Genomic DNA, 457,007 nt, shown 5'->3' with positions numbered 1-457,007 from the left:
GGCGATGTCCAACTGCCGCGGAGGCGGGAGAGGCTCCTGTCATCGCCCCTGCACTCACCAGCCGTGAGCCCGGCTTCCGGCTGAGTGGCGCTCTCCCTGTGGTAGTGCACTGACCACCAGGAAGCAGCTCCTGAGTTGAGCATCTGCCCTCTGGTGGTCAGTGCACATCATAGCGACCGGTTGTTCCTCCATTTGGTCGATTTGCATATTCACCTTTTAATACATAGGATAGTAATTTTAGAATCAGTTTGTTAAACTAGTCCCATAATTCTATCTTTTTTAAATAAATCTTTATTGTTCAGATTATTACAGTTGTTCCTCTTTTTTCCCTCAATAGCTCCCCTCCACCCAGTTCCCACCCCACCCTCTGCCCTTACCCCCGCCACTGTCCTCATCCATAGATGTACGATTTTTGTCCAGTCTCTTCCCGCACCCCCCACCCCTTTCCCCTGAGAATTGTCAGTCCACTCCCTTTCTATGTCCCTGATTCTATTATATTCACCAGTTTGTTCTGTTCATCAGATTTTTTATTCACTTGATTTTTAGATTCACATGTTGATATATATGTATTTGTTGTTCATAATTTTTATCTTTACCTTTTTCTTCTTCCTCCTCTTCTTAAAGAATACCTTTCAGCATTTCATATAATACTGGTTTGGCGGTAATAAACTCCTTTAGCTTTTTCTTATCTGTGAAGCTCTTTATCTGCCCTTCAATTCTGAATGATAGCTTTGCTGGGTAGAGTAATCTTGGTTGTAGGTTCTTGCTATTCATCACTTTGAATATTTCTTGCCACTCCCTTCTGGCCCGCATAGTTTCTGTTGAGAAATCAGCTGACAATCGTATGGGTACTCCCTTGTAGGTTACTAACTGTTTTTCTCTTGCTGCTTTTAATAATCTCTCTTTGTCTTTTGCTCTTGGCATTTTAATTATGATGTGTCTTGGTGTGATCCTCTTTGGATTCCTTTTGTTTGGGGTTCTCTGCACTTCCTGGACTTGTAAGTCTATTTCTTTCAACAGGTAGGGGAAGTTTTCTGTCATTATTTCTTCAAATAGGTTTTCAATATCCTGCTCTCTCTCTTCTTCTGACACCCCCATAATTCTGATGTTGGTACACTTGAAGTTGTCCCAGAGGCTCCTTACACTATATTCATATTTTTGGTTTCTTTTTGCTTTTCCAATTGGGTGTTTTTTGCTTCTTCGTATTTCAAATCTTTGACTTGATTCTTGCTATCCTCTAGTCTGCTGTTGGATCTCTGTATATTATTCTTTATTTCAGTCAGTGTATGCTTAATTTCTAGTTGGTCCTTTTTCATATCCTCAAGGGTCTCACTAAATTTATTGGCGGTTTCTAGAAGATTCTTGCAAAACCTTATAACTGTGGTTTTGAACTCTATATCCAGTAGTTTGCTTTCCTCCATTTCTGTCATTTGTACCTGTTTCTTTGTCTCTGCATTTTGGCTATTTCCCTGTGATGATAGAGTGGCTTTGTTGCTAGGTGTCCTATAGGGCCCAGTGGCTCAGCCTTCCCAATTACCTGAGGTGGACACTCTTGGTGCACCCCTTTGTGGGCTGTTTGCACAGTCTTGTTGTAGTTAAGTTTTGATTGTTGTTGGTATCACTGAGAGGAATTGACCTCCAGGCCAATTGGCTGTGAGGATCCGCTGTGTCTACGATGGGAGAACTTCTGTGCTGGAGACACCTTTATGGGGCAAGACTTGCTTCAGTGGGCCTTTGGTGCTCACTGAATCTGCCCCCTGAGTGTGTCCCTTATGGATCTGAGGAGTTGTAATCTGGATGGTCCTACTCTGACCACTGGGTACACTGGCTCTTGGATCTCCAAGGAGGTGCAAATTTAGCCTCTGCCTGAGGCCACCCAGCTATGAAGAGATCTGCAGATTCCTCTTCTTTGTATGAGGTTTAGATGTGCCCAGATGAGGCCCAGCTGTGAAGCAATGCAAGCTGCTGTGGGACCTTGGACCTTCTTTAAAAGTTCTGAAGGTTTCTCACCCAGCTGCAGTTTGTTAAGTAATTTTAGATTGCAAAAGCCTCTGTACACAGCTTGGGTGGGGCAGGGTCTCAGGGAATCAACAGGGTGCAGCAAACAGCTATGGCTGATCCTCAGCCCTGCCCTAAGAGGCCCCTGGGTCTCAGTGTCCCTCGGTAATCGCTGCAAGCACCTCTGAGAGAAAGCCACCCTCGAGTTCCGCCTGATGCCAGACAGTCCAGTTTCTCCCCGTATGAGTCTGGGTTCCCAGAGTCTCGCCTGAAACTAGAGTTCAGAGCAGTTGGGAGCTTGTATCTCCCTCCCAATTGAAAAAGACAACCACGTACTCAGTTGCCAGCCCTTTCTGCAAGCGCACACCACCATACCTCTGCACTTTACTTCTGCACCTCCTCTAAGTCTCAGTGTGCTTTTCTCTTTCCTTCTAGTTGTAGAATTTCCACTCAGCCAGCCTTCCTGTGGTTCTGGATGATGTTCATTTTGTCTTTAGTTGTAGTTTTGAAGTGGTTGCGCAAGGCAGCAATTTCAGGTGTTTACCTATGCCGCCATCTTGGTTTCTCCCCATAATTCTATCTTAATTCTTGTTGGAATTTTACTGAATTTCTGGATGAATTTGTGGAGTATTTACATTTTTGGTTTAAAATTGTGAACACACTATACCTCTCCATTTGCCTAAGTCTTATGATGATCTTTAATAGAATTTAAAACTTTTGTCCTTAAAAGCCTTACATATTCTTTGTTAGACACTTTCTTAGGTACTTCATAATTTTTGTTGCTCTGAAAATATCTTTTTTTCTATTATTATTTTCATATTATTACATTGGCCAAGATGTCAACAGTAAATTAAGTAGTGACAATGCTTTATAGGCACCTAATCTTGTTCCAGATTTTCCAGTAATTAATAGTGTTTCTGTTGAGTTACATATTTGCAGTAAGTTCTTGGTATATAGGCTTTATCAAATTAAAGTCCTATTTCTAGTTTTATGGTCATTTAATTTTATGGATTTTATGATCCTTACATTTCTAGAGTAAATCCACTTGTTCATTGCACATTTTTATTTTTTAAAATATATTTTTATTGATTTCAGATAGGAAGGGAGAGGGAGAGAGAGATAGGAACATCAATGATGAGAGAGAATCATTGATCAACTACCTCCTGCACACTCCACACTGAGGACTGAGCCCACAACCCAGACATGTGCCCTGACTGGGAATCGAACCATGACCTCCTGATTCATAGGTTGATGCTCAATCACTGAGCAACTCTGGCTGGGCTCGTTGTGCATTTTTAAATACCCTTTTGGATTTACTGAGTTAATATCTATATATAAAAGGCTAATATGCAAAGTGTCCCCTTGGGAGTTCTACTGGGACACCAGGAATTCGATCGCTCGCTATGACATGCACTGACCACCAGGGGGTGGCCCTGGCTGGTAGCTGGAAGGCTCCAATCAGCCCTGATTGGCCCTGATCACTGGCCATGCCTAGGGACCCTACCCGTGCACAAATTTCATGCACTGGACCTCTAGTTTAATTAGGAAATTAAAATGAAATAAAACTATAACTTTCTTTTATTTTATTGTCCTTATTTGATCTTGGAGTCAAGAATATATACTTGCATCATAAAAACAAGTCAGGCAAAGTTCTCCCTTTTAAAATTTTTCTGAAACAATGTGTATAAGATAGAGATTCTTGGTTCTTTGAAAGTTTGGTAAAACTAACTTATAAAACTTAGATCTAGGCTTTTCTTATGGGTAATAGGGCATGGTTTTGATTACTTTTTCATTCATTTAATGGTTACAGTTCTATTCAAATTTTCTATTTCTTGTGTAACATATGCATATTATATATATATATATATATATATATATATATATATATATATATATACACACACACACACACACACACACACACCCAATTCATTTAGGTTTTCAAAATTTTGACTTTCTATTTCATATTATCTGTTTGATAATTCAATTACTTAGGCAGTTATTTCCCCTTTCTAAGCCTTTTGTTTGTTTGTTTGTTTGTTTGTTTATTCACATGTCATCTATTCTTAGTCACTTTTGTCAGAGATATACTTTTCAGAGATGAGCTTTAGTTTTGTTAATCCTCTCTTTATTATTTTATTTTATGTTATTTGTATCTGGTAACTCTGTTGCTTTTTCCCAAAACACCTCAGTTGATTGTTTGACTCATTTGTTTTCAATCTTTTTGGTTGGCTGATAAACACATTCTTTGAGGCCCCACATTTCTGCTAAGTCCTGCTTTAGCTATGTCCCTCAGGTGTCCACTCACAGTGCTTTCATTATTGCTCATTGCTACTTTGTGCTTTTAAATAGGGAGTATTTCCAGATGGAATTTTTTAAAGCTACATCTTTATTGGTAATTACCAATGTCATGGCATTATGGTCAGAGAACAGAGTCTCTGATCCCATCCAACCATGTCAGCATCTTGTACAGCTGTAGTAGTAATTATATGGCTAGACCTCTACATCCTAAGTTCTTTTTAACACTTTGAAAATATTATTCACTTTTCTTCTTTAAAATAATAATTTTTTTCTTTATCCTATTTAGAAGATGGTGTTAATTTGATTCTTGTTTTGTTTTTTGTGTGAATTATTTACTTTTTTCTTTCTGAAAGTTTTGATGTTCTTAAATTCCACCATAGATAATCTAGTGGTGGTTTATTAATTTTTATAATTTTACCTATATTGTCCAGCATTCTAAATAAGTTTTCCAGTTTTTTATAACTGCTTGTTTCTGCTTCATGTTTACAACATACTGTTATATTTTCTTGAAGACAAAATGTTTATTTTAAATTCTTGTTCACTTGATACATTAATTCTGCCCCATCCAGCTAGGTGTGTTCAACTTGTTAAACCTTTTCCTCTAATGATTATTCTCTTTGGACATCCTGATACTTTTCCCTGGAAGTTATTTTTTTTAAGACTTGACTATTTAGGCAAGTAATATAAACCTCCAGGGGAAGAGTAGGATGCTGGGCTCTAGCTTGTGTCCCTGCTGGTGACTGGAGGAAGGAGAGCCTGGCCTTGGGGCACCAAGCCTTCAGCTTCACAGACTGCCCCTCCTGACCCAGTTAGGAGAGCCTGCCCACGACCCAGCCAATGTCCTGCTTGGGCATATCTCTTTTTTTAAGAGCTGCTTCTCCCCTTGACTGTGATTGTCGAGCCTGCCCACCCCTAGAGCTGGAGAGGGGAGGAGGCCTCCCTCAGAGAAGATTTAACAATCACCAGTACCTTTTACCTTCACTGGAGCCCAGCCTGGCTTCATCTCTGTCCTAATGGTAACCTGTAGAGGGCCGCCTGGGAAGGCACATGGGCATTTCTTTAAATTGTTGTCAGCTGAGCCCGAGGCGACTGGCAGAGCCGCGTCTCGGTTACGCCCTCCCCAAGAAGGTGGGGGGTGTTATCAGTACTGACTTTTTACCTTTGTCCAGGTGCTGGGGAGCGGGCTTTGATATGTAAATCCAGGCAAGCACCAGGAATACTAGGGCCTACTCAAGAATGCAAATAAGCTCCTTTGATCCTAAGTTTTGGTGATACTTCCTGGTATTTGGGGGTATAAAATAAATGTGCTGCGTGGGCTCCGGGGTCCCTGCCTCTCCATCAGAGAGGACAGCGTCCCACCTGGCTCCCAGCTTTGTTTCTCTCTTTCTATCTGGTCTCTTTCTTTCTTATTTCTTAATCCCCAGCTCCTCCACTCAGAATCGGACCCGTTCCTTTTCTGTGCTGACGCGGAAAAGAGAGAACACCTCTACAGTAATCCCCACCCCCTTGCATTGGGTTGGATGTACCATTCTCCTGCCTTGTGGCTACAACAGGGAGAGATTATGACTCATCTGCAAAGTCTCTCCTTCCTTCAGCCTATTCCCTATGAGTTGCATCTGGCCACCACCTTTCTAACCACCCACCGTTTCCCACTTCTCCCCTAACTGAGATCTAATTTCTTTCTGCCTCCCCCTAAAGTTTTTGGACCCACCAACTTTCCCCTGATTTCTCCAGCATCTCTGGGTTGGTTTTGGAATAAGGGGCCAGCATCTTTGCTGGCTGATCATTTCTTCTGGGAGTAGAATGGTCCCTTCCACCTGTGTTCCTACTCTATTTTTTATCTGTCTCCATGAGTTCACCACCTTACTTCATGGCTGCACTGCTAAACAAACAAACAAACAAAAAACACCAAGGAAGAATCCTTCCCTGGACTTAGAGACCAATTAGGATCTTATGAGCAGCAAGCAATAAGGATGAGAACCTAGAATGGAAAGCCAAGAAGGCCCAGCGTCCTGCAGACTCTGTCAGAAAAGCCTCCTCATCCTTTTGTTGTGTTGTTATCCTCAGTCAATATTTTTTCATTGGAAGGGAGAGGGAGAGAAACATTGATGTGAGAGAGACACACCGACTGGTTGCTTCCCACACACACCCCAGTGCCCCAACCAGGGCCAGGGATCAAGCCTGTAATCAACCAAGGTACGAAAACCTAGGTACAAATCAAACCCAGGACCCTTCAGTCCATGGGCCCAGGTTCTATCCACTGAGCCAAACTGGTTAGTGCTAATGAAAGGTCTTTTTTTTTCTTTTTCTTTTTTTGCTAATTCTCACCCAAAGATTTTTTTTTTTCATTGATTTTTAAAGAGAGTGAAAGGGAGGGGGAGAGACAGAGAGAGAGAGAGAAACATTGATGTGAGAGAGACACATTGATTGGTTGCCTCAGCCAGGGATTGAGCCTGTAACTGAAGTATATGCCCTTGACCAGAATCAAACCCATGACTCTTTAGACTATGGGGCCACACTTAATCCACTAGGCCTAACAGGCTATGGCCTCCCTCACCCTTTCTATTGCTACTGTCTAGTCCTTTCATCTCCTGAACAGTCTCCCTCCCTCCAGCCCTTCCTGCCTAGTGCTGCCTTGGGACTAGGTACGGATGCCATCTCTTCTGTATTCTGACCCTGTTTCTATCTTTCCCCTGGACTGAACCATACGTTACTTTGAAGGGCTATTTCAAAGTCCTTACATTCTGCACCATGATGTTAAGGTCCTTGAGAGCAGGTCTTACTCTTTGTAAGACCTGGCCAATATATAGGATGATAGAATCACAGTCCAAAAAAAAACAACAAAAAACGCAGCAGGCTACAGTGGTGATGGACCAACTTTTGCTTTCTTCAAAACAAAATGGAACTAAAGGAAAGTTAGGAACTCCATCTGGTAATGAATGAATGACCCTGTCACCCCTGCCTCCACCATCATCTCAGCCACCTTAGGCCTCGGTTCAAAGCCCCTCCAACCTGTGCTTTCCACTTCAACCAGTGCCTTCTCTGACATCATGAGGATATGTCACATCCCCCCATGATGCCTGCTAGGGACATTCAGCCCACAAGCTGCGAAGGAAGCTTCCACATTTTTAAACTCTGCAACTGGTTCCAAACTCCTCTATTCTTGTGGGAAATTGCTGCTCCTTTAATGCCCACACTACCTGCCAAGAGCATTCTCTCCCCCTCCTTGTCACTGCCAGCAGCAACCTGCTGCTCACTCTCATTTCTCCTGGTTGCTTCCCAAGCATATCCATATGCTCAAGCCCCCTCCTCTGCCCCCACCCCAGCTAGCTCCCCCAAGCACCACCCCATGTCTTACTTGCTCTAGGGAGATAAGCTTCTTGAAAGAACAGACTGCAAATTTCTCTTCTTGCTCACCTCCATTCACTCCACTACCCTTGGCTCAGACTCTCCATGGAAATGGTTCTTGCCAATGTCACTGGTGACCTTGACTTTAATTATTTAATTAACGTTTTTCAGCCCTGATTTTGCTTGACTGCAGCCTTCAATACTATGTCCCTTCTCTTCTTGAAGCTTGATCTTTCCTTGATTTCTGGGACATCATTTCCCCTAGTGGTTTTTAATTCTCTCCAGCCTGCTTTCTTCTGCCAAACTTGGCACTGCACCTTCTGGTACCTTGATCCTGACCTCCCAAGCTCCTCCCCACAGTGAATGGACATCACCTGCTGCCCAGACTTGGCAGTCTCTGCCTTCTGGAGGTCTTTCAGAGTCTTTGCTCTGCCTTATGCTCCACATTCAAATGGTCACTATCCTCACTGAGGTTGGTCCCTCTCTCCATGCCCTGTCACTGCTTTGATCAGGCTCCATTCTTTTCAAGCTGAGCCAATGCTGAGATTTCCCAAATGGTCCTGCTGCCTCAAGTCTTGCTTTCTCCCACCACATTCTCTGAAATGCAAGCAAAGGGATAGTTCTAGAATAAAATTCTTAGTCCTTTGTTTAGGGCTACCCATTGACTTCAAATTCAAATCTAAATCTTTAGAACACAAGACCCTACGGGATCTGGACATTCCTTATCGCTAAGGCCTCAAGTCTTCCTAATTCATCTCATCTCATTCCTCAAGAGTCAGACAGCCCACCTCTAGGGCACCGTTCCTGAAGCCCTCCTGCTTCTGGCCAGGAGCTCTTTCCTTAGCTCCAAGAGGCTGCCTGGGATCACCGCTTTCTAGCTTTCTGATGCTGTGTTGGATTGTCTTCCCCACTAAGCTATAAACTCATTTTCTTTTGCTTCTATATCTTTCAGTGCCTGTCACAGTGCCTGGGCCCCAGCAGTTGCTCTGGAAATGTTAGATGTTTGGATGGATAGATGTTTTACTCTCTGAGGGTGAAATCCTGCCTCAGATAATTGTATTATGTTTAGTTCTTGGTGCTGAACTGGAAAGGTTTAAATAATGTCAACCAGTGCAATGAAGTAACTTGAAACTGTCACTTGACAAATTTAAAAAATGATTAGGAGCAGGGTAAGGGAAAGGAAACTAATGGTTGTTGGATAGCGACTTATGGCTTCTTAGTGGACGTTTTTTAAAATCCTCATCCGAGGATATTTTTTCCATTGATCTTTAAAGAGACAGTGGAAGGGAGGGAGGGGTTGAGGAGAGAGAGAGAGAGAGAGAGAGAGAAACATTTTGTGAAAGAGACACATTGACTGGTTGCTTCCCGCACAGGCCCCAACCAGGGCCGGGGATCAAACCTGCAACCAAGGTACATGCCAGAGACCCTACAGTTTGTGGGCTGACACTCTAACTATTAAGCCAAGGCTTAGTGGACATTTTAAAAACTATTACTTAACCTCCATAAGACTAGTCTGAAATCAATATTATCTTCATTTTGTAGATACAGAATTAAGGCATGGAAAAATTAACTTGGCTGAGGCTAAGTGGCAAAGCCCAAGTTTAACACAGGTCTCTGTCTGATTCCAAAACTCATGTTCTCTCCACTGTTTTTCGCCCAAGAACTACCCCAGTAACAGTGGAGGTTGGAATGCAGGGAGAGGAGGCAGAGAGCCCAGCGACAAAACTACTGTGATGGTGCTGGTGAGAGATGCCAAAAACCTGGACCAGGACAGTGACAGCGGGAATGCTGAGATGGACATGGATTTTTATAGGCTCCTGCGAGGGAACATTACACAACTTGAGATTCAGTTGAGATATGGAAGGTGAGCATGACTTCTGGGACAACTGAATGGATAGAAGTGTCATCACAAAGAGCTTTGTTTTCTGTGACCTTTGAGGAATGGGACAGGGAACCCTATTTCTGCTCTCTGTGAGGAGGACTTTATGGCCAGAATGAAAGTAGATCCCTGCCGAACTGGAATGTAGCAGACACCAGCTCACTCATTACCCCTTATCAGGGATGGTGAACAGTGGGGTACAGCATCAATAAGGGGGTGACTGAACTGAAAGACCTCAACAGGCATACCCTTCCCTGCAAGTCTATGGTTATGATTCACTCAAACAGGTGATGAATGGATAATAAAAACAACTCTTAGTCTTTACTTTTTTCTCAACCTGCTCAAAGGTAACAAGGGTTAATGCAGGTTGAGAGCGTGGATTTAAACATGGAAGTATCAGATCTTAGGCAAATATGGCCATGATTTCCTTCCCCTTTACCACCACTATTTGTCTGGCACTAACAAAATGCTTTCGATTGTCTGGCTTTTGCATGGAAGGAAACATGAACTTCTTTATTACCTTCCTTTAAATTCAACAGTATTCTGTGTGTAATCAAATACACCCATTTGGTTAAAATGGAATATTTTTGGAATAGATTCTAAGGTTTTGTCCTCCTTTGCTGCGATGGTCTGACATCTAGGATCACAGACAGTATAACCTGGCCCAGGTCCTCTCATCAGTTTGGGCTTGGGTAACAGCGGGTAGGACAGCAGGGACCTGCTCCTCCTGCTTTCCGGGTTTACTGCCAAGATAAACCCATGCAATTGCAGGGAGCCATCTCCCCTGGGGCAGTGGGACATTTGTCCAGTGATCTGTGGGGGGCGGCAGCTTTTGCCCATCATAATGGTTGCTAAAAGAGGGAATGATTATCATGGCCCAAACCCCAGAACCACAGCCCAGCAGCCTGACACCCGCAAAGCATGTGGGAAATATAGACTTATCAAAGAAAAGTTGGGGTTGGAAATGAGCGTGGCAACCACTGAGTCTCACTCCCTCATATCACAGGTGAGGACACCCGGGCCCGAAGAGCTAGGGAGTGCTGGCGTTGCACCCTGGCTCCAGGTGGGCACCTACCACTCCCAGTGCCCAGCACAAACCCTGTCTCCCCACAGAACACGACCCCATTCCCCAAGAACCAGAAGGCGGTGCCGACCACGAGAAAGCACGGAGGGGAGAAGCCACGTAGCCCTGAGCGGCACCCACCCCAGCGAGCGGCTACCAGTTGGCTCTGTTCCCCTGCAGAGGCAGAGACAGCTGCCCACTCCCCACAGCTGCAGCCTGACCTGGGTCCCCTTGGTTATGATACTTTGTTCTCTGGAAGTTAATAGCTCTGCTTTCCCATTAGTTACCTGACAACTTTCTCTTTCAAAATGTAAAAATTAATTTCAAAAACACTATAATTAAGTACTGTGCCTTCAAAGTGCCTCTTTCCCAGAGACAGCAGGTAAGGGGATGGGGCCTTGGGCATGTCCTTTCTATCCCCAGAGGCACGGGTCAGGCTCCTGTGCCTGAATGTCTTCCCAAGAGGGAGGAAACAATAGCCCTGGGCAACGGGGGCATGAGCCACTACATCTGTTATGTCCAGCCCAGACCGGTCAGTGTGGAAAATCGCCTAGAGCCTGGCCTCACGCTGGCCCTGCACCTACTTTCTGAGGACTGAGGGGCTAAACAAACAGATGTGAGCTCAGGGGTTCTCCCCAGGCAGGTGGGGAGGGCTGAGGTCAGGGGAATAGGAGCTGCCTACTCAGTGAAGCCCAAACCGGGGCAGGCAGTTTCTAAGGTTCTACCCTGAGAGGAAGCCTGGCCCCACAGCGTGCAGGGGTGGCTTTCTGGCCTTCTGCAACCACACATAAAAATGACACAAGAAGCTGCCAAAACTGGACCTCGAGCCTGTGGGACCTGGTGCAGAAAATAAATGCCTGCCCTAGAGGCTGACAGTCTCCTGAAATGGACCCGTGCCTTTCTCCATTTTTTGGAACAATTATGTTTTTAAGCTAAATTTAAGACATAGAGGAGGAGGAGGAGTGGGAGGGCTCTCTGTTGGTAAGATAATGAGAATGTCTCACATTTTTCTTGTCCTTTGCAAAGCACATCCCCACAATAGAAGGCCTGATATTTAATATGGTTTTTGACCAATATAATTTCAGCTTTTTTTAAAGCATGTGTATGGTAGACACTCTTATCCCCACCTCCCCCGACCCTGAGATGCATGCCAGTGTCCCTGAGGCAGCCCCATCTAAATGTCCTGCTCTGTCCCAACCGTCCTGTGAAGGAGGCGAGTCTTCGAGCAGACACTCTTGCTTCCATCTACAGAAACTGACTGGCCCACTGGAGAGCAGGAATGGCATTTGCTGGGAGGAGATGGGGCGGCTCCCAGGATGAACTCGAAGGCACAAAAGAAAGGAACCAACTTCATGTTTCAAGGAGAATCTGGACTGGACACCCTGCTGACCACCTGCATGGTCAGTGTCACTGGGGCTCCACCCCTCTGAGATGACTCCCAGCTGTGGCTGCATCTCTGCTTTCTGCTCCCGATGCAGGGACCAGGCAGGAGCATCTCACCCTTTGGCTGACAGGGTCAGTCACAGTACATGGCTTTTTCAGCTTCCCAAGGGAGCGGCAGGACCCTCCCTCCCTTAGAGGCTCGCACAGTAAAGGATTCCCAAAAATAGCAGGCAGGTTTTTTTGTGAAAAAATATTTGTAGCAAAAATTTTTCCTATCTAATAAAAGAGTAGTATGCAAATTGACCATACCTCTGCAACACCCACAAGCCACACCCACCAGCCAATCAGGAGCAAGTATGCAAATTAACCCAACCAAGATGACTGCGGCCATATAGCTGCAGCAAGCAGCAGGCTTGGGTTTCCCTGGTAATGGAGGAAGCCAAGCTTCCCTGCCACCCTGGCCAGCCCAGGCCTACACTCAAGGCTACAAAGTTTCAATTATAGAAAAGAAATAAATCCCAACAAAAATGGCTGTGGCCACAGAGCTGGAGAGAGCAGGAGGTTTGAGTTGCCCCTGGCAATGGAGGAAGCCAAGTTTCCGCAGCTCTGGCCTGCCTTGGCCTCCACTTAAGGCTACAAAGTTTCAATTATAGAAGATAAATAAATCCCAACAAAAATGGCTGTGGCCACAGAGTGAGCAGGAGGCTTGGCTCCACTCAAGGCTACAAAGTTTCAATTATAGAAGATAAATAAACTGCAGATACCAGGGCCTCCGCTTGGGTCACCGGGAGGTGTGGCTGGCCTGAAAACCACCACAGGCCCCTCACCCAGGCCGCCCCACACCCCAAGGGAAGCCCCACTCTGATCTGGGACACCCTTCAGGGCAAACCAGCCTGCCCCCACCCATGCACCAGGCCTCTATCCTATCTAATAAAAGAATAATATGCAAATTGAACATCACTCCAACACACAAGATGGCTGCCCCCATGTGGACACAAGATGGCCACTACAAGATAGCCAGCAGGGGAGGGCAGTTGGGAGGGACCAGGTCTGCAAAGGAGGGCAGTTATGGGCAATCAGGCCAGCAGGGGAGGGCATTTAGGGGTGATCAGACCAGCAGAGGAGGGAAGTTGGGGGGGACCAGGCCTGCAGTTAGGGGTGACCAGGCCTGCAGGGGAGGGCAGTTAGGGGTGACCAGGCCTGCAGGGGAGGGCAGTTAGGGGCAATCAGGCTGTCAGGGGAGCAGTTAGGCATCAATCAGGCTGTCAGGGGAGTGGTTAGGGGGTGATCAGGCTGGCAGGCAGAAGTGGTCAGAGGCAATCAGGAAGGCAAGCAGGCAAGCAGTTGGGAGCCAGCAGTCCTGGATTGTGAGACGGATGTCCCATGCCCGTTTAGCCCAATCCTACCTGGATCGGGCCTAAACGGGCAGTCGGACATCCCTTGAGGGATCCCAGATTGGAGCGGGTGCAGGCTGGGCTGAGGGACACACAACCCCGTGCATGAATTTCATGCACTGGGCCTCTAGTATAAAATAAATAAATAAAATATCCACACAGTAGGGCAATTATCATTCCCATTTTATAGATGAGGAAACTGAGGCTCATAGCCTCCTTACATTAAGTGCCTCGCTCAGTATCACACAGCTAGTAAGAAATGTTAAGCCTCTGAAGAGTCACCAAACCAGAACATGCTGTTTGGAGAGAGAGCTTTGAGTTTGCAGTCTTGCTCTGAAGATCCTACCCACCTCTGAGTGTGATGACAGTGCCCTGTGGGTTGAAAATATTCCAGATGAAGGGGGTACTTCCATGCTGGCCAATGGTTCAGTACTGCCCAGGCCCAGGCTCTAAGCCTTATTCTCTCCTTACCCATTCCTGTGATCTTTCTCTGTCTTCTCTGGCCCCCTTGATGAAGTACCCACAGCATGATGAGCTCAAAGAACACAAGTTCATTCTGGCTTGAGAGTAGAATGTGAGACAGATCAGTGGGCGAGTCTGGAGAGGTGGCAGGGCTTTGTGATGTGTTCAGGCTTTATCCTGAGGTTGATGGGAGTCTTGGAAGGGTTTTTAGCCAGAGAGCAACCTGATGAAATTTTATGAAGTAGGAGAATAGAAAGAAGAAAATTAAGAGGTTAATTAGTAAAGAGGTTAATTAGTAGGCCAGTAGACAGGTGGTTGAAGTAGAGATGGAAAGAAGAGGAATTCAAGAAGTATTAAGCAGATGGAATTTAAAAGTTGTGGTGATTGATTAAACACAGGGTGTGTGGACAGTGGGCAATGGGAAAAGTCTAACTGCTTGAGCAACTGGTGACGGGTGGTGTCATCCTCCAAGAGAGAGCATTGGTGGGTGAGCAGGTAAACCAGCCATGAGGCACTAGGTGTTAAGGACTCAGGCAGTAGGTTTGGAAGCTGAAAGGTCAATTACAGCCCCTTGGTTAGTCAATGTGGATCAGGCCCCTTCAACCTCTCTGGTCCTGGGTCTGAAGACCTGGGCACTGTAAGGCAAGTTGAGCAGCAAAGTGATGCACAATGCAGGGAGCAGCAAGACATCAGCAGACTTGTGACCTCCTGCCAGCTCTGCAGCATGCTCGTTCTGTACTGCAAGCCATCCCTTGTTCTCCATGGGTCTCTGTGTCCTGGCCATCAATAACACCACAAGGTTTTGTGGGTGAATATTTTAGAAAGTGAAGTGCTATGTAAATGTTTACTGCTAATAGCAAACCATCCACAAAATGTCTACGTATCGCCGGGGCAACCCAACAGCTTTAAAAATCTTAAGTGGTTCTTGTTCTTCTGATTCATCACACTCTATGCATTTAACTTCCAGAACAAATTCAGCCCTCAAAATATCTTGGTACATTTTCTACCCACCCCTTAACATTTAAATCCTCCATCTTCCATGCCACTTCAACATTACCACATCACCTGTTTCCCCAGCACACCCTCATCCTTTTTCTCTTTAAGCAAAGAGCCTCACCCACCTGCCCTCCACAGGAGACAAAAGCCACTAGAAACACTGCCTTGCTGGGCCTGCTGCAGACACCTCCCAAAAGAGAAACCAGCAGGGCATCTAAACAAAAATGACGATGAGCAGGGGAGGGGAGAGCATGTTAGGATCCAATGAAGGGAGGGGCAAGGTACTTAGATCCACACTTAGAGTTCACACACACATACACTCACCACCACCACCACCATCACCATCGTGGGCTTGAAGGCTCAGAATAGGGGGAGGACCCGTGTAGGATGTCAGTTTCAGTATTCATTTGAGCCATTCTTGTCTCATCCAATGGCTCATTTGAACCAGAAGCTCATCACGGGAGGACCAGAACCAAGGCTTGCACTGTTCTGTCAGAAGCATTTGCCTTAAGCATACTCAGTTAATGCCACTGTTTTCTTAAAGCAAATATTTCCTAAAACACCCAGCAATGCCAAGGTCTTAAACACAGGGTTGTAGAAGGAGCCATGAAGGGAGCTAGGAGAGCAGACTGGTACAACAGCCCTCTCATTTTCTGGTGACCAAACCTGATGTGCAAGATTGTGTTCCAAGGGGAAACTTCTCTTAAAAACTCATAGCCCGGTTTCCCTTGTCTGTGACTTATTGGTTGATTTGATTTTCCTTTCCTCTCTGACTACTTACCCCATTTCTCCACATTCTTCTATCACACAGGCTGAGGAGCATTTCAAAGAGTTTGCAGCTGAGAAACAGAGAACTCAACAATGTTTGCCTCCTCTTGCAGCCTTAGTGGCGGGCTCCTTCACACTTAGCTGGGTCCTAGACAGGAAATTCCCTTGGACAGTAGGTGCCACCGTGCTGAAAGCTAATAAGAATAATGATAACAAAGACTACTGAGCACTTACTCTGTGCCAGAATGCATGTCAAATACTGTTCTAAGTAACTGGCCCCAAGGTTCCGAGCAAGAAAGCAGCATAACTGGTGCCTCTCTAAAAATAAAACACATTTTAAGCTACTCTCGCGGCAAAAGAAGTCAAGCAAGTGGAATTTTTATCTCCTGTTCCCACCTTCCCTCTTTCCAGGTGCTGTACGAAGCCCCTTCAACGATGGGAAGAGGAATTCTATAAGCTTCACCCAGTGAAGTAAGGGTGAAGAAAGGGAATTAATGCCTGATGGTGAAATTTCAAGCACAGTTGAATTTGAGGCTTCTGAGCACAGTTTGTATTTTAAGTTGGTCCAAATGATCAGGCCCTTTAAATTATGCTACCCTGTGACATACAACGTTCATCCTACACTAGTACCTTTTTGCTCACTCTCCCCAAACTCACTTTGGGTGCCCTGCAAAGGCTTCCCAACCCGCAGGAACCTTACTTGTAAGTGACAGGAGGGCTAAATGCTCTTGTGCACCCCCCATAACTCCTTAAATGAGATTCTGTGCATGACTAGTTTTCTGAGAGTTACTCCTGTGAACCTGGCCTCTGAGAATCTGTCCAAGTCCCCTAGCCAAGGTAAACACAAGATTCCCCCTCGCCCCTGTCTCTAGGCTGAGGTCTGATATTTGATTTTTATACCAGCTAATTCTAATATGACTTCAAGTCCTTTCCCCAAAATAAATCTCAGTGCTACAAAGAAAAGACACCAAAATTTAAGCACTCCAAATCTCTCATTCAAATGTCCTTGATTTAAAATCTCCTAGACTCCCCATTCAATTACACGACTCTGCTCAGGTACCTAATGGAAGCCATCAAAAACTTGAAAAACTCTGGCTTCAGATCAATACAATAGTTCCCTTGATAAGACTCCCTCTGCAAAAGAACTGAAAGTACCTCCTCTCCCCAAACCCAAACACATTGGCCTGTCATTATTATTTGCAACCAAACTCTTACACGCTGTTTGTTTTCTGCCCAAACTCATATTCCCGTTCTTTGTTCATGAGGCCAGCCCACTGCATGCCTGAGAAACGTGTTCAAACTTCAGGGCCCAATCTCTCTCCAAGCATTTGCCCATCTTTCCAGACCTGAAATCCCTTACGTTGCTTCCTCTCTAAATTATCTTTACCTCAAACAGCACAACTCAGTTGTCTCCTTTCCATATTTGCTCCCTCCTGACTCGGGTCCTCTTCTGTCTTTCTGAAACCAACACCAGAATCAGTGCAGAGAGGAACAGGCAGCAGCAAGCCTTCAACAGGCTCCAATAGAGGGCTCTGTGCTGCCTGCTCCTCTCCTGGCTGCCCGTCGAAATTCTTCGTCAGCTCCTGTAGCACTGCCCCTAGCTCCAGGCTCTCATCCTGGTTCCGTGGGGAGAACCGCCTGTGACTCTGTGGGCCACTTTAGCTCGACAAACTGCCCTGGGAAGAGGGCTAGCTTTTCCATGAGACCCAGCTTCTGACCAGTGCTGTCGCTAGGTGGCAAGCCATGCCCCTTCCTGGGCCCCATCAGTACAATGAGGGGTTTGACTAAGATGAGCTATGTCCCTCTCAGCTCTGAGGGCTACATAGCAGCCCCACCTTCCTTCTCCACTATTCTGTGAATGGTTTTAGCATTTCTGGGGTAGCATCTTCTTTTTCTCTGGTTTCTTCCTTTTTCTACTTAATATTTTGTGGCAGTTGTCTTTCTCTAAAATAGCATTTTTTACTATGAAAAATTCATTTATTATAGAAAATTTGGAAAATGCAGAAAAGCACATCAGCAATATGAAAAGCATCTATAATCCAATAACCAAAGAGCACCACCTATACAAATACATACATATTCACATGATTTTATTTTTAGCCAAGTTAGCGCCATACAGCACATGCTGTTTTTGAAACCTGCTTTTCATTTTCACTTTTAAAATGTCATTGAGAATTCCACTTCATTATTGATTGACTAGGTTGGGTTTGGACCAGAAAAGCTTGACAGCATATAACAAAATCTGTTTGAAGGCATCTGGAGATTATGAAGGCAGTGTTGTACTCTGAAAGAGGAAGGAAATCAAGAATGAACCCAGAATTTGGGGCCTCTTAGCCCTCAAAGCAAGAGCTGGCCAGACCAAATGATTTCGAGGTCTTTTACACAGCCTGTGGGCCAGACGTTCCCCACTCCTGCTTTAGAGAAACAGAGGGGAAGTTGGTGAAAATAAATGAAATGATAAGGAATTTCAACTGAGAACTAGAATCTACATTTTAAAGAATCAAAGACAAGTTATAGAACTAAAAAATACCATACCTGAAATTATGAACTCAATAGATACAGAAGATGAAGGATATGAACTTAAAGACATGTCAATAGAAAATATCCTAACAAGATGGTTTTAAAAAGGAATATATGCAAAGAGCATAAGAGACTGGGAGTTATAGTCAAAAACTTAACATACATGAAAATGGACTGTCATGGAGAAAAAGAAACACTTCTTTTCATTGATCTTAGAGAGAGGAAGGAGGGAGAGAGGGAGAGAAGGAGAAAGAGAAAGGGAGAGAGACACCTATGTGAGAGAGAAACATTGATTAGTTGCCTTCCCCATGTACTCTGGACCCAAAACCTTTTGGTGCAAGAGACGGTCCTCCAACCAATATGTCCAAGGTGGAAGAAACAATTTTTCAAAAGATAACGGTCAAGAATTTTCCAAAACTGATAAAGAATATCAACTCAGAGTCAATAAGACCTATAAACCCCAAGCAGTATAAGTATAAATAAAATGATATCTAGGTGCACCACAGGGAAACTACTGAAAACAAGAGAAAAAAAAAAATCTTCAAGGTGGTCAGAGAAAAACAGGCACATTACTTGAAAAGGAGCAACAGTAAGACTTTAATCTCACTTACCCCAGAGAAGATGGAAGCCACAAGACATTGGAATGCTAGCTTTAAAGGGCCCAAAGGAAATAATGACCAATCTAGAAATCTGTACACACCAAAGCTTGTCCTCAAAAATTAAGGCAATATAAAGACATTTCAGACAAACAAAAACAGAGAACTTGTTACCATCCAACCTGCCTTAAAAGGACTGTGAAAGAAACTTATTCAGTAAAAAAAAAAAAAAAAAAAAAAAAAAAAAAAAAAAATGATCCCAGATGAAAATACAAAAATATAAGAAAAGCCCTAGCTGGTTTGACTCAGTGGATAGAGCATCAGCCTACAGACTGAAGGGTCCCAGGTTCGACTGGTCAAAAGTACATGCCTGCATTGCAGGCTTAATCTCTAGTAGGAAGTGTGCAGGAGGTAGCCAATCAATGATTCTCTCTCATCATTGATGTTTCTATCTCTCTCTCCCTATTACTTCCTCTCTGAAGTTAATAAAAAAAATTTAATATCCTATATAATAAAAGCCTAATATGCAAATAGACCAAATGGTGGAATGACCAGCGGAATGACCAGTTGCTATGAAGCACACTGGCCACCAGGGGGCAGACACTCAATGTAGAAGCTGCACCCAGCCCGCAGGCCCCAGGCCAGCCAAGGCAAGTGCCAGCGGGCCCGCCACCCCATCACTCTGCTGGTCACCCAAGAGACTGACCCTGATCACTGGCCAGGCCTAGGGACCCTACCCATGCATGAATTTCATGCACCAGGCCTCCAGTATATATGAAAAGAAGAATAAGAAAAAGGTAAAAATATGGGAAATATAAATTTATATTGACTTTCCAATACCAAATAATATTAATGTATAATGGGGTTTTAAGTATATGCAGAATTAAAATGCATGGAATGGAAAAGGTCAGAAGAAGTAAACGAAAATAAAATATTCTAAGTATAGCATTATTAGAGAAGTAGTGAAAATAATAGTTTGTACTAGACTAACTAAGTCAAGGATGCACACTTTTTAAAAAAATATATGTTTTTATTGATTTCAGAGAGGAAAGAAGAGGGAGAGAGAGATAGAAACATCAATGATGAGAGAGAGTCATCAATCAGCTACCTCCTACATGCTCCCTACTGGGGATCAAGTCTGGAAACCTGGGATTGTTCCCTGACCAGAAATCGGACCATAACTGCCTGGTTCATAGGTAGATGCTCAGCCACTGAGCTACACTGGCTGGGCCAAATATGCACATTTTTTGGAGTAAACACTAAAAAACAGTAAAAGAATGTATAACCATCAAGTAAATACAAGAAAAAATGAAGTAATCAAAAAATTTGCTTACTCAAAAAGATGGCATAATGTCATGTGTATTTTTGAAAAAGATGGGATAAAAAGAGAAAAAAAGAAATATAAAACAGAAGAAGAATAAAAAAACCTGAACAGGCCAATAACTATCGAAGAAATTGAAACAGTGATGAAAAAATCTTCCAGCAAACAAAAGCCCTGGTCTGGATAGGTTTACAGGGGAGTTCTATCAAGTATTCAAAGAAGAACCAAAACCTATCCTCCTCAGACTATTTCAAAAAATTCAAGAGGAAGGCACATTTCCAAGCTCTTCCTATGAAGCCAGCATCACCCTAATTTCAAAACTAGATAAAGACACCATGAAGAAAGGGAACTACAGGCCAATCCTTGATGAACATAGATGCTAAAATCCTCAACAAAATTCTAGCAAATTGGATCCAGCATTACATTGGAAAGATCATACACCATGACAAAGTGGGATTTATTCCGAAAATACAAGGATGGTACAGTATCTGCAAATCAATAAATGTGATACATCACATAAATAAATTGAGAGACAAAAATCACATAATCATATTAATTGATGCAGAAAAATCATTTGAAAAAATCCAACACCTTTTCTTGATAAAACTCACAGCAAAGTGGGAATAGAGGGATCATACCTCAACATAATAAAAGCCTTATATGACAAACCTACAGCCAACATCATACTCAATGGGCAAAAACTAAATTCATTTCCCCTAAGAACGGGAACAAGACAGGGATGCCCATTCTCACCACTCCTGTTAGATATAGTACTGGAAGTGTTAGCCATAGCTATCAGACAAGAAGAAGAAATAACAGGCATACAAATTGGAAAAGAAGAAGTAAAACTGTCATTATTCACAGATGACATGATATTGTATATAGAAAACCCCAAAGACTACATCAAAAAACTGCTAGACATAATAAATGAATTTGGCAATGTAGCAGGATACAAAATTAACACCCAGAAATCTATGGCTTTTTTATACACCAACAATGAACTCACAGAAAGAGAAACTAAAAAAACAATCCCGTTTACCATTGCACCAAAAAAAATTAAGATACCTAGGAATAAACTTAACTAAGGAGGTAAAAGACCTGTACTCAGAAAACTACAGGACATTGAGAAAAAAGTGATAGAGGAAGACATAAACAAATAGAAGAACATACCATATTCATGGATTGGTAGAATCAACATCATTAAAATGTCCACACTACCCAAAGCAATTTATAGATTCAATGCACTCCCCATTAAAATACCAATGGCATATTTCACAGACCTAGAACAAACTCTCCAAAAATTCAACTAGAGTAAAAAAGGACCCCGACTAGCCATAGCAATCCTGAGAAAGAAGAACAAAGTTGGGGGGATCACAACACCAGATATCAAGCTGTATTACAAAGCCACGGTTCTCAAAACTGCCTGGTACTGGCACAAGAACAGACATATAGACCAATGGAACAGAACAGAGAACCCAGAAATTGACCCAACTCATTATGCTCAATTAATATTTGACAAAGGAGGCATGAACATACAATGGAGTCAAGACAGTCTCTTCAATAAATGGTGCTGGGAAATTTGGTCAGATACATGCAAAAAAAATGAAAGTAGATTCAACTTACACTATATACAAAAACAAACTCAAAATGGCTAAAAGACTTAAATGTAAGATGGGAAACCATAAAAATATTAGAAGACTCCAAAATCTCAGACATATGTAGTAGCAATGTCTTTACCAATACAGTTCCTAGGGCAATGGAAACTAAGAATAAAATAAACAAATGGGACTACATCAAAATAAAAAGCTTCTGCACAGCAAAAGAAACCATCAACAAAACAACAAGAAAGCCCCCTGCATGGGAGAACATATTTGCCAATGTTATCTCCAATAAGGGTTAATCTCCAAAATTTACAGGGAACTCATACAACTTAACAAAAGGAAGATAATCCAATCAAAAAATGGCAAAGGACCTAAATAGACACTTTTTGAAAGAGGACATACAGAAGGCCGAGAGACATAAGAAAATATGCTCAAAGTCACTAATCATCTGAGAGATGCAAATCAAAACAACAATGAGGTACCATATTACACCTGTCAGAATGGCTACCATCAACAAATCAACAAACAACAAGTGCTGGCGAGGATGTGGGCAAAAGGAACCCTTATGCACTGCTGGTGGGAATGCAGACTGGTGCAGCCACTCTGGAGAACAGTATGGAGTTTCCTCAAAAAACTAAAAATGGAACTCCCATTTGACCCAGTAATCCCACTTCTAGGACTATATCCTGAAAAGCCAGAAACACCAATCAGAAAGGATATATGCACCCCTATGTTCATAGCAATACAATTTACAATAGCTAAGATTTGGAAACAGTCTAAGTGCCCCTCACAGATGAGTGGATAAAAAAAAACCTGTGTTATATCTACACAATGGAATACTATGCTGCTATAATAAAAGAAGGAACTTTTACCATTTGCAACAGCATAGATGGAACTGGAGAGCATTATGCTAAGCGAAATAAGCCAGTTGGAGAAAGATAAATATCACATGATCTCACTCATATGTGGGATATAATGATCAACATAAACTGATGAACAAAAACAGATCCATAGACAAGGGGAAGGGGAGTAGGGGGGTTAGAGTTCAACCAAAGGACTTTTATGCATGCATATTAGCATAACCAATGGACACAGACACTGGGGCGGTGGGGGCTTGCCCTCGGGAGTGGGATTGGACGGAGGGAGGGGCAGTCTATGGGGAGAAAAAGGAGACATATATAATACTTTAAACAATAAAAATAAATAAAAAATAAAGAAATATAAAACAGGTAGGTCAAATAGAAACCAAATATATAAATGGTGCATATGAACCCAAATATTTGATAATCGCATTACATGTTATGAGCCAAATACTAAATATAAATAGATTAAATATGTAAAAATAAATGTAGTAGGTTATAAAAATGAATTTTAAAATCCAACCATATGCTGCCCACAAGAAGCAGTCTAAATATAAGTACACAGAAGGGATGAAAATAAGAGTGGAAAAGATGTAAACATTAGCGAAATGAAAGTGTAGATATTCTAATAGCAGAGAAAGTAGACTTAAAGGCAAACATGATTGCTAGCTAAAGAGAGGCATTTTCTAATCATAAAGGGGTTAGTTAGCCAGAAAGCTATCACAATTCTAAATATATATATGCTTGCAATAACATAGCTTTAAAATATTTAAAGCAAAAATTGACAAAATTAAAAGGAGAAACAACAAATCCACATTCCTAATGAGTTTAATACCTCTCTCTATAGCTGATAATGGAGCAAAATAAGAAGAAGAAGAAGAAGTAAGAAAAGAGATGAACACAACTAACAAATGGAGCTATTGGGGGTAGAACACCATTTTATATAATTTTCAAAAATAGACAAAATGATGTTATTAAAAATAATGACAGTTACCTGGCTGGTGTGGCTCAGTGGTTGAGCATTAACCTATGAACCAGGATGTCATGCTTCAATTCCCAGTCAGGGCATATGCCCAGGTTTCAGGCTCTATCCCCAGTAGGGAGCATGCAGGAGGCAGCCAATTGATGATTCCCATCTTTGATGTTTCTCTCTCTCTTCCCCTCTCCCTTTCTCTCTGAAATCGATAAAAATATATTTTTTAAAAATAATGACAGTGGCTACTTTGGGGGAAGAAAAAAAAATAGTTGTTGGGTATAGGCATAAGGGAGTATTTCTGGGGTACAGGTAAGACTAAATCTTGACCTGGGTGGTAATTAGATGGAAGTGTGCACTTAGAAATAACTCTTCAAAAAACTATCATTTTTTAAAATATTTTTAAAACTGATTTTTAGAGAGAGAGATAGAAACATCCATGTGAGAGAGAAACATCGATTGGCTGCCTCCTGCATGCCTCCCACCAGTGATGGAGCCTGCAATCCTGGCATGTGCCCTGACCCGGAATTGAACCAGCAACCTTTCAGTGCATGGGACAATGCTCAACCACCTGAGTCACACCAGCAAGAGCTATAATTTTATTTTAAAAGTTTATTAAATACATCTGTGTAGTTGGAATACCACATAAAGCAATAAAAAACATCCATGTACATCTTGAAAATTGACTTGAGTGAAAACAGCAAATTTCAGGAGGTTAAAATTTTGTAAATTATTTTTAAATGTTCTATAATTTTTATGGAGAGCTATACATGTATGTGTATAAAGTACTAGAGGCCTGGTGCACGAATTCATGCACAGGTGGGGTCCCTCAGCCTGGCTAGCAATCGAAGCCTATCAGAGGCCAGCTGTCTGGGGGGAGGGACCCCGGGAGGTTGGCAGGCCGGCCCCCCAATTGGGGCCTACCGGGGGGGGGGGGGGACCTGCCAGCAGGGGGGTCCTATCAGAGGCCTATCAGAAGCCAGGAGGGGGGGCCAGCCAGGAGGGAGGGGCTGAGGGAGGTTGGCTGTGGGAGCACACTGACCACCAGGGGGCGGCTCCTACGTTGAGCATCTGCCCCCTGGTGGTCAGTGGGCATCATAGAACTGGTTGACCAGTCATTCTGGTCGTTTGGTCATAATGGTCACTTAGGCTTTTATATAGAGAGATAATTATTGGTGGGAAAGTTATATACTAATTTCAACAAAATAGTTATCTCTGGAAAGGCAGGGAAGGGAAGAATACAAAACAGTCCTCAACTATATATGTAATTTTTTTTTAATCCTCATCTGAGGATATTTTTTCCATTAATTTTTAGAGAGAGTAAAAGGAAGGTAGGGAAGGTGTGGGAGAAAAAGACAGAGAGAGGGGGGGCGGGAAACATCAATGTGCCTCCCAGACTGCCCCAACTGGAGTGAGAACCAACCTGCAACCAGGTACATGCCCTTGACCAGGAATCAAACACTTTGGTGTATGGGCCAGTGCTCTAACCACTGAGAACACTGGCCAGGGCTGTATCTGTAACCTTTTATTTTTTAAAAAATTCTTAAGTAAATATGGCAAAATGTCAACATTTGATCATTTGGCTGGAGGACATATGGATATTTGTGATATTTGTCATGATTTTCCATATAAATTTTTTTCATAATTTTTTAAAGTTTTCATAATTGTAAATATGCTTTCATTTCATCAAACATTCTGAAATAGCTATTTTTAATGGCTGTAGTTTTTTACTATTATAAATAATACTGTGTTAACATCTTCATCTTAAATACTTGTGGTATCTCTAATTTCTTAGGAAACATTCCTAGATGTTAACATCTTTATCTTAAATACTTGTGGTACCTCTAATTTCTTAGGAAACATACCTATGTTCTTAGGTCAAAGACTATGAGCATTTCTAAAGTCTTTAATAGATACTGACAGCTGTCAAAACAATGTCATCCATTAACCCTTACTACAGAAGAGTGGAAACCAAAAACTCCTTTTCATGTGAGTCTGGAGTATAGTCAGAGATCCAGCCTCAATCCAGCACACATGCCTGTGCCCATCACCAAGCCCTCTTGGTCAATGTTCAATGTCTGAATCCACAATGAGAGTTTTACAGGTGGGGCTAGAAGAGGCCAAAAGTAAGGAAAGGTCACCCTGGCTGGTAGCTCAGTTGTTTAGAGTGTCATCTGGATACGCCAAGGTTGTGCATCGATCCCAGGTCAGGGCATATACAAGAGTCAACCAGTGAGTGCATGGATAGACTGGACAATAAACAGATGTCTCTCTCTCTCTCTCCCCACCTTCTCTCTATATATAAAATCACCTCCCCAACTTCTCTCTCTATATAAAACCAATTAATAAAAATTTTAAAAATAATAATAAGGCCAGCTAAGCTCATCTCCAAACTATACAAATTGTGTGTAGACAATGAGCCCTGATCATCAGAGGACCTCCCAAGAGAATGAGGGCAGACACTATCGTGCTGACCCCTGATTGCAGTGTGAGAGTAAAAGTTCTGCTCCTCACATGGTTTTCTGTACCTGGGAGTTCATGGAGTCCCTGAATAGCATTTTAGTCATTGCAGGTGAACCTGTTGTTTCTCAGCAGAGGACAACTGGGTTTCTTTCCCTGAAAACAGTTGAAAAGAAACTGGAAATTACTGGTAAAAGTTCCCTCCCCTTTCCCAAATGACTGGTTTCTTATTTAAACTCCCTGAAAGCTGGGAACTGGGGTTTCTCTGAGCCACTCCATTCCTGCCCCTGCCCGCCCCCTCCCAACTTCGAAAGCTGTGTCTCTTCTGCACGTGTGTTCTGTGTGTCTGTGAAACTGTGTGCTGCCCGGGAACAGTCACAGACTGTAGCCCAGGCTGAAAACACACTGGGAGCTGTGCTGGGGCCTGCCTCACCATGAAGCCGTGCACATTGACCTGGAGACAGCTGGAGTGCAGAAGTGGCAGAGTGGGACAGCCAGAGGCACCTTGAGTCAGGGCCAGAAGGTGGAAGCCTTGGGCTCTAGCATGGGAACAAGCCCATCCCCTCCAAGGACTGAATGGCTGAAAATGCTCCCCCAAGGCATGGACTTCTATCTCCATTGCAGAAGGGCCTCCCAGGGCCATTTCCCCACCCCCAATCCCCAAGACCCCAGCTACACAAAAGGCAGAATGGCTCGAGGCCTGGCCTCACAGAAGGCCGCCTCATCATTCCCCTCCCTGCTGAGAAATAGAAGCCAAAGCTCCCCTTTCCAGGAGTGCCTCTGCCATTGTGACAAAACCCTGCTTCAGGGACTGGGAAGTAGCTGAGCCACAGGCTGCACAGGGGCAGAGCAGGCTGTGGGGGCTTTCAGCCAGCTTTGTCCCAGCTTCCTCCCAGCCTCCTCCCACGCAGGAGAAATTCAATAGCCCTGGAGCCTATGGCTGACTGATTCTACAGTGGACGGATGGGCTGCATGAGCAGCGTAATGAAATCATAGCTGCTCTTGAGCTGAACACAGGCGCCTATTGGAACACACCTGAGTGAACTGCTAAGTCCTTTATTGTGCAGTGTCAGAGGGCTCCACAGATGGGCTCTTTCCTTCTGTACCGACAGTATTTCTACACAGTCTACACAGTCTAGAGGGAGAGGCTGTGGCCACGATATGAGGCACTGCCTGCCCTTACATCCTTCTTGCATGGCCAGCTGCCCCCTTTGGCGACAGACAAGCCATGACTGAATTAACAGCCAAAACTTAATGGCTAAATCTCATCCTCCAAAATGGATGCACATACCTGTAAAATCCTGCAGTGGATCCCCATTGCCTGCACTATGAAGCCCAAGCTCACTAGCCTGGTGTGCACCTCATGACATGATTGGGCCTCTTCTGAGATTCTGCCTCCCATCCACTGCGCCACCTCTCTTTCTGCACGCCAGAAACATTTGTCTCTTCCAAGTTGTCTCAGTTTGGCCCATGCCTTTGATCCTGTTCCTTCCTCAACTTCTCTACTGACGGAGAGCCTTCTCATCTGTCTAGGCCTAGATTCAAGGCATTTGCTCCATAAAACATCCCTCCTTCCTTGGGTCAGAATGTATTTGTCCTCCCTCTGGGCCTCCACTTGCACTCCAATTTAGCTTGTTTCACAAGCTTATTGTGTACAGTCGTTTGTTACACATGTATTGAAACATCTGCCAGGTGCCAGGCCCTGTGTTCAGCCATGGGAACATACAGATGGTCGCTGTTTGAGAAGCTCACAGTCAAAGGACAGAGGAGGAATCGCCAGAAAGGCAGCTAAGTGAAACAGAGGCATGCAATATGTCAGAAAAAGAATTCAGCATGAGGATCATACAATTCATAAACTAGATGGATTAAAAAATCAACAACTTATGTAAGAATCAAGAAGAAATGAAGAGTGATATAGCTGCAATAAAAAACACCATGGAAAGTTTCAAAGTATACAAGGACAAGCAGAGGACCAAATTGGCGAATTAGAAGAAAGGGAAGCAAAACCCACCCCAAACTGAACTGCAATTGGAGAAAAAAATTAAAAGACAGAGGAAAGCCTAAGGGAGCTATGGGACAACATGAAACGAAGCAACATATGAATAATGGGCATGCCAGAACAACAGGAAGAAGAACAAGGGTTAGAAAACCTATTTGAAGAAATAATGTCAGAAAACTTCCCTGATGTGGGGAAGAAAAAAGTCACACCAGCAAAGAGAGTCCCAAACAAGATGAACCTGAAAAGACCCACACCAAGACACATCATAATTACGATGGGAAATGTTCAGGACAAAGAGAGAGTCTTAAAGGCTGCAAGAGAGAAACAGAAAGTTACATGCAAGGGATCTCCCATTAGATTATCAAATGATTTCTCAACAGAAACACATCAGGCCAGAAAAGAATGGAAGGAAATTTACAAAGTGATGCTAAGCAGGGGACTGAATCCAAAAATATTCTATCCAGTGATGCTATCATTCAAAATTGAAGGGGAAATAAAGAGCTTCACAGACAAAAAAAAAAAGGCTAAGTGAGTTTATCACTACCAAGCCAGCAATGCAAGACTAATGCTAAAGAGACTAATGTAAAAAGAAGAAATAAAAAGGTAAAAAGGAACACAGGCACAAAAAAATAAAAATGGCTACAAAAAAGTGCCTATCAATAATAACTTTAAATGTAAACGGACTAAACGCTCCAATCAAAAGACTTTGAGTGGCTGAATGGATAAAAAAAAAACATGACCCATATATATGCTGTCTACAAGGGACCCACCTCAGAACAAGGGACTCACACAGACTGAAAGTGAAGGGATGGAAAAATATCTTTCAGGCAAATGGAAATGAAGAAAAAAAAAAGCTGGGGTAGCAATACTTATATCTGATAAAATAAACCTCAAAGTGAAGGCCATAACAAGAGATAAGGAAGGCCACTTTATAATAATAAAGGGACCAATACAACAAGAGGATATAACCCTGATAAACATATATGCACTCATTGCATGAGCATCCAAATACATAAAAAAGCTCCTAGAAGATACCAAGGGAAAGATCGACAACAATACAATCATAGTAGGGGACTTTAATACACCACTGACATCACTGGATAAAACCTCTAGACAAAAAATCAGCAAAGAAACAGCAATCCTAAATGACTCACTAGATCAGATAGACTTAATTGACATCTTCAGAACATTTCACCCAAAGCCACGGAATATACGTTCTTCTCAAGTGCACAAGGGACATTTTAAAAAATAGACCACATATTGGGTCACAAGCAAAGTCTCCACAAATTCAAGAAGACTGAAATCATATCAAGCATCTTCTCAGACCACAATGGCATAATATTAGAAATAAACTACAATAAAAACAATCCAAAAAATTCAAACACTTGGAAGCTGAATAGCATGCTATTAAACAATGGTTAGGTTACCAAAGAGATCAAAGAAGAAATTAAAAACATCCTAGAAACTAATGACAATAAAAACACAACAATCCAAAATTTATGGAACACAATGAAAGCAGTCCTGAGAGGGAAGTTTATCGCTCTACAGGCCTCAAAAAACAAAACAAAAAAATGGTAGTAAATCATCTAACTCTACAACTTAAAGAATTAAAAAGAGAGTAACAAGAAAAGCCCAGAGTGAACAAAAGGAAGGAGATAATAAAGATCAGAGCAGAAATAAATGACATAGAAACCAAAAAAAGACCCAAATAAACAAAATCAGAAATGAAAGGGGCAAAAACACCACGGAAATACAGAGGATTGTTAAAAAAATACTATGAATAACTCTATTCCAACAAACTACGCAACATGGAGGAAATGGACATATTCCTAGAAAAATACAACCTTCCAAAACTCAATCAGGAAGAATCTAAAAATCTCAATGGGCCGATAACTATGCAGGAAATTGAAGCAGTCATCAAAAAGCTTCCAGCAAACAAAAGCCGGGGGCCAAATGGCTTCACAGGGGAGTTTTACCAAACATTCAAGGAAGAACTAAAACCTATCCTCCTCAGACTATTCCAAAAAATTCAAGAGGAAGGAACATTTCCAAGCTCATTCTATGAAGCCAGCATCACCCTAATACCAAAACCAGATAAAGACAACACAATGAAAGAGAATTACAGGCCAATATCCCTCATGAACATAGATGCCAAAATCCTCAGCAAAATTCTAGCAAACTGGATCCAGCAGTACATCAGAAAGATCATACACCATGACCAAGTAGGATTTATCCCAGGGATGCAAGGATGGTACAATATCCACAAACCCATAAAGGTGATACATCACATAAACAAATTGAAAGATAAAAATCACATAGTCATATCAATTGATGAATAAAAAGCATTTGACACAATCCAACACCCTTTCTTGATAAAAACTCTCAGCAATGTAAGAATAGAAGGATCATACCTCAACATAATAAAAGCCATATATGACAAACCCACAGCCAACATTATACTCAATGGGCAAAAACTAAAACCATTTCCCCTAAGAACAGGAACAAGACAGGGATGCCCACTTTCACCACTCCTATTCAACATAGTACTGGAAGTATTGGCTATTGTGATTAGACAAGAAAAAGAAATAAAAGGCATCCAAATTGGAAAAGAAGAACTAAAACTGTCCTTATTCACAGATGACATGATACTGTACATAGAAAACCTTATAGACTACATCAAAAAATTATCAGACTTAATAAATGAATTTGGCAATGTAGCAGGATACAAAATTAACACCCAGAAATCTATAGCATTTCTATACACCAATAGTGAACTTACAGAAAGAGAGACTAAAAAAGCAATCCCATTTACGATCACACCAAAAAAAATAAGATACCTAGAAATAAGCTTAACTAAGGAGGTAAAAGACCTATACATGGAAAACTACAGGACACTGAAAAAAGAGATAGAGGAAGACATAAACAGATGGAAGAACATGCCGTGTTCATGGATTGGTAGAATCAACATCATTAAAATGTCCATACTATCCAAAGCAATCTATAGATTCAATACACTCCCCATTAAAATACCAACGGCATATTTCACAGACCTAGAATGAACTTTCCAAAAATTCATTTAGAATGAAAATACCCCAAATAGCTGCAGCAATTCTGAGAAAGAAAAACAAAGTAGGTGGGATCTCAATACCAGATTTCCAGCTGTATTACAAAGCCACTGTTCTCAAAACAGCCTGGTACTGGGACAAGAAGAGACATATAGATCAATGGAATAGAAGAGAGAACCCAGAAATCAACCCAAACTACTATGCTCAATTAATATTTGACAAAGGAGGCATGAAGATACAATGGAGTCAAAACAGTCTCTTCAATAAATGGTGTTGGGAAAATTGGACAGATACATGCAAAAAAATGAAACTAGACCACCAACTTACACTATATACAAAAATAAACTAAAAATGGATAAAGGACTTAAATGTAAGATGGGAAACCATAAAAATATTAGGGGAATCCACAGGTAGCAAAATCTCAGACATATGTCATAGCAATGTCTTTACTGGTACAGCTCCTAGGGCAATGGAAACTAAGAATAAAATAAACAGATTGGACCACATCAAAATAAAAAGCTTCTGCACAGAAAAAGAAACCATCAACAAAACAATAAGAAAGCCCACTGCATGGGAGAACATATTTGCCAATGTTATCTCCAATAAGGGTTTAATCTCCAACATTTATAGGGAACTCATACAACTCAAAAAAAGGAAGATAAAAAAATGGGCAACGGACCTAAATAGAATCTTTTCGAAAGAAGACAGAAGGAAGGCCAAGAGACATATGAAAACATGCTCAAAGTCACTAATAATCCAATGTGGTACCATCACACACCTCTCAGAATGGCTATCATCAACAAATCAACAAACGACAAGTGCTGGCAAGGATGCACAGAAAAAGAAACCCTCGTGCACTGCTGGTGGGAATGCAGACTGGTGCAGCCACTGTGAACAGTATAGAGTTTCCTCAAAAAATTAAAAATGGAACTCCCATTTGACCCAGTGATCCCACTTCTAGGAATATATCCCAAGAAACTAGAAACACCAATCAGAAAGCATATATGCACCCCTACGTTCATAGTGGCACAATTCACCATAGCTAAGATTTGGAAACAGCCTAAGTGCTCATCAGCAGATGAGTGGATTAAAAAACTGTGATACATCTACACAATGGAATACTACACTGCGGTAAAAAAAGAAGCAATTCCTACCATTTGCAATAGCATGGATGGAACTGGAGAGTATTATGCTAAGTGAAATAAGCCAGTCAGAGAAAGATAAATATCACATGAACTCACTCATTTATGGAATATAATGAACAACATAAAATGATGAACAAAAACATTTCCAGAAACAGAGAAGCATCGATCAGACCTTCAAACCTCAGAGGGAAGGTAGGGGAGGGTGGGGGTAATGGGGAAAGATCAATCAAATGACTTGTATGCATGCATATAAGCCTAACCAATGGACACAGACACCAGGAGGGTGAGGGCCTGAGTGGGGGGAGGGTAGGGGGGTAATGGGGGGATAAGGACACGTATGTAATACCTTAATCAATAAAGAAATTCTAAAAATAATAAAAAAAGAGAAGCTCACAGTCTAGAGGGGAGATAAGTATGCACACAGCCACATTACAAATAACACGGAAAGTCTGATTATGACCCTCCTCTGCCCAGATGCTCCAGTGGTTCCCACCTCGTCCTGATCTGGAAGCCCTTACACAGCCTGGCTCCGGTTACTTCTCTGAACTCTCTCCCATCATTTTCCCCTCTCACTCCAGTGACTTCTGACTTCCCCATTGTTCATCTAATACCCACATAGTTTTGCCCCAAAACATTTGTGCTTGCTATTCCCTCTGCCTGGATAGCTCCTTCCTGTGGTATTTGCATGGCCTGCCTCCTAACTTCCCTCCAATCTTTTGTCAAATGTCACATTCTCCATGAGGCTTTCATGGCCACCTACCTAAAATTTTCACTCTCTTCCTGAGACTTCATATCCCCCTTCCTAAACATTTATTCCATTGTATATATTGTGTATTTTACTTATTTCTTGTTATTGTTTGCCTCCCCTAGGGGAGTGCAAGCCCATGTGAAAAGGAATTTTTATCTGTTTTATTCGCTGCTATACCTGGGACAGTATCTGGCACAGGTATTCCTTCAATATCTGCTAAACAAATTCATTGAAGAATGAGTGCCTGAGACTGGAGGGGAGGGTAAGGGCAAAGAAAGGAGCAGCTCTGGTGACTCTCTCCAAAGACCCAGAACCCAGACAGCTCACTTAACTGAGAAATACAGATGCACAGAAAGACTATGTTCATTGGTTTCTCCTGCTAGGATAATTAGCAAAATATAAAATAGGCTATGTAACCTGAGCCATAGCTATTCCTTCAACCCCAAAGATGTATTAAACATGTACTATGTGCAAGGAAGGTGCTAGGTTCTGGGGCCCAGTGGTGAACAAAATGGCCTATTCCCTGCCCTCACGTAGTTTATCATTTAATGAACTACAAGTGAATGAACAACATAATTAAACATTTTAACAATCTCTAGAATACCTGCCTATGTCACATTCTCCTGGGACTAAGAGGCAATATGGCCTAGTGAGCAGGAGCACAGGTTCAAAAACCACACGCCTCATTCAGTCCTAGATGCACTGTTTATTAGCTGAGTGATCTTGGGCGAGTTACTTAACATCTCTGAGCTTCAGTTTCTTCCTGTGCAAAATTGGATTCTTAGTACTGCCTAATTATTTAGGTTGCTATGAGGATTAAGCAGCTAATTCATATAAATAGCACACAGTCTGGCATAGTAAATGTTTTCCAGTTGTCACTGTTGTGCTGACTGTTGTTAAGGGAAGAAGGGCTCACTTGAGAAGTCCAACAGAGCCCAAGGCCATGCTGTATGAAATCATTATATCAAGTCACTGATATATATAAGCAGCTGTTTCCTAATAGGCCTGGATTGTGCAATCTGTCAGCAGCAAGAGCGGAAAAAGCAGCCAAAACTTTTCACAGCCTACGTATGCCTTGGTGTAATCAGCACTTAACGCCTTCCTTCCTGCTTGTGATGTGATTATTCCCTTGTGCAGAATAAGATTGGGCCTCCGTTTAGACCTCATAACCAAGTGTCCATTAGGCAGTGTACTGGGCAGCAGGCAGCAAGATCACAGGGCCTCCCGCAGCTGACGCTGCAATTAGTGCCCTCAGGGCAGCTGTGTTCCTGCTTCTCAGCATCCCCGCCATTTCTTCCCCTGGCCTCTTCCTCTGGCCTCCTCCCCAGGCCTCTCCCTCTGACCTCCTCTCTTGGCCTCCTCCCAGGACACCCAGCAGCCATGCAGGACGATGGAGCTCTTACCTAAATCTTTGAACTGAGCCAATAACCAGCTCTAGGCTTCTAATTGCCAGCAGCATTTACAGCCACACCATTACTCCCGGGTTTGTGAGAGGGTGTGTTCTGGGTCCCTTCCCAAATCCTCTCATCACACATCTAGCAAGCTCTGCCCTGCCCTTCTTTTCTCCTTTAGTACTTTCTTCCCTTTCCACCGGAGGTCCCACGTTGCCCAGCAACTGCTTCCCAAGGACACTGCGTGAGCAGTGTTACTCTAGTGTAGACATAGCACATAACGTTATGGTTGTTGCATTGTATTCCCCCGTGTCCCCCTAAACTGTGACCTCCTTCCAGGCTGACACTACTTCTTTTTGCTTTGTAACCCTGTGCCCAGCACAGGATCTGGCATACAGCAGGACGATAATAAATGTTGGTTAGAAATGAATGAAACAATGGAGGAACGAAGGAAAGAATGACCAAATGCCTTCAAAGGGCAAATCTGAAAGGGGAAAGGCTGGGAAAGGGCAGCAGGAAGGCCAAGGACCAGGCAAGCTGGCTGAATTGGCCCCAGGCAAGGGTGAATATAGAGCATATCTTAGTGATTTTGGAGCATAACCGCATGGAATCCCTGGATCTAGCCCCAAATCTGTGGGTCACCTGCTATGAACTTGGGCAGTCCACTTCCCACTCTAGGATTCATTTTCTTTATCCACAAAGAAGGGGTTTGGGCCAGGTGATCTCTTCTAGTTTTAATATATTATGATTTCTTAATCCAATTCTTGGCTGGAAATTTTGATCCCAATCGAAAAACATATTCCCTGCCCTCACCCCAAGACCCCACAAGTTCCCCCTTTATGAAAGAACCCAGAGAGACGTTCACTGTGATCATCCCTATGGGTTGATGTCATGGTCTTTCTTACACTCCCATAGACCATTACCAAAGGTAACTGCATCAGTCACAGTGTGGTGCTGGCAAGTGTCAGCGTCCCCAGCACCGTGGGATCAAATCAAAGTAGAAATTCATAGTCTAGGGACCATTGGGCAAAAGTGTAATTTATTCACCACATTTAGGTAATAATCAGAGCAAGGTGAATTGAGGGGCATCAGGCTTCAACAAAAAAATAGTGTTCAGGGAATGAAAGGAAAGACTCAAAAGCTAATATATATATAATGAAATCATTATATCAAGTCACTGATATATATATATATATATATATATATATATATATATATATATATATGGTGTCGTCTATGATCTTAAATATCACTTTTCTTCTCTCGTCTAGAGTAAAAAAGAAGAGAGATGTACCTTCAGGAAGTATCGTGCACTAAGTCATTAGAGCAGAGGCATTTAGAGACAGCTGTGGGGGTTGAAAGCCCAGCTCTGTCCTTTACTAGCTGTGGGGCCTTGAGCAAGTTTCTCTTTCTTTCTTTTTTTAATCTTTATTATTGAGATTATTACAGATGTCCTTCATTCCGCCCCCCCCTAGCTCCCCTCCACCCAGTTCCCACCCCGCCCTAGGCCCTCGCCACTTATTGTCTGTGTCCATAGGTAATGCATATACACATATAAGATCTTTATCTAATCTCTTCCCGCCCCCTTCCCCCACACACACACACCCTGCCCTCTGAGAATCATCAGTCTGTTCCATTTCATTGCCCCTGATTCTATTCCATTCACCAGTTTATTCTGTTCATCAGATTTTTTTCTTCGTTTGATTTTTAGATTCAATTGTTGATAGATACGTATTTGTTGTCAGCTCCCCCACTGAAAAAAATACTGGCAATAGTATCTCCCTCACAGGGTTATCATGCAAGTTTTAAAAAATAATGTACAATTGTCATCAAAATGTTAAAATCACTGGATGAAAAGCTGATGGGAGGATATTCACACAACCTCATCATGTCACCCTACAGCAGTGGTTCTCAACCTTTCTAATGCCACGACCCTTTAATACAGTTCCTCATGTTGTGGTGACCCCCAAACATAAAATTATTTTCGTTGCTACTTCATAACTGTAATTTTGTTACTGTTATGAATCGTAATGTAAATATCTGTGTTTTCCAATGGCCTTAGGCAACCCTGCTAGCAGTTCTCAACCTGTGGGTCTTAGGCTCTACAGAGAACCACTGCTGTAGAGCCTAAAACCATCGGAAAACACAGATATTTACATTACGATTCATTAACAACAGCAAAATTACAGTTATGAAGTAGCAACGAAAATAATTTTATGATTGGGGGTCACCACAACATGAGGAACTGTATTAAAGGGTCGCGGCATTAGAAAGGTTGAGAACCACTGCTACAGGTTACTTAATAATTACCAAGGAAAATGGTTTCTCTGCCATGTAGAACTTGGGCAAATGCCGCTTAACCCAGCATTCGTAATGTCACGAATGACAGGACAGACTATTTCATGCCCTGTGATGTGATAAAGTGAAAAACACAGAGCATCACTTATGTAATCATTCTGGCCAATATTTACCCCAAATATTTCCATGAGGAAACATCAAACGAACTCAAAATAGCGAGCCACTTTGCACAATAACTAGCTTGGAGTCCTCACAACAGTCAATGACATTAAGGAGAAAAAAGGCTGAGAAACTGTCCTAAATTAAAGGAGATTAATGAAGTACAAAAAGTAACTATAATGCATAATCCTTGATGAGATCCTGAATTGAAAGAAAGAAGAAAGGAAGGCAGGATTATTGGGAAAATTTGAATAATGACGATATGTTAGATAACATGTTAAATGTCCTCAGTGTGATAGTTGTGTTTTAGTTATGTAGAATGCTCGTGTTCTGAGGAGATATATGCTGAAATATTTAAGAACAAAGAGTCACATGTTCTGTGTGTAACTCAAATGGTTTAGGGGTGGGGGGAGATAAGCAAAAATTTAAAACTAGTCCTAAGAAACCAGGTGTAAAAAGTAAAGCAATTAGTGAAACAATGTTTTATTGTATAGTCTCACAACTTTTTGTAGGCTTGAAATTTTTTCTAAATAAAAATTTTGGGAAAGGATAATGCATATAAAGTTCTTGGCGCTTAAGAACTCAATAAATAGTAAATATGATATGCAGGTGATAATAACATCTTGATTTTATTGAAACTATTGACATCCAAAAATGTCTATTTTATCCCTACATTGCAGTTCCTGACTTGCCATGGCTAGATGGCTTAAGCCAGTAGGCCATTTTAGCATTCAGTTTTCCATCTATAAAGCAGGAGGGACATTTGATCCTGTTAGAAATAAGGTGAGCCCCCCAAGTCAGGGGTCCTGGTAGAACACAAAACATACTTGAAAGCCAAGCAGCAAGGCAAACATCTTTACTTCTATGTAGAAGGGTGCGCACACATAGTCTGGAAGCGCACACACACCAAGTAGGCGGTCTGTTCGGGTTTATAATCCCTGACGCACATGACCTGTTCCTCACTCTTGATTGGAGCTCAGGCGCACAGTCTTTCACGATTGGCTAATTCAAAGGGAGGGGTTGGCCTTTGCTGTTTCAAGATGGCAGTCCCCAGGGGAGCTGCAAGCCATGTGGCCAACATGGTGGCTGCCAAATCATGCATTCCAAAATGGCAGCTGTCTAAACTGTTCTTTGACAGAAAAGATGACTGTGTATTCTCACAATTCCCCCCTTTTCTTTATTTAAACTCTCTTCTTCAAACTTAGCTGACACCCATTGACTTTCCTGCTCTGCAGTGTTTAGGAGAAGACTAATTTGCTGTTTGATCAATGTGGTTTCAATTAACCCTTGGATAAGACATGGGATGATGTGACATCCCATCACTGTAGCTCCTAATCAAAGGGGTGAAGTGAACACCATTTCTCTAGTACAGTGGTCGGCAAACGGCGGCTCGCAAGCCACATGAGGCTCTTTGGCCCCTTGAGTGTGGCTCTTCCACAAAATACCACGGCCTGGGCGAGTCTATTTTGAAGAAGTGGCGTTAGAAGAAGTTTAAGTTTAAAAAATTTGGCTCTCAAAAGAAATTTCTGTCGTTGTACTGTTGATATTTGGCTCTGTTGACTAATGAGTTTGCCGACCACTGCTCTAGTGCATCTGAGAAAGGACCCTCGATCCCAGGCTCCAACTCACTCATCACTAAACCTGCTGATGCCTTAGGCTCAGTGACCGTCCATCCCTGTGTTGTCAGGGATGAATGTGCAGCAATGGCCCCAACATTACATATTCCTCGTTTTTCTGCCAGAATCATATCCAAGGCCAACCTGTTCTCCCAGGTCATCCTGCTGCTGGCATCTAGCTGCTCACTATCCCTTTAACTGTATCTTGAGTATAATTAACAAGCCTTTGCTGGTTCTAGAAAATATAATTAATCCACCACATTCTTGTTCACAGTGGGCCACCAGCAAAGGACAGACTCAAACCCTGCGGCAATCTGATTTCTAGCCTTAAACTCCTTGGCACTCCTCCTGGAACCCCAATGGGATTGGTGTGTATATGGGGATCAAAGGAGCCCCCTAGACTCTCTCCTCTTCCTAGCCTGTCTGTCCATTGAAAAAGGTTTATGATATGCCAACGTGAAAGGGATAGCCAACTGTCTCAGAGCACAAGGTCCACTCCAAGTGCTGGGCAAGGTCACAAATCATGGTCCCCCATGACACCACCAGACATCAGCACGGGGTACTGACAGTGCAGCACGATGGGCTTCTGAGGATACTCGGCCATTTACACATCCGGATACATTTCTCATAAACTCGGAGCACTGTTCCCCGCCTTGAGAAGCAGGAGGTATAGTTTACATCGGAGGTCAGGGGCCAGATCATTTTGGGGTGCCCTAGCTCTTTACCTCTGTTGAACAGGAACAGCAGGGCAAGAGTCTTTCCACAGGCGGTTTCCTCCTGGTACAAGGCAAGCACACATTCCATCCTGTTACTTACTGTCTGAGGTCTATCCAAATGGGAATGGGGCCACTTGGGCCTCTAGCCTTCCTGCCATGTAAGCATAACAGTCGCTTTTATTCAGGGCGTGTACAGAATATTTAATCCATTCCACCCAGGCATTCATTCCCTTATATCCTACTTCTATTTGCATGGTGGTGGCAGTGGCCTAGGGGATATTGTCCTATGACATCTACTCCTAAATATAGTCCTAGACAATCTTTTGACCTAAAGGCTGAAATATCCAAGTCATTCAAGTTATCTATAACCAATAACTTAACTGGGTAAGCATGATCCAGATTGTACACATTTCTCCAGCCCACATTGTAAGCCCCTACAATTTGCCAGATTCCTTAAGCAAATAGAGCACAGTACATGATGGTTATTAAGACAGCTCACAGTATTTAGCGTCAATTTTAAGGGGACTTGTCCTGGTATGGCTGTCCAACTTGAGGTGTGTCCACCCTTAACCCATGTGTGATGGGTCCAACCTTGCTCTGCAGTCCAAACAGCTGTCTCTGTGGTAAGCAAGACAGGTAAGGTCCTTCCCAAGAAGGCTCCAACTTGCTTCCCTTCCAAATCTTGATTAGAACAAACGTAGTCTTCTGGTCAATGGCGATAAACCGGAAATGCAAGAGAGCCTGGTGTCAGGAGGCCTTCTAAACCTGAGAGTGATTAAAGTAAAAGAGATACCCAGTACATAGTTCTTAAGAAATTGGTCCCTAGTTTCCATTGTAGGAAGATCTTGAGGCATTCTAAGGCCTATTGGAATCACCTACAGCCAACTCTAGGTAAAAAAAAAAAACACACAAAAAAAACACTTTTCTTAAAATTCAAACCCTAGGAAGGTTGTCAAACTTAATTTTATCAAAAGATTATATATTAAAGTGTATTAGACAGGAACATAGGCCAGCAAACTTCAGTTCCCATGATTAAAAGATGGTCTTTTTATTAAATACCTGATTAATATAACATAATTATTTTACTAAAAAAGAATTGACAGTCGGAAAAAAATGGCGGTGGAATAGACGGACGTGTCCTGAGCCTGGTCCCGGAGCAAATAGAGGGAGCAGCTGAAACGAGCGGAATCCAGCCGGAATTGGCGAAGGAGGTGCAGCTGGTGAGACAGTTTGCAGCCGGGAAGGGCAGAGATCCCCCCGATAAAGCAAGACACCCATGAAAAACACACATGGTGTCTAAATAAGACAAAGCAAAATCATTTGGGCAAAAATAAAAAGGATCCCAAATCAATTATATAGAAAAGATTCCTTTATTAACTTTTGGTCGAGAATATGTTTGTATATTTTCAGAAAACAACTCCAAGACCATGTGGATTCCTGCAAGAGAGGAATTGACAGGTCTGCTCCAACCACGAAGACAAGAGGAGAAACAGTCCAGAGATGGAAGACGCTGACGACGCTTTGCCACCCTAGCAGTCAGCAGCTGTGCGACACAGCAGGTTGCCTAGGACCAAACCAGAGAGGGTTGGACCTGCATTGCCACCATGTGCCCACCATCCAGATATCATTGCTGACATGTACACATAAGGAACTGTTTGACATTGAAACGGGGACTCAGAACTGTTGGACATTGAAATTGGGACTCAAACATTTTTTGTTATTATATGTTTATTTCTAGTCTGCAGAGGCAAAATTTTTTAAAGGAAAGAAATGGGGGGAAAATAGATACAGAGGCAAAGAAGCATTGAAAAGACTGTCAAACTACAGCAGGTAGGCAGGGGAGTTTGGGGGGTGGGCTGTAAGAGATCAACCAAAGGACTTGTATGCATGCATATAAGCATAACCAATAGATACAAGACACTGTGGGGGAGGGGGGAGCAGGTAAAGGCATGTACTAGGGGGTAGGGGAGGCCGGGGGGAGATCAATGGGGAAAAAAGGGGGGGGGAGACATATGTACTACTATTTGTAATACTCAAACAATTAAAAAAATAAAATTAAAAATAAATAAATAAATAAATAAATAAATAAATAAATAAATAAATAAAAAAGAATTGACAAAAATAAGGCTTATTTTCTAACTTCATTTGTCCTTGGGTGTGGACAGAAAATGACACTAATTGGATTTCTCCCATCAGTCTTCCTGAGAACTTTGGCATAAGCTATTTACCCTCTGTTTAGGGAGGCAAAATACAAATCATTGACTTTTAAGTGTCCTTGGTTTAGGGAAGACAGAGTTTTCTAGATGGTTGCAAATTGCTGTTTAAATATCTCAGTTTCCCTGTTCTGCTTGTCCTGGCTTACTGGCCTGTATCATTAAATTAATTTCCTTTTAACATCTCTCACATCACAGACATTTTTACAACTTTCAAAAACATTTTTACAATTTCCAGAAATAATCACCTTCTTTTTCCTTCAAAATGGATAACCATGCCTTAGTCCTTCCATTAAGTATTTCTACTCTAATATTCTTTCTTTCTGTCATACCATCAGCAACGTGTACAGACCTTTTCTTTCTTTTTTTAAAAATGTATTAGCATTCTTAGAAACCTTAATTTTTCAATGATTACTAAAAAGTAAACAGTCAGCATTTCTTAGATTAACATTTATGAACACACTTTAAATGCACTTTTACTTTCAAGAAAATATACCTTCAACAAAGTACAAGAGACCTTCTGTAATAAAAACTAAGAGCAGGCAAATTAAAATGTGTAACATTATGTTAGCTTTCTGTTTTTGCCTTTCTTATTTTTATGTACATAGACATTCTGAGCCTCTTTTAATAGCTTTTCTGAACTTCTGTTCTTCCAGTTCTCAACCTTTACAGTTTTCTTGAGATGTCAGGCCAACTATTGGTGGAAAAAAATGTAATTTTTAATATTTCTTGGCCCAACACGTCCTCAGGGTCTGTCCCAGGGTACTTTCTCATTTGATCTTTTAGTCTTTGGTAAAATTCCAAAGGCCCTTCTTCTTTGCCCTGATGAATATTGAAGATGTTATTTAGGATCTGAGACTGGGGAACTGCTCCCCTAATCCCTTTAATTATTAATTCCCTGAGAGATCTCTCATGTATCCCTTATGAGCCTTGTTGTTAAGGTCCCACTGGGGCTCCTGGGTTTGGAAATTTTACATCTGCTGGAAGTACACCAGGGCCAGCCAGGTGCTCCCTTACCCAGATAGCCATAGCCAACTTTCAAATCACTCTGCCTTCTCTTAGTCTAGCTAGTCAGCTGAGCCACGTGGGTCTTTCAGCAGCGTTTTTAACTGTTTGTTTGTTTGTTTGTTTTTACTGCTCCTTTTACAGCCTAGAAAAGCTGGTTTCTGGTGGCATGGTGGCCAAAGGGCTGGTGGGAGCCTGAGGAGGAGGCTGGTATTGTAAATTGCCATCTTGGCCGTTCCCTCAGATCATCCCTGGGTTGCATAGGGAGGGGAAGGCAGGACAAGGGTCTCATTCCTGTCTGCCCTTGTTTTCTTTTAGATTTTTACTGAAAAGCTTTATATCTTAACAACTTTGAGATTTTTAAAGCCAATTAATACCTAAAACATTTTCTTAACTAATTTTGTAACAGGGATTTGAATTATGCTGTTAATGATGATTGCCTTTTCTGTTCAAAGAAAGGACATGATAATCTGGCTGGGAGTCCTGTGCCTCCAAGACCACCCTTGGAATGTGGTCCATCCTCAATCAAGAACCACCCATTCTCTTGCTGCTATGCCCCCATAGTCAGCCTTAGTTCTGCTTTGGCTGGCCTGCGAGGGTTTGTGACATAACAAGCAGGTGCGGGCCACCCATTTCCATCCTGGTCCTGTTCCGGTCCCATCCTGGTTAATACCAACTCTGACAACTGGATGTTTAATGGACTGGTTTTGCAAAATTCTCCACCCTGCCAAGTTCTGCAAGCACCCAAGTACCGCCTCCATTCTGCTGCTTTGGAAACCTCTGGCTTCTTCTTTTTTTTTTTTTCTTTCTTCCCCCCCCCCACCCCCCGCTTTGCCTCAGGTGAGTAAGATAATGGTTTGTTAACCACAAGCAGTCTTGGAACTGGCTGGCCTTTGTTTTAACCTCCCCTGGATTGCAACCTTTACAAATTTTACACTCTTAAATTAAACTTAGAATCTTAAACTTTTAACCCAGCACAGCAAAATCATAAATCAGGGAAGAGCAAATTAAAGTCCCTAAAAGTTAGCCAAAATTGCATCAAAGACATACAGACAGAAATTTCACTAACTAAGTAAACAAATTAAACAAAAAAACAGACATAAAACATCAACACACACTCTCATACACGTGTGCGCAACACTAAGTAAACAAATTAAACAAAAAAACAGATGTAAAACATCAACACACACTCTCATACACGTGTGCGCAACACTAAAAGTTTACACCAAAACCAATGTCTCCGGTCCCTGGTTCAGGAACTTGCCTCCCCAGAACCTCAGCATTCTTCCAATTGACTATTTCAGGAGAATGTATTCCCTAGGCCTAGAATTTCTGTTTCCCATCCTCCGTAGGTCCCTTGTGACTATGTACGCAACCCCCCACGTTGGAGGTTTCTCATACTCCCCAACATCTGCTTCATCCCTCTCTGGCTGCTTCCCTCACAGGAGAATGGAACCACAGATCAGAACTCCGCACTTGCTTTATGTCCAAGACACATCCCAGTCACATACATCCGATCTCTGAGGACACCCAATCACCAAAGTAGTACTCAGTCCATTTCTTACCTTGGCTCATGCATGAGGTTACCTGATTGCTGTGGGGTCTTACTTGGGCCCTTCCTGCATTGCTGGATGACTCTTGATCACGAGCTCGTAGTTGGCCCAGGGGTAATGGCTGTCCCTCCTCACCAAGGCTGCCACAACTTGGCAGCGGGGTGCACTTCCTCAGGAGAGAAGTCCATTTTTCCTGTGGTGACAGATGGTATCCTGGATGAGCCCCCAAATTGTTAGAAATAAGGCGACCCCCCCAAGTCAGGGGTCCTGGTAGAACACAAAACATACTCAGGAGCCAGGCAGCAAGGCAAACATCTTTACTTCTACGTAGAAGGGTGTGCACACACGGTATGGAAGCGCATGCACACATGCACGCACACCAAGCAGGTGGTCTGTTTAGGTTTATAATCCCTGACGCACATGACCTGTTCCTCACTCTTGATTGGAGCTCAGGCACACAGTCTTTCATGATTGGCTAATTCAAAGGGAGGGGTTGGCCTTTGCTGTTTCAAAATGGCAGCCCCCAGGGAAGCTGAAAGCCATGTGGCCAACATGGCGGCTGCCAAGTCACGCAGTCCAAAATGGCAGCTGTCTAAACTGTTCTTTGACAGAAAAGATGATTTGTTTATTCTCACAGATCGACATATGGAATCCCAAAGAGAAGAGATGCTGAAAGGATGATAAAGATTATACATATAATGAAGCAATCAAATTCTTCTCAGATTGAGATAAATCCATCCATGTCACTGCAGTCATGATGATGACACTCTGATAATTCATATGAACTCTGTCCTGGTTTATTTTTCTCTTTCTGCAGATTTCAGACTCTGATGAAATTATTGTCTCTCTGCTTTTTAAATGTCCTATGAAACTTGAAAAAGGGAAAGAAATGCCTATTTAAATAAGCTTGAAGAGAAGGTGCTGTTGGATGGATAATACAGTTCTACAAACATTGGCTGAATACCTTACTCTGTGTCAGGCACTTGGTACAAACAGAGTCAAAAGCCCCTTTCTTGTCCTACTTGCATAACTGGACAATCAATGGGTCCAGGCTGCCTGTTACTACTTGAGCCAATTAAGCAAAGACAGGGTTGAATCATATATGTGCATTTATTTCAATAATGCCGGCAGAGCAACAGGTCATCCACAAAAATCTGCTCTGCCTCTTCCCATAATCCAGCTGCTTATATTGGATAGAAGGACAAAGATTACATGGGGAAGTAGGTGAAAGGGTATGCCAAATGGGCAGTTAACAGGTAATATGGGCTGAAGATTTGCAAAGGCCTGCAGGCATGCAAAGGCTGGGGGTCTTCAAAGGGCTAGTGACAGACAAAACGCTGGGTATTTTCAAAGGGCTTAGTGATATGCAAAGGGCTTGAGGGTCTTCAAAGGGCTGGCAAGTCTGGTTTCTGCAATAAGGTTGTTAATCTTTCCATGATAATCTGCATTTCTAGGTGAGCTCCCAGGTCCCATGTGCAACTCCAAGCCAGGTTAGAATGTGTCTTCTTTAATCAGAGCAAAACAATCACAGTCAATAGAACATAATTAATATTTCTTACAATTATAGCTGGTTCCCAATATTCTATTTTGAAGAGCTCATAATCTGCAGAAGGAAAAAACACATATTCAAGAACTAGACAAGCCACATGAACACTGTAAGGCATGTAAAACATAGTACAGTTATAGTAAGTAGGCATTCATTTCATTGTTGGTGAGTGAAAAAATAGCTGAGTGGATGGATAGATAAATGGGCAGACAAAAGAATGGAGAGGATGATATGAAAACAAAGAGAAAGAAAGACTAATTCTACATGAAGATTTTAGCAGTTTGGGGAAAAGCCACTAGTTTGTTGCTATTTGAAGGGGATATTAAATAACCAGGAAAATCTCATATGGGATAAAAATAAAAAAAATCTTAGTATTCCCTGGCCGGTGTGCCTAAGTGGTTAGTGTCAGCCCTTAGTGTCAGCCCATGCACCAAAGGGTCACAGGTTTGAATCCTGGTCAAGAGCACATACCTGGGTTGCAGGTTTGATCCCCAGCCCCAGTCGGGGATCAGCTAACCAGCCCTGACTTGTTCATTCTCTGACTGGCCTTGAAAAAATCACTTCACCATTGTGGGGTTCAGTGTCTTCATCTATACAATAATTTTCATGATCTCCAAGGTCCTTGCCAGGTTGAGACTGTTTACTATTAGAACAAGATCGCAGGGAGAAAAAGAAATAAATTTGGTAAGAACAAGCCCCCTCTCCCATTGTAGTCTTTCACCATATGGCCAGAGTTGGTGAGAAGTATAGGCCCATGCTGCTACTATGGAGGTACTTATGGCAGAAATAGTAACTCTCACTGGATTTGGAGGCTCTGGGAGAGATGTCGGAGTCTCTCTGGATCCAATTATGTTTCTGGTTCCACTTGAAGATGCTTCTACCCCCGCAATGGCTGACACTGCTGACAATATACTCAAGAGTCATTTCTTCCTTCTATGCTATATTATAAGGTAAAAATGGACCCAGCCCCTGGGAGTGAATCACATTGATCTACTAGTAAACAATGGCTCTCAATGGGAGGTGGTATTGCTCACCAGAGGAAGTTTGAAAGTTCTCAGTTACTCAAGGGCTCCATTGGCACTTAATAAGTGAGGGCCCGATGTGCTAAATGTCCTGCAGTGAGCAGAACACTTCAGCACAACAACAAATTCTCAACCAAAATGCCAAAAGTATCCCCACTGAAAAATATAGAATTAAACTATTCATGGGAATTTCATTCCCTTTCCATTCCTTTTGCCAAGTTGGTTTAGGGTTAAACATTTTGGCCAAAAGACATAAAAGCCTATTATTTTCGAAGAAAGACTTTCCTCATGATAAAAAGAGGAGTGCATCCCCTACTTCCTGCCTACCTTGCGACACTCAAAGCCTCAGTAGCCAACTTGCAACTATGAGGGGACAGTCAGGGTCTGGGTGGAGGGGGGTTAAGGCAGAATGGGGGATATATTGTCAGCAATAAAAAAATAAATTTAAAGAGAGATGGGAGTAACGGAAAACACACAGTGTCCCGGCATTTCTGACTTGCCATTTAGCCAACCTTTGAACTACCAACTTTCAGACATCCTGTTCAGAGAAAGAATACATTTATTTTTATTTTTAGAACATTTTAATCTGGTTTAATATGCTATTTGCAGCCGAAAGCATCCTGAATTATTCTTTGTTTGGCCTAAAAAAGTTTTAAAAAGTCATATAATCATATCAATTGATGCAGAAAAGCATTTGACAAAATTCAACCCTATTCATTTTTTAAAGAAACACTCAGGAATAGAAATGCAGGGAAACTGCCTCAACCTGATGAAAATCACCTGCAAAAATACCTACAGCTCCCATGAAACTTAGTGGTGACAGATGAAATGCTTTCTCCCTAATCAGGGCAATAAGACAAGAATAGGAAATAAAAGAATGAAGTTGGACCCTTACCCTATACAAAAATTAACTCAAAATGGAATAAGGACCTAAATGTAAGTGTAAGGTTCGAGGCACAGGAAACAGGAGTAGAGAAACCAAGGCATATTAAAGGGGAGGTTTATTCTGCAGTAACGAGCGAGATTCCTTACAGAGGAGGTAGAGAAACCAGGAAAACGGGAGCGGGAGGAGAAGAAGGAGGGACCCAACCCGACTGCCTCCTGCAGAACAGAAGGGAGAGACAGTAACACGTGCATGGGTGGAGAAGTCCTTTTAAGGGAAAGAACAGGAAGGGGTTGGGCCCAGGACGGAATGGGAAGGGGTGGGCCCCAGGGCACTCCGCACGTGCTGATTGGTGGTTCAATGTCCCGGGGATGTCTCGGTGGCAGACGCGGTAACGTCATAACTCTGCCCACCAGTTGGGGGGAGGGAGGATCTATCAGTAAGACATAAAACTCTCAGGAGAAAACACAAGACAAAAGCTTCACAACATTGGATTTGGTAATGATGTCTTGGATGACACTGAAGGCATAGGTAACAAAGTAAAAAATAGAAAAATTGGACTTCATGACCATATTAAAAATTTTGAACATCAAAGATGCTATCCACAGAGTAAAAAGGCAACCCACAGAATAGGTGAAAATATTTATAAATCATGTTTCTGATAAGGGACTAATATCCAGACTAGATAAATAATTCATAACTTAACAAAAACATACAACTCCATACAAATATGAACAAAAGATTTGAATAGACATTTATCCAAAGAAGATATACAAATGACCAATAAGTACATGAAAAGATGCTCAACATCACTAATCATTAGGGAAATGCAAATTGAAACCACAATGAGATACCACCTCACATCCATTAGAATGGCTACTATAAATTAAAAAATTAAAAACAAAACAAAACAGAAAACAACAAGTGTTGGTGAGGCTATGAAGAAAGTAGAACCCTTGTACATTGCTGGGGGGAATGTAAAATGGTACAGCCACTGTGTAAAACAGTATGGCGTTTCCTCAAAAAATTAAAAATAAAATTACCATATGACTCAGCAATTCTGCCTCTGGGCATATACTCAAAAGAATTAAAAGCAGAGAGACAAAAATCACATAATCATATCAATCGATGCCGAAAAAGCATTTGACAAAATCCAACATCCTTTCTTGATAAAAACTCTCAGCAAAGTGGGACTAGACTAGAGGGATCATACCTCAACATAATAAAAGTCTTATATGACAAACCTACAGCCAACATCATACTCAATGGGCAAAAACTAAATTAATTTCCCCTAAGAACAGGAACAAGACAGGGATGCCCACTTTCACCACTAGTGCTAGCCATAGTGATCAGACAAGAAGAAGAAATAAAAGGCACCCAAATTGGAAAAGAAAAAGTAAAACTCATTATTCACAGATGACATGATACTGTACATAGAAAATGCCAAAGACTCTATCAAAAAACTGCTAGACATAATAAATGAATTTGACAATGTAGCAGGATACAAAATTAACACCCAGAAATCTATGGCTTTTTTATACACCAACAATGAACTCACAGAAAGAGAAACTAAAAAAACAATCCCGTTTACCATTGCACCAAAAAAAATTAAGATACCTAGGAATAAACTTAACTAAGGAGGTAAAAGACCTGTACTCAGAAAACTACAGGACATTGAAAAAATAAATAGAGGAAGACATAAATAAATGGAAGAACATACCGTGTTCATGGATTGGTAGAATCAACATCATTAAAATGTCATACTACCCAAAGCAATTTATAGATTCAATGCAAATTCCATTAAAATACCAATGGCATATTTCACAGACCTAGAACAAACTCTCCAAAAATTCATCTGGAATAAAAAAAGGACCCCAAATAGCCACAGCAATCCTGAAAGAAGAACAAGGTTGGAGGAATCCCAATACCAGATGTCAAGCTGTATTACAAAGCCACGGTTCTCAAAACTGCCTGGTACTGGCACAAGAACAGACATATAGATCAATGGAACAGAACAGAGAACCCAGAAGTAGACCAAACCCATTATGCTCAATTAATATTTGACAAAGGAGCCATGAACATACAATGGAGTCAAGACAGTCTCTTCAATAAATGGTGCTGGGAAAATTGGTCGGATACATGCAAAAAAATGAAACTAGACCACCAACTTACACCATATACAAAAACAAACTCAAAATGGCTAAAGAACTTAAATGTAAGATAGGAAACCATAAAAATCTTAGAAGACTCCATTAGCAGCAAAATATCTGACATATGTTTTAGCAATATCTTTACTGATACAGCTCCTAGGCCAATGGAAACTAAGGAGAAAATTAACAAATGGGACTACATCAAAATAAAAAGCTTCTGCACAGCAAAAGAAACCATCAACAAAACAACAGGAAAGCCCACTGCATAGGAGAACATATTTGCCAATGTTATCTCCAATAAGGGTTTAATCTCCAAAATTTACAGGGAACTCATACAACTTAACAAAAGGAAGATAAACAATCCAATCAAAAAATGGGCAAAGGACTTAAGTAGACACTTTTCGAAAGAGGACATACAGAAGGCCCAGAGACATATGAAAACATGCTCAAAGTCACTAATCATCTGAGAGATGCAAATTAAAACAACAATGAGGTACCATCTCACACCTGTCAGAATGGCTATCATCAACAAATCAACAAATGACAAGTGCTGGCAAGGATGCAGAGAAAAAGGAACCCTTGTGCACTGCTGGTGGGAATGCAGACTGGTGCAGCCACTGTGGAAAACAGTATGGAGTTTCCTCAAAAAGTTAAAAATGGAACTCCCATTTGTCCTAGTAATCTCACTTCTAGGACTATATCCCAAGAAACCAGAAACACCAATCAGAAAGGATATATGCACCCCTAAGTACACAGCAGCACAATAGCTAAGATTTGGAAACAGCCTAAGTGCCCATCAGCAGATGAGTAGATTAAAAAATGGTGGTACATCTACACGATGGAATACTACACCACTAGAAAAAAAAAAAAAAAAAAAAAAAAGGAGGAATTTATACCATTTGAAACAGCATGGATGGAACTGGAGAGCATTTTGCTAAGCGAAATAGGCCAGTAGGAGAAAGATAAATATCACATGATCTCACTCATGTGTGGGATATGATGATCAACATAAACTGATCAAAAATGGATCCAGAGACAAGGTGGCACTGAGCAGACTGTCCAACCTCAGGGAGAAGGCAGGGGAGCGGGGGTGGTTATAGATCAACCAAAGCACTTGTATGCATGCATATTAGCATGACCAATGGACACAGACACTGGGGTGGTGGGGGTTTGCCCTTGGGGATGGGAGTGGCCAGGGAGGTTAATGGGGGGGGGGGGAGGAGGAGACATGTAATACTTTAAACAATAAAAATAAATAAATAATAACAAAATAATTGAAAGCAGCTTTCTAAGAAATTTTTGTATATCCATTCATTCTCCAGAGTAGCTAAAATGTGGAGGCAACCCAAGTTTCCATCAACCAGAAGAATAGATAAGCAACATGTAGTATATACATATAATGGAATGCTATTTGCCTTTAAAAAGGAAGAAAATTCTGTAATATGCTACAACATGGATAAACCTTGAGGATATTATTCTAAGTGAAATAAGCCAGGCATGAAAGAACAAATACTGTATGATTCTGCTTATATAAGGTACTTAGAGTAGTCAAAATCATAAGGACAGAAAGTATAATGGTGGCTACCAGGGTCTAGGGGGAGGAAAGAATGGGGTGTTAATAGGTATAGAGTTTCAGTTTTACAGGATTAAAATAGTTATGGGATGGATGGTGATGATGGCTGCACAAGTGTGAATGTACTCAACACCACGGAAATGTACACTGGTATTGAGAAGGCTAAAAAGGGCTAATTCCAATGTAACCCTGATATTTGGGGGGTTAGCAATTGGAATCCATGCCAGCAAGCTCAGTGAAATTCTTGATAACCTATAATTAAGTCACTACCTCCTTCCCAGATACTGGTCTTGCAGAACCTGTTACAGAGGCCATAAAACTGTGAACAGTGCACTGCCCCGGAGGGAGGGTTATTAACACTGGTGCCAGGCCAACCTATCAGATATGGCCTGGGGACCCCCAACACCTGTGGGCCTTCTTGCAAGGCCCACTAAAAGGACTGGAAGCATAATTCATACTTGTGGGACAAAGACCACAGGGAGATATAAAGAGAAGCCCCCTGCATGTTTCTTCACTCAGATTTGGAAAGTTACTCCCTGAGTCTGCCAGGGTATTAAAACAGTGTCCCTCCTTTTCTTTAAAGCATCGCTTGGTTTTTCTTTGGTCTTCTGCAACAGTATGAATAGTAAATTTTATGTTGTGTGTGTTTTTAACAATTTTTAAGGGGGGTCGGGGGAATGGCATACATATTGGAAAGAAGAAAACTCGCCATATTGCATGTGACATGATTTTCTAGGTAGAGAATTTCAAAAAAAATCTACTTTAAAAACCCCTCAAACTGTGTTGGGCAACACTGCAAGATACACAATAAACACACACAAATCAATTCTATTTCTATATACTGGCAATGAACACATATACACCAAAATTTAAAATGTATTACCATTTACAGGAGCTTTAAAAGGATGATATATTTTGGTTTAAATATAGTAAAAACATGTACAGGACTTTTATGCTGAAAGCTACAAAACACTATTGAAAAAAATCAAAGATCTAAATACTGTGTTCATAGTTTGGAAGACTCAACATAAATAAATGTGTCAATTGTCCTTCAAATTTTTATACAGGTTTAACACAATTCCTATCAAAATTCCAGCAAGATCTTTTAGAGCTATGGACAAAATTACTTTAAAATTTATTTGGAAAGGCAAAAGATCTAAAATAGCTAAAACAGTATTTGAAATAGAAATATAAATTGGGAACAACCAGTCTACTCAATTTCAAGATGTTGTATCATAATATACACTGAGTGGCCAGATTATTATGATCTCTGAATGCATAATAATCTGGCCACTCAGTGTGTGTGTGTGTGTGTGTGTGTGTGTGTGTGTGTGTGTGTGTGTGTGTGTATTAGAGGCCCGGTGCACGAAATTCATACATGAGGGGGTGTCCCTCAGCCCAGCCTGCACCGTCTCCAATCTGGGACCCCTCGAAGGATGTCCTACTGCCAGTTTACAGGGATCGGGCCTAAACTGACAGTTGGACATCCCTCTCACAATCCAGGACTGCGGGCATTTAACTGCTCACCTGCCTGCCTGCCTGATTGCCCCTAACCACTCTGCCTGGCAGCCTGCTTTCCCCCAACTGGCCCCCCTGCTGGTCTGCTTACCCTCAACAGCCCCGCCCCCCACCAGCCTGATCACCCACAACTGCCCTCCCCTCTTGGCTGCTAACCACCTCTACCTCAGCCCTGCCACTATGGCTGTGTGCAGAAGAACGTCCGGAAGGTCTCCTGGAAGGTCTCCCAGTCTAATTAGCAAATTACCCTTTTATTAATATAGATAGAGGCCTGGTGCACGAGTGGGGGCCAGCTGGTTTGCCCTGAAGGATGTCCCGGATCAGGGTGGGGATTCCCTTGGGGTGTGAGGTGGCCTGGGCGAGGGGCCTGTGGTGGTTTGCAGGCTGGCCATGCCCCCATGGGGTGAGGGTCCCCGCTGGGGGTGTGTGGCCAGCCTGGGTGAGGGGCTGAGGGCTGTTTTCAGGCTGGCCACACCCCCTTCAGAGTGGGGGTCCCCACTGAGGTGCCTGGCCAGCCTGGGTGAGGGGCTGATGGCTGTTTTCAGGCTGGCCACGCCCCCCAGCGACCCAAGCTTCTAGCCCCTCCTTTTTTTTCTTTTTTTTTTCAGTGCCTCCTTGAGCTGAGGCCAGGGCTGGCTGGAAGCAGGTATCTGGGATTTATTTATCTTCAATAATTAAAACTTTGTGGCCTTGAGCAGAGACCAGGGCTGGCCAGAGCAGGCGGGAAGCTTGGCTTCCTCCATCGCCAGGGGCAACCCAAGCCTCCTGCTCGCTCCAGCTCCATGGCTGCCGCCATCTTTGTTGGGTTAATTTGCATACTCGCTCTGATTGGCTGCTGGGCGTAGCAGAGGGATGGTCAATTTGCATGTTTCTCTTTTATTAGTGTAGATATATATATATATATATATATATATATATATATATATATATATACACATATTAGAGGCCCGGTGCATGAATTCGTGCATGGGTGGGGTCCGGCCATCCTGGCCAGGGGGAGGGGACATGGGCAGTTGGCCAGCCTGCCTGCTGGTCAAACTCCTGGTCAAGGGGACAATTTGCATATTAGCCTTTTATTATATAGGATATACACTGAGTGGCCAGATTATTATGCGTTCAGAGATCATAATAATCTGGCCACTCAGTGTATAACTACAGTGATCAAGACTGGATGGTGTTGGTAGAGGGATAGATACATAGAGCACTGGAGCAGAATAGAGAACCCAGAAATAGACCTGCACAAATATGCCCAAGGTATTTTTGACAAATGCGCAAAAGTAATTCAGTGGAGGAAAGACAGCCTTTTTAACAAATGGTGCTGGAGCAATTGGACATTTACAGGCAAAAAAAAAGTATTTTGCCCTAAGTCCTACACAGCATACAAAAATTAATTCAAAATGTATTATTAATTTAAAATCATTTTGTTTGAAATATTAATGTTTATTGCATGTAAATGGATAATTATTTTGTATCTACAATGTGGTAATAGATTTATTTTGTGTATTATAAAAATAAATAAATCAATATAAAAACACACACAAAAATAAAAATATAAGCACCAAAAATTAAAAAGAAAAAATGTATTACAGCCTTAAATGAATATAAAACTATAAATCTTTTAGAAAAAAAGCATAGAAGAAAATCTTTGGGGTAAAGTTAAGTAAAGAGTTCTTCAAATTGACACCAAAAGCATAACTCATAAAGGAAAAGTTAATAAATTAGACTTCATCAAAATTTAAACTTCTGCCCTACCAGCAAGGCTCAGTGGTTGAGCGTTAACCTATGAACCAGAAGGTCACAGTTTGATTCTCAGTCAGGGCACATGCCCGGATTGTAGGCTCCATTCCCAGTAGGGGGTTTTCAGAAGACAGCTGATCAATGAGTCTCTCTCATCATTAATTCTATCTCTCTTCCTCTTCTTTCCTCTCTGAAGCCAATAAAAATAGTTTTTTAAAAAAATTTAAACTTCTGCTTCACAAAAATCCCAGTTAAGATGATGAGAAAATAACTCACAAACATGGAGAAAATTGCAAACCACATATCTGACAAAGAACTAGTATCTAAGTATATAAGAACTCTTAAAACTAAATAACAAAACACAAATTATCCTATTGGAAAATAGGCCAAAGATACAAGCAAACATTTCAACAGAGGTTATACAGATGGAAAATAAGCACATGAAAAGACACTTAACATCACCAGCAATTAGGAAAGTGCAAATATAAATCATGTTAAGATATCTTACACACTCATCAGAATGACTATAATAGAAAGTAGTGGCAACATCAATGCAGGTGAGTATGTAGAGAAATCATCTCTCATACGTTGCCATCAGTCATGCAAACTGGTACAGTCACTCTGCCATATGACCCAGAGAAACGGCATTTATTCTAAAAAAAATGAAAACTTACATTCACACAAAAACCTGTACATCACTGTTCATAACAGCTTTATTCACAATAGCCCAAAACTAGAAGCAAACCAGGTGTTCTTCAATGAGTGAATGGGTAAACAATCTGTGATACATCCATACCATAGAATACTACTCAGCAATAAAAAGAACAATTGATATACACAACAACTTGGATGAATCTCCAGAGAATTATGCTGAGTAAAATTTAAAAATCTAACAGCAATAGGTTACATACTATATGATTCCATTTATATAGCTTTCTTTAAATGACAAAATTATAGAAACAAATAAGAAATTAGTGTTTGCCACAGGTAAAGGAGGGGAATGTTAGGACGGGGTTGTGTGGGTGTGGCTATAAAAGGACAACATTGATCGATAGGTCTTAATGTCTCAATGTCAATATTCTGGTTGTGATATGGCACTATACTTTTGTTAGATGTTACCACTGGAGGAAACTGGGAAAAGGATACATGAAAATGAAAATCTCTCTGCATTATTTCTTATAACTGCATGTGTGTGAATTCACAATTAGTTCAAAATAAAACGTTTAATCATTAAAAATTGCACCAGCATGCAGTCAACAGATCTGTTGATTCAGGAAGCCCATAGCAAGTGTGGTGGAGATTGGAAACCGAGAGAGAAAATTGGAAACTATTTTCTCCCTGTTTGTGGGTTGTTTTCTCATCCTCTTAACAGAATCTTTTGTGAAGCAGAAGTTTAATTTTAAAAAATATATATACTTTTATTGATTTCAGAGTGGAAGGGAGAGGGAAAGAGCGATAGAAACATCAATGATGAGAGAGATCATCGGCACAGCGGATGAATGAGAGGAAAAAGCCAATGAGCCCCACAAGGGGTCAGGATAAATGTGTGCTGATGCTTCACTTGCAGAAAGAAGAGAGGAGAAGAATTGCCATATGGCTGATTTACAAAAGAAATCTCTCTCATCCTGACTCCATCTGAAGCCAGAAGCCCCACTCAGCCTGGCGCACATTCAAATGGCAAGTCCTCACCACTCCCCGTGCAAACATCGGCCCCTCCAACTCAGACTCCCTGATTTGATCCACTTACACAAAGTCAGCAGTTTGGACATATGCTTGCAATCTAAGGCTTCCTGTGAGGTACGCAGGCCTTTAATAACATCTCTTACGGGAAGAGTGTGGTGTGGGATGCCAGGCCACGCTGGAGTTGGACTGAAGGTGTGGTTGTGCATACACCAGGGTTGGAAAGGTCAGTTTTCCAGCCCACAGCCTGGTCTGTGTGGATCTTGGGGTGGGGGTGAGGGTGGGACAGCAACTCTCAATGGGTTTTCTCAGAAAAGGATCGTTTGAGTGTTTTTCCCTCATGTCAGAAGAAAAACCCCACAGGATTTTCCCACTTCTCCACTCCTGCCTCTGCTGGAAGCCAGAGGAGATGGCACCAAGCCCCCACCTGCCCCGCCCCTAGCTCTCCCCCTGCCCCGAGGGAAATGCTAGCATGGCCACACAAGGAGCAAAGCCTCCTCTCCTCCTGCTCCTGCCCCCGGGCTGCTGCACCCCTCACCCTGGCTTTTGCGTGGGGCCCTTTTCACAGGAATTGCTCCCAAAGGAGCAGTCTGTTTCTTAATGTGCTCCTTAAGCATCTCCAGTAATTCCATAAACAACACACTAAAAAAAAAAATGTTCTAATGTATTAGTTCAACTGATATCCCATTTAATTTGCCCCTATGTTCTCAACTTCTTCTACCAGTCAGATAGCAGCAATCTGGAAAAGCACACTCTCTCTTACTTAAACTAACAGTCCTTCAACAACTGCTTCTCCTCCCACGTTAGGAAACATCAGAGTTTGGAGGGAACACTTCCTTAAGCTGCAAGCCACTGCCTGGGCTGTGACCTTCGGCCGAGTGCTCAGCCTTCCCGTCCCTTCCCCTTCCGTCGGTGTCCAGGAGGCTGTCCTCAAGGCCAGGTTCATGAGGCCAAGGAAAGCTGACCGACTGATTTGCAAGAGGCCCTTGGCCATGGATTCCTCTTCTGCAAACTTTTTTCACATGTGGCCTCCTGGGCCCCGCAGACTAGAAGCCTGTAGGCTAAGAGGAAATCAGCAGCAAGCCAGGGAGAGTATGAATATGGAATTCTTCCAGAAATACACTGAGCTTTCTCACATCCTAGGCTTTTATTCAATAGGGGATGAGGAAGGAGAGCAAGCAACAGGACAGAAAACAAACTGCCTAAGTGACTAAGAAACCTTGTGCCAGAGTGATTGCTAAATTCTGTGGTCCTGGCACCCAGCTCCCAGGATCAAATTTCGTGTGCTGGAGAGCTGGGCAGTGTCCTCAGGAGCAGGGGTGAGAGCTGCTGACCGGCCCTCTTAGCTGAGCCATGAAGGCATGTGCAAGGCAGGAAGAGCAACGGAGCAGGTTGGGTACAGGGTCAAGTATAGCAGACTTGGAGACGCCTAAGTGGGCTCAGCTCTCATTTCCAATGTGTGTGATTCTATGCATTATAGTCCATCTCCCTTCTCTGCCTCATTTCCTTATTAATAAACTCGAGATATTAATACCCATCTCAGGAGGTGATTGTGAGGAACCAACGTGTTAGAAACACATTCCCCATCAGTAACAAAAGCCCAACAACTATGCCTAAAAGGAGTTTGTTGTTTTTATTTTAGTCTAGAGATAGATAGTCCAAGTTTCAGATATGTGTTCAATTCTCATTGATTCTAAGATCCACGTTGTTTTTTGTGTTTTATTTCCTCTACATTTTAATGTCTTCGGAATCTGGCTTTGCTTTTCAAACAGGCTGTAGTTTAATGAGCAGCATTAATTGTATCTTTCCTAATGGTACCGATAATGGTGTGTTTTACAATATTGATTGTGTTTCTAATGAAAGACATTATGTTATCAGGGACTACCAGGGGTGGGCAAACTTTTTGACTCGAGGGCCACAATGGGTTCTTAAACTGGACCGGAGGGCCGGAACAAAAGTATGGATGGAGTGTTTGTGTGAACTAATATAAATTCAAAGTAAAGGAGCGGAGGGGAGAGCAAGAGAACCCTCTGCTCTTTCGGCTCCGCGGGCCGGATGGAACAGCCGAACGGGCCGTAGTTTGCCCAAGGCTGGTAGACTCAGCCTGGTAGCGTTCATCCTCATGGTTGCAAGAAGGCTGCTGCACCCTCGGGCATCACATCCATTTTACAGGCAAGAACAAAGGAGGAGTGGGAAGAAGATAAAGTATTTTCTCTCCAAGAAATTTCCACTTACCTATTATTGGCCAGAACTATATGTTACATGGCCATCTGCAGAGTTTCAGGTTCCCAGGCTCTATAAAAGGGAAAGGCAGGGGAGACAGAAGGTGGCTGGGTACTGAGTGAGGCAACCTGTCATGTCTGCCACAATTTGTAAAAGACTTAGCCCAGTCTCAGGCACGTATCAAGCTCACCAAATAGTAGCTCTTTACCGCCACACAAGCAAAAGCCCAAGTGATTTGTGTTGAGGTAAGCCAGCCTACCAAACAACTTCATGTCTTCTTCCTTTTTTAGTTGATCCTCCCCAAGGATATTTTTTCCATTGATTTTTAGAGGAAGTGGAAGGGAAGGAGGGGGGGGGGGAGGGAGGGAGAGAGAGAAAGAGAGAGAGAGAGAGATGTGAGAGAGACACATTGATTGGTTGCCTTGCAACCTGGGCCAGGGATGGAACATGCAACCCTTTGGTCTGTGGGCTGACACCTTAACCACTGAGCACACCACCTAGGGCACAACTTCATTTCTTAGAACACTGCAATCAACACTCTCTAGGAATGCAAATGAGGTTTGCCCAGGAACACGTGATAAACACACTTCTCTTCTTTCCAGTTCTGCACAGTCATCTCTTTATTTGCTCTGGTGCAAAGCAAATAAACAAGCTATTTTGCAGTTCTCACAAATGAGTTATTTTGGTTTTCCTTCTCGGAGCTAAGCCCATCTCCTATTTTCACTCTGGCTGCCACAGCCCTGCAGCCCCTGCTGACGGCGGTGAGAACAGCCTGCAGGCTGGCTTCTGTAACCCAGGCACGGCATTCCCGTGGTCACGCTAAACTTCCTAAGTTGATGGGAAGGGAGTTGACTTCTATTCAGTTTCTCTGTAAACTTCACTGCAAGCAGGGATAAGCATTCTTATTAGGAAAATGTTCAAGGTCATTCAGCTGGTAAACAAGGAGCTGAGGCACAAACCCAGGTCCTTATGGTACCAATAACCTTCCCAGTACACCTCACTGCCTCCAGAAGTGCTGTTTGCTGCTTAACTCTCAGTTTTAGGCCAAAAACGTCAGGCATCTCCTTCAATATCAGGAGCCTCTGAGAAGTGGAGGTGTTGCAGCTGTGGCTACCCCAAGGTTCTGCTCCCCCAGGCAGCTGGCCTCTGTGCTTGAAGGGTAGAGCGCTGGGGTACAAAGTCCACCAGGTGTGACCTTAGAGATTGCCCCATCCAATTCCCTCACAGGGCAGATGAGGAAACGGAGTCCCTGGGAAAGAAGCTAGTGCTGAGAATAAGAAAAGGGTCTGGGAGTCAGACCGCGTAACTTCTAGGCCACTTGCTTTCTCCAGCATAACAGGCTCCTACTGTTTTCCAAGTTCTCAGATGGACTCTCCAGATCAACCTTGGGCCAGGCTGGGAAACCACGCCAGCAACTCTGCCCTGTGGGCTTTCATTCGTTCATCTACAAATATTTCTAGAGCATTTACTATGGGCCCAGCACTGTTCTGAGCTGGAAATGCAGCAAAGAACAATAAAGATAATGACCCAGTTCTCATGGAGCTTATATTCTAGTGGGGCGAGCAGAGGATAAGTAAATAAATGGAGAGGAACAAGAAACTATCAGATATCAGATAGCGATGAGTTCTATGGAAAGACAAACAGAAAGATGTTACTGAGAGGTATACCTTAGAACTGGGGTCACAGAAGAGATCTCCTGAGGATGACATGTAAGCCAGGAACTGAATAATGAGAGAGCGCAGCTGGGCAAGGATGGGGAGGAAGAAACGTCTGGGCAGAGAATGCAATGGTACCAGCCTCTGAGAGGAAATGGGCTTGGCTGCACGAGGAAGAGAAAGGAGGTCCTGGGGCCTGAGTCCACTGAGCAAGGGAGGAAGAGAAGTGACCAGGTAGGAGACAGGCCCAGGGCACATCCTCTCGGGCCCTGTAGGCCATTGGGAGGGATTTGTTTCTGTTCTCAGTGCAATGAGAGGGCACTGGAGGGTGTGAAGCACATGAATGCGGTGCTCTCATTTAAGTTTTGAAAAGATCCCTCTGGATGCCCTGGAAAGAACACACCCGCCCCCAGGGCTGCCTTCACTTCGCTCCGGTGCGAACATCCTCTGAAGTTGGGCAGAGCAGGCCTAGTTTTATTAACACTCATGTCAAAGGAGCAAATTAAAAACTCCTTTAACAACAATTCTCTACACAAAGGTAAGACAGACAAACTATAAATCACTGTGTCTAAGACGGGATCGTGAATTATGCAGTGAAGTAAATATGAGGTATAATAGAATCTATAGTAATGTTATACCTTTAGGAAACCCATGTCCATTGGAAAATATATTAATCCCCTGGTTGTCTGCTCCATCGCTTATAAAAAGAGTCACAGATGATGCAAAAAACCATTTATATAATTTATATCTGGTTTAAACGCACACCTAATGCCGAGTGCTCAAGTTGCAGCCATTAAACCATCAGTGGTATTTCAGTTCATGACATTGTCCAAACTGAATCACCAATGTTTAAAAAACAAAACCGAAAACAAATCTTTATTCATTGTCTCATCAAATATTTGTTGTGTGCCTGCTACACGCCAGGCTCTGCTGGGGCTGGGAGCAAACAAACAACACGCTCCCTGCCTTCATGGACCTGCCTTCTGATGACCTGGACACTGAACAAGGAAGACACACAAAGAAACACACAGTTACAACTTGTAGTATGGGTTATGGTGGAAAAGAACAGAGATTGCCTCACTTAGATCACGAGGGTCAGGGAGTGCATCTCAGGTGGACCTTTAAGATGGCCAAGGACCCCCATGCAGTTGAGAGACTTCCATTGCTCTCCAGCCTAATTCTCCTCTCTATCTCTCTTCAAACAGATACTTGCCTGGAGACTCACTCTCTTACCCTCTTAGCCCTCTCTCCCAAACCCATGTCCTCCAAGCCCTGGGACCCCCATGTGCAAGCAGATGACCCTCAGAGCCAGCATCTCTAAGCAAAGGAAGTCCTGGGCACCTGACAGAGGACAGCATGTAAGCCCTTGGTCTGGTTCTCACAAAAGGTCTCCTTTTATGATCTTTGAGAGTTGCCTCCTCTCTCCTGAAGTGTCAGTGTCCCCCATCTGTCAAATGGAATGAAGCACATAGTTCTTGGAGTGCCCAGGTGAGCCCCCAGAGATTGACTCTGCTGCCCAGACATCTTCGGAGGGTCCCAAGCAGGCTTCAGACGCCATGCCAAACAGGGACTAGAGGGGCAGAAAGCAGGATGGAGAAACCCTACCCCCTGCCTGATCCCCTATTGGACCTCAGCCTTGAGCAGGGCCAAACCCCATGCACAGTCCTAGAAAGACTTTGCAAAGCCTACCAGCTATGCTATTCCCTTCAAGGCTTCAGAAACAAACACCGAGATAAAATGAGGAATGTGACTGAAGGTGTGTGGACTTTATTTCCAGATGCTGTACTTGACATAAAGCCAGATGTTAGTAAGTTACTCACCACAATAAGCTTCTCCCTTCACTCAGCCAACCTTTTCCTCACTACTCCTGCCCACCCCTGTCCTGTGAGACCCTGGCCCAAATTATTCTCTCTCTCTCTCTCTCTCTCTCTCTCTATATATATATATATATATATATATATATATACACACACACACACACACACACACACACACACACACACACTGAGTGGTCAGATTATTATGATCTCTGAACACATAATAATCTGGCCACTCAGTGTATATCTTATCTAATAAAAGGCTAATATGCAAATTGTCCCCTCGACCAGGAGTTCAACCAACAGGCAGCCTAGCCAACCACTCATGTCCGCTTCCCCTGGCCAGGCTGGCCGGACCCCACCCATACACGAATTCATGCACCAGGCCTCTAATATATATATATATATATATATATATATATATATATATATATATATATATATATATATATACACACACACACACACACATACACACACACACACACACACACACATAGTGAGTGGCAAGATTATTATGCGTTCAGATCATAATAATCTGGCCATCCAGTGTGTGTGTGTGTGTGTGTATATATATATATATATATATACACACATATATATATTATTGATTTCAGAGAGGAAGTGAGAGAGAGGAGAGAGATAGAAACATCAATGATGAGAGAGAATCATTGATCAGCTGCCTCCTTCATGCTCCCCCACCCCCCCCCCCCCCCCCCCCCCGCCCTGGGGACTGAACCCACAACCCAGGCATATTGCCCTGACTTGGAATCAAACAGTGACTTCCTGGTTCATGGGTCGATGCTCAACCACTGAGCCACAACAGCTGGGCTGCACTCTTTATTAGCACAAAACCTGACAGTGTCAATGTTATATCTCCAGACAGAGGCCATTTTCTATTCCCACCCTTCCTTGGGCTTGGCTCTATCATCTCTTAGAGTAGGATTAGGGGATGACCAAGGCAATTGGCTCATGGAATGATGGAGGAGAGAACTGCTATAGACCTGAATAAAAGGAAGGATGGGAAGGCATACACATGGCTTGCAGGAGGAAGGTAGTCTTAACCTGGGTTCTAGTTGCTGTTCTACTAACAATTGTGTGATAGCACATTCCTCTCTAGGTCTCAGTCTCCTGATTGTGAATAAGAATGAACTGGGTGACCTCTAAGCCTTCTTCCAGCTCTAGGACTAAAATTCTCAGTGAGTGCTCATTTCTGCTTGCTCATCACACACGTGCTATGCAGGAACTGGGGCAGGGAGAGAGACTGGCGGGCTTCCTGTTTGTAAGAAGAAAGTGTGTTGGCACAGCAGCTCTCAGCCTTTCTTTCTTTCTCTTTTTTAATTTATTTTTTTCAATTACAGTCTACTACATTCAATATTATTTTGTATTAGATTTAGATGTGCAGCATAGTTATTAGATAATCATACACTTTACAAAGTGGTCCCTCTGATATTTCCAGTGCCCACCTGGCACCATACATAGTTATTACAATATTACTAACTATATTCCCTATACTGTACTTTACATTCTGTGGCTATTTTGTAACTACCAAGTTGTAATGCTTAATCCCTTCACCTTTTTCACCCAGTTCCCCAAACCCATTTCCCTCTGGAAACATCAGCCTGTTCTCTGTATCTATGAATCTGTTTCTGTTTTATTTGTTCTTTAGATTCCACATATAAGTGAAATCATATGGTATTTGTCTTTTTCTGACTTATTTCACTTAGCATAATACTCTCTAGGTCTATCCATACTGTTGCAAAAGGTAAGACTTCATTCTTTCTTATTGCCATGTAATATTCCATTGAATATATGTACTCCTGCTTTTTTTATCTACTCATCTACTGATCAGCACTTGAGTTGCTTCTATATCTTGGTTATTGTAAATAACACTGCAATGAACATAGGGGTGCATATGTACTTTTGAATTTGTGTTTTAGGTTTCTTCTTCAAATGCATATCCAGAAGTGGAATCACTAGTCAAAAGGCAGTTCCGTTTGTAAATTTTGAGGACCCTCCATACTGTTTCCCATAGTGGCTGCACCAATCTCCATTCTCACCAACAGTGCATGAGGGTTCCCTTTTCTCTGTATCCTTGCCAACTGTTTATGTTTGTTGATTTATTGATGGTAGCCATTCTGACAGATGTGAAGTGATATTTCATTGTGGTTTTAATTTGTAATTCTCTGATGATTAATGATGTTGAGCACTTTTTTCATATGTCTATTTGCCATCTGTATGTCCTATTTGGAGAAATATCTATTCAGGTCCTTTGCCGATTTTTAATGAGATTGTCTGATTTTGGGTTTTGAGTTGTAAGAGTTCTTTTTAAATTTTGTGTTAACCCCTTATCAGATGCATCATTGGTTGTCTTTGCATTTTGTTGATGGTTTCCTTTGCTGTGCAAAAACTTCTCATTTGATGTAGTCCCATTGGTTTATGTATTCCTTTGTTTCCCTTGCCAGAAGAGATACATCAGAAAAAAAAATATTACTAAGAGAAATGTTCAAGATTTTACTGCCTATGTTTTCTTCCAGGAGTTTTATGGTTTGAGTGTTACATTTAAGCCCTTAATACATTTTGAGTTTATTCTTGCGTATGGTGTAAGAACGTGGTATAGTTTCATTTTCTTTTGTATCTGTCCAAATTTTCCAACACCATTTACTGAATAGACTGTTTTTACCCCTCTGTATGTTCTCACCTCCTTTCTCTAAACATTAGTACACTTGATGAATAAAGACTAAGGGCTTGAAACACTCCCAGCACAAATGGGAAGGATCCAGGGCTCTGTATGATGCCTGAGGGATAGGGGGTGGGGAAGTGCAGTGTAACTTCACCACATCACACCAGTGTATCCAACACATTTAAAAGTCAGAGCCCCAGCAGACCAGATTTGGGAAATTTATGTTAATAATGTTTTAGACTAGGCCCAAATTGTGTTACATGCTATCAGCAGAGCCTCTTGACTGTTTTATAATTTATTCCACATTTATTAATGTCTGTTATTATCCAGCACAGTGGTAAATGCTGGAGATGTAAAGATGAATAGAATCCTTGCTCTCCAGCAGTTCCCTGCTGATCTCTGTAGCACCCTGGTGTGTCCTGAGCCAGAGCACCCATTCATCCAAATGGCACCTTTTGCACAAATCAGGGAAAGGCACCCCTTCTGGGCAGGTGCAGTCTAGTGGGCACATAATCTGTTGACAGATTAAGGCTGGCCATTGGTCTCCCTTGACCCCATCAGCTGAGTGCCCTGGTACAGTGAGCAATCTGTGTAACTGATCCTGATTATCATGGCTGTCAGATTTCAATCAGTGTCTAACACATATTTTTGCTCTAATGAAATATGTATGTTAGCAAATCTGTCAAATAGGACACAGACCCAAGGTGAGAGATGTAAAATCTATCCAACTTGGTGTTTATTGAAGCATAAGAATATGTAACATGTAAGATATACAAGAGCATATATTCAAAACAGCAAACTAGCATTAAAGGGAGACCAATTGCTAGTGCAGTAACAGCGATACTGTTATAGCGGCTGCGAGACCCAGTTACACTGCAGAAGTAATTGCCTTGTAATTATTCTTGACTTGTTTAATGTGTTTCAGTGTTTTAATACTTTCAAGTGTGCCACACACACAAAAATTAGTGAATACACACAAAAATGTTGGAAACCACTAATCTAGTGGAAAAGAGGTACATAAGAATTCCAGCTCCATGATTAAGTCCTCACTGGAGACATGAGGTCAATAGAGCAAGGCACTTCACTCAGTCTGGAGAGCCCGAGGAGAGGGTCTTAAAGAGAGTTATAACTAAGCAAAGGCTGAAGATGGAGTAGGAGCTCATCACGTGCATAGGTTGGGCAGGGTATTTGAAGCAATGGGGACCATTGTGTGGGAGAAAGAATAAGTTTTGTGTATTAAGCTTCAAGCTGGAATATGGCTGAAGAGAAAAGTGAGAATAAAAGAGTGTCAACAAGTGAAAGTGAGGCCATCTCACAAAAGAATACTAATGGACCAGATTCTGTTCATACTCTTTTCCCCAAATTCAACCCCTCACCCCACCCCTGCAGAAAGGTGAGATTATTCTGAAGATACACATGATGGAGTTCTCTTTGGAGTCAGCAAAATGTCACAACCCTTAATCCTTTAATTTGGGTGAAAAATGCATAACACTGTCTAAGTATTTTTGCAGAAATATCAATGACCAGGCTCTGCTAAGTAAAGCCTATGCCTATATTCAGGATCAGTCACCCAGTTGTGTGAATTAAGAATTTTAGGATAGCAATAGCAGACCCTTAAGTGAAGTGCAGACCCCTTTTAAGCATTTGGGCCTTGTGTGCAAACCCATAAAGCCGGCCCTGCAGTTGTGGGAGACCAGAAAGGCTTAATAGTACATTTTTATCTTTATTGGAATATGGATTTATTTCATTGCATAAGAGAGGTGAAGGTGGAGAGAGAGAGAAAGAGAGAGAGAGAGAGAGAGAGAGAGAGAGAGAGAGAGAGAAATTTCAAGGTAGTCAAAATTCTTTTTTTAGTTGAACTTCAAATGTTGTCCTCAAAGTATCCCTAGCAATCCTCCACAATCATATCATTTGTTTGATGCTTTCTGTGTCATTGAAAAATGCATGCATATTTTGCATTATTCTTAACTAGAGGCCCGGTGCACAAAATTTGTGCATGGGGCGGGTCCCTCAGCCAGGCCTGCACCCTCTCCAATAGGGGACCCCTTGGGGGATGTCCAACTGCCTCTCTCAATCCAGGACTGCTGGCTCCTAACCGCTTGGCAGCCTGCCTGCCTGATCGCCCCTAACCCCTCTGCCTGTCTTCCTGATTGCCCCTAACCACCTCTGCCTGCCTGATTGCCCCTAACTGCTCTCCTGCTGACATGATTGCCCCTAACTGCCTCTGCCGTACCCTGCACCTGGGACCCAGGATTCCCTCCTCTGGCTGGTCACAGGCACCCGGGACCTGGGCTTCCCTCCCTCTGGCTGGCCGCAGGCACTCAGGACCTGGGCCAGCTTCGCCCAAGCCAGCTGCAGCCACAGGGGACTGAGGGTGGGCGGCTTCACCTGGGCCACAGCTGCAGGTGCCTGGGACCACTGCACGGACAGCTTGTCCCTCTCCCAGGCCGCAAGCACAGGCGCAACCGCTGGCACCCAGGACCAGGGGACAGGTGGCTTGTCCCTCTCCCAGGCCGCAGCCTGGCTTGTGCCCATGCTTCTCTCATGAGCTCATTTGTGCCTGGCCGGTCCCCATTTCTCTCTCGTGAGCTCATTTGTGCCTGGCTGGTCCCCATTTCTCTCTCCCCAGTGTTGAGTGTCTGAACAGTTATGGCACAAGGGCGCCAAGGGTGACGACCATTTGCATATTAACTCTTTATTATATAGGACTAGAGGCCCAGTGCACAAAATTTGTGCATTGGGGGGTGTCCCTCAGCCCAGCCTGCACCCTCTACAATCTGGGACCCCTCGGGGGATGTCCTCTAACAATCTGGGACTGCTGGCTCCTAACCACTCACCTGCCTGCCTGCCTGATTTCCCCTAACCACTTCTGCCTGCCAGCATGATCACCCCATAACCACTCCCCTGCCAGCCTGATTGATGCCTAACTGCTCCCCTGCTGGCCCAATCACCCCCAACTGCCCTCCCCTGCTGGTCTGATCACCCACAACTGCCCTCCCCTGCCAGCCATCTTGTGGCAGCCATCTTGTGACAACATAGGGGTGGCCATCTTGTGAGGGCAAGACGTCACCTAGGCTTTTATTAGTATAGATGATATATCAGTGTTTATTTTAATATGAAAAATGCATTTAGTAAGGTGACTGGTTATGAGACAAATATACAGACTGGATACCAGCCTATGCATCCCCACCTACTCAAAGTCCTATGAAATAACAGAAATAGCCCTGACCAGTTTGGTTCAGTGGATAGAGCATCAGCCTGCAGACTGAAGAGTCCCAGGTTTGATTCCGGTCAAAGGTATGTACCTTGGTTGCGGCACATCCCCAGTGGGGGGTGTGCAGGAGGCAGCTGATCGATGTTTCTCTCTCTCATAGATGTTTCTAACTCTCTATCCCTCTCCCTTCCTCTCTATAAAAAATCAATAATATATATATATATATATATATATATATATATATATATGAAATAACAGAAATAAATTGATCTATAATGTTGCTGAAAATCAAGGAAGGGTGCTACCTGTACACTAAAAATATTGAGGGTGATTTTTTTTTTCTAAGAATTGGATTGATGAAGAATCAAGAATTTTTAAAACTTCAAGCCAAACATGAGTGCGATAAACTACTCAAGATAAGAGTCATTCTCCAAGTGCCGAGTGATAATATCCATGTGGAGGAGGGAGCCTGGGACCCTCCTCAGAGTTACTGGCTAAATGATTCAGAATAGCTGGCCAGTCAGGCCTGCCCTTCCCAGGCTTCCACAAAAGGAACTCGTTTGCAGATAGGCATGGCCCCTGGGGTAAAGCTGTCATCACTGTGGGAGGCAACCAATTGATGTGTCTCTCTCACATGGATATTTCTCTCTCTCTCTCTCTTTTTCTCTCTCTCTCTCATCCTCCCTCCTTCTCTTCCACTCTCTCTAAAAAAAAAAAAAAAATCAGTGGAAAAAATATCCTTCAGTGAGAACTAACAACAAAAAAAAGGTTGAATAAGTAAGCAAGGATATATGTGAAAAAATGTTTCATGACCACATTGTAAAATATTTTTTAAATTGAAAACATTCTAAATATCCATGAATAGGGGGTTAGTTAAATAAGCTGTAGTACACCCATATATTACATAAAAATAATTAATATGTTCTTAAATTTATTGAAATAAAAAGATGATTAGAATATATTCTAAAGTGAAATAAATCAGGTTATACACACATACACATGTACACACACATACACACACACAGAAGAAAATACAATGATTTTCTCTGATAGCTAAGGTTTCAGGTAATTTTACTTTCTTCTTTAATATGTTAGTGATGGAATCTTCTACAATGAGATATACAGATGTAACACTTTTTTAAATATTAAAAACCTTATTCCTAAAATATAAATCTTAACATAGATGCTTCAGAAAACCCAAAGGCTCTCTTCCTCCCTGGCGTGTGCCCGGGACCCTGGGAGAGCCTGTGCTTAGTTACAGAGCAGGCTCTGAGAACTCAGAGGAGGAGAGCGAGATGGGCAGGTCTGCTACACATACCAAAGCAGTCCAGCTGTAAGTACTGTGTCATTGTGCATGCCGTTTATTTATTTGCTCAGCTGTCTGTACTAAGGTTTTCTGTACCCAAATGTGTTTTCTATGTCTTGCTTTGAATAATGTTCTCCTGGGAAAGAACCAAGCTGTAAGTCCTTTATGTAGCATGCCAGGGGAGCATGACAAGCAATTGCAATGCTTTTAACACTGTTAATGAAGATCAATAATTATTTCAAGCACAAATTTAGTGCAACTAATGTTGTTGGAGTCGTTGGATGTATGCCTCACGACTGAAAAATTCCCACTTCTGATGTCACGTCTCTTCCATAGGAATTATACCTGAGACCATGAGGTTCAATTTAACAACCATTTCTTTGCCACCTCCTACTAAATACCAGGCATTGCTGCAGAAATTAGTAAATTCAGTCATTAAGTTCATAGTTAAATGCAGTTTGAATTCCAGTTAATGTTAACGGGTCAATATTTAACTGGAAGAGGGAAAGATGCTGACCAGGGCCTGTGTAGCTCTGATTTTTACAGGGATGAAGAAGGTATGGCCAGTTTCCACTAAGATGGGAGAAAAAAAATCTCATGAGTTTCTCCCCAATTTAAAGATGGGGAAACAGGCTGAGTTGGACAGCTGTGTGTATGTGGGGGGAGTGCTTTCTACCTGTGTGTTTCTACCTCCCAGAACACACTGTCTTTCCTGGGGAGGCTCAGAGACCTTATCAGGGCCACATCAAGGCTGCAGCTTAACCAAGCGAGAATGTCAAGGAAGCAGGAGCAGAGGATGTCAAGGGAACCTTCATTTCCGTGCAGCCCTCTTGGGTAGTGATTAGACATTGTTTTGAAAGACAGACTTGTACACAGGGGATGGAGAAATCCAAGTTTTACATTTCCTGACCTGTGAGGGTTTAAGGTACAACCTGAATATTAAGCTAATGTGCCATATATCCTGGGGATGCCAGCAATACAGCAGTACCAGATCTTACTCATCGGTGTCGTGTGTGTGTGTGTGTGTGTGTGTGTGTGTGTGTGTGTGTGTGAGTGATCATCCATTTGTGTGACTCCATTTCTAGAAAGGGCTATAGATACTGTTGCTAGGAAGCAAGGTGATCAGGCCTTGTGCTGGCGTGGGGGTCCCACCAGATCTAACCTGTACCTCCAGGTAATAGATGTAGGACCTTTCAGAGCAAAGGAGGGAATTCTTTCTACATCTCTAAAGGCATCTCTAGAACCTCCATCACCCCAGCACCCTATGATGGATCTGTCAGATGTAAGGCAGGCAATCGGTGCCTGAGAGTGGCCTGAGAGCAGAAGCTGCCAGCACCCAGCTGGGAGCAGAAGATGTGCCACAGGCAGATGAGGGAATGGTCTTAAAGTCTGTAGCTTCACAGTTGGGATTTCACCAATTCCCTCCCATTGTTCCTTCAAATAAGGGATTACTTTCCCCATTTTGCAATGCAGGAAATGAGGACCAGACCTAGCAGCCACACCCAAGTGTTTTGGACTCAGTCAGTGCTCAGAGCTCAAGGGGAACTACTAAAATGGGTGATGGCGCCATCGAGAGCTGTGCTGTGCGCCATCCGTGCAGTCTCCGGAGCACCCGGCTGGGAAGGAAACCACCGACTCCTCGTGTGAACACGGAGTAACAATCAGGATGGAATACTTCCAATTCATATCTCATTTTCCTCACTCCGTCTAGTCCAAGCCAAACCCCCATTTCCCTTCCACAAATGGATTTTCAACCTTCTCCCTCATCTTCAGAACATCTGTGAAATAAGATGGAACAGATTAGGATCTTGTTAGTGGAGCAGCACTTTGTGGGTGGTTGGGGAGTCCATTTTTTTCATAAACAGTGAGGACAAAACAAAGACACAAATCCAGAAGTCTAGGAATCCATATTCCAAACCTGTGGTCTGATGCGGCAGCTGCTAGTCACATGTGGCTATTGAGGATTTGAGATCTATTAAGTGCAACTGAAGGACTAAATTTTTTTATTTCAATTAGGTTTAATTAATATAAACCTCCTTATCATTTGAGTCAGTTATTGGAAAGCATAAGTATGTATGCAGCAACTTAGGTTTGTAAATCTACTTTTCTTTTTTATTTCCCCCATTGACCCCTCAAGCCAACCCTGTCTCCCCCCCCCCACCCCCCCCCACCCGACTTCCAGGTCTTCAGCACCCTATTGTCTGTGTCCATGGGTTATGCATATGTGCATACAATGTCTTTGGTTGTAAATCTATTTTTTCAACTATGAATGTTATAAAATCTAAATACAGATCAGGTGTTTCAATGAAAATTTAGTGTCTGAACTCAGATGTGCTGGGAGCATAAAATGCACACCAGAGTTGGAAAATTTGATAGGAAGAAATATAAAATATCTCATTAATAATTTTTAAATTGATGCATGTTGAAATAATATTTTAGATATATTGAGTTAAATAAAATGTATCATTAAAATTAATTTCACCTGTTACTTTTTTACAATTTTAAACATGGTTACTGGGAAATTTTTAATTACAAACCATATTTCTATTGGTTCACTATTCTAGATGTTTAATGTTAGTAGGGATAGTGCTGGAGACAGGACATCCTGGTCCACAGGTTCATTTCTTACTTGCCCTCTCATACTGCATAAGGTCCTTCCAGAACATTTCCAACCCTCTTTCCTAATTCCTACTTTAATATTACTCACTTTAGTGAACACTCACTCCCCCTCAGCCTTCCCCACCTACAGCATTCTTCTCCCTCGGAAGGCCTGTCCCACCCTTCTCTCTTCTACTGTCTTCTGCAAACCTACGGGTCTTCCTTTCACAGGACTATTGCAATCATATTCTACTATGAATAACTCTCCTCTAGCGCCCCATTTCTGTCTTTCCCTTTAACACCACCTCGCTTTTTCTGACAATCTCTGTCTCTTAAAAGTGCTTAATGAGAGGTCCAGGTCTGCATTGGGGGTCTGCTTCATTAAAGGTCTTGTAGGAAGGTCAGAGGGCAAGGCTATGTTCTGTGCTTGCGCAGGCCTCTCTCCCACCATGTTGCTTCGTCTGGTCTCCTTAATGCTCTGTGGCTGTTCATGCCGTCTTATCACCATCTACCTATTCTTTTCTTTTTTCTTTATGTTCTTTTTAAAAATTGTTTTTAATTATAGCCCACGTACGATATTACATTAGTTTTAGGTGTACAACATAGGGATTCTATATTTATATACCTTACAAAGCGATCACCACAATAAGTCTAGTAACCATCCCACCTTTTCTTTCTTTCACTCCCCCTTTCTCAGTGACCGTATATCTCAGTTTGGATTTCTGGGAAACAGACTCTGCATGGAAATGGAGGTGGAGATCAGCATGCAGGAGGTCTATTGGGAGCTGCTTGGGGACACACCTGTAAGACAGTGAGGAAATGGGCCTGGGCAGAGAGTGAACTTGAACTGAGATGCAGTTTCCACAGAAGCCTCAGCTAATTCCTTGGGAAGCTCTGGAACTGGGAAAATAGCCCTTCAGGAGCCTCTGGAGGCAAAGGCAAAGGGATGTGCCTTTGGATCCCTGCATGTCCAGATGTCCCCAAGGAGGGGCAATCGGCTCATACTCCCCGCCACCAAAATAATTCTCTCAAAAGTCCCCAAGGGCCCTCCTCTTTGGTATCGCTGCAGTGTGGATCCCTACTGAATACACCCTCTTCTCGGGAGCGCTGGTGTAGCACTGACCCTCCTGGATGGTCTCAGTTCCTTTCATTGGCTGCTTTGCCTGCTTAGATTACAGTTCTGTCCTCAACCCAGCCCTCTCTCCCTTGTCTACACTCTCCCCCATCTCATCTTCTCTCAGCTTCACATCTCTCCAGGTCCTCCTCCAACTCCCACCCCCACACCACCACCACGGTCCTCCTTCTTGAGACTCCCTCTCCACCTTCCCTTCTACAGCCTTCTGCTGCACCTTCCATATTCACCCCCTCCCCATTGCAGGTCTTCCTCTCACAGGGACACTGCAATCATCTCCTTTCAAGACCCACAATTTACAACCCCTCTGCTAATCCTTTCTCATCAGCCTGGGTATTTAGAAGGCTGGTGCTCCCATGCCCTGCCTGTTGATAGATTCTCCCTTCCCCCAACTGGTGGGCGGAGTATGACGTAACCTGCGTCTTGCAGCTGGGACATTCCCGAGACATTGAACCACCAATCAGCGCATGCCGAGTGCCCTGGGCCCCACCCCTTTCCGTCCTTCCCCTCAAAAGGCGTGTTCACCTCTGCACGTGTTGCTGTTCTCCCCTTTTCCAGATAGCCCAACTGGGTCCTCCTTCTTCTCTAATCCTGGTTTTTCTACCCTCTTTCGTAATGAATCTCGCTCCTTAGTGCGGAATAAACTTCCTCTTTTAACTTGTCTTGGTCCCTGACTCGGTTTCCTGCGCCTCTAACCTTACACCTGTCAGCTCTCCCTGCCTCCCCTGGCTTCCCTGACCCAGCAACTGGGTAAATGGGTAACCTTGCTCACTGCCGTCAAGTTTCAAAAGAACATGGTTGGAAAAGCACAGGCCTTTGCTGCTCTGGGAAATAACACATGCCTGCGGGCTGTTAGGTCAGAGCCCGTCACAGGCAGCTTTGCCCCTGCCCTCCTGCCCCTGCCCTCGGCCAGGGCACAGGCAGATGGGCTCTCTGCCTGGTCTTCCTTGTCCCCGGGTCTAGGGAGAGATCTGGGTTCTCCCTGCCCAGGGAATGTGAAGCTGATGGTCAGCGGGACTCTCCGAGGGACAGGGCAGTGATGGCAGTCTTCCCTGCGCTGGCTGTGGGGGAAGAAAGGGGGCGATGGAAGGCTCTCTGTGATCACACATACTAGTCCCTAGAGTCGGGAGCCCACGCGGGCCAGCTTCTCCCAGGACCCTGCTCATTTCCTGCTCCACCAGAGCCCACCTAGGGGGCCGCAAGGCCTGAGAGAAGCCTGGGGCGGGGAGGGGGCTGAGGGCAGATGGGCGATGTGGAAGCCGCTGGACCCCAGTCCATCCCAACACCTCCTAACAAGAATCCCCCAGGCAACCGCACAGCTGCCCCTCACTCCAACTGAATTCGCTCTGTGTGCTGTTAATTGAAGAAAGGCCAAGTACCAAACAAAGACGCTGCCGCACAGGGCTTCTGGGGAGCCCAGCCCACGGCGGCTGGGAGAGAGCGAGCCTGGGAATAGAGGGGGCGCGGAGGGGAGGGTGGGCGCCGGGAAGAGGGGCGGGGCGGGCAGAGGCGCGGGCCGGCCGGAAGGGCCAAGGGCTCCAGCGAGCGCACCGCCTTCACCCAGACCCTCTCCGGGTGGGAGGTCAGGAGCGCAGCGGGCGGGCGGGCGGGCGGGCGGGCAGGGGGCGGCCCTCTGAGCCTCCGTTCCACCTCCAGGCTCCACTCCCCTGGCTGCGAACCGAGCCCTGTGCCCCATGGCGGGTAAGTGCAGTGCACCGGGCTCCGGAGGGCCCGCGGGGCTGGGGCGCACGGGGAGGAGGGTGTCCCCTTGAGGCCCGCGGGTCGCGGGGAGGAAGCGCTCCACTTTCGCTGTCTTGTCCCCCGCTCTCCCCCCAACCCCCAGAGCTGGACGGCAGAGGGCCTTGGCGGGCAGAGGCAAGCTGACTTATGGTTAGAAGTGGGGCAGGAATCCTGGGGACATTCAGGATGGATGTGTGTAAGCACTGGTGTCTGTACGGGGTCCCCAGCATTTGTGCCCAGAAATGTGCTCCTGATTTCTTCACGCGGGTCTTGGGAGAGCTCTGGGCCTGTCAGTGCCCTGTGCTGCCCAGCTTGCTCAGTGCATGGCTGCTCCTCTTCAAATTGCCATTCTCTTTGTCCACCCTGAATTCCAGTCGCTGGCTCTTAACAGTGAGGTGACAGGTCCAGCGTGATCCTAACTAAAATTTTGCAGTCCTTGGCTCTGTTCCCCATGCAGAGCAGGGTTTGCTAAATGCCAGCAGCTGGTGCGCCTCCTGTGTGTCCAGGGCTGTCCTCAGCACCTGCCTGCGGGTGCGGGGCTGTGCACAGTCCCATGGGCGCAGCGGTGTACTGGGGAACATGGTGCAGCAGACCCTTTCACTGTGCTTGCCTGCCTGTGTAGTTGATTAGTTCGGTATGGAAACAAGGAAGGTGTGGAAGGTTCTAGAGTGTATTGTTTTCACCAGTGATATGTGCAGTGTTCACATGCATAAACAGGCTGGGAAATATGAAAGGGAGGAGGGCTCAGTTGGGTTGGACAGGAGAACATCTCAACTGGGTCAGAGTCGCCGAGTGTGCAGGAGTAGGTGCCCCAGAGGCCTCCAGCAGGTTGGCACGCGTGGTGAGGCAGGTATGGCTGGAGAGGAGAGGCAGCTTTGGAAAAACTCCTTTGTATACTCTAGGGCAGAGGGTAAAGAGAACGAAGGTGGTGTTAGGCCAGAGCGGATGGTCCGTGTTTAAATTGTGGGTAGCTGGATTCCAGTGGAAAGAATCTGAAGGTGGAGTCCGGAGACCTGAGTCTGAATCAAAAGTTAAAGGTTGTTACTTGGTCAGTGCGGTGTTCCCTGCACAGGTCACTCTGGGGTTCAGTTGTTTCCAGTGCAAAACTAGTAACCACTGCCCTTCCTGCCTCATGAGGTGCCAGTTAGCTGATGCCTGGAAAGTGCTTTGACAGCAGGAAGGCTCTCAGGGCAAAGGGGGAGTTCTGGGCCCACAGGTGCCACCGGGGAGGTCTGGGCAACACTTGGGGGCCGGGAGCTGTTTAGTTTGTGGGTCAAAGAGGGAGCCATTTGCATGCTGCTCCCTGTGATATTCAGCGTCATGGGGATGTCTGCCTCGAACCACTCTGACTGTGACACCCTTGCAGCCAGTGGTGCGGTGGTTTGTGTGAATGCCCCTGCAGCACAGGCCCAACCTGGCGTGGGTGGCCTTTGAGTCAGAGCCCTGGAGCAGCATGACTTCCAGGGAGCCTTCCTCCAGTTGAGCCGGGAGGCTTTTAGAGGGCAAACTTTTTGACTCGAGGGCCACAATGGGTTCTTAAACTGGACTGGAGGGCCGGAACAAAAGCATGGATGGAGTGTTTGTGTGAACTAATATAAATTCAAAATAAAGGAGCAGAGGGGAGAGCAAGAGAACCGGATAGAACAGCCGGATCAGGCCCGCGGGCCGTAGTTTGCCCACGGCTGCTTTAGACCCTCCGTCTCACTTGTGCCATCTGCCAACAATGGAAGCAGCAAGGAGCATTTTCCAGTTTGCAGCCAGGGAGACAGGAGAGGAGGACGCTTTCCCAACCAGGCCAGGGGTCAGGGAGGACTGCTGCAGGGCGCTGTCTTCTGGGTTTCAGAGCCCCAGCTGTAACAGGCTGAGGAGGGCAGGGAGGGGGTCAAGATTCATGACAGACAGCCCAAAACACCAGGATGTGGTTGGTGGTTTGTCAGCCCTTGGATGTCACCAGTCACCTCGACTTCTTTGAGTGCAGCAGCTATTTGGTAAACATTGTGAAAGGAAAGAGCTCTGGCAGGAGGCCTGGAGACCCGGGGTCAAGTCCCAGCTCAGCCTCCTCCCCATGTGTGATCTAGGACAGTCACTCGCCTCTTCGAGGCCACTTCCCTACTGGTCAGAATCAGGCCTTCTTCCAGGTCGTCCTTCTGCTCTCAGCTCATGTCTCACATCCCCAGAGAACCATTCCTAATCCCCTGTCTGAAGCAGCCACCGCCTGGCCCAATCATAGCGCCTGATCTACTTGCTTCGCAGCACTTACCACCATCTGAACTCCTGTCTGCCCGTTGCACCACACTGTGAGCTTCTGCAGAGAGGCCCTCCCTCTCCTGTTACCTGCTAGCTCACCAGTACCCAGCACACAGTAGGTACTTGAGAAAGGTTGGGTTAGCAAGTGAGGGAATAACTTAGTATGGGGGAATGACTATATGGTTTTCAAATTGTGCTCCTAGGAGCTTCTGAGGAAGAAGCAAGCCCTATAGGCCCAGCCCTGGGGGCACCAACTGCTCAGGGTTCATTTGAATTGTGGGTTGGCTTCCAAGTAGGATTTCCTTTGACGAAAGCATCTTCCCACTATAAACTAGAACACCATTGTATCAGAAGACTCATGGGGCCTTTTCAATGCCAAGTTGAAATAATAGGGCACACTGGGCCCTCAAGGAGGACCAAAGGCAGCCATTCAGACTCGACGTGGTTATCCCACAGACCATTTCTGCTCAGCTACGGAATTCATCGTATGGGTGTGTTTTTTTAAACTGGTGGAATTCCCTGGATTTTTGGTCAAGGTTAATGTGAAAATTATTTTGCACACAGTATAGCAATGTGGGAAACTTTGGAGCCCGTGTGAGACAAGCACTAGACCAAGAGGACACACTGAATAGCCACAAAGTAGTTTAGCCACATGCTGATAGACTGGAGCTGCCTATGCAGGGTGATGTCTGTCATCGCCCTCCCTTGGGTGTGTTCCCAGGCAAACTGCCCGGATGTGCCTCCTGCCCAGGAGGTGTCCACTCGGCATCGTTTTTCTTGAGTAGTTGGCAGTGGAGAGGAGCCCTCCACTCTGAGTGATTTCTAAGGGCAGCAGCGCAATGGCTCGCCCTGACCCACATTTACAGAAGCCACGTCAGCTCCATGTGAAACATCTGTCATGTGTCTCTTCCTATAAATACATTTACAGACAGCGGTGCGGCTCCTGTGTCCAGCACTGTACCCAGGTTTGGGGCGCAATATGCATTTACCACCACCTTTACTAAACCCATGGGAGTTAGTATATCCCATGTGTACTATAATATAGAGTTATACGGCACAGCACATTATTTACTAGTTACATAATGTCTATATTAGCAGTATGCCCACGGGCGGAGAAGGAGGTCTGGCTGTCTCGCTGGGTTGTTAGGTGGTTGGTGAGGAGGGGCCTTCGGAGAGAAGTGCAGAGAAGAGATGGGTACAGATCAGAATCTCGTTCACTCCTTTGGACACTGACTCTACTGCTTGTACATGTCCCTGCTGTGGCTGACGCTTATACTTACAAGACAGCACACCACAGAGCAGACCTGGGCAGAGGTGTTCATCTACACGGAGTCACCACTTGCCTGCTAAAAGCCTGACCCTTCAGGCCTCAGAAATACATAAGGACCCGGTCCCTGACCTCGAGCACCTATTGTTGAGGGATTAAACTCACTCCCAGGAAGAGATGGGAACACAGCTGGCGCTCAGAGACGGCGGGGAAAACAAGTGCCAGCCCAGGGCAGACAGCCCACCCCAGAGCCCGGCTCTGCCCCTTCCTCCTGCGTGACCTCACTAAGCCCCAGTTCCTCATCCTGTAAACAGAGGAAATGATCCGTGACTCCTAGCCTGCTGTACAGAAGCCTGAGTCAGGCCTAGAAAGCGCAACGTAGTAGAGGGCATGGAGCACCGAAGTGTCTGATGACGACAGTGGACAGTTGGGAAAAGGGCTCATGGTGGGAAGGGTCCTTGCCCGTGGTAACCACTGTGCAATTGTATCGGAACACAGGTCTCCCCTGTCGGTCGGTGTCAGGGGTGCATGGTCTCCTGCTGGTTATGCCCCCAAGCCAGCCAGGCACCCCTTTTCTTTTTCGGGTTCCTTTCCAGTGCTCAGCTTAGGGGAGGAATGCAGCTGTATCTGAACAGCTTCTCCCTCCTGTTTTCACTGCCCCTGGATATGCATATAGCCCTTCTTCAAGGCTCAGGGAGCTTTACTGTAAAGGCCGTGAACTCAAGAATTGAGGCAGTTTCAGGGGTTCAGGAAATGGTGAGGGAAATCGCTCTGCTGGCGCCCAGTCTGTTTTGAAGTAGTTCCCTGCTCCTCTTTGATGGTAGAGGGAGTAATCAGCAGTGGCTCTCAGCTTGTCCTGACTTAGGGATTCTTCTTTATTTTTTTATCACTGACCTCATGTTTTGAAACATTTTTGTCAGCCAAACTTTAATGTAAATGAAAAGTTGTTTCTCCAGCTGAAAAAAATTAATCAAAGACCATGTCACTGATAGTGAAGTCACTGCTTGCTGTCCACTTTCTGCTTTCTATCACTTACTGTTTTAAATGGGATTCTGTGCTCCTGTGGCATCCTGAACGCAAATAAATGAGGCAGCACAGAACAGGGCACGCATACTGTGGCTCTCCCTCTCTCGTACCCGTGCCCACTGAGATGCCCTCAGCCAGGCATTAACCCACCAAGGCCCTTCAGAAGGCAGCTACCACTTTCTGATCACACTGAGCAGATACTAAGGGCTTTTAACTTTTCCAGTTTCAAGCAAATATTAGGAAACAAGTACAGCAAGTTCTCGGTAGGTTCCGAGACTGTAAGCGAAACGACTCATAGTGAAATCAGTTTTACCACCGCTAATTGTTATAAACAGGAGTGAAGTTCCTATGGGACTCGTCAACTTCATAACGAACATTGAGGGAAACGTTTATTTGAGGATCTGCTGTTCCAGTACCGTGGGCTCAGAAAGGGGGTGGGAGGAAGCCCCTCGTCGTTTTATAATGTATGAAGGAAAACTGTTAGAAGAAGCCACAATTACTTTAATTTCTCTAAAATAATCTACATCCTACCTTAGTTTCAATTATTGTTTAAATAATGCTAATTGTGGATAGCTCTTTTCATCATTAAATTTGATAATTCATGACTGGCTATTTTCCAGGAGTTCAACAACTGTTTTTCTGTGACTTGCGAGCTAATATTACACTTTTAAAAGGTTGAAACAAATAAAGAAAGAAGAATATGCAGCAGAGACCACATGGGCTGCAAGCCTGAAATATTTGCCAACTAGTCTTTTATAGAAAGTGGGCTGAGCCCTAATCCACCCAGGGTCAGCCTGCGGTTGTCGATGATGACAGCTCAGCAACCCCACGGCACTCAACAGGGCACAGTGGTCAGAGGGAAACTCAGCCTCGAGCCACGGTCTCTGGTGCCGCCCGCTACAGCCCAATTGAATTCACCTGGGGTGCAGCCTGAGCCCCACCCCCCAGTGGACCCAGGGCAGCTAAGGTTGAGAAGCACTGCCCTAAAGCAGCAGTTCTCTGAGTGAGGTCCTGCAGGTTCAACCACCCCCAGCTGGTTAGAAATACAGATCTCAGGCCCATCCCCACCTGCTAACTCAGAAACTCCAATGGGGCTGGGCACAGGGGGCAGCACCTGTGTTTATTTGGTTTTGTTTTGTTTTATTTATTTCAGAGAGGCAGGGAGAGGGAGAGAGAGATAGAAACATCAATGATGAGAGAGAATCATTGACCCACTGCCTCCTGCACACCTCCTACTGGGGATCGAGCCCAAAACCTGGCATGTGCCCTGACCAGGAATCAAACCAGGACCTTCTGGTTTACCTGGTTCATAGGTAGATGCTCAACCACTGAGTCACGCCAGCTGGGCAGCATCTGTATTCTAACAAACATTCCAGGATTCTGCTGTATTTCAAGTGTAATAACAGTACTCCTAGGCTTGGCCTTTCAAACCTAAACCTGCTCACAGATGGGCTGGTGGGGAGAGCAGGCGCAAAGGGGAAAGTTGGCAAGGGGACCAGAAGGCCTGACACCTTCATTGTTATTTTACACCCAGCCGAGGCCCTGGGAGGTGAAATGAGCTGCAGGACTCAGGACTAGAATAGCATCACCACCAACAGTCATGAACTCTTCTCTCATAAGAGTTACCATTAATAAAAATGTTAGCTTTGCACTCTTCATTACTACATATATGTTTATCTTTAGTGTGTCAACTTATAGAAGGTAACTATTGCTAAACACAGGGGTTTAAGTACAACTTCTGAACTAGCCTGACATAATGTAAGTAAACATCATACGTGCCTGGGAAGTAGGAAAGCTATGCTGCTGACCTTCACCTCATAATTGATGGGTGAATTCTGTTCTCCAACCATCGCCCCCCAACACCCCAGGAAGAACAGATTCCCACAGGGTATTTTGCCCCCATTGCCTGCCCTCTAATAACATAGCATGTGCAGCATTTATAAGAATGTAAGAGGATTTAAGACCTACTGATGGCCTACTATGTGCTGGACATTTTGTGAGGTTTTAACATACATTATCTCCTATAATAGTCACAACCCTATGAAATCAGTGCTATTATCCCCATTTTACAGTTGTGGATGATGAGGCACAGAGAGATTAAAGACCTTCCCCAGACCCCACAGCTAACAAACAGCAGAGCTGAGATTCAAACTCAAGGAGGTTTGGCCTCAAAACTGGTGGGGGTGGAGGTGGGGAAGCTTCCTCATGATCAGTTCAATAAATCTAAACTGGTTGACCTTGTGAACATGTTAAGCAATGATCCCCAGCTCTCCCAAGGCTTGCCCAGTGTCCTGTGTGTCCTTGGCAGGGTGTGAGCCACACCATCCAAAGGCTGGGTTGCTGTGCACCATCTTAGAACGAATTCAAGGACCAGAGGCACCAGAGGCATGGGGCAGTCAGAGGTAAAGATCCCCTCTGAGTTGCCAAGAACAGTTGCTACACACAGAGCTGCCTGAGCCTTTAAATACATCCCTTCTCATTTTGGAAATTAGCAGCCAAAGTGGTATATAAATATTACACATTATCATCACCATCAATAACAAGGCATCCTTTTAGAGCTCTTTACATCTCCAACGCTCCATAAACTCATTAGCTCCCGATGTCCTCATATTGTTGGCCTTGATTACAACCAGAGGCAGTGGGAGCCCTGAGATCATGACTGCCAGCAGCACTGTGAGTCTGAAGTCCCCCCAAACCCAGGAGGTGGGAGCTGGGGCCAGAGATAAGGGTTTGAGTCACAGCTCTTCTCAGCCTTGCTCCGTGAGAGCAGAGAAATGACATTCGCCCTCTGGGTCTCTCCAGCCAACATATGGGAATGGACTGATTCCAAATGTTCTGTCTGCTTCTTTAAATCTGGAACATATAGACGGCTTTCCAAAGAAACAATGGGTAGTGATGTTCATGCTGATGATGTAATTAGTACATGGTTAGGGAGCCACTGTGGGCAGCATCTGCAATGTCCTGATGCCAAGACTGTTTCTATAATGTCCTCCCTCTATAACTCATGGAACTGAAGTTGTTCCTTGTTTAGAAATAATTAAGGTAATAGTGCGGGGTTATTGGTTAGTTGCCATGTGAGTACGTTATTTCCTTGCCCAGAAGGTCAAGTATCTTTAAAAATACAATTATCTGTGTGTTTGGCTCTGTAGCAGGGAGAAGATGCTAATACTTTCCAAGGGGGTTTCTAAGTCCCCAGAGCCGTGGTCGGCAAACTGCGGCTCGCGAGCCACATGCGGCTCTTTGGCCCCTTGAGTGTGGCTCTTCCACAAAATACCATGGCCTGGGCGAGTCTATTTTGAAGAAGTGGCGTTAGAAGAGGTTTAAGTTTAAAAAATTTGGCTCTCAAAAGAAATTTCAGTTGTACTGTTGATATTTGGCTCTGTTAACTAATGAGTTTGCCGACCACTGCCCCAGAGAATGTGTTTTCACAAACCTGAGAAGAAGAAACACGGTTTATTTATCTTAGCAGCTTCCAAACTCTGTTCAATAAATTGCATCCCCTCCTGGACTTAAGACCTAACAGATTTACATCCAAGTCCCAAAGTGAAAATTGGAATTTAAATTTGGATGCATGAGTGTCCTCTCCCTCACGCTCACACACACATGCACAGGACTGTAGTCCGTGTGCTGAGGTAGGAAGCAAGCGGAACCAGGGGTCTGCACACCCGGACACCTGGCTTCCAGTCCTGCTCTGCCTCCGAGCCTGAGCCCACAACATGGCCCTTCTCTTGGGAATTGATGGTCTGGGCCTGGTCGGTACCAGCCAAAAGGAAGCCTGAACCTTTTCATGGAGAGTTTAACGCCCTGTGGACATCTGCAAAAACCTATGGAGCCCCAGCACATAAATGGTAACATTTTTCATACATTTTCAGGGGCCCTAAGCTTTAAACCTTTCAGAGGAAATGGTCTTTTAGGCTCACTGCTAAGGTGTCCTGCTCCAGAGACAAGACAGGCACTATTTTGAAAGCAAATGAGAAATTGTACACATTTTTTCATTTCCTGCTTCCTGGAAGGAGTGGCCGTGCCTTTCTGATTCCCAGCAAGCAGGTTGTGAATATGCTTAAGCACAAATTAATGTGCACTCTAATGAAGGCTCCTGTGGGGGCGGGGGGGGGGGCGGGTGGTGGTGCTCCCACACGAAGCACTGCTCCTCCTGCCTGGCTGGCGCCTGCCCTCATCCCCCATGGAGCCTGCTGCTGCTGGTGTGCTGGGCACGCAGGTTGTGTGGTCAACCAGCACTTACTGGCCTTCACGGTCACTTTCTGGGAGTCCTTGCCCTCTTATGTTAGATGACTCACCCAAAGTCACACAGCTGGTAAGGGTGACAGCTTTTCCCTCATATAGGTTCACTCCCAGCTCACTCTGACTCCTCCTCCCCACTCCCCCGTCCTTGCAGGGATGGTGGCAGGAGAAAAGCCCCCTCCAGCCTGCATTTAGGATTGTGCATCAGCCACCCTATAAGGACCTCTTCCCCGAAGCTCATGGGTGTCCTTTATGCTCCAGCAGCACCATTTCCCAGGCAGCTCCCAGAAATTGCTGCATCAAGCAGACAGTTGCTGTACTGTGGACCTGGGGAGGGGCTGCTCTGAGGAGTTTGTACTCAGCTGGGATCCTGCCCTGGGAGTGGGGGCAGTGTTGCTGGGCTCCTGTATCTGAGGACCTGGGTCCCCTGGGTCAAGCTCATGGTGAGTCCTTGTTGAGCCTGAAAGCTGGGATCATTGTTGATCTAGGGCCTGGAGTGCCTCCCACATCCTCTGGACTGCTTTGAGGAGCCTTCCTTTCTCACATGTACACACCAGTGACCACACACCCTGGCCCTTCAGAACAGATGACCCTTGGGCCCCAGCCCCAGCCTGAGTCCTGAATCCAAGCTTCGGGGGAGGGGTGGGCCTGGGCCCAGAGTGTCTCCTGCATCTGCCTGGCTCACTGGGGGACTGTGGTGTTTGAAGCTTTTCCCTCCACTCTCAGAGTCATGGGTACGCAGCCTCTCGGCCTTCTATAATTTCTGCAAGGCACTAGCATGCCACTGTTGGCTGATTACCCGGGAAGCCAGGCGGCGGGCGGGGTGGGAGGGGTGGGGGCGGGCAGTGGCAGAGTGGCAGGGAAGACCTGCTTCCACCCTGACTGCACCGGAAAGGGCTGGAGCAGAACCGCCTAGACAGGGTGCCCCTGACTGGCCTCCTCCTCAGGGCCTCTGTGCAGTTAGCAGCCTTTTGCCTTGGTGTGGTCACGTGGACTCAGACCCTGAGGTCCTGTGCAGCTTCCAAAGACACAGCCCAGTTTCCCTGGCTGAGCACGGGGTCTGGAAAGCTGTTGTCCACAGTGTGAGTCGAACATGCTAGGAGCTGCCTTGGGAGGAAGGTGGGAGCTGGGACCAGACCACATGCCCCCGTGTTCCCTGGCCCTGGCCGAGGGCACAGAGCAGGCTCAGCTGTGCCAGAACTCCCTGGACAGAGGTGGTTCTCATCATAAACTGGGAGCTGGGCACTGACCAGAGAAGCCTGATGCAATGACAGAACCTGGAGGGCAGCCCAGCCTCCTGCACTGGCCTGGCAGCAGCCAAACTGGACATGTTCCTAGGAGGCAGACGGGCACCAGGAACCCGGGCAGGATGGTCTGCCAGACAATGTGAAGTCAGGGGCAGCTCCTCTGGAGCAGCACAGGGAGTGGCTGTGGGTGGACTTGCATTCCAGACAGGCGGCGTGTCCTTGAGTAAGTTTCCTTATCTGTGACGGGATCCTAAGAGTACCCACCTCTTACTTATTGTCAGAACTACTATAATAATTCTATCATTATTACTTTAATTATTCTCATTATTATTCTCATCATTGGTGCAAATAACCAGTGAGCTAAAGCCTGGAGAGGACAGAAATAGCAAACCACGTGTCAGCATGCAGGGGTTGCTGCCATTCCCGGGCAGTGGGAGGGGCACGGCTCTGCCCACTTGCCCAGGGCAGATGCCATGTTCAAAAAATGAGTCGGTCCTTGGCTGGGTAGCTCAGTTGGTTAGAGCATCGTCCCGATATGCCAAGGTTGCAGGTTCAATGCCGAGTCAGGGCACATACAAGAAATAACCAATGAATGCATAAATAAGTGGAACAAAAAATCTCTCCTCTCCCCTCTCGTCCCTCTCCCCCATCCCTCTCTCAAGTCAATAAACATATCCTCATGTGAGCATCAAAAAATATATGTGAAAGAATATACTGGTAGAATATCGCTTTCTCATTGTGTCGATAAATAAATTGAGGCTCAGAGAGGGTCAGTGACTTGCCCAAGGTGCTGGCAAGTAGAGAGGGAAGTCCTGAATCAGACCCCCTGACCCCTAGGCCTCTGCCTGTCGCACCGTCTGCCTGCCGATGCACCCCGTCTGTTGGTGGCTTCCTCAGCATCACTTTGGCAATTCCTCTCCTTGGGAACCATGGAAGGGAAGACGGCCCTCAGTGCTTTTCCCTCATCTGGGTCCCAGGAGCACACACGTGCCCCCCTTGCCTTGGGGTGAGGACCAAGCAGCTCCCACCTGGACAGGGCCTTATGCTTGTGTCTCCACATGGGTGATGAAAAGAGCAGGTCTTCCTCGGTGGAAATTATAGATCCATTCATTCAAGAAGATGGGGGAAATTATCCTATAGATCCATCTCTGAGTGTGGGAAAAATTATAGACTGTATTCTCTATAATTATGCTGGTTTAGCAGGAGAAGTTAAGTATATTAGGCAATGCATTCTTTTTTAAAGATGTTTTTGAGACCCAGTTTGTCAAAATGAAAACCCCATGCTCTTAGCTACTTGTTAGGCGGCCATGTGCCCAACTACAACTTCATTATAATGGAGAAAGGGAAGAACAACTTTTGGTAAATCACTAGCAGTCTCAGCTATACCTTATGAGCCAAACTTAAGTTTTAATGCACCTCCCATCCGCTAGAAAAATGGGGAGGATATCTACCTTCTGATCTCAGTTAATGCTTATATATTTAAAATAATCCATCAGCTTTTTTATCAAGTGTACCAGCCCCCAAATGTCTGCCCACCCTCACTGGGTTTGGGCAGCCCAACCTGTGAACACCCTCCTTACCTTCTCATCACTGAATATTGTGCTGCCCAGTCCCTGCTTGGCAACTTCCAAAAAAAGCCAGAGTTTCACCCAGCTAACCCCATCAGAAGAAAGGCACCCAGGCCCAGTAGGGAGGATAGGTGGTAAGGCTTCTGGTTTACCGGAAATGAGAGAGAGAGAAGGAAAACAGCTTGTTAAGTTAGCAGCTGTGCACACCTCTATAGACTATGCCCTGCACAATTCGGGGCACAGCTGTGCACAATTCCAAGGGCAGCCAATCACATCAGAGTGTACAGCGCCCCTGGAGTTGAGTGATGTGACAACACCATCTTTGTCTCATCCCCATGTGCCACCTCTCTGCTGAACCTGAACACCTGGGCTCTGGGACCTTCCTGCTGCTGCTGCTCCTTGCCTTGCAGATCCTGAGCTCAGCCTGAATGGGCCACCACTGAAGCCTCCATCCTTGCTGTGAGAGGTTTCTCAGGAGCATTCAGTGCTCTAAGAACCTCTCCTGGGCAGCGAAACCAACTCTAGATGGAAATGACTTCTCTCCTCAAATCCTGCTAAAAGACAGACCGGCAAGGCGTTGATTAGGACATTGCGACACCAGGGCTTCATCCCTGGGTCTGCCAGAGGAGCTCAGACTCCTCAAGTATAAAATAGAGGTGAAACCACCTGCCTCACTGAGTCACTGAGACACTAAATGAGACACCTGGCCTAATGAGGCCTCACCTTTATTCACTGGCTGACACTGCATGGTGATGGGGTGTCCAACTGCCAGCCAGAGTCTGAGAGAGGCTCTGGGGCCAGAGATTGATTGTCAGGACCCTAACACAGCTTGTCTCCGTGACTAGGAAATCAAATGTTTCTGGAACAGAGGCAGAATGACCTGCCTCCCTTGGATCCGGCGTTTGTTTATTCAATTAGCTATTTCCAGATCCAGCACGCACACACACTCCGTCTCTCACAGCTCTGCAGCCCGTCATGCTGAGCATCTGCAGGAGGAGGGGGAGGAGGCCACTGTGTGTCTCAGCACTGAGATCCACTGGGGTGGCTCCTGGCTTTCCCGGCCTCTGTTGGGAGCCATCTTTAAGGGCTAGAGCAAAGGTGGGAAAAGAGGATGTGGGGCTTGGAGAAGGGGCAGATGCATGTTCATTGTCAATGCCTGTCGAAGCTGCCCCCCCGGGTGGTTTCTTCAAAAGTCTGACTCTAGGAAGCACCTGACTGTCCTGTTCCCATTTGTGCCTCATTGTTTATTTCCACAAGGATTTTCTAGTTTGGCGTACCAGGGACAGAGGTCCGTGTTTCTCACCTGAGGCCGGAATTGAAAGACAAAGAAAATGGGTGGACAAGGCAGAGAAAGCTCTGGGAGAAAACGTTAAGAGGATCTTCCTGGGCTGCCTGTGCAAGGCTTCCTGGAGGCCCTGCTGGTGGCATTGCTGGTGCCCCTGCCAAATCGTCCACACAGAACCATGCTCCACCTTCCCTAAATTCAGGCTGCAGAAGTGATACGTTTGCCTTGTCTCCTTTTGATCACCTTTAATTAACTTAGGTGTCCCAGGGACAACTCTTAAAGAGGCAGGTGCTTTCACATGGCTCGTTAGTGCACGTGTTCATCAGTTCATTCATTCACTCAACATCTGATACCTATGCACCCAAAGCTGTGGTGGATGTCCACTTTTCAGAACTAAGCTCATGTTTTAGCAAGTAATATAGTTATGGCAAATGCTTTAGGCCCGTGGTCGGCAAACTGCGGCTCTCGAGCCACATGCAGCTTTTTGGCCCCTTGAGTGTGGCTCTTCCACAAAATACCATGGCCTGGACTAGTCTATTTTGAAGAAGTGGCATTAGAAGAAGTTTAAGTTTAAAAAATTTGGCTCTCAAAAGAAATTTCAATTGTTGTACTGTTGATATTTGGTTCTGTTGACTAATGAGTTTGCCGACCACTGCTTTAGGCTTAATTAATGGGGGTGTTGGTGACCCTCTGTGTAAGAGCAGGAAGTGGGTTGCAGAAACCTACAGCATATAGAGGGGAGGTGGGGCAGAAAGATGCAGAGGCTGAGGAATACTGAATATCGTGACAAGCAGTATAACATAGTGGTGAAGAGCCAGGATGGGACATCCAAACCAGGATACTTTTTAAGTGAAAAGGGTCACCACAATAATCATGCCAAGACAGTAGGTTTAACTGGAGAAACTAGCATTGTGGCCAAACTGGAACACATGGTCCCCTGCGGGGAGTCCACTTTGAAACCAGACTGCCTGACTCCAAATCCTGCCTTGCTTACTAATAGCGTGGCAAACTCTATAAACTGTCTCCCTTTCCTCGTCTGTAACGTGGGGGTGGTGGCCATGCCTGTTCATGGGTTATGGTAAGGATTAAAGGAGTAATAATACTTACAAAGTGCTTAGAACCATATATACCTGACACAAGGCACATGATCAATAAGTATTAGCCATTGTTATTCCTAGGCACATGATAATGTACACAGAGCCTTAGATGATGCAGAAGTTGTCAGAAATTACTATGCCAGCTCTAAGTCCTAAAAGGGAGCCATGTCTTTACCCAACCCAGCAAGAGAGGTAGAGTTACTCCAGTTTTGTAGATGAGAGAAACTGAGGCCCAGAGTCACAGAGCAAGTTAGAAACAGAAGTGGGACCAGGACCCAGGACTCTGGGTGCAAGCCCAGTCCTCCTTAAGTCAAAGTGGGGAAAAGGAGTAGGTAAGGCTGACATTTAACATCGTCTGGCTTAATGACCACCTTAGCCCAACTCTGATGGCAGAGGCCCTCAGATGCAGCCGCAGGGAGTCCCACCTACCCAACCAAGGGTTCCCAGGATGCAGCCCTGCCGTTGAGCACCTCCCCGCAGCCCCACTGCTCCTTTTGCAGTGCCTTGCTGTGTTGAGATGCAGTGCTTAATGTTCACTATAACTCTTGCCTTTAACCTCTTTTTAAATCTATTTTTCTTCAGTACGAATATCTGTTTTAATAACATGATTAATAAAACTGGAGAATAAACATTCTTTTCAATTCACATGACATATTCACTAGAAGAAACTATTTTCTGAGGCATAAAGCAAGTCTCAACAAATTTCAAATGACTGAAATCATATAGAGCATATTCTTCAGCAATAGTAGAATCAAACCAGAAATCAGCAAGAAAAAGCAAACTGAAACATTTCCAAAATGTTTGAAAATTAAGCAATTCACATATAATCTTAGATAAAAAAATAAATTGCAGTAAGAATTAGAAAATACTTTGAAACGAATAGTGAAAATACAACAAAACAAAATGTTTAGAAAGCAGCCAAAGCAGTACTCACAGGGAAATATATAGCCTTAAAATACATACATTAACTTTGAAAAAGATCATCAAGCCGTACACTTAAGATTTCTATACTTTACTGTGTGTTTATTAAATTTTGAAAGGTTAGAAAATCATGAAATTATCTGATTTAAATCACACTAAAATACAAATGAGTGATAACATTCAGTTATGTCTACCTTTCAAGAAAGATTTATCTAACTAAAGTGATTTTTGTCACACTTTCAAGCAAAATGCCATTAAAAACTGGAAAATTCCAGGTAGTCAATGCATGAGAGTTTAGAAGCCTTTCAAATAGACCTTGAGCCAACCTATCAAAAAATTACATTTTGGGGGATACTTTAGGTGAAATAGAGCCTAGAAAGTAAGATGATGATAAATGAAAAAGAAAAAGTAGCCGGAACTGGTTTGGCTCAGTGGATAGAGCGTCGGCCTGCGGACTGAGGGGTCCCGGGTTCGATTCCGGTCAAGGGCATATACCTTGGTTGCGGGCACATCCTCAGTGGGAGGTGTGCGGGAGGCAGCTGATGGATGTTTCTCTCTCATCGATGTTTCTAGCTCTCTATCCCCCTCCCTTCCTCTCCGTGAAATATCAATAAAATATATTTTTTTAAAAAAAAAGAAAAAGAAAAAGTAGACTAGGAAAAATAATGGTTCAAATATAGGTTCAGACTTAAACATGGTGAGTAGGAACCCAGGGAGCTCTTTTCTGGTGTCTCCTGCACTGTTTCCAGAATGACCTTGGAAAAGATCCCCTTCAACTCTCAGTTGCTTTTCAATATGTAATCTCAAATTTATTTCTCTATAATTTTATAGAAAATACTAGAGGCCCGGTGCATGAAATTTGTAAACTGGCCAGGGAGTGGGGGGGGGGGGGGAATTAAATAAGAGGGAAATCAGGACAAAGAAGGACGAGGCTGTCTGCATGGGGAAGGAACCACACCTTACAGGACTACAACCAGGTTCCATTAAAAGTGAACATTAAGTTACACATTAAACCACATAGGCTTGTTTCCTTTCCAGCTGTTTTTGACCATCATTCAGCAGGGCCTCTTACTGAATGATGGTTTCCAGAGGTGGAAACTGGCACTTCTTTAACTGAAGCGATGGGGCTGGGGTGGGGCATGGTTTTGCTTTTGTTTTAGAACAGGGGTGGGCAAACTTTTTGACTCGAGGGCCACAATGGGTTCTTAAACTGGACTGGAGGGCTGGAACAAAAGCATGGATGGAGTGTTTGTGTGAACTAATATAAATTCAAAGTAAAGGAGCGGAGGGGAGAGCAAGAGAACCGGATAGAACAGCCGGATCTGCCCCGCGGGCCGTAGTTTGCCCACGGCTGTTTTAGAATCACTAAGCTCCCCAGGAGCCTACCCTGCCCCACCCCTAGTAAGGGGTGGTCTCTGCTTAGGGAATGGAGAGTCAGGGCACCCTCAACCTGAACTACACATGGCCAACAAGATTGCCCTGGACCCCCAACCTGATTTTTCAGTCTTTCTGCAACCCAGGCCACTGGGCCCAGCCATACTTCCAGACCTTTTCTCACACTGTTCCCTCTGCCTGAGCATCCCTCCCTCCTTTTCTGCCTGTCCTCAAGGATCAGATTAAATGTTCCTCTCTGCCCCTCCACCTCATCCCAACCTGGCAGAATTAATGCCACTTCCTCTGTGTTACCACATTGCTATGACCTCCTTAAGGATGAACTCCAGTCTTCTAAGCACAGCTCCTGGCACAAGCTGGGGCCTCAAAGCATGCTTGTTGAATGAGTAAAGGATGAGACTGGCCCACATGCCAACAGTGCTTTGTATTCATGTGTAATGTATACAGTCAGTTCCCAAGCACTCCCTGCCTGCCCCACCCACCCCCCAACTTGGGCCACCCATCACCATGAAAGGACTCAGCCTGCTCTGCTCATCAACACATCTGGCCAGCCAGCTGGGCTCTTTCTGCATGTCCTTCCTCCTCTCTGCACTGTGAGACTCATTCAGTTCACTTGGGGTTGGGGTAGTAAAAGAGACGCTAATGCCCAAGTCCCATAGCCCATGACTCTACATGTCCGGCCCTGATGAAAGTCCCCCAAATCCATCACTTCACCATGAAGGCATCTGCAGTTGCTTTTCTGAGATGGCCTATGGTGTGGCTCCCGACTGCCGTTCCCAGCCCCCAGCCTGCTGGCTGTCCTGAATCCCAGCTTTGTTCAGCAGTCAGAGCCTTGGCCTGAGGGGCTGGCGCCCTGATGCTGCCTTACCAGGCTGTGTGGGAAATCTTTGGCATTTCATCGGGAACTGTCCTAAATGTGATGCTCCACCCCTACCCCAGTCAGTTATGTCTGCTAAGATGCAGAGGATAATTACATGCGGGGTCCTGGACTAGCAGAAGCAGAAGGGGCTTTGAAGAACACTGGTTCAGAGTGTGGTCTCCAGACCCCCGCATCAGCAGCCTTTAGGAGTAGACTGACCAACCACCCAGTGTGCCCAAGATTACGCAGGCTTAACATTGAAGGTCTCTTCCTCAGAGAAATCCCTCCGTCCAAATCAGATGGGCAAATCAGACCCTGTCTAGGCTCCCACCCCAAGCCTAGAATCTGAAACCCTGAGGCTGGGGCTGAGTGAACTGTGTTTTAACAAGCCCTCCAGATAATTTTTTTTCACACCTTAAAAATGTTATTTATATAAAAAATACTCATTTGTTTTTAAAAGCATTAACGAGAGAAAGAGAAACAAAAGAGGTGTGGAGTAGCAGGCATGCCCCTTAGTAGTGTTCGGGGGAAGGTGTGATTTTTGGTTTTCTGGAATTCAGTGGTGTGTTTATAAATGAAAAGAGACCCCAAGAGCCCATGGTTGTTCTGTTACCCACACCCCACCAAGAAAAAGGGCACCAGCAGAAGAGCAGAGAGGACAAGAAAAGCCAAGAGTGCAGCCGCTGGGACATTAAGTACCTTGGCCAAGGTCACACCTCGGGGAAATGATAAGGCCAGCTTTCAGACCCAAGCATCGGGCTCCAAGCTGGCACTGACACTTCTGTGGGGCCTCTGCCACCCAGCACAGGGCCCCGCATACCGTGGGGCGCAGTGGGGAAAGAGCGCTGAACAATGGGGATAGGAAACTGCTACCAACCATTAGCCTGTGACTTCAGGGAGGTCATTTAAAAATGTATGTCTTAACTCAGACGTGTTTACTTCTCATTCCTTCTGCAGAAGGCTGAAGTAAAGTGAGCCTGGCAGTTTCCCCTCACCCTGACACTCTGTGGTTCTATCTTCTCTACCACTAATGGCTGGGATTTTACCATTAGAAATGTGTTTCTTTGTGTTACATCTTGTCTGAACTCCTTTTTAAAAAATACAATTTTCCTTTAGCGGGTCCTGACCCCTTGGCTTGCAGGTCTAGAAAATGTTCTGTGGCGTGAGTCCAGTGGGCCCTGGTTGGGAGGGCAGGGGCAGGCGAATGGAGGGGAGAATGCAAAGGGGAGAGGCTGGGACCCAAACAGTCACTTTACTAATGGCCCCAGCAGCCCAGAGGAGCTCTGCCAGGCCTCCGCAGAAGGACCTTATAATAGCTCCCGTTCCAGTCGCCTGGCTGACCCCATCTATCACCATTTTTTAAAACTTTTTTTAGGCTTCTCTTTTCTCCTTTTGTGTTTTTTTCCACCAGCCTGCATCTCAGACTAAATTAGAGAAAAATGGGTTTTGTCTTTTTTTAACAAGAAGACTAAAAGTCTTAAATTACCTCTTCAAGGTCTGCAAATAGAAAGGCCAAATAAGACAGCCACCTTTTCGTTTCTCCCTTCCTCTCTCGCTGTCCCAGGAGCCCTGGAGCTTGAAATAAAAGGCAGAGCACTGGCTCAGGAGGAAGGGATCTGGGCTTAGCCAGCACCAGCCAAGGAGAAGGAGCAGGATGGTGGCAAGGAGGGCCCGATGGAGGTGGGGAATGAGGGAAAAGAGATGGGAATGGGCCAAACCCATGCCTGTTGGTTCTAGAATGAGAGGTTCCCTAAAGGGAGATGGTTTCTTAAGGGGCACTTCCCTGTGAGTGTGAGCGTGGGTGTGCAGGTGCTGGGGACAGGGGTCCGAGGAGAAGAGGAAACCACTCAGGCGGTGGTTCAGACTTACTGAGAAGCAAATGGGATTCCTGGGCACAATGAATCTTCTCCACCTTTGTCACCAGTTGACGTCACAGCTTCCAGAGAGTCCATCAGTGGGCATCAGGGCAAGGAGAGGAAGCATGGTTCTGGGGCAAAGACTAGGAATTTTAGTGCTGGAGTCCTGGGTTCTGATCCCTGCTATGTGTAATAACAATAGCTAACAGATATGCTAAACTCCTCTCAGAGATTAACCCACTTAATCTGCAAAACAACCCTGCAATGTAGGTATCATTACTATCCCCATTTACAGATGAGGACACCAAGAGACAGGACTTATCCAAAGTCTCACACACTTTATGGCAGACCCAGGTGTGATCTCAGGGAGTCAGACTCCAGAGCCCTTATACTCTTCCTGCCAAACCACTAAGCCTGCCCACCTGCTTCCTCATTTAGAAAGTCGAGGTGCAGGGAATGATGGAATGGATTGGGCAATTGTCAAAGTCCTTTCCAGCACAGATGCTGTGATTTGGGGCTCATGCTTCACCCATGCATGCAGAGATCCTACTCAAATGATGCAGAGTGCAGGATTCTGATGCAAAGCAGGTATAGGGTGTGTGTGTGTGTGTGTGTGTGTGTGTGTGTGTGTGTGTGTGTGTGTGTGTAAGACAAGAACACAACAAGGCCAGTACAAAGTCTTTAGGATGACTCGTAGATTAGACATATGTCAAAAGGACAAAACCAAAATCTTGACAATTCTGCCCAACTCACCTCCATGTGTCAGTAGCCTTTGCATTTCCCTGCTCTTTGCTCCGGGTTTAACACCCATAGCCTCAGTCTCCCCTGACCAGACAGGCTAGTCAGCCCTCTGAGGGGCACCTTGCCAAGGAGCTCTGGCTCTGGGAAAGACAAGATGGTTCCCTATGAACCCCTAGCCCAGCACGTGTGTCTTCTTTGCAGGCCCAGCTACCATGGCCCATTACAAGGCTGAGCCGGATGACTGGCTGGTCGTCTACCTGAAGTATTTACTCTTTGTCTTCAACTTCTTCTTCTGGGTAAGTGAATTCTGCACACACATACCCCTGCTGGCACCAAATGACTTAAGCTACCTTTTTTTGTGTGTGAGTCACCACTCTGGGGTTGATTTCCTCCAAATCAAAGACCACCCATGGGCAAATTCTGCCTACTTGAAAGCAAACATGTACATTTGCTACTGAGGAGGAAGAAAGAATCCGGTCTGCAGGTTGGCATGGAGTCTGTACCACATGCCATCTGAATAAAGGAAGCATAAACATAACAATGAGCTTTGTGTTCCTGCTGGCTGTACAAAGGGTCCAGCTCTTTCTTCCCTGCTAACTTGCACCAGTGCCTTGTGGGAAATGTGACTGCCTGAAATAATTGCCTGTTGTCCATCGAAGCCCATTTGCCTTCCATGGCTCACAGTCTCAGGCGTGAGCAGAGAAACAGAAGTCCTGGGGGCCAGCGGCTGCCTCTGTGTGAAATGGGAATGGTCTCTATAGCGACTCCCCTCAGGAAACCCACCAGTGAGGTCTTCTAGGAGGGGAGTCTATCCACTTGAAGCAATTACCAGATAATCAGAAGCAGAGTACTGTTAGTTCCCCAAAATAGTCAGCCATGGGATAGAAACATGTTACAATCTCACTAAATTTGTAGAGGCAGAGTACTCAGAGTGCAGGCTTTGCTATCAGATGGACCTAGGCTCCACTGTTACTAATGGTGTGGTCTTAGGCACGCCACTTACGTTGGCTGAGTCTCCCCAGCTACAAAACAGGGATCATTTCTAACCTTTTAGGGTTTGTCAAAACCAAGACAACAATTCCAAAATGGAGTCGCTTACACTAAGCTCCACATCACCAAACTGAGACTTAATTACAGTTTTGGTTCTCCCAGAAATGGAATCTTAAACCAGTCTACCAGAAATCATCTGATCAGCACTAGTTAAATAATCTTCCTGATGGACCACTGCCATCCCCTCAAAGAAAGTGACCTTGAAATGACTAACCTGCTTTTTTGTCTGGTATAACTTCCTTGTTCTGGCTCCCTTCTGCCTATAAAAGTCTTTCATTTTATGGACTTGAAGCTCCTTTCTATCTGCTGCCTGATTTGAATTGATTTTTGCTCAAATAAACTCAAAAAGTTTAATATGCCTCAGTTTATATTTTAATAGTTCATTTAGCAGATACCCTGAAATGGTATATATTAAGTGCATAGCTCAGTCTCTGCACATAGAAGGCATTTGATAAATTCAATGTTTCAGATATATTAGGTGTAGAAGGCCTGAAAACTCTACCAAATCAACCTGCCGATGAGAGAGAGCTGAGATGCCTGCTCACATGGGAAGGGGTACACCCCCTTGACAAAGTCCTAGAAAATCTCAGAAATGCAAAGGCAGAGATGGGATATGTCTGCATTTTTAGGTTCTTTCATTAAGATTATTAAAATAGTTAAGATTGGGAAGAATCACTGGTTTAGGATTGGTGGATACAGCAAGGCAAGGGTTCTGAAGAGTCTTGGAGAGTAGACAGTCATTTGATGCTCTTAAAAAGTCAAACAACTTGATCTTTGTTTAAATGGTTTATTTTGAAAAGTTCCTGAAATAAACAGTAAACTTATTTTATTTGCAACTTTTATCTTCCTAAGCAAGTGTTTCCTGGAATAGTGAAGTTGTGTTGATGAAGACAGTGGAATAATAGAGCCATGTTGATGTGATCAGTAAGCTGTGTGGGTGCAGATAGGTTCAATTCTCAGAGAAAAATCCAATAGGGTGTTTAGGATTCTCGATGAATGAGAATTATTTTTAAAGAATAAGTATGTTTTTCCTGATCATAAAAGTCTTATGTATCCTGTACAAATAATCTCTAAAATACTGAAAAGTATAAATAAGAAAATTAAAATTGTCCATATCTCACTATATTAGGTTTCTAGGGCTTTCATAATGAAGCACTATAGGCCAGGTGGCTCTAAACAACAGAAATTTACACTCTCACATCTCTGGAGTCCAGAAGTCCAAAATCAAGATGTCAGTAGGGCTGTGCTCCCTCACTGGGTAGAATGTCTCTTTGCCTCTTCCTAGCTTCTGGTGGTGGCTGGCCGTCCTTGGTGTTCTTTGGTATTCCTTGACTACATCACTCTTCTAATCTCTGCTCTGTTCTTACATGTTGTTCCTGTGTCTTTGTCTTCACATGGCATTTTCTTCTTCATTAGGACCACCTAATGACTTCATCATAATTCTGCCAACTTTCTATTTCCAAATAAGGTCACATTTATAGATAGTAGGGTTAGGACTTCAATAAATTTTGGGAGGACACAATTCAATCCATAATACTCACCATCACAGGAATGACCATTGTTGACATTCCCTCTAGACTTTCTCCTGATGAAGACAAGAGGTGGTGGTAACCTGCACGATGGGAGTCACAGTGGAGATAGAAAGACCTGAAGAGAGTCAAGGGACAATGACAAGATTAGGTTATTAATTGGGTGGGGTTAAGAGGAGAGAGGTGTTTAGAAAATGGGTTATATTATCGATGTTTATAATTCTTGGGTTGATAGTGGAGCTCTTCCTTGCAATGGAGACCAAATGGCAGGTCAGATGTAGGCTTGGTGAGTTTGAGTTTCCAGGAGACATCTGAGCAGAGATGCTCATTGGGCAGTTAGCTCATGACTCTGGATCTCAGATGGGGATCATCCCCACCCAGACAGTGGTTGCAGCCATGGAAATAAGTGAGCCGCCCCTGGGGGAGCATGGATTCTGAGAAGACAGCAGAGGTAAGAGTGAGACATGGAGCATCCCAACTAGGCGGGGTGAGTGTAAGGTTGGCAATGATCCCCATTTGCCCTGAACTGAGGGGCTCCCAGATGTAGGACTTATGGCGCTAAAACCAGGAGAGCTCATGCAAGCCAGAACTAGAGGAGCTGGAGGAAGAGCAGTCTGAGCGGTGAGAAGAAAACCAGGAGAAAGAGCGTCACAGAAGCTGGAGGTCAGGGAGGGGTCAAGTGTGTTAAAGGCAAGGGACACATCAAGCGTTTTAAGACCTAGAAAGTAGCTAATGGGTTTGGCCACACAGAGTTCATTAGTGGCTGTGGTGAGAGCATTCTCAGGAGAGTGGTGGAAACACTCTCAGGCAGAGGTCGAAGAGGTGGACACTCAGTGTAGACAACACCACTGGACACGAGGAGAAGGGAGGACTGTAGCTTAAGGGGCCCAACGCCTGTTGTGAGGTGCTCAGCCAAAATATCTATAGAAGGGCCCTTACCTTGCCCGTCCTGCCTGTGCTGGGTCCCTATAGGCGGGATCAGGCAGTAAACGCAGTGACCATCCTCAGCGTCCCTTCCAGCCAGAGGGACTCAGAGTCTGCCTGTTAGTGTTTGCACTCCTTTGGGACTGGTGAGAAGAAGGACGCGTGGGTGGAGCGCAGGCAGATGGGTAGCAGGCATGTTTCCAGGGCAGCTACCAGTGAGGGCAGCTTCCTCCATACAGCTCTCCCTGCTTCGAGTCAAAAATACCCCTGCCTGGGGCCTGGGTGGACGTGGATCAGCTTCCCAGGGACTCATTCAGCCAAGTTTCATCTTCCTTCTGGGGGATGGCCGGTTTCTGAACGTCCAGGCCTCAGTCTCCCGTCCTGGGTTCCTGGCATCTGTGCCCTGGACCTGCTGTGATCTTCTCAGAAGTAGATATGGGCAGACTGCTGGCCCATCTCTCCCATAAGGACACCACATTCTGCAGCGCACAAAGCCCCTGGGGCTTTACAAGAATTCCCCAGGATGGGCCTTGTCCATGAGGACGCTGCATCCCTCCCGAGAAGGCTCCCTCCCAGAGTCCAGCTTCTGGTCCTCCCCACTGAGCCCCTCTAAGACACATAGCAATGTTAGCTTCTACATCGATGGGTGCTGCCCTAGCCCCGCGTGGTTCCCACCCTTCCGCCTTCTTCATATCATCATAATGCACCTCAACAGGGAGGTCACAGATAGTGCCCCTCCACTGTTCACTAGCGCCCTGCCCACACCGCCTCTGCACAGATGCATAAGGGAGCCTGACAGCGGAGGCCGTTCTCCTGGCTCCTGTGATAGGGGTGAACCTCCAACTTCCTTTCTCCCCCAGAACAGTGTTCATTTGCTGAGTATCACCTTGCCCGCTGTATGAAAATCCAGCACTGAGAGGCTAGGAAGCCCTGGGCTTTCTTCCATGGTTGATGCCCAGCATTTGTGAGGCTCTGCTGGATAAAGACCTCCCGCGGCTGTCTCATGTGATACTCACATCAATCCTGACATTCGGGTCACTATTTTCCTCATTTCACAGGCAGGGAGCAGGCTCACCCAGTTCAGAACTTGCTCAGGGTACCATAGTGGTGATAAGCAGAGCTAGCACTGACAGCCAGGTGTTCTGGCACTAATAAAGACAATTTAAAAGTCCATTCTGCAATGTTTACTAAGCGCGTACTAAGTGCCAGCACTGTTCTAGGCACTGGGAATACATCAGTGGAGAGAGCCCAGCTTTCACAGAGCTCGCTGTTGTAGGCTTCCTCTGTGCTTGTCTTTCCACCTGCATCATCCTATTTAATCCTCCCAGCACCTCAACGCTGTGAACAGCTCTAGTAGAGGCCCATTCTACAGAGTGGAAAGCACTTTGCCCAAAGTCCCAGAGCTGGACCCCAGCTCTATCTGAACATTGAGTATTAGAAATAAATTCCTTGCTTAAGCCACCCAGTTATGGTGTTTTATTATGACACCCTGGTAGACTATAAAACATTTGGCAAATCACTTAATCTCATTGAGCCTCACTTTTTTCATACATTTAATAGGGAATGTCAATACCTGTAAGAATCAAAGATTAATATTTAGAAAAGCAATTAGCCCAGTTTCTGGTACATACTTGGTGCTTAACTATTATGTGTAATTGTTATGGTTAGATTAAGGAGTGTGCCTTATCCTACAGCTTTAAGACTTTGGGGAGCTTGACCTATGTAAAAGATAATAGAAGCAAAAGAAATGCTTATATGTTCATGACACTAACTTTACCCTTACTGTATGCGATGCACTCTGATATTTTCTCTTCTATTTTTGTGGTGCTTGTTTTGTTTTAGGGGGGTTGTTTTTTAAGGCAGATTACAACCCACCACAGTTATTTCACAGCCCTGACCCCCTAGGCCTGTGTGCTTGGCTGCCAGGCTCTGTTGCCTCCAGCTCTAAGTCCTACACTTCCCTGCAGTGTCTTTTGGGGGCAAACAGAGATTAGCATTCCAAAGTTTGAGGAACGCAGAGCAGTGGGATGGTGGGAGCAGTCATCACCTCTACCTGGATGAGGCACGACTCAGGTGCTAAGTCTCCACCAGCTGCCATTGTAGCATAATTTGAATGTTACAAATAATTTTACACAACCGAATTGTTCTCACACACTCTATAACTATCTTCATTTCCATTTTGTAGATTATAAAACAGGCTCGGATGATTGGCAAAGTTCTATGGCAATTCTGGGTTTTTGACTCCAAGTCCAATGCTCTTTCCATCTCCATAGACCACCGACCCATAATCACAGCCTTAGGCCCACTGCTCTGATGCTTGCATGGAATCCAAAAATGTCCCCAAAGTTCAAGGTTGATGGAGCAATCAAGGACGGTAGGGACATTCAGACATGCAGAGTATAAATAATATAAGCAAGACTTAAGCAGTGTCACAGTGGACACCCATTTCCTGTACCTAAGCTCCACCCCACCTCTGGACCCCTACCTCCAACATTCAACCCATGCTTGAGCCCCCACCCTTCACCATCCCCTATCCCTGACTCCCACCCCACTGCCTGGCATTTCGATTAACCCAGTGTTGATCATGACCATTTCACTGAGCAGGGGTGGCTTCTTGGCTACAGCTCTGCATCAGAAACCAAAAATGCCAACTCTCATGCCTCATTCATGGCCCTAGACAGAAATGTGACCCAGCCTTTCCTATGTGACTTTTCTTCCCCCTTCCATTTCCTACTCAGCTCTGCACAGCTCTCTGCAATGTTGTTCTCTAATTTATTGTTTTAATTAGCTGCTTGGCTGTGTTAACAATCAAAACTTTTCCAACCTCCCAGGAGCTGTGCCAGGCTGTGAGAGAGCTGGGGAAGCGGCGGCTCCCTGACCTGGAGCGGCTCCTCTGCTCTGAAGTCCTGCCCGGGGCATTGGCAGAGGTCATGGTGCTTCCTGTGGGGGCTCTGCCTCCAGGAAACCTGTGGGGTCCCTTAAGGGGAACATAGGTCAAGACAGGAAGCAGAAGTGCTGGAGGACTCATTCCTGGCCAGGGGAGTGAGGGGGCTAGAGAGCATCCACACATCCCTCAGGACCCCTAGGGGCCACTGCTAGGAAAGAGCCTCTGCCCGCTTCCTACGTAGACCTTGTTCCAGCCTCCTCCCATGGAGCAGGGTCCTGCCTGCCTCCCAGGCATGTCATTAGAGAAAGACCAGGTGAGGGCCCAGGCTTGGTGTTTCTGCTGTGCTCCTTCCTAAGGTGCTGAAGTCACAAGACCCCCAAGGTGTTTAGGGCATCTCTGCCCCTGGGCTGTCAGGCTGCTGGGGGACAGGCCCATACTGGAGGAGGACGCACATTTGGTCCGCACGGGCCATTGCAGATGAGACCAGCCAAGGATGAAGCCTGTGGGGACAGCTCTGAGCTGCCCCTGCTGTTCTTAGGGACTCCAGGCCGGGCTTGGCCCAGACACCAGCTGGTTAGCTTCATGCAAAGGAGCTCTGTGTGGGTCAGCAGCCCAGTTGGTAAAGCAGGCACTAAATCGGACGTTAGGGTTCTGAGTTCCAGTCCCCTCTCTTCCTCTGGCTAGTAATGGCAGCCTGGAGCAGCCGCCCTCTCTCTGAGCCTCGGTTTCTTCATCCCGAATATAAAAGGGGTTAGACAGGATTCTTTTCCTCTGTTCTTCACTCCTTCCTTCCTCCTCCCATAGGGAGTGACTGGGCATCTATCTACCACATGTAGCACTCTGCTGGGAGTGCTCAATGAATGAGATTTAACCAAGAGGCTAAAAGGAGAGACAAATACAGAAAATATGCTGTGATGAGTGTAACCATAGAAACCTGCCCCAGGCATGGAGCTGGTAGGGAGGACAGAATGATTCCCTCACTAGGAGTGGGGCCAGCAACGGCACAAGGCAGGTTCAGAACGGAGTTTGAAAGAGGAGCAGGCAATCTTGAGCTATTTCCCAGTTCAGCAAGTCCCAAGAGATCTGCTCTTATTATAAAGGTAGACTGTTATGGGGGATTGGGGAATGTAGTACTGATTTGTTTTATCAGGGGCTCTTTAAAGTCAAAGAGCCAAGAAAAGAATGCCTTGCATGGAAAGCTTATCCTTGAAGATTCAGCGCAAACGGAGCTGGTGCCAAGGCCACGGGAACACGGGGCAGCTGGGAGAAATGCTCGCCAGGTGCCAGCAGGTATTGCTCATTAATAAGGTGGAGAGCCGTCCCTAACACGAGCTCACCCATGGTCCCAGGGAAGGGAGTTGGAGGTGGTTGGAGTGTGGTCCCCCACCCTCACCCCCGCCCTGCCAGTGGAGGGCTCAGCATACACCTCAGGCTGCAGCCCTAGCCTCAGCTGACTGGACTTGGAATGAGGAGCCGTTCTTTAGAAGTGACTCAGCCAGACCCAGGGGACTGAGCCTTGCTGAGCCCTGGCCCCAGGCCCTTTCCCAGCCCCCACCTCTCCCTAACAATGGGAATCACCTTGTGCTTAGTCAGGGTCTTCCCACCCAGTCACCTGCAAGCAGCATGGGGCAGGACAGTGTCAGCGTGGGCACCACACTGGCATGGGGCCTGGTCAGAGTAGGTGCGCAGTGGGTGCCTGATGAAAGAGAAAGTGGGGAGCATTCAGCTGGCATTAAGAACTCATGGGTGCTGCCAGCCATTCCAAGGGCTTCCTAGTGACTGGCAGAAAAGTCCACTCCTCTCTGAGACTCAGACTCCCCATGAAATTAAAAATTGCCAGAAAGCAAGGAAGAGAATTAATAACATTGCCCCAGAACTCAGCCTATAGAGGCAGTGGGGGCACCACATGGCATTGTATCTGGCACTCTGCACAAGTCCCATCCGCAAGTCCACCCCACTGTGGTGGCTCCTGTGTGCCAGGCCCTGGGCGGGGCTGGGGATCCTGGGGGAGCATGGTGTGGTTCCCTCTCACACTGAGAGCTACACTGGAGGCTGAGGAACTCCCCTGCGCAAGGCCAGAGGCAGGAAAGGAAGGGCAAATGAGAGAGAGAGAGAGAGAGAGAGAGAGAGAGAGAGAGAGAGAGAGAGAGAGAGAGAGAAGAGAGCCGAGGCCCAGAGAAGCCGTGTAACTTGTCCAGATTCACACAGCCCATAGCGGAGCTGGGACTCAGGCACTGGTGGTCGGCCTCTTCACCACTCTACTCTACTATCATGGTTAGTGGGCACCTGCAGTGCTTCCAGGAAAGAAATAGTCAGTCCATAGTTACTAAAGCCCAGGTGAGGAGGAAGGGAAGTAGCAGAAGACGGAGCCAAAAATCAGGCTAAGGCTGGATCTAAGGGCCTTGAGGCCATCCCGGGCTTTGGGCTTAGTGCTCCTGGTCTGGGACCTCAGGCGCTTTGTCACCGGGAATGCCCACTGGTTCAGCACAACAAGCTGGCCCCTGGGTTGAGCAGAGGCCAGGAGGCAGATGTGGGGTGGGGGTAGGGGTGGGCGCATGCAAAACCGGGCAGTGCAGGACATGGTGGGGCTCAGTGGAGGGGGTGTGGTTAGTACCTGACCATCCCTGCAGAGGAGGAAGTCAGTAGGGACCCAGGGGCTCTGGTCTGGGTGGGCGGTGGTGCTGTTAATGAGACTGCCCAGGGGAGGAGGAGCGTAGATGACAAGTGTGGTTGTCAATGGTGAACACACATCCTGCCCAGAACCCTTGCCAGTCCAGTGTGGTGCTTGCACCAAGAAGGTGCCCAGCAGACACTTCCATGAGTGAGCTGCACGGCCCCCCTGTGCCTCCCCTCACATGAAGGCAGAGAACTCTCCTCCCAGGGGCTCCTGGCCCCTGCCCCGCCCCACTGGTCCTTTCCCCGGTTCCAGCACAGAAACCTTTCGGGATCCTGACAAAGAAAAGTCCTGCAGTACACTCTCCGCCTGCTTTTTTTTCCTGTCTGCTGCCTGGTGTCTATCAGGACTCTGGCTAATCCTTCTCCCACATAACATGAGCAACTTTTTGGCAATGTTCCTTTTCTATAAATGGGAGGTTCCTAAAATTACATGGCATGGGTGACCTGCCCTGCCTCCCTGGCCTGCCTGTGTCCTCTTTGGTAAGAAGGCCAGCCTCACCCTCTGCAGGATATCCTAGCTAATTGGCTATGGACTCTGGTTTTGAAAATATAGTTAAGATTCCACAGAAAATCAACCCAGTTTCTGTAGAGTCTGATACTATTGAATCAACTCTACGCAAATAGCTGTTGAAATAGCTCTTTGGGGTCAGGTCTCTCCCCACCCCCCACACACACTGCTCGTTCTGCTGACGGGGCCCTCTCCGCACAGTGGGTGAAAGCCGTGAGCCCCTGGTCCAGGAGCATCTTGCTGGGGGTGTATTGGCAGAAGGTTGTTCCCCTGGTAAGTAATAGGGACATTTACCCCCATGGCAGGGACCTCGCAAGTCATCTCATCCAGCGCCACCATTTTACAGATTAAGAGACTGAGGTTTAGAGAGGAGAAGCATCTGGCACACAGTCACATGGTTAGTGAGGGGCACAGCCAGGGCGGCACCCAGGCCTGCTGACTTCTACCCTCCCAAGACCTTCTGGTGACCCATTCCAACAGTTACCAACTTTTACTTTTCCTGTCCAGAGAAAAGACTTTTTTCTAAAGAGTTGACTGAGTCCCAGGCAGGAAGCCCCTGGACTTGAACTCCTCTTGCTCCTGATGGCAAATACCACTTGGTATCCCCTGCAGACACTAACTTCTTCACCAGATGTGACACCCCAGCGGATGGGAGGGATCCCCAATGATTCACTCACTTCCTAATTTCTTCTGACCCTGCTGCCACCCTGGCTGACCTGCAGGCTCTGCCCATTTGCAGACTCTCTGCGACTGGCAAGCTATGGGAGAGAGCAGCCCTCCCGTGGTGCGATCAGTACTGCTCTTCTCCTGGGGTTGCATTTCTCAGAGTCCCCCACTCCTTCCTGGGGATCCACGGATTTTTTTTCCTTTCTTGCATAATTTGATTTTCATCCCTTTGGACTGAAAATTCTGCTCCTCGTTACCTCACCTTCTACACCAAAGCTCCTACCAAAGCAAATGCCCTAACACAGCCAGAACAGGATGGAGTTCAAGTCCTGGACAAATGTCAGAAGCTCTCCCAACACCTGCCCCCAGGCTAAGGGGCCCAAAGCTTCCTGGAAGCCTGTGGTCTGTGAGATTCAGCACAGCACCACCTACTGGGGGAGAGGGGCAGGACACTGTGACCCTCCATTTAATCTGACACCTACACAGGGAGTGGTTCTCAACTGGAACCACCTGGAAACTGAATAAAATGTTCATGTCCCACTCCCAGAGATCTCACCTGGCTGGGGTGTGGCTGGGCTTTTGCAGAGCTCCCAGGTGACTGTGCGGCCAGGCTGAGAATCACTGCCTTAGAGGTGCAGGAGGCCTCACTTCATGGTACAGACTGGCTCCAGCCCCCAAATCTGAATGCATTATTTTAAATGGATGACCATTTCTCTGGGCAAAGCATCCTAAGTTTTTTATCATATTCTCAGTGGGCTCCATGTCCCCCAACCGATTAAGTGTCCCCAGTCCAGTCCAAATGTGCCCCCGAAGGAGGTGCCAGGCCCAATGTTCAGCTGCGGGGCTGACAAGCCTAATGGATAATAGAGAGTGTGCAGACTTCTATAAAGAGCTTACAGCAATTACAAAGTAGATCAATTTGATGCGGACACGTGGACTGTTCCACGCTCCTCAGAACACTATCATGTGCCTTTGATTAATAAAAAATGAGAAATGAATTATTAATTTATGCACTGGGTTTGGTAGGCAAAAACCTTCAAAATGTAAGATCCATGGAATAAAGTAATCAAAGGGACCCTTGGTGATTATAGGTTGGGAACTACTGGTCTAATATAATATCCTTATTTGAGAGATGAAGAAACTTAGGCCCAGAGAGATTATAGGACGATCTTTAGGACACGCAGCTCGTTATACAAAGTTAGGGCCCTTACCCTTGGGATGCTGTGGGAGCAGAAAGAAAATGTGAAGGACATTTTGCTGGAAACTGTCACCTAACACAATTCCATAGACTGGACACGGGAAATTCCTCACTGGTCATGGGGTTGTGTGGGCCAGAGATAGCCTACACTCACCAAGAATTTACAAACCTACGGTAGTCCAGGATTTCATCAAAGCTGAGATACCATCAACTGTGAGATACATCATTGTTTTCTGTCTCACTAAGAAAAAGTACTGCCAAGTATAATTGTAAGATGCCATTAATCCCAAGATGCATGTCAATTTTAGATATGTAAAAGCGTGAGAAAAAACGGAACTGACGTGTCTCACATGAGCCTCTCCCGCTCCGTTCAGAGCCGCACGGCTGTTTTCTTACCTGCAGGAGGTGCTAAGGGGGATGAAATGGCACTTTGAAGAACACCGATTATTTAAAAAGCAGAAATTAGTAGCGGAGCAGGCGCAGCCCAATCTATGGGATTCACCTGTACCTTCTCCTCCTCCCCATCCTCCTGGATCCGCCCTCAGAAGACCCGGCTTTGAATCTCAATTCTGCAACTTCCAAATGTTGTCATCTTGAGCATGTTCTTATTCTCTCCAAGCCTCAATCTCTTCCTCTGCAAAACAAAAATGTGTCCTCCCCCCACCCCCATCCTCACAGAACCATTGCAGAGCTCAGTTGATAATGTGGTAAGCTGAGTAATGTAGGTGCCTCTGCATACTAATTGCTAGGAACGCCCTTCCATTTGCTCAGCTGATGCCTGTGACTCCTGAGAACAGAGAGCTGTTACTGTAGATGACAGGCAGGGTGGGTCATGCAGAATCCTGGGGCTGATGGGAACACTGTGCAGTCTTCAACCATCCGAGGAAGAGAACTGATCCCTAAAGGAGGCACCCAGCTCTGTTCCAGGGAATTTTCCTAAGGAGGCATCCCTGACCTGCCAGGCAGTAGTGTCCTGTCCCTGCCCCCTTCTCAGGGCTGAAAGGGAATCAGACAATTAGCAAGAAGAAACATCTCCTGCTCAGTCCTCCAAGTCCCAGAGAGACTCCAGCTGTGGGGTACCTGTCCCTTCAATCCTGGAGGCTGCATCCTGAGTCTTGTCCCAGCCTCTCTCCAATTGCCCCTCCTCACCAGAGGCAGGCCCTCTGGCAATTCACTTTCCTCTGGGACCCTCCTTTCTCCCCTGTAGTGCAGAGGTGGAAAGCCCCCCTCCCCCCCCACTCTCCCGTGCTCCCTCCAGGGGCAAATTATAGGGATGAATGTGGACTAGAGCGCAGGAGCACTGGGGGTAGGAGGGGCACAGGGTGGCTGGGCCTGGGGAGGCAAGGGGCTCAGACACAGAGGTCGTCTCCCTCCCTCAGCGGACAGAGACTCACAGGCAATGCGGTGAGAAGCATGGAGTGGGGAGTCACACCTGGATTCAAAATCCGCCCTGCTGCTCAGGTGTGTGACCGTGGCCAGGTCCCCAGCCTCTCCACGCCTCCATTTCCTCACCTATAAACTGGGACCCAACTGTCCTCCCAGACTCTTTGAAGGACTAAATGAGGTGAAGCATCATGGCTCGCTGAAGGGCAGCGGTGGCGCCCAGTGGCCACCCGCTCTAACTGGGGCCTCCTGCAGGTGGGTGGGGCCTCCGTCCTGGCCGTGGGTGTCTGGACGCTGGTAGAGAAGAGCGGCTACCTCAGCGTCCTGGCCTCCAGCACCTTCGCCGCCTCCGCCTACATCCTCATCTTCGCGGGCGCCCTTGTCATGGTGACTGGCTTCCTGGGCTTCGGTGCCATCGTCCGGGAGGACAGGAGCTGCCTCTCCACGGTGAGTGCGGCTGCCCCCCCCCATCCCCCCACCCCCGACCAGCACTGCGGCTGGGAGGAGGGAAACCTAGGGGGGCCTCAGGGAGCCCAGCTGTACCCCAACCAGGCTCCTGCACTGAGAACCCCACCAAGGAGAGTGGCCCAGGCTGGAACCTGAGGCCTCGGGAAGCTGGAGGCTGTGCTGCCCTTGGGGTGGCTGTTTGCCTTGTCTCCAGGGCCTTAGGGAGAAGGGCAGTCTCTGTCCTGGCACAGCTGCTGTTCCTCCTCCTCCTCCATCTCATCTCCCCCTTCCCCTTCTCCTCTTCCCCCTCCCCATCCTTCTCCTCCCCATCCTTCTCCTCCTCCTCCTCCCCATCCTTCTCCTCCTCCCCATCCTCCTCCTCCTCCTCCCCATCCCCATCCTTCTCCCCCTCCTTCCCATCCTTCTCCCCCTCCTCCCCATCCTTCTCCTCCTCCTCCCCCTCCTCCTTCCCATCCTTCTCCTCCTCCCCATCCTCCTCTTCCTCCTCCCCATCCCCATCCTTCCCATCCTTCTCCCCCTCCTCCCCATCCTTCTCCTCCTCCTCCCCCTCCTCCTCCCCATCCTCTTCCTCCTCCTCTCCATCCCCATCCTTCTCCTCCTCCTCCTCCCCATCCTTCTCCTCTTCCTCCTTCCCATCCTTCTCCTCCTCCTCCCCATCCTTCTCCTCCTCCTCCTTCCCATCTTTCTCCTCCTCCTCCCCATCCTCTTCCTCCTCCTCTCCATCCCCATCCTTCTCCTCCTCCTCCTCCCCATCCTTCTCCTCTTCCTCCTTCCCATCCTTCTCCTCCTCCTCCCCATCCTTCTCCTCCTTCTCCTTCCCATCTTTCTCCTCCTCCTCCCCATCCTTCTCCTCCTCCTCCCATCCTTCTCCTCTTCCCCATCCTTCTCCTCCTCCTCCTCCCCATCCTTTTCCTCCTCCTGCCCCCCATCCTCCTCCGCCTCCTCTTCGTCTCTTCCTCCTCTCCTTCCAGATTTGATCATGGTGGTTTTCAAAGCTATGCAAAACTGAAAAGAATGTCATAGTGAAACTCCTTGTCCCATCACTCAGACTCAGCAACACTCACCTCAGAGCCAGTCCTGTTTCACCTGTACCTGGTGCCTCCCCGACCCTGACACCCCAGGCATCTGGTCATCTGTAAATATTTCAGGGTGTACTTAGAAAACTTATGGCCCTATTTTTAGAAAACATAATGACAATACTATGATCACACCTAAAAACAATTAATAGCACCCTGCCGGTGTGGCTTAGCTGGTTGGGCATTGTCCATGCAACAATCAGTTGCCGGTTTGATTCCAGGTCAAGGGTGCATGCCTGATCCAGTGCCGCTTCATCCCCGGTAGGTGCATGCAGGAGGCTGCCAATCAGTGTTGTGCTCTCACAGCAATGTTTCTCTCTCTCTCTCCCTCTTCCTTCCTCTCTCTCTAAAAATCAACAAACTATTCTTTAAAAGAAAAAAAAAATTAACAGCTGTTCCTTAATATCAGAAATAACCAGTTTCAAATTTCCCCAATTGACCCATGAACTGTTCTTAAAAAAAAAAAAAAAAAAGTTTGTTTGAATTAGAATCTAAATTAGTCCATATATTAAAATTGGTCCACCTGTCTCCTAGGTCTCTGTTAGTCTCTCAGCTCCCCATCAATCAATCTCTTTCTCCCTTGTGATTTATTTGTTGAAGGAACCAGGTCATGTGTGCTGTAGTTTCTCCCAGTCTGGCTTTTCCTGACATGTTATTTAATGCATTCTCCTGGTACTTGAGTCTAGAAGCCTGATCGGACTCAAGTTGGATTGTGTGGGCAAGAGCATTTCCTGGGTGGTGGTGTGGGCAGCACAGGCTCCTTGACAGGCTTTCTCCGGGGAAGCTGGCTCTCCTCGCCTGTCTCAGGATGTCCAGAGAGAGGCCAGGGCGGACTGCAGGGAGCAGAAGCCAGAGGCCAGTTCAGGACCCGCCAACCCTCTAACTCCTGTGCACCTACTGCCAGGACAGCCCCTCCCCTTTCCCCCTTAATCTCCTCCTAAGGCCAAGACCAGTGTGGGCAGGGAAGGCTACTGAACATCAGCCAGGAAGGGCAGGGCCAGCACCAATCCAAGCCTCCACAAGGAGTCAGGCTGAGCCTGGAAGGAGTCAGACAGCGGGAAGAACCCCAGAAGGTTGTGCCCTCTCTACCCTTCCTCCCCCTGCCCACAGTCTTGTGCAAGAGCCCCTCCCCTTGGCAAGCCTGAGGCTCCGTCACTGACAGTGCTCTGCTCTCTGTGCTGTGACCACGGCCTCCCCTTCTTCACTCCCTTCTTACTGACCTGTTTGCAGGACCTGTCCACCATCTAGGCTGAGCCAGTATGAAAACAGGAGTCTCCAGTCGCGGCCTGACAGGCATGCGGTCTGAGGCCTGTGTTGGGGGCCCAAGCCTGTGCCCAGGGCTGCGCAGGGAAGCATGAGACTTAAGGAGGGCCAGGGCCTCAGGGTTGCCTACAGACTGGTGTGCACCTCTCAGCCTCAGAGAGTCAGCAACTGAGGCCTTGGCAGGGCTGAGGGCACAGGGGCTGCTGGGCGGGGGGTACCCCCCTTCTTCTCAGAGCCACTTCACCACTGCCTGTATCCACTTCTATCTCACATGGAGCTGAAGATTCCCTGGTCCAACATCACTTAAGGAGGGCCAGGGCCTCGGGCTTGCCTACAGACTGGTGCACACCTCTCAGCCTCAGAGAGGCACCAGCTCACAAGTGAGGTCAGGAAAAGCGGGTGTAGGCACACATGAGTGCACACACATGCACACTGCCCCAGGCCAGCAGGGTGGGGACATTGCTAACACACAGGAAACTCCAAGCCCAGAGTCCTCTTCCCTTGCCCCTCTCTGAGAGACCCAAAGACAGAACTGGCCCAAGGACAGGACACGGGTAAAGCAGGGGATCCTGAGGAATCCATGGCCTGGCCCACCAGCCCCTGAATTATCGATCACTTTATTGTTTAAAGCAAGAAGGTGGTCAGAAAACCTTCCTTGGGCTAACACAAGCAGGACTTCTAAAACCCAGGCTCCCATGTAGAGGCAAGTGATGTGGTTAGGGCAGCTTAAAAGTATTCTGTGCTTCCTGGAGGTTCCTTCCTGGTCTTGTTGCATTTTTCTTCAATGTGTGTCTTAACTTTCTTTTTAAATCTCTAATCAGCTAAAGGCTGGCGGGAACTCCAGAGGAGAAGTGCCATGAGTCTAGCTCTGTGAGCTTTATCCAAAGTGATCATCATCCCATGCGCCAAAAGGTTGCAAGTTCGATTCCTGGTCAGGGTACATGCCTAGGTTTCAGGTTTGATCCCTAGTCGGGGCACATACGGAAGGCAACCAATCAATGTTCTCTCTTCTCTCTCTCTCTCTCTCTCTCTCTCTCTCTCTCTCTCTCTCTCTCTCTCTCTCAAATCAATAAGTATACCCTTGGGTGAAGATTTTTTAAAAAGTGGTCCCCCAAGAGAAGAGGGAAAGATGAAAGATGAGGCATATGTTGAGGTGTGTCCAACTTGGACCAGGGGGAGTGAGAAGCCTAGCATCAAAAGTTCCCAAGGTAGTGCTGGTGACGCTCAGCGCTTGGAGGACAATGGCTGGGGATCCCCTTTGTTTTCCAGGCGCGGGGACTGCCCAGGAGCCCACCACACGGGGGACCGTTAGTGCCACTGTGTCCTGGATTGGGGGAGGGTCACGGGAGGGGTGGACAGGACGCCTTTGGGTTAGCTCTTTTACTCTGGAAGTGAAATTGTGTAAGGGAATGACGCACAACTTTTGCATCCTCAAGTATTTCAGCTCTTTCAGTAGTTGATGCTGGATTTAGTTTGTAACTTTTACTTCATGCTTTAAGTTGGAACTGTCCTCTCCTGCAGAACCGGCACTGGGAGCAGAATAGTAGACCCGTTAATGATAAAGTTTATGCCTTAAAATATTTTAAGTCTGGCTTTTTAATATGTTCCCTCAGTAAATTTAAGAGTTTTTAAAATGTAAACCTGAAGCAATCGAACATTTCTATTTAAGCTTTGTTTGCAACTCCTCGAACGAGAAGATTGAATTTATAGTTAAATGCACTATTGGGGTTTTTTTTAATGAGGCAAATAAATTCTTTCTACATTGAAAAAAAAAAAAAGTTCCCTAAGACCCCCCCAGAGAAGGCGTCCAGTTCACACAGGCACACCTCTGTCCTGCCAGGCCCGTCCTCCGGGCACATCTGCAGCCCCTCCAAGTCACTTTTCCGAAAAGGACATGCAAACCCTGGCTGGTGCTTAAATGATGATCAGAAACCTGCAAAGGGGAGCAGGAATGGTGTTTAAATTATTCACACCAGATCTTCTTTTTTAGGGAAGGCTGCATGAGAATGCAGATAGGTTGGGCTGGCTACGCCTAAGGCCGATGATGAGGACAGATGCCACCCTGATAAAAAAAAGGGGGGGGAGGGGATATTTTTAGGGTTCTGAATATGGGTTCTGAAAACTGTTGTATCTGAAGCCAGATGAAGATTATGACAGACGGCCCAGGCTAACCTGGGTCTTTGTCAAGAGCTCTTTTATATTTATGGGACAGATTAGAAAGTAAGAAGTTCTAGAACCAATTCTGAAAATGAGGGCACTGAAAATTGCAATACTTCCATCTAATAAATGCAGACTTAGTTCAGGGCAGTAAGATCCTGACTAAAGGACTAGGGCTCTGGGACCGCAGGGCAGTCACGCGGCCGCCCCCCGCCCCCTTTCGTCCCCATCTTTATATGGGTGAGGTGTGAGCATAATGAGGAAGTACTTTAGGTCTTAGGAGACGAATCACCACATTATGTAAAGGTCATAAAATGTGGCTATAATTACATTTGCATCTCCAGCACAGGGACCCAGCTTCTTTGAGAAGGAACCTAAACCAATAGTTATTTGTGGGCCCTTACTCCCTGGGTCCTCACAGCTCCTTAGCCAGAGACAGAAAGAGACTTGCCTAAGCTCGTGGCCAGGAGCTGGCAGAGCCAGTGGACACCCAAGGCTTGCTCCAAGGCCTTTTCTGCTGCCCCAGGCTGCCCCCCTCCCCTGGTGCCTCCCACACGGGGAATGGGATTCACCTTTCTCATGACCCAGGACCCATGGTTTGCCTGCCAGCTGAACACTGAAGCACTGAGTTGAGAGTGGGAGGTCGGTGACCTGACTGCCTGCCACCAGATCCACTCAGAAGTGGAGGTCAAGCCTCCGGGTGCTGGCAGTGAGGCAGAAATCAGCTCTGCTATGCGCCGCGGAGTGTTTGCACCTAGTGGGGCAAAGTTCAACTCAGTGTATGTGGGGGTATCACCAACAGGGGCTTGCTGTCTCCCCACTCCCAACCGGGGCCCTGAGCAAGTCTCAGAGCAGGGCTGAACCAGGAGGGACAGAGAGTGTGTGTCTGTGTGTGTCTGTGTCTGTGTTGCAGGAAGGCAGGGGATGGTGGGCTTACATCTCCAATCCTAGAGTTTGCTTTTCCATCCTTTAGCCTCTCCATCCTTCAGCTTCGTTTCCTCGGCAGATTCTGGGTTCAGCCGTGTAACTGGAAAGAGACAAGCTCCAGTCCCTGTCGCCTAACGAGGCACAGTGATCAGTACTGTCATCATGGAGACTCTTGAGAGAGGGGAGCCTCAGAATAGCCGATCTGAACAGCAGGTGGTCCTTCAGCCAGTTATTGGGAAGCCCACGGGTCTCTGAAAATGTCTTTCCTTCCCAGGGACATTTCACGCCTGTTGATGTTAAAACGAACCTCACTGAACCTTATTGTACACACATTACCCTCCCGCCTCCCCAAAGGATGGCCTGGCAGTGGGCTGGCAGGAGGAAATGGGTGTGAGGCCCACGTAGGTGCTCGGAGGTTGCTGAGGACAGGCAGTATTACTGCTCTCTCTCACGGGCTGATGGGAGAAAAGGGCATGTGGAGGCAAGTCATTCATTTAAAGACTCACTGCCTGCCCCGCTGTGGTGCTCCCCAGGGAGCCGGCGCTGGCTGTGCTCCCTGCGAGAGCCACGGGCAGTGGAGAGGGCAGGACCCACTCAGAGCTGCACATCCCCTCACGTTGGTGGGACCAGGACAGGAGTGGTGGCTGGACAGCTGTCTGGACGGCTCCTCTCGTGCCAGGTCCTGGCACTGGCTCTGGGAAGCTGTGCCTCCATCTGATGCTCAGTGCCCTGCCCCAGCAGACCATACGTCACGCTCTCTTAGGGGAGCTTAGGACCCGTTGGAAAATGAGAGCCAGGAGACACAGAGACGGTGGCCAGAGCTCTTCGTTGTTCCTAAAGCAGCTCTAGCTCTGCAGCAGAAGCCTCAGCAGCCCTTCAGCTCCGGGTGCTAAAAGGACGGCCTCTGCACCTCACTGAGCGCTGCCTCCCTCAGCTCATGGCATGGTGGCGAGCGAGAATATGGCATCCTGAGGACAGGCTGTCCCTGAGGAGGGCAGGAGGCCTCCTGCCAAACAGAAAAGAGGAGCAGCGAGCAAGTAAGGGGGAGAAGTAGGAGTGTCCCTCCAGGTGTCCCTGTTGGGAAGCAGGAGGCCCGGTGAGGGCCTGACACTGCACAGACAGATGGAGCAGCAGCACCAAGACATCCTTCCCATCTAAGCCCCACATTTTATGCAGAAGGCCCACAGAGGGTATGATTCACCCAGGGTCACACGGCATCTTCAGAGAGGAAAGCGGGGCCCAGACTCCCAGGCCAGGGTGCCTTGTGTGACATCACTCTTTTCTCTGACCAGCACCATTCTGGGTTCAAGATCCACCTCTCTCAGGCTGCAGGAAATGTACTTTATCATTGCCCACCTGTAGCAGCAAGTTTTCTATACACAGCAGTGTTAACAGCTGGTTAATTTCCACCACCTTCTCCTCTTCAATTTTCAGCAACTCATGCACCATGTTACATTGATGAGGCTGCCTAGTTTATCAACCTCCACAAGCATTTCCAGAATTTCCCGCTCTGCTGGGCACAAGACAGGACCAGAAGGGACTAAAACCAGTTCTTGGCTTGGAGTGTAGAGAGGAAGACAAAATGCCTGAATTAAAAGACAAAGGACCATGTGGGGGTTACATTCCTGTTTGAACTTGGTCAGAGCGCTTAAGTCTGAGCCCTAGGACTTTTCCTAACCTCAGGCGAGGTAGGAATTTCCCCTGCCAGCCTTCCCTTTCCTCCTATCACCAACCTGTCACCATCACCACGCCCATCCTGGGGTTCCTGCTATGTCCTTTGTCCTACCCTGGCCCATGCTCATCCCTTCTGTTCCAGGCATGTGCACAGGTGCCTGCAGGCCGCACCACGTCTCTCCACAGGCCAGCAGGCACCTCTAGGCCCTTCCAGGGGCTTCATAGGAGACAGCAATAGCTCACTCCCCCATGCCCATGCCCACTGGGCAGCAGCATCCTCCGAGCACCCTGGGCTGTGCACCCCATGGGGAGTCTGGTGACCATCCCTCAGCCAGCTGGCCAGGCCCTGCTGTCCACTCTGGAACCTGCTCTCTCAGCCCAGTCAGTCTGGACTCTTAGCAGTGCCGGCATGATATCCAGGGGACACTGGTCTCTGGCTTATAGTTCTGAAACCGTGTTATCCTCCCGACCCCTCACAGTGTGACCTTTACACCCCAACCCTTTGGCTGGGACTTTGGACAGCCTCGGATGCATTCTCTTGATGTCTCTTGAATAGCTCCTGCCTCTCTGTGGCCTGGTTTGCTCCCCCCTGCCCTCTTCCAATGTCCCCACTCAGTCAACCAGCCTTCCTTGCCCAGCCTGGTCCTCTTCTCTGCTCCCAACCTTTTGGGCCAGAACTGGATATTAGCATCAGCCATTAGCCAGAGCACTCCCTAAAGTCTTCCCATAGAACAGCTCCAGGAAGGGTGGCTGAACCCCAGCATTCAGCATGGCTGGGGCTGGAGGGCCCGGGCTATAAGCCCTGGGCTGGGGCCAGGGGGGGTGGAGGTCACCTTCATCCTGCCAACAGTGACATCTTGTTGCAGGAATGGCTTGAGGCTCCCAAATCCACATCCTCTCTTCTCTGCACAAACAGGCCAGGCAGCTGCACCCCTGAGCCCTGGCTGCCTCCAGCCCGTGGTTAATTGCCAGAAAATAATGAGCCCTGAGGTCATTGCCGCTTAAACAGCTGGCTCCATCTCTTCCTGTTTGGCCTGGGTGGTTCTGAGCTCCCTGCCCTCCCTCGCCTGCCGCTGTAATCCTCTCACACACAGTCAAGCGGGGAGCCTCCAGCTGTGCTCTCCCCGCCACTGACTTTGGCAGCATCTCGATTCTCCTCTCTTCCTGCTGCCTCGCTGCCCTGAGACCACGCTGTGTTGCTACCCCCACCTGCCTGGACACCCTGCCTCGATTTTCTGATGGTGGCTTGGTGCCCTTCTGTAACGGAGACAGAGGAGGAACGCTTAGCGAAGCTCCCTTCTTTGTGGCAGAATCAGTCCAATGGGGAAATTCCAAAGTCCAGTTGTATAAAGTTCTTTTTTTTTTTTTTTTATTAAATAAATCTTTATTCAGATTATTACAATTATTTCTCCTTTTTTCCCCCATAGCTCCCCTCCACCCATTTCCCACCCCACCTTCTGCCCTTACCTACCCCCCACTGTCCTCATCCATAGGTGTATGATTTTTGTCCAGTCTCTTTATGAACCCCCCCATACCCCTTTCCCCCTGAGAATTATCAGTCCACTCCCTTTCTATGCCCCTGATTCTATTATATTCACCAGATTATTCTGTTCCTCAGGTTTTTAATTTACTTGATTTTTAGGTTCACTTGTTGATAGATATGTATTTGTTGTTCATAATTTTTATCTTTCCTTTTTTCTTCTTCCTCTTCTTTAAGAATACCTTTCAGCATTTCATATAATACTGGTTTGGTGGTGATGAACTCCTTTAGCTTTTTCTTGTCTGTGAAACTCTTTATCTGCCCTTCAATTCTGAATGATAGCTTTGCTGGGTAGAGTAATCTTGGTTGTAGGTTCTTGCTACTCATCACATTGAAAATTTCTTGCCACTCCCGTCTGGCCTGCATAGTTTCTGTTGAAAAGTCAGCTGACAGTCGTATGGGTGCTCCCTTGTAGGTAATTAACTGTTTTTCTCTTGCTGCTTTTAATATTCTCTCTTTGTCTTTTGCTCTTGGCATTTTAATTATGATGTGTCTTGGTGTAGTCCTCTTTGGATTCCTTTTGTTTGGGGTTCTGTGGGCTTCCTGGACTTGTAAGTCTATTTCTTTCACCAGGTGGGGGAAGTTTTCGGTCATTATTTCTTCAAATAGGTTTTCAGTATCTTGCTCTCTCTCTTGTTCTGGCACCCCCATAATTCTGATGTTGGTACGCTTGAAGTTGTCCCAGAGTCTTCTTAGATTATCTTCAACTTTTTGGATTTTTTTTTTTTGCTTTTTGCTTTTTCGGTTGAGTGTTTTTTGCTTCTTTGTATTTCAATTCTTTGACTTGATTTTTGTGTTCCTCTTGTCTGTTTTTGGGTCTCTGTATAATATTTTTTATTTCAGTCAGTGTATGTTTAATTTCTAGTTGGTCCTTTTTCATCTCTTCGAGGGTCTCGTTATATTTATCGGCCTTTTCTAGGATATTCTTAAAAAGCCTTATAACTGTGGTTTTGAATTCTATGTCCAGTCGTTTGTTTTCCTCCATTTCTTTTGTTTGTGATCTGATTCTTAGACGCCGCATTTTCACTGCTTCCCTGGGTTGGTAGATTTGTGTGCTAGGTTTCCAATTTGGCCTAGTGGGTCTGCCTCCCCAGTTAACCTGAGGTGGACACTCTTGGTGCACCCCTTTGTGGACTGTGTGTACAGCCTTGTTGTAATTAAGTCTTGATTGTTGTTGGTGTAACTGGGAAGAATTGACCTCCAGGCCAGTTGGCTGTAAGGATCAGCTGTGTCTATGCTGGGAGAAGTCCGGTGCTGGAGACAGCCTTATAGGATTAGACTTGCCAAATTGCAATAGCCTCTGTGCTCAGCTTGGATGGGGTGGAGTCTCAGTCTTGGCTTCCCGTCAGCCTTGCCCTTGCGCGCGCACGTGTGTGCCTTCAGTCCTCTGCCTTCCCGGCTCCCGATTCTCCGCCCGAGAGTCCAGACTCCCCCCACAAGAGCGTGGGTCCCCAGGGGCTCGCCTGGAACTGGGGTTCACTGCAGTCAGAACTGGGGCTCACTTCAGTCAGAACTGGTGTTCGGTGCCGTCAGGAGCCTCTCACTCCCTTCCGCTAGGGAAAGCCTGTGGCAGCCTCCGCAGCCTTTGTGCACACTGGCGCAAGCGGACTTTCAGTCCTCCGCCTTCCCCGGCTCCTGAGTCTCCGCCCGAGAGTCCAGACTCCCCCCACAAGAGCGTGGGTCCCCAGGGGCTCGCCTGGAACTGGGGTTCACTGCAGTCAGAACTGGGGCTCACTTCAGTCAGAACTGAGGTTCAGTGCCGTCAGGAGCCTCTCACTCCCTTCCGCTAGTGAATGCCTGTGGCAGCCTCCGCAGCCTTTGTGCACACTGGCGCAAGCGGACTTTCAGTCCTCCGCCTTCCCCGGCTCCTGAGTCTCCGCCCGAGAGTCCAGACTCCCCCCACAAGAGCGTGGGTCCCCAGGGGCTCGCCCGGAACAGGGTTTCAGTGCAGTCAGAACCGGGGTTCAGTTCGGTCGGGGGCTCCCTTCCCCCTTCCGCCAGAGAAAGTCAGCCAGGCTCTCAGCCGCCCTTCCTCTCTGCGCGCACAAAGCCCCTTTGCCGTACCTCCAATTCTCTGTGAGCTTTTCTCTATCCTTCTAGTTGTAGAATTTTCACTCAGTCAGCTTTCCTGCGGTTCTGGATGGTGTCCGTTCTGTCTTTTAGTTGTAGTTTTGAAATTGTTGTGCGAGGCAGCAGTTTAGGTGTTTACCTATGCCGCCATCTTGGTTTTCCTCTGTATAAAGTTCTTGAAACTTACCTTGAGTGTGGTGCCAGCCGGTGCCAAGCTGCCCTGCGTCATGGCCCCGGTGACAGAACCGCACCTGGCCTTAGCCTGTCCCGTGCAGCGACGGAGGTCCATAGTCCCTCTGAAGACTCGGTTCTAATTCGTCCCGTAATGTCACCTCAAGAAACATCACCGCAGGCTTCCTGCAGAGCTCCTCCATCAGGAACGCCGGTTTGGTTGAGAAAGTGCCAGCTTTGTTCTGGATCTGGATTTTGTTTTAGGAAATATCCAACTTCCAGTTCAAACTGTTCCATTACAGAATTAAAGGAAAACCCCTTTTGGTAAATGGCACAGGGGAGATGACTGCGTCCCACTCTGTGCTCACCAAACTGGCTCCTCCTATGTTTGGGGTCCAGTTTGGCATCGTCTGAAGTAGCACCATTCTTATCGAGGGCTCTGGGGGCAGAGGCTACAAGAGCTTCCCTTGGAATTCTTGCTCTGCTTTCTGTCCGGCCAAGACTCAGGCGGCCCCTTCTGGAAAACCGGGGGCAGCCCTGAGAGCAGGGGCAGGCCCAGCACAGGGGGAGCTGGGGTGGAGGGGGTAGGCTCACACCCATGCACGGGGCCTGCGGAGACAGAACAAGATACAGGTCAGGGTGTCTATAGTCCCGGGAGCAGACCAGCGTGAGGCCCGCCAGTCAGATCGGGTTCAAGGGTGTCAGCAGTGAGGCCACAGCCAGGAACTCCTAGCTCAGGGAGGGCTTTGGGGGCCTTGCAGAGCTGAGGTTGGTGGCTAACAGCTGCGGAGCACAGATGCGGCCGGGGCAGCGAACGCAGGCAGGGGGAGTGGGGATGAGTTTGGAGCCAGCAGGGAGGTGCAGCCGTGTCCGAGAGGAGCTACAGGTCAGGCACAGCCCCAAGGCCCTGGAGTGCATGCATTAGTGCGGACACCCTCCCGGGTGGGAGTCAGTGCAGCCACACACTGTCCCGTGGGCAGGGCAGCTCCCAGGAGGGCAACAACCTGGCCTGGGCGGCCGTGCCTGCCGCCGGCTGGCGAGTGCGGCTCACCTCGTGCTGTCGCCATGAGCTCTGGAGCAGGAAGCAGGTCAGATCGCCGTAAAGCATAACTCCCCTCCCATCGGGTCCTCCTAGGGGTCAGCAGGGCAGGAGGGGCTACCCACGGGCTCAGCCCCACCGGCAGGGCCCTGCGTATGGCCCTGGAGGTTGCACCTTGTACAAGGAACCAGAGGACGCTGACGTCAGCTCGCCCAGCTCACTGAGCCACATTTTTCTCATTGGAGCACATTTTTCTAATTCACACCAAGGTGTCAGAGGTCACCCGTCCAGAGCCAGCAAGTGGCAGAGCCTAGACTCAAAGCCAAGTCAGCTGACATCCCACCACCATCCTCCAGTTTTCAGGCCTGTGTCAGGCGCCCAGGCTGCTCAAGCAGAGAGGACCCAGCCACAGACCTCTTGTCAGCCTCCTGCTCACACGGACAGCATTCAGTACCCCCCGAGGACCCAGGCACACACAGCCCCCTTCGTCCAAAGCCCTCCCCATGGCGGGAAGAGTCTATGGGGCCCAGGGAACATGCCCACTTGGAACCTGCCTCTGCCCTCCCCACTCGAGACCTCATCTTGGGGGCCAGGAGCTTGGGATCCCTGTGCAGTCAGCCTGAGCCTCCATCCAGAGCCTGCACAGGGTGCCTAGGCTGGTGCCCCACCCTCCTCCACACCCCACCTCCTCCACACCCTCACCCAGCGGGGACAGGCCTGGGCCTGGGGAGGGACAGGCAGAGCTGAGACATGCAGGCCTGGGCCGTTCCTGGTACAGCATAGAGCCAGGGCAGGAAGGGAGGACCCAGGACAGTGATGGGCAGGCCTGGCACCAGGACTGAGACCGTAGGTTTCCCTGCTCCCTCGGTGCTGGAAGACGATGAGCTCAATCCAATGGCTGAGGGAGAAACGGCTGATTCACTTAACTTGAAAGGAAGCCTGCTCTTGGGTCAAAGTTCTTTGTCTGTGAAATGTGCTCTCCCCTGTGTCACTTCAGTCCTGCCCTTGCCAGGCCCTGCTGGGCTCTGGGAGCGAGGGGGCAAGGCCTACAGGCCCATGAGCTGAAATAGCCCCTGCCCTCCTGCTACCCCCACCCTGTCAACTCTTGGGAGCCCATGCCAGCTGTCTCCTTGCCCTCAGACCCTCCTGCCCACTTTCCTGCCATACCTGATGAACCCTGGCATTTCAGAGCTCACCCACAGATGGGCAGTGCCTGGAGGGAGGAAGAGGCATTACCAACCAGTGCCCGGGAGTAGGGGCTGTGCTCGCCCACAAGGGGCCAATTTCACGCAACAGTATCCCCTCTTCTTCCTCCTCTCCCCCCACGTCTTTCCTTCTTCCCTACCTGTACCTGCACCATCTTCCTCACCCTGTCCCCTCGCAGTCACGTGGGCCTGACATGCATTTCTGACCTGTTGGCTCCTTTAGGAACATATCGGGATCCAGCAGTGTCCCGAGCCTTCCTGGTGGTAAAAGCAGGTGGGGGTGGGGGTGGGGGTGGGGTGGGATGAGGCCCGTCACAGCTCAGAGCACGGCCAGGAAACCAGCCAGCAGCATCGGCAGGGGTGTGAAGCATGCAGAGCCGAGCGGGAGCAGTTGGCAGTGGGAAGGGAATTTAGAACCTGCAGTGCCCTTCCCGGGTCCCTGTGCTTTTCCTTGGTTACTGCAGCCCCTGCACTCCAGCCATGTCCCTGAACTCAAGCACCCCATGCTTCTGCTCCCCTCTGCCTGGCATGCACTTCCCTCCTTCTTCACCTGGCAAATGCTTACTCATCCTTAGAGATGCCACTCAGGTGTCACCTCCTCCAGGAAGCCTTCTCTGACTGCTCTCCCATAATTTCCAGGGCTTGCCCCATAATAGCATTTAAAACACATCATTGTGATCACTTACTATCTATGCCCCCTACCACCAATAAGTTTGAAGGCAATAACTGTCTTACTGATGATGCCTGGCATATAGTAGGCATTTAGTAAGTATTGGATGTGTGGGCAGATTAACAAGCTGCCAGCAGACCAGTGAGTGAAGAGGTGAGTGGAGAGCACCGTGCCAGCAGCCAGCAGCCAGCAGCCAGCAGAGGTGGGTATGTCCAGAGCTGCTGGGAAGAGAGGAAGATGGTCTGGGGGTGGGGGTCCCGGGCAGGTGCCCCACCTCCCTCACTACTTTAGGAAAGTATTTTCATAGAGGCCCTGAAGCACCATCCGCTCCCCAGGCCCGATCCCAGGGTGACCGTCTTCTCCCCTTGCCCCTAGTATTTCTGCCTGTTGCTGGTGATCTTCATCGTGGAGCTGGTGGCAGGGGTCCTGGCCCACGTGTACTACCAGAGGGTGAGTGGAAGGTCTTCCTTCTATGTTGCCCAAAGCGCCCCAGGAGGCCACGCGTGGGGGAGGGTGCAGGGTGCTGGGGAAGCTGAACACTCCTCGGCACATCTGGGTCCTGCTTCTTGTCCACGTCCCAGTAACCCTCTCCTCCATCTGTTGATGTGGATGTCTTCCACATGGGAGCCAGGAGGGGACGCTTCCCTGGGGGTGGCTGGTTCCTCTCCCCTCCTAAGGAGAAGTCAGACATCCTAGGGCAGTGGTCGACAAACTGCGGCTCGCGAGCCACATGCAGCTCTTTGGCCCCTTGAGTGTGGCTCTTCCACAAAATACCACGGCCTGGGCGAGTCTATTTTGAAGAAGTGGCGTTAGAAGAAGTTTAAGTTTAAAAAATTTGGCTCTCAAAAGAAATTTCAATCGTTGTACTGTTGATATTTGGCTCTGTTAACTAATGAGTTTGCCGACCACTGTTAGGGGAAAGAAAGGCCTGGCCCAGGGCCACATGCCAGACTATGAAGACAGCACCAGCCTCGCCTGCCTGCGAGGACAAGGAGGAAGGGGCCAAGAAGGAAAGGTCCTCTCTCACCGTGTGCCCTCTGAATCAGACTTCAAGGTCACGACCAGAGTGATATTCAGCTGGTAGGGACAGTGACCATTCTGGTTGTTTCAAGCCAGCACCTATAGGAGCACTGGGTGCCCACGGGATCTCATGATCAAAATGAAATTCAACAGGTATTTAAAAGCAGCCCTGTGCCTAGGAGCTGTCTCCTCCCGCACCTGCTTCTCAGCTCCTCCCACCACACCTCTGCCCTTATGTTAGGGCCCCAGCTTTTGCAGCATCGTCTCCTAACTCCGTCTGCTGTGCGCCAAGGGTCCCCTTCCACTGGGCGGGAAACCACCACACTGTACCGCTGGAAGAACAGAGTAGCTAGTGGTTAGACGCAGGCCTAGGGACCGGGGTGGGGTGCTCTGCTGACCTACCTCCCCTCCACCCTCCAGCTGAGCAATGAACTGAAGCAGCACGTGACCCGGACGCTGTCGGAGAACTATGGGCAGCCTGGAGCCACGAAGATCACCACCTCGGTCGACCGTCTGCAGCAGGACGTAAGCCCCCAACAGGGTTGGGTCCTCTCTGTCCCTCCCGTCTGTGTGCCTGGGGCCAGTTCCTTACCTCTGTCAACTCCTACTGGACAAGAAGCAATGCTAAGCTTTGATAAACTCAGGTTGGAGCCCAGTGCCGAGCGAGCGTCACTCCCGGCACATAGCAGGTGCCTAACAAACAATTGTTAAGTAGACTAAATGCACCTCCCACCCCACCTGCACCTCTCACACCAGGGACCACCTCAAATGGCCATGTTCTGTGGCCCATGTAGGGACTCTAAGGCTCAGTCCCCAAACCGGAAGAGGGAGAAATAACCAATCTCCTGTGTTTTAATCACCTTGATCCAGGCGGGCACATCCCTGCCCTGGGGAGGTGCAGAAGATGCAGGGCCCAGGTCGGCACTCACACCAGCCCCTCTGGTCACTGCTGAGCTGCCTGGTCCATGGCCTATGGATACCTTTTGTGTCCCTGCAAGACTCAGGGCTCTGAGGCCTCAAGCCTGAATGGGGGCCTGGAACCTGTGGCAAGGCTGGGTCCCTGGCCCTGGGTTCTGCCTCCCTGCGTGACCAGAAAACTACCTCTGGTGTGTGTGGCCCCACACTCTCAGGACCCACCTGCCTCTACCTCCCTGCACATCTTCTCACACACCCTCCCTGCCCTCTGGGGCACCAGCGTAATCTCCTTGAAGGTCTTGGGTGATATTTAAGGCAGCACACAGATGGACTGCAGGCAAATTTTGCCTGAAATGAGACCAGCCCCCACTCCAAACAGGGGAAGGGGAGAATCCCAGGGAGAGAAAGGGGCTGGTTACTACTCGAATAATGGTCCTGCTCCCTGGAGCCGAGCTGCTGGAGGGGCCTGTGCATCTCCTCACCTCCAGGCTCTGCCTCTCTCTGCAGTTCAAGTGCTGCGGAAGCAACAGCTCTGCCGACTGGCAGCATAGCGCCTACATCCTGTCCCAGGAGGCTGAGGGCCGCCGGGTGCCCGACAGCTGCTGCAAGACGGTGGTGGCGCGCTGCGGCCAGAGGGCCCACCCCTCCAACATCTACAAGGTGGAGGTGAGCACCTATCTCCAGCTGGGGCCTGCAGAGGGCCCAGCTGACCATCCAGGGGCCCCCAAAAGACAGGCTCAGGGCAAACAGGTGGGGGGAGCAGGGCCCACTTAATTATTGGCCAGAAATCAGCAGTGCTGGGCCTTCAAAGGGCCGCACAAAGCAGGGGACGCGCACCTGCTACTGAGAGATTCCAGGACATCATGGCCTACCCTGGGTCACCCAAAAGCCTGTGGGCAATTGGAAGGCTGGACCAGGCCCTTTAAGTCTCCGGCCTTTCCTCAGCCAGGTGGATACAGCACCCGACCTGCCCTTCCCTCCCCATCCTCACCCACTTCTGGGTCAAGGTGAGTGCATTCTGTTGTTACTTTATAGGGAGGCTGCATCACCAAATTGGAACAGTTCCTGGCCAACCACCTGCTGCTCATGGGAGCGGTGGGCATCGGGGTGGCCTGCCTGCAGGTGAGTGAGGAGAGGGGCCGTAGAAGAGCTCTGAACGCCCTCCCGTGGGCTGTGATCCCAGACCACTGACCCTTTGCACATGCACACTCTGCCCTGCCCACCTCTCCCCTTCCCTTTGCAGCCAAAGTTGAGTCACATGGTCACTCTCTTCCCCATAGACAGGAAGGAAAATGCCTGGGGCCGGGGGGCCAACTTGAACTTGTAAGGAACAGAGACCTGAGAGGAGTGTGATTGTGGGCTCAGGTATGTGCATGCACCCCTGTGTGTGTGCACGTGCAGGTGTGTGTGCAGCCTGCTGTGTCTATGTAGGCCCTAGGTGTGTCCGCATGCATCATGGTGGGGGTTGGAAGCATGTACATGTGTTTAGGTGTGCTAGTGCACGTGTGTGAGTGTGTGTGTGTGTGCATGACATGCTCTCATTCCTCTGTGTATGTGCGTGTGCACACCTGTGGATATGTGCTCCCTGTGTACACCCAGCTCTCTGGTGTGAGCATGAGCCATGCTCTTTGCTCTGGGTCACCACTCCACCCTCCCCCAGCTGCCATCCCGGGAGTTAGTGTTACTCTCATGGGTCATTCTAGTCACAAGTCAAGATCAGAGGAGTCAGGAGTGGCACCCCCCAGGGGCAAGGGCTGGCTCAGCGAGCAAGGGCCCTGCGTGCCCACCTCTCCTGACACTCCTGCTTCAGCCCAGCCGGTTCTGGAGGGAGCTCAGTCCTGTCCCACTTTCCTGTGCCCAGTCTATAAGCACCGTCTAGGGGAGAAGGGAGTGGGGAGAGCAGTGGCTGCCTGTCAGAGGACCTGGGTCCAATCCTGCCTCTGCTTCTGTGCGACCTTGAGCAGTAACTTCCTGGCACCCCAATGTCATCCTCAAACTATGGATCGTTCCCCCAACTGCGTGAAGGCCAGATAAGAACAAGGTGATAGGTGTGACAGAGCAGCACCTGGCACAGGTGAGGGCCTCCATAAGTGGAAACTCTGTGGACTTCAGAGTGGCTCAGATCCTTTCTCTTATCTGATCCCCACAACCTGAGACCCAGGCCAGGCGAGTAGCAGTGTCCTCCCCATTTTACAGACCAGAAAGTTGAGATCCAGGAAGAGGACTTACTGAGGGTCTCGTCCTGAACTGCCACCCAGGTCTCCGTGGGCCTTCGCTTTCCCAAACTCCCTCCCAACACAGTTCCATGGAAAGAGAAGCAGGATGGGCACGAGGCTAAGGAGCCTCAGTGTGGGTTCCTCCCAGGATACGGCTGCTGGCCCGTGTCAGCCTGAGAGCCGGAGGGTCTAGCTGCAGCCTCACCTGCTGGGCCTGGCCCTCTGGAGGGAGACCAGACAAGCTAGGGCTGGTTATTCGTCTTTGAACCCTGGTTCCTCATCTGTGATGTGGGCTAATTATAGCTGGTTCGTAACCAGTGAGGATCAGCAGTATATATGTAACCACATGGCTCACTGCCGAGCAGGTAGCAGGTGCTCAGGACACGGTCCCTGTCCTTGTTTTTATCACTTCCATGCAGCACATTTTTATTTCTCCCAGAAGCCCTGATTGTTTCCTGGCCAGACCAGCTTGCCCCTTCACCTCCACTCAGGAGCAGGCCCGGCGAGCCCCAGGGGACAGTCACATGGCCCCTCGTGTACTTCCCAGGGCGGCCTTCTACCCCACATCCTGAACTCCAGGGAGTTGCCATGGGGTCTGGGGAAGAGGCTGCTCTGCACTCAGCTCCTGAATCAGCTGTGGTTTCTGGAAACCTGCTATTTGCCTCAGGTATCAAGGGGACCTGCTCTGCATGGATGCTGACCAGGCCGGGGCCACACTCTCTGTCCATTTCTTTCTGACCTGTCTGGCCTGAGAGCCTGGAGAAACTGAAGATAAGGCAGTGAAGCCATGGGCAGTGAGGAACTGCCAGTGCCCAGAGCCTAAGGTGGCCAAGTGTGCCTGTAGGAGTGATGCCCAGGAGGCCAGGTTGGCAGGGTCCCCTCCTACACCCCCACCATGAAAAGTCTCGGTCCAGCTCACTGTGGAACTGCTCCTAGAGTTCCCCAGGGAGAGCTTCTCCCGGCCACCACCAGGAACCCAAGCCCTTGCGCAGTCTTCTCCCCTCCATTCCTCTGAGGCTGGCCCTGCAGCAGCCAAGCCTCAGGTTACAGTTCCCTCTGCTGGCCAGTGCTGGAACTAAGCTCCCCAAGTCCAGGTCAGCTGCCAGCCTTGAAGGAGGGCTCGCGCCAGGCCTGTTCCCAGGTTCACAATCATCCTCCCACCGGAGCAGGCACCAGGCACCTTCCCACACAAGCCCAGCATGGCACTTGGAAGACCCTCAAGACTCAGGATAGACAAGGCCAAGATGGTGTCATAATGCTTCTCTGGTCAAGACTGGAGGAAATCTAGCTTGAAGTCAGAGGTTTTCCTATTGATAGAGGAGGATTTGAGGCTCAGAGAGGGATGTAACTGTACCCAAGGCCATACAGTTCCAAATGGAAGTTAGCCCACTCCTATTCCCACCCCAACATTCCCACACGGCAAGATAGGAACATGTTGCAGAGCCCAGAAAAGTCACAAGACAGTGAGATTGGAATCTGCTGGTCATTAAGGGGAACCGAGGCTTCCTGGGACCTCCTGGCCCTTCCTTGATGCTCTTGATGACCGCCAGGTGCCGGCTCAGAAACCTCGAAACGAGCTGAAAGCATTCGGACTTCTCTTTTAAAAGCCCCATGTGTGCCACGTGCTACATCCAGGCCGGCTGTCAGAAGGGGGCGCCATATCCCACACAGGCTGGGCCCAGGCAGCCTGTCATCTGCCATCTCCCACTCACGCGGTCGACTTGTGTGTTTTCTCTGCTCACCCTGGTCTGCCGCTGAGTGTCTGTGCTGAGGTCTGCATGTCCTCTGCCAGGAAGGAGACACTGAGCTCACTCAGGGATCTGAAAGCTCAGCCCATTACTCTTCTGCATGAATCAGGGTGGGGTGTGTGTGTGTGTGTGTGCACGCGCGCGCGCATGCATTGGTGAGATTCTGGCCCGCACACCTCCATCCTCACTGTGCCTTCCCTGGGAGGCACCCTGGGAACACACATCTCATCAAGAGTGAGCATGCTGGGAGCTCAGTCCTCCCGTCTCCCCCGGCATGAGGTGTAGGAGAGGCAGCCGCGAGTCTCTGCTGGTCTACCTACTCCCTCCGGCTTCCCCCTTAGCAGGGATGAGAAAGATTCCGATAACCACAGGGCAGTCATGCTGCCTGACACCTGGGTGGAATGGCTGTGACAACCATCTGCTAAAAGCCAGTGGGAGACAAAGTAACCTCTTACGCTGCCTTTCAGCTTGTGGCTCCGAGTACTTGGTGGATTAGCTCTGCTCTTGCACCGAGTCTGGAGGCTGAGGGCTGTGTTCACAGGGCCCACCAGCCTCCCACATCGGGATGGAGAGGAGGGAGGAAGGGGAAGAAGAGGGGGCATCCTTCACTGCCTCCTTACGCCAGCCTTGCAAAGAGAGACCGAGTGCCTACCAGCCCGTAGGAGTCCGCACCTGCCTGTCCTCCTCCCGTTGGCCAGCAGCTATTGGAAAGTTTAGGGAAGATGGGGCCCTGTTCCTATATTTGGGGAAGTGCACCTTGGCCGGTGTCCACAGGGTGGTCATGGGGCTGCCCTAGCAGTGCCCCTCCCCCACCGGTGGAGTCAGGATCCAACGGCATCATTGTGAGGAGCATGATCACAGTCGTGGCCTCCCTGGTCCAAATATCCTCATCTTGTCCCTGAGTATCCTTGGGTGGGAGGAGGAGAGGAAGGGTAGAGAGGAAGAAGGAGGCAAAGGAAAGCAGGGGAATAAGGGTCCTCAATAGCGTGGAGACAGGAAAGTGAGACCAGGAAAAGGTGACTTCCCAGCACTGCCCTGCTCTGGGCCGATGCTAGCCCCTTCTTGCTCAGCTAGTGGGTGTGATGGGGGCCTGCCAGGCAGGCTCATAAGGCCTCTTTGGTGCCACATTCCACGCTGATTTACAGATGAGCTGGTGACAGCTCTGGGTGCCCCTCCCAGAGCCTCGGTTTCCCCAGTGGCTTCTGTCCATCAGCCAAAATCCACTGTGGTGGCTGGTTTAGCTCTGGTCAGAGCAGCAATGCAGACAAAGGCTGCTCGGGTAGCAGTCAGCTGCTCCTGGAGAAGCTGGGCCGCAGACCAGGCAAGGACTGAGCTCATTCGCTAGTAGTGCAGAACCTTGTCCCCTTGCCCCCCACATGGAGGTCCCTGGGTGATTCATTCCCATTAAAGCGTGAGAAGTACTGCTCTTGCAGAGTAGTTCTCAGAGCGTGTTCCCTGGGAGCTTGTCAGAATCGCAGAATCTCAGTACCGCCCCCCCCACCTCCCGCGTGGGAACCTGCCCTTCATGGAGGTCCCAGCTGCGCACTCCGTGCGGGAAGCCGCGCTCTGGGCACTGCTGGCCGTACCGTGGTGGGTTCCTGATCTCTGCTCTCTCCACCTGCCAGACCTGCGGAATGGTTCTCACCTGCTGCTTGCACCGGAGGCTCCAGCTGCATGTTCACTAACGGCCCATCGTGTCCCCCTCCAACCGCCCCCCACAAGGACAGGGTCCAAATCCCATCTGCCAGACCTGCGGAGCCAGCATAGCTCATCTAGAAACTCCCAGAAAGTCCCCATCCCTGGTGTCCACCCCTTCAGACCCACCAAGTGCCCAAGACCACAGTTCCTGCGGTTCCCACCTGACCGGGACCCTCCACTTCTGAGTGCTCACTGCCAGCCCAGGCGGGGACTGGCCCTGCCAGGGACAGACAGAAGGCTCCCAAGGACCACAGGAAGGTGAGAGAGTTGGACTCTCTGCTCCCTCCCAGCTCCTGAAACTACATTGAAGGACTATAAACCTTGACCCCTCTGGACCAGGCATTCAGTGTGACCCCCACCGGTGCTGAGCAGCCCTCCTCTCACCTCTACCTAGGTTTGGGGGCTTTGCTCTGGCCTCCCGGAAATGCATCATGGTGGGCAGTTAGGGTTATCTCTGCCCCCAGAAGGCCCAGGCCTCTGATCTGCCCACCCCAAGGCCTTCTCGTGTGGGAGGAGTGTGTCCCCATGGCCTAGCTCCTTCCTGCAGGGCCTGGGAGTGGAGAGAATGAGGTGAGGCATCCGGGAGCTGGGTGTGGGCAGTGGTAGATGGTGGGGCTTCGGGCAGGGAGTAAGGGGACTGGGGGTGTGGAGGAGGCGGGGAGTTGGCCATACCAGCATATGGCGCAGCAGGAGCCTGCGCCACCTGGAGGCCTTCCCCAGGAGAGGAGCCCTGGGAGAAAGGCCCCGAGCCCCAGCCTCCAGGAATCTGCCCCCCAGGAATCTCCTGTGTAGGGCCTGATTCTCAGAACTGCCAGTGTTTTAAACCTTGGGCAGTTAATGTGGGCAAGTGTAAAACTCCTCTTGATTGGACCCAATCGCAGAGCCTGAAACGTTGGAGCCACTGAAAAGGTAAAGCTCCAAGTCGAGTGGCGCTCTGCCCTGAACCTCACTTGTTCCCTGTCACGCTCCCTGACCACGAGGCCTCACTCTGCTCCCTGAGCAGTCCCTTCCTCAGGTTCTGCCTCACTGAGCAGTCCCTTCCTCAGGTTCTGCCTCGCTGTATGAATTGGGCAGGGGGATCTTCAGAAAGACGCTCTAACAGGAAGACCCCACACCCGCTTCCACACCTCCCGGGCCCTGCTCTACCCTCTTCCCGTCCCACCCATGAGAGGTGGGCCCTTGTTATGCTAAAACCAAGGACAAGAATGGTCACTTCCTGCCTCCCCACTGGGTCCAGTCCCCAGTGTGACTAGCTCAGCTCTGGCTGAGCCGGGTCAGTCCTGGGTGAATGGTGTTGTCTCTCCCATACACCGGTCACTGCTGTCCCCAACACAGCCCTCAACTGTGCAGAAACTGCACACCCTCAGAGTACATTGCCTCCCTGCCTCCCTGCCTCCCGGCATCCGGGGCTGGTGGGGACCCTGGCTGGCTTAGCTCCTCCACCCAGAGGGCCTTGAGGTGGCTGAGGAAAATTCATTAGGAGGGAGACCAGCTTTGCTAGCAACCCCAGACTACATCAAGGACAAAAGAAATGGTGGTGTGCTCATCTTTGCTGCCCTCCAGCTTCCCGGGACTCATACAGATAAATAAAAGGTGATGGTGAGTCCAAGCTCTTTGCAGGGACAGAAGTCAGACCGACAGGTCTCACCAAGTGAGGCCGAGAGAGCACGTGCTCTTCCTGCCCAGGGCCGAGGGAGGCGCAGTGGGAGGGGTGCTGCAGCCTGTTACATGCCTGCCCTCCTGGGTCCCTTCACTTTCCTGAAGTGCCCCAGCCTGTGGAGATGGGGACGGGGTGCCAGGCCTTGTCACTGGGGAGACCCCGGAGAGCTGACTTCCTGGCCCACCTCCTGTGCTGACGAGGCAGAGGCAGAGGGAGCTGCAGCTCCTGCGCTGGGCGTCATCTTGTGAGCGCTACTGAGGACCTGGCTGGTCCAAGCCGCAGAGGGACAGAGCAGCCCAGAACTTTTGGGAACTGGGACCTCCTTGTTCATGCCAACGGCCTGGGAGATGAGGCACGATGCAGGAAACTGAGGCCCAGGGTATGGCAGGTTCCCCAAGGGCCACGCTGAAGGCTGGAGTCAGAGCTGGGGTGCCGGTCCTGCCTGTGAGCATGCAGATCTGTACCAGGATGGCTCCCCCAGGTCCCTGCTCTGAGACCAGCAGGGCCCTGAGTTCCCGGAGAGAGAAGGGGTGCCTGTTGAGAGCCATGGCAGTCCTGTGGGGGCAACAGGTGCCAGCACACAGGTTCAGAAAAGAAGCCAGCACACCCACACCCTGACCTCCCCAAGCTGCCCTTTCCTCCCTCAGCTCCTGGGCAGAGTAGTGCACCCCAACTCCCTGGATGACCTCTGTTTGGGGAGACAGGAGTGTAAAGTCCTTTAGTGAGGGGATGAAGTCTTGTTTAAAATATTTGTGACCATCCTTCTCTCTCTCCCTCCTCCTCCCAGCTCCAAGAGCTCCTCAGGCATAGCCATGCGGAGGGGGGAGGGGGGGGTTGGGGGGCGGGAATGGGTGTCCAGGGCCTTGTGTTTATTGAAGGCCTACTGTGTGCTTAGAATGTGTTAGTCACATAGACACACCATCTCGTAGGGACCAAGGTAAGAGAGTATATTCTCCCCATTCTGCAGAGTCAGCAGCAGTGGCTGTCGTCACACCACCCCTCTCCCCAGAGCCCCCAGTTCTCCATCCTAATATATAAAAACCCAGGGTCCGTAACATCCAAAATGACCAAAGGCTCGACCGAACGCCAGGCTAGGGAGCTAAGGGAGCGGGAGCTGATCAATCAGTGGCAGCGGTGAAAGGCAGACCTCTTGGTCCCTCCTCCCAGCCCTCAGACTCCAATCAATCAGTGGCGGAAAAGGGGTGGAATTGGGGACTGGCTCCCTTAGTAGTCCTCCAGGTTCAATCTCAAGAGCACAGGGCAGGAACCAACAGACCAGCACTGCTGGCATGATCCCGACAGCACTGCTGGCCTCCTGGAACTTGGCCTCGGGCACTGCAGCCGTTTCCCCTCCCTAGACACTCCACAAGGTCACTCAAGCCTGCCCAGCTCCAGACTAAGTGTGATCACTGCACACGGAAGAAATATAGTAAAAAAATAAAAACCGATGACCAAGGGCTCGCCTCCACGAGCTCACGGGAGCCTCCGAGCACTGGGCACCCCGACTATTTTAGGGGCTTCAGGTGAGCGGGGGACACAGAGGGGTCAGGAAACCTCCCTGGAGGTCAGGCCATAGGTCTGATCGTGGATCCATCCGTCCTGCCGTCTGCCAACAGCCACCTCTGCGGAGAACAGGAGAACAAAGGGAGGTGGTGGTTCTGCAAGCCCCAGAGGGAATCCAGGGTCTCAGGTACTCTGCCCTCCTGCTGACACTGCGGCTATGAGGGCACTGCGGCAGCCAACCAGCCTGATCCACCCCCGCCCCCCCAACTGCTGGTCTCAAACACAGGGAGCACCCCTTCTGAGGGGAGACACCCACCAGGTACACAGAAGGTATACAGAAGGCGCTCAGCGAGGAGTCCCCACGGGTTGTGTTTGCACCTTCATGCTGCCCCCCACCACAATGCTGAAGGAAGCCTGATTCAGGAACACCCCATGCTGACCACACACACGGAAAACAGCGTGTGATAAACATCATGTCCCCCAGACGCCTGAATCCGCCTCCAAAGGAAGACGCTACAGACCCAGAGCGGGAAGATCGGGATTGAGACAGAAGGTTTGGGAAATGCAGGGCTGTCTGACCCTGCTCCCCATTCCCCTCCGTGTGTGAAGCGCCTGCATCGCAGCCCTTGGACGGAGGCCTGTGAAGGAGTGAAGAACTGTGGCTGTGCTCGGCCTCCTGCCCTTGTGGATAAGCAGGAAACATATTTATGTGCCAGAATCTAAAGCCCTCTTTATCGGTAATAGAGCAAATCATGCAAGACCCACACGAGTTTCTAAACAGGACTCTGTGTGGCTGCGTGTGAACCCAGATCGAAGGCCTGCTCTCCATCAATGAGGCTGTAAAGGCTGCTCCTCTCTCCAACGAACACAACCTGGAGAGGTTTAAAGGGAAAAGGAGATAAAAATAAAACAAAATAGCAACAAGCTCTGAAGCCGCTGCCGCTGCCATCAATTCCTCCTTGCAGTGGAGATGTCAGAGCCTGTTTCCCTGCACCTGGGGTTCGGACGGCCCAGCCGCTGACACCTGCCAGGTCGCCTGTCACCAGCCTCATCTACCCATGGCCACTTTCAACCTCCCGCCAGCTCCTGGAGGCAGATGGGCTTGTAGATGGAGGCTTCTGTGTTAAAGCAACCCTGTTGGTGTAGCATAGACACGCGTGGGCTTTTTGATGAGAGAGCACCCATAACATCCCTTCACGAATGTGTTTTCAACTATTCTGAGATCACACTCCCAGCCTTGGCTACTCTCAAATAGGCCTCAGCGATTCCACTTGCCCGATGCGAAGACTGACCCGGGTTCCACAGAGACCGAACCCTCAGCCCGGAACAGACATGTCCTTTCAAAAGGAAGGTCACCCTGGCTGCAGGTCCTTGCTTTTCATCACTTTGAATATTTCTTGCCACGCCCTTCTCTACTCAGCAAAGCTCATTTGGAATTGAAAGCCAGATAAAGACCTTCATGGACAAGAAAAAGCTAAAGGAGTTCATCACCCTGATCGGGGGCCAGCCGGTGGCCAACCGCCTGCAGCCCCTCCCCCGCCCGATGGGGCCTCTGGCCAGACCCCACCCGTGCACGAATTCGTGCACCAGGCCTCCCTCTAGTCTCTAATAAACATCCCGGCATGTCCCACGGGGTGTTGTGGAGCCTCAGCAGCCTCACACCCCCTCCCAAGGTTGGGCAGGACCACTGCCGGCCCCAGCACTAGAGCCCTGCTCTGTGCGGTTGGAAGAGAAGTGTGGCTCCTTCGGGCTGACAGGCCCCCCTCCCCCAGCAGAGTGTCTCACAGGAGCCTGGGGCCATGGCTCAGGGGGCACCTGGCCTACCACCTCCGGAGCCAATGCTGACACCAGAGTGAGGGTGACTGCCCTCGGCACTCAGAATTCCCACATAGGATGTGAACACTCATGCGGCGTAGAGACAGTGGTCTGGGGCATGGAGGCCTGGCCAGGTGGCAGAAAACACCTCTCCTGCCCATGCGGCCTCATGCATCACAGAGCTGCCTGGGCAGGGAGGAGGTGTCCGGCTGGTGGAGCTGACCGCCTCCTGCCTGCCTTCCCTCCCCTCTGTGGCCGATACCTGGCTCTGGGTGGGCACTGTGTGAGCTGTCTCCAGCCTAGAATCTCATCAGGCTGCCGCCCTGTGCATGGCCCCAGGCCTGGCCCTGAGGAGAGGTGGGGGTGACACACAGGAAGATGTGCCTCCAAGATCCTCATGCCCCACGGCCACTTTTGGTCTTGGAATCTGCCACTCCCGGTCCATCCTCAGGGTTTCGAGTTGGGGGTGTGAATTAAAAGTTACTTTCGCCACCACCCATCCTGCTATCAGCCTTGAAAACATTCTCTCCTTACTGGCCACTTTGGGCCTGGGGACAGAACTGGAGAAGGGGAGGTGGTTTGATGGCTAAGGAGAACCCCACATTTTTTGTCACCACTGGGTGGCGCTCACATCTGCCAAGGATGCTAGTGATCAAATTTGAGCTTGCATGAGGGTTGCCTGAGGGTCACCTGGAGGGCTTTTAGCACAGATTACTGCCCCTTCCCACCCCCACCTTCCCTCTCCTCCCCCTCCCCCGCCCCCAGCTTCAGATCAGAGGGTGGAGCCAAGGATTTGTGTCTCTAGCTAGTGCCCAGGTGATGTGGGTGCTGCTGGCCTGGAACCGCACCTGGAGAGCCACTGCTTTAGACCACAGCCCATAACCACCTTAGTCTGTCACAGCTCCAGGCCTCAGATCCCTCCGGGTGTGAAGCTTGGGTCCCCTTCTGTGAAATGGGGCGGCTGTGGGCAGCTCACCGCCAGCCAGGACTGTGCCTCCTTGCTGTCCTTTCTGCAGCACCTGCCCCACCTCCACTGGGATTGAGTGGGGCCATCTGAGCCCGTCTGTGACCCCGGCTGGCAGAGCAGGTGCCGGATCCTCTTCCCAGAAGAGCCCCATTTTCCCACCCCCTCCAGCCCCACGGCACTCTCGTCGCCCCCTTCTCTCTTTCAGCACAAGGCCAGGCCTGTGCTCCTCCCAAAGCCTCCCGCGTGCCCTCTTCCCTCCTGTGTGAGCACCACAGGCACCAGCGCCAGCGCCACGAGTATTTCCAGGCAGCCCAATGTTCCTAAGGCCAGACGGGCTCCTGGGGATCTGGAACCGGCGGTCCTGGATATGGGCTGACACAATACTCTAGAGACAGGGAAGTCGCCATACTCTATCGCATATAGAGAAACTGCTCTTCTTGTAATCAGCCCCCTCCTTCGCTGCTCTCAGTATAAGCCAGCCTCGGTGCCAGGGGCACGATAATAAAGGAACTGCATCTGAAACTACCTGCTGTCGCTGTTTTCCTCCCCTGCAGGGAATTCCCATCAGGTGTGTCGCAGAGAAGGGGAGGGAGCCTGGTAGGAGCCCCTTGACCACACTGATAGGGTCCTGCCAGCTGCCAGGTTGACTGCACCGACCTCACCGCCCGTGAGTGTCGCTACTCCTGGTGGCAAGCAAGAGCCAGACTCTCACAAGTGTGCTTGAGTTGTGTTCCCCTTAAATCGCCTTTGGGCAGCCAGAACTGCCACACCTCTAACTGTGATGCCCAGCAGCCCGTTGTGAGCCTGCGATCTGCTCGTCCTGCTGTGGGCATCACCCTGGCAGGCTGCAGCCGATGCAGGGCGTGCGGAGAGGGCAGGGCAGGGGCACTTCAAGCTGAGGCACACCTTCTACTGCTCCCTGGCTCCCCACCCCATCTCTCCCCAGAGGGCTAGTGTCTCCACCCTCCTCTCCAGACCACTAATTTGTCCTCATCCCCAAACTAGAGTAAGGCACTTTTCACCCCAATGCAAAAAAGACTTCCTTCTATGATTCAGAGGGACTGAGCACCAGGGTGCCCACCCAGTAATGTGCGACAGGAAGTAAATGCTTTGTCTTTTATGACATAAAACATTCATTCTGTTTCATTCACTATTCTGTCCAGAAAACTTGCTTGAGGTGGGGTGGGGTCCATGAGGGAGCCTGAAGAGCACCTGGGTAAGCTGGACGCTGGGGACCCATGACAGAGGGACTAGGGGGGCAGAAGGGGGTGGGACCGCCTGGCAGGGATTCACATCCCTGGCCCTCCTCCTGTGTCTCCCGCCCCGTTGGTCAAGATCATTCACTGAACCATCACAGTGGCAGCCCTCCCTGGCTTTGATATCAGGCCGGGGGATGGACCCAGCCTGGGGCGCCCATGGTCACCCATCTCATGGGATCCGGATGTCTGCTCCCTGCACCATCACTGAGTGAGTGTGTGTGTGCCTGTACACCGAGGCACACAAGTCAGCCTGAAGGGGGTGAGCACCCCTCCAGGCCCCTTCCTGCCACACACAGCACTGTGGGTGCTGCCCAGGCCGTCTCATGGTCCTGGCTGCCTGTGGGGCCTGGTCAGGATGGGAGCAGTGGGAGCCTTTGCGGAAGCTGTCCCCTGGTGGCTGCCCCTGGCCTGTCAGCTGCCACTACTTCCTGGCAGGAGACAACACCTCTGTCAGCAGGGTGGGCTGCTTCAAGCTGGGTGGGACTCTGATTCCCACTTCCTGTCCCCAACTGAGAACAGAGAGGCTGCCCATGGGGTGGGGGAAATACAGGGACAAAAGCTGATATTCATCTCCTCCCCCTCCTCCTCCTCCTCCTCCTTCCCTTCCCCTTCTTTCTTTTTCTTTTAGTTTTCCATCAAGCTTTTAATGAAAAGATCATAAAATAACATTTTCTCCTGTCATAGAAAAGTAATTCACTTACTTTCTTCCTAAAAACAAATCCATGAGAAGCCCCTGCTTCCGTCACTGGCTGAAACCCTGTCCAGCAGTGACTGAGCAGGAAGGATGGGGCGCTGCAGGGGAACCCAGTGGGACCCTTTGGCTCAGGCCAGGGATGAAGGGGGCAGTGAATAAAGCTTGAATCTGGCCCTTTCCACCAGCCAGTCACACACCAAGGCTGGAACAGGCCGGCCAGAGCCCCATTAGCCTAGGCACTCCCTGAAGAGGTGAGGAAGTTTAACGAGGGGCTCATGGATCCCTGATTGGAATTTAGAGAACCTCACGTTGGTAACCAGAGGTCAGATTCAACATTCTCTTCCTGAGTTGCCAACCAGTAAAATAAGAAGGCTGAGTCCTCTCTAGAACTAGGGTCCCTTGACAGAGAAAAAGAAATATATTACAAATCTATTGAGGTTGCAGCAATTGTGTGTGTGTTGGGGGGGGGGGGGGGCGGGGGAGTTAGGGTGGAGGAGAAAGACAAAGTGTATGGGGCTTCCTGCTGCTGTCAAATGGCAGAGCATGGTCCTCTTGCCCGCCTGACGGGCCGGCCCTGCTTTGGACAATGGTGAGGCTAGGTCCCGGAACTCTGCAGCCGGAAGAAAAATCTCTGGGTAACACTCTCTACCCGCCAGACCCACCACAGACCATCAGGTGGCCTTGCTCTTCCAGTCCCTGTTCTCTGCATAGCCGAACACCAGAGGAACCTGGGCACTGCCAGGTGTGCCCCAGGGCAATCAGCTACCTAGCAGTCTCCAGGCCCACAGGGGGAAATTCCAGCTTCATCTGGAGGGCCTGGCTCAACTGTGTCCTGTGGATGTTGCTTTTCTTTTTGTCAGGTTAAGGAGGCACAGTAGTCCATCTCACGGCTGTCATTAAACTCAGCATAATGAGATGGCTAAATCAATAGCCTCCCAATCTTTACTGACTGCTTTAAGAAGGGGCCATTGCAATGCCGATATTTTTGTGCCCCAATCGACATTCATTTAATCTGACTTCCCTCTTGCTTCTGTGAATTACTGTGCTCTGCAGCCATCTCAGAGCAAAACTGGAAGACACGTCATGCACCTCTCCTTTCCATAGCTCACTCCCCTCCCAGATCACTGCCCTGGGACCCAGCTTTCAGCAGGGGCCCTAAGCCCCAAATTTGACCACTTTCTTGCCAAGCACCTCCCTTGGCCCAGGAACAGGCTGGGTTTCTTCACAGCAAATCTGTAAAATAGGTGTTATCCTCATTCTGCAGATGACAAAACCAAGACAAATTCAATGACTACACGGCTCCTGAGGACCCCAGCTGCGGAGCAGGACTTTGCCAAGCCCTCCAGCCCCCACCAGCGCCCTTCCCACCCAGACCTGGACAGTGACCGCTGATAGCACAGTCGTGGTCAGGACAAACCTAGATAACACCTGTGAAAGCACTGTGAAGCCGAGACGCCCAAAACAGGAGAGATAACTGCACCGCGCCGGCCTCTGCCATCTCCTGCCTGTGAGCAATGAGCCCAGAAAACACTCACCCTGCATTTGGTGCAAATCATCAGTCAGCTCCGGTGCAGGGCGAGGGCCAGCATGCCAATGAGCAGCAAGAATGCACTTTCCCTCACAGTAAGTCTAGTTAGTCACCGAGGCTCATCGCTTCTCCTGGGGGTCCCTCAAACCTGTTCTTTCCTCCATCCCACCGGTGTCCTGAGGGCTGCGTCATCGCTCACCTAAATCCCTGCGCAACCTCTCCCTGAGGTCCCTGCACCCACGCTATCCCCTCAACCACCCTCCACTCTGCAGCCACAGGGATGGTTCTCAAGGGCGGGTCTGAGCCGGCACATGGGCTTCCGGCCTCTCAGCAGTTCCCTGTGCTCTTGGCTTAAAGCTCACCTCCTTCACCTGTGTGCCAACCCCAGCGACAGCGACAGGACACACCTCCCTCCGCTCCCTGCCACGTCAGCTCCTCCCACTTCTGCTCTCAGCTCCACATCCCTAGTTGGGGTAAGGTACTCTCCAACCTAGAGAACATGAGCATCAGAGCCTGAGGTGCAACCCCATTTACTCTGCGGCACGCTCTGTGAGCCACACGGATCAGGTCTGGGCTGTTCACCACTGTATTCAAGCTGCTTGGCACACGTTAGTGTTCTAGTCTTTGTGTGATAATGTCTGGTCTCTGCAAGCCCTGGATGGGCCGTTTTCAGGAAGTTCTCATACATACCAAGCCGGCTCCTCAAACCATCCTTTCTCACTTGCCCTTCGCTGGACACCAATGGGAGGCAGCTATCCCACCTCCTAACACAAGAATAGGGGAGCAAGAGGTCCCCCAGAGTCATCTCAGCCACCCATCCCATGGGCTGAAGAGCCCAGAACCCATCCCAGAAGGCCCTTGCCTAGTGTTAGAAGTATCCAGGGGGGGAAGATGCCCAGCCCTGTCCCCCAACAGACATCCCCTCTCCTGCCTGGCCAGGTGGCCCGCCTTTCACTGCTTAATCTGACTGGAGCTCTGTGCTCACAGAACAGTCGGTGCATCCAGTGCCCTGGGTGCCAATGGATTTCACTCTGTCCCTCAGAGAAGACAGCACAGGGACACGGGGGCATCCCAGTAGGTGTGTCCACAGGCTGAGGGGCAGGAGTGCGAGCAAGAATGGGCAGAGGAAATGGCTCCCACCCACATTCTATGCCTCGGTTGATCCTCAGAGGATAATGGTCACCCTTCCCTGAGCCATGACCATCTCCTGACCCCACAGCCACAAGGTCTCCTGGCACCTTTGACAGAGGGTCACCTCAGATGCCTCAATCAATCCTCAGCAAATCCCTCAGGTGTTGAGACACAGCAGCTGCAGGAAGGCTCCCAAGGTTGATGTGCTGGGACAATCCCATGCCAACCTGGCCTCTCCCAGAGGAGGCAGGAGCCAGACCTCCACGCACCAGGGCTGAGAGATGCGGCTCCCTCTCTCATCACACCCACGCTGCACATTCGCCTTCATTCCCGCCCTTGCCCAGCCCGGTACCTGAGCTGCAGCAATGGCCCAAAGCAGGATGAGTCTGAGCTTCTCACCCCAACTTGTCACCGTGACCACAGCAGCCAAGGAGGCTGGGAGGCTTCCCTGCAGTGAGGTGGCACAGCCAGTCGATTTCAGTGCCTCCCTCCTCCCGCTGCCCATCTCGTACTGACTGGTGCTTCTGTGCCAGGGGAGCCATCTCAGAGCCACCTCAGGGAGTGCAGCCCAGGCAAAGCCACCACAAGGCCCCCTCACTCCTGGCTCCGATGAGCCCCAGGATCATCAGGGGGGTTGGGGAGAAACTGCACCTAAAGCTGCGTCCCTGCCCCACAGGAGGCCAAGAGTGGCTCATCGCTGCCCCTCTAACAGCGCAAGCACACTAAGGGCCTGGCCCACAGGCTAGTGGACTGGACGACCCTCTGCATGTGTCAGCCCCCACCAAACCCGCCTCAGGTCACCAGGCAAAGGAGGTGCTAGGGTTCCTCGGGCACCCACAGAGGGACCCTCCCCCACAAGCCAGCAGATCTGTAACCTGGGCTTGAGGGGAGATGAGGCCCTGGCTGCGGGGCGTGTCTTGGACAGAGAGTAGGGCTGGTGCCACAGTCATGGTTGACCGAACAAACACACCACGAAGACACAGCCTACTTGTGCTTTTGACACATTATCAGGTTTTATTTAAAAACATGCTAAAAACATGGTGTTCAATAAAGCCAGGACCAGGATGAAGGAAACGCAGATACGGCATCACAAGCAGAAAAGTGCATTTGAAACCAACAGGCGTGCTCCCCTGCTCTCCCGTGGGCAGGGTGTGGGCAGGGGCCCAAGGCCTGGCCCCCGGAGTGCCCGGTCAGGGCAGGAAGGCCAGGCCCCAACACTGGACTACTGCTTCACTGCGGGGAGAGGAGGGAAATGGGAGAAGGGGAAAATGAGCCCCGGACTCTGAAAGGCTGAAGGACCAAGAGCAGACCCCACGCACCTGGCCCAGCTCCCATCCTACGCCAGGTCCCTGCTAGTTAGCACCTCCACCAGTGGTGGGCAGGGGGCCCGAGAGCCGGACAGGCGTTTCTATCCATTTGGCTGCTCTTTGGCCACTAAAACAAGGAGGGATGGCCACCTGGTTCCAAGTCACACCAGAACATTTGCATGAGCATCTGGGGTGGGCTCAGCAGCCTTCCTGAGTGAGCTCAGGATGCAGGCCCAGGCCCGCAGGGGGAGTGAGTGCAGGGGGAGACTGTGCCCACACCTGCTGCAGCCTCCGGAGCAGGGCTCAGGCCCTGCTCACTCACCTCCCCAGGTGGCTGCAAAGAAGGGCCAGGGAAGGCATTCCCCTGATGCTGTCTGCAGGACCCTGACCTTCTGAGCCGTATGTAAACTGCCTGCATCAGACCTGACTAAACTAACTCTGACTCTGGTGAGGGAAGCCACGGCTGCAGCCTCCAACACAGTGTGGGCCAGACACGGGCTTGGAAGAGCGCTCCAGCCCATGCACAGCACCTTTTACCCAGTGTAGGCTCAGCCAATGACGGAGCCACCAAGCAGAGGCTGAGGCCAGAAGGGAGTTTGGGAACTGTGACAAGGCTCTGAGGACAGATGATAGGGTGGGGCTCAAAGGAGGAAGGGGGTCTGCAGCAAGGGCCTAAAGCTCCAGAAACATAAGATTGCCAGGGAAGCCACACACCCCAAGGTGCTAGGCTTATGCTGTTGATTTTAACAAAAATTAAAAATTGCATTGATAGGCATAAACAACACCCCCACCCCCAGCATAAACTCATTATGCATCATGTCCCACTGCGCGACTTGAATGCTTGTTTGCTGTCTCCACAATGGCACGGTGGCAGGCCGCTAGGAGCTCTGCAGACTGGGTTCCCGGAGGCGGCCAGAGGACCCAGAGGCAGTTTTGCTCAACTGTGTGCTTACCCGTCCTCCACCCCAGGCCCCACCTCCCCAGCTCTCCGTCTGCACCAGCTCTCAGAGGGTGGCTCTACTGCCCAACTCACTCCCCACCCTCCAAAGACGTGAGTCCTGAGCTCACCCAAAGTTCTGTCCTCCTGGTCCTGACTGCACTGCACTGAAGGTCAGGGGAGGAGTTGCTGGCTGGGCAGCTGAGTCCCAGCTCTTGGAACAGACAGGTGGAGGCTGGAGAGATGTGGCCTGGTGGGAAACTAGGCCTGGAGCCAAGTGGTGTAGGAAAAGGCAGCCTCCCTGAGGCCCCACCTGGGGAAGCACCCCAGGTCCCACCTAGCTAGTGGGGAGCCTTTTCAAGCTCCATCCCACAGATTCTTGACTTTCTTCTTTAACTGCAAAATGCTCGCTTAGACCAGCACAAGTTCTAGTGGGCGCCAAATGCCCCACCCACCTCTCATCTCCCAGGCCCTGACTCAGGCGGCTTCCTCCTGGGGCTACTTAACAGGATCCAATCTGACATCTCTCAGTTTTCTGTACTTTTCCTTGGGGTCACTGGGGACGTGACTGCCACCCACCCCACCATCCATGAGCCCCGAGGAAGGAGATGAGTCCTGGGACCTGGACGGACACCTCCCCCTTCCTCCCAGCAGGAACCAGCAGCCCGGTGCACCGGCTGGAATGGTCATGGGCACCACTTCCACCTGCCCTCCTGACTCCAGGGTCCTCTGCCACTGTCTGAGCAGCAAAACCTCAGGACTGCTTCCCCTTCCAGAAGCAGTGTGAGAAAGTGAGCAGCAGCTGAACGAGAGGTATGTGTCCGGGAGTTTCTAGCAGGAATGTCTGTGAAATCACTGGGGTTGGCAGATGTCATGGGAAGGCCCGCGGGGTTGAAGGGAGGAGGGCCTCCCATGCCAGCAGAGGGCAGAAGGAGGAGGAAGGGAAGGAAAAACAACTGCTCATCCATGAAGTGGAAGGACCCACAACGGCTCCAGCTGTGTTCCTGGGAAAGCACCCGGCAGCCCCCCAGGGACCCCGCTGCTCTGGCCTCCTGCACCAGCACGCGCAGACACGTGGCTCCTGAGCAGGACGCTCCTCACGCTGCCGCACATGCCTCTGTTTCACCTCCTCTTCCAGGCTCCTGTGCCACCGGCCGCCTCCTCTCAGAGCATCTGAACGCAGGCTGGCCCACCTCACCCAGTGCCTCCTGACTGTTGCACAGTGGTTTGTCCTGACTGAAACCCGGCGGACGTCCTCTCTCCCACCCATCTCCCACCCTCAGAAAAAAATCAAACTGTTACAGAAATCAACACAGTAAAAAGTTATAAATCAGAAAGCTAACCCTAAACTTATCTGAGATAATATTCCTGAATAATCATAATCAGAGTAAAATAAAATAAAATAAAAAAGTTACACTGTAAGGTATAAAAAGCCTGGGCAAGGTGCTCCCTGGGTCCCTGGCCAGAGGCTGCGGCCCCCGCTCTCCGAAGGGAGGCCTCTGCTGGGCAGTCTCTCCGCTAGGCGGGAGCACTCACGGCCCCCCACGTGCACAGTGTGGTGTGAGGAAGGGCGGGGTAGCCACCGTCGGTGTGGCCTCCTCGAACTCGCCCCCCGGCCCACCCTGTCTTCTTTGGCAAATGCACAGATGCAGGAATCCAGCACCCACAGCACCCCAAGGTCTCCGCGCCTCCTCCCCCTGGCTCTCCACCCCAAGAAGGCTGAGGCGGGGGTTGTGGAGGGCGCTGGGGAACATGGGTGCAGGGGGCAGCAGTCTGGAGTGCGGGCAGGCAACACAAAGCTCAAATCTCCTTCCCTGGCACAGTGTCCGCGTGGGGGCTGGGCTCCCGCTGGCACTCAGGCGTCGTACTTCTTACCAGTCCGGTGGATGTGCTGGAACAGGGTCATGGAGAAGGCCATGCCCAGAATCTGAAAGACACGGGGAACGGGCTCAGACAAAAGCCCCGAGGCTGGGGCCACCGACAGCAAATGGTACCACTGCTTGTGGGCATAAAAAACCTGGTGGGATGAGGATCGTGGTGAATAGAGGAGGGCACCCAGCGACCAGCCCAGGGCCCACCATGAGCTCAGCCCTCAGAGCTCTCTGTACAGAATGTCGCTGAACCTCTCTCTCCATCTCAGAGTGCTGTGAGGCCGAGTGCACACAGGGCTGACCCTGCACGGAAGCTAATAGGCAGTGCAAAGGGGGAGGGGATGCGACCTGTGCTCATTCATTCTGTTCTGGAATACACAGCGTGATGTCGTGGGCTGCAGGAGACACGTCTTAATAGTGATGCTTAGGACAACATTAATACTCGTTTGTTATTCCCTCAACTCCTGAATCCTAAAAGGGGGTGGTGACAGCAGGGAGCCAGCCTGTGGTCTCACAGTCACCACAGATAGTCTGCATTGGGCACAGGCGACAGAGCAGGTGACACTGTGCCTCTCCTGGCTCCCACACTGGAGATGCACACATACGTGGAGGAGATCAGGGTGGATGAGCCCCACCCCGAGGTTCTGACCCCAGGAGGACCTGAGATGACCCCCACTCTCGGTACTGAATGGTGAGTGCAGCTCACATTAGAGCTCATCTGCTCAGTCTGCGAGCACTTAGATAAATCAGACACGATCTGGCCCCTGGGCCCCAGAGTTTAGGATAAGGAGGATCCCTGGTGCGGGATGGTGACCATCTTCCCACGGACCGACGAGTGAAGTTCAAGTACTCCAAGAGGAATGGACACTGCTGCTCACCAGGGATACGAGCCATGTGTAGTGGGCACAGGAGGGAACCTAGGAAATGCTCGTCCCCAGAAAGGTCGGGGCCTCGTGCTCCCAGCCAGCTGTGTCAGCCTCGTCGTCAAGAGGAGAGGCAGGGCCCTCCTCTTCCCTCTCCGTCATCTAGGCTAGGCCTTAAGGGAACAGTGTCACTAAGTGCTTGCTAAGAACAGCTCACATGCCTGGCACTTCCTCTGCTTGGTGCAGCTCCCTGCCCCATGTTAGGCATATTACACTCCCTCCCTGTTGAGAAGAGGCACGATCATCATGCTCATTATACTGATGCGGAAATTCAGGCACACAAGCTAATCAGTGTGCCCAGGTCACACATGTCTAACAGACGGTGAGGCCAGGACTGACACCTGTGGGCTCTGACCCACAAGCCCATGCTCAGAGGTGTTATTAAGGACTCAGGTTTCATTCAGTTCAGCCACAAGGTAAATGTCCCTGTGAAGTGAGGACAGGTGTGTTCACCAGCAAACCCACACGCGGGCTGCACGCAATGCCAGCATCGGGCCCAAGGCCTGCCCTAGGAAATGGGAGGAAGCAGTGCCTCTGGGGCCTGTAGGGTCGGGCAGGCACCAAGAGGCCGCAAAGCAGGACAGCGCATGGAGGTGGGGCCGCCTGAGTCAGTGACTTAACTTGGGGGGGCTGCTTTCCTCCAGCTGGGGTGCAGCGAGGCTGATGGCCCTCTCACCTGCATGATAAGGATGCACATCCCCACCGTGCCGAGAACGTGCTTGTTGTCATCAAACCACATCTTCACCTTTTCATAGCAGCCCTAGGGAGAGAGGACCACAAGGTGAAGGGCCCGGCATGACGATGAGCACCCTTCCTGCTCAGCCCCCCACTCTCTTTCTCCTTCAGCCCCTGTCCTTGCTCTTTCCTCCTGTCCCTCCCTGACCCTCAGCCTGGTCCTGCCTTTGAGCAGGCCCTGCCCTGCCCAGGGTTCCACCCACAAGGCCCCACTGCACAGCCTCATACCCCCACCCCACTACACTCCCAACTACGGGTCCAGGCCCCCCATTTTCCACCTGCCTTTTGGCTTCAGTCCTGTGTGCCCCCCACATTAAGCCAAGTCCTTGGTGCCCCAGGCCCCCCTCCCTCCCCTGTAGGTTCCTCTTGCCACGGCACAGGCTCCTGGGAGGAGGACCTGGGGCAGGGACTCACCGTTCTCCACAGCGGGGTGGTGCTGTTTCGCCCACAGCCCTGGGAGTTCTCCATGCAGCAGCGGTCAGGGACCGTGTTCTCACCCAACACCGGGTACCAGTCTGTGTAGTCGGTGACGCCGCAACAACGCATCTGTGGGTGGGATGCACAGGGTCAGACACGCCACAGCCTGCCATCTCCTCTGGGCCCTCCCCATCCAGGCCAACCCCGCCCCAGTGAACTGCCCCTTGGAGTTCAGCAGAGGACACAAAGGCCTTCTCTTGTCCATTTTTGGCCTCAGCTGGACCCACAGGGGAGGTAAGTGAGAGCTCCGTCCTGGAGGCTGGAGCAGGAGACAGGAAAGCTGCCGGCCCCTTGGAGCTGGGCACTGACTCTGGCAGGAGTGCTCAGCCCTTCGTCCCACCAGCACCTGCGGCTCTGTGCCCGAGGGACCATCGCAGGCTGGCGCCTGCCCCTCCCCAGCGCCTCCCACAGGGCATCAGGCTGTACTGACTTGTTCTTCTCTTAGAATCAGAGCCTCCTAGCCTGAGCCATGACCAGGGGGCATAGCTGTTGCTAAAATAAATTCTGTCACTCATTCCAAAGCTTCAGAGAAGGATCAGATGGCCTGTCCTCGATTATCCATCCTTCCCAGCTCCCTGTGCCCACTTAGCCACTCGCATAGCTCCCTCAGGCCTGTCTACTCCTGTGTCCAGGTCCTGCTCACCCTCCTTCACTCACCTCCTCGCCCCTCCCCAGCTGCATCCCACTGGCTGGTGTCCGACCGGCAGCTCTCACTTACTATCCGGAAAGCACAGCTGCCCAACTCGGTCACCTGGGTGGGGTCTGGGGCCCAGGCCACCACGCCTCCTCCCCGCCTGCTGGCCCTGCCCGTCCAGTCAGCGGGGCTGCCCGCCCTCACCTCGGCCTGGATGATGTTCCAAGCGTTCTTCAGACCCACGTTGTTCTCTGTGTTGTACAGCAGCAGGCCTTCCTTCAGGTCCTTCTTGGCGTTCTCATTTACCTGTCCGGTTGAGGCAGACAGACAGGACAGTTGGGACCAGGATGCAGCCTGCCCAGGTCAACTAGAACTGCTGGCCTCCTCTCTCCCTGGGGGTGGGGTGCCAGGGCAGGGCAGGTCCACACTCCCAGCTTCAGTCTACACCCACTGACGCCCAGGAGAGCTGTAACACTCAGAGGAAAGAGACCAGCCACACACTGGCCACTCTGCCACCCGACCACATCTTCCCCCATGCTGCCCCTGTCAGAGACACCCTGGGAACCAGAGAGTGGCAGACCAGTCATTTTGATCTTAGGGCCACCCCTCGCTGGCAAGTAGCTTGCCTCTGCCTTATCTGTCATATCCTGGAATAATAATATCTACCTCTGGGCTTGCTGTGATAATTAAAGGAAACAATGCTTATAAAGAGCCAAGCACAAGCTGGCACAGGGAGATCTCTCAATATTATTATTCCTCCCTTTCACAGATGCAGAAGAACTCTTGTTTCTAATCCTAAGAATGACTCCACCTTCCAGTGTGGCCGGGTAAGTACTTCAAGACCCCACGGAACTGAGAGCGACATAGTTCCTGGGCACAGTGCACCAACGAGCCTGCTCAGCCCTCAGAGACTGAGCGCTTGGCTACTCATTTCTGGGAGTACCAATAAGAAGTTCTCCAAATTGACTGGGAACTACCTAGTCTGGCAAGGTTGCCAGGGGCCACCCCACCATCCTGAACCCTGCAGTGCAGCCTGGGAGCAGTCGCTCCGCCTCAGAGGCCTCTGGAAAAGAAAGGGTAGCTCCCCTTCGCTGTTAGCCCTACTCATGGTGTCACCGGCAAAGTTCCTGCATGTTTCCAATGGGTTATTTTCAAATCCCATCCCAGCCACTCAGTGAGTCTAAATCCCTTCTCCAAATGGTCAACACAAGTATGCTGGAATGCTCCCAGTGATGGGGAGTTCACTATGCAAGGGGCAGTGCATTGCATCCTTGGACAATTACAGGACTCAACTTTCTAAGACTACACAGGTAATGAACCATCCCAAACTCACCTTCCCATGCTGCCCCACCAAAACCTTTCATCTGGGCCTGGCCTGTTCTCCTGGCTCCATTTCCCTCTGGCTTGCTCCAGTTTGACCCAACCCCAAGGACAATGAAATTCCATAAGATCCCCCCTTCCTGAAGGCTTACCTTGTCCATGTAGACAAAGAAGAGGATAAGTAAGATCAGCTCTGCTAGGAGGATGATCAACAGGACGATGAAAAACTGGAAAGAGAAGGTGCAGGCATGGGCACATGGTGGTGGTCGTGGCCAGGAGCAGGACCAACAAGAACAATGGCAGGGAGGCAGGGACAGGCAACAGAGAGCCAGGGCTTCCCAGGTATGGGGTGGGGGGGTACCTCCTTCTGAGGAAACCCAGACAGGTAGGGGAGGGACATTAAGTAGACACCAATCAAGGAGTGAGAGGAACAACTAGGGCAGGGATAGCCAATCATGAGGAAGAGGGGAGTGATTGGGCAAAGAACATTCTGGAAGCAATCTCCCTGGGCTCAGTTAGCTGATGTTCCCAGGCCTTGCCTGTCATTGTGGCCCAAATGCAAGGTGATCCAGAGTTCAGAGGGTTGGGGGTGTGGGGTCCAACTTACACTGAGGAGGAGGCACTTGTTTTCCTTGATGGCCCCCAGGCAGCCCAGGAAGCCTGTCACCATGACAATGGTGCCTATGGCGATGACTAGGTTGGCTGCAGACAGCGAAGGGAAGCTGGGGGAGAAGGTGGCAAAGTTGCCTTGGGACACGGAGAGCCAAATGCCCACTCCAAGCAGCCCACAGCCACAGAGCTGGAGAGAAAGAAAAGCCTGTTAGACTGGCATTGCTCTTGCATTCACCAGCAGGGGTCTCGAAAGACTCCATGTCCCCACCCTCATCTCTGAGCCATGGGAAGGGTGAGAACAGGGCTACTGGCAAACATGATCACAGCCTCCAATCATGTCGGCTGTGTGACCCAGACAAATCCCTTCAGCCTTTCCATGTCTCAGTCTCCCTGTCTGGCAAATGGGGTTACACTGGCTTCACTGGCCTCTAGGGTCACTCTGAGGATCCGATTAAATGAGACATAAGCAAAAGCATGTGACAAATATTGAGGGTCCTAGGTGCAGACGGGTGGCTGCAGTTATTCCACCCGGCAGGGGAGAGGTCCTGGCATTCAGGAAGGAGTCTGGGCAGGGTGTGTGGAGGTCAGGGGAAGCATTACGGACTTGCTCGGGGCAGGGAAAGAAGCTCGGAGCCCAGTTCCTCAGAGCCAGACCCCCCAGTGACTGCCCTGTGGTCCTGAGCAGAGGGCCGTTTGCCCACTGTTCTCAGAGCCTGGAGAACAAATTTCCCACAGATGGAAAAACAAAAGGACTCGCTGGGCTGGTTGAGAGCTGACTGAGGGGCTGGCTGAGGTTTAGGATGGAGCAGCCCATCACTGCCTTCACCGTCCATCTGGTAAGCCAGCAAAAACTGGGCCCGAAAACTGACTCTTCAACAGCACCCCTGGGGCCGCCGCCGCCACTCGCTTCACCTGGGGAAGCTTCAGTTTCATTGGCTGCAAATCTCCACATCTGCCTTATTTTATGCTCGATATAGCTGACAGCCCCCTCCCTCCCGCAGCCCAGAGGAAGTGTACTGAATCTGAGAAGCCAATCAATCAGTCAACCGATATTTATTGAGTGCCTCTAGCATGCAGCGTCCGTGCCAGAAGAGCTACAACTGCTTTAGAGGCCTGCCTTCCCTGGGCCTCCACTCGGGCTGGATGGGAGCTATGAAAAAGCAGCATCTGCCCCTGGCAGTATACACTGGTGCCAAATAAATGACACAGGAGTTCAGAGGAGGCAGTCACTGTCCTGGTCCAAGACGCCAGTTGGTGGAGACAGTGCCTCAAGGATGGGGGGGCTTGGGGCAGGCGGAGGGCAAAGACGTTCCACATAGGGGCTGGGGAGCCAGACATGGATCTGACACCCAGCTCCAGCTGGTCCTGGTTGTGCCACTTGCAAACTCCTTTTATTCTGAATGAGAATAATAGCACCTACTTCCTGGGTTGCTCTGAGAATTTACGTGGAAGCAAGCATGGGAAGTGGGTGGAAGTAGCAGTTCCTGGTGCCGAAGCTGTGCTATGACCCAAGGAACCAAGCTCAGAGAGGAGACGCGTATATATCGGTAAGACAGGCCGCCCGCAGACCCAAACTGAGCCCCTGCTTAGTAAGTGCCAGTCCCCTTTTGAGAGCTAGGGGAGCCGGTAAACTGCACTGGCCTCATGAAGGGGGAGTTCCCACACAGAATGGGAACAAGCAAAGATCTCGCAGAGTTTCAGGCACTGGTGAGTGCTGTGAAGAAAATTAAGGTGGGCAAGGGATTAGAAAGTAACTGGGGACAGGGTGGTCAGAGAAAAGTGGCCATTGCATAGGGACCCAAATGAAGAGGGGAAGTGAGCCACACAAATACCTGGGGGAAAGTGTTCTCACAGAGGGAACGGCCCTGAGATGTCCAAGTGGCCACAGGAAGAGTGAAGGAGGTGACGAGTGGTGGGGGCCCAGTAGGCGGCGGCAGAGGACCGATGAGACAGGACCCTGCAGGCACCAGGAAAGAAAATGTGGGTGCTGTTCTTAGTGGGGTGGGAGGCCTCCGGAGCTGGACAGTGACATGATTTATGTTTTCAATAGATCGCTTTGGCTGCTGTTGGGAGGAGGCAAAGGGGGAGCCGGGACGGCAATCAGGAGGCACTGAGGCGGCCCAGCTGGCGGTGACCTGCACTGGGTGGTTACGGAGGGCTGGTCAGCAATATCCGACTTAAGATATATTTGGAAGGTAGAGTTGACAGGGCTTGCTGGGCTTTAAAGAATCAGTGGGATTTTTATAAATGGGGAAACAAAGGTGATCCAGACTGGGCATGACAAAGAAGTTGGGAAATTCCCATGTATTATTAAACCAACACTGTTCAAGGAGCATAGGGGATGGGAGTTAGGTAAGTAAAGCGGCTGCCTGGGTCTCCCATGCTGTGGAGAGGGGTCCTGAGCCTCCTATGCCCTTCAGCAGCCCTAGGGCAAGGTTCCTAAGGTGGGCACACTCAGGCCGGAGCATCCACCCACCCAATGGGGGCATCCCTATGCTTTGCCAGGGGAATAACCCTTGTAACCACTAGGTGGCGCTCCAGGCTGGGTCAGAACCTCTGGGATTGCCAGTGAGGCTCAGAAACTTTCATCCAACTTGTCATTGACTTTCTCCAATCTGCTCAGTTTCTATGCTGCCGTCTCAATTTTTCCTTTCATTAATCATACCATGGAAATTCATGACCTTCATGTTGCAGATTTATGGTTCCTAAAGCCAGACCCTGCCATGAATAAGAGGAAACCCGCTGCTGCGGGCCTCTGGCTACAGGTAGAGGAGCCTAGTAAAGAGAGCTGACTTGGGCTCCTGGACCTGCAGGATGCCCCTATTCCCCGGCAGCTGGGGACACCAGGGCCCCCAGGACCCTCCCCAGAGAGTGCAGCTTTCCCCAGAAGCCAGTTCTCACTGGGAGTCAGCCTGGTGGTCCCCGCTGTGCCTCCATTCTGCATTTCCCTCCTGGGGGAATGGATGTGAATTCAAGGAGCCTCCACCAGGAAAAACTCAATGATTCAGAAGCTCCCAGGAGCCAGTCACTCCTCAGCACTGCTTCTCTGGATCCACACTGAGTGTCCTTGATTTGGTCTGCAAGCTTCCCAAAGACCCACCAGCAGCCTCCCTCCAGCACCCGGAGCAAAACGAGCTGTGGGCCCGCCCCCCACCTGCTTCCCTCCTCACTGCCATGCCCAGACCCCACCAGGCCCCAGGCTAGGTCCCAGGTGAGATCTGCTGCCTAACGAGGGGCAAACCCACCAGCAGCCTGTACCTAAGTCCGGGGCTGGGCAAAGGCATGGTACATGCCTGCTGAGTGAATGAGACCCCTGTCACTCTTCCATCTCTCCCCAGAGGGCTGCTGATATAGACCCTGTGTCCCCACCTCAGATGACCCAGAACCAGCAGAGCCTCCAGGCAGGAAGCAGACAAACATCACGCCCTAAGTTTACAGAAAATGACACTGAGAGGGAGCAGGCGCCTGTCACAATGCCAGATGGGCCCGGAACCTGGTTTCCTGGCGTTTGGAGCAGGCCCCTTCCACACTGCCACTCCTAGGGGACTGAGTGCATGCCCATGCGAGCCACGGCCAATGGGGAGCAGCAGCACAACCCCCACCGTACCCCCATCTCATGCCCAGACCCCAGCGTGCTCACCTCCCTGACTCTGGCCTGTTTGTTAGCCCAGCCTGCATTGAGCTGCCTGAATCTTTGTCTAAAATGCCTCTTTCACCCGTGCTCTCCCTCTGGGGAGCACTCCTGTGCCTTTCTTCCCCTCTCCCCCCCTCTCACCCCCGCCCCAGCATTACCTTTGCCCTTCCCTCTCCTGGGCTCCAAGGGCCCTTCTTTTGTTTCTGTAACTTGTTTCCTGAGCCTGCACAGCCCAGTTGACTCACTTCTGCTACCTCAGAAACTTTCTAAATCAGCTTTCTCTTATAACTCAAAAAGTAAATAAATACATAAATAAAATGCCTCTTCTATCACCTTCCCCTGTGTGACCTTCAGATTATTGAGCTCTTTGAGGCCCAATTTCCCTTAAAGGTGGGCTTTGGACTATGGAACTCCTCAGGTCCCTTCCGGCCCGGGTTTGGCCAAGACTGAGACCCAGTGTTCTCAATGCCTAGCCCGGTAGTTCTCAGCCAGGAGCAGCTTTGCTTCCTGGGACATCTGACAATGTCTGGAACATTTGGGGTTGACACAACTTGGGGAGAGGCCTGCTACTGGCATCCTAGTGAGAAGTCAGGGGTGCTGCTAAACATCCAACAATGCACAGGACTCCCCCCACCACACACACACACACCAATAAAGAACATCCAGTCCCAATGTTAGCAGAGAACATTGCCCCAGCCCTCCCATGCCAGGTGTCCATCCTCTAGCTCTCAGTGCCCTGAGAAGACAACATCAAAGAAACAACCTCATATGTCCCCTCCAAGGGTGGGGCAGCGTCCTGGCTCTGAGAGGGTCGACACAACATGAGAGGAGAAAAATGCTGGGAAGACTCCACCCAGGAGCTAGTGAGGGATGGGGCAGGAGCACGTAACAGGCCAACATCTGGTGTGTGGCAACGGGCAGAAGGGAGGAGTTGACAGCAGGAAAGGTTTGCTGGGCAGGAGGGCAAGAAGACAGGAAGCCAACATCCGAAGGCAGAGCAGGAGCAGGGAGAGGGTGAGGCAGGAATGGGAGAGGGGAGGAGCAGGGAGGGGAGCCGCCTCATATGGAAGGTGCCAAGCACAGGAAGGAGGCAAGGTCTGCAATGGCACGGCCAAAGATCAGTGCCAGAGAGCTTAGCTGGTGGCATTCGGGGAAATTCCCTTCCAAAACCAGAGGGTTGTCTCAGCTGAGATGACCGAGCTATAGTCAGCCCAGGGCAGGAAGACACTGGGGCGAGGCAGAGTGACTCAGGAAGCCGGGATCCAGCCCCTGTTAGCACTGAATGACCCAAGGTCACTAGCCGGGCCTGGTCAGCACCCCTCTCTAAGCAGGAGCTGGCCCAGGGACCATCCTGACAAGCCTCCCTTGCCCCTTGGTCCTTCCCCCCAACAACCAAGGGCATTTCTAAATACTTTCAACTCAGGGCTCCAAATAAATCCACATCAAAACTTGAAAAAATTAGTTCTACCCTTGCATTTGCCCATGGGAATAGGGTCTGTTTGGTTCCTCGCTAAATACCCAGAGCGGGAACAGTGCCTCACCCTTGACAATGTCTTTGGGTTTCCCTCCGACAGGACTCTCCTGCCTGCGCCCTCAGAGGCTGTCTCAGGATCTTCCCATCGCCCTTGGGCCCATCCACCAGATGCACAGTGAGTAACCTGAGGCCCAGTGGGGCCATGGCCACGCAGGGAACAAGCACTCCAGACTCACCTCATTTATTAAGCCTGTTGTAACTAGCCAATATCCCCATGGCATTTTTCCTCATCTTCAGTTCAAAGCATATTGATTTGTAGTTTTAATACATGCTTCTGCCATGTAGCCTTATATATTTTTCATGCAGACATCCATTTCTCTGGGGATGAGGCCCATAATTTCCCCTTCAAACCAAACTCCTTCCTGAGCTTCTATCCCCACTTACACATTGCTCAGAGCTCAGAGACAGCCACTCCAGTGTCCCCTCATAACTGCCACAGCCTCTCCCCCTTGTGGAGGTGGCCCTTGCCAGGGGTGACCTCCTATGCCAGTGCTGGACCCAGAGATAAGCACACAGGGATCAACCTTCTGTGTAGACTGATGCCCACCCTCATTAAAGCACCAGCACTTCCAGGGCCAGGTTCTTATCTCTTCCCCCTCAGGTCCCAGAACATGCTACATAAATATGGATGGATGGATGAATGGAGGGACGGATGGACGGATGGGTGGGTGGGTGGATGGGTGGATGGATGGATGGATGGATGGATGGATGGATGGATGGGAGGGTGGGGACAGCCTGAGCAGGAGACAGCCTGGGAACAGAACCAGTCCCAGACACACAAACCCACCTGGAAAAGAGGCCCCCCATTCACCCCCACTTTGTTACATCTAGAATGAATCTCAGTGCCCCAGGCTATTCCCAATTTACCCCCCTCGGCCCCTCATTGGCCTGTAAGTCCCCCGTTCCACTTGCCCAGCCCCCCTGGGGCCCATCACACCCTCTAGCTATTTTTACTGGCTGCCTCATGTGTCTGCAGAGCCCCAGCCCAGCCCAGCCCCTGGCCCCCCATCCAGCCTCATCCACTCTTTACTGTGCAGGAGCTTTTCAAACACCAGGCCTCAGCACTCCCCAATGCTCTTTATAAGCCAGAGCCAAGCACAATGTTTAATGGCATTTAATAAATTAGTGGATGTGGAAAATAAAAAAGAAAACCAAAGTGACTTTAATTTCACAGCCTGACATGTGGCTAGCAATGATCTTGCCTGGCCCGGGAGAAGCCAGCCTGCCAAGAACTTCATCACTGGGAGAAAGGACCATACGTCAGAGCCAGGAGTGGAGCTGCTACATTGCATTTCAAATGCCCGTTGCCTCCAAGGGGCCGCCGCAGCTCATTCACTGTCACAGCTGTAAAGGGAGTGGGGGTGGACAATGTTTCTAATTCTGCATGGAGTAAAAGGACAGGACAGAATCACAAAGATGTCTTTGCCAAAGCCACCAGCAGGCAGGAGGATGAGAGCACAGAGTGGGAGGTGCCTCTCAGTGAGAGGTCTCCTCAGTGTGAGCTGTCCCTGGCCCCGCTCCTTGAGCACCCCCAGACTCCCAGTGCTCACCATTCCATTTATGCACAACTCTAACTGGTCAAGAATTCTTTCCTTTTAACTCGAGAATCTACTCTCCTATGGCTAACATGCCTCGGTTCTAGTTTTGCCCAAGAGGCCCAACCAGAACAGGTGTGGCAGGCCTTGAAATATCAGGCTGGTATCTAACATTCCTGCTCAAGTCTTCTCCTGGCCTACTAAAGGGCTCTGAGATCTTCCACCTCCTCTGAGTCACCTTCCACTGCTCATCGCTGTCCCAACCTGAAAGTTAGAGTCCAGCTATGGAGGGACCAACACAAAGTATACAGATACCACTCTCCCCTCCTACACTCTGAGCGCTATACTTCTAGTAATCCAGCCTAAGCCTCCACTGCCTTGGCTGGCAGCCATAGCACAAGTTTTGCTCACATTAAGTTGTACATAATTTAAAGCCAAATTACATGATTCCTCGGTCATTCTTTTTTTGACCCCACACTTTCTCTCAAAGCCCCCAATGTCTTCACAACTTCAGTTCACAGCCCCCAGTATCACCAGCTTGTCCAGGTGATAGGGAGATCACACCCATATTTCTGAACTGAGTTTTCCTCCAAATAACCGTTATATAAAGCATTTGCATATCCAAAACCCAGTTACATTCTGATGACTGCAAAATCAGGCTATATTCCATCCAAGATAGGCCTAGGGGAGAGCATTTCAATGTGGTCAAACGTAAGGGATGTTGAAGTGGGAGCTGCAAGCCTCGGAGGTTAATAAAGCTCTTAAATTCCATGTTTCCAGAGTCCACTTCTCTCCAGTGAACTTTGTAGGGGCTAACCCCTCCCCAGTTCACCAGAACACCTACCTGTTGAGAGAAGATCCTGTTACGATACCTCTTACAGTCTACAACTCCAGAAAGTTCATGAGGATGAGAGTCTGTGATGAGGGAGGTCCCATTTGAGACTTTGAGGGCAGCCCCTTGCCACCCTCCAGTGGGTTAAGTGGCCCTGGGCAGGGGGAAATGCCCAGTTTCCAGCAGCCCTGATCCCCAGAGGGCTGCACAAAGGGCCTAGTGCCCTCTGACCCCAGGGGGTGGGATGGGGGATGGGGAGTGGAGGTTGGCTCGCTGAAACACTCACTGCCCATCTGTTTGGGCTTCCTGGCCTGGCCTCAGCATGGAGGGCATCTGCCCTGACAGGGGCTCACTCTAACCAAGGGTAGGACCCAGGGTGGCACGGTTCTAGGGACAGGGATAATCCGGGCCTGTCCCTGGGCTTCAGAAGCCAAGGCAGTGTGCCAAGATCAGGCCCAGTCCCCAAGAAGGCTGATGTGTAGACAGTGAGTAAGGGGCAAGAATTAGATATGGGAGGAGAGGTGGGTATCCACCTGTGCTCTCCCAACACAGCCCCCGAAAGCCCCCATCTTCCACAGCCATTCCTCTATCTGGGAGAAAGGCCGGCAGAGCAACGGAGCTCACCTCCCCCACCTCCACCTGCACCCAGTTCCCAGGCCATCTGGACTCCTCAACTCTGACAGCAGGACCCAGAACATCTTTCTCAGGTGCCAGCACCTTGCCATCTTCTCAAACTGACCCGCAGGCCTACTCCCGCAGTGGGGAAATGGAAGAGGAGGCAGAGACAGCTCAGAACGGCCCCCCTGACCCCCACCCAGTGGGCTCAGAGTGCGACCGAGGCTGCGGCAGGAACAAAGCCTGAGCAGCAGCCCCAGAAGGACCACAGAGTGATGTGCAGCTGGATGCCAAAGAGCAGCAGATGATACAAAACACCTGCCAGCCTTGTAAAGCAGGAGCAATCATTCACCAGTCCATAAACATCGATTCACACCGCCGCCCAGCTCCGCCGGGCAGGCCTCGACGTGGCAGACCTGCACCTCTTCCCAGTCAAGCCCACTGCAGACCCAGGCGGGGCGGGCTGGGTGGAGGAAAGAAGGGGCACAGGGAGTACTGTACCCCAGCATTCGCTAGCTCGGTCCAGCCCTTCCCGCTCCTGCACACTGATGGCAACAGGAGGATGGAGGCCCTGACAGCGTGATTCTGCTCAAGGACCTTGGCAGGTCATGCACGGTGGGCATATACCTGTGTCCCATCCCATTTCGAGAACACACAAGAGGAGATGGGGCCAAAATGCGGAAGGGGCAGGAGAAGGACTTCCCAAGAGGGAGGCAGAGAGTCTACCCCCGCTGGTGGCTGTTCCCTGAGCTGTCGGAGGACTGCCCTCTGCTGGGAAGGCTAGGGGTGGGGGTTTGACCCTTGGAGGTGTCTTTTCCCCTTACTACAGGATTTGTCAATACACAACAGGAAACAGCTTGGAGCCTCAGACCCTGTTACTGTCAGGCAGGGTGCTAGTGTGGGAAGGGGTGCTCTTGATGGTGGTGCAGCATAAGCTCTCCTTACCTGCAACCCCATGGGCCATGGCTGCCTGAGCTCCTAGGCCCACGGGAGCCATGGGGAGGCAGCCTGGGACCACAGTGTGAGGCACTGTCTGAACTCCCAAGGTCACTATAAATTGGGAGTGAAGGCACCAAGGACTCAGAACAACAGCTTGTCAGAGGAGTCTGCAGAGGGATTTTCCAATCACTAGCATATTTTTCCTTCCTGCGTTTGTTTTATTTTGTGTATCTGAGGAGAAAGACATTTCTGACAGCATCAAGGCACGAGTACATGAAGCCAGGGCTGCCATGGGAGAAAGGGATGGGCTTAAGAAACCAACCTTCAGGGATCACATTGAAACTGGGGCCACGTGGGCTTCCCTGAGAACGCAGAACTGCCAAGAGACTGGGGACTGCGGCGTGCTGTGCGTCTGGGGAGCCACTCAGCCTTCTGAGCCGTTCCCCCACTGGAAGACTGAGGCAGGGAAAGCACCTGCCAGCATCAGAAGACCTTGAGGACGAATGGATTATGCCTGCCGAGCACTTTGTGGTCCTCAGAATATGAATATCGTACACGGTATTGTGCTCTCTTTCAGACTCCATGGAAAATGCAAGGGGAACAGGACAAGGAAACCTTGAATTTGCATGACATCTTCCTGGTAAAGCGTTCAAATAATCTGTGAGACTACAATGAATCCTACAGAATGGGGAGGAAGGCCCATCCTCCCTGTTTGAGAAAAGGAGCCCCGCCTCCAGAGGTGAAAAAAAAAAAAGTCAGAGTGAAAATCGTCCACTGCTGGGTGCTTCTCAGTGGGGCTGCCTCTGTCCCGGCCATCACATAATGGAGGCCCCTTTAATAAATAAGTGAGAACAATCTTCTGCAGCTTAAGTTCAGCAAATCACACTCTGTAATTACACATATGGATATCAGGAAAGATCGCGGCTGACAACCAGGTCCATCTCTGGCTGCAGGACAGCTACCCCCACACACCTTTGCTACAGCCCTTGGACTTGGCCAATGCATGATGGGCCTTCTCTCTAGGGAACCCATGCCCATTATTATTTACTAGAGGCCTGGTGCATGAAATTCGTGCACAGGTGTGCGGGGGGGTTGTCCCTCAGCCCAGCCTGCACCCTCTCCAATCTGGGACCCTTCAAGGGATGTTCAACTGCCCATTTACAGGGATCAGGCCATGGGGGTGTGGCCAGCCTGGGTGAGGGGCTAAGGGCTGTTTTCAGGCTGGCCACACCCCCTTCAGGGTGGGGGTCCCTGCTGGGGTGTCTGGCCAGCCTGGGTGTGGGGCTGATGGCTGTTTGCAGACTGGCCAAGCCCCCCAGCAGGGACCCTCACCCCAAGGGGGTGTGGCCAGCCTGGGTGAGGGGCTGAAGGCTGTTTTCAGGCTGGCCACACCCCCTTCAGGGTGGGGGTCCCCGCTGGGGTGCCTGGCCAGCCTAGGTGAGGGGCTGGTGGCTGTTTGCAGGCTGACCACAGCCCCTTCAGGTGGCTGTTCCTAAGCTGTCGGAGGACTGCCCTCTGCTGGGAAGGCTAGGGGTGGGGGTTTGACCCTTGGAGGTGTCTTTTCCCCTTACTACAGAACTTGTCAATACACAACAGGAAACAGCTTGGAGCCTACACACTTCAGGGTGGGGGGTCCCACTGGGGTGCCTGGCCAGCCTGGGTGAGGGGCTGGTGGCTGTTTGCAGGCTGGCCACACCCCCCAGCAACCCAAGCTCCCTGCCCCTCCTTTTTTTCTTTTTCTTTTTTTCAGCGCCTCCTTGAGCTGAGGCCAGGGCCGGCTGGAAGCAGGTATCTGGGATTTATTTATCTTCTATAATTGAAACTTTGTAGCCTTGAGCAGAGGCCAGGGCCGGCCAGGGCAGGCAGGAAACTTGGCTTCCTCCATCACCAGGGGCAACCCAAGCCTCCTGCTCACTCCAGCTCCGTGGCCGCCGCCAGCTTTGTTGGGTTAATTTGCATACTTGCTCCTGATTGGCTGGTGGGTGTAGCAGAGTGATGGTCAATTTGCATGTTTCTCTTTTATTAGTGTAGATACTGCCAGCCAGGAGCTGCATCCACCCACGCCAGGAGTGGAGGACACAGGCCAGGTAAGTTCTACAACTTAAGAGATAATCTGAAGGAGGATCCAAGATGGCGGCGTAGGTAAACACCTAAACTGCTGCCTCGCACAACAATTTCAAAACTACAACTAAAAGACAAAACGTCTATCACCCAGAACCACAGGAAAGCTGGTGGAGTGGAAGTTCTACAACTAGAAGGAAAGAGCAAACAGCATTGAGGGGTGCACAAGCGTGGAAAAGCTGAGGTACGGAGACACACGAATCGGGAGCACTGCTGTTTTCAACGCGAAGGGAGATAAGCTCCCGATTACTCTGAACTCCAGTTTCTGGGGAGACACAGGGGACCCAAACTCCTACGGGGAGAAGCTGGACTGTCTGCCGTGGGGGTCAGAAAGTGAGGGAGGATTGCTTGCAGGGCTGCGAGCAGGAATAATTGTTTACTGTGCTGGGGCGCGGGACGCGGGGACATGGTCGGAGACGCAGAGCCGACTTATGGCAGCCATCGCTGTTTGCCACACCCTAGCCTAGTGACGCCCTGAGACCCCGCCCCGCACAACCTACAAACCCACCCAAGCTCCAAGCAGCGGCTTTAGCATATGAATGGCCTGCCCTATCGCAGCTTAACCTAGCAAACTTGCAGCCCGGGTCAGACAGCTCCAAAACCTCCAAACCCCAAGCAAAGAGGAGAAAACTGTAGTTCTCGCTGTAGCGCCTGCTGGGTGGCCTCAGACAGTAGCTGACCTGCACCCCATGGGAGATCCAGAAGCCAGTGTACCTAGTGGTCAGAGTGAGACACCAGATTTCAACTCCTCACATCCATAAGTGACACATTCAAGAGGCAGACTCAGTGAGCAACAAAGCCCCACTGAAACAAGTCCTGCACCATAAGCATGTCTCCAGCGCAGCAGTTCTTCCATTATAGACACAACGAGTCCTCACAGCCAATTGGCCTGGAGGTCAATTCCTCCCAGTGTACCAACAGCAATCAAGGCTTGACTACACCAAGACTTTGCACTCAGCCCACAAAGGGGTGTACCAAAGGCATCCACCTCAAGTGATTGGGGAGGCTGAGCTACTGGCCCCTATAGGTCACCTACCACACAAAGCCACTCCATCAACACAAGGAAGCAGCAAAATGCGGAGACCAAGAAACATGTCTCGAATGAGAGAAATGGAAGAAAGCAAACTACTGGACGACATAGAGTTCAGAACCACATTTATAAGGTTACTCAAGAATCTTCTAAAAACTGCTGAGGAACTTAGTGAGACCTTTAAGGATCTTAATGAGAATGCCAAAAAAATGGAAAAGGACCAGTCAGAAATTAAGCATACACTGTTTGAAATAAAGAATATACAGAAACTCAACTGTAGATCAACGTACCCCAAGAATCAAACCAAAGATCTGAAATATGAGGAAACAAAAAACACCCAACCAGAAAAACAAAAAGAAAAAATCCAAAAATATGAAGATAGTGTAAAAAGCCTCTGGGACAACTTTAAGCGTACCAACATCCGAATTTTTGGGGTGCCAGAAGAAGAGAGAGCAAAATATTGAAAACCTATTAGATGAAATAATGACAGAAAACTTTCCCTACCTGGTGAAAGAGATAGACTTACAAGTTCAGGAAGCACACAGAACCCCATACAAGAGGAATCCAAAGAGGACCACACCAAGACACATCATAATTAAAATGCCAAGGGCAAAAGACAAAGAGAGAATCTTGAAAGCAGCAAGAGAAAAACGGTTAGTTACCTACAAGGGAGTACCCATACGACTGTCAGCTGATTTCTCAACAGAAAGTATGCAGGCCAGAAGGGAGTGGCAAGAAATATTCAAAGTGATGAACAGCAAGAACCTACAACCAAGATTACTCTACCCAGCAAAGCTATCATTCAGAGTTGATGAAGGTCAGATAAAGAGCTTCACAGATAAGAAAAAGCTAAAGGAGTTCATCACCACCAAACCAGGATTACATGAAATGCTGAAGGGTGTTATTTAAGAAGAGGAAGAAGAAGAAAAAGGTAAAGATAAAACTTATGAACAACAAAGTGACATCAAATACATATCTATCAACAAGTGAATCTAAAAATCAAGTGAATAAAAAATCTGAAGAACAGAATGGACTGGTGAATATAATAGAATCAGGGACATAGAAAGGGAGTAGACTGACAATTCTCAGGGGGGAGGGGGTGTGAGGGGTGCGGGAAGAGACTGGACAAAAAGCTTACACCTATGGATGAAGACAGTGGCGGGGGGTAAGGGCATGGGGTGGGGTGGGGAATCAGGTGGAGGGGAGTTATGGGGGAAATAAAAGAGGAACACCTGTAATAATCTGAACAATAAAGATTTATTATCAAAATGAAAAAAAAAAAGAGATAATCTGAGATCCCTCCCCATCCTGTGCCAGGCTCTGCCCATCTCTCCATCCCATTCTCCTGGTAGAACAGGAGACCATGGCCCACCCTCTACTATTTGACACATGTCCTGCAATTCAGGTTACGCTGCTGAAAGCTGCCTGCCCACAGTCTCATCAGATGAACTTGTGCAAGGTCACAGAGCTCGTCCATGGAGGAGCCATGCCTTGCTCCTACCCCACAGCCTGACTTGCCCCCTTAACCTCTTGATGCTGCACTGCTGGGGACAGTACAGCACCAGCGCTCATGAGCACTAGCCACACACCAGCACAGTTCTGAGAGCTTTGCCTCTTCTGCCTCATTTAATCCTCCCAACCCAATGACGGGGTTGGGGGCAGATTATTTTTGTCCTCCCCATTTTATAGATGAGAGAAAAAGGCACAGAGAGGTGCAGCAGTGAAGGAACACAGGAAACGTGACTGCAGAAACCACCATGCCCCACTGCTTAGACCTGGGTCATCCCCAATAGGCCAGAAAGGTGTGACCTAGATCTGACCCTCTTGGAGAAAGAAAGGCTAGCAGGGTGTGATGGGTGTGAGCGAGCCTCTGTGGCCGGGAAGCCTACCTGTAGACCAGGAGGGCAGGAAATAAAAGTTGTGACAGAGATAGTAACAGAGGTGGTGATGCAGCGCTGGTGAGGGTGACGGTGGTGACAATGATGAGAATAATACTGACGATAAATCTAGCACTTACTGAGCCCATATTACATGCCACCGACTGTGTCAACTCCTTTCCACAAAACCACACAAGTTACTATTATTTCCCCCACTTTGCAAATGGGAAAACGAAAGGATCAGAGATTAAACATGTTACCTAAACTCATACGTGGAGTCCGTAGACTTTGGATTTTAATCCAATTTACACACAGACCCAGGAAAACCCCACCTTGTTTTATTAATCATTTTCAACACCTTTCTAGCCTAACCTGAGTCAAGGGAGGTGGGAATGGGTGCCCAAGAGTACAGGACCCAGAAACACAGATTCCACTGGCTGGTCACTGAGGGAACCGAGAGCTTGAACCTGGTCTACCTGGTTCCAGGGCCAGGAAGCAAGCACAGGCCCCGCTGGGAGTGGGAGCCAAGGTCCAGGTCTCAGGTGCCTGGCTGGAGAGTGATGGCGGGAATGGTGGTGTTGGGGAGCAGAGAAGGTGGGCAAGGACAGCGAGTGAGTGGAGGGCACCTATTTAGGGGAGAGGTGTGTGTCCAGGTGTACATGTGTTTGGGGCGGGGGGGGGGGGGTCAGTTTTCAACCAAGGCAATCTGCCTACTTCACTGATTTTACCAGAATTGTGAAAACTATTGGCTATTTCTCTGCAAGAAGAAGCAAGAAGGAACAAAATAAACTAATTTGGAGATTAACTGACCTTATTTTTGCACCTACATTTCCACAAAACAGGGGAGCTTGTTGAAATAATCACAACCCCGGGCCATTCATATTCTGGAGAGCACTTTCACAGACACGGGCTCCGGCACACAGTCCCACAGACTCCTGGGGAGGTGTCACCCCATTTTACAGATGAGGAGGTTGCAGCTCACAGGAGCAAAGCCCTCATCTCCACACACCTGTGGGAAGCAGGGGCACAAGGACTATCCGCATCTGACCCACCGGGAACCAGAGCAACTCAAAGACTTCCCGCTTTCCAGAAAGGAACGACAAGGAGGGCCTGGCTGATAACTGCTCATTAGACCTGCAGCAGGGGCCTCAGGGGTGCTGCTGAGCGGGCACCAGGGTGCCATGGTGGCACACAGGAGCAAAAGACAGGAGGGCCCTTCCTCCAGGACATCCAAGCCAGCTGGACCAGCAATTCTAGGCAAATAAGCCGCCACAAAGTAGAAGAGCATACGGGCCAGTGCTGGACATCTGGGTCAGGGAAGGTTGGCGACCATGCTGGCCGTGGATCCAGGTACACCAGGTGCAAGTTCTCGGTTCCCTCATTACCAGCCAGGGGAATCTGGAAAGCAATGTCTTAAGTGCTGGATTTTAAATGGGGAATTAATGGTACCTACCACATAGAGTTGTCATCAAGATTAAATGAGATTCATGAAAATAAACTTCCTAGCACGGCACCCTGTACAAAGCCATAAATGGGAGTCGTTATTAGTATTTATGGCCTGCAGTCCTCATTCAACCAGATTGCTGAGAGCAGGCGGAGCACCTGTAACCAGGGGCTGGCGAGAGAGGTCCTGCCCGGCTGGAGCCCAGCGGTTCCCAGCCCGCAGCCACACTCCTGCAGTGGCCGCGCAGCACGCATCCGCCCAGACATGCTATACTCACTCCTCGTCCTCCCAGTCCCCAGCCACCCATCTCCGGGACGCAGCTTGCTTTCCCGACTTGCGAGCCTGCTTTCTTTTGGCAGGAAGCTGCTGCCGTCTGTGCTATGGACCGTAAAACAAGTTTTCATCAATAAATTAAGATAAGCGGAAAGCTAGCTCAGGAGGAGGCGGACTGAGGCAGGCAGGGGTGGGGAGGGGGGGGTGCGAGAAGTCACTCTGTGACCCAGAAGGGACCACAGTGAATCCAAAGCAAGACTGGGGCTGACAGGCTCCTCTCCTGGGGCCCCAGGGGCCCCACTGGACCTAGGCTTCTCAGTGAGGGGGGACTCAGGTCACCATGCCTCTCTGGGGTCCCATTCTATCCTCAAGGCGGATTAGTGTTAGTCACAGGTAAAGCCAGGTCTCAGCAATACCCTGAGCTGAAATAATGATCCCAATCACTGCGTTACACTAGCTAAATCTAACCAGATACTTGCCTGCCCAATCACTAACACAGGTAAGCAGCCTCTAAAAATAAAATAGTTCTCACAGAGCTTCTGCACGCCTCAGTGTGAACCCCTGGGCCCCCTAAATGCACCTTCCACACCTCTCCATGTCTTGCTCACAGCATCTCCCCCACCCAAAAATTCTTCCTCTTTTCACTGTTCTCAATCCAACCCAGAGCATCCAAGGCCCTGTTGACAACCCACCTCCTCCTCCAGCTGGCCAACCCCACCCTGCCCCCACCTAACGCCCTGCAGCGGCTCTATCTGACCATCATCAGCCACAGAACCTCTGCCACCTGGCCAGTCCTGACCTCTGCTGGCATGTGTCCAGCCTACAAACAGCTGCAGGGGCAGGCAGCTCCCACCCACCCCCACCCCTCTCTGTGCATTTCCCTGGCATCAAGCTCAGTGAAGGGCACAGAGAGGCCCTTGTTTACCAACAGCTAGGTATCAATTGAGTGAGCCAAAGTGAAGAGGGATGTGGGACACAGGCTAGGTAAGTTTCGGCTTAGCCACAGGCAAGCCTCCCCACCCGTGCAATGGTACACAACCCCGCCAGTCCCCGACACTCGTAAATAGGCCGGAGCATATGGCAGGAGAAGGGCCATCTGTCCATCCACCACCACACACGGAGAGGTGCGCAGCTCTGCATATGTTATGAGTTAATGGACAGAGCGGCATGATGAACCCCAAACGGTCCAGCACACTGACCACATGCTGGGAACAGCTGGGAATCTTGGGCGAATCGATTCACTCCTCCAAACCTCAGTTCCCCCACCTATAAAACAGAAGGTTGAACCTCATAACACGCCAGACCCCTTCCAGCCCCAAGATCCCAGGATCCACTTCTGCTCATCCTCACCCTGGCTGTGTGAGAGGTAAGATGACAGCGCCTGGCCCACTTTACATGATGGCTTGGGGCTGCAGGGCCGCCCATGAGCTGGGAGACTGGAGCACGCCCTGCATTGCTAGGAGTGGCCCCCTTCCCTCAGGGAAGGGAAAGTGTCAGGCCCTGGGCTGGGCCTGAGAAATGTTGTGTGATATACCCTCATCCCCTTGTGTGGTGACATCATGATCCAAACTCCCCAGGTAAGGAAATGGGACTGCTCAGGGTCCCACGGTCAAGGCCAATTCAGCACCAGGCCTCAGGAGCCAAACATTTAAATACCCCTAAGCAGAGGGAGCAGCGGGCAAGTTTTCAGACGACAATGATATTAATCAAGGCTGCTAATTAAACCCCACCCTGGATATAAATCAGAATCGATTTACTTCTGAGTTTGGGCGCTTCCCATATCTGGAAGGAGCAGAGTAATGGGGGAGGCCTTTGAGCAAGTCCAGGCTGGGGGGCGGCCTCACTCTAAATCAGATCCCAGTGGCCTTCCCCCTTCCCCTCCACACCCACTCCTACATCACATGCATTTGAGCGCGCGCGCACGCGCTCACACACACGGATAAGCACTCCCTCTGCCCAGACCCAGAGGGGAAAGTGATGCCATTTTATAAAGGGCAAACAGGAGAAAATAACCTATATGTTAAATTGTGAGCTGGCAGGTGGAGCTGAGAACAAAGTTCAATGAACGGAACAGAAACATATTGACAATAGCAAAAGAAACAATTACTACGCATTTTCATGCGAGATCCTGAGGAATAAATTTGCTCTTGCTTTTGCTTATTCAACAGAAAAAGAAAAAAAAGAGCAGTAGCCAGGGAGGGTGAAGAGACAGCAGAATGCAGACGCTTGCACTTTGTGGCTCATCATTTCCCTTAAGCTCTCAAAGGAGTGGGAGATACAGGCCGACACAGAGGTCAGAAGAAATAACATCGTGAGTGGGGAGATTTAGGGGTGCTGTCTCCACAAACTAGACACCCTCAAATTAGCACGGAAAGGTGCTGCTCCCATCCACTTGGCAGCTTTGCATCTTTGGAAGTAGATATCACTAAGAGAGAGGAAGAAAACGTATTTTACTTGGAGATGGAACCTTTAAGGTTCGTGGCTCCAGCTGCTCAGGGGGCTAGTCTGGCTTCATTTCAGGAAGGCTCTCTTTTGCAAAAGCAAACCTCCAAGAGAGTCCTGGGGAAGGGGTATGATCCCACGTAAGAGGTTCAACAGTCTTGCATAATAACATGCGATCAGTCTATGGGCATGATCTTGTGAACACTGGAAGCACAGGGCTCGGGTGGGGATCTTGCCACCTGAACCAGGCACACCAGGATGGTGGTCACGGTTCGACCTTCTTTTCCTTGGTGTCACAGGCTCTCTGAAGAGTGTCGTCTAGATCAGTGTGTCCGTCCAGTCTCCTGAAATGTGCTTCTCCACGTGTCCCCTATGTTGGGGACATGCTCCTCCACCTATTCTTCCACCCAGGACTTAAAACTTGGCTCTGCGGCCAGTGGTTAAGAGCGAGGCTCTGGAGTAAAGGCCTGGGTTCTGAACCCCAGCTTTGCCCCTTGCCAGATGGAACCTTGGGCCAGGTGACCTCAGTGACGCCGACTCCGCATCTGTAAAATGGGGGTATTAATGCTTCCTCCCTAAAATACATGTAGTACTTGCCTTACAAGGTTGTTGTGAGAATAGGATAAAACGTCTAAAGCTTTTTGAACAAGATCATGGCCTAAATCAGAAATGTTCACTACCACATCATCATTGTGACCCTCATCCATCTCAAACCCTCAGCCACCTCCCTGCAAATCTCCTGCATCCACCCCCTGCACTCCCACCGGGCAGTTGTTGGCCTCCTCTCTTTGGCCTGAGCGCTGGGAAGCATCCCACTTGGCACCCGCCCCCACTCTGTCACCACCACAATGGAAACGCTCTCCTGGAGCACAGAATGCCTCCTCTCTCAGGCCCTGGAGGGCTCCTGCAGCCCAGGGATACCACTGGAACCCCTCAGCATGGTGTTAATCTGAGACCCACCAGCTCCTCTCTTCATTATCATCATGCTGCTACCCCTACAGTCCAGGGTACTCATCCCACACCTTTGGCTGCATGCGTCTCCTCTGGCTCTTTCCCCCAGCAGCCATGCCCTCCCTTCACCTCTTACCACTGGGAATTGCCCATCTTTCCCACAAAGGGTCTGTGACCTCCGCCCACCCTGCCTTCCACCTCTGTGCACCAGAAGCACCTGCTACCTTTCTCACAGCCCTTAAGACATTTTGCCCTACAGATGTTCATTCCTTGTTGGTTTTGCCAAAGTCACTCTCACTTCCATCTCCTACTGTGCCACACACAGAGCAAACTTTCAGGAGGTATTTTTTAAGTTGAACTGTGTGTGAGACAGGAAGCTCCCACAGCATGGGACTAAGACGGTACCACTTGTTCTGTGCAGCACCCAGCTGGTACCCCACGGAAAGGATACCTCCACTTATGCTGTCAAGGACCGTAAGGGTGAAGCAAGCCCCAATTCCAGGAGTACCAACTTCACCCAATTCTTCAGTGGCACAGAAATGTTGTCATATCAAATGCAGCTACGTCCTCATCTCGACCCCAAGGCATGTGATCGCAGGGACTATGTGCCTCTTCTGTGTGGCTCATTCATGCCATCATCTTATTGCTTTCCACAGTCATGATTAAGTACAAAATACACCAAGAACCATGTTCAGCAGTGCTGAGACCTCCCAGGACCTCAGGGTGCTCTGGGGGCTGCCTGCCTGACTGCCTCAGGCACAAGCAGAGCAGCCCCCTCTCCGGGCTCCAGATCACGCATCCACTTGCCTTCCATCTTATTACCTCCACTTGGATGCCTCATGGCGTCTCACACTTGAAAGGTGCACAACGGAAATGCTCGTGCTCAAGCCACAGAACTCAGGAGTCACCAGTGACTCTCTGCCCTCCTTCGTGTCCCACATCATCCACCAGCAAGTCCTGCCAGTTCTCCCTCCAATTTCTATCTCAGCCCCTCCATTTCTCTCCATCACCCCTGCTACCACCATCACTTCCTGTTTCCCAGCTGCCACTCCTGCCTTTCTATAACCCATTCTCCACAGAGCAGCCAGAATGGTCACAGCCCTGCCCATCATTCTCCACATTTCCAGTGGTCCCCCTTCACATGCAGAACAAATCCCAAATCCCTTCCCATGGCCTATGAGACCTGCACGGTCTGGCCTCTGCCTCCCTGTGTGTCCTTTGTCCAGAATGTTCTTCCTTAGGTAGTCACATGATTGTTCATTCCTACCTTTCAAGTTTCCCTTGCTTCCTTCCCATCTTGTATGACAATCTCTTATTACTCTGTTTGTTCATTGTTGTCTGTCTTCCCTACTAGAATGTGAACTCTGTGAGTTTAGAGATTCCTGACTTGTTCCCTGTGCATTCCCCGCAGTGCTGCACTGAGCCAGGTACATGACAAAGGCTCCACCCGATGTGTGGAAGGGAGGGGTGGAGGGAGGGAGGAGCCCAGGACTTGGAACTCTTCTGTCCCGGAGAACTTTCCTCTAGAATGGCATTTAGTGTCCATGGATTCCACTGCTCAGGCACCACCAAGATCCCGGGAGTGATAGCAGGGCACTGAGTTGCAGCACAGAGAAAATGCTGCAGGATGTGAAAGCTCTGACAAGTAAGAACAAGAAGGAACATGGGCTATGATGTCAACAGACTCACGTGAGTTAAAATCCCTGCCCTGGCTGTGCAACCTTAGGGAAGCGCCTTAGCCTCTCTAGGCCTTAATTCCTCGTTTCCAAAACGGAGGCAGCAATACCAAACTCATAAGCTGCATGAGCACAGTGCCTAGTAGAGAGTGGACACTCACATACAATTCTCTTTCTCCAAGGACGTGGGGGTTCAGACCCACATACTCTTTCTAATTACACGAGTCCATGCTCCTGCTCCCCAGAAAGTGGGATGCCAAGGTGTCACCACCACTTATGTGTCAGCCACCTCATCTAGGATCTCACCTAAAGGACAAGAGGCAGTGGTGCGGGTGGGCATCTAGAACACTCTGGCACATGCGCTCAGAACCCACTGATATCTATTGGGAGTCACCAAGGGAAGTCGCCAAGGGAAGTCTGCTCCCAGCCCCGCCCATCATTCTCCACAAGGTTTGGGAGAAGATCCTGGGAGCAGGCACTTGGCTGCCGGGGGGGGGGGGGGGGGGGGGGGGGGGGGGGAGGGGGGGGGCGCGACACACACAACCTGGTGTTTTTCAACACTGCTTGGGCCCAAGGGTTGCCCCAAGCTCCTTGCAGCCTTAGTGGGAGGGGGGAAAAGCAGGATAAGAACCAACTTGCCTAACAACTTGTTTTCAGATGCCAAACAGCAGCTCAAACCCAGGGAAGGGGTCAAGGCTCCCTCTATCCTTAGTCAGTCCCTGAAGGAGATGACAATCTACAATGCCCAAGCCAGGAATGCTCACTGAGGTCTCACCCCTTCTAGGAGGAGAGGGCACCAGGGAAATTTTGAGCCCCAGAATATCTCCTTAGCTGGGGAGGACATACCGTGGGCCACAGAACTCAGCACTCAGACACAAAAGGAATCTTGCCAAAGCACTCCCTTCCTGAACCCCCAAAGCCTGTGGGCTGGGACACCAGGGTGCAAGTTCAGCCTGAGGCAAAGTCAAGCTGCACCTACAGATGGCTCAGCTCTCAACTAGCCCTTGGGACCCTATACTTGCCAAGACTATCCCAGCATCCCTCCCCTCCCTGCCCCCTCAATTATTCCTTCTAACTGGCTTTTACCCTGCCATTCCCATGCTCAGGCGCTGCACCAGCTCCCACTGCCCACAGGAGGAGTCCAAACCCTCCAGCCTGACAGTCAAGGTCCCACATGAGCTGGCCACAGACTCATCTCCCGCGTACCCTATCGTGAGCCATTTCCCTCCAGCACAATGGAGCGGCATGTTCCATCATCGCCAAGCATCCTCTTGCTCGTGCCAAGCCTGTTTGGAAGACCATCCTTCTCCTGACTCACCCCACACGACCAGCTAAGATCTTCCTCCTTCAGAGGTATCTTGCTCTGAAGAGCATAAAAAACCCCTTAGAAATAAAATCCAATACTCTCCATTTCTGGGCACCTGCAGCATAAGTCCCCTGTCCAAAGTCACCTGACTTGTCACCCTGGGTGGTTAGAAAGAAGCTGTTGCAGCAGGTAAAAAGGCACTCGGATTGGGGACAGTCAGCAGGCTAGTTCCGGAAACCCTGCTCAGATGCCAGCAAGAGGGGAGATGGGAGGCAGCAGCAGAGGGGCCTGGCTTTTAACAAGAGAGCTTGTTGGGGATAATGTATTCCCGCAGTGTCTCAGCGGGTTTCAGCTAGTTGAGTCTATAATGGAACAAGCAGTCACTGTTGTTCTTGGATGCCACGGCTCCGTGACGGGGCAGTGAGCGCCGCAGAGACAGCAGCCATAAAGCAGAGAACAGCCCATGGGAGGTGACACTCCGCAGGGACCAGGTTTTACAGTCCTAGAAAGAGGAGGTTCCAAGAAATCCAAGAGTGTGGACTATGAATCACAGGGGAAAGTAGAGCTGGAGCCCCAGCTCAGGGAAGGAAAGGTTCAGACTTGGAGGAGAAAGCCAGGCCAGAACCCCAGGCACTTGAAAGGGGAGGGTGGGTGGGACTGGCAGCAGGGAACTACCTACCATTGGCCCAGAGACCTACCCTTACTCTGCACAAAGGGTGAGGTACTGGGTGACCTCAGGGGAAGTGCTTTGCTTTTACTTACAAAAGTCCCTGGGATCATGGTGGGCCAGGGTCTCCTGACTCAGGCTGCAGAGGAAGTAGACAGATGGGGACTGGTACATGTTGCCTGCTTGGCACCTTTCACCCAACTCCCCCCTGATATTCAGCAAAGCCAGGTTCCCTGGACCCAAGATACTTTTCGAGGCGAGGTCTTTCTCTCCTCATTAACTAAAGGGCAGTCCCAGAACAGTTCTCCCTGTGGGACAGCCTCGTCCGAGAGAGGGCCACACAGCAGGTCCAGTCTGCACTTCAGGAACTGGCCCTCCTTGCATGGACCCTCTGCAAGTCCAGCCCCACGTCAGCTGCGGCTCTGCTTCGGGCAATGTGGAGTGGTCATGACTTTGGGGTTCTTCTACGATCCCCCTAGAAGAGTTAACTGGCCTCAAAGTCAAGATCAGGGGCGCCGCTAGGGAGCTTATCTGACCTCCTGAAGGGATTAGCACCCGGTTCAAGAAATGCCAATCAGCCAACAGGGCCGAATTTAACCTCGGCTATCCCTCCCAACCCTCGCCAGGGCACTCTCAAAATCGACAATTACGCTAGAGGCAGCTCTCACTACAGCTCCGTCATCGGCTATTTATAACCCATTCGCCTTCTGGGGGGAACTAGACACCTCCCATCACAGTGAGGAGCGGAGCACCAGGCCTGTGGCCTTGGCCTCAGGGACCCCTCTGTGCTGCTCTGCTCCTGCCAGGACCCTGCGGAAGCGCCTTCTCCCAGTTCCCAGTGGCCCTACCCCATCACCTCTGAGGGACTGAGTGCCTCACTCAGCAGGGTCTTACGCCTCCTGTAAAGACCCCAGGCCTACCATCGGATGCAGCTCAACTCCTCCAATCTCTCCTACCAGCTCACCCATAGGACTCAAGACCTGACTGTCTTACCCCGCCAGCTGCTTGCTCCCCCAACAGCTCTCTTCTCTCTTTTTTATTGTTTAATTAACTTCTTGGCTCCTGACAACCCACCAATCTGAAGAACCAGCAAAACCACAAAAGGGGTGGGAGTAAGACACTTATGCAAATAAACCTTGAATGGAGAGCAGGTCTAGTCCTGGATGCAGGTCTCCCCACCTTCAGTAAAAGATGTGGGTGAATGAACAATAAATTGTGGTCCATCCAGACAGTGGGATATTATTCAGCACAGAACAGAAATGAGCTATCAAGCCATGAAAAGACATGGAGGAACCTTAAATGCATTATTACTAAGTGAGAGAGGCTAGTCTGAGGAGGCTGCATACTGTATGATTCCAACCATAGACGTTCTGAAAAAGGCAAGACTATGGAGCAGTAAAAAGATCAGTGGTCGCCAGGGGTTGGGAGGGATGAATAGGTGGAACACAGAGGACTTTTAGGGCAGTGAAAGTACTCTGTATGGTACTGTAATGGTGGATACATGTTATTACACATTTGTCCAAACCCATAGAATGCACACCAACAGTGAATCCTAAGGACAACTGTGAACTTTTGGCTATGATGTGTCAATGTAGGATCATCCTTCATAAAAAAAAATGTAGCATTCTGGTGAGACATGTTGATAATGAGGGAGGCTATGCATGTAGCGGGAAGGGAATATATGGGAAATCTCTGTACCCTCCTCTCAATTTTGTTGGAAACCTAAATCTGCTATTAAAAAAAAAAAAAAGGTGGGTGACCAGCTAACAGCTCTGCCTTCAAGGATGTAACTGGCAAGAGCAAGGTTGTTCAACTCGAGCTACTATAAGAAGCAGATACACTAAGAGGGGTCCAGCTTTGTTCCTACATGGTCTGCACCTCTACTGAGCCTGACCCTCATCTCCGGCCCAGTGAGAATGCTGACTGCCCAACACTGCCATATCCTCAAGGCTTCACTGATTTGCTTCATCTAAAGCATGTTTGTCTAAAAGATACCTTATTCTAAGAGTAACTTAAAGGGAAAGGTTCCCTGACTTCTGGGTTATGGGCTAGATACCCTAAGAAGTACCTTCTGAAAGCTAGTCACTCTTCTGCAGCCAAAAAAGGGAAATCCCATTGGTGATTCTATGAAACTAAAACAGCCCTTGCTGGCCTTACCCCTTTGGGGTGGCACAGGGACAATCTCACGAATATGGTGGCAAAGGGCTGAGTGGGGAGAAAGTGCTAGAGAAAAGTTTAATAATAGAGTTGGGTTGGGCGCAGCCCGTTTCCTTTTTCAGTTGCCCTGACTGGCTGCTCCCATTACGCGATGTGGCTGTGGCTGAGGGCACGGCGTCAGCTGCTGTGGAGACTCAAACCCAGGTCAGCCCGGGGGCCATGTCTCCTCAGGCCACCTCTGTGAAGGGTCCACATGCCGCAGTCAGATGAGGCCCACGCACAAACTCACTGGGCTCACCTAACGCAGCCTCTCTATAAAAAGCCCGGAGCTGGCCGGTAGACAGCCAGGCCGGAAGCCCCAAGGTTGACTGTCCTGCACCCATCGGCCTTCCAGCCCAGCCATGTGCCTTGTCCTCATTGTCTCTCTTGACTGTAGACTGCTATTTTGGGCTCTGGGGGACAAAGGGGAGCTGATCACTGCAGCAAGAAGCCCACATGGTGGGCAGGTTGGCAACAGGGCAGCTGCTGCCCTCTCTGCAGCCTCTCCCCGTCCCTTGGAAACCAACAAATACCATTCACTCAACAGTCAACATATGGGTGTGTATGGCCTGTGCACTGGGCTCCAGGCTGGGTGTTTTAGGTGTATTATTCCATCTACTCTCACACCAGTCTGAGGAGGCAGACTCTATTATCCAAGACCCATCAGTAGGGCCAGGGTCAGTTCCCAGCTTTCTGATTCCTACACCTCCACTCCCCTCAAGGACATCAGAATCATCCAAGTAAGTTCACAACATTGCAGATGCCCACACCACACCCTGGGCCTGCTGTGCATCAGCAATCAGCATCTCTGGAGTTGTAACCACTCATTGGCCCAGCCAGGACACAGTAGAGAGAAATATCCCCAGGGACACGCTGCCCCTAGAGACCTGGAATGTTGTGGCTCCTCCCCACTTCTCTTCAGGAATGAGCACCAGCATCCCACCCGCTATGACAGAGTCCTGACAGCAGTGCCAGATTCCAATCCCCACCTGGCACTCTGTGGACCTTTACTAAAGAGTGACTATTTTCCACCTCAGCTGATCTGGGCTGATTGGTGGCCTGTCCTCTCTGGGCTTCAGCATCATTACAGGTACACTTTGTCCATGGTGGATTCTGTGAATTCTCCATGGGCCATGCAAGTCACAGCAGTCAAGCACTGACTGTGGCAGGTCCCCGTCCTTCGGACCATTACCTCACTGCTCCCCACAAAACCTAGGAGGTGGGGTATCACTGTCATCCCCCTTCATGGATGAGAAACCGAGGCTCTGAGATTAAGGAACTTTCCCAGAGAGAGGTGTGGCAAGTCAAATCCTAATCCAAGATCTTAAGCACCAGGCTAGATTGGATCCTTCACTGGAGCTTGTGTCTGCTCCTAGTGGGCTGCGCCTGGTGGGGAGAGTGACTTTAGCCAACAGAGCAGGACGACAGGGGCTCGGTAGATGGCCCAGATGTTGAGAACCATCCTCCGAGTCCTAGGAGCACTTGAACAGGCAGGACAGAACCATGTGAGCCCCATTTTCCAGATGGGGAGAATAAACAGGGTAGTCAAGCAGCTGGCTCATACAACTATCACAGCAACACAGAGGAATGTAGGACAAACCAGTCTTTCTACGCCAGTCCAGGGCCCACCATGTAGTGGTGAAAGCCTTCTTCCGGACTGCTCTAAAACAGACCTATCTCCCACCCCTGTGCCCTCCCCAAAGACAGGTGTCCACTGGCCCATCGAGGGGGAAAGTGACAAGCCCAGCAGCCCCACATGGCCCCACAAAGGAAGGGTCCTCAACTCAGCCCGAGAGGCACCTCTCTCCATTCCCTTCAGTTTAAAATAGGCCACCAGGATGCCTGCCAAGATCCAATGCTCTTGGCGAACAGGAGGGTTACACAGGGAGGGGCAAAAATAGGTTTACAGTTGTGAGAACACAAAACACAGAGTTCAGTCTTGTATTATTATTTATTAATCATTATGTTTGAATTTTCCATAGGAACAGCTGTAAACCTACTTTTGCCCGACCCTATATTTCTGGCTGCGCACCATGAAACACTGAACTGGGGAAGGTTTCCCAAACCAACAGCTGACCCTGGCTGTGATGACAAGACGATCTTGAGAGAGTGGGCCCGGGGCCCAGCTAGTGCCCAGCTAGCGGCAGGCTCTCTGCATGAGTACAGTAGGTGGGGCTCTGGGAGCACGCCAACTGCTATACAAGGACATGGCTGGGGGGAGCCCAGGGGGCTGGGATTTCTCCCTGGCCCCAGCAAGAGCTCACACTCGTGCAGGCATGTGCGCACACCTGCCGCGGATGAACATTCCTGCATGCCATTCCCTAGCCTGGAATGGGCTTCCCCCTCTGGCTGCCATCACCATACTCTCCAAACGCCGTGTTCGTCTCACCTGCTCCAGGAAGCCTTGCCAGAGGCTCCACCTCTCTCCAGTCACACCGGCACCAAAGGGCACGAAAGCCATGTTGCCCATATGAATCGGTGAGGGAACTGCATGTGTTTGGCCTGAGAGGGCTTTGGGATATGGCGAGGAACACGGTGCAAGTCTTAAATACAGGAAGGACTGACATGGTTCAGTGTCCGGACTTAGTCTATGAGACTCTGGAGGGCAGAATAGAGTCCCCAAGGGTTAGAAGCCATGAGGTGAAAAACTATCCCTTGGTCACACTCGCCCAGAACCCAGAACTGACTGATGTGGCTGCCACTAGAAGGCTGGGTGGAGACCCCATGCCTCCTGCAAGAACCTCTGCTTTGGGGCAGGGGCTGTCCCAGTTACTTCCTGCTCTGTGTTTCCATATTACACTAGAAGCCCGATGCACAAAATTCGTGCAAGAGTAGGCCTTCCTTCCCCTGGCTGCCGGCACCGGCTTCCCTCTGGCGGCTGGCAGGCACCCGGGACCCAGGCTTCCCTCGCAGCCCTGGCTTTGTCCGGAAGGTTGTCTGGAAGGACAACCAGAAGGATGTCTGGTCTAATTAGCATATTACGCTTTTATTATTATAGATGGGAACTCCCCGAGAGCAGGGTCCTCTTTCTGGTCAGCTCTCCCAACTCAGAGCCCAGTGGGAACTCAGCAGAGTGCCGAGTGGCTGCCCAGTTACCAGGGGCAGCCAACTGGTGCTAATGGTCAAAGTGGGGGCGGCGGGGGTGGGGCAGGCATCCTGGGGTGGGAGGCATTGAGAACCCCCTGTCCTCTGTGTCCTCCTATTTTTTATATACATTTTGTTATTGATTTCAGAGAGGAAGAGAGAAGGAGAGAGAGACAGAAACATTAATGATGAGAGAGAATCATTGATCGGCTGGCTCCTGCACTCCCCCTACTAGGAATCGAGCCTGCAACCTGGGCATGTGCCCTTGATCAGAATCAAACTTGGGACCCTTCAGTCCCCAGGCCAATGCTCTATCCACTGAGCCAAACTGGCTAGGGCTGTGTCCTCCTATTCTTTATAATTAAAGGTATCCTTTGCAATAAAAGACTCTCCTCCCACATATACACCTAGAAACTCATCAAAAGGTGAACAGTACTAGTAGTTATCTCTGGATGACAGCATTATGAGTGATTTTCATTTATGTACTTTTGTACTTCTCTATTATTTCCAATATTCTGCAATGACCACATACTAATTCTAAATCAGAAATAAACTTTTTAAAAAGAACCAACTTCTGCCCTGGATGGGATTTCTCAGTGGTTAGAGCATCAGCCCATGCACCCAAGGGTCACGGGTTTGATTCCCCATCATGGGCACATACCTGGGTTGAGGGTTCGATCCCTGGCCCCAGTCAAGGTGTATGCAGGAGGCAACCAATCGATATGGCTTGCTTACATTGATGTTTCTCTCTCACCCTCTGGGTCTCTCTTTCCCCTCTCTGTCTCCCCCTCCCTCCCTCCCATCTACTCTCTCTAAAATAAATAAATAAAATCAATGGGAAAAAATAACCTTGGGTGAGGATTAACAAAAAAAAAATTGAATTAAAAAATAAAAAGAACCAACTTTGTTCTCCCCTCTCAGATACCCCCATCATTAGTCAAGATCAGCTCCTCAAAAATCTCTACCATTCCCTTCCCCCGCCCACCCCCACCCCCCCATTCCCCTGGCACAGTCGCACACACCAGGGGAGAGAGGCACGATGCAAGTGTATTGCATTTCTAGGTCAGCTCCCTTCTGGGAAAGTAACAGCACTTGACTTCCCTGTCTTTCAGGTGGATGCCTGTGTGACAACATGTGGCACCCAGCAGCTGCACACTGAATGTTATTCTCCTTCTCAAGGTCCTGGAAGTGGTCTCTGCCATTTCTGGTCATGTGACCAAGGTTCCCTAACCACTCCAAGGACAGCTTTCGATCTTTAACATGCCTGCAGCCTCTTTAAGGAACCCTTGATGGTTCCGCAGTAGAATGAGACAGAGGTGTGCAAGGGGAGACAGCTCCAGCAGATGTCGGGGAAGAGATGGGGCGGAGGTGCCAGTCTGGTCAGAGAGCAAACGGAGGGGAGGAGCAGCTGGCCTGTGGGCAGCACTCTCCCTTCATTTCTCCTGGCTGAGCCCACCCCCCACTTTGCCAATTCTGAGCAATGCTCATTGAAATGTAGTCTACAGAGGGTACCTATTTCTTTTTGGTTATATTTTAAAGTCACAAACTAGAAACTTCTTCTGGAGACCCCTCATTGCTTTCTATGTTGTGAGGGATGAGGCCAGTACCCTCAGGCCCTGCCTGTGTAACACTCATTTGTTTATTATAACTGATCTGCTGTAGCTGTAGCCTTCCTCAGGACGGTGTGAACCACTGTGCACGAGTGACAACCACTGCTCTAACTTGCTATTACATGGAACTGGTGTGCTGTGGTAGGTGTGCAGGAGTGAGGGAGAAGGGTGGGGACTTTGCTGTGGGGACTAGGTAAGTGAGTAACAGGAGTTTGGGATCATCAGTTAAAAAAAAAAAAAAAGAAACTTAAAACAAAAAGGAACCCATGATGGTATGAAGCCAACAATCAACAATCAGAAGATCCTTCAGAACTCTGATACTCTGATCTTGGGATGGATGGTACTGATCACACACATCATTGTGACAACTCCCAAAACATGGGGGCAGGAGAGGGGTGGGGAACAATGAGAAAGAAAGAGAAGGAGAAGAAAAGGGAGGCCAGATGAGATGAGAGAGTATGTGAACCAGAGCACAGTGACATCCCCACGTGCCACCCTATCTGTTTCACTCCACCTTCAGTCCCTCCTGGCTGCAAGCCCCTTCTTCAGGGTCGACGCACATCACAGTCATTACCCTGGCTGTCCTGGGCCTGGTAACCTATGATCTGCACAGAGGCCTGAGAGCCGAGCTCTGCATACCTCCAGCACTCCGTCACAGCATCAAGAAAGGCTTCTCATGTCACAGGCACGATGCCTGAGCCAGCTAACCTGGGATGGGCCATATCTGTGGCTGCTGATAAGCTGACCTCAGCATGGACAGCGGAGCCTGGGATGGGAGCAGAGACAGGGCTTCTCGTGGTGCATCTGTGCAGTGCAAGTGTTCCTGTGTGTGTCAGCTGAAACAGAACCACAGGAGGGGGGAAATGGCCCTGCCCTCGGGGTGCCCCACCTCTAATGGGAAGACTCCCTCTCACACAGCAAACACACCAGACACACAAAGGCAAGTGAGAAAGTGAGACATGCAGTCGATGTCTAAAAAGCTGTGAACTCCTCATTCTGGGAAAACAAAGCTGAAGGGGGATTAGATCAAAATTTGTAACATCATGAAGGAGATGACAGGGCCAACACAGACCTACCCGACACATACCGAAATAGAATCTCAGGCATCCCTGAAGCTTGAAAGAAAACATCTGAAGACAAATAAAAGGCAGCTCAGCTTTACACAATGGGCAGAGGCAACGGACTCCCTGTCAGGCAGGTGGCACAGGATAAAAACACGGCCTAAGATCAAGACAGCTCAGGTAAATGCATGGATGACAGAACCACATGGACCATTAAAAGAAGCAGGGATGCCGGGGCATCCGAGACCTGCACTAAGCACTGAGAGACAGGCTGCTCACCTAGCATGGGTAGCCCTGCCCAGGCACCACGTGGGAGGAGAAGGAGCAGGCGTACTGCTCAACACGGTGTGGAGGAGAGGAAGCACACAGGACTCCGAGTCAGACTTGGGAGTTCAACTCCTCACTCTATCACTCACTCAAGGGCTTTGAGCAGATTACATAACCTCTCTGGGGCTGTTTCCTCATCTGCAAAATGAAGGTAAGAATGTCTTCGTGTAGGGATAATATGAGGAGGAAACCAAACAACACATGAGAACCCCGGGGATAGTGCCTGTCATGTGGGAGGCACGCAGCAAGTAGCCACTAACCATGATCCATATTCACTGGATGGATAAATCAGATGTGAATATGCCCACAGGAACATCTACTTAAATAACCAAGGTCCGAGTGAAAACTATTAAGGATAGTAGGAGACAGAGAGAGTGGAAGAAGAGTTAAGAGGTTCTACCTTGAGGAGTCAGGGAAGAAGTGGCACTTGAGATGAAAACTTCAAGGAAAAAGGGATGGGCATGTAATATAGAGATAATTGGTATGGAAAGACTCATGGACAGGGAGGAGAGTGGGAGCCATATAGCAACATGGACAGGAAGTGGAACAGAAAAGGACATCTGAGCACTTCCTGTGGGCCAGAGTGCTGTGACAGGCAGGAACAGGGAACAGTGAGGGGTGTGTGTGGTGCCTGAAGTCATCAAGAGAGTGACTCCAGGTTGAGGTGCAGGTGATGGAGATGGAGGAGCATGAACTCTGCTACTTTCTGAGGGGTGTTGGTGGTGGTGGTGGTGGAACCTTGTGTGGGAATGAAAAAGAAGAATCCAGCAGCTGTGAATAGAATGAACTAAGAGAAACTGGGGACAGGGAGATCAGCAGAGAACCTAATGAGTGGGCAAGAAGTGAGCAAGTGAGTCCTGAGCTAGGGAAATAGCTGTGCAAATGGACAGGTGGGGCCAAGGGGAGGGGCAGACAGAGGTGTGGAGCCTGAGAGCTGGACAGGCAATGGGACCTGTTACTAAACCAAACAATTTAGGACCAAAGAGAGCTTTTGAAGCGAGAAGATGAAACTAGTGTAAAGAATCAGTGGAAGATGCACATGGAGAGACCGGGAAGCAAGTGGAAGTGTGGAGAGGGAAGACTGCAGATCTGGTGTCAGAAGATCCAGCTCAGCGACATTGTATCTTCAAAGTTAAATCCTTTTGGGGTATAACCAATTAAACTGTTGCTTAACCATCACCAGCTTCAAGGACATCCATCTGTGCCTCAGTTTTATCATCCCCAAAAATGAATGAATTATTCCACTTCACGGCTGATTGTAAAGAGCAGACGTAATGTATGTAATGATGTAAACTGCCCAAGCACTTTATAAATGTCGGATGTTATTATCAGAGTTCAAAGCTGAAACCAAGAGGCTTGACAGCGTTGACAAGGGACAAAGAGAAGAGCAAGAAGGGAAAGGACGAAGGGGGAATTCTCATGGATGTTAGGTCAGGGCAAAAAGCAACCCCGGAGAAAGCAGAAAAGCAGAAGAAAGAGAGCGGTATCTCCCAGAAAGGGCACCTACGCTGCCAGCCCTGGCCAGCACCACCCACAAGGAACGACTCCCTCCATCTGTCCTGAAAAGGAGGACAATTTCAAAGGTAAGCAGAGTACCTGCCAAGGGGAATCACAGCCGCTTGAAGAAAGTAACGATACAGGGTGTGCGTGTTCCTGTGAGGGAGATCTCATTAAAATCCCAGGGAACAGACATCATCAGCAGAGGCATTCAGGAGCCATCGGCTCCCTGATTACAATGAAGGGGCTGTTGTTCTGATGTGCAGAAGTTGAGCAAATCTAGGGGGTGGGGACAGCGGCAGGAAGACAGGTTGTCTGTCATTTGACTAAGAGGCAGACTTTTAATCCATCATCCTCCACACCCTGCCATGCTCCCCACTGGGGAGCATGCCCCCAAAGGTACATACTGCTCTGTTCTGGCAAAAGAAGTTGACAGGTTGGGGGACAGTCAGAGAGAGCAGGGAGGCATTTCTGCAGGATAGTGAAGGAGCTCTCCCCTGTGAGTCTGGGAGCCCAGCAGTAGGAAACAAACAGCCCAGAGGGAGGTCCATAAGGAAGCAGGGTGCAGGGCTGACACTGAAATCAACTGGGCAGGCACCAGGATGGCAGCTCACCTGGATCTGAACCTTCCAGGCCAGCCTGTCCTCAAAACCAGACAGTCAACACAAAGGAAAGATGGTGGTAGAGAATGAAGTTGGCCATGTCTGCTCAGTGGGTGCCCGGGCGCTCCTCTGTGGACTGGAACACCTCATTTCTCTTGTGGTCTCTTTCCCCTCCATGTCTGTTTCTGGGAGGCTTTGAGACCTTGCCAGTCATTTTGGCTTGACATTCTCTAAGGGCTTCCTGTGCTTTCTCCTGCTCCGAAGACAGAGAACTGAAGCAGAAAGGACTCCAGAGGGCTTCTGGTCCCATCTCCTGCCTCCCTGCTGGCCTATACTCCGACATCACAGATGGCTGGCAACCCTCACTTTTCTTCAGGGGGACGAGTGGGCCAGCCACTCTCACCAGTAGAAGGTTCCAGAGCCTGGGGGCAGGGGAAATAGAGTGGACCATATACCCTCCTTTCTCTGCTGTCATCTCCAGCTGGATTGGCTCCTGCTAACCTAGGAGAGTCCCAGTCATTCCCAAGATACCTTCTCAATAAGCGCAATGGTGTTCAACATACACATTTACTGAGCATCTTCGATGAGCCCAGCATGTGAGCACTCCTCTTCTCTTTCCTGGGCAAACCCATACCCTTCCTTCCATCATTCCCCTAGGGCCATTCTCTTTTCAGATTGCCCTTCACCCAAGAGCCATAAGCACACTGCAGACTAGCTCTCCTGGAAGATGCCCCACTGTGCCCAGGGCTCACACCACCCACAGACCAGGCTCAGCCTCTTTTCCCATGCCCTTGGGAGCAGAGATGACTCTCGCCAGCCCCGGGGCCCCCTCTGAGAGCTACCAGGAGGGCTGGACTGATAGGATGGCCTGGAGCACTCAGAGAGGGAAGGTAGAGAAGATGCCAGGGTTGTTCTGAACAGCAGCAACTGCAGTTTTGCTCTGCCCTGCCCCACACGAGACTATTAGGCCCAGGAATTGGAGGGTCATGGTCAGGAAGGATACAGGTGCACTGACCCAGAGAACATGGTTTGGAACAATCAGGCTACTGTTCCCTGACACTGAGAAGGGAATGGACTCAGGATCCCAAACTTTTCAAGTGGGAAATTTTGCCAGAGGTCCATCTGCCTCCTTCCCTCTCTGCTGCAGGGAGCATCTCAGCGAGTAAATGGGGATCGAGCCCTCTGCCACATGCAGCCCAGTCCTCCGCCCAAGGCAGCTGCAGTGAGTTCATCCTGGGTTGGGGGCCTGGAGCTGGGAGCAAGAGGGGAAAGGACGCCCAGCAGAGTCATCAGAGCATGAGCCTGGAGCACCTCCACCAATCACAAAGTGCACAAACAAGACAGCACCGATCCTGACCCGGCCATGCTTCACAGCCCTACCTGCTGCACCTGGGTGCCATGAGCAAAGGATATTTGGGGGATGGAGGGTGCAGCCTAGGCCTCCATCACCACTCTTCTGACGGTTTGGGTGCCTCAGGTTCCACCAACATAGTGCAAGGAAGCAAAGTGGACAGGGCAGGGGAACAGGCAGCCTCTCCCCACTCAGTCACAGGCAGCTAGGGCCCAGGGAGGTGGGTCACCATCACATGGCAAATGAAGGACAGACCCAGGCCATCTTACTCCCTTTCCATCCAACACAGCTAGGCTTCCACTCCCCTTGCTTCCCTCCTTTGGAACATGCAAATGAGGTTTGAGAAAAAGAAAACTGAAAAACATGTCTCTCTCTTGGCAAGAGTTAGCTTTCCCTTTCCATTTTCCGGGTGGAAGGCCAGAAGCAGCTTCAAGGACATCCATCTGTCCTTCCTGTGCCCCCTGGGCACCTCCCTTTGGCAGTGGCCCGAGAACAGGAAATGGGCCTGGCACCTTCCAGGACTGTTCCACCGGCTGGCAGGTGCGAGAAACATGCCTTGGTCCAGGCATCTGCTCGCTCACTTGGCCGCCCCAGAACGGTCCGATCAGAGTGGTGCTAAGTTCCAGAACCAGGCACTGCCAGCGAGAGGCAGAGGAGCAGTGCCTGCCTGGAACTGGAGGTGGGTATGGGTGGTACCTAGGACTCAAGAGGTCTGTTCTCCTTCCTCCACCCCAGGTGAGCTGGGCTGCAGCACACAGATGCCTAGGGAGACTGCCCACGGAATCCAGAAGCCAAGGCAGCCAGAGGGAGAGAAGCTGAAGCTCCAACAGCATGGTGCTGGATCCTGAGAGGCAAGCTGGGCCTCTGTCCTCAGGAAGGGGAAGGGAGAGCCAGCCACTCTCACCAGTAGAAGGTTCCAGAGCCTGGGGGCAGGGGAAATAGAGTGGACCATATACCCTCCTTTCTCTGCTGTCGATCTCCAGCTGGATTGGCTCCTGCTAACCCTTTCTCCTCCATTCCACGGCTCTCACGGCCATGACTAAAGAGACCATCAACCAGATGGTCCCCTCCAGGGCAGCGGCTGGGGGCTCACCATCTGGTGGTACCTGCTGCCATTGAAGCTCCCTGCCTGCACTGCAGGGACCAGTCAAGCATGGGGTGATGCAAGAGCCCGCTCTCCCAAAGTGGACATTGCCTGGCACTCCTCAGAAGCCCCAGCATGCACTTCCATCTCTGTACCTTTGTGCCATCTGGGGAGGACTGGGACCCAGCTCTAGGCTGAAGGCTGCACAGAATCAGGACCTGGCCTCCTCCCCAGCCAGGCAGAGAGGAAGCAGATAGGACTTTCACACACCTTTCTTCCTGAGAGAGCCACAGGCTTTGTGGAAAAGGTTAAGGAAGGGGCTTTGGAGGTTCAGGGAGAGAAAGGCAGGCCCAGGGTGAGAATGAGACCTGCCTGGGCTTGCTTATCCATGAGGATCTGTGGCTGACAGTCTCAAGGACAAGGGTCAAGGAAGTTGAGTCACAGATAAAGACACCTCCATACCTCCAAGCAGACTGTTGGAGTTGAAAATAGCATCATGTGAGTATCCACCACCTTGGAGTACACTGTTTGGGACAAAGTGCCCCAGATGTGACTTGTTGCTAAAGCTTATACCCAGCAGTGCACAGTAGAAAAGTTGAGAGGGTACAGTCTTGCTCAGGGCTCAGACATGGCAAATGGAGGCCAGAGCACTTATACTGACAGCCAAGGCCTGGCCAGAAAGACTTTGGTTCCCAGAGTGCAGATCCAGAGGGTGTGTAAGGGGAGACAAGCCCAGGATGGCTGGCAGAGGTGGCTCAATCAGAAAAGCCGTCCTACTCCCCATCGCAGACCATGGAGCAGGCTCTCTGCTAGCCTAAGAACCTGTATCAGAGAAGACAGAAAACCAGTGGGGTCTCCATGTCCCTCTTCAGCTAAACCTGGGCAAGGTGGTCCAGAGAGATGGAGCCAGAGGAGGGTGGCAGAGTCAGGGCCTGAAGCCTGGCTGCTCCCCACTTGCTGACGCCCTTGACTGAAGCTGCCTTGGCTGTGATTTGGTTCTACACTGAGTGGCTTAGCCAAAGGCCCTATCTCCTCGGCTCAGGGCTCAGCCGTTGGGGTGAGGGGAGCAGGGCAGCCTTGTGGGAAGTGTGGGCCTTGAGCCAGAGTTGGTGCGACTCGAGCTACTGTGAAAGCCACGCAAGTTACTGAGCTTCTCTGAACCTCCTTGTGCAAAAGAAAGGACAACAGTAGCACCGCCACCTGGGGTTGCAGAGCTCCTGGAAAACTAGGGCTGTCTGTATTGGGTGGCCTTTTCTACTTTGGGTGTTAAGGCCCATCCTGAGCCCGCATCTCCCCAGGAGTGCACCCGCACCCTAAATTTCTCAGGCTGGTCCAGAGGCTGTGCTAGGAGGCCTGGGGATGCTGCGTCCTCCTATAGAGTTCCTGTTTGCATGCCCTGCCCCTACGAATAGGCTCATGCTTCACTATGTGACAGTGATGTGTGCAGGATGTAGAGAGCAGCCACCACAGAGGGACATGCAACACCCAACAATCAGTGTCGCCAGAAATCCTTTTAAGAAAAAAGCCAGCAAAAGGGGTCCTTGAAGACCATATATATATAGTCTGGGGAGGGGGGCTAGGGAGAATTCACCCATGACCTCAGGCACATGTGAGGTGGAGCTGGGCTCCCCCACTCCAAGTGGGCAAGCCTGGCGGAGCCCTGGAGCCCCTTGCTTGTCCTCCGCGTTCTCTGTGCAGAGTCCTATGTGACTGCTCAGCAAACAGAGAAGGACGGGGATAGTCCCTGTCCTTCGGAGCAGGCAGGGAAGGGAGGAAGAAAACACCTGGCCATCAGAGGCTCTGCCCAGAAGTGACTGTGGGAGCCCACGTCCCACTTCTGGGAGCTGCCCTACCGAGCTAGTGGTTAAGAATGCGTGATTCACTGCTGGAGGTGTGTGCGAGAGGAAGCTTCATGCCCAGGGGCAGGCTGGGTGCAATGCCAGGGCATCAGGCAGAAAGCACACCCAGGCCTCAGGCCTTGGCCACACCCACCCCAATCCGGGGAGGAGTGGCAGAGTCCTTCCCCACCCTGGCTCAGGCTTTGAATGAGCAGCAACTAAGTGCTGGGACCAACTTCATATGCAGGCTCTCCCTCCCTGCTGAGGAGCAGTCCTGCTGAGGGCAAATTAATAATAATACCAGTCCCAGGAGACCCAGGAAGCTGAGAAGGAGACCCCTGAAGCTGGCCTGGGAACACCGGAGGTGGCAGGGAGGCAGTAGAGAGCAGGGCAGCGGAATGCTCTGTTTCTTGGTCAGAAGAGGGAGGAGTTCTAGTCATTAGGAGAACAGGGAACTTCTCCTTCCCCCAGAGTCAGCAGCCCCCCACATGCTAGAGCCCGGACTCGGGAGCAGCTGCCTGGCAGGATGGTGAGGAGGGGGCAGGGGAGAGGACTCTGCCCTCCGATGCTCTTCACTCAGGACACGGCACCGGCTAGCAGCATTCCATTCTATACTGAGCCCAGTGACACACCAGAGCCCAGGCTGGCAGTGCCCGGCCACCTCCCAGCCCCACTGGGCACACCCGAAAGGCCAGGTCACAGGCACGGAGCCCACCCTCCCACACTGACCATGATTGGGATGAGAGCACTGCGCAAAGTCAGGGCTCCGGGCCCAACCTCACCATCTTACTGGAAAGAAACCGAGGCTCAGACAGAAATCACTTGTTTAAAAATTGCACAGCTCATTTTTCTAGGGCCATTTTGTTTGGTCACCTTTTGTGATGTCCTTCCAGTCATATGCATATACATACATATTTTTGTATATACACTGCAGTAAACTCTTTCCTCAGTTAAAATTATACCGGGTGATGACAGTTACATGACTACATGTGTTTGTCAAAACTCAGAACTATATTCCAAAAAGAGTACATTTTACAGAATATAAAGTATATTATATTGCATTTTCCTCCGCATCATTTCATCATTTCCCAAACTCACCCACAGACATACCATGCTTTATTTAACTGTTTTTCTAATGTAAGATAGTTATTTTCAATTCCCCTTTATTATAAGCTGCTCTTTAGTGAGAACCAACAAATAAAACTTTAACAGTATTTCTGATTATTTTCTTCGGATGGATTCTTAGAAGTGCAGTCACTGGTCAGAGGGCCGTTTTTAAGCTCTCGATACCTGCAAAGTTAGTTGTTCAGTGTGAAGGTTGTGACACTAGACACTCTGGTGCTGTATTATAGGGTTGTATTATGTTAGCAATTATCAGTTTAAAAATCTGTGTACATTTGAAAGGCAAGAAAATAGCATACTATTATTGTCATAATTTAGATTTCTTTCATTACTAGTGATGTTATGCTTTCTTTCTCATGTTTATTGATCACTAATAATTCTTCTTACACAAACCTAATTACAGCATCAGCCAGCAAGCTGCAACTCTCAAACGTCCACACCATTTTAGTGTTATTGTTATAGTATATCAAATACACATTAAATCAAATGTGTTAATATTATGCTCATATTTAACACCACAGTACTGTAGAGACAGGCGTGGGGTAGCATAAGGTACACCAGATTTAAAGCCAAACAACCCTGAGTTTGCATGCCTACATCTCAGCATACCAGCTGTGTAACCTTGGGAAAGTTACTTAACCTCTCTTAGCCTCAGTTTCATCTGCTGTGGAATTACAAAATACAACCATAGAAACTAACTTTCTATGGACCCAATGACCCTGACTTTTCCTCCCCAGGAGACAAGAAAAAAAATTCAGTGTCACTGTGAATTCAAAAGGCAGCAGGAAGCTAAATGGGTCATCTCTCTCCTGCTTAGGGGGTTCCAGTCCTTGTGTAGAGGACTCAGTGCAAATGGAACAGAGAGAGCAGCAGGAAGGAAAGATGGCTAGGGGGTTATGGGGCCTGGAGAAAGGCTGGTGCTCTTGGTGGAGGCTGGGGCCGCCTGCAGCTACAGCTACTGAGAGAGGAAAGCCATCAAAGAAATTCCAAGACACAGCCTCATGGCTTAAATCCCTCTCCCTACCTTCTCTAAGGGCTGGCAGTGGGGAATGCATGTTCTGCAAATTTGAGAGCTTATTAACGTCAGGAAGCCCAGAGCCTCCCTCCTGTTCCACCTGCCACCAAGGAAGGTCATCCCTGGGAGCCACAAGCAGACACGTCCAACCAGCCAGAATATAAGCAGGTAGGGAAACGTTCCACCAGCCCACTGGAGCAAGAGAAGATCAAAGTCAAATACCTCCTTTAAAACAGCCTTTTAATGGGCAAGGGAGACTCCTCTCTCAGTCAGAACACTGGGCTACTCCCAAAGCCATGATGTGGCCAGGTAAAAGCAGTTCTGATGCATCTGCCTAGGAGGTAGTGTAACAACAGACAAAAATAAGAGCTTTGGGGGCCTGAGACCTGCATTCAAATCCCGGTTTCCTTGCTACCCAGCTGTGTGAGCTTGGGCATGTTACCAACCTCTCTGAGCCTCCATTCCACATCCATAAAATGGGAATGCTGACACAATTGTCCTCACATGGTTCTGGAAGGATTAAGTGAGGTAAAGCATATGAAGTGCCTATAATAATGCCTGATACATAGCAAGGACTCAACTGATAGAAGCTATTGCTGGTGCTCACCAGGGGAGACAGGGTGTGCAGATTATAGGAAATGCCCTCTGGGCCTGAGCTCTGACTCCTTGTGGTCTGTCCACTTTCCAGATGACCACCATCCTCCCAGGGCTGCTCCTCTGGGAAGAGCAGGCCTCACACTCTCGCCCCTCATCCACACAACTCACACTCACCTTGGCCTGCAGCGGGGCCTTCTGAATCCAAGCACACCCCTGAAAAGGTTCAAAATGTAGCCCTGGGTGAAAAGACAGGAGGTCTGGCCTCCACTTTAAAACATTCCAGAAGAAAGAAAGGGGGGTGGAATTAGATGAAATAAAGGAACGGTAGAATGCTGAAGCTGAGTGATGGTTACATGAGGGTTTGTTCCATTTTTCTCTGTGTGTGTGTTTTCCACAATGAGAAGTTAGAAGGAGAAAAGGAGCTATTTCATAGTACCCACCCCCACTTTCTGAGACCTCTTGGCTGAACCTAGGTCTTGGGGAAGCCCTCTCTCTTCCAAACCTATGATCCGGGTCTTGCCTTTGTTCCATTTCAAAATGTCCAAACCCCCAGCTGCCCTCCTTACCCTCACTCAGCTCCTTCCTTCTCTCCCTCCAAAGCCTCCTCCCTATCAGATACTGTCAGAGCTCCCAATGACCCTCCAAGAAGGCCAAGTGCAAGGTAGCAGACCAGGAACCAGGACGGACACTTGGGTTTCAGCCCAGCCATGCCACTATCTGTGCTGACCTGTGCAACTGACCTCTCTCTTCAGATCAAATGAAAACTCAGCAGAGCCAGCAGAGAGTTTCAGCAGTCACTGTTGCTACTTCTAAAAGACAAAAAAAAAAAAAAAGTGCCCCTCTCTCTGTGAGCCTGATCAGGGCATTAAACTAGGACAGTAAAGCTATGGTAAGGTGATTCCCATGGCAGACACTGCCCACCTATAGAGGGTTGGGGAAATGGGCATACAGGTGCCATGATCATCATATTAACGAGGATGAAAATGAAAGCCGAGAGGGGTTGGGGGTGCACTCCTGTACACAGGTATGCAGCTGTGTGCCTCGCACAGATGATAAGCCTAAAGCAATTAGTTGTGAGCAGGGCACCTGATAAAGATTAGAATAAATGTGTAATGATCCTAGAAAAATTTTGTACTCAGATTGTTTCATATGTGAGTTTAAGTTCTTTCTCCATTCTAAAGCCAAATCTGGCCCTAGCCGATTTGGCTCAGTAAATAGAGCATTAGCCTGTGGCCTGAAGGATCCCATGTTTGATTCTGGTCAAGGGCACATGCCAGGGTTGCAGGCTTTATCCCCAGTAGGAGGCGTGTAGGAGGCAGCCAATCAATGATTCTCTCTCACCATGGATGTTTCTCTCTCTCTCTCCCTCTCCCTTCCTCTCTGAAATCAATAAAAATATATTTTTAAAAACAAACAAAGCCAAATCTGGAAACCACAGATAATATGTAAAGGGCATAGGCTATAAAAAGCAGGAAAAATAAATGTGTAACTCTAACCTAGAGGGAAGGCTCAAGAGGCCTCAGCTCTGTATCACAAGATTAGCAAGAAATGGTTAGGCTGAAATAGTATTTAAGGTTTATGTGGTATAAACGTGTAATTTTAGTGATCCCTGCTTCATCCAATTTTTTTAAGGAACTGATTAACTGGTCCTGATCACGCCAGATAAGAGAGTTATTCATTAAAATACTGTGTTCTAGGTGCTTGTTACATGTAAGCCCTTTGCAAAACTCTGAATGTATAATCATCTCATTTAATTCCTACAAGAACCCTTTGAAGTATTCTCTCATCCAAGAGATGCCCCCCACCAAAAAAAAAGCCTGAGGCAGAGAGGCAGTATTCCCAGTAAGAATGTCACTCCCCATCCCAGCTGCCCTCTGGGCCTGAGCTTTCTTCCTCTTTTCTCTCCCAGGATTACAGGTCAGGCCTGAAAAACAGGACAAATCAGGAGCCCTTGGGTCAATTTCCAGCCACATCCTGCCATGCGGGTGACTGTGGAGGAGCTCCCCTACCCCTCTCTGGGCTGAGCAGACAGCTACTTGACACTCTCTGGGTGTACCATGCCCTGGGGAAACCAGAGAGAAAACAGCAGGAAACCCTGAGGATGAAGGCACAACATAAGCACAAGGGGTCAGTCCCACCGCCCATCAACATTACTGTGCACAGCCTGCATGCCCAAGGGTGGCCCAAGTTCACCGGGACCTAAGCACCTACTGCTCCGTCTGCTGTGTGATCAAAATGGCTTTGGCTGACTTCTCCCAGGGTATCTACACTGCCCCACCAGGGACTGGAGTTGTAGGTGGTAATAATCTTCACTCCCATCTTTTGAGTGAGGAAATAAGGGCATGGGACTTTGCCCCAAAACAGGGGATAAAGGATAGTTGGTTTTGGGGTCTAAACCCAGCAGTCCCAACTCCCATCCAGGGCTCTCCTTCTGAGACATGAAGGAGCTGACATATTTTTCTGGGGAAGAGTACCATTTGGGGTTTGGCTTTCCTGCTAGCAAAGGAGAAAGCCAGCCCTAATAACTCAATGACACACAAAGGGCACTGTGGGAACAAACAAAAGCCACAAACCACAATTCAGCACAAAGCAGGCTGGCCGTTGGCAGCTGCAGACTGTGCTCAGCCCTACATGTCTGAGGGCGGGGCAGGAGGGGACTCAGCGATGCCCAGGGAAAGTCTGTCATGCCCGCCAGGTTGAGGGAGCACAGCAAAGTGAGAACAGCAAAGGATGAAGCCTCAGGACCAGCACTCCAGGCTCGATTCAGTTACTTCTAGCCATCAGCCTGGGGCAGATCAACCGGTCTTTCCGACCCTCCACTTTCTTACCTATAAAATGAGAATAATGTATCTTCTCTACAGGAGAGATAAAAGTGCTTTGTAAACTGCAGGCAGCATGCAAAAATAAGGGAACATTCTAGTCTTCCTCTTGAGGATGAGACGGGAGGGAAGAGGAAGGAGTGAAGAGGAGAGGAACTCATAGGAAGGATCTCCAATGAGGCTGAGGTTTTGGAACTCAACCTGCTGGCTTTACAGCCCAGCCCTTTCATCGTAGGAAACCTAACCTGCAGCAAATGTACGCTGAGTTCATACACATGATTAAAAAGGTTTGCAAAATTCACACAGTGAAATGAGCTGCAGATGGCGGCAGTACTGCCCTTCCACAGCAGGCAACAGCTGGCTGTGTGGACTCGGGGACAGCTGGAGGGGAGCCGTGCTAATGCCCACTTTCGACTTTAGAAGGGAGGGGGCATGCCAACCCTGCCCTCTCTGTGACTGGAGTCAGAGAGATTTCCTGAAACAGAAAACCCTAAGCCATAAACTGTCCTTCGTCCCAGAAAGATCAATCAGATCTTCAATCCCAACTAAAGAGGGCAGGCCAAGCACAGAGAGAGAGAGAGAGTGGGCTGAGATGACTAGCTCCTTCCACGGAGCCTGGGTCAGGCGGGACACAGCCAGGGCAGCTCAGGCAGCCCAGTGCTGGGAGTGCTCTTGGAGAGGGAGGAAGAAAGGGGTTTAGAATATCTGAGGTGTCCCCCTGCTCTGAGGCCAACAGGTTTCCCTAGTATGAGGAGAAGGGGTGAGAAATGCAGGGACCAGACCTCTTCGCAGCATGCTCTCTGTGGCACATTTACCTAAGTGGGCATCAGCTGGCCGTCTTTGATAGTGAGCCACCAGGAGGCAGTATCCAGAACTCTGTGTCATTGGCTTCCAATTAGAGCAGACAACATAGGATACTTTTAAAATGTGATGAAGAGGACCATGTTCGTCAGGATAATACAATGAGCCTTTGGTCCCAATTCAAGATGCACCCTGGCTTCTGATACATCCCACTGTCTCCGCCAATCTCTCTCCCCAGGCCCCTCCACCCAGGCTTCAGCTGCAGCTGCACCTGCTCCAGGAAGCCCTCCTGATGAGTCACCCTCCCTGCACTGCTCATGTGCCTCAGCTGCTGCTCCCCAATCACTTCATGGGTCTGTCAGACCACCAGGTGCTCCCGCGGGCAGGGCCCCATCTCTATGACATTTCTCAAGTGTCCCTGCAGTCCAGAGAACCCAGAGAGTGCCCAACGACAATGCCCATGACCAGATCTGAGCCTGCAATCTCTTGACAAATTCAGAAGGAGCTGTGACCCTGTGCATCGTTACCCACCTCCTGCCTCCTGCTGCACGTGGAGAGAGTCATCAGTCTGCTACCAAACCCGTCAAGGTCTGCACTCATGGATGATCCCCCTGCAAAGGCTGGGAAGCACAGACCCAGGCTTACTAGTCTCTTCTCTACCCCATCCTCCATTTTTCCGGTCCCTTGAAAGCCCCAACTAATCTCTCAGTAAATACCACAGGCTGTGTCAGGTTCAGGCCCAGCCAATTGCATGCCAGACACTCTTCTCATACCTTATTTGCTGAGAGAAGCAACATGGTGGTGGTGAAGAGCACAGGTGCCAGGTGGGTTGAACTGGCTCTGTCACCACCAACTGTGGGACCTGCGCAAGTTACCTAACCTCTCCTGGTTGAAGCTGCCTCTGCTGTAACATGGAGGCCCATACTACCTCTCTCTCCGGTGTGTTGCTGAAATGATGTTTGTAAAGTGTTTACAAAGTATCTGGCACTTTTAGAAAGCACTCAATAAATGGCAAGTAAGATTACAATACTGCATCAATCCCTCAAGGTAAATGTTACTACTGTCTTCTCCCTACCAATGAGGAGGGTGTAGCTCAGAGTTATCAAGCAACTGGCTCAGAGTCACAGAGCTGGAGCTAAGGAGACAGAGATGGGTACTCAAACCCAGAAATTCTGACTTTGGGTGCACGGTTCTTGCAACACCCTGGGCTTGCAGAGACAGCAGGGTGTGCCCTCAATCCTGGTGAAGTTCATAGCCTGAAATCAGGGACTGAGCAGCTGGGACTCTGGGTCAGGTACCTCCACCTTTCCCTGACTTCAGCAACTCCCCAGGAATCTGGAAAATGAGGCATAACTTTAGCAAATCTTTATTTGAGAGGACTGGCTGGTCTCCCCCAAATTAAATGCTGCTGCAGCAACTAGGCAAAAAACAAACAAACAAAACAAAACAAAACAAAACAAAACAAAAACAAACACAAAAACCAACTTTAATCCAATTAACACCTGTTCTCCCCACACAAGCAAACTGGGAAGGTGCCATGGCTGGAGCCAAACATCGGCCTTCACACATTCCAGCTCCATGGGAAGCAACAGTTTTCAATACCCTGGCCACACGGCAAACCCAGCTTATAGGGCACCACCTTCAAGCAATCGCCTGAGGGTGGGAGATGGGATGCAATGGGCACTTCTCAAAAAACAACCCACTCAATAGAGAAAATCACATGCATGCACCCATCACATCCAATCTTGTCAATCCACTGAGACCTAGTTACATTAGACATGACCTCAAGGCGAGTAGGCACTTTTACGAACATGATCTCTTTTGGTCTGCTGGACCACCCTGGGGAAAGGCATACTTTTGCCCCATTTTTACAGATGAGGAAACAAGAAAACATTAGGATTTTTCATCATCACACAAATAGAAAAGAAAATGCTACGATGCAAACCCCACATCTTCAGGTTCCAGGACAGGGACAGAGTCCTTTCGGCTACAGTATGCCATTCATTTGCCCACTCGTACATTCCTTCATTCACCCTTCGTTCCACTCATTCCTTCATTCATGCACTCACCTCTTTTTTTCCCCCTAAACTGCTATAGTTCGTGACCCTCTGAATCGTTTATCTACTAGTAGTACTACCTTCTCCTGCTGCCTGAGAAATCTAGGAGGTAGCAGCAATGGTTTTCTTTCTTGCAGAGCTACCAGGATTTCACTCTTCTCCCAACCTTAGCAGCAGAGGCTACAGAGCAAGCAGCAGCAGATCCTGGAGTGAGTGTGGGGCGCAGCCCAGAACACTGCACACTCTGCTGACTGCAGCCCTGGCCTACCCTGTGCCCCTCGACTGCACAGTGCAGCTAAAAGCCTTGTAAAAAAGAAACCTGACCCTCCCAGAAATATGGCTCTGGGAGTGTTATTTTGGATGGGGGCATGGAGTAAGAACTGGGAAAGGAGGTAGACTGTCACCTAGCTGGTGCATGTGGCTGGAGTGGATCCAGCCAATTAGTCGATTAACAATAGTTTTTATTGTGCCCAGTGCTGGGAGCCAGGGCACAGGGGAGCAGGAGACAAAGGCCCTCAAGGGTCTGGTTGCAAGAAAGAGACACACACATGCGGAAACGGAACCATATGATCAGGCAGGAAGCACTAGAGTCTACAACACAGACACCAAGTGCTACTGAGAAATTCAGAGCAAGGAAAGGTACCTGCAAATGAGGGGGAAAAGACTTCATTCAGGCCACAGAATATAAGGTAGCCATTAAGTATAGCCAGGATTTAACTCTGGGATTATATTAAACTAGGAGCCCAGCACGCGATTCGAAATTGCGCAGCACCGCCCACCCTTCGGTCGCTGGTCTGGCCCTGCCTCGGCCCTTGAGGCTGCTGCTGATCAGGCCCTCCCCCAGCACAGGCGCGCAGAGGCCCCTGCCACCCCGCCCCCGACGCTGCATGCGCAACCTCCTCCTGTCTGGTCGACATGTTACGGCATCCCACTTAATTAGTGTGTGTGTGTGTGTGTGTGTGTGTGTGTGTGTGTGTGTATATATATATATATATATATATATATATATATATATATATATATAATTCAAACTACCTTCTCAACACCATGGCTAATAGAGAAGACTACCTGGATCCTTTCCAATCTTAACTAAATATTTCATCTTTTTTTATAGGCACTTGGCAGAAGCTGCAGGATGGGAAAGCAGAGCTGTAAATTAGATCTGCGAGAACATCTCAGCCCCAGATGCACACGCAGTCCCACACTCCATTCATCCCTGCTCTGTTTTGAAGCAACACCACTATTCTCCACAGCTGCTGTGGGCTCAGGCCTGGGGGTGCTAGAAAACACCCACTCATGCTACTCAGCTTTGGGATTATCCCGGCAAAGACATGGCTGCTTATCAGGCTAGAACAGGTGCAGCCTTTCCACCACTAGTCAGGGAAAAGCACACCTGACCTAGCCCAGCCAGCAGGATGACTCATCTCTTTCTTCTGATGTGATGTACTTCTTAAAAGATGGAACTGTCCTTGCCCCACAATCCTGCAATTCCGCTCCCAGGGAAATGCCCTGGAGAAACGCTTACACATATGAACTAAAGAAGAGCACATAGTCAGGAATGATCCCAGCAGCTTTGTCCATGATAGCCAAAAATGGGTAACAAAGGACAAACTGAATATATTCACACAACGAAATACTGGAAGTAGGGAAAAGGAGTGAACTATAGCTACAAACATAACATGGACCAATTTTAGAAATACTGAGTAAAAGAAATGAAAGCCACAAAAAGCTACTTAGAGCACAATACCATCTCATACAGCTCAAAGGCACACCAAACTACAGGACATGTTGTTTAGGGGTATATATGAGTGGCAACATTACAAAACCAAGGCAAAATAATAATAAAAACACAATCAGGAGAGGGGTCCCTTCTGGAGGAAGGTCATGGGCGCAGGGACAAGCAATGATAGAAGCGACTTATTGCTAAGGATCTGCCTTAGGTAGGGTTTTGCGTTCTATTATCTTTGATAACTTACATGCATCTTCTGTATTTATCAAATACTTCTTGATAAAATAAAATGCTTACGAATTTGTTAAACTAATAATTTAATGTGGCTGTGGAAATGAGAGAATTCAGTGAAGATGAACTGCTGATGGTTACTCAGAGACCGTAAGCAATGGGTGATGGGTGGAGTTGGGGAGAAGAGACTGCCCCGGCTCAGCCAGCCAGTTTGAGGTTGAGAATGTGTGTTACCAGCCTGCCTCCTGGGCTCCTCCCCTTTGTTTTCCTCCCCATCTCCCTGTATCAAGATGAAGGCATCTGAAAAGCCTGAGAAGAAGCAGGGGCGTACAGGCTCGCGAGGACAAGACTGGATGGGATGAGAAGCTGTTATCACATGAGAAGGCTGGTCACAAAGAAGAGGAAGAACAATCTTTCCAGGGAGCAGACTGGGGCCAATGAGAAAGAATGGCCTACAGCTAAGCCGTCCAGATGGAGTGAGTGGCCCCAGGACGCAGGTGACCACTTGGAGAAGCTGGAGCTGGGCTGTCTGCATATGATAAAGGAGAGGGGCCAGGGGCCACTATAGCACATGAACCACAGCCACTCCAAGGACCAGGGAGGGATGGCTGTGTCAGTATCACCTGGGGTGCTTGTTAAACAAACTGATCCCCACTCTCCACTCCTGACCAACAAAGGGCATCTCCAAGGGTGAGACTTGTGAGTCTAGAGTTCTGCAAGCTTCCCAGGTGATTCTGATGCATAGCTAGACCCAAAACCACCAGATTTGCCCAGCCAGTGTTTCTCAGTGGTTGGGTGTCAACCCATGAATCAGCACATGCCTGACTGTGGGCTCTATCTCCAGTAGTGGACATGCAGGAGGCAGCTGATCAATGATTCTCTCTCATCATTCATGTTTTTATCCTTCTCTAACCCTCCCTTCCTCTCTCTGAAATCAATAAAAACGTATTTTAAAAAATAAAAGTTAAAAAACACACACACCAGATTTAATGTCCTTTAAGTTTTCTTTTAGTTCAAGATTCTGTGGCCCAATGGCAGAAGCAGGAAGGAAAAGCATCAGGGCAGGGAACATGCTTCAGAACTCAAATCCCTCCTGTGGAGCCCTCACTCCCATTTCCGCTACACTGGCCTCATATCCTCTGGTTATTGGAAGCATTTTAAAAGTAAACAAATAAATCAATCTTGTGATAAAAATAAAAAAGTCTTATAATGGGTCCTGGAGATCAGGGAGGAAATGTTGGGAGAGGAGACCATACACATTTCTACGGTTTACCATTACATGGGTGAGGAGCAGGTACTTGGTTATATAGGGCACCCTAGTAGCTAGAAAATCCCTGCCCACTTCACTTCTAAAGCTGGACATTCTCAGGCCTGTAAGAATCATGCCAAAAACAAAGATCCAGGAGTGCAGCTCGGGACCTGACAGAAGTGACTTCTGCAGAAGCGGGGACTGAGGTCCTGCAGAATCCTGGTCCCCTCCCAGGGTGCACATAATCTTGCTGTTGCATTTGAGATAGGCAAGATGCTCCCAGGGCAAGGAGAGAAGATGCTCTGGCCTGAGACAGCCCCATGGAGAGCCAGCCCCAGGCTCAGGGAGCTCAGAGTGCCGGGAGTGGAGCGGCCAACTTTGCTGGCCTGGCACGCATGAGACAGCGGGTAAAAAGGTAGTGGTGGGAGGAATCTTGGAGGCCAGACGGCCCCCAAAGTGAAAGGCCCTTCCCGGAGCCAACAAGAAACCTGACCCGGGAGATCATCTGAAGGCGCCGCCCGCCCACGGCCTGGAGCGAACCCCATCCAGGCTCCCAAGCGAACATCTGTTGCCCTGGCACCGAGGCTGGCCAATTCCATGTGAATGTCCACCCGCCCTGCCTCTCCAAGCTCCAGCCTTTGCTCCTTGAGGTTGACCGCTTTAGGGTGGGCCTGGCAAGGGTAGATCAGGTTGTAATGAGGGGCTTGGCATCTCTCCCTGGTGAAGTAATGCCAGGAACTTCATCCCAGCCAAGGCCAGAGCCAGGCCTAGGCTGGGAGTGCCGTCTTCACGGACTCCTCATTTCAGAGCACGTTTGGTGCCCACAGTGGCAGCAGCAGAATCAGACTCTTTCACCGGGAGGAATCATGTGGGTTAGTATGCTGATGGGAAGCCTGAGGCCCAGACAGGGGAGGTGTCTGGCCCTAGGTCAAAGAGCTAGGGAACCTGGGACTGTTCCTGCTTTTCTCACTCCCATCTGCCTCTCTCATTTCTGCACCTGCTGTTCTGTTGCCTTCTTCAGGGATAAGAGGCTCCACAGGACAGGGAGAGAAAGAATGTATGGCATTCCCTGGCAAGAAATTAAAATTACTTTTAAAACCCCACAATCCTTACATACCCAGGCACACACTCTCTTGACCAAGCACCATCCTCAGTTTGAGGCATCCTTCACCTCCCCAGCAGGAGGCTGATATAGGTCATGCTGGGCCCTAAGAGCACAACCCCAACCCCACCCCAACCCTGCAGCTCCAGGAAGGGAGGGACACATCGAAGCCGGACTGGTTTGGGGCTCCACATGGGAGTCAGGGAAGCCTTGCAGTGTTCTTAAGGGGTCTCCAGGGTAACCAAGGAACAGGCAAGCCTTCGAACAAATGGGACTACCCCAGGCTGCTGAGGACCAGGGCCAGTGGCTGAACAGGGAAGAGAATGGGGGAGTGCTGGAGATGGAAGGGGAGCGTTGGGGAGCAGTTAGCAGGACAGGCGGGAAGGGATATACAGACCAGCCAATGAAAAAACCTTACATTGTGAGGCAGAGTCCCAGGAACTGAGCAATCACTGTTCCACCCCATTCTAGAAGACAGTACCCCCAAGTGTTGAAGAGCATTCATTAGGCACCTATTGCTTGCAGAGGCAGGTGTAAGGTAAGTGCCATACTATCCTCTAGGAATGTTCAATTCCAGGGCACAAAGGGAAAGTCCCAGTGAGGGCTACACTGCAACAGAAAGACTACCCAGACCCTCCCCCAAGCACAAGAGGTAAATTCCTCTGGCCCAAGGGATCTAGGACTGGCTCTGACTCCCCCCCACAGCAGCGGGATCCTGAAATGTCTTTGCAAAAGAAGCTGGTGCAGCAGGGTCTGCCTGCCAGACAGGAGGCTGCTGGGCTGGAACTGTGAGACCAGCAAGGGCTTCATTTGCATTCAGCCCAGGCAGTACCTGGCAGGAGGGAGATGTCACAAGTCTGCTTCCCCTCTCCCTCTGAGTTCAGCAAAACCCAGCTTGCAAACAGCATTCAGCTCCACCTCAAGGCAACCCCACCCAGCACCCACCCCCACTCAGCTTGTGCCCAGGGCTTTCAGTTTGGCCCTGGCCTCACTACATAGACAGATCCTGGCGAGAGCAAGCTCCAGACAGGAGCTGCAGAGGGCAGTTAGGCCAGATGTTAGGAGAAAGTGTCTGACCACTAGAGAGGAAAAGCAGAAGGATATACTGGATTTGTTGGGAGAAGACTAGTGAGGAGGCCAAAAGAAGAGCAAGACAGCCTGTGGTGCTTTCTCCATTCCCAAGTTCCCAGAGTTCATAGATGGAAGCAGAGAAGACAGAGTGAAGGCATTAAGCCCTGTTCAGGTTCAGAGTCAGAGGCACAATCAAGGGCCAAGCCATGACGCCACAGCGTGAAGAGACCCAGGACATCATCTTCCTGGTTTTACTGGCTGTCCCTTGTTGGGAGGGCAGGTGAAGATTCCGGCCCCTGCCACCCCCAGGTCTGAGATAGGACCAACTCCTGCCTCCAGATCCACAGCATCTGAGGATGCCCAGTGCAGTGTGAGCTAATATGTACACATCCTGATCCCTGGAACCTGTGAATGTGACCTTCTTTGGAAAAAAAGGTCTTTGCATACATATTAAGTTAAGGATCTTGAGATCATCCTGGATGACCAGGATGCCATTGTGAGTGTCCTATAACAGAGAGGCAGAGGGAAATCAGACACAGAGAATGTGAGATGAAGGGGAGGGCCAAGGCTGGGAAGCTGAAAGGTGGATAAAGAGATTGGAGTGATGCAGCCACAAGCCAAGGTACACTGCAGCCACCAGAATCTGGAAGAGTCGAGGAAGGACTCTTCCCTAGAGTCACCAGAGGGACTGAAGTCCTGTCAACACCTTGATCTTAGACTTCTGACCTCCAGAACTGCGTGAGAATACATTTCTCTTGTTTTAAACCACCAAATTTGCGGTAATTTGTTACAGCAGCCACTGGGAGCCAATACACCCTGGAAGTGAGCTGAGGCAAGTTTCCACCAAGAAACCCTCAGGGGCACCAACCAGTACCTGGGCTGTGAGGCTCTGCCACCTGGGAACAGGGGCCATTCCCTCCAGGCCTGCCTGTCAATGGTGGTGGGGGACCTCTGGAACCCAGCTGCTTAGGTATTTGACCTTGTCCTCCAACATCTCTGAGCTTCAGTTTCCTCGTAGATAAAAAGGGATTGTATTTGTACTGTGTCCCAAAGTGGTTATGAGAAGAATATTTTTGTTTTAATGCCTGTAAAGCATTTAGCAAAGTACCTGACATATAGTAATCACTCAATAAATGTTAGTTTCTCTTGTAACATCCTTGAAAGGAGCCAGGGAGGCCAAACGAGAAATATATAGGAAGGTATTTGCTGATCAGGGAACCACACAGGAATGCCAGTTGCTAGGTTTTATAACTTGGCTGAAGTTCTTTGCCACCCAGCCCACACGAGTGGACTGATCATCCTGTTTATGAAGCTTCTCCCTGCGCCTGTCCTCGAGCCTCCCATGGGGACAAGGCCCTACCTGAGAGCAAACACCCGTGTCCCCCTACCTCACACAGGTCTGACACAGGGAGAACAGAACCCACTGGAGCAAAGGGGCAAGTGGTGTGAAATGATAAGGGAGGCCCCCACCAACGCAGCCTCCTGCACAAATACTTGTTTGCACCCTTCCCCCCTGCCCACTGTCCCTTCAGGCATCTGACCTTGGTGTCTCAGGGAGCCCAGGGGAGCACAGGCCATGGGAACCAGGCACAAGATGGGCTGGCTGCCCCAGAGCTGCTCAGAGGCCAGCCCTGTCAGAAGCTGAAGCAGCTCTCCAAAGCCTCCCCCAGCAGTGCCAAACAGCCCAGACTGCATATCCTTGTGGGACACATTCAGCCCCAGAAAAACCCGGGACACGTGCATGGCAGACAACTTCTAATGCTGCTCTGGGACTCTCGGTCTCCCTGTGTTGGTTGAAATTACTGTTGGCTTCAGCTCTTGCATTTAATTTTCACCACTAAACAATTATTTGGATTTTCCCACTGTGGTGTTTCTTGCTGGTGTGCTGAAGGCCAGACACAAGGCGGTACAGGATTCAGTGTTGGCCCTGCAACCACGCAGACATCCTGGTAAGGTCCTGGGTCTGGGGGAAAGGACCTGGCCCCTCTCTATTGTCAAGTCTACTGTGTGGAAACCATCTAAGCTCCTTGGAAAGGATTCAGGTCACACCTTAGGAGGAGCCCTAAAATCTGAAAATACTGGGAGGCTTGAGGCTCTCCATCTCTAGAAAGAGAGCAGACAGCATTCTACCCAGTGGGGAGAAATAGACCAGATAACCCCCCAAGAACCCTCATGGCAAAGGATTCAGGGGTGGGCCCTCCTAAGGTGTGAATCTCCTCAGGTGTGAATCTCACCTTTCAAGAGCTGATCATTCCCTAAGAAATATCCTGGCCAGTCTCCCTGAATGTGTGAACAAATTGGGAACATTCCTCCTTTCAAAGTCCGAAGACCAAGAATGGAAGGTTATCTTCTCTGGCCTTTAAATAAGTTTCTCCCCCTATGGGCAATTCTGAGAATAAAATGACCTTCCTCTCTGACCCTGCCATCCCTCTCCCACTACCACCTTCTCATCACATGTTCATTTCCTCCTCCCATGCGCACGCAGCCAGAGCAACCTCCGCGCCCTCCTCTCCCATTTCCACTGCGCCTGGTGCCCAGGATAGATGCAGCACCGACCCTCCCTGCCTTGTGGCAGAACTGCTGTGTGCTTTGCTGCAGTCAGAAGAAAAAAGAGCAGCCCCCAGCTGGCTCCCAGCTTGACCCAGCAGGTGGAATGAGCACAAGGGCATCGTCCTCTGGGTCCCCTGGGTGGGCTGCTTCTTCCAGCTGAGAAAGAACTATCCTCCTTTCCTGGGAATTCAACCGGTGGCCCAGGGCTACGGAGTGGCCCTGGTCAGAGCCCCTCTGATTAGCATAACCCCGTGGTCGTCAAACTGCGGCTCGCGAGCCATATATGGCTCTTTGGCCCCTTGAGTGTGGCTCTTCCACAAAATACCACGGCCTGGGCGAGTCTATTTTGAAGAAGTGGCGTTAGAAGAAGTTTAAGTTTAAAAAATTTGGCTCTCAAAAGAAATTTCAATCGTTGTACTGTTGATATTTGGCTCTGTTGACTAATGAGTTTGCCGACCACTGGCATAACCTATATGAAGAAAGCGCCCCCTGCTTCACAGACTTAAGCTAATTACTGAGGCCTGTCTTCCTGTTATGATGGAGGAGAGGGGGCTGTTTTCCCACCTTTTTAAAGCTCCAGAACCAAGCATGAGTCAGGCAATGTGCAGGGATGCATTGCTCATCTTCCCATGAGGATGCAACAACGGCCAACATCCCACAGGGACCAGCCTTGCTTGCAGCTGCCAGCAAACTGCCCCCAGTCCCAGTGTCTGCACACATGTGACTCCTGCTGTGCTCTGAAACACCATGTCCCATCTTCAGTGTGACATCCTGCCCACCATCTTGCCCACCATCTTGCCCTCACAAGTGCTACTGATCTCCCCAGCCTGAGACTGCCCTCCCTCCCAGGCTCCTTTGGGCGGGCTGCAGGCTGGGGAGGACCCAGGGACACCAGAAGACAAAGCCCTGCCTGGCCTGCCGTCACTCATCTCTGCTCACCTGGGTGCAGAGAAAGCATTCCCAGAGTTCCCACCTTATGGCTGGGGCCCTCTCCTAGGTCCTCCTACAGTTTCCTGTGTTTACCCCCATCACAGCTCTTACCACACCGTGTTTGGAACTGACTCCTTATCTGTCTCTTTCCACTGGAACAGGAGCTCTCGACCACAGGGGTTGTGTCCCCTCAGAGCACCTCTGTGCCCCACACAGACCAGGTAAAAGGTGACACTTACACTGTAGTGACGGAGTGAACAGCTGAATGATTTCTGAAGTTCTGACCACCTGGAGACAAGCACCACTCCCCGTGGCCGCCTGGTAACCTTGACCACCGCTCTGCTCCCCCAGCAGCCGCCCCACGCTCGGGAGGGCTGTCTAAAGCAGACTTGCTTTCACCAGACAGGAAGCGCACTGCTGGAGCAAGGCTGACAGAACTGGGGAATCTGTTAGGGGGCCTGCACTGACGTCAAACCAGACCCGACAGCTGTCATTCCCCCAGCCCGTCACGCGGCCATCCTGGCGCAATCTGTGTCTGAGAGTGAGCAGGCACTCGGCCTCATCTGAGAGGCTGAGCTGTTCAGTCATGCACACGGATCCTGCCTCTCTGGGCACAGCCTCCCCAGAGAAAGGGTCCAGGGACCACTTCTCCTCAGCTCAGCTGCCATGGTGCGGGAAACAGCCCTGGACGGCAGCTGGGACCTGCGGTTCCAGTCCTGCCTCTGCCACCAACTGCTATGATCTGCTGGCCAAGTCCCTTTCCTTCTGAGTTCTAGCTTCCTCGTGTGTAAACAGAGAGGGCTCTGAACTCCACTCCCCAGCTCAGGAAAAGGCCCAGTACAGTGTCTAGCAGAGAAGCACAGTCCTCGGTGAGGCCATGCCACTCCCCAACAGAAAGCCTCACTGTCCCATCCGTAAGTCAGCAAGGGTCTCAGGGGTGCTCCTAACACGGTGCTGCATGACACCAGCCATACAGAGAGACAGAGGGACCAGGTATACACATTCAGCTATGGGAGGATGAGTAGGTTAAACCTGAAGCAGTAGGGATTCTGGTTAGATGGAAGAAGGAACTTCCTATCAATTATAAAACATTTCTCTTTTTTACAGAGCTACGTATGAGTCCTACCTGAAGAAGCACAGATCCAGCTGAAGATAGAGAAATGGGTTAGGTAGCAGTTTTCAACCTTGACTACATATAAGAATCTCCTGGAGAGCTAGCAATACCTACATGCCCAACACACACCCCAGACCAATTAAACCAGAATTTCTGAAGATGGAATCCAGCATTAGTATTTGTTTTAAATCTACTGTGCGACTCCAATGTGCAGAGCAAACAGAGAACCACCCCGGATGCCTGGCTGCCCGTCAGCCCCTCGGCAAATCATTCTCCTAACAAGCTACTGCTGTTGCTGCCACAATTTATGCTCCAACATTAAAATGGCTGGACTCCCATTCTCTCAACCAGTACTGAAACCAGCACCTAAACAGTGTTTCCCCAATTTATAGGTGAGAAAATGAAAGAAATGATCCTAGGAAATGCTGGGAAGGCAGGGAGCACAGTGATGATCTGGCTCCCAGGCACTCTTTTTTACTCTAAGGCAAGACAGACAGACACACACATAGATGCACACACAGGCATACACACAGGCACACACAGGCACACAAACACACAGATATGCACACGAAAGCACACACAAAAACACAGAGAGTCACACATACTACATTAAAGTTCTTAGGGCTGTCCAAAGTGTCATGGCAGCAAATTGCAAAAAAAAAAAAAAAAAATACATAGTGAAAGCCAGGGTGTTTGGAGTAGACAATGAAACAAATGAGGTCCCTGCCCCACACCTCCACTTTAACACAACTGTCATCAGCCCTACTCCTGACAAATCCATTCATGACAAATCTCCATCCAGGGCTGGCCTTGCTGGGGGAGGGCTTGTCAGTAAGCTGTGTTCAAATTAGCCAGGTAGAGGACATGGAATTTCAATGTAACGGTTCATGTTCGTTCCAAGGATGACAATTACAGCACATTTCTCATGTTAATGTCGTCCAACTACCCGTGTACCGCAATTACTCCGCATTGATTTTAAAACCGACTTAGCACAATAACGGCTTCTAATTTGTAAGCAAAACCGCGGTGGCATAAATCAAACTGTTAGAGGGAACGTCACTACTGCATGCTAATGGAGCATTAATAGACAGGGGAGGGCAGCTCGGGCACTGGCCCCAGGCAGGTCCATCCCCCATCAGCGGGCCAATGCTCCCTGCCCACATTCCTCCCTCCATCCACCTTAGCCTCCTCATGCATTTGGTGGCAGTAGCTCCCTGGGTCTAGTTGGCCAGAGCTGTGATTTTGTCCTACTGTAAAACCCATCATGAGAAGAGGTCAGCTGGTTCTGCGCCCAAGCATAAGGCCCGGGGGGGGGGGGGTGATTTAAAAAGAGAATAATAGCCCTAGCTGGTTTGGCTCAGTGGATAGAGCATTGGCCTTTGGACCGAACGGTCCTTGGCTCGATTCCAGTCAAGGGCACATGTCTGGGTTGTGGCCTCAATCCCTATTAGGAGGCATGCAGGAGGCAGCCAATCAATAATTCTCTCATCATTGATGTTTCTATCTCTCTCTCCCTCTCCCCTCCTCTCTGAAATCAATAAAAATATATTTAAAATAAAATAAAGAGAGAATAATAAATTGTAGGAAAACAGAACTTGGAAGCAAACACTGGTGAACCTGAGGGTCTGGTCCTCATTGCAAATTAATGTTTCTTGAGGACCCACTAGAGAAAGGACCCTGGATTTGGCATGCTCTTAGTAAGAACAGGGGCCTGTACAGCCAGGGCACAGGTGAGCCATCCACCACACAGGACCCCACAGAATGAGCTGATCAGGATCACCTCTGGGCAGCATCAGGCTCAGGAGAAGCCGCCAAGTGTAAGGAACAGAGATACAGCCAAGAGCCACAACCCCTGTGACTCCATTCAGACACAGCTCCGTGGGGTGCTGGGGTGGCCTATTAGCCTGGCATGGGGAAAGGCCCTGGACTTGGAGACTTGTGCTGGTAATGCCCAGGAAGCACTTGCTACGTACCCCCTTTGCCACCATCACAGTCCAACCCAGGCAGGGTGGCCAAGCCTACCAGTTGCTGTTGTTCCTGACTCTGAACTACAAGCTATGCCCAAGGCCAAACCAGCCTCACCGGGGTTGGAGCCAGGGCCCGATGTGCAGGAAGTGGGGATCCCCATTTCCAGGGCAGTATGGCCATGCCCTCTCTGCTGCACCAGGGCAGGGCCAAGACCAATGCTGTGCCTTGGGCATAGTAGAAGTTCAATAAACATTTATGGAAGAACTGCCAAGGAAATACAGCAGAGAACCCTGCACAGTTATAAGGAAATGTGTTTGTAACAGAGCACCTAAGACAACTGCTCACTTTCTTTCCAATACACTCTCATTCACTGTTCCTCAAAGAACATACTTTACAATGTCAAAAGAAAAGCTTCCGTTAAGTGCTTAGGTATCTTTAATATTTCCCTTTAATACAAAATAATGTCTCAATATGACAAGGCGGTCTAGTCATGACAAGACAAGGACTATTTCATCCCTATTTTTGGCAGCCCCAGCATAAGTAGGTATTTGAATGCGTGAGTGAGGGAGTGAGTGAGTGAGTGAATGAATAAATGAATGAATGAGGAAAGGTATGAGTAGAAGATGGGGTAAGAAACATAGAAAGTGGTCCTAACAAGAGGATATCCTTCCGTCCACCTGCAGCTGGGAGCCCTAGATGGTGGTGAACACCCCACATCCCTGGGGCTTCTCTCCCCTCCTCCAACCACCAAGAGCCAGCAAACTTGCAAAAGGTCAGCCTGATGCCAAATCTCGAGGGCTCTCCTGCCCCAGAGCCATAAAAGGCAACTTGAAATATCCCTCTGCATCTCTGGAAAAGAGCAATGGGTGAAGGATGGCTCCAAGTTGGGAACCACCTCACAGGAAAAGGCCAGCATGTCCTTCATCCGAGATCTATGACAAGTTTGGGCCCTGTCCTTTGAAGATGAGAACCCAGAAATGGCCCCACCCTTCCCACCTGAGGCCCCTCTGCTAGCAGACTAGTGTGCTTGTCCCCAAGTGGCAGGGAGCAGTCCCACAGCATACGAGGAACATCCTCAATTGGCCAGGACAGCAGAGTGAAGTCTCTGGGCCCTCCATCAGTCCCAGGAAGACACATCAATATCAGATTCTTCCACAGCACCCACCTCCCCACTCCCCAGCAAATGGCCCTTGTTCAGCCTGACCCACAAACTCTCTATGCTCCAAAGAGGCACCTCAGCCAACATTTGCTGAGCTACTCTGTGCCGCAGACTGTGCACATGCCAGCAGAAAGACAGAGCAAGGTTCAACCCCCAGGCAAGGGCACCCACCACAGGGGTTCCCACCGTAAGACTGGTATCCCATGAGCCAGGTGCTGCCCGCCCACGCCAGACCACTGGAGGACATCTAGGATGATGCCCCAGGCTTTACTCCAAGTCACATTACCAGCCTGAACAGTAAAGGGTTAGGAGCATGGAAGGCTCTGGAATCAGCCAGAGAAGGTTGCAATAAAGGTAAAGTGCTCAGACCAGAGCCCAGTATAGTGTAAACTCCCAGAAATGGAAGCTGCTGTGGGTAACTAGAATTCACCTCTTCCAAGAAACTTCCTAGATTTATTCCCTATTTTTATTGTCCTTTCCACCTTCCCTCTATATCACCCTACTCATCTGCATTCCTAAATTCAAGAGCAAGATGTACAAACAAATCTTTATGGTCTTAAAAGGAGGTCTCAGTTTAAAGAGCTGCCTGCCTGGTGGATCCTTTGCTCCTGGCCATTGAGCGTGGCACTGTGGCTGAGTAAACGTAGCTCCTCTGGGAGGTGCTACTCAAGAGGAACATAATCATAACGACAAACTAAGAAGCAGCCTCCCCTCCTGGAGTACTGTGCTGAGACATTCCCTGCAGACCGCATTCCACGACCCAGAGGTAGTGCACAGAGGAAACAAGTAATCCTGCTGGATGACAAAATCAAACCCAAGAATGTCCGACTCTGAGCTCATGCTCACAGCCACCACCAAAGCTACGACACTCTCCACCTCAGCCCGCTAACAGGAGGGGAAAACACCTGTGAAACCCCTGTCTCCAGAATATCACTCTCCATTTAGGACCTTTGCTTCACAACAACAGGATCTGAACAGCCAGCAAGGGCGGCTGTCTATCTGGCTGAATGGCCCTGACAGCCAACATGTCCACCCTAGCTCCCTGTACCTCCAGACCCTACCTTTGGGCATCCCAGCTATATTCCAGGGCATGAATTGCCAGGGAATGAAGGAAGAAGAGAAATATCAGGTTGTTTTTTTAATGACCCAGATTCCAGCCAGATGCATTTGTTATTGGCAGCAGAGAGCCAGCAGAGCTAGAAACACAGGCAGCTGGTGATGTCTTAATCACAGCGGAGAGGAAGAGACTGGGCAGGCTCAGCCCCGGTACTGGCTACCTGAGGCGTTCTGCCGGTGGCATCTGCCCGCCCTGCCAGCTGTCCCTGTGCCTTCTCCCTTCTTCCCTCTCCTCTCCTCCTTCACGCTTCTCAGGTCCTGCTTTTGTCTTTCACTCCACCACTGCCAAGGCCCTAAGCAGGGCACCCAGTCTCCCACAAACATTCCTTAGCCATGCTAGCAATGCCAGGTGGGGAAGTCACTGCCCATCATAGTCCTGATCCTGCCCATCCAGGTCCCTGGCTGGTCTGGGTAATGCAAGCCCCAGGGCCCTCCTCCCGCCCTCCTTTTGATAACTCAGTAGGAGGTTTCAACCCTAGTTTAAACACTGAGCCCCTAGAGAGCATCCTAAAAGCACAGAACACCCCTTTTATTTTCTTCCTTGTCTCCGCCTGAGATCTCAAAGCACTCAGCTCTGGGAGCTCACAATCAGTCCTTCCCTCCCTGCCCTGAAGGAAGCTGGGGGACAGAGGGAGGCACAAAACGACTGGCTGGCATTCTGCTGAAGAGAAAGTCAAAACAAAGCCTAGAGAAATGAGGACCCAGCTGAGGACATGGGGGCTGAGAACAGAAAGCAGGCACCCACACCTTAATTCTGAACACATGTTCCCCAAGTCACCCTGCCAAGGAGCATGCTGTGCTAGCCCAGCAGGCATCGTCTGCCCATACAACCCTCACTGGGCCCCAACACACCTACCCTGTGCCATACAATGGCTGAACCCTCTTCATACAGTGTTTCAGCAACTCCTTGAATCCACTGAGAAAGTAGCGATTATCCCATTTTACAGATGAAGAGGTCAAGGCTCAGAATTAAGCACCTTGTAAGGTAAGGTTCATACAAACAGTAAGCAGTGATGCCAGGAGTCAAGCCCACCTGTCTGTTTCTAAAGCCAGGGCTCTTCCCACCGTTTTACCTTTCACTTGCCAAACCAGCAGCTAGAGCAGCCCTGACAGAAGGAAGTTGCGGGTAACCAGGTGCTGGGGCAGGGGTGAAGAGAAAGGCGCAAAGGTGCAGGCAGGGGACAGCTAAAGCCGAAGGAATGTAGTCTGTGCATTCTGATTTTCTTCTCCCCGCCCTCCCAAAAGGAAGAAGTCTTTTCCACTTTGCTGGGGCAAGTGAAAGGTAGAGAGATGTGTCTGCATAACAGTGTGAGGTCTGGAACAACGTTCACCTCCCACTCCTCTCAAAGACCAGGCCATTCACTCACCCAGGGCCCCTCACTGTTGCCTCGATGACACAGAGAGATAGACACCAGAGAAACCGGGTGCAGAATATAGTGGGAGTGCTCCCCCTCCCCAGCTTCCTTCTCCATCATCTAGAATGCATAGCCTAAGTCCAACTCCAAGTCAGTGGGCATCTCCACCAAGGCCACAGCTCCCAAGTCTGCCTTCCCAGAAGGGCTTCCAAGGTCTGCCTTCACTCCTCAGTACCCACAGTCAAGGTCAGGGGCCTCGGGCCAGGGGCCATGCAGAAGGCTTATCTCCCTAGTTATCTCCTAAACATGAAGTGAAGAGAACCCAGAAGGGAGAGGGGCATGAAGAGAAGTCTGGGAACACCATACAGAGAAGCAGACAGACAAGGAAAAATAACTCAAGTAAATTAAACAGCAAGGCAGCAGGTTGCCTCTTGAGAGGTCTCTCAGTTCTCTCCCCCTCTCGCTCTCCTTCCAGCCCTTCTGCCAACCATGGTTCAGAGGCCCATCCTGACAGCCCAGGCACCCCTAGGATAGAGTGGGCCCTTGGGGTACTGGCCTGGCCTGGAATCAAGGGCCCAGGGAGCCTGCGGCAGGCCCAGAAGTCCCTCAGAAGCAAGGGGTTGTCTGTGTCTAAAGGCTGGAGGTCAGGGCCTCGGCAAAGGAGGGTCACTTTTCCCCAGGACAAATGCCTGCAGTTCTGCGAAGAAACTGGCCCAGCATGGACTTTCTTAGGAAGCAAGGAAAGGACACTGGCTGAACCCTTAGGGTCCACACAGCCTGGCAGTCAAGGCACCCCCTGCCCACACCTAATGTAAATGGGTCCATGCCCATATGGGCACGCTGGGTTCCAGTGGGTCCACTACAGCCAAGCAGGCTATATTTATTGGCCATGTGGACCCTCAACGAAACACCTTCCCCCTCCACAACTCAGTCTGCCTAAAAGCAAAATAAGGCTAATGACAGTCTGGCAAAGCTCTCTGAGACGTTCAGACACAATATAAAATAATGGTCACGCGAATGGCTAAAGCTGGCTCCTCCTGTCCAGAGAGACGCACCTAAGCCAGTCTGAGTGCCCAGGGTGGGTTTGGACATCTCTGCGGGAAGGAAAGGATCTCCCATCTCCTCACATCTATCCACAGTGATCTAGGCAAGTGTGAAAGCTCTGCTCAATGCCCTGCCCCCCAAACCTACTTTCACATCTCCGTGGTTGAAGCAGAAACCAGAAGGCTCTGTCCATCAGAGGATGATCAGCCTAGCTAGAGTGTCCCCACAGGGCAGACAAACCCAAGCAAGCAAATCTGCGCAAACTCCTGTCAGTCAAATGCTGACTCACAGGCTTGAAGACCAGCCCCTGGTCTGGCGAGGGAGGGCCTGCCCAGGAGGGTCCTCCCAGCACAGGATTCTGGGAGGCAGCCAAGGCCAGAGCTGCATGAGGAAGGGCAGGGTAATGGACAGGCAGACAGTGAGTGGGTCAGATGGGTCAGCCACTGGGAAAATGGGGCCCGCTCTCCATATCCTGGACATCTCAGTAAACCCCCTGACAGAGGAATGAGCCTGAACAAGCCAGGAAGGTCGTGGGATGGATCTGTAGAGGCATCTGTAGTTCCTACTGGGCCAACCGCTTTTCTCCCGCTGACCCACCACAGAGCCTCGGGAATGTCGGAGGGGCTGCTGGAGTTAAAGGAGCAGTCACCTCCCACCACCGCACTTCCTGGACAGTCATGAGTGGGGTTCTGGCAGGCAGCCTGCAGGAACCATAATCACGTACTTACACACTTACGGTGGCTGCCAGTGTGGAGAAATACCTGAGGGAGCAAACTCTGTGCAGCTTCATGGCCCACTCAGCAACAGGAAGGCGGGAAGATGGGGGCCGAAACAGACAGACACAGAGAACAACAGGAAGTGAAAGAAGGAAAAACAAGATAGTAATCCCAGCTTATGAGCATCACCCTTTATAGACATCAGAGAACTTTCTTGAACAACATCTCAGTGTATCCACCTGACGGTTTTCCCAGATTGGCCAGCTAAGTATTAAGGTTTATTCCCATTTTACAGATGAGAAACTGAAGTCAAACATCCTCACAGGAAGGCCACAGCAGAGCTGTGAGGGGAACCCACACTCTGAGTAAAACCTTTTCCACACTCCCCCCTGGTCCTTCTCACAAAGTCAGAGCAAGGACAGAGGCAGGGGCTCTAAGAGGACAGGGAGACTCGGCCAGCAACAGCAGGAGAGCCTGGAATGAACACCACTGCCCGTGGACATGCAAGTGCTTTCCTGTTGGTGACACCCACCCCTGATGCTGATCCTCAGGGCCACACAGAGGGGGCAGGGCAGGTTCCTGAATTCACAATGAATTGGCCATTGAAGGGGAAGCACTCCAGCTCAGAGCCATGGGTTTAGTAGGGTTTAGAGGAGGTTGTTTGCTTATCTGTTTGGTTTCTCAAGGGGTGGCCGCTGGGAGTACCAGCGGATGAGGAAGGTGGCTAGGCCTGCCCCAGACAAGTGGGAGGCAAAGTGGTGCCAGGGAGCAGCAAAGACACCGTTCAAGGGCTTTGGCAAAGGCAGAAAGCAAAAGGAAAGCTCTTCCTAAGGATGAGTGTGGAGGGCGGAATTGGAACAATTCATAATTAAGACTTCTAACAATAGGCAGGGAGCCACGGCAGTTGTGTCAAACAAGGTGCTGAGCTCCTCTCCCTAGAGCATTAATAAAGCAGCCCGCCCCCTCATTACCTGCTTCCAAGGTGACAGCCATCCCAGGCAGGGGAGGGGCAGGCAAAACCAACCCACTGAGTGGCTGAGCGCTAGCCATGACTTCCATCTCTTCCTGCCCTGAAGTGAGAACTGGGGTAACAGGGAAGATTCTCTTCCTGCCACTGAGCAAGGAATCTGAGGTCTAGAGTCGAAGCCCACAGGGAAACGTCCACGAACCCCGGAGCTCCCGTGCCAGCACCCAGCCCTGCAGCAAAGCAGCTGCTGCCTCCCAGGGCTGTGAGCCTCTAGGCCGAGCAGCATCTGGGGCAGTTTTGTGAGGTTCAGGCGGTGAGTTCCCCAGTACACCGAGGACTCACCCAGCCCTGCCCAACGGGTCCTCCCTCACCCTGGGCCTCAGTTTCCCACTTATGAAACGTAATCATTGCTGGTCCCTCACTTTACCAAGGATACTATGAGGATGATAAAGTACCTCAAGAATCATCAGCTCCTTCAAAACACAAAGGGGAAAAAAGAAGTGTATAAAAATGACAGGATGTCAGAGCACAAAGGGATGAACTGGTCCTAGTCTATCATTGTCCAGATGTGAAAACGTAGGTCCAGAGAAGAAAAATAACTTGCTCAGGGTTACCCAGCAAATTAGCAGCACAGCTGGGACTAGAACTCAGGTCTCTGTAACCCATCCCCTGCTCTTTTCCACTCTGCCACATTGATCCCAGACACAAATGAGTTAACTGTGTATGCCTTACATGAAAAGTGTGATAAATGCACTTCTAAAATGGGGGGTGGGGTGGAGAAGAGGGTTGGGGGGAGGGGGAGACATACATAGATTATGTAGCTGGGCACACCCGGATGCCACAGGCTACTGGAGGGGCTGTCCAGCACACACTGGCCCACCCAACCCTAGCAGGGTGTGAGGAGCCCCCATCTAAGGGGAAGAGAACAAATCAGCACTGCCAAGACCTGTCAGTCTTCCTCCCACAGCTCCTGAGTCAGACCCAGCCCTCTCCAGAGCAGAGTGGCTCTTTGTGAAGCATGCTCCTTTCACACAGACTCCCCTCCTCCCAGCAGGCAGGCTGAGAAAGGGGCAGAGGAAGGGGGGCTCGAGGGGAGGGGAGGCAAGGGGGCTCAATTCTCTTTGGCTGCCATAAATGGTAATAAATCCAGCACCTTGTGCACTCAGCTCTTCTGACTGCACCCATGTCCACCCCCTCCTGAGGGTCCCCCAACCTCATCCCCACCAGCCCCCAGGGCACCAGAGAAGCAGTCAGGATGGGTGTCCTAAATGGCTGAGACATCACAGAGCTCTTGCCAGGAGCCCAGGCTCATCGGCCTGACAAGCTGCCACCCTGATTTGGGTCTGAGGAGTTCCTGTCCACAGGCAGAGGAAGTTTCCTTGAGTGGGTGGGGGTACAGTCAGGCCTCGGAACACAACCCACCTCCCAGACACACACTGGGGGCTGCTGCTCACTGCAGGGAGCACAGAAAGCTCGGGATCCTTCCCACCAGCCACTGCCATCCCCTTAGCTCCCCTGCCATCGGACAGCTCAGGCCATATCACCACGTTCCTCCGACCTCAAGGTATTACCCAGACCTTCCACCTGGCAGTCTCTAACACCTGCGAGGTAAAGGGGTCCTTGCCAGCAAGCACACTGCTCTACTGAAGCAGTTCCTTTCCCACCACAATCTGGGTCAAGACCCTTTGGCATTAGCTCCTTTCTCTGGTCTCTAATATCACCTTGTTTTGCCTGCCTCCTCCTCCTCCACCCTGCCTGCTCCTTCAGCTAGTCCAGAACCCTTCGCCTGACTGGCCTCCTCCATGAAGCCTGCTCTGCTCAGAAGACAGATGGCAGGTGCTGGACACCCTGAATGCCCTCCATGGTCAACAAGAGCACTCAGCACCGTGCAGGGGTACAACAGGTACTCAGCACCGCTCTCCCCTTCCATACCAGAGAGAAACCCACCCTGTCCTGCACACCTACTCCTCCAGGCTCATCTCATTCATCGGGTCAGCACACACGGCAGCAGCGAGCATGAGTGAAGGTCCTGCCTGGGTTCTCATCCTACAGACCTCAGGCTCCCTGCTCACCATGCCCCCCACCTTCAGTTGGGCCTGGAAGGCTGTCTTTCCTCCTCTCTAAATGCTAGATCCCATTCTTCCTTCGAGGATCAGCTCCTGTCCTGCCTCTTGCACAGAACTTTTTCCACCCAGCTAGCCCCACGCCTGAACCACTGGTGCTCCCAGAGTTCGCACTTCCTGAAAGCCAAGGCAATCGGGGAAACACACCAGATCATGTAATACTCCACACTGTTTCCGAGTGCCTACTACATGTGTGAGGCACTCTGACAACAGTGTTCTCACCTAAGCCCCACTACCTTCAGATGGAAGATGAGGAATCAGGGACCGGACACCGAGGATGTCTATAAAATGCACTACCCCTCTGGCCAACTGCACACATGGGCTCTCTCTGGTTGCTACACTGCCTTCCTGAACACTTGCCTGGACAGCAAGACGGAAAGTTCCTTGAGAGCAAAGACATAGTTCATTCTTGTTTACCCTACAGCGTGCAGTAGGGGGTCAGCAAACCACAGGCCACCTCAGGACTCACTGGATGATCACTGGGAACATATTTTGGGAATTCAGAGACTCAGGACTGAGGAACATCAAGAAACTCCAGGGCAGAGGACACATACTCCCTAGACCAGCGGTCACCAACCGGTGGTCCGCAGACCCCTGGTGGTCTGTGAGGTCTGAAAGGTTGGCGACTGCTGCCCTAGCCTAGACCATCGGTTGGCCCCGTCAGCAGACCCAATGGCAGTCACTGGGATGGGTGAGAAGCAGTGAGTGTGGCTTGCCAGGAGATGCCCCAAAGGGTGTCCTGGGTCTGGGGCAACCTGCCCCTGAGCAACTCAGACATACGTAGGTGGTATAGCAGGCACTGAGCAGATCAGAGGAGCCCTAAGGATGCTGAATTCACCCGCAGAGGCGGTCAGGGTGGTCCTGGAAACACAGCCAGAACTGCTGGGTTGGGCTGCTCTGCTTCCCTGGGTCATAGCCTCCCCATCTGCTCCTGACAGCTCTCTCCAGGAGGTAGGGAGAATGTGTCTCAGGGGATGAACAAATCCCAGCAGTGGCATCTGGCATCTGGGGGGTAAAACACTTAAGCAGATATCTCCTGTTTCTGCCCTTCCCCCTTCTTTTGGCATCAGCACCCCTGTTTTTCTTTAGGGACTTCTCCTCCTCCCGGTGCATCCAGCTTGTCCCATCAATTAAGGTGCTCTGCTCTCCCCTCACCACAGGTGGGCACGTGACCAGCCAGGCCCTCTTCTAGGAAGCCAACTCTTGAGTAGTGAGAGCCAGGGGCCAAAACAGCAGGAGGTGATGCATCCTGACAGAGTAATGTCACCAAGCTCATCATTAGGCCCTGATGCCTAGAGGCCCAGAGCAGCCTGGCTCCTGTCCCTGTGTGTAGCCTGTTGCTCAGCTTTCTGTTCTAGCCTCTGAGCTAGCCTTGTATCCTTCATAGATACTGAAAGATGCACAGGAAAACAAGGGTGTGGATCAGAAAAGCAGAGAAAAGAAAGCTGGACCAGCAAAAACAAGAGATGTCTGCTAAAGTGATTTGTCCCCCACATACCAAACAACACTGCTGAGCTTTTTTCATAGATTAGAGATAAATAGGTAGTTATAACAGGGTGTCCCCAAAAATGTATACACACTTTAACAGCTGATAGCTCAATTTTGAAAATGAAATGTATTTTAATAAACACTGACTTTATAATTATTCAAAGTGTGTGTATACATTTTGGGGGGACACCTATATATCTGTGCTCCTAAGTTAGCCATGGTTGGTATACAGTGCTTGCAATCTAAGAGACTAGTTTATCCAAAATCCATCTAGGAAATGAGATGCTTAAAATGAGGATGCAGCTTACACCCAAGGGTCACACACACTGGGAGAGAATCTAGCTAAATATACATATTCATATGTATGTATAAATATATACACACATACTTAGATTATTAATGTGTTTTAAATGTCTATATATTCATGCATACATACACACATACTTATATATAAATACAATATGTATGTTTATAGACATTGTGCACACATATACATATAAATATACATAAGTGTGTATGTGGGGAGCAGAGAGCTCTAAGAACTTACAATTTGGGTACCTAAAGGGAAGATGCAAGTGCATAACCAGGCAGCAAAAGATAAAGATTACAGAAGAAAAAAAAAAGAAACACCCTCAGGAACTTACCCCGCCCTGTGTTACCTACAGAATCTTCACAAAGAGACAGACACATACCATCTGACCCCAGCTCTTCTGGCTCTGGCTGGCAAACGTGTCTACTCTGTAACCACAGGGTCTTGTACCCTGAGATTTTTGAAAGGGCATTCCCTGCCCTGGGGGAAGAACTGCACTCACCACTGCCCCACTTAAGCACATGCCACATGGAGCCCCTAGTTAGGCACAAGGATGGAAGCTGCCACATGACCAAGCAGGGCTTTGTTTAGGGAGTTCTGTACTGATCTGGCTGACCTCATCGATCATCATGGAGTGATTGAGTTACAACCATCTACACCAAGAGTCTACCCAAAACTAGACCACAGGGCAACATGGTCAACCAAGTGCCAGGACGCCAAACTCCACAGCTCCTCAGCTCTCTGGAAATGAATGCAAGGAGGTGATGGCATTTCCCAAAGTGCTGGGGGAGAGTGCTGTACATGGCTAAAAGGAACCACTGGGCAGGGGGCACCCACAGGGGTTTGCTGGACTAAGGAGAGATGGACACAAAGCCTCCTTCCAAGGCAATGAGTATGGGTGGCTGCAGGGGTCCTTTTTTGTTAGGCAGCATATTCCAGTTGGAGGCCAGTATGGCTCCCCAATAGCATGGCACCTTTTCTGTAGAAAAACTCCAATCATTATTTAAAGGGTGTCACCTGCAAGGAGCACCTCATTATTAGCCTGCCCAAAGTCCTGCTCCCTTACCTAGCACTCCTGTGCAATTCAAGTCAGCCCATAATCAACACACATTTACTGAGCTCCTATTATGAGCAAGCAAGGCAAAGACGAAGGGCTCTAACACTCACCTCTTCCTGCTCATGGCATGGGTGACAATGCCTCTAGCCTCAGTGTCATCTTCTACATGTAGATACCACTGTTCACCCACAGTATCTGTGAGGATTTAAAACACCCAGAGGACTGAGTGTTCACTGATCTGAGGAAGTCCCTGATGATCACTAGGGGTCACCTCCTAATCCACTTCTGTTTGGGGCTGGGGCTGGGGGGAGGAAGGCACAAATTACCAACTGAGTCATATACAAATATGCATAACTCAGGTCCTGTTATCCCAGGCTATACTGCACTAAACTGGTAGTACAGATCCAAGAAAAGTATGGTCTAAAGTCAGCAGGGGAAGGAGCTGGGTCAGGATGACATCCCAGAGATGGTCACAGAAAAATATGGCTTAGGGGTTTTGACTGACCTGGGTTCAAATCCAGCTCTGTCACTTTCCAGCTCAGTAATTTGGGGCAAAATATCTAACCTCTCAGAGCTTCCATCTCCTTGGTGGCAAAATGAAAAGAATGCCCTGTCTCCTCCTCAGGTGCTGTGGAGAGTGGATGAGGTATCAGGGTGACCCAGGGAAGTGCCTAGTACTGAGCCTGCCCACCTGCCCCTATGGCTCTCAGCATCACCACACCGGGTGGGGCCTGGCTGGAAGGGCTGCTGGCCTCCCCCGGGCCTCCAGCCTGAACTCAGAAGGGAGAGGGGTGCTGGGAAAGGATGGAAGAGCAAAAGTCTCTATATAACAAAAGACATGTAAGATCTTGGGGCTGGCGGGGCGGGGGGGGGGGGGGCATTATAAAATTTTACAGAAAGACATTGAAAAAGGCCTAATATATGGAGTGTACCGTATCCATGAACATAAATACATAATTAGAATACAATTTATATTCATGAATGGAAATACAAAGATAGCAATTCTCCCCAAGGCAATCAATAGATCTAATGCAAAGCCAATCAAAATACCAACAGGGTTTGGGCAAAGAGCAGGAAAATTAATTGTTTGATCAATTTATTTTTAGTGAAACTAAACAAACTGATTCCAAAATTTATGCAAAAGAAAAAAAATATGCAAAAGAACAAAGAGCCAAGAACAGCCAAAACATTCTTGAAAAGCATAAGAGGAGAGGATTTGCCCTACCAGATGTGGAACTTATTTTAAAGCTATAGTAATTAAGACAATACGGTATAGGGATAGACAAATAGTGCATTGGGAAAGACACTAGTGGCATTACATATCAGTGGGGAATGGAGAACTAGCCATCAATGGAGCTAAGACAACTGCTTTGTACTTGAGGGGAAAAGAAATCAGGGCCCTGCCTCACATCATACCCAAATATAAATTCCAGATATATTAAGGACTTAAATGTAAAAAGAAAAACTTTCAGAAATAAGTATAAGAACTCATCTTTAATCATTCAAATTCATTCAACAATTCATGAGTGCCTAGTATGTTGTGACAAGCACTGTCCTATTACCAGGATATAAAGACACCCATGAGATATTATATATTTGTTAAATAATACATAATACATAAACCTAACAAAGAAAAGAGACTGAAAATTTGACTATGTTAAAATAAAAAGTTTCTGTTTGCCAAAGGACCCTATGAACAAAGTGAAAAGGAAAGCTATAAACTGTGTTTGTGGTACACTTAATAGACAACAGATTAGTATTCAAAACATAAATAAAATCCTAAAAATTAGTAGGAAAAAGCAAACAACTCAATAGAAAAATTGAACAAAAACATAAACAGGCATTCACAGAAGAGAAAAGAATGGTTAATAAGCCCGTGAAAAGATGTTCACTAATAATCAGAGAAATGCAAATTAAAAACACAATATAGCATTTCATACCCACTGTATTGAAGAACACCCAAAACTTTCCATTTTCAACCAACACTCCACTGGTGGAAATGTCAACTGATATATCCATTTTGGAAAACAATATGGAATTATCTAGTAATGCTGAAATGCATACATCCTAAATCTCAGCAACACCATTCTTTGCTATATACCCCAGAGCAGTTCTCTTCAGAGTGCAGTCCATGGAAATGCTTAACACTTAGGAACTTTTTGTAGCAATTTGATGTCACCAGAACAGCCAAGTACATGATCAATGAACTCATTTGGATGTGGGTGAGTCACTGCTTTGCGCTGTGTACCAGTCATGCTCAGCAGAGCCACACCTGAGAGTTGTAAGTAAAAAGCTGGTCCTTCACAGATGCTTTTAGAAGCACTGTTCTAGAAAACCCTTGCATGTGTACACCAGGAGACTAGTCCAAGAATATTCAGAAACAGCCGAAACCGGTTTGGCTCAGTGGATAGAGCGTCGGCCTGTGGACTGAAAGGTCCCAGGTTCGATTCCGGTCAGGGGCATGTACCTTGGTTGCGGGCACATCCCCAGTAGGGGGTGTGCAGGAGGCAGCTGATCGATGTTTCTCTCTCATCGATGTTTCTAACTCTCTATCCCTCTCCCTTCTTCTCTGTAAAAAATCAATAAAATATATTAAAAAAAAAAAAAAAGAATATTCAGAAACAAGTTCAAAAAGAAGGAATAGCCCGGCCGGTGTGGCTCAGCAGTTGAGCATCAACCCAGGAACCAAGAGGCCACGGGTTCATTTCCAGTCAGGGCCCTTGCCTGGGTTGCAGACTCAATCCCCAATAGGGGGCGTGCAGGAGGCAGGTGATTGATGATGTTCCTCTCTCCTCACTGTTTCTAGCTCTCTATCCCTCTGCCTTCCGCTCTAAAAATCAATTTTAAAAAAACATATTTAAAAAGAAGGAATAACCCAAATGCTCATGACCAGAAGAATACACTGCAGCACACTCGTATGGAGTACCACAGAGCAGTGATAACAAGTGCACCGTGGCCACAAAGATGCACACGGATGAATCAATAAATGTAACAGTGAATTGTTTTAAAATTCTGAATGATTCCATCAACCAAAGGTTTAAAACAAACCAAGGCAAATGGTGTGGTGTTGAAGGATGCCTACATATGTGGAAACTATAAAGAATGTACTTAACAAAATTTAAGGTTCTCCCTAGAGAAGATGTTGGAGCTAGGGAGGAATACACAGGGGCTTCATGAGTGTGGCTAACATTTTGTCTTAAACTTCATAATGGGTACATGTTCATTACATACTTTTTTAAACTATATGAATTTACATGATATATTCTACAATTTGAAAAAATTTTAAGTGACTGTTTTTCTGGTTTGTCAAGTGACCTGGACCTGGAGCCCTCCTGTCTTTTCGTCAACTACTCAGCTTCTCCCCTGCCCCCCCCCCCCCCCCGGGTCTAACACTGAGTGTGCCAGAGGCATGACCTGCCCTTGGAGTACCCAGGGCAGAGGGCTATGGGGACCCTGCAATATGCCCATCGGCCTAACTAGCCTGTTTCTGGCCTGGTTCATTGCACCAATAAAGGGAGGCAGGAGAAGGGTGTGAACTGCCCCCGACAGGGGCAGCCACAGGTAAGTAAGTATACAGCATGGCAGGTACAGCTGCTGGCCCTGGGCTCTGAGACCATTCCCCTTCTCTACTGACCTTTACCTCCATCTTCCAAAAGATCCGCCTAGACCTCCACTTCTCCCTTTCTCCCATGTATCCGTAGACCAGAAGAATTCAGAACAATTACCAGCCTAAAGGGGCATCTGAGGTTGCTTCCAGGTCTCCACAGCACTGCCCAGCACAGTCACTGCAGCCCCAGGGCATCTAACTCACCATTGGAAGGGCTACCTGCTCATATGCTCTCACTGCAGGAAGTGCAGTGACAATAACTGCTAGTCACTGACTCTAACCTGCCAGACCTCCTACTAAGCAGTGTCCCTACATAATGCATGTATTACCTCATCTGGGCCTCTTCATAGCCCTGAAAGATGACTGATTCTGCCATACGAGAGGAAACCGAGGCACCAAGAGGTTAAGGAAACCTTCAAAACTAGGCCTCTTTCCTGGAGACTGACTCAGGCCAGTGGGAGGAGAGGGAAGGGAGCATGGCCTCAGCTCATGTAAAAAGCTGCCTGTTGATTTGAATCTACACCCTAGTGAAGAACCCCTGGAGCAGACGGAAAGCTCTCTGAAGGCAGAGCCATGTATCTGTCCTCCTTGGCCAGTCACTCACCCATCCTACCCACCCCCAGCCACTCAAACAGGGCCTTCACGCAAGGTACTGATGCAGTAAGCTACACAACTCAAGGAAGAAGGTCTGGAATTTCAGCCCTCACCTGAAGTCCTAGTTAGAGAAAAGGTAGGGGGTAAAAGCCATATGTCTACTCCCCCAGCTGCAGATCTGCTCACCTTCCCGACCACGTGCCATTGTTAACATCCCTGCCCCAACCCCCACCACTTCTGCTAGCAGATTAGCTTTCAAATGTGAGCAGGGACAAAGCTGGCTCAGAAGACTTACTCTGCCCGATGGGTTTAGCTCAGCTTCAAAGCTTCCTAACTGGAACCAACTAAGCAGACAGATCGCAGCTGGGAGAGGCTGGAAGGAGAAGCGAAGCGGGGTGGGGAGGGGGGGGGGACTTTCTGTAAGCTGGATTACCTACAGCAACAGCCTACAGCCTGAGGGGCACCGCCAGACCTGTCATGGTGGTCACAGCTGGAAAGACAACTCTCCCTTTCCTCAGAGACTGGAGACAAACTGCAGAGCATCCCCAGGCACTGATCACACATCACAGCAGAGCCACCTCCTCCTCAGAGCCCATGCAAGCTCACCACCCCGGGAAGTCCCTCCCCACTGGCACCATCCAGACTGATTCCCCCTTTGTTTCTCTGTGCTCAGCCCATCGCACACATGTAAGGGGCCTGCCGCTCTTATTGGACTGCAGGCTCTCCCCCAGCACAGGCTCTGGGTGGACTTGTGTCTACCTCTCTCCACCCTTCTTCCTTGCCCAGACCCCCATCCTCATCTATCCAGCAAACTCCTATTCATCCTTCAAACTCCAGGTGTCACTTGCTCTACTCTGTTATCTCTGTATCTTGTCTCTATTAAGCAGTATTAATTACTCCATTAAGAAGCTCTGCTGAGCACCTACTGCTCAGAACTGTTTATGTTTCTGACTCCTCCATGGAACTCAGAGTCACTCAAGGGCTTGTGACAGCTGGTACTCAATAAATGCATGAGTATGCACTAGCCACAGAGTATCCGATTAGCCCTTTCAATAGAAGAGACAGAAAAGACACATAATTCACTAATTTTTTTTCCCAAGCTAGGAAACTAACTCCTAAAAGAAACGCAGTTTGTTTTTTCCCTCCCATTTCTGATGGGAGCAAACATTGTAGAGCGGGAGTCGGCCATCATTTCAGGGTGGGGAAAGGAAAGGAGAAGCTGAGTCAGGCCACCCAGATGCTGGGTCCAGCCTGCTGCTGCCCCTCCTTAGAATGCTGGGGAAGGTGAGGTGGCCGTGCTCTCACCCCTCCCCTGCAGCCCTGTGTTCAAAGGCTTGGTGGAGGACGAGCCAGATGACCTCTCAATTCCACGACTTCCTGGCCCAAGAAAGCTGATCTGCTCTGTGTGAGCCCAGTCAGCCCGTCCTCACCAACTGGAGCCTCCTGTGCACTCAGCGGGCATTCAGTAAATAGTTGTGGCATGAGTGAACGGACTCAACTGGGTCCCCAGCAGCCCAGTATGCCCCAGAACTGGCTGCCACAGGCAGGCAGGCACACGGAGGTAGGGCAGCGGGAGGGCGAGCCCCAACCCAAGGTGAGCCCTCCCTCCCCACCCCCCTGTAGACTCCTCCCAGCCCACCATCCTCAGAGGAGGTGGATGGTGTTTTCTGTGCTCCTCACTGCCCAGTGGAATGGAGGACAGACCTGTGTCACTTTCCTCAAGGCAGTGACTGCGCTCACCCTGTTTCTGCTGGGACTTTCTATTCTCTACCCTCTTCCTCACCACCCACTCTTGATTGACACCAATGCTGGCTCTGACATGATTTAAAAATAGATATTAAGACAAAGAAGTTTAATTTTTAATGCTTTGGAAAGGAAGTGAACAGAGGGCCAGCATTCCCTCATAGCCATGTTCCACTGTCTCAGAGCATTAGCCAGACCTTCCCCTGTGCCCATCCCCCAGGCGGAGCCATGCCTGACCCACCAGAACATCTACTTGTAGTAGCCATGGTGGGGGGGGGGGGGGAACAGCCCAATGACTCACATTACACCTGAGCACTTTGGGAAGCCCCTGAATGCCTCTTGCTGCCAAGCTTAGCCTGGATCTCCTGTTTGGAGAGGCCAAGCCGCAACCTGTCATGCCCCCTTAGTCCATTCACCACTTCCATTCCCAGACAGAAGGCACCCCACAGCTTCCTTGGGACATCCCAAGCCGTCTAGCACCAACTGTGTACAGACCCCTGTCCTGGCACCACAGACCTCAGAGACACATACATGCAGCCACGCCAGTACCAAACACATGCCTCAAATGTGATTGGAGAGCTTTAACCAAACTGCCTGCTCCCAGAGGGGCCGAGCCACCAAGGTCTGACCCCACTTAGGGGAGGTTAATCAGGGCCCCCACCCGGTCCCCTGACTGTGGCAGCCCTGTGCCAACCTTTCCCCTGCTCCAGCAGGCACACTGAACACTGCCTTCTTAGCTCATTGGCCTTTATTAAGGAGAACTCCACAAGGAATAGACTCTCCATTGGGGCCAGAATGTCACTGCTCCGCCAACCTTGACCTAAAGTGATGGGACAGCTCTGCTAGCAAGCATGAAAAGTGACCATTATCTAGAGTGGCAATTACTGGTATGCCAGCAACCCCAGCACCACATGCCTCAAATGTGGTTAGAGAGCTTTAACCAAACTGCCTGCTCCCAGAAGGGCCGAGCCACAAAGGTCCATATCAGACAGCAATTTGACTTGGGTTGGGAGAAGCTGGGCTGGGATCCGATTTGCTCTCTTGAGAAGGGGACATAGGCCCCCAGCACTCAGAGCCCATGCTATACTCTCCCTCCCCTTCTCAGAGTAAAGAGCTCTGGATCCCCTTTGCCCCCCTGTTGGGGCTTAGATTCACTTAATCTCTACCTGGAGGGTTCCACCAAATGGCCCTGGGAGGACTCGGAGATGGGCTGACTGAGGGGAATACTGCTGGGAGAAATAACTTGGGGTGGGTTTGATTACTGGTGGGCGGCTGGGCCCTTCAGGATGGGGAAACTTCTGTCCCAATTCAGGCTCCTATTTCCTTTCCTCCGAGAAGCCAGCATTCTCTGGGCTGTGAGAATCAGAGTGAGGTATGCAGGAAACAAGAGGAGGTGGGCTCCGTCAGGCATAAACACTGACTGCCCCCTCCTCAACCCCTGCCATCAACATCAGGCCCTCCAAAATGCTGCTCTGAGGCTAACATGGTTAGGACCATCTGGCTGAAGTCAACAGTGGCAGGAGCAACCTGGACCCCACCCCCCCACCCACCCACCCTGAAGCAGGCAGGCACCCAGCAGCCTGTAAGGCACCTGCCCTTTTCTCGGTAAGGAAGAGGAATGCTGGCAGAATAGCTCTGCCTCCCACCCTGTCCTCGGTCATGTCACCCAAGCTCTCACCAGTACCAACACCCTAGAAGCTCCACCCAGTGGCAAGGGACCAGGGACTCTCATGCCTGAGAGAGGCTGCAGTGTAAGGCACTGCAGCGTAAGAACCCTCCCAGCAGGCTCTGAGGAGGCAGGGGGCAGGTGGCAGCAGTGGGTTTGAAGAACTACCAGACAGGCTCCGGGATCTAAGGAAGATCTCTATTGATTGCAGGCCTCACGTTCAACTCTAATGCCTCAGAAAAGCCTCCTTTTGGGATCTGGGCCATGAAAAGTGATGGCTAGAAAAAGTGATGGCTACATAATTCCTGACCATTGCTCTGGGTCCTGGAGGAGTTGACTCTCACCAGCCCTGCATCCCTCCTCACTCTACCCTGTCCCCTTCCCTTTCCTGTGCACTAGAAAGAGCAGAGGTCTCCCAGAGGTCCTGTCCCACCTGCCTGAGGCCCAAGCACTTTCTCTTCTCACTTGGCTCTTTCCTCCGCTCCTTCTCCCACATCAGGCCCAATCACCTGGCCACAGGAAGTCATCAAGCAAGTGGAGCTCAGTGACGCACCAGGCCCAAATCCTGGCTAACACCCTGCAGCACCTGCTCTCCCACTTCCCAACAAACACTCTTACACACAGGCATCCAGTTCTCTTTTGCTAAGTTTTCCATTTTTCCTAAGGTCTATGTCTTATTTCATCATCTCATATGCAGAAAAGGCCTGGACCTTTGAGACTCAATTTTTCCCAGCTCATAGTAGTCACCGGAATTCTGAAATATCAGAAAAGTCAGAGATTAGGAGAGAATCACTCCTTGCCTGGTAAGAGAGTGGTGGTCTTATGAGGAGAGACAGCAAGTCCTTTCACTATGGACCAAGGAAGCCCTCTCCATCGACCAGCTCATTAACCTCTGCCAAGATTTTCAGGGATGATGAGAGAGCCTCTTGTCACCCCACAGCTGAGGTGCTCTGCTTGGAGAGCCTTCATCTTGGACAAGTCCCTACCAAGTGGGACTTGGGAATCCTGCAACACAATTAACATGTAGATTTACTGTTCTGGCCTTCAATTCATTTTCTCACAAACATAGAACAAATGCCTACTAAGTGCAGAGCACAGACCATTGGGCTATACTATGTGAGGAGGTCCCTAAACCAAGTTGACACCATACTAGAGAAAGAAGCTGCAGCAGTTATACACACTCTGGCCAGCAGGTGGCGGGGTGGGGGTGGGAGGAGCAGGGAGCTACTGGCCACTGAGTGAGCATCCCAGGAGGGTCTTTCTAGTAATAGTAAGTGTTAGGATATGCAGAGTGGGGCAAGACAGGAAGGCAGGTTGACTGTAGGCAAGAACAAAGAGGGAAGCTGTAGACAATGAAAGGGCAGCATTCCTGTAATTCATAGGCACCAGAGTATTCCGTGTTTGGCTGACACTATTGCCGGCAAGTGAGTCAGAGGACCAGGAGCACTTGCCCAATGGTGACCACAGAATCATTCTTCACATTCCAGTGGTTCTGCCCCCGTTTCCACAAAACCTCACCAAAGGATAGGTAACACAGTGACTGGAGAGCCCCAGACCATGGAGCTATCTGGGAAAATTCAACTCAAACAACCTCAAACCAGGCTCCTCTGAAGAGAAGCAGCAGCCTGTGCATGAGGCAGGGAAGGGGCTCCCTCCCCATAGAGAAGGCAAGGATACAGGATGCCCATACCTAAGGAAGTGAGTGCATGAGGGAGACCATCTTGACAGCGCCTCCCCCCCCCCCCGCCCCCGCATTGGGCTGGAAAGGACACCTAGTCCTTAATGAATGATGCAATTTAGCCAAGGTCACAAAAGAAGTTAACACAGAACCAAGAACCCAGACTTCTTCCCACCCAACCTGAGTTTTCCCCTCTGTGGCAAAAGTCATCCCCATCCGACACAACCAAAAAGTTCTTCAGTAAAAACCAATCACTTCACACAAGCGTTGAACACAAAACACAGCTGCTTCTACCTGGCTTCACTGTGAATGCCTTTCTCCTGCCCCCAGTCCTCCTCCTGGAGGACTGACAGCCTCTAGTCCCTCTAGTCGCGGGAGGACAGGCCCTGGGGCAGAGCCAAACATCTGTGTTGACTTCGGCTGGGTTCTGGTGAAGAAAGGCGGAAGCAGCACTTGGGATGAAGGAACAATTAGATCCGAGGTTAAGAAGTTTTCATATCTACCTAACTAGTATTTCTTATGACAAGTGTGCAAGCTGCACTCACATGTCCTCCAGAATCAGAGGTTGGAGAATATTTCCAAGCTGCCCCACCCACTGATACCTTCTCTAGAAAACAACCTCTCACCCAGAATGGAGCACTCCTGATTGTCCCCCCACCCCACTTTGTCCCTTCTAGTCTCTAGGGTTCTCAGAGCTGGGAGGGCTGGCGGTCTAAGGTGGAGCACATGGCCGTCTGCTCCCCCTGCAATCCCTCAAAAGCAGCTGCCTGCCACCCGATGGCAGCATCCCTCCTACACCCTCCTTTTTCACAGGAGCCCTAACTCAGAGGCATATCTGCAGTCTAGCAAGGGAGTCCCTCAACTTTGGACAGGGGCTATTCCTCCTTTTCCTGGAGTTCACTGACAGGAATGGGAGGATATGAACTCTACCACTCCCCTATCTTGTGCCTGTAAAATGCTGCAGACGGTATTCTTGCATATTCAGGAGGAATAGAAGAAGAAACTCAGAAGACTATTCACACTTGTGCCGGTCTTCAACGCAGTGTCACAGCTGTTAAAAATTCTGACCCCACACCTATTTCTGCAGCTTATCCAGTTAGAGGCACTTCCAGAACGGGTTTCTGGGAAGGAGGTGGAGGCAAACTTTGCCAGTCTCCTAGGAGTACAGTTAGTCTCTCCTGGAAGAAAGGCAAGTTTGGAGCCTCCATTCAGCCAAGGAGAGAGAAAAGAAGAGGAAGATACATGGACGAGGGGAAATAACAATCTTACGAAAAAACCCACTTACCGTTGTTGGGAGAGCAGAGCAATGCAGCACCAAAAAGGAAGAGGGTATCGAAGAGGAGAGAAGGCAAAGGGAGGGATAAGCGCAAGGACTTACCCAGAATATCAAATTGAAGAGGAACATCATGTATTTCAAACAGCAGAGGCAGCCCCTGGCCATGTTGCACTTCTTAAATTCTAGGAGGAAAACAAAGGACAGGTCCAGGTAAAACACCACGTACTTGCTGCCTTTCGGAGCATTGTACTTGTCAGTCTTGACTCCAGTCTCCGCGCGGCTCTGGCCCCCGGAGCCCGCGGTGCCATAGAAGGCGCCCGCAGTGAAGCCGCGGCCGAATGGGCGGCCCGAAGTGGACGGCTTGGCAAAGTCCGAGTCCTTGCTGTCCAAAGATGGACTCCGGTGGATCGAAGAATCCTCGCTACTCGACTTCTCCATGCTCGAGGCGTTCCCGTGGGGCGCAAGGGGCGGGGGGCATCGCTCCCGGAGAGGGACGGAGGGGGCGCCCAAGTCGGGCGCAGGCTGCAGGAGGCCCGGTGGAGCCTTGCACGCCTCCTCTCTGTACCCGGGCACACTCCGGACCGGACCCCGTTGCACAGGGGCCGCTGCCCTACTCCCAGCCGGCTAGCCCAGGAGGGCTCTGCGGCTCGGCTTTTTGCGCGCTCGCAAATGCTCTCCGGGAACTGGCTGGCCTGCGTAACTTAGCAGACGTCTTTGGGAAGGCTGCAATTTGACTTCTCTTTCCAGAGCGTCAGCTCGCCTCACAGTGCACTGACCACTCCACGCAAGGCACCAGGGCTCCGGGATCCAGGTTACCAGGGCACACGCCTCGCCCTACCCAGCCCCAGCACGGAGCCCCGACCACTTTGTGGGCGCTCCACCTCCTTTCGCTCCGCGACTTTGCGGAGCTGCTCGCCAGCCCAGGGCTGGGCGGGCGCGCCGCAAACAGTATGGGGGAGATCCGCCGCAGCTACCACCGCTGGGCTTTCCCAGTGAAATCCCAGCCCCGACTACCGACACCGAAATCGCCCGGAGCCCCCTCGCCTGGCCCTCAGCCCCGCCCCCTGTTTTGCATTCAACCAATGAGCGCGAGGTCTGCTAGGGGGCGGGGGAGGGGAGCCTCCCCCTCCCCAATGACACCGTATCTTTAATAGGATTAACGTTCTGCTGTGTGCCTACACCCGTGCGCCTTGAACCCTCATTAAATGTCAAGGGCTCTGGAGCTGTGGGTGAACCAGAACCTCCACGGAAGGCGCTGGTCTCCTCTACCGCAGAAAAGGGGCGACAGAAGAGGGAAGGACTGGAGGTACCAATGACCCAAAGAAACCGGAGGAAAGGGCCGAGGACTGGAGGGGTAAAGAAGCGCGGCCACTGTCGCCCTGGCTGCCTCCCCTGTGCACACGGGACTGCCAGACCTGGGGCACACGGACTCCCAGCTACACACACACACACACACACACACACACACACACCACGCTTCTGCACACGTGGGTCTGGCTACAACGCTGAGAGAAGGGACCACAGGTGCTGCGTGTGGTGTGGGAAAGGCGCTTGGGGCCTCCGCTGGGCTCGCCGCCCTCCCCGTCCCCTCCGCGTGCACATGCGCGCGGCGCGCGCGCGAGGGCCCTGGAGCCTCCGGCAGCTGCGGGAGTGCCCCTCCCCCGCCCCACGTTGCGGGGTGGGACGCTGCGCCGGTTGGGAACCTCGCCAGCCTGAGGAAAGGTGGCCGAGGTGGGGTCCTGCCGGTGCCAAGGATGATGTAGGAGTGCTCTTGGATGCAGGCTGGATCCTCTCCCATGAAGAGTGCACGTAAGGGACTGGAGAGGGAAACCGCAGGAAGGAAGGAGGCTCTCGCTAAGGGCTTGGGGAACCGTGCAGAGGAGCCTTCATCCTACCGGGAAACACTGCTTTGGGGCAGCGTCCTCTGGGCTTAGGCAGAATTCTGCACTGCTGACCTGGGCTACCGTTGGCACACCAAGAAGACTAAAAACTTTGGGGTATGAAGAGCCCACCTCTCTCTTCTGCCACCAGCACGAGAGTTCTGAGAGCACCTGAGGGCAGGACCAAGTCCTAGGAGGCTTAATATCCCCAGCACCTAACACCAGGCTGCGGGGGGGGGGGGGGGGGGGGGGTGACAGGGGGAGCTACACTGGGATGGCTGGATAGAGAATTCATGCTCCCTCATGGGATATGAGTGTGTAATGGCCTCCCCAGATCCCATCAAACACTTACTCTATACCTGCTTCAATGTGCTGAGCTCAGGGCCAGGCCCCTGAGGAAACTGATGTAGGTGTGCTGCCCCCTGCCACTCACACACACAATCTAGTCAGAAAGACAGGATGTTCATCACCAAGGCCACTGGCTGTGGCCGAAGGGAGGGGGGACATTGACTCAGACCAGAGGGGATTCAAACCCTATCACAGGCTTGCTGTGGTGGCCCTGCACCATCCAGCCTGCACCCTCACTGGCTCCCAGGCAGGTCTACATGCTAGGATGCAACCCCTCAGGCTCTTTACACGGGCCTGCAGTGGCATTACTATTCTGAGCCCTATCCCCACTCAGACAGCAGTGCTCCCAGCAAGGAAACCTAGTGTATGTCACAGCCGTGACACCATGCATGTCTCCTGGTTGGACACTCGGTCCATGGGTGCTGTCTACAGATGAGGGGCAGATGCCTGGCTGGTCCTCAGGGAGCCCAAGGCCACCTGACTGAAATGGTTAATACCTTTTGTTCTCTTCAGCGGGCTCCTGAGGGTTCATGGCCGCTGCTTCATTCTAACAACATTACTTCTTTGAAGCAGGAGAGATCATTTACCAGCGGGACTCGAGTCCTGAGACCTGTTCTTCACTCTTAGCTCAGTTTGTAGCTGTGTGATCAAGGGCAAGTTTGCTTTTCTGAGCTCCTGTTTCCTCCTCTTTAAAATCGTGCCTGGCCTGTGTGGTTCAGTGGTTGAGCATCGACCTGTAAACCAGAAGGTCATGTTTTGACTGGTCAGGGTACATGCCCAGGCTCCATCCCCAGTAGGGGGCATTCAGGAGGCAGCCAATCAATGATCCTCTCTCATCATTGATGTTTCTGTCCCTCTCTCCTACTCCCTTCCTCTCTGAAATCAATAAAAATATATTTTAAAATGGGGATTAATAGAGCCTAACCCCAGAGGTGTCCTGAGAATAAAGTGAGTTGGTACATGTGGGAACATGCTCAGGAGAGTTGAAAGGTACAGACTGCCCTTCAGGATCTCTGAGCATTTGAACAAGGCAGAGCTGCCTCCCCCCGCCCCATCACTTTTTTAATAACAAAAAAGTGAAGCAAGAAAAGACTTCCCAGAGGGAAGGAAGAGCAGTGAATACATGAAACCAACATGCAACATCTCTGTTGACTGGCAACTAGGGAGATGTGGGCTTCAGAGTAAATGCCAAGCTCTTCCTGCCTCTCACTGAGTTTCTCAGGCTTGCAGTGCCAGCGAGATCCATCTTTGGTCTCTCACTCACCCACACATAATCAGAGCTGATGGGCCAACACAGATCCCCTTTTGGACCTGTGCTGATGATTTATGTATCTGACGATGTGTGCAGCTCATGAAGTATTCTGTCCCTCTAAACCTCAAGGCAGCCTCCCCCAGAATTTACGTTGGACACAAAGTGACACTTGCTATCCTAAGGAATGTGTGAGATAGGCTGCAATGGAAGAAGAAGGAAGATTTGCCTCACCCCGATATTTAAATTACAAAACTGAGATCTTCAGCAATATAGAAAACACTGCACTTGCTCAGCAAACTATTTACCTACAGTGCCAAGAGACAAGGCTGCAGAGGTCCCTAGCAGGGGGCCCCCATCCAGAGATGTCTGCATGCAGATTCACTTGGCAGGGGATGGTGAGGAAATGAAACTTGGCCAGGATTCAGGAAGGACAGTAACAATGATGGTGAAAAGGGCAGGATAGAAAAGAACTAAAGGTAGTTTTGCTTGTATAGTTTGCATAGCCCAGTAAGGAAAATAAACAAATAAATAGGGTTTGGCTGCTGTGGAAGGGATCACAGTCAGACGGAGGGATGACTTGCTCAGGACAGTCTACCAGAGACGGCTGGTGGACCTCTTTCTCTGTGTAGAGGCCTGATCCCTTTTTCAGGCCCCCTAGTTCTTTGTTGAGGATGCAATTACATCCTCAACCTCTGCTCTGGACTCTGGGCTTCTCAAAAGAGGCAGGGGCTGTGTCTTAATCATTCCTCACCCCCAGGGCGTGCCCCAGTGACCACCACAGGATAGGGACTCAGAGGGAAAAGGACGACCACCATGCCTAAGCCCTGCATTCCCTCCAAGTTCATTAATCAAAGGATGGGACCCATGCCAGAAATCTATGGAATTATTCCTGGAAAGCAGGATACCTGAGGGCATCAGAACCTGACAACAGAACGCAGGAAATCTAAATGCCCAGCAACAGATGACTGAGTGTAACGGCCATGTAGTCAACTTTTTGTTCAGAGCCACATCCCTAGTGCACAGCCTGAATGGAGAAATGGACAGACAGACAAATAAACATTTATGAATCAGGAGCCATTTTAGAGGAAGAGTCAAGAAAGGTAGGAGGTGGGAAAAAAGAAGACTGAGACAGGAGCAAGACAGAGGACAAGCTGCTCCGGATCCCCTTCGCATCCTGTGGGCCACACCTTTTGGAGGAACCGTCAGGACACTGCAGGTCTGCCTCCAGCTGAACCACTGGTGAACTCGTGCAGACTCCCTGGAGCTGCAGCCATGTCGCAAAAGCCAAGAACTGGCTGTGGTCATCCCTTGTCAGAGGTCACTCCTGGCTACTGATAAAACATGACTGTGAAGAGAACCTCAGCTGTGTGTCCACACCCCACAAATGACAGGTAAGCATGCTGGTCTGCACATGTACCAGTGAGACTGGACAGTTAGCTGAGCTCCGAGGAAACAGAGTCACAGCTATGGGCCAGCCATACTACTCCTTACCAAGCCAGGTGTACTAAAAGTGAGGCTTCTAGATCATGAGGAGCCAGCTGAGAGGTATGGATGGATTGTCACAAAGCCAATACCACTCAGCACACTCCACGTGCCCTGGAAACTGCTGCTTAGATGCCTCCAGTGATCCCTGTCCATAATTTCTGGCAAAATAATGTCATGGAAATACTTCAGGGTTAGGTACAGGTGTGTGTGTGTGTCCAAATCCCATGTGGAATTACCCAAATGCTGGGTAACCTGGAATGAGCACTTACCTGCTCTGTACCTCAGTTTCCCCACCATAAATGGAGATAATGCACACCTTCCCAAGCAGTATGTAAGAAAATAGAGATGAGAGGGCTGGGGGAGGACAAAGAGGGTAAAGGGGATCAAATATATGGTGACGGAAGAAGATTAGACTTTGGGTAGTGAGCACACAGTGCAATATTCATGATGAATTATGAAGTTCTACACCTGAAACTTATGTGATTAACCAGTGTTACCCCAATAAATTTAATTTTTAAAAAATTTTAAATAGCGATGAAAGGTTATGAATGTAATACACATAGCATGTCTGAAAATGTTCAATGAATTGAGGCACTATTATCAATATCAACAATAATTATTATTATACTAAATGTGATCCCAGTACCCATCTAATTAATAATGTAGTTGAGCAGCAAAAGATACAAGTTAACACATAATCAATACAAAATGTCTGTGGCTCATATTCTAAGGGCAAACACGCAGCTCCTTCTCCTCAGCTCCTTTCTCAGTCAGAGTCCCTCAGTCCTGAACCCTCTTCCTCTGCCCAACATTCCTGCATCTGACCATCCCTTATAGTGCCTTGCACATGCTGATGACACCTAAATGGTTACCTGGGCCTGACCTGTCTTCTAAGCCCCAAGCACACATATCCAACTCCTACTTGGCGTCCCCACTTGGCCATCTCAGAGGCAGCTCCAATTGCCCAGGCCCCAGAGGTACTGACCTTGCCCCAGCCCTGACCCCCACACACACATACCATGGCAGTGCCCCACCCCCTTAGCAATAAACAGCATAAGCACCTATCCCATTGCTTACACCAGAAACCCAAGATCCACCCTTAACTCCCAGTTGTCACTTGCCCCACCTCCAACCAAACATAAGCCCTGTCCAATGAGTTGCCTTCCACTTGTCCCTACCCCCACAGGACAATGCAGGTCTGCCTTGGTCCAGCCCTACATCATCTCGCACTTGGCTCCTGCAGCAGCCTCTAACAGAGCTCTCATTCCTGCTCCTGCCCTCAGTCCACTGCCCAGAGCAGCTGACACCATCTTCTCACTCAAGTTGCTCTCCTACTTTAATCCCATCAGTATCTTCCCATTTACTGAGATTATGATCGTGTGCGTGTGTGTGTTTGCTACTCTATTTTTGTATTACAACCCAAATTCCTAAAACAACCTCAAAGGTCCGGCATGATTGGCCCCTGGCTACCTCTCCAGCCCCACTTCCAACTATTCTCTCATTATGCTCCAACCAGTGAACTTTCAGAACTTTCTCTCCTCAGAGGCTTTGTCCATGCTATTCCCTCTTCCTAAAATGCTCTTCCACAACCCACTATCTGACTTAGTTCTACTCATCCATGAGCTCTTGTAAATTCTTCAAAAATTCTCTTCTAGCCCTGTCCGGGTAGCTCAGTTGGTTTGAGCATCGTCCTAATATGCCAAGGTTGTGGGTTCGATCCATCAGTGCACATATAAGAAGCAACCAATGAATGCATAAATAAATGAAACAACAAATCAATGTTTCTTTCTCTCATATAAAAATAAAGGAGGAGGAAGAGGAGGAGGAGGAGAAGAAACAAGGGAGGGAGGAAGGAAGGGAGGGAGGGCAAGAAAGTAAGAAAGAAAGTAAGAAAGAAAGCAAGAAAGCAAGCAAGAAAGTCTAAAAATTATCTCCTGGGTTTCTGACTGTCCCCCTACCAACTAAATGAAACCCCCCCTCCATCAATATATAGTCTGATAGCACCATTTGCCTCTCTCTCATAGCACTCATCCTAATTTGAAAATAAAGTTGACCCCTGGAAAAAATGGGTTTGAGCCGTGTGGGTCCACTTACACATGGATTTTTTTTCCCAGTAAATACTGTAAATGTATTTTCCTTGTGATTCTCCTAATAACATTTTCTTTTCTCTAGCTTACTTCATTGCAAGAATACAAAATATATGTTATATGTATTATATACTGTATTATGTAATACAGTATAACAGACTGTTTATATTATCAGTAATGCTTCCTATTAATAGTAGGATATGATATTAGTAGTTACATTTTGGGGGAGTCAAAAGTTACATGTGGATTTTCGCTTATGTGGGGGATCTATATCCCTAACCCTGCGTTGTTCAAGAGTCAATGGTACACATTTACTTGAGTGACAATTTGCTGATTCTCCTAATAGACCATAAACCCTAGGGCAGCAGGACTGGGTCTGGTTCACTGACTACTGTGCAGCCAGTACAATGTCTGATCAGAAGCAGGGGCACAATGATGCCTGAACAAGTAAACAGGAGCTCAAAGGAGGGCATGCGTGTGTGCAGGGGCAAGCCACATGGTTAGGAAGGGCTTCATGAGCCTTCCAGTTGTATCATCACCTCGGGCCTAAGGAACAAAGCCTCAGGACACCAGTTACCTGGGTGATCTCTAGCTCCTCACCCACAAAACAAGGAGGTTGAACTAGCTGTTCTCTAAGGCTCCTGCTAGCCCTAAAATTCCCACCCTATGAAATGAGATCCAACTTAGCTCTTGGAAAATGGGTAGGACTGGACAGGCAGAGGGCAGGAGGAAGTGCATCCTGGTAGGTGATAGCTAGGTAAAGCCAGAGTACCCAGGATGTCTGGGGAAGTGTGTCCACCCACCCAGCCAAAATGAAGCTTCACAGAGAGTGAACTTGAAGGGAAGGTGAGGTTGGAGCAGAGGTGACCCTGGATGCAGTTAAAAACCAGCACAGCCTTGGCCAGTAAGCTAAGTGGTTAGAGCATCAGCTGTGCACTGAAGGGTCGCAGATTCGATTTCCAGTCAAGGGTATGTACCTGGGTTGCAGGTAGGGGCACATGTGGGAGGCAATCAAAAGATGTTTCTCCTCGCTCTCTCGCGCTCTCTCTCTCTTTCCCTACCTCTCTCTCTCTCCCTGCCTCCCTCCTTTCCACTCGCTCTAAAAATCAATGGCAAAATATCCTTGGGTGAGGATTAACAACGACAAAAACAAAAAAACCATCACAGGTGCTTCCCCACCCCCTACTCCTCTCATCAGCCCCATCCCCCACACCTTACTTAGCCTATGCTCCACCAAAATGCACACACATCGAAGTCTTCCTCACCTCCTGGCCTTCCCACTTGCTATTTCCTCCGCCTGGACCACCTTTCTCCACACATTCTGACTGGCTGACTTCCAGTCCCAGCAGCATCAGTATTGCTCTTACTTCTTCTGTGATGTCTGGGGAGAAGCTTGGAGCCTCTCCTTGGAGCACCAGCACACCCTGAGCCCAGCCCATCACAGTGCTGCCTGTTCACCGACCTCCCTGCCCCCTTGCCCCAAGACTGTGAGGTCCTTGAGAGCAAGGGCTGTGTCCATTGTCTTTGTACCACAACCCCTGGCATAGTGCCTATCACACAGGAGCTCTTAAATCCCACAAACATATGAATGAAGCATTGGGGGGCTTTGTGAGAGACTTTATGCAAAGAGCAAGACCTGCCACTCCCAAAGGACAACAGTCTCCTCTGTTGACAGGATGGGAGGGAGCGGCAGCGCTGAGCCCTGGAAGCATAGGATGGTAGCCCACCCTGTGAGTTGCTCACCCTGGGCTCTCAGGACCTTTTTTTCAGGAATGTCCCTGGAAACCAGCCCCATCTTTCATCCCAAGCCCAATAAGCATCCCCGTCAGATCCCTAAGAGGGCCAGGTTGGTGTGCGAGGTGTTGTGCTGGACAGACAGGTGTACCTGCACTCGCAGGCATGCACACACTGAGCCATCCGTGCCTGGCAGACAGGGAGAAAGAGGTATTTGTTATTAGTACTTATCAAGGAGGGCAGATGGCTTTGGGAGGATGAGATAAGGCCAGGCCACTGGACACCAGAAAGTGTGATGAGCCTGAAGTTTATTACCATACACCAGTGGAAATTTACTGACCCAGCAAATCCAATATTCCTTAGCCACTCCATAGAGGATGCTGACTGCTTCTGAGAACAGCAATCTCTGACCTAGCGTCCAGCCTGCCTGTGAGGCCAGCTCAGTAGCTGGGAGCCTTTGCTGGTTCAGGAACTGCTGCCTGCTGCCTCCCCTCTTCCCTCTCTCCCTCCACAAAGCCTGGACTGCTGCAGGAAAGAGCAGCATGTGCGTAACACCTGGAGATGCTCTAAGGAAGACGGAGCAGGGACAGTGCCCTGGATTCCACCTGCTCTGCAGGCACCAGGCGCAGGGAGCCTGTACAGGAAGAGAGTGAGAGGTACATGAGGAAGGAGGGGGAAGACGAATTGGCCATCCCTACTGGATAGACTTGGCTGTCTCAGGACTCACAGTCTCATAGGGCATGAAATCACTCGTGGTCTCTGAAACGCCACTGGCCACTCTGTCAAGTGAGGCTGCAGCACTGGCCATGGTCCCATTCAGCATCTCTTCCCTCCACCCACTTCAGGCTGACCCCTGTCCATGCAGCTAAGTTATTCAAGGTGCCCCCATCTGAGAAGCAACCAGTCCTTCCCAAACCTGGAGGTATCTTTCTCCTCCCAAAGTACTTTAGGTGAAAATGGTCACAAAACACACCCATGAGTCCTGTTTGGGCTACCAAAACTCTTCTTTCTCTCTTAGAGTGCTCTGGCAGAAAGGCATTCCTACCGTAACCCAATCATGCACAATGTGTACTCAACCACGTTTCACGGACCCAAACTTCCTCAACACGTGCCCAGAAGGCAGCCGGCACCACACACGCACCCCTGAAAGCAGAGGCACAGCCCCTCCTGTCGCAGTCTCCCAACCCAACTCCTGCCACAGTCTACTGAACTGGGCCCTGCCTCCAGCCTTTCTCCTACTTCACCCTGCCACATGCTGCCCCATCACTGTCCCGAGAGAGCGCTTTGGATGCACCGCTCTGCCCCCTTCACCAGCTCAAATTTTTCACAGTCTTCCTAGGGATTTACAAAAATTCTCAAACTTGGCATTCAAGACCTTCTACCCTGTGCTTTGTAGGCCTTATTACCCATAGTCCTGTGCCTTATGCTCCCAGCAATCAGAATTCCTCACTGTTCCCTAGACATATCCCCACTTTTCTGCTTCCATACTCTGCTTGAGCACTGCCCTCCACCTATGAGGGCTCCACCACCCATCTCTGTCTTTAGTAGATGGTTCAAGGCTCTCCCCAAATGCCACATCCTCCATAGAGGATCCCCTGATCCTAAGGATCCCTCAAACTAAGAGGCTCTCTTCTTATTACTAAACTCAATTTTGTGGCACTGATTTCATTCTGCCTTGTGTCGTGGTTGTTTGCATAAATGTCTTCCTACAAGACTACCAAAAGCTCCTGAGGGGTCAAACTCACCCGTGTTCCTCTTGCAGCAACCAGCCTAGCTTGATGTGAGGTGAACACTTCAGAAATCTGACGGAAAACTGAATCCCTCACACAGGCACATAGCCCTCAGGCCTCACCCCCGCCTTCATCATATGTACTTACCTCACCCATTTATTGGACACTCCTGACACTGCCCTTGGCCTATCTGGCAGGCACTCAATTTGCAAGATCACCACCATTTGTCCTCCCCTTTAGAGGCCCTCTCTGGGGTCCCCCAGCAGATATGACTATCTCCTGAGCCACCAGGGAGCTCAGATATCCAGCCTGGAGCCCAGAGAATGTGGCTGGGCTCCGCAAGACCCGATGTGTCTGGGTGGCTATGTGTCATTCATACCCCAAGCTCCAGCCCCAAGAGACATTTCCATAGCCCAGTCAGGCCCAGTGCCAGGGCACACCTGTTCTTCCCCTCCCCCACACTGCTGCCAGAGGAAATGCCAGCCCGCAGCCTCGGCCACACAGACACAGCAGGGCCGGCACTGAGCACTGATGCTGCCCCTGAGCCTGACCACGAATGCACACTCTACTCAGCTGCCCCAACTGCCTCCGAAAAGGACAGCACAAGGCAAACACACTCATACTGCAGGGAGCCAGGCAGAATGAAGAGTGAGGCCCCAGTCCCAGCTCTGATACTTACTATCTGTGTGACCTGGACAAGAGCCTTACAGCTCTCGGAACACAGCACACATTTTTTTGAATGAATGAATGAGCACACTTCCATTTCCTCATCTGTAAAACAGAGATTCTGAGAGACAGATGAGGCACTGACTGGGAAACTGCTACATCAAGTGGACAGTACCACACTTCAGAACCTTCATCCATACCCACTACAACTATCCATCACATTTCACATGAGACTGATACAAAGACAAACGACACTGATTACTAATCACCAAAGGTCTCGAGTACCCACTCGTTGCTCATCCTGGGCTTGCCACTGTGGATGGTACCAAGAAGCACTGGCCCCTAGGTGCTAAAGGTCTATGTGAGGGAAGAGCAAAAAAAAATGAAACGACAACAGGTGACAGAATGCATGAACTCGTGCCAGAGAGGGCAGCACAGACTGAGTGCTCAGAGGACCTGCCCAGGGAGGCTGGCCCATCAGGGAACGCTTCTTAGAGAAAGCAGGATACATTCTGGGCTCTCCTCCTAACAAAAGGAGGAAGAGGCGATGGGCTCCAAGTGCCTGAACACCATGAATAAAGGCGTGTGAGTCACAGCTTATTCAAGGGGCTTTCGTACTTATGATCACAGGTGACCTTCACCACACACCTGCATAATACACAGGCAGGGAAGCCATCCGTTTATACATAAGAAAACTAAGGACCAAAGAGAGGAGGGGGTTTGTCTAAGCCAGTGGTCGGCAAACTCATTAGTCAACAGAGGGGCAAACCGCGGCTCGCGAGCACATGTGGCTCGCGAGCCGCAGTTTGCCGACCACTGGTCTAAGCTAATCAGCAGCAGACCTGGGACTGGAACCTATGGCTCCTGACTTCTAAACAGAGATCTTGCCTTATACCAAGTAATTTTCCTTGGGCCCAGTGCTGGCCCTGCTTTTATGTGCACAGCTGACCCCTGCACATAGAGGTGAGAGTGGTCATGCATTGGATGACCCAGTCAGAAACAACAGAGAGGCTCCATGTCACAGCACCATGGGATAAGCCCTGTCAGTCCTGGGGACACGCCAGCAGCTACTAACATCAACCTGCACCAAGCCCTCGGCCAACATGTCCCCTGTGCTCTCTTTTACTTCATACAGCATGAACACAGGTGCTTTGTCAAATGAAAGCAAGCAGAGGTCCTGCTCTCCCAACTATACAGCCCAGGTAGAGTAGGGGTCACAAACCAGTGTTGGGCAGGTAAATGTATAACAACCAGCTCTCCAGGGGGGAAAAACACAACTTCCAGTGCTTGATTATTTCCATGGTGTAAGTACTCCCACCATGGCCATTTGCAAACTGTCAATGGCTTAACAACCAGCTTGCAAATTTTCTGATTATTTACTAATAGGCTCTTGAGAGCCAGTACAAGTAAGCTCCAGCAACCCACTCTAAAAGCCCAGATCCCATCCCTGCAGAAGAAACTCTAAGGCACAGAGAAGAAACATGCACCATCCTGCCCCTCCTTGCCAGGAGAAAAGGTCTGGGAATAAGAATGGAGGCTGGACAAGTCATAGGGAAAGGAAGAGGTCACCACAGGCAGCCTGAGAACAGGAGAAAGACAACTGAAATTAGGTCCTGTGTTACCATGACCCTATAATGTAAGTCACATCAAGTTACTGCTCTGTTCAAACCCTTTCATGGCTTCCCATCTCTGAGTCTTAGAGGAAGAGACAAAGTTCTTTCAAGTTTTTGCACAATTCACACACTCACACATACACACACACGCCTAACCCACTCACTCTCTCCACTCTGGCCATACTGTCCTTGCTGTTTCTTACAGCACAGCCTTTATGCTGGGTGTTCCCTCTACTAAAACATTCTTCTCCTAGATCTCTGCATTGCTAACGATCTCATCTCCTTTACACCTTCACTCAAATGCCACCTTCTCAATGAGACCTTCCCGGCCCATCCATTCAAAGCTGTACCTCCCCCAGCACACTCAATCTGTCCTATCCTTTCTGTTTTTTCCATAACTCTTATCCCCACATACACTATAACTTACATTTTTATGAACTGATTGTTTGTAATCACTCTCCCCACCAGAACAAAGCTTCATGAGGACAGGGGTTTTGGTATGCTTCATTCATTACTGTATTTCCACAGCAAAAACATAGCTTTACATATTGTACCTACTCAATAAATACTTGTTGAATGAATGAATGCCTGGAGGAGATCTGTGCCAAATCCTCTAGGTGCCATCTTGGCTTCCCAAGAGGAGAAAGCTGGGGAATGGAGGAGCCAGTGGTTAGTGTCCAACCAGCCAGGACTCAGGATGACTGTGTTCTCACCCCAGCCCTGCCACCTGTGATCTGACATAGCCAGCACCTTCCATCCCACCTCTCTCTTCATTTAAGCTGAATGGGATACTGCATGGCTAACCCTGGGCAGTACCAAAAGCCAGGGCTAAGGCCAAACAGGACACGCAGTGTGAAGGCCGCTGAGTGCTGCAGTGGGAGTACTGAGGTCAGGTTCGAGGCATTCCTGTGAAGTTCTTAGGAAAGACAAGCTCTTTCCTTTCCCTCTGCACCTGAGCCCCCACCAACACCAACCCCTATCCTCCAGCCTGAGCCTAGAAGAAACCCCCCAAAGAATGCTCTCCAACTTAGTGGTTAGATCCAGCGGAGCCCCAATTCCAAGCAGCTGCCCCATCATGCCTTAGGCGGGCTCCCCACATGCTAAACAGCCAGCTCATACTGCTATTTTAAGATCTGTGGACCCAGCTGTAGCACGTAGCCACAATGGGCTGGCAGCCCAGGTTGGAGGTAGAAGAAGCTAACTCACTAAGAGTGCTGACCTGGGGAGCTATGAAAGGTCAAAAGGGTCATCCTCCATAACTGCAGTCCTTCTCTGGAAGGAACGGAAACTCCCAGTCCACACCCTTAAATTCACCAGCCATGGGAAAGTGAGTCAAGAGCTGCATTGGGCACACCCAAATTCCATTTCTGAATGTGACCCCCTGAGTTTCCACATCAAAATCACTCCTAGCCCCACCCTGCCAACCCCCAGAAATGCCAACAAAACTAGAGCTAGCACAGTAACCACCTTCCAGGACCTGATAGTATGAGAAGAGGCAAAAATATAGACCGAAGAAAGGAGTGAACCCTCTGCTATCTGAGAGCAGCTTATCTACTGAGTCCCTCTCCAACTCCTCTCTTCCACCTCAAGCTCCCCTCTGTGACTCTGCATAGTGCTTAGGCACATAGCCACACTCAACAGATACATGTTGATTAAATGATTGTTTCTAAATGTATTCTAAAACCAAATATGATGAAAGTTGTCTCGGGACAACCCATCTTATTACTATGATCAGTATCATCATTACTATATACAATCATTCCTTCTGACCTCATTAGGCACCAAAACTGAGAATAAAAACCACAGAACCAAGGAACCAATAGAGTTTAGTAACAAAATAGGGATGTCCCACACTGCAGCCCTTCCAGGGAGGGATTTCCATGCCAACAGTCACACTGTGCTCCTGGGAGGTGTGTCCCCTGAAGTTGTGTAACATGGAGACCTGCTCCAACCTACCCTCCTCCAAAGAATGTCCAGCAACCAGGGGCTGGCTTCAGACGCGATGAACAAACTCTAGGAGCAAGCGATTTCCACTCCCAACTTCACGCTACAGGACATCAGCAAAACCACCCGGGGCCTGACAGGTCACACATGCCTAGGGCTCCCAGCAGCATCCTACAGCGCTAATTGTTCAGTTTAAGCAACATCAGCAGCAGGGAATGAGGAAAGGAGAACCAGAAGATGCTATAATTGGGAAGCTCTGGGACCCCTCTCCTTGCTACCTGCCTGTTTCAAGATGGAACCAGCCACCCACACCTTAAAGAAATAGATTCACCACCTGGATTGGGGAAAGGGAGAGAAATTCCTTGAAACTTTTGTTGGAGGAAGACCCCCAAAGTTATGGGTCTCCAGAGATCATTTGGCCCACTTTTCTCCTCCCCTTCCCTTCCCTGGCTTCAATCAATCCAGATAGACTCTCTGTACATTTCTACTGTAACTATAAAAGCAGCTATAGCAGCCTTCACTTACAAAAAAAAAAAATTGTGGACTGATCAACGGGATTTTACATATGTGACCCCTACAAAGGTCCTAGAAAGGAACTGCAGCAGATATCATTGCATCAAAGGTGAAGTCACTGTCACCAAGGCCAGTCACTGAATGGGCCAGAACCAGGTCTTCAGACCTCCAGCCCGGTGCTCACTCCAAATGCTGAGTTCCCTTCAAAACAGCATTTCTCTCACTGTGGTTCCCAGACCATCCACTGTCCATCCTTGGGTCTTTGGTATCAAGTGCGAATTTCTGAGCCCACTCTGGCTTTATTGAGTCAGAATATCTGAAGGCAGGACTGAAGTAACCTCCTCTATTAGTAAACTCTAAAATGTGCTGTCATTTGAGGGCCCCTGCTGAGAAGGGTGCCAATTGGATCTAACTGGCTCTTCCTTTCACTACCCAAGCAACAACTCAAGTCTACCACCTCTAGAAAATCTTCTAAAACTAGAGGTCTTGGGGGTATAAGACTCCCCCCTCCCCACTCCTTCCTTTGGTCAATCTCCTAAAGATACATCTGCAGCCTGGCCGGCATGGCTCATTAGTTGAACCAGGAGATCACAGTTCGATTCCCAGTCAGCAGCCTGGCCGGCATGGCTCAGTGGTTGAACCAGGAGATCACAGTTCAATTCCCAGTCAGGGCGCATGCCCCAGGTTGCAGGCTCGATCCCCTGTGTGGGGCATGCAGTAGGCAGCTGATGGATGATTCTTACTCATCACCGATGTTTCTATCTCTCTTTCTCTCTCTTCCTCTCTGAAATCAATAAAAATATATTAATAAAAAATATACATCTGCATATAATCATCAAAATGACCCTGAGACATTTCTGTCAGTAATCTGAAGTCACACCAGCCAGGAGACGATCTGGCCAAAATCTCTCCTCTCTAGCAAGTACATATCTGCCAAAATCCCTCATCAGCCCAAGCCCATTCTCAGACGTGGCTCGTGAAGAGGGATGCGGTGGGGAGCAAGGGCAGGGAGAGCAGAATGACAGGCCTGGGTTATTCCAAGGCTGCTCTTCTCTCCCTTTTCCATGTGTCCGCAACAATACAGAGCTCTGCCTGTGACTGTTCATTTTCAGATGTCCCCCACCCCAGCAAAGCCAATGAAGACACCCAGTGTTCCCTGCATCAGCCTCGAGACAACTTTAAGTCTGTCCCTGGTCATCTGTGCTGACCCTGTAGCCACCATTCTGTCTCGGACCCGGCTGCCGCCTGGCTGTTCCAGCCTCAGGGAGGGCTGCGCAACCTAGCTCAGCTCTCTGCCAGCCTGCTCCAATTCGAGGCTTCAATTAGCATCCCCTCCAGGGTATGGAGGCTCCTTGGGCTGATGGCCCAGTTACAGATCTCCCCTCCTCGTGCTTTCCCCACACACACCTTCCCTCCCACCCTTCCCCCTCACTGCCCCATCACGTGGTCTCACTGACTCAGCCTGGGCAGCCCAAGTGGGCAAGTCTCATCTTTGCAAAGGTACTGTCAACTGTAAGAGAGCAGAGTGATTCAGAATCCTACTGCGTCCCCTCAGCATCTACCACATCCTAGTCATGTGCCAGTGACTCAATAGGCACTTGTTGAATGAATGAACAAAGTCTAAAAATCTTCTGGTGGTATCTAGTGTGAACAATAAAAGGGAAAGACGAGGGAAGAAAATCACAGGAAGAGAGAGAAAAGAGAAAGAGAGAAGAGCTCAGGTGAGGCCAAGAGCAAGGCAATCAGCTCAGAAGGCCGCAGGCCCAAGGAAAGGGGGTTGGCGGGTATGCTAGCAGCGTCCCTGCCTACCTCCCAACGCCCACGGCCCCCACCCTCAGTCAGTAATCAGAACTGGCAAATTAGCAGTTTCCTCATTCCATCAGCAGAGCATCTCCCAACCAGAAAACCTGTCTCACCTGGATGAATTAATTGAGTAATTAATTTCCCTAATCGGCTCCCTCCCAGCCCACCTTTCAGAGAGGAAGGACTGGCAAGGGGCTGCCAGAGCAGAAGGAAAGCCCGCTTGTGCCTTGGGATCCTGCAGCCTTCTCCACCAGACCCAAGTTGGTCTCACACACAGCCCCCCAAGTACTTCAAAGCCCCCTCGGGGCCCTCCAGGACACGCAGACCTCTGCCACACGACTTACTGAGAGTGGCACCACCTCTCAAGCAGCTTACATACTGGCTGCAGCTCCAGTTTTGAACTCAGGAACCCACAGGACACGGCAGGCAGTCTGTCAGATACAGCAAAGGGTTGGGGAGAAGCAGGTGGAATGAATCTGGGCAAAAGACTAACAGGAATCATAGAAGGTACAGCTGCTGGGAAGGGCTGAGAGGCAGAGTGGGGCAGCAGGAAGGGCACAGGGGACAGGGTCAGAAGACCCAGGTTAGAGTCCCAGATCTATCTCTTAGGGACTGTGCCACTTAATCCTTGTGAACTGCAGTTCCCTCCTTCCAGGGCTGCCCTAGGGCTCATGACCCCGGTAAGAGGTACTCCATTTATGCCCAGTCTCTTCCCCTCTGCAGAAATGTCCCAAGGAGGATCCTGCACAAGCCTGTCTCTACTCTCTGCTTGAACTCTGCTTGAACACTGCCCAGGCCAGGAGCTTGCCAGGCAGCCTTATCATTTCACAGCTAACTACTGAAAATCTCTGCCTCAATCTGAGCCCACCTGCCTGCCTCTACCTTCTACCTTACAGATGTGGGAGTGGCATGGGGAGACATTGGCCATGAAATTAGTCACATCAGTATCAAATCCCAGCTCTGCCCCCTTGATACGTTACTAAACTGCCCACACCTCAGTTTCCTCATCTGAATTATGAGTACAATAAATGCCTAATGACCCACAGAGTCAATGATTGGTGAGCAGTGCCTGGCACACACTACACTTAATAAATAGTAGATAATATTTCTTTTAATTATCATCATCATCATCATTATTCTGGCTAATAAAATTAGTTCTTCCCTCTGGAGCAGTAAAGCCTGATTCCTCTCCCAGATGCCAGCCTTTCATAGTAAGAGGACAGTTTCAGGTGCCCAAGACTTCTTTTCCCCAAGCAAAACATCCTCACTTCTTGCCACTGTTACTTACGCAGCAACCCGCAGACCTTTTGCCACCTGCCCACTCTGCTCCTTGCCTTTCCTGTTCTGCCAATGTGCTCCCTAAAATGCAGGCCCTGAACTCCTATATCTGATGAGTGCAGTACCTCCAGCGCCTGGCACACAATAGGTGCACAGAAACATCTAGTGACAGATTATTCAGCAAATGAGCTGTACACTCTACTTTGTTGAATCTGGAAATTACCAAAGGCAATAGACTGTGGTAACTCTTGCTCTGAATGCCCTGTTCCCTTCCACACAGCCAGGCAGGAAACTCCCTCACACTGTGCTTCAGACCCTACTCAAGGAAGACAGCCCTAGGCCATGCCAGGGCCTGCCTGGGCCTCACATCATGCATTTTAAGGCAGATCCACCCTCCCCTTCAATATTCCTGCACTTTCTAAATGTAAATATAGGACTTCAGTACAAGGGGCAACTGCAACCATTTGTCCATTACCCTTCATCTTGGTTTTGTTTCATTGTTAACAGCGCATTTGTGATTTAAAGTCCTGATTCTATCATCCAGCATACTCGTAAAATATTTCTCTCAACTTTCAGATCACAGAACTTTTGCACTAACACGGATGTTAGAGAGTATCAAATTCAATGCCTTCCATATCCAAATGAGGAAACTGAGGCACAAAGTAGTAAAGTAACTTGCCCAAGTACACTTATAATTTTGTGTCAAAACTGAGATTTGAGTTCTGGATCCTTCCTATCAGCCTAGATTGCCAACAATAACACTATAAAACTTGAGTACTTAACCTTGTGCCAGGACTTAAATATCTATTTTCTCCAATCCTCATAACAACCCTGCAAGATAAACATTCCCACTTGACAGATGAGAAAGCTTAGGTCACCCCTCCTGGACCACACAAAACAACATTAGGACCACAATCTGCTCTGTCTTACTCCAGAACCCCTGAGCATCATAACAGCTCCAACTAGATGCCCTAAAGAAATGCAAACCAACAGGTCTAAACCTAAATGTTACCTTCCCTTCCCTCTACCTACTTGTTCCTCCTCTGGCATTTGCTACACTGATAACAGCATCACTACCAACTTAGTCACTTATACTAGAAATGTAAAGAAATTCCTCAGACTCTTTCTGTTACTTTACCTTTTTCCCCTAACGCGCACGCCCCATCCCCTAGACTAGAGCCCATCCCCCTTTCTCTCCTTCATGTATTTCCTTGGCAAGGTTTCTCACCCCATCTCCTCCTTAACAAACCTACAAGACAACTACAAAAACCTCCCACCTGGTTTCTTCCCCCCCCCCCAGCCCCTCTCCATTTCCTGCTCACCTTTACACTCACCCTCACAATCATCTTTCTAAAATTGATATTCAAAAGAAACCATCAACAAAACAAGAAAGCCCACTGTATGGGAGAGCATATTTGCCAATGTTATCTCCGATAAGGGTTTAATCTCCAACATTTACAGGGAGCTCATACAACTTAACAAATGGAAGATAAACAACCCAATCAATAAATGGGCAACAAACTTAAATAGATAATTTTCGAAAAAGGACATACAGAAGGCCGAGAGACATATGAAAACATGCTCAAAGTCACTAATCATCAGAGAGATGCAATTCAAAACAACAATGCGGTACCATCTCACACCTGTCAGAATGGCTATCATCAACAAATCAACAAACGACAAGTGCCGGCGAGGATGCGGAGAAAAAGGAACCCTGGTGCACTGCTGGTGGGAATGCAGACTGGTGCAGCCACTGTGGAGAACAGTATGGAGTGTTCTCGAAAAACTAAAAATGGAACTCCCATTTGACCCAGTGATCCCACTTCTAGGACTATATCCCAAGAAACCAGAAACACCAATCAGAAAGGATATATGCACCCCTATGTTCATAGCAGCACAATTCACCATAGCTAAGATTTGGAGACAGCCTAAGTGCCCATCAGCAGATGAGTGGATTAAAAAACTGTGGTATATCTACACAATGGAATACTCCGCTGCTGTAAAAAAAAAAAAAAAAAAAAAAAAAAAAAAGGAACTCCTACCATTTGCAACAGCATGGATGGACCGGGAGAGCATTATGCTAAGTGAAATAAGCTAGTCGGAGAAAGATAAATATCACATGATCTCACTCATTTGTGGAATATAACGAACATAAACTGATGAACAAAAACAGATCCAGAGACAGTGAAGCATCAATCAGATTGTCAAACCTCAGAGGGAAGGCAGGGGAGGGTGGGGGTAAGGGGGAGAGATCAACCAAAGGACTTGTATGCATGCATATAAACATAACCAATGGACACAGACACCAGGGGGGTGAATGCATGAGCAGGGGTCGGGGGGGGGGGGGGGATGAGGGGATAAGGTCACATATATAATACCTTAATCAATAAAGAAAATAAAAAATAAAAATAAACAAAATAAAATAAATTGATCTTATGCTGCCCCATCTTATGAACTTTGTTGGTTATATTCCAGATTTCTTTGAAGAGCTACCAATTCCTTCATTACAACCTGACAGGCCCTACATTCGAATTCCTGTGCATCCTCAAGAACCATCACAAACTTCATCTCTGCCTTGTCTGGCTCCTGCCTTTGGACTTTCCAAAGTCAATCTCTCTGGTGTAGCCTTTGCAAATGCCTCTGTTGCAGCACTTCTCACACTGTATTTCCTTTGTGAGAGTCTTTCATGCCTTTTCATGGCGAGCTCCCTGAGGGCAGAAGGGTGACATTTCCGAATCCCCAGCTCTAATTCATAAATGTGCTAATTTATCCAAAGTGCTAGTTTACTCAACCTTGAAAACACTCAATGAAAGTTATTGAGTAAATCAGGAAACCCACAAATCAGGGCTCTGTTAATAATTTTATTATAAAAATAATCTTCTGTTAAATAAAAACCTGTATCTTGAGTTAAGATCAAATCTATTTTAGAAAGATGGTGTTAAAATACTGACTGATAGAGGTCCTTATTGAAAGATGCATGAAATCCAAGTTTCCTGGTTGACAGGCACTTACTAGTTAATAGGCACCAATGAAAATAAGAAGAGAAAAATCTAATTTCAAGAAATAAAGAATCTAAGCTATAGTGGATGTGTGGCTATGACCCAAATGAATTAATTTGCTAATTGTTTCCATTTGCTTTAATCTATGGCAACTCCCAGATTAGTGCTTTTCAAACTGCAGGTCATTACTCATTAGTGGGTTATGAAATCAGTTCAGTGGGTCAGAAAGAATATTTTTAAAAATTAAAATGAAACAGGAAAAACAGAATGTACCTCACACAGTAATGTCATGAAACAATTTTTAGGTGATACACACACACGCACACACATGCTGAATCACAAAGTTTGAGAAACATGCTTTGATGGTGACATACATGTACAACCCACATGAGTCTCAGCATATGGTTGACTGCCCATGAGAATATGCACTTTCTAGGCACAAAATTCAGAGCTGTTTACTTTCTGCAGGGGGCCATACCTGGCCAGGAAGGTTTACCCAGCTGCAGAATATAGACTTGGTTTCATCCTCCAAGATAGAAATGTGCTTAAAGGATGCCAAAAAGTTACGTGCACCATGAGAAGAGACAGAGCAAATCTTGTCATTATGAAAATTTGTCTCTGAGTCATTTGATCCAACAACTTCATCTGCTGGGCAGAACTCTGGCTGGGAATGTGGACTTAAGGTGTTTGCCGGAAAAATGGGGAGAATAGTGCCCATCTCATGCTGAAGCAAAATCTTAAATGGACAACACATAATATGGACTCCTTACTCATGTATTCATCTCTTGGTTGCTGAAACAAACCAAAGTTGGTTTAAAAATGCATGAAGTTGCCCTCCTAACCAGTTTGGCTCAGTGAATAGAGCATCGGCCTGCAGACCGAAGGGTCCCAGGTTGTATTCCGGTCAAGGGCACGTACCTCGGCTGCAGGTTTCTCCCCAGTCCGGGCCCTGGTTGGGGCTCGTGCAGGAGGCAACCAATCAATGTGTTTCTCTCACATTGATATTTCTCTCTGTCTTTCCCTCTCTCTTCCACTCTCTCTGAAAAGCAATGGAAAAGTATCCTCGGGTGAGGAATTTAAAAAAAAAAAAAAATGCATGAAGTTAACTCAGTACAGAACTGTACCTTCCTAACCCATTAAAACTAGGGAAAACCAATTTTAAATTGAGCCAATATTTTATCCGTTACAAATTCTACTCAGCTGTCTGCCTCATGTGTCTAAAGGAGACACTACCTCCCACTGGTTCTCCAAAACAGGAGGAAAACATCATGCCCGCACGCGCTTAAAGGCTCTTTGCAGGGGATGATGGCCTCGTGTCTTGTTTCATTTAAGGCAGAATAAGAGGAGTGGGTTTAAATGTAAGGAAGCCTCTAGAAGAGAGCCGTTAAGGACAGGGACAGGTGACCACAGCAGGTGCTAGCTACCACTCTGGGCCAGTTGAGCCCGCCCCACCTGGAGTCCAGGCTAGCCACATGTCGGGGTGTTTAATGTGATCAGCATGGGAGCAGCACAGTCCCTTCCTTCCTACATGACTTTGGGAGGTGCCTTCCTGTCTGTGGCATCCATGGTTCCAGGATGAGGCGGGATGGTGACTGTGGGGTTGCCACAAACAATCGACCATCCCCCGGGCCCCGCAGCCTATTTCCAGCTCCTGATAGTTCCTGTCTAATGTCAAAGTCAACTGAGGAATCCAGGGCATCCTGGGCCCAGCATTGTTCAAATCACACATTCCTCTTCATAAAAAGCTACTGAATAACTCTCATTCCTCCAGCCTCGCAGGAGAAACCACATCAGAGAACGAGCAACCAGATCCCTGTATGTGATGGGAACAAAGGGGACAGACGGGAGCCTTAGGTGTCTCCACCGCTTTCCATCAGATCCCCTGCAACAGATACACAGACCTGCCCAGAGAGCTCACCTGCCCCTTCCCACATGCTGACCCCACCTACAGCCACAGCAGCCAAGAGCAGCTGTGAGTGGCCAGAGCCCTACCTGCACCCTTGGCTCAAACACATGGCTTTTGAAGTGTCAGTGTTGCTACACCACCTATCTCCCTGACTTTTTGTGAAAAACTGCAACTAAACTCTCAGAGGAGGGAAGAAGCTTGGCGATGTTAAGTGTCAGGTACTGGATTTAGCATTGGGGTCAGAAACCTCTTATCTCTGTGAATGACCAGCCAAGCCATGCTGAAGACAGAAATTCAAAAAAAAAAAAAAAAAAAAAAAACCAACACCAATATTATGCTAATATTCTAGAGAGGGATAAGAAAGGCCAGGGAGGAAGGGTGGGAGTTGGGGGGTAGGTCAGGGGAAAAGATAAGAAAGATGGAGGGAAAGAAGTCTGCAGTGGGGAGAGGCTGACATGCCCCCTCCCCCGACCCCCCACAATAGCACTAAAAACCACTGTCCTGCATCGCACAGCAAAACGCAAGACTTGCTTTCTGCCCACAAGGAGCTTACAATCTGCCTGGAAACCAATCAATGTGCAAGACCTCTTCCTGAGGCAGAGTTCACAGGACACCCACACTCCCAGTCCATCCTTCTCACCCACCACATTTCCAACCAATAACTCTGTGTGAATAACTTCTGTGATGACGAATCCCACTACTTTGTTTCTTATTTGGGAACATTAGACATCATAAAAATACAAATTAAAATGGCCAACCTATCACTGTTTACCTATCGGGTTAGAAAAATTATATATATGCACACACATGGCTACCCAAGGCTGGCAAGAGTGTGTCTCCCACTTCCCAACACCATGGCCACCTCCCCACATTTCTTGTTCACTGACTCCTCATTAGTATCCCAGCCAGTCTCGCCTCATCTCCAGGCCTCTCTTAGGAGACTGCAGGCACCCTCCTAACACTCAGTCCTGCTCATTTCACTCCCCCGTGCAAACATTACAATGGTTTCCATTTCATGGATTATTTCAAGAAAAGTTCTGGTGGGTCACTTGGGGAAGACTAAGCAGGACTCGGTAGGGCCTAAAAGATGCACTGTTCTTTGCCAGGTCGGGGGTGAGCTGGGACAGAAGGAATGATGTAAAGATGGGAGACCTCGTGTAAGTTTTCCTTGAGATTTTCTTTAACTTTTCCCTTTGAGAAGGTCCCAGAATGAAGTCCAAGTCACCAAATGTAAAGGAAGTCTTAGTAGTAGTGAGGTTATTCAATTGTTTAGTCTTGTTTTAACCAAACTTTTCATTGTGAACGGACCAAGAGACAAAATATTTTAATCAATCAACAAACACTGACGGAGTATCCTTATAAACAGGAGGGAGCAGGCATATTACATGGGCATTATAATCCACTGGTGTACACATAGCTCAGGTAACAAAGATATGATGCCTGTTTATGCCAACCACTTGCACATGGAAGGAAGAGCAAGCTTCCTTGTGCCTTTGCACATTCTGTTTGTTCCCTGTGTGGAAAGTACTCCCCTTTCTTGGCCATTTTCAGTTTTCTCTGTGAAGCCTCTTCCTTCCCAACCCCAGGCAAAACTGGACATTCTCTTCTTCATTCCCTGAGCCCCCAGTATTAAAACTCTTCACATTGTTCTTTGAATCTTGACATTGAGAATGGGAAGGAGAGGGGGAACAGGAAGTGACTCTGTTGACCTTGAATCCTAGCACAGTGCCTGCCTCATGGTAGGTGAAAATGAAAGGAGCGAGCCAATGAACATGTGTACCCGGCAGAGAATGCCCATAGAGGTGAAGGGAGACAAATCCCAAACCGCTGGCTCCTTGGTCCTCTGAGGGCTCAGATGGGCAGTGAGTGTTCCAGGGAGAGGAAGGAAGCGTGGTCAGGACTGAGCAGAGCCCTGGGAGTCAGCCTGGGTATGGTTAATATACAACGTGTAGATTCCCAGAAATCAATGCTCATTTATAAAATAATGCTGCCCAGAGCCACCCTCTCTGCTTGATTCCAGGGTCAGTGTTAAGTATCTTTCTATTTATAAAGCAACTCTCACTGCAGTGGTGCAATGCCGGCCCCATACCCAGCCATGGAAGTGGAGCAGAGTAGGACAGGAGAAACTGAGGCCTATAAACAAGATGTCAGAAACACCAGGAGGGTTTCTACCCCTGAGGGAGGCTCTCCCCTTCTGTGGGCCCCCTTCCTAGAGGGCCTCCTGACCAATTGGACAGTGCTACTCTCTTCTTGGCGCCCATGACCACCACTAGAGAGGTTGGGCCTTTTGCGGTCTACTAAGTACTAAGGGAAAATGAGTTCAGAGGGACAGAAGCACCAGGAGCCTGGCTTTCTGAGTCCAAGCTTCTAACCTTCCCAGTATCCAGAAGTCCCTATCGCCTGCCTTCTCCAAGGCAATCACACTAGTTCGTGGGGTTGCCACAGCTAGGCAAGCCCCTTGCCTGGGTGCTGGATCCCAGTTCCTTTTCTGTCTCTCCATCTCCCCGCCCACCTTCGGAGCCTTCAGGGTCAAGGCCAAGAAAGACTGATGCCTCTCATGCTGAACTCCTGGGCTTCTCCCTTCCAATTCTGCTTTCAGGCTGAGGGACTGAGCTGCTCCCAGTCTCACCCCTGGTGAGATGCTGCCCAGCCCCAGGGTTCCTCAGGACCAGCACATCACATACAACACCCTTCACTTAGCAGGACTCGTATCCACAGAGCACATGAGAAGTCAGAGGCTCATCCTCACCACTTCACATTGCACAAAGCACAAAGCTGGCGATGAAAGCCTCACGAGCACTCCGGGCCAGTTCCTCAGAAAATAAGGAAGGCCAGACGAGAGGCGGGGTAGAGGAGACCTCACCAGAGGCTCCTGAGGTCCTACTCATGGCCTGTAACGGACACCCTGAGGAGGGCCTTGTCCTCAGGACAATAGAACATACATACTTGTGAAAATGGACACACAAACATCTCCATTTTCTAACACAGAATCGCAGAATGTCAGAATCAGAAGGAGACCTGGGACTCATTCAGGTGTACACTGAAGAAAACATGAGCTTCTAGAGGGAAGAATGAACTCATCTAGGGTCACCTAGCAAAGCGGTAACAGAACCAATACAAAAATATACCTTTCTCAACTCTGTGATCAGTGTCTTTTCCACTACACATTATTCATTCAACGAACACTTATTAGGCAGAGATCTGCCAAACACTGTACTTGACATATTGGGTCGATTTAAGACATAGTTGGTCTCTGTTTTCAAGAAGATTAAACTTTAAGAAGAGATGGAGACAGAGAGTGAGATGGAAGGAGAGATATATTAAATAAGAACTTTAAAACAAAACAAACCTTTTAAACAGCACAAGAATGTAACACGTGGTCCAATACCAGGCAGGGCACAGAGAAGGAGGTGACTACTTCTGCTGGGGGCACCTATCTGGGCCCACTAGGTGAGTAGAAGTCAGCCTGCCTAGCAGAGAAAAGAGAACAGGTGTCCCAGAAGTGCTGGCAAAGGCCACTGTTCTTTTGCTGAGTCCCTCCACCATAGAGCCAACAAGTAAGCACCATATCTTAGTTTCCATCAAATTGGCTATCAGAACAGCAAAAAAAAGAAAAAAAAAATGAGGCTAGTATAATGAGCCTCTGGAACAACATCAAGCATACCAACATTCACATCATGGGCTTGCTGGAAGGAGAAGAGAAAGAGCAAGGAATTGGAAACTCTACAAAAAACAATGACAGAAAACTTCCCTAACTTGGTAAAGGAAATTGACATACAAGTCCAGGAAGTGCAGAGAGCCCCAAACAGTATCAACCCAAAGAGGCCCACACCAAGATAGAGAATCTTAAAAGCAGCAAGAGAAAAGCAGTTAGTTACTAACAAGGGAGCTCCCATAATATTGCCAGCTGATTTCTCAACAGAAACTTCAGACAAAGAAGGACCCAGCAATTCCACTTCTGGGTTTTTATCCAAAGAAACCCAAAACACTAAGAGATATATACATCCAGGCGTTCTGGGTTAACTCTCCCCAAAGTTTAAAGAACACATTTATGCGCCAGCTCGTTCCTTTTGCCTCATTGCATCAGAGAGAGCAAGATGGGTCACCAGCAGTTCTACTAGAACTATTGAAGAAAATTCAGCCAGGGTTCTTGTAATGTAGCATATCCCCAAACTGGCATGGTCTGATCTGGAAATATGGCCTTAAAATGTGCCACTAGTGGTTCCATCAGTACACCAAGGACATGGGCTTCATTGAGTTGGACTAAGTGAACTTATGTGAATGGGTCATTCAAGACAATCTTGTTCATAAATTTTTTTAAAAACTTCAATTATCATCTAAGTGGATTCATCTTTAAAATTTGTGACTTATTTTCCCCCAGTTATATAAAAGTATTCATGCTGCAAAAAAATGAATAAAAGACATATACATCTATATGTTCATTGCAGTATTACTTACAATCGTCAAGATATGGAAGCAACCTAAGAGTCCATCAATAGGTGAATGAGTAAAGAAGTGATACATATATACAATGGAAAATTACTCAGCCATGCCCTAGCTGGTCTGGCTCAGTGAATAGAGTGTCGGCCTTTGAACCAAAGGGTCCTGGGTTCGATCCCAGTAAAGGGCACATACCTTGGTTGACTGGTCGGGGCTCATGCAGGAGGCAACCAATCGATGTGTTTCTCTCACATTGATATTTCTCTCTGTCTTCCCCTCTCTTTAACACTCTCCCTAAAAATCAATGGAAAAATATCCTCAGGCGAGGATTAACAAACAAACAAAACAAAAAAAGAAAGAAAATGACTCAGCCATAAAAAAAAAAAAAATCTTGCCATCTCTTGCCATCTGTAACAGCATGGACCTAAAAGGTGCTGTGCTGAGCGAAATAAGTAGAATCTAAAACACAAAATAAACAAACAAGCAGAATAGAAACAGACTCATAGATACAGAGAACAATTTGATAGTTACAAGATGGGAGGGGCTTGGGGGATGAAAAGGGTGAAGGGATTAAGAAGTACAAATTGGTAGTTACAGAAAGTCATGTAAAGTACAGCATAGGGAATATAGTCAATTGTATTGTGATAACTATATATGGTATCAGATGAGTACTAGAATTATCAGGACCGTCACTTCGTAACATTTATAAATGCCTAATCACTGGGTTGTACACCTGAAACTAATATAATATGGCATGTCAATTAAAATTGAAAATTATTTTTTAAAAAGATGAAAAAAAAAGAGAGAACAAGTGTCCTGGTCCCAGGGAGAGCAGACAGCATGGATGACACTGAGACAGGAAGTCTGTGGTAGAATCAAGAAAGGGCAAGAAGAGCAGAGTGGCTGGAACATGCAGCCTGTGAGGCTATGGAGGCAGGGCCACAGGCCCATGCAAAGGGCTTGGAAGGCCATACAGAGCCTGATAGGGGACCACTGAAGTTAATCCACTCAGATATGGTGAGCATCCTCCACGCACAAGGCACAGGTACCAGGTCAGTAGACATGGCCACTGTAGATTGGCAAAGAAAGGCTTGGAGAGGGCTGGTTAGAAGACTATTGTAACGTTCAGGTAAGACACCTGAGCACCCGAACTAGAAAAGTACTAGTATGATCAAGAGACAGAGTGCAGATGGAAGCAAGTGAACGTGGATTGGGAGTGGGGTGGGGGGAGGGGAGTGTTGAGAGAAAAAGCTGAGAATAACTCCTGCATTTCTGGAAGAGGAAGGCTGGGATGGCTGATAATGTCCTTCACTGAGACCATCTTCTTCATTGAATAGCTCACCTGCCTTGTGCTGTTAGTTACCTTTTTTGCATACATACTTGAGACACCTTTATATTCCCTACAATTAATTAATATCTGTGGGCTCGATTAATATCTGTGGGTTGATGTTGATTACAAAGCAAGCACGATTCCAAAGCTGCAGAAAGCTTTACCAAGTGACAGTGCTGATGGATTGAGTACAAGAGTGGAGTCACACGTAATGGCCCATCTCAACACCTAACCCATCACCATCTCACACCCTTCTTTTGTACAAGAGGGCTGTACAGACAGTGGTTCCTAAAAAGGATTGGGCACAGGAACACTCACTGGCAGGAGCCAGGGAAAGGTGCGTGGAAGCAAGAAAGGCTACACTTCCACCATGCTGATGCTGTGCACTAGGACAGAACTTGGCAAGCTGATTCTAAATTCCCCAGATGACTCAAACTCTCACTCCAGACTAAGAACCACCAATTAAACCCCCTTGTTTTAGAGAGAAACAGGCCTGCAAAGCTTAGCAGTGGTCCATAGCTTTGAATGAAGAATGGCCACAAATGGGAGACCTGCCCTAGTCCATGCTGGTTCTCAGGGGTCCCTGCAGAGCTGGGCAGGAAGGCAGAGCAACACTTGCATTCAAGGGCCAATCTGCATCCCTCCTCCCATAGCTGTGCGCTGAGAGCAGAGGCTTGGCCTGGGGGTGGGGTGCTGTAAGGAATAGAGCCTGTTCTGCCAGCTACTTTGAGAGGGCCAGAGAGGAAGAGGAGAAATGAAAGCTAGGAAGATATTTTCCCATGATTTGTGCCGTTCAAGATGCCCTGAAGCAATATTTATCCTGCGGCTCTGTCCCACTTTCGTTTATTATCCAGCTTAGCCTGAGTTATCACAGCTAGGACAGGACCTATAAACTAGCTATCTGACACCATCGAGACCGTGCAGCGTATTTTAAAATCTCAAAGAGCAGCTTCTACCCTCCATGGAAATTTAAAGAAACAAGTGCATTCCTCATCCTCTGGGAACTGTGGCCATCCTGGAAACAGAAACAAGGAGAACCTGTAACTCAGCTGCCACACTCCCAGAGAAACACATTAAAGTTTGCATCATTCACACCCTTCCACGTCCTACCTACCAATGCAGATCGATTCTGGTCACTGACCCTTGTTCAGACATGTCAGACGCCTTCCAAAGGTCCAAATCATTTATAGGGTTGAATTTTAATCATTTGTCAACAGCAATTCAGTAAAATATTTGCCAGTAAATGAATAAATATTGAATTTATTGAGCACTTTCTATTACATACTAGTAGCCCATCACGCGCAGTAGGTCGCTTGTCGCTTCCCCAGGAGCCGGCAGGAACCACAGCGCACAGCTGGGATTTGCACTGCTTCCACGGGAGATGGGCCCACCATCTCCTCTCCAGGCCTGGGCTCAGCTGCGGAAGCTGCGGGCCAGCCGCGCCCCCCGCTGGCCCCCAGAGGCCCTCCGAGGCTGGGGTGTCACCGTGGCAATGAAGCAAGCATTCCACCAGGCCGCTCACACTGCCTGCTCTCAGCAGCAGCCCTCCCAGGACTGGGGGACTCCGGTGAGGCTGAGGGGACTGGCACCACCATCTTGTGGCTATGAGCGCTGCCATCTTTGTGACATAGTGACGGTTAATTTGCATACTACCCTTTTATTAGATAGGATTAGATCTGTGCTGGGCAAAAGGGATTGGCAGTATAAGATCAAGTCCTCAGGCCCTAGCCGGCTTGGCTCAGTGGATAGAGCGTCAGCCTGTGGACTGAAGGGTCCCAGGTTCGATTCCGGCCAAGGGCACATGCCTGGGTTGCAGGCTTAATCCCCAGTAGGGGGTGTGCAGGAGGTGATTCTCTCTCATCATTGATGTTTCTATCTCTCTCTCCTTCTCCCTTCCTCTCTGAAATCAATAAAGAAATATATTTTTAAAAAATAAAATTAAATTAAAAAGATCAAGTCCTCAGTTATCTTGCCTACCAGATCCAGTCCTAACATACACAGGGCTGGATAACTAACAATACATGAAAGATAGGAGTCTTGGGGTGAGCAGGTGGGCAGCGGCCATGATGTCCAAGGCCAAGGGTTGGGACTGGCATCAAGGAAAACTTGACTAGAGGGTGAACAGTAATTCCCAGACTGCCAGCAGTGTCTAAAGATCAGATTAGTCATGTGATCTAGTTACTGGGTTTAGGGCCGTGCACAAAACCAGAAGAAAAAAAAATGACAAAAAAATCCTTGCCTTCATATGGCTTACATTGAGGACATGAGTGCAACAAAAAAGAAAGACAATTTAAAAAGAAGTAAAAAATATATGTCTGGTGTGCTATGTAGGAAATAAAGGGGTGGGGAAAGGGCAGCTATTTTAAACAGAATAGTAAGGGAAGGTCTCAATGAGCAAGGGCAGTGACAGGGGTATGACTTGGGAAGCTGTTATAATAACCCAAGTGAGAGATGATGGTGGTGACTCTGATCAGGGGTGTAGCAGTGGAAGTAGTAAGAAAAGAAGAGATCCTGTTTGTTCTATAAAGGAAACAGGGTGGGGGGAGGCCAAAAGTGCATTTTCCAACACATTAAGATGTCTATTAGTCATCCAAGTAGAGATGGTAACCCAGGATTTTATGAGTCAAAGAACTTTAGAAACAGGAGAGACTTTAGAATATATATATAACCTAGGAGTCCTAGCCCAACAGATGATGATGTGACGGTAGACCATGAAGCCTTACCTGGTGACTCTCCCAGCAGGTGCCACTGCCATACTGGTCCTTCAACTCTACTCATCCCCAACATCCCTGTGGGGCTTAGGTGGGGAGACCTGATCTATGCATCCCTCTCATTCTACAGGTAACACACTGTGAGGCCAGAAGGAGCCATGTGACTTGCCCAAGGCCACTCCCAGCAGCAGCAGAGCTGGGCTCAGTGATTTCTCTATGCTGCACAGATCCACAAATTAGATTTTGTTTTTAGGCTGGAAAGATCTCTGCTTCTACAAGTTTGTTAGCCCAGCTGGCATGGCTCAGTGGTTGAGCTTTGACCTATGAACCAGGGGGTCACGGTTCCATTCCTAGTCAGGACACATGCCCAGGGTGTGGGGCTTGATTCCCAATGAGGGGTATGCAGAGGGGGAGCCAATCGATGTTTCTCTCTCATCATTGATGTTTCTATCTCTTTCTCTCTTTCCTTTTCTCTCTGAGATCAATAAAACTATTTTTAAAACACAGTCATAAAAAATAAGTTTTTTACACAAAAGTTGCTTTTAAATTCTGTGTTTTCCCCCATGTAAACATTATTTGCAAAACCATGCTACATAATATCTGGGTGCAAACTGGACACATCTATGGCTGACATGAGAATATAGGTTATTGGCATGAAATTAGAGTGACTGCCAAGTCTGTCTCCACAGAAAGAAAGGAAAATTCTGAGGTCTGGCATGGATCAATGTGGATGTCAAAAGGCTCTGGAATATTCCTTGCAAACACCATAAATGAGATGGATGGGAAAGAAATTCAGATGTAAGTGACATTTATTGAGCACCTTCTATTTCCAGGCTGTTCTTTCACTTCACTCAATCCTCACAGCAATCCTGAAGACAGTACAATTCCAGGTGCAGGATGTGGTACTTAGAGAGGTAAGGGGCTTGCTCAAGGTCACAGCACCAAAAACATGACAGAGATGGTACTCAGGACATCTCGTGCCCCCAAGATATTCTGACTCCTAAATCAGAGCTCTTCCACTACCACACTGCCTCCAAAAAAATGAGGAAAGAAGGGACCCCCAATCAGGTTCAAGGCTTAGTCTAACTCGGGGGACTAAACACATCCTTCACCTCCACCCTTCTCCAGGACTGCACCTCTAGACAATTACTTCTGGCCAACGGGAAGTCAGTCACCTGCCCATCACAGTGCCTAACATAGTCATTGTCTTCCCCCCTTCAAGTATTGCTTTAAACTGCCTCCTTTATCAAGTGCTCCAGACTCCCTGTCATGCCTCAGCATCCTCCAGTGGGATAATGGACCTGGAAGGACCTCTCTGCACTGCATGACCCCAGCCCTGGGATCCACAGCCCTTTCCAGCTATAATTACTGACCCCCACGGCTCATAGTGTTTACAGTACTTACTATTAACAATTATATCATACGAGAGGCCCAATGCACGAAAATTTGTGCAAGAGTAGGCCTTCCTTCCCCCAGCTGCTGGCACTGGCTTCCCTCCAGCACCCAAGACCCGTGCTGCTTCCCTCCTCCAGCCGCCTGCAGGCACCCAGGACCCACCCCGTCAGGAAGGACATCCGGAATGAAGTCCAGAAGATGTCTGGTCTAATTAGCATATTACCCTTTTATTATTATAGATTACTTATGAACAGCACTTTCACTTCCCTAGGCTGTCACACTAACTCACATTGTCCTCATCACTACTACTCTGGTGGTAGGGAAGGCAGGTATACATATCGCCATTTGACATGTGAGGTAACAGATATGGGGGAACTTTTCCAAGGACATCAAACTAATTAATATCTGAACCACAACTAGAAATCAGAGGTTCTCATTTTATAGGCAAAAGGTCCTTCCACCAGACCATATGAATTCTCTCTCTGCCTGACCTCCTAAGGTAGGGTCTTCTCCCACATCTCCTCTCAGAAAGTGCCAAAGTCCATCAGACCTTCCCCCAGCCAAGGCCAACCTGTCCCTAACCACAGAGGAGTTAAAACAGAGTGAGTACCTTCTGCTCACTAAGAGGGAAGACAGAGCACTTTACAGAGGGAGAAGGCAGACTGCATGCTGAGGGACTTCGCCCCTCTCCAACGCTCCAAGTCAAGAAGCTGGAATGGTCAGTGAAAACTCCTGAGCAGGTGAAAATGGAGCCAGTTTTCTCTTCTCTGACTACACTCCATAGAGAGTCCCATCCAGGCAGACTGCTGCCAGGGGGCTGGAATGAGGAGAGAAATGACAAGAAGATAAGCGTATGCACACTTCACGTTCCCAGCTCCACTTAATACCACATGAGATCACTTATATTTCTCTTCTACCTTCCTCCTGAGTCATGTCCAAACCTGAGCTCATCCATCCGCACGCCAGCCCACTACTGGCCAGGAGAGGAGGCGGCCCAGCAACGACTACGCATCACATCTTACTCATTTGCTCATCAAGTGCTTTACTGATAGAGACACACAGAGAAGGAAGGTGGGAGTCGCCTTGGCTTCCTGAAGGACAGGGCCTGGCCTGAGAAGAGAGCTGAGATCTAACAAATCCTCCCCACCCACATCCCAGTTCTACCCAATCCCTATCACCTCTCTTGAGACATCCATCAGTGAAGAGCATTTCACTAGTAAGTAATAATGATTCCTAGACAGAAAGAGACAAGAGAGACACAAGGGAATAGGGGCAGGGAAAGACAGAAAGTAGCTACACTCTTCCTCTACTTTGGCACCTGTCCTCTTGGCCCTCAGATACTCTTGTACCGTGGCCCGTATTCGTTACCTGTGTACATGTACTCTGCTCTGTGTGCTGGATGCTGAGCAGCTTCCGGCAGTGCACAGAGCTGGTTCATCCAGTGCCCTTGCAGCACCTGGCACATACATATTGGAAACACATCCATGTTGGCTCTTCTCTGAGTTTTGAATTGAAAGGTGGCATAAAGAAACAGGCCAGAGAGAAAACTTTATGTAGACCTTATCAACTAAATAGGTTTGAAGCATCTGGCAGGAGTTGGTGCAGTGTAGAGGGATAAGATTTCTTCTGATAATAAAAAAGTGAATGGCCATGGCCAGTGTGGCTCAGTTGGTTGGGCGTTGTCCCATGCACTGAAAGGTTGCCAGTTCAAGTCCAGTTAGAGCACATACCCAGGTTGCAGGCTCGATTCCCGCTAGGGAGTGTGCAGGAGGCAGCCAATCAATGTTTCTCTCTCTCTCTTTCCCTCTCCCTTCCTCTCTCCCTAAAAATAAATTTTTAAAAAATCATTTTTTAAAAAAACGAATGAATGGTTCTTTGCCAAGGATGACTGATGCTAGCCCTGCCTTGTAGGAGGCTGAGATAAACGGTGTTGTGTAATCTCCCAAACCTGGGCTTCTATAGCACTTTTTGGTACATTATGTGTGATATGATGGTGCCTCCTGGAGCTGCTCTTCCCCTCAACCCTGGGGCTCCCTATGGCCATACAGAGGGAATCATCCCAGGTGTGCCTTCATCCACAAAGGCCTGCAACCCCTGCTCACTTCATCCCCTCCAAGGGACATGACCCTGCAGAATCGGGCCCAGACCTCCCAAAGGAGCCAGTGAATGAGCCCAGGGAGGTGGTCAATGCAAGTGTGGACTCTGCAGGTAGTGTAAGGTACACCCAGCCCTCACCCAGGAGGACCCTGGAGCAGAATCACTCAGCCTGTCAGCAGTCACATCCATCCCCCAGTAGTTCATAGACCTTGCCATCCCAAGCTTGCAGAAGAGGCCATGGGAGGCCATGCTCCCAGCACTTAGGCAGCACTGCTGGACTTGACCCACATTTGAGAAGCCTGTGCACACCCCAAACCTAGCCCGTCATGGACTCCTTGCTCCCACACCCACCCCAGTCTGTCTCCATCATCCCTCTCTAGCTGAACCTTGAGACTATCCCAGCACTCATCTTCACTGAACACCTATGTACCTAGCACTCTCCTAACCACCAAAAGGGAAGGCAGGTGGAAAAGTACATAAGCTATAACCCCAACCTCAAGGGGCTGCAGCTGCTTCTACTCTAAGCTGAACAACACTACACAGTAGCTATATGCTTACTTCTCATCCCTGAAATATGTCCTAGTCTCTCTGGGTCCTCCTTGTATGGCATAGAGTAACTTCCTGGATGTAGGAGCTAAAAATCTCAGTCGTGCTCAAAATCCCATTCCTAGTGCTCAACTTCACTGGTTATTGTTGATGTCAAATAAAAGCCATGGTGAAATATCACTACACATCCATCAGAATGACTAAAACAACAAGAGAGACAATGGGGTGGTGAGGGCCTATGAGGGAGGGGAGAGGAGGATGGGAGCGGGCTGGAAGAGGTTAATGGGGGGGAAAGGAGGACCTATGTAATACTTCCAACAATAAAGATTTTATTTTAAAGAAAAAGAAGCCAAAAATAAATAAATAAATAATAACAAGAGGAAATTCCAAGTGCCTACAAACACAGGCCAAACAGAACTCTCACACACTGCTGCAGGGAGTACAGACTGACACAAACAGTGTGGGAAACTGGGAATAACATCAGAAGTAGAATATGCCACTCAGCAATTCCATTCTTTCCTATAAACCAACAGAAATGGGAAAAGGTATACCAGAATATTCATAGAAGGGGAAGTACTATTTAAAAATAACAAAAATCTGGAAACTACTAAAATGTCCATCAACAGTAGAAAGGCTAAATCAATGTGATATATAGTCCCACAGTGGAATACCACAGCAATGAAAATTCATGAACTATAGCCACTTGCAACAGCATGGATGAATCTCAGTGGGAAAATGTTGAAGAAGCCAGACACAAAAGAGCACATATTATATGATTCCACTGATGTGAAGTTCAAAAATGAATCTATGCTATTAGATGTCAGGATGGTGGTTACGCTTGACCAGGGGCTCCTGTAGGGCTTTTAGGTGCTTTATGTGACATGATGGCTGCCTCCTGAGGCTGCTCTTCCCTATACTCTGGGGCTCCCTGGGGCCCTTGCCCAGGGGCCTGAGGGTAACCTCGGGGGTGTTGGTAAAGTTCAGTTTCTTAATCTGGGTACTGGTCCCATAATGTGTTCACTTTACCAAAGTTCACTGAATTTTCATGTCTGTATGTTTTACTTCAATAAAAGGTAAGAAAAAATTTCCATTCTCTCCATTTATTCACCCCTGAAGCCCTTTCATATTAGGGAACAAAGCTGTTCATGAAAAAAAAAATGCACTGATCATCTGTGAGTGTGTACAATAACTAGTGTTTTTTCATCTCTAAAATGAAGAATGTGATAAGGCAGAGAGATCAACCAAAGGACTTGTATGCATGCATATAAGCATAACCAATGGACACAGACACCAGGGGGGTGAGGGCATGAGCGGGGTGGGGGGGAAGAGGGGGGAAAGAGGGGAGAAATGGGGGGATAAGGACACATATGTAATACCTTAATCAATAAAGAAAATGAAGAATGTGAGATAATCTCTAAGGAACCTTCCAGCTCTAGATAGTATGATGCTTTGATCCTATTCTTAGTAAAACCTCATTAATCAGTAATAAGAAATACTTCCAAATTAGTGAAAAATACAAAATATAGAACATTGGTTTAAAGAAGGCAGTATGACTGCTTTCAAGAAAAGCACGTTACAAATTAAAATATAGCCCAGCCAGCATGGCTCAGTGGTTGAGCCATGAACAAGGAGGCCACGATTTGATTCCTGGTCAGGGCACATGTCCAGGTTGTGGACTCCATCCCCAGTAGGGGGCATGCAAGAGGCAGCCAATCGATAATTCTCTCTTATCATTGATGTTTCTATCTCTCTCTCCCTCTCCCTTCCTCTTTCTGAAATCAATAAAAATGTATTTAAATATGTATATGTAAATGTTCACCCAATTTAAGTTAATGAAAAAAATTACAATCTACATTAGGCTTATACTACTTAATACTGCTTGGCTATTATTAAAATCCCATGTCTTGCCCACGTTAGATCCTCATTTCAACCATTTTAGTCAAGAGGAGCCATGAATGCCAAATTACTACATCTGCTATATTATAAGTGACCGAAGTAGAGCATTATGTAGCAACACAGACTCAGGCCCCTCCAACTCCCAGGCCCTGCGCTTCTCTGCCCAGCCCTGTGAGATGAAGCCTCTGCCACACCTGGGAAAAGCTGAGCCTGGTCCAAGCCCTATCTCACTCCTTGAGGACCGTCTGAAGAAGACTGCCTCTGAACATGGAAGACACACAGATTACCTAGGAAATTTACGACGCCCCTGGGAGCTCCGCAACACCACTGATGGCAGCGGACGGAGAGTTCTAGGCGCCATCATAAATAAAACCTCTGCTCAGTGGCTAATCTCACAGTGCCTCACAAATACACACATGGATCGACCGAAGCTCACTCACAGCCTTGAGAGCTCACACCAGAGGCATCTCCCTCCAACTGTCAGCAGTCACAGCTTCACCAGAAATTCGGGGAAATGCTCCATGACCCTCACCTGGCTTTTCAGTGGTGACAAAGGAACTGGTTCACTAACACTTTAAATATTTCTGGACCCCTCCTACCAAACAAGAGAGCATGGGGGAATAATGGCTCAAAGGAAGTCATTTGCTGGAGGCCATGATGCAAGTCCAAGGAGCAGCACCTGCCCAAGGGATTGGCATCTCATAAAAATTTACTGAAAAGTGAGTAAACCTTGATTCCCAATAAACTCCTCACTGACAGTTCTCCTTGCCCCACACCAGCAGAGAGAGAGAGAGAGCGATGCATTAATGGCCAAGTACTTGACTTGGAAGAGTTAACTCACAGGGTGCAGCATCTTTGCCAAGATCTAAATGCAGTGAGTACTCCTTCAATCCATCAGAAACAAGGGCAGCTGAGTTAGGTCTCCCTTCCCCCAGCCCTGAGGCTGTGAGCAAACTTCCCCTCCTCCAGGCTCCACCACCTGTCTCTGGACCAAATATGGATCACAGAGAGGCATTTCCTGAGCTCTGTAAGCTTGCTGACCCTGGAGGTTAATCCTACCCCTCTGTGGCCAGGCCACACGGATGATAAGCCTCTCCCTCCCCAAGAGAACCACGGAATCCTAGAATTTCAGAGCTATAAGGGACCTAAGAAACCATCAAGTTCCAGGCCCCAAATGTCCAGGGATTATACCAACATTACAAAGCAGAATGGAGAGGCCAAGATTCAAAGCTAGGTCCTCTGACCCTCAGACGAATGCTCTTTTTACTATACCCGAGATAAAGCCTACTTGATATCCTAAATGCCACTGTGGCCCTTCAGCAGTGGGGACCTGGAGCGCTATGTAGACAAGGATTGAGTGGGGTGTGAAGAAAGAGGGCTGTACTCACTTAACAATATCTACCTCAAGCCAAGGATGAGGGTTTTACAGTTAAGTATTTGCCGACCTGCCACTTAGACTCACAGGACCAACATTCTGCATCACCTTATCCAGAAATATCTGGGTGTCATTCTTCAGGCTAGGACTTATGCAAGGACTAGAGAGAGTGGCTAGCCCGACGGGGAAGAGAAGAAACTGAGTCAAAGAGTGAAGGAGACTGGAGTGAGTTGGGAGTAAAATCCAGAAAACTCAAATCAACTTTGGTCTCAAATCAACTATTTATTGTTGCCGCTATTCATTTGCTGGGCAAATATGCATCCAGTGATCTCTGTGTCTAAGGTATGGTTGGCTTCCTAACCAATGCTGCATCCTACAGAGTGTGAACTTCCCTCATGTCCCTGCTACTAATTTCAGGAACAAGTCGCCTTCCTGTATGCTCCATAGACCCTGTGTCTGAAAACAAAGGTAAAACATCCCCAGGAATAATGTTGTGAGACTCAAAAGTGAAAATCTATATGAAAGTGCATTTGGAAACAGCCTGCATCAGTATAGAGGGTCACCATCATTTCCTCCTCCCCTGTTCTTTCATTAAAGACTGGGCACCTGAGCCTGAGCCTCCCTGCCAGTCAGTCTTCCCCAACGGCCCTCTGTAGCTCAGCCCTGTAAGTGGCCCCTCCCTCCCTGCAGCCTCTGACCCCACTTGGCCCACCTTCTAGGTCAAGAACTGGGGGGAGTGGGGAGAGTGATGGGAGGACTGCAAAGAGCAGAGAACAGAGAAGAGCTGCCTAATCAACTGGAGAAAGAAATCTAGCTACCACATTAACATAGCAGGTGAGTCTCTAAAATCCACAGCCAGCAGCTCACACCAGAGATTTTTCTGTATCCTCCAGGGCAGAGCAAGGGATTACCACTGATGTGTTATCTGCTCCAATTCTTCCTGCCTGGAGTCAAGTATAATACCTTAGTAATGCGCTTGTGGTGATGATCCCTACACAGAGATATGTAAATTATACACAGTAGATGGGGAATGCCACACACTGACATCTGTCTCTTGCAGATACTTCCTTCTCCAGGATGTGAAACCCAGGAAAATCCTCTGGGCAGCTTAAAGCTATAGGCAGAACACTACCCTGGGGGGCAGAGACCCAGCACAAACCATCAGTAACCTAGGCACAGTAATTAAGCAGATTTCGTTGAGTGGCAAATGTCTGTAAAACACCACTCTAGGAGGGGTGAATGGAAAGGAGGAGAAAGGCAGTGAAATACAAAATGAGAAAGTATGTTCCCTGTCTCATGCCTTGTGTTTCAATTCTGGGGTTTAGCCATACACACAAATATTTTATCGCTGGGCAAAATGTGAAAAGTGGCAAAATAGAGGCAGAAATATAATAAATACAAGATTAAAAAGAGAAGAAATCATCATATTCAATTATGGGGGCAAGAAGTGGCAAGGCTTTATGGAAAAGATATTTAAGCTGAACCTTAAATGGTTGATAGGCTTTGGAAGACAGCCAACGGGCAACGGGAAATGAGGTAAAAGGAACTGGTTGAGCTCAAGGCGGAAAAGCATTCATTCATTCATCCTTTCATTCAACAACTACTCATAGCACCAGGGAGTTTCCACGTGCTAGAGATGTAGAGGTGAAGAGTACAAACAAGCATGGGTGTGGTCTGAAGTGACTGGAGCCAGAGACCATGGAAGAGGATGGGAATAAGCCTGGAGAAGAGAGCTGGGGCCCTACCTGAGAGATTTATCAATGACTAGCAAGACCCTCGCATTCCCATTACGTCAACAGTAGGAAGAAGTAGAAGACCTGTGTCCTCTGAGGTCCCCACTGCCTTCCCACTGGTACTCTTACCCAGCAGGCTGCCAGGGGCCTCCGCATCTGCCTCACCTCTCCTGGTGGGGAAGATGGTGCTTTGAGGCCAGGGAGAAAAGGGGAACATGTAGTGTAGAGCCTGGTATGACTATAACTTGTCTCACTAATGCCCCTTAATCTACCCAGGGGTCCTATTAGCTCTGCTGAAAAGGTGCTGACAGGAAAGAAAATGGTTCTTCTCTGGCCTGAAAGCAGAATTGGATTAAATGAGCCAAAATGCGGAAAATGCCCTTTTACCTAGCCTCAGTTGTCACTATCATCTCCTCCCTAGCCCAATCAAGGGCCTGCAAGGGCCCCATCAACTGGACTCTGGGCCCACAAATATTCTTCAGTAGGAGAGTTGACAACTTCTCTGCTGTTGGTTTCAGCAGGTCTCACAGGAACACCCTTGCTATGATGGAAGCCAATCATCCTCTTGTTATGACCTCCACTATCACCAGAATCAATTATTTAGCATCCAGATGCATAAAACACCATTCTGGAAGTTGTGAAGAGCAAATTAAACAAACACAGAATTATATAATCTCAACACAAAAGTTGTCAAAGGAGCTGGGAGCTGGGTGTTGGTGCTGTTGCGGGGAAAAAGGGAGAGACAACCAAGAGCATTTTCCCCAAGCAGTCTCCACACTAGTTGTTGTCCACAATTCCTCCTCAGATGATGAGCTGCTTCAAATGACCTTTAATATCCCATCCATTCCAATAAATGGTGCTGGACATCCACATATCTATACACAAAAAAATGAAGCTGAACCCATACTTCACACCATACACAAAAATAACTCACAAGGGATCATGGACCTAAATGCAAGAGCTAAAAATAGAAAACACTTAGAAAAAAACATAAGAATAAATCTTTGTGACCTTGGGTTAAAAGTAGAAAACACTTAGAAAAAAACATAAGAATAAATCTTTGTGACCTTGGGTTAGGCAATGTTTTCTCAGATGCAACACCAAAACCAAAAGTAATACAAGAAAAATTAGATAACTTGGATTTCATTAAAATTAAAAACTTTTATGCTGCAAACGATACCACCAAGAAAGTGCAAAGACAACCCATAAAATATGAACAAATATTTGCAGATCATGTATCTGATAAGGAGCTTATATCCAGAATATATAAAGAACTCCTACAAATCAATTACATAGACAAATAACTCAATTTAAACATAGGCAACGTATGTTAATATTTCTCCAAAGAAAATATATGAATGGCAAATAAGTACATGAACAGATATCCCTAACATTATTCATCATTAGAGAAATACAAATCAAAACCACAATGAAATACCATTTCATATCCTCAAGGATGGCTACAAAAAGACAGATAATAACAAGTGTTGGCAAAGGTGTGGATAAACTGGAATCCTTTATTTTTGCTAATGGGAACATAATATGATACAGCTGTTTTGGAAAACAGTTTGGTGGTTACTCAAAAAGTTAAATATAGAGTTACCACATGACCCAGCAATTCCTCTCCTGGGTAGATAACCAAGAGAAATGATAACATGTCCACACAGAAACTTGTACACAAATCTTCATTTTAGCATTATTCATAACAGTCAAAAAAATTTATATAGCCCAAATGTCCATGAAGTGATGAATGGACAAACAAAAGGTAGCTATACCCATACAATCAATTATTATTCAGCAATAAAAAGGAATGAAGTACTGGCATATGCTACAACATAGATGAGCACTGAAAACATTCTGCTAAGCAAAAGAATCCAGTCACAAAAGACCCTATCTATATATATAAAAGCCTAATATGCAAATTGTCCCCTTGGGAATTCAATCGCTCACTATGACGTGCGCTGACCACCATGGGGTGGCGCGGAACAAAGGAAGGTCCCAGTCAGCAGCTGGCAGCCGGGGAAGGAAGGCCCCGGATGGCAGCTGGAAGGCCCCAATCAGCCCTGATTGCTGGCCAGGCCTAGGGACCCTACCCGTGCACGAATTTTGTGCACCGGGCCTCTAGTATTGTATTATTCCACTTATAAGAAATGTCCAGAATAGACAAGTCCATAGAAACAGAACATAAATTAGTGCTTGCCCAGGGCTGGAGTTGGAGAGAAGGTTGGGGAGAAATGAGGAGTGACTGCTAATGGGTATGGGGTTTCTTTGGGGGAGTAATAAAATATTCAAAAAATAGACTATGGTGATATACAACTCTATGAACATAACAATCTACTGAGTTGTACATGAAATGAGTGTATTAGTTTGCTAGGGCTACCATAACTAAGTACCACAGACTGAGTGGTTCAAACAACAGAATTTATCTTCTCATGATTCTGGAGGCTATAAGTCCAGAATTGTTGGCAGTTTGGTTTCATTCTGAGGCCTCTCTTCTGGTCTTGTAGATGGCCTTCTTCTCTCTGTGTATTCACATGGTCCTTCCTCTACATGTCTGTGTCCTAATTTCTTATTAAAGGACCAGTCATATTGGATTAGGGCCCACCATAATGACCCCATTTAACCTTAATTTACATTTTTGAAGATTCTATTTCCAAATTCAGTCACATTTTGAGGTACAAGGGGTTGGGCCTTCAACATGTGAATTGGGGAACGGGACACACAACTCAGCCCATAACAATGGGAGAATTTTATAGCATGTGAATTACATCTTAACACAACTTTTTAAAAATGCCATCCACAAATCCTAGAGATTAGAAAGTCCAACTCATTGTTTTACAAATGGGAAACTGAGGCCCAGAGAAGGGGAGCTACTTGCCTCAAATCACAGTTGGTCAGAGGCAGCACTGGGAGTAGAACTCAGTGCTCTTTCTACTGCACCATCCTGCCACCTTAGCCTTTAGGGCTCATAAACTGAACAGACAATAATGGAAAAGGAAATTTTACACTTAAGAAAAAAAATGCCTAAGAAGTTAGATCATGTGCAATTAAGGAGTAAATACACTCCATAGCATGTGGGAAAGGGGGACAGACAGGAAAACTCTGAGGAGGCCCTGGAAGAGACATGCACAGTGACAAGCAGAGACTCCATGGGCGAATTCTACATTAATTCCATATCTGTGGTATGCGAGGTGTAAGGGGAACATGTTCCTGAGCAAGATGTGAGTTACAGAAGAGTTGGCACCTCAGCCAATCCCTGAAGAATGGGTCTAATTTCACCTGGGTGAGGACTTAGCAAGAAAAAGGAACTACATGACCAAAGGCAGGTAATTTCCAGACCTGTTCAGGAAATAGTGTGTTGGCTGATGTAATGGAAGCATATGGTTTATACAAGAAGCAGTGGGGGATAACAAAGCAAAGGTAGGCTGAGGTCAGATTCTGGAGGGCCTGGAGTGAAAAGTTTAGAAGCATGGACTTGAGAAAAGCTAACAGGGAGTCACTGAAGGTTCTGTGGAAGGAGTGTGGCATCGCTTAAGGAGTAGCGGAGAAAGTTGGCTCCACCCACAGCCAGCAGTTAGACTGGCTGGCCACTTCAATAATTCCTGTAGGAGGCATTATAACAGGGGAGGCTGATAACAGAGCTGAAGGGAAAGAGCCAATGATAAACAGGGGCGCAGGAAGTTCCCTGCTTTTGGGGGTGCAGGGGGTGGTTACAGGTCTTAATTAGACTTAGGAAAGCAAGGACTTCAGGAAAGCAGAAGAGGAGGGAACTCTCTGCAGGCACTGAAAAGCCGCCAACTCCTGGGGCCCATGTTATGATCTGGTGCTGACAGTCCTTCATCTTTTCCATTTCTTTCTTTCTTTTTTATTTTAATTTTTTTAAGAAGATAAAGGGAGGGGTGAGGAAGAGGAGAGAAACACAATGGAGTTGCTTGGTGAACAAAAACCCTGGCACATTTCCCCTAATCTTTTTTAACAGGGTGTGCTGCTCTGTTAGCACCCTATAATCATACCTACTGCAGGAAAAGAGCCCATAACTTACAACTCAGGCATAAATGCATCCTGGACGGCGCCGGGGCCTGCCTGCCTGCTGCCTGCCAAGTGTCCACCTGATCGGGGAGGGAAAGGAAAGGCCCAGGTACACAGAATGGGAGAACACAGCATAAAAAGTCTGGAGGCCTTGGGTCGAGTCCCGGCTGTTTTCTTTACCAGCTTTATGACCTTGAGCAAGACACTTAACCTCTCTAGGCCTGTTTCTTAGTCTGCACTGACAACAATAGCAGCTACTATTAATTATTCAGTGTCTACTATATGCCAAAGGCAATTTTAGTTTTTATCCCTTACATAACACCCTGTGTAGTATTAGTCTCCCCACATTCCAAATGGAGAAACTGAGGTCCAGAGGTTAAATAATCAAGTTCAGAAGGCTATGCTTAAACCCACATTTGCCTACCTTCAAAATCCCTGTTCTTAAACTATACCACACTGCCCTACCCGGTTTATCTCAGTGGATAGAGCATCAGCCTTTGGACTGAAGGATCCAGGTTTGATTCCAGTCAAGGGCACGTGCCTAGGTTGCAGGCTCAATCCTTGGCCCTGGTCCGGGAGCATGTGGGAGGCAACCAATCAATGTGTTTCTCTCACATCGATGTTTCTCTCACTCTGTCTCTCCCCCTCCCTTCCAATCTCTCTGAAAATCAATGGAAAAATATCCTCGGGTGAGGATTAACAAAAACAACAACAAAAAAACAACTATACCACACTTATGTGATTAAGTGGAAATAATAAAATCTGCTCTCCCTACCTTCCTCAGTGGGGAGAATTCATACTCAATACTACAAGGGTATTATTGTCCTTATCAGTAATGCAGTTATTCAAGGTCAAAAGGTGGTGGCCCTCAAGTCAGCTAGCCTTCACCTCAACTGGGGCCCTCGTTCCAGACCCTTCTTCTCCAGAAAGCCGTCACAACTAGCCCAGCCTAGCATCCCATCCCTTCCACCACTGCTGACCCACTGTCACTTCCTCCAGGATGCTCTCGGTCCGCGGTTGATTCACTAGACTCTTAGCAGCAAAGCCCAAGTCTCACCTTGATTCTAAACTCTGAGAGTCTATCCCATCAGGAGACAGTGGATATCTCCATTAGCACCTTCCCTTCCGAACACTGGGGTTCCCCACCTGCTACCCCTCACTCTCCCCAATCCTGGAGGGGATTACATGAGAGGATATAGATAAAGCCTCTAGCATAGTGCTCAGCACCCAAAAGGCCACTGTTCCGTACTGTTGTTCACAAGATCTGGGCCCAGACACTGCACGCCATTTCAATTCTTCAATACCATGTCCCTTTCCTCTCGTGCAGTCATCACATGCCAAAGATGCACCCAGACAAACGTCTTGATGCTCCTGACAAGCACACCGACCTGTTATTAACAGAGGAAAATTGAACTTGACATTGTCAGTGATCTGAAACCTCCCAGCTGAGGAAAGCTTTGTTTTTAATAAATAATAAATAACACAAGGTGTTTATGTTCCTAGCAAGTCATATTTCTTAAGTATCACTAGGCTGGCATGTCCTGGCTGTCATATGGGGAAACTGTGGAGGGATGCTGGCATCTTCAAGTCCCTTCTCCTACCTGAGGAGTTCAAAGCACCTTCATCTCCTCTACAGCTCTCAGAGGAGAGACGAAGGAGAGGGTGGGCCCTAGCAACTCTGCCTCCAATGTGCCTACAATAAACACTTGCTAAGTGCCCATGGGGGATAATTTTCCTCACTGCACGGATGGGAAAATGGAGGAAAGGCCATTTACTCAGCACCCACCTAAGCAATTTTCCCAGTTCTGACTTTATGCTTCAAGCCCTCTCTCATCCGAGGCCTAGTTCCTCTCAAAGGACTTGCCAGAGGAACTAGAAAAGACGATGTGGTCTCTTGCTTGAGACAGACAGACACAGACACCCCATCTCAGGGCTGACTGGGAGGGTGTACAGAGACTAAGAACTTCACAATGTCTCAGTTAGTTCTAACTGCAGGAGTGGCCTTCTCCTGGTGACTTCCTAATCCTCAGAACAGAATCAACTGTCCCTGCCTGAGCATTTCCAGAGCAGCTTGTCTGCTGTCACATTTGTGTCACCGATCACATAATGCTTCATGTTGTAATCGTGCAAGTTGCTGCCCTCCCCAGTAATTTTTATCACCTTTATAGTTCTATGTTCCTTCGACACCCCAAAATGCCAGCATAACAATTTGCCCGTTACACATACAGCAAGGGTCACAAACTGGCACCCTAAACCACAGATATGCCTTTGTTTGGTCTCCACCACATTTTACATTTTTTTAATTAGTCACCAACAATTAAAAATCAGGAGTTTTTACCCAAAAATCAGGAATTCAAGCTTCCCTCGTGAAAAAATGGAATGTCTAGCAATACCAGGCTCGTTGTGGTGTGGCAACAATCAGCTGGGCCTAAACAGGAGGTAGGTTTACAGATCAGATATGTGGTCTTCAATTTGTTACAGACCCACCACCCTGACCCATTTCACTCATCTGAGTTTGCAGCTTTGCATTAAAGTCTAATTGAACAGGTGAATCTGTGGTCATTTCAGACCACAAAATCCCTGAGGGTAAGAGCCAGATCTATTTCTCTTGCTTTGAATGGGGTCAGATGAAGGAAGTGCACCTCGGGAATCAATGAATGAGTTCCAGGGGTCCTCAAACTTTTTAAACAAGGGGCCAGTTCACTGTCCCTCAGACTGTTGGAGGGCCGGACTATAGTTTAAAAAAAAAACGATGAACAAATTCCTATGTTCACTGCGGGCCCGGGACGAGTCGGCTGCTAAGCAGGACAGGCAGCGGCACCTGGCGGGCCGGATAAATGTCCTCAGCGGGCCGCATGTGGCCCACGGGCCGTAGTTTGAGGACGCCTGAATAGAGTCAAAATCTGCATATACAGGCCAACAGGCTTCAGAGCCTGCGCCACAACAAAAATGCAGTTACCGGTCTTTAAAGCAGGGACTCTGCTGCCTAACTCATTCCCAGGTAGTTTGTAAGGACAGACTTAGACCAAGATCTGAGCTAATCCTAAGGCTGCTCTCAGGCACCTGAGTTCTGGCTGGTATTTAACAACCCAGAATGAGATCTCTCATTCTCTAGGAAGAATGCTCGGCTTCTTATCTCATCTTAACAAAATAATGCAAATGGGAAAGAAAGAAAAAAAGAGAGAAAGACACACACATAAACACACATATACTAGTGTATATATACACACACATATAAATACACATATATTATTAACATAACATATTGGTGTATATTAATGCAGTATCTGCAAGGTAAGTTTAAAAAGTGTGAACAAGCTAAAAGTTCAACAATGGGAAAATCAATAAGTACCAAGAATTACTGTGTAGACATTTAAAAGTCTAATTGTAATTATTATGTAGCTGTGGTAGAATATTAAATAAAGCAAATAGAATGCAAAATTCTTCCTACATTATGATAATGAGCATGTAGAAATCATGCTTGTAAGTAAATATAGACTGAAAGCATCATAGAAAATGGAAAGTTGATTTGTCATGCTGGCAGGTTTGTGAGGCATCCTTTTTTCCCTATTCTGTTGATATATACCCTCATTGTACAACACTATTTAAACTAAAGGTATTTTTTTAAGTGTCCAGTCTACTCCTGACTCTAAAATAAGCTAGCACAATCCCAAACCAGATACTGATGAAGGGTAAGTGGGAAAGGTCTCCTTTGCTCAGAGCCTTCTTGGAGTCCCATAGGCCGGGGATAGGTATGAAGTAAAGGTTTTGTCACAAATCAGCATGCAGAGTTGGGGGACCTTCCAAGAAGGCTCGGCCTGCATCACCCCCTCCTCCAAAATGCACACACTGCAAAGGGAAATTCAGCACTCCTCACTGAGCAGATATTCCATGCCCACCCACCCCCCACCCTTCATGTGTGTGGCCCTTCACTACTCTGTCACTCGAGTGTGCCAGTGTGCGATTGTCTCCGAGTCCCTATCTTCTGATGCGTGTGAGAAGGCTTTGAGGGTCTCCAGGCTGGAGATTGCCACACTAGCTCTATCTTTTTTTTTTTTTTTTTTTTTAATCCTCAATTGAGGATATGCCTACTAATTTTAGAGATGGGAAGGGAGAGAGAGAGAAACATCTATCGACTGGTTTCCTTCCATATGTGCCCCAACTGGGATCAAACCCACAACCTTATGGTATATGGGACTATACTCCAACCAACTGAGCCACACTGGCCAGGGCACAGCCCTATCTTTTCAATTCACATCTCATTGTGTCCATTGTGGAGAGTTAGGTGCCAGGTCCAGGGAAAAGGCTGTTCATCAAGGGAGGCAGGAGTGTCAAAGGGCAGGATGACCACTGAAGCACCTTCTAAAAGGAGGGGCCCACCATGGCATCAGGCCAAACTCTATGGCAGAGCCCGGGCAGGCAAGGGAGGAGCTGAGTAGGCCCCGGGGCAAGCAAAGGAGGAGCTGAGTAGGCCATGTGGACAACCAGAAGACCTGACCCCGCAGTGGCCTCCTGATGGCCAGGTGGTGAGGGGCATTAGGTGGCAGCTGCCTTTTTTAAACTGTGAGAGAGAGCTGGTGCCTTGGAAAACAAAAAGAGAAACTTTCTTACATCCACTTTCCAATTGGAACAGACTCCCCGGGGAGAGATTCCCTACTTTGAATCATACCCAAATCCAGCAGGGCATCCCATTTACAGGGAAATTCACTTATACTCAATTGTTGGTCTTTTACTTTTCAATTCCAAAAACTGGCTTTGTATAAAGGAAGAAAGGGAAGGATGGAAGAGAGGGAGGGAGGGAGGGAGGGAGGGAAGGGAGGGAGGAAGGAAGAGAGGGAGGGAGGGAGAGAAGGGAGGGAGGGAGGGGAGGGAGAGAAAGTAATTTTATTTATTGCTGCCCTATTCTGCGTAGCATTTGTGGTTATGGAGGAAGTCCGCAGGAATGGGGCCACAATCCAAACTAGAAGGGTAGGAAGCAGGTGGCCCAGCTGGTCAGGTCCTTAAACCCATTGAAGGGCATTTGCAACCCCCATGCCTGCCCAGCTGGTAGCATCTGCCTAGAGGGGAAATGGTAGGGAAGAGCTGGAAAGGGCCAAGAGGGACCAAATGTGAAGGCCAATGGCTAAAGCTGGCCCCTCCTCCTGTAAGCAATCCCTACCAGAGGGTTATTTCCAGGCACTTTTTCCTGTGAGAAAAGAATGGAAGGAATGCAGCCTAGCCATTACCCAAATCCACCCCACAAGGGCTCCATGCCCAATTATGTACAGAGGGGGAGTGGAGGGAGACCCCTCCAGAGCCTGTAATCAGCAAATCCACTTAAGAAATTCAAACTGGCAGCCAGAAACTAGTGACATAGGTAATGCAATACAAAGGCGGGCCTCCCTGAAAGCTTCAGTACGCATGCACGCTCCCCAGCTCTGCGGGTATGAGAGTGTGCTGGACGCACAGCCTCCACTAACCACAGGAATAGGTGGCCAGAAACACTCCTGGACTGTTATAGCTCTCCAGGGACCTGATCTCCAGGAAGTGCTCGCAATTGCAATCCAATTGTGTCCCTGGCTAGGGAAGCCAGCTGGAGACTGGGGACTGTGCCGGGGGAGGAAGAACTTCATTGGGAAAAAATGTTGACAAGAGTTTAATGTGGAGTGAGCGGAAGGACAAAGGCTTGGATGAAGAAGCCTGACTGAGAAATAAGGCATTCAGAGTGCTCCAGCGATGTGAATGGGGCTGTGCAGGGTGTACTGAGTTAAAAGGAACAAGAGGGGGCTGGACTCCCCAAGGCCAGGCCAGGCCCAGGGTGAGGAAGGGGCAACGAATGTTCTCCTGCAGTGCCTGGAACTTGGCACCTTGAAATCATCTCTAAAGTGGGAATTAGTTTAAGGCAACCCCCAGCTAGAAGGAGAGCTCAAAAAATTGAGACCAAAGAAACATGCAGTCCTCACTTATGAGATCAAATTAAATGGTGAAGAAGAAAAACTAGCATTAATTAAGCAGTTAGCATGGACCAAGCATATGATATCTCTAATCCTAACAACCTGCAGCAAAGTGGGTACATTATCCAAATATTGCAGGTAAGAAATCTGCAAATCTGCGAGTCACCCTGTCATGTGACTGAAATCAAGACTGACACCAAGTCTGTGTGCACCTCCAGAGTCCAGATATACCAAGCTCCTTTGGGGGTTCTTGATGCAGTTTTTCCAAAAGTAAGCCCTCCTCAGCCCAGGCTCTTGGTCAATAACAACAAAACAGCTCACTGGGTGGCCTTAGTCAAGTTCCTTAGTCTCTCTAGGCACCACTGACCTCTGTGTTGGTGTTCTTATTTGTCTCCCCCTCGGACTATGCACTCCCTGAGGGTAGAACACTCCACCAAATTCTGCCTGCAGCCCTCTGCCTAGAGCTGCATCTGGCACACCAGACACTCACTCAATGTCTGCTAGCTAAATGAATGAATCAATGAATGAATGCATGAACAAACACTCCTCAAAGTTAAGGTATGCCTCAGAAGAAAGCACTTATAGTATTTGCTCACCAGATTTCTCCTCGAAAGTAGAAGATTTGGACCTCTCCAAACCTAACTGTGCATTAAAATAATCTGGAAATCTTTTCACTATACAGATTCCTGCCCTACTCCCAGAATTTCAGACTGAAGATCTGGGCTGGGGGCCCAGGAGTCTGAATTATTAAAAAGCTTCCCAGATATCTCTAATCCAAAGCCAGTCTAGTATCATAAATATATATTACTTGGCTTATACCCATTCAGTTATACACTGGGAACGGATGAAGCTAAGAAATAAAAACAAATGACTCTCTCCTAAGGCCTCTTTTCCAAAGGGCTCAAATCAATTTTTATGCTGTGATGCAATTGCCTATTAGATTGAAACAGGGTAGCAATGCTTCTCCCCATTCTATAGGTTAGCAAACTGAGGTCTGTCCAAGAAAGAGTACTAATTCCTTTTTATACCTCTCCCTTTAGTTCCTGAAGAAGGTAGGTATTAGAGCCTTTGGGGCCTCACCTAGATTTCTGGGGGGAACAAAAGAGAGAACAAGGCCAGGCACAAGTCTGGGTGCAGGCAATGCTGATGCCAGGACTGATATCTCTATGCCTCCTGCCCAGACATGGAGGACAAGACACAGTTGTTCTTTGACAGCTCATATACCTCAAGTCTAAACCCCAAACACAAAGTCTCAACAATGTCAAATCATCTGGCTAGAAGGAACAGAGACCTCATCCCCTTCCTCTCACACCTGTGCCCATCTCCCTGTCCTAGAGATTGGGAAAGGCCATGTATTTATTCATTCATGAAAAGTGCAGCAAAGCTAAGTGCCAAGCAAAGGAAAAGAGTTAGAAGAGTTTGAGTCCCAAGAAAATATGAAGAAAAAACTTAAATATTCCTATTATTTTCAATAAAAGAGTAGTCCATCTGGAGGAACTAATGCTGAGAGTCTGAAAGCTAAGCTACGCACACCCCACCAATTACCCAAAAGCTGGGACAGACACCCTGAGCCCTCTCTCTCAGCAATGGGAGACACCTCTTAGAGGCAGAAACCAAAGTCACCTAGCCAACACACCCAAGAGGCCCTCTCTTCCCTCACCCCCCTCCTTCCACCCAGTCTTGGATAGACTGATGGAGCTGAACAGCTGCAGCTGTGAGGGGAGGGAGGTGGACAACAGCTGGACAGAGAGAGGGCCCCTCCCCCTCCTGGGCAGAGTCCCAGCCAGAGCTGGAGAGGAAGGAGAGAGACAGGTCTCCTCTGCACACTTCTCTTTCAGGACTGGAATGTGAGCTTTCAACTCCCCTCTGACCTTGCTCCCTAACCCTCCTGATCATCAGAGGGTCAAGTGTCTAGATTCCACAAATAGCAAGGTCACTCAGTGGTGTGGTTGCGGGCCCTGTGGTTGCAGGCCCTCGAGAAGGCAGCCCCACACTGCTCAGTCATGCTCCGTGAAACATTCCACACCCCCTCCCCACCGCCACCACCACCACTACTGGCCTCCCACAGGCCATGGGTGCTGGACGAAGGAGTTCTGACCCTCCGCCCCACATGATGGAGGCAATGCCATGATCTGCAGTGAAGAGTATTGGCCTGATGGTCAGCGGACATGGGTTTTGTGACTCTTTAATTAATTAAGCTTGTGACTCTTTTTTTTTTTTTAAATATGTTTTTATTGATTTTTAAAGAGAGTCAGGAAGAGAGATAGAGAGACAAAAACATCAATGATGAGAGAGAATCATTGATTGGCTGCTTCCTGCATGCCCCCTTCTGGGGATAGAGCCCACAACCCCGGGCAGGTGCCCTGACCAGGAATCGAACCTCCTGGGTTCATAGGTTGACGCTCAACCACTGAGCCAAGCCGGGCAATCTGTGACTCTTGACAGACTTGGGATCAATCTTGATTCCACTAAAAAGCTTCATGATTTTGATTTCTGGTTACTCTGACTACAGAATGAGGATGGTAACATATGCTTTACAGGGTAGTTCCTAGATTAGAAGGGGTGGAACCAGTTCCTGTTCCATGATAGGTACTGATGTTTGTGGGTATCTGTTTCTTCACCTGTAAAATCAGCATGCTAGGCTAGATGGTCTCTCACATCTCCTCCAGCTCCTACGAAATCTCATGAAATGGAACCCCTTCTTCCCTTTCCTCTAAGGAGAATCGCTGCTCAAATACATTCCCTGAGGTGAGTAGCACACAGTTGTGAGAGGTGCATTAACCTCTTCAGACCACTATGGTTCAAAATGTTCCCTAAGGGGTAATTTATTAAATGGGTCCTAATTGCTTGGTAATGTACCTTCCAAAAGTCACTTCACTATGCTATGATTAGGCCTAAGATTTGCCAAGTGCTGTCATTCTCTTTGCAACTCCATAATGGAACCCTAGGATGTGGGAAACTAATCCATTGAAGAGCTATATATCTAATCGGGGTTCAGAGTCCTACCAACAAAGCCAGACATCCTTTCATTTAATTTTCCAGTGTGTAAACACAGATACAAAATTGATACACCTTGTAGTAAGATATGCCTTTTACTAAGTAAATATACATTTTCATAGAAAAAATGTAGACACTGCTTCTGCAGTGTCTCCCAGGTAAATGAGGCCCTTAAGACTTCTCCCTTCATATTCTCCTATCCAGACCCTACACTCAATCTCCAAACTTGCCCAGACCAGACTCCCAGGGGCCAGCCCTTTATCTGACAAACCATGTCCCCAACATACCTGAAAACCAGTCACACAGTTCAGTGATTTCTTACCAAGAGCAAATTACTCATAATACACCTTACACCAAAGGTGACCCAGCAGTGTGTGGCAACACTGCAAGTGAAAACCAGTGATGTAGAACAGTACTGTCCAATATGGCAGCCACTAGCAACAGGTGGCCACTTAAATTTTATTTTAATTAGCAAAACAGGAATAAAATTAAAAATGCAGTTCCACAGGTGGACTAGCCATATTTTAAATGCTCAATAGCTACATGCAACTAGTGACTACTCCATTGGACAGTGCAAACTAGAACTCTCCATCATCGCAGCACTGGTCTAGAACAGCGGTCGCCAACCCATGGTCCACAGACCACTGGTGGTCTGTAAGGTCTGAAAGGTTGGCGACCGCTGGTCTAGAAGATGTACTCTTCAGGGGCAGAATAGGCCACAGGTGGCTCAGACTGAATCTGGAAGGGGACAAGGAGCGAGGGGAGGGCCATCCTGGAGGAGGAGGGGCCATTTCCCATTGCTTCAGGTGAGACACCACCAGGAAGGTGGCTCCAGCAGACCCACCAGCTCAGGTTAAGCACCTCAGTGAGGGTCTTCCTAGACCTAACACTTGGCAGGATGCAGCCAGCAGCTGTCACACTATGCTTCATTTTTGGGATTCATAGGATGCTTGTCATTCTCTCTAGCCCCTGGTAGACTCCTGGATCTTGTCCCAGAGAAGGGAGCAGAGCTACCCTCCTGCTGCCCACCTCAGCTGAAGTATAACCTACAGAAGGCCAGGATCCTTTGCCTCCATCCCAGACTCAAAAATATCAGGCTGCAAACCCAGAGGGAGGTGAGAAAGCTGGTTTTAATCAAGCACCTACTATATTCAAGTCACCACAAAGATACTTTACTTACATTTTCCCATTTGATTAAAAAAAAAAAAATGCTGCAAGGTAAGTATAGTTAATCCATTTTCCAGATGAGGAAACTAAGGCTCAGAGAAGGTAAGTGACTGCTGCAAGCTAGTAAGGGTTACAGTCTGAACACAAACCCAGAGAAGTCTGACTCCAAAGCTTACAATCTATTATCCTCTCAGAGGCCACAGGTCCATGGGCAATGGATGCAGAAAGGACAGGCAATGCCACACCCCTCCCCCAGGGCATTCTCCGAATACATTGAACTTGAGTTTCTGGCCTGCGAGAGCCCAGAATCTCAAGAAGGTCTTGGCATTAGAGAGGTGAAGAAAGGCCAGAGTCAAAGCAGGGGAGCAGAATAAGGAAGGAGGAGGAGGAAGACAGTGGTGGGACAGAAAAGCAAAATCAAGGAAGAAGTGCACGAGGTGTTTGAAATTATTCCAAGTGTAATTCATTATTTCTGCAATTATTTGTCTATTACCTGTATTCCTCAATTAGGCTCCATGAAAGGATGACCTCATCTTATTCACAGCTGTGTCCCTAGCACTAGCAGAGCAGGTGCTCAATAAATACCTGTTGGAAAGATGGGTAGGTGGATGGAATGGCAAACTGTCAAGGGACTGTGAAGAAAGAAAAGTCTTCTTTTCTGCCTTTTCAGAGACCATTATTTCCAAGACACCTTTCTGCCCTCTGGGCCAGCTCAGCTACCCGAGGGCTCTGAGATGTCTGGGGAAGCCATCCTCCTCCAATAGTCCAACATCCTGGGCCCTGTCTTCCCCTCTTCCATCATACACAACCCCATCAACCACTCTCCTGGTGACCACAGGTTATGAATTTGGCCACATCAGACCTAGAGACCTCAAAGTCATCTGGTGCAGTCTGCTCATTTCACAGATGAGGAGGCTGAGACCTAAGAGAGGAACTGGCTTGCCTAGCCACAACTTCAAAGTGGAGAAAGTTCCTCATAACAATGCCAGCAGAAGCTTGATAATAGAAGCTCAGTGCCAAGCCCCAAGTGCCTTGTAGCTCGGTCACAGAGCCAGGCCCAGCACCTGCAGCCCATCTGTCTCTCCAGCCTGCCAAGAGCCTTTCCTTCCCCTGTGCCCATGTTGATGAAACCCACCCCAGGTGATTCAGAACATTGTACTGGGGGAGGTTTTGCTGGCTATGGTGCCAGGCCTTTAATTTCCGATTTCCCAGCCTGACACCCCTAACGGTCCTAGACCTCTCTGCTCTGAGCCCCATGTGGTCATACATCACCTTGGCTGATGCCAGCCATGCCTTCCCAGCCATCTGGACAGAAAAATGAGGAAAGAGAGGACAGGATGATCTTGGCAGAAAGACCAATGGGAAGCTATGGACACCTGGTCCCTACCCTTCCTTACCTTGCTGTGTATGTGCTATTAAGATGCAAGGGTGATGGGAATGCCTCTTTTTTTTTATAGGACTCAGTTTCCCCATAAGTAGTTGGGAATCTTCAGCCCAAACTCAGCAAGGTATATTGAGATGGGAGTATTTCTTCCCCCAGATACAAAAAAAAAATCCATAACAAACCACAGTTGGGCACTTTCTAGGTACAGTAGGGCTCTGTCCTCAAAACGCTCTCAATCAAGTCGGTTAGTCAAAACAAGTTCACATACAAAGGTTCATTTCACAAATGAGAGCACTGCCAAATGAAGAACACAGGGCAGAGGCACCACAGACTGGCACAGGTAAGAAGGACATGACAAGAGAGACCCTTGAGCTGGCACTGAAAGATGGGTGTGATCTCAAGAGTCTAGTCAAGAGACTAAAGCCGAATGTGAATTGTGGCTACAGAGCACAGGGTAAGCGTGGTCCCTAAAGGAGGACCTCACTGTCCAAGTAGTGAACACACAGGCCATCTACTAAGGATGCTCAAGGCCGCTGGATGTGCACTGTGCCACCTGGGGGTGGGGGGAGTAAAGGAGCCTGCAGGATGAACTTGATTCATGAAAACAAGAATTTTCTAGAAGATGACCTTGAACTTCACAAGGAAGCAAAGGAAGACAAACAAATTAAATGCTAAGAAACACAATTTGACAATCAGATTATCCTTGTAATGTAAAGGTTTTGGGGAACAGGGGAAAGAGATAAGTATCATCACTAGATATTGTTCAAATCCAAGCCCTTTGGATCCTAATTAGGCCAAAACACAAACTTCACTGAAGTGGAGCCCTGACTATGGCTAACATGCTATGGAAACCTCTGCTTTTACCTCCCTGGGTATAGCTCCAGCCTAGGGCCACTCAAGAAAAAGAGAGAAGAATCAACTACGGAGGAGCCTGGCAGGAGCTGTCCACATCTGTGCAAAGAATGGAAAGCAACACTCATTAGAAACTCTACTGCATTTACTTTCCTGGCATAACAAAGCACCACAAAATGGGTGGCTTAAAACAACAGAAATTTATTGTCTCACATTCTGGAGACTAAAGTCTGAAATCAAGGCATTAGCAAGGCATTAGCAGGGCCATGATCTCTCCGAAGGCTCTAGGGGAGAACCCTTCCTTGCCTCTTCCTCACTTCTGGTAGGTGCTAGCAATCCTGATGTTCCTTGGTTTGTAGCAGCACCACTCCAATCTCTGTCTCCATCATCACATGGGTGTTCTTAATGTGTTTCTGTGTCCAGATTTCCCTCTTATGAGGATATCAGTCATCAGGTTAGGGCACGCCCTAATCCAATATGATCTCATTTTAATCTGATTATATCTGCAAAGACCCTATCTCCAAGTAAAGAGATTCACAAGTTCTGGGTAGATGTGACTTTGGGAGTGAGGGAAAACACTATTCAACCCCCAGTATGTCCACCTATTGCCAAAAGATGCCCTTAGAGTCAGAGATGCTGACCACCGTGGGGAAACACTACCCTGAGGTGGTAATGCCATCTCCTACTCAGCACCATGGTCACCCTCAAACCTCTTATGAAGCTTGAGATCATCAAAAAGAAGACCAAAAAGTTCACCTGGTATCAGTCAGACCAGTACATCAAAAGTCTTAAGTTCTAGACCCAAATCCACCTCTGACTGGCCAGGTAACCTCAGCCAGAATGAGAACCCTCTCAATGACTCTGTTCTCTGTGAGGGTAGAATTTGGATTTGATTTCCCAGGTTCCTTCTAACCCACAAACTGCCAAATTCAAAGCAAATGAAAATCAGTACAAACTCATGATTTTTTTAAGTATAAATACAGGTAGTCCTGGCCGGTTTGTCTCAGTGGATAGAGTGTTGGCCTGTGGACTGAAGGGTCCTGGGTTTGATTCCGGTCAGGGCACATGCCTGGGTTGCAGGCTCGAGTATGATGCAGCCAGTCAATGATTCTCTCTCATCATTGATGTTTCTATATCTCCCTCTTCCTTCCTCTCTGAAACCAATAAAAATATATTTACATGTAATACAGGTAAATAAATACAGGTAAACAGAAATAAATAAAGGTATGTATGTGCGCATGTGTTAGCATACATAGATTTCCTAGCTGTATTCTCTACAAGGACATTGAAGCAATGACACTCTCATAGCAATGAACACACCCAGTGCCTAGATCTTAGTTTCTAAACACCATTCTCCAGCAATGGAACCAGGGCTCCTTAGAGAAGTGATTGATTCCAGGGCTATGACAGAAAAAATGCAGCATAAGTCTAGAGTATCTTGTGATGCCAAAAAGTAAGGAAGTACTCAAAAAAAGATGAAACCATGTCAAAAGGGCACAGGTTCACCTTAGTACCAGTCAGACCAATAGGTCAAAATTAAGTGTAACTGGCAGAAACCCAGAGGCAGTGACAATATGATGTGCAGAAGATTTGAGGGCCAGGTCTTGATGCCCAGCTTTGGTTAGAGAAGCAACAAGAAAACAAAGTACATGCTGTCCAGTGGCTTTCAGAAGTTCTTGGTCCACACATCCAGGAGCTGGATGTGCTGCTGAATCTCACTGTGCTGAGATTACTCACAACGTCTCCTCAAAGACCCACAAAACCACTGTGGAAAGAGCAGCCCAGCTGGCCATCAGAGTCACCGATCCCAATGCCAGGCTGCACAGTGAGGAAAATGAATAGACAGCTTGTGCACACATTGCATTTGTGTTAATAAAACCATAGCATTCTGGCAAAATAAGACATATTAGAGAAGGGGCACTGAGAAGGACGCAGCATTGCATCTGTGATATTCTTGCCAAAAATGCATAACCTCACTCTCAACATGAGAAAACATTGGCCAAACCGAAAGTGAGGGACATTCTACAAAGTGGCTGATTGGTACTCTTTAATACTGCCAACATCATGAAAGACAAGGAAAAACTAAGGAACTGTCACAGGTTGGAGGAGCCTAAAGAGACATGATAAATGCAATGTAGGATATTGGCATAGAAAAAGGACATTAGTGGAAATATCCAAATAAAGTCTACAGTTTGGTTAATAACGTTACACCAATGTTAATTGCTTGGTTTTGACAGTTGTACTATGGTTATGTGAGAAGTCAAAAAAGCAAAAGAAAGACAGTGTGTGCCATGTGTACGCCACACATGTACATGCTACAAGGCACATGAGTGCAAGAATGGAAGAATGGCAAGAAGTGTGTAAGAGAGCATGGTGGGGTGAGGGGCGGGGAAGCGGGGAATGGCCTTTTGCTGTTTCAGGCAGCATGCTGAGCCTCGGATCCAATTTTCACAAAAGGATTACTAGATTGCATTCTTTACCACAGGCAGCTGTCCCTGTCAAATAAATAATCATCGCCTTACATTTACATATCGCCTTTCATCCCACAGCCCTCCTCCTACAGCTAGGACCAGCCTGGGAACTGTCTCAGCCCTTCTCAGGGAAGGGAAGAAGTCAGAAGCAGGGAAGGGGCCGGTCCATACTGAGGAGACCAACCTGAACCAAATCCAATTCCCAAGAAAGTCAGAGGAAGGGGAAACTCAGCTGCCAGGAAGAGAGGGTGGTGTTGGTGGGTAGGAGGGGTGCCCCATAGGCGCTCCAAAATAAAGGCCAGGGCAGGGGGGTGGCAAGCAGTAGGCTCCCCAGCAGGGTGTCCAGACCTAACAGCGACCACCCAGAAGCTATCCACTCTCAGCCTCTAAAATGTGTGTAATGTTGGGCAAGTTCCTCATCACACATCCCCTATCACACAGGATTCCTATGAGCACAGATCCATGGTAAGCACTTGGCATACTATGGCACCTAATCTTGCAGTTCACCTGTTGGCCACATGGGAAGGGCCAGATGTAGGAAGTGCACATCAGGCATGGTGGAAAATATCAGGACACCTACAGGTCTCAAGAAGAGAAGCTATGAGTTTTCCCAAGAGGCTGACTTTTCAGAAGTCCACTGGTGAGCAAAGTGGAGTGGGGTCCTTGTATCCAAGCTATAGGAAGCTGCTCACTCAGAGGAGGTGACTTGTTCTGATGTGGGGCTGTCCCTGAAAGGGGTGATGGCAACAACTACCCTGAAAGGTCCACAGAGCAGGGCTGGGCCAGGCTGGGAAAGGAAGAGGAGGAGTGCTAAGGATGGGCGTTCCAATGCAGAGAAAAACCTTTCTATCAAGAGCTTTGTGTTTCCCAAGCAATTAAGACACAAGGCCAGAGCTACCAGGCCCTGTATCTGGTGTGGTTGGACAAACAAGTGCACACTAAAAAGTCAGGTCAAAATATGACAGCTGTCACCATCCATAATGCAAACTGAGGGCAAATGAGAGAACCAGAGGAAGCGCCACAGGCACCAGAGGACAGAGAGGCCACCCTGTGTGAGGGGCTCCAAGGAGCAGAGATGGGCAGGGGGAAAGGGAAAGCTGCAGACACCAGAATCACAGCATGCTCCGGAGGCAGGCAGGACATCCGTCACCGCCGTGATGGGGGACTGAGGAAGTGCACTGGAAAAGCCATTTGAGTCAGAGTGGAAAGAGCTGGGGTTTCAGGCTCTAAGTTAAGACACCCCATGTGCTCCCACAGCATGGGCACAGAGATCTTGGGTTGAGAGAGCTGGGGATGCTGGGGGAAAGGAGGTTTTGGCATCAAGGAGCAAGTTTTCAGGGAGTGGGTTGAGAGATTTTTTTTAAAACTTTCTCATGACACAGGATATTTGAGAGCTGATACAGACTGGAAACTTAGGTCACCTTGTGTAATAGAAAACCCAAACTTCCCCTTTGGCAAGGACCCAAAGCCCCTTGGTTCTCATCATGAATCTCATGGCTCCTCGCTGGCCTCCTGCACAGAATCCCTCTCTTTTGGCCTCTTCTGTGAACCCCAACACTTCCATGGCCCTTTCCCACTAAACCCCAATACTTCCCTTTGGCCTTCTCTAATAAACTCTAAAATCCCTTGGTCCTTACCCAATACATGTCCAAATTTCCTTCTGACATCCCAAATAAAACCCCAATTTCTTTTTGGCCTTCTATAAACCTCCCAATTTCCATTGGTCCACACTACTGAACCCATTCTCCCCTGTTCTTTCCCAAGAACCCAATATTCCCTGGAGTCATCATCACCCATGGAACCTCAAAGGAGTATATCATCTAACCCTCAAATATTCAACATCCCCCCAACACAAAATCCAACTACCTTTTCCCTTCCCATGCCAAACTCCAAACCTTCCTTGTTCAAATTCCCCCAAGAAATCCTGCACTTTCCTCAACCCTTCATCATCAAACTCCCAAATTCTCCTCAACTTCCCATTCCAAATCAAACTCTTCAGTTTCTCCTAAAAAACCTCTCAGTTTCCTTGTAGGGACTCTATAGTAGGTTTAGGTGCCACGGGCAGTATTGCTCAACTGATCAGTGGCAAATGCCAGGCGTTTTATTTCTAGTCCATCCTGGACCATCACACATTTCACAATATGTGCAAATCTCCTGGAGATTTTAACAACATCCAAACTGGCTTTACCCTTTTGAAGTCCTTCAGGTTCAATGAAAAATCCCTAAGAGATCTTTGGTTCCAACTACCAGATTCCAAGACTTCCCTCAAGATTCCCCTAGGAAACACCAAAGTGTTATGGCCATGCCCATCACTAGAGTCATTTCTAAATGTTTACTTCCTATTTCTGTTTACCTCATCACCATCAGCCCTGGTCTACAGGATACACCTTAATCAGCACTCACCTGATGATTTTCCTTCTCAGACTGTCTCAGTGGTTGCCCTGAGATACCCTTTCATGGTCAAAACAAAAGGCTTTCCCAGGTATGTGGATAACCAAGAACTACTAATAAATAGGTACAGAGCAAATCACTTGGGACCAGCTAGAATCTACTGTTCCCATACTTTTGGGGAGTGGGGGAGTGCAGTAATATGAGCCCCCAATGGACTAGAGGGAAGCCCTAAAGAAGGTTTTATGGCATGGATCCCAGAGGTTGCAAACTCTGTCAATGGGTGTGTCAAGGAGGGAGTGAGGCAGAGCAGTTTGAAGAGAGTCCCACTGTCTCCAAGTTGTCCCACAAATGTTAGGCTGGGGGGAGAAAGCCCCTCCCACAGCATAGTAAGGGGACACATGGGCAAGCTGACCTCTGATGAGTAAGAAGAAGAGGGAAAGTGTGAACAGAAGAGGGGGAAATCTAATTAAAACTGGTTCCTGCTCAGCCACCTGCTAAAAACCACAGCTCACCCAAGACTTGGACAGAAGGGTCACTGACAACATTGCCAGGGATTTCTCTCTACAGCCTCAGACAGATGAAGGAAAGACTGGGCCGCCATCCTCCTCTGAATCCCCCAAGAGAAATAAACGCTCATGAAGCCGAAACCTGAGAAGATGCCAAGGGGTAGCAGGAGGCAATTTACAGCCAGGAAAACTGAGCACTCTGGCCAGATGTGGGCCCTGGGGAGGGGGCTGGGGCCTAAGGCATTTGTGCAGGGAGCGGGTAGGGCGGAGGCCCAAAAGTTCCTTCTCCAGCCTGCGGCCCTGGGCTCCCACCTTCCCAGAGGCAGGGGAGGCGTGAGCAGGCTGGGGGTCAGCAGCCTGAGGAGGCATGGGGAGAGGTATAAGGAAAGGAAAGCAAAGGAAAGGAGGTGGATAGAGGAAAGCCACAGAAGACACTGGGAAAGGGTGAGCCAGAGAAGAGGTCCACAAGACCAGGACACCAGGCCTCTGCCCTTGACCGATTTGCCCTGGCCTAGCTCCTTCCTCTAGTAGTCATGACTCCATGAGGCAGTAAATAAGAACCATCAGGGAGACAAAGCTAGTTTTCCTTCTTGGCTTGGCCCTACACTTCACAACCCCCAACCCAGGCAGAAATTTGGTCTTCCTGGGCACTGATGAGCATCTCTGTCCATAACAGGTGTGCCAGCTTCCCGCCTCCAGCCACACCTGCCAGCCCACAGGTGGGGCAGAACGGGAAAATCACACTAACCAGACTGTGTCAGAGCCCTCTCACCATTGCAAATAACAAATGTAATCCTAAGCAAGTGAGGGGAAAGCCCAGGTCCAGAGAGGGAAAGGGCCAAACCTGAGGTCACACAGCAGCAAAGAAAAGCCCAGCCCCAGACCCCTGGCTCAGCTCTGAGTTCTCCCACTCCCCACACTGCCGTCCTCCAGCCCCAGGGCCAGCAAGAGCCCTAGTTTAAGGAAACAAAGCTGTCCCATCTCTTGAGCATCAAGGAGGCTGGGATAGAATGCCTGGAAGAAGTCAAACCCCTAAAGAACTGAATGCAGAAATCCATTGACAAGAGGTGAAATTATTTCCCCTGGAAAAAAAAATAATAAAACGCCCTCCCTTACTAGACCCCAGGGATATTGGGCTGGAAGCTGACGTAATATAGAGAGAAGAGGCCAAGGGGAAAGGAGCCCCCTCTACCCCCAGCAAGCCTACTGCCAGGAGCACAACAGGGAGGCTACAGCTGGAGCTGCGGGGAGGGGGAAGAGAACAAGCCAAGCAGGATGTTGGAGCCTGAGACACAGTCCTGTGGGCGTCTGGCTGGAAAGCAGAAGCCCTTGAACTGGCAACCCAGGGGGGCAACGCTCCATTGGGGCCCAAATACAGGCTGGTGTGGATGTCAGGTGCCCAAGGGGCTGCGTGTACTGACAGAACCCACTGGGTGTGAAGCCAGGGGGTGCCGTGGGATGCAGGAGGTAGAGATCTGGGATAGCAGGGAGTTGGGACAGAAACTGGGCTTCAGAGGCAGACACGTGGGTCCTCCAATGAGGAGAGGTGGGGGCCTGGGGTGACCAGAAGCAGATGGTCCAGGAAATGATAGGCATGGCCAGCACCCATCTTCCCATACACTCCTGTCAGTCACCAGCTGCAGTTCTGACGAAGCTGATGGGCGTAATGGGCCCCACACCCGTGCCGAGAGAGAGTGTGAATGGCGGTGGAGGACCAGGACCTCGAAAAGACCCATCTTGGAGAGGAAAGAAGACAAGGAGAAGCACGGAGCCATCCCCACTGCTGCCCTGAGTTGAAAAGGTGCCGCACCAGGAAGGGTTCAACTGTAAAGGGAGTCCAGCAAAAGCCCCCTTGCTTCAGATGAGCCCAGAGAAGCACTTGTAACTCAAAAGGTCAACAGAAAGTTGGTTCCCAGAACAAAAACCCCCCACAAACACTTGGCCCAAGCCTTCCTGGCATGACGGCCAGTGGAAGGTTCTGGCAGCTGAGACCAACTGGCAGCTCCACAGTGCCAAGTGTGAGCTGGGGCTTGTCCCAGGCCAACCTCCCCTCCACCCTGCCTCCCACTCAGGACCCGATGGTGGGATGATCGGAGAGAGGAGGTGGTGGCCAGGTGGCCAGGTGGCCACCTCCCAATCTCATCTGCTCTCCCCGCCTCCCTGTTCACTTACAGGCTAGGGGCCTCGGCTTCCCACAGGGCACCTGCAAACACTGTCCTCTTACAGAGGTGTTAGATGTGACTATAAAATAACAGGATAGGTTTCCTGACAGTCACCCCGACCTTGTGATGGTGTGAGTGCTTCTCCCACTCCCACCAACCCCCAATACACACACCTGCTTCACTACAAATTAGAGGCCACAGCGTGTGGACGAAAACAAAAATAATGACTGAGTCAGCATCCTGTCTTTGAAGTGTTGGACACATCCTTACCTTCTCTGAGCCTCAACTTCCTCATCTGTAAAAAGAGAATACCCCAGTACCTGACACAGGGCCATTGGGAAGACCACGTGAAACCGTGGGAGACAGGAGAAACCATGTCGCGTGATAAGCAAAGGGCTTAAGGATGATGGCGCTCAGGGGTGCGGGGCTCTGCCGGATCCGGCCTCTGGAGCAGCCTGCCTGGATCTGAGTCCCCACACACCACCAGCTGTGCGTAAGGAGTCAAAGAGTTAACGTTGGGAGAGGATGAGAGCTTGCCCTGGCTTGAGCGAGTATTTGTAGATGTCTGCTATTAGGCATCACTATGCAGGTCCTTGGCCTCATGCCGTTGTCCTTCCAGCACCAACACTGCACCGTCAGTATGTGCACAGGCTGCCAAGCTGGGGACTCCGCAGGGAGCAACTGGACTGTCCTCAGTGACACTGGGTCTCAGCTTTTGGTCCATTTAAGGCACTAAAACCCAGCCTGGGACAAAGGATAAGACTTTCCCAATAGTGGGAGCTCTGCTAAAAGAGTCTGGGCACATAGAGGGCTCTGGAGAAGGCACCTCCTGGGACTGTTTGAGCTGAGACAGCCACTTTTCACATGTTGTGAGACAGTGGTGTTAGGCTGCCTTGGCTTCATCCCAGCCTTTCCTCAGACCCATCCTGGAACCGGTGATGCGGGGAATTGGAGAATCCCTGTGCCACCCAAGAAATGATGGCTGAATCACCTAGAGCAGTGGTCGGCAAACTCATTAGTCAACAGAGCCAAATATCAACAATACAACGATTGAAATTTCTTTTGAGAGCCGAAAACCGACTTCTGCGCATGGGCCACAAAGTTTCAATCACACTGTACGTGTGCGCCCGCACGTGGTATTTTGTGGAAGAGCCACACTCAAGGGGCCAAAGAGCCGCATGTGGCTCTCGAGCCGCCGTTTGCCAAACACTGAGAGCAAAGGTCTTGACCTGATTAAAATCAACATGGGAGAGAAATTTGTTTTCTGCTGCCATCTAGTGGCCATGATAAATAAGAGCAGGCAACAAGCCAGAAGGCCATTAGCATGGTCTCAGTGACCATCAATCAGCCCTGCACACCTGGATTGTGGGTAAGGGACCAGCTATGTGAGGCAGAAGCTAGCAGAGAGCACAGGGCACAATAAAAATCAGGAGACCTGGGCCCCAGCCTCGACTGGCCACTAACTGGCCATATGACACTCAGCAAGTTTCTAGATAGAGCCTTCCTAGATAGAGCCTTACAACTTCCCCATTTGTAGAACAAAGGATCATTTCTTGGATCCCTTTCAGGTAAAATTATCTATGACACTAATTCATACTAACATGTCAGTGACCAGTAACAGCTAATTGTGTAACTGTTCCCACTATACTCCCATCTTGAGAAGTGGGGAGCCTCAACCCATCACCAGTTCATACAGTAAAAATGCATTGAACGCCCCTGTGCTGGTGGTGAGGCTGCTATTTTTAGCAGTGCCTCCACCTTGGCTCTGCTCTAGCATCACGAAGACAGGCTGAAGAGGAAGGCCCAGAGGTGACGCCGAGCTGACACAGGCAAAAGAAGGAAAGCACTAACCCTGCACCTGACACAGCGGGGACAGAGAGCCTAACCCTTATACCAAACCTTCTTCAGGCACTGTTTCCTGTAATGCCTCACAACAACCGGAGGAGTTGACTCTTCATTCTAGAAGAAACAAAGGCCCAGGGAGGTTCAGTAACCTACACTCGCCCAAAGTGACACAGCCAGTAAGTGTTGAGCTGGAATGGAAACCAGGCCGCTGTCTAGCTCGTACACTTGTGTGACGGCGGATGAGCATAATGGCGGTTCCCCCTCCTGCCCTTTGCCATCCATTTTCTTGGTATCTGATTCTTGAGATCTTCTGCCCCTGAGATCCTCCACTCTCCTCATCCAGGTTTCCCTTCCCAGTTACCCCTCATTCAAGTCCACACAACACAGTTAGTTAGAGCCAGCTAAGGAGAAAAAAGCCAAATGCTGTCCAGCTTTCAAGAAGCACCATTCTAGGGCATATCTGAACTCATTTTGTTTGAGTTCAGTCTGATGGTGTTACTTCGTTTAGAGCTTCTCTTAGATGAGAGTCAATTGGGGGAGGAGGGAGCATTAAAACATTGAAATAAAAGGCCTGAAAGAATCCAGAATCCAGGCCAAGTTTTAACTGTGATTTCCCCTAGGAAAGATATGGGGGGTGAGGGACAGGTGTGAAAATGGGCTCTCTCACATTTTATTCTATTACTTTTATGTGGGTTTTTTTGTTGTTTGTGGTTTTATTTATTTATTTATTTTGCAGCAACCACATTTTCATGTAATTGAGCATTATTTTGAAGTAAACACTTTATGCAGATAGATCAGTGGCAGACGACCAAACCCTATCCTGGTAAGGAAAGTGCCTGGGGAGGCAGGCAGGTCTCAGAGGACAGGGCCAGAGAGCAGGAAAAGAGCCCATGCATTTTCCAGGATGGGTGGGGTCTCTAGCACCAAGGCAGATGGTGGAGTGGTTTCTGGAGAACAGAGACAAAAATCTCTGCCCCCCAAAATACCTCGTCCATCTGCTCATTCATGCCTGAAATTCCTCCACTGAGGGGCAGTCTTTGATTCCTGGTCAGAAATAGGCCTGAAACTGTAAACCCACCCAAGAGATGCAAAACAGTGCCTTCCAGTCACACACAGAGGGAACAAGGTTACTAGTCTCTGGGAAGCAACGCTCTCAGAATAATCCTGTGGAGAAGGTGGGGACATTCGGGCTGGAGGCAGCAATAACCTGGCGGATTAATAATTGCCCAAAGGGGAGGAAGAGGAGTTCTGTGCCAGGCTCCAGGGAGGCATCTGTCCATACCCTGACTTAGGGGAAAGAGAGAGCTGGCTAACCAGGAGTGGACAGGACAAGGCTGAATCATCTGCGACCACTAGGGATTAAAAGCGGAACCTGCGGAGCTCCACGAGCTAGAGGGAAGGATGATGCTACCAAGACGAGACTGGATAAAGGAAAGCAGCATGCAGGGAACTTGACCAGTGGGCGTCTCCCACGCCAGGCTGGTCCCAACCTAGCTGGAGGCCTGTGCTGGACCTGGGCATTTTTAACAGGATCTACACAAATAGGGCCACATTCTGAAAAGCATGAATAAATAATGCAGGACCTAAGAACTGGGTCAAGAGAAAGTTGGAATGTTAAAACTGAAGGAGAATGCTCAATGCCATTGTCATCAGGAAAGTGCAAATCAAAACCACGATGAAATACCACCATTCACTCCCACCAGGCTGGTCATAATTGTTTTTAATTCTTTTTAAATGGAAAATAACAAGTGTTGGTAAGGACAGAAAGAAATCAGAACCTTCATATATTGCTGGTGGGAATGTAAAATGGTGTAGCCACTGTGGAAATAGTTTGACAGTTCCTCAAAATGTTAAACATAAAATTACCATATGATCCAGGTATATACTCAAAAGAATGAAAACAGGTGTCCAAACAAAAACTTGTGCATGAATGTTCATAACAGGTCTATTCGCAATAATCAAAAGGTGGAAACAACCCAAATGTCCATCAACAGATGAATGTATAAACAAAATATGCTAAATACACCATGGAATATTATTTAAGCCATAAAAAGGAATGAAGTACTGATATATGCTACAACATGGATAGGTCTTGAAGATATTATGCTAAGAACTGAAATATTCCAGGGACAAAAGGTCACATATCTGTATGATTTTATTTATACAAAATGTCCAGAATAGGCAAACCCATAGACATCAGATTAGTGGTTGCCAGGGGCTGAGGTGTATGGGGGTTGGGGAGAGATGTCTAAGGGTGCAGCCTTCTGTTTGGGGCAATGAAAACGTTATGAAACTTAAGGAGCGGGGGTGGTTTTACATCACAGTGAATGGACTTAATGCCAATGAGTTGTATTTTAAAATGGTTAATTTTATGTTATGTGTATGTACCACAATAAAAAAATAATTTTGTAAAAAATGGAGAGGGCTTTGAGAGGGACATGATACCTGATGTCAGTACCCAAGGGCCTATCCAGAAGTGGTCAGAGGACAGAAGGAGCCTCCCAGATGTCAAACTCTGGCAGTACAGTGCACATGAGGGCTAACATTCCCTGCACATCACCATGTGCCAGGCACTGTGCCAATGGCTTTATCAGCATAAGATGTTACTATTATTCCCATTTTCAGAATAAACAGAGGCTTAGAGAAGGTAGGGAACTGGCCCATAGTCACACAGTAAGTGGAGGAGCTGAGCGCCTGTGCTATTGGCCTCTACACTATATACCAGCATCCATGCGGAGAACACGGCTATAGCTTCACAAAGTCCACGCTTAATCAAGTCCCACTATCACCTTCTCCCATGTGACCTTTAGTGATTTACTCAGCCTTGTTGTGCCTCAGTTTTCTCATCTGTACAAATTGGAATAACACCATCAACAGGCTTCAAGGCCTGGCGGGGCAATGAAATGAGATCATGAATGTGCCTAGCGGCTCCTGGCAAATAAAGAGCTCCATAAACGTTCAGTTCCTTTTTTCCCCCAAAAGTGGAAAGCATTACAAAGACAGAGTAAACTATATAAGCAGGTGGAGAGCTCCCTGTCAAAGGAGGTGAGAAGGTAGAGAAAAGCAAAGGCCCCACTCAGCAAGGACAGGTATCAGATGGGGACTGGCCCAGATGACCTTGAAGTTCCTACCCTTAAAATTTAATGTGGCTACAATATGAGGCCTGTTCCCAAGAGTGGGTTTCACCACCGGAGAGAAGGAACCAATTCAAGGACACTGGGATCCTAGAGGACTCAGGGTTGCCAAAAAAGAGAAAGGGTGTAGAGAAGCGGATGGCTGGGCACAGCAAAAACGCAGTTTGCCAATAAAAATAGAAGTAACTTATGTTTTTAGAGCATGCCCATGTGTGCCAGACACTATGCTAAGCATTTTCCGGGGATTATCTCATTGAGTCCTCACATCTCCGTGAGCAAACACTATTATTATCTCATCTCACTGATGAGGACAGAGGCTGAAAAGCAGAGCAGCTTGCTCAAGGTCACATAGGTAGTGAGTGCCACGTGGCCACCGTGCCACAGGCCAGTCCTGAGTGCCAGTCTCGAGAAGCCCTCTCGCCTGACTTGAACGGTGACTGACTGCCTTTGGACTTACCTGCCTAGCTCCACCTTCTGCTTCAAGCAGAAGTCTCTCCAGAGCAGAAAATTAGCCTCACGTGGCAGAACCTTCTCCTCACCTGCCTATGGGCAGAAAGCTGAAGCTAGAAGCTGATGCTAAGAAGAAATTGTGAGAGGATCCAGCAAGTATTTGAGAAATTTGTGTTAAGTAGGAAAAAAAGAAAAACTTATTTTTCACCAGCTCACTCAGCTGGTGGAGCAGGACTGGCCACAGGCACAGGCAGCCAAGCAGCTGGGAAGTGACCCACTGGTCATCCCAACAGCACCCTCTTAAAGGAGCCCGTCAATGTGGTGCCCCAGGCCTCCCCTAGCTGCTGCTAATCAGCAGCCCATGCAGGCAAAAGGACTCACAGAGGGCATCAAAGAAAACCCAGGGCCCGGGGTGCTCAGAGTCCAAACACCACGTGAACGGGGGCAGAGGGCAATGGGGGAAAGAAGAGAGTAAAGGTAAGCAGGGCTCTAACTTTGCCTGGTTCCGCATGGCTTTCCCCATGACACTGGGACTCAAATCCACAGGAGATCCATTCCTCTTCCTCTTCAGCCACCTCACAAAGAAACTATGAGGACAAAAGAGGCAAATTCTGAAAGGGATGTTGAGATCTCAACTTTTTCTTAGGCCAACATTTAAGGGTTTATGGTGTATCAGACACTGCTAAACCCTACATATGGATTATCTCTTTTCATTTCTGTAATGGGCCTATGCAGTTGGTTATCACCCTCATCACCATTGTTCAAATGCGGACAAACCGTGCTGAAGAGGTAAGTGACTTCTGCAATGACAAACCAGTATGTGATAGAAGTGGGATATAACCCATGTGGTCTGACCTCAGAACCCACAGTCTTAACCAAGATCTGTTACCACTTCCTGAAACAGACTCTCAGGAGCTAGTAAAAGTAATTATTAAACATAGTTCCTGGCCTCAGAGCATTTACAGCCTAAGGAGGGAAATGGATAAATGGACCCAATGCACAGGAAAATTTACCTATTTTAAAAAATTAAGAAAAATAAATGCTGGTGGTGATGGTGATAACCACTGAGTCATGTATTATTACTAAAGGTGTGCATTCATCACTTCAATTACACAAAGTCATGTGTGTGCATGCACACACGCAGGCACATTAATACACAAGTGCTGGAGAATCACTGGAATGACTCAAAAAGAGGATGGTGAGAATTTAATTTTAAAATATGATAATACACAATAGCCAAAAGGTAGAAACAACCCAAGTGTCCATAAACAGATAAATGGATAAACAAAATATGGTCTATACTTACAACGAAATTTATTATTAAGCCTAAAAAAGAATGAAATTCTGATACATGCTACAACATGGGTGAACCTTGAGGACATTATGCTAAATGAAATAAGCCTGTCATAAAAGGACAAATACTGTATGACTGCACTTACAGGAGGTCCTGGAATAGTCAAATTCATAGAGACAGAAAGTAGAGTGGTGGTTGCCAGGGGCAGAGGGTTGGGGAGAGAATGGGGAGTTCATATTTAATGGGTTCAGAAGTTCAGATTGAAATTATAAAAGTTCTGGAGATGGATGGTAGTGACGGTTAGACAATAATTTGAATGTACTTCATGCCACTGTGAGGCTAAATTTTATGTGTAACTGGACTGGCCACGGTGTGCCCAGATTAAACATTATTTATGGGTGTGTCTGTGAGAGATTTTTCTGGAGGAGATCAGCTTTTGAATTCGTGGACTCGATGTAGATGGGCATCATCTAATCCAGGGTAGGGAACATCCAGCCTGCAGGCCATATAAGGCCCAAGAAATCATTTGGTCTGGCCCTGCCTAGGCATTATGGGTGAGTTAATTAAATGCTTAACCAAATATAGCAGGCTAATTTTTTTTAAAATATATATTTTATTGATTTTTTACAGAGAGGAATGGAGAGGGATAGAGAGTTAGAAACATCGATGAGAGAGGAACATCGATCAGCTGCCTTCTGCACACCCCCTACTGGGGATGTGCCCGCAGCCAAGGTACATGCCCTTGACCAGAATCGAACCTGGGACCCTTCAGTCCGCAGGCCGACGCTCTATCCACTGAGCCAAACCAGTCAGGGCTAGCAGGCTAATTTTTAAGCTGACAATTTTGTATGGCCCTCAGATAATGTTATAAATATCAAAATGGCCCTTGGCAGAAAAAAGGGTCCCCACCCCTGATCTAATCAGTTGAGGGCCTGAACAGAATAAAAGGTGGAGGAAGTAGATATTTGCCTTTTTCCTGCCTCACTGCTGAGACATTCCACCTCATCTTCTCCTACCCTCAAGACTAGGATTTACACCATCAGCTCCCCTGGTCCTCAGGCCTTTGGACTGGGCTCAGATTACACCACCTGGGTCTCCAGCTTGCAGATGGCAGATGGTGGAACTTCTCAGCCTCCATAATCACGTAAGCCAATTCAATTTATACTATACTAGAGGCCTGGGCCTGGTGCACAAAATTCGTGCACAGGTAGGGCCCCTAGGCCTGGCCAGCCACCAGGGCCAATCTGCGGGGCAATTGGAAGGTGATCGGGGTTCCACGCTTACACCCACCTTGGCTGGCCTGGCACCGCCCGCTCACCGGCCCCATCTCCCCCACCATCGCCGCTGGTCAGGGTCTGCGAGCTGGGGGCAGCTCCTGTGTTGAGCATCTGCCCTCTGGTGGTCAGTGCACGTCATAGTGACTGGTCATTCCACCGTTCAGTCTATTTGCATATTAGGGTTTTATATAGATAGAAGATATAAAATGTGTGTGTGTGTGTGTGTGTCCTATTGGTTCTGTCTCTCTGGAGAACACTAACACACTATTAAACTTGGTCACTTAAAAATGATTAAAATAATAAATGTTATATATTTTTGCCACAATAAAAAAAAATTAAGAAAAATAAATGCTGGTGGTGATGGTGATAACCACTGAACCTTGGAGGTTTGTCTTTGCTCTAACCAGTGAGGAACAGAGAGTGGCAACCCAGGCAGCATTGTTGGGATGTGCAAGGGGGAAGAAGGCAATTCTAGGGGGAGGAAGGTTTAGCCTTTTGTATTTAAAGCCCCCTTGAAAATGATCTGAGAATAGGCCTTCTATGTTTTGAAAGTTTATTCCCCATTAAGTGAGAATAGTCAAGAAGGTAAATGAGATCAGCCTTCCGGTGTTTGACTGTCCAAAGCGGGGAGTGCTAGGGTCCTAAAGGTGGAACTGGGAGAAAGAAAGGGATCAGGGCTCTGGATCTTTAAGATAATGGGCCACTGAACACACGTTCCTGGCTCACTGTGCCACCCCACACAAGTTGAGAACCAAACAGGATGGGGAACCTCTACAAAAATAACAAAATTACCATTTTAATATTAGTTGTATATTTATTGACCCTGTATTAAATACTTTATAAGCATCATCTTATTTAATCCTCATTGCACCCATTTTACAGAGGGAGGAAAGTGAGGCTCCAAGAAGTTAAGAGAAGTGCTCACAATCACTATGCTAGTAAGCCAGGATCTGAATCTCTCTGATCCAAAACCTCTTTTCTTAACCACTATAGGGTACCATTTTCTTTGGACTCTTGAATACAACAAACTCATAGGAAGTCTCATTGTTGGGAGTGAATATTGCCACAAAAGCCAGTATTTATCCAAACATCATGTTTAGGGGCCTTAAATGCCAGGTGATATGCTAAGTCCTGATCCCTATCCACAAAACACAAACTAAAAGGCTCTTTTTTTTTTTTAATTATAGAAAAGTATTTACTGATGTCAGAGTTGTTTACAATAAATAATGTTAAATGACAGAAATAAATGGAATATATTATATGACAGACACTATTTTTGTAAAAATGTCAATATATCTATAATAATAAAAGCATAATATGCTAATTAGACCAGACGACCTTCCAGACGAAGCCAGGGCTGCGAGGGAAGCACGGATCCTGGGTACCTGCTGGTGGCCAGGGGAAAGCTCAGGTCCCAGGTGCCAGAAGGAAGGCCTACTCTTTTTTTTTTTTTTAATATATTTTATTGATTTTTTACAGAGAGGAAGGGAGAGGGAGAGAGAGTTAGAAACATTGATGAGAGAGAAACATCGACCAGCTGCCTCCTGCACACCCCTTACTGGGGATGTGCCCGCAACTAATTCATATTTCACATGCCCTTGACCAGAATCGAACCCGGGACCCTTGAGTCGCAGGCCGACACTCTGTCCACTGAGCCAAACTGGCTAGGGCAGGAAGGCCTACTCTTGCACAAATTTCGTGCATCAGGCTTTACTGATTATATAATTGGATAGAAATGTGAATATTCAAATACCCAAATGGCAACTATGGTTTTCTGAGTGGTGTGATTACAGGAGAATTTTATTTTGTTCTCTTTACTTCTATGTATTTATTATATTGAGCATTTTTTTCTAATTTTTTCAATTATAGTTGACATTCAATATTATAATGGGTGTACAGCATAGCAGTTACACATTTATATAACTTACAAAGTGATCCCCCCAAAAGGTCTAGTACCCTTCTGACACCATATATAGTTACCACAATATTTTTTACTCTATTCCCTATGCTGTACTTTACATCCCCGTGACTATTTTGTAACTGTCAATTAGTACTTCTCAATCCCTTCACCTCAAAGAGGCTGTTCTTGAGTAAGGATCACAAGTGTTCTCTGGGCTCATTTGGGGGGCGGTTTCAAGCTTAGCGTTGGCCAAAAAACTTTGTTAAAACAGCAAGCTTCCCTCTTTACCACTCCTCTCGTGAAACCAGGCAGGACTGCTATTCCTAATAGGCCAACGAGGTATCATTTTAAATTGGGCTTTCAGAGGCCATTTAAGGCAGGAGCAGAAAATTCTTCTGACAAAGACCATCTGAACTAAAAAGAAAGAAATCAATTGGGATCACATAGGTGGGAAGGAACTTAAATTAGCGGGGTTTTTTAAAGTAAGAAATAGGAAACATCTCTCTCGTCACAGTATTCAGAAACAACCAATAAATACATACATATTTTTAAAAAATCATTCTTCAGTTATAAATCTACAGCCAATTAAGGGAGAAACTGGAGGGGGTAGAGCATGACAGAGAAGGAGAGGAAGAGGAAGTACCTCCTCACACACAATTAGTGCCATGCTTTGCAAAAGACTAGAGACCTCATTTCACAGGGTGAGGTGGATTATATCCATGCAATGAACACCCCGAGGTCCTGAGGAACACCAAGATGGTGTTGTTCACTAAAGAAATGTTAGACACTACAGAAGAACATAAAAAAGAACAAAAACCAGCCCTGGCCTGTTGGTTCAGTTGGTTGGAGCATTGTCCCATGCACCGAAAGGTCACAAGTTTGATTCCTGCTCAGGGCACATACCTAAGTTGTGAGTTGGATCCCCAGTCAGGAGTTCACAGGAGGCAACCGATTGATATATCTATCTATGTATCATCTATCTATCTATCTATCTATCTATCTATCTATCTATCTATCTTAAACTCAATAAAAACATATCCTTGGGTGAGGATTAAAGTAATAATAATAATTCTAAGCAATGTTGCAATTTTGCAACTCTAGACAAAAACAGCACTATATCTCAGCATTTTCTACATGGACCAGTTTCAATCAGGCTGACAGCTGAATCAATCCTGTTGGCCAGGAATTTCCCACTTCTGTTTTTTGGGTGTTGTTTTTTTCTTTATTGTTGAAAGTATTACATATAACCCCCTTTTTCCCCCACTGACCTCTTCTAACCCGCCTCTACCACCAACCCCCCTCCCCCAGGCCTTCACCGCCCTATTGTCTGTGTCCATGGGTTATGCACTTCTGTTTTAAAGTGTCTCTTCAGCCAGTTGGTCATATACCAGATGAAAGTGTAGTTCCAAATCCCTCCAGCAGCCCCCCTGTTAGCACCAATCACACTGTTTTGCATCAGACGTAGCAGATAGCAGGCGTGTTTCCCACACTCTGCTGTAAACCCCAGGCCCCATTCACCTTTACATGGCTGCACAGCCTTCAAACACTCATCTTCTATCATTGGTTCACACTATTTTTTAAAATCTTTCACACACCCAGGTCCCTGCCTAGGAAGTCACATGTCACAGCACTTCAAAGTGAGAAGGATCTGACATCTTGGGCAAGCTCTTTACCCAAAGTCCCTACGACGCCTCATCTGTAAAAGAGGGGTGATGATACCTCCCTGAGAGAGTTACTGGAAGGACAAAGTTAGATAACTCACAGGAAAAAAACAACATAATACCAAACCCACCAAAAAATTGCTTAATCCTCTACCCACTGGAGGAGATTAAAGAATCACACAGCTGTCTTTCTCATCTGAATCTCATCCAGGTCCTGAATGCCTGGGCAGAGACTCAGAACCTTCAGGAACTGCACCAAACCACTGAACCTCAAACCAAGGGTAAGGGGGGTCTGGCAAAGCTTGACTTGGATGGCAGGCGGGCAGCTGGTCAGCATGGAGCCACAGAAGCTCTGGATCAGCTGTGAACAAAGGAGTGAGGACATGCTTAGGGAAACAAAAAGCAACAGCCTGAAATCAACCCAGCCAGGGCACTCAGACCAAGCAGGGAAACCATTCAAGATTCTACTGGCTCCTCCCAAGTGGGAGCCTGAAAGCAGGTGACTGGTACAACCACAGTTCCCTAGCTGACCCTGGACAAATCTGCTATTGTTCATCCACGATGCTAGGAGTTGAGTCACCGTGGCATTGTCCAACAGCGCTATCAGGAGGAAACAGCTGGAGAGACCAACACCAAGTGCAGGAAACCTCAACCTCCACCAGAGCTCCCCTCGGGAGCTCCACCCTGTATGGGAGGTCCAGCATCCTGACTGCCTGGCCCTCAGGGACCCCCTACCAACCCCAGAGGCATCTACAGTCTGAACAGACATCCCTATTTCCTGCCTCCGTTTGCCTGAAGCAAAATACCAGCTCTTTACGTAGCATTTTGGTAATTCTCCTAGGGGAGAAGAGGTGGGATCTCCTGGTTTCAACACTCCAGTAAATAGAAGCCAAGGTGCAAGAAACCTGGCAGTAGACAAAAAAAAAATTACTCCAAATTAATTTGAAAAGGACATACCATATGACAAGGAGATGGATTTTCCCTGGACTGAAAACATGAGCAACGTAGATGCCGCCTCACTGCAACAGACCTTGGGACAGGGCTAGATGCTTAAACCTTTCTGAAAGAGGGATTCTTGCCAACTTCCTCATCTAGAGACCTGATGAAAATTTCCTATGTTCCAACAGAGGACCCAAGAATCCCTGCTGGGTTTTAGAAACAACTCAGAAAAGCAGCAGGGTGGTCAGGGGTTAAAGTCCTTGAGAGCTGCATTTGACTCCTGCCTCTAACAGAGTACTGTGTGATCTACGTGGCGCAGCCTTAAATCAGGTTTGCAAACGCAAGTGCATGTGATACTAGCTGGGTTTACAGGCACATTCCCACGTTGTGCCAAGACTGAGGGGTCAGGGAAGCACAGGCCCTATGGCTGAGACTCAGATCCAGACAATAGGTGCCACAGGGCAGTAAGTCAATGTCATTAGGTCTGACAACAATAAAAAGCCAGAAATCTCTCTTTTTATGAAATCTCTTCAGTATTTAAATGTTGATTCTGATAAAACATCAACTGGGACCAAACAAAAGACATCTGTGGAGTGGATCTGAATGAGGGCCACTGGGCTGCAACCTCAGCTCCGGACCTTAGGCTCCTCGTCTATAAAATGAGGGCGAATAAAAGAGCCTGGTGTTGGGAGGATTCGATGAGATTAGGCCTGTTAGGCACTTCCCACTGCCTGACACTAGAAAGCACTTGACAAATGGCAACTGTCAACTAGGCAGAGCTGAAAGAGCCTTGGGGAAGATCCACCCAACCTTCTCGTTCTATTAAAGAGGAAACTTCAGAGAGGTCCTGGGACTGACCCACGATCTGCAAATAAGCCAATGGCAAGCGTCCGACTAGACCCAGATCCCAGACTCTCCCTGTTAATGGACTCAGTTTATCACGGACAGCCAGCCCTGCAACTGTCCCTCACTAGTACTGGATTCACCAACTGTGAGGGGCAGCTCCCCAAGGTAAGTGTGGTGTGCACACCTTTGTTACATCTACAAAACTCAGCCTCACACCAGGCAGGTGACTAGGCTCACTACTCAATGTGAACTGATCCATGGATGTGCTCCTCCTCCCCGCACTGCCCTGTAGTCCAGTTTATATTATATTCCATGGACTGGGCCCTGTGCCACGCTCAGTCCCCTTTCCTATCACCTACCCCAGCCTAGTCTGGGTGGTAAGGGAAGACTAGGCACAAAAGGATTGGGGTGGGGGGGTGACATCAACAAGTAGAGAGGATGAGGAGGAGACAGAGCAGGCCTGAGTGAAAGAAGGTGGCCAGAAGGCTGGGAAGTATACTTGGGGCCCATGTGGGCTGGTGCAGCTGGAGGAGAGAGGATAACTGAAAGGCAAGGGAGGTGGGAAAGTGGGCTGGGAAAGAAGGTTGTGGCGGCTGGTAGGCAAGGGTCCCTAGGCTGAGAGGGCTCTGGACCAGCTGGCCTGCTAGGTTTCTGCCACACAAAGGTGCTAATTAGGCAGCCTGGGGCAGGTCCCAAAGCACTGAGCTGTGTTCCCTTAGGTAAATGAGCAGCCAAGGTTGTATCCTGTCCCCAGACCCTAGGGGTATCCTGTTTGAACTTGTCCTTACTGGAAAACTTTCCACCCTTGATGTCTCAGGAGCCCTGGAATTTCTCCCAGTTCCTTCCAAAGCAAGCATTAAAGCTTTCTAATTAACATAAGCTGAAAAGTAAACCTTAGCTTTAAAATGGCAACAGGGAAAAGAGAGAGCTTGGGTTCTGTATTTCCTAATGGAGTCATCAAGTTGTAGAAATTTGTAGGCTGAAAGGACTTGAGGGACCATCTGGTACAAACCCCTCATGTTAGAGAGAGGCAGGGAGGTCCAGAACAGGGAGTGATGTGTTCAAGGTCAATCAGCCTGTCAGTGCACTGACACCAGACTCTAGGGCTCCCACAGCCAGGCCAGTGCACTTTCAGGGACAGGACAAAGCCTCAGTCACTGCATTCCTTCTTTTCACCTGGGACTACCTCCAGAGCCACATCAACACTGTCACAATATCTCACCTCCCCAAGGGGGCCTTAGAAAATCCACACTCTAGCCGAAACCGGTTTGGCTCAGTGGATAGAGCGTCGGCCTGCAGACTGAAGGGTCCCGGGTTCGATTCTGGTCAAGGGCATGTACCTTGGTTGTGGGCACATCCCCAGTGGGAGGTGTGCAGGAGGCAGCTGATCGATGTTTCTCTCTCATCGATGTTTCTAGCTCTCTATCCCCCTCCCTTCCTCTCTGTAAAATATTAATAAAATATATTTTTTAAAAAAAGAAAAAGAAAATCCACACTCTAACAAAGGCCCAAGGTCAATCACACCTTTTAGTACAGGTTTCTCTCACCTGCTAAGAGCTCACTCTCCTCCCAAATTACAGGTGGTAAAACTGAAGGGATGGAAGAAAGACATGGAGTTTCTGGCCGCCAGAGAGATGGATGGGATGTGTTCACCTTGGGGAGGCTCTCAGGTTAAACCCACAGCCCTGCAGGGCCTAAGCCGGCTGGCGGGAAATGAAGGGGGAAGGGTGGAAGGGCTGAGACTTTGAGCAGAAAAAAGAGCACACAAACATCACGTGGCTGAGAGAGAGGGTTTCACAATACTCCAGAAGGGCAGAAGAGAGATCTGGGAACTGCAACAGTCTTTGTGGGGTCCAGAATCAGGTTTTCCTACCTGGAAAGAACACAGACTTTGGAACCCCCACATTTGAGTTTCAGTCCCTTCTCTGGCACATCCCACTACATAACTTGAGAGGGGGGTGGGAGGAGCAGTAATGAGCCCCCTTGTTTTCCTCATTTTACAAAATAGATGCATAAAGAAAAGCATTGAGCAATGGTTATTCATGTCATTGAGTCTTTCTTTCTGATATTAAACCATCTCTTGCCCCTTTGTAAGTATCCTGAGAGCAAAAAGCATAGCTGCTTGTCCATCTGGGGTCAGAGAATGAGCCTGGAAAATGTTCCTATGTGACTGACTTTCTAAACCACATTCCACCTCCTCCCCTGTGGGTGATATTACCTGAGGGGCATGCGTCTGCCTCACAGCACCCTGAGGAGGGTGTGCAGCTCCATTTCATCCCACTCCAAACCACAGAGGTTTCTGATGGCCAGTCCCCCAATACCTCTGCCCTGTGCCCCGAACTCTCCCATACCATCCACCACAGTTCTGTCTTTGAACCCTACCTGCCATGCTTAATAGATGTCACCTGACATGATTCACATTTCTGGAGGGCGCTGGGAGGAAGAAAGAGGGTAAATGTTTTCCCACAGGTTACAAATGAGGAAGCTAAGGCAAGGAAATTAGATTGTCTGCTGCTACCTGACAGCCACTGGGAGCCTTTTTTAAGAACTCATCAGCACCACCAACCAGACAGGACTTTGACACTGCCCGCAACCAAGCAGCCACTCCGGCCAAAATCCTGCTACCCCAGCTGCAGACCTGCGGATCCTGGGACCTCCACCTCCAAAGGTGCACCGCTCGGCAGCAGTAAGTGCAACCTCTTCCTCCCCAGCGGCAGAACTCCGGACAAAACATTCACGCATTTCCAGCGCACACATCCAGGGCACACCACTCCCTAGGCAGCGCCTGGGAGCCACTGGGAGCCCCCACAGGTGTGATTTTGTACAGACAAGGGCGTGCAGCCCTACAGTAGAAATTCTGAACTCCCTCTCCCTGAATAACTGCCCAGGGACACCCCAGCTATGCAACTTCAGTGCCAGGGCCCCTCAGAGTGCGCCAGAGCTCTGCGCAGGCAAAGGCACCTCCACAGGCACACATTTCCAAGGAGCAGGACCCCTGAGCCCATCTACCCAGAGCCCGCTGGGGGAGCAGCTGTGAGACTCTGCTGTGTGTGATTCTGCACAGACAAGGGCACGCTGCCCCACAGTAGAAAAATCTGAATTCCCTCTTCCTGAATAACTGCCCACATTCACCCCAGCTGCTCAACCTCAGTGCTAGGACCCCTCAGAGTGCATCAGAGCTCTGCACCATCAAACGCACCTCCACAGATGCGAATTTCCAACAGGCAGGCACCCTGAACCCATCTACCCACAGGACGCTCGTGGGAACCACTGTGAGCTCTTCCTGGGTGTGATCTTGGACAAACAGGGGCGCACTCCCCCCAGCAGTAGAAATTCTGAATTCACTCATCCTGGATACCTGCCCACAGGCACCTCAATTACGTGGCTACACTGCCAGGGCCCTTCAGAGTGCTTCAGTGTGCCTCGCGTACCACAGGTGCCCCTGGGAGTGAGCGCCTATCCACCACAGGTGCAGCAGCAAAAGCTGAGTCTGCCCAGCACACAACTACAGAACTCTGAACACCACAGTCACTCCTTTCCAGAGTGCAGGCCCCCTGAGTCCCATCACCCCAACGGACGGTTCCTGGGTACCACTGTGAGTCCCCTCTGGGCACGCGTGATTTCAATTAAGGGTGCAAGACAGCAAAAATTGGGACACTCTCCTCCATGGCTGCTGACTTCTAGACACCACAGTTGTGCCTCTCAAGCTCACAGGCCTACATTAAGAGAACCCAAATAGCTCAAGTAGGGAGCCACACTAGATTACCAAGCCCAGGAGAACTGAGAGATTACACCAGTAGCACCATTTCCAAAAGAACCTGGGTAGCAGAGCAATTGGATCTACAATTAAAACATTACAGGAAAACATGGGAAGACAAAAAAGCAATCCCCAAAGGAAAGAAAAAGAGGAATCACCAGAAAGGGTGTTAAATGAAATTGAGGCTAGCAGCTTATCAGAGAAAGAATTCAGAGTAATGGTTATAAGGATGTTTAAATGGCTGGATGAGAAATACACACAACTCAATGAGAATTATAAGGAGCTGAATGAGAATGTCGCCAACATGAAAAGGAACCAAGAGGAGATGAAGAACGACATAGCTGCAATAAAGAACACAATGGAAGGCTTAAACAGTAGACTAGAAGAGGCTGAGGACTACATCAGCGAATTAGAAGACAAGGTAGAAAAAAACACACAAACACAGCAGCAACTGGAAAGAAGACTTAAAAAGCAAGAGGAGAGCCTAAGGGAGCTTTGGGACAACACAAAATGAAACAATACTCGCATAATAGGGGTACCAGAAGGAGAGGAAGAGAAGCAAGGAATAGAAAACCTGTTTGAAGAAATAATGACAGAAAACTTCCTTGATATTGGCAAGAAAAAAACCATGCAAGTCCTAGAAGCACATAGAACCCCAAACAAGATGAACCCTAAAAGACCGACACCAAGACACATCATAATCAAATTGGCAAACACCAACGACAAAGTAAGAATCTTAAAAGCTGCCAGAGAGAGACAGAAAGTTACCTACAAGGGTTCTCCTATTAGAATATCAACGGATTTCTCAACAGAAACATTCCAGGCCAGAAGGGAATGGAATTAAATTTACAAAGTGATGCAAAGCAAGGGAATGAACCCAAGAATACTATACCTAGCAAAGCTATCATTCAAAATTGAAGGTGGAATCAGGAGTTTCACAGACAAAAAAAGGATTAAGAGAGTTTATTACTACCAAACCAACAATGCAAGAAATGTTAAAGGGACTGCTGTAAAAAGAAGAAAGAGAAAGGCAAGAAGAAACACAAACATTAAGGAAAAATATGATGACAAACTAGTACTTATCAATAAAAACATTAAATATAAATGGATTAAATGCTCCATTCAAAAAACATGGATAAGAAAACATGACCCATATATATGCAGTCTGCAAGAGACCCACCTCAGAACAAAGGATTCACACAGACTGAGAGTGAAGGGATGGGAAAACATTTTTCAGGCAAATGGAAATGAGAAAAAGCTGGGGTTGCAATACTTATATCTGATAAAATAGACCTCAAAGTAAAGGCCATAACAAGAGATAAAGAAGGCCACTACATAATACTAAAGGGAGCAATTCAACAAGAAGATATAACTCTGGTAAACATATATGCACCCAATACAGGAGCACCCAAATACATAAAACAACTTCTGGAAGATATCAAGGGAGAGATTGATAGCAATACAGTCATAGTAGGGGACTTTAATCCCCACTGACACCACTGGACAAATCAACTAAACAAAAAATCAGCAAAGAAACAGCAATCCTAAGTGACACACTAGATCAGATGGACTTAATTGACATCTTTAGAACACTTCACCCCAAAGCTACAGAATATACATTCTTCTCCAGTGCACATGGAACATTTTCAAGGATAGACCACATATTATGACACAGGCAAAGTCTCTTCAAATTCAAAAAGATAGAAATCATATCAAGCATCTTCTCAGATCACAATGGCATAAAACTGGAAATCAACTACAATAAAAACAATCTGAAAAAATCAAACACTTGGAGACTAAATAGCATGCTATTAAACAATGACTGGGTTACCAGAGAGATCAAAGAAGAAATAAAAAACATCATGGCAACAAATGACAAAGAAAACACAACAACCCAAAATCTATGGGACACAGCGAAAGCAGTCTTGAGAGGGAAGTCCATAGCTCTACAAGCCTACTGCAAAAAAAACAAGAAACAATGGTAATAAATTATCTAACCCTACAACTCAAAGAGTTAGAATGAGAGCAACAAGAAAAGCCCAGTGTAAGCAGAAGGAAGGAAATAATAAAGATCAGAGCGGACATAAACAACATAGAGACCAAAGAAACAATACAAAAGATGAACAAAACCAAGAGTTGGTTCTTTGAAAGGATAAACAAGATTGATGAACCTCTCGCCAGGCTTACCAAGAAGCAAAGAGAGAGGACCCCAATAAACAAAATCAGAAATGAAAGAGGAGAAATAACAACAGACCCCACCAAAATACAAAGGATTGTTAAAAAATACTATGAACAACTCAATTCCAACAAACTGGACAGCCTGGAGGAAATGGACATATTCCTAGAAAAATACAACCTTCCAAAACTCAATCAGGAAGAATTTAAATATCTCAATAGGCCAATAACTATGGAAGAAATTGAAGCAGTCATTAAAAAGCTTCCAGCAAACAAAAGCCCAGGGCCAGATGGCTTCACAGGGGAGTTTTACCAAACATTCAAGGAAGAACTAAAATCTATCCTCCTCAGACTATTCCAAAAAATTCAAGAGGAAGGAACACTTCCAAGCTCCTTCTATGAAGCCAGCATCACCCTAATACCAAAACCAGATAAAGACAACACAATGAAAGAGAATTACAGGCCAATATCCCTCATGAACATAGATGCCAAAATCCTCAACAAAATTCTAGCAAATCGGATCCAGCACTACATCAGAAAGATCATACACCATGACCAAGTAGGATTTATCCAAGGAATGCAAAGATGGTACAATATCCGCAAATCAATAAACATGATACATCACATAAACAAATTGAGAGATAAAAATCACATAGTCATATCAATTGATGCAGAAAAAGCATTTGACAAAATCCAACACCCTTTCTTGATAAAAACTCTCAACAAGGTGGGAATAGAAGGATCATACCTCAACATAATAAAAGCTATATATGATAAACCCACAGCTAACATCATACTCAATGGGCAAAAACTAAAACCATTTCCCCTAAGAACAGGAACAAGACAGGGATGCCCACTCTCACCACTCCTGTTCGACATAGTACTGGAAGTATTAGCCATTGCAATTAGACAAGAAGAAGAAATAAAAGGCATCCAAATTGGAAAAGAAGAAATAAAGCTGTCCTTATTTGCAGATGACATGATATTGTACATAAAAAACCCTAAAGTCTCAATCAAAAAACTAATAGACTTAATAAATAAATTCGGCAATGTAGCAGGATACAAAATTAATGCCAAGAAATCTATGGCATTTCTATACACCAATAGTGAACTTACAGAAAGAGAGACTAAAAAAGCAATCCCATTTACCATCGCACCAAAAAAAATTAAGATACCTAGGAATAAACTTAACTAAGGAGGTAGAAGACCTATACGTGGAAAACTACAGGACACTGAAAAAAGAGATAGAGGAAGACGTAAACAGATGGAAGAACATACCATGTTCATGGATTGGGAGAATCAACATCATTAAAATGTCCATACTATCCAAAGCAATCTGTAGATTCAATGCACTCCACATTAAAATACCAACAGCATATTTCACAGACCTAGAAAGAACTTTCCAAAAATTCATCTGGAATAAAAAAAAGACCCCGAATAGCCACAGCAATCCTGAGAAAGAAGAACAAAGTAGGTGGGATCTCAATACCATATTTTAAGCTTTATTACAAAGCCACTGTTCTCAAAACAGCCTGGTACTGGCACAAGAACAGACATATAGATCAATGGAATAGAATAGAGAACCCAGAAATCAACCCAAATCACTACGCTCAATTAATATTTCACAAAGGAGGCATGAACATACAATGGAGTCAAGACAGTCTCTTCAATAAATGGTGTTGGGATTATTGAACAGATACATGCAAAAAAATGAAACTAGACCACCAACTTACACCATACACAAAAATAAACTCAAAATGGATAAAGGACTTAAACATAAGACGGGAAACCATAAAAATACTAGAGGAATCCACAGGCAGCAAAATCTCAGACATATGCTGAAAGAACTTTTTCACTGATACTGCCCCTAGGGCAACGGAAGCCAAAGAGAAAATAAACAAATGGGACTACATCAAAATAAAAAGCTTTTGCACAGCAAAAGAAACCATTAACAAAACAACAAGAAAACCCACCGTATGGGAGAACATATTTGCAAATGTTATCACTGATAAAGGTTTAATCTCCAATATTTACAGGGAACTCATACAACTCAATAAAAGGAAGATAAACGACCCAATAAAAAAATGGGCAATGGACCTAAATAGAAACTTTTCAAAAGAAAACAGAAAGAAGGCCAAGAGACATATGAAAACATGCTCAAAGTCACTAATCATCAGAGAGATGCAAATCAAAATGACAATGCGGTACCATTTCACACCTATCAGAATGACAATCATCAACAAATCAACAAACGACAAGTGCTGGCGAGGATGTGGAGAAAAAGGAACCCTCGTGCACTGCTGGTGGGAATGCAGACTGGTGCAGCCACTGTGGAGAACAGTATGGAGTTTCCTCAAAAAACTAAAGATGGAACTCCCATTTGATCCAGTAATACCACTTCTAGGAATATATCGCAAGAAACTAGAAACACAAATCAGAAAGGATATATGCACCACCATGTTCATAGCAGCACAATTTACAATAGCTAAGATTTGGAAACAGCCTAAATACCCATCAGCAGATGACTGGATCAGAAAACTATGGTACATCTACACAATGGAATACTATGCTGCCATAAAAAAAGAAGGAATTCTTACCATTTGCAGCAGCCTGGATGGAAATGGAGAGCATTATGCTAAATGAAATAAGCCAGTCAATGAAAGAAAAATACCACATGATCTCACTCATTTATGGATAATAAAGAACATTATAACCTGATGAACAAAAAGATAGATACAGAGGCAGTAAAGCATCAAACAGACTGTCAAATTACAGTGGGAAGGTTGGGGAGAGGTGGGGGAGATAAGAGAACCACCAAAGGACTTGTATGCATGCATATAAGCATAACCAATGGACGCAAGACACTGGGGGGTGAGGGCATGTATGGGAGTGGGGGGGGGGCAATGGGAAGATATGTACACATGTAATACCTTAATCAATAAAAAATTAAAAATAAATAAAAAAATAAAATTAAAAAATTAAAAATAAAATACTTGTCAATAAATATAGACTGTGTGCCCTGTTCCACTAAGAAAAAAAAAAGTGCCCTGGCCAGTGTGGCTCAGTTGGTTGGAGCAGCATCCTGTACACCAAAAGGTCGCAGGTTCAATTCCCAATCAGGGTACATGCCCAGGTTGCAGGTTTGATCCCAACTAGGGAGTATGTCAGAGGTAGCTATAGATGTTTCTCTCTCATAGATGTTTCTCGCTCTTCCTTTCTCTTTCTCTCTCTAAAATCAATGAAAACATTTAAAAAAATAAATAAAATCAATAAAAACATATCCTCCGGTGAGGATTTAAAAAAAAATTTTTTTTTAAAGTCCTGGCTGGGTGGTTCAGTTGCTTGGGCATCATCCCGTACATCAAAAGGCTGCAGGTTCGATTCCCAGTCAGAGCACATACCTAGCTTGTGAGTTCGGTTCCCAGTTGGGATGCATTTGGGAGGCAACCAATCAATGTTTCTCTCTCACATCAATGTTTCTCTTTCACTCTCTCTCTCTCCCCTCCTCTCTCTCTAAAATCAATAAGCATATCCTTGAGTGAGGATTTTTTTTAAATCATTTTTTTTTAAATGTAGGGAATCAGGTAATCTAATAGGAGAGATAGGTTAACCATCCTCATCATCCTCGTCACCACCCCCACCTGCTACATAGTATTTTCTACATATTAGGCAGGTTCTAGATGCTTTACATATGTCAACTCACTTAATATTCACAATAACCTTGTGAAATATGTGCTTTTTATCCCCATTTTACAGAGGAGAAAGGGGTCTTAAAGAACTTGCCCAAGGTCACGTGACTGGGGAGTGATTGCCAGGATCTGAACCAGGACACGTAGCCTTAACCATTTCCTGGGTTACCTCTCACCACACAAGCTCCTCCACTCCCAGGTCCATCCCCTTCACCTCCCAAGTCATTAGGTAACAGGCTGGCAGGCAAATTCTCAGGCCCTGAGGTTCCGGTACCTGTAGCAACTGCCTCCCAAAGTGTTTCCTCCAACTGCAAGAGCCAAGGACTCAGATCTTCATGATGGGCTCCACAAATGTTCTGCCCTTGACCTCCTATGTTCCTTCTCCAGGCTGGGACATGACACAAGAGGAGGCAGGAGCCAGAATTCTACCAGGATATTCTACTCCCATTGACTCAGAACCCCAGAACAGATGGACAGAGGGATTTCTGAGTGAGTAACCACAGAAGAATAAAGTTATGTAAATCAGCCTGGAACACAGAAAGAATCAAGCTGAGCAAGTGGGAAATACTCAAAACGCAGGCTCCAGCACTGTTCTTGCCTTGGGGCAGAGCTGGGCCTATTGTGAGTTTCTAGACTGTTCCTGATTATAAAACTATAAGGCTTTTACCCCACAGGCAGCAGCAGAGGGATTGCTAACACATTTGGATTTCTCCCACCAAAAAAAGAAAGGCCTTAGGATACAAAAATCAGACAGATAAATGAAGCTCTGATTCCTCCCCTTCCCTGTGTTCTCTTTTTGCTGAATTATTTTACCAATGGGCCTCTTGTCACCATCTCCCTCCTGCAGCTTCTAAAACTGAACCCAAAGGATACACCAACTGCTTGGCCTCATGAGGACAGGAGGTGACAGTGGGAAAAACTCCAATGGCAAACCCTTTGGCCCATCAGGAAGCCAGGCGATGAAGGCAGTCTGTGCTGCCTGCCTAGAATCAGCTTGCAATGCTGGAAGGGGAGACTGAACATGCTGTAGCTGGAATTTCAGATTTTTCGTAAGTTAGAATGAAGTTATCTTTCCTGCTTGAGCACCTTCTTATTTTTCCTGCTTGAGCATTTTCTTCGATAAAACCATCCTGCTGGTAAAGGTGAAAATTTGTCACCCTCAAAGGCTTACCACTCATTCTGGCACTCTGTGTACATCTCCAACAGGGAAGGTTCAGGCCGGGTCTAGGGAACAACAAACAAACTGGAGTGTGTCCAAAGGCGGCAACAGGGTGGTGGGGTCTAGAAATGAAGTGATCTGGGAGACAGCTGGTAGAAGCAGAGAGGAGACTAAGAGTAGCTGTTGTCAAATACTTCTGGGTTGTCATGTGAACGGGGGAGCTCAGGCTCTACCCTTTTACCCACGAGGAAATTGAGGCTTACAGAGGATCAGCATATTGCAAGGCGAACCAACAGAGCTGGTCGAAGAAGCCACGCTGTGCCCCAGGGCCTGTATCCTGACCCACTGCACTGCACACTATGGCAAATGCCTTGGTCGTGAAAGAAGCCAATAACAACAGACCACATATTGTATGATTCCATTTATATAAAAACTAGAGGCCCAGTGCACGACATTTGTGCACTGGGGGGGGGAGGGGTCCCCTCAGCCCAGCCTGTGGCCTTTAGCAGTCCAGGAGCGCTCAGGGGATGTCGGACTGATGGCTTAGAAGCAGGCCTAAGCCGCCAGTTGGACATCCTTAGCGCTGTCACAGAGGCGGGAGAGGCTCCCACCACTGCCGCTGGCAGCCGTCAGCCTGGCCTGTGGCTGAGCAGTGCTCTCCCTGTGGGAGCGCACTGACCACCAGGGGGCAGCTCCTGTTGAACGTCTGCCCCCTGATGGTCAGTGGGCATCATAGCAACCAGTCGTTCTGCCGTTCGGTCGATTTGCATATTACCCTTTTATTATATAAGATGTCCATAACAGGAAAATCTATAGAGATGCAAAGTAGATTAATGGTTGTCTAGGGCTAGAGATGAGGGAGAAACTGGGGGGATGACAATTATGGCTATTGGGTATGGCCTTTCTTTTAGGGGTGATGAATGTTCTAAAATGGATAGTGGATGCCCGGCTGGTGAGGCTCAGTAGTTGAGCATCGACCTATGAACCAGGTGTTCACGGTTTGATTCCCAGTCAGGGCACATGCCTGGGTTGCAGGCTCAATCCCTTGTGGAGGGCATGCAGGAGGCAGCCAATCAATGATTCTCTCTCAATATTGATGTTTTTATCTCTCTCTACCTCTCCCTTCCTCTCTGAAATCATTAAAAATATTTTTAAATAAAATAATAAAAAATTTAAAAAGAACCAGTTGACTACCCTGGCCAGTGTTTCCCTTTGGTTAGAGCGTCGACCCACACACCAAAGGGTCACAGATTCAATTCCCGGTCAAGGGCACATACATGGGTTGCAGGTTCAATCCCCAGCCCTGGTTGGGGCATGTGCAGGAGGCAACCAATCGATGTTTCTCTTTCCCTCTCCCTCTTCTTCTCACTCTCCCTTTCCCTCTCCTTCTTCCCCTTCCTCCCCACTTCCACTCTTCCTGAAATCAATGGAAAAATATCCTTGGGTGAGGATTTAAAAAAAAAAAAAAAAAAAAAAAAAAAGAACCAGTTGGCTACTTAGCAGATTACAGGGAACCTGTTAAGAGATAAAGATTATGAATCAATCAAGGGAAGACAGCAGCTCACAAACTCACTACCTCTTGCCCAAGATGTCACTCACTCAGTCAACAAATATTTATCAAGAACCTACTCTAGGCCACAATTTAGAATGCTCAACATCGGAGGTCAGTGAACTAGAGTCCAGAGGCCAAATCCAGCCTGCCAAGCAAAATGTGCCACCCCTGTGCTAGATGCTAGAGCTGTGGGTGAAGGAAAGGGATGAGTGTTAACAGTCAGGGTCTCCTTGTGGAGTTCACATCCCAGTGAGACAACCATACAGGTGAGATCCAATTACAATGCAGAGAAATGCTATAAAGAAAAGAACTATAGCCTGTGAGAGCTCAGAACAAGGGACTGACCTGGGCCAGAAAAGGTTTTCTGGCTGATGGACTTGACTCTAACACCTGAAAGAGCAGGAGGAAGCCACATTTACAAAGGCCCTGGGAAAACGGAGAGGTGGGGCGGGCAGAGCATGTGGTCTGGTGAAGGACTGAAAGGCACCAAGGCAGCAGGACAGAGTGGTGTGCAGGGCAGCCTGCGCTCCCCAGGCCTCACAGCCCCAGGTCCGATCACTGGAGGCTGTGAGAAGAGCGCTGAGAGCCAGCCACCTGGCAGTGCTAACTGTGTACCTACCCTCTACCAGATGACCTAGGAAGACAGAGGTTGGAGAGTTAATCAATGGAAAAATGTTTCTTAATCACCTAACAAAGTGCCCATCACTTTCTTTATCCAATATCATATAGGACATAAAATAAGAAAAAGATGCAATCTCGGACTTCAAAGAGAAAACCAGAAGTTGAGGAAACAAGCCCAAGCCCTCAGCTCTGCTACTCAAATGTAACGGCCTGGAATGTACTTCCCCAGGTCTCCCAAAGGACTGTTCCCTCCATTCCTGGAGGTCTCTATCAAATGTAACATTTCCCTACCCACTCCACACAAATAACGCACTTGTCTTCTCTCCTTCTCCCGCTTCTCCAGGCCCTCTTCCCAAGCCCTCCTATGCCCAGGCATTCCCTCCCTATGCGCTGACCTTGCTTAGTTTCCTCCAGTACACTTAACTCTGCCCATTTTACAGTATCTGTTTGTTCACTGACCAGCTTATACTAAAATGGAAACCTTATGAGGACCAGAACTTTTGTTTTTTTTCAGCACTGAGGTCTGACATAGACTCTCAAATAATGGTTTGCGGAATAAATGCAAACACAAAACTCTTAAAGAAAACTTAATCCCTAAATTCCTTGATTTGCAACCTTGGGCAAGTTATTTCTTTATGTCTCAGTCTCCTCATTTGAAAAATAAAAATAATAAAGTATCAACTTTGTGAGTAAATAAGGACATGCATATAAATGTTGATTGTTGTTATTACCATGATCATTTGTTATGGGTCTATTTTGTGTCATGTGTTACACATATAGCTCATTTATTTTCATAGAAACCCATGAGATAACTTTAATTACAAGTTCCCTCTAGATGAGACTAAGTTAGCACACAGTGACTAAGCAGCAGAATTTAAATTCAAACTAGCACCACTGGGCTTCAAGGTCCATGCTCCTTCCTCTCTGCCTGCCTGCAAACTGAAAATGCCAACGGAAGCTGGAGAGACGGAGACTGGTGTACCCTGGAGCCGTTGGGGCGTGATCCTGAAGCAACAGGGACTCGGATTCTGTACTGAAGGACTAAAAGGACTCAGAGCAGACAAAAGTCATTCTAGGTCAAAAAAAAAAAAAAAAAAGGAGGAGGGGCAGTTCTTTTCCACAAGAGACTTACACTACCGTAATACAAACAAGAGAGGACAATAGTGGAATCACAGGACTGGCACTTGGACGAAATCTGAGATGCATTCGGTCCAACCACTTGTTTTATGGAGCAAGAAACTAAGCTGGAAGAGTGACCTGTGAACAGTTGGGAAATCAGTAGATTGTGCCTATGTTGATGCTTCTGTTCTAAACTAGATGTATTTTTACTCTTATTCATTTACTTCCTCTTCAAAAGTCATACAAGTAAAACATGCCCACTACAGCCAGAAAAATTAAGCCAAATGAGGAAGAAGTAATAGTGTCTCGCCACTAGCCAAAAGCTATGTTAAACAGTTTTGCATTTAACGGGTTCCGAGTTACATTCAGTGGCTTGCATATCAGAACAGAGTAGGAATCTGGGTGAACTGTGCTTCTGTCCCCATTTTTGTTTCCAAGTCTATTTGTAGTTCATTTGTTCATTCATTCATTCACCCAGCAAGCATGAGGATCTCATTCGTAAGTAGCACAGTTCTGATTATTGGGATTCTTCAACAAACATACATAATACAATGATCCTACATTCCTTTCCCACCAAGGTTAGGAAGAAGCACACCCATTGCTGTTAGTTGCCACTGTCTGTTAAAAACAAAACCAGGGGCAACTAAATACACTAACAACATTCTGGCCAAAGCTCTCAGCAAAAACATGTGCATCACCACTGCTGCCCCTATGCCTCACTAACACAAGAAAGAGCTTTGTTAAGGCATAACCCACACTTTCAAAGAGAGCAGAAAAGGAGATGACAACAGAATTTTAGAGACCACAGGGTCAAAGGACAAGTGTTAATTGACATAAGAAACCTAAGAAAGCATGGACGTCCCAGAGCCCACAGAAGGCTCAGTAATGGCAGCAGCAGAGGGGATGCCAGTGGGCAGGATTAAAGTCTGCTTTAGAAAGAGTCCCACTTCCACCTCCCTCAGGCAAGTGACTGTACCATCCTTACCCCAGGGGTTTATTCTTTGGAGAGGATAAAGCAGTAGGTCTATAGGCTGAGGAAACCATACAGGCAAATAAATGCAGGGCACCATATTGAAGATAGCGGTTAAGTTGAAGTACAGGAGGCCTAGATCCCTACCCTCTCCTCCTTAGGTTCCTGGGCACAGGTTTAGTCTCAAACCATCCAGGAAGATTAGATTATTCTTCTCTAGGGAATTTACACAGCTTAAGAGAAAACACCCAAGATACTAACTTCCTGGGTTCCTAAATGAAACAGGCCACCCAGGCCATCCTATGTGAGGCCTAGAACCCACAAGTGCCACACACACACATACACACACACACCCCTTAATACCCTACACATATGCAAGCAGATTACTAGGACCACTAGATTTCTGGAGAAAGCCTGTCACAGGAAAGACAGGGAAAACACACACACACTTTATAGGAAATGAGGAAGAACACCACTTCTTCCCAAAAATAAAGCTATCATTAATGGCCCCAGAGAAATAAGAGGTAAATATTGCATCTATGAAACCAAAACAGAATGCTGTATTTAAAAAGGTATATTTAGAAAAATATAAGAATGCTTAAAAATTAAAGATAATGCTAACTAAAATGAAAACCTCAATAGAAGAGGAGTGTAGGGGGGAAGATAATAAAATTACAAGACCAATCCAGGATATTCAATATTCAAATTCTAGGAATTGCAAGGGAAAGAAGAAATAAAATAGGCCCTGGCCAGTGTGGCTCCATTGGCTGAGCATCATCCCATGCACCGAAAGGTCCCCAGTTCAGTTCGATTCTTGGTCAGGGCACATACTCAGGTCGATGTTTCTCTCTCTTTCTCTCCCTCTCTCTTCCTCTCTCTCTCAATCAATAAAAACATTTTTTTAAAAAAGAAAGAAAATAGCAGGAGCAAATCATCAATGTAGTAATTCAAGAAAACTTTCCAGAACTAAATGATGTGTGTTCCAAGATTAAAAGTTTCCAGAGCGCACTGGATAAAAGTACACCCACACTAAGGCAGGTCGTCTGTGAAATTTCAGAACACTAGAAAGGACACTAGAGATTCCAGAGAGAAAAATCACGTTACCTATAAAGGATGAAAATCGAAATGGCATTAGATTTCTCAACAATAACTCTGGAATTTAAAGGAAAATTAAGCAATGCTTTGCACAAAAACAGACTCCTGCCCTAGAATCCTACAGCAAGCCAGAATGTCAATACCATGTGGGTAAAGAATTAATACTTTCTCAGATATGCAAAGCCAACAATTATAGAGCACCTCCTCTGTGTACAACACTCTGCCTCCGGTGCATGTACCCCACGGTGTTGTAAATGCCAGTTACTCACTGTCTACCCTCACTGCACTCCAGGGTCAAAACTGTCTACTCCTCTCAATAGCCTTACTGGTGCTACAGGGCTACCTAAGAAGAGCACCCAGGCCAGCAAGGGATAGCAAGGAGTGCTTAGTGGAGGGAAGTGACATCTAAACTGACTCCTCAAGGATAACTAAAGGATATACAGTACAGTGACGTTCCAGGAAGCAGGAATATCTGCAAATACTTGGGGATCTGTCACAATCCATCAATCTGCTGACCCAGACAAGAATCCTCACCGACAGGTGAAACTCAAGCCAGGCACAAAAGAATCCATACCCAAGTGGCATCAGTGGCATTACCAGGTATTTGGGTTGGTTTTAAACATCTCTCCACAACAAGGTGATATACAAATCTATAAAATACAACCTATCTGAGCATAAAGAATGAAGACAAGGAGGCAAAGGCTGGCTGTGGATGTGACTTAAGGGTTCCTGGAGCAGTCTGGCAGCCCCACAGGACACAGGACACCATAAAGCCAGTGCCCTAATCAGAAAGGTGAAACCAGACCTAATAACAAGCATGCAGAGGCCCCAGATGAAGGGCATCTGGGACCTGGAGGCCAGGCTGGGGCAGAGAAATCTCTGTATTTGGACCTTCTCTCTTCCCCTCACTTGTGAAAGCCAGAGCTTTAAGCTCATAAAGATCCTATGCTGATACTGGGAACGAAGGCTCTGTCAGCTAAATGGCTGGGAATACAACCAGGTCTCCTGGCTACCTCCCACCCCTTAGAGTCCTGCCTGGTTGACCTCAGGTTTCCATGCAGATATTCACTTGCTGAATTTCAAGGTAAGAAGAAACAGCCAAGAATGAATAAGTGTCTGGCCTCTCCACCACTCTAACTCAAATTTATGGAGGCAGCTTTCTAGATTTTGCCTCCCACCCCTTGGCGCCTCCTTTCCCCACTCCTGGAAGGAGGCAGCTGGCAGCTCAAGTCTAATTGGATCCCACAGCCCCCTGATGATCTCCGTGCTCTGTAGTGGTGGCTTCAGAAGCAGCAGTGAGGTTGCGGAAACAGAAACAAAGTCAGCCCTGACTGGTGTGGCTCAGTGGTTGAGAGCTGACCCATGAACCAAGAGATCACTGGTTCGATTCAGGTCAGGGCACATGCCCAGGTTGCAAACTGAATCTTCAACAGGGGGCATGCAGGAGGCAGCCAACAGATGTTTCTATCTCTCCCCTCTCCTTTCCTCTCTCTCTAAAAAAACAATAAAAACATATTTTTTAAAAAAAACAAAGAAACAAAGTCAGGGCCTGTTTGCTTGGCTTCTGCTGCTGGTAACCCACTAGGATCTGAGCAGCCAAAAAGGAGCCTTTCCTTCCCAAAATGGTCCTTTTACAAGCTGCTGAACAATGTGCTCTCTTCCCCAGGGCCATGCCAAGGTCTGGCTCTGCTGATAGTCTATGTTCAAGGTCAGGGAGTGCACTCAGCTCCAGCTTCCAGAACTACGGCCTAGGCTGGTGCAGTGCAGGTTCTTGCTTCCCACCTCCAGGTCCCTTCTTCGATGATTTCACATTTCATAAATACAACACCTCCCAGTCTGAGGCTCTCAGAACTTGAACCTGTATGTTGTCCATCTCTCCAGTTCTCACTCTGTATGATACAAGTGGTAAGCGGAGGTATAGGGTGTGGTAGCATAAAGGCTGGTGTTGTGGGGACTGCAATGCTGTGACAAATTCTCATGTCAAGTCAACTCCCAGCTGGGAGTGCCTGTCTCTGACACATGCACCCCAGACACCACACTGTGGTTGTAGGAGGGAATGTGCATGGATGAACTGGGCAAGCAAGTGAGCAAGCATACAAATGTGTGAGGACATGAATATAAACAGCATGTGAGTAAACCCACTTGCTGCATGCTATGGGTGAATGTGCATGTATGAGGGTGAAGGTAGAGGCAAATGTATATACGTGAGCAAGCATGTGTGAACAGGAGTATGAACAAGCATGTGAGTATGTGTGCAAGAGTGAGTATGTATTGTGTGTGCATGTGTAAGGATAAAGGTACACGTGAGTGTATATATGAGCAAGTATGTGTGAGAACATGAGAGATCACATGAACATGAACTATGTATTTGTGTATGGAAGTACACACAGAGAAGGCCATGGGACACCATGGCCACATTAGCCATTGAGACAGTTCCTAATAAGGGCAGAATACCACCACCCCATCACCTCCTACATCCAGACTTCACAGCACATGATCCAGAAGCCCCAGTGTCTCACCTCAGTCACCTCTTCCCTCTCTGCCCACTCAGGGTGAGCTGCATCCAGGCCTGGACTTCTGGGTTCCTCCCCCACTCTAGCCCAGCCTCGCTCTCTAACCCCAAATTTCCACCCTGAAGGATTTTTTTTTAAAAAACAAGGGAAAATTCTCCTTACTTCCTTAGGGAGCGATAAATATGAGGATTAGGGAAGTGACATTCTGAAAATGATCTGAGCTACATGGAAGAAAAGGGGTAGATAAAATACAGAGCATTTTGGCCCAGACTTCACTCAGAAAGACAGGGAGGTTCTGTCTCTAGGGAGGGGAAGACTATCTGTAGGGGTCTCCTGCTGCCTGCCTTGGAGTGCTGGGCCCAGTTGAGAGTACAAAGTCCAGGTCTCTAACTAACAGGGCTTGTCTAATATGCCAAATAGACACAGGGTCCTTGCAGGCCCAGAGAGACTGCTGTCTGGAGACAAGGGCACAAATTTCACTCCCCATCTGGAAGCAATCTGCTTCACCCTCCACCAAGCCAGAGAGTTAGCGGAGAAAGCCTGCCCCTCACCCCTCTGCTGGGTGGCCAGCTAGAACACCTATGAGCAGCCAAAGAACGGGAACAGGGTCAGCCTGACTGTCACACCGGATGTTTGCTCAATGCCACCTAAATAATCTCTCCCTTTGCCCCTGAAAACTGGACGATAGTTGAGAGCACAAACTTTGAATCAGACTGACCTAAGCTGACAGCCATCTCCACAAGCCGAGTCTCTGCTTCCTCCTAAGTGAGATGGATAAAGTTGTTGCGAAGACTGAAGAGGACATGCACATGAAGGGTTTGCCCTGGGCCTGCATGCACACAATAAGCACCGGATAGATAAGTTACTATTGTTGCTGTTGCTGCTACCTACTCTCAGTCAATTCTCTTTACAGGGGCCACAGTGATCCTTTTAAAATGTAAAAAGTAGGTCGCCCTGGCCAGTAGATCAGCCCATTAGAGCGTTGTGGCCATACACCAAGGTTGTGGCTTCCATCTCCAGTCAGGGCACATACAAGAAGCAACCAATGAATGCATAAATAAGTGGAACAATAAATCAATGTCTCTCTCTCTCTCTCTCTCTCTCTCTCTCTCTCCCTCCCTCCCTCCCTTCCTTCTCCTAGGTCCCTCCCTCCCTCCCCCACCTTGGTCCCTCCCTCCCTCCCTTCCTTCCTCTCTCCTAAAATCAATAAATAAAATTTAAATATATATATATTTTTAATATATTTTTATTGTTGATAGTATTATAGATATCTCCCATTCCCCCCCCCTTTACCCCTCTCCTCCCAGCTCCTACCCCCTTCACTACCCTTTTGCCCATGTCCATGGGCTATGCATATCCTATCTAATAAAAGAGTAGTATGCAAATTAACCATCACTCCGTTACACCAACCAGCCACGCCCACCAGTCACACCCATGAGCCAATCAGGAGTGAGTATGCAAATTAACCCAACCAAGATGGCTGCGGCCACAGAGAGCAGGAGGGAGGCTTGGGTTTCCCCGGCAATGGAGGAAGCCAAGCTTTCCGCACACCCTGGCAGGCCCAGGCCTCCACTCTAGGATACAAAGTTTCAATTATAGAAGATAAATAAATCCCAACAAAAATGGCGGCAGCCACGGAGCTGGAGAGAGCAGGAGGCTAGAGTTGCCCCCGGTGATGGAGGAAGCCAAGCTTCTGCAGCCCTGGCCTGCCTTGGCCTCCGCTTAAGGCTACAAAGTTTCAATTATAGAAGATAAATAAATCCCAACAGAAATGGCTGCTGCCACAGAGCGAGCAGAAGGCTTGGCTCCGCTCCAGGCTACAAAGTTTCAACTGTAGAAGATAAATAAATCCCAGATACTAGGGCCTCCGCTTGGGTCACCGGGGGTCATGGCGGCCTGCAAACCACCACAGGCCCCTTGCCCAGGCCACCCCACGCCCAAAGGGAACCCCCACCCTGATCCGGGACACCCTTCAGGGCAAACCAGCTGGTCCCCACCCATGCACCAGGCCTCTGTCCTATCTAATAAAAGAGTAATATGCAGATTGACCATCACTCCAACACACAAGATGGCTTCCCCCATGTGGTCAAAGATCCTGCCCCCATGTGGACACAAGATGGCTGCCACAAGATGGCCAGCAGGGGAGGGCAGTTGGGAGGGACCAGGCCTGCAAGGGAGGGCAGTTGGGGGTGATCAGGCCAGCAGGGGGAGGGCAATTGAGAGGGAGCAGGCCTGCAAGGGAGGGCAGTTGGGGGCAATCAAGCCTGCAGGGGAGGGCAGTTAGGGGTGACCAGGCCGGCAGAGGAGGGAAGTTGGGGGTGACCGGGCCTGCAGGGAAGGGCAGTTGGGGGGGACCCAGGCCTGCAGGGGAGGGCAGTACACGGGCAGTCGGACATCCCTTGAGGGGTCCCAGATTGAAGAGGGTGCAAGCTGGGCTGAGGGACACCACCCACCCCCCGTGCATGAATTTTGTGCACCGGGCCTCTAGTAGTTATATAAGTTCTTTGGTTTCTCTCTTCTCATCTCCCCAACCCCACATCAAGGTATGTCAGTCTGTTCCATGCCTTCATGCTTTGGGTCTTATTTTGTTGGTCAATTCATATATATAGATATAGATATAGATATAGATATAGATATAGATATAGATATAGATATATAGATATAGATATAGATATAGATATAGATATAGATATAGATATAGATATAGATATTTTAGAGGCCCGGTGCATGAAATTCATGCACTGGGGCGGGGGGGGGGGGGGCTGGTCCCTGAGCCCAGCCTGCACCCTCTCCAATCTGGGACCCCTTGAGGGATATCCAACTGCCCATTTAGGCCCAGGCCTAAATGGGCAGTCGGACATCCCTCTCACAATCCAGGACTGCTGGCTCCCAACTGCTCTGCCCTGCAGGCCTGCCCCACCCCCAACTGCCCTCCCCTGCAGTCCTGGTCCCCTGCAACTGCCCTCCCCTGCTGACCTGGTCTCGCCCAACTGCCCTCCTCTGCTGGCCCGGTCACCTTTAACTGCCCTCCATGCTTGCCTGATTGCCCACAACTGCCCTCCCCTGCAGGCCTGGTCCCCCGCAACTGCCCTCCCCTGAAGGCCTGGTTCCCCGCCCCCCAACTGCCCTCCCCTACAGGCTCGGTCCCCCCCAACTGCCCTCCCCTGTAGGCCTGGGTCCCTCCCCTGCAGGCCTGGGTCCCCCCCAATGGTCCTCTCCTGCAGGCCTTGTCCCCCTCAACTGCCTTCCCCTGCAGGCCTGGTCTCCCCAGCTGCTCTCCCCTGCAGGCCTGGCATCCCCCAACAGCCCTCCCTTGCAGGCCTGGTCCCCCACAACTGCCTCCCCTGCAGGCCTGGTCCCCCCGCAACTTCCCTCCCCTGCAGACCTGTTCCCCCCACAACTGCCCTCCCCTGCTGGCCTGATCCCTCCCAACTGCCTCCCCTGCAGGCCTGATCACCTCCAACTTCCCTCCCCTGCACGCCTGTTCCCCCCAACTACCCTCCCCTGCAGGCCTGGGTCCCCCCTCAACTGTCCTCCCCTGCAGGCCTGGTCCCCCCCCCAACTGCCCTCCCCTGCAGACCTGGTCCCCCCCAACTGCTCTCCCCTGCAGGCCTGGGTCCCCCCCAACTGCCTTTCCCTGCTGGCCTCATTGCCTACAACTGCCCTCCCCTGCAGGCTTGGTCCTCCCCAACTGCCTTCCCCTGCAGGCCATCTTGTGGCGGCCATCTTGTGTCCACATGGGGGCAGCCATCTTTGACCACATGGGGGTGCCATCTTGTGTCTTAATGTGATGGTCAATTTGCATATTACTCTTTTATTATATAAAATATACATACATACACACACACTTTTTTTTTTTTTTTAAAGAAAAAGAAATGTAAGGCAGGTCGCTTCTCCTTGGTCAAATTCCTCCACAGGTTCCCACCATGAAAGTCAAAGCCCTCAAAATGACCTTCAAGGCCCTATGTGATCCAAATCCAAGACCTTCTCTTTGCTCACTTCACTCCAGCTGTACTGGGCAGGTCTACACACTCTGACCTCAGAGCCTTTGCACATCCTATTCCCTCTACCCTGGGATGTACCTCCTGCAGATATCTATAGGACCTGCTTCACCTCTTCTTCCATCTCTACTGAAATAACACCTCTCAGTAAGGCCTACCCTGTTTAAACCATAATCCTTGACCCCCTATCCCATTCTCCAGTCCCCTTCCCTGTTTCATTTTTCTCTACAGTATCTGTCACCATCTGATATACTATAAATTATAATTATTTATTTATTGTCTGTCTCCCCCACCAAAATATAAGCTCTGGAAGACAGGACTTTTTCTTCATTCCCACATCCTCAGACCCTGAACAGTACCTGGCCCAGAGGAGCCCCTGAAATATTTGTGAAATGAATGAGTCTCAGGACACTTAGGATGAACCAAGCTGAGGCTAAAATCAGAAACCCAAGTCCTAAGACCCACTCACAAATTGTCAGTCCTTTTTGGCTCTGTGGTTGACTGAAAAAAACAATCCTTATTCCAGCCACTTCTCAAAGTCATTGTCAGGAGGAAAGGACAATAAAGCTATGTCTTAGAATACACCTTGGTGCTTTCATAATGGGGAGCTCTATAGAAATAAAAGACACCAAATCTATTTCTCCAACATCATCCCCAGGCCGGTTTTCAGTCCCAGGGCAGAGGCCCTAAGTGCTAAGAGGATACTATAGGTAGGAATTTACACAGACATAGTCCATGCCTTGAGGAGCTAGCTGAGTCAGGTTTTAGGTCTTCCGATGGGCGGGCACATCTGGTGCTATTCCCCACTGAATCCCTGCTGCCAAGGACCTGTATGCACACATTAGGTGCTCAATAAATGTCATGCAAAAGCATAAATGAGTAAAATCCCATACTGATAACCACACAGAAATTAGAAAGATCACCAATCTATACTAATAAAAGCCTAGGTGGCCCTCATGTGCAATATCATCACAAGATGGCCACCACAAGATGGCCACACACACAGCAGAGGTGGGGACCAGTGGCCGCTCCTCATGGTGAGGCCTGGGGGTCCCGCGGGCCAGTCCTGGTGTCTCCGTCACCTCACAAGGAGGAGGCGGGTCCCGGGGGAGGAGGCGAGTCGCAGCAAGGGAGGTCACTTGGGGGCGATTGGGCCGGCAAGGGAGCAGTGAGGCATCAATCAGGCCGGCAGGGGAGCGGTTAGGGGGCGATCAGGCTGGCAGGCAGAAGCGGTTAGGGGCAATCAGGCAGGCAGGCAGGCAAGCAGTTAGGAGGCAGTGGTCCTGGATTGTGAGAGGGATCCCAGAATGGAGAGGGTGCAGGCCGGGCTGAGGGACACTGCCCCCCCACTCCCGTGCATGAATTTCATGCACCAGGCCACTAGTATTATATGAAAATCCTGAATAAAGTATTAGTTGACCTAAAACAGCATGCAGACAATAGCTACCACAGATAATACTGACAAAAACATATATTTTCATTATCTTCACATCAAGGGCAAGTGTATTGTAAGGCAAATGCTAAGGCATTGGTGAAGAAAGCCCTGGGGATGGGAGAACAACTTCAGGAAACCCTTGGTGAATACATTTCAAGATTTAGGCCAAAATAATGCAGATCATTCCGCCCAGGTCCAGGCACGTGCTGGAAGCAGCTAATCGATGTATCTCTCTCTCTCCCTCCCTTCCTCCCTCAATAAATCAATGAAAAAAATATCCTTGGGTGAGGATTAACAACAACAACAAAAACAAACGAAAAACCAGAAAAACTTGCTCTTTCTTCCACAATGCCAAATTCTACCAAAATAAAAACCAAAGAGCACACATTTTAAAAAAAGAATACATATTAACACTCACCACTGCAAAAAAGGGATGGAGGTGAAAATAATTACATTCAAATACTCTATTCCATTTTCTTACATTCCAGATAAAACTCTTTTTCTTTGGGGTGGGGGCAGATTTTGCCTACTAGACTATGGCCTCTTAGAAGATAGTGAGAACATATAGCACCTGGCAGTTAATAAATACAATAATTTCCAGCTGATTTGGTCTAGTATCAGTAGTATTACCCTACCCAAGTCCTATCAACAATCTATTCCCACATTCTTCCCCTCTCTCTCAAGATTTGTCTTAAGAATCAATTCTCACCCTGGACAGGTAGTTTAGTTGATTAGAGCATCGTCCTGATACACCAAGATTGCAAGTTCAATCCCCAATCAGGGCACAAAACAATAGTCAGAAGCATATTTCAGGTGTGTTTTCTGAATGTGTGTGTATAGGTTGGGGATGCAGAGTTGAAAAGGGGGGATGAATCATCAGGCTCAAGGGGATGAGTAAGATTTAGAATCATTAAGGTGAAGGGTATCTTAGAGATTATTTCATGCAATATATATAACCTTACAATGCCAAACACAAAATCCCTGATCAGTAAATATCAGTGCTGAGAGCTTGCTACTTCCCAAGGCTCTACCTGTAAGAAAGTTCTTCCTGGAACTACATTCAAACTCATTTTCTGGGCCCGGCTGGTGTAGCTCAGTGGATTGAGCATCATCCCATGGACCAAGAGGTCCCAGGTTCGATTCCCAGTCAGGGTACATGCCCAGGTTGTAGGCTCAATCCCCAGTAGGGGGTGTGCAGCAGGCAGCTGATGGATGTGCCTCTCTCATCGATGTTTCTATCTTTCCTTCTCCCTTCCTCTCTGAAATCAATAAAAAAAAATGTTTTTTAATCTCTCATCTTCTGGAATCCCCTACCCATGGGACCCAGGTTTGGCCTTTTGAAGCCAGAGGATATGTTTAATCCCTCCTCTTCCACACCAATCCTGCATGGGCTAGGAAACTATTATTGTAACCCCACTTCCTATAACACTCCATAAAAATAATTTCCAGACAAAATGAATATTCCCAAATCCTTCATCCAAGTCACACGTAGTGTCGTTTACACCATCTTAGTCACTCTTCTCTGGATAAATTCAGATTTGAAAGTGTCCCAAGCACAATCAACAAAACCCAATGCTGCAGATGTAGGGTGAGCTCCATAGAGCACAGAGAGTCTAGTCTGTATCCCCAAGAGCAAAGCTCCATACCCAGGATGGTACTTTTCTTCTAAGCAACTGCAGGGCATGGTTAGCTTATGTTTTTTTCCATTCATTCATTCAGTCAATAAACATGAGCTGCCAGGCACTGGGCTAGGTACAAGGGCTACTAAGAAAAATGGTATATCATCTTTGTGCTCAGGGAGACAGCCTATTCAGAGAGATTTTAAAAACACACACACAGATAAAACTATGAGGAAAGAAACATACTTGCTTTTGGGGTCTTAGAGAAGACTGACTAGGGATCCCTCCTTCAGTGAGTCTTCCAAGAATGCACGACTTCTGCTTACAGCCATAGCGACTGGATTTACCTGCCTCCCTTCAACAGCTAAAACGCTGGACAGAACACATGAAACAACTGCTTTGGAGGACGGACAATAGGCAGCACAGATCTGTACTCCTTGAGAGAAAGGAAACAAGAGTGAGTCCCATGACTGCCCAACTTACTGCCTAGACGCAGCTTCCACAGAGCAGCACAGCAGGAAGAATCCAAATGGTCCCACCAAGTTGAGGAAACAGAAATTCAAGTTAACAGAGCTAGAATTTATAGGGCACAATACTGGAGAGGAGGAGACTGCACAGGGAGAGCACTCTGGAGAACTGCAGAAGAGTCCCCTTGAACCTCTTGCTGATCTGCACATGTGTGGCGTGAAGCTCCACAAGACTGAGAAAAGAACCAATGGCAAGCAACAAGCCAAACAATTCGTGGCACTCATAAAGAGCCAGAAAGAATTCACATTTCCACCTGCAAGAGTAACAGGACCTCATAATACATAGGGCACTGGATAGAGTCCTTAAAAAGATGATGCCTCAGTAGTGAAGCTAAATTAGTCCAGATTAAAGGCTGGATCCACCTTAACAAAGCTTAAAAGCAAGCCTTGGAAGTATTAGACTGATCCTAAGCAATTTAAATGCATGCCAGAATAAGTCCAACGCTATTTAAAGAAATAAAACAACATTAAATTCACAAAGTCTGGAATCCAATAAAAAGTTAGCAGGTATTGCTCCACTCGCATGGCTCAGTGGTTAAGCGTCAACTCCAGTCAGAGCACATGCCCGGATTGTGGGCTCCATCCCTAGTAGTGGGTGTGCAGGAGGCAGCCAATCAATGATTCTCACCATTGATGTTTCTATACCTCTCTCCCTCTCCCTTCCTCTCTCTGAAATCAATAAAAACATACTTTTTTATTAGCAGGTATTTAAAGAAGCATAAAAATATGACCCATAACCAGAAAGAAAATCAGTCAACAAAATAAACCCAAAAATGACAGAGATGATGAAACTAGTAAACAGGAATGAAAAACAGCCCTGGCTGGTGTGCTCAGTGACTAGAGCATTAGTCAGAGCACCACGGGGTTACAGGTTCAATTCTCAGGCAGGGCAAGTACCTGGGTTGCAGGTTTGATCCCCAGCCCCTGTCAGGGCTCATGCAGGAGGCAGCCTGTATCCCTCTCCCATTAATGTTTCTCTCTCCCCGCCCCTCCCTTCCACTCTCTCTAAAATAAAAGCAATGAATGGGAAAAATATCCTCAGGTGAGAATTAACAGGAAAAAAAAAAAAGAATGAAAAATAGGTTTTATAAGTATGGTCCACATACACAAGAATGAAGAGGAAAACATAAACATGATGAGAGAAATGAAAGATACAAAAATTCAAATGGAACTTATAAAGATATATATCTGAATATATCTGAAATGAAAAATATACTAGATGTAATTAATTAATAACAGATTAGACACTGCAAAAGAAATGATCATTGTACTTGCAGATAGAACAATAAAAACTACCCAAAATGCCCTGGCTGGGTGGCTCAGTTGGTTGGAGCATTGTTCTATACACCAAAAGGTTGCAGGTTTAATTCCCAATCAAGGCACATACCTAGGTTGTGGGTTTGATCCCTGGTCAGGGCCCATGCAGGGGGAAACTGATCAATGTTTCTCTCTCTCTCTCTTCTCTCTTTCTCTCTCTCTTTCTCTCTCTTCTCTCCTTCCTCTCTCTCTAAAAATCAGTAGATATATTCTCAGGTGAGGATTTAAAAAAAGTACTCAAAATGAAGCAGAGAAAAAAAAGACTGAAATTAAAATCTTTTCAATTTTTTTTAATTGATTTCAGAGAGGAAGGGAGAGAGAGAGCTAGAATCATCAATGATAAAAGAGAACCATTGATTGGCTGCCTCCTGCAAGCTTCCCTACTGGGGATCAAGCTCACAACCCAAGCATATGTCCTGGCCAGGAACCAAACCATGACCTCCTGGTTCATAAGTCAACGCTCAACCACTGAGCCACACCAGCCGGGCTAGACTGAAAATAATTAACGAAGCATCAGCAACCTATAGTACAATAGCAAACAGTCAATATACTTGTAATTAGAGTTCTAAAAAGAGAAGTGAGAGAAAGGAGAACAGAAAAATACTTGAAGAAATAATAGCTGAGCAAATTTTCAAATTTGCTAAAACAATGCAAATAACAGATAAAACAAGGCAGGATAGGAGAGGCACTTCAGCCAAGGTAGACACACCAGGACAATGAGAAACGAGAACTTTCATGGTGAGCAGAGGGAGGAGGGGCCACGGGTAACCTGGCATTACAGAAACAACAGGGACACAGCGGCTCACAGTGGGAAGCAATGAGGCTGGAGGGGGCAGGTGCCAGTTCACAGCAGACTCTGCATGCCTCACTCAGTCACTTGGACCTCATCTTGTAGGCCAGGGGGACCACCTTGTCCTGGAAGGGCAACTGATTTGTTGAACTACAAAGTCAGACTTTACAGTTCTCCTAAGTAAGAGAGTCCAGAGAACAGAAGAAAGGTTTGAGGCCTGGCTGTGACATCTGTGCCCTCAGCCTGCTCCCGTTTGGAACAAACACCAGAGACAACAAAAACATCCTACCCACCTGAAAAGTTTTGCCTCCCTAGGACTCCTGGAATCAGATAACTCTTAAGCCAGAAAGGACCTCAGGGATCAAAGACTCCTGGCTTTACAGATCAAAAAAGGTAAGGCCCAGAGAAGTGACAACTGATCCAGGACCACTTAGGAGTCCTGACTCCCAGTTCCAGTCCCTGCTGCCCCCCCCCCCCCCGCCCCCAGCCCTATGGACTGCTCTGGATGATACAGTGAACCTGTGAGTGTCTACACAGGCTTGCTGCTACATGTCCACTCTAGCTCCTTCCAGGCACTGGCAGATTCCTGGCCTCACTTAGCTCCTGAACATCCACTGGGTAGGTGCTAGGTGTTTCCCTCATGTGCACTGAGCAAAAGTAACTCTGGGCCTGACTCTAAGGAAGGGAGAAGAAATAAAGCTCTCTGAGTATTGGAGGCCAGAGCTGTCCTGAGCCTTCCTGCGGCTGAGAGGGACAGAGAAACAAAAGAGACAGAGAGCCTAGCCCGCCAACCCAGCCAATGGGAGTTAGCAGCCGACCCCCAAAGAGGCAGGGATGAACTAACTGGTGGGGAAGAGACATTCCTATGGCCTCTAAGTCCAACTCCCTTAACAGATTGGCCCTGAGCCATGCACTGTGCTTACCACCTCTCTCCTCCCAGGGGAAGAGGAAATTGCCTTGAACTCTCCTTCTCCCCCTCCTCAAGGCCCACACAACCTCAGCTCTGGGTTGGGCAGCACCTCTTTACAGGGGTTAAGAATAAGCAAATTCTTGGGCTATTCCTGGAGCCTTGATTTTTATCATCCTTCCATTCTGGTCAATTCTGAGAGGCCAGTGGCCCGGAATGCCAGAGAGATCTGAGCCGAGTCCACCAAACCCAAAATAACCCTACACATGCTTCTCTCAAGTCCTCATGGATTTGGCCATTTTGTGTGTATGTTTTCCTATAAATGGCCTATTTTGCCCACACACACAAGGTGCTGGAAACTCAAAGGCACCCCTGAGTGAGCTACGAAAGATGGGAGCAGGGTGCTGGGGGAGGGGAGCACACAGAATCCAGGGTTGGGAACAGAAAGTCTGGCTCCAGGCTCCTCTGCTCAACTGCCTGGAGATCCTGGGATAACCAGCATCCTTTCCTTCAGTTATGAAACTCGCAAGCAGTGGCCTCCTCTTCCCTGTAACTTCCCTCCACCTCCAGGGGAAAGGCAGCGGAAGCACCCCTCCCAGAGCTGCAGACTCCAATAAGGAGCTCCTGCCTTAGGAGGAGTCCTGCTTCCTCCAGAGATATTTCAAGCCCCTGCAATTATGGAGATGAATGGTTTTAAATCATGCAAGTGCGCTAAGTGTCCTGGAGAAATGGCTAGACTAGGGACACGTTTCTTTTTATATCACAAATGCACTATTCACTCATTCAAAAAACACTGGAATGCCCACCAGATGCTAGGCAATGAGAAAACAGGCAAAAAGCATCAGTGGAGGGGGAAACCAAGACCTTTCTCTTCAGAAGAAATAGAGAGACAGAGATTGAGGTGAGCCATCAGAAATGCCCTGCCTATCAGAGCTTCCCATGGGGGCTGCACACATCCTGAGTGTATAGGTCAGATGTCCGGCAGTGGGAAGGCTGCTTGGAATCCTGGTGCGTGGGGAGGGTGAGGCGGCTGCAGGGTCTCAGAAACACCAGGGCCACAGACCAGTTCCCTATACTGCTGGGTTCAAGATGTGGCCACTCCTAGGTGTCTGTTCATGAAGCAAGAATATGTTTAAAGTACTTGATTAAAGCCACCACCACTACAAAACAGCGACACCTAAACTTGTAAAATGACCAAGAGTCATTTGGCTAAGCTGTGAGGGAGATGGAGAATAAAACTGAGGTAACATCATTTTGATGCCAAATTAGGTATGAAATAGGGCAGTAAGACTTCAGTGGTCATCTCCTTTGAGTCCGACAGAGAAAGCTCTGGTGGCATCTACTAGCAATCTCATCCCTTCCTATTTTCAGAGCCCACTCCTAGGGCTGTGGATGCTGCAAGACCAAACCCTGAGGGAACAGAACCAGATAAAACAAAAAGACAGTTGATAGCCAGGAAAGGTCTGGGGACTCGCCTATCCCACATCAGCTGAAGCTCTCTTATCACACAGAGCACCTGGCCCAAAAGATGCCTCAGACCCTTAAGGAATCAAAGTGCTCGGTAATTACTTGTTGATGAACTAATATTGTGACTCTTGAGCATGCTGAAGTGGGAGTCCATCCTCACAGCGGTAGAGACCCAGAAATGGTGGGTGGAGGCTGGGAGAGAAGCCTGGCACCATATAGGGGCCCCTTGGGTCTCACTTATGGGGAATTTACCTATTATATGCTTCAAACTGGCCAACTTGGAGCAGACTGAGGGCCTCCATCCAGTTTTTCCAATTCCTTAGCCAAAAGCATTGCTGAGGTTTCTTGTCTTGCTTGTGATGCCAGATTTCTTAAAGGTTTGCAGACATCAATACTAAGCACTGGTGCACATTAAGCCCGTAAGCTGATCAGATATCATTAACCCTGCAACGGTAGCACAATGCTGGCCCCAAGTGTGCTGCAGCCACTTGCCCCTCTCCACCCACAGTCCTCACCAAGTCGTCTCATTGAGCTGGGCCAATTCTCCCACAGCATAGTCAAGAAGGAAGAGAGGGACCAAGAGGCTGCGCTGTGCAGTATGCTCTGCACTGTTGCCCAAACAGTGAACCTCCCAGCCACAAAACATTTCTTTCCCAAGAGATGCCGAGAGAGAGCAAGAAAAAAATAAAACACCAAGGGGTTTTCAAATGTGAAAGTCCACTCAGCCTTTGTTCTTATTTGATGAATGCACCAGGTAGATGGCAGGCGAGAGAACACTGTTGTCCTAGGAAAGTGTATTTCATCAAGTCTGGCCTGCGATCTGCAGGGAGAGGTAAGTTTGATGAATGATTAGCACTGGGAGGACTTCACCAGCAGCTCTGCTGCAGCATCCTCTCAACCAGGACTGGGGATTCCTTAACAACCAGGAGCTGGCTCTTCCCTGTCTCCTTCTGCCTCACCCCCACTGGTGAATTCACAGGAGAGAAGAGCTACCAAGGCAGGTGATAAGAAAACTACAAAATAAATTGTGGGAAGTCAAAATATTAAGTCCACTGTGAGTTTCCTGAGAAGGAAAAGTGAAGCCTGTGAATCATACAGGCCTGGGTGGTCTCATTTCACATCAGAGTTACAAGAGGATGGGGAGAAAGCCTGGAGCAGAGTAGGTGCAGTATATGCTGGGTGAATGAATGAGTGAATTCCCAGCAGAGGCCTGGATCTGCAGTGACCAGCTGGCTTTCTTAAAGACCTGTCACTCGCTGACTCATGACTTCAGAGAGGCCATGATAGTTAGCAGGGGTATCCAGCAGCCAGGCTCCTGGCAGCTCCCGGGGGCAGGATGGCTCCAGCTCCACTTCTACAGCTGTGGCAACCCTAGCAGGAGAAGCTGTCTACCACAATGCCCAAATCCTAGATCACCCCAAGCCCTACCAGCACAAGTCCCACACAAACACACAGGATCCACCTCAAACACCACTCCAACCCAACACAAAGATTGTCTTGCTCCTGCCATTTTCCTTAGTGATCCATTTGAGGCAAAGAGTGGTCTGGGAAGAGAAGGTGCCTGTACTATCTTCCAAAGATCTGTGGGGTCTATTCCCAGATATTCTAATTCTCCTCCTTCTGGGTACATGGAGGACTACACATCCATTCCCTCCCACCCCTGAACACACATATATGCCTTCTGTGTGACTTTGCCAGTCCTCCCATCAAGAGTGAAGTCTTGCCCTGGACGGTGTTTCTAAGTGGTTAGAGCCTACGCACCCAAGGGTCCCGGGTTTGATTCTTTGTCAAGGGCACATACCTGGGTTGCAGGTTCCAACTCCAGCCCTTCGGGGCATGTAAAGGAGACAACCAATCGATGTGTCCCTCACATCAATGTTTCTCTCTTTCTCTCTCCCCTTCCTTCCCCACTTCCACTTTCTCTAAAAATCAATGAAAAAAATATTCTTGGGTGAGGATTAACAAAAAAAAAGAGTGGGGAAAAAAGAGTGGAGTCTTTCCCCCAACCCTGGAGTTTCAGCTGGTTCTCTAATCAAGCAGTAGATGGATAATTCACTGTGACACATCAGAGCCTAGATCGCAAGAGGTCTTGGAAACTCCATTTTCACCTAAAAGGCTAGTGTCCTTGAGAATGAGAAATCATGTGGAGAGCGGTCTAGCTGAGAGCAACACCAATCACCAGACATGTGAGAGGCTCCCTTGGACCACTCAGGCCCTGCAGAGCCCAGTCCAAAGGGCTAACCCACATTACTGTGAGCAAATAAAATGGTTGTTGTGTTAACCTGCTAAATTGTGAAGTGGTTTATTATGCAGCCATAGATAATTTATATAAAACTCACCCAGCAAGTCTATGTAGCTATTCAGAAGAATGAGGTCATTCAATATGCACTGATGTGGAAAAGTGGCTTAAGAAGTTGCCAAACAGTAAGTACAATACAATTCTACTTAAGGAAATTGATAAGGGAATAGTTGGAGAGCTGGATGTTAGTCTATCATAAAACTACCTGAAAAAGATATAAACCAAGTAGTAACAGTGATTACCTCTGAAGGGCAGGATTATAGATTTTACTTTTCTATAATTTATGTAATGTTTGAATATTATAATGAGTTTGTACTATTTTTTACAACAACCAAGGTACTCTTAAAAAATCATCTTCAGCCGAAACCGGTTTGGCTCAGTGGATAGGGCGTCGGCCTGTGGACTGAAGGGTCCCAGGTTCGATTCCGGTCAAGGGCATGTACCTTGGTTGCGGGCACATCCCCAGTAGGGGGTGTGCAGGAGGCAGCTGATCGATGTTTCTCTCTCATCGATGTTTCTAACTTTCTATCCCTCTCCCTTCCTCTCTGTAAAAAAATCAATAAAATATATTTAAAAAAAAATCATCTTCAAAGGGAGAAACCAAGATGGCGGCATAGGTAAACACCTAAACTGCTGCCTTGCACAACAATATCAAAACTACAACTAAAAGACAAAACGGACACCATCCAGAACCACAGGAAAGCTGGCTAAGTGGAAATTCTACAACTAGAAGAAAAGAGGAAAGCACATTGAGACTCAGAGGAGCTACAAAAGGCTGAGGTACGGAGACTCGCACACAGAGAGGATGGGTGGCTGTGTGCATGGGCGGCTGAGTGCGCGGCTGGCTTTCTAAAGTGGGAGGGAGAAGGAAACTCCCGACTGCACTGAACTTGTCCCCAGTGAGATGCTGGGAAACCAGACACATTCGGGGAGAATCTGGACTGTCAGGAAAAAGAAAGCACACTGAGACTCGGGAGCTGCAGAAGGCAGAGGTCTGGAGGCGCGCATGTGAAAGAGGACTGACTGCTGAACGCACGGGAGGCTGAGTACGTGGCTGGCTTTCTAAAGTGGGAGGGAGACAGAAGCTCCCGACTGCATTGAACTCCAGTTCCAGGCAAGTTTCTGGGAACCCCACTCATTCGGGGAGAAACTGGACTGTCTGGCAGCGGGCGAAACTCCAGGGTGGCTTTATCTCAGAGGTGCTTGCAGTGATTACTGAGGGACACTGAGACCCAGGGGCCTCATAGGGCAGGGCTGACGAGAAACCAAGGCTGTCTGCTATGCCCTGAAACTCCACCCCATCCAAGCTGAGCACAGAGGCTTTTGCAATTTTGCAAGTCTTGTCTCATAAGTGTCTCCAGCACAGAAGTTCTCCCAGCATAGACACAGCTGATCCTCACAGCCAATTGGCATGGAGGTCACTTCCTCCCAGTGATACCAACAACCAATCAAGACTTAACTACATGCCAAAACCGGTTTGGCTCAGTGGAAGAGCGTCAGCCTGCGGACTGAAAGGTCCCAGGTTCGATTCCGGTCAAGGGCATGTAACTTGGTTGCGGGCACATCCCCAGTAGAAGGTGTGCAGGAGGCAGCTGATCGATGTTTCTCTCTCATCGATGTTTCTGACTATCTATCACTCTTCCTTCCTCTCTGTAAAAAATCAATAAAATAGCCGAAACCGGTTTGGCTCAGTGGATAGAGCGTCGGCCTGCGGACTGAAAGGTCCCAGGTTCGATTCCGGTCAAGGGCATGTACCTTGGTTGCGGGCACATCCCCAGTAGGAGGTGTGCAGGAGGCAGCTGATCGATGTTTCTCACTCTCTATCCCTCTCCTTTCCTCTCTGTAAAAAATCAATAAAATATATTTAAAAAAAAAAAAAAAAAATCAATAAAATATATTTAAAAAAAAAAAAAAAAGACTTAACTACAACAAGGCTGAGCACACAGTCCACAAAGGGGTGCACCAAGAGTGTCCACCTCAGGTAACTGGGGAGGCTGAGCCACTGTGCCCTAGAGGACACCTACCATACAAAGCTACTCTACCAACTCAGGAAAGCAACAAAAATGCAGAGACAAAGAAACAGATGACAAATGAAAGAAATGGAGGAAAACAAACGACTGGATATAGAGTTCAAAACCACCGTTATAAGGTTTTTCAAGAATTTCCTAGAAAAGGCCGATAAATTTAGCAAGACCCTCGAGGATATGAAAAAGGACCAACTAGAAATTAAACATACACTGACTGAAACAGGTGTCCTCAAACTACGGCCCACGGGCCACATGCGGCCCGCCAAGAACATTTATCCAGCCCGCTGGGTGCCGCTGCCTGTCCTGCTTAGCAGCCGACTCGTCCCGGGCCCGCAGTGCGCATAGGAATTTTTTATAGTTTTTTTTTTTTAACTATAGTACAGCCCTCCAAAGGTCTGAGGGACAGTGAACTGGCCCCCTGTTTAAAAAGTTTGAGGACCCCTGGACTGAAATAAAAAATATTATACAGAGACCTAACAGCAGACTAGAGGACCGCAAGAATCAAGTCAAGGAGTTGAAATACAAAGAAGCAGAAAACACTCAGCCGGAAAAGCAAAAAGAAAAAAGAATCCAAAAATTTGAAGATAGTGTAAGGAGCCTCTGGGATAACCTCAAGCAAAACAACATCCGAATTATGGTGGTGCCAGAAGAGGAGAGAGAGCAAGATACTGAAAACCTATTTGAAGAAATAATGACCGAAAACTTCCCCCACCTGGTGAAAGAAATAGACTTACAAGTCCAGGAAGCGCAGAGAACCCCAAACAAAAGGAATCCAAAGAGGACCACACCAAGACACATCATAATTAAAATGCCAAGAGCAGCCGAAACCGGTTTGGCTCAGTGGATAGAGCATTGGCCTGCGGACTGAAGGGTCCCGGGTTTGATTCCGGTCAAGGGCATGTACCTTGGTTGTGGGCACACCCCCAGTGGGAGGTGTGCAGGAGGCAGCTGATTGATGTTTCTCTCTCATCGATGTTTCTAGCTCTCTATCACTCTCCTTCCTCTCTGTAAAATATCAATAAAATATATTTTAAAAAATAAATAAATAAATAAATAAAATAAAATGCCAAGAGCAAAAGACAAAGAGAGAATATTAAAAGCAGCATGAGAAAAACAGTTAATTACCTACAAGGGAGCACCCATACGACTGTCAGCTGATTTCTCAACAAAAACTATGCGGGCCAGATGGGAGTGGCAAGAAATATTCAAAGTGATGAATAGCAAGAACCTACAACCAAGATTACTCTACCCAGCAAAGCTATCATTCAGAATTGAAGGGCAGATAAAGAGCTTCACAGATAAGAAAAAGCTAAAGGAGTTCATCACTGCCAAACCAGTATTATATGAAATGCTGAAAGGTATTCTTTAAGAAGAGGAAGAAGAAGAAAAAGGTAAAGATAAAAATTATGAACAACAAATACATATCTATCAACAAGTGAATCTAAAAATCAAGTGAATAAAAAATCTGATGAACAGAATAAACTGGTGAATATAATAGAATCAGGGGCATAGAAAGGGAGTGGACTGACAATTCTCGTGGGGAAAGGGGTGTGGGAGGTGCGGGAAGAGACTGGAGGACAGTTTGGGGAGGTAAGGGCAGTGGGTGGGGTGGGAACCGGGTGGAGGGGAGCTATGGGGGGAAAAAAGAGGAACAATTGTAATAATCTGAACAATAAAGATTTATTAAATTTAAAAAAATAATAATAATGTGGAAGAAAAAAAATAGAAACCAACTAAAATTTTTAAAAAATCATCTTCAATTCTGCTTCAAGCTAATTTTTCCTAAAAGATCCCTTTTCATCCTTTATTCCCCTGTTCAGGGACCAACACTAGCTCCCTACAGCTAGCCTCCTAAAATCTGAATCTCCTCTGGATGGCATTCAAGGTGCCCCTCCCCTCGGTCATCTCCAGTCCAACTACCCGGGCCACACCCATCCCTACCCAGGTCTCCAAGGTTGACATCCTCACTGCAATCACTCAGCGAGCCCCTACCTTTGCCTCTCTAAATTCACCTGACCCTCGAGGCCCAGCTCCCACGGGCTCCTCCCTGGGTCCCCAGAGAAAGTTCCACTCAGGCCTGTCCTTGATTGAATGGTGTCCTGAATTATTCTCCCTGCACTGCAGGTACTGACTGCCCCACAAAGGAGACTCACAGACCAGCCAACTGGCCACCACTATCTCCAGCTTCTCGTCTAACAGTGCGAGAGGGGCAGAGTCCAGACAGGTAGTTCCAACCCTCTGTGCTGCCCACAGCCAGGATGGTGGATGATAACCTGGGCTGGCACTTCCTTCCTACCCTGCCCATTTCCAGCAGCAACCAAGTGGAAGCTCGTGTGCAGGCTGCTAGTATAGAATGACTCCTGGTTTCAAGGATGTTCTCAGAGCCCCCTCCCCACACTCCAGGTCCCACATGCTGCATACAATCCAAACTCTGGCTTCAAACTTAATTGCCTTCCTGGGGGACCCAACAGCTCTTCCTCACTCGGGTCTCTGCAATCTGCATGTCCAGTTTTTAAACAAAGCTGTTTAGAATCTCTTAGGAATAAGACAAGTGGAAAATTGCAAGCATTGACCTCTACCTTTCTCTAAAACAAAACACGTCATTCTACATGTTCACACACCCCTAAACATACACCCCCATTCAAACCCAGCCCATCACCCTGCCCCTCTGAGCACTTCTATAGGATTTGGCCCAAGTGGGGGCTGGGGACTTGCTGAGACAGTGTCTGCTCCCTCTGTCTCTGGCACCACCACCCCTAGGGCTTATTGGAAAGTCAGGCGCCTAAGCCTCAGTCTCCACACTATGTCAGGTGGCCAAGTGAGAGGGCTTAGAAGGGGCTACCAGATACTGTGTTTGAGTTTTATAATCCCTCTAAGGAGGGGTTATTCATGTCACAGATATGTCATAATCTATTGAAAGTGCTCAGGTGGGCCTCGCAGCTCAGTCCCAGAACAATGCAGGAGAACCCTCCCACACAAACCCATGTAGGCATACCCAGCCATGCACACTCCAGGGCAAGTATACACATCCTCTCTCTCTTTCTCTACCTCAAGTATACATATTCTCTCTCTCTCTCTCTCTCTCTCTCTCTCTCTCTCTCTCTCTCTCTCTTTCTCTCTCTCTCTCTCTCTCTTTCTCTCTCTCTCTCTCTCTCTCTCTCTCTCTCTCTCTCTCTCTCTCTCTCTCTCCTTCTCTCTCTCTCTCTTTCTCACACACGCACACACAGGTACATGGCCACATGCTGTTCCAACCTTGCTCTGAGCATCCCCCGAGATCACTTTCCTCACCTGTCCACTGTTCTCACAGGCCCTTTCACCCCAGGCCTTCTCCCAGACTCTGAAACTGTCATACATACTTTCCTCACTGGGAGGGTGGAGGAGTGTGAGCACAGGCATTATACTCAGCCAGGGCCCTGTCTGCCAGGGTTCTAGAAGGCTATCCTATGCAGTTGGATGTTGTTCAGGTTTTACAATAATATCTTCAGTTTAATTTTCCTTTTTAACCTGAGAAAGAGAAATTTTTCAAATTTGCCCAAAGGTGCTGTGGGGATTAGCAGCGGCTCTAAGGTGCTAAGGCCAAGGCCCAGAACTCACCAAGATCCTGAACCAGAGGCCCCGAGGCCCCTCAGCCTTCCTACAGTGACAGCCACGCCTCTCTAATTAATGGAGGGTTCCCAGGGGATCCACCGAGCTGCCTGACTCTTCAGACCCCTGGACTGTTCTTCATCCCCATCCTTTCCTCTTCTCATCACAAGGTCAGATATTTTTAATAAATGCTGACCATTGAGCATAGAATTGGTCACGAGTCTCTCAGAAAGTAAGCGAGTATTCAAAGTACAATTAATTTCCAGCCACTGTAAGGGGAGAGGGTGAAGGAAGACAGAGGGGAGGAAGGGGTGTGGTAAACTCAAAAGCACAGATAATAATAAACAATGGATAATCAAAAAGTAATCTGCATTTGGCTCCTGAACGTAGACTGGAGCACACACTGGGACACTGAAAGCCAGCGGAAGTGCTCCTTCTGGCTCCACCCACTCCTCAAGTGCCCCAGTCCAGTTCAGCTAAGTTTTTGGTTGTGCTTATGGTTTGAGAGGAGGGAAAGGGTTTGGAAGCTAGACTTCACCCAGGCAGACACTCTTGTTTCATTATGCTGTGGCTATCATGGAAGTTGAAATTATTAACTTGTTGTGCTGGACTCCAGCAATGGAGCCTTCTGCCTCCTAAATGCACCAGGCTGGGGTAGGAGGCAGTTAAAACGAAAGTAGCAGCAGAGCCATGAGTGTAGGGTGGAAGTCAGGCAGGCAGCAAGGCCCTGCCACTAACCAGACAGGTGACCATCTCTGTAAACAACCTTCACCCCCATCCAGTTTCTATCAAAAATCAGAGTCTTGGGTTTACTCATTAACTTTCCTCTTTCCTCTTCCATCCACTTCTAGGTCAGGGCCAGAGAGCACACTGTAAGAGGAAGAGATATCTGGGAAGCCACAGGATTAGAAGCCAAGACTTGTGCCTTCATCCCACCTGAGAAACCACCTCCATCAGAGCTGGAAGGAACCTTAGCAATCGATAACCCAGCCACTCCTTCTGTGTGAAGAAGACGACCTGAAGAAAGCAAGTAACTTGCCAAAGGTCACCGAGCCTGTTAGAGGCAGAGGCAGGAGCCAGGATTAGAACCTCCCGCCTGGGAGCTGGTCATCATTCCAGAGGTTCAACAGCATGACAGCCCTCTGAGGCCAAAGCCATAGGAGAGGATACACTTCCTGTCCATAAAGTCCTCCATTCAGGTCTCCCTCATTGTGGCTTCAACACAGATGCACAGAAGAACGGTCACCTGGCTAAGATGACTGGTGATGTCAGACCATGCAGGCCTCCTGGGAAGCTCCCCACCAAGTCCTCCCCTTAGGACCAGGCCCCGCAGAATCTGTGTCATGGGACAGGATATGCTGAGGAGCCAGGATATGCTGAGCAGCAAGGCCTCTCATCACTTGGCCTCAGTCCTTCCCGCCCCACCACCTGATTTTCACCAGGCTGATTTCCCTCAGCCCAGGCCCATGTGCCTGTCTGCCCTGCGTAGTCCACTCACAGGTGGTGGGTGCCCCAAACCCAATAGCAGTGAGAATGAAAGTGGATACCCATCCAGGTCCCAGGGAGGGGGGAGACTTAAAATGGGAGTTTCCATATTCCTGCTGCAACAGCTCCAGGCAGGCCCTGCCCAGGACCTTATGAGAACAGCCAGCCAAGGTCTGTTGTAGGACAGGCAGCGTGGCAGCCAGACTGCCTGGGTTTGAACCCTGCAAGTCTCTGACCAACTCTCTCCTTAGCTGCTGCCTTTATAAAATGGGGGGAAATGACAGCTACCTCCCTAGACTCTTATGAAAATTAAATAAGATTTAAATTAAGATTAATACACTTTAAATAAATTAGTTGTGGACATATGTAAAGAGTCTGAAACTGTGGCCCATAAGGATAGTGACAAATATAAATATTGGCAACCCAAGTACAATGTGCAAAAACATGGCAGGACAATAAGGTTGGTGGCCACTCCTGGAATACCAAATAATTTCTGCTGGATCTTAGAGAAGGGGCCCTTTTGGCAGGTTAAGCTACCAGCCAGCACCATCCTTTCCGCAACCACCACCCCCACTGCCACACTGCTAGATTCTTAGAAGTAGAAGATTTACACATCACCCAGCAGAAGGAAGCCACAGAATAAAACACACAGAAAGTAAAACATGAAAAGACCAGGGTCTGTAAGCAGCAACCCTAGGGAACCTGAATCAGCAGCATCCACACAGGCTGCCTAAGGTAGCTCCACAGGGGCTGATGAACAAGTGCTGGGAACAAAGCAAGACTCCCGGAGTCCATAGGAGCAGAGAGGAGGACCTTGATGAGGGTCCTGGCAGAGGGTGCCACCTGGAGGGCCAGGGGCATTCCTATAGCAGCCAGTGCAGAGGAATAAGAGTTAGGTAGCATTGGCCAGATTCCCACAGATGCTTTTCTGAATGGCTGGTGGGAGGTCCTCCACCCTAGCTCTGAAGCCTGCTGGGAGGAGACAGGAAGCAGGAAGTTACAGGCCTCTCCTGCTTCCCTAGGCTTCCTCCTTACAATCAGGGTGGTTCTCCAAGAAAGAAATTAAGAATATTGCTAGTTGCCAATCAGAAAGAGCAGGGAGGAGGATCTCTCTCCTGGTCCCCAAAGCCCAATTTAAGGAGCTTATCACTTCCAAGTCAAGTGCTAGGGCAGAGAGACGGTCTAAAAAATATCAGTATCCTATGTTATCCTCCCTCCCCAACCCACAGTTAAAGGGCAAAAGAGACTTTGACTTCAGTTTATAACACAAAGACTTTCTAAGGCTCCACCACAATGGACCCAGACAAACACTGACCTGTTTTCTTTAAATTTCCTACAAACACCTTGGCTGCTGACAGATAAGATCCCAGGATATTCCTGCAGGAAAACAAAAATTAGGTCATCACTTCTCTGTGAAGCCACTCTAGGGTGAATGTTGCCCAGCAGTGGCCACTCTTTGGGGCAGCAGTCTCCCATCAAGAACCCATTCATTTAATAGGTGGAGAAAGCCAGAAATGGCACACTGGTTCCAGCTGCTGTGCCCATCCCACTGAGCTGGTGGCGGGTGCCTAAAGCATTATTAGCAGAACCCAAGCCCTGGAGAGACCACTGTGATCAATTAGTGATGTCTGGTATGGGCAGTTATGTAAGAGTACCCATGTCATCTCTGAGGTAGACCCTGGGCATCCAAAGATTTAATGTTTGTAATTTTGATCACTCACAAGCAACCCAACGTTTCCAGATATGTAAAAGTGTGTAACTTTACTGAGACATGACTTTGATTCACATACCCTAGGTGGCTGATGTAAAGAACAGGCCTCTTTGTTTTCATCTCTACCACATCCAAAGTACTCTTGTGGAGCAATAAAAAGTTGGTGGAAAATGGCCATCAAATGTGAGATGAAATTGTAGCAGAAGTTTAAAGGGTAGTTAATTTGGGGTGTAAAGATATACACAGGAAACACTTGGCTCTGTGGAAACATGACTCTGGAGAAATCCAGGCCCATGTAAAAATATTCCTGTGGATGCAAATTTGGGATTCTAGAAGGTACAAGATTATTTTGGGGGGGATGGCAAAATGGATTCATATTTTTTATTGAAATATAATTGACATATAAATTATATTATTTTCAGATATACAAATAATTTTTTGATATTTGTAAATATTAAAAAATGATGATCACGTAAGTCTAGTCAACATCCATCAACATACATACATAGTTACAATTTGTTTTTCTTGTGATGAAAACTTTTAAGATCTATTCACTTACCATCTTTCAAATATACAGTACAGTATTATTAACTACTAGATGCCCGGTGCACAAAATTCATGCATGGGTAGGGTCCCTAGGCCTGGCCTGCGATCAGGGCTGATCTGTGGGGCGATCAGCGGGGCAATTGGGAGGGGAGCCCCCACGCTGGCACTGGCCTTGGCCGGCCTGGCGCCCCTGCTCGCCAGCCCCACCCGAGTGGGCTGGCCCAACCCCCCCAATCGCCCCACCTCCGCCACTGCCAGTCCCCGCTGCCCCCCCCCGCCACCCACGCGCTGGCTGGCCCCACCCCCCGCTGCCGCCACAACTGCAAGTCACTTCCCTCTGCAGGGCAACTGGCGGGGCGATGGGGGGGCACTCCCCCGCTGCCACCCGCCTTGGCTGGCCTGGGGGCTGCAGGCAGGGGGGCGCAGCTACTGCATTGAGCATCTGCCCCTGGTGGTCAGTGTGTATCATAGTGATTGGTCATTCCACCGGCAGTTCCACCATTCGGTTGATTTGCATATTAGGCTTTTATTATATAGGAGAGGATAGTCACCATCCATACATTACATTCCCATGACAAGACTAATTTCTTGAAATGTCAGGGGTCCACACTGTGCCTACTCTATGTCTCTCAGCAGTGGGTACTGGGCCAAGGAGAACATAGAGGTGATTAGAATCTAAGCCTGAAGGAGCTTACAATCTAATTAGAGAAACTATGATACTGACTAGAATAGAAGTGGCACTGCATCTTCCCAATGATGCTCAGAATCCATTTCAATCCCCTTTCATCCTTTCCTCACCACCCCAGCCAACCAATTCACAAATTGTCTCAATCCTTCTTCCAAAATGTCTCAGGTTCAGTCCTTTCTCTCCATTCCTCACAGCTGCCCAGCCACTCTCCTCACCATGATTTCCCCTCTTAGCAGACCCCAGACTCACCCACCATTAGTCTAGGCCTGCTTCTGTAACCCCTATTCAAAACCCTGCCAAGTTCCCAGGGCCTCCCAAAGAGTGCACATGGTGGGCACTCACCTTCTCTTGAATGAATGGATAGATGAAATTCTTTGGCTGGACATTTGAAGCTGCCAACAATATAGCCATTGTCTCCCTATCTAGCCTTTTATTTCTCTGCTTCCCTCCACATAACCCACTCACTGGCCCACCTATGCTATTCACACACCCCAACACTTACTTAGTGCCTTTCCTCAAGTTGGTTCACCCTCCCTTCTGCTGAAATGCAAGCCACCCTTCAAAGTTCACGTCAGATACCACCTGCTACATGAAGCATTCCTCCAGAATCAGGGTGACTTATTCTGCTGTTTGAACCCACGTAACATTCTTCCCTCACAGGCCACTCACCTTATAGTTTGAATTGTCACTGTTGAACCCCTTTCTTAACCCTTTACTGCACTATAAGCCCCATGAAGACAAGGACCTTTACCTTTTTAATTTTTGCATCACCAGAACTTAGCACAGACTCTTGTACTATGACACATACATACTAAGTATTCATCAAATTCACTGAAGAATCACCCCATCCTATCTAATAAAAGAGTAATATGCAAATTAACCGTACCTCCGCTACACCCACCAGCCACGCCTACCAGCCAATCAGGAGCCAATATGCAAATAAACCCAACCAAGATGGCTGCGGCCACAGAGAGCAGGAGGGAGGCTTGGGTTTCCCTGGCAATGGAGGAAGCCAAGCTTTCCGCACACCCTGGCAGGCCCAGGCCTCCACTCCAGGATACAAAGTTTCAATTATAGAAGATAAATAAATCCCAACAAAAATGGCGGCAGCCACGGAGCTGGAGAGAGTAGGAGGCTAGGGTTGCCCCTGGCGATGGAGGAAGCCAAGCTTCTGCAGCCCTGGCCTGCTTTGGCCTCCGCTTAAGGCTACAAAGTTTCAATTATAGAAGATAAATAAATCCCAACAGAAATGGCTGCTGCCATGGAGCAAGCAGAAGGCTTGGCTCCACTCCAGGCTACAAAGTTTCAATTGTAGAAAATAAATAAATCCCAGATACCAGGTCCTCCGCTTGGGTCACCAGGGGGCATGGCCGGCCTGCAAACCACCACAGGCCCCTCGCCCAGGTCGCCCCATGCCTCAAGGGAACCCCCACCCTGATCCAGGACACCCTTCAGGACAAACCAGCTGGTCCCCACCTGTGCACCAGACCTCAATCCTATCTAATAAAAGAGTAATATGCAGATTGACCATCACTCCAACACACAAGATGGCTGTGGTCAAAGATCCTGCCCCCATGTCGTCAAAGATGGCTGCCCCCATGTGGACACAAGATGGCCACCACAAGATGGCCAGCAGGGGAGGGCAGTTGGGAGGGACCAGGCCTGCAAGGGAGGGCAGTTGGGCATGATCAAGCCTGCAGGGGAAGGCAATTAGGGGTGACCAGGCTGGCAGAGGAGGGAAGATGGGGGTGACCGGGCCTGCAGGGGAGAGCAGTTAGGGGTGACCAGGTCTACAGGGGAGGGCAGTTAGGGGTGACCATGCCTGCAGGGGAGGGCAGTTAGGGGCAAACAGGCTGGCAGGGGAGCAGTTAGGCATCAATCAGGCTGGCAGGGTAGTGATTAGGGGGTGATCAGGCTTGCAGGCAGAAGCAGTTAGGGGCAATCAGGAAGGCAGGCAGGCGAGCAGTTGGGAGCCAGCAGTTTAGGCCCGATCCCAATCCACCTCCCCAACTGCCCTCCCTTGCAGGCCCGGTGGATCAGGATCAGGCCTAAATGGGCAGTCGGACATCCCTCAAGGGGTCCCAGATGGGAGAGGGTGCAGGCTGGGCTGAGGGACACCCACCCCCCGCCCCCACTTGCACGAATTTCATGCACCGGGTCTCTAGTGTAATATATAAAACCTAGGAGAGATGAAGATAAAAAATGTCATAGGCATTCCAAAGAAACTTTTAGGATAGGTGAGCCAGGGAAGGTTCCATGAAAGAGCTCAGACATGAGTAGGGTCTTGAAAGAGGGAAAGGAGTACTGGGAAAGAGCATTCCAGGAAGATGGGACAGTATGAACTAAAAGACAAAGAAGGAATGAGCAAAGCATGCTTGGGAGATCCATCTGGCTAGAACTGAGGGTTCCTGGAGGGAGACCAGTGGGAGATAAGGCTACACAGGCAGGCCTGGAATGGATAGAAAGGATGTCGAGTGCCAGGGTATGGCACTTGGATTAGATCCATTCCCTGTCACTGGGGATGATAGCCACAGCAGACATGGGCCTTACGAGTAGAAAAAAAGAAGTCCTGTTCCAAGCATATTAAACTAGTCTCTTCAGCTAGAGTATAAATAACAGCCACCATCTTCTGCACACCTGCTATGTAGGAGGCCCAAAGCTTGTGCTTCACATACATTACCTCATTGCTCTACAAAGGCCTGAGAGATTGCTATTGTTATCCCTACTTTGCAAGCAGGAAACTAAAGCTATGAGAGGTGAAGGCACTTGCCCAAGGCCTCACCAACTCACTCATTCACTTAACAATACTCCAGTGCTGGAGTTAGAGACTCAGGGATGAGGACCAGCACACTGGCCAGTTACCCCTGGCCCAGGGGCTTCCCACTTAAACTGAGCTGCTTCTCCTTAATTCCTCAAAGGCAACATTTATTAAGCACATAGTAGGAGCTGAATAAAGCACAGTAAGTAGATGGAGGTTGCCAAGGGCTGAGGGAGAGAGAAATGAAAAGTTACTGTTTAATGGGTATACGGTTTCAGTTATGCAGATGAGAAAGTTTGGAGATCTGATGCACAATGAGTATACTTAATGCAATTGAACTGGACATTTTAAAATGTTTAAGATGATAAATTTTTACCACAATTAAAATTGTTTTTCACTTATTAATTGTCTGATTGGCTGCCAATATGATCTTATACTGCTAATTATCTGGTGCCAGAAGAGACTCTAGAAAGATTTTACCCCAATAACACTCCAAAACAGAAATTTGGAAAGAGCAGGTAATGTGCTCAGAGCTGCACACATAGGTGGTGTTGAGGCTAAGATCCTCCAGCTCAATAGAGAAAAATGGCAGATGGTAGCACAGCACAATAGGAAAGCACAAGGCATGATGGGTCAGAGGCCACAGGTTCAAGTTCTGTTTCTTCCACTTAATGAGTTCTGTGACCTCAGATAAGTAATATATTCTCTCTGGGCCTCACTTTCCCAACCTATAAGAAGGCAATAAAAAATAACATATACTATGAAAGATTATATGTGACTCAAATAAAATTATATACACCTAATGTGCAGAGAAAGTACTTCGTCAACTATCCTATCTAATAAAAGAGTAATATGCAAATTAACCATCACTCCACTATACCCACAAGCCACGCCCATCAGCCAATCAGGAGCAAGTATTCAAATTAACCCAACCAAGATGGCTGCAGCCACAGAGCAAGCAGGAGGCTTGGGTTTCCCCGGCAATGGAGGAAGCCAAGCTTTCCGCACACCCTGGCAGGCCCAGGCCTCCACTCAAGGCTACAAAGTTTCAATTATAGAAGATAAATAAATCCCAACAAAAATGGCTGCAGCCATAGAGCGAGCAGGAGGCTTGGCTCCGCTCAAGGCTACAAAGTTTCAATTGTAGAAGATAAATAAATCCCAGATACCAGGGCCTCTGCTTGGGTCGCCTGGGGACATGGCCAGCCTGCAAACCACCACAGGGCCCTCGCCCAGGCCTCCCCACACCCCAAGGGAACCCCCACCCTGATCCAGGACACCCTTCAGGGTAAACCAGCCGGCCCCCACCCGTACACCAGGCCTCTATCCTATCTAATAAAAGAGTAATGTGCAAATTGACCATCACTCCAACACACAAGATGGCTGCCCCATGTGGACACAAGATGGCCACCACAAGATGGCCAGCAAGGGAGAGCAGTTAGGAGGGACCAGGCCTGCAAGAGAGGGCAGTTGGGGGTGATCAAGCCTGCAGGGGAGGGCAGTTACGGGTGACCAGGCCGGCAGAGGAGGAAAGTTGGGGGTGACCGGGCCTGCAGGGAAGGGTAGTTGGCGGGGGACCCAGGCCTGCCGGGGAGAGCAGTTGGGGGGGACCAGTCCTGCAGGGGAGGGCAGTTAGGGGTGACCAGGCCTGCAGGGGAGGGCAATTAGGGGCAAACAGTCTGGCAGGGGAGCAGATAGGCATCAATCAGGCTGGCAGGGGAGTGGTTAGGGGGTGATCAGGCTGGCAGGCAGAGCAGTTAGGGGCAATCAGGAAGGCAGGCAGGCAGGCAGTTGGGAGCCAGCAGTCCTGGATTGTGAGAGGGATGTCCGACTGCCCGTTTAGGCCCGATCCTAAACGGGCAGTCGGACATCCCTTGAGGGGTCCCAGATTGGAGAGGGTGCAGGCTGGGCTGAGGGACACACACACACCCCCCCCCGTGCATGAATTTCATGCACTGGGCCTCTAGTATATTATTTTATAAACACTAGTTATTGTTATTAATATTAAATATCAGTTCCCAGATTTTAAAAAAGATTAATATCTGATTAAGTCAAATAAAAAAATAATCCCACTTCATTGTAGCCTACTCTCCGCTGTCCAGAGCCTTGCACACAGCAGGTCTTCCATGAATGAGTGCAGAACAGAATTACCCTTCAAGTTTTAACCACCCCTATCTGCTTCCCTTCCTCACCCCCAACCCACTGCCCAGCTGCAACAGCCAAGCCAGAACCAGGCAGAGGGTAGGAAGCTGGTGTAAATGTCTGCCTCCCTGGCTGCATTCCTTAGCTAAATATAAATTATTTGTACAGTCCATTGTTTGAAATTATCCATAATACCTCTTCCCCCCTCCATTACTTATGATGACAAGCTGACTGTACATCTTTATAGCAGAACTACATACAAAACATTCCCTATAACTATTTTTAGTAGAGAGAGGAAAGCTGGCTGGTACACGGGGATCAGAGCCTGAGTCCTCAGTTTTCTCCACTAGTCCAGGAAAGCTTCCTGGAGGAGGAAATACCTGAGTCAGAGAAGAGAACAGTTGCAGGTCAGAAGGGCACCCGCACATAATGAGTTTGGTTCTCTGAACCAAAGGGAGGTGAGTAGCTGCCTTCTTGTTTCCTTTTTGGGGATGGGGAAAGGTCCACACAGCCCAGGGGATCCCATACTACCCAATGCTTCAAATTCCCCGGGACTCTGCAGGCATCCAGGAAAGAGGTAAAGAAGAGAACAATATCTTTTGCAAAGAAAGGCGAACCAAGACTCCAGTTTCGAGATACACAAGTACAAATACTGCCCTCATAACAAGCCAGTTTCTTCTTTGGACTTTTTTTATTTAACCACAAGAAAGTTTCTTAAAGTCCCAAAGCTGAGGCACAGATGGACTACATCTTGTACCTTGAGGTGTGCCAAAGCTCTGTCACTCTGAGTGCCGATTAGCCAGCAGTGACCCAAGGAATGGGGGCGGCGGGGGGGGGGGGGAGGAGGAGGAGGGCCTGCAGACGGTATCCCAGTCCTGATCGAACCCCTAGCCCTCCCTGGGGGCGCTGTATGGACAACCCCCAAGCCACTGGGGTCTACTGGACCACACAGTCAGAAACCCATGACAGCTCCCAGGCTCTCCCTTTCTGCTGCACCCTTCAGACCTCCCATCCCTTCGCCAGGGACCCCTCGGTTCACCCTCCCTCGCTCCACTCCCAAAAGGTCCTCCGAGCCTCTCCGTGCGGATCCCTCTTCGCCCCAATCCCGGGCCCCCACACACACACCTTCCTCTTCCTGGGCCGCGTCCTGGCCCTCGCAGAGAGCCTGCCCCATCCCTCCCTCATTCCGCCCCACAGCCGCCCTCCCGACACCCCCTTCTCGGGGCGCCCCTGAGGCGCTCCCCTCTCTGGAAACCTGGTGAAGGGCTCGCCTAGCTCACCCAAAGCCGTCCCGGATCCCGCAAGCTCGCCCGACCCGTTCCCGAGCCCGCCACCCGCCCGCCCGCACGGGGCCACACTCACCGAGCTCCCAGGAATGCGGGATCCCGGCTCCCTCGAGCTCCCTCGCCGCCACCACCACAGCCACCGCCAGCGGAAACGGGGGGCGGGGCCTGCCCGGGAATGGCGAGGCTGCGGGGCGGGGCCGGCCGCGGGCGGGGGCGGGGCAAGGCTTCGGGGGCGTGGCTATGCGAGGCCACGGGGCGGAGCCTGTCCGGGAATGGCAGGGCTGCAGGGCGGGGCGGGGCGAGGCCACGGGGCGGGGCCTTCCCGGGAATGGCAGGGCTGCAGGGCGGGGGCGGGGCGAGGCCGCGGGGCGGAGCGAGGCCGCGGGGCGGGGAGGGGAGTGGCGGGGCCACAGGGCCGGGGCCCGGGCTGAGCATGAGGGGCGAGGTGACAGGGCTGCCAGAAGGAACTGGAGCCGGCGCTGGGGCCCCGACCGAGGTTGCAGGAGGTCTGCAACACCCTCTGTCTGGTTCCCCTGCGTCAGAGCAGGAGGGAGCCCGAGGAGGGAAGCCAGGGTCGTGCTGGGCACGCGTTTCCCGAGCTTGTCGGGGCCGCCTGTGGGTCTCCGGAACCCCCGCACCACCGCCTGGATTCTCGGATTGGCCGCTCATCAGACGCCTTCCCCTCGCCTTCACAGCCCGAGCCGCAGCCCGGACCTGACTTTGGGGAGGGGAGGTCAGGGCCTATGTGTGCGCGCTCCTGGGCTCGGCCCCACTCACCACCCTAGGTCCTCGCTGGCTGGGATCTCAGCTTTCCCCTCGGGCCAGGCTCTCTGATCTCACCTCCCCCACATCCACACCTAAGAAATCCTTCCCTGGTATTTGGAACGGACTATTTGAGATGTTGACGTCGCGGGTGTGTATTAGATACTGCCAGGAGGAGCCGCTATCTTGTCTCCCCAGGAGCTAAAGGCCTCCAAGTGTTGGTAAAGGGCATGGTATGCCCGGAAGAACTGAACTGAAGCAGGAAAAACTCAAGTTAGACATCTCTGGCGGAGTGCTTCCTATAGGCATTTCCAGGCCTGGATTCTTGAAGCAGAAGACCTGGACTCTTCTCTGAAGTGACGACTGGCAGCCGTCATCATCATTACTGCCAACAAATGTATTCTATGTTTCCCATGTGCATGATCATGTTCTAAATATGATTTGAGACAAAGTTTTAGAACTGGTTATAATCTCCTAATTAGACTGGCAGTTTCCATTCATCTCAGCCCCCACCCCCTCATACACACACAGTCTTGTGTCTTTTAGACTTAAACCAATAACCCATCTCCTGACTCTCCATTCCCCTCCTTCAAAACCTTATTCAATGCCCCACCCATAAATTCTTCCAAGGCTAGCCCCCTTAAGCCCCAATCTCTCCAGCCCTCTAGCACATATTTGCAAACTCCAACCAACTTCCAGAAGAAATTGATACCCAGAGAGGGAAAGGGGCTTGCTAATGATGTCTGTTGGTGACTGCTCTTACTGTAAAGGCCGGAGGCAGCCTGTTGTGGTAGAAACCACAGGGCTTTGGAGCCATACAGATCTGGAATCCTGGCTCTGCCTTTTTTGCACTGTACCTCTCTAGTTTCTTCACCCTAATAACACCAATGCCACAGGGTTGGTGGGATGGCCAAGATGATGGGGACAAAAGCACAATGTTTGATTTTATTAGCTTCCTCCTGCCCTTTAAAAAAAGATAAGCAAATTGGATAACCAAGGATTATGAACCTTAGGGATGGAAGAAACCTTAGAAAAAACCCTTCAAGCAATAACCCAGGAAGTGGCCAAACTGCTCACCCTCCTTCAACACATCCAGAGAAGGAGGACTCAGTGCCTCCAAGGGGGTTTACAGCTGCAGGAAAAAGCCATGGAGGAAAGCCACAGATGATACATAATTATTCAACATAAGGAGGCTTGCAGTCTGTGAGGCAGACACATACTACTAAGTCCACAGAGGACAAAACTCAAATAAATACCTGACAAGGAGGCAATATTTTAGGGCAGGAACTCCCAAAAGCAGTCTTGGCCACTTCTGCCTGCCTCACCCTGACAACGGTGGGAGGTCTTGGTTTGGGTCCTCTTGGTGCAGCTGATAGGCTTCAGTGACCAGCAACCACTGTTCAGTTTGCACAAATAAATATTGTTGAAGGGGGTGATGTAGGGAAGGAACTGCTTCATTCTTTTTACTGCACCAGGCTTCTGAGGAATGTCAGTGAGTTTGTGGCCTGGAGATTCTGGAAGAGCTGAGGAAAAGGTAGGGTGACTATATCCAGGTTGTTGGGAACATCCCATTTACTACTCCTGACATAGTTACTAATAGTCCGCGTTCACTCTCAAAATATCTTAGTTTGGACAATAAATTATAGGTCACATTAACTATGAACAAAGGCAGTATTCCAAACAGCTCCTACCAGCCCTGCATATCAGAAATTCTGCTGGAATTGCTGCATCCCCAGAGACCTCAAAAGATAGTATGTCAGTTTATTCCCCTTGAAATCACCAAATTCAATAAAAAATGATAAACAAGTAAAAAATAAGTTTCCAGCCAGCCACCCCAAGTCAAGGGACAGACAGTGCTTGCTGAATTGTGACACCTAGTGGGGAGAATTCACACTGTTGGAGGCTTTTTTCGACACTGCATTTAGCCAGTTTTCTTTTTCACTTGTAGCTTGCAAAGCACAGAACAGCAGTTAACATGTTCCAAATGCTTATGTGCCAGGCACAGGTCTAAGTACTTTACATGTTCTAATTCATTTGACCCCCACAACAACTCCATGAGGTAGCTACTATCATCAGCCCTCCATTTTATTTATTTTTTTAATATATTTTATTGATTTTTTTACAGAGAGGGAGGGAGAGGGAGAGAGAGTTAGAAACATTGATGAGAGAGAAACATCGATCAGCTGCCTCCTGCACACCCCCTACTGGGGATGTGCCTGCAACCAAGGTACATGCCCTTGACTGGAATCGAACCTGGGACCCTTCAGTCCGCAGGCCGACGCTCTATCCACTGAGCCACACCAGCCAGGGCCAGCCCTCCATTTTAAACGATGAGGAAATTGAGGATAAAAAAAATGTTAGGTAAGCCCTATCGGCTTGGTTCAGTAGTTGAGCATAGACCTATGAACCAGGAGGTCACTGTTTGATTAACAGTCCAGGCCTGGGCTGCGGACTCGATCCCCAGTGATGGGCGTGCAGGAGGCAGCCGATCTATGATTCTCTCTCATCATTGATGTTTCTATCTCTCTCCATCTCCCTTCCTCTCTGAAATCAAGGTGGTGGGGGAGGAGTTAAAAATAAGTTAGGTATTTTCCCCCAGGTCACTTAGCCAGTAAATGACTGCCAGGGTTTAATCCTAGTTTGTCTGGTTGCAGGTCCAGGCACTTAACTGCTACTCTATCCAGCTTCTATCAGTTGCATGTGCAAAGTTACTTCAGAGGTGTCTTCATATCTTTGATCAACTCTCCTACATGAGATGACAAAAAGGGGGAGTGAGAACAGAGTGTACTAGGACAGCGGTCGCCAACCTTTCGGACCTCATGGACCACCAGTGGTCCGCAGACCATCGGTTGGTGACCGCTGTACTAGAAGGTCAGCATCCACATCTACCAGTAATGAGTGGTCAAATCTACCCAGGATTAAAGTCAGGGCATTAAACCAGACAGTGAGAAGACATACAGTGTCAGTTAAGTGCACAGTAGAGCTGCTAGTTTAAAGAAGGAGAGTGAAAAATGAAATATTTCCTTGCCCTGGCCAGTGTGGCTCAGTTGATTGGGCATTGTCCTGTTCTCTGAAAGGTTGCTGGTTTGATTCCCATCAGGGCACATGCCCCAGTTGTGGGCTCGATCCCCAATAAGGGGCATACAAGAGGCAGCTGATCCATGTTTCTCTCTCCCTCTCCCTTCCACTCTCTCTAAAAATCAATTTAAAAAAAAAGAATGAAGCCGTTCCTTCCCTACATCACCCCTTCAACAATATTTATTTGTGCAAACTGAACAGTGGTTGCTGGTCACTGAAGCCTATCAGCTGCACCAAGAGGACCCAAACCAAGACCTCCCACCATTGTCAGGGTGAGGCAGGCAGAAGTGGCCAAGACGGTCTGCTTCTTTTCCAGGCTCCTTCTTCTAAAGAACACAGATCATCCCCAGGGCCCCTCCCCTCCTTCCTTCAACTTCTTTCTCTCCCAAAGCTCAAAGGGGTGAGTGTAGCAGGATTGAGGGAACCATTAGGCTTTGCAGACCAGATGGTCTCTGTCACAACTACTCAACTCTGCCATTATAAGACAAAAGCAGCCATAGGCAATGCATAAATGAATGAGCACAACTGTGTTGCAATAAAACTTTATTTACAAAAACATGGATCAGCCCTGGCTGGTGTGGCTCAGTTAGTTGGAGCATCGTCCCATACATCAAAAAGTTTCAGGTTCATCTGGCCAGCGTGGCTCAGTGGTTGAGCATCAACCTATGAACCAGGAGGTCACAGTTCAATTCCCAGTCAGGGCACATGCCCAGGTTGTGGACTCGATCCCCAGTAGGGGACATGCAGGAGGCAGCCGATCAATGATTCTCTCTCATTATTGGTGTTTCTATCTCTCTCACCTCTCTCCCTTCCTCTCTGAAATCAATAAAAATATACTTTAAAAAAAAATTTTTAAGGTTTTGGGTTCAATTCCTGGTCAGGGCACAGGCCCAGATTGTGAGTTTGCTCCCAGTCAGGGTGTGTACAGGAGGCAATTGATTGATATTTCTCTTTCACATCAATGTTTCTCTTTCTCTCCCTCTTTCTTCCTCTCTCTCTAAAATCAATTAAAAAACAAACAAACACAAAAACATGTCCTCAGGTGAGGATTAAAAAAAAACTAACAGGTAACCCCTGCACCAAAATAGGGCCTTCAAATTCCTATCTTCAGAGGTATTGCAGGGGCAAGAGTGGGTTGGATCCAAGTTCTCAAGTGTGAAAAACAAAGAAAAACGGATTAAAATCATTGAGTATAATGAACACCAGTAACTCTGGGTGGGTGTGCACATGTACATGTGTGACCCCGGGTGGGTCAGTGCCTGCAGAAAGCATGCACTTTCAAGGAGAGGCTGGTTTGGAGCTGCCTAGATTTTGCAAAGTCTTCGTCAGACCCTTCTAAAGAAGTGCAAATTCTATGTCTGGAATTCCTGGTGGTCAACATGTACTCTATAAAAACAAAAATGCACAACATTGTGAAATCAGACAAAGTATACAGGCCAAAAAAAGCAGAACATCCCTGTAGAAGGCCTTTGGGAAAGCTAAAGCTGTTGGTTGCATTTGTCCAGCTATTATAGAATCTTAGAAACACATGATAACAACTATCTATGAGTGTGTGCATGTGTGTGTGCATGTGTGTGTGTGTGTGTGTGTGTGTCACTTGTATACCATCTAGCTGAACATGTGAGCAGCAACTGATAAACTTGTATGGCTGGTTGTAATCAATAAATCTATACAATAATAGAGGAATATGCAAATTGTCCAGGACGCCATCACAGTAACAGTAACGACTGAACAGCAAGCTGTGTGGGGTGACAAGGCTGGCAGGGGGGTTAGTGAGGGACGACCAAATGACTGAACAGCAGGCTTTGTAGGGCAACCAGGCCAGCAGGGGGGCAGTTGGAGGCGACCAGGCTGGCAGGGGGGGCAGTTGGAGGCAAATAGGCCGGCAGGGGGGGCTAGTTGGGGGCAAATAGGCCGGCAGGGGGGGCTAGTTGGGGGCAAATAGGCAGGGGGGGCAGTTGGCGGTGACCAGGCCGGCGGGGGGGGGGCAGTTGGGGGTGACCAGGCCAGCGGGGGGGGGCAATTAGGGGTGATCAGGCTGGCAGGCAGAGGCGGTTAGGAGTGATCAGGCTGGCAGGGGGGGCAGTTAGGGGCAATCAGGCAGGCAGGCAGGTGAGCAGTTAGGAGCCAGCAGTCCCAGATTGTGAGAGGAATGTCCCCCAAGGGGTCCCAGATTGGAGAGGGTGCAGGCTGGGCTGAGGGGACCCCACCCATGCAAGAATTTCATGCACTGGGCCTCTAGTATAACAATAATAGCCATTTCAGCTACAGCTACATTTGTATCAACTTTCTTAATGAGCTTAGAATATTCCTATATGCTTAGAACGGCAATTCCATTGTTTAAAATCACACTTCAAATTCCGCCCTGCAGACCAAAAAGCGTTAAACCCAAATATGAATTTGCCATAGTACAGGAAATGTTAATATGCCTGGAGCAAGGGAATTGGGGCCAGGGGCATGATGCAAGATAAGAGGAAAGAATCACATAGGCAGCAGACTGTGCCAGGTCATGTTAAGGATTTTGACATGTACATATGTCGTAATTACGTCATAAATTGAAGTGTTTTAAATAAGAGAGCGAGAGGATCAGATTTGCATTTTGAGACTATTTGGCTGTAGTATAGAGTGCAAATTGGAGGGGTACAGAGACCAACATGGAGACAGTAGGCTTTAGCAGTGGTCTAGGCCAGTGGTCGGCAAACTCATTAGTCAACAGAGCGGCAAACCGCGGCTCACGAGCCGCGGTTTGCCGACCACTGGTCTAGGCACAAGATGAGGTTAGCTTGGTCTAGATTAGTGGTAGTGACAAAGAAGGGTTATCATAGACCTGAGTGAGGTTTAGAAAGTGAAATGTACAGATTGGCAATGAATATGATGGATTAGGGAGGGAAGGGTGTTAAGAATGAGTCATCAGGTTTCTGGCCAGCCTAAGAGGATGGTTGGTGGAGCCAACCATGGAGATAGGCAACAGGGGAAGAGGATTAGATTGAAGGGGAAAATAGACAATGGCTAATAAGTATCCATCAGATTTAGTGAGTTTAAGGTCACTGGGGATCTTGGCAAAAGCCTTTTTTGTTTTGGATTTTTTGGGAGGGAGGGGTGTTGTGTTTTTTCTTTGCCATGAGGAGGCAGAAACTGGTTCTCTTATTGGAGTGGCCAAAAAGCGGAGACTCCTCCTCCCCCTCCGTCCTCATGTGGATAATTTGATTCACACCACAAGCATCCAGGTATTGGTACCTAATACATTCACCTCTTAAAGAAACCAGAGCTCCTTGGAGACTAGCTGATTCCTTACTGTGGACAAGAAAAGTCAAAGCAGACCTAAGTCTGCCAGATGATGCCAGAAGCATGTTAATTTTTTTTTCAATCCTCACCTGAGGATATTTTTCCATTGATTTTTAGAGAGAATGGAAGGGAGGGGGAGAGACAGAGAAACACTGATGTGAGAGAGACACATCGATTGGTTGCCTCCCTCACACACCCTGACCAGGGCTCAGCTCTTGACTGGAATCGAACCCAGGACCCTTCAGTCTGTGGGCCAATGCTCTATCCACTGAGCCAAACCAGCTAGGCTAGGAGCATATTAATTTTGAAGCAGTGTTAAGAGGAAAAGAAAAACAGAAAAAAAAAAAAAAAAAGACAATATGAGTATTAGAGAAAAAACAAAAGTCTTATAAAAAGCCTGAATCCATAATGCCATTAAAATCAGTTAGGCCAAAAAAAATGGTACACGCGAATTCCCCAAAATGTCAGCTATTTAAACAATGCCATGCTTTGGTTAATAATTAAGCTGTGGCCCTAGCTCCGTGGTCGGCAAACTGCGGCTCGCGAGCCACATGCGTCTCTTTGGCCCCTTGAGTGTGGCTCTTCCACAAAATACCACGGCCTGGGTGAGTCTATTTTGAAGAAGTGGCTTTAGAAGAAGTTTAAATTTAAAAAATTTGACTCTCCAAAGAAATTTTAATCATTGTCCTGTTGATATTGGGCTCTGTGGACTAATGAGTTTGCCGACCACTGCCCTAGCTGGTTTGGCTCAGTGAATAGTGTGTCAGCCTTTGGATTCAAGGGTCCTGGGTTCAATTCTAGTCAGGGCACATGCCTGGGTTGCGGGCTCCATCCCCAGTAGGGGGCGTGCAGGAGGCAGCCAATCAATGATTCTCTCTCATCATTGATGTTTCTCTCTTTCCCTCTCCCTTCCTCTCTGAAATCAATAAAAATATCTATATAATAAAAGCCTAAATGACTAAATGACTGGAATAACTGCTCACTATGATGCGCACTGACCACCAAGGGGCAGACACTCAATGCAGGAGCTGCCCCCTGGTGGTCAGTGTGCTCCCACAGGGGGAGTACCACTCAGCCAGAAGCCGGGCTCACAGCTGGCAGCGGCTCCCACCTCTGTGGCAGCACTAAGGAGCAGCAAGCCAAGCGGTAAGGAGTGAGCAGGTGGGCAGTAAGGAGAGAGGGGTCCCAGACTGTGAGAGGGCACAGGCTGGGCTGAGGGACCTCCCCCCCTTGCATGAATTTCATGCACCAGGCCTCTAGTATAATAATAATAATAATAATAATAATAATAATAATAATAATTAAGCTGTAAATTTTTTCTATTTATTTCCAGGCAGTGTGATACCCAGAAATAAAAGAAGCACTGAATTGTATTTTTTTGAGTGATTTTTAAACGAATTTTGTTATTGTGGCACGCAAAATATGACCACAGGAAGGCATTCCCACAGAGAGAGAGAAACATCAATGTGAGAGAGACACATTGATTGTTGGGGCCTGGGACCCAGCCTGCAAGCGAGGTATGTGCTCTTGACCAGAATTGAACCCTCAAACCTTCAGGCCACAGGCCAACACTCTAAACACTGAGCAAAACCGGCTAGGACTAAGTGTACAATTTTTATCTGCTTTTTAAGGTGTTGAAATAGTATAAAAAGCATGTGACATATTAGACTTGTGATGTTAATTTAATACTGAGGTAGATTAAGTTTAAAGGTTAAATGCTTACTAGTAAATATTAGATCTATAAGTTGAGACTTATTATGTTTCATGAATAATGTTTAGGAACAATTATGAATATACTAGTGGCCCGGTGCATGAAATTCATGCATGGGGGGGCGTGTCCCTCAGCCGGCCTGCACTCTCTCCAATCTGGGACCCCTCGGGGGATGTCTGATCCCTGTGGGATCAGGCCTAAACCGGCAGTCAGACATCCCTCTCGCAATCCAGGACTGCTGGCTCCTAACCGCTCACCTGCCTGCCTGCCTGATCGCCCTGAACAACTCTGCCTGCCGGCCTGCTCACCCCCAACTGCCCCCCCTGCCAGCCTGCTTGCCCCCAACTGCCCTCCTTTCCTGGCCTGATCGCCCCTAACTACCTCTGCCTCGGCCCCACCACCATGGCTTTGTCTGGAAAAATGTCTGGAAGGTCTTCCAGTCTAATTAGCATATTACCCTTTAATTAGTATAGTTTACTCAAATATATGTATATACCTTTCCCAGGGAAGGAAGCCCTCTATATTCTATCCCATGCTGCATTTCCAAGGGGAAGGAATTATTGTTGGTCACGGTCTGGGGGTGGAGCTTTTCTCTGCACCTAAAGTCTAGCCTGTTGCTTCTCTAACTTGAATGTGCATGGGGATCACCTGCAGATTTGGATTGCAAACTACTAGGATGGGTGGGATGAGAATTTGCATTTCTACCATGCTTCTGACGCACCGCCTGCCACTGGCTGGGAGCCATGCTCTGAAGCCCTTGAAGTGCATGTGCCCCACATGGGAGCATGTGTGCATGTGGCTTTGTTCAATGGTCCTAGTTACCAGTGACCGAGGGCTGGAGTTGCTCCCCTCAGGCAGAAGAGCGAGCTCTCGCTCACCCTTGTGCACATGCTCTCTTGTGTTTTCACTGTGGCTGAAACAAACTATTTCGCTGTCAGGGCCTCTTGGTGGTGGTTGCAGGGATTGGGGGATAGGGTGCTGCTATCCTAGTCATTGAAGCAATGGACACCCCCCCACCCACTGCTCTTAAGTCTTACATTCCCTGTGCTGATCTCTGATGTGAATGTGGCTTTGCACCCATCACAGAGATCAGATCCAAGACTACAGGGCATTTGGATATGGTCCTGGGGGAATAAATAGAACAGGAGGCCTGATGTAATTTTACTGATTTTTTTGTGATTTCCCCCTACTAGATGTAAGCTCTCTGAGAATCACGACTGCATCCCCAGGAGCTAGAACCATGCCGGACACATCCTAGGAGCTCAGTAAGTATTTATGAGTTAAATGAGGCCTGTTTTGGCTCGAGGCATTCAAGCCAACCTTTCTGAAATTCCACAGCAGGGTCCAAGTCTTACCTGGTAAAGACAGTGGTAAGTGCCTGTTTTGTGCATATATCTCCCTGAGGGCAGGAAACTGTGGCTAAGAGCAGGATTTGAGTCTTCTTATGCCCCTTGCCCTAATGCCATCTCAAAGCCACCTCTACCTCTGGCCCAGCTGCACGGTTGTGCAGGGTCCAGGCCAGGGAGAGAGGGCTCCTCACCCAAGGCCATGAAAGGACACAAAAGCAGAGGCAGGAACAGAGCAGAGGGCTAACCAAAAAACTTCAAGGGGAATGTGATGAGTTGCCAAACTTGAGAGAGAAGCAAATATCAAAGCCAGGGACTGCAGCCAGGAATCCATGATCCAGGGAGATGAGAGCACGAGCAAGTGGGCTGATGGTAACGGGGGAGGCGCCGAGGCCTTTCCCTGGGGCAGGCATGTAAGGCTTGCTTTCATGTGCCTCCAGGAGCAGTGCAAGGGTGGGTCAGACAAGATTAAAGGGGGTCAGGGGTAGGATGAACAGAATGGTATTTCCCGGAAGTAGGGGGCTCTTAATTTTCTAAGGTGAAAGCTGGGGTCTTAGACAATATGGGGTCTAAGTCACACAGCTGGCTTCAAATCCCAGCTCCCACTTTCTGACTGCGAACTCTGAGCAAGTTACGTAAAAATCATCTCACCTTGGCTTGCTGTTAGGACGGTACAAACCCTTAATCAGCTTAAAATCTGTATATCCCCAACTATCTCAAAATGACATGTGGCACGCATCCACCACAAAGTGTCTACATCAGGATCAACGGGGATTTAGGGAAAGAAACTGGAAAGAAGTTGGCAAAGCAGTTACTGAAGAGGAAAAGCAGAAGGAGAGAATCGTGCCAAACTTAAAAAGTTCTCAGCTTGGCCCAAGGAGGGGAGACTGAAAAGAGAAGCAAATCCCTTTGATACGGAGAAAACATTTTTATGGTCACAGGACACTTAGCAGACGGGGTCTGAACATCTGATCGCTACCCAATTACTTCCAGGAGGGACAACTAGCATGCCAGCTGGCAAACACATTTTCCCTCCAATGTTGGTGGCTGTCTAATTTTCACTTCCTTTTATTCTCCACGACTTCTTATACCTCACCTCACCCCTATAAAAATATAGGCATTTCCCTGAAAACTGAGAAACTGTGCTGCACAAGGAAAAAAAAAAAAAAGGAGCTTTCTCAGTACTCTTTGGGGGCTAATTTCCAACTACCCCACCCAGCATCAAGCAAACTCTGGGGTAGAACCTTATGTGCATTCATGACCTACTCTCCACCTATATTCACAAGCACTGGGTGAGGAGCCAGAAGATCCAGGTTGAAGTGTAAGTCCTGCGACTCAGTAACCAGGTGACATGAGTTAGTGATTTCTCTGAGCTTCAGTTTTTCCATCTATGAAGACAATGTCTACAGTATCACAATGGAGCTGCAAACACCAGGCAAGACTGTGTTTGAAAGTGCTCTGTAAACTGAAAAGTGCTATAGAGTCAGCAGTGATATTATTATGGGTGTTGTTTTTACAGCTGTTCATGCTTCAACCACTATGCCTCTAAAGTTTGTCGCCAGATCCAATGATAGATCAGTTAGAATTACATTTGGCTGCTAATTATAGAAAACGCAAAATAAAAGTGACTTAAACTAGATCATTTATTTACCTCTCATATAAAATCTGTCCAGAGCTGTTATAGTGCTCCCTGGTATCAAAGACCCAAGATCCTTTTTCTTTTTCTTTTTTTTAAAGCTGTGAATCTTTTTTTTTTTTTAAATATATTTTATTGAGTTTTTACAGAGAGGAAAGGAGAGGGAGAGAGAGTTAGAAACATCAATGAGAGAGGAACATTGATCAGCTGCCTCCTGCACGCCTCCCACCAGGGATGTGCCCGCAACCAAGGTACATGCCCTTGACCGGAATCGAACCTGGGACCCTTCAGTCCGCAGGCCAACACTCTATCCACTGAGCCAAACCAGTTAGGGCAGCTGTGAATCTTTTTAATATGTTTTTATTGATTTATGAGAGAGGGAGGGAGAGGGAGAGAGAAACATGGATCAGCTATCTTCCACATGCTCCCTGCTGGGGATTGAGACTGTAGCCCAGGCATGTGCCCTGACCGGGAATAGAACCAGTGACCTCCTGGTGCATGGGTCAATGCTCAACCACTGAGCCACACCAACTGGGCAGTCCTTTTTAACTTGTTGCTTTACCATGGGTAACTTCCATTGCTAAGGTCATCTCATGGTCCAAAAAGGCTGCAGGAAATTCAGCCATTACATCACAATGTAGCCAGCGGAAAAAGAGAGGTGAAGATGAACATGGCCCCTCCCTCCCTTTGAAATTGCAGTTCTACTTACGCCCATTGGCCATATACTAGCTGCAAGGGAGCCTGGGAAATATGGTTTTTATTTTTAGTGGCCATATGCCCAGCTAAAATGGAGGGGTACTATTACAAAGAAGGGGAGATCAAAAATGGCCATTTCTCCATCATCTTTTTCATCTACCTGCCAGTAGCATTTCACCACTTCCTATGGAAACATTTTTTTCTCTTTACTACTGAGAAGAAAATCACACTGCCCTGGGATCCCTCCTCTCTTCTATCCTTAAATGTTGGAATGACTCGGGCAGTCCTGGGCACCTTTCTTTTCCATCCATACTCTCCTCCTCCTAAGTAATCTCATTTAGGGCCAAGGATTTAAATACCAATCCAGATGCCAATGAAGTCTAAATCCAGCCCTGACATTTCCCCTTGACTCCACTATCATATATGCAGCTGCTATTTGACAATTCCACTTGGATGTCTAATAGGTATCTCAATTTTAACTCTTGATCTCCACCCACAAACTTGCTTCTCCCCAAGACTTTGCCATCATAGTAAATGCCACCAATGACTTAAGCCAGGAAATTTTGGAATTAATCTTAATTCCTCACTTTCCCACACTCCCTACAACCAAACCATCTGGAAGCCATAGTGGCTGTCTTCAGAACATAACTCAAGGTTACCCATTTTCTTCCAACTCCACCCCTGCACTCTCATCCAGAGCACCATCAGCTCTCACCTGGACCTTTGCATAGCCCCCCACTGTGTCCCGCTGCTTCCACTCCTGCTCTCCTATTATCTGTCTTCACACAATGATCACAGTGGTATTTTAAGTAAGTAAATCAGGACAAAGGTGGTCGATTCAACAGAGCTACTTTGCTCCCTCTTGAAACCCTTCTAAGATGACTGTAAAGGGATTTTTTAAAGTTTTCTCTAAAGAACAAAGGGAACAGAAGAGGAAATAATAGTAACAAAAATTCCGAGGCTGGAAAACAGGACAAATGCCAACTGACTTAGCAGACCCAAGAAGCTGAAACCTAACCCAGAGAAAGTAAAAAAGGAACATGATTTATACCACCGACTTCCCCGAAGTCAAGAATTGATGGTACCAGGTATCTCTGGAAATGGAGGTAAAAACAGGGGACCGCTCAAATTCAGTTCAAGAAGAGACAGCTCCCCAAGTCATCGCCTTGACTTTGTGTAGTGGGGGCTGCCCCTCCTCAGCACAGCCAGAAGCTGGGAGTTCTTTCTGTGGGAGAGGGCAACATTGGGTGTGTCTGGGCCGGGGACACCAGGTCCAGTTGAGCACAAGAGTACTGTGCAGCAAACGGGAGAACTGGCAAAAGTGTCCACACTGAATGTTGAGACATCCCTGGCCACTTTCTCCCACTTACTTCCCATTATGCTGGTGGCGACAGTTCTTTCCAGCAAGAAACTGGGGGAACACTTTCCATGGAATCTGACCAGGCCAGGAAGAAATACCCTAATAAACCCCGCTTCCTAAAATAAGAGCCCCACCTGATGGCCACAGCCGGCCTCCAACACCTCCCACCTGGGCCGAGCCTCCCTGGCTCAGTGCCCCTCTGAAGTAGAAGCAAGAGGAGTTTCCGAGGCAAGGCTCTGACACAAGTGACCAAGACCAAAACAAACTAAGAGAAAAGAACCGGGAGGAAACAGCAGGGCGGGAGATGAACCGCATCCTGAAGCCATTGCTTTCCGCGGGTAAATCTGGGGAGGTCTGGCTACCCTGAAATAAGGACAGGCTATTCCCCAGCTGCACTTGCCTTCCTGCCACTGAACACACTGAGTTCTTCCCCACGTCAGCACCCTCCAAATGGGGTTCCCTTCTCTAGGTCTTCACATGGCTGGCTCCTATTGTCACCTCAGAGAGGCCTTCAGTGAGCACCCACTCTGAAGAAGTCCCCACCAGCCACTTCTTAACACAGGTGTCAGCCAGCTGGTGCTGTAAGTGCACACAGTAAGTGTCTCAGGCAGCATGAGCTGGATGTGGTCTCTGCCGCCACCACTCAGCTGTGTCACAGCCAAAGGCAGGCATCGGCAGGTCGTACACCGGCAACTGTGGCTACGTTCCAGTAAAACTCTACTTATGGACACAAACTCGGACTTCCTATCATTTCCACAAGTCACGAGTGTTATTCTCCTTTTGATATTTTTTTCATCCATTTAAAAACATGAAAACCATTCTTAGCTCCCAGGGATAAAAATAAACAAAACAGGCAGCAGGCCGGATATGGCTAAACTGTTTTGATACATCGTCCTGTTTTTGTTTTGTTTTTTTTTCATCAAAGCACTAATCACTTCCTGGTATTTTCTTGTTTATTTACCTTTTTTATGGCTTGTTTATTATCAGTTTCCCCTACTAGAATGGACGTGAGAGCAAGGGTCCTTGCATTCTCCCTGGGCACCCTCACCACCATGCATAGTGCTTGGCATACAGTAGGTGCTCAGTGTTTACTGAGTGCTGGAATAATTGCTGTGCCACACCAGCCCCCCCACCCCCCAAATCCCTCCTGCAAAGGCCTAAAAGGACAAGTCTTGGGGAACAATAGTGGCACTCCCACCCTCCTCTTTCCCTACCCTTTCTGCTCTCCTGCTCTTTCCCCCTTTCCTGTGAACTAAGAAAACTCAGTCTAAGGCTGCCTCTTCTCAGTGCTCTCAGACCTACAGTTAGAGAATAGTGTCAGCACTGGTCCAGCCCACACAGGGGGAGCTGCAGGTTAACGGGGCTGCAAAATTATCCCCTTTGAATCCCAAGCTAGTGAAGGGGAACATAGCACAGCAGCTAATATGTGTGTTAGGTGCTCTGAGGAACGCCAACCGACTGAATACTCACAAGCATTGGGATTTTTCAGCATGATGTAATGGGTCTTGTAGCTACAAAAAAGGAGCCATCTCTAACCAATGTCCAAGGGGGGGGAAAAAAAGATTCCTTGCTCCTTGGATAGAAGAATTCAGGTCCCCAAAGTAGAGACAGGCACACGAGACTCTCACCATTGCTGGCACAGTCCTTTAAGCCCACCCAACTCCCTGGTTGAACATATGCACAAACAACCAGACACAAATGATCTGGTTTCCCACGGGGAGGAGGGTGCTGACAAGCACACACAGGTGCTCCCACAACCTGGGAGTGGCACTGCCCAATGTGAATTAGTGAAGTGGCACTTGGGCTTATCAATCACACTGTTCTTTGTGAGCAAAGCTCGTCCTATGGGCCTGCTCACTGCTGGTCAAGGGCTGCAATGAAGTTCCTCAGATGCCTAGCCAGGACCACATCCTACCAGCCCTGCCAGAACCTCCTTTGACCACTTCCAGATCCAGGGGCTTTTTGTGACCCTCTGTTGTTTAAATACCTATTGCTGTGCTTCTACAAATGCAGTGCTCACAGAACCTGGCTAAGGAATTCACATGACCCAGGTGGCAGCCAAGCCACTTGTCTCTGATCCCCATGCTTGCAGGCACCCCCAAGCACTTCCCTTTCTCTCGGGAGGGACTGGGCTGGCTTCCGCTAGCCTGGTTCAGTTATGATGTCTCTGTGGCCACTGCTTCTGTTGCTCTATTGACAGATGACTTTCATTTCTGTATATAAAAAAAAAATCAGTCAACAAAAGCCTTTGTGTACATGGTAGACTTTACTGAAGATGTGGAGAGACAAAGGGAGTTTTCATAGCAAAAATACAAAAACTTAGTTGAATATTAGACATCCTTGAGCTTAAAAAGACCCTTAGCCATTTCCACCAACTGGTCTCCAGCCACCTACAAAGGCACTTGACCCTTTCCCCATCCTTTCTGAGGAAGTAAACAAACAAATTCCAGACAGTTTCCTACTCAGAGTGACTTAGCCAACATTTGTTCTGTCCTCCCCTTAAGACCCTCCATTGGGGCCCTGGGGCCAGCTCTCAGCCTTGAGGCCTCCTCCCCCGCCTGTTTTGCATAGAGCTTGTTTTCTTGTCTAAAAATAAGTGGTGTGTGTGTGTGTGTGTGTGTGTGTGTGTGTGTGTGTAGAGCAGTTAGGTGAAGTGTGTGTGTGTATATAGAGCAGTTAGGTTAAGTGTATGTGTGTGTGTAGAGCAGTTAGGTGAAGTGTGTGTGTGTGTATGTGTGTGTGTGTGTATAGTTAGGTGAAATTTTTATACCCCCAAGTCAGTGATTTTCAACCATGTGCTGCAATAATTTTTAAAACATACAACACCTGACTATTTAGTCAGGGGCACTAACCTCTTTTCCTTTAGGTTGTCAAATAAAAAAATGACAACAGGCAACACAATAGCCATCTGGTGTGAATGAATCAAAATTATACCTGTTCTTTTTTTGTCAGATCAGCAAAAAATATACTTTTGGTGTGCTGCAGAATTTTAGTAACTCACTTACGGTGCTTCAAGGTGGAAAAGGCCGAAAATACCTGCCCTGAGTTAGCCTTCTCAGCGCTCACTGGGACTCAGGGTGACGCTGCTCTCTTCCTCCCAACAGCAACCTACAGTCAAAGCCGTTTAACTCCCATTCACAAATGGGGTTACTACGGCTCCAAGAAATTAGTCATTTGCCCCAGATCATACGGCTTGTAAGAAGGCAATTCCGCCTCAGATCAGCCTGGCTCCAGGGTTTAAGGTCTTAAAAACAACTTGTATAGATTTAACTCTTTGGAGAAAAGCTTTTTGTTGTTCATCTTGGAGCTGATGTAACAGGTAATGTAAGAAGAGGTCAAACACAAATGGCCACTGGGTAAAGCCAAACACATCACGGCTTGACCTCACATTCCTCCTCTATGCAGGTGTCGCCCAGCAGAGCCCACTCCAGGCCCAGCCCTGCCAGTTGTCAGAGCTACCTGCTGTCATCACCCCTGCTTACAAGGGGTGCCAGCCCTCCTACCTCTGGCCCTGTCACCACCCTGCCCACTGTCCTCTGAACCCCACAACCAGGGAAAGGGAGCAGAAGTACGTAGTATGCAGGAGGCCTGGGCCAGGCCACACCATGGCAGCCCCTTGTTCCTCACTCCCCTGGCTTCAGTCCTGAGAGGGCAGAGCCTGTGTCCACACACCCGCACGCACACAACACACTTGTGCACACGCACCTTAAACTCCTTCTGCATGTATCTCTCTTGTTAGATCATCCTACTCTATGGAAGCTCATTGGTGGCCAGAGTCACAGGCTGCTCTGTCATCATCAGACCCCACAAGACAGGCAGTGTTTACACGCCCCCATCTCCATGACAGTGCCTGCTAGCTCTAGATTGTAACAGGAGGGCAAGGGCTCCACCCAAGAGGCCTCAGGAAGCCTACACACCTCCCCGGCCCCAATGGCATGGATCCCACTGCCTTGTACACATGTGGTCACTCAAGCCCCGGCTAGGCTCCAGAAGTGGTGCTTGGTCTACAGGAAGTAACAGACCAGGAAGGCTATAGTCTCCACCCACAGAAGCTGAGTCTAGGAGGAAAGACAGACTCAGAAGCAGACAATTACATGCGCTTCTCGGTAGTCCAGGCAGCTCCAGTGCTGCTTTCTAAAATTCAGATAAAAAAGACTTACTCCCTTGCTTAAAACACTTCCAGGACCCCCTTCCCATAGAATAAAACCCCAAGTCCTTACTGAGTGAGGGGGTTTGCCCTGCGGAGGAGCGAGCTGGATCCCCAGCTCCTCCCCATCTGGACGGCTGGCCTGCACAGGATGTAGCCCTGCAGCCTCTGAACCTCAGTCCCTGCATCTCTCCCTCTGTACCCCCGACACACCCTCGTCTCTGGCCTGGAACACACCAGTCACCGTCCTGCCCTTGCCCTCCTCGGGCCTGAGAGGCTCCCCAGTGTCCCACCATCAGCACACTCCACTTCTTCCGCAGCATGTATCCGTTTACATCTTGTTTCCTTGCTCACTTTTTCTTCCTCAGTAAAGTGTAAGTTCCCCAAGGACCTCGTCTGTCTTGGTCACCAACACATTCCCAGGGCCTGGCACAGAGCAGAATTTAAATAAATATGTGCTAAGTGTGTGAATAAATGTATGAATACTGCCAGAAAGTTAGTGCCCATTCTGTGCCCCCTTCCTCACCTTCAAAAGGGGACAGCACAGTACCTGTGGAGTGAGGGTTAGCAGAGATGACAGAAGTCCCTGTTTGCTGGTACATGTAACAGGTGCTCTAACGGGTCAGGACCGGAATGCTTTTGCCATGCAAGAGGAGTGGCAAACCCTTCTGATGCGAAGAGGTGACTCCACACTGGCTCTTGAAGCATGAGTAACCATTCTCCAGTGGGGGCAGAGGCAGAGACATGCTGGGAAGGATGAGTGATTCAGAGAGCCCAGGGCATGTCAGTGAGGCTGCAGGAGAGGTGGGGCCAGGTTGGGTCTCCTATCTGCCCCAAGGGTCGCAGTCTGCCCTACAACAGTGGGACAGGCTCTACAGCTCATCTGTGTTCCCTACAGAGGACTGGCTCAGAATTTACAGTTATAAGTAGGTGAATCTCCATTAGGCTACTGAGGTCAGTTCCTAAGGAAAAGGGAAAACTCACAGCCAGCACTTGGCCCAGCAACATCTGCAAACTCCTTCCCAAGCACGATACAAAAAGATCATCCCCTTGACTTGTGCATCTGTCCCACGGCCAACAGGCTGCTCACACATCCTTCGTGAGCATTTGTCTGAAGGTTCACAGTCAGCTAGCAGGGCAGGCATCATGAGCTCCCTTATCCAAACAGCCCCAGGAAAAGGGAAGGGCAGAGGGGAGAGGGCAAGGCTGTGCTGGTGACTGGAGGAGGGGCGGACAGCCTTACACAAACACAAACCCTCACAGACATGCGGGAACATGCAAGCCCGAGCCAGGGACTCGGGGACCCCACGCCCCACCTCGGCTCCCTCTACAGTAGCGTTAAGCGACTCGGTATGAGGTCTAGCAGTAGTCCGTGTGTTTGTTAAAGCTTTTTAATAGAGAGGGGTTCTGGTCTGCGGAGGACAGAGGGAGACTAGGTAACCCACCTGGAAGGAGGGCCGGCCTTCCTCCTGCTTTTGTATCCAAACATTGCCCATCCATTAAGGGGCAGCCCCTCTCCACTGGGGCCCCTTCCCTGAATCATCCACACCCTGCTCACTCCCATCTCTGAAGTCCAGTTGCTCTGAGGATCAGATTAGCCAGTTTTCCAATCTGACTCCTTTGACTGAAAGCTCCTACTATTAACAAAGTGTATTTATCAAACACATTTATGTGCTTGACACTATGCTAGGCTCTCTACATAAACGAGGTAGGTACTGTTATTAGACCCATTTTACAGTTGGGGAAACTGAGGCACAGTGAAGTTAAGGAACTTGCCCCAAGGTCACAGGGCTAGACAGTAGCGAAACGCCAGGATTCCAATTCTAGTGGTCTGACGCTTGCTCCTAACCACCACTCTGTACCCCTCCTAGATACTGTCTTCCTCATTTGTTTATTAATATATATTATCTTCCTGAGCGTGGGGCACAGTAAACATCTGTAGGCAGGTTGAATCCCAGGCACCTGGGATTGTGGTTCCCATTGGGGATGATACCAAAGAGCCACTAGATGGCAGCAGAGAGCCAGGCCCAGGCCTCCCTGAGGGAGGTGAGTGATAAGCTAATTATCATAACATTTGTTGAGTACATCTTGCACCAGGCACTTTGTAGACATTCTCTCTCCTCCTCACTAAGGCCTCCTAACGTGAGTGTTTTGCCTGCCCCCTTTACAGGCTCAGAAAGGTGGAGACATTTGCCAAAGTCAGGCAGCTAGGAATACTAGGATGAAGCCAGGACTGCTGAAACCCAAAGCCTGCCTGTTAGCAGGAAATAAACAGGCGGTAGCTTCTAGGCTCAGCGTTGGTTCCACACCCTTCTCCTCCAGCCCCAAGGAGCACAGAAACTACTGTTTGGGGAGGAAGTGGATGGCCTGGGCTGGCCCTGAAGTGGTCACCACCTGACAGGCATCTTGGCTGGGAGGGAGGCAAGACTCACCGTCAGAACTGGATGGTCTCAGAGACCACTGGGTCACCACAGACCTCTGACCAACTTTCTTGGCCTTCGCTACCAAAAAGGGTGCTGCATGACGCCAGCCTCTGCACAACTCGGCAGCCTGCTTCAGCACTGCCCTCCTGCCCTCTGTCTCGGGCTCCTCTGATCTGGAGCCAGTCCCCTCAACAAGCCAGCAGGGCCATGGAATCCACAACCACCAGAGATGAATAAAACTAAATGGCTCAGTGTCCCCTTCCAGCAACTCAGTCACCTCCACACCTAAAACCCACACCTGGGTTGGACGGGCCTCCCTGTTAGCTGCCCCATGGTAGTGGCAGCAGAGATGCCAGGCAGTGCAGTTGCAGCACGCATAGGGAGCCGCGGTGCACACTTGAGCACGCACAGAATGGGAGCCCGCGTGCCCATCCTCAGGCCTGCCAGAGTGGCCAGCAGCAGAGTGCAGGGGCTCCAGGCAGCAGAGGGACATCCAGCATGACCTTCAGCGTCTGGCGACATTCCTGGCTGAGTCCACTGGGGCAATGGCTTCAGAACTGCCCGAGATGCATCTCTGGGGCAGCTTCCAGCCCGCTTCCCAGACTGTCCCCCTTCTCACACAGTCCCTCCCAGGGCTCCTACAGCTAGGTGGGGTCCTCTGAAAATACACATCTTGGGTTTATTTGGGGTTGGGACTGCAGGTTGAGGCACAATTTGTTCCTGGGTAGGAAGGGTCAGCTTTCTTGGCACTTCAAGAAGCTGTCCCTGCAGGTCCCCACCCCATGTCCCTATACACACACACACACACATCTCTTCCCCCATCCCTGCTCCCCAAGTCTCTTATTCTTTCACCAGCCGGTAGATGTGGTGTTGAGCCCCATGTTCGCTGGCTGACACCTCGAAGACATATGCAATGCACAGCAAAGTCTCCTGTGTGTCTCTGTTGGTGACCACCTGTGGGTGAGAGAAAAGGTGAGGGTTAAGGCCCCAGAAGAGGGCATGCCTTTTGCTGGACCCTCTGCCCCACCCCTGCAGCGCCCCCAGCCCCGCCGCCCACACCTGCAGGATGGTGAAGTTCTCCAGCACGCTGTTCATCATATACTTCTCGGGCAGGTGCTTCAGCTTGTGGATGAAGTTGATCATGTACTCACAGAGCGGGGACCGGTGGATGCGATAGGAGTAGTGGCCGTTTTCGTAGCGGGCATACTCTGTCTGCAGGACCCAGGGGACAGCAGGGCTTAGGTTCTCTCTGACCACATCCAGCCCAGGCCCAGCTGCTTGGGGACGCTCCATGACCCACTGACTTTTAAGTGGGAAGAAAAGGCCGAAGGCCTAGAGGCTCTGTGATCAAAGCCTTCCTCCTCCCTCAGTAACCAGGGGCTCGAGTGGCAGCAGAGGGACCATCCACCTTGAGCTCCAATACTCAGAAGGTGAGCATGGGAGGAGGAGCGCTTCAAGACACAGAGTAGAGTCAATAGGCAAGACAGGATAGATGACGATGCAGTCCTGACCACACACTAAAATAACATGGGGAAGGGTGCACAGGAATCCGTGTGGCCGTGGAACTGTCATGTATTAGTATTGTGTACACACACACACACACATACACACAAATACCAATGAAATGTGAATCAGATTGTAAGTGGCATCCATGTTAACTCCTGGTTGCCAATAGAATACTGCCCTCAGGGGAACTGGGTGAAGGGTACATGGAATTACAATTGCATGAGTGTCCACAATTACTTCAAAACAAAAATTTAATTTAAAATAAATAACTTGAAGTGCTTTTTACAAACAGCTATTACCCAGATTCCACCCTGGAGATGCTGGGGTAAGTGCTGTGAAGTGGGGCTCATGCATTGGTAAGTTTCAAAAGCTCCAGCGATCTAAGTGCAGCCAGGGGTGAGAACACTGGGAAGGGGGTGCCTCCTCCCGGGTACCAGCCCGGCATCTGGTCGTGATTAACATGAGGTGGGTTATCAATAACTAAGAGACAGTGAGGGTAAGACTGCATTAGTTCAGACAAATTTGGGGAAAGCAGAGGGCATGAATGAAAACCAACCTGGAACAGTCTAAAGGTCTGGTTTAACAAATGCACAGGGTACTCCTACCTCCACTTTCTCCACCACCTGCTTGCCGAATGAGCAGACCTTGGTGGAGCAGGTGATTATCATGTTCTCGGGACTCTCGTACTGGCTGGAGACCCCGTAGAAGGAGCTGCCTTCGTCCTCCATATTGGCGTTGAGGTCTGCCTGGAGACATGGGAAAGCCAAGAAGCAGACAGGTAAGTCAGCAGGCACACGATTGGGGCGGAGACAAGGAGACCTCTGGGGCTCCAGTCCAGGTTCTTGGGCCAGGAAGCAATTGGGAGGCTTTGAACGGAACTTGGACAGTATGAGGCTGGAACGCTTCCACCTTTCTTCACTTGCAGGCCTGTCATAAGGTCAGGTTCTGCTGCCTGAAAAAGAACTGGCAGGAAGCTCAAGTGCCTGGGAAAGGCAGGCACCTGCACGGGGTGGGGTTGGGGGGTGTTGGGAGGGGAGCACAAGGGGCCAGGGGGGCATCTGAGGGGCCAGGCCAGGACATAAAATGATGCCTCTCAGACTTTAGCCACTGCTGGCCTCCCTTTGATTAAGGCTACATTCATGTACCACCTATCACAGGTCCTACTATGCCCCTAATGGTTTCTTTTAAATCAACTCACTCTTATTCCCTAACTCTATTCTTAGCAATATAGTCATGAAATCAGAGGTTCTATTTTTCTAATATACATGAAAATAATTGCATAACTATTTTTAAAAAATGTTTATTCATGTGCCACCTAAAAGAACACTATGCACCAGGCTTTGGCAAGAAGGGCCCAACCCTCTCAGGCTCTTCAGACTATACAAAGGTAGCACTGCCCCAGCATCCCCAAAGTGATCTGGAAGTGCCCCTCATCGCCCCCTGCTGGCAAGACCTGTTCAGTTGGCCTTGCCTCTTCCAGATGGTAAGCACCCGGGAGGCAAGAACTAAGATCTCCCCAGGGCTAGGTGCAAGGATGGGCCTTCAATAAGTCACGTGTGGCTGTTCCACCCCTCACCTCTGGATGGCGCTGGGTGAGAAGAGAGAGGTCCCTTGGTCCCAAGGAGGGACCTGCAATCTCCTGCTTATGAGGGGAGTCCTCTCAGCTCCAGCTCTGCCCCAATTCAAATACACACCAGGGCTTCTGCACCACTCCCCACTCACCTGGCCTTCCAATCAGTCACCATTTATCCTGCCCAGCCCAGCACAGCGAGAGCAGTGGGGGACCAGAGAGGTCGAAACACCGTCTTTGCTCTCAAAGAACTGAAACTTGTGGGAAAGCAAGTAGAATAAGTGAGCTGGTTGTCTGGGGTAGGGTGGAGAGAAGGGGGCTGGGAAGACAGAGAGCCCACAATGACAATCCAAAGTCTGCCCCAGAACCTGCCCCGTGGTGACGCTGCAGGCCCAGGAGATGCCGGCCAAGGATGCAGGCAATGCACCCAGATGCCCCGCCTCGTCCTCAGTGCCTCTTCCTTCTGATTACAACCCCACCCTTCTCCTTTCCACCCCTGTATCCCCATACTCTAAGCACATCCCCAAACAAGGTTGCTTCTCTACTTTCTCAGCCTAAGAAGAAAGCTGCCCCCACCCCAACATTACCCTGCAAGGTGCCCCCCACCACTCGCCTTCCTGCCCTCAGAATGCCCCTTGTTCCCCATCCTCCACCCTATTCATAGCTGTGGTGCGGGTGGGCAGCTCACAGGCCGTGCCTGGAACAGGTGTGGGGGATCGGGTGACTGACAGATGAGCCAGACAGCCGTAGCCTGGGTGTGGGGGCTGGAGGGGCTCAGATTCATTGTCATGTGCTGGTATGTGCCTGGGAGAAATGTCAGGGCCCAGAAGGGAACAGCAGACAGTCTGGGGTACTCTCCTCCCTTCGTGGCCTAAGCTCAGCTCTGCCCAGCATTTTCAACTTGCAGACTGGCATTAATGGCCATCAGTGTCCATGAGTCCCCTCTCTCCCACCCCAAGAACAGAGGTGGCCTCTGCTGGTCCTGTATGTTCTGGGGAGGAGGTGAGGTCTCAGCTTCTCAGTCCTGTTCCAAACCCCACCATATGAGTCCAACAGAGCACAACTCACAATTCAACCCCTCCTGCACCCAGATGCCACTGCCAGCCGGGAACAATTTGTCCTGGCAGTCCACTGAGCTACTGCTGCGCTACTGCTGCCATTCCTTCCATAAGAGCAGGACTCAGTGGGACATCAAAGTCCTCCTCTCACTCCAGCGGGGCTCTGATCTCCCCAGCATGCCTGCACAAGGCCTGGGCGGGAGCGGAATACTGCCAGGCAGGAGAAGAAAGGAAGACTTCAGGAGAGGGGCACTGTTTCATTGCCTTTGTCATTGTCCGTGGCCAGTCTCACACCAGCTGATGGCCGGGGAGGGAGTGGGCAGGCCAGGGCCCAGGAGATGAGGGTCCAGATGTCTGCAGAGGCCAAGCTGCCTGTGAGGACCCCATGGTTGACCCAAAGTCTCTTGGTTTGTGACCAGGAGCAATTCTTTTCCCACATTTGCACTTCCCTGGTGCCTCTACCTTCCCTAAGCAAGAGAAAGAGCAAAGAGGAAATGCCCGCCAAGATGTAGTGGCCACTGACATGCCCACATCTCTGATTTCTCCTGTCCTCATGCTGCCCAAGCCTCTGGCCTTCAGAGATAGCCCGGCTCAGGCACAGGGCTGGAGGAGGAAGGTATACTGCCTCCCTTCACTGCCCGTTCCCCGCCCCATCCCCCCACCCCAGGTCCTCAGAGACACAGCCTGTAGCAAGCCCTCAAAAATGAACTGCTTTTTTTTCAGATGGAGAAGCAGAGGCCCAGAGAAGATGAGATTTGCTTGTTGAGGCCCAGTGTTGCCCTCCTTGTGCCCCCCTAACACTCTGGAAGGGCCATGTGTGACCACCACGCTCCCCTGCACAGCAGTTCCGGCCCCATGACCCTGAGATCTATTCTGGATTCTGCCAATCGGAATGTGAGTTCCTGGAAGACAAGGGCCACGTTGGGTCCACATAGCGCAGGTGGTGTGCACAGCCCACGGCCAGAGCACAAAGGCCAAGGGTGGAAGCTGCCTAATCATGTGTCCTGGGCCCCACTCTTCCCTACCTTCCCTTCTCCTCCCATCAATCCCACCTCCAACCTCCTCACAGAGGCAGAAAGAAAGAGTGGGCATGGGCCACGAGCAAGGCTACAGAACAGACAGGACAAGGGACGCTCTAGAAAATCCAAGAAGCCCCACTGCCCAGCTCTACACTGAGAGCGCAGGGCTAAGTCTGCTCTCTTTGTGCCGCCATGATCCGTGCTCCTCAGAGTCTGGGGATCCTTTTCCAGACAATCAGAGCCTTCTCTGACAGGAGGAGGGGAGCACCAGGATCCTGCATGGAGGGCACCCTGGGTACTTTGCAAGGTTTAGTGTAATGGCTCTGAGTTCACACCCTGGAGCCAGACTGCCTAGGTCTGAATCCTGGTTCTGCCACAATGAACCGGGGGACGCTGGCAAGCCACTTCACCTCTGTGTCTGCTTCCCCGAGATGGAATGTGGCTGTCAATTTGACCTACATTGGGGGTGTGGCAAGGATAAACATGCTGATGTAGGTGATGTGATGCAAGCAGTGCCCGAGGTCATCTTTCACCGACTACCACGCACCTCGCTGTGTGTATGTAAGAGCTCATCCTGGCCGGGTAGCTCAAGGCCAGGTCCTCACTTACTCCATGCCTCAGTCTCCCCCCATGTGTGGAACTGGAGGCCTAGAATAGTCCTCATCTAGATGGTGGCTAGAAGAATGCAGAATATTATCTCCAACTAAAAGAAGGCAGGAGCCAGTGAAAAGAGCCCCAAATATGCCACCTCCCCACTCCAGGGTCGTGTTCCCATAAATGCCTCCTGCCAACCAGGCCTCCCTTCTGACCCTCAGGGTAGTTGAGGCAGTCAGTGCTGAGGAACAGCTGCAAATCACGTCACCCGAGCTCCTTCTCCGAGTCAAGGCTAAGCCTGGACAGGTTTGGGGTTGGGGGAAGGTGGACTCAAGACGGTGTAGGTTCCTCAAAGGGAAGGCCAGAAGCTTCCCTAGGCACACAGCAGGAAGGGAAGCTGCCACACTGGCGGTACAGGGACAATGGTCTTCAGCTGCCCACAGCCGAGCATCCTGGTTCCAATTCCCATGGTCAGGGCAGGAAGGGAGAGGAGGGAGAAGAAGAAGTAAGACTGTTTGAGCCCTTTCTGGCTGAGGTCCTAAAGAGATTGCTGTCCCTCTCTGGGCCTATGTTATAGCAGTCTCCCACTTGTTTCCGGTCTGGACAGCTGATTTATCTAACTAAGCACAACTCCAGCCATGCCATGCCCTGTTCAAACACTTCAGTGATTCCTCATTACCTAAAGAGAAGGGACAGCAAATACGTGCCACTGTCTTCCCCCACTACAGCCGTGACAGGCATTACCAGTCAATCCAGCACTCTCTCTCCACACCCTTCTCAACGCAGCCTTCCAACAACGATGGCCAGTCCCCTGCAGTGACACTCAGGTTAAACCCATTTTTCTGGACACCCGGTTAAATGGGTTACAAACCACACAAGTTCATTTTTCCCCTTCCAGACAGCCAACTAGAATGATAGCAAAGAACTTTTTCAAATGTGCTACACCACAAAGGCGAAGAAAACACAGAAGAGGCCATAATGACAGAGAGTTCAACAAATTTGAGGAGACTGAAGGTGGACCAGAACTAGAATGGATTCTGTGGGGCAAAGGAAGCAAAAGGAATTACAACCTAAAAGTGCTCTATGAGGGGTGACAGACAAGAAGTGAGCTGATGTACTTCAGAGAAGCCTTGGGTGGCTTGGCACTAGAGGGACCAGTATAAAACACAAGGACCTGATTGAAGACTGTATATAGGGTGGACATAGGATGGGCAGGCTTCCAGGAGAACCTCTCCCACCCACTGGCAGAGGACGAAAGGGTAATAACCTCCAGACATTAAACAGGGCTCAGATTGGGGGCGGTGAGGGGGAGAGACAAGAATGAAAACAGAAAAATTAAGTGAAACCTGCATAAGAAAGGGTAGGATCCCCTAGCCCTCTACTCTGCCCCCCTCCTAGAATTCTACTGATCAAGTATATTCCTTCCCAGGGTGGATGGAGAATTAAAGGAATCTTCTCTGGAAAAACTGAACCACCTCAGAAAAAAAAAAGAAAAAAAAAAAAAAGTCCAGTGAACACACTGACATTAACTGGTTTTCCCAATAAAACAGCTGGCTCTCAACCCCAATTACCTTAAAGTGAAGCCCTCCAGGTGACAATTCCTGCCTGGTACACAGCACTCCCACTCATTATTTAAAATGAACAAATGGCACAAACAACAAAAGAAAGAATAAACTGGACTTCATCAAAATGAAAAGCTTTTGCATTTCAAAGGACACTATCAAGAATGTGAAAAGACAGCTGACAGAATGGGAGATAATATCTGCAAACCATATATCTGATAAGGGACTTCCATCTATAATACATAGAGAACATATCTAACTATATATATAAAAGCCTAAGTGACCAGTCACTATGATGCGCACTGACCACCAGGGGGCAGTGCTCGATGCAGGAGCTGCCCCCTGGTGGTCAGTGCACTCCCACAGCCAACCTCCCGCAGCCAACCAATCTCCCGCAGTCCCTCCCCCCCGCTGGCCCCGATGGGCCTGATTGGGACTGGATGAGATGGGCCCCCATTGGCCCCGATCATAGGCCAGGCTGAGGGACCCCACCCATGCACAAATTTGTGCACCGAGCTGCTAGTAAGTCAATAAAAAGACAACCCAATTGAAAGATAGGCAAAGGTGTCAAACAGACATTTCTCCAAAGAAGATATCCTGGTATATATGAATGCAATAATCACAGAGAATGTCAAGTGTTGGGGAGGATGGGGACAAACTGGGACCCTTGAATGCTGCTGGTGGGAATGTAAAATGTTGCAGCCACTTTAGAAGAAAGTCTGGCAGTTCTTCAATAAGGTAAGTATAGAGTTACTATGTGACCCAGCAATTCCAGAAGTAAGTATATAACTCAAGAGAAATGAAAACATTATGCTACACGAAAGCTTGTACTGAAATGTTCACAGCAACATCTATATAATAAAGAGCCAGGGTCATAACGACTATTACGACCGAAGGCTCGACCAGACTGGAAGTCAGTGCTGGGTTGCCGTGGTGACCCAGCACTGACTGGGGCTGCTGCCAGTGCCCCGACCCAGCACTGACTGCCTAGGGGGCTGCGGATCAGGCCTGGAGAGAGGCCTGCAGAGAGAGAGGCAGGGTCTGATCGTAGCCTCTGTGGCAGCCATTGATCAGAACTTGCCTCTTTTGCTCTCCCAGCCTGGCCAACAGCCATGCCTCCATTTCTCTCCAGGCCTCCACCAGGGCTGCTGATCAGCCCCGCCTTTCTGATCAGGCCCCATTGATAGGCCCAGACACACTGACTGGCATAGAAACTGACCAATCAGAACCAAATCTGGGTCAACTGTGAGGAGCCAATGGCTGCCTAGGAGGTGGAGCTTTTGACACTGACTGGCATAGAAACTGACCAATCAGAACCAAATTGGCCAGCAGAGGAGGGCAGTTGGGGGCGAGATCAGGTCGGCAGGGGAGGGCAATTAGAGGCAATCAGGCAGGCAGAGGCAGTTAGGGGCGATCAGGCCAGCAGGGGAGAGCAGTTAGGGGCGAGATCAGGTTGGCAGGGGAGGGCAGTTGGGGGAGAGATCAGGTCTGCAAGGGAGGGCAGTTGGGAGTGAGATCAGGTCGGCAGGGGAGGGCAGTTAGGGGCGATCAAGCCGGCAGGGGAGAGCAGTTGGGGGCAAGATCAGGACAGCAGGGGAGGGCAGTTGGGGGCGAGATCAGGCCTGCAAGGGAGGGCAGTTAGGGGTGATCAGGCAGGCAGAGGCAGTTGGGGGCTCAATCAGGCCGGCAGGGGAGGGCAGTTAGGGGCGATCAGGCAGGCAGGCAGAGAGGTTAGGGGTGATCAGGCAGGCAGGCAGAGGGGTTAGGGGCAATCAGGCAGGCAGGCAGGTGAGTGGTTAGGAGCCAGCGGTCCCAGATTGTGAGAGGGTGTCTGACCGCCAGTCAGACATCCCCTGATGGGTCCCCGATTGGAGTGGGTGCAGGCTGGGCTGAGGGAACGCCCCCGTCCGTGCACAAATTTCATGCACTGGGCCTCTAGTCTGTAAAAATAAAAGCGTAACATGCAAATCTACCAAATGGCTGAACAGTGAAACGACCATCCAGACAACCTTCCAGGCGACCTTCTGGACGAAGCCGGGCTGCGAAGGCCTACCCTTGCACAGATTTCATGCATCGGGCCTCTAGTTATTCATAATAACCAAAAGGTGGAAACTACCAAATGGTCATCAACTGATGCACAGATAAACAAAACAAAATGCGATATATTCTTACAATGGAATATTATTCAGCCTTGCAAAAGAATGAAGTACTAATACCTACTACAATATAGCTGAACCTTCGTTTATGCTAAGTGAAAGAAGCCAGATGCAAAACCCCACATATTGTATGATTCCATGTATATGAAATGTCCCAAAAAGGCAAAGATATAGAAAAATAGAAAGTAGATAAGTGGTTGCCTAAGGCAGATGTGAGATGATGGCTCAAGGGTACAGGTTTGCTTCTGGAGTGATGAAAACGTTCTAAAACTAAGTGCTTGCACATCTCTGTAACTATACTAAAACCAATGAATTGAACACTTCAAGTGGGTGAATTGTATGGTAAGTGAATTATATGAAAACTAGAGGCCCGGTGCATGAAATTTGTGCACAGGAGGGGGGGAGAGGTCCCTCAGCCCGGCCTGCACCCTCTCGCAATTTGGGACCCCTTGGGGGATGTCCAACTAAACCTGATCGCTCCTAACTGCTCTCCTGCCTGCCTAATTGCCCCTAACCACTCTGTCTGCCTGCCTGATCACCCCTAATTGCTCACCTGCCTGCCTGATTGCCCCTAACTGCCTCTGCCTTGGCCACCGCCACCACGGCTTCATCCAGAAGGACGTCCAGAATGACGTCTGGAAGGTCATTTGGCTGTCCAGTCTAATTAGCATATTATGCTTTTATTATTATAGATAAAGCTGTTTTAAAAAAATATGGGCCAAAAAATATGGCCAAGGATTATAGATATTTGAGAAAACCCTCCAATTTGAAAGACAGAGACCAAAACAGACAGAAAAAAAGGATTAAAGGGAAACAAAGACAAAAAAGAAAGAAAAAACCCTAAAAAAATTTTTTTTTCACTTCATATTCCCAGAAATATAAGAGATAAACTGTATCCATCAACAAGACCAGGATGTAATCAAAGAACAAAAGAGTTCTTAAAAATTAAAAGGTTTATGGTCAACATTCAACATTGGATAGGTGTGGCAGAGAATGCCACCATATCTTACTCATCTAATTCACCCTGAAGTGTACAACAATTCATCATGACCACTAAGAAAGAGAAATCCATCAATTGAACCCTGATTTTATTTGGCAATTTACTCAACTAAGAGTACATTTCCCGGGCTCCTCGGTAGCTGGGCACAACACACAGCTAATTAAGTGTTGTGTGGACTTCCAAGAAGGCTCCTTGAAGGGAACTAAGTTGGCTTCCTCCTTCCTGAGGCCTAGAATGTGGGTGTGACAGCTGGACTCCAGCAGCCACCACCGTGAGGACAGAGAGAGCGGTCAGCCCCTGGTGATTTAGGGAAGTGCTGGACCTGCCTTGGACAGCCTACCTCCAAACTTACTTTACCTGAAAGAAAAACAAACTACTTATTTATGCCACTGTTACTTTGGGTTTTATGTAATATGCATTCAGATATACTCTTAACTAATTCAGAAGAATTAGAAGAAAGGGTTAAGGAAATCTTTAAGAAAATGAATTTGAAAATAAATAAGTGATAAAAATCATATAGGATAAGTCCAGGAGATCCAACATCAGACTAATAGGAGTTCCTGGAAAAGAACAAAGAAAAAGAGGGAAAGAAATTATCACAGAAATAATACAAGTAAAATTTCCAAAATTAAGAGATGCTAACCTCATGATTAAAAGTGTCTACCAAGTGTCGGGCTCAAAAATAGGAAGCAAAATAACACAAAAGCTCATCAATGTAAAATGTAAGAACATGACGGATATGCCCTGGCCAGTTTAACTAGTTAGTTAGAGCATCAACCCATGCACCAAAAGGTTGCCAGCTGGATTCTGGGTCAGTGCACATCCCCAGGTTGCAGGTTCGATCCCCGGTCAGGGTGCATGTTTCTCTCTTCCCCTCCTCTCTCGCCTTCTCTCTCTCTCTAAAATATCAATAAAAAGACATTAAAAAACATAAACAAAAACATAAGGGATAGAGAAGAAATGCAAAACTTCTAGAGACCAAAAAAAAAATCCAAAAAACCCACAAGTTACACAACGAAGGACAGAGAATTAGAATGCTATCAGACTACACGCTGTTAGAGGACAATGGAACAATGCATTAAAAAATTATTCTTTTTTGTTGTAGTTAATCCTCACCCAAGGATATTTTTTTCCATTGGTTTTTAGAGAGTGGAAGGGAGGGAGGAAGGGATGGAGAGAGAGAGAGAAACATTAATGTGAGAGAGACATCAATTTAGGTTGCCTCTCACATGCTCCCTGACCAGGCCTGGGATCAAATCTGCAACCCAGGTACATGCCCTTGACCAGGAATCACACCCATGACCCTCTGGTGCACAGGTGGATGCTCTAACCACTTAGCAACATCAGCCAGGGCTAAAAAATGATTCTTGAAAATCATTTCTAGTGAAAATGACTTATGATCTAGATTCTATACCCAGTCAATGTATCAATCAAGTACGAAAACAGACATTTTAAACAGACAAAGACTTAGAAAATTTACTTTTCACGCTATCTTTCCTTAGGAAGGTACTAGCAGGGGTCCTCAAACTACGGCCCGCGGGCCACATGTGGCCCACTGAGGACATTTATCCGGCCCGCCAGATGCCGCTGCCTGTCCTGCTTAACAGCCGACTCGTCCCGGGCCCACAGTGCGCATAGGAATTTGTTCATAGTTTTTTTTTAAACTATAGTCCGGCCCTCCAACCGTCTGAGGGACAGTGAACTGGCCCCCTGTTTAAAAAGTTTGAGGACCCCTGTAATGTGTCGCAGTAAATGAGGGAAGACACCTAAACAGAGAGAAATAAGACCTAGGAAACTGCAGCTCTAGGAATACTTCAGTAAAAAAGGTATCAGGCCCAGAGGGCGTGGCTCAGTGGTTGCGCGTCAACCTATGAACTATGAGGTCACAGTTCAATTCCCGATCAGGGCACATACCTCGGTGGCAGGCTTGATCCCCAGTAGGGGGGTACAGGAGGCAGCCGATCAACGATTCTCTCTCATCACTGATGTTTCTATCTCTCTCCCTCTCCCTTCCTCTCTGAAATCAATAAAAATATTTGAAAAAAATTTTATATGGTAGTTATAATGGAACAATATGTAACATTTTAATAATAGGTTCATTTAAAAATATGGAAGTGAGCCCTGACCGGTTTGGCTTAGTGGTTAGAATGTCAGTTCAGAGGGTTGAGGGTTCAATTCCCGGTCAAGGGCATGTACCTAGGTTGCAGGTTCCTCAGCTCCGGTAGGGGCGTGTGCTGGAGGCAAACAATTGATGTGTCTCTCTCATGGTGACACATTTCTCCCTCTCCCTCTCCTCCCTCCCTTCCATTCTCTTTCTAGAAATCAATGAAAAAAATATCCTCGGGTGAGAATTTTAAAAAATTGAAAATATGCAAGTGAGAAAGCCATTCATTTGTAGAAAAAAAACAAAAAGCTGTACTAGAAATAAAACTAATCACAATATATTTCTTGGCTTTGACTAACTTATGTAACTTATTGGATATACTATTGGATGATGACACCCTGGCCCAGTAGTTCAGTAGGTTGGAGCATGGTGATGATAGGCCAAGGTTGTGGGTTTGATCCCGGGTTAGGGCACATAATAATGAATCCTATATAATAAAAGCATAATATGCAAATTGACTGAACGAGGAATGACCAGTCGGTGGGGGGCGGGGCCGGCAAGCAGGCAGCACCAGGCCAGCCAAGGTGCATGCCAGCGGGCAGAGGGAGGGAATGGCGACCAGTGGCAGCGGAGGGGCGACTGGGCGGGCCTCCCATAGAGGGAGGCCAGGCAGCAACGGTGGGGTGATGGGGGCGGCACTGTCCCCTAATCGGCCGGCCCAGTTGCGTCCTGCAGAGGGAGGCCAGACTGCGGCTTAGGCCCGCTCCCCGCAGGACATCCCCTGAGGACTCCCAGACTGAGAGGGCGCAGGCCGGGCTGAGGGATCCCCCTACCCCACCAGTGCATGAATTTTCATGCACAGGGCCTTTAGTGTATAAATAAGTGGAACAGCAAATCAATGTTTCTCTTTCTCTCTCTCCTCTCTCTCTCCCTTCCTCTTTCCCTCCATCCATCCTTCCCTCCCTCTCTACTTCTCTTCCTTCCTCCATTCCCCTCTCTCAGCTAATTTTTTTCGGACATAAGAATAAATATTTTGGTCGTGACATCCAGGTATGTCAGTATAAGCATATTATTTAGAATTAAGGAGATAAAAGCCAGAATAAACAGTGAAAATTTACAGCGACTGTCTCTGGGGATTGGGATTGGGGAGGAGTAGAACAAGAATCTATTGCATTTCATTGGCAGCCTCTTGGTATTAAACAATATAACATGAGCATGCATTGATTTAAAAGTAAGATAAAAGTCAAAGAAATGATTACCTGTTTTTTATCCCAGGATAGATTAAAACCCAAACTTCTGTATGATCAGGGCCTCCCAGGATCTAACACCTTTGCAGTTTTATTTCTGTTATCCCCTCACACACCTGTACCTATGACTTTCCCTCTGGAGCCCACTTCCTTATGCCTTCCCCAGGCTGTAATAGCCTTTCCCATCCTTGCCTAATAGATCTTCCCACCCTAAGGCTCAGGTCCAACTGCCATCCTGCTCACGGAACACGCTGTCTCGCAGAGTGCAATAACTAAGCACCTGGAAGATCAAGGCATGGGTCTCAGTTCCAGCACCTGCCTCTCTGGAGAGAGCCAGCCCCGAGGGTTTGTTGTGAATGAGAGCTAGACTAGGAGTCCAGCCAGGGCCCGGTAAGCCACCTAGAAATGTATACTGTATAAAATTTAGTGTGCATAAGCCTATTTCTGTGAAAAGTAAAGCTTCCAGATAATCAAAGTGGTCTGAGACCTCGCAAAGGATACGAAATCCTGAGCTGTCTGTGGGTGATAACAAGGGTGCTAGGGAGAGGAATGTGGGAGGAGCCGCCCAGGCCTTGTGTCAGTGCCCTGAAACTATTCAAAGGCTCCAATCACAAACCAGAGGATTTCCTGTACTTCCTCACTGCTGACTTAGTTTGCACTTGTCTGACTCCTCCCTGTATCCCTTTTCTTTTTTATTTATTTATTTTTTTAAAATATATTTTATTGATATTTTACAGAGAGGAAGGGAGAGGGATAGAGAGCCAGAAACATCGATGAGAGAGAAACATCAATCAGCTGCCTCCTGCACACCTCCCACTGGGGATGTGCCCGCAACCAAGGTACATGCCCTTGACTGGAATCGAACCCGGGACCCGTTAGTCCGCAGGCCGACGCTCTATCCACTGAGCCAAACCGGTTTCAGCCCCTTTTCTTTAAAAAAAAAAAAATATTTTTTTTTATTGATTTCAGAGATGGAAGGAGAGGAAGAAACATCAACGATGAGAATCATTGATTGGCTGCTTCCTGCACACCCCACACTGGGGACCAAGCCCACAACTAGGGCATGTGCCCTGACCAGGAATCAAACTGTGACCTCCTGGTTCATAGGTCAATGCTCAACCACTGAGCCACGCCAGATGGGCCCTACATCCCTTTTCCGTGTGTACTGGGCCCCTCAAAAGTAAGCTCTAGAGCAGGTATTAATTATGCCTCCTAGTCTTGAAGAAGATATTTTGAAAGGATGGAACTCTACCCACATAACACCCGTCCAGGGACGAGTGGAAGTGAGCAGCAGGGACCAAGTCTACAGGCTGAGCTGTTTGTAAAGTTAGGTGAGTATTTCTTCTGGGATGACCTTTCCTAGACCAAAGTCCTCTTCTCCAAGCCCTGTTCTTGGAGATGAGCCTTTAGGGACCAACTGCCCTGCTCCAGGCCCTACAACCAACTCAAGACGTGCCATTCAAAGACTCAGGTGACTAGGGGGTCCACGCTGGCTCTTCACCTACCCCTCAATATCTCCTGTAAGTCTTCCAGTACTACAGCCTTCTAAAGGCTGTTCTTATGCCGGGCGTGGCTGCCACTGCCACAGCTCAGATAAGGGCCTCGTACTAACCCAGCTCTCCAGCCCCACTGGCCCAACTCCCAGGCTCAGCCTTCGGTGCTCGCTCCTCCCCTTCTCACTGGCCCTGTGCTCCCCAGGTTTCCACCATGGCAAGAACACTGGATGCCACTCTCTCTCTTTTCTCCTCACTTTCATCAACGTGCTGGGGGTAGGGTGGAAGAGCCTATCGAGGGCTTACCCAGAACTTCACGAGAAAAAAGGCATTGGAAGGTCCCCGTTCAAAGAGTTCCTTGAGTCCACCCTTTTTCTCTGGGAACTTGTCATAGATCTGGCGGATGTCCACGGCTTCCAGGTAGGGGTCACTGTAGCTTGGGCTTGACTGGCCAATGTGTACGAACAGGTGCTTGTTGTACTGTGAAAAGAACAGCTGGTCTGAGGGAGAGGCAGGGGTACCAGGGCAGACAAAACGGACCAGACTCAGATCCCAGCCATGCGACCGGGAGTGAGTAACCTCACCTCTCTGGACCTCAGTTTCCCCACTGGTAAAATGGAGACAAAGGACAGACCATAAAGCAAAATTAAAAAGGGATGCAGGGATGGTATATAGCATCTGGTGTGGTGTCTGGCACCCAGTAGGTGCTCAACAAATTGTAGCTATTATTTGTATTATTCGTAGTCCTGCCTCTGCCATGAACTGTTTTTAGGGAAGTCTTTTTCTATCTTTGGGCCGCTGTTATTTCACCTGTGAGGTCAGACCACTGACCTAGAGGTGTTTTCAAACTGTGCTCCACCCGTGGAGACAGGGCTGGGCGCCTCTGTTGCTACAAACAAATGAAATCTATTTTTGTTGCACACAGTGGGCTTCTGAGTAGGAGCTTGTTTGACTAAGGAGTTCCTCAGCTAAAAGACAAGTTGGAAATGTCACAGTGAGACGGCCACAAAGTCCCTGTCGGCCCAGCCTCCTCCACGTGCTACTCTGACCTTTGCAGGTGACACTGATTACCTAGGAACAAGCCGCTGAAGGGGGGTGTGGGTCAGAGCCATAGGGAAAGGATGGGACAGCCTGGGGGTGAGGCTGGGATGAGCAGTTTCACTGGGAGGGAAGAGAACATGGAGGGAAAAATAGAGGTCAGGGAGGGAGCAGGAAAGGGAGAGGACCTGAGAGAATGGAAATGGAGCAAAGAAACCATGGGAGGGCTTTGGGATCGGAGCGATGGCTACACAGGGAGAGAGGGAAGGTGAAGTGAGGAAAGAAGAGGGAGGTAGCTTGAGAAAGGAAAGGAAAAGGGGAGAAAGGTTCAAGGGAAGGAAAGACTGTAAAGAAATGAGGAACCTAAATTCAAGCCCACAGCTGAGTGGGGCAGAAGGGTTGGGCTAGGAAGCCAGAAGCAGGCGGAACAAGAGCTGGAGAAGGTGGGGGAGCTCCACGGTGAAAGAGCAGCCAGACAGGGACCAGGACCTACCGTATCAGGGTCTTGCTGCTGCTCCAGGAAGGCAGAGAACTCCAGCATCCAGAGCTTGGAGCTAGCCACGCTGCGGCCCTGCCATGGGGGTGCTGGGGGTGCTGAGGGCGATGGGGCGGCTCCTGAAGGAGACTCGAACCCTGCAGGCAGTGGGAGAGGCACATGTGAGCCTGTTCGCCCTCCCTGCCGACAGCCTCTGTGAGGACCCCAGGCCCACCGGTGAGACCATGCTAGCAAGGGAATCACCAATCTCCCCTAAATGGGCTCTGACAGGGGTGGTGGAGGGGAGAGCAAAGCACTGGCTGGCAAGTCCAGGAGCAGCCCCGGTGGGGGGAGGGCTTAGCCTGCCTGGTACAACTAAGTCCCCTTGCCCCACACTCCAGAGAGACTGAATGCCTGCTGGGCCGAAAGGGCTTCTAGAGCAGGCTCTGCTGGGTTCTCGCCCTCAAGGAGCTTCTGGTCCAGCGGAGCTACCAGACCATCATTAACCACAATGATGTAGCCCTGTGGGAAGAGAACGTCTCCTGTGGGATTCCCTGCTCTCTCTCCAGCACTAAGCAGTGCCTGGCCCAGGATAGGCACTCTGATACAGGTGTGCAGTAAAGGAAGTCATGAATGGGATTAAAATCGACAGGGTATACACTCAGCACCAAAGAGGAGCTCCTAGTCCAACTCAGGGTGTTCAGGAAAGTTTTTTCTGAAGGTGACGCTTGAAAGAAGTTATGACGCAGAAGGAGACAGCAGCAGGTGAAGCCAGGGAAAGGGCGTTCCGAGCAGAGGACACAGCAGAGGCAAAGGTCTGGGGGCTGTGAGATGCTCCATGAGTTTGGAAACTCCAGTCTGTGGTAGAACTGGAGAGAAGGGCAGGTTTGTACCAGGGGCAGGAACAAGGCTGAAGAGATGGGCTGGGCTAAGAAGTGTGAATTTTAGTCTAAGGGTTTGGGAGAGGGACAGGATTTTAGGCAGGGCAGGGAAATGCTCAGCTCTGCATTTCTGAAAGACCCTATTCCTCTTTGGAGGACTGGCAGGGTGGGCAAGGCAGGTCAGAAGCACAGTCCTACGGGATATGAACTAAATGCAGTGGAGTGAAGAGGAGGGCACAGAGGGACATGAAGCAAGGACAAGCCCAGGCCTTGGAGACTGATGGACGAGAGAGCAACGAGGCCGCGCGGACGGCACTAGTGTTCCTTCCAGGCTGGGTGTCTGATGAATGGAGGCCCCATGTGCTGAGGTCCAAGAAGGGAGGTGGAGAAGAAATGGTAGCCAGAGGGGTGGCGGAGGGCCGAGCTGGACAGACACATTAGCCTGTGCTTAAAGCATCAGCTGAGTCATTCATTCATTTGTTCAAGCATGCTTCCCGAGGATCTGCTGAGTGCCGGCAGGACAGGATACTGGAAAGGTGGACAAATCAGCCACACAGATGACCACAGTCAGATGCTGGGCGGGGGTGCAGAGTGCTCAGGCGCCAACAGCAGGGCGCCTAATCTCGGGGGACGTGGGCCTGAGCCACAGCGCTGAGGCAGGGAGGGCGGTGGTGGGGGAGGGAAGGAGAGGGGAGAAAGGTGAGGTTTAACAGGGGAGCCCTGCAAGTCCTACCAGCTCACATTGTATCCTGAAGGCACCAGAGCCATTATAGGGTTCCACGCGTAGAAGCAACATGTTGAATTGGGTGCTTTAAAAAGATGACTAGGGGGATTACAGGGTGAAGGGAAGAGACTGGAGACCTGGAGCCGGTAAGAGGCTGCCGCCGTAATCCAGGGGCAAGATCTAGGAAGGCCTGAGCAAGGACAGTGAGGCAAGGACAGGAGAAGGTAGACTGCACAGGGCTGGGAGGAACCCAGGCGGCAGCCCTTAGAGCAGGAAAGGCCAGGCAGAATGTGGGCAGCAGCTACTCCCCAAGCCAGAAAAGGTACTGAAGGGTGAGGATCCTTCTTGCCCTGCAGAGTGGAACATGTGAGGGACCCTCATGAGAAAGAGGCAAGGACAGAGCTGGTCACCTGAGCAGTGCAAGGGGGTGAGCTCCTGTGCTGGCCCAGCTGCTGGACCTGCGCGTGCTCCGGGCCTCTTCCCAGGAAGGGTTCCCTCTGCTATTAAGGGTTCCCTTTCCAGCTGCCAGGCACCTGGGACCTGGAGGCGGGAGCTGCAGGGGTGCGACGGGCAGGGAGCTGTTCACTGCAGACCCACCTGGCAGAGGCAGCGAAGGCTGGACAGTGTAGGTTTGTTGAGAGAAAGGTTTCACACTGCGGGAGGGGAGAGAGGAGGTGTAAGCCCTGGGCAGGATGCAGCCCCAGAGCCTCCAGCAGCATCCATCGCTCTGTGTGTGGCAGGCCGGTGGTCTGGTCATCAGTGGCCTTGGTAGCTTTGGCCTCCCACTTCCTCTCCTGCCAACTCCCTCGTGTTTCAGGGTTGATCCACAGAAGCAGCATGTCTACTGAAAAACCCACCCCTCTCTTGTCCCTCCCTTCCAAACCAGCCAGAGCCCTGGTTCCTAGCCTAGTTCCCTTGGGGTCCCAACCCCTGGCCCTGCTACCCCTTGGACAGACTGGTGTTTTGGCAAATGCCACCGGAGGGTGTCCACAGGGTAGACTGAGCTGCTGTCTGAGAGCAGGAAAGCCGGATCCCCAAGCTCAAGGCCGTAATAAAAGGTAGACCCCAAACTGCAGCCTTGTCCCACTCTGCGGCCCAGGCTCAACCTCTTGAGTTTATGCACTCCAGGTCAGTTCAGGGAGCAGCTGGTAGCAGACCATACTCACTCGTGGGATGTTCCGGCTTGGCCCGGCAAAGCTCCTTGCCAAAACTGAGGAGGCAAAAAGCGTAGAGTCAGCATAGCCCACGTGCACAAGGGCCCTGGTGTGGGGAGACGGTGCTGTGGCCTCAGCTGGAAGGTGAGCTGGAGTCTGGGCCAGTGGGTACAGGGAGAGAGTTACTGCTACTGTCTAGACCTTGGCTATAGCAGCGTCCCAGTGTGTCTCAAGGCACTCCAGTCTCTGGACACGCTCTGCTGACACGGTACTCCCTGGGAGAAGCACCCCGCTTGGTAAACAGCATCTCGTATTCCGCCACGAGAGAGAGATCCACAGTGCACAGCAGCACGTAAGGCTCTGAACAGCCCTACAGTCAGGAAACCAAGTCAGTTCTAAGTGCCCCAAACTTAAGCATAGAATCACTTTGTGTCATATCTATCTAAACATTCTGTGGACTAATGCTCTCTGGAACACCCTTTGAGAAAATGCTAGACATGAGCTTCACCGAGCCCAGGACAGGGCCTGTCACTGCCTCTAGGGCAGCTCTTGAAGACCCGTTTAGTCCCTACAGCCAAGAAAACCCTGTGAGGACACAGCCCTGGAAAGAAGGAGCCTTTCGGGACCTTTCTGAAAGTGTGAGCCCCCTGGCCATGGCTGAGAGGCCAGTTCTTAGGCCGAAACATTTAAAATTCGAACAAGAGTTTGTTGATGGACATCAGCCCTGCAGCTGGAAGGAGTGGGGACCCGAGGGAGGAGTGGGGACCAGGCCAAGTGGCAGGGCCACTCAGAGTCACGCTGGTGCTGCACCAGAGCCCCGGCTTCAGCCCCCGTCCCCACGACTTCAGCTTCCCCTTTTGTCCATTAGGCCAACTCTGTAGAGCTTCTTGGGTGGTCAGCTAATTGGGGCGACTCTGTCCCTTGTGAAAGGTCTCCAATACCCCCAGGAAGGTAGTTCCAATACCAGCTGAGCTGCCACCCAGCATGGCCCTTCGGTCCTTGGTCCCTCCTTCCCCCTGGCTCGCCTGGCCTGAGAGGTCTCAAGCAAGAGAAATTTGGTCTGGCCAGTGCTCTGGCTCTGCAGAAGGGGGAGGAGCGAGAAGGAGAGGCTGGTTTGGCCTCTGGCTCCAGGCAGCCCCACTTACCCCTGAGACTGCTGGGCAGCCAGGGCCCCGGGCGAGGGCCATTTTACTGTGGAAGGCTGTGGCGGAGATGATCTGGGCGGACGACATAGCAGCCATGCTCTGCAGGGCCTTGTCCTTAGCTGCCTGATCCTGGGGGAAGACAGTGGAGGGGAGGGCCTCAGCAGCGGTGAGGCGAGGCAGGGAGGGCTTGTGGTCAGGGAAGCTGTCCCATTATCCATGGCCAGAGCCCTGGACTAGGCAGGCCCCCAGGGAACAGGCTTATGTTCTTGCAAAGCTATTACTTTGCTTTGTGACTCTGAGCAAGTCACGTGGTTTCTCAGATCAGTTTCTTCATCTGTCAAAGAGGCACATTACTTGCCCTGCCTATTTGACTAGCACTTAAAGAGACTCTGAAGACCATTTGCTAGACCATATATTTCCATTTATGTACTTATTTTTCAGATTAAGAAACAATTTTTTATTGAAGTACAGGTGGCATACAATAGTATATTAATTTCAGATGTACAAAACAGTGACTTGACACATACCTTACAATATGATCTCCACACTTAGTCTAGTAACCATCTGTCATGATGCAAAGTTATCACAGTATTACTGTATTCCTGTGCTGTACATTACATCCCTGTGGTTTATCTATTTTATCACTGGAAGTTTGTACTACTTATTCCCCTTCACCTTTTCCACCCTCTCCCCTCCCCTCTGGCGACCACAAGTTGAGAACAGGAACCTTTCAGTTCTTGCTCATCCCCACACCACTGGTGGCTGGGGCAGCCTGGCTCACGGCAGATAATACATAATTCTGTCGGATCCCCCTTGAATGAGCAGGGGGTCGTCCTTGGTCACATGGGCTGTTTGGAGGCACGGACAATCTCCTGTGACCCCACTGTCTCAATCCTGCCCTGTGGGGGCCCCCAGCACTCCCTGCCCTTTATAGGTCAGGATGTACCATAACCACTGGCTGTCTGCCCTCCGTGGGTCCAACCTGAAGAATGGATTCACCTGCACAGGCTTGCTCACCCCCACACCACTTATGACAGCACTTAGATAAGCACTTATGACATTGCTAATAATACTAACAGTACTAATAATGCTTTTTACCCTCACCTGAGGGTATGCTTATTGGATACTACTTTGCCTACCCTGTCATTTACAGATGGGAAGACTGGATGGGGCTCAGGAAGGGGCAGTGATTCATCTAAGCTCATGCAGCACAAGGCAGAGTCAGGCCAGATCAAGCCTGAAACCCGGAGGATTTCTACCTGACTTTGCTCTGAAACCCTTTTGAGAATATGATGAAATCCTCAGGCCACTCTCCACATAAGTATGAAAATCTGCATATTATTTAAGGGGCTCGTGGCTCCCTGATGTCTGCCCAGTGGTTGTCTCTAGGCTCCAAGTTAGAGTCTATGGACAAGGAGAAGTGCAATTCCTCTAAGCAAATGTGAGCCGCACAGCCAGGCCCCAATGGAACTAAAAGTTCCCCTCAATGACTCTAAACAGAACACTGGAAAGTCTGTTCCCAACTCTGGTCCCTGCCCAGGGTCCCAGTGAGTCAGAGGCAGACCAGAGGGGGAAACAAGGGGCAAGATGGGCTCCAGGACCCTCAGGGTGGCCTGGAGGAGCATGTGCCAGCCTGAGAGGGAGGCATGAACAGCTGAGGCCCAGCCAGCTGTCCAGGGACAGAGGGGGTGGGGGACAGCTGGGCTGATGGCAGGAGGAAAAAGCTTAAAAGCGGGAGGGTGTGGCTTCCTAGGCATCCCCACCCACTCATTCAGAACCTCTAGAGTCGGGTCGTGAACTACTGGGCCACACAGGACCTTCAAGGTCATCTAGTCCAGGGCTTTTAAACTGGGTTCTGAGGTACTTTGGGATTCAAGAGCCATGGGCATGAGAGGTGAATAGAAGGAGGGAGTTTCTGGCCTCTGGTCTGTTCCTCACCAACCTAGTGTTGACCCGAGTAGTTCCTTTAATAACAAATTGGGGTAATATTTGTTTGGGGGAAACAAAACTAAAGGGACTTATACTGCTTTACAAAAATTGTTTGTAAACTGCTGGTCTTAGTCTAATGCCCCCAAATGTTATTAGCTCTTCTTACCAAGTGGCTGGAGAGACTTAACACCTCCATGCAATGCTTCCTCCAAAAGGGCCCCCTGGCCAGGGTCCGAGAGGCCTGAGTCCTGTGGGGAGCAGGGCCGCCCCGAGGGGAATGCTGCCAGCAGCTGGCCCTCCACAGAACAGTCACCTGTCACTCAAGGAGGGGCTGATCCAGGGAGGGGAAGGAACTACCAGTCCCAGAGAGCAGGGCGTGGGAAGGAATTCCACCTGCTCCCACAGCAGCATCCAAACCACCCACAGCAATGCTTCCCATGCCTGACCACCCTGGAGGCGCCAGCTGATGGCACTAGCCAGGGGGCTCTAGGAGGCTTCAAGGAGTGGGGTCTGGAAGGTGTTCTGCTGTGATCTGGTGAGGGCACTGCCCCTGGGGATAGGGGGCACAGCAGGAGACTGACCTGAGGCCCCAGGATGCTGTGGAGCCTGGTAGTCACACACATGGCTCTAAGGTCAAGTGTCCCTCCTTGTGTGGATAGGAGAGGTTATAGGCTGAATCCCACTCTCACCAATACCAAGAAGCATGCTGGCTCCACACACAAGCAGCCAGCCCCTAAACACAAAGGGAAGCCTTTTCCTGCTGGAAAAAGAGCCCCAACTTCCCAAAACGGCCCCATCTGTGCCCTAGGTCCTTCCTCCCACAACTGCCATGGTCCTTACCTTTAGCTTGGCCTGGATCTCACGGGCTTTGCGACGAGCCAGCACCTGGATGTGGCTAGAGACCTATGGCAAGAAGAGAAGGTTCCTGACCATACTTCCCAGACAGCCTAGCTCCCCATCCTGGGTCCCTGACCCTCAGCTCTCCATGGGCCTCAATCTACTTCTGTGGACTAAATGAGTAAATGGATGCATGCATGAATGAAAGAAAGGGTCAGTCAATGAGGGGCCCTCAGTCCTCTAATCCACAGTTGGGCAATAAATAAAAGTGCAGTTCCAGTGCTTTGCTTTCTATTCTCTGCTGTCTTGGAGAAGAATGGGGAGGGGGCTGCTGACTCCCCAGGAAAACCAGGGACAGCAGGGAAAATGAACTGTCCGTGGCACACCAGAAAGAGACAACCCATCCAAGCTGGTCCCACTGAGAGCCTACACTTAGTCCTGAGGAGGACCTGGCCCACCTTGGGAGCAGGCTGGTGCTGGGGTGCCTGCCCAGGGACCCATACCCGTCTCCCAGGGCCCACCTGCTTCCTGGTGCGGGTCTTCCCGGTCCGGAGCTTGATGTAACGAGCAATCAGCTCATTCCGACCTGTGGAGAAACAAAGAGCCATCAGTGGGAGGAGAAGGATAAAAGGCAGGCAAATGAGAGGATCTGAAAGGTCCCTTCCGGCACCCTCTGCCCACCTTGAGTGGGTACCTGGGGTGAGGACTATGCAAATTCCCTCTTGCCATCCTTGGATCCCAGGGATATCCCAGCAGCAAGAGGAAGCTGAGGCCTTGCTGGTGGGCTGGTCACCTGAGAACAAGTAGGTTCCAGGGCCATGGCCTCCTGCTGGATGCACAGCTTGAGGCGCCCTCTCAGAGCTTCCTCCTTATCATGTGGTCACCTCCTCCCCTCTGCCCATGACAGCCTGACAGCTGCCTCTCTGCTCCCACTTCTCCTGGGCCTTCTGCACATTTGAGAGGCTGCAAGGAAGTGCCTGGGCCTTGGCCTTTTCCCTGTGCAACTCCCACAGTTCCTACCACCTCCACAAATGCACAGGCCCTTACAAGATGTCCTGTCTGTGTGAAGAAGGGAGCATGGGAACATAAATGCTGACACACTGACTATCCCCAGAGGAGGTCTGAGGCCCTTAACTCAGATAAACAAACCCAGGCCAACCACACTTCCACTCTATGGCTCTGAGGAGACCAGTCAAAACAGGTCTACATCCTAGAGGCTAATGCTAGAGAGACCCAGGAAAAGTGCCCTGTTATCATAAATGAGATTATGAAAAGGGGTCCCTGGGTCAAAGAGCTCACCACCTAGCTGGGGAGAGACATGTGTCCACACAATAGCTCCAGCTCGTGCTACAGACAGGCAACAGGCAGTGTGCTCTGAGAACGAGTGGTCAGTTCAGGCTGGGTGGTCAGGTGAGCGTCCAGCTGGACCTTGACTACTGGGAGGATTTGACCATAAAGAAGGGCATTAGGTTGGGGAGAGGGAGGGAGAAAGGGTTTGAGCGGCAGCTATCACTTCCTTATTTCAACTCTGGGGCCAGAAGGCCCAGCCGCCAGCCTGCTCTGACCTGCTAGGCTCGCTGAGCCTGGAGGGCTGTGGCTATGAGTAAGGAAGCTGCTGGTGCAGGGAGAGGCAGGACGAGTGGGTTATCCACCACCTGGGTTGTAAAAAGAGAGCACAGCCAAGGCCACGCTGGCCCCCCCGAGCTGACCTTTCCCCACTGCCAAGGCTGAATTAAGAGGCCACCCTCAGGAGGTCTCATCTGCCAGAAGAACTTGCTGGCCTGGAAGCACTGGTCTGTCTGTGTCAGGGGAAGGGGGAAGGGAAGGACCAGACCCTGGGGACACCACCCTGTGGGCTGGTCTGTACCTAAAACCAAGATCCAGCAAGATGTCTCTTCTCAAAGCTTTCCAGGGCAAGGTATTCCACAGGCTCCTTGGGCAGTCCAGTGAGCGTCCCGCCCCATGTCTCACTAGAGGCACTCCTGCTGCAGTTAGAAATGCTTTTTTTCATTGGCAAGAGAGCTAAGTCATCACACGAGGGACTGAAAACGGGTCACAGAACTGGGAGCTGGGAGCCAGGCTCTAGCCTAGCAGCTCCACACATGAGCTATGGGACCTCCACATGTCGGTTCCTCTATGGACCTTCAACTGCCTTCTCTCTTTAAATCCAGGCCCTTTAAAGGATTTGCCACCAGATTTTCCAACCAAATTTTAATAGACTTAGGAAAATGACGTTAACATTGGCTTAATAGAGCTCTCTATAGCTCAGTTTCCTTTTCTGTAAAATGAAGGTAAAATGTTCCAGGTCCCTGTAAGCAGTCTAGTTCAGAGACCAGTCCAGGGGTAAAGAAAAGAGTGAGGCAGAGAGAAGGTTCCTGAGAGTCCAGAGGTTAGTTGCAGTGCTGAAGGGTGTGGTGTTGAGAAGAACAAGCTGGAGTCTTGGGGTTGGTGGGAAGCTGGAGGGATGGGGAAGGCAGGGATAGATACTAGCTTGGAAGGGCTTGGGGACCATCTGGGGTATAATTCTAGTTCTGCTTCTCTAGCCCACACCTTGTACACAGGGAGCAGCTTATCAATTCTCCATCTATCTTTTCCTGTTAAATTCCCAACACCTCAAAGGAAGGGGCCACATCTCCATTCAAGTCTACATCTCCAATACCTGGCACGTATTTGTCAAATGAATGAATGAAGAGATGAGTCCACTAGTGCACTAGTGAATGCGGACGGCTCTATCTGAAGATAACTGTATCTAGAATCCAGCCACTTCTCATACCTCACCCTGCATGGTCCAGCGCCTGCCTCCCTCCTGCCCACTTTCTGGGATGGACTGTGATGAAAGCCTTCTACCTGAATTCCCTGATCCCAGTCTATTCTCAACACAGTGGCCAGGGATCCTGAGGCTCAAACACCCTCCAATGGCCTCCCATCTCCCTCAGATTAAAAGTGGCTAAGCCCCTACAATGTCCTGGAAGTCCCCACAGGATATGTCCACCTGGTCCCCAGCTCAGCCCCTCTCTGATCTCATGCCACCCACCATCGGGTCTCCTCGCTGTTCCTGGAACATGCCAGGCCCACTCCCACCTCAGGGCCTTTGTGCATCCTGTGCTCTGTCCCAGAGACCCACATATCCTTGATGGCTTCTTTGCTCAGATGCCACTGTCTTGGGGACATCTTCCCTGAACACCCCACTGAAAGCTGAGATCACCTCCTGCCCACCCTTTATGCTCCAGGTTTCACTAATCTCCATAGCACCTTCTAACATACCATGGGATCGATATACTAATGTAGGGCACTGTCCATCCCCACTCCCATGGGAGGAAAGCTTCTAGTGTGGAGAGAAGCCACAGTGTTTGGACAGGTTCAAGCCTGGGACTAATGAGAGGGTACAATCCTCTCAAGGCAAAGCCACATGCAAGTCCCAGCAATAGCCAAAGGCTATAGTTGTAAGCTTGACCTTATGGTAGGAACCTGTGGTCCCACGTGGCTAAGTGATATAGGCTGCAGGAGGTGCAGCAAGCAAACAAAGCTTGATCAGGTGCATGCAATTGAGTAGATTCGAAACCTGAAACCCGTGAGAACGTTGTAAACATCTTGACCACTCCTCTTGGAATCCGGCTATAAAATAAAGACTAGACTTGCAGTCTGTGGCGCTGTCTCTCCATCAGAGAGGGCAGCATCCCACCTAGTCCCAGCTTTCTTCTCTCATTTGTCTTTTCTAATCCTTCACCGCCCGCCCCCCTCCCAGAACAGGGATTTTTGTCTGTTTATTTACTTATTTATACTTTACACCAGTGGTCGGCAAACTGCGGCTCGCGAGCCACATGCGGCTCTTTGGCCCCTTGAGTGTGGCTCTCCCACAAAATACCATGGCCTGGGCGAGTCTATTTTGAAGAAGTGAAGTTAGAAGAAGTTTAAGTTTAAAAAATTTGGCTCTCAAAAGAAATTTCAATCATTGTACTGTTGATATTTGGCTCTGTTGACTAATGAGTTTGCCGACCACTGCTTTACACCAACCATGTCAAACTCGTGGCCCACAACGAATATTTTTGCGGCCCAGCCAATATAATGTAAGAAACATTTTAATAAAAATTTCGTAACTTAATTTTTACAATATCCTGTTATACATAATTATTGATAACGAACTACAACGTTTGCTCATGACTGATTACTATAATCGTGTTGCATTCATTTCCCTTACGCGCAGGCGCACAATTTCTCTCCTCTAATGCTAGCAGCAAATATCTTAGCAGCCAATTGCCATGTCATTAGTCTTGTACTGACTTGTTTGGTGTGCACAATAGGAAATATTTCACTTTCGGAGAACAAGAAAAATAAGTTTATTTGCATTATCCTTATTAATCTGTGCAGTTATTCAGTGTCTAGTAAGTTAATGTTAAAGAAAAAGTATTAATTTTTATTAAAATGTTCTATTATTTTATGTTAACGATTACTCATGTTTCTATGAAAATTGAAGCTTTTTTTTTTTGTGGCCCACCTAAACTTAAACCTTGTTTATTTGGCCCATGTTAGCCTTTGAGTTTGACATGCTTGCTCTACACCTAGAAACTGCCTGCACATAGTAGGCTCCCAATAAATATTTGTTAAATGAATGACAAGAGAAGAAGGATGAGATGTTGGTTAGATGTCCCATAAAGTGCTTTAGCTTCTAAGGGAAAGGTGTGAGTTAAATAAACGAAATAACCCTTTATAGTCAAACCTCATTTCTCTAATGTCTATATGACAAAAAGCATCTCTCAGGCAACAAACAAAGGAGAAAATGCTTTAGTTGCTGGGGAAATCAACTATTAGCACAATTTTAAAGGCCATCAAGAGTGCTAATGTTGGTAAGTGTGTGAAAGAAATAATGATCACAGGCAATTAAAGAGGTAGAAAAACTGTTGTTGATTTGGATAAAGGGGAAGCAGTTAGCCAGTGACAGCATTGCAGAGACAGTGATATATGAAGCAAGCAAAGATGCTGCATGCTGACACCCCTGGATGAGTGCTGAACGTGATTCCTTTAAGGCTAATAGGGGGTGATTCAATAATTTAAGAAAAGAAGTGTTTATTTACAGATTAAACAGTACATTACACTTATACTGTATATATGAAAGGTTAAAACGGAATCATTTGGGGGTCTGGAACGGAACAATTTACATTATTTCTAACTAGTAGCCCTGCGCACGAATCCGTGCGCCAGCAGCTCTCCAGCAGCTCACTGCCACCCTCCAGTAGCTCACCCCACCCCCCTCATAGCTTGCTGCCCTGCCCCTCCTGTAGCTCTCCACTGCCCACTTGTAGCCAGTAGCTCGCTGCCGCCCTCCTGTAGCTCCCTCCACCCCCTGCACCCTCCTCATAGCTTGCTGCCCTGCCCCCTCCTGTAGCTCTCCACTGTCTTCTTGTAGCTCGCTGGCCCACCCTCCTGCTGGTCCGTGATCCGGTTGTTATGCAAATATAACCATTTACATATTACATCTTTATTATATAGGATGGGAAAAAATGATTTGGTTTTCAAACAAATCACTTCTCGAACAGCCTTCTGGAATGAATTAAGTTTGAGAGCTGAGGTTCCACGGTACTTCTGATTAGCCAGAAAGAACTTTCAAAGTGCTTTCTTATCCTGGTCTCAGTTGATTCTCTCTATACAGGAGCAAATCCAGATTTTGGTGGGGCCTAAAGCATCTAAAAATTGGTAGGCTCTCTTTTGAGAAAAAGAACTTAAAATACAAATACAAAATTAAGTTAAGATCATTTTAGGTTAAGATGGAGATGTTCACTCTCTCTCTCTTTTTTTTTTTTTTCTTAATAAATCTTTATTCAGATTATTACAATTGTTTCTCCTTTTTCCCCCCATAGCTCCCCTCCACCCGGTTCCCACCCCACCTTCTGCCCTTACCTCCCCCGCACTGTCCTCATCCATAGGTGTATGATTTTTGTCCAGTCTCTTCATGAACCCCCCATTCCCCTTTCCCCCTGAGAATTATCAGTCCACTCCCTTTCTATGCCCCTGATTCTATTATATTCACCAGATTATTCTGTTCCTCAGGTTTTTAATTCACTTGATTTTTAGGTTCACTTGTTGATAGATATGTATTTGTTGTTCATGATTTTTCTCTTTACTTTTTTCTTCTTCCTCTTCTTTAAGAATACCTTTCAGCATTTCATATAATACTGGTTTGGTGGTGATGAACTCCTTCAGCTTTTTCTTATCTGTGAAGCTCTTTATCTGCCCTTCAATTCTGAATGATAGCTTTGCTGGGTAGAGTAATCTTGGTTGTAGGTTCTTGCTATTCATCACATTGAAAATTTCTTGCCACTCCCGTCTGGCCTGCATAGTTTCTGTTGAGAAGTCAGCTGACAGTCGTATGGGTGCTCCCTTGTAGGTAATTAACTGTTTTTCTCTTGCTGCTTTTAATATTCTCTCTTTGTCTTTTGCTCTTGGCATTTTAATTATGATGTGTCTTGGTGTGGTCCTCTTTGGATTCCTTTTGTTTGGGGTTCTGTGGGCTTCCTGGACTTGTAAGTCTATTTCTTTCAGCAGGTGGGGGAAGTTTTCAGTCATTATTTCTTCAAATAGGTTTTCAGTATCTTGCTCTCTCTCTTCTTCTGGCACCCCCATAATTCTGATGTTGGTACGCTTGAAGTTGTCCGAGAGTCTTCTTACACTCTCTTAAACTTTTTGGATTTTTTTTTTTTGCTTTTTGCTTTTTCGGTTGTTTTTTGCCTCTTTGTATTTCAATTCTTTGACTTGATTCTTGTGTTCCTCTAGTCTGTTTTTGGGTCTCTGTATAATATTTTTTATTTCAGTCAGTGTATGTTTAATTTCTAGTTGGTCCTTTTTCATATCCTCGAGGGTCTCGTTATATTTTTCGGCCTTTTTTAGGATATTCTTGAAAAGCCTTATAACCGTGGTTTTGAATTCTATATCCAGTCGTTTGTTTTCCTCCATTTCTTTCGTTTGTGATCTGTTTCTTTGACGCCGCATTTTCACTGCTTCCCTGAGTTGGTAGGGTAGATTTGTGTGCTAGGTTTCCTATATGGCCCAGTGGGTCGGCCCCCCCAGTTAACCTGAGGTGGACACTCTTGGTGCACCCCTTTGTGGACTGTGTGTACAGCCTTGTTGTAATTAAGTCTTTATTGTTGTTGGTATCACTGGGAGGAATTGACCTCCAGGCCAGTTGGCTGTAAGGATCAGCTGTGTCTATGTTGGAAGAAGTTCGGTGCTGGAGACAGCCTTATAGGATTAGACTTGCCAAATTGCAATAGCCTCTGTGCTCAGCTTGGATGGGGTGGAGTCTCGGGGCGGAGCAGACAGTCTTGGCTTCCCGTCATCCTTGCCCTTGCGCGCACACGCGCACCTGCAGACCTCTGCCTTCTCCAGCTCCCAAGTCTCCGCCCGAGAGTCCAGACTCCCCCCACAAGAGCGTGGGTCCCCAGGGGCTCGCCTGGAACTAGGGTTCAGTGCAGTCAGAACTGGGGCTCAGTGCAGTCAGGAGCCTCTGACTCCCTTATGCTAGGGAAAGCCTGTGGCAACCTCCACAGCCTTTGTGTGCACTGGCACGTGCGCGCCTTCAGACCTCTGCCTTCCCCGGCTCCCAAGTCTCCGCCTGAGAGTCCAGACTCCCCCCATAAGAGCGTGGGTCCCCAGGGGCTCACCTGGAACCGGGGTTCAGTGCAGTCAGAACTGGGGCCCAGTGCAGTCAGGAGCCTCCAACTCCCTTCCACTAGGAAAAGCCTGTGGCAACCTCTGCAGCCTTTGTGCGCACTGGCACGCGCGCGCCTTCAGACCTCTGCCTTCCCCGGCTCCCGAGTCTCTGCCCGAGAGTCCAGACTCTCCCCGTAAGAGCGTGGGTCCCAAGGGGCTCGCCCGGAACTGGGGTTCAGTGCGGTCGGGGGCTTCCTTCCCCCTCCCGCCAGAGAAAGTCAGCCAGGCTCTCAGCCACCCTTCCCTCTGCGCGCACAAAGACCCTTTGCTGTACCTCCAATTCTCTGTGAGCTTTTCTCTTTCCTTCTAGTTGTAGAATTTTCACTCAGCCAGCTTTCCTGTGATTCTGGATGGTGTCCGTTCTGTCTTTTAGTTGTAGTTTTGAAATTGTTGTGCGAGGCAGCAGTTTAGGTGCTTACCTATGCCGCCATCTTGGTTTCCGATGTTCACTCTCTTGATGGTGCTGATGGCTTCACAGGTGTATTCATCCATCAAAACTTATCAAACTGTCCACTTCAAATATATATAGTTTAGTGTACAGCGACTATATGTCAATAAAACTACTTTATAAATTAAAAATAGTTTAGGGATTTAGAAGGGGCCCATGCAAGCATGAGCCTCATTTAACTTCATAGAAAACCCACCTCCCTCCCTACAAAAAGACAGGCAATTATACCTGTTTGCCAGAAGAGGAAACAGGTAAAAAAATCTCACCCAGACCATCCATCAGCAGCTCTAGGACTGCCTGCCTGGGTGTGAGTCCTGGCTCAGCCACTGCAAGTGGCACAGAGAAGATGCTCAGTGAATGGGAACTCCTGGCCCCCCAGAGTGTCTCCTCTGCAGCAGCCCATGCGCATGCCCATGCCCTTCACAGAGGCTGAGACCCTTCCTCCAGGCATTCCAGATGACCCACCTCCTGTACAAGGAGCCCCAGAACATGAAGACGGAGTCCCACTCAACCCCACAACTACCTCTGACCTCTGAGCTGCATTCAGGAGCTCTGCTACCAGACAGACCACCTTGACCCTGGGCAAGAGGTCAGCAGTGGGGCCAAGGAGCCAAACCCAAGGGGTCTAAGTCTGGCTCATCTGGCTGTAAATGTTTCAGATTGTGTTTCTTCCTCCCTTTCTCTGGAGCTGCACTCTCCGCTCCCTTGCAGGCTCATCTCAGACCGCTTCCATCCAGTCTCATGCTGCTTGTTGGAAGTAATGCTAGCAGTTGAGAATTCCCTCTTGGGTGGGATTGAAGTGCTGGGTTTCTATGGGTATACTGAGCCAAGAGGGACCGAACAGCTTCCTTCCTGCAATCAGAGTTCCTCCAGAGGTCAACCCAGCCATTCTACTGCCTCCAGGCCAGCTGACATCTAATCCAGGCTTAGTTGCTTTCACCCTTGTAATAATAGTAACAATAATGAACACGTATTGAGCACTTACATGTACCAGGTATGTGTGCAAACAAAGAATGCATACTCTAACAGCTTTATTTGCACTTGCCCTTTCAATCTTTACAATAGCTTTATGCAGCTGGGGCTGTCACCTTCCCTTTACAGACAGGGAAGCTGAGGTGCAGAACTTGTTCAAAGTCACAGACCAGTATGTGTTTGAGATTCAAACCCATGCAGTCTGGTTCCAGAGTCTATCTCTTAACTACTGCTCAGCATTACTTCTATTCAACATAGGATCGAGGTCTATCTCTCGCAGAAGCAGGGGCTGGACCATGTGATGCCAGACGGTCTGTCTAGCCCAGTGGTCGGCAAACTGCGGCTCACAAGCCACATGCGGCTCGCGAGCCACAGTTTGCCGCTCTCTTGACTAATGAGTTTGCCGACCACTGCCTTAGGGAAAAACACTTAAAAAACATTTTAATAATGTACTAATGTCTTTAACCTGAAGTCAAAATTTCTGGGTAAGGGTAGTGCCTTACAGCAGTGGTCAGCAAACTCATTAGTCAACAGAGTGGCAAACTGTGGCTTGCGAGCCGCAGTTTGCCGACCGCTGGGCTAGCCTAAGGAAGAATAAACTGAAGCCCATAAGGAGAATGTGATTTATTCAATGCCACAGTTTCTTAGGGTCTAAGGCAGCTGTGGGCAAACTATGGCCCGCGGCCCGTTCGGCTGTTCTATCCGGCCCGCGGAGCCGAAAGAGCGGAGGGTTCTCTTGCTCTCCCCTCCGCTCCTTTACTTTGAATTTATATTAGTTCACACAAACACTCCATCCATGCTTTTGTTCCGGCCCTCCAGTCCAGTTTAAGAACCCATTGTGGCCCTCGAGTCAAAAAGTTTGCCCAACCCTGGAAGGGGCCACAAAATATCCATGTCTAAGACTTCACGATTATTCCATGATGACTGCTTTTACCCATGGATGCCCGCCCCTGGCTGGGATGGTAGCTTCCTCTGCAAGACACCATTCTGTTCCTCCTGTCTGTACTGAACCCCAATTCTCTGGGTCTCTGCATGACGTCAATCCTTGGTGATGTCTGACTGCCCCTTGCCCTGACCCAGGCCCAAGAGCCTGCTCACCTATTGTCCCTCTCATGGTGTGTGGTACCCAGAGCTGACGGAAGCCAATAGGCTCTAAATAATGTAGACATCAAGAAGCCCACAGAGTCAGGGGCAGAGGCAGAGAGAAGTAGGGAGCATGTACCCAGAGGGAGAGCCCTGAAACCACAGTGAAGGCAGCCAAGGAAGAGCAAGGAGAGTCAGAAACTAGTAGAAAATCCAGGAGTCAGTGGGAGGGAAATACACCTGTATCCTGACCCAGCGCTGTCACTAGATGTAAGACCCCAAGCCTTCTCCCCTCTGGTGGGTGAGAGCACATGCTGGGGCAGCAGGAGGCCAGCCTGGACCTTGGTGGAGGCCAGTTGGGCAGCTGGGCATTGCAATGTGGCAGGTGGCTTTGGCCAACCCTAGAGAAGACCTGGGTGGGGCTAGGAAGGACACCCACCAGACTCTGGCCCATCTGTCAGAGGACATGTGTCCAACAATCCCCAGCTCACATCCACGGCCCCACCCTACCAGGGTGAGGACTGCCAATGCAAAAGGGAGCCTTGGCCTCCTCACAGGCTGACGGTAGGGCATTCCCAATGTAGGATCCACAGGTCACCACCACCTTTTCCTAACTTCCCCACACACCCTGCCAACCACCCCAGGCTTTTCCTCAGCCATATATTACCACTAAAATTGCTATCCCACCTGCAAAATCCTGCCTCAATCATTTCTGTATCTCATTTCCTCTGTACTGACTCCCTTTCAACATCAGCCCTCCCTTGCCACAAACATATTAAATGGCATAAAGTAAAGTGCCTGCCACTTAGCAGAAGGTCAGTAAAGAAAGCTATTATTGTTCATATAGTTAATAAGGTCCTGTTATAACTGATGTTATTAGTCTTCACAACTGGAATGGGCTGAGAACTTGAGGGCAGGAGCCTCACCACCCAATGAGCTCTCCCATCTCACCTCTGCAGACTAGGAGGGGGAGGTTGGCCCTTCCTCCACAACCAGCCCATCCCTATGTCCAGGGATCAGCTGAAGCCATAAACACCTGCAGGAGGAGGAGGCTATTTGTGGAGAAACTTGTGCCTGAAGCCTGAGAAGGCAGTGATTAGGCCTGACATCTGAGCTAGTACCACCATTGTCCCTGGAGGGCTCTGAGGCTTCTGGTGAAATCTTACCCAGGCTGCAAGGCCACCGGCCCAAGAAACTTCCTTGATTCCCACCCAAGTGGGTGTGCCCACTCCTGCCTCCAAGCCCTGGTGCATGGGGTCTGCACCTTTCTCAGAGTTCTTGTCTAAAGTCACTGAGCTCTTATCTGACTCCCTTAATCAAATGTGAGCTCCTGAGGGAAGACATGTCCCAGTCAGCTCTATACCCAAGTACCGTTCACTGGGCACCTCTTATGTGCTCTCATCCCAGGAGCAATACTAAAAGGTAGTGAATTCTTCCAATAAACATGTGAGAAGAACCTCAACATCACTAATCATTAGGGAAATGCAAATCAAAACCATGAGGCACCACTTCACGCCCACAAGGATGACTATTAAAAAAAATGGAAAATAGTAAGTGTTGACAAGGATGTGAAGAAATTGGAACCCTTGTGCACTGCTGATAGAATGCAAAATGGTGCAGCCACGGTGGAAGATAGTGTGGCAGTTTCTCAAAATTTAAGAATTAGCACATTATCCAGCAATTCCACCTCTAGGTATATACCCAAAAGAACTGAGTGCAAAAACTCAGATACCTGTAAACCTATGTTCATTGCAAGAGTATTCACAAGAGCCAAAAGGTAGAAACACCCAAGTGTCCATCAACAGATAAATGGATAAACAAAATGTGGTATATCCTTACAACAGAGGATATGATAAAGAATAGACACATGCTACAACACAGATGAACCTTGAAGACACTGTGCTAAGTGAAATAAGCCCAACACAAAAGGACAAATACTACACAATTCTACTTCTATAAAGTACCTAGAATAGTCAAATTCATAGACAGAAAATCGAACAGAAGTTACCAGGCTGCCCTAGCTGGTTTGGCTCAATGGATTGAGTGTCAGCCTGCAGACTGAACGGTCCCGGGTTTGGTCCCCAGTAGGGGGCGTGCAGGAGGCAGCCGATCAAACATGTCTCATCACTGGTGTTTCTCTCTCTCCCTCTCCCTTCCTCTCTGAAATCAATAAAAATATATTTTAAAAAGAGAGAAGAAGTAGTTACAGGCTGGAGGAGAAGGGAATGGGGATTTAGTGTTTAATTAGGTGTGGAATTTCTGTTGGGGGGCATGAAAAAGTTCTGGAGACAGATGGTGGTGATGGCAGCTCAACAATGTAAATGTATTTAATGCCACTAAACTTAAAAATGATTAAAATGGTGAAATTTATGTAACGTATATTTTCCCCACAATAAAATAAATAAATACACTCCCCAAAAGGTAGTATCATTATCATCCCCATTTTACAAATGAGGAAACTGATGCTGAGAACACCCTGCCCATGGTCACACTGGCTATTGGAACAGAGAGTGAATTGGAAGCTAGGCTCACATCATCAGGCCTCCAGAAGCACAGGTCCGGGTTCTAAGCCAGAAAGGAGAGCATGGAAGGAGCTGGAAACTGAGGGTGACCAAGCAAAGGGCAGGGAAGGATTCAAGGAACGTGGTGAGGAGGTGGGTAGGGGAGAAGCTCGGCTGTGACTCCCTGGATCCACGTCTTATCGTCTCAATGGCAAGAGCCCCACTTGGGTCCAGTCCCTACTCTACCTCTCATTAGCTGTGTAACACATCCAAAATGAGGATTCCCTTCACCTCTGGTAGTCCGTTATCACAGTGCTTTCCCAAAATCACCATGCAATGTCCCGCCTCTGGGCCAATGCTCATTCTCTTCTGTCTGAGCACACACCTCCCTCCCTCCTCTACCAGCTCAAGTGCCACTTCCTTCCATTAAAATTCCCTTTGGTTTAATGGCTGTGTGCAATGTAAATGTCATTAATTTACTCTCCAAAGATGTTTCTCCTGCCTCTCCCCTTAAACCATGAAATTGTTTAGACCACAGACCTCAGCCCCAGCCTGGTTCAGAGTGGTGAGCACGTATTAAGAACTGACCGACTGCTAACAAGAATGGGCAGTCTAGGCCACAGGCACCTGGTCAGACAGAGGAGAAAGCAAGGAAAAGAGAAGCAGAGAGACATACAGAGAGAGAAGAGAGGCAGAAAGATTTAAGAGCAACCGCCAGGAGGGCGAGAGGCATGGGGGTGCAAAAAGGAATGCACAGAGGAAGACAGAGCCAGCCACAGGCTCTGGCAAGCAGGAGGGAGAAAGCAAGACAGCAGGGCCAGGGCAGAGCTGGTGGAGAGGGAAAGGCAGAGTGTGAGGGCAGATGGAGGAGAGAAGTTGCCCCATGCTCATCTTCCCACACCTGCCCATGGGGCCAGAGGCCAAGGCCTGGCTGAAGGCGGTCAGAATGATCAGTGTGTGTCAGTGCCAGGGCAAGGGTTACACAGTGACAGGGCAAAAATGAAAGCAGCCGTGAACAGGAGAGGGCTAGCAGCCCTGGCCTGGAAGCCGGTCCACAAGTGTGGGAGGCTGGGCTCAGAAATAACAGGCGTTAATCTGTCCTGTGGCTGTGCATGGCATCTGCATGTCTGCCTGGCCGTCGACAGTGTGCTCCTCTGGACGTGCAGGACCAGGGCTGAGAGCAGGCCTACTCCTGTCCTCAGAGTCGGCAGGTCTAGAACCTTCCTCTGAGCACTCTAGAGGCTATCTGTCCTTCAGCCAAGCCTTCTTCCTGCTGCTTGTTCTCAGCTCCCACCCTGTGCCCCACTGGGTCGCCACCTGGAAAACAGCGGGTGGCCTCTAGATGTGGGGGAGTGTAAAGACCAGGGCTCTCAGGGGCTTTGGCACAGGAGGATGGCAAGAGTGGGTCCCCGAAGGGAGATGAGAAGACAGAAGAGAGCAGCCTCAGTGAGATGTGTCTGAGTCAGCTTGGCCCTCTTCCTCTGCCTCCCTGGGGTCCATCCCACACACTGGGCCTGAGCTCAGAGCTATATATACCTCCCAGATGGACAGGAGCCCCTGCCGAGAGCCCCTCCACCAACTCCCTGCGCAGTCCTTCCTTGGCCCAGACCTCATGCCAGGTAAGAAGAGATGAGGATAAGCCTGCGTCTGGACTCCAGCAGAATCTGTACTCACGTAGGACAGGTGCTATGGGTGCTGGGTGAGTCAGCAACACTGCCGAGCAGCCTCCAGCCCATGCCCAGAGCCTGATCCACCTGGGGCTGGGCTAAGCAGAGAGCTAGGCAGGGGAGAAGACAGGAGCAGGTGGGAGGCTTTGTACAGCTCACAAAGGCCATTCAGGGCAATAGGGGAGCACTATATGAGGAGGCAGGAGAACTGGGTTCTAGCCCCTGCTCTCTCGCTTACTACCTGAGAGACTCTGGGATCAACTCTGGCCTCTCTGAGCTTCTCTCTGCATCTGCAAGCAAAGATTATTATTCCTCCTTCCCTTGAAAACGTAAAAGGGATAATTGATATTAGAGGCCACTGAGTGCTTCTGTCTTAGCGTAACCACAAGGCTCCTGGGCTCTCTCCTCCTCCCAGGTTAATCTCTGTGCCATCCCCCGACCCTGTGGCCTCCTGGTCTTTCTGCATAGGGGATATCAACATGGCCAGGACAGTTTGCCAAACACCCTTTTCATCCTGCTCCACCGCCTTCTCAACAGCTCTTCTCCTGCCAAACAATTCCAACACAAGGTCTGTCTGAAGTCCACAGACTTGGACTTGACTTGACTAAACCCTGGCGCAGTCACCATCATCTGGTGACTGAATGTAAAGTCTCTTAACCCAATTCTTTTACAGGTAAAGTGAGAATAGAAATATCTACCCATAACAACTAAATAAAACTAAAATCCACCCAAATATCCATCAACAGATGAACGGGTGAGGGCATGTATGGGAGTGGGGTGGGGTGGGGCAATGGTAAGATATGTACACATATAATACCTTAATAAAAAAATGTAAATTAAAAAAAAACAAAACAGATGAATGGATAAACAAAAAGTGGTCTATCCATACAATGGAATGTTAGTAAGTAAAACAAGCCAGACACAAAAAGACAAATACTGTATGATTCCTCCTATATGAGGTACCTAAAGCAGTCATATCCACAGAGAAAGAAAGTAGAGTGGTGGGGCTGCCAGGGCTGGGGGAAGGGGTGAGTGAGGAGTTAATATTTAATGGGTACAGAGGTTCAGGAGGGATGATAATAAAGTTCTGGAGGTAGGTGGTGGTGATGGTTGCACAACAATGGGAATGTACTTCATGCCACTGAACTGCACACTAATGGTTAAAAAGGCAAATATTATATACTTTTTGCTACACACACAAACAACTCAGCACCCAGAGTCTGGTGCACCATAGCACTCAAACAAATAAGCATCTGCTGATTCTGCCACATTCCACTACCTCCATGGCCTTCCCAGAGACCTGCAAGCAACCTCAGCTTGTTCCCTTCGCTAAATGCTTCTTGCACACTTGTTTGCCGAACAATTTGTCCCTTTAAAGCACAAAGACGTATCCGGCGAAGAGTCCTATGCACAAGTCATGGCTTTCCAACCAGGGACCCTGACAGCTCTCCAGCTAAACTACACGCCCCCCCTGCCCACCCATTACCCCTTCTCACCTCAGCTCATGATCAATACCATCCCACCCTCCGCCAAAGGAGTGGAAAGGGCCTAGGGTCCCAGAGCCTCCGTTTCTCACCAGCTCCATGGGGTGACCTATGGAAAGCACCCAATCCTACAACTGGCACCCAACAGGTGCTCCATACATATCAGCCCTCACCTCCATGAAGCTTCCACAGGGGCCAAAAGTCAGAAGCAACAATCAGAAAAGGAAATGATTAGAGTAGGAGTGGTACAGGGGGCTGACCCAGGGCATGGGTGCCCACAAAAGTAAGAGAGACTAGGAACCAAGCATAGCTATGATGAGTGACTGGTAAGAAGAGATGAGCAGTTTACCGGTGACTGAGGAGCAGACCTAGAGTCTAGCTCAAAAGGAGATTGCTTCCCAACAAGCAAAAGAAAAGTTTCTATATCTGTACGTTCCCTCAATTTGGCCTTGTAGGGAAGGTTAAAGCATAGCGTAGAAGGGGCTGTGAGAGCTCCCACGACTCCCTGGGCCAGTAAACAACCAGATTTGAGTTTAGTCAGTTGAATTAAGTTGAATAGTGTCCCCATAAAATTCTTGTCCACAGAGAACCTCAGAATGTGACCTTATTAGGAAATAGGGTCTTCACAGATGTAATTAGTTAAGATGAGGTCATACTGGATTAGGGTGGGCCCGGTCCAAGGACTGGTACCCTTATAATATGAGAAGACACAGAGACATACACAGAAGGAGCACGGCCATGTGACAACCGAGTCAGAGGTGGGAGCGATGCAGCTAACAGCCAAGGAGCAGCAAGGATTGCCAGCAAGCTCCAGAAGCCAGGAGAGAGGCATGGAGCACATTCTCCCTCAGACCCTCCAAAGGAACCCGCCCAAGGACACCTGGATTTCACACGTCTGGCCTCCTGAACGTTGTTTTAAGCCACCTCATTTGTGGTAATTTCTTATAGCACCCCTAGGAGACAAACACAGTCAGCCCCACAAGCTGACAAAGGATCTGTGCTGAGGAGGGAGAACTTGAGTGGAAACCCCCAGGGTGGGCTCCTGGACTAGAGCCAGCTTGTTAGAAGCCAGGGTGGAGCCCTCTGTTCTCAGGGGTTTTGGCCAGTTCCAGAGACCCTCTCAGCTCCAGCGCTTCAAGACCAGTGCTTCAAGCTGAGGGTCCGGGGGGCTTTCAATGGGAATGAAAGCCTGACTTGGGCCTTCCAACAGCTGCTCAGTCGTTGTTTTACTTTCCCAAATACCCATTCTTCCATCCAAAATCAATCCCATGTGGCTGCTGGACAGAGTTTCCGTATCTGTACGTTCTGCATCCTCAGGCGCTCAGGAAGACAGAGCCTTCCCACATGCCTCCCAGCTGGAGGGCCTTTCCTGAGGAAGGTCTGCAGCACTCTGCTGGACTCCTGCCTGAACCACTCGGTCTGCCTTGTCGTCAGCTACATGTGTGGCCACGCTGCACCCACCAGATTGTGAGCAGGGACTAGATCTGCCCACCACACCTGGGACACAGAAGGCTCATGAAGGAGGGAATGAGTCCAGAAACCACCTCCGTGACCACCCTTCACAGCCAAGGTGGGGAGCTGGGAGATCAGGCATTTGCCTGAGGGATGGCTTGTGGGATGTTTCCAGTATTTTACTCCTTTCCCAAGTCTTCCACTACCCCAGCTCCTCACACACTCAGAGGCTTTTCCTCAGATGCCCTCCCATCCCTTGAGAACCCAGCTCAGAAGAAAGCAGTGTCCACCTGTTAGAAGCCCCAAGAGATCATCCCTCTCTCTCACTTGGAGGGAACCCCCAAGGTTGCTGCGCCTCACCCCTTGCCTAGATTCTATTTCCAGAGCTGGAACATGAGGTCCGGGGCCTGCTGCCCCACCCAACAGGGTCCTTACCGTACATCTTGCCCTCATCCGACAGAATGATCTTGCGCCGGCCACAGGGTGGGTAGATGGCCAGGGCCTCCTGGAAGCTCTGCTCAATGTCTGGGCTCCAAACACCCTCCGCATCATTGTCAATGGGCTTGTCCAATGCCTGACTGCCCCCAGAGACGTTGCTCCCCTCAGGGGAGTTAGGAGAGCTCCACTCGTTGGAGGTAATGGTGCCGGCCTTGCCCTCCAAGGCTCCGCTTGGAGGAGCGCCTGTTGGACCTGTTTGGGCAGAAACCACAGCATTGGTGGAAGAACTAGGTGGACCATGGGACGGGGGTACCCAGGGACTGCCAAGCCCATGACCAGTTGCTCTTCCTTGCCAGGCCACTAACTGCACAGGAACTTGGAGGGAAAAGGACAGGGATTCTAGGAGACAGAGTAAAATGAAAGGTCTAGGAGGATAGAGGCCTAGGATCAGGGCAGGTCATCTCCCCTCTGCAGACCTCAGCTTTCTACCTGTCTAATGAGCACAATGACCTGGGCACTCTCTAATCGCAGCTCCAAGAACCCAGTCCGGGCTGGGAAGTAGGAGACAAGGATGGTCTGGCATTAACTCAATAATGGACAAAAAGGATGAAAAACACTGTGTGCTGCCCAGCTGGTGTGGCTCAGTGGTTGAATGTCGACCTATGAACCAGGAGGTTACAGTTCGATTCCCGGGGAGGGTACATGCCTGGGTTGCGGGCTCGATCCCCAGTGGGGAGAAGGGAGGTGGGTGCAGGAGGCAACCAATCAATGATTCTCTCGCATCATTGATGTTTCTATCTCTCTTTCTCCCTCTTCCTTTCTCTCTAAAATCAATAAAAATATATTTAAAAACAAAACAAACACTGTGTGCTGCTGACAGGAATATAAAGTGGTACAGCCTGTGGGAGGCAATATGGAGGGTCTTCAAAAAATTAAAAACAGAACTATCATGTGATCCAGCAATCCCTCTTCTAGGTATATATATCCAAAAGAACTGAAAGCAGGGTCCTGAAGAGATATTTGTACACTCATGTTTATAGCAGCATTCTTTACAATACCCAAGAGGTAGAAGCAACCCAAGTATCCACAGATGGACAATGGGTGAACAAAATATGACATATACATACAATAAGATATTATTTCGCCTTAAAAAAGAAGAAAATTCTGTCACATGCCACAACATGGATGAACCCCGAGGACATCATGCTAAGTAAAATAAGTCAGCCACAAAAAGACAAATACAAGTCCACTTATATGGAGTATCTAGAGTAGTCAAATCCATAGAGACAGAAAGTAGCATGGTGGTTGCCAGGGGCTGGGGAGAGGAGGAAAGGAGAGTTAGTGTTAAAGAGTATAAAGTTTCAGTTTTACAAGATGAAAACGTTCTGGAGATCTGTTGCACAACAATGTGAATATACATTTAACACCACTGAGCTACACACTTAAAAATGGTTAATATGATAAACTTCGTGTTTTACCACAATTAAAACTTTAAATTTAATTTTAAAAGTATGTAAAATAAAATGCAGCTCACCATTCTCTATGACATGCCAGCTTTGTCTGTTCTTATTTTTTATTTTCAGTTAATCCCCACCCGAGGATATTTTTTTCCATTGATTTTTAGAGAAAATGGAAGGGCGGGAGGGAGAGAGGAGGATAGAGAGAGAAACATCAAATGAGAAAGACACATCAACTGGTTGCCTCCTGCACATTCCCCAACATGGCCAGAGGATCGAACCTGCAACCCAGGTACGTGCCTTTGCCTGGGAATCAAACCCTCGACCCTTCAATGCATGAGTTAACATCCTAACCACTTAGCCACACCAGCCAAGCCTGGCTGTTTTTAAAGAAAGCTTTTGGCCCTGGTGGATTCTCACATGTTGGGGTTCTGGCAAGTTGACTTGTTGGTGCCACCAGAAGCTGGCAACACAACCCTGCCCTTGCCATCAGCATAAGACAAAATTCAGTGACCTCGGCACCAACTGTCCAAGCTATAAATTTCTGGACACAGTTCTCAGGGATTTGGGAAGGAACAGGACATACTAGTAATCTTAAGGCAGTTTTTAGATTATGAGTTTCAGGTGGGTACCATTTATCTCCCATGGCCCTCCCTGAGCCCCCAGCCACTGAGCACATCTGCAAAGGAGGGTCTCCCCATCACACAGATCCCCCCTTTCTTCCTCCCTATTAGCCATGAGGACCAGTGTAGCCCAGCAGCCCAAACCCAGAGGTAGGAGTCTAAAGACCTGAGTTCCAACGCACTTCCATCCAGGATCCTTACAAATAAGACCTTCCCAGAGCATTCCTCATGCTTGAAGTCTCTCACCCCCAACCCAGACATGTTAGATGAACATTCCTTCACAGAGAGGTGGGTATGAGGGTCAGTGTGGTCACCATCCAGTGAAGGAAAGGGAGGAGCACAATGTGCATGAGAGGGGGCGGGGGAGGGGAGCATACCCTGGGAGAGAGTGGAGGTTCCAAGGAACTTAGACTGCTGGCCCAGGCCTGAAGTTAGAAAGAGGTTGAAATTTAAAGCAGGAACCCTAGGGGAAACCTAACCCAATCTCCTCAACTTGCGGATGAGGACACTAAGGCTCAGAAATGCCTAAAGACTTGCCCAAGGTCATATAACAAGTCAACAGATCAGCTGGGTCTTGATCTCTGCCCTCACATCCCAGCCTTTTTAGCATAATTAAAGTTGGCTTTCTCTCTGTGGCTGTTAAAATCATTTTCCTCAAAGTGTGTCCAAGGGGGTCACCTGATCTGAAAAATACACACACACAAAAAAAAAACTAGCTTATTCTCCACCTGAAATTCTTGTCTTGATGCTATCATGAACGCTGAACTTTTTCTATACCTTCCAAAACAAAGTTCTTAAAAGAGATGGAACTTAGAAATGACAAATATAACAAATACTTTTTTATTTATATTTTAACACAACAGCCATTTTATTTATTTTTTTACTTTTAAAAATATATTTTTATTATTGATTTCAGAGAGGAAGGGAGAGGGAGAGAGAGAGACAGGAACATCAATAATTATAGAGAATCAGTGATCAGCTGCCTCCTCCTGCACATCCCCTACCAGGGACCAAACCCAAAACCTGGGCATGTGCCCCAACCGGGAATTGAACTGTGACCTCCTGGTCCATAGGTCAATGCTCAACCACTGAACCACACAAGCTGGGCAGCAAGTACACTTTTAAATACATGGCTAACTTCAGAAGAAAGTAAACCCCTAGAAGCCCAAAATGAAAAACTCTAAGCTATAGTAATAAGCAGATGAGCTATTACTATAGTAGCTCTAGGAGGCAGGCATAAAGCTAATCTTAGTAATAAAGCCACTGGGTTTTAATGGCTACTCAGAGATGAGACCTTAGACCTGAGAGATACAGGGAGGTTGGAACTGGGAACTATAACTCAATCCTCACAGAAAAGATAGAATCCCAACAAAATATGACAGGGAAGACTGTCTTGGCCTGAGCTCTAGGTATAAAAAACAAAGGTCTTTCATAAGAATTTGTAACAAAAGGCCTACCCTTAAGTGGATTTGAGATTTAAATTTTATATTACTCAGGAACTCCCAGCCAATTCACAAAATAAACAGTGGTCTCAAGCTGAAAAACCTCTGAAAAGACAATTTTAACCCAAACTGGGGAGAATTCCCAAAGGTAATGCTTTGCTAAGGAGGGTCTCAAAATCCACAACTACAACATGTAAGAAGAAATAATCTACCAGGATCACAATTAGATCCTCAAGAACTACAGATAATTAAAATATCTGATAAATATTATTATATAAATTGTGTTTAAAATACTTATTGACTTAAAGAATTGGAAACATAAGAAAGAATTAGACTATCAAAAAATGCAAAGTAGACTGGAAAAAGGACAACATAAAACATTGAGAAATAAATATTTTATTCACTAAAATTAAAAACTCAATGACTGAGATTAACAGCAAATTAGATACAGCTACAGGAAAAATTAACAACCTGGAAGATAGATCTGAGGACATTATTCAGAGATGTATTATTTGTAAATGATTATAAAAAGCAAGGAGAATAAAAATGCAGTTCAACATACCTCCAATTAGCATTCCAGAAAGAAAGAATATAGAAAATGAAGTAAAACAACATTTGAAATAATAATGATAGGAAATTGCCCAGAATTAATGAAATACATGAATTCTCCAATTCAGGAACCATACTGAATCCTAACTAGAATAAATTCAAATAAAATAAAGACATATTATGGGTATACTTTAGAAAAACAAAAACAAAGAGTAGATCTTAAAATCATCCAGAGTGGAAAAGGACAGAGTGCCTACAAAGAAAGGACTACTATAAATACGTATTTAATATTTATTTATTAAGTTAATTGGGGTGACAGGGACTATTATATTGATTGTGTACATTGATCATGAATTTCTCAATAGTACACTAGAAGACCCAAAATAACATTTCCAAGTTGTTGAGAAAAAAGTAACTGTCAACCTGGAATTTTTTCTTTTTATTAAATTTATTGGTGTGTCATTGGTAGTAAGATTATGTAAGTTTCAGATGTACAATTCTATAATATACCAATTCCCTTCCATCATAATATATTTGACCCCCTTTCTCCTCTGGTAACTGCCATACTGTTGCCTGTGTCAATAGTTGTTCTGTTTTGTTTGTATGTTGCTTTCTGTTTCATATCCCACATACGAGTGACATCATATGTCAACCTAGAATTAAAAACCCAACGAAAATATTGCTCAAATGTGAACATTAAAGGTTTTTTCAGATAAAGAGGGAGAGAATTTAGTACTAAAAGACCCTTACTGAAAAAAAAACAGTAAAGGAGGTCTTAAAAAAACAAAAAGGAATTGATATATATAAAAAAGGCATTATACATGGGAGAGTGGTGAGCAAAGTAGTTGGTAAAAATAAGAGTGAATCTAAACGATATTAACGGTATAAAACAATAACAACAGCCCTAGCTGGTTTGGCTCAGTGGATAGAGCGTTGGCCTGCGGACTGAAGGGTCCCGGGTTCGATTCCAGTCAAGGGCATGTACCTTGGTTGCAGGCACATCCCCAATGGGAGGTGTGCAGGAGGCAGCTGATGGATGTTTCTAACTCTCTATCCCTCTCCCTTCCTCTCTGTAAAAAATCAATAAAAAATAAAATAAAATATATTAAAAATAAAATAAAATAAAATAAAATAAAATAAAATAAAATAAAACAATAACAACAATAATGACAACTAAGTCTGGCCATACAATATGCACGCACACACGCACGCACAGAAAAACCATGTTTCTAACCCATAAATTCAGAAGCTGTATTTGGTAAAATCTGATACAGTTCAAGATCCATCCTACATAATAAAGAGGTAATATGCAAATTGACCGTCACTCCAACACACAAGATGGCCGCCCACATGTGGACACAAGATGGCCACCACAAGATGGCTGGCAGGGGAGGGCAGTTGTGGGCGATCAGGCCAGCAGGGGAGGACAGTTAGGGGCGACCAGGCCTGCAGGGGAGGGCAGTTTGGGGGGACCGGGCCAGCAGGGGAGGGCAGTTGGGGGCGACCGGGCCTGCAGGTGAGGACAGTTAGGGGCGACCAGGTCAGCAGGGGAGGGCAGTTAGGGTTGACCAGGCCTGCAGGGGAGGGCAGTTGAGGTTACCAGGCCTGTAGGGCAGTTGGGGGGACCAGGCCTGCAGGGGCGGGCAGTTGGGGGCGACCAGGCCTGCAGGGGAGGACAGTTAGGGGCAACCAGGCCAGCAGGGGAGGGCAGTTGGGAGCAACCAGGCTGGCAAGGGAAAGCGGTTAGGGGCAATCAGGCCGGCAGGGGAGCAGTTAGGCGTCAATCAGGCTGGCAGGGGAGTGGTTAGGGGGTGATCAGGCTGGCAGGCAGAAGCGGTTAGGGGCAATCAGGCAGGCAGGCAGGCGAGCAGTTGGGAGCCAGCAGTCCTGGGTTGTTAGAGGGATCCCAGATTGGAGAGAGTGCAGGCTGGGCTGAGGGACACCCCCCCACACACATGAATTTCGTGCACCAGGCCTCTAGTCTCTAATAATAAAAGCATAATATGCTAATTAGACTGAATGTCCTTCCGCATGAAGCCGGGCTGTGAGGGAAGCCAGTGCCAGCAGCCGGGGGAAGGAAGGCCTACTCTTGCACAAATTTCATGCATCTTTTATTTTATAATAAAATCTCTGAGCAAACTACTAGAAACAAAAGGAACTTCTTTAACTCACCAAAACATATCTTCACAAAACCTACTGTGATATTATAATTTATAATAAGAACTATATATTTGGTCTTTGTCCAGCTTTCTGGCAAAGAGCTCCCACAACACTTGGAATTTCCTAAGTGATGAAAGTGATGGAGGAGTCTTGCTATGTGAATGAGGTGACTTTGGGAAAGCACCTGTGGATGGGGGCTGGTGGTCAGGAGAACCAACCATGTGACTAGACTGTTAGAACTTTTAGTGTCCCCTCACCCTCACCTCTGGGGAGGAGAGAGAAGCTGAAGGTTGATCAGTTGCCTATGGCCAATGTATGGTCAAGGATTTAACCAATCATGCCTAGTTAATGAAGCCTCCATAAACCCGAAAAGGACAACCAATGGGAGGCGCGGGCAGCAAGTGAGATGAAGCACTGAGGCTTCCTCCCCTTTGCCCTCCTCAGCCTGCTGGTGCTCACCTATGCGGTGGTCAAAAAAGAAAGACAATTAAATTATTAAAACTTCTAAGAGGAGCCGAAACCGGTTTGGCTCAATGGATAGAGCGTCGGCCTGCGGACTGAAGGGTCCCGGGTTCGATTCCGGTCAAGGGCATGTACCTTGGTTGCGGGCACATCCCCAGTGGGAGGTGTGCAGGAGGCAGCTGATCGATGTTTCTCTCTCATCGATGTTTCTAGCTCTCTATCCCTCTCCCTTCCTCTCTGTAAAAAACCAATAAAATATATTAAAAAAAAAAAAAAAAAAAAACTTCTAAGAGGAAAAAACAACAACTTCTAAGAGAATTCAGCAAGCAAACTCAATTACATTCTTTTATTTTTAATCCTCACCAGAGGATATGTTTATTGATTTTAGAGAGAGGAAGGGGGGTAGAGAGAAAAACATTTATGTAAGAAACATCAGTTGGTTGCTTCCAGTTTTCAGGAATTGAACCCACAACCTAGGTATGTGCCCTGATTGGGAATTGAACCTGCAACCTTTTGATGTACGGGATGATGCTCCAACCCACTGAGCCACCCAGCCAGGGCTCAATTACATTCTTTTATACCAGAAATAAGATATTGGACAATATAATATTTAAAAATACTCCATTTAGAAAGTAAAACCATAACTTACCTAGTGATAAATCTAAGAATAGATGAGACCTTCATAGAGAAAATCATAACTACTTGAAAGACAAAACACCTAAGTAAATGAAGAGGAAATGGTATGTTCATAATTGGAGAAATGTAAAGATGTTCAATCTCTACAAATAAATCATAAATTCAATTAAGTTTTTATTAAAATCCCACAAGATTTCGCAAAACTTAAGCTGATTCTCAAAATATGTGGAAAACCCAAGACCATTCTCCAGTTGTCTAACTCATTGTCTTCACTCTTCCTTTCCTCTCCTTGGCTTCACATTTTGCCAGACCCATTCTACAAATGTTTTCATCAGGGTTCTGACCTGACCTCTTTGTTTTAAACCCTGTACATACTCCGTGGGGGATCACATGGCTTTATAATCCTACTACATGTTTTTGATTCCCAAATCTGTATGTCTTTCCTGAGTTTAGGCTTTATTAGCAAATGCCTCCCAGGCAACTCAAATCAGACATCCCCAAAGTTCCTCAAACTCAACGTGTCCAAAATCAAATTTGTAGCTTGCCACTGAGTCCTGTACCTCCTCCTCTCCCAGGAAATGACACCGCCATCCATCCAGAGACCAAAAACCTAGGAGTGTATTTTGACCTTTTCCTCTTATCTCCCATAAGCAATGACCACAACCTGTCTTTCTTTCTCCTAAATGTCTTATTGAACCCACTTTTCTTTCTATCTCAGAGTCTTAATCCAAAGCTTCCACCAATGCTTACCTGGATAACTATGCCCACTCCACCCAGTCTCTAAGATCTATTCACTGCAGCTGGAATGATTTTTTTCTCTCTTTTTTTAAAAAAGGAAATGTTTTTACTGATTTTAGAGAGACAGGAAGGGAGAGGAAGAGAAATAAACATTGATGTGAGAGAGTAACATCCATTGGCTGCCTCCTGCACAGCCCCACTTGGGATGAAGCCCAAAACCTAGGCATGTGCCCTGAATGGGAATTGAACTGGCAACCCTTTGGAACATGGGACAAAGCCCAACCAACTGAGCCACATTGGCCAGAGCTGAAATGATTTTTCTACAATACAAATCTGATCATGTGATTTCCTCTACTGTTTAAAATCTTTCAATAGCTTCCCCATGATGTCAGATAAAATGATATACTCTGTAATGGGACTTGAGAAGGCCCTTCATCAACAGATTCCTGCTCTTCTGCCATACCTTCCATCCATCTGCAACATCCTCTTGACTTCCTTCTTTGCACCCATCCCCAACCTCCAAACTCAATTACCTAAATGATACCCTCAACATGCTAAGCTCTTTCTCCACACCTGGAAGTGCTACCTGTAACTTTTCTCCCCATCCCCCTTCTTTCACCTGATTAAGGCCTGGCCAAAATGTCACTTCCTCTGAGGGGTGGGGGGAGGGGTCAGCCTGGATTAGGCACCCTCTTATGTGCTCCAACAGAGAGCCCTGTGCTTCTGGCAGCCTAGCTGTGCTTCTGGTATCCTAGCTGTGCTTCTGGCATCCTAGCCATCATCCTAAGAAAGATTGGTCTCCTTCACCACACTTCAGGCACCATAGGGACAGGGATGGTTATCTCTTTCCTAGTAAGTCCAAGCACATCACACAATGCTAGAGAACAAAAGGATAAACATATGAATGGATATCTCGTAAGTGTTCTTTGTGAAATAATGATTTCTCTGTAGGGAGGAAGAAGTGTTTGTTCTGTGTTTAGTGTCAGAAAATAAAAGAAAATCTCCATAAATGTCTGGACATTGGCATACCAGTGGGAGAGCATGAGTTGCTGTAAATCCCTAGGGGATTTACTCTGGAGGCTTGTAAAATGGAAGTGTGATGTCTGGGAATCAAGAGACTGGTTTTGGTTGCAGTTCTACAAGCACTGTGTGACCATGATCAATCCCTCCATTTCTCTGGGCCTCAGTTTGCTCATTTATAAAACTAAGATGAGGGTTTGCTCCCATTGTGATCAAAGATTCCTTCTGTCCTAGAAGTAGCTATGGCTCACATTCTTGCTCACACCCTCCATGTCCTCAGGGAGCTTGCCTATCCGCTGCTCGACATATCCTGCAGACTTTCACCTGTGGCTTTGCTCAGAGAAGGCTGGGGAACTGACCTGCCATGAAGAGATGTTCCATATGATGGTCAATAAGATGACATGTTAACCTGTTTGGAGCCTAACAGTCAGTACTCAATTAGAGCTATACTGTCACCATCACCACCCTCACAATCATTACTAAGCTATAAATAAATGCCTCAACTAGAAGATCTAAAGCCCTAAATGGATCTGATAGGTACATATATCTTAAGCCTTAGTACCCAATATTAATTGATGTTAATTAATTACTATTAACATCTAAAGCTTCACATGATCTGGCTTTCGCCTAGATTTTCTGCTAGGACCTGACACTAAACACAGATGGAGAGTCCAGACCAGGTGGAGCATGCTGTGGAGGCCAGAAAGTTAGGAGAGATTCTGCGTGAGCCCCGCTAAGAGCCAGAGGCTATGGTCTCCAGGCCTGTCCTTCACTCAAGCTGTGCTAGACCAGCAGATGAAATGAACATCCTGGGTTCCTGCAGAAGTTGAGCACAGGGCAGCCCAGCAGAACACCAGACCTGGGGAGAACCAGACTTGAGCCAGACGCTGCCCCATGAGGGAGGTTTTCTGAGGACCTGAACTCTGTGTCCCCAGGATTGGGTCTGTCCCAGCAAAAGCAGGGCAGCGGGTCACCCAAGGCCCTGGGCCACGGGATTCATTACCGAAATGGAGTTGCTCCCAGCCCTGTGTGGCCTGTTCCCATCTCCTGGTCTAGACTCTCCCACCCTTATCGCCCACAGCCAGGCCTGGCAGCTAGCTAGTTCCCTCACTAGGCAAACCTCCCATATAGCCTGTCCCTCAGCTAGGAGAATGGGGGGGGGGGGGGGTAAGCCAATATCAGTCCAGAAAAGGATCCTCACTCCTCTCCTCCTTCCCCAAGTGTTCCACAGTGACCCTTGGGGCCTGCCAGACTGAGAGCTGGAGGGGGGGCTGGGCTGGGGAACAGATGGCATCATTAAGCCTGGGCCATGTGCCATGACCAGAGGAATAAAAATAATCCCTGACTTGGCTCCCAGGGCCTGGCCACTACCCCACCCTGTTCTGCCCACTACCCACCCAAAAGGCTACCAGATAGTCCACCCAATGCAAACTCTAGGCCCAAACAACACTCAGCTCCATCCTAGGGGCCACAGATGCTGGTTACTCAGGAATTTTCAGAAGATTCATGAACTTATAGGCTTTTATTCCAATTTTTCTAATAATGAGAACAACAAGTTCCTCAAAACCCCATTCAGGACAGGAAAGGAAAATGGAGAAACTGAGGCTTAATGATGGCAAATAATTTGCCCTAAAAAACTGGCGAAACCAGACCTCAGACCCTGAAGTCCTGTCCCCTGCCTGGTCCAGGGCTGTGTCCTTACGACACCCACCTGCTGCTCTCAAAGCCCACCTCCTCCTTCGGGAGTCTTCCGCAGCCATCCGTGATCTCTAGGCCCCACCTAACTCCCACCAGCCTCTAGAGCAGCCGTGGGCAAACTACGGCCCGCGCGGGCCGGATCCAGCTCATTCGGCTGTTCTACCCGGCCCGCGGAGCCGAAAGAGCGGAGGGTTCTCTTGCTCTCCCCTCCGCTCCTTCACCAGCAGCAGTGTTAACATGGCAACGTCGGGAAACACGGCCGCAGCTCCTTCTTCTGAGTGGGCGGATTTATATCCGCCCATTCAGTAGAAGGAACAACCTCTCAATCTTCCAGAGGCTCCTTGTAATGCCATCACCCTGGGAATGCGTAGACACGTTATCGTGGTGATGTAGGGAGACACGCCCCTGGAGGGCACAGTATCAGAGCATTAGCTAAAAAGGAAACCAACAACACTGTTCCCACTGAAGTTGATCTTTTAAAGACCAAAAACCTTTCAACCCAGTCTACATTGCCATCTACATCTACGTCCCAGGCATAATTTGGAAGTTGCACTAAAGAAAATGTTTAATTTACTGTTTACACATTTTGTTCTTTTCTATTTGTTTTAGTTTTAAATTATTTTATTATATTTAAGTTTAATTTGAAAGGCTTTTGTACCTTTCCTATGTTAGGCAATTTTATTTTGCCTTTGCCATCTTCAATATAAGGTATGTTATTGTGCTATGATTCCTCCATTTTTTGAAGTTTCAAATTATAATAATTAGTGTTTACATTCTTCTTGTTAAAATGTTTGAAATGAATAAAACTATTGAAATAAATAAAAAAAAAGACCGTACCCTTTTATGTAATGATGTTTACTTTGAATCTATATTAGTTCACACAAACACTCCATCCATGCTTTTGTTCTGGCCCTCCGGTCCAGTTTAAGAACCCATTGTGGCCCTCGAGTCAAAAAGTTTGCCCACCCCTGCTCTAGAGCTTCCAACACGCAACTCAACACATAACACTGGTCTGAAAAAGTGACTGCACCTTGTTCACCTGTTTCCCCACTGGACTGTGAGCTCCTTGAGAACATAATCATTTCTCATAGATTAGCACCCCCCAACACTCCTGCCTCAGTGTTGAGAATTTAGGTAGTAGATGTCATCCTTAAGAAATTGATTCTTCCACTGATCCCCTTTCCTTGGTCAGGAACAAATCTACTACTAATTTCCTTTAATACAATGTTTCTAACTCCTTGGGGGTCAACACATATACTCCTATATAATAAAAGCATAGTATGCAAATTGTCCCCTCCACCAGGAGTTGGTCTGGGAGTTCAACCAGGGGGTGGGGCCGGCCGGTGGAAGGGAGGGAGGCACCGGCCGAAAGAGCAGAGGGTTCTCTTGCTCTCCCCTCCGCTCCTTCACCAGCAGCAGTGTTAACATGGCAACGTCGGGAAACACGGCTGGCAGCCGCTAGGGACCCTACCAGTGCATGAATTTTGTGCACTGAGCCTCTAGTAACATTATAACCTCCTCCCTATGCTCCCTCAACCCAAATTGGAAGTGATGGCCAGTGATACTCAGAAAGTTTGTAAGACTGGCCTAGTGTCATGTAGAAAGTTAGAAAGAGACAATTAGGAGAGAGCCTGAGTCTCCCTCCCTATTATGAAGATAAAAATGCTCCTCTTCTCCTCACTGATTCCAAGAGCTCTGGGATCTAGGGTAAAGGTTCCAGCCACATCAGGATTCTCATGAACTATGGGCTCTGAGATCCTGCCCACTGATACTTCAGCTTTCAGTCTGCTGCTTCTCTCCTATGGCCCTCTGAAAGAGCTACATCCTTCACCTCAGTGGCTCCTATAACTGAGAAGCTTGACGGAAAAAGAGAAGTTGAAGTTTCCTTCCAGGAGACCCATCCTAATCTTCAAAATACATTTGTCCCAGAGGTATAAAGCTGTAGAAGGCAGGGTGGTGGCTAAAGTAATTCAGAGTAGAAGTAGGCCCCTCTGTCTCAATCCCAGACCAGGAATCCTCCTTCAGGATGGTGGACTTATCTAAAAGGCTTGGTTATCAAGGCCAGGAGTCATGTGTCTGAATCCTAGGTGCTTTGACCAATCTAATATAGCTGTGGCTATGGAACATCTACACCAAATGGAATGTGGATCTTCACCATCCAATTCATTTCAGAGCAGAGACAAAAACTGCTCCTCCCATTATTATCCTGACTATTGCCATCGGACTAGACTCTGGAGATTAAGCCAACTGAAGCAGAAGTGCAAGCTCCCTGATTGTGGGGTGATCTCTGAGCTTTCACTGCCCTGACCTCATTTCTTAAGTAAGAACAAGAGGGAATATCAGGAACAGGAAACCCCAGCCTTCTTCCAGACTCATTCCCAGTCTTCCTCCAGCCCCCGTGGTCTCCTCACCACCTCCTAAACCCCAAGATTAGTCACACTGTTTTCCTGCTTAGGGTGAACCTTTGTACTTATGTAATTCCTGACACCAGTCCATCAGTAAATATCTACTGAGGGTAGGGGAATAGGGAAATGCTGGTAGAAAGGTACAGACTTTCAACTACAAGATGAATAAGTTCTAAGGATGTAAAACATGGTACTATAGCCAATACCACTGTATTGTATAACTGAAATTTGCTAAGAAAATAGAACTTGAATGTTCTCAACAAAACAAAAAAATATATAAATATAATATATCTGAGGTGACAGATAAATTAACTAGATGAGGGAAATTCCTTTAATAATGTATGCATATATCAAATACTAGATATACACTTTAAATATCTTATCATTTTATGTCAAGTATACCCCAGTAAGCTGAAATTTTGCAAAATAACAAATTTTTTTTTTTTTTAGAAAACCATCTCTTAAGTACCTATTCCTAGACTAACCTCTGAAGAAATGGGTTCAGGCCTTTAGGGGCTCAGGCCCAGGGATGAGGAATCTTTTTTCTGCCAAAGGCCATTTGGATATTTATAACATCATTCACGGGCCATACAAAATTATCAACTTAAAAATTAGCCTGCTTTAAAAAAAATTAGCCTGCTGTATTTGGTCAAACATTCAATTGACTCACCCCTAATGCCTTGGCAGAGCCAGACCAAATGATTTCTCGGGCCTCATACGGCCCACGGGCTGGACATTTCCCACCCCTGATTTAGACAGAGGGCGGGAGGCTGGTACAGACACGCAAACACCTAAGTGCTCAAAGTGTGAGAGGCATCTGGTGGAAGCAGGTACCAGGCACACAGCTCCACCAAGGCTTGCCTCTGCCCTGAAAGGTCCCCTGGCCTCACCCACAAAGGCCTCAGGACTGTAACACCTGCTGCCTCAACTCCTCATTAGGCCTCCTCAGGCATCTTCTGTCTTCCATTCCAAGTCACTGTATTCCTTGCCAAGTATAGCCAGGGCTTTCTTAGGACCAGGGAAAATGTGCATGCCCCAAGGTTCCTAGGAGATTGGCCACTTTGCTGTAACTCAGGAGGTAGAGGAGGAAAGGAGAGGACAGGGGCCTAGAGCCAGAGAGAAGAACCCATCCTCAAGGCAGAGCCGGGTCAGAGCACAGAGCCCACCTCCTCAACTCAGTGATGCCTCCCCCTCGTGCCTGCCCCCTCTGCAGGACAGGCTGGGAGAACTGACAATCATAGGAAGGAAGCCTAGCTATTGGGAGGTACCCAGGACACTGAGGGACACAAACATTCAGCTTATCAGAGAGAGAATAATTTTAATATTAAAACTAGTAGCTACCATTTCTGAAGGCCCACTCTGTGCCTGGCACTGGGCTAACATCTCCTCTAATCCTCCCAACATCACCTTGAGGTAATTAGTACCACCCCGTTTCAGATGACAAGACCAGAGCTCCTGGGGTGAAGGGCTGTGCCCGAGCCCCAAATCGCTAAGTGGATGAGCTCAGCTCCTTCCCCAGCAAACGGTCTCTCACCCACCACAATGTTGCTCTGATGACTTTACAAATAGTTTTGTGGACAAAAGGAGGGGAGTGGTCTGAGTCTACAGCATGTGGGACTTAAGTTAGATGTGAAGAATAATAGGGAGGGGTACCAGACCCTGACTGACCAGCAAATGGGAGCTAGATGCATTTCTCTCTGTGGATGCGAAAGTCTTCCTGACTTTTCTCAGCACAGACCCCACTACCCCGCAGCCTCTGGGGAAGGTCCCAGCTGGGAGGTGTGCGGTTTCCAAGGTTGGTGTAAATGAAGAAAAACCCCAGAGGAAACGTTGCCCTCCAACTTACAGGTGACATGCCTTGCCAAAAGGCCCCACAGCTAGTTGAAACAGGGACTAGAACTAAACCTCAGCCCTGTACTTTGCTGCTACACAATTACAACTCCCATGAGCAGCATCTGGATGCCTCTCAATGAGGAGGAGAGAGTTGGTTCCCAGGATGGAGAGGAGCAGGTGACTGACATGCGTGGTTAAGCAGGTTCCCCAGCCAAAAAAAATTCCTCCCTGCTTATTTTCATGCCTCACACCTCACCATTAGTGCATTAGCCCTTTGAGTCTTTCATTCATTCATTCACTCATTCAAAGCTGTATATGGAGCACCTACTATATGCCAGGCATTGGGTACCAAGTCACGTATGACATGGTCTGCCCTCAACTCCCTTCAATCTAGTGGGCAACAGGGGTTTAGGGTTCTCTGTGAAGATGTAAATACAATTGACCCTTATTATTCAAAGAATATTCAGAGTCCATATATGCAAATTCTCCTACTCACTAAAATGTGTAACCCCTAAATCAATACTTGCAGTGACTTCCTAATCATTTGCAGACGTGTACATGTGCTGAACAACCGAAATGTAAGTCACACACGTTCAGCTGAGTTTGGTTGAACAAGGCTGCACTCTGCCTTCTGGTCTCAGCTCACACACGATAAACAAGTGTCCTTTTTGCAATCTACTTAATGCCACATTTTTTGCACTTTTGTGTTTTTTGTTCTTAATTTTGCTGTTTACAATGGTCCGAAGTGTAGTGCTGAAGTGCTGTATAGTGTCCTAAATGCACAAAGGCTGTGATGTGCCTTATGGAGAAAATGCATATGCTAGATAAGCTGTGTCCAGGCATGAGCCATGTTCTGCTGGTCGTGACTTCAAAAGTAATAAATCAAAATATATCTATATAATAAAAGCCTAAGCAATTGTTAGGGTGGAATGACCAGAACAACCGGTTATTATGATGCGCACTGACCACCAGGGGGCAGACGCTCAATGCAGGAGCTGCCCCCTGGTGGTCAGTGCACTCCCACAGGGGGAGTGCCGCTCAGCCAGAAGCCAGGCTCACGGCTGGCAAGTGCAGTGGCGGTGGCAGGAGCCTCTCCCGCCTCCGCGGCCGCGCTAAGAAGCAGCAAGCCGAGTGGTAAGGAGCAGTAAGCAGGCGGGCAGTAAGGAGTGAGGGGTCCCAGAATGCGAGATGGTGCAGGCCAGGCTGAGGGATGCCCCCCTCCAGCGCAAAAAAATTCATGCACCAGGCCTCTAGTATTAAATAAAATGTCTTTGAACAGAGAGAGACATGTCTAAAGGCACCAAGATAGCCAAAAGGTGGAAACAACCCTTTCCCATCAACAATGAATGGATAAACAAAATGTGGTACAGTATATCCATACAATGGAATACAGGAGACAAAGGAAAATGGCTGATTTACCGCTAGAAATGAAAAGAGATGAGACAGGAGAGTTCCCAGGCCAGAGGCAGGCAGTCGTGAAGGATGAAGGAAGGAGAAGGCAAGGAGGAGAAGATAGCAGCCCAACAGAGAAATGGGCTGGGCGGGGCTGGGCTGGGTCATGTACTCAGCTGCAAAAAACTGACCCCAGTGTGACGTTAGAAGGCTGGCCAGGGCTTGCTGGAGGCCAGAAAAAAGGCATTCTCAAAAAGTCACAAGCCTAGGTGTCACAATGCCTGAGTTCTCACCACCAGAGCACCCTTCCTTCACTCTGAGTGGTGCTTCCTCCTCTCCCAACAGTTGTAAAGCTCTGCGAGAAGCTGGGGGAAGCTCGGCAGGAGTCTGGTTCACTGTGAAGAAAGTTCAGCCCTGGTCGGTGGCTCAGGTGGCTGGAGCATCATCTGTACACCAAATGGTTGCAGATTCGTGTCTCTCTCTCTCTCTCTCTCTCTCTCTCTCTCTCTCTCTCTCTCTCTCTCTCTGATTCAATCCCTGATTGGGCACGGACAGGAGATGGCTGATAGATGTTTCTCTCTCTCTCCCTCTCTCCCTCCCTAAAAAATCAATAGAAATATATTCTCAGGTGAGGATTATTTTTTTAAAAAGAAGGTTCAGAGTAGACCCTGAATTAAAATCTGCCTCTTCCCAGTAACTTATTTAACCTCCCTAAAGCTTCTGTCTCATCTGTCAAACAGGAGGAGACCCGCCATGCAGAAAGATGAAGGGTTAAGTGAGACACATAGGTAATTTACGTGCATACAGCGCTCGCACCACCCACTATCCCTCTCTAACCTCTTAGTGTGTAGGCATTTATCACATCTTATTTCTTGACAGAATAAGAATGGGAAGGGGGTAACAGAAAAGAAGGCAAAAAGAGGGCCCCACAGTCCTACCCGGTGTAAGATGTGTTGGAACCACAGCCACAGAGAGCAGACCCGGGCAGGTCTGGCCTGGACAGGAGAGGGCTGTGGGGCAAAGACTCAGGCCTGGGCTCAGATCCAGGCTGGGCCTCATGCTGCTCATGCTGGCCTGGTATCCAGTATCCCTGGGCAAGCTACTCCACGCTTTGAGCCTGTGTCCTCCCAAATATAGTAAAGAGGTAATAATGTTACCTCCTCATGGAACTGTCTTTTTTTTTTTTTTTTTTAACTTCTGTGAGTTTTATTTATTTATTTATTTATAATCCTCACCTGAGGATATGCTTATTTTATTTCATTTTTTTTTTTTTGAGAGAGAGAGAGAGAGAGAGAGAGAAACATTGATCAGTTGCCTCTCACACTCACCCCTACTGGGAATCAAACCAGCAACCTAGATATGTGCCCTGATCAGGAATCAAACCTACAACACTCCAACCAACTGAGCTACCCTGCCAGGGCCTCATGAGACTGTCTGGGGAATTGAGTTCAATCATGCCCACAGACACAGGCACAGAGGCTGGATCTCAGAAGGTCTCCTCAAACATCTGTGGTTATTGGAGGGATGGTGGAGGGAGCAAGAACCAGTGTGAAGCAATTACCTCTGGGAAGCAGTAGAGAAGAGAGGAGCAGAAGGAATGAGGGGCAACAAGAGGAGGGATAAGAAAATAGGTGGAGAGGAAAGCAGGCCAGTGGGAGGTATCTCAACAGGGAGGGGCCATGGGTGGCTCAGAGATGAAGAGAAAAGGAGGGAGATAAGATTCTTGAGTAGATATAGACCCCAAGCCCTTGGGGTAGCAGAGTCTCTATCCATTCCCCAGCTCCACACCCAGAAGGGCCAGTATCCTACCCATCACCTCTCCAGAAGCTGGGACAAGGGAAGCTCCCCCCAGCCACTCCCTCTGAGCAGCCAGGGATGTGGGTGTCTGAGGGCCTAGCCCTAACACATCCAGGAAGTGGGTCACAGCACGTGGGTGTCCACAGACCTCCACGCTCACCCCACCCTGTGGCCTGCCCTGGAGCCACCAAAGGGGCTGATGAAGCTGTGATGAAACAAGCTTCAGGCCCCAGCATAGTGCCTGTCACAGCAGCCCCTCTGAACAGGCTCTGAAAGGAAGGCAAAACAGTCTCCACGCTCAGCCTGGCCACAAATTCATGGTGCCTCTTGAGCCAGTCACTTCCCTTCTCTGGATCTCAAAGTCCCCACTTCAAAGAGAAAGGATGGGTAAGTAGAATATTCAGTGACAATATGATGAGCTATCAAGCCATGAAAAGACCGGGAGGAACCTTAAAGGCATATTGGTAAGTCAAAAACAATCTGAAAAGGGTACATATTGGATAGTTGCAATCATATAACACTCTGGAAAAAACAAACTGGAGACAGGGAAAAGATCCATGGTTGCCAGGGAACTGAGGAAAAGGAGAATGAATAGGTGGAGTACAGGGGATTTGAGGGCAGGGAAACTACTCTGTGTGATACTGTAAGGGCGGATACATGCCATTACACATTTGTTAACACCCACAGAATGAACAACACAAAGAGTGAACTCTGATGTAAACTATGGACTTTAGTGTAAGATGTTAATAACAGGAGCAAGTGGGGGAGAAGGGAAGGAACTATCTATACTTTCTGCTTAGTTTTTCTGTAAGCCCAAAATTGCTCAAAAAAATAAAGGCTATTAATTTACAAAACAAAACAAGCCCTAGCCGGTTTGGCTCAGTGGATAGAGCATCAGCCTGTGGACTGAAGGGTCCCGGGTTTGATTCCAGTCAGGGGAACATGGCCAGATTGTGGGCTCGATCCCCAGTGGGGGCCATGTAGGAGGCAGCCGGTCAATGATTCTCATCATTGATTTTTCTATCTCTCTCTCTCTCCCTCTCCCTTCCTCTCGGAAATCAATAAAAATATATTTAAAATAAATAAAAAACAAAACAAAAAACAGAGGTGAGGAGAGTAGGTCTTGCATGTTTTTTCTCCACAGGGCCTTTCCTCAGGGTTCTAAAATAAAGCAAAATTTAAGAAAGTGCTTCACTTTAAGTAGGCCTGTCCTATGAAAATTCAGATCTCAAAATAGATAACTGAGCCTTTGCCTGACAGGACTTGCCACTGAATCCTGTCAAATGGCGATCCCTCTGGAAATTGACAGAACTAGAGCTCATACACACACACAGCCTGCTGCTCACCAAATGCTTGTTTCTCAGACCTGGGGTGCATCTGCCTAATCAGTTGCTCACCCAAAGAGACAAGACTATGCCCCACCCTGCCAGGACCAGAGGGTGCACCCACACCTGGCACCCATGCAGCACAAGGCACTCCAGGTGGGGGCTCTGAGTGTAGGCCCTGCTCAGGGAGAAGCCAGGCAGGGGCTCTCTGTGCCGGGGAGCAGCCCTCCAGCGCCCAGAGCATCAAGGGGCCTGGGAGCCCGCAGGGCTCTGGGGCAACCAGCATTAGCAGCTCCAGGAAAGCAGGGCTCCCTCTTCAGCTCTGCCCACACTCCACCTCTAGGCCTTAATCATCTCTGGAAAAGGCACGTCTCAGGGAAGAATGAAGACCCCAGCATCTGGACAGTGCCAGAGCTCCCAGGACACAGGAGTGGACAGGATGGACTGAGCACGGACAAGAGGCAGAAGGAGCAGCCATCCTACCCTTGGTCATTTTTCATAGAAATGTTCTTCCATCTCAGAGCCACTTTGCTCAGACAGAGATAGACATGAAGATTGAGATGCTCTAGAACAGTGGTTCTCAACCTTTCTAATGCCGCGACCCTTCAATACAGTTCCTCATGTTGTGGTGACCCCCAACCATAAAATTATTTTCGTTGCTACTTCATAACAGTAATTTTGCTACTGTTAATGAATCATAATGTAAATATCTGTGTTTTCTGATGGTCTTAGGTGACCCTGCCAGCAGTTCTCAACCTGTGGGTCACGACCCACAGGTTGAGAACCGCTGTTATAGAGCAACGAAAATAATTTGCCGAAACCGGTTTGGCTCAGTGGATAGAGCGTCAGCCTGCAGACTGAAAGGTCCCGGGTTCGATTCCGGTCAAGGGCATGTACCTTGGTTGCGGGCACATCCTCAGTGGAAGGTGTGCAGGAGGCAGCTGATCGATGTTTCTCTCTCATCGATGTTTCTAGCTCTCTATCCCTCTCCCTTCCTCTCTGTGAAATATCAATAAAATATATTTAAAATAATAATAATAATAATAATTTTATCGTTGGGGGTCACCACAACATGAGGAACTGTATTAAAGGGTCGCGGCATTAGAAAGGTTGAGAACCACTGCTCTAGAAGTTCCAATGGCCCAAAGCCCTGAGACCCTTGGCTGAGGTCACCATCACAGAGGACCCACCCTGACCCAGAAAATACACCCCACTGATTCTCTCTTGCACCAGCTACACTCCCACCCAGTGGCTTACCCCTGAAGGCCTGACAAATGCCCCACCTCCCATTCCAGAATGCATGGTCATCCAGTTTGGAAACAAGGCCATGTAAATGGCTGATACCCAGGCTGGGCACAAGCATTTGTTGTTCTATATGGGACCAGCCCAACCTGACCCAGCCAGCCATGCGGAATAGACCAGGCACAGCCAACCAGACAGGGAGATGCCCAGCAAACCATGCTCTATGGCGAGTGCTAAGCCAGGAATAGACTTAGCCAGGGCCTTCCATGAAGGCCCTGTTTCTTCCTACCTTTTGCATAGGTCAGTCTCTAGGTGTTTCCCCCACCCAGCCCCCTGCCTCATCCAAGCCCCACATCACCCTTGAAGAAAGGTCAAGGGTTATGACACCAAACTCTAAACCTCACTCTCAGGGTCCCTCACACACATCATCTTCTTTTGGAGATTTTTCTCCCTAAATGAGTTTTCTCCAAAAAATTTTTTTAAAACATGTGTAAATCACACATCTGACTTACATGCAAAATATTAAAGAACTCAAAAGAAAACATAGACAAAAGATTTGGATTGACACTTTACCAAAGATGTTATATGAATGGCAAACACCTGAAAAGATGTTCAACATCATTAGTCAGTAAAGAAATGCAAATTAAAACCACCCTGAGATTTCACTACACACCCATTAGAATGGCAAAAACAAAAAGAAGCCTGATATACCAAGTGCTGTTGAAGATATGGAGCAAAGGAATGCTCATGCTTTGCTGGTAGGAATGCAAAATGGTATACTTTGGGAACAGTTTGGTGTTTTCTTAAAACATTAAACACACAAGTGTCATATGGAATACCATTCCCAGGTATTCCCACTCCAAGAGAAATGAAGGCCTGTGTTCACATAAAAATCTGGACATGAATGTTGACAGTAGTTTTACTCTTAATTGGCAAAGGCTAGAAACAACCCAAAAGTCCTTTAATGGGTGAATGGATGAACACACTGTGGTGCACCATCCACACAATGGACTGCTACTCAGCAAAAGAAAGGAATGAATTCTTGATACACACAACTTGAATGGATCTCAAAACATTTGCTGAGTGAAAGCAGCAGACTCAAAAGCTACATACCGTAGGAGTCCGTCTGACTTTCTTGAAAAGGCACAATTACAGGAGTGCAGAGTTGTCCGGGATGGGCTTGGGGGAGGGGTCCTAGAGGGGCAGCACAGAAGGGCACTGTTTGAGGAGACAAAAGTTCTCCTCTTGACTGTGGTGGTGAATACCCAACTATATGTATTTGTCTAAACCCACAGAACTGTGCACCACAGAGTAAATTTTGCTATATGTAAATTTAAAATTACATTTTTAAAAAGTCCTCCTTATTCTGCCCAGAGGGCTCAGCTTCAATCTACCTCTTCCATAAAGACCAATTATCTCCATGACTATAGCCCTGAAATTTCTATTTTTTTCTGTCTTCCCAGATTTCTCTCTCTCTTCCTTCCTCTCTTCCTCTGTCCCTCTCTTATTTATACACAGCGCAATCAAAACCCTACCCATCCCTGCCCGGCCAGCATAGCTAAGTGGTTGAGCATCAACCTATGAACCAGGAGGTCAAGGATTGATTCCCAGTCAGGGCATGTTCCTGGGTTGTGGGCTTAATCCCCAGTGTGGGGCGTACAGGAGGCAGCCAATCAATGATTCTCTCTCATCACTGATGTTTCTCTCTCCCTTCCTCTCCATTCCTCCCTGTAATCAATAAAGAAAAATTTAAAAACGACGCAATAAAATGTTACTATAAATATAAAAAGTTTAAAAAAAAAAAAACCCTGCCCTAGCTGGTTTGGCTCAGTGGCCAGAGCGCCAGCCTGCGGACCGAAGGGTCCCAGGTTCGATTCCGGTCAAGGGCATGTACCTTGGTTGCGGGCACATCCTCAGTAGGGTGTGCGCAGGAGGCAGCTTATCGATGTTTCTCTCTCATCGTTGTTTCTGACTCTATCCCTCTCCTTTCATCTCTTTAAAAAATCAATAAAAATATTTTTAAAAAAACCCTATCCATCCCATAATGCTTGCTCAAGTGACTCCTCCTCTGTGAAGTGTTCCCTGACTCCTCCCAGTTGCATCAGAATGAATCATCTTTACCAGGCACCCCCTTGTTTGTGCCTCTAATTAGCCCTTCTTTCATCTTACAGGTTGTCAGTGTATGCTTTCAGTCTGTCTCCCCTCTGGATCACAAGCACCAGGTCTTCCCTCCACATTCCCCACACTGCACCTGGCACAGTCCAGGCACACAGTGGGTGCTCTGACACCACAATGGATTGGCTGAGGCCAGGTGCAAGCAGAGGGGACTGATGCCAAGAGCACTGGGCTGGCAGTGCTGGGCTGGCAGTGTTCTGAGTGGGGCATCAGAAGCCACTGGTACTTCTCTTGCACAAGCAGCACCACTACTGCCCTTCAAATACCAGAAGTGACCTCCGCTCCATTCCAACATGAGGTCATTCAGTATACGATGGAACATTTCTGAGGACGCTTTTGCTTCTTCCTCCATGCCACCCAGCACAATTCCAAGCCCCAAGCAGAAAGATGTTCGGCGCACACCTGTTGAAGGACCGGAGCCTCTCTTGTCATCAGGGTGCGTCATTTCTCACTTCCAGAAGGCCCTCTTTGCAGCAATAGCAGGTCAGGTCCATCTGCTCTAAGACAAGTCCGTTATGTAGAACTCCCAGGCACAGGCACAGTGTACCGGTAACACCACAGGATCACTCTGTGACTGGGTTTTTCCAAGCACGTCACCAGCCTCTCTGTATAAATTCTAGCTTGTCCAGGGTTTAAGGACCATCTATAAGTGATTTATTTGATAAAAACGTATACAGTGATTAGTATTTGCCAGGCAAAAAACTAAGCACTTTATAAACAATAACCAATTTAATCTTCACATAAACCTCATGAGGTTGGTTCTACTAATATTATCATGCCCATTTTGCAGAGGAGAAAATAAGACACACTGCAGTTAGATAACTTGCTCCAAAGCTATCCTGTCCAAACTTAGCCACTAGCTACTTGTGGCTGCTGAGCACTTGAAAAGTGGCTAATTCAAATTGAGATGTGCTATTAAAGTGTAAAAGAATATATGCTAGATTTCTAATACTTTGTACGAAGAAAAGGTAAACTATCTCAATTGTTTTAAAGTATTGATTATATGTTTAAAAATATTTTAGGTATAGTAGTTTAATAAAACATATTAAAATTCATTTTACCACTTTCTTTACTTCTTAAATGTGACCCCTAGATGACTTAAAATTATATATCTGGCTTATGCCATATCTCTATTGGACAGCACAGGTCTGGAATCTGTGCTCCATGCTGGAGCCATCTTTCCCTGCCCTCGCCTCGGGGTGCAGCCTGTCCCTAACACCTGTTCATGCAGCTGGTACAAAGATGATGGGGAGCCATGCAGTAACTCCCACATCTCCCCTTTCTGTCACCTCTAACTGCCTGGACCCTGCCCCACCCCACCCCCATATCTCTCAGCCTTGCCTCCAGCAGGAATTCCAGAATGTCAAAGTGGGAAAATATCTCCCACATTGACTACTACAATCCCTACTTGCTGCATGTGGAGAAACTGAGGCCCAGAATGGATGACCTAGATGTCATCTGGTCCAATTTCCCACCCAGTGCAGAGACCTCCAAAGCATCCCTGACGAGTTCCAGGTAATGAAATTCTATGTAGTTCTAGGTGGTACTACGTAGTGAAACTGACTTAGAGCAGATGGAGCTGACTTACTATTGCTGCAAAGAGGGCCCGCCTTCTGGCAATGAGAAATGACACACCCTGATGACCGGACAGGTTCCAATCCTCATCTGCCCTCTGCTAAGACACAACACCAGCAAGCTCCATACTTAACAGGTCATGGTGTATCCACCCTCCAAAAGCCGAGGTGACTCCCAAGGTGGCCCGAGCAGCACAGAGCTTAGTGGACTAAGGTTCTTCTGACACAAACCCTACCACACCACTAGGCACAGATTTGGCTTAATGGGGCGGTGCGAAGACTCAGATCGACCTGGGTTCAAACTCCAACCCAAGCATTAATCTCTGTGTAACTTTTCTCCTCTTCTGTGCAGTAAAGGTTAAAAAACAAAACAAACAAAAAACGAACCCTACTTCACAGAGATTAAAGGAGATGATGTAGGCAAAAATGTCTAGAATAACACCTGGTACCTAGCAGGCACTTCATAAATGCTCATTTCCCTTCCCCTTCCTTTGTCAAATGAAAGCCCAAATATGTTTTCACCAGAATTGATAGTTCCTATTCTATACTCATATAATTGATGTTCTGAACTTAAATGCAGGATTTTACACTTAAATCTGTTAGAGTTCATCTTGAGGAAAGTGTTCACATTGCTAGATAGCAAGTAATTTTTAATGGCTAAAAGTTGAAAACAACTTTTAAAAGTATAGTAGGGTACAGTTAAATAAACTAAGGGGCATTCTGCCTGGCCAAGTGTGGCTCCGTGGTTGAGCATTGACCCATGAACCAGGAAGTCACAGTTCACTTCCCAGCCATGGCACATGCCTGGGTTGTGGACTCAATCCCCAGTTGGGGGGCATACAGGAGGGAGCCAATCAATGATTCTCTCTCATCCTCAGTGTTTCTATCTCTCTCCTCCTCTCCCTTCATCTCTCTGAAAAAAGAAAAAAAAGAGAATGCACTTAGTCTGTGCCAGGTTTGTGTTAAAAAATAAATTTAAAAAATTAAGGGGCATTCATATAATGTAATATTATTAAGACCCTTACAATTATGGTTTTAAGTGATTTTTTATGACATGGGATATTGCTCACTGTATAGTATTCAGTAGGAAGAAAGGAGTATAATTGCAATTATTTAAAATATACAGTTTGCATGAACACAAATCTGGAGAGACCTTTACCAAAATACTGACTGTGCCCATCCCTAAGTTGTGGTACTATGCACCATTTTGTTTCTCCTTTAACCTATAAAGGTTTTCTACAATGAGCATGTATGAGTTTTAACAGGCAAAATGTTTTTTAATTTCATATTTCTGCTTAATTTCTGCATTCTAGTCAATTAAGATTATTTAGAATCCTGCTTGCTGCCTTAAACACCCACAGAATCTATAGAGGATGAGAGAAGACAGCTCTGAGACATATTGCTGGAGACCTCCCCCCAGGGTAACCTTTCAACCAGGTACAGATCCATCGTACTGCTGTATCAGCCAAATCATACTTACTTCTCTCAAACCTAAGAAAATCATTAGACTCAAAGTTCTTACTGAACATTCCTCCATCCAAACTATATTATTTTCCAAGACTTGACAGAGTGAACATGTGGTGGCTATTAGTTACCTCAACTTCATTTTGAAGTCCCCATAGATTTTTTGTTCCAATATCTGACCTGGAATTTGGGGGATCAACAAGAAGCCAAACAGCCTGCCATTTCCAGGATCCCCATCTTGCTACACTGAAGAAATAAGTCAGGGCAGCATTTGTTATTTTGCCACTCTTACCTCCTCCCAGACCCTGGAGTGATTCCGTGGTCACTCCTACAGCTTCTCAGGACCCCAAAAACCTGACCTGTAAGAGTCTGGTAACCTGAACTCAAGAAAACCAAAGCAACTCAGTGTGGTCTGATCCTCTTTTCTCCCACAGTCCTCCTTAACCTTTTCACAAAGTCTGTTCTACCCTCACAAAGATCAAGGCAAGATAAGAGACTCTGCCTCCCAGAACATTCCACCACCTGCTTCAAGCAGGAATCTCCCCCTGACTGTCTTGTGTCTTCTTGCTCTGCCTGTGCCAAAAAAAAAAAAAAAATCCCTTTATGTTGTCCAGCTGATCCAGGCCTGTTGCTTCCCCACCCAGAGCTCTGCCCACTGCACAAATTGCCTCCCCAGTCAACTATTACTCAAGGCTTAACGCCAAGATGGAGATCATCCAGGAAGAAACAAAAGTAGCCTTTAATCCAGCCAGAAAGATTCATGCAGACATCTCAAGGGGCTTGAAGGGAAGGGGAAGACCTGGCTCTGGCAGGGGTGAGCTGGGCAGCAGTGGAGGCTGTCAGGTATCACACACAGTGCCTTTGTTAGTAAGACACAAAGCAGAATGCTCCGCCAAATAATGGACTCTAAGCAGCTCAGGTTTCACTGAGTCAACAGCCCCCTTAAGAGGAGAGGCCCACCCTATGTGTCATCAGCCCCTCCCCAGTGCCCTTTGCACTGATCCCAACACCCTGTCCTTCCTTTCGGCCGGATATGCAATCCCATCCCCCAGGAGGGTCACCCAGCCTTAGCACAGCTCCCATTTCCTGCCCCTGGTGACTCCTCTGAAGTCTATTGTTCCCATGAAGTTTGGGTCAAAGGAAGTTGCGTTCCCACCCATGGGGGCCCGCCTACCCTCAGCACCGCCAAGGAGCTGGCCCACACCACAGGGAGCCAGGCCCATCCTCCTGCCTTTCCGTGAGCCTGCCAGTATTAAAGACAGGAGGGGTGGGCACAGATCTTAGGGACTGGAGTTTTAGTGGGAAAGTTTCCAAAGAGCCAGTCGCTACAAGCTGAAGGCTCCAGGACCATGTCACACAGATGATTAGAATCTCCCCAATATCTAAATGGAAAACCCAAAAGTAAGGGAAGAACTGTCATTTCAGAAGAGGTCAAAGCAAATCTGGAATTAAAACATAGGAGAGTTGGGGCCCTGGCTGGTGTTGCTCAGTGGTTGAAGCGTGGGCCCACGCAGGGTCACGAGTTCAATTCCCAGTCAAGGGCATGTACCTGGGTTACAGGTTCAATACCTGGTCCCAAGTCAGGGCTCGTGTGAATGGCAACCGACTGATGATCAATGTGTCTCTCCCACATTGACGTTTCTCTCTCTTTCTCTCTCTCTCTCTCTCTCTCTCTCTCTCTCTCTCTCTCTCTCTCTCTTTATGTCTCTGTCTCTACCCCTTCCTCCTTCCCTCCCTCCCACTCACCCTCTCTCCCTTCCACTCTGTAAAAAAAATCAATGGAAAAAAATATCCTCAGGTGAGGATTAACAAAAAAAATTTTTTAATAAATAAAATAAAACATAGGAGCCAGAAACTGTGCTGCCAGGAACAAGGCCCTGCCCCCACCTCCACCTGGGCCCCAGAGCGGTTAAAGTGAGGGGGGAAAGGGGGGACGGAGAGCAGCTGTTCAGCTCCAATTTCAGGGCTTTAAAGGGAGCTCTCCTCCCAACCCCTGCCAACAAAGGGTCATGGAGGGCAAAGGAAGACAGGCTAGGTAGAGCCATCCCTACAAGTCCTGAATTTCCCAGGACTGACCAGAACAACAGGAAAGTCAGCGGAGCAAAGTGGTGGCCCATGTCCTTCACCTCCACCGGAGAAGGAGAGAAGCCACAGATTAGGCAAAAGGTATTGCTCTGTGACAGTCACTAGCACAAGACTCCAGAATGGAAACCACAGGAGACAGTGATAATCTGCATCCCAGGAGACCTTAGAAAGATAGAGACCTTCTCCACCTGGCTGAGTCATGTACAGACCAGCAAGGAGAATGGAGGGTGCATTTTAAAGACCTCTTAAGGGCCCCTTCCAGAGGTGGCATTCTCAGATTCCACAGTTCTGTGCTTTTTGCTGGTTTGGAGAGGAGTATTTCTGCCTCCTAACAACCTTATCTGAGCCACAAGATGACAGACGTCACCCAAGTCAAACTGTTGCGGCTCCACCCCTGTAAGATGAAGGTGACTGGGGGTCTGAGCATTGGGATCCACAGAGCGAAAGACAGAATGCAAAGTGAAAACAGGGGGTTCTAGTCCCAGGTCTGCAACTCATTGGTTGTGCAAGTTTAAGCAAGATACTGTCCCTCTAGGGACCTCAGTTTCCCTGTTGTTATTTTTTAAAAAAATATATTTTTATTGATTTCAGAGAGTAAGGAAGAAGGAGAGAAAGAAACATCAATGATGAGAGCATCATTGATCAGCTGCCTCTTGCACACACCCCCACTAGGGACCAAGCCCACAACCCTGGCATGTGCTCTGACCAGAATCTTACAGTGACCTCCTGGTTCACAGGTCGACACTCAAGTACTGCCAGGCCAGTTTCCCTGTCTTTAATATGAGGGAGCGCGATGCTGACATTAGAGTGCCCAATAATGTTCAACAGGTTTACCCTGCAGTCAAGGCAAAACTGGAATTAGAACATAGGACTTGGAGGCAAAAGCCCCTGTGATGAAGCCTGTCCCCACCTGCGCCTGGCCCACAAGCTATCCTGATTCCTAAGGATGAAAAGCATGGTACAGGGCCTGGCCTATAGTAAACGCTCAATTCAGGTTTGCTGAATAAACATGAATGAACAGGGCAGGGTCTAGCAACAGATGTTCAGAGAAGGCCCCAGGAAAAAAGAGGTTCCATGCTGAAATAAGCTTGGGGAGCATTGGCTACTGAGTCCCCAGGAAATGCCACGCACTGTGCTAGGTACTTTGCAAACATCTAAATTTCACAACAAACTTTTTGGATGTATATCAACTAACCCCCTCCCATATTACTCTTCAGAAAACAACCTGAGAGTCTCAAACGTAGTGAGGTAATGGCCAGCATGGAACACAGGAATGTCTGACCACGAAACCTGTACCCTTTCCACACTATCAATGCTGCCTTTAGACCAGACACCCTTGAAGCCCCGGCCACACACCTGGCCTAAGAAGGTTAAGAGTGAGGAGGGTCCCACCAGAACATTTGCATCCTCGGAGTGCATGGAGGAGCAGTGACCAGAGTTCCCATCCCAATGAGAGTGTCTTGTTCCTTCCTTCCAAGAAACCCTAAAAAATATGCCCACATCAACATGTTGTGGGAATGCAGAACCCTGAGGTCAGTCTGCCTGTGTGCCCTAACCCCCACCCCACATACTATGTCACTTCCCCTACCCAGTTCACTCCTTGAAAACGTTTCTGATAGTAAAACTCCAAATGGAGAGAAAACTGAAAGCAAAGCAGAAAGAGATGAGGCAACTAAGACACCCAGTGGGGTCTCCTCCTGCTCAACTAGCAAATCTAAGGCAGCCCTTCCCTCCCATGCTGGCACTGTAGCATTCACGAAATGTGCTAGTCATTCTCCTTGCCACAGGAAAGTGTAGGATGGAAAGTTGTAAAGAATTAAGGGTTCATCCATTGGACTGCATGGCAGCCCCAAGGAGAACTGGACCAACAGAAAGTAGTTGTGGCTGGCATACATGGATTCCTCTTTGTCCTCGGGGCCAACTTTAAAAGTGTTGTCTCTACAAGTCTCCAGATTCAAATGGTCTCCTCCCCATAATCTTCCCCAACTCTAATGATCAATAACCCATCCCATCAACAAGTGACAAAGATCTCAACTTCCTTTGGTCTTCCACCAACTTGTTCTCTACTGTTCCAGGCAAGAACAGAACCCACTCTCCCTGGGAAAGAGCTTCCTTCCAGCTCTGCCCAGTCCAGGGGAACGGTGCCTGGGGGCCACACGCTGTCTCTGGCCCACAGTTACGCACTGAGGAAGAACAGTCATGCCCCAAACCAACATCCTCACAGAAAAAGACACACTTAGAAACACAGTACTTGGACACTCACACTTTCAGACAGACAGCACTTTTCTCAAGTGGAAATATACTCAAACAAATACACCTACTAGGCCAAATTGACTCATGTGAAAGATACCACCTCACATACACGCAAAGCTAAGAAGACAGGACAATCAGACTACTTCACATGAGCTCACCAGAACACCCTTTACACATCTCTGCACAGAGAGGGTGTTACTGAGAAATGTTTGCTTTGAGGCTTGGGCGCCTCCAGTCCCCATCAGGGACACAACAGGCTTCTCAGCCCTGTAGAGCAGGGACCTCAGTACAGGTCCCCTTTGCTCTCCCAAAGCTTAGCACTTAACAGCCAACACGCCTACCTCCAAAAGGACCCAGCAGGATAAGAGGCGTGGATGCCGGGCCTCTTCCATCGCCGGGGTTCTCAGTTCTGCCTCTGGTCTTTTCAGCTCCCCACGCTCCCTTTTCCCAACGCCCCTCGTACCTCAGCCCGACCCTGCAGTCCGCAGAGCCTCCACGTGCCCGCTCTCTCCCTAGTCCATCCGGGTCGGAGCGCCTCGCGCGCCCCTCACCCCGATGCCTGCCCGCAGGCGAAGGGCTAACCCTCCCTCACCTCCCCGCGCCTTACCGGTACCAGAGTGAGGGGAGGTGCGGTGGCTGCGCTAAGCCAGTTCCACGGAGTCCGTCCCGTGCGCCAACTCTTGAAGCCGCGGCCCCGCCGAGTTCCCGAGCGCGCGGCTCTGGCTCTGCGGGGACCGGAGGGGGTCAACGCGGAGACCCGGCCCCCGCCCGGAGGCCGACCCGCTGGGCGGAGAGGAAGGCGGGGCCGCGAACCGGGCCGCCCCGGCGCACCCGAGCCCAGCTCGCCGCCACCCAGCGGCTTGCGGAGCTGCGCGGCGCGGCGTGGAGGGAGGAGTTTTCCCAGAACGGGACTGCCGGGAAAGCACGGGAGACCCCTATTCCAGGAGCGGTGAGTCAACGGCCCAGAGGAAGGGAGCCGGGGAAACGGGCCGGGGCCGGGGCCGGGGCCGGGGCCGGGAGGGCCGGGAGGGGCGGGGTGGGGGGATCAGGAGCGGGGTCGGGCCGCCGAGGGAGCGGGGAAGAGAGGTTGCGGAGCCGGCGGGAGTCCGGAGTCCGGGGCGGGAAGGGGCGAGCGGAGCGCACGGCCGGGGTGCGGTGGGCCGGGCACTCACCTGGGGTACCCGGCAGCAGGCGCTGGGGCCGGAGCTGCGGGCCCTCCCACCCGCTGCCTGGAGTTTGAAAGGAGGGAGCCTGGAATGTGCGGAATGAGGGCTGGTATGAGCTGCGCGCAGCTGAGGAGGGAGCTGGAGGGAGTGGCAGCCCGGGCCCCTCGGGGTGGAGTCTGGGACGCCGGCCAGCGGGGGAGGGAGCCGGGCGGGAGAGGGGCGGAGGGCGCGGAGCTGACGGCCCTGGTACGCCGACCCCCAACTTTGACTTCAGTTTCTGGATCCGGCCTCCGTTGCTCCCCGCCCACAAGCGTTCCTTTTGATCTCTCGGCCGGACTCTCCCTCCTCTCCAAGCCCCCGGTTCCTGCCCCTCCGGGCGGAGTGACCGTCTCTAAAACAGGGGCAGAAAACCTTCCTCTTAGCCAGAGCGAGGATGTCTTGTGGGTGAGACAGGGTCCGCATACGCGACTAGCCACGGGCTTCGCAGCCGGCCACCCTCCACGTCTACGGACGACATCCCTCCGCACAAGTCCGGGAAAGGCCGGGGCAGAGGCGGGCTGCGGGCGCGGGCAGGAAGGGCTGCTCCTTCCCTGCGGCTCCCACCGGGGACATTCACTCCGGGGAACCAGGAAGCAGGAACTCCGGGCTCTAAGTCCCAGGCCCGCGGCCAGTGCCCCCGCGCGTGCCCTCCCGGCATTAGTCCTTCTGTCGTTCTCTTTTGTCCCTCGCCCATCTGCAGAGATGTCACTACAAAGAGTAAGCACTCTTTGGAAAAGGAGTAACTCAATATTTATTCAACAGGTATTATGTGTCCACCAGATGCTGTGAAAACAATGAAGGATAAGACCTCAGCACCTACCCTGGAAGAACACTGTCATAACGTGGGAGTCTGGGTTTTAAACAAACACACCAGAAGAATTTAGTATCTTGAGAGATGCTAGAACCTCACTGAGCTCCTGTTTGGAAGTCTTCAGAACACTTTGGTTTAAAGTAATGTGTTATCACATACCTCTGTCTTCCACCTTGTTGGGAGGGTGAAACCAAAGGAGTTTTGGCTTTTCCAAAAATCAAATCCAACCTTTTTGGGCTGTTGTCACTTAGCTTTGAATTTCGATGGTTGTCCAGATCTTATCTCCCTCATCAAACAGAAACTTCCTTGAAGACTGAGTAAATGTCTGATTTATCTCTCACCCAGCACCTATTTGGTGTCTGGGATAGATAAGTACATGAAAAATATTGAAAAAATGAAAAATGCTATCACAGAGGATATTGAAAAGAAAGTGCTATAAGTGCCAAAGTTGTTTCTACAAGAAGTATTCCAAAGATGTTTTGAACCATGAAAGCATCACTGGAGGAAATATCCAATCTCATAAGGGAAGAGTGAAGGCAGCAGCTCTCATTAGCATATATAAATTCTGGTATGCTTGTTAAATAGTGAGTCACAGGAGGACCTGGCCACACCTCATACACATGAAAAGATTGCAATACAGGACAGTATATAGGCATTAGCCCTTTAATAATCATTTGTTGAGTGTCTGTTGACTGAGCACCATGCTAAGTGCAGGGGTGGGTCCCTGCCCTGCCCTCAAGAAGTTCACAATCTAGGTAGGAAGATGAGACAATTATAAAGTTCAATGGAAAACCAAAGTAAGGAACACTGAAATTCAAGTTACAGAGTGGACATTGATCTAGCTCTTGAAGGATAAATGAGAATTTACCAAATTAAGACTGGAGTACTGACTGGCCTGTGTGGCATAGTGGTTAATTGTCGAACTATGAACCAGGAGGTCATGGTTCAATTCCCAGTCAGGGCACATACCCAGGTTTCGGGCTGTATCCCCAGTGGGGAGCATGCAGGAGGCAGCTGATCAATGATTCCCTCTCATCATTGATGTTTCTATCCCTCTCTCCCTTCTTTCAGAAATGAATAAAAAATTTTTAAAAATTTAAAAAACGACTAAAATAACCACAAATGTATGGTACAGAGGGGTGGTTAGGAGAAGTCTTGTAAACTAGTGTGGCTAGAGAATAGGAGCTGGGGAGAATAGGTTACAGTAAGTGAGTGCCATGTTGTGAAGATCATTGGACTCCATGCTGAAGAGTTTGGGTATCAAAAGGCCCTTTACACATGTGTGACATAATCAGTACCAACATCAGAAAGACCCCTCCGGCAACAGTGTCAGGGCTGGATTGGATAATCAGGTGCCTTAAACCCAGGCAATGGTTTTGAGGCTGATGTGGGAAAGGGTGTAGGAAATAGTCCAGAGGTGAAATAAACAAGAACAAGTGGGCTGTGAGGGTGAGAGAAGAAACAAAAATCACTAAATTTTGACAAATGAACTATTGGTGGTACCATTAACAGACAATTCAAATAAGGAGAAACGGTGAGGTGGTAGGTGGGTCTAGCCAGGTTCAGAGGATTGTTGGGAAGGCAGGACAGAGCCTAGGGTGGAGACAGAACAACCTTTGAGTGTCACTTCAGCACGGACTACTGAGAGGAAATATGGAGATCAGACTGAATTATTCCCTCCAAATTTAACTATCAAGCCTGTAACTGATGCTAGCTGCAATGGTGTGACCTCAGGACTTCAGCCTCCTGGTCTATACCCTTACAGGCTTCTAGAGAGCTCTGTGCTTTCAGGAATGGCATGTTCCCAAGTTGTTGAGGTCCCTCTGGGTAAAGGAAAGTTCTTAGATGTAGAAATTGTGAAGGGTGAAAGACTGACCGATTTTATACTGTTTTTTTTTCTTTTTTTAATATATTTTATTGCTTTTTTACAGCGAGGAAGGGAGAGGGATAGAGAGTTAGAAACATCGATGAGAAACATCGATCAGCTGCCTCCTGCACACCTCCTACTGGGGATGTGCCCGCAACCAAGGTACATGCCCTTGACCAGAATCGAACCTGGGACCTTTCAGTCCGCAAGCCGATGCTCTATCCACTGAGCCAAACTGGTTAGGGCTTTATACTGGTTTTTATGTCTTGCCCTTACTAGGGGTATCTACCTTTAATAGACAGGACTTTTGTTCCTTGACCCTCGAGAATGAATCTGTTGGTGGAAATATTTCCTCTCTCTGGATCCAGCTCAAAGAGATGCATATGGCTGCCCTCAAATTACAACATATAGTCCACAACTCCCCTCACTTCTTTTTTTCTTCCCCCCGCCTCACTTCTTAGTGATCCAGACCACCTAGTCCTCACTCAGGCTTATTGAGGAGTGGTGCAGAAAGAGGCGGGTGTGGTCAGAGCCCCTCTTGATATAGGGAGGGTATCTGTGTTGTCTCTACTCCAAAATGAAAGTCAAAAATCATACTAATTACTCTTAAGTTGTTTGGTATAATTTGCATTTCTTTAATAAATTTTGTTTTTCCAACCTCTGTGGTCACAATTACACAAAATAACCTTATGATACTGTGTTAATCAAATTCAATCACATCTATACCCTGGCCGGTGTGACTTAGTTGAGTATCATCCCATGTACCGAGACGTAGCAAGTTTGATGCCCCTTCCTGAACCACATGCCCAGGTTGTGGGCTCATGCAGGAGGCAGCCAGTCAATGTTTCTCTCTCTCTCTCTCTCTCTCTCTCTCTCTCTCTCTCTCTCTCTCTCTCTCTCTCAAAATATCAGTAAAAACACATTTCACATTTTTAAAAATTCAACCACATCTACGTGATGAAATAAATTCTTTACAGCTATTAATAACCATGTTTTTTAATAAGCCAACTGTGGAAATGTTGAGCAGGTAGTTAGATAACACTTGCAGAGCTAAGGAAAGAATTTCAGACTGTGGGAGATGTCAAATGTAAAATGGGAGTTATTCAGTATGAAGAGTGAAAAAGAAGATTAAAATAACATGGGTCCCTGGAATACTGTATATACTCAAAACATGTTGATAAAATTTCTTAATGTGCAAATTGTCCATGTATAGGGGACTAGTTAAAAACACTATGGTGCGCCCCAGCCATGTAGCTCAGTTGGTTAGAGCATCGGCCTGATATGACAAGGTTACAGGTTTGGTCCCAGGTTGAGGCACATATAAGAATCAACCAATGAGCCTTGGCCTGTGTAGCTCAGTTGGTTGGAGCGTCATCCATGCACCGAAAGGCTGCCAGTTCAATTCCTGGTCAGGGCACATACCCAGGTTGTGGGTTCGATCCCTGGTCAGGGTTTGTTCAGGAGGCAACCAATTGATGTTTCTCAAATCAATGTTTCTGTCTAGAATCAATAGAAACATATCTTTGGTGAGGATTTTTTTTTAAGTAGCAATATTATTTTTTTAAAAGAACTAAGAAAAAGAATCAACTAATGAATATATAAATAAGTAGAACAAAATCAGTGTTTCTTCTTTCCTCTCTAAAATCAATAAATAAAAACCACTATGCAACTTCCCACAATGAAATACTGTGGAGGATAAGCAAGTATGAGGAAGGCTGCATTTATTGACATGGGAATTATCTCCAGGATATATCAACTGAAAAAGCAAGCTACTGAACAGAGTATATAATGTGCTACCTTTTGTGCACAAAGGGTAGGAAATTACAAATACGTTTTTATTTTTGCATAAAGAAACTGGAAAGAAACTAAAAGTGATTATTCGAGTAGGACAGGGCAAGGGAAACAAGAGGGGACAGATATGGAACAAGGTCTTTAAACTTTGTTTGCTTTGTTGTTGTTTTAAATATATTTTTATTGATTTCAGAGAGGAAGGAAGAGGGAGAGATAGAAACATCAATGATGAGAGAAAAATCATTGACAGGCCACCTCCTGCATGTGCCCTCCCCCCCACCCCCCCGACTGGGGATGAGCCCACAACCCGGGCATGTGTCCTTGACCAGAATCGAACCTGGGACCCTTTAGTCTGCAGGCCAATGCTCTATCCACTGAGCCAAACCACTAGGGCACTGCTTGTTTTTTTAAAAAATATGTTTTTATTGATTTTGAGAGAGAGAGAGAGAAACATCGATGAGAACCATCATCAATCGGCTGCCTCTTGCACACCCCCTACTGAGAACTGAGCCAGCAATCTGGGTGTATGCCCTGATTGGAATTTAAACCAGCAACCTCTTGGTGCACAAGATGATACTCCACCAATTGAACCACATCGGCCAGGCAAGTAATTTTTTTTTTTTCATCCTCACTGGAGAATATGCTTTTCATTGACTCTAAATAGAGAGGAAAGAAGAGGTAGAGGGAGAGAGAAACATTGATGTGAGAGAGAAGCATCGATTAGTTGTCTCCCAAATGAACCCCAATCAGGGATGGAACCCAAAACCTGGGTATGTGCCCTGACCGGGAATTGAACCAGGAATCAAACCTACAACCCTCAGTGCATGGGATGATGCTCTAACCAACTGAGCCACACCGCCAGGGCTAGTCTTTAAATTTTTGAATTTATTACTATTTAAAATTTATATCTATATATCTGATACATAAGACTGACCAAAAGCAAAATCATTACTTTTTTAAAGTAGTATTTTTATCTTACATTGATTAGTTTGTCCTGAGCATGCCTTAGTACCCTAGAAATTGCATTTAGACTCCACTTAAAAAAATCTTGATCTAATTCCTAGCTCTCGCCTGCCTGTCACCCTCCTTTCCTCTCAGACCATTCTTCCTTCCTAATTTTCCTGCCCCAAGACTACAGAGGAGAGAGTACTACTGGATTATTACACTCGGAGTCCTTGAAAATCATAAGAAACAGAACCTGAGTAGATAGTGCTCAACTACATGTTAAAACCCCGAGGCTTGCCCTTGCCGGTCTGGCTCAGTGGATAGAGCGTCAGCCTGCGGACTGAAATGTCCCAGGCTTGAGTCTGGTCAAGGGCACATGCCCGGGTTGTGGGCTCAATCACCAGTAGGGGGCGTGCAGGCGGCAGCCAATCAATGATTCTCTCTCATCATTGATGTTTCTATCTCCTCCTCCCTTCCTCTCTGAAATTAATAAAAATATATTTTTTTAAAAAAAAAAACGAGGCTTAGGAACCACTATGTTAAACCGAAATGTGTAGTAAAAGGTGGTAATTTGACTGGGAGCACTCCCACTGCCACTCTCCCCACCCCCAGCTGTACCCTCTGTGTAGTCCACTCTCTTTCCTTGCACTCCAATGCCTGGGCCACAGCCAGGCCCAAAGGCAACATGCAAAGGAGCTTGGGCCTGATGGACCAAAAGACTAGGCAGAGCCAGAACAAGTCAGAGACACCCATTTCATATTTTTAAAACTTCCATTAACATCAGGGCTATTTTGGCCTGGGCTGTTCCTTCAAGTAGAAACGGAGAGATGGTACAGAGTAAGGAATGTAGGGTAGGATCAGACTGAGACTAGAACATGGATATTTAATTACCCAGAAAAAAAATATGTTTTTCATTCTTCTCAACATAGTCCCTGGAAAACCATTTAAAATTGTTTTATGAGCATTTACAAATTATTTTATGTAACTGGATGGCTAAAATAATCAACCAAGATGCACTGTTTTATTTTAAAAGAACATGAATAGCCAAAGCCGGTTTGGCTCAGTGGATAGAGCGTCGGCCTGCGGACTCAAGGGTCCCAGGTTCGATTCCGATCAAAGGGCATGTACCTTGGTTGCGGGCACGTCCCCAGTAGGGGGCGTGCAGGGGGCAGCTGATCGATGTTTCTCTCTCATCGATGTTTCTAACTCTCTATCCCTCCTCTCCCTTCCGCTCTGTAAAAAATCAATAAAATATATTTTTTAAAAAAAATAAATAAAAAATAAAAGAACATGAATAAACATAATAATATTGGCCACCATCCTATGTGCCAGATCCCAGGCATTTTACCTGGACTACCTCAACTGGTTTCTACACTCTAGAAATATTACTGTCTCCATCCTTCAGAAAAGAGTCATGCCATAGCACAACTCTAGTGGAAACATTGTAAGGTCGAGTCGTTGAAGTCACCCTGAGCCCTTGCTAACTCCCTCATTGGGTTGCAGAATCTGTGCTATTCACTTTAATACATTTGTAATGTGCATTCTTGGCCAGTAGGTGGTGCCATGAAACCATCTGTGGCATAATTAGGGCTTGCCTAAAGTTCTGACAGCATCAATGGCAAATCCTGCATTTACTGTGGCGTCCTTTTTGTGGAGAGGAATTTTGTGTTGGTCTATAAAGAAGACTGTAAGACTTTTAAAGAATATACACTGACTATGATAACTAGGAAACCAAAGTGGGAAGAGGAGACAAAAAATCCAACATGCAGTTGGTCAAGAAACGTGTTATGACAGGTGGACGGAATCTGGTCAGTCTTTAGCAAGCCCTTAGCTAGGGTCCTCATGAGGAAATTTAAAAGAAGAATATAGACTGGAAAGAAGAAGACATCAGACATATGGCATGAGTACACAGGTAGGAGCCATTCTATCCAGAGGGGGAGCTGAGGCTGAGGAGAAGGGCAGCTTGCAGCATCCCAGGATTTTCTCCACGGAGCAAGAGGTCTCCAGTGATTGGGGAAAAACAGCTTTAAGGTCCTGCACTTCCTCAGCGTAAGATTATACTTCTCCCACTTCATGCACACCCACCATTCCAGAATCTCCCCTCTGGTTCCTTAGCTCAAGCACACACGGTCTTTTCCTAAGGTCTGTACATTCTGCCCCGAGCAGTATCTTCAGCCATGAACAACTTGTAGCTGTCCAGAAGGTAACCAGAGATCAATTCAAAACATATTTATGGAAATTCCAGACTGTTGCCAGCATGAGTGGGGAGAACCATGGCATTCAAAAATTGAAGATCATGTAATTCAAACTCTCTCAATTGACAGATGAGTAAAGAGGCATATAACAAATCACTGGCAGAAAAAGGGCCAGAACCCAGGGATTTTGCCTCAGTTAACCCATCACTTCATTTCTGCACCTATAATGCTATCTAAAGCAGTGGTCGCCAACTGGTGGTCTGTGAGGCCTGAAAGGTTGGCAACCGCTGATGTAAAGGAAGCAACTTGATGCTAGTTTCTTTCTTTCTTTTCTTTTTATTGATTTCAGAGAGGAAGAGATAGAAACATCAGTGATGAGAGAATCATCGATTGGCTGCCTCCTGCATGCTCCACACTGGGGATCAAGCCCGCAATCCAGGCATATGCCCTGACCAGGAATCGAACCATGACCTCCTGTTCTAAGTCAGTGCTCAACCTCTGATCCACACCAGCTGGGCAATACTAGCTTCTTTTATGATTCACTAAACTTCTGATCAAAAAGAACCTTTTTCAGGCCTGTTTTAGATTTTTAAATATTTGCTGATAGCTTTCATGTCAATAATCACTGATATATTCCTGGTCATTGAAAATATATAAAACTGGCCCAGCTGGTGTGGCTCAGTGGTTGAGCCTCGATCCATGAACCAAAAGGTCCTCAGTTCAATTACCAGTCAGGGCACATGCCCGAGCTGCAGGCTCAGTCCTCAGTGGGGAGCGTGCAGGAGGCAGCCAGTGGGTGTTTCTCTCTCATCGATGTTTCTATCTCTCTCTCCCTCTCCCTTACTCCCCCCCCCCCACTTTTAAAAAAATATATTTTTATTGATTTCAGAGAGGAAGGGAGAGGGAGATAGAAACATCAATGATGAGAGAGTTATTGGTCAGCTGCCTCCTGCACGCCCACACTGGGGATCGAGGCCACAACCCAGGCATGTGCCCTCACTGGAACTCGAACCATGACCTCCTGCTTCATAGGTTGATGCTCATCCACTGAG

The 457,007-nt window shown here is 48.4% G+C and overlaps 3 protein-coding genes across 10 annotated transcripts; 1 reads left to right on the top strand and 2 right to left on the bottom strand.

Moving 5' to 3' along the window:
* The first annotated feature begins 74,174 nt into the window (after nucleotides 1-74,174).
* On the top strand, nucleotides 74,175-142,305 carry TSPAN11 (tetraspanin 11). 3 transcript variants are annotated; one of them, XR_013960188.1, is made up of 9 exons: nucleotides 74,175-74,269; nucleotides 94,258-94,352; nucleotides 107,133-107,324; nucleotides 121,513-121,587; nucleotides 122,578-122,682; nucleotides 123,580-123,738; nucleotides 124,108-124,194; nucleotides 137,897-138,255; nucleotides 142,190-142,305. XR_013960188.1 is itself a non-coding variant. In XM_080661346.1 (9 exons), the coding sequence occupies exons 1-8, from the start codon at nucleotides 74,263-74,265 to the stop codon at nucleotides 124,389-124,391; spliced, it is 759 nt and encodes a 252-aa protein (XP_080517472.1). In that variant the 5' UTR covers nucleotides 74,175-74,262; the 3' UTR covers nucleotides 124,392-124,437; nucleotides 128,662-131,201. The 3 variants fall into 3 exon arrangements, 2 of the variants coding, with proteins under 2 accessions (XP_080517472.1, XP_080517471.1); XM_080661346.1 differs by lacking the exons at nucleotides 137,897-138,255; nucleotides 142,190-142,305 and adding exons at nucleotides 124,353-124,437; nucleotides 128,662-131,201; XM_080661345.1 differs by lacking the exons at nucleotides 137,897-138,255; nucleotides 142,190-142,305 and adding an exon at nucleotides 128,662-131,201.
* On the bottom strand, nucleotides 140,278-355,277 carry TSPAN9 (tetraspanin 9). 3 transcript variants are annotated; one of them, XM_080661343.1, is made up of 9 exons: nucleotides 355,203-355,276; nucleotides 347,311-347,372; nucleotides 227,990-228,069; nucleotides 148,103-148,294; nucleotides 147,648-147,722; nucleotides 146,380-146,481; nucleotides 145,479-145,610; nucleotides 145,006-145,089; nucleotides 140,285-143,462 (listed from the first exon to the last, which is right to left on the bottom strand). In XM_080661343.1, the coding sequence occupies exons 3-9, from the start codon at nucleotides 228,050-228,052 to the stop codon at nucleotides 143,391-143,393; spliced, it is 720 nt and encodes a 239-aa protein (XP_080517469.1). In that variant the 5' UTR covers nucleotides 228,053-228,069; nucleotides 347,311-347,372; nucleotides 355,203-355,276; the 3' UTR covers nucleotides 140,285-143,390. The 3 variants fall into 3 exon arrangements, with proteins under 3 accessions (XP_080517468.1, XP_080517469.1, XP_080517470.1); XM_080661344.1 differs by lacking the exon at nucleotides 347,311-347,372 and having other exon boundaries at nucleotides 355,203-355,277; XM_080661342.1 differs by lacking the exons at nucleotides 347,311-347,372; nucleotides 355,203-355,276 and having other exon boundaries at nucleotides 140,278-143,462; nucleotides 227,990-228,906.
* A 19,253-nt stretch (nucleotides 355,278-374,530) lies between these two features.
* On the bottom strand, nucleotides 374,531-448,054 carry TEAD4 (TEA domain transcription factor 4). 4 transcript variants are annotated; one of them, XM_080662713.1, is made up of 12 exons: nucleotides 447,749-447,928; nucleotides 416,809-417,063; nucleotides 399,584-399,648; nucleotides 399,066-399,128; nucleotides 396,297-396,425; nucleotides 395,164-395,207; nucleotides 394,595-394,650; nucleotides 392,411-392,550; nucleotides 391,186-391,359; nucleotides 377,682-377,822; nucleotides 376,630-376,782; nucleotides 374,531-376,524 (listed from the first exon to the last, which is right to left on the bottom strand). In XM_080662713.1, exons 2-12 carry the CDS (start codon nucleotides 416,813-416,815, stop codon nucleotides 376,411-376,413), a joined length of 1,086 nt encoding a protein of 361 aa, XP_080518839.1. In that variant the 5' UTR covers nucleotides 416,816-417,063; nucleotides 447,749-447,928; the 3' UTR covers nucleotides 374,531-376,410. The 4 variants fall into 4 exon arrangements, with proteins under 4 accessions (XP_080518839.1, XP_080518840.1, XP_080518838.1 ...); XM_080662712.1 differs by having other exon boundaries at nucleotides 376,229-376,524; nucleotides 377,676-377,822; nucleotides 447,749-447,844; XM_080662714.1 differs by lacking the exon at nucleotides 396,297-396,425 and having other exon boundaries at nucleotides 376,221-376,524; nucleotides 447,749-448,054.
* Between the last annotated feature and the right edge of the window lie 8,953 nt (nucleotides 448,055-457,007).

Source organism: Plecotus auritus, assembly GCF_963455305.1.
Source record: "Plecotus auritus genome assembly, chromosome: 3".
Classification (NCBI taxonomy): Eukaryota; Metazoa; Chordata; class Mammalia; order Chiroptera; family Vespertilionidae; genus Plecotus; species Plecotus auritus.
This window is presented reverse-complemented; position numbering and strand designations above follow the sequence as displayed.

Bases quoted from the DNA above. Each gene is read 5' to 3' on its own strand.
- TSPAN11 (XM_080661345.1), top strand. The intron at 94,353-107,132 runs GTAAGTGAATTC...GGCCTCCTGCAG, and splicing joins TCTTCAACTTCTTCTTCTGG to GTGGGTGGGGCCTCCGTCCT. The intron at 124,195-128,661 runs GTGAGTGAGGAG...TCCACCTGCCAG, and splicing joins TCGGGGTGGCCTGCCTGCAG to ACCTGCGGAATGGTTCTCAC.
- TEAD4 (XM_080662712.1), bottom strand. The intron at 377,823-391,185 runs GTAAGCCCTCGA...CCATGTCTCCAG, and splicing joins TTTTTCTCGTGAAGTTCTGG to GCAGACCTCAACGCCAATAT. The intron at 376,783-377,675 runs GTACCCTGTGCA...TGGGTCCTGCAG, and splicing joins TGGAGAAAGTGGAGGTAGGA to ACAGAGTATGCCCGCTACGA.
- TSPAN9 (XM_080661342.1), bottom strand. From the start codon at position 228,325: ATGGAGAAGTCGAGTAGCGAGGATTCTTCGATCCACCGGAGTCCATCT. The intron at 147,723-148,102 runs GTAAGTTGGACC...TTCTCTTTCCAG, and splicing joins ACAAGTGCCTCCTCCTCAGT to TTTTTCATCGTCCTGTTGAT. The intron at 145,090-145,478 runs GTGAGTCCCTGC...CTCTCTCCCTAG, and splicing joins CCACCCCGCTGTGGAGAACG to GGCTGCTATGAAAAGGTGAA.